Source organism: Anser cygnoides, chromosome 20 (assembly GCF_040182565.1).
Source record: "Anser cygnoides isolate HZ-2024a breed goose chromosome 20, Taihu_goose_T2T_genome, whole genome shotgun sequence".
NCBI classification, from domain to species: Eukaryota; Metazoa; Chordata; class Aves; order Anseriformes; family Anatidae; genus Anser; species Anser cygnoides.
This window is the reverse complement of record NC_089892.1, coordinates 11784136-12340743: the sequence shown is the minus strand read 5'-3', so window position 1 is coordinate 12340743 and position 556608 is coordinate 11784136. Positions and strand designations below refer to the sequence as shown.

The window sequence follows — 556608 nt, the reverse complement described above, 5'->3', positions numbered from 1 at the left end:
GGTGCCAGTGCACTCTCTGGACTCACTGCACTGCATCCCCAGTGGTGTCAGTGCACTCTCTGGACTCACTGCACTGCATCCCCAGTGGTGCCAGTGCACTCTCTGGACTCACTGCACTGCATCCCCAGTGGTGCCAGTGCACTCTCTGGACTCACTGCACTGCATCCCCAGTGGTGCCAGTGCACTCTCTGGACTCAGTGCAGTGCATCCCCAGTGGTGCCAGTGCACTCTCTGGACCCACTGCAGTGCATCCCCAGTGGTGCCAGTGCACTCTCTGGACTCACTGCAGTGCATCCCCAGTGGTGCCAGTGCACTCTCTGGAGTCACTGCACTGCATCCCCAGAAGTGCCAGTGCACTCTCTGGAGTCACTGCACTGCATCCCCAGTGGTGCCAGTGCACTCTCTGGACTCACTGCACTGCATCCCAGTGGTGCCAGTGTACTCTCTGGACTCACTGCAGTGCATCCCCAAGGTGCCAGTGCACTCTCTGGACTCACTGCACTGCATCCCCAGTGGTGCCAGTGCACTCTCTGGACTCACTGCACTGCATCCCCAGTGGTGCCAGTGCACTCTCTGGACTCACTGCACTGCATCCCCACTGGTGCCAGTGCACTCTCTGGAATCACTGCAGTGCATCCCCAGTGGTGCCAGTGCACTCTTTGTACTCACTGCACTGCATCACCTGTGGTGCCAGTGCACTCTCTGGACTCACTGCACTGCATCCCCAGTGGTGTCAGTGCACTCTCTGGACTCACTGCACTGCATCCCCAGTGGTGCCAGTGCACTCTCTGGACTCACCGCATTGCATCCCCAGTGGTGCCAGTGCACTCTCTGGACTCACTGCACTGCATCCCCAGTGGTGCCAGTGCACTCTCTGGAGTCACTGCACTGCATCCTCAGTGGTGCCAGTGCACTCTCTGGACTCACTGCACTGCATCCCCAGTGGTGCCAGGGCACTCTCTGGACTCACTGCACTGCATCCCCTGTGGTCCCAGTGCACTCTCTGCCCTCACTGCAGTGCATCCCCAGTGGTGCCAGTGCACTCTCTGCACTCACTGCAGTGCATCCCCAGTGGTGCCAGTGCAATCTCTGGGCTCACCGGGGTGCATCCCCAGTGTTGCCAGTGCACTCTCTGGACTCACTGCACTGCATCCCCAGTGTTGACAGTGCACTCTCTGGACTCACTGCAGTGCATTCCCTTTTGTGCCAGTGCACTCTCTGCACTCACTGCACTGCATCCCCAGTGGTGCCAGTGCACTCTCTGGACTCACTGCACTGCATCCCCAGTGGTGCCAGTGCACTCTCTGGACTCACTGCACTGCATCCGCAGTGGTGCCAGTGCACTCTCTGGACTCACTGCAGTGCATCCCCAGTTGTGCCAGTGCACTCTCTGGACTCACTGCGCTGCATCCCCAGTGGTGCCAGTGCACTCTCTGGACTCACTGCACTGCATCCCCAGTGGTGCCAGTACACTCTCTGCACTCACTGCACTGCATCCCCAGTGGTGCCAGGGCACTCTCCGGACTCACTGCAGTGCATCCGCAGTGGTGCCAGTGCACTCTTTCGAGTCACTGCAGTGCATCCTCAGTGGTGCCAGTGCACTCTCTGGACTCACTGCAGTGCATCCCCAGTGCTGCCAGTGCACTCTCTGCACTCACTGCACTGCATCACCAGTGGTGCCAGTGCACTCTCTGGACTCACTGCACTGCATCCCCAGTGCTGCCAGTGCACTCTCCGGAATCACTGCAGTGCATCCCCAGTGGTGTCAGTGCACTATCTGGACTCATTGCAGTGCATCCCCAGTGGTGCCCGTGCACTCTCTGGACTCACTGCAGTGCATCCCCAGTGGTGCCAGTGCACTCTCTGGACTCACTGCATTGCATCCCCAGTGGTGCCAGTGCACTCTCTGGACTCACTGCACTGCATCCCCAGTGGTGCCAGTGCACTCTCTGGAGTCACTGCACTGCATCCGCAGTGGTGCCAGTGCACTCTTTCGAGTCATTGCACTGCATCACCATTAGTGCCAGTGCATTCTCTGGACTCATTGCAGTGCATCCCCAGTGGTGCCAGTGCACTCTCTGGACTCACTGCACTCCATCCCCACTGGTGCCAGTCCACTCTCAGGACTCACTCTACTGCATCCCCAGTGGTGCCAGTGGACTCTCTGCACTCATGCACTGCATACATAGTGGTGCCAGTGCACTCTTTGGACTCACTGCAGTGCATCCCCAGTGGTGCCAGTGCAGTCTCTGGACTCACTGCACTGCATCCCCAGTGGTGCCAGTGCACTCTCTGGACTCACTGCACTGCATCCCCAGTGGTGCCAGTGCACTCTCTGGAGTCACTGCAGTATATCCCCAGTGGTGCCAGTGCACTCTCTGGACTCACTGAACTGCATCCCCAGTGGTGCCAGAGCACTCTCTGGACTCACTGCAATGCAGCCCCAGTGCTGCCAGTGCACTCTCTGGACTCACTGCACTGCATCGCCAGTGGTGCCAGTGCACTCTCTGGACTCACTGCAGTGCAACCCCAGTGGTGCCATTGCACTCTCTGGACTCACTGCATTGCATCCCCAGTGGTGCCAGTGCACTCTCTGGACTCACTGCACTGCATCAACATTGGTGCCAGTGCACTCTCCGGACTCACTGCAGTGCATCCGCAGTGGTGCCAGTGCACTCTTTCGAGTCACTGCCCTGCATCCCCAGTGGTGCCAGTGCACTCTCTGGACTCACTGCACTGCATCCCCAGTGGTGCCAGTGCACTCTCTGGACTCACTGCACTGCATCCCCAGTGGTGCCAGTGCACTCTCTGGACTCACTGCACTGCATCCCCAGTGGTGACAGTGCACTCTTTGGAATCACTGCAGTGCATCCCCTGTGGTGCCATTGCACTCTCTGGACTCACTGCACTGCATCCCCAGTGGTGACTGTGCACTCTCTTGAGTCACTGCACTGCATCCCCAGTGGAGCCAGTGCACTCTATGGACTAACTGCACTGCATCCCCAGTGGTGCCAGTGCACTCTCTGGACTCACTGCACTGCATCCCCAGTGGTGCCAGTGCACTCTCTGGACTCACTGCACTGCATCCCCAGTGGTTGCATTGCACTCTCTGGATCACTGCACTGCATCACCATTGGTGCCAGGGCACTCTCCGGACTCACTGCACTGCATCCCCAGTGGTGCCAGTGCACTCTTTCGAGTCACTGCACTGCATCCCCAGTGGTGCCAGTGCATTCTCTGGACTCACTGCAGTGCATCCCCATTGGTGCCAGTGCAGTCTCTGGAGTCACTGCACTGCATCCCCAGTGCTGACAGTGCACTCTCTGGACTCAGTGCACTGCATCCCCAGTGGTGCCAGTGTACTCTCTGGACTCAGTGCACTGCATCCCCAGTGGTGCCACTGCACTCTCTGGACTCACTGCAGTGCATCCCCAGTGGTGCCAGTGCACTCTCTGGACTCACTGCACTGCATCACCAGTGGTGCCAGTACACTCTCTGGTCTCACTGCAGTGCATCCCCTTTTGTGCCAGTGCACTCTCTGGACTCACTACACTGCATCCCCAGTGGTGCCAGTGCACTCTCTGGAGTCACTGCACTGCATCCCCAGTGGTGCCAGTGCACTCTCTGGACTCACTGCACTGCATCCCCAGTGGTGCCAGTTCACTCTCTGGACTCAAGGAACTGAATCCCCAGTGGTGCCAGTGCACTCTCTGGACTCACTGTACTGCATCCCCAGTGGTGCCTGTGAAGTCTCTGGACTCACTGCAGTGCATCGCAGTGGTGCCACTGCAATCTCAGGACTCACAGCAGTGCAGCTCCAGTTGGTGCCAGTGCACTCTCTGGACTCACTGCACTGCATCCCCAGTGGTGCCAGTGCACTCTCTGGACTCACCGCATTGCATCCCCAGTGGTGCCAGTGTACTCTCTGGACTCACTGCACTGCATCCCCAGTGGTGCCAGTGCAACTACTGGACTCACTGCAGTGTAGCTCAGTGGTGCCAGAGCACTCTCTGGACTCACTGCACTGCATCCCCAGTGGTGCCAGTGCACTCTCTGGACTCACTGCACTGCATCCCCAGTGGTGTCAGTGCACTGTCTGGACTCACTGCAATGTATCGCCATTGGAGCCGGTGCACTCTCTGGACTCACTAAACTGCATCCCCAGTGGTGCCAGAGAACACTCTGGTCTCACTGCAGTGCATCCCCAGTGGTGCCAGTGCACTGTCTGGACTCACTGCATCCCCAGTGGTGCCAGGGCACACTCTGGACTCGCAGCACTGCATCCCCATTGGTGCCAGAGCACTCTCTGGACTCACTGCACTAAAACCCAAGTGGTGCCAGTGCACTCTCTAGAGTCACTGCACTGCATCCCCAGTGGTGCCAGTGCACTCTCTGGACTCAGTGCACTGCATCCCCAATGGTGCCAGTGCACTCTCTGTAGTCACTGCACTGCGTCCCCAGTGGTGCCAGTGCACTCTCTGGACTCACTGCAGTGTATCCCCTGTTGTGCCAGTGCACTCTGTGGACTCACTGCACTGCATCCCAGTGGTGCCAGTGCACTCTCTGGACTCACTGCAGTACAGCCCCAGTGGTGCCAGTGCACTCTCTGGACTCACTGCAGTGCATTCCCAGTGGAGTCAGTGCACTCTCTGGACTCACTGCAGTGAATCTCCCGTGGTGCCAGTGCACTCTCTGGACTCACTGCACTGCATCCCCAGTGGTGCCAGTTCACTCTCTGGACTCACTGACCTGCATCCCCAGTGGTGCCAGTGCACTCTCTGGACTCACTGCACTGCATCTCCAGTAGTGCCAGTGCACTCTCTGGACTCACTGCACTACATCCCCTTTGGTGCCAGTACACTCTCTGGACTCACTGCAGTGCATCCACTGTGGTGCCATTGCACTCTCTGGACTCACTGCAGTGCATCCCCAGTGGTGCCAGTGCACTCTCTGGACTCACTGCACTGCATCACCATTGGTGCCAGTGCACTCTCCGGACTCACTGCAGTGCATCCGCAGTGGTGCCAGTGCACTCTTTCGAGTCACTGCACTGCATCCCCAGTGGTGCCAGTGCACTCTCTGGAGTCACTGCACTGCATCCCCAGTGGTGCCAGTGCACTCTCTGGACTCACTGCACTGCATCCCCAGTGGTGCCAGTGCACTCTCTGGACTCACTGCACTGCATCCCCAGTGGTGACAGTGCACTCTCTGGAATCACTGCAGTGCATCCCCTGTGGTGCCATTGCACTCTCTGGACTCACTGCACTGCATCCCCAGTGGTGACTGTGCACTCTCTTGAGTCACTGCACTGCATCCCCAGTGGAGCCAGTGCACTCTATGGACTAACTGCACTGCATCCCCAGTGGTGCCAGTGCACTCTCTGGACTCACTGCACTGCATCCCCAGTGGTGCCAGTGCACTCTCTGGACTCACTGCACTGCATCCCCAGTGGTTCCATTGCACTCTCTGGATCACTGCACTGCATCACCATTGGTGCCAGGGCACTCTCCGGACTCACTGCACTGCATCCCCAGTGGTGCCAGTGCACTCTTTCGAGTCACTGCACTGCATCCCCAGTGGTGCCAGTGCATTCTCTGGACTCACTGCAGTGCATCCCCAGTGGTGCCAGTACAGTCTCTGGAGTCACTGCACTGCATCCCCAGTGCTGACAGTGCACTCTCTGGACTCAGTGCACTGCATCCCCAGTGGTGCCAGTGTACTCTCTGGACTCAGTGCACTGCATCCCCAGTGGTGCCACTGCACTCTCTGGACTCACTGCAGTGCATCCCCAGTGGTGCCAGTGCACTCTCTGGACTCACTGCACTGCATCACCAGTGGTGCCAGTACACTCTCTGTTCTCACTGCAGTGCATCCCCTTTTGTGCCAGTGCACTCTCTGGACTCACTACACTGCATCCCCAGTGGTGCCAGTGCACTCTCTGGAGTCACTGCACTGCATCCCCAGTGGTGCCAGTGCACTCTCTGGACTCACTGCACTGCATCCCCAGTGGTGCCAGTTCACTCTCTGGACTCAAGGAACTGAATCCCCAGTGGTGCCAGTGCACTCTCTGGACTCACTGTACTGCATCCCCAGTGGTGCCTGTGAAGTCTCTGGACTCACTGCAGTGCATCGCAGTGGTGCCACTGCAATCTCAGGACTCACAGCAGTGCAGCTCCAGTTGGTGCCAGTGCACTCTCTGGACTCACTGCACTGCATCCCCAGTGGTGCCAGTGCACTCTCTGGACTCACCGCATTGCATCCCCAGTGGTGCCAGTGTAGTCTCTGGACTCACAGCAGTGCATCCCCAGTGGTGCCAGTGCAACTACTGGACTCACTGCAGTGTAGCTCAGTGGTGCCAGAGCACTCTCTGGACTCACTGCACTGCATCCCCAGTGGTGCCAGTGCACTCTCTGGACTCACTGCACTGCATCCCCAGTGGTGTCAGTGCACTGTCTGGACTCACTGCAATGTATCGCCATTGGAGCCGGTGCACTCTCTGGACTCACTAAACTGCATCCCCAGTGGTGCCAGAGAACACTCTGGTCTCACTGCAGTGCATCCCCAGTGGTGCCAGTGCACTGTCTGGACTCACTGCATCCCCAGTGGTGCCAGGGCACACTCTGGACTCGCAGCACTGCATCCCCATTGGTGCCAGTGCACTCTCTGGACTCACTGCACTAAAACCCAAGTGGTGCCAGTGCACTCTCTAGAGTCACTGCACTGCATCCCCAGTGGTGCCAGTGCACTCTCTGGACTCAGTGCACTGCATCCCCAATGGTGCCAGTGCACTCTCTGTAGTCACTGCACTGCGTCCCCAGTGGTGCCAGTGCACTCTCTGGACTCACTGCAGTGTATCCCCTGTTGTGCCAGTGCACTCTGTGGACTCACTGCACTGCATCCCAGTGGTGCCAGTGCACTCTCTGGACTCACTGCAGTGCAGCCCCAGTGGTGCCAGTGCACTCTCTGGACTCACTGCACTGCATCCCCAGTGGAGTCAGTGCACTCTCTGGACTCACTGCAGTGAATCTCCCGTGGTGCCAGTGCACTCTCTGGACTCACTGCACTGCATCCCCAGTGGTGCCAGTTCACTCTCTGGACTCACTGACCTGCATCCCCAGTGGTGCCAGTGCACTCTCTGGACTCACTGCACTACATCCCCTTTGGTGCCAGTACACTCTCTGGACTCACTGCAGTGCATCCACTGTGGTGCCTTTGCACTCTCTGGACTCACTGCAGTGCATCCCCAGTGGTGCCAGTGCACTCTCTGGACTCACTGAAGTGCATCCCCAGTGGAGCCAGTGCTCTCTGTGGACTCACTGCACTGCATCCCCAGTTGTGCCAGTGCACTCTCTGGACTCAATGCACTGCATCCCCAAGGTGCCAGTGCACTCTCTGGACTCACTGCTCTGCTTCCCTAGTGGAGCCAGAGCACTCTCTGGACTCACTGCAGTGCATCCCCAGTGGTGACAGTGCACTCTCTGTAGTCACTGCAGTGCATCCACAGTGGTGACAGTGCACTCTCTGGACTCTTGTGCTGCATCCCCAGTGGTGCCAGTGCACTCTCTGGACTCACTGCAGTGTAACCCCTGCGGTGCCAGTGCACTCTGTGCTCTCAGTGCAATGCATCCCCAATGGTGCCAGTGCACTCTCTGGACTCACCGCATTGCAGCCCAAGTGGCGCCAGTGCACTCTCTGGACTCACTGCAGTGCAGCCCCTTAGGTGCCAGTGCACTGTCTGTACTCACTGCAGTGCATTCCCAGTGGTGCCAGTGCACTCTCTGGACGCCTTGCAGTGAATCCCCGGTGGTGCCAGAGCACTCTCTGGACTCACTGAACTGAATCCCCAGTGCTGCCAGTGCACTCTCTGATCTCACTGCACTGCATCCCCAGAGGTGCCAGTGCCCTCTCTGGACTCACTGCACTGCATTCCCAGTGGTGCCAGTGCACTCTCTGGACTCACTGCAGTGCATCCCCAGTGGTGCCAGGGCACTCTCTGCAGACAACGCAGTGCATCCCCAAAGGTGACAGTGCACTCTCTGGACTCACTGTACTGCTCGAGCCGCGGCAGCCGCTCCAGCCGCGTTAGCCCCTCCAGCCGCGGCAGCCGCGGCAGCCGCTCCATCCGCGGCATACGCAGCATACGCTCCAGCCGCTCCAGCCGCGGCAGCCGCTCCAACCGCGGCAGGCGCTCCAGCCGCGGCATCCGCGGCAGCCGCTCCAGCAGCGGCAGCCGCTCCAACCGCGGCAGCCGCTCCAGCCGTGGCAGCCGCTCCACTCGATAGCGGCTTTCGCGGCTGCCGCGGCTGGAGCGGCTGAGGCGGCTGGAGCGGATGCCGCGGCTGGAGCAGTGCAGTGAGTCCAGAGAGTCAACTGGCACCACTGAGGATGCAGTACAGTGAGTCCAGAGAGTGCACTGGTACCACAGGGGATGCACTGCAGTTACTCCAGAGAGTGCACTGGAACTACTGGGGATGCAGTTCAGTGAGTCCAGAGAGTGCACTGGCACCACCGGGGATTCAGATACATTCTCACTTCACTGAGATCCCCAGTAGTGCCAGTGCACTCTCTGGACTCACTGCACTGCATCCCCTGTGGTGCCAGTGCACTCTCTGTACTCACTGCACTGCATCCCCAGTGGTGCCAGTGCACTCTCTGGACTCACTGCAGTGCATCGCCAGTGGTGCCAGTGCACTCTCTGGACTCACTGCAGTGCATCCCCGCTGGTGCCAGTGTAGTCTCTGGACTCACAGCAGTGCATCCCCAGTGGTGTCAGTGCACTCTCTGGACTCACTGCACTTCATCCCCAGTGGTGCCAGTGCACTCTCTGGACTCACTGCAGTGCATCCCCAGTGGTGCCAGTGCACTCTCTGCACTCACTGCACTGCATCACCAGTGGTGCCAGTGCACTCTCTGGAGTCACTGCACTGCATCCCCATTGCAGCCAGTGCACTCTCTGGACTCACTGCATTGCATCCCCAGTGGTGCCAGTGCACTCTCTGGACTCACTGCAGTGCATCCCCAGTGGTGCCAGTGCACTCTCTGGACTCACTGCACTGCATCCCCAGTGGTGCCAGTGCACTCTCTGGACTCACTGCACTTCATCCCCAGTGGTGCCAGTGCACTCTCTGGACTCACTGCAGTGCATCCCCAGTGGTGCCAGTACACTCTCTGGACTCACTGCACTGCATCCCCAGTGGTGCCAGTGCACTCTCTGGACTCACTGCACTGCATCACCATTGGTGCCAGGGCACTCTCCGGACTCACTGCAGTGCATCCGCAGTGGTGCCAGTGCACTCTTTCGAGTCACTGCAGTGCATCCCCAGTGGTGCCAGTGCACTCTCTGGACTCACTGCACTGCATCCCCAGTGGTGCCAGTGCACTCTCTGCACTCACTGCACTGCATCCCCATTGTTCCCAGAGCACTCTCTGGACTCACTGCAGTGCATCCCCAGTGGTGCCAGTGCACTCTCTGGACTCACTGCAGTGCATCCCCAGTGGTGCCAGTGCACTCTCTGGACTCACTGCACTGCATCCCCAGTGGTGCCACTGCACTCTCTGGACTCACTGCACTGCATCACCATTGGTGCCAGGGCACTCTCCGGACTCACTGCAGTGCATCCGCAGTGGTGCCAGTGCACTCTTTCGAGTCATTGCACTGCATCACCATTAGTGCCAGTGCATTCTCTGGACTCATTGCAGTGCATCCCCAGTGGTGCCAGTGCACTCTCTGGACTCACTGCACTGCATCCCCAGTGGTGCCAGTGTTCTCTACGGACTCACTGCAGTGCATCCCTAATGGTGCCAGTGCACTCTCTGGACTCACTGCACTGCATCCCCAGTGGTGCCAGTGCACTCTCTGCACTCACTGCACTGCATCCCCAGTGGTGCCAGTGTACTCTCTGGACTCACTGCACTGCATCCCCAGTGGTGACAGTGCACTCTCTGGACTCACTGCAGTGCATCCCCAGTGGTGCCAGTGCACTCTCTGGACTCACTGCACTGCATCCCCAGTGGTGCCTGTGCACTCTTTTGAGTCACTGCACTGCATCCCCAGTGGTGCCAGTGCACTCTCTGGACTCACTGCAGTGCATCCCCTGTGGTGCCAGTGCACTCTCTGCACTCACTGCACTGCATCCCCAGTGGTGCCAGTGCACTCTCTGGAGTCACTGCACTGCATCCACAGTGCTGCCAGTGCACTCTCTGGACTCACTGCAGTGCATCCCCAGTGGTGCCAGTGCACTCTCTGGACTCACTGCAGTGCATCTCCAGTGGTGCCAGTGCACTCTCTGGACTCACTGCACTGCATCCACAGTGCTGCCAGTGCACTCTCTGGACTCACTGCACTTCATCCCCAGTGGTGCCAGTGCACTCTCTGGACTCACTGCATTGCATCCCCAGTGGTGCCAGTGCAATCTCTGGACTCACTGCACTGCATCCCCAGTGGTGCCACTGCACTCTCTGGACTCACTGCACTGCATCACCATTGGTGCCAGGGCACTCTCCGTACTCACTGCAGTGCATCCGCAGTGGTGCCAGTGCACTCTTTCGAGTCACTGCAGTGCATCCCCAGTGGTGCCAGTGCACTCTCTGGACTCACTGCAGTGCATCCCCAGTGGTGCCAGTGCACTCTCTGGACTCACTGCACTGCATCCCCAGTGGTGCCAGTGCACTCTCTGGACTCACTGCACTGCATCCCCAGTGGTGCCACTGCACTCTCTGGACTCACTCCACTGCATCACCATTGGTGCCAGGGCACTCTCCGGACTCACTGCAGTGCATCCGCAGTGGTGCGAGTGCACTCTTTCGCGTCACTGCACTGCATCCCCATTACTGCCAGTGCATTCTCTGGACTCATTGCAGTGCATCCCCAGTGGTGCCAGAGCACTCTCTGGACTCACTGCACTGCATCCCCAGTGGTGCCAGTGCACTTTCCGGACTCACTGCTCTGCATCCCTAATGGTGCCAGTGCACTCTCTGGACACACTGCACTGCATCCCCAGTGGTGCCAGTGCACTCTCTGCACTCACTGCACTGCATCCCCGGTGTTCCCAGAGCACTCTCTGGACTCACCGAGGTGCATCCCCAGTGGTGCCAGTGCACTCTCTGGACTCACTGCACTGCATCCCCAGTGGTGCCAGTGCACTCTCTGGACTCACTGCAGTGCAGCCCCTGAGGTGCCAGTGTACTCTCTGGACTCACTGCACTGCATCCACAGTGGTGCCTGTGCACTCTCTTGAGTCACTGCACTGCATCCCCAGTGGAGCCAGTGCACTCTATGGACTAACTGCACTGCATACCCAGTGGTGCCAGTGCACTCTCTGGGCTCAGTGCACTGCATCCCCAGTGGTGCCAGTGCACTCTCTGTAGTCACTGCACTGCGTCCCCAGTGGTTCCATTGCACTCTCTGGATCACTGCACTGAATCACCATTGGTGCCAGGGCACTCTCCGGACTCACTGCAGTGCATCCCCAGTGGTGCCAGTGCACTCTTTGGAGTCACTGCACTGCATCCCCAGTGGTGCCAGTGCATTCTCTGGACTCACTGCAGTGCATCCGTATTGGTGCCAGTGCAGTCTCTGGAGTCACTGCAGTGCATCCCCAGTGGTGCCAGTGCACTCTCTGGACTCACTGCACTGCATCCCCAGTGCTGACAGTGCACTCTGGACTCACTGCACTGCATCCCCAGTGGTGCCAGTGTACTCTCTGGACTCAGTGCACTGCATCCCCAGTGGTGCCACTGCACTCTCTGGACTCACTGCAGTGCATCCCCAAGGTGCCAGTGCACTCTCTGGACTCACTGCACTGCATCCCCACTGGTGCCAGTGCACTCTCTGGACTCACTGCAGTGCATCCCCTTTTGTGCCAGTGCACTCTCTGGACTCACTGCACTGCATCCCCAGTGGTGCCAGTGCACTCTCTAGAGTCACTGCACTGCATCCCCAGTGGTGCCAGTGCACTCTCTGGACTCACTGCAGTGCATCCCCAGTGGTGCCAGTGCACTCTCTGGACTCACTGCACTACATCCCCAGTGCTGACAGTGCACTCTCTGGACTCACTGCACTGCATCACCAGTGGTGGCAGTGTACTCTCTGGACTCACTGCAGTGCATCCCCAGTGGTGCCAGTGCACTCTCTGGAGTCACTGCGCTGCATCCCCAGTGGTGTTAGTGTCCTCTGTGGACTCACTGCACTACATCCCCTGTGGGGCCAGTGCACTCTCTGGACTCACTGCAGTGCATCCCCAGTGGTGCGAGAGCACTCTCTGGACTCACCGGGGTGCATCCCCAGTGGTGCCAGTGCACTCTCTGGACTCACTGCAGTGCATCCCCAGTGGTGCCAGTGCACTCTGTGGACTCACTGCAGTGCATCCCCAGTGGTGCCAGTGCACTCTCTGGACTCACTGCACTGCATCCCCAGTGGTGCCAGTGCACTCTCTGGACTCACTGCACTGCATTCCCAGTGGTGCCAGTACACTCTCTGGAGTCACTGCAGTGCACCCCCGTGGTGCCAGTGCACTCTCTGCACTCACTGCACTGCATCACCAGTGGTGCCAGTGCACTCTCTGGAGTCACTGCACTGCATCCCCAGTGCTGCCAGTGCACTCTCTGGACTCACTGCACTGCATCCCCAGTTGTGCCAGTGCACTCTCTGGACTCACTGCAGTGCATCCCCAGTGGTGCCAGTGCACTCTCTGGACTCACTGCAGTGCTTCCGCACTGGTGCCAGTGCACTCTCTGCACTCACTGCACTGCATCCCCAGTGGTGCCAGTGCACTCTCTGGACTCACTGCAGTGCATCCCCAGTGGTGCCTTTGCACTCTCAGGACTCACTGCACTGCATCCCCAGTGGTGCCAGTGCACTCTCTGGACTCACTGCACTGCATCCCCAGTGGTGCCTTTGCACTCTCAGGACTCACTGCACTGCATCCCCAGTGGTGCCAGTGCACTCTCTGGAGTCACAGCACTGCATGAACAGTGGTGCCTCTGCACTCTCTGGAGTCACTGCACTGCATCCCCAGTGGTGCCAGTGCACTCTCTGGACTCACTGTAGTGCATCCCCAGTGGTGCCAGTGCACTCTCTGGACTCACTGCAGTGCATCCCCAGTAGTGCCAGTGCACTCTCTGGACTCACTGCACTGCATCCCCAGTGGTGCCAGTGCACTCTCTGGACTCACTGCACTGCATCCCCAGTGGTGCCAGTGCACTCTCTGGACTCACCGCATTGCATCCCCAGTGGTGCCAGTGTAGTCTCTGGACTCACAGCAGTGCATCCCCAGTGGTGCCAGTGCAACTACTGGACTCACTGCAGTGTAGCTCAGTGGTGCCAGAGCACTCCCTGGACTCACTGCACTGCATCCCCAGTGGTGCCAGTGCACTCTCTGGACTCACTGCACTGCATCCCCAGTGGTGCCAGTGCACTCTCTGGACCCACTGCAGTGCATCCCCACTGGTGCCAGTGCACTCTCTGGACTCAGTGCACTGCATCCCCAATGGTGCCAGTGCACTCTCTGTAGTCACTGCACTGCGTCCCCAGTGGTGCCAGTGCACTCTCTGGACTCACTGCAGTGTATCCCCTGTGGTGCCAGTGCACTCTGTAGACTCACTGAACTGCATCCCAGTGGTGCCAGTGCACTCTCTGGACTCACTGCACTGCATCCCCAAGGTGCCAGTGCACTCTCTGGACTCAACTGCACTGCATCCCCAGTGCTGCCAGTGCACTCTCTGGACTCACTGCAGTGCATCCCCAGTGGTGCCAGTGCACTCTTTCGAGTCACTGCAGTGCATCCCCAGTGGTGCCAGTGCACTCTCTGGACTCACTGCACTGCATCCCCAGTGGTGCCAGTGCACTCTCTGGAATCACTGCAGTGCATCCCCAGTGGTGCCAGTGCACTCTCTGGACTCACTGCACTGCATCCCCAGTGGTGCCAGTGCACTCTCTGGACTCACTGCATTGCAACACCCGTGGTGCCAGTGCACTCTCTGGACTCACTGCACTGCATCCGCAGTGGTGCCACTGCACTCTCTGGACTCACTGCACTGCATCACCATTGGTGCCAGTGCACTCTCCGGACTCACTGCAGTGCATCCGCAGTGGTGCCAGTGCACTCTTTTGAGTCACTGCAGTGCATCCCCAGTGGTGCCAGTGCACTCTCTAGACTCACTGCAGTGCATCCCCAGTGGTGCCAGTGCACTCTCTGCACTCACTGCACTGCATCACCAGTGGTGCCAGTGCAAACTCTGGAGTCACTGCACTGCATCCCCAGTGCTGCCAGTGCACTCTCTGGACTCACTGCAGTGCATCCCCAGTGGTGCCAGTGCACTCTCTGGACTCACTGCACTGCATCCCCAGTGGTGCCAGTGCACTCTCTGGACTCACTGCACTGCATCCCCAGTGGTGCCAGTGCACTCTCTGGACTCACTGCACCTCATCCCCAGTGGTGCCAGTGCACTCTCTGGACTCACTGCATTGCATCCCCAGTGGTGCCAGTGCACTCTCTGGACTCACTGCACTGCATCCCCAGTGGTGCCAGAGAACTCTCTGGTCTCACTGCAGTGCATCACCATTGGTGCCAGGGCACTCTCCGGACTCACTGCAGTGCATCCGCAGTGGTGCCAGTGCACTCTTTCGAGTCACTGCAGTGCATCCCCAGTGGTGCCAGTGCACTCTCTGGAGTCACTGCACTGCATCCCCAGTGGTGCCAGTGCACTCTCTGGACTCACTGCAGTGCATCCCCAGTGGTGCCAGTGCACTCTCTGGACTCACTGCACTGCATCCCCAGTGGTGCCACTGCACTCTCTGGACTCACTGCACTGCATCCCCATTGGTGCCAGGGCACTCTCCGGACTCACTGCAGTGCATCACCAGTGGTGCCAGTGCACTCTTTCGAGTCACTGCACTGCATCCCCATTAGTGCCAGTGCATTCTCTGGACTCATTGCAGTGCATCCCCAGTGGTGCCAGTGCACTCTCTGGACTCACTGCACTGCATCCCCAGTGGTGCCAGTGCACTCTCCGGACTCACTGCACTGTATCTCTAATGGTGCCAGTGCACTCTCTGGACTCACTGCACTGCATCCCCAGTGGTGCCAGTGCACTCTCTGCACTCACTGCACTGCATCCCCGGTGTTCCCAGAGCACTCTCTGGACTCAACGAGTTGCATCCCCAGTGGTGCCAGTGTACTCTCTGGACTCACTGCACTGCATCCCCAGTGGTGCCAGTGCACTCTCTGGACTCACTGCACTGCATCCCCAGTGCTGACAGTGCACTCTCTGGACTCACTGCACTGCATCCCCAGTGGTGACAGTGCACTCTCTGGAATCACTGCAGTGCATCCCCTGTGGTGCCATTGCACTCTCTGGACTCACTGCACTGCATCCCCAGTGGTGCCTGTGCACTCTCTTGAGTCACTGCACTGCATCGCCAGTGGAGCCAGTGCACTCTATGGACTAACTGCACTGCATACCCAGTGGTGCCAGTGCACTCTCTGGACTCACTGCACTGCATCCCCAGTGGTGCCAGTGCACTCTCTGGACTCACTGTACTGCATCCCCATTGGTTCCAGTGCACTCTCTGGATCACTGCACTGCATCACCATTGGTGCCAGGGCACTCTCCGGACTCACTGCAGTGCATCCCCAGTGGTGCCAGTGCATTCTCTGGACTCACTGCAGTGCATCCGTATTGGTGCCAGTGCAGTCTCTGGAGTCACTGCAGTGCATCCCCAGTGGTGCCAGTGCACTCTCTGGACTCACTGCACTGCATCCCCAGTGCTGACAGTGCACTCTCTGGACTCACTGCACTGCATCCCCAGTGGTGCCAGTGTACTCTCTGGACTCAGTGCACTGCATCCCCAGTGGTGCCACTGCACTCTCTGGACTCACTGCAGTGCATCCCCATTGGTGCCAGTGCACTCCCTGCACTCACTGCACTGCATCCCCAGTGGTGCCAGTGCACTCTCTGGTCTCACTGCACTCCATCCCCAGTGGTGCCAGTGCACTCTCTGGACTCACTGCACTCCATCCCCAGTGGTGCCAGTGCACTCTCTGGACTCACTGCACTTCATCCCCAGTGGTGCCAGTGCACTCTCTGGACTCACTGCAGTGCATCCCCAGTGGTGCCAGTGCACTCTCTGCACTCACTGCACTGCATCACCAGTGGTGCCAGTGCACTCTCTGGAATCACTGCACTGCATCCCCAGTGCTGCCAGTGCACTCTCTGGACTCACTGCATTGCATCCCCAGTGGTGCCAGTGCACTCTCTGGACTCACTGCAGTGCATCCCCAGTGGTGCCAGCGCACTCTCTGGAATCACTGCACTGCATCCCCAGTGCTGCCAGTGCACTCTCTGGACTCACTGCATTGCATCCCCAGTGGTGCCAGTGCACTCTCTGGACTCACTGCAGTGCATCCCCAGTGGTGCCAGGGCACTCTCCGGACTCACTGCAGTGCATCCGCAGTGGTGCCAGTGCACTCTTTCGAGTCACTGCAGTGCATCCCCAGTGGTGCCAGTGCACTCTCTGGACTCACTGCAGTGCATCCCCAGTGGTGCCAGTGCACTCTCTGCACTCACTGCACTGCATCCCCAGTGTTCCCAGAGCACTCTCTGGACTCACTGCAGTGCATCACCATTGGTGCCAGGGCACTCTCCAGACTCACTGCACTGCATCCCCAGTGGTGCCAGTGTACTCTCTGGACTCACTGCAGTGCAGCCCCTGAGGTGCCAGTGTACTCTCTGGACTCACTGCACTGCATCCCCAGTGGTGCCTGTGCACTCTCTTGAGTCACTGCACTGCATCCCCAGTGGAGCCAGTGCACTCTATGGACTAACTGCACTGCATACCCAGTGGTGCCAGTGCACTCTCTGGACTCACTGCACTGCATCCCCAGTGGTGCCAGTGCACTCTCTGGACTCACTGTACTGCATCCCCATTGGTTCCATTGCACTCTCTGGATCACTGCACTGAATCACCATTGGTGCCAGGGCACTCTCCGGACTCACTGCAGTGCATCCCCAGTGGTGCCAGTGCACTCTTTGGAGTCACTGCACTGCATCCCCAGTGGTGCCAGTGCATTCTCTGGACTCACTGCAGTGCATCCGTATTGGTGCCAGTGCAGTCTCTGGAGTCACTGCAGTGCATCCCCAGTGGTGCCAGTGCACTCTCTGGACTCACTGCACTGCATCCCCAGTGCTGACAGTGCACTCTGCACTCACTGCACTGCATCCCCAGTGGTGCCAGTGTACTCTCTGGACTCAGTGCACTGCATCCCCAGTGGTGCCACTGCACTCTCTGGACTCACTGCACTGCATCCCCAGTGGTGCCAGTGCACTCTCTGGACTCACTGCACTGCATCCCCAGTGGTGCCTTTGCACTCTCAGGACTCACTGCACTGCATCCCCAGTGGTGCCAGTGCACTCTCTGGAGTCACAGCACTGCATGAACAGTGGTGCCTCTGCACTCTCTGGAGTCACTGCACTGCATCCCCAGTGGTGCCAGTGCACTCTCTGGACTCACTGTAGTGCATCCCCAGTGGTGCCAGTGCACTCTCTGGACTCACTGCAGTGCATCCCCAGTAGTGCCAGTGCACTCTCTGGACTCACTGCACTGCATCCCCAGTGGTGCCAGTGCACTCTCTGGACTCACTGCACTGCATCAACAGTGGTGCCAGTGCACTCTCTGGACTCACCGCATTGCATCCCCAGTGGTGCCAGTGTAGTCTCTGGACTCACAGCAGTGCATCCCCAGTGGTGCCAGTGCAACTACTGGACTCACTGCAGTGTAGCTCAGTGGTGCCAGAGCACTCCCTGGACTCACTGCACTGCATCCCCAGTGGTGCCAGTGCACTCTCTGGACTCACTGCACTGCATCCCCAGTGGTGCCAGTGCACTCTCTGGACCCACTGAAGTGCATCCCCACTGGTGCCAGTGCACTCTCTGGACTCAGTGCACTGCATCCCCAATGGTGCCAGTGCACTCTCTGTAGTCACTGCACTGCGTCCCCAGTGGTGCCAGTGCACTCTCTGGACTCACTGCAGTGTATCCCCTGTGGTGCCAGTGCACTCTGTAGACTCACTGAACTGCATCCCAGTGGTGCCAGTGCACTCTCTGGACTCACTGCACTACATCCCCAAGGTGCCAGTGCACTCTCTGGACTCAACTGCACTGCATCCCCAGTGCTGCCAGTGCACTCTCTGGACTCACTGCAGTGCATCCCCAGTAGTGCCAGTGCACTCTTTCGAGTCACTGCAGTGCATCCCCAGTGGTGCCAGTGCACTCTCTGGACTCAGTGCACTGCATCCCCAGTGGTGCCAGTGCACTCTCTGGAATCACTGCAGTGCATCCCCAGTGGTGCCAGTGCACTCTCTGGACTCACTGCACTGCATCCCCAGTGGTGCCAGTGCACTCTCTGGACTCACTGCATTGCAACACCCGTGGTGCCAGTGCACTCTCTGGACTCACTGCACTGCATCCCCAGTGGTGCCACTGCACTCTCTGGACTCACTGCACTGCATCACCATTGGTGCCAGTGCACTCTCCGGACTCACTGCAGTGCATCCGCAGTGGTGACAGTGCACTCTTTTGAGTCACTGCAGTGCATCCCCAGTGGTGCCAGTGCACTCTCTGCACTCACTGCACTGCATCACCAGTGGTGCCAGTGCAAACTCTGGAGTCACTGCACTGCATCCCCAGTGCTGCCAGTGCACTCTCTGGACTCACTGCAGTGCATTCCCAGTGGTGCCAGTGCACTCTCTGGACTCACTGCAGTGCATCCCCAGTGGTGCCAGTGCACTCTCTGGACTCACTGCACTGCATCCCCAGTGGTGCCAGTGCACTCTCTGGACTCACTGCACTTCATCCCCAGTGGTGCCAGTGCACTCTCTGGACTCACTGCATTGCATCCCCAGTGGTGCCAGTGCACTCTCTGGACTCACTGCACTGCATCCCCAGTGGTGCCAGAGAACTCTCTGGTCTCACTGCAGTGCATCACCATTGGTGCCAGAGCACTCTCCGGACTCACTGCAGTGCATCCGCAGTGGTGCCAGTGCACTCTTTCGAGTCACTGCAGTGCATCCCCAGTGGTGCCAGTGCACTCTCTGGAGACACTGCACTGCATCCCCAGTGGTGCCAGTGCACTCTCTGGACTCACTGCAGTGCATCCCCAGTGGTGCCAGTGCACTCTCTGGACTCACTGCACTGCATCCCCAGTGGTGCCACTGCACTCTCTGGACTCACTGCACTGCATCCCCATTGGTGCCAGGGCACTCTCCGGACTCACTGCAGTGCATCACCAGTGGTGCCAGTGCACTCTTTCGAGTCACTGCACTGCATCCCCATTAGTGCCAGTGCATTCTCTGGACTCACTGCACTGCATCCCCAGTGGTGCCAGTGCACTCTCCGGACTCACTGCACTGTATCTCTAATGGTGCCAGTGCACTCTCTGGACTCACTGCACTGCATCCCCAGTGGTGCCAGTGCACTCTCTGCACTCACTGCACTGCATCCCCGGTGTTCCCAGAGCACTCTCTGGACTCAACGAGTTGCATCCCCAGTGGTGCCAGTGTACTCTCTGGACTCACTGCACTGCATCCCCAGTGGTGCCAGTGCACTCTCTGGACTCACTGCACTGCATCCCCAGTGCTGACAGTGCACTCTCTGGACTCACTGCACTGCATCCCCAGTGGTGACAGTGCACTCTCTGGAATCACTGCAGTGCATCCCCTGTGGTGCCAGTGCACTCTCTGGACTCACTGCACTGCATCCCCAGTGGTGCCTGTGCACTCTCTTGAGTCACTGCACTGCATCCCCAGTGGAGCCAGTGCACTCTATGGACTAACTGCACTGCATACCCAGTGGTGCCAGTGCACTCTCTGGACTCACTGCACTGCATCCCCAGTGGTACCAGTGCACTCTCTGGACTCACTGTACTGCATCCCCATTGGTTCCAGCGCACTCTCTGGATCACTGCACTGCATCACCATTGGTGCCAGGGCACTCTCCGGACTCACTGCAGTGCATCCCCAGTGGTGCCAGTGCATTCTCTGGACTCACTGCAGTGCATCCGTATTGGTGCCAGTGCAGTCTCTGGAGTCACTGCAGTGCATCCCCAGTGGTGCCAGTGTACTCTCTGGACTCACTGCACTGCATCCCCAGTGCTGACAGTGCACTCTCTGGACTCACTGCACTGCATCCCCAGTGGTGCCAGTGTACTCTCTGGACTCAGTGCACTGCATCCCCAGTGGTGCCACTGCACTCTCTGGACTCACTGCAGTGCATCCCCAGTGGTGCCAGTGCACTCCCTGCACTCACTGCACTGCATCCCCAGTGGTGCCAGTGCACTCTCTGGTCTCACTGCACTGCATCCCCAGTGGTGCCAGTGCACTCTCTGGTCTCACTGCACTCCATCCCCAGTGGTGCCAGTGCACTCTCTGGACTCACTGCACTCCATCCCCAGTGGTGCCAGTGCACTCTCTGGACTCACTGCACTTCATCCCCAGTGGTGCCAGTGCACTCTCTGGACTCACTGCAGTGCATCCCCAGTGGTGCCAGTGCACTCTCTGCACTCACTGCACTGCATCACCAGTGGTGCCAGTGCACTCTCTGGAATCACTGCACTGCATCCCCAGTGCTGCCAGTGCAGTCTCTGGACTCACTGAAGTGCATCCCCAGTGGTGCCAGTGCACTCTCTGGACTCACTGCAGTGCATCCCCAGTGGTGCCAGTGCACTCTCTGGACTCACTGCACTTCATCCCCAGTGGTGCCAGTGCACTCTCTGGACTCACTGCATTGCATCCCCAGTGGTGCCAGTACACTCTCTGGACTCACTGCACTGCATCCCCAGTGGTGCCAGTGCACTCTCTGGACTCACTGCACTGCATCACCATTGGTGCCAGGGCACTCTCCGGACTCACTGCAGTGCATCCGCAGTGGTGCCAGTGCACTCTTTCGAGTCACTGCAGTGCATCCCCAGTGGTGCCAGTGCACTCTCTGGACTCACTGCAGTGCATCCCCAGTGGTGCCAGTGCACTCTCTGCACTCACTGCACTGCATCCCCAGTGTTCCCAGAGCACTCTCTGGACTCACTGCAGTGCATCACCATTGGTGCCAGTGCACTCTCCGGACTCACTGCAGTGCATCCGCAGTGGTGCCAGTGCACTCTTTCGAGTCATTGCACTGCATCACCATTAGTGCCAGTGCATTCTCTGGACTCATTGCAGTGCATCCCCAGTGGTGACAGTGCACTCTCTGGACTCACTGCAGTGCATCCCCAGTGGTGCCAGTGCACTCTACGGACTCACTGCACTGCATCCCTAATGGTGCCAGTGCACTCTCTGGACTCACTGCACTGCATCCCCAGTGGTGCCAGTGCACTCTCTGCACTCACTGCACTGCATCCCCAGTGGTGCCAGTGTACTCTCTGGACTCACTGCACTGCATCCCCAGTGGTGACAGTGCACTCTCTGGACTCACTGCAGTGCATCCACAGTGGTGCCAGTACACTCGCTGGACTCACTGCACTGCATCCCCAGTGGTGCCTGTGCACTCTTTTGAGTCACTGCACTGCATCCCCAGTGGTGCCAGTGCACTCTCTGGACTCACTGCAGTGCATCCCCTGTGGTGCCAGTGCACTCTCTGCACTCACTGCACTGCATCCCCAGTGGTGCCAGTGCACTCTCTGGAGTCACTGCACTGCATCCACAGTGCTGACAGTGCACTCTCTGGACTCACTGCACTGCATCCCCAGTGGTGACAGTGCACTCTCTGGAATCACTGCAATGCATCCCCTGTGGTGCCAGTGCACTCTCTGGACTCACTGCACTGCATCCCCAGTGGTGCCTGTGCACTCTCTTGAGTCACTGCACTGCATCCCCAGTGGTGCCAGTGCACTCTCCGGACTCACTGCACTGTATCTCTAATGGTGCCAGCGCACTCTCTGGACTCACTGCACTGCATCCCCAGTGGTGCCAGTGCACTCTCTGCACTCACTGCACTGCATCCCCGGTGTTCCCAGAGCACTCTCTGGACTCAACGAGTTGCATCCCCAGTGGTGCCAGTGTACTCTCTGGACTCACTGCACTGCATCCCCAGTGGTGCCAGTGCACTCTCTGGACTCACTGCACTGCATCCCCAGTGCTGACAGTGCACTCTCTGGACTCACTGCACTGCATCCCCAGTGGTGACAGTGCACTCTCTGGAATCACTGCAGTGCATCCCCTGTGGTGCCAGTGCACTCTCTGGACTCACTGCACTGCATCCCCAGTGGTGCCTGTGCACTCTCTTGAGTCACTGCACTGCATCCCCAGTGGAGCCAGTGCACTCTATGGACTAACTGCACTGCATACCCAGTGGTGCCAGTGCACTCTCTGGACTCACTGCACTGCATCCCCAGTGGTACCAGTGCACTCTCTGGACTCACTGTACTGCATCCCCATTGGTTCCAGTGCACTCTCTGGATCACTGCACTGCATCACCATTGGTGCCAGGGCACTCTCCGGACTCACTGCAGTGCATCCCCAGTGGTGCCAGTGCATTCTCTGGACTCACTGCAGTGCATCCGTATTGGTGCCAGTGCAGTCTCTGGAGTCACTGCAGTGCATCCCCAGTGGTGCCAGTGTACTCTCTGGACTCACTGCACTGCATCCCCAGTGCTGACAGTGCACTCTCTGGACTCACTGCACTGCATCCCCAGTGGTGCCAGTGTACTCTCTGGACTCAGTGCACTGCATCCCCAGTGGTGCCACTGCACTCTCTGGACTCACTGCAGTGCATCCCCAGTGGTGCCAGTGCACTCCCTGCACTCACTGCACTGCATCCCCAGTGGTGCCAGTGCACTCTCTGGTCTCACTGCACTGCATCCCCAGTGGTGCCAGTGCACTCTCTGGTCTCACTGCACTCCATCCCCAGTGGTGCCAGTGCACTCTCTGGACTCACTGCACTCCATCCCCAGTGGTGCCAGTGCACTCTCTGGACTCACTGCACTTCATCCCCAGTGGTGCCAGTGCACTCTCTGGACTCACTGCAGTGCATCCCCAGTGGTGCCAGTGCACTCTCTGCACTCACTGCACTGCATCACCAGTGGTGCCAGTGCACTCTCTGGAATCACTGCACTGCATCCCCAGTGCTGCCAGTGCACTCTCTGGACTCACTGCATTGCATCCCCAGTGGTGCCAGTGCACTCTCTGGACTCACTGCAGTGCATCCCCAGTGGTGCCAGTGCACTCTCTGGACTCACTGCACTTCATCGCCAGTGGTGCCAGTGCACTCTCTGGACTCACTGCATTGCATCCCCTGTGGTGCCAGTACACTCTCTGGACTCACTGCACTGCATCCCCAGTGGTGCCAGTGCACTCTCTGGACTCACTGCACTGCATCACCATTGGTGCCAGGGCACTCTCCGGACTCACTGCAGTGCATCCGCAGTGGTGCCAGTGCACTCTTTCGAGTCACTGCAGTGCATCCCCAGTGGTGCCAGTGCACTCTCTGGACTCACTGCAGTGCATCCCCAGTGGTGCCAGTGCACTCTCTGCACTCACTGCACTGCATCCCCAGTGTTCCCAGAGCACTCTCTGGACTCACTGCAGTGCATCACCATTGGTGCCAGGGCACTCTCCGGACTCACTGCAGTGCATCCGCAGTGGTGCCAGTGCACTCTTTCGAGTCATTTCACTGCATCACCATTAGTGCCAGTGCATTCTCTGGACTCATTGCAGTGCATCCCCAGTGGTGCCAGTGCACTCTCTGGACTCACTGCACTGCATCCCCAGTGGTGCCAGTGCACTCTACGGACTCACTGCACTGCATCCCTAATGGTGCCAGTGCACTCTCTGGACTCACTGCACTGCATCCCCAGTGGTGCCAGTGCACTCTCTGCACTCACTGCACTGCATCCCCAGTGGTGCCAGTGTACTCTCTGGACTCACTGCACTGCATCCCCAGTGGTGACAGTGCACTCTCTGGACTCACTGCAGTGCATCCCCAGTGGTGCCAGTGCACTCTCTGGACTCACTGCACTGCATCCCCAGTGGTGCCTGTGCACTCTTTTGAGTCACTGCACTGCATCCCCAGTGGTGCCAGTGCACTCTCTGGACTCACTGCAGTGCATCCCCTGTGGTGCCAGTGCACTCTCTGCACTCACTGCACTGCATCCCCAGTGGTGCCAGTGCACTCTCTGGATTCACTGCACTGCATCACCATTGGTGCCAGGGCACTCTCCGGACTCACTGCAGTGCATCCGCAGTGGTGCCAGTGCACTCTTTCGAGTCACTGCAGTGCATCCCCAGTGGTGCCAGTGCACTCTCTGGACTCACTGCAGTGCATCCGTATTGGTGCCAGGGCACTCTCTGGACTCACTGCAGTGCATCTCCAGTGGTGCCAGTGCACTCTCTGGACTCACTGCAATGCATCCACAGTGCTGCCAGTGCACTCTCTGGACTCACTGCACTTCATCCCCAGTGGTGCCAGTGCACTCTCTGGACTCACTGCATTGCATCCCCAGTGGTGCCAGTGCACTCTCTGGACTCACTGCACTGCATCCCCAGTGGTGCCACTGCACTCTCTGGACTCACTGCACTGCATCACCATTGGTGCCAGGGCACTCTCCGGACTCACTGCAGTGCATCCGCAGTGGTGCCAGTGCACTCTTTCGAGTCACTGCAGTGCATCCCCAGTGGTGCCAGTGCACTCTCTGGACTCACTGCAGTGCATCCGTATTGGTGCCAGGGCACTCTCCGGACTCACTGCAGTGCATCCGCAGTGGTGCGAGTGCACTCTTTCGAGTCACTGCACTGCATCCCCATTACTGCCAGTGCATTCTCTGGACTCATTGCAGTGCATCCCCAGTGGTGCCAGTGCACTCTCTGGACTCACTGCACTGCATCCCCAGTGGTGCCAGTGCACTTTCCGGACTCACTGCTCTGCATCCCTAATGGTGCCAGTGCACTCTCTGGACACACTGCACTGCATCCCCAGTGGTGCCAGTGCACTCTCTGGACTCACTGCACTGCATCCCCAGTGGTGCCAGTGCACTCTCTGGACTCACTGCAGTGCAGCCCCTGAGGTGCCAGTGTACTCTCTGGACTCACTGCACTGCATCCCCAGTGGTGCCTGTGCACTCTCTTGAGTCACTGCACTGCATCCCCAGTGGAGCCAGTGCACTCTATGGACTAACTGCACTGCATACCCAGTGGTGCCAGTGCACTCTCTGGACTCACTGCACTGCATCCCCAGTGGTGCCAGTGCACTCTCTGGACTCACTGTACTGCATCCCCATTGGTTCCATTGCACTCTCTGGATCACTGCACTGAATCACCATTGGTGCCAGGGCACTCTCCGGACTCACTGCAGTGCATCCCCAGTGGTGCCAGTGCACTCTTTGGAGTCACTGCACTGCATCCCCAGTGGTGCCAGTGCATTCTCTGGACTCACTGCAGTGCATCCGTATTGGTGCCAGTGCAGTCTCTGGAGTCACTGCAGTGCATCCCCAGTGGTGCCAGTGCACTCTCTGGACTCACTGCACTGCATCCCCAGTGCTGACAGTGCACTCTGCACTCACTGCACTGCATCCCCAGTGGTGCCAGTGTACTCTCTGGACTCACTGCACTGCATCCCCAGTGGTGCCAGTGCACTCTCTGGACTCACTGCATTGCATCCCCAGTGGTGCCAGTGCACTCTCTGGACTCACTGCACTGCATCCCCAGTGGTGCCAGAGAACTCTCTGGTCTCACTGCAGTGCATCACCATTGGTGCCAGGGCACTCTCCGGACTCACTGCAGTGCATCCGCAGTGGTGCCAGTGCACTCTTTCGAGTCACTGCAGTGCATCCCCAGTGGTGCCAGTGCACTCTCTGGAGTCACTGCACTGCATCCCCAGTGGTGCCAGTGCACTCTCTGGACTCACTGCAGTGCATCCCCAGTGGTGCCAGTGCACTCTCTGGACTCACTGCACTGCATCCCCAGTGGTGCCACTGCACTCTCTGGACTCACTGCACTGCATCCCCATTGGTGCCAGGGCACTCTCCGGACTCACTGCAGTGCATCACCAGTGGTGCCAGTGCACTCTTTCGAGTCACTGCACTGCATCCCCATTAGTGCCAGTGCATTCTCTGGACTCATTGCAGTGCATCCCCAGTGGTGCCAGTGCACTCTCTGGACTCACTGCACTGCATCCCCAGTGGTGCCAGTGTACTCTCCGGACTCACTGCACTGTATCTCTAATGGTGCCAGTGCACTCTCTGGACTCACTGCACTGCATCCCCAGTGGTGCCAGTGCACTCTCTGCACTCACTGCACTGCATCCCCGGTGTTCCCAGAGCACTCTCTGGACTCAACGAGTTGCATCCCCAGTGGTGCCAGTGTACTCTCTGGACTCACTGCACTGCATCCCCAGTGGTGCCAGTGCACTCTCTGGACTCACTGCACTGCATCCCCAGTGCTGACAGTGCACTCTCTGGACTCACTGCACTGCATCCCCAGTGGTGACAGTGCACTCTCTGGAATCACTGCAGTGCATCCCCTGTGGTGCCAGTGCACTCTCTGGACTCACTGCACTGCATCCCCAGTGGTGCCTGTGCACTCTCTGCACTCACTGCACTGCATCACCAGTGGTGCCAGTGCACTCTCTGGAGTCACTGCACTGCATCCCCAGTGCTGCCAGTGCACTCTCTGGACTCACTGCATTGCATCCCCAGTGGTGCCAGTGCACTCTCTGGACTCACTGCAGTGCATCCCCAGTGGTGCCAGTGCACTCTCTGGACTCACTGCACTGCATCCCCAGTGGTGCCAGTGCACTCTCTGGACTCACTGCACTTCATCCCCAGTGGTGCCAGTGCACTCTCTGGACTAACTGCATTGCATCCCCAGTGGTGCCAGTACAGTCTCTGGACTCACTGCACTGCATCCCCAGTGGTGCCAGTGCACTCTCTGGACTCACTGCACTGCATCACCATTGGTGCCAGGGCACTCTCCGGACTCACTGCAGTGCATCCGCAGTGGTGCCAGTGCACTCTCTCGAGTCACTGCAGTGCATCCCCAGTGGTGCCAGTGCACTCTCTGGACTCACTGCAGTGCATCCCCAGTGGTGCCAGTGCACTCTCTGCACTCACTGCACTGCATCCCCAGTGTTCCCAGAGCACTCTCTGGACTCACTGCAGTGCATCCCCAGTGGTGCCAGTGCACTCTCTGGACTCACTGCAGTGCATCCCCAGTGGTGCCAGTGCACTCTCTGGACTCACTGCACTGCATCCCCAGTGGTGCCACTGCACTCTCTGGACTCACTGCACTGCATCACCATTGGTGCCAGGGCACTCTCCGGACTCACTGCAGTGCATCCGCAGTGGTGCCAGTGCACTCTTTCGAATCATTGCACTGCATCACCATTAGTGCCAGTGCATTCTCTGGACTCATTGCAGTGCATCCCCAGTGGTGCCAGTGCACTCTCTGGACTCACTGCACTGCATCCCCAGTGGTGCCAGTGCACTCTACGGACTCACTGCACTGCATCCCTAATGGTGCCAGTGCACTCTCTGGACTCACTGCACTGCATCCCCAGTGGTGCCAGTGCACTCTCTGCACTCACTGCACTGCATCCCCAGTGGTGCCAGTGTACTCTCTGGACTCACTGCACTGCATCCCCAGTGGTGACAGTGCACTCTCTGGACTCACTGCAGTGCATCCCCAGTAGTGCCAGTGCACTCTCTGGACTCACTGCACTGCATCCCCAGTGGTGCCTGTGCACCTTTTGAGTCACTGCACTGCATCCCCAGTGGTGCCAGTGCACTCTCTGGACTCACTGCAGTGCATCCCCTGTGGTGCCAGTGCACTCTCTGCACTCACTGCACTGCATCCCCAGTGGTGCCAGTGCACTCTCTGGACTCACTGCACTGCATCCACAGTGCTGCCAGTGCACTCTCTGGACTCACTGCACTTCATCCCCAGTGGTGCCAGTGCACTCTCTGGACTCACTGCATTGCATCCCCAGTGGTGCCAGTGCACTCTCTGGACTCACTGCACTGCATCCCCAGTGGTGCCACTGCACTCTCTGGACTCACTGCACTGCATCACCATTGGTGCCAGGGCACTCTCCGGACTCACTGCAGTGCATCCCCAGTGGTGCCAGTGCACTCTTTCGAGTCACTGCAGTGCATCCCCAGTGGTGCCAGTGCACTCTCTGGACTCACTGCAGTGCATCCCCAGTGGTGCCAGTGCACTCTCTGCACTCACTGCACTGCATCCCCGGTGTTCCCAGAGCACTCTCTGGACTCACCGAGGTGCATCCCCAGTGGTGCCAGTGCACTCTCTGGACTCACTGCACTGCATCCCCAGTGGTGCCAGTGCACTCTCTGGACTCACTGCAGTGCATCCCCAGTGGTGCCAGTGCACTCTCTGGACTCACTGCAGTGCTTCCGCACTGGTGCCAGTGCACTCTCTGCACTCACTGCACTGCATCCCCAGTGGTGCCAGTGTACTCTCTGGACTCACTGCACTGCATCCCCAGTGGTGCCTTTGCACTCTCAGGACTCACTGCACTGCATCCCCAGTGGCGCCAGTGCACTCTCTGGACTCACTGCACTGCATCCCCAGTGGTGCCTTTGCACTCTCAGGACTCACTGCACTGCATCCCCAGTGGTGCCAGTGCACTCTCTGGAGTCACAGCACTGCATGAACAGTGGTGCCTCTGCACTCTCTGGACTCACTGCAGTGCATCCCCAGTAGTGCCAGTGCACTCTCTGGACTCACTGCACTGCATCCCCAGTGGTGCCAGTGCACTCTCTGGACTCACTGCACTGCATCAACAGTGGTGCCAGTGCACTCTCTGGACTCACCGCATTGCATCCCCAGTGGTGCCAGTGTAGTCTCTGGACTCACAGCAGTGCATCCCCAGTGGTGCCAGTGCAACTACTGGACTCACTGCAGTGTAGCTCAGTGGTGCCAGAGCACTCCCTGGACTCACTGCACTGCATCCCCAGTGGTGCCAGTGCACTCTCTGGACTCACTGCACTGCATCCCCAGTGGTGCCAGTGCACTCTCTGGACCCACTGCAGTGCATCCCCACTGGTGCCAGTGCACTCTCTGGACTCAGTGCACTGCATCCCCAATGGTGCCAGTGCACTCTCTGTAGTCACTGCACTGCGTCCCCAGTGGTGCCAGTGCACTCTCTGGACTCACTGCAGTGTATCCCCTGTGGTGCCAGTGCACTCTGTAGACTCATTGAACTGCATCCCAGTGGTGCCAGTGCACTCTCTGGACTCACTGCACTGCATCCCCAAGGTGCCAGTGCACTCTCTGGACTCAACTGCACTGCATCCCCAGTGCTGCCAGTGCACTCTCTGGACTCACTGCAGTGCATCCCCAGTGGTGCCAGTGCACTCTTTCGAGTCACTGCAGTGCATCCCCAGTGGTGCCAGTGCACTCTCTGGACTCAGTGCACTGCATCCCCAGTGGTGCCAGTGCACTCTCTGGAATCACTGCAGTGCATCCCCAGTGGTGCCAGTGCACTCTCTGGACTCACTGCACTGCATCCCCAGTGGTGCCAGTGCACTCTCTGTACTCACTGCATTGCAACACCCGTGGTGCCAGTGCACTCTCTGGACTCACTGCACTGCATCCCCAGTGGTGCCACTGCACTCTCTGGACTCACTGCACTGCATCACCATTGGTGCCAGTGCACTCTCCGGACTCACTGCAGTGCATCCGCAGTGGTGCCAGTGCACTCTTTTGAGTCACTGCAGTGCATCCCCAGTGGTGCCAGTGCACTCTCTAGACTCACTGCAGTGCATCCCCAGTGGTGCCAGTGCACTCTCTGCACTCACTGCACTGCATCACCAGTGGTGCCAGTGCAAACTCTGGAGTCACTGCACTGCATCCCCAGTGCTGCCAGTGCACTCTCTGGACTCACTGCAGTGCATCCCCAGTGGTGCCAGTGCACTCTCTGGACTCACTGCAGTGCATCCCCAGTGGTGCCAGTGCACTCTCTGGACTCACTGCACTGCATCCCCAGTGGTGCCAGTGCACTCTCTGGACTCACTGCACTTCATCCCCAGTGGTGCCAGTGCACTCTCTGGACTCACTTCATTGCATCCCCAGTGGTGCCAGTGCACTCTCTGGACTCACTGCACTGCATCCCCAGTGGTGCCAGAGAACTCTCTGGTCTCACTGCAGTGCATCACCATTGGTGCCAGGGCACTCTCCGGACTCACTGCAGTGCATCCGCAGTGGTGCCAGTGCACTCTTTCGAGTCACTGCAGTGCATCCCCAGTGGTGCCAGTGCACTCTCTGGAGTCACTGCACTGCATCCCCAGTGGTGCCAGTGCACTCTCTGGACTCACTGCAGTGCATCCCCAGTGGTGCCAGTGCACTCTCTGGACTCACTGCACTGCATCCCCAGTGGTGCCACTGCACTCTCTGGACTCACTGCACTGCATCCCCATTGGTGCCAGGGCACTCTCCGGACTCACTGCAGTGCATCACCAGTGGTGCCAGTGCACTCTTTCGAGTCACTGCACTGCATCCCCATTAGTGCCAGTGCATTCTCTGGACTCATTGCAGTGCATCCCCAGTGGTGCCAGTGCACTCTCTGGACTCACTGCACTGCATCCCCAGTGGTGCCAGTGCACTCTCCGGACTCACTGCACTGTATCTCTAATGGTGCCAGTGCACTCTCTGGACTCACTGCACTGCATCCCCAGTGGTGCCAGTGCACTCTCTGCACTCACTGCACTGCATCCCCGGTGTTCCCAGAGCACTCTCTGGACTCAACGAGTTGCATCCCCAGTGGTGCCAGTGTACTCTCTGGACTCACTGCACTGCATCCCCAGTGGTGCCAGTGCACTCTCTGGACTCACTGCAGTGCATCCCCTGTGGTGCCATTGCACTCTCTGGACTCACTGCACTGCATCCCCAGTGGTGCCTGTGCACTCTCTTGAGTCACTGCACTGCATCCCCAGTGGAGCCAGTGCACTCTATGGACTAACTGCACTGCATACCCAGTGGTGCCAGTGCACTCTCTGGACTCACTGCACTGCATCCCCAGTGGTGCCAGTGCACTCTCTGGACTCACTGTACTGCATCCCCATTGGTTCCAGTGCACTCTCTGGATCACTGCACTGCATCACCATTGGTGCCAGGGCACTCTCCGGACTCACTGCAGTGCATCCGCAGTGGTGCCAGTGCATTCTCTGGACTCACTGCAGTGCATCCGTATTGGTGCCAGTGCAGTCTCTGGAGTCACTGCAGTGCATCCCCAGTGGTGCCAGTGCACTCTCTGGACTCACTGCACTGCATCCCCAGTGCTGACAGTGCACTCTCTGGACTCACTGCACTGCATCCCCAGTGGTGCCAGTGTACTCTCTGGACTCAGTGCACTGCATCCCCAGTGGTGCCACTGCACTCTCTGGACTCACTGCAGTGCATCCCCATTGGTGCCAGTGCACTCCCTGCACTCACTGCACTGCATCCCCAGTGGTGCCAGTGCACTCTCTGGTCTCACTGCACTCCATCCCCAGTGGTGCCAGTGCACTCTCTGGACTCACTGCAGTGCATCCCCAGTGGTGCCAGTGCACTCTCTGGACTCACTGCACTGCATCCCCTTTTGTGCCAGTGCACTCTCTGGACTCACTGCACTGCATCCCCAGTGGTGCCAGTGTACTCTCTAGAGTCACTGCACTGCATCCGCCGTGGTGCCAGTGCCCTCTCTGTAGTCACTGCGCTGCATCCCCAGTGGTTCCAGGGCACTCTCTCGACTCACTGCAGTGCAACTCCAGTGGTGCCAGTGCACTCTCTGGAATCACTGCAGTGCATCCCCAGTGGTGCCAGTGCACTCTCTGGAGTCACTGCGCTGCATCCCCAGTGGTGTTAGTGCCCTCTGTGGACTCACTGCACTACATCCCCTGTGGGGCCAGTGCACTCTCTGGACTCACTGCAGTGCATCCCCAGTGGTGCCAGTGCACTCTCTGGACTCACCGGGGTGCATCCCCAGTGGTGCCAGTGCACTCTCTGGACTCACTGCAGTGCATCCCCAGTGGTGCCAGTGCACTCTGTGGACTCACTGCAGTGCATCCCCAGTGGTGCCAGTGCACTCTCTGGAGTCACTGCACTGCATCCTCAGTGGTGCCAGTGCACTCTCTGGAGTCACTGCAGTGCATCCCCAGTGGTGCCAGTGCACTCTCTGGACTCACAGCACTGCATCCCATTGGTGCTAGTGCACTCTCTGGACTCACTGCACTGCATCCCCAGTGGTGCCAGTGCACTCTCTGGACTCACTGCACTGCATCCCCAGTTGTGCCACTGCACTCTCTGGACTCACTGCAGTGCATCCCCAGTGGTGCCAGTGCACTCTCTGGACTCACTGCAGTGCTTCCGCACTGGTGCCAGTGCACTCTCTGCACTCACTGCACTGCATCAACAGTGGTGCCTCTGCATTCTCTGGAGTCACTGCACTGCATCCCCAGTGGTGCCAGTGCACTCTCTGGACTCACTGTAGTGCATCCTGAGTGGTGCCAGTGCACTCTCTGGACTCACTGCACTGCATCCCCAGTGGTGCCAGTGCACTCTCTGGACTCACTGCAGTGCATCCGCAGTGGTGCCTTTGCACTCTCAGGACTCACTGCACTGCATCCCCAGTGGTGCCAGTGCACTCTCTGGAGTCACAGCACTGCATCAACAGTGGTGCCTCTGCACTCTCTGGAGTCACTGCACTGCATCCCGAGTTTTGCCAGTGCACTCTCTGGACTCACTGTAGTGCATCACCAGTGCTGACAGTGCACTCTCTGGACTCACTGCACTGCATCAACAGTGGTGCCAGTGCACTCTCTGGACTCACCGCATTGCATCCCCAGTGGTGCCAGTGTAGTCTCTGGACTCACAGCAGTGCATCCCCAGTGGTGCCAGTGCAACTACTGGACTCACTGCAGTGTAGCTCAGTGGTGCCAGAGCACTCTCTGGACTCACTGCACTGCATCCCCAGTGGTGCCAGTGCACTCTCTGGACTCACTGCACTGCATCCCCAGTGGTGCCAGTGCACTCTGTGGACTCACTGCAGTGCATCCCCAGTGTTGCCAGTGCACTCTCTGGACTCACTGCACTGCATCCCCAGTGGTGCCAGTGCACTCTCTGGACTCACTGCACTGCATCCCCAGTGGTGTCAGTGCATTCTCTGGACTCACTGCAATGCATCCCATTGGTGCTAGTGCACTCTCTGGACTCAGTGCACTGCATCCCCAGTGGTGCCAGTGCACTCTGTGGACTCACTGCAGTGCATCCCCAGTGGTGCCAGTGCATTCTCTGGACTCACTGCAGTGCATCCGTATTGGTGCCAGTGCAGTCTCTGGAGTCACTGCAGTGCATCCCCAGTGGTGCCAGTGAACTCTCTGGACTCACTGCACTGCATCCCCAGTGCTGACAGTGCACTCTCTGGACTCACTGCACTGCATCCCCTTTTGTGCCAGTGTACTCTCTGGACTCAGTGCACTGCATACCCAGTGGTGCCACTGCACTCTCTGGACTCACTGCAGTGCATCCCCAGTGGTGCCAGTGCACTCTCTGGACTCACTGCACTGCATCCCCAGTGGTGCCAGTACACTCTCTGGACTCACTGCAGTGCATCCCCTTTTGAGCCAGTGCACTCTCTGGACTCACTGCACTGCATCCCCAGTGGTGCCAGTGCACTCTCTAGAGTCACTGCACTGCATCCCCAGTGGTGCCAGTGCACTCTCTGGACTCACTGCAGTGCATCCCCAGTGGTGCCAGTGCACTCTCTGGACTCACTGCACTGCATCCCCAGTGCTGACAGTGCACTCTCTGGACTCACTGCACTGCCTCACCAGTGGTGGCAGTGTACTCTCTGGACTCACTGCACTGCATCCCCAGTGGAGACAGTGCACTCTCTGTAGTCACTGCAGTGCATCCCCAGAGGTTCCAGGGCACTCTCTCGACTCACTGCACTGCAAATCCAGTGGTGCCAGTGCACTCTCTGGACTCACTGCAGTGCATCCCCAGTGGTGCCAGTGCACTCTCTGGAGTCACTGCACTGCATCCCCAGTGGTGTTAGTGCCCTCTGTGGACTCACTGCACTACATCCCCTGTGGGGCCAGTGCACTCTCTGGACTCACTGCAGTGCATCCCCAGTGGTGCGAGAGCACTCTCTGGACTCACTGCAGTGCATCCCCAGTGTTGCCAGTGCACTCTCTGGACTCACTGCACTGCATCCTCAGTGGTGCCAGTGCACTCTCTGGACTCACAGCACTGCATCCCCAGTGGTGCCAGTGCACTCTCTGGAGTCACTGCACTGCATCCCCAGTGGTGCCAGTGCACTCTCTGGACTCACAGCACTGCATCCCCAGTGGTGCCAGTGCACTCTCTGGACTCACTGCAGTGCATCCCTTGTGGTGCCTTTGCACTCTCAGGAATCACTGCACTGCATCCCCAGTGGTGCCAGTGCACTCTCTGGACTCACTGCACTGCATCAACAGTGGTGCCTCTGCACTCTCTGGACTCACTGCACTGCATTCCCAGTGGTGCCAGTGCACTCTCTGAGCTCTTTGCAGTGCATCCCCAGTGGTGCCAGTGCACTCTCTGGACTCACTGCAGTGCATCCCCAGTAGTGCCAGTGCACTCTCTGGACTCACTGCACTGCATCAACAGTGGTGCCAGTGTACTCTCTGGACTCACTGCACTGCATCCCCAGTGGTGCCAGTGTAGTCTCTGGACTCACAGCAGTGCATCCCCAGTGGTGCCAGTGCAACTACTGGACTCACTGCAGTGTAGCTCAGTGGTGCCAGAGCACTCTCTGGACTCACTGCACTGCATCCCCAGTGGTGCCAGTGCACTCTCTGGACTCACTGCACTGCATCCCCAGTGGTGTCAGTGCACTGTCTGGACTCACTGCAATGTATCGCCATTGGAGCCGGTGCACTCTCTGGACTCACTAAACTGCATCCCCAGTGGTGCCAGAGAACACTCTGGTCTCACTGCAGTGCATCCCCAGTGGTGCCAGTGCACTCTCTAGAGTCACTGCACTGCATCCCCAGTGGTGCCAGTGCACTCTCTGGACTCACTGCACTGCATCCCCAGTGGTGCCAGTGCACTCTCTGGACTCACTGCACTGCATCCCCAGTGCTGACAGTGCACTCTCTGGACTCACTGCACTGCCTCACCAGTGGTGGCAGTGTACTCTCTGGACTCACTGCACTGCATCCCCAGTGGAGACAGTGCACTCTCTGTAGTCACTGCGCTGCATCCCCAGAGGTTCCAGGGCACTCTCTCGACTCACTGCACTGCAACTCCAGTGGTGCCAGTGCACTCTCTGGACTCACTGCAGTGCATCCCCAGTGGTGCCAGTGCACTCTCAGGAGTCACTGCGCTGCATCCCCAGTGGTGTTAGTGCCCCCTGTGGACTCACTGCACTACATCCCCTGTGGGGCCAGTGCACTCTCTGGACTCACTGCAGTGCATCCCCAGTGGTGCGAGAGCAATCTCTGGACTCACTGCAGTGCATCCCCAGTGTTGCCAGTGCACTCTCTGGACTCACTGCACTGCATCCTCAGTGGTGCCTGTGCACTCTCTGGACTCACTGCACTGCATTCCCAGTGGTGCCAGTGCACTCTTTCGAGTCACTGCAGTGCATCCCCAGTGGTGCCAGTGCACTCTCTGGAGTCACTGCACTGCATCCCCAGTGGTGCCAGTGCACTCTCTGGACTCACTGCAGTGCATCCCCAGTGGTGCCAGTGCACTCTCTGGACTCACTGCACTGCATCCCCAGTGGTGCCACTGCACTCTCTGTACTCACTGCACTGCATCCCCATTGGTGCCAGGGCACTCTCCGGACTCACTGCAGTGCATCACCAGTGGTGCCAGTGCACTCTTTCGAGTCACTGCACTGCATCCCCATTAGTGCCAGTGCATTCTCTGGACTCATTGCAGTGCATCCCCAGTGGTGCCAGTGCACTCTCTGGACTCACTGCACTGCATCCCCAGTGGTGCCAGTGCACTCTCCGGACTCACTGCACTGTATCTCTAATGGTGCCAGTGCACTCTCTGGACTCACTGCACTGCATCCCCAGTGGTGCCAGTGCACTCTCTGCACTCACTGCACTGCATCCCCGGTGTTCCCAGAGCACTCTCTGGACTCAACGAGTTGCATCCCCAGTGGTGCCAGTGTACTCTCTGGACTCACTGCACTGCATCCCCAGTGGTGCCAGTGCACTCTCTGGACTCACTGCAGTGCATCCCCTGTGGTGCCATTGCACTCTCTGGACTCACTGCACTGCATCCCCAGTGGTGCCTGTGCACTCTCTTGAGTCACTGCACTGCATCCCCAGTGGAGCCAGTGCACTCTATGGACTAACTGCACTGCATCCCCAGTGGTGCCAGTGCACTCTCTGGACTCACTGCACTGCATCCCCAGTGGTGCCAGTGCACTCTCTGGACTCACTGTACTGCATCCCCATTGGTTCCAGTGCACTCTCTGGATCACTGCACTGCATCACCATTGGTGCCAGGGCACTCTCCGGACTCACTGCAGTGCATCCGCAGTGGTGCCAGTGCAACTACTGGACTCACTGCAGTGTAGCTCAGTGGTGCCAGAGCACTCTCTGGACTCACTGCACTGCATCCCCAGTGGTGCCAGTGCACTCTCTGGACTCACTGCACTGCATCCCCAGTGGTGCCAGTGCACTCTGTGGACTCACTGCAGTGCATCCCCAGTGTTGCCAGTGCACTCTCTGGACTCACTGCACTGCATCCTCAGTGGTGCCAGTGCACTCTCTGGACTCACTGCACTGCATCCCCAGTGGTGTCAGTGCATTCTCTGGACTCACTGCACTGCATCCCATTGGTGCTAGTGCACTCTCTGGACTCAGTGCACTGCATCCCCAGTGGTGCCAGTGCATTCTGTGGACTCACTGCAGTGCATCCCCAGTGGTGCCAGTGCATTCTCTGGACTCACTGCAGTGCATCCGTATTGGTGCCAGTGCAGTCTCTGGAGTCACTGCAGTGCATCCCCAGTGGTGCCAGTGAACTCTCTGGACTCACTGCACTGCATCCCCAGTGCTGACAGTGCACTCTCTGGACTCACTGTACTGCATCCCCTTTTGTGCCAGTGTACTCTCTGGACTCAGTGCACTGCATCCCCAGTGGTGCCACTGCACTCTCTGGACTCACTGCAGTGCATCCCCATTGGTGCCAGTGCACTCCCTGCACTCACTGCACTGCATCCCCAGTGGTGCCAGTGCACTCTCTGGTCTCACTGCACTCCATCCCCAGTGGTGCCAGTGCACTCTCTGGACTCACTGCACTGCATCCCCAGTGGTGCCAGTGCACTCTCTGGACTCACTGCACTGCATCCCCTTTTGTGCCAGTGCACTCTCTGGACTCACTGCACTGCATCCCCAGTGGTGCCAGTGTACTCTCTAGAGTCACTGCACTGCATCCGCCGTGGTGCCAGTGCCCTCTCTGTAGTCACTGCGCTGCATCCCCAGTGGTTCCAGGGCACTCTCTCGACTCACTGCAGTGCAACTCCAGTGGTGCCAGTGCACTCTCTGGAATCACTGCAGTGCATCCCCAGTGGTGCCAGTGCACTCTCTGGAGTCACTGCGCTGCATCCCCAGTGGTGTTAGTGCCCTCTGTGGACTCACTGCACTACATCCCCTGTGGGGCCAGTGCACTCTCTGGACTCACTGCAGTGCATCCCCAGTGGTGCCAGTGCACTCTCTGGACTCACTGCAGTGCATCCCCAGTGGTGCCAGTGCACTCTGTGGACTCACTGCAGTGCATCCCCAGTGGTGCCAGTGCACTCTCTGGAGTCACTGCACTGCATCCTCAGTGGTGCCAGTGCACTCTCTGGAGTCACTGCAGTGCATCCCCAGTGGTGCCAGTGCACTCTCTGGACTCACAGCACTGCATCCCATTGGTGCTAGTGCACTCTCTGGACTCACTGCACTGCATCCCCAGTGGTGCCAGTGCACTCTCTGGACTCACTGCACTGCATCCCCAGTTGTGCCACTGCACTCTCTGGACTCACTGCAGTGCATCCCCAGTGGTACCAGTGCACTCTCTGGACTCACTGCAGTGCTTCCGCACTGGTGCCAGTGCACTCTCTGCACTCACTGCACTGCATCAACAGTGGTGCCTCTGCATTCTCTGGAGTCACTGCACTGCATCCCCAGTGGTGCCAGTGCACTCTCTGGACTCACTGTAGTGCATCCTGAGTGGTGCCAGTGCACTCTCTGGACTCACTGCACTGCATCCCCAGTGGTGCCAGTGCACTCTCTGGACTCACTGCAGTGCATCCGCAGTGGTGCCTTTGCACTCTCAGGACTCACTGCACTGCATCCCCAGTGGTGCCAGTGCACTCTCTGGAGTCACAGCACTGCATCAACAGTGGTGCCTCTGCACTCTCTGGAGTCACTGCACTGCATCCCGAGTTTTGCCAGTGCACTCTCTGGACTCACTGTAGTGCATCACCAGTGCTGACAGTGCACTCTCTGGACTCACTGCACTGCATCAACAGTGGTGCCAGTGCACTCTCTGGACTCACCGCATTGCATCCCCAGTGGTGCCAGTGTAGTCTCTGGACTCACAGCAGTGCATCCCCAGTGGTGCCAGTGCAACTACTGGACTCACTGCAGTGTAGCTCAGTGGTGCCAGAGCACTCTCTGGACTCACTGCACTGCATCCCCAGTGGTGCCAGTGCACTCTCTGGACTCACTGCACTGCATCCCCAGTGGTGCCAGTGCACTCTGTGGACTCACTGCAGTGCATCCCCAGTGTTGCCAGTGCACTCTCTGGACTCACTGCACTGCATCCTCTGTGGTGCCAGTGCACTCTCTGGACTCACTGCACTGCATCCCCAGTGGTGTCAGTGCATTCTCTGGACTCACTGCACTGCATCCCATTGGTGCTAGTGCACTCTCTGGACTCAGTGCACTGCATCCCCAGTGGTGCCAGTGCACTCTGTGGACTCACTGCAGTGCATCCCCAGTGGTGCCAGTGCATTCTCTGGACTCACTGCAGTGCATCCGTATTGGTGCCAGTGCAGTCTCTGGAGTCACTGCAGTGCATCCCCAGTGGTGCCAGTGAACTCTCTGGACTCACTGCACTGCATCCCCAGTGCTGACAGTGCACTCTCTGGACTCACTGCACTGCATCCCCTTTTGTGCCAGTGTACTCTCTGGACTCAGTGCACTGCATCCCCAGTGGTGCCAGTGCACTCTCTGGACTCACTGCAGTGCATCCCCAGTGGTGCCAGTGCACTCTCTGGACTCACTGCACTGCATCCCCAGTGGTGCCAGTGCACTCTCTGGACTCACTGCAGTGCATCCCCTTTTGAGCCAGTGCACTCTCTGGACTCACTGCAGTGCATCCCCAGTGGTGCCAGTGCACTCTCTAGAGTCACTGCACTGCATCCCCAGTGGTGCCAGTGCACTCTCTGGACTCACTGCAGTGCATCCCCAGTGGTGCCAGTGCACTCTCTGGACTCACTGCACTGCATCCCCAGTGCTGACAGTGCACTCTCTGGACTCACTGCACTGCCTCACCAGTGGTGGCAGTGTACTCTCTGGACTCACTGCACTGCATCCCCAGTGGAGACAGTGCACTCTCTGTAGTCACTGCAGTGCATCCCCAGAGGTTCCAGGGCACTCTCTCGACTCACTGCACTGCAAATCCAGTGGTGCCAGTGCACTCTCTGGACTCACTGCAGTGCATCCCCAGTGGTGCCAGTGCACTCTCTGGACTCACTGCGCTGCATCCCCAGTGGTGTTAGTGCCCTCTGTGGACTCACTGCACTACATCCCCTGTGGGGCCAGTGCACTCTCTGGACTCACTGCAGTGCATCCCCAGTGGTGCGAGAGCACTCTCTGGACTCACTGCAGTGCATCGCCAGTGTTGCCAGTGCACTCTCTGGACTCACTGCACTGCATCCTCAGTGGTGCCAGTGCACTCTCTGGACTCACAGCACTGCATCCCCAGTGGTGCCAGTGCACTCTCTGGAGTCACTGCACTGCATCCCCAGTGGTGCCAGTGCACTCTCTGGACCACAGCACTGCATCCCCAGTGGTGCCAGTGCACTCTCTGGACTCACTGCAGTGCATCCCTTGTGGTGCCTTTGCACTCTCAGGAATCACTGCACTGCATCCCCAGTGGTGCCAGTGCACTCTCTGGAGTCACAGCACTGCATCAACAGTGGTGCCTCTGCACTCTCTGGACTCACTGCACTGCATTCCCAGTGGTGCCAGTGCACTCTCTGAGCTCTTTGCAGTGCATCCCCAGTGGTGCCAGTGCACTCTCTGGACTCACTGCAGTGCATCCCCAGTAGTGCCAGTGCACTCTCTGGACTCACTGCACTGCATCAACAGTGGTGCCAGTGTACTCTCTGGACTCACCGCATTGCATCCCCAGTGGTGCCAGTGTAGTCTCTGGACTCACAGCAGTGCATCCCCAGTGGTGCCAGTGCAACTACTGGACTCACTGCAGTGTAGCTCAGTGGTGCCAGAGCACTCTCTGGACTCACTGCACTGCATCCCCAGTGGTGCCAGTGCACTCTCTGGACTCACTGCACTGCATCCCCAGTGGTGTCAGTGCACTGTCTGGACTCACTGCAATGTATCGCCATTGGAGCCGGTGCACTCTCTGTACTCACTAAACTGCATCCCCAGTGGTGCCAGAGAACACTCTGGTCTCACTGCAGTGCATCCCCAGTGGTGCCAGTGCACTCTCTAGAGTCACTGCACTGCATCCCCAGTGGTGCCAGTGCACTCTCTGGACTCACTGCACTGCATCCCCAGTGCTGACAGTGCACTCTCTGGACTCACTGCACTGCCTCACCAGTGGTGGCAGTGTACTCTCTGGACTCACTGCACTGCATCCCCAGTGGAGACAGTGCACTCTCTGTAGTCACTGCGCTGCATCCCCAGAGGTTCCAGGGCACTCTCTCGACTCACTGCACTGCAACTCCAGTGGTGCCAGTGCACTCTCTGGACTCACTGCAGTGCATCCCCAGTGGTGCCAGTGCACTCTCAGGAGTCACTGCGCTGCATCCCCAGTGGTGTTAGTGCCACCTGTGGACTCACTGCACTACATCCCCTGTGGGGCCAGTGCACTCTCTGGACTCACTGCAGTGCATCCCCAGTGGTGCGAGAGCAATCTCTGGACTCACTGCAGTGCATCCCCAGTGTTGCCAGTGCACTCTCTGGACTCACTGCACTGCATCCTCAGTGGTGCCTGTGCACTCTCTGGACTCACTGCACTGCATTCCCAGTGGTGCCAGTGCACTCTCTGGAGTCACTGCAGTGCATCCCCAGTGGTGCCAGTGCACTCTCTGCACTCACTGCACTGCATCCACAGTGGTGCCAGTGCACTCTCTGGACTCACTGCACTGCATCCCTTGTGGTGCCTTTGCACTCTCAGGACTCACTGCACTGCATCCCCAGTGGTGCCAGTGCACTCTCTGGAGTCACAGCACTGCATCAACAGTGGTGCCTCTGCACTCTCTGGATTCACTGCACTGCATTCCCAGTGGTGCCAGTGCACTCTCTGAGCTCTTTGCAGTGCATCCCCAGTGGTGCCAGTGCACTCTCTGGACTCACTGCAGTGCATCCCCAGTAGTGCCAGTGCACTCTCTGGACTCACTGCACTGCATCCCCAGTGGTGCCAGTGCACTCTCTGGACTCACTGCACTGCATCAACAGTGGTGCCAGTGCACTCTCTGGACTCACCGCATTGCATCCCCAGTGGTGCCAGTGTAGTCTCTGGACTCACAGCAGTGAATCCCCAGTGGTGCCAGTGGAACTACTGGACTCACTGCAGTGTAGCTCAGTGGTGCCAGAGGACTCTCTGGACTCACTGCACTGCATCCCCAGTGGTGCCAGTGCACTCTCTGGACTCACTGCAGTGCATCCCCAGTGGTGCCAGTGCACTCTCTGGACTCACTGCACTGCATCCCCAGTGGTGCCACTGCACTCTCTGTACTCACTGCACTGCATCCCCATTGGTGCCAGGGCACTCTCCGGACTCACTGCAGTGCATCACCAGTGGTGCCAGTGCACTCTTTCGAGTCACTGCACTGCATCCCCATTAGTGCCAGTGCATTCTCTGGACTCATTGCAGTGCATCCCCAGTGGTGCCAGTGCACTCTCTGGACTCACTGCACTGCATCCCCAGTGGTGCCAGTGCACTCTCCGGACTCACTGCACTGTATCTCTAATGGTGCCAGTGCACTCTCTGGACTCACTGCACTGCATCCCCAGTGGTGCCAGTGCACTCTCTGCACTCACTGCACTGCATCCCCGGTGTTCCCAGAGCACTCTCTGGACTCAACGAGTTGCATCCCCAGTGGTGCCAGTGTACTCTCTGGACTCACTGCACTGCATCCCCAGTGGTGCCAGTGCACTCTCTGGACTCACTGCAGTGCATCCCCTGTGGTGCCATTGCACTCTCTGGACTCACTGCACTGCATCCCCAGTGGTGCCTGTGCACTCTCTTGAGTCACTGCACTGCATCCCCAGTGGAGCCAGTGCACTCTATGGACTAACTGCACTGCATCCCCAGTGGTGCCAGTGCACTCTCTGGACTCACTGCACTGCATCCCCAGTGGTGCCAGTGCACTCTCTGGACTCACTGTACTGCATCCCCATTGGTTCCAGTGCACTCTCTGGATCACTGCACTGCATCACCATTGGTGCCAGGGCACTCTCCGGACTCACTGCAGTGCATCCGCAGTGGTGCCAGTGCAACTACTGGACTCACTGCAGTGTAGCTCAGTGGTGCCAGAGCACTCTCTGGACTCACTGCACTGCATCCCCAGTGGTGCCAGTGCACTCTCTGGACTCACTGCACTGCATCCCCAGTGGTGCCAGTGCACTCTGTGGACTCACTGCAGTGCATCCCCAGTGTTGCCAGTGCACTCTCTGGACTCACTGCACTGCATCCTCAGTGGTGCCAGTGCACTCTCTGGACTCACTGCACTGCATCCCCAGTGGTGTCAGTGCATTCTCTGGACTCACTGCACTGCATCCCATTGGTGCTAGTGCACTCTCTGGACTCAGTGCACTGCATCCCCAGTGGTGCCAGTGCATTCTGTGGACTCACTGCAGTGCATCCCCAGTGGTGCCAGTGCATTCTCTGGACTCACTGCAGTGCATCCGTATTGGTGCCAGTGCAGTCTCTGGAGTCACTGCAGTGCATCCCCAGTGGTGCCAGTGAACTCTCTGGACTCACTGCACTGCATCCCCAGTGCTGACAGTGCACTCTCTGGACTCACTGTACTGCATCCCCTTTTGTGCCAGTGTACTCTCTGGACTCAGTGCACTGCATCCCCAGTGGTGCCACTGCACTCTCTGGACTCACTGCAGTGCATCCCCATTGGTGCCAGTGCACTCCCTGCACTCACTGCACTGCATCCCCAGTGGTGCCAGTGCACTCTCTGGTCTCACTGCACTCCATCCCCAGTGGTGCCAGTGCACTCTCTGGACTCACTGCACTGCATCCCCAGTGGTGCCAGTGCACTCTCTGGACTCACTGCACTGCATCCCCTTTTGTGCCAGTGCACTCTCTGGACTCACTGCACTGCATCCCCAGTGGTGCCAGTGTACTCTCTAGAGTCACTGCACTGCATCCGCCGTGGTGCCAGTGCCCTCTCTGTAGTCACTGCGCTGCATCCCCAGTGGTTCCAGGGCACTCTCTCGACTCACTGCAGTGCAACTCCAGTGGTGCCAGTGCACTCTCTGGAATCACTGCAGTGCATCCCCAGTGGTGCCAGTGCACTCTCTGGAGTCACTGCGCTGCATCCCCAGTGGTGTTAGTGCCCTCTGTGGACTCACTGCACTACATCCCCTGTGGGGCCAGTGCACTCTCTGGACTCACTGCAGTGCATCCCCAGTGGTGCCAGTGCACTCTCTGGACTCACTGCAGTGCATCCCCAGTGGTGCCAGTGCACTCTGTGGACTCACTGCAGTGCATCCCCAGTGGTGCCAGTGCACTCTCTGGAGTCACTGCACTGCATCCTCAGTGGTGCCAGTGCACTCTCTGGAGTCACTGCAGTGCATCCCCAGTGGTGCCAGTGCACTCTCTGGACTCACAGCACTGCATCCCATTGGTGCTAGTGCACTCTCTGGACTCACTGCACTGCATCCCCAGTGGTGCCAGTGCACTCTCTGGACTCACTGCACTGCATCCCCAGTTGTGCCACTGCACTCTCTGGACTCACTGCAGTGCATCCCCAGTGGTACCAGTGCACTCTCTGGACTCACTGCAGTGCTTCCGCACTGGTGCCAGTGCACTCTCTGCACTCACTGCACTGCATCAACAGTGGTGCCTCTGCATTCTCTGGAGTCACTGCACTGCATCCCCAGTGGTGCCAGTGCACTCTCTGGACTCACTGTAGTGCATCCTGAGTGGTGCCAGTGCACTCTCTGGACTCACTGCACTGCATCCCCAGTGGTGCCAGTGCACTCTCTGGACTCACTGCAGTGCATCCGCAGTGGTGCCTTTGCACTCTCAGGACTCACTGCACTGCATCCCCAGTGGTGCCAGTGCACTCTCTGGAGTCACAGCACTGCATCAACAGTGGTGCCTCTGCACTCTCTGGAGTCACTGCACTGCATCCCGAGTTTTGCCAGTGCACTCTCTGGACTCACTGTAGTGCATCACCAGTGCTGACAGTGCACTCTCTGGACTCACTGCACTGCATCAACAGTGGTGCCAGTGCACTCTCTGGACTCACCGCATTGCATCCCCAGTGGTGCCAGTGTAGTCTCTGGACTCACAGCAGTGCATCCCCAGTGGTGCCAGTGCAACTACTGGACTCACTGCAGTGTAGCTCAGTGGTGCCAGAGCACTCTCTGGACTCACTGCACTGCATCCCCAGTGGTGCCAGTGCACTCTCTGGACTCACTGCACTGCATCCCCAGTGGTGCCAGTGCACTCTGTGGACTCACTGCAGTGCATCCCCAGTGTTGCCAGTGCACTCTCTGGACTCACTGCACTGCATCCTCTGTGGTGCCAGTGCACTCTCTGGACTCACTGCACTGCATCCCCAGTGGTGTCAGTGCATTCTCTGGACTCACTGCACTGCATCCCATTGGTGCTAGTGCACTCTCTGGACTCAGTGCACTGCATCCCCAGTGGTGCCAGTGCACTCTGTGGACTCACTGCAGTGCATCCCCAGTGGTGCCAGTGCATTCTCTGGACTCACTGCAGTGCATCCGTATTGGTGCCAGTGCAGTCTCTGGAGTCACTGCAGTGCATCCCCAGTGGTGCCAGTGAACTCTCTGGACTCACTGCACTGCATCCCCAGTGCTGACAGTGCACTCTCTGGACTCACTGCACTGCATCCCCTTTTGTGCCAGTGTACTCTCTGGACTCAGTGCACTGCATCCCCAGTGGTGCCAGTGCACTCTCTGGACTCACTGCAGTGCATCCCCAGTGGTGCCAGTGCACTCTCTGGACTCACTGCACTGCATCCCCAGTGGTGCCAGTGCACTCTCTGGACTCACTGCAGTGCATCCCCTTTTGAGCCAGTGCACTCTCTGGACTCACTGCAGTGCATCCCCAGTGGTGCCAGTGCACTCTCTAGAGTCACTGCACTGCATCCCCAGTGGTGCCAGTGCACTCTCTGGACTCACTGCAGTGCATCCCCAGTGGTGCCAGTGCACTCTCTGGACTCACTGCACTGCATCCCCAGTGCTGACAGTGCACTCTCTGGACTCACTGCACTGCCTCACCAGTGGTGGCAGTGTACTCTCTGGACTCACTGCACTGCATCCCCAGTGGAGACAGTGCACTCTCTGTAGTCACTGCAGTGCATCCCCAGAGGTTCCAGGGCACTCTCTCGACTCACTGCACTGCAAATCCAGTGGTGCCAGTGCACTCTCTGGACTCACTGCAGTGCATCCCCAGTGGTGCCAGTGCACTCTCTGGACTCACTGCGCTGCATCCCCAGTGGTGTTAGTGCCCTCTGTGGACTCACTGCACTACATCCCCTGTGGGGCCAGTGCACTCTCTGGACTCACTGCAGTGCATCCCCAGTGGTGCGAGAGCACTCTCTGGACTCACTGCAGTGCATCGCCAGTGTTGCCAGTGCACTCTCTGGACTCACTGCACTGCATCCTCAGTGGTGCCAGTGCACTCTCTGGACTCACAGCACTGCATCCCCAGTGGTGCCAGTGCACTCTCTGGAGTCACTGCACTGCATCCCCAGTGGTGCCAGTGCACTCTCTGGACCACAGCACTGCATCCCCAGTGGTGCCTGTGCACTCTCTGCACTCACTGCACTGCATCACCAGTGGTGCCAGTGCACTCTCTGGAGTCACTGCACTGCATCCCCAGTGCTGCCAGTGCACTCTCTGGACTCACTGCATTGCATCCCCAGTGGTGCCAGTGCACTCTCTGGACTCACTGCAGTGCATCCCCAGTGGTGCCAGTGCACTCTCTGGACTCACTGCACTGCATCCCCAGTGGTGCCAGTGCACTCTCTGGACTCACTGCACTTCATCCCCAGTGGTGCCAGTGCACTCTCTGGACTCACTGCATTGCATCCCCAGTGGTGCCAGTACAGTCTCTGGACTCACTGCACTGCATCCCCAGTGGTGCCAGTGCACTCTCTGGACTCACTGCACTGCATCACCATTGGTGCCAGGGCACTCTCCGGACTCACTGCAGTGCATCCGCAGTGGTGCCAGTGCACTCTCTCGAGTCACTGCAGTGCATCCCCAGTGGTGCCAGTGCACTCTCTGGACTCACTGCAGTGCATCCCCAGTGGTGCCAGTGCACTCTCTGCACTCACTGCACTGCATCCCCAGTGTTCCCAGAGCACTCTCTGGACTCACTGCAGTGCATCCCCAGTGGTGCCAGTGCACTCTCTGGACTCACTGCAGTGCATCCCCAGTGGTGCCAGTGCACTCTCTGGACTCACTGCACTGCATCCCCAGTGGTGCCACTGCACTCTCTGGACTCACTGCACTGCATCACCATTGGTGCCAGGGCACTCTCCGGACTCACTGCAGTGCATCCGCAGTGGTGCCAGTGCACTCTTTCGAATCATTGCACTGCATCACCATTAGTGCCAGTGCATTCTCTGGACTCATTGCAGTGCATCCCCAGTGGTGCCAGTGCACTCTCTGGACTCACTGCACTGCATCCCCAGTGGTGCCAGTGCACTCTACGGACTCACTGCACTGCATCCCTAATGGTGCCAGTGCACTCTCTGGACTCACTGCACTGCATCCCCAGTGGTGCCAGTGCACTCTCTGCACTCACTGCACTGCATCCCCAGTGGTGCCAGTGTACTCTCTGGACTCACTGCACTGCATCCCCAGTGGTGACAGTGCACTCTCTGGACTCACTGCAGTGCATCCCCAGTAGTGCCAGTGCACTCTCTGGACTCACTGCACTGCATCCCCAGTGGTGCCTGTGCACCTTTTGAGTCACTGCACTGCATCCCCAGTGGTGCCAGTGCACTCTCTGGACTCACTGCAGTGCATCCCCTGTGGTGCCAGTGCACTCTCTGCACTCACTGCACTGCATCCCCAGTGGTGCCAGTGCACTCTCTGGACTCACTGCACTGCATCCACAGTGCTGCCAGTGCACTCTCTGGACTCACTGCACTTCATCCCCAGTGGTGCCAGTGCACTCTCTGGACTCACTGCATTGCATCCCCAGTGGTGCCAGTGCACTCTCTGGACTCACTGCACTGCATCCCCAGTGGTGCCACTGCACTCTCTGGACTCACTGCACTGCATCACCATTGGTGCCAGGGCACTCTCCGGACTCACTGCAGTGCATCCCCAGTGGTGCCAGTGCACTCTTTCGAGTCACTGCAGTGCATCCCCAGTGGTGCCAGTGCACTCTCTGGACTCACTGCAGTGCATCCCCAGTGGTGCCAGTGCACTCTCTGCACTCACTGCACTGCATCCCCGGTGTTCCCAGAGCACTCTCTGGACTCACCGAGGTGCATCCCCAGTGGTGCCAGTGCACTCTCTGGACTCACTGCACTGCATCCCCAGTGGTGCCAGTGCACTCTCTGGACTCACTGCAGTGCATCCCCAGTGGTGCCAGTGCACTCTCTGGACTCACTGCAGTGCTTCCGCACTGGTGCCAGTGCACTCTCTGCACTCACTGCACTGCATCCCCAGTGGTGCCAGTGTACTCTCTGGACTCACTGCACTGCATCCCCAGTGGTGCCTTTGCACTCTCAGGACTCACTGCACTGCATCCCCAGTGGCGCCAGTGCACTCTCTGGACTCACTGCACTGCATCCCCAGTGGTGCCTTTGCACTCTCAGGACTCACTGCACTGCATCCCCAGTGGTGCCAGTGCACTCTCTGGAGTCACAGCACTGCATGAACAGTGGTGCCTCTGCACTCTCTGGACTCACTGCAGTGCATCCCCAGTAGTGCCAGTGCACTCTCTGGACTCACTGCACTGCATCCCCAGTGGTGCCAGTGCACTCTCTGGACTCACTGCACTGCATCAACAGTGGTGCCAGTGCACTCTCTGGACTCACCGCATTGCATCCCCAGTGGTGCCAGTGTAGTCTCTGGACTCACAGCAGTGCATCCCCAGTGGTGCCAGTGCAACTACTGGACTCACTGCAGTGTAGCTCAGTGGTGCCAGAGCACTCCCTGGACTCACTGCACTGCATCCCCAGTGGTGCCAGTGCACTCTCTGGACTCACTGCACTGCATCCCCAGTGGTGCCAGTGCACTCTCTGGACCCACTGCAGTGCATCCCCACTGGTGCCAGTGCACTCTCTGGACTCAGTGCACTGCATCCCCAATGGTGCCAGTGCACTCTCTGTAGTCACTGCACTGCGTCCCCAGTGGTGCCAGTGCACTCTCTGGACTCACTGCAGTGTATCCCCTGTGGTGCCAGTGCACTCTGTAGACTCATTGAACTGCATCCCAGTGGTGCCAGTGCACTCTCTGGACTCACTGCACTGCATCCCCAAGGTGCCAGTGCACTCTCTGGACTCAACTGCACTGCATCCCCAGTGCTGCCAGTGCACTCTCTGGACTCACTGCAGTGCATCCCCAGTGGTGCCAGTGCACTCTTTCGAGTCACTGCAGTGCATCCCCAGTGGTGCCAGTGCACTCTCTGGACTCAGTGCACTGCATCCCCAGTGGTGCCAGTGCACTCTCTGGAATCACTGCAGTGCATCCCCAGTGGTGCCAGTGCACTCTCTGGACTCACTGCACTGCATCCCCAGTGGTGCCAGTGCACTCTCTGTACTCACTGCATTGCAACACCCGTGGTGCCAGTGCACTCTCTGGACTCACTGCACTGCATCCCCAGTGGTGCCACTGCACTCTCTGGACTCACTGCACTGCATCACCATTGGTGCCAGTGCACTCTCCGGACTCACTGCAGTGCATCCGCAGTGGTGCCAGTGCACTCTTTTGAGTCACTGCAGTGCATCCCCAGTGGTGCCAGTGCACTCTCTAGACTCACTGCAGTGCATCCCCAGTGGTGCCAGTGCACTCTCTGCACTCACTGCACTGCATCACCAGTGGTGCCAGTGCAAACTCTGGAGTCACTGCACTGCATCCCCAGTGCTGCCAGTGCACTCTCTGGACTCACTGCAGTGCATCCCCAGTGGTGCCAGTGCACTCTCTGGACTCACTGCAGTGCATCCCCAGTGGTGCCAGTGCACTCTCTGGACTCACTGCACTGCATCCCCAGTGGTGCCAGTGCACTCTCTGGACTCACTGCACTTCATCCCCAGTGGTGCCAGTGCACTCTCTGGACTCACTTCATTGCATCCCCAGTGGTGCCAGTGCACTCTCTGGACTCACTGCACTGCATCCCCAGTGGTGCCAGAGAACTCTCTGGTCTCACTGCAGTGCATCACCATTGGTGCCAGGGCACTCTCCGGACTCACTGCAGTGCATCCGCAGTGGTGCCAGTGCACTCTTTCGAGTCACTGCAGTGCATCCCCAGTGGTGCCAGTGCACTCTCTGGAGTCACTGCACTGCATCCCCAGTGGTGCCAGTGCACTCTCTGGACTCACTGCAGTGCATCCCCAGTGGTGCCAGTGCACTCTCTGGACTCACTGCACTGCATCCCCAGTGGTGCCACTGCACTCTCTGGACTCACTGCACTGCATCCCCATTGGTGCCAGGGCACTCTCCGGACTCACTGCAGTGCATCACCAGTGGTGCCAGTGCACTCTTTCGAGTCACTGCACTGCATCCCCATTAGTGCCAGTGCATTCTCTGGACTCATTGCAGTGCATCCCCAGTGGTGCCAGTGCACTCTCTGGACTCACTGCACTGCATCCCCAGTGGTGCCAGTGCACTCTCCGGACTCACTGCACTGTATCTCTAATGGTGCCAGTGCACTCTCTGGACTCACTGCACTGCATCCCCAGTGGTGCCAGTGCACTCTCTGCACTCACTGCACTGCATCCCCGGTGTTCCCAGAGCACTCTCTGGACTCAACGAGTTGCATCCCCAGTGGTGCCAGTGTACTCTCTGGACTCACTGCACTGCATCCCCAGTGGTGCCAGTGCACTCTCTGGACTCACTGCAGTGCATCCCCTGTGGTGCCATTGCACTCTCTGGACTCACTGCACTGCATCCCCAGTGGTGCCTGTGCACTCTCTTGAGTCACTGCACTGCATCCCCAGTGGAGCCAGTGCACTCTATGGACTAACTGCACTGCATACCCAGTGGTGCCAGTGCACTCTCTGGACTCACTGCACTGCATCCCCAGTGGTGCCAGTGCACTCTCTGGACTCACTGTACTGCATCCCCATTGGTTCCAGTGCACTCTCTGGATCACTGCACTGCATCACCATTGGTGCCAGGGCACTCTCCGGACTCACTGCAGTGCATCCGCAGTGGTGCCAGTGCATTCTCTGGACTCACTGCAGTGCATCCGTATTGGTGCCAGTGCAGTCTCTGGAGTCACTGCAGTGCATCCCCAGTGGTGCCAGTGCACTCTCTGGACTCACTGCACTGCATCCCCAGTGCTGACAGTGCACTCTCTGGACTCACTGCACTGCATCCCCAGTGGTGCCAGTGTACTCTCTGGACTCAGTGCACTGCATCCCCAGTGGTGCCACTGCACTCTCTGGACTCACTGCAGTGCATCCCCATTGGTGCCAGTGCACTCCCTGCACTCACTGCACTGCATCCCCAGTGGTGCCAGTGCACTCTCTGGTCTCACTGCACTCCATCCCCAGTGGTGCCAGTGCACTCTCTGGACTCACTGCAGTGCATCCCCAGTGGTGCCAGTGCACTCTCTGGACTCACTGCACTGCATCCCCTTTTGTGCCAGTGCACTCTCTGGACTCACTGCACTGCATCCCCAGTGGTGCCAGTGTACTCTCTAGAGTCACTGCACTGCATCCGCCGTGGTGCCAGTGCCCTCTCTGTAGTCACTGCGCTGCATCCCCAGTGGTTCCAGGGCACTCTCTCGACTCACTGCAGTGCAACTCCAGTGGTGCCAGTGCACTCTCTGGAATCACTGCAGTGCATCCCCAGTGGTGCCAGTGCACTCTCTGGAGTCACTGCGCTGCATCCCCAGTGGTGTTAGTGCCCTCTGTGGACTCACTGCACTACATCCCCTGTGGGGCCAGTGCACTCTCTGGACTCACTGCAGTGCATCCCCAGTGGTGCCAGTGCACTCTCTGGACTCACCGGGGTGCATCCCCAGTGGTGCCAGTGCACTCTCTGGACTCACTGCAGTGCATCCCCAGTGGTGCCAGTGCACTCTGTGGACTCACTGCAGTGCATCCCCAGTGGTGCCAGTGCACTCTCTGGAGTCACTGCACTGCATCCTCAGTGGTGCCAGTGCACTCTCTGGAGTCACTGCAGTGCATCCCCAGTGGTGCCAGTGCACTCTCTGGACTCACAGCACTGCATCCCATTGGTGCTAGTGCACTCTCTGGACTCACTGCACTGCATCCCCAGTGGTGCCAGTGCACTCTCTGGACTCACTGCACTGCATCCCCAGTTGTGCCACTGCACTCTCTGGACTCACTGCAGTGCATCCCCAGTGGTGCCAGTGCACTCTCTGGACTCACTGCAGTGCTTCCGCACTGGTGCCAGTGCACTCTCTGCACTCACTGCACTGCATCAACAGTGGTGCCTCTGCATTCTCTGGAGTCACTGCACTGCATCCCCAGTGGTGCCAGTGCACTCTCTGGACTCACTGTAGTGCATCCTGAGTGGTGCCAGTGCACTCTCTGGACTCACTGCACTGCATCCCCAGTGGTGCCAGTGCACTCTCTGGACTCACTGCAGTGCATCCGCAGTGGTGCCTTTGCACTCTCAGGACTCACTGCACTGCATCCCCAGTGGTGCCAGTGCACTCTCTGGAGTCACAGCACTGCATCAACAGTGGTGCCTCTGCACTCTCTGGAGTCACTGCACTGCATCCCGAGTTTTGCCAGTGCACTCTCTGGACTCACTGTAGTGCATCACCAGTGCTGACAGTGCACTCTCTGGACTCACTGCACTGCATCAACAGTGGTGCCAGTGCACTCTCTGGACTCACCGCATTGCATCCCCAGTGGTGCCAGTGTAGTCTCTGGACTCACAGCAGTGCATCCCCAGTGGTGCCAGTGCAACTACTGGACTCACTGCAGTGTAGCTCAGTGGTGCCAGAGCACTCTCTGGACTCACTGCACTGCATCCCCAGTGGTGCCAGTGCACTCTCTGGACTCACTGCACTGCATCCCCAGTGGTGCCAGTGCACTCTGTGGACTCACTGCAGTGCATCCCCAGTGTTGCCAGTGCACTCTCTGGACTCACTGCACTGCATCCCCAGTGGTGCCAGTGCACTCTCTGGACTCACTGCACTGCATCCCCAGTGGTGTCAGTGCATTCTCTGGACTCACTGCAATGCATCCCATTGGTGCTAGTGCACTCTCTGGACTCAGTGCACTGCATCCCCAGTGGTGCCAGTGCACTCTGTGGACTCACTGCAGTGCATCCCCAGTGGTGCCAGTGCATTCTCTGGACTCACTGCAGTGCATCCGTATTGGTGCCAGTGCAGTCTCTGGAGTCACTGCAGTGCATCCCCAGTGGTGCCAGTGAACTCTCTGGACTCACTGCACTGCATCCCCAGTGCTGACAGTGCACTCTCTGGACTCACTGCACTGCATCCCCTTTTGTGCCAGTGTACTCTCTGGACTCAGTGCACTGCATACCCAGTGGTGCCACTGCACTCTCTGGACTCACTGCAGTGCATCCCCAGTGGTGCCAGTGCACTCTCTGGACTCACTGCACTGCATCCCCAGTGGTGCCAGTACACTCTCTGGACTCACTGCAGTGCATCCCCTTTTGAGCCAGTGCACTCTCTGGACTCACTGCACTGCATCCCCAGTGGTGCCAGTGCACTCTCTAGAGTCACTGCACTGCATCCCCAGTGGTGCCAGTGCACTCTCTGGACTCACTGCAGTGCATCCCCAGTGGTGCCAGTGCACTCTCTGGACTCACTGCACTGCATCCCCAGTGCTGACAGTGCACTCTCTGGACTCACTGCACTGCCTCACCAGTGGTGGCAGTGTACTCTCTGGACTCACTGCACTGCATCCCCAGTGGAGACAGTGCACTCTCTGTAGTCACTGCAGTGCATCCCCAGAGGTTCCAGGGCACTCTCTCGACTCACTGCACTGCAAATCCAGTGGTGCCAGTGCACTCTCTGGACTCACTGCAGTGCATCCCCAGTGGTGCCAGTGCACTCTCTGGAGTCACTGCACTGCATCCCCAGTGGTGTTAGTGCCCTCTGTGGACTCACTGCACTACATCCCCTGTGGGGCCAGTGCACTCTCTGGACTCACTGCAGTGCATCCCCAGTGGTGCGAGAGCACTCTCTGGACTCACTGCAGTGCATCCCCAGTGTTGCCAGTGCACTCTCTGGACTCACTGCACTGCATCCTCAGTGGTGCCAGTGCACTCTCTGGACTCACAGCACTGCATCCCCAGTGGTGCCAGTGCACTCTCTGGAGTCACTGCACTGCATCCCCAGTGGTGCCAGTGCACTCTCTGGACTCACAGCACTGCATCCCCAGTGGTGCCAGTGCACTCTCTGGACTCACTGCAGTGCATCCCTTGTGGTGCCTTTGCACTCTCAGGAATCACTGCACTGCATCCCCAGTGGTGCCAGTGCACTCTCTGGAGTCACAGCACTGCATCAACAGTGGTGCCTCTGCACTCTCTGGACTCACTGCACTGCATTCCCAGTGGTGCCAGTGCACTCTCTGAGCTCTTTGCAGTGCATCCCCAGTGGTGCCAGTGCACTCTCTGGACTCACTGCAGTGCATCCCCAGTAGTGCCAGTGCACTCTCTGGACTCACTGCACTGCATCAACAGTGGTGCCAGTGTACTCTCTGGACTCACTGCACTGCATCCCCAGTGGTGCCAGTGTAGTCTCTGGACTCACAGCAGTGCATCCCCAGTGGTGCCAGTGCAACTACTGGACTCACTGCAGTGTAGCTCAGTGGTGCCAGAGCACTCTCTGGACTCACTGCACTGCATCCCCAGTGGTGCCAGTGCACTCTCTGGACTCACTGCACTGCATCCCCAGTGGTGTCAGTGCACTGTCTGGACTCACTGCAATGTATCGCCATTGGAGCCGGTGCACTCTCTGGACTCACTAAACTGCATCCCCAGTGGTGCCAGAGAACACTCTGGTCTCACTGCAGTGCATCCCCAGTGGTGCCAGTGCACTCTCTAGAGTCACTGCACTGCATCCCCAGTGGTGCCAGTGCACTCTCTGGACTCACTGCACTGCATCCCCAGTGGTGCCAGTGCACTCTCTGGACTCACTGCACTGCATCCCCAGTGCTGACAGTGCACTCTCTGGACTCACTGCACTGCCTCACCAGTGGTGGCAGTGTACTCTCTGGACTCACTGCACTGCATCCCCAGTGGAGACAGTGCACTCTCTGTAGTCACTGCGCTGCATCCCCAGAGGTTCCAGGGCACTCTCTCGACTCACTGCACTGCAACTCCAGTGGTGCCAGTGCACTCTCTGGACTCACTGCAGTGCATCCCCAGTGGTGCCAGTGCACTCTCAGGAGTCACTGCGCTGCATCCCCAGTGGTGTTAGTGCCCCCTGTGGACTCACTGCACTACATCCCCTGTGGGGCCAGTGCACTCTCTGGACTCACTGCAGTGCATCCCCAGTGGTGCGAGAGCAATCTCTGGACTCACTGCAGTGCATCCCCAGTGTTGCCAGTGCACTCTCTGGACTCACTGCACTGCATCCTCAGTGGTGCCTGTGCACTCTCTGGACTCACTGCACTGCATTCCCAGTGGTGCCAGTGCACTCTTTCGAGTCACTGCAGTGCATCCCCAGTGGTGCCAGTGCACTCTCTGGAGTCACTGCACTGCATCCCCAGTGGTGCCAGTGCACTCTCTGGACTCACTGCAGTGCATCCCCAGTGGTGCCAGTGCACTCTCTGGACTCACTGCACTGCATCCCCAGTGGTGCCACTGCACTCTCTGTACTCACTGCACTGCATCCCCATTGGTGCCAGGGCACTCTCCGGACTCACTGCAGTGCATCACCAGTGGTGCCAGTGCACTCTTTCGAGTCACTGCACTGCATCCCCATTAGTGCCAGTGCATTCTCTGGACTCATTGCAGTGCATCCCCAGTGGTGCCAGTGCACTCTCTGGACTCACTGCACTGCATCCCCAGTGGTGCCAGTGCACTCTCCGGACTCACTGCACTGTATCTCTAATGGTGCCAGTGCACTCTCTGGACTCACTGCACTGCATCCCCAGTGGTGCCAGTGCACTCTCTGCACTCACTGCACTGCATCCCCGGTGTTCCCAGAGCACTCTCTGGACTCAACGAGTTGCATCCCCAGTGGTGCCAGTGTACTCTCTGGACTCACTGCACTGCATCCCCAGTGGTGCCAGTGCACTCTCTGGACTCACTGCAGTGCATCCCCTGTGGTGCCATTGCACTCTCTGGACTCACTGCACTGCATCCCCAGTGGTGCCTGTGCACTCTCTTGAGTCACTGCACTGCATCCCCAGTGGAGCCAGTGCACTCTATGGACTAACTGCACTGCATTCCCAGTGGTGCCAGTGCACTCTCTGGACTCACTGCACTGCATCCCCAGTGGTGCCAGTGCACTCTCTGGACTCACTGTACTGCATCCCCATTGGTTCCAGTGCACTCTCTGGATCACTGCACTGCATCACCATTGGTGCCAGGGCACTCTCCGGACTCACTGCAGTGCATCCGCAGTGGTGCCAGTGCAACTACTGGACTCACTGCAGTGTAGCTCAGTGGTGCCAGAGCACTCTCTGGACTCACTGCACTGCATCCCCAGTGGTGCCAGTGCACTCTCTGGACTCACTGCACTGCATCCCCAGTGGTGCCAGTGCACTCTCTGGACTCACTGCAGTGCATCCCCAGTGTTGCCAGTGCACTCTCTGGACTCACTGCACTGCATCCTCAGTGGTGCCAGTGCACTCTCTGGACTCACTGCACTGCATCCCCAGTGGTGTCAGTGCATTCTCTGGACTCACTGCACTGCATCCCATTGGTGCTAGTGCACTCTCTGGACTCAGTGCACTGCATCCCCAGTGGTGCCAGTGCATTCTGTGGACTCACTGCAGTGCATCCCCAGTGGTGCCAGTGCATTCTCTGGACTCACTGCAGTGCATCCGTATTGGTGCCAGTGCAGTCTCTGGAGTCACTGCAGTGCATCCCCAGTGGTGCCAGTGAACTCTCTGGACTCACTGCACTGCATCCCCAGTGCTGACAGTGCACTCTCTGGACTCACTGTACTGCATCCCCTTTTGTGCCAGTGTACTCTCTGGACTCAGTGCACTGCATCCCCAGTGGTGCCACTGCACTCTCTGGACTCACTGCAGTGCATCCCCATTGGTGCCAGTGCACTCCCTGCACTCACTGCACTGCATCCCCAGTGGTGCCAGTGCACTCTCTGGTCTCACTGCACTCCATCCCCAGTGGTGCCAGTGCACTCTCTGGACTCACTGCACTGCATCCCCAGTGGTGCCAGTGCACTCTCTGGACTCACTGCACTGCATCCCCTTTTGTGCCAGTGCACTCTCTGGACTCACTGCACTGCATCCCCAGTGGTGCCAGTGTACTCTCTAGAGTCACTGCACTGCATCCGCCGTGGTGCCAGTGCCCTCTCTGTAGTCACTGCGCTGCATCCCCAGTGGTTCCAGGGCACTCTCTCGACTCACTGCAGTGCAACTCCAGTGGTGCCAGTGCACTCTCTGGAATCACTGCAGTGCATCCCCAGTGGTGCCAGTGCACTCTCTGGAGTCACTGCGCTGCATCCCCAGTGGTGTTAGTGCCCTCTGTGGACTCACTGCACTACATCCCCTGTGGGGCCAGTGCACTCTCTGGACTCACTGCAGTGCATCCCCAGTGGTGCCAGTGCACTCTCTGGACTCACTGCAGTGCATCCCCAGTGGTGCCAGTGCACTCTGTGGACTCACTGCAGTGCATCCCCAGTGGTGCCAGTGCACTCTCTGGAGTCACTGCACTGCATCCTCAGTGGTGCCAGTGCACTCTCTGGAGTCACTGCAGTGCATCCCCAGTGGTGCCAGTGCACTCTCTGGACTCACAGCACTGCATCCCATTGGTGCTAGTGCACTCTCTGGACTCACTGCACTGCATCCCCAGTGGTGCCAGTGCACTCTCTGGACTCACTGCACTGCATCCCCAGTTGTGCCACTGCACTCTCTGGACTCACTGCAGTGCATCCCCAGTGGTACCAGTGCACTCTCTGGACTCACTGCAGTGCTTCCGCACTGGTGCCAGTGCACTCTCTGCACTCACTGCACTGCATCAACAGTGGTGCCTCTGCATTCTCTGGAGTCACTGCACTGCATCCCCAGTGGTGCCAGTGCACTCTCTGGACTCACTGTAGTGCATCCTGAGTGGTGCCAGTGCACTCTCTGGACTCACTGCACTGCATCCCCAGTGGTGCCAGTGCACTCTCTGGACTCACTGCAGTGCATCCGCAGTGGTGCCTTTGCACTCTCAGGACTCACTGCACTGCATCCCCAGTGGTGCCAGTGCACTCTCTGGAGTCACAGCACTGCATCAACAGTGGTGCCTCTGCACTCTCTGGAGTCACTGCACTGCATCCCGAGTTTTGCCAGTGCACTCTCTGGACTCACTGTAGTGCATCACCAGTGCTGACAGTGCACTCTCTGGACTCACTGCACTGCATCAACAGTGGTGCCAGTGCACTCTCTGGACTCACCGCATTGCATCCCCAGTGGTGCCAGTGTAGTCTCTGGACTCACAGCAGTGCATCCCCAGTGGTGCCAGTGCAACTACTGGACTCACTGCAGTGTAGCTCAGTGGTGCCAGAGCACTCTCTGGACTCACTGCACTGCATCCCCAGTGGTGCCAGTGCACTCTCTGGACTCACTGCACTGCATCCCCAGTGGTGCCAGTGCACTCTGTGGACTCACTGCAGTGCATCCCCAGTGTTGCCAGTGCACTCTCTGGACTCACTGCACTGCATCCTCTGTGGTGCCAGTGCACTCTCTGGACTCACTGCACTGCATCCCCAGTGGTGTCAGTGCATTCTCTGGACTCACTGCACTGCATCCCATTGGTGCTAGTGCACTCTCTGGACTCAGTGCACTGCATCCCCAGTGGTGCCAGTGCACTCTGTGGACTCACTGCAGTGCATCCCCAGTGGTGCCAGTGCATTCTCTGGACTCACTGCAGTGCATCCGTATTGGTGCCAGTGCAGTCTCTGGAGTCACTGCAGTGCATCCCCAGTGGTGCCAGTGAACTCTCTGGACTCACTGCACTGCATCCCCAGTGCTGACAGTGCACTCTCTGGACTCACTGCACTGCATCCCCTTTTGTGCCAGTGTACTCTCTGGACTCAGTGCACTGCATCCCCAGTGGTGCCAGTGCACTCTCTGGACTCACTGCAGTGCATCCCCAGTGGTGCCAGTGCACTCTCTGGACTCACTGCACTGCATCCCCAGTGGTGCCAGTGCACTCTCTGGACTCACTGCAGTGCATCCCCTTTTGAGCCAGTGCACTCTCTGGACTCACTGCAGTGCATCCCCAGTGGTGCCAGTGCACTCTCTAGAGTCACTGCACTGCATCCCCAGTGGTGCCAGTGCACTCTCTGGACTCACTGCAGTGCATCCCCAGTGGTGCCAGTGCACTCTCTGGACTCACTGCACTGCATCCCCAGTGCTGACAGTGCACTCTCTGGACTCACTGCACTGCCTCACCAGTGGTGGCAGTGTACTCTCTGGACTCACTGCACTGCATCCCCAGTGGAGACAGTGCACTCTCTGTAGTCACTGCAGTGCATCCCCAGAGGTTCCAGGGCACTCTCTCGACTCACTGCACTGCAAATCCAGTGGTGCCAGTGCACTCTCTGGACTCACTGCAGTGCATCCCCAGTGGTGCCAGTGCACTCTCTGGACTCACTGCGCTGCATCCCCAGTGGTGTTAGTGCCCTCTGTGGACTCACTGCACTACATCCCCTGTGGGGCCAGTGCACTCTCTGGACTCACTGCAGTGCATCCCCAGTGGTGCGAGAGCACTCTCTGGACTCACTGCAGTGCATCGCCAGTGTTGCCAGTGCACTCTCTGGACTCACTGCACTGCATCCTCAGTGGTGCCAGTGCACTCTCTGGACTCACAGCACTGCATCCCCAGTGGTGCCAGTGCACTCTCTGGAGTCACTGCACTGCATCCCCAGTGGTGCCAGTGCACTCTCTGGACCACAGCACTGCATCCCCAGTGGTGCCAGTGCACTCTCTGGACTCACTGCAGTGCATCCCTTGTGGTGCCTTTGCACTCTCAGGAATCACTGCACTGCATCCCCAGTGGTGCCAGTGCACTCTCTGGAGTCACAGCACTGCATCAACAGTGGTGCCTCTGCACTCTCTGGACTCACTGCACTGCATTCCCAGTGGTGCCAGTGCACTCTCTGAGCTCTTTGCAGTGCATCCCCAGTGGTGCCAGTGCACTCTCTGGACTCACTGCAGTGCATCCCCAGTAGTGCCAGTGCACTCTCTGGACTCACTGCACTGCATCAACAGTGGTGCCAGTGTACTCTCTGGACTCACCGCATTGCATCCCCAGTGGTGCCAGTGTAGTCTCTGGACTCACAGCAGTGCATCCCCAGTGGTGCCAGTGCAACTACTGGACTCACTGCAGTGTAGCTCAGTGGTGCCAGAGCACTCTCTGGACTCACTGCACTGCATCCCCAGTGGTGCCAGTGCACTCTCTGGACTCACTGCACTGCATCCCCAGTGGTGTCAGTGCACTGTCTGGACTCACTGCAATGTATCGCCATTGGAGCCGGTGCACTCTCTGTACTCACTAAACTGCATCCCCAGTGGTGCCAGAGAACACTCTGGTCTCACTGCAGTGCATCCCCAGTGGTGCCAGTGCACTCTCTAGAGTCACTGCACTGCATCCCCAGTGGTGCCAGTGCACTCTCTGGACTCACTGCACTGCATCCCCAGTGCTGACAGTGCACTCTCTGGACTCACTGCACTGCCTCACCAGTGGTGGCAGTGTACTCTCTGGACTCACTGCACTGCATCCCCAGTGGAGACAGTGCACTCTCTGTAGTCACTGCGCTGCATCCCCAGAGGTTCCAGGGCACTCTCTCGACTCACTGCACTGCAACTCCAGTGGTGCCAGTGCACTCTCTGGACTCACTGCAGTGCATCCCCAGTGGTGCCAGTGCACTCTCAGGAGTCACTGCGCTGCATCCCCAGTGGTGTTAGTGCCACCTGTGGACTCACTGCACTACATCCCCTGTGGGGCCAGTGCACTCTCTGGACTCACTGCAGTGCATCCCCAGTGGTGCGAGAGCAATCTCTGGACTCACTGCAGTGCATCCCCAGTGTTGCCAGTGCACTCTCTGGACTCACTGCACTGCATCCTCAGTGGTGCCTGTGCACTCTCTGGACTCACTGCACTGCATTCCCAGTGGTGCCAGTGCACTCTCTGGAGTCACTGCAGTGCATCCCCAGTGGTGCCAGTGCACTCTCTGCACTCACTGCACTGCATCCACAGTGGTGCCAGTGCACTCTCTGGACTCACTGCACTGCATCCCTTGTGGTGCCTTTGCACTCTCAGGACTCACTGCACTGCATCCCCAGTGGTGCCAGTGCACTCTCTGGAGTCACAGCACTGCATCAACAGTGGTGCCTCTGCACTCTCTGGATTCACTGCACTGCATTCCCAGTGGTGCCAGTGCACTCTCTGAGCTCTTTGCAGTGCATCCCCAGTGGTGCCAGTGCACTCTCTGGACTCACTGCAGTGCATCCCCAGTAGTGCCAGTGCACTCTCTGGACTCACTGCACTGCATCCCCAGTGGTGCCAGTGCACTCTCTGGACTCACTGCACTGCATCAACAGTGGTGCCAGTGCACTCTCTGGACTCACCGCATTGCATCCCCAGTGGTGCCAGTGTAGTCTCTGGACTCACAGCAGTGAATCCCCAGTGGTGCCAGTGGAACTACTGGACTCACTGCAGTGTAGCTCAGTGGTGCCAGAGGACTCTCTGGACTCACTGCACTGCATCCCCAGTGGTGCCAGTGCACTCTCTGGACTCACTGCACTGCATCCCCAGTGGTGTCAGTGCACTGTCTGGACTCACTGCAATGTATGGCCATTGGAGCCGGTGCACTCTCTGGACTCACTGCACTGCATCCCCAGTGGTGCCAGAGAACACTCTGGTCTCACTGCAGTGCATCCCCAGTGGTGCCAGTGCACTGTCTGGACTCACTGCATCCCCAGTCGTGCCAGGGCACTCTCTGGACTCACAGCACTGCATCCCCATTGGTGCCAGTGCACTCTCTGGACTCACTGCACTAAAACCCAAGTGGTGCCAGTGCACTCTCTAGAGTCACTGCACTGCATCCCCAGTGGTGCCAGTGCACTCTCTGGACTCACTGCAGTGCATCCCCAGTGGTGCCAGTGCACTCTCTGGACTCACTGCACTGCATCCCCTGTGGTGCCAGTGCACTCTCTGGACCCACTGCAGTGCATCCCCAGTGGTGCCAGTGCACTCTCTGGACTCAGTGCAGTGCATCCCCAATGGTGCCAGTGCACTCTCTGGACTCACTGCACTGCGTCCCCAGTGGTGCCAGTGCACTCTCTGGACTCACTGCAGTGCATCCCCAGTGGTGCCAGTGCACTCTCTGGACCCACTGCAGTGCATCCCCAGTGGTGCCAGTGCACTCTCTGGACTCACTGCAGTGAATCTCCCGTGGTGCCAGTGCACTCTCTGGACTCACTGCACTGCATCCCCAGTGGTGCCAGTTCACTCTCTGGACTCACTGACCTGCATCCCCAGTGGTGCCAGTGCACTCTGTGGACTCACTGCACTGCATCCCCAGTGCTGCCTGTGAAGTCTCTGGACTCACTGCAGTGCAACCCCAGTGGTGCCAGTGTAATCTCTGGACTCAAGGCACAGTAACCCCAGTGTTGCCAGTGCAATCTAAGGACTCACAGAAGTGCAGCTAAAGTTGGTGCCAGTGCACTCTCTGGAGTCACTGCACTGCATCCCCAGTGGTGCCAGTGCACTCTCTGGACTCACTGCACTACATCCCCTTTGGTGCCAGTACACTCTCTGGACTCACTGCAGTGCATCCACTGTGGTGCCATTGCACTCTCTGGACTCACTGTAGTGCATCCCCAGTGGTGCCAGTGCACTCTCTGGACTCACTGCAGTGCATCCCCTGAGGTACCAGTGTACTCTCTGGACTCACTGCACTGCATCCCCAGTGGTGCCAGTGCACTCTCTGGAGTCACAGCACTGCATCAACCGTGGTGCCTCTGCACTCTCTGGAGTCACTGCAATGCATCCCCAGTGGTGCCAGTGCACTCTCTGGACTCACTGTAGTGCATCCCCAGTGGTGCCAGTGCACTCTCTGGACTCACTGCAGTGCAGCCCCTGAGGTACCAGTGTACTCTCTGGACTCACTGCACTGCATCCCCAGTGGTGACAGTGCACTCTCTGGAATCACTGCAGTGCATCACCTGTGGTGCCATTGCACTCTCTGGACTCACTGCACTGCATCCCCAGTGGTGCCTGTGCACTCTCTTGAGTCACTGCACTGCATCCCCAGTGGAGCCAGTGCACTCTATGGACTAACTGCACTGCATACCCAGTGGTGCAACTGCACTCTCTGCACTCACTGCACTGCATCACCATTGGTGCCAGGGCACTCTCCGGACTCACTGCAGTGCATCCCCAGTGGTGCCAGTGCACTCTTTCGAGTCACTGCACTGCATCCCCAGTGGTGCCTGTGCATTCTCTGGACTCACTGCAGTGCATCCGTATTGGTGCAAGTGCAGTCTCTGGAGTCTCTGCAGTGCATCCCCAGTGGTGCCAGTGCACTCTCTGGACTCACTGCACTGCATCCCCAGTGCTGACAGTGCACTCTGGACTCACTGCACTGCATCCCCAGTGGTGCCAGTGTACTCTCTGGACTCAGTGCACTGCATCCCCAGTGGTGCCACTGCACTCTCTGGACTCACTGCAGTGCATCCCCAGCGGTGCCAGTGCACTCTCTGGACTCACTGCAGTGCATCCCCAGTGGTGCCAGTGCACTCTCTGGACTCACTGCACTGCATCCCCAGTGCTGACAGTGCACTGTCTAGACTCACTGCACTGCATCACCAGTGGTGGCAGTGTACTCTCTGGAGTCACTGCACTGCATCCCCAGTGGAGACAGTGCACTCTCTGTAGTCACTGCGCTGCATCCCCAGTGGTTCCAGTGCACTCTCTCGACTCACTGCACTGCAACTCCAGTGGTGCCAGTGCACTCTCTGGACTCACTGCAGTGCATCCCCAGTGGTGCCAGTGCACTCTCTGGAGTCACTGCGCTGCATCCCCAGTGGTGTTAGTGCCCTCTGTGGACTCACTGCACTACATCCCCTGTGGGGCCAGTGCACTCTCTGGACTCACTGCAGTGCATCCCCAGTGGTGCGAGAGCACTCTCTGGACTCACCGGGGTGCATCCCCAGTGGTGCCAGTGCACTCTCTGGACTCACTGCAGTGCATCCCCAGTGTTGCCAGTGCACTCTCTGGAGTCACTGCACTGCATCCTCAGTGGTGCCAGTGCACTCTCTGGACTCACTGCACTGCATCCCCAGTGGTGCCAGTGCACAATCTGGAGTCACTGCAGTGCATCCCCAGTGGTTCCAGTGCACTCTCTGGACTCACTGCACTGCATCCCATTGGTGCTAGTGCACTCTCTGGACTCACTGCACTGCATCCCCAGTGGTGCCAGTGCACTCTCTGGACTCACTGCACTGCATCCCCAGTTGTGCCAGTGCACTCTCTGGACTCACTGCAGTGCATCCCCAGTGGTGCCAGTGCACTCTCTGGACTCACTGCAGTGCTTCCGCACTGGTGCCAGTGCACTCTCTGCACTCACTGCACTGCATCAACAGTGGTGCCAGTGCACTCTCTGGACTCACTGTAGTGCATCCGCAGTGGTGCCAGTGCACTCTCTGGACTCACTGCACTGCATCCCCAGTGGTGCCAGTGCACTCTCTGGACTCACTGCACTACATCCCCTTTGGTGCCAGTACACTCTCTGGACTCACTGCAGTGCATCCACTGTGGTGCCATTGCACTCTCTGGACTCACTGTAGTGCATCCTCAGTGGTGCCAGTGCACTCTCTGGACTCACTGCAGTGCATCCCCTGAGGTACCAGTGTACTCTCTGGACTCACTGCACTGCATCCCCAGTGGTGCCAGTGCACTCTCTGGAGTCACAGCACTGCATCAACCGTGGTGCCTCTGCACTCTCTGGAGTCACTGCACTGCATCCCCAGTGGTGCCAGTGCACTCTCTGGACTCACTGTAGTGCATCCCCAGTGGTGCCAGTGCACTCTCTGGACTCACTGCAGTGCAGCCCCTGAGGTACCAGTGTACTCTCTGGACTCACTGCACTGCATCCCCAGTGGTGACAGTGCACTCTCTGGAATCACTGCAGTGCATCACCTGTGGTGCCATTGCACTCTCTGGACTCACTGCACTGCATCCCCAGTGGTGCCTGTGCACTCTCTTGAGTCACTGCACTGCATCCCCAGTGGAGCCAGTGCACTCTATGGACTAACTGCACTGCATACCCAGTGGTGCCAGTGCACTCTCTGGACTCACTGCACTGCATCCCCAGTGGTGCCAGTGCACTCTCTGGACTCACTGTACTGCATCCCCATTGGTTCCAGTGCACTCTCTGGATCACTGCACTGCATCACCATTGGTGCCAGGGCACTCTCCGGACTCACTGCAGTGCATCCCCAGTGGTGCCAGTGCACTCTTTCGAGTCACTGCACTGCATCCCCAGTGGTGCCTGTGCATTCTCTGGACTCACTGCAGTGCATCCGTATTGGTGCAAGTGCAGTCTCTGGAGTCTCTGCAGTGCATCCCCAGTGGTGCCAGTGCACTCTCTGGACTCACTGCACTGCATCCCCAGTGCTGACAGTGCACTCTGGACTCACTGCACTGCATCCCCAGTGGTGCCAGTGTACTCTCTGGACTCAGTGCACTGCATCCCCAGTGGTGCCACTGCACTCTCTGGACTCACTGCAGTGCATCCCCAGTGGTGCCAGTGCACTCTCTGGACTCACTGCACTGCATCCCCAGTGGTGCCAGTGCACTCTCTGGACTCACTGCAGTGCATCCCCTTTTGTGCCAGTGCACTCTCTGGACTCACTGCACTGCATCCCCAGTGGTGCCAGTGCACTCTCTAGAGTCACTGCACTGCATACCCAGTGGTGCCAGTGCACTCTCTGGACTCACTGCAGTGCATCCCCAGTGGTGCCAGTGCACTCTCTGGACTCACTGCACTGCATCCCCAGTGCTGACAGTGCACTGTCTAGACTCACTGCACTGCATCACCAGTGGTGGCAGTGTACTCTCTGGAGTCACTGCACTGCATCCCCAGTGGAGACAGTGCACTCTCTGTAGTCACTGCGCTGCATCCCCAGTGGTTCCAGTGCACTCTCTCGACTCACTGCACTGCAAATCCAGTGGTGCCAGTGCACTCTCTGGACTCACTGCAGTGCATCCCCAGTGGTGCCAGTGCACTCTCTGGAGTCACTGCGCTGCATCCCCAGTGGTGTTAGTGCCCTCTGTGGACTCACTGCACTACATCCCCTGTGGGGCCAGTGCACTCTCTGGACTCACTGCAGTGCATCCCCAGTGGTGCGAGAGCACTCTCTGGACTCACCGGGGTGCATCCCCGGTGGTGCCAGTGCACTCTCTGGACTCACTGCAGTGCATCCCCAGAGGTGCCAGTGCACTCTGTGGACTCACTGCAGTGCATCCCCAGTGTTGCCAGTGCACTCTCTGGAGTCACTGAACTGCATCCTCAGTGGTGCCAGTGCACTCTCTGGACTCACTGCACTGCATCCCCAGTGGTGCCAGTGCACTCTCTGGAGTCACTGCAGTGCATCCCCAGTGGTGCCAGTGCACTCTCTGGACTCACTGCACTGCATCCCATTGGTGCTAGTGCACTCTCTGGACTCACTGCACTGCATCCCCAGTGGTGCCAGTGCACTCTCTGGACTCACTGCACTGCATCCCCAGTTGTGCCAGTGCACTCTCTGGACTCACTGCAGTGCATCCCCAGTGGTGCCAGTGCACTCTCTGGACTCACTGCAGTGCTTCCGCACTGGTGCCAGTGCACTCTCTGCACTCACTGCACTGCATCAACAGTGGTGCCAGTGCACTCTCTGGACTCACTGTAGTGCATCCGCAGTGGTGCCAGTGCACTCTCTGGACTCACTGTAGTGCATCCCCAGTGGTGCCAGTGCACTCTCTGGACTCACTGCACTGCATCCCCAGTGGTGCCAGTGCACTCTCTGGACTCACTGCAGTGCATCCCTTGTGGTGCCTTTGCACTCTCAGGACTCACTGCACTGCATCCCCAGTGGTGCCAGTGCACTCTCTGGAGTCACAGCACTGCATCAACAGTGGTGCCTCTGCACTCTCTGGAGTCACTGCACTGCATCCCCAGTGGTGCCAGTGCACTCTCTGGAGTCACTGCACTGCATCCCCAGTGGTGCCAGTGCACTCTCTGGACTCACTGCACTGCATCCCCATAGTGCCACTGCACTCTCTGGACTCACTGCACTGCATCCCCAGTGGTGCCAGTGCACTCTCTGGACTCACTGCACTGCATCAACAGTGGTGCCAGTGCACTCTCTGGACTCACCGCATTGCATCCCCAGTGGTGCCAGTGTAGTCTCTGAACTCACAGCAGTGCATCCCCAGTGGTGCCAGTGCAACTACTGGACTCACTGCAGTGTAGCTCAGTGGTGCCAGAGCACTCCCTGGACTCACTGCACTGCATCCCCAGTGGTGCCAGTGCACTCTCTGGACTCACTGCACTGCATCCCCAGTGGTGCCAGTGCACTCTCTGGACTCACTGCAATGTATCGCCATTGGAGCCGGTGCACTCTCTGGACTCACTAAACTGCATCCCCAGTGGTGCCAGAGAACACTCTGGTCTCACTGCAGTGCATCCCCAGTGGTGCCAGTGCACTGTCTGGACTCACTGCATCCCCAGTGGTGCCAGGGCACTCTCTGGACTCACAGCACTGCATCCCCATTGGTGCCAGTGCACTCTCTGGACTCACTGCACTAAAACCCCAGTGGTGCCAGTGCTGTCTCTGGACTCACTGCACTGCATCCCCAGTGGTGCCAGTGCACTCTCTGGACTCACCGGGGTGCATCCCCAGTGGTGCCAGTGCACTCTTTGGACTCACTGCACTGCATCCCCAGTGGTGCCAGTGCACTCTCTGGACTCACTGCAGTGCATCCCCAGTGGTGCCAGTGTACTCTCTGGACTCACTGCACTGCATCACCAGCGGTGCCAGTGCACTCTCTGGACTCACTGCAGTGCATCCCCAGTGGTGCCAGTGCACTTTCTGGAGACACTGCAGTGCTTCCCCAGTGGTGCCAGTGCACTCTCTGCACTCACTGCACTGCATCCCCAGAAGTGCCAGTGCACTCTCTGCACTCACTGCACTTCATCCCCAGTGGTGCCAGTGCACTCTCTGGACTCACTGCATTGCATCCCCAGTGGTGCCAGTGCACTCTCTGGACTCAGTGCACTGCATCGCCAGTGGTGCCACTGCACTCTCTGGACTGACTGCACTGCATCACCATTGGTGCCAGGGTACTGTCCGGACTCACTGCAGTGCATCCGCAGTGGTGCCAGTGCACTCTTTCGAGTCACTGCAGTGCATCCCCAGTGGTGCCAGTGCACTCTCTGGACTCACTGCACTGCATCCCCAGTGGTGCCAGTGCACTCTCTGCACTCACTGCACTGCATCCCCAGTGGTGCCAGAGCACTCTCTGGACTCACTGCAGTGCATCCCCAGTGGTGCCAGTGCACTCTCTGGACTCACTGCACTGCATCCCCAGTGGTGCCAGTGCACTCTCTGGACTCACTGCAATGTATCGCCATTGGTGCCGGTGCACTCTCTGGACTCACTAAACTGCATCCCCAGAGGTGCCAGAGCACACTCTGGTCTCACTGCAGTGCATCCCCAGTGGTGCCAGTGCACTGTCTGGACTCACTGCATCCCCAGTGGTGCCAGGGCACTCTCTGGACTCACAGCACTGCATCCCCATTGGTGCCAGTGCACTCTCTGGTCTCACTGCACTAAAACCCCAGTGGTGCCAGTGCTGTCTCTGGACTCACTGCACTGCATCCCCAGTGGTGCCAGTGCACTCTCTGGACTCACCGGGGTGCATCCCCAGTGGTGCCAGTGCACTCTCTGGACTCACTGCACTGCATCCCCTGTGGTGCCAGTACACTCTCTGGACTCACTGCAGTGCATCCCCAGTGGTTCCATTGCACTCTCTGGACTCACTGCATTGGATCCCCAGTGGTGTCAGTGCACTCTCTGGAGTCACTGCAGTGCATCCCCAGTGGTGCCAGTGCACTCTCTGGACTCACTGCAGTGCTTCCCCAGTGGTGCCAGTGCACTCTCTGGACTCACTGCACTGCACCCCCAGTGGTGCCAGTGCACTCTCTGGACTCACTGCACTTCATCCCCAGTGGTGCCAGTGCACTCTCTGGACTCACTGCATTGCATCCCCAGTGGTGCCAGTGCACTCTCTGGACTCACTGCACTGCATCCCCAGTGGTGCCACTGCACTCTCTGGACTCTCTGCACTGCATCACCATTGGTGCCAGGGTACTCTCCGGACTCACTGCAGTGCATCCGCAGTGGTGCCAGTGCACTCTTTCGAGTCACTGCAGTGCATCCCCAGTGGTGCCAGTGCACTCTCTGGACTCACTGCAGTGCATCCCCAGTGGTGCCAGTGCACTCTCTGCACTCACTGCACTGCATCCCCAGTGTTCCCAGAGCACTCTCTGGACTCACTGCAGTGCATCCCCAGTGGTGCCAGTGCACTCTCTGGACTCACTGCACTGCATCCCCAGTGGTGCCACTGCACTCTCTGGACTCACTGCACTGCGTCACCATTGGTGCCAGGGCACTCTCCGGACTCACTGCAGTGCATCCGTAGTGGTGCCAGTGCACTCTTTCGAGTCACAGCACTGCATCCGCATTAGTGCCAGTGCATTCTCAGGACTCATTGCAGTGCATCCCCAGTGGTGCCAGTGCACTCTCTGGACTCACTGCACTGCATCCCCAGTGGTGCCAGTGCACTCTCCGGACTCACTGCACTGCATCCCTAATGGTGCCAGTGCACTCTCTGGACTCACTGCACTGCATCCCCAGTGGTGCCAGTTCACTCTCTGCACTCACTGCACTGAATCCCCGCTGTTCCCAGAGCACTCTCTGGACTCACCGAGGTGCATCCCCAGTGGTGCCAGTGCACTCTCTGGAGTCACTGCAGTGCATCCCCACTGGTGCCAGTGCACTCTCTGGACTCACTGCAGTGCAGCCCCTATGGTACCAGTGTACTCTCTGGACTCACTGCACTGCATCCCCAGTGGTGACAGTGCACTCTCTGGAATCACTGCAGTGCATCCCCTGTGGTGCCATTGCACTCTCTGGACTCACTGCACTGCATCCCCAGTGGTGCCTGTGCACTCTCTTGAGTCACTGCTCTGCATCCCCAGTGGAGCCAGTGCACTCTATGGACTAACTGCACTGCATACCCAGTGGTGCCAGTGCACTCTCTGGACTCACTGCACTGCATCCCCAGTGGTGCCAGTGCACTCTCTGCACTCACTGCACTGCATCCCCATTGGTTCCAGTGCACTCTCTGGATCACTGCACTGCATCACCATTGGTGCCAGGGCACTCTCCGGACTCACTGCAGTGCATCCCCAGTGGTGCCAGTGCACTCTTTCGAGTCACTGCACTGCATCCCCAGTGGTGCCAGTGCATTCTCTGGACTCACTGCAGTGCTTCCGCACTGGTGCCAGTGCACTCTCTGCACTCACTGCACTGCATCAACAGTGGTGCCTCTGCACTCTCTGGATCACTGCACTGCATCACCATTGGTGCCAGGGCACTCTCCGGACTCACTGCAGTGCATCCCCAGTGGTGCCAGTGTACTCTCTGGACTCAGTGCACTGCATCCCCAGTGGTGCCACTGCACTCTCTGGACTCACTGCAGTGCATCCCCAGTGGTGCCAGTGCACTCTCTGGACTCACTGCACTGCATCCCCAGTGGTGCCAGTGCACTCTCTGGACTCACTGCAGTGCATCCCCTTTTGTGCCAGTGCACTCTCTGGACTCACTGCACTGCATCCCCATTGGTGCCAGTGCACTCTCTAGAGTCACTGCACTGCATCCCCAGTGGTGCCAGTGCACTCTCTGGACTCACTGCACTGCATCCCCAGTGCTGACAGTGCACTCTCTGGACTCACTGCACTGCATCCCCAGTGCTGACAGTGCACTCTCTAGAGTCACTGCACTGCATCCCCAGTGGAGACAGTGCACTCTCTGTAGTCACTGCGCTGCATCCCCAGTGGTTCCAGGGCACTCTCTCGACTCACTGCACTGCAACTCCAGTGGTGCCAGTGCACTCTCTGGAGTCACTGCAGTGCATCCGCAGTGGTGCCAGTGCACTCTCTGGACTCACTGCGCTGCATCCCCAGTGGTGTTAGTGCCCTCTGTTAACTCACTGCACTACATCCCCTGTGGGGCCAGTGCACTCTCTGGACTCACTGCAGTGCATCCCCAGTGGTGCGAGTGCACTCTCTGGACTCACCGGGGTGCATCCCCAGTGGTGCCAGTGCACTCTCTGGACTCACTGCTGTGCATCCCTAGTGGTGCCAGTGCACTCTGTGGACTCACTGCAGTGCATCCCCAGTGTTGCCAGTGCACTCTCTGGAGTCACTGCACTGCATCCTCAGTGGTGCCAGTGCACTCTCTGGACTCACTGCACTGCATCCCCAGTGGTGCCAGTGCACTCTCTGGACTCACTGCACTGCATCCCATTGGTGCTAGTGCACTCTCTGGACTCACTGCACTGCATCCCCAGTGGTGCCAGTGCACTCTCTGGACTCACTGCACTGCATCCCCAGTGGTGTCAGTGCACTCTCTGGACTCACTGCAATGCATCCCCAGTGGTGCCAGTGCACTCTCTGGACTCACTGCACTGCATCACCATTGGTGCCAGGGCACTCTCCGGACTCACTGCAGTGCATCCGCAGTGGTGCCAGTGCACTCTTTCGAGTCACTGCAGTGCATCCCCAGTGGTGCCAGTGCACTCTCTGGACTCACTGCACTGCATCCCCAGTGGTGCCAGTGCACTCTCTGCACTCACTGCACTGCATCTCCAGTGTTCCCAGAGCACTCTCTGGACTCACTGCAGTGCATCCCCAGTGGTGCCAGTGCACTCTCTGGACTCACTGCAGTGCATCCCCAGTGGTGCCAGTGCACTCTCTGGACTCACTGCACTGCATCCCCAGTGGTGCCACTGAACTCTCTGGACTCACTGCACTGCATCCCCTGTGGTGCCAGTACACTCTCTGGACTCACTGCAGTGCATCCCCAGTGGTTCCATTGCACTCTCTGGACTCACTGCATTGGATCCCCAGTGGTGTCAGTGCACTCTCTGGACTCAGTACAGTGCATCCCCAGTGGTGCCAGTGCACTCTCTGGACTCACTGCAGTGCTTCCCCAGTGGTGCCAGTGCACTCTCTGGACTCACTGCACTGCATCCCCAGTGGTGCCAGTGCACTCTCTGGACTCACTGCACTTCATCCCCAGTGGTGCCAGTGCACTCTCTGGACTCACTGCATTGCATCCCCAGTGGTGCCAGTGCACTCTCTGGACTCACTGCACTGCATCCCCAGTGGTGCCACTGCACTCTCTGGACTCACTGCACTGCATCAGCATTGGTGCCAGGGTACTCTCCGGACTCACTGCAGTGCATCCGCAGTGGTGCCAGTGCACTCTTTCGAGTCACTGCAGTGCATCCCCAGTGGTGCCAGTGCACTCTCTGGACTCACTGCAGTGCATCCCCAGTGGTGCCAGTGCACTCTCTGCACTCACTGCACTGCATCCCCAGTGTTCCCAGAGCACTCTCTGGACTCACTGCAGTGCATCCCCAGTGGTGCCAGTGCGCTCTCTGGACTCACTGCACTGCATCCCCAGTGGTGCCACTGCACTCTCTGGACTCACTGCACTGCATCACCATTGGTGCCAGGGCACTCTCCGGACTCACTGCAGTGCATCCCTAATGGTGCCAGTGCACTCTTTCGAGTCACTGCACTGCATCCGCATTAGTGCCAGTGCATTCTCTGGACTCATTGCAGTGCATCCCCAGTGGTGCCAGTGCACTCTCTGGACTCACTGCACTGCATCCCCAGTGGTGCCAGTGCACTCTCCGGACTCACTGCACTGCATCCCTAATGGTGCCAGTGCACTCTCTGGACTCACTGCACTGCATCCCCAGTGGTGCCAGTTCACTCTCTGCACTCACTGCACTGCATCCCCGGTGTTCCCAGAGCACTCTCTGGACTCACCGAGGTGCATCCCCAGTGGTGCCAGTGCACTCTCTGGACTCACTGCACTGCATCCCCAGTGGTGCCAGTGCACTCTCTGGACTCACTGCAGTGCAGCCCCTGAGGTACCAGTGTACTCTCTGGACTCACTGCACTGCATCCCCAGTGGTGACAGTGCACTCTCTGGAATCACTGCAGTGCATCCCCTGTGGTGCCATTGCACTCTCTGGACTCACTGCACTGCATCCCCAGTGGTGCCTGTGCACTCTAGGGACTAACTGCACTGCATACCCAGTGGTGCCAGTGCACTCTCTGGACTCACTGCACTGCACCCCCAGTGGTGCCAGTGCACTCTCTGGACTCACTGCACTGCATCCCCAGTGGTTCCAGTGCACTCTCTGGATCACTGCACTGCATAACCATTGGTGCCAGGGCACTCTCCGTACTCACTGCAGTGCATCCCCAGTGGTGCCAGTGCACTCTTTCGAGTCACTGCACTGCATCCCCAGTGGTGCCAGTGCATTCTCTGGACTCACTGCAGTGCTTCCGCACTGGTGCCAGTGCACTCTCTGCACTCACTGCACTGCATCAACAGTGGTGCCTCTGCACTCTCTGGATCACTGCACTGCATCACCATTGGTGCCAGGGCACTCTCCGGACTCACTGCAGTGCATCCCCAGTGGTGCCAGTGCACTCTTTCGAGTCACTGCACTGCATCCCCAGTGGTGCCAGTGCATTCTCTGGACTCACTGCAGTGCATCCCCATTGGTGCCAGTGCAGTCTCTGGAGTCACTGCAGTGCATCCCCAGTGGTGCCAGTGCACTCTCTGGACTCACTGCACTGCATCCCCAGTGCTGACAGTGCACTCTCTGGACTCACTGCACTGCATCCCCTGTGGTGCCACTGCACTCTCTGGACTCACTGCACTGCATCCCCAGTGGTGCCAGTGCACTCTCTGCACTCACTGCACTGCATCCCCAGTGGTGCCAGTGCACTCTCTGGACTCACTGCACTGCAACCCCAGTGGTGCCAGTGCACTCTCTGGACTCACTGCACTGCATCCCAGTGGTGCCAGTGCACTCTCTAGAGTCACTGCACTGCATCCCCAGTGGTGCCAGTGCACTCTCTGGACTCACTGCAGTGCATCCCCAGTGGTGCCAGTGCACTCTCTGGAGTCACTGCGCTGCATCCCCAGTGGTGTTAGTGCCCTCTGTGGACTCACTGCACTACATCCCCTGTGGGGCCAGTGCACTCTCTGGACTCACTGCAGTGCATCCCCAGTGGTGCGAGAGCACTCTCTGGACTCACTGCAGTGCATCCCCAGTGTTGCCAGTGCACTCTCTGGAGTCACTGCAGTGCATCCCCAGTGGTGCCAGTGCACTCTCTGGACTCACTGCACTGCATCCCATTGGTGCTAGTGCACTCTCTGGACTCACTGCAGTGCATCCCCAGTGGTGCCAGTGCACTCTCTGGACTCACTGCAGTGCATCCCCAGTGGTGCCAGTGCACTCTCTGGACTCACTGCACTGCATCCCCAGTGGAGACAGTGCACTCTCTGTAGTCACTGCGCTGCATCCCCAGAGGTTCCAGGGCACTCTCTCGACTCACTGCACTGCACCTCCAGTGGTGCCAGTGCACTCTCTGGACTCACTGCAGTGCATCCCCAGTGGTGCCAGTGCACTCTCTGGAGTCACTGCGCTGCATCCCCAGTGGTGTTAGTGCCCTCTGTGGACTCACTGCACTACATCCCCTGTGGTGCCAGTGCACTCTCTGGACTCACTGCACTGCATCCCCAGTGGTGCCAGTGCACTCTCAGGACTCACTGCAGTGCATCCCCAGTGGTGCCAGTGCACTCTCTGGACTCACTGCACTGCATCCCATTGGTGCTAGTGCACTCTCTGGACTCACTGCAGTGCATCCCCAGTGGTGCCAGTGCACTCTCTGGACTCACTGCAGTGCTTCCGCACTGGTGCCAGTGCACTCTCTGCACTCACTGCACTACATCAACAGTGGTGCCTCTGCACTCTCTGGAGTCACTGCACTGCATCCCCAGTGGTGCCACTGCACTCTCAGGACTCACTGCAGTGCATCCCCAGTGGTGCCAGTGCACTCTCTGGACTCACTGCACTGCATCCCCAATTGTGCCAGTGCACTCTCTGGACTCACTGCACTGCATCACCAGTGGTGCCTTTGCACTCTCAGGACTCACTGCACTGCATCCCCAGTGGTGCCAGTGCACTCTCTGGAGTCACAGCACTGCATCAACAGTGGTGCCTCTGCACTCTCTGGAGTCACTGCACTGCATCCCCAGTGGTGCCAGTGCACTCTCTGGACTCACTGCACTGCATCCCCAGTGGTGTCAGTGCACTGTCTGGACTCACTGCAGTGTATCGCCATTGGAGCCGGTGCACTCTCTGGACTCACTGCAGTGCATCACCAGTGGTGCCAGTGCACTCTCTGGACTACTGCACTGCATCCCCAGTGGTGCCAGTGCACTCTCTGGACTCACTGCAGTGCATCCCCAGTGGTGCCAGTGCACTCTCTGGACCCACTGCAGTGCATCCCCAGTGGTGCCAGTGCACTCTCTGGACTCACTGCAGTGCATCCCCAATGGTGCCAGTGCACTCTCTGTAGTCACTGCACTGCGTCTCCAGTGGTGCCAGTGCACTCTCTGGACTCACTGCAGTGTATCCCCTGTGGTGCCAGTGCACTCTGTGGACTCACTGCACTGCATCCCAGTGGTGCCAGTGCACTCTCTGGACTCACTGCAGTGCATCCCCAGTGGTGCCAGTGCACTCTCTGGACTCACTGCAGTGCATTCCCTGTGGAGTCACTGCAGTCTCTGGACTCACTGCAGTGAATCTCCCGTGGTGCCAGTGCACTCTCTGGACTCACTGCACTGCATCCCCAGTGGTGCTAGTTCACTCTCTGGACTCACTGAACTGCATCCCCAGTGGTGCCAGTGCACTCTGTGGACTCACTGCACTGCATCCCCAGTGGTGCCTGTGAAGTCTCTGGACTCACTGCAGTGCAACCCCAGTGGTGCCAGTGTAATCTCTGGACTCAAGGCACAGTAACCCCAGTGGTGCCAGTTCAATCTAAGGACTCACAGCAGTGCAGCTAAAGTTGGTGCCAGTGCACTCTCTGGAGTCACTGCACTGCATCCCCAGTGGTGCCAGTGCACTCTCTGGACTCACTGCACTGCATCCCCTTTGGTGCCAGTGCACTCTCTGGACTCACTGCAGTGCATCCACTGTGGTGCCATTGCACTCTCAGGACTCACTGCACTGCATCCCCAGTGGTGCCAGTGCACTCTCTGGACTCACTGAAGTGCATCCCCAGTGGTGCCAGTGCACTCTCTGGACTCAATGCACTGCATTCCCAAGGTGCCAGTGCACTCTCTGGACTCACTGCACTGCATCCCCACTGGAGCCAGAGCACTCTCTGGACTCACTGCAGTGCATCCCCAGTGGTGACAGTGCACTCTCTGTAGTCACTGCGCTGCATCCCCAGTGGTGACAGTGCACTCTCTGGAAACTTGTGCTGCATCCCCAGTGGTGCCAGTGCACTCTCTGGACTCACTGCAGTGTAACCCCTGCGGTGCCAGTGCACTCTGTGCTCTCAGTGCAATGCATCCCCAGTGGTGCCAGTGCACTCTCTGTACTCACCGCAGTGCAGCCCAAGTGGCGCCAGTGCACTCTCTGGACTCACTGCAGTGCAGCCCCTTAGGTGCCAGTGCACTCTCTGGACTCACTGCAGTGCATTCCCAGTTGTGCCAGTGCACTCTCTGGACGCCTTGCAGTGAATCCCCGGTGGTGCCAGAGCACTCTCTGGACTCACTGAACTGAATCCCCAGTGGTGCCAGTGCACTCTCTGCACTCACTGTACTGCATCCCCAGTGGTGCCTGTGAAGTCTCTGGACTCAGTGCAGTGCATCCCCAGTGGTGCCAGAGAACTCTCTGGACTCACTGCAGTGCATCCCCAGTGGTGCCAGTGCAATCTCAGGACTCACAGCAGTGCAGCTCCAGTTGGTGCCAGTGCACTCTCTGGACTCACTGCACTGCATCCCCAGTGGTGCCAGTGCACTCTCTGGACTCACTGCACTGCATCGCCAGTGGTGCCAGTGCACTCTCTGGACTCACTGCAGTGCATCCCCAGTGGTGCCAGTGCACTCTCTCGACTCACTGCACTAAAGCTCCAGTGGTGCCAGGGCACTCTCTGCACTTAATGCAGTCAATCCCCAGTGGTAGCAGTGCACTCTCTGGACTCACTGCACTGCATCCCCAGTGGTGCCAGTGCACTCTCTGGACTCACTGCAGTGCATCTCCAGTGGTGCCAGTGCACTCTCTGAGTCACTGCAGTGCATTCCCAGTAGTGCCAGTGCACTCTCCGGACTCACTGCACTGCACTCCCAGTGGTGCCAGTGCACTCTCTGGACTCACTGCACTGCATCCCCAGTGGTGCCAGTGCACTCTCTGGACTCACTGCACTGCATCCCCAGTGGTGCCAGTGCAATCTCTGGACTCACTGCAGTGCATCTCTGTTGGTGCCAGGGCACTCTCTCGACTCACTGCACTAAAGCCCCAGTGGTGCCAGTGCAGTCTCTGGACTCACTGCACTGCATCCCCAAGGTGCCAGTGCTCTCTCTGGACTCACTGAACTGCATCCCCAGTGGTGCCAGTGCACTCTCTGGACTCACTGCACTGCATCCCCAGTGGTGCCAGTGCACTCTCTGGAGTCACTGCAGTGCATCCCCAGTGGTGCCAGCGTAGTCTCAGGACTCTCTACATTGCATCCCCATTGGTACTAGTGTAATCTCAGGACTCACTGCACTGCAGCTCCAGTTGGTGCCAGTGCAGTCTCTGGACTCACTGCAGTGCATCCCCTATGGTGCCAGTGCACTCTCTGGACTCACTGCAGTGTATCCCCAGTGGTGCCTGTGCTCTCTCTGGACTCACTGAACTGCATCCCCAGTGGTGCCAGTGCACTCTCTGGACTCACTGTGGTGTATCCCCAGTGGTGCCTGTGCTCTCTCTGGACTCACTCAACTGCATCCCCAGTGGTGCCAGTGCACTCTCTGGACTCACTGCACTGCATCCCCAGTGGTGCCAGTGCACTCTCTCGACTCACTGCACTAAAGCTCCAGTGGTGCCAGGGCACTCTCTGCACTTAATGCAGTCAATCCCCAGTGGTGCCAGTGCACTCTCTGGACTCACTGCAGTGAATCCCCAGTGGTGCCAGTGCACTCTCTGGACTCACAGCACTGCATCCCCAGTGTTGCCAGTGCACTCTCTGGAGTCACTGCAGTGCATCCCCAGTGGTGCCAGTGCACTCTCTAGACTCACAGCACTGCATCCCCAGTGTTGCCAGTGCACTCTCTGGAGTCACTGCAGTGCATCCCCAGTGGTGCCAGTGCACTCTCTGGACTCACTGCACTGCATTCCAGTGGTGCCAGTGCACTCTCTGGAGTCACTGCAGTGCATCCCCAGTGGTACCAGTGCACTCTCTGGACTCAATGCAGTGCATCCACAGTGGTGCCAGTGCACTCTCTGGACTCACTGCACTGCATCCCCAGTGCTGACAGTGCACTCTCTGGACTCACTGCACTGCATCCCCAAGGTGCCAATGCACTCTCTGCACTCACTGCACTGCATCCCCAGTGGTGCCAGTGAACTCTCTCGACTCACCGAGGTGCATCCCCAGTGGTGCCAGTGCACTCTCTGGACTCACTGCACTGCATCCCCAGTGGTGCCTGTGCAGTTTCTGGACTCACTGCACTGCATCACCATTGGTGCCAGGGCACTCTCCGGACTCACTGCAGTGCAACCCCAGTGGTGCCAGTGCACTCTCTAGACTCACTGCACTGCATCCCCTGTGGTGCCAGTGCACTCTCTGGACTCACTGCAGTGCATCCCCAATGCAGACAGTGCACTCTCTGGACTCACTGCACTGCATCCCCAGTGGTGCCAGTGCACTCTCTGGAGTCACTGCAGTGCATCCCCAGTGGTGCCAGTGCACTCTCTGAGTCACTGCAGTGCATTCCCAGTAGTGCCAGTGCAGTCTCTGGACTCACTGCAGTGCATCCCCAAGGTGCCAGTGCTCTCTCTGGACTCACTGCACTGCATCCCCAGAGGTGCCAGTGCACTCTCTGGACTCACTGCACTGCATCCCCAGTGGTGTCAGTGCACTGTCTGGACTCACTGCAGTGCATCCCCAGTGGTGCCAGTGCACTCTCTGCACTCACTGCAGTGCATCCCCTGTTGTGCCAGTGCACTCCCTGCCCTCACTGCACTGCATCCCCAGTGGTGCCAGTGCACTCTCTGGACTCACTGCACTGCATCCCCAGTGGTGCCAGTGCACTCTCTGGACTCACCGAGGTGCATCCCCAGTGGTGCCAGTGCGCTCTCTGGACACACTGCAGTGCATCCCCGTAGGTGCCAGTGCACTCTCTGGAGTCACTGCAGTGAATCCCCAGTGGTGCCAGGGTAGTCTCTGGACTCTCTACATTGCATCCCCATTGGTGCTATTGTAATCTCAGGACTCACTGCAGTGCAGCTCCATTTGGTGCCAGTGCAGTCTCTGGACTCACTGCAGTGCATCCCCAATGGTGCCAGTGCACTCTCTGGACTCACTGCAGTGTATCCCCAGTGGTGCCTGTGCTCTCTCTGGACTCACTGCACTACATCCGCAAGGTGCCAATGCACTCTCTGCACTCACTGCACTGCATCCCCTGTGGTGCCAGTGAACTCTCTGGACTCACTGCACTGCATCCCCAGTGGTGCCAGTGCACTCTCTGGACTCACTGCACTGCATCCCCAGTGGTGCCAGTGCACTCTCTGGACTCAATGCAGTGCATCCCCAGTGGTGCCAGTGCACTCTCTGGACTCACTGCACTGCATCCCCAGTGGTGCCAGTGCACTCTCTGGACTCACTGCAGTGCATCCCCAGTGGTGCCAGTCCACTCTCTGGACTTACTGCACTGCATCCCCAGTGGTGCCAGTGCACTCTCTGGACTCACTGCAGTGCATCCCCTGTTGTGCCAGTGCACTCTCTGGACTCACTGCACTGCATCCCCTGTGGTGCCAGTGCACTCTCTGGACTCACTGCACTGCATCCCCAGTGGTGCCTGTGCAGTCCCTGGACTCACTGCACTGCATCGCCATTGGTGCCAGGGCACTCTCTGGACTCACCGAGGTGCATCCCCAGTGGTGCCACTGCACTCTCTGGACTCACTGCACTGCATCCCCAGTGGTGCCAGTGGACTCTCTGGACTCACCGATGTGCATCCCCAGTGGTGCCAGTGCACTCTCTGGACTCACTGCAGTGCAGCCCCTGAGGTGCCAGTGCAGTCTCTGGACTCACTGCAGTGCATCCCCAGTGCTGCCAGTGCACTCTCTGGACTCAATGCAGTGCATCCCCAGTAGTGCCAGTGCACTCTCTGGACTCACTGCACTGCATCCCCAGTGGTGCCAGTGCACTCTCTGGACTCACTGCACTGCATCGCCAGTGGTGCCAGTGGATTCTCTGGACTCACCGAGGTGCATCCCCAGTGGTGCCAGTGCACTCTCTGGACTCACAGCACTGCATCCCCAGTGTTGCCAGTGCACTCTCTGGAGTCACTGCAGTGCATCCCCAGTGGTGCCAGTGCACTCTCTGGACTCACTGCACTGCATTCCCAGTGGTGCCAGTGCACTCTCTGGAGTCACTGCAGTGCATCCCCAGTGGTACCAGTGCACTCTCTGGAGTTACTGCAGTGCATCCCCAGTGGTACCAGTGCACTCTCTGGACTCACTGCACTGCATCCCCAAGGTGCCAATGCACTCTCTGCACTCACTGCACTGCATCCCCAGTGGTGCCAGTGAACTCTCTGGACTCACCGAGGTGCATCCCCAGTGGTGCCAGTGCACTCTCTGGACTCACTGCACTGCATCCCCAGTGGTGCCTGTGCAGTTTCTGGACTCACTGCACTGCATCACCATTGGTGCCAGGGCACTCTCCGGACTCACTGCAGTGCATCCCCAGTGGTGCCAGTGCACTCTCTAGACTCACTGCACTGCATCCCCTGTGGTGCCAGTGCACTCTCTGGACTCACTGCAGTGCATCCCCAATGCAGACACTGCACTCTCTGGACTCACTGCAGTGCATCCCCTGTTGTGCCAGTGCACTCTCTGGACTCACTGCACTGCATCCCCAGTGGTGCCTGTGCACTCTCTGGACTCACTGCAGTGCATCCCCAGTGGTGCCAGTGCACTCTCTGGACTCACAGCACTGCATTCCCAGTGGTGCCAGTGCACTCTCTGGAGTCACTGCAGTGCATCCCCAGTGGTACCAGTGCACTCTCTGGACTCAATGCAGTGCATCCACAGTGGTGCCAGTGCACTCTCTGGACTCACTGCACTGCATCCTCAGTGCTGACAGTGCACTCTCTGCACTCACTGCACTGCATCCTCAGTGGTGCCAGTGAACTCTCTGGACTCACCGAGGTGCATCCCCAGTGGTGCCAGTGCACTCTCTGGACTCACTGCACTGCATCCCCAGTGGTGCCTGTGCAGTTTCTGGACTCACTGCACTGCATCACCATTGGTGCCAGGGCACTCTCCGGACTCACTGCAGTGCAACCCCAGTGGTGCCAGTGCACTCTCTAGACTCACTGCACTGCATCCCCTGTGGTGTCAGTGCACTCTCTGGACTCACTGCAGTGCATCCCCAATGCAGACAGTGCACTCTCTGGACTCACTGCACTGCATCCCCAGTGGTGCCAGTGCACTCTCTGGAGTCACTGCAGTGCATCCCCAGTGGTGCCAGTGCACTCTCTGGACTCACTGCAGTGCATTCCCAGTAGTGCCAGTGCAGTCTCTGGACTCACTGCAGTGCATCCCCAAGGTGCCAGTGCTCTCTCTGGACTCACTGCACTGCATCCCCAGTGGTGCCAGTGCACTCTCTGGACTCACTGCACTGCATCCCCAGTGGTGTCAGTGCACTGTCTGGACTCACTGCAGTGCATCCCCAGTGGTGCCAGTGCACTCTCTGCACTCACTGCAGTGCATCCCCTGTTGTGCCAGTGCACTCCCTGCCCTCACTGCACTGCATCCCCAGTGGTGCCAGTGCAGTCTCTGGACTCACTGCACTGCATCCCCAGTGGTGCCAGTGCACTCTCTGGACTCACCGAGGTGCATCCCCAGTGGTGCCAGTGCGCTCTCTGGACACACTGCAGTGCATCCCCGGTGGTGCCAGTGCACTCTCTGGACTCACTGCACTGCATCCCCAGTGTTGCCACTGCACTCTCTGGACTCACTGCACTGCATCCCCAGTGGTGCCAGTGCACTCTCTGGACTCACTGCAGTGCATCCCCAGTGGTGCCAGGGTAGTCTCTGGACTCTCTACATTGCATCCCCATTGGTGCTAGTGTAATCTCAGGACTCACTGCAGTGCAGCTCCATTTGGTGCCAGTGCAGTCTCTGGACTCACTGCAGTGCATCCCCTATGGTGCCAGTGCACTCTCTGGACTCACTGCAGTGTATCCCCAGTGGTGCCTGTGCTCTCTCTGGACTCACTGAACTGCATCCCCAGTGGTGCCAGTGCACTCTCTGGACTCACTGCAGTGTATCCCCAGTGGTGCCTGTGCTCTCTCTGGACTCACTGCACTGCATCCGCAAGGTGCCAATGCACTCTCTGCACTCACTGCACTGCATCCCCAGTGGTGCCAGTGAACTCTCTGGACTCACTGCACTGCATCCCCAGTGGTGCCAGTGCAGTCTCTGGACTCACTGTACTGCATCCCCAGTGGTGCCAGTGCACTCTCTGGACTCACTGCAGTGCATCCCCAGTGGTGCCAGTGGACTCTCTGGACTCACCGAGGTGCATCCCCAGTGGTGCCAGTGCACTCTCTGGACTCACTGCAGTGCAGCCCCTGAGGTGCCAGTGCAGTCTCTGGACTCACTGCAGTGCATCCCCAGTGCTGCCAGTGCACTCTCTGGACTCAATGCAGTGCATCCCCAGTAGTGCCAGTGCACTCTCTGGACTCACTGCACTGCATCCCCAGTGGTGCCAGTGCACTCTCTGGACTCACTGCACTGCATCCCCAGTGGTGCCAGTGGATTCTCTGGACTCACCGAGGTGCATCCCCAGTGGTGCCAGTGCACTCTCTGGACTCACTGCAGTGCAGCCCCTGAGGTGCCAGTGCACTCTCTGGACTCACTGCACTGCATCCCCAGTGGTGCCAGTGGACTCTCTGGACTCACTGCACTGCATCCCCAGTGGTGCCAGTGCACTCTCTGGACTCACTGCACTGCATCCCCAGTGGTGCCAGTGCACTCTCTGGACTCACTGCAGTGCAGCCCCTGAGGTGCCAGTGCATTCTCTGGACTCACTGCACTGCACCCCCAGTGCTGCCAGTGCACTCTCTGGACTCAATGCAGTGCAACACCAGTGGTGCCAGTGCACTCTCTAGACTCACTGCACTGCATCCCCAGTGGTGCCACTGCACTCTCTGGACTCACTGCACTGCATCCCCAGTGGTGCCAGTGGACTCTCTGGACTCACCGAGGTGCATCACCAGTGCTGCCAGTGCACTCTCTGGACTCACTGCAGTGCATCCCCAGTGGTGCCAGTGCACTCTCTGGACTCACTGCAGTGCATCCCCAGTGGTGCCAGTGCACTCTCTGGACTCACTGCAGTGCATCCCCAGTGGTGACAGTGCACTCTCTGTAGTCACTGCGCTGCATCACAAGTGGTGCCAGTGCACTCCGTGGACTCACTGCACTGCATCCCCAGTGGTGCCAGTGCACTCTCTGGACTCACTGCACTGCATCCCCAGTGGTGACAGTGGCTCTCTGGACTCACTGCACTGCATCCCCAGTGGTGCCAGTGCACTCTCTGGACTCACTGCACTGCATCCCCAGTGGTGCCTGTGCAGTTTCTGGACTCACTGCACTGTATCACCATTTGTGCCAGGGCACTCTCCGGACTCACTGCAGTGCAACCCCAGTGGTGCCAGTGCACTCTCTAGACTCACTGCACTGCATCCCCTGTGGTGCCAGTGCACTCTCTGGACTCACTGCAGTGCATCCCCAATGCAGACAGTGCACTCTCTGGACTCACTGCACTGCATCCCCAGTGGTGCCAGTGCACTCTCTGGACTCACTGCAGTGCATCTCCAGTGGTGCCAGTGCACTCTCTGAGTCACTGCAGTGCATTCCCAGTAGTGCCAGTGCACTCTCCGGACTCACTGCAGTGCATCCCCAGTGGTGCCAGTGCACTCTATGGAGTCACTGCACTGCATCCCCATTGTTGCCAGTGCACTCTCTGGACTCACTGCACTGCATTCCCAGTGGTGCCAGTGGACTATCTGGACTGACTGCACTGCATCCCCAGTGGTGCCAGTGCACTCTCTGAGTCACTGCACTGCATTCCCAGTAGTGCCAGTGCACTCTCTGGACTCACTGCAGTGCATCCCCAGTGGTGACAGTGCACTCTCTGGACTCACTGCACTGCATCACCAGTGGTGCCAGTGCAGTCTCTGGACTCACTGCACTGCATCCCCAGTGGTGCCAGTGCAATCTCTGGACTCACTGCAGTGCATCCCTATTGGTGCCAGGGCACTCTCTGGACTCACTGCCCTAAAGACCCAGTGGTGCCAGTGCACTCTCTGGACTCACTGCACTGCATCCCCAAGGTGCCAGTGCACTCTCTGGACTCACTGCACTGCATCCCCAGTGGTGCCACTGCACTCTCTGGACTCACTGCACTGCATCCCCAGTGGTGCCTGTGCAGTCTCTGGACTCACTGCAGTGCATCCCCAGTGGTGCCAGTGCACTCTCTGGACTCACTGCACTGCATCCCCAGTGGTGCCTGTGCAGTCTCTGGACTCACTGCACTGCATCACCATTGGTGCCAGGGCACTCTCCGGACTCACTGCAGTGCAAAACCAGTGGTGCCAGCGCACTCTCTAGACTCACTGCACTGCATCTCCAGTGGTGCCAGTGGACTATCTGGACTCACTGCAGTGCATCCCCAGTGGTGCCAGTGCGCTCTCTGGAGTCACTGCACTGCATTCCCAGTGGTGCCAGTGCACTCTCTGGACTCACTGCAGTGCATCCCTAGTGGTGCCAGTGAACTCTCTGGACTCACTGCACTGCATCCCCAGTGGTGCCAGTGCACTCTCTGGACTCACTGCACTGCATCCCCTAGGTGCCAGTGCACTCTCTGGACTCAACTGCACTGCATACCCAGTGGTGCCAGTGCACTCTCTGGACTCACTGCAGTGCATCCCCAGTTGTGCCAATGCACTCTCTGGACTCACTGCACTGCATCCCCAGTGGTGCCAGTGCACTCTCTGGACTCACTGCACTGCAGCCCCAGTGGTGCCAGTGGACTCTCTGGACTCACCGAGGTGCATCCCCAGTGGTGCCAGTGCACTCTCTGGACTCACTGCAGTGCAGCCCCTGAGGTGCCAGTGCAGTCTCTGGACTCACTGCAGTGCATCCCCAGTGGTGCCAGTGCACTCTCTGGACTCAATGCAGTGCAACACCAGTGGTGCCAGTGCACTCTTTAGACTCACTGCACTGCATCCCCAGTGGTGCCAGTGCACTCTCTGGACTCACTGCACTGCATCCCCTGTGGTGCCAGTGGACTCTCTGGACTCACCGAGGTGCAGCCCCAGTGGTGCCAGAGCACTCTCTGGACTCACTGCAGTGCAGCCCCTGAGGTGCCAGTGCAGTCTCTGGACTCACTGCAGTGCATCCCCAGTGCTGCCAGTGCACTCTCTGGACTCACTGCAGTGCATCCCCAGTGGTGCCAGTGCACTCTCTGGACTCACTGCACTGCATCCCCAGTGGTGCCAGTGCACTCTCTGGACTCACTGCACTGCAGCCCCAGTGGTGCCAGTGGACTCTCTGGACTCACCGAGGTGCATCCCCAGTGGTGCCAGTGCACTCTCTGGACTCACTGCAGTGCAGCCCTATTGGTGCCAGGGCACTCTCTGGACTCACTGCACTAAAGCCCCAGTGGTGCCAGTGCAGTCTCTGGACTCACTGCACTGCATCCCCAAGGTGCCAGTGCACTCTCTGGACTCACTGCACTGCATCCCCAGTGGTGCCAGTGCACTCTCTGGACTCACTGCACTGCATCCCCAGTGGTGCCTGTGCAGTCTCTGGACTCACTGCAGTGCATCCCCAGTGGTGCCAGTGCACTCTCTGGACTCACTGCACTGCATCCCCACTGGTGCCTGTGCAGTCTCTGGACTCACTGCACTGCATCACCATTGGTGCCAGGGCACTCTCCGGACTCACTGCAGTGCAACACCAGTGGTGCCAGTGCACTCTCTAGACTCACTGCACTGCATCCACTGTGGTGCCAGTGCACTCTCTGGACTCACTGCAGTGCATCCCCAATGCAGACAGTGCACTCTCTGGACTCACTGCACTGCATCCCCAGTGGTGCCAGTGCACTCTCTGGAGTCACTGCAGTGCATCTCCAGTGGTGCCAGTGCACTCTCTGAGTCACTGCAGTGCATTCCCAGTAGTGCCAGTGCACTCTCCGGACTCACTGCAGTGCATCCCCTGTGTTGCCAGTGCACTCTCTGGACTCACTGCACTGCATTCCCAGTGGTGCCAGTGGACTATCTGGACTCACTGCACTGCATCCCCAGTGGTGCCAGTGCACTCTCTGGAGTCACTGCACTGCATTCCCAGTAGTGCCAGTGCACTCTCTGGACTCACTGCACTGCATCCCCAGTGGTGCCAGTGCAGTCTCTGGACTCACTGCACTGCATCCCCAGTGGTGCCAGTGCAATCTCTGGACTCACTGCAGTGCATCCCTATTGGTGGCAGGGCACTCTCTGGACTCACTGCACTAAAGCCCCAGTGGTGCCAGTGCAGTCTCTGGACTCACTGCACTGCATCCCCAAGGTGCCAGTGCACTCTCTGGACTCACTGCACTGCATCCCCAGTGGTGCCTGTGCAGTCTCTGGACTCACTGCAGTGCATCCCCAGTGGTGCCAGTGCACTCTCTGGACTCACTGCACTGCATCCCCACTGGTGCCTGTGCAGTCTCTGGACTCACTGCACTGCATCACCATTGGTGCCAGGGCACTCTCCGGACTCACTGCAGTGCAACACCAGTGGTGCCAGTGCACTCTGTAGACTCACTGCACTGCATCCCCAGTGGTGCCAGTGGACTATCTGGACTCACTGCAGTGCATCCCCACTGGTGCCAGTGCGCTCTCTGAGTAACTGCACTGCATTCCCAGTGGTGCCAGTGCACTCTCTGGACTCACTGCAGTGCATCCCTAGTGGTGCCAGTGAACTCTCTGGATTCACTGCACTGCATCCCCAGTGGTGCCAGTGCACTCTCTGGACTCACTGTACTGCATCCCCAAGGTGCAAGTGCACTCTCTGGACTCACTGCACTGCATCCCCAGTGGTGCCAGTGTACTGTCTGGACTCACTGCAGTGCATCCCCAGTGTTTCCAGTGCACTCTCTGGACTCACTGCACTGCATCCCCAGTGGTACCAGTGCACTCTCTGGACTCACTTCACTGCATTCTCAGTGGTGCCAGTGCACTCTCTGGACTCACTGCACTGCATCCCCAGTCGTGCCAGTGCACTCTCTGGACTCACTGCACTGCAACCCCAGTGGTGCCAGTGCACTCTCTGGAGGCACTGCACTGCATCCCCAGTGGTGCCAGTGCACTCTCTGGACTCACTGCAGTGCATCCCTAGTGCTGCCAGTGCACTCTTTCAAGTCACTGCACTTCATCCCCTGTGGTGCCAGTGCACTCTCTGCACTCTCTGCAGTGCATCCCCAGTGGTGCCAGTGCACTCTCTGGACTCACTGCACTGCATCCCCATTGGTGCCAGTGCACTCTCTGGCCTCACTGCACTGCATCCCCAGTGGTGCCAGTGCACTCTCTGGCCTCACTACAGTGCATCCCCAGTGTGCCAGTGCACTCTCTGGCCTCACTGTACTGCATCCCCATTGGTGTCAGTGCACTCTCTGGACTCACTGCACTGCATCCCCAGTGGTGCCAGTGCACTCTCTGGCCTCACTACAGTGCATCCCCAGTGTGCCAGTGCACTCTCTGGACTCACTGCAGTGCATCCCCAGTGCTGCCAGTGCAGTTTCTGGACTCACTGCACTGCATCCCCAGTGTTCCCAGTGTACTCTCTGTGCTCACCGAGGTGCATCCCCAGTGGTGCCAGTGCACTCTCTGGACTCACTGCAGTACAGCCCCTGAGGTGCCAGAGCACTCTCTGGACTCACCGAGGTGCATCCCCAGTGGTGCCAGTGCACTCTCTGGACTCACTGCACTGCATCCCCAGTGGTGCCAGTGGACTATCTGGACTCACTGCAGTGCATCCCCACTGGTGCCAGTGCGCTCTCTGAGTCACTGCACTGCATTCCCACTGGTGCCAGTGCACTCTCTGGACTCACTGCACTGCATCCCCAGTGGTGCAACTGCAGTCTCTGGACTCAGTGCACTGCATCTCCAGTGGTGCCAGTGCACTCTGTGGAGTCACTGCAGTGCATCCTCAGTGGAGCAAGTGCACTCTCTAGACTCACTGCACTGCATCCCCTGTGGTAAAAGTGCACTCTCTTGACTCACTGCAGTGCATCCCCAGTGGTGCCAGTGCACTCCCTGGACTCACTGCAGTGCATCCCCAGTGGTGCCAGTGCACTCTCTGGACTCAGTGCAATGCATTCCCAATGGTGCAAGTGCACTCTCTGGACTCACTGCACTGCATCCCCAGTGGAGCCAGTGCACTCTTTGGAGTACTGCAGTGCATCCCCAGTGGTGCCAGTGCACTCCCTGGACTCACTGCACTGCATCCCCAGTGGTGCCAGTGCACTCTCTGGACTCACTGCATTGAATCCCCAGTGGTGCCAGTGCTCTCTCTGGACTCACTGCAGTGCATCCCCATTGGTGCCAGTGCACTCTCTAGAGTCACTGCACTGCATCCCCAGTGGTGCCAGTGCACTCTCTGGACTCACTGCAGTGAATCCCCAGTGGTGCCAGTGCACTCTCTGGACTCACTGCACTGCATCCCCAATGGTGCCAGTGCAGTCTCTGGACTCACTGCACTCCATCCCCACTGGTGCCAGTGCAATCTCTGGACTCACTGCACTGCTCCAGCCTGCGGCATCCGCTCCAGCCGCCCCAGCCGCGTTTTCCGCTCCAGCCGCGGTAGCCCCTCCAGCCTCGACAGCCGCTCCATACGCGGCAGAGGCGGCAGACGCTCCAACCGCGGCAGCCTCTCCATCCGCGGCAGCCGCAGCAGCCGCAGCAGCCGCTCCAAACGAGCCAGCCGCTCCAGCCGCGGCACCGCTCCATCCGCTCCAGCCGCTCCAGCCGTGGCAGCCGCTCCACTCGGTAGCGGCTGGAGCGGCTGCCGCGGCTAGAGCGGCTGTAGCGGCTGCCGCGGCTGGAGCGGCTGCGGCGGCTGGAGCGGCTGACGCGACTGGAGCGGATGCCGAGGCTGGAGCGGATGACGCGGCTGGTGCGGCTGGAGCGGCTGCCGCGGCTGGAGCAGTGCAGTGAGTCCAGAGAGTGCACTGGCACCACTGGGGATGCACTGCACTGAGTCCAGAGAGTGCACTGGCACCAATGGAGATGCAGTGCAGTGAATCTAGAGAGTGCACTCGCACCATTGGAGATGCAGTGCAGTGAGGCCAGAGAGTGCACTGTTACCACTGGGGATGGACTGCAGTGAGTCCAGAGAGTACACTGGCACCAGTGGGGATGCAGTGCAGTGAGTCCAGAGAGTGCACTGGCACCATTGGGGATGCAGTGCAGTGAGTCCAGAGAGTGTATTGGCACCACTGGCGATGCAGTGCAGTGAGTGCAGAGAGTGCCCCGGCAACACTGGGGATGCACTAAATTGACTGCAGAGAGTGCACTGGCTCCACTGGGGATGCACTGCAGTGAATCTAGAGAGTGCACTGGCACCATTGGCGATGCAGTGCAGTGAGTCCAGAGAGTGCACTGTTACCACTAGGGATGTAGTGCAGTGACTCCAGAGAGTGCACTGTTACCACTGGGGATGCAGTGCAGTGAGTCCCGAGAGTGCACTGGCACCACTGGGGATGCAGTGCAGTGAGTCCAGAGATTGCACTGGCACCACTGGGGATGCACTGCAGTGAGTCCGGAGACTGCACTGGCACCACTGGGGAGGCACTGCAGTGAGACCAGAGAGCGCACTGGCACCACTGGGGATGCAGTGCAGTGAGTCCAGAGAGTGCACTGGCCCCACTGGGGATGCAGTGCAGTGAGTCCAGAGAGTGCAATGGCAGAAATGTTGTTGCACTTCAGTGAGTCCAGAGAGTGCACTGGCACCACTGGTAATGCAGTGCAGTGAGTCCAGAGAGTGCAATGGCACCACTGGGAATGCACTGCAGTGTGTCTAGAGAGTGCACTTGCAACACTGTGGATGAACTGCAGTGAGTCCAGAGAGTGTACTGGCACCAGTGGGGATGCACTGCAGTGAGTCCAGAAAGTGCACTATCACCACTGGGGATGCAGTGCAGTGAGTCCAGAGAGGGCACTGGCACCACTGGGGATGCAGTGCAGTGAGTCCAGAGAGTGCACTGGCACCACCGGGGATGCACTGCAAGTCCAGAGTGTGCAATGGAACCATTGGGGATGCACTGCAGTGAGTCCAGAGAGTGCACTGGCACCACTGGGGATGCAGTGCAGTGAGTCCAGAGAGTGCACTGGCACCAATGGGAATGCAGTGCAGTGAGTCCAGAGAGTACACTGGCCCCACTGGGGATGCAGTGCAGTGAGTCCAGAGAGTGCACTGGCACCACTGGGGATGCAGTGCAGTGAGTCCGGAGAGTGCCGTGGCACCACTGGGGATGCAGTGCAGTGAGTCCAGAGAGTGCACTGGCACCACTGGGGATGCACTGCATTTTCTCCATAGAGTCCACTGGCACCACTGGTGATGCACTGCAGTGAGTCCAGAGAGTGCACTGGCACCACTGGGGATGCAGTGCAGTGACTCCAGAGAGTGCACTGGCACTATTGGGGATGCACTGCAGTGAGTCCAGAGAGTGCACTGGCACCACTGGGGATGCTGTGCAGTGAGTCCAGAGAGTGCACTGGCACCACTGGGGATGCAGTGCTGTGAGTCCAGAGAGTGCACTGGCACCACTGGGGATGCAGTGCAGTGAGTCCAGAGAGTGCACTGGCACCACTGGGGATGCAGTGCAGTGAGTCCCGAGAGTGCACTGGCACCACTGGGGATGCACTGCAGTGAGTCCAGAGATTGCACTGGCACCACTGGGGATGCACTGCAGTGAGTCCGGAGACTGCACTGGCACCACTGGGGAGGCACTGCAGTGAGATCAGAGAGTGCACTGGCACCACTGGGGATGCAGTGCAGTGAGTCCAGAGAGTGCACTGGCCCCACTGGGGATGCAGTGCAGTGAGTCCAGAGAGTGCAATGGCAGAACTGTTGTTGCACTTCAGTGAGTCCAGAGAGTGCACTGGCACCACTGGTAATGCAGTGCAGTGAGTCCAGAGAGTGCACTGGCACCACTGGGGATGCACTGCAGTGTGTCTAGAGAGTGCACTTGCAACACTGTGGATGAACTGCAGTGAGTCCAGAGAGTGTACTGGCACCAGTGGGGATGCACTGCAGTGAGTCCAGAAAGTGCACTATCACCACTGGGGATGCAGTGCAGTGAGTCCAGAGAGGGCACTGGCACCACTGGGGATGCAGTGCAGTGAGTCCAGAGAGTGCACTGGCACCACTGGGGATGCACTGCAGTGAGTCCAGATTGTGCACTGGCACCATTGGGGATGCACTGCAGTGAGTCCAGAGAGTGCACTGGCACCACTGGGGATGCAGTGCAGTGAGTCCAGAGAGTGCACTGGCACCACTGGGGATGCACTGCAGTGAGTCCAGAGAGTGCACTGGCACCACTGGGGATGCAGTGCAGTGAGTCCAGAGAGTGCACTGGCACCACTGGGGATGCAGTGCAGTGAGTCCAGAGAGTGCACTGGCACCACTGGGGATGCAGTGCAGTGAGTCCAGAGAGTGCACTGGCACCACTGGGGATGCACTGCAGTGAGTCCAGAGAGTGCACTGGCACCACTGGGGATGCAGTGCAGTGAGTCCAGAGAGTGCACTGGCACCACTGGGGATGCAGTGCAGTGACTCCAGAGAGTGCACTGGCACCACTGGGGATGCACTGCAGTGAGTCCAGAGAGTGCACTGCCACCACTGGGGATGCAGTGCAGTGAGTCCAGAGAGTGCACTGGCACCACTGGGGATGCAGTGCAGTGAGTCCAGAGAGTGCACTGTCACCACTGGGGATGCACTGCAGTGAGTCCAGAGAGTGCCCTGGCACAACTGGGGATGCACTGCAGTGAGTCCAGAGAGTGCACTGGCACCACTGGGGATGCAGTGCAGTGAGTCCAGAGAGTGCACTGGCACCACTGGGGATGCACTGCAGTGAGTCCAGAGAGTGCACTGGCACCACTGGGGATGCACTGCAGTGAGTCCAGAGAGTGCACTGGCACCACTGGTAATGCAGTGCAGTGAGTCCAGAGAGTGCACTGGCACCACTGGGAATGCACTGCAGTGAGTCCAGAGAGTGCACTGGCACCACTGGGGATGCACTGCAGTGAGTCCAGAGAGTGCACTGGCACCACTGGGGATGCACTGCAGTGAGTCCAGAGAGTGCACTGGCACCACTGGGGATGCAGTGCAGTGAGTCCAGAGAGTGCACTGGCACCACTGGGGATGCAGTGCAGTGAGTCCAGAGAGTGCACTGGCACCACTGGGGATGCAGTGCAGTGACTCCAGAGAGTGCACTGGCACCACTGGGGATGCACTGCAGTGAGTCCAGAGAGTGCACTGTCACCACTGGGGATGCAGTGCAGTGAGTCCAGAGAGTGCACTGGCACCACTGGGGATGCAGTGCAGTGAGTCCAGAGAGTGCACTGGCACCACTGGGGATGCAGTGCAGTGAGTCCAGAGAGTGCACTGGCACCACTGGGGATGCACTGCAGTGAGTCCAGAGTGTGCACTGGCACCACTGGGGATGCACTGCAGTGAGTCCAGAGAGTGCACTGGCACCACTGGGGATGCAGTGCAGTGAGTCCAGAGAGTGCACTGGCACCACTGGGGATGCAGTGCAGTGACTCTAGAGAGTGCACTGGCACCACTGGGGATGCAGTGCAGTGAGTCCAGAGAGTGCACTGGCACCACTGGTGATGCACTGCAGTGAGTCCAGAGAGTGCACTGGCACCACTGGGGATGCACTGCAGTGAGTCCAGAGAGTGCACTGGCACCACTGGGGATGCAGTGCAGTGAGTCCAGAGAGTGCACTGGCACCACTGGGGATGCAGTGCAGTGAGTCCAGAGAGTGCACTGGCACCACTGGGGATGCAGTGCAGTGAGTCCAGAGAGTGCACTGGCACCACTGGGGATGCACTGCAGTGACTCCAGAGAGTGCACTGGCACCACTGGGGATGCAGTGCAGTGAGTCCAGAGAGTGCACTGGCACCACTGGGGATGCAGTGCAGTGAGTCCAGAGAGTGCACTGGCACCACTGGGGATACAGTGCTGTGAGTCCAGAGAGTGCACTGGCACCACTGGGGATGCAGTGCAGTGAGTCCAGAGAGTGCACTGGCACCACTGGGGATGCACTGCAGTGAGTCCAGAGAGTGCACTGGCACCACTGGGGATGCAGTGCAGTGAGTCCCGAGAGTGCACTGGCACCACTGGGGATGCACTGCAGTGAGTCCAGAGATTGCACTGGCACCACTGGGGATGCACTGCAGTGAGTCCGGAGACTGCACTGGCACCACTGGGGAGGCACTGCAGTGAGATCAGAGAGTGCACTGGCACCACTGGGGATGCAGTGCAGTGAGTCCAGAGAGTGCACTGGCACCACTGGGGATGCACTGCAGTGAGTCCAGAGAGTGCAATGGCAGAAATGCTGTTGCACTTCAGTGAGTCCAGAGAGTGCACTGGCACCACTGGTAATGCAGTGCAGTGAGTCCAGAGAGTGCACTGGCACCACTGGGGATGCACTGCAGTGTGTCTAGAGAGTGCACTTGCAACACTGTGGATGAACTGCAGTGAGTCCAGAGAGTGTACTGGCACCAGTGGGGATGCACTGCAGTGAGTCCAGAAAGTGCACTATCACCACTGGGGATGCAGTGCAGTGAGTCCAGAGAGGGCACTGGCACCACTGGGGATGCAGTGCAGTGAGTCCAGAGAGTGCACTGGCACCACCGGGGATGCACTGCAAGTCCAGAGTGTGCACTGGAACCATTGGGGATGCACTGCAGTGAGTCCAGAGAGTGCACTGGCACCACTGGGGATGCAGTGCAGTGAGTCCAGAGAGTGCACTGGCACCAATGGGGATGCAGTGCAGTGAGTCCAGAGAGTACACTGGCCCCACTGGGGATGCAGTGCAGTGAGTCCAGAGAGTGCACTGGCACCACTGGGGATGCAGTGCAGTGAGTCCGGAGAGTGCCGTGGCACCACTGGGGATGCAGTGCAGTGAGTCCAGAGAGTGCACTGGCACCACTGGGGATGCACTGCATTTTCTCCATAGAGTCCACTGGCACCACTGGTGATGCAGTGCAGTGAGTCCAGAGAGTGCACTGGCACCACTGGGGATGCAGTGCAGTGACTCGAGAGAGTGCACTGGCACTACTGGGGATGCACTGCAGTGAGTCCAGAGAGTGCACTGCCACCAGAGGGGATGCAGTGCAGTGAGTCCAGAGAGTGCACTGGCACCACTGGGGATGCAGTGCAGTGATGCAGAGAGTGCACTGTCACCAGTGGGGATGCTCTGCAGTGAGTCCGGAGAGTGCCCTGGCACAACGGGGGATGCACTGCAGAGAGTCCAGAGAGTGCCCTGGCACCACGGGATATGCAGTGCAGTGAATCTAGAGAGTGCACTGGCACCACTGGGGATGCAGTGCAGTGAGTGCAGAGAGTGCACTGGCACCACTGGGGATGCACTGCAGTGAGTCCAGAGCGTGCACTGGCACCACTGGTAATGCAGTGCAGTGAGTCCAGAGAGTGCACTGGCACCACTGGGAATGCACTGCAGTGTATCTAGAGTGTGCACTTGCAACACTGGGGATGAACTGCAGTGAGTCCAGAGAGTGTACTGGCACCAGTGGGGATGCACTGCAGTGAGTCCAGAAAGTGCACTATCACCACTGGGGATGCAGTGGAGTGAGTCTAGAGAGTGCACTGGCACCACTGGGGATGCACTGCAGTGAGTCCAGAGAGTGCACTGGCACCACCGGGGATGCACTGCAGTGAGTCCAGAGTGTGCACTGGCACCATTGGGGATGCACTGCACTGAGTCCAGAGAGTGCACTGGCACCACTGGGGATGCAGTGCAGTGAGTCCAGAGAGTACACTGGCCCCACTGGGGATGCAGTGCAGTGAGTCCAGAGAGTGCACTGGCACCACTGGGGATGCAGTGCAGTGAGTCCTGAGAGTGCACTGGCACCACTGGGGATGCAGTGCAGTGAGTGCAGGGAGTGCACTGGCACCACTGGGGATGCACTGCATTTTCTCCATAGAGGCCACTGGCACCACTGGTGATGCAGTGTAGTGAGTCCAGAGAGTGCACTGGCACCACTGGGGATGCAGTGCAGTGAGTCCAGAGAGTGCACGTACACCACTGGGGATGCAGTGCAGTGAGTCCAGAGAGTGCACTGGCACCACTGGGGATGCAGTGCAGTGAGTCCAGAGAGTGCACTGGCACCACTGGGGATGCACTGCAGTGACTCCAGAGAGTGCACTGGCACCACTGGTGATGAAGTGCAGTGAGTCCAGAGAGTGCAATGGCAGAACTGTTGTTGCACTGCAGTGACTACAGAGACTGCACTGGCACCACTGGGGATGCAGTGCAGTGAGTCCAGAGAGTGCACTGTCACCACTGGGGATGCAGTGCAGTGAGTCCAGAGAGTGCACTGCGACCACTTGGGATGCAGTGCAGTGACTCCAGAGAGTGCACTGGCACCACTGGGGATGCAGTACAGTGAGTCCAGAGAGTGCACTGGCACCACTGTGTATGCACTGCAGTGACTCCATAGAGTGCACTGGCACTACAGGTGATGCACTGCAGTGAGTCCAGAGAGTGCACTGGCACCACTGGGGATGCACTGCAGTGACTCTAGAGAGTGCACTGGCACCACTGGGGATGCAGTGCAGTGAGTCCAGAGAGTGTACTGGCACGACTGGGGATGCACTGCAGTGAGTCCAGAGAGTGCCCTGGCACCACTGGGGATGCAGTGCAGTGAGTCCAGAGAGTGCACTGGCAGCACTGGGGATGCAGTGCAGTGAGTCCAGAGAGTGCACTGTCAGCACTGGGGATGCAGTGCAGTGAGTCCAGAGAGTGCACTGGCACCCCTGGGGATGCAGTGCAGTGAGTCCAGAGAGTGCACTGGCACCACTGGGGATGCAGTGCAGTGAGTCCACAGAGTGCACTGGCACCACTGGGGATTCACTGCAGTGAGTCCAGAGAGTGCACTGGCACCACTGGGGATGCACTGCAGTGAGTGCAGAGAGTACACTGGCACAACTGGGGATGCACTGCAGTGAGTCCAGAGAGTGCACTGGCACCACTGGGGATGCAGTGCATGGAGTGCAGAGAGTGCACTGGCACCACTGGGGATGCACTGCAGTGACTCTAGAGAGTGCACTGGCACCACTGGGGATGCACTGCAGTGAGTCCAGAGAGTGCACTGGCACCACTGGCGATGCAGTGCAGTGAGTCCAGAGAGTGCACTGTCACCACTGGGGATGCACTGCAGTGAGTCCAGAGAGTGCACTGGCACCACTGGGGATGCAGTGCAGTGACTCCAGAGAGTGCACAGGCACTACTGGGGATGCAGTACAGTGAGTCCAGAGAATGCACTGTCACCACTGGGGATGCACTGCAGTGACTCCATATGTGCACTGGCACCACTGGGGATGCAGTGCAGTGAGTCCAGAGAGTGCACTGGCACCACTGGGGATGCACTGCAGTGAGTCCAGAGAGTACACTGGCACTACTGGAGATGCAGTACAGTGAGTCCACAGAGTGCACTGTCACCACTGGGGATGCACTGCAGTGAGTCCAGAGAGTGCACTGGCACAACTGGGGATGCAGTGCAGTGACTCCAGAGAGTGCACTGGCACCACTGGGGATGCAGTGCAGTGAGTCCAGAGAGTGCACTGGCACCACTGGGGATGCACTGCAGTGACTCCCTAGAGTGCGCTGGCACTACTGGTGATGCAGTGCAGTGAGTCCAGAGAGTGCACTGGCACCACTGGGGATGCACTGCAGTGACTCCAGAGAGTGCACTGGCACCACTGGGGATGCAGTGCAGTGAGTCCAGAGAGTGCACTGGCACCACTGGGGATGCAGTGCAGTGAGTCCAGAGAGTGCACTGGCACTACTGGCGATGCACAGCAGTGAGTGCAGAGATTACACTGGCACCACTGGGGATGCAGTGCAGTGAGTCCAGAGAGTGCACTGGCACCACTGGGGATGCACTGCAGTGAGTCCAGAGAGTGCACTCTCAGCACTGGGGATGCAGTGCAGTGAGTCCAGAGAGTGCACTGAAACCACTGGGGATGCAGTGCAGTGAGTCCAGAGAGTGCACTGGCACCACTGGGGATGCAGTGCAGTGACTCTAGAGAGTGCACTGGCACCACTGGGGATGCACTGCAGTGAGTGCAGAGAGTACACTGTCAGCACTGGGGATGCAGTGCAGTGAGTCCAGAGAGTGCACTGTCAGCACTGGGGATGCAGTGCAGTGAGTCCAGAGAGTGCACTGGCACCCCTGGGGATGCAGTGCAGTGAGTCCAGAGAGTGCACTGTACCACTGGGGATGCAGTGCAGTGAGTCCACAGAGTGCACTGGCACCACTGGGGATTCACTGCAGTGAGTCCAGAGAGTGCACTGGCACCACTGGGGATGCACTGCAGTGAGTGCAGAGAGTACACTGGCACAACTGGGGATGCACTGCAGTGAGTCCAGAGAGTGCACTGGCACCACTGGGGATGCAGTGCATGGAGTGCAGAGAGTGCACTGGCACCACTGGGGATGCACTGCAGTGACTCTAGAGAGTGCACTGGCACCACTGGGGATGCACTGCAGTGAGTCCAGAGAGTGCACTGGCACCACTGGCGATGCAGTGCAGTGAGTCCAGAGAGTGCACTGTCACCACTGGGGATGCACTGCAGTGAGTCCAGAGAGTGCACTGGCACCACTGGGGATGCAGTGCAGTGACTCCAGAGAGTGCACAGGCACTACTGGGGATGCAGTACAGTGAGTCCAGAGAATGCACTGTCACCACTGGGGATGCACTGCAGTGACTCCATAGAGTGCACTAGCACCACTGGGGATGCAGTGCAGTGAGTCCAGAGAGTGCACTGGCACCACTGGGGATGCACTGCAGTGAGTCCAGAGAGTGCACTGGCACTACTGGGGATGCAGTACAGTGAGTCCACAGAGTGCACTGTCACCACTGGGGATGCACTGCAGTGAGTCCAGAGAGTGCACTGGCACCACTGGGGATGCAGTGCAGTGACTCCAGAGAGTGCACTGGCACCACTGGGGATGCAGTGCAGTGAGTCCAGAGAGTGCACTGGCACCACTGGGGATGCACTGCAGTGACTCCCTAGAGTGCGCTGGCACTACTGGTGATGCAGTGCAGTGAGTCCAGAGAGTGCACTGGCACCACTGGGGATGCACTGCAGTGACTCCAGAGAGTGCACTGGCACCACTGGGGATGCAGTGCAGTGAGTCCAGAGAGTGCACTGGCACCACTGGGGATGCAGTGCAGTGAGTCCAGAGAGTGCACTGGCACTACTGGCGATGCAGTGCAGTGAGTGCAGAGATTACACTGACACCACTGGGGATGCAGTGCAGTGACTCCAGAGAGTGCACTGGCACCACTGGGGATGCACTGCAGTGAGTCCAGAGAGTGCACTGGCACCACTGGGGATGCAGTGCAGTGAGTCCAGAGAGTGCACTGACACCACTGGGGATGCAGTGCAGTGAGTCCAGAGAGTGCACTGGCACCACTGGGGATGCACTGCAGTGAGTCCAGAGAGTGCACTGGCACCACTGGGGATGCACTGCAGTGAGTGCAGAGAGTGGACTGGCACCACTGGGGATGCAGTGCAGTGAGTCCAGAGAGTGCACTGGCACCACTGGGGATGCACTGCAGTGACTCTAGAGAGTGCACTGGCACCACTGGGGATGCACTGCAGTGAGTCCAGAGAGTGCACTGGCACCACTGGCGATGCACTGCAGTGAGTCCAGAGAGTGCACTGTCACCACTGGGGATGCACTGCAGTGAGTCCAGAGAGTGCACTGGCACCACTGGGGATGCAGTGCAGTGAGTCCAGAGAGTGCACTGGCACCACTGGGGATGCAGTACAGTGACTCCAGAGAGTGCACTGGCACCACTGGGGATGCACTGCAGTGACTCCATAGAGTGCACTGGCACTACTGGTGATGCAGTGCAGTGAGTCCAGAGAGTGCACTGGCACCACTGGGGATGCACTGCAGTGACTCCATAGAGTGCACTGGCACTACTGGTGATGCAGTACATTATGTCCACAGAGTGCACTGTCACCACTGGGGATGCACTGCAGTGAGTCCAGAGAGTGCACTGGCACCACTGGGGATGCACTGCAGTGACTCCAGAGAGTGCACTGGCACCACTGGGGATGCAGTGCAGTGAGTCCAGAGAGTGCACTGGCACCACTGGGGATGCACTGCAGTGACTCCCTAGAGTGCGCTGGCACTACTGGTGATGCAGTGCAGTGTGTCCAGAGAGTGCAGTGGCACCTCTGGGGATGCAGTGCAGTGAGTCCAGAGAGTGCACTGGCACCACTGGGGATGCACTGCAGTGACTCTAGAGAGTGCACTGGCACCACTGGGGATGCAGTGCAGTGAGTCCAGAGAGTGCACTGGCACCACTGGCGATGCACTGCAGTGAGTGCAGAGAGTGCACTGGCACCACTGGGGTGCAGTGCAGTGAGTCCAGAGAGTGCACTGGCACCACTGGGGATGCACTGCAGTGAGTCCAGAGAGTGCACTGGCACCACTGGGGATGCAGTGCAGTGAGTCCAGAGAGTGCACTGACACCACTGGGGATGCAGTGCAGTGAGTCCAGAGAGTGCACTGGCACCACTGGAGATGCACTGCAGTGACTCTAGAGAGTGCACTGGCACCACTGGGGATGCACTGCAGTGAGTGCAGAGAGTGCACTGGCACCACTGGGGATGCAGTGCAGTGAGTCCAGAGAGTGCACTGGCACCACTGGGGATACAGTGCTGTGAGTCCAGAGAGTGCACTGGCACCACTGGGGATGCACTGCAGTGAGTCCAGAGAGTGCACTGGCACCACTGGGGATGCAGTACAGTGAGTCCAGAGAGTGCACTGGCACCACTGTGTATGCACTGCAGTGAGTCCAGAGAGTGCACTGGCACCACTGGGGATGCAGTGCAGTGAGTCCAGAGAGTGCACTGGCACCACTGGGGATGCACTGCAGTGAGTCCAGAGAGTGCACTGGCACCACTGGGGATGCACTGCAGTGAGTCCAGAGAGTTCACTGGCACCACTGGGGATGCAGTGCAGTGACTCTAGAGAGTGCACTGGCACCACTGGGGATGCACTGCAGTGAGTCCAGAGAGTGCACTGGCACCACTGGGGATGCAGTGCAGTGAGTCCAGAGAGTGCACTGGCACCACTGGGGATGCAGTGCAGTGAGTCCAGAGAGTGCACTGGCACCACTGGGGATGCAGTGCAGTGAGTCCAGAGAGTGCACTGGCACCACTGGGGATGCACTACAGTGACTCCAGAGAGTGCACTGGCACCACTGGGGATGCACTGCAGTGAGTCCAGAGAGTGCACTAGCACCACTGGGGATGCAGTGCAGTGAGTCCAGAGAGTGCACTGTCAGCACTGGGGATGCAGTGCAGTGAGTCCAGAGAGTGCACTGGCACCACTGGGGATGCAGTGCAGTGAGTCCAGAGAGTGCACTGGCACCACTGGGGATGCACTGCAGTGACTCTAGAGAGTGCACTGGCACCACTGGGGATGCAGTGCAGTGAGTCCAGAGAGTGCACTGGCACCACTGGGGATGCAGTGCAGTGAGTCCAGAGAGTGCACTGGCACCACTGGGGATGCACTGCAGTGAGTCCACAGAGTGCACTGGCACCACTGGGGATGCACTGCAGTGACTCCAGAGAGTGCACTGGCACCACTGGGGATGCACTGCAGTGACTCTAGAGAGTGCACTGGCACCACTGGGGATGCAATGCAGTGACTCTAGAGAGTGCACTGGCACCACTGGGGATGCAGTGCAGTGAGTCCAGAGAGTGCACTGGCACCACTGGGGATGCAGTGCAGTGAGTCCAGAGAGTGCACTGGCACCACTGGGGATGCAGTGCAGTGAGTCCAGAGAGTGCACTGGCACCACTGCGGATGCACTGCAGTGAGTCCAGAGAGTGCACTGGCACCACTGGGGATGCAGTGCAGTGAGTCCAGAGTGTGCACTGGCACCACTGGGGATGCAGTGCAGTGAGTCTAGAGAGTGCACTGACACCACTGGGGATGCAGTGCAGTGAGTCCAGAGAGCGCACTGTCAGCACTGGGGATGCAGTGCAGTGAGTCCAGAGAGTGCACTGGCACCACTGGGGATGCACTGCAGTGACTCCAGAGAGTGCACTGGCACCACTGGGGATGCAGTGCAGTGAGTCCAGAGAGTGCACTGGCACCAATGGGGATGCAGTGCAGTGAGTCCAGAGAGTGCACTGGCACCACTTTGGATGCAGTGCAGTGAGTCCAGAGAGTGCAGTGGCACCACTGGGGATGCAGTGCAGTGAGTCCAGAGAGTGCACTGGCACCACTGGGGATGCACTGCAGTGAGTCCAGAGAGTGCACTGGCACCACTGGGGATGCAGTGCAGTGAGTCCAGAGAGTGCACTGGCACCACTGGGGATGCAGCGCAATGACTACAGAGAGTGCACTGGCACCAGTGGGGATGCAGTGCAGTGAGTCCAGAGAGTGCACTGGCACCACTGGGGATTCACTGCAGTGAGTCCAGAGAGTGCACTGTCACCACTGGGGATGCACTGCAGTGAGTCCAGAGAGTGCACTGGCACCACTGGGGATGCAGTGCAGTGAGTCCAGAGAGTGCACTGGCACCACTGGGGATGCAGTGCAGTGAGTCCAGAGAGTGCACTGGCACCTTGGGGATGCAGTGCAGTGAGTGCAGAGAGTGCACTGGCACCACTGGGGATGCACTGCAGTGAGTCCATAGAGTGCACTGGCACCACTGGAGATGCACTGCAGTGAGTCCAAGAGTGCACTGGCACCACTGGGGATGCACTGCAGTGAGTCTAGAGAGTGCACTGGCACCACTGGGGATGCAGTGCAGTGAGTCCAGAGAGTGCACTGGCACCACTGGGGATGCACTGCAGTGAGTCCAGAGAGTGCACTGTCACCACTGGGGATGCAGTGCAGTGAGTCCAGAGAGTGCACTGGCACCACTGGGGATGCACTGCAGTGAGTCCAGAGAGTGCACTGGCACCACTGGGGATGCAGTGCTGTGAGTCCAGAGAGTGCACTGGCACCACTGGGGATGCAGTACAGTGAGTCCAGAGAGTGCACTGGCACCACTGGGGATGCACTGCAGTGAGTCCAGAGAGTGCACTGGCACCACTGGGGATGCAGTGCAGTGACTCTAGAGAGTGCACTGGCACCACTGGGGATGCACTGCAGTGAGTCCAGAGAGTGCACTGGCACCACTGGGGATGCAGTGCAGTGAGTCCAGAGAGTGCACTGGCACCACTGGGGATGCAGTGCAGTGAGTCCAGAGAGTGCACTGGCACCACTGGGGATGCACTGCAGTGAGTCCAGAGAGTACACTGGCACCACTGGGGATGCAGTGCAGTGAGTCCAGAGAGTGCACTGGCACCACTGGGGATGCACTGCAGTGAGTCCAGAGAGTGCACTGGCACCACTGGGGATGCACTGCAGTGAGTCCAGAGAGTGCACTGGCACCACTGGGGATGCACTGCAGTGACTCTAGAGAGTGCACTGGCACCACTGGGGATGCAGTGCAGTGAGTCCAGAGAGTGCACTGGCACCACTGGGGATGCAGTGCAGTGAGTCCAGAGAGTGCACTGGCACCACTGGGGATGCAGTGCAGTGAGTCCAGAGAGTGCACTGGCACCACTGGGGATGCACTGCAGTGAGTCCAGAGAGTGCACTGGCACTACTGGGGATGCACTGCAGTGAGTCCAGAGAGTGCACTGGCACCACTGGGGATGCAGTGCAGTGAGTCCAGAGAGTGCACTGGCACCACTGGGGATGCAGTACAGTGAGTCCACAGAGTGCACTGGCACCACTGGGGATGCACTGCAGTGAGTCCAGAGAGTGCACTGGCACCACTGGGGATGCAGTGCAGTGAGTCCAGAGAGTGCACTGGCACCACTGGGGATGCACTGCAGTGACTCTAGAGAGTGCACTGGCACCACTGGGGATGCAGTGCAGTGAGTCCAGAGAGTGCACTGACACCACTGGGGATGCAGTGCAGTGAGTCCATAGAGTGCACTGGCACCACTGGGGATGCAGTGCAGTGAGTCCATAGAGTGCACTGGCACCACTGGGGATGCACTGCAGTGAGTCCAGAGAGTGCACTGGCACCACTGGGGATGCAGTGCAGTGAGTCCAGAGAGTGCACTGGCACCACTGGGGATGCAGTGCAGTGAGTCCAGAGAGTGCACTGGCACCACTGGGGATGCAGTGCAGTGAGTCCAGAGAGTGCACTGGCACCACTGGGGATGCACTGCAGTGAGTCCAGAGAGTGCACTGGTACCACTGGGGATGCACTGCAGTGAGTGCAGAGAGTGCACTGGCACCACTGGGGATGCACTGCAGTGAGTCCAGAGAGTGCACTGGCACCACTGGGGATGCACTGCAGTGAGTCTAGAGAGTGCACTGGCACCACTGGGGATGCACTGCAGTGAGTCCAGAGAGTGCACTGGCACCACTGGGGATGCAGTGCAGTGAGTCCAGAGAGTGCACTGGCACCACTGGGGATGCAGTGCAGTGAGTCCAGAGAGTGCACTGGCACCACTGGGGATGCAGTGCAGTGAGTCCAGAGAGTGCACTGGCACCACTGGGGATGCAGTGCAGTGAGTCCAGAGAGTGCACTGGCACCACTGGGGATGCAGTGCAGTGAGTCCAGAGAGTGCACTGGCACCACTGGGGATGCAGTGCAGTGAGTCCAGAGAGTGCACTGGCACCACTGGGGATGCACTGCAGTGAGTCCAGAGAGTGCACTGGCACCACTCAGGATGCACTGCAGTGAGTCCAGAGAGTGCACTGGCACCACTGGGGATGCAGTGCAGTGACTCTAGAGAGTGCACTGGCACCACTGGGGATGCAGTGCAGTGAGTCCAGAGAGTGCACTGGCACCACTGGGGATGCAGTGCAGTGAGTCCAGAGAGTGCACTGGCACTACTGGGGATGCACTGCAGTGAGTCCAGAGAGTGCACTGGCACCACTGGGGATGCAGTGCAGTGACTCCAGAGAGTGCACTGGCACCACTGGGGATGCACTGCAGTGAGTCCAGAGAGTGCACTGGCACCACTGGGGATGCAGTGCAGTGAGTCCAGAGAGTGCACTGGCACCACTGGGGATGCAGTGCAGTGAGTCCAGAGAGTGCACTGGCACCACTGGGGATGCAGTGCAGTGAGTCCAGAGAGTGCACTGCCACCACTGGGGATGCAGTGCAGTGACTCCAGAGAGTGCACTGGCACCACTGGGGATGCAGTGCAGTGACTCCAGAGAGTGCACTGGCACCACTGGGGATGCAGTGCAGTGAGTCCAGAGAGTGCACTGCACCACTGGGGATGCACTGCAGTGAATCCAGAGAGTGCACTGGCACCACTGGGGATGCAGTACAGTGAGTCCAGAGAGTGCACTGGCACCACTGGGGATGCAGTGCAGTGAGTCCAGAGAGTGCACTGGCACTACTGGGGATGCACTGCAGTGAATCCAGAGAGTGCACTGGCACCACTGGGGATGCAGTGCAGTGAGTCCAGAGAGTGCACTGGCACCACTGGGGATGCACTGCAGTGAGTCCAGAGAGTGCACTGGCACCACTGGGGATGCAGTGCAGTGAGTCCAGAGAGTGCACTGGCACCACTGGGGATGCAGTGCAGTGAGTCCAGAGAGTGCACTGGCACCACTGGGGATGCAGTGCAGTGAGTCCAGAGAGTGCACTGGCACCACTGGGGATGCAGTGCAGTGAGTCCAGAGAGTGCACTGGCACCACTGGGGATGCAGTGCAGTGACTCCAGAGAGTGCACTGGCACCACTGGGGATGCAGTGCAGTGAGTCCAGAGAGTGCACTGGCACCACTGGGGATGCACTGCAGTGAGTCCAGAGAGTGCACTGGCACCACTGGGGATGCAGTGCAGTGAGTCCAGAGAGTGCACTGGCACCACTGGGGATGCAGTGCAGTGAGTCCAGAGAGTGCACTGGCACCACTGGGGATGCAGTGCAGTGAGTCCAGAGAGGGCACTGGCACCACTGGGGATGCACTGCAGTGAGTCCAGAGAGTGCACTGGCACCACTGGGGATGCAGTGCAGTGAGTCCAGAGAGTGCACTGGAACCACTGGGGATGCACTGCAGTGAGTCCAGAGAGTGCACTGGCACCATTGGGGATGCAGTGCAGTGAGTCCAGAGAGTGCACTGGCACCACTGGGGATGCAGTGCAGTGAGTCCAGAGAGTGCACTGGCACCACTGTGGATGCAGTGCAGTGAGTCCAGAGAGTGCACTGGCACCACTGGGGATGCACTGCAGTGAGTCCAGAGAGTGCACTGGCACCACTGGGGATGCACTGCAGTGAGTCCAGAGAGTGCACTGGCACCACTGGGGATGCAGTGCAGTGACTCCAGAGAGTGCACTGGCACCACTGGGGATGCAGTGCAGTGAGTCCAGAGAGTGCACTGGCACCACTGGGGATGCAGTGCAGTGAGTCCAGAGAGTGCGCTGGCACCATTGGGGATGCACTGCAGTGAGTCCAGAGAGTGCGCTGGCACCATTGGGGATGCAGTGCAGTGAGTCCAGAGAGTGCACTGGCACCACTGGGGATGCAGTGCAGTGAGTCCAGAGAGTGCACTGGCACCACTGGGGATGCAGTGCAGTGAGTCCAGAGAGTGCACTGGCACCACTGGGGATGCAGTGCAGTGAGTCCAGAGAGTGCACTGGCACCACTGGGGATGCAGTGCAGTGAGTCCAGAGAGTGCACTGTACCACTGGGGATGCAGTGCAGTGAGTCCATAGAGTGCACTGGCACCACTGGGGATGCAGTGCAGTGAGTCCAGAGAGTGCACTGGCACCACTGGGGATGCAGTGCAGTGAGTCCAGAGAGTGCACTGGCACCACTGGGGATGCAGTGCAGTGAGTCCAGAGAGTGCACTGGCACCACTGGGGATGCAGTGCAGTGAGTCCAGAGAGTGCACTGCCACCACTGGGGATGCAGTGCAGTGACTCCAGAGAGTGCACTGGCACCACTGGGGATGCAGTGCAGTGAGTCCAGAGAGGGCACTGGCACCACTGGGGATGCAGTGCAGTGACTCCAGAGAGTGCACTGGCACCACTGGGGATGCAGTGCAGCGAGTCCAGAGAGTGCACTGGCACCACTGGGGATGCACTGCAGTGAGTCCAGAGAGTGCACTGGCACCACTGGGGATGCACTGCAGTGTGTCCAGAGAGTGCAGTGGCACCACTGGGGATGCACTGCAGTGAGTCCAGAGAGTGCACTGGCACCACTGGGGATGCAGTGCAGTGAGTCCAGAGAGTGCACTGTCACCACTGGGGATGCAGTGCAGTGAGTCCAGAGAGTGCACTGGCACCACTGGGGATGCAGTGCAATGACTCCAGAGAGTGCACTGGCACCACTGGGGATGCAGTGCAGTGAGTCCAGAGAGTGCACTGGCACCACTGGGGATGCACTGCAGTGACTCTAGAGAGTGCACTGGCACCACTGGGGATGCACTGCAGTGAGTCCAGAGAGTGCTCTGGCACCACTGGGGATGCACTGCAGTGAGTCCAGAGAGTGCACTGGCACCGCTGGGATGCACTGCAGTGAGTCCAGAGAGTGCACTGGCACCACTGGGGATGCACTGCAGTGAGTCCAGAGAGTGCACTGGCACCACTGGGGATGCAGTGCAGTGAGTCCAGAGAGTGCGCTGGCACCATTGGGGATGCACTGCAGTGAGTCCAGAGAGTGCACTGGCACCACTGGGGATGCAGTGCAGTGAGTCCAGAGAGTGCACTGGCACCACTGGGGATGCAGTGCAGTGAGTCCAGAGAGGGCACTGGCACCACTGGGGATGCAGTGCCGTGAGTCCAGAGAGTGCACTGGCACCACTGGGGATGCACTGCAGTGATTGCAGAGAGTGCACTGGCACCACTGGGGATGCACTGCACTGCATGAGAAGGCACCACGAACATAGCTAGCTCCTAGAGTCACTAAAACTATTTCACAGGGATGGTAGAAAACATGAAGAAAAAGCAGCCTCCTGAGGAGCACTGAGTCCATTTCACCACAGCAGAAAAGCACCCTAGATTACCCAAGCCTCTAGCTCCCCTGGGGCAATTCCCCACAAGTCCTCATGCTTCCTATATAGCAAAGGTTAAATGATCCACACCTGGCAGATTTCACTTAACAAGGGTGGAGCCAAGAGACCTTGTGGAATAGGCTCATCTACCTGGCTTCAGTCTTTTAAGGTCAATCGCTCCTTATCACTAATAGAAATAGCCTGAGATGGGGCTTAGTGGTTAGAGTTCACCTAATGAATTAACTACAAAAGGTGCACAAGGGTCCTATTTCTGTTAGTCATTCTGTGAGGAAAATTAGTACAGAGCCTGTTAAAATCAATCAATCAATCAATCGATTTATAAATAAACAGAAGAAATAAAAGAAAAAAGAAATTACCTTAAAGGCAAAATTGCTATCATAGATTTTCATCTGTCTAGTCACGGCAGATAAAGAATATAGCAATCAGAATTACTTTTCTTGACATTAATGTTATTTAAATTTGCTTTTCTGAGATCTCTTCTTTATGTAGGACTTTTCAAAATCTAGCCCCGTGACTTCTGACTTCACTATTTCCTTTGGCTGCGTATAAACTCTCACGTATAAATGCCAGGATCTGGATCCTCACTCACTATTCAGGTCAAGGACTGGGCTGAAGGTTTGGGCTTTAATTTGGTTACATGCCTACATTGCTATTTCCTGGCACGTCATGGGAAGAAGATTGGCTGGCTTGGGGGAGCTTATGTACACGTGGCTTTTAGGCTGCAACCAAAGTGTTCCTCTAGATCTGGAAGATGGACGAGGGTTGCAGTCTCCAAGCTTAGATACAACCACGTATTAGTCTGGCGCAACTGATTTTTGTGTTCCTTGCTCTAGCTGTTCCTTCACCTCCTCTTCAGAGACAAAGACACGCGTCTCTTTCGTGCTCCTTCGTTAGTAAACAAACCAGGAGAGATTAAAGCCTCTTTCTTCAAGTCAGTAAGAAACTGGGCTCCAAAGATGGTGAAGGGCCTAGAGGGGAAGACGTATGAGGAGCGGCTGAGGTCACTTGGCCTGTTCAGCCTGGAAAAGAGGAGGCTGAGGGGAGACCTCAACGCAGTCTACAGCTTCCTCATGAGGGGGAGTGGAGGGGCAGGCGCCGATCTATTCTCTTTAGTCACCAGTGATAGGACCCGCGGGAATGGTGTCAAGCTGAGGCAGGGGAGGTTTAGGCTACACATCAGGAAGAGGTTCTTCGTTGAGAGGGTGGTCGCCCACTGGAACAGGCTCCCCAGGGAAGGATTCACTGCACCAAGCCTGCCAGAGTTTAAGAAGCATTTTGACTGTGCATTTAGTCACATGGTCTGAATTTTGGGGTAGACCTGTGTGGTGCCAGGAGTTGGACTCGATGATCCTTACGGGACCATTCCAACTCAGGCTATTCTACGATTCTATACTCGCCTTTGGTTTCAGCGAGAATTCAGGCTCTCACAACTGAAGTTTCTTCTGGATGGTGTTTCTTCTGAATAGGATAATTTCATTTCCTGAGGCATAGGCTACTTTTCAGCCTGCAGCAGACTATAGGTATGATATTATCATTTCAGACAAATATGATCTACGTAATGTGAAGTGTTCTGGCATGCTTACAATCTGCCAAAGGCCAGAAAAGGGGACCTTCATTTTAAGACTGTGTGGAAAAGAAAACAAAACCAACAACAACAACAGAGAAGGAACTTTTCCTTCACCTCAATTTTATTTTATTTTGCAACTCCTTCAGGTGTCCACAAGGAATTCTGCCCCTCTCCCTCCACCCCCTCTAAAAAAAAAAAAAGTAGAAACTGTGGCATAGAGATATAATTTCAGTTCACACCAGAGGACATTCTTCTCACTGAAGTACAGTTAAGCCCCACAAAGTGCCAAAAAGCCTGCCAAAAAGTAATGTATTTACAAGTTAGTTTTACATGTTGGCATTATTTCCTTGTCTGGTCTTGCATTCAGGGCTTGATCTATCTGGGGGGGAATAAGTAATGCCGTGCAAGGTTGTTTGGTTGTATGACTGACAACATGACTTTAAAATTTTGAACTGTTTGTATAGAAGCAAAATACAGAAGAGTACACTATCCCCAAGGGAAACGTAGAAACTACCTGTTGTTTCTCAGGTAGAAAGTTAAAAGGTGTAAGCATCTGTTAAGGTGTAAGAAAAAGTGTCATCAGCTGTTTGAGCAGAATTCTTACGTATACATGAAGATTTTCCTCTCCAATTTCCAACTTGGAATGCAACATTTGTCATCATACTCTTAGATCAGGATTCTGATCCTAACACTGGTTCCTAGTGCAAATTTCCAGAGAAGAGAGAAGCAAACCAGTCCTGACTGCTTTGAATAAGATGGAGATAGCAACCAAATGTAAATGAAGAAAATAAACCTGTAGGAATGTTTTCAAATAATTGTCATTGTCCAAAAGCTTTAAATTGCTTGAATCCTTGAACGTTAATTAATGTAAACTCAGGTTGTGTCACTGGATTTGAAGTAGTAAGATAGACTTGCACCATTGCAGAGCCTCAGTCACAGTTTAAATCGGCACTGCCTCTAACTTCACAAGAATGAAAGAGAAAAGCACATCTTTCTACCTTGTCAGCTGCTGGCAGACCTAGAGAAAGAAAAAACAAAAGTTGTTAAAATTAAAAAGTAATGCTTTTTTAGGACATTTCACCCAATAGGTAATATTGAGTAGTAACCAGACAACAAATGAAAGGGAAGATGAAACAGCAGAAGGTACTTGCATGGCCTTAATTTACATGGCAATTGACAACAACCACAATCTGCAATGATTTATAAGTGCCTTACACCATTCACCCTTGAGACAGAAAAATGGGATTCCTATATTATGTAAGGGGAGTACAATCCCTCTCAAAATACGAGGGTCTGGGGGATGCAACTGAGTACTGAAAATCTTAAGACTAGGCAGCACCGAAGTCAACTGAGAAGGGAGGATGAGTCTCTCTGATGTTCACGTAACAGAAGGGAAACTCAGATTTTAGCCCTAAGCAGCTTTTTTTAGAGACAGGCTGGGAAGTGGTTCTTGGCCAGGGACCATTTCAGTATCCTCAAAGCTAAAGAAACAGTTGACAGCTCTGTCAAATCGAGTTCCTGGCGAAAAAAATTCTGGGGACCAGATCAGGGGACCATATCGGGGGACCAGATCCGTGACCAGATCTGGGGACCATGTCTGTGGACCAGGTCTGGGAACCAGACCTGGGGACCAGATCTGGGGACCAGCCCTGGGGACCAGATATGGGGACGAAGTCTAGGGACCAGGTCTGGGGACCAGATGTGGGGAGCAGGTCTGGGGACTCGATCTGGGGAGCAGGTCTGGGACCACATCTTGTGACCACAACTGTGGACAAGCTCTGGAGACCAGATCTGTGGAACAGGTGTGGGGAGCAGGTCAGGGGAGCAGGTTTGGGGACCGGAGCAGGGGACCATGTCTGGGGACCATGTCTGGGGACCAGGTCTGGGGAGCAGGTCTGGGGACCAGGTTTGCAGACCAGGTCTGAGGACCAGCTCTGGGGACCAGATGTTGGGAGAAGAGCTAGTGACCATGTGTGGGGACGAGTTCTCTTGACAAGGTCTGGGAGAGCACATCTGCGGTCTAGATATGCGGACCAGCTCAGGGTACCAGGTCTTGGGACCAGTTCTGGCAACCGGACCTGGGGACCAGCTCTGGGGACCAGCCATGGGGACTAACCCTAACCCTAACCTTAACCCTAACCCTAACCCTAATTAGGACCCTAGAAAACACATACAGCACCACTTTCTTCCATCAAAAAGTGCTTCCAATGGAAGCCTTTGTGTACACCTGAACTCCCTTGGGGAGCCTTTACGCAACCCCACACACAACAGGACTCTGCACCTTCTCTCTTTCCAAACAAGCCTAAACGTAACCTTAACCAGAACACTGTGCCAAACCCTAATTAGGACCCTAAAAAATATGTACAGCATACATACACATACCCCTAGGCTGGGGTCTGACCCTAACCCTAACCCCTAACAGCTGTGGGGACCCTAACCCTAACATACACCCTAACCCCAACAGAGCTAACCCTAACCATAACGGAGCTAAACCTGACCATAACCTAACCCCTAACCCTAAGTGGCAGATAACCCTTACCCTAAAAACCCTGAAGCACTAAAACCCTAAACCTAAAAACCTTAAAATCCTAAAAACCTTAAAACCCTAACCCTAAAAACCATAAACACTAACCCTATGGCCCTAACGCTAAAAACCTTAAAACCCTAGCCTTAAAACCCTAAACCTACATACCTTAAAACCCTAAAAACCTAACCCTAAAACCCTAAAACCCTAACCTTAAAAACCTTAAAATCTGAACCCTAAAAACCTTAAAACCTAAACCCTAAAACCATTAAAGCCTAACCCTAAAACCGTAACCCTGAAAACCTTAAAACCCTAACCTTAAAAACCTTAAAAACCTAACCCTAAAAACCTTAAAACCCTAACCCTAAAAACCTTAATAGCCTAAAACCTTAAAAGCCTTGAAACACCAAAGCAATGTGTCTTTCCAAGACTTGTTTTGGAGAATTATAAGCAGGTATTCTTTATTAACAGCACTGGGTACATGGGGGATAATGCCACCGAACACGTATACCTAAGCAAGACAATGAGTACTTATTTATGGTACAGTGATATACGTATGCATGCAATTTTCCAAGAAAGAGCAGGATTTATGTTAATGGTTTCTCAGAACTAATTCGCATATTGTTCCTCCTACTTTCACATGCGCAGTACTTTCTGGTGGTCCCACTTTGGGGTCTTTCTGATGAAGGCTATCAGTCTTCTTCACCTTGTATTTTTCTCCTTTTAGTTTTCCGCACGCTCTGTCACTGTTTACCACTTCAGCAGTTTTGCTTTTTTTTCAAACTCGGATAAGTCAATTGCTTGAGTTCTATTTTGGGCACTGTGTTCCTTCTTCAGCCTTGATTTTGTAGCTAGAGCTGAGACTTATTGTGCAAGGCCGATAAAACAGTTTAACAATTTCAGCAATCCCTTCAGCTTATATTTTCTACTTTATACTCATTGTTTCACCCTAAAATCCTAACACCCTAAAACCCTAACACTCTAACTCTAAAACTCAAAAACCCTAACAACCTATAACCTTGATGCCCTAAAACCCCAACACCCTCACTCTAAAATCCTAATTCCCCTAAACCCTAACAACTCTAACCCCAACCCTAACCCTTAACCTCAACCCCCTAATGCTAATGTCACTGACCCTAGTCTCAACCCCAAACTGCCCCGAACCCCAAACAAGTAACAGGCCCCAAACCCCAAACAAGGAACAAAGGAAAAAATGCACAATATACACGATGCTTAAAACTACAGTAAAGCCCCAAACACCACAGACAGGCCCCAAACGTTACAGAAAAGCCCCAACCCCAGATGCAGGCCCCAAACCAAGGATGCAGGCCCCAAACACTAGACAGTCCACAAAACCCTGGACACAGGCCCCAAACATCTACAGACAGATCCCAAACACTACAGAACACCCCAAATCCCAGATGGAGGCCAAAAGGGCTAAAGACAGGCCCCAACCGCTACAGTCAGGCGCCAAACCCAGGATGCAGGCCCCAAAGCTCAGACGCAGGCACCAGATCCCAGATGAAGGCCCCAAAAGCTACAGACAGGCTGCAAAAGTTCAGACACAGGCCGCAAACACTACAGACAGGCACTGAACACTACAGACAGACCCAAACCCCAGATGCAGGCCCCAAATGCTAAAGACAGGCCCCTAATGCCCAAGATGCAAGCCGCAAAACCCACATGCAGTCCCAAGGACTCCAGATGGGCCCCAAAACCCAAACACAGACCCCAAACGCTAAATTAAAGCCCAAAAGGTATTGACATAGGTGCCAAATGCTATATAGAGGCACGAAAGCACAGATGCAGGCCCTAGATGCTCAAGACACAGACACAGCTTGGCTTTATAGATTGCTGGAAAGCAGACTTCATCCCCATCAAGGCGTACACAGGCTACACTGAATGGGGCTTCAAGTCCCTCTTCACCTGCAGAAATAGACTGATATTACACACTGCTGTGTGCATGATGCAGTGAAAACTCAATAACCAAAGTTATTAAACACATTAAGTGGGTATTCTTTATTACAGCACTGGGTGTGGGGGGGATCACTCTACCTAACACACACACAACATGGGTGTTTATAGTAATTTGATATACACATATTCATCTCACTTCCCCGTAAGTCTCCTGCATATTCATTAGGTATCTGAAGAATTATTAACATAGGTTCCCACCCCTATTTGCATGCATGCTAGAGTCCTCGGGTGGTTGTCTGGTGTACTCTGGTGGTCTTGATGAAGGCCAGAAGTCTTCCTCACTGCTAAATTTCTGACCCTTCCTTTCTATTACAGACTTCAGCAGTCCAAGCCAGTTCCTGCTTGTTTTATTATCTGTGTGTATGAAGTCTTTTCTTCCCTTATCTTTTAGTGTTGTCCCATCCTCATACTCCCTGCCTCAGTCCTGTCCTTGTGGTTGATATACAGCATACTCCCTGGGTTAGCTAAAACCTGAAAAATCTAAATGCTTTCCCTTGTTCCCTGTCCCATGCAGACTTTATCTGCTACATCACCATTCCCAGAAGCTATGCGACAATTATAAAAGACCAATTCTAAAGACTGATGTCACATCCCACCTTGCCCACAGCACCTGGTGAACAAAAGAGAAAGCAACTGCAGTGCTTGGAAGTGCTGCTGCACGTGCCGCTCCTTGCTGCTCTCTGGCCTCGCCTCAAATCCTCAGTGATGTTATAAATGACTGAGTCCCAAACAGGACTGCAGTCGAAGTTTGCAATTTATTAAACGAATAGAGGCAAGCAGACAGTGCTGGGTGCACCGGGAGTCTCTGCTCCACCAAGACGCACACCCGTTACATAAGACAGCTGATTTTTTTATACTCCTAGGCTAATACATATTTATTACTACTTCTAAAAGAGCCAGGGTTATTATAATTGGTTTCCCGAATCTGAAGTCCTCCCAGGGGTGCCTGCTTATCAGTCTCTGGTAGTCTCTCAGGGGCCGCTTGGACGGGAGGCTCATATTCTTCCTCCTTATCTGGTGGTCTCTTGGCCGGATGTCAGAAGTTACTGCACGTCTGTGCAGAGTCAGCAGTTTTTCTCTAAAGAAATCCCTTTGTTCTCTTATCACCTAAACCCAGGCCTCAATGTTAACCCTTCAAATCCCTTAGTGGCACGAATTGCTGGACCATTCCTTACAGCGACATCAGTTGAGAGCGTGTCATGCCACCTGCAAAGCAAGAGGGAGACCCTTCTCACCTTGCGCTACTCAGCCATTCTGCTCCAACCTAGCCGATGACCAGCCCACCTTCTCACACTGCTCTTCAGTGTGCAGTGTGCCCCGCAGAGACTGTGTGAGACACCTGTCAAAGAGGAAGAAAAGCACAGGCTGAGGTAGCAGCCAAAGCCACAGCACCCCTAGCACAGTTACTCTCATCCGCTCCCTTACCGCAGCTGCTCACCTGCCCCCGAGGCAGATGATTCTATCTGCCCTCATAAGCCAGCTACAGCACCCCTAAAATGCAGACAGGATTTTTACTGTATTTTATGTAGTAAAAGAACTGCAGTGACAACAGCACCCCAAAAAATAACTGCTACATCTGTTCATCACTCACCTTGCCAGAGGCAGCTTGGGTCATGATATCCCATTTTGGATGCTGCATTTCAGCTTTAACAAAAAAAAAACAAAAAGAGAGAGAGAGAGAGAGAGAAAAGAAGATAATCATTCCTCTGCCAGCACTAGCACCCATCCCTCAACACCACAAGTGATCCCATTTTTAATTTTATCGTTTCAAAACAGTAGCCCTCTTGCCTCAGCACCTGGAAGAGATGGTTTCAAAAAATAAAATAAATTAAATGGAGAAACACTTGTAAAAGTGATGGAATCAGGCTGGCAATGCAAGAGCAACGCAATCAAAGCTACAGTCAGGGAGAAGAGTAGAGCTCTGGCACTCTGGCGAGGCTAGCTACAATTTGCATAGGGTCAGGATCCTGCAAAAAGCGAAGAGAGAACACACCAGGAAGCAGTAAATTAATTACACCCAAACCATCTGGCCAGGTCCCAGCCTGGACACACCACAGTGACAGAACAAGCCGTGGTGTTCAATGGAACCCTAGCACCGCCAAAACACTAGAGCACAGCAAGGCTTGCCCTTGGCAAAACACTTCTTGGCCTTTTGCTGCAGTGCGCTTTGCCCGGGGCAGGGGTGGGGGTCTGTTTAGGGCATAGGTTTTGAGAAGCGACAAAGCTCAGAGTCCTGTTGTGGGGGGGATTGTATTAAGGCTGCCAGTTGTGGTCTCCCAAAAGGCTGTCGTCACCAGCATTTCCTAGGTAGCTTAGGTAGCTTTTATCTAAGGTTAGGGTGAGTATTAGGGGAGGGAAAGGTTTGGAAGGAAAGTGCAGAGACCTGATGGGAGGGAGGATGCGTAAAGCTTGCTAAATGAATTTCAGGTCTCCTTGACTGCAGTGTAAGGTTCTTGCCACTTTGCCATTAAAAGGTCACGGTCCCAACTTCAGAGCAGCACTTGATGTCCACTTCGGAAAGGATGGACTCCTGAAGAAGAGGAGAAGCATTAACAAAAAAGAAAAACAACATATCAGAGAATATATATTCGCACTGGCAATGCCAGAGTGACAAAATCAAAGGTGCAGTCGGGGAGGAGGGCCGAGCTCCAGTGCTCCTTGGCACTAAGCTGCAGTGCGCTTTGCCTGGTGTGAGGGTTCTGTTTAGGTCTTAGGTTTTGGGGTGTGACAAAGCTCAGAGTATGGTTGTGTACAGCTTTCCAAAGGAAATTCAGTATTCTTTGAGTGCAGTGTAAGGTTCTTGGCATTTTGCCATTGAAATCTCAGCGATCTGACTTTGGAGCAGCACCTGATATCCAGCTTGGAAAGGATGCACTCCCAGAAAAAGAGGATGAGCATTTAAAAAAGAGAAAACCAATGAAACAGAGAATAGCTTCTAAAAGTGATGTCCTCAGCCTGGCAATGCCAGAGCCACAAAAATCAAAGCACGTGCTGGGTGTCTCGAGCTATGCTTAGCGAGCTGCAATCAATACGCACGTCCAAGCCCTGTGAACACTGCTGCAAAAGTGAAGAGAGAGCACACCAGGAAGCAGGTAAGTTAAGTGCATGCAAACCATCTGTCCATGTCCCAGCCTGGACACGCCACAGGGAAAGAACGAGCTGTGGTGTTCAAAAGAACCCTAGCACTGCCAAAACACTATGGCACAGCAAGGATCTGGGAGACCAGTAAGGCTGGGCAATCCTGTCTCAGTTAACTGTGAGTTTGGACAGCGTAAATTGTTAAGCCTGCTTTGTTCATATCTTGCATCTCTTGTAGGATAGGCTTGCAGAAGACTATTTTTTCTATCTGTATACCTCTCTTTGTTGTTTTAGTATCATCCAGTGAAAGATGTTTTTGGGTGGCCTTTCTCCTCACCTTCCTTGGCAGGGGAAAAGGAAATGAATCTCCAAACTTCGCATGGGATTTATGCAAGTATGGAGCTATTACAACCACAACCGCCACCACAACTGCTCTCTCACTCCTCCTCCTCAAAAGGAAAGGGGAAGAAAATAAAATGGAAAAGACTCAAGGGCCTCAATATTCAACATAGGGACATTAATGCAATTTATTACCTATTGCTAACAAGCTAGAGCAGTGAAAAACTAAAAACAGCTTCCCCCATCCACCCTCTTCTACATCCTTCCCCCTGAACTGCATGGGGGAACAGGGAAGGGGGGCTGCAGTCAATATATAACACTTCACAGTCTCCATGGTCACTCTCTGTCTCTTCTCCATTGTGGGGTTTCTCCCACAGGATGCCATCCTTCCCAAACTGATCCTGCATGGACTTCACACAGGCACCAGTTCTTCAAGAACTTCTCCAAATACACCACAGGCTCCACCCATCAGAAGCAAAGTGTTCTAACGCAAGTCCCCCACGGGCCACAGTTCCCCCCAGATCTCCTCCTCCTGGTGTGGGCTCCTCCACGGGCTGCAGCACAGAAATCTGCTCCACTGTGGTACCCCATGGGCTGCCACCATGGTCCTCTCCACAGAATCATAGAATCATTAAGGTTGGAAAAGACCTTCAAGATCATCTGGTCCAACCATCACCCTACTACAAATGTCAACCACTAAACCATGTCCCTAAGCACCACGTCCAACCTTTCCTTAAACACCCCCAGGGACGGCGACTCTACCACCTCCCTGGGCAACCCATTCCAATGCCTGACTGCTCTTTCTGAGAAGAGATGTGTCCTAATTTCCAAACTAAACCTCCCCTGGCACAACTTAAGGCCATTCCCTCTAGTCCTATCACTAGTTAGCTGTGAGAAGAGGCCGACCCCCAGCTTCCCACAACTTCCTTTCAGGCAGTTGTAGAGAGCAATAAGGTCTCCCCAAGCCTCCTCTTCTCCAGACTGAACAACCCCTGTTCCCTCAGCTGCTCCTCACAGGACTTGTGTTCCAGGCCCTTCACCAGCTTTGTAGCCCTTCTCTGGACACGTTCCAGGGCCTCGATGTTGTAGTAAGGAGCCCAAAACTGAGCACAGTACTTGAGGTGCGGCCTCACCAGAGCTGAGTACAGGGGAATGAGCACCTCCCTGGTCCTGCTGGCTACACAATTCCTGATACAAGCCAGGATGTCGTTAGCCTTCTTGGCCACCTGGGCACTCTGCTGGCTCATGTTTAGGCAGGCAAGCATCAACCAACACCCAGAGATCCTTTTCCTCTGCACAGCTTTCCAGCCACTCTCCCCCAAGCCTATAGCGCTACATGGGGTTGCTGTGGCCAAAGTGCAGGACCCGGCACTTAGCCATGTTCAACCTCATCCCATCGGCCTTTGCCCATCGATCCATCCTGTCCAGGTCCCTCTAAAGAGAAGGGTACTCTGAGAGATTGGGCAAAGTAGACAGCAGTTTGGTCTTCTCCATTCCAAAGCAGCTATGCCAAAAGCCCACTGGTACTCTTCTGGGTTCTCTCCTGGGTCTATGCCATGGAGCTTCTGCACCAGTCGCAATGGTGTGCTTCTGCCTTGCACTGCCAGTTAGTCTCACTTCAGCCTGATACTCCTCGGGGTCTGATGTGCCAGGTCATTGAATCCAAACATTCCAATAAACCTGGTTGTCCCTTTCCTCCACCTAATCGAAGGCAGGGCTCCCCTAGTCTTTGTCATAGCATCTTTTACTCACTTCTTGTAAATGAAAACAAGAAGACCCTTCATCAAGAACGGAAGAAATATCAGCCCTTCTACTCTGGGGAACTGCCCGCTGGAAACTGGAGCACCAATTTTACTGGCAGAACCCTGCTTTTGCTGCTGTTCTTTCTTGCAACTCACTTATCTGTGCCTCTAGTGTCAAGGTAGATTTTCCCATCCCACTTAGAATCATACAATCATAGAATATCCCGAGTCGGAGGGGACCCATAAAGATCATCAAGTCCAACTCCTGGCACCGCACAGGTCTGCCCAAAATTTTAGGCCATGTGACTAAGTGCACAGTCCAATCTCTTCTTAAATTCAGACAGGCTTGGTGCAGTGACTCCTTCACTGGGGAGCCTGTTCCAGTGGGCGACCACCCTCTCAGTGAAGAACCTCTTCCTGATGTCCAGCCTAAATTTCCCCTGCCTCAGCTTAACACTGTTCCCGCGGGTCCTGTCACTGGTGGTAATGGAGAATAGGTCACCTGCCTCTCCACTCCCCCTCGCGAGGAAGTTGTAGACTGTGATGAGGTCTCCCCTCAGCCTCCTCTTCTCCAGGCTGAACAGGCCAAGTGACCTCAGCTACTCCTCATACGTCTTCCCCTCTAGGCCCTTCACCATCTTTGTTGCCCTCCTCTGGACACTCTCCAACAGTTTCACGTTCTTTTTTTTACTGTGGTGCCCAGAACTGCACACAGTACTTGAGGTGAGGCTGCACCAGCACAGAGTAGAATGGGACAATCCCTTCCCTCGACCGACTAGCAATGCCGTGCTTGATGCATCCCAGGATACGGTTGGCCCTCCTGGCTTCCAGGGCACACTGCTGGCTCATATTCAACTTGCTGTCAACCACAACCCCCAGATCCCTCTCTGCAGGGCTGCTCTCCAGCGTCTCATCGCCGAGTCTGTACGTATAGCCATGGTTGCCCCATCCCAGGTGCAGGACCCGGCACTTGCTTTTGTTAAACTTCATGTGGTTGGTGATCGCCCAGCTCTCCAATCTGTCCAGATCTCTCTGCAAGGCCTTTCCACCCTCATCCGAGTCCACAACTCCTCCAAGTTTGGTGTCATCGGCAAATTTGTTCAAAACACCTTCTAGTCCTATATCCAAATCATTTATAAAAACATTGAAGAGGACTGGCCCTAAAATGAAGCCTTGAGGGACCCCACTAGTGACCGTCCACCAGCCTGATGTGGCCCCATTTACCACAACCCCTTGAGCCCTGCCCGTCAGCCAATTGCTCACCCATCGTATGATGTTTTTGTTTAGCTGTATGCTGGACATTTTGTCCAGTAGGATCCTATGGGAAACCATGTCAAAAGCTTTGCTGAAGTCCAAAAAGATCACATCAACTGGTTTCCCTTGATTGACTAGATGGGTGATCTTATCATAAAAAGAAATCAAATTTGTTAGGCAGGACCTACCCCTCATGAACCCATGTTGGCTGGGACCAATGACTGCATTGTCCCCCTCCCCACTTCCTCATGTTCTCCCTCTGGTCCCGCAGGCAAAACCAATGGACAGAGGAATCCTTACTCCTAATAGCTGAGATACCGGTCCATATGGGTGGGGAGGAAGATATATTCTATTTGAGTTGCTGGACCTCTCAGGACAATTTCTCCACAGCTGATATGCAGGTCCATACGGAAGCAGAGAGATTTTCTTTGTGTTGGCAGAGTTGGCTGGCCACTACATCCACTGTTGGTTCCTCTCCATCTTCCCAGCTCATCACTGCCAGTGCACTGGTATAAGACAACAGTGCATTCCATCATTTCCAAAGGCTAAGGGCTTTTTCCCATTTCCCAATCACTTCATCAATGACCTTTTCCCTAGAGAGGGATCTCAGCTGCTTGGCTTCCTTGCCCTCTAATTCATGGCTACTGTCCCCATTATCCCTGCATCAGAGCAGCCAGGTGATAACGTGCTTACCTGGACGACAGCTGAAATCTTTTCATATATCTCGCAGCTCACTCTGAGATAGAGATTAGGTGGTTTCTGACTTTTTAAAGCCTTCTGCCTTCTTCCTCCTCCTGTTCTCACAATGGCCCTGCATAGCAGTTTGCCTCTTCTAATTCTTCCTTCTGTTCTCTCCTAGGAGAAGCTGCTTCTTCCCTTGCTAGACAAGCTGACCTCTGCTTCTATTGCTTCTTCTTGACTATAGGGGCAAATGATACTGACACCAGTTGGCTTTCTGGTTGAGCCACAGTTTCTGTCATCAAAACAGACACAACAGCCACTGTGACTGTTATGGGAGTTGGATTAGCCCCAGTGTGCTATTTTGTCATCACATCCAGAAACCTCTTCCCATTGAGGGTGCTGAATAGTGTTGAAAAGGGCTCGGTAGGCATGGGCAAGGCCCCAGCACATTGCAGTGATTTGTGACTGTCTGGAATGGCCAGGGCAACAGCATACTTTTTCCCAAACATTTTAACAGTTTATTGGGATTTTACTCTTGTTCAGAGATGAAATTCCAGAACACTGGAGGTGTCCTCTATTCTAGGTGCCTGGCCACACTATCCCACACACCCTGTCACTCCTAACTATTCAGCCTCAGGGCACATGTCTGGGTGTTATACTTAAATAGTTATTTATACGTAAAAATAAAAAATAAAATAAAATAAAAAATAAATCAATTTATTGTACTGAGATCGGGACAGTTTAATAAAAAAAAAAAAAGGGGGAAAGGAAAGAAAAAAATAATATTAACAAAATGAATATACAAAGCAAGTAAGTGATGCAGGACACCATTGCTCACCAGCTAACTGATGCCCAGCCAGTCCTAGACCAACAGTAGCCTCCCTGGCCAACTCCCCCCACTTTCATTGTTCAGCATGACACAATCTGGTGTGAAATATCCCTTTGGCCAGTTTGGGCCATCTGTCCTGTTCGTGTCCCCTTTGAAAGGTCCTTGACTCTGTGTAAGTACTGCTCAGCAACAACTAAAATGTAGTGTACTATGCATATTTGCTATGAATATTATTCTGATCCTAAATTCAAAACACAGCACCATACCAGCTACTATGAAGAAAATTAACTCTATCCCAACTAAAACCTGGACAGGAAAGTTTGTATGTGAGGAGAAATCTTTCCTCCCAATGCATTTCAAAGAGTTGAGACTGCCCACTCAATGCTCACCCTTCTCTTCAGTGGGAGAATTGTTGCTGTTTTTTTGTGCTTCACACAAAGGCCTTTGCAGTGAGTGGGTGGGTTTTCTAAGCACATTTTCTGAGTGTAGAAGAAACTCTGTCTTTGAGACCTGAACCATGTCTTCCTGGGAGTGTCTTCGAGCTAGTGCTTCTGATGTCACTTCTCCCTGATTAGGGGATAGATAGGGCAGAAGCAGAGACGTGGTTTTTGTATGAGCTTGTGTGGCCACCTGTGCCTGACTGCACAGCAGCAGGCAAGTCTTGTGTGTGTGTTCGTGTATGTGATATTCCTTGGGTGAAGAATAAATATAAGCATAACATATTAGCTTTCACAGATACCATTCAAACACAGCTGGAGCATCTGTCACAGCTACACTCTGTATTTAGGAGAGAGCAGGCAAATACAGACTTCCAAAAGTGCTCATCACGTTGAGGAAGCCTCTAGGCCTGAGTTTGTGTATAAGTGGGTGGTCTGGATGAACTGAATCACAATGTTTCATCCCTGTAAATCCTGAGCAGGCAAAGCTCTGAAGACATGTTCAGAAAAGTGAACTAGTTTTTTTTGTTTTTTGTTGTTTTTTTTTTTTACTCATGAATATGCCTTGTCAAATCACAGCTGCTCTGTGATCACCTAAACCTTGCTTGTTTATAGGTTAGACCAAAGTTCCAGAGCAAGTATTAGCGTGCAATAGATTGAGAATAAGTGAGGTGGTGGCATTCTCTTAGCATGCAGTTACTGAAGGTCTAACTAGCCCATCTTGCTTCCAACTGTTGCAAGAGATTGCAATTCTGAAAATAAATTGTATTTGGTATTTGGACCAATGCCACCAGATTAACCACATCCACTGGGGCCACAGATAATGAATATTGTGAGAAAAAGGGGGTCTATATGCTTTGGGATGGGTGTGGGGCACTCCAAGGGAGGGGATATGAGAACCTAGTGACATGGGGTGACATCCCAAAGAATGCTGGGGACCCAGTAGATAGAGGAGTTCCCCAGAGGTGTCCCAGAGGGAGTCCTAAGGGAATCCTATGGGACATAGGGCAGGTTCCACAGACAACACAGAGATGCTGGCACAGTCCAAGGCCTTTATTTCCCTGGCAAGATCCCTGGGGTTTTCCAAGGTGTTTCTTGCCCCTGGGGGAGGTCTGGTGGGACCCAGAGGCATCCTCCTTGGTCATGCTTATCTCTGCAGGGGACAGGCAGGTCCCACGTTGATCATGACCACACAGGAGCTCTGCCTCCACATCTTGGCTCCAAACTTGAGCTACCTGGACCAGCTCAGCCACTACTACCTCCTGTAATGAAGACCCTGAGGACACAGGCACACAGGTCATGGCCAGGCATCAGAGACAGGGGAACAGGAGGCACAGGAAGACAGGGCGCAGGGCCTGACACCAGGGACACAGGGAATACACAGGGGGACATGGGGACAAGGAGGGGATGTAAGTGAGCAGAGGTCAGAGACTAAAACTGGGGTGCATGCAGACAGGGCATAGAGGGTAACAGAGGTCAGGAGTTAGGGCTTGGAACCAGTGACTGGGGAAGAGGGATACAGGGAACACAGGGAGAGGGCATGTTAAGGGCCTGGCAAAGGATACAGCAGGACTGTGAAAACAAGGGACATGTTCTACCAGGAACAAAGCAGGACATCGAGAAGACAGGGCTCAGGATGAAGCTGCTACTGGACAGTGAAAGACATGGTGGAACCAGGGGAGCAGGTGGACATGGAGCAAGGTATGGCCTGATCCTGTGGGTTCCCAGGGCCATCCATAGTCCTGGCGTGCCGTCCAGTCCTCTCCAAACACCTCATGATCCTAAGTGCCCCCCTTGATGCAACCAGATGCTGTTGTACTTCACATGACCCTCCTTATAACCCTAAGGTGTCATTTGACCCCTCCAGACCACTGGGTGCCCACAGGTACCTCCCATGACCCTCCACATGATCCTCCATTCCTCTGAGATCCTACAGTGCACCCCAGATAGGAGGGTGTGCCCCCACTTACACTACGGTCCCTTTCATTGCCCTATCTTGCTCCAGCCCCCTGAATTCCCAGCATTTTCCCCATAACCTCCCAGTTAGGGAGATCCCACCTTTGTTGGGATTCCCAGGGATCTCTCCTTCCTCCTGGGGGAAGGCAGTGGACACCTCTACCTCTTGGCCACGCTCAGGGCTCCCCACATAAACCAGGGTCAGGTCAAGGCAGGTCTATGGGCAGGGACACAAGACATGGAGTGAGGTCAGGGCAGGTACTGCCTCCATTGCATACTTCCAACAGTGTCAAACTCACCTGGGGTGTGAGGATGTAGCCATAGAGCTTGGCATGCCGAAGGACTGTTTCGAGGAGATGGGCTGCGACGCGGGCAACCTGGGTCAGCCCAAATACAGCCACATTGACCGGAGGGCACTACAGCAATGGCACCATGGCAGGAGCAGGTAAAAGAAAGCCAGGGGTTGGTAAGTATGCATGGAGCGTACAAGGGGAGGGGAGAGGAAGAGAGAGAAGCATGCAACAAGCATATTGGGAATCTGAGGGTTTACAGCACAAGGAACGTGCAAGTTCTGGCAAACCTGAAGGAAGCATGTGGGAGTGTGCAGGCTGCAAGTTCAGACAAGTACATGGGGAAAGTGCACCACTAAGCATGCCATGGGGACACCAGTAAGTGTGTGGAAAGCATGCTATGAGCACAGGGCCTAAGTGTGGGAGGAGTACATAAGGACCATGCAATAAGCATGGACAGTGTATGTAAGTGCCAATAACCATGTGGGGTGTATTTAGGTTGTTGTGTGGATGCTGAGAAACATATGGAGTGCGCAGGGAGAATTCAAGTACTAACAGGCATACAAGAATGGGGCAAGGAATGTATGGATGCCAATAAAGCTGTGAGGGGCATGTGAAGACTCACATGCACAGCATGGCACAGCAGCAGCTCACTGAGGTAGGTATAGCACTCCTCCACATCCAGTAAGGGTGTCTCTGGGATTGGGAGAGTCGGTGGTAAGACCTTTGCTGTGCAGTGTCCTCCCATCCTCTCCTAGCCCTGCACATACCTGTGCACATGATGATGGTTTGACGCACAATGCCTAACAGGGCTGAGAGCGGCCCTGGGATCAGGTCTAGCTCCTGGTCCAGTTCCAGGACCCTTTCGTAGGCATCCAGAACAACAGGGGGCCCTGGCAGAACCTCTGTCAGCACACTGTAGGAACAGGCACACCTTAGGGGGATATGACAGGGACATTCTAGGGGGACAGGGAGAGCTTGAGGGATATGAAAGGGACAACCTGGGAAGACACAACAGGGAAACCAAAAGGGACCAGAATATCCTTCAGAGACACAATGTGGGCACTTGCAGGGGGAGCAACCGGGGCATACTGGGACACCTTGAGGGGACCTGAGGAGGATACCATGGTAACGGGGCATGGAGAAGACATGGACACCTAGAGGGCTGCTACGGGGAACAAGGATACCAGTAGGAGATATGGGGACATCCTGGGAGGGGACATATGCACCCAGGACTGGATTCTAGGATGTCCTGGGTGGGACAAGGACACTGGGGTTGATGAAGGGAATTGGGATACTGCAGGGATGATAGGGAGACTAAAGGAATCCTGAGGGGGTGGGAGGTGAATGGTGGTATACCAGTGGTATCCCTGGGAGTCCTTGAGGTGAGGTCCCTGGGTGTCCTACTGGTCTCCGGGTTGTCCCAGGATTTTTTGGGAGTCCCCAGAGGCACTATTCAAGTGTCCCATTGGTGCCTAGAGTGCCCTATCTGTTGCCTAGGATGTTCTGGGTTTTTCCCAATCATGCCTGGAGCCCCCATAATGTCCCAGTGTGTCACCAGAGTGTCTTCAGGGGTCTCAGGTGCCTCAGAATTGTCCTACAGTGTCTCCAGGGTTCCCTTCTGGTGTCCTGGTATTTGGGTCCCCCACGTGTTTTTCCCCTGGGATCCCAAGTGACCCAAGGTAGTCCAGAGGTGTTTCAGGGTGACCCAAGTGTCCAAGGCCCCTCCAAGCACCCCCATCCCCTCACTCACACACACCGATCCTGCAGGGTTGGGGCTGCCTCAAGTCGTTCCATGGGCACCATATCCAGGTCTGTCCTGCAGGGATGGGGGGGGAGGAGGGGAGGGAGTAATGATGACAAGAGACATGGGGACAGATGGGGACAGTGGGACTGGGGGGTGGGGAAGGGCAGGGGGTGCAGAGGACAGCTGGGGATAAGCAGACACAGCTAGGCCATTGAGAACTCATGGGCCCAGGTGTGCCCTCTCAGACTTCTGGGAGGAAGAAAAAGGGACAGAAAGGAGAAAGGATGTAGGCACAAGTGTGGACAGTTGAGAATGGGAGACCTGGGCATGGCTGGGGACAGTAAGGGAAAGCAGATCCACTGTGAATATTTCAGAACAGGCTTGAGGCCATACTCACCACACACAGATCTTGGTTTCAAGCCACTTGGTCTGCAACAGAAGGAGCAGGGCTGTGAGGTCAGGAAGGTGGGTGCCCCCAGCCCTACCCCTTGCAGGGCCAGCACCATCCCCAACTAGGAACAGGGATAATACATCTCCAGTTCTACTGTCAGGTCCATTGCTGTCACAGTCCCAGGAAAAGGTGCAGCCCCAATCTCCCCAGGGTGCCTCCAAACCACCATCAGGACCACAGCTGTCCTCGCACTGGTGCTGAGGTGTTCCCACACACAGCTTCAGCAGGACTAACTCTGTCCCCAGCCCTGAGGAGATGGAAAGGGTGCCCCAACTGCTGGTGGGACCTCAATGTCCTGTCCTTTGTGTCACTGTGAAAGCTGATGACACTGCTGCTCCAAACATTGTCAGTGCTGGTGGCACAGACAGCAGTGACTTCATCAGTGGCAAAAACATTGTTGTTAGTGATGACTTTGACCTAGTTTCTGATACTATTTCTGACATTTTTTTGTATAATGTCACTTACACCCTTAACATCACTGTCGTCTGCGTTAAGGCCCTGAAATCAGAAAACATCGAATGACCAGCAAAGCATCTTCCGTCATAGTCGTTTGCAATGTGGCTTACATGTAATGCACATGATGGCAAAAACAGTGGTGATGTCACTGTTGCTACTATACTATGAGCATTGATGCCTTCACTACTATAGCACAAATCCTGATAATTAGTACTAACTAGCAATTAGCACTCACTGTGTCACAGATCACAATGCGGCTATTTGGGACAGGTCTAGTAATGCCACCAGTGCTCACAAGGAAATACACACTGACGATGTCAAAATCTGTGAAGACCACTGCTGCTCACAAATCACGAGAGGACACAGTCCCAGGATATCACCACGGGCTTTAACCTAGGCCTGACCGCCGCCATGGTGCCCGCCTTTGCCTCCACCATCACTCCCACTTAGTGCTGCCCCTTGCGCTTCCCCACCTTCCGGAGCCCTGACAGGGAGCCCATGGGTGCTGCTGGCCCAGGCCGCAGCCGCACGAGCCCAGCGGTTGGCAGCCACCGGGAAGAGGCTTACTGCAAGGTGTGGACAGCAGCAGCCAATCACAAAGGCTCTGACTGCTGTCCCGCTGAGGGAAGGAGGAAGGGCACCGGCCAATCCTCAGCACCCTTTCTGTGGTGGCAGGGATTCCCACCAAGCACCCCTTCCGCGCTCCTCCCGACTGCAGCACACAGCGGTGGTGCCTCCGCCCGCAGTGCGGGGCTCGGGGCGGCGGGGGTGGGAAGGCGGCGCGGTGGGGGGCGCGGCATTCGCCCGGAGCTGCCTTGTGGCTGCCTGAGGGGGGCAGCCACTGGTGACAATTCTGCGGTCTGATGAGCGGCAAGCCTTGGCTGCTGGGACAGTGCCTTCAGAAAATTCTGCTCCCATAGTCGGGGTGGCGAGGGAAGGTGCATCCCACGGGAGCAGGGGAGGACCCATCCTGTCCGGGTCCCTCTGCAGGGCCTTCCTACCCTCCGGCAGATTGACACTTCCCCCCAACTTGGTGTCATCTGCAGACTTACTGAGGGTGCACTCAATTCCCTCGTCCAAATCAGCGATAAAGATATTAAAAAGGATGGGCCCCAACACCAACCCCTGGGGACACCAGTCATGACCAGTTGCCGGCTGGATTTCACTCCGTTCACCATTACTCTCTGGGCCCAGCCGTCCAGCCAGGTTTTAATCCAGCAAAGAGTGTACCTGTCCAAGACATGGGCTGCCAGCTTCTCCAGGAGAACACTCAGGGAGACCATGTCAAAGGCCTTGCTGAAGTCTAGGAAGACTACACCAACAGCCTTTCCCCCATCCACCAGGCCGGTTACCCAGTCAAAGAAGGAGATGAGGTTGGTCAGGCAGGACTTGCCTTTCATGAACCCATGCTGGCTGGGCCTGATCCCCTGCATGGTTGACACACATATATTGCATGATTGCATTCACGATGACCTGTTCCATCACCTTTCCTGGCACTGAGTTCAGGCTGACAGGCCTGTAGTTCCCAGGGTCTGAAGATGAAGAAAAGCCAGCTGCTAGTACTGAGAAGTCTCCTCCTACTCAGCACTCTGTGTCCTGTGCTGTGAGCTTGGTAACAGCTGCAATACTTTGTTACAATATCTAGCAGCAAGAGCTACCTGTTTCCCTTGGTAAGTCACTCCAAAAAAGCAATGGTTAAACTGGCCTCACAGGTTATCCTGTCCTTACAATCTGCCAAGGGCTCCTGGCTAGATCTGTCCTGTAAAAAAAAAAAATAAAAGTAAGAATAGGTTTGCCCCAGCTTTTCCCAGTTAATCCCTTATCAAGGTGGCCAGACCTGCATCAGGCTGAGAATGCATATTGTGGAGGCAGCACTGACGTATCCACCTAGGTGTTAAAGCCTGTGGGCTCCACCCAGCCTGGGGGACACCTGGAGATGTCACCTTGCTTTCAGACAAGGAGGCAATGCTGCAGTGTCCTTGTGGACATGGCTAACTTTGGGAGCAGGGGGAAAACTGCAATTGAACAAACAGTCCAAAGTAGGTCAGGTCCCTGAGGGTAGATATTGAAATTGGCCCAGTGATCAATATGCCCTAAATTGTTTTTCCTCACACTGTGTCCTAATGAAGATCAAATAGTGCAGATTGTTTACACCATCAGCAATTCTTTTTTTCTATGTAGGTTCTCACTTGAGTCCTAGGAAATATCCCCTGTCAGTTGTGAAAGTCCAGTATCACTTTGGGAATGCAGAAACGAGTTTTAAGTACATTGCATGAATAGGGAGTGCCTCTAAACACCATGACTCTTCAGCTCCAGAGATGTAAATGTCACAAGTGAAGTCTCCAGAACTTAACTGACTTGTAAAGCCACAAGAAAATAAGCTTAGCAAATCAGAAGAAACAAACAAATGACAACAGATCTTCAAAAAGTGCATGTCGGAACATGGTAACTGCACAACAGAGGATTTAACACTGATTTATTCAAAATCATAGGTGAAATCCAGGCTCCTGGTAGTTTTGACATTGGCTTCCTTACCACCAGGAGGCTAGAGCTTCACAAAAACATCAGAAAAGCTGCAAAGGCTGTAAATACCTAAAACAATAGGCAGCAAGCCCCAGTCATGGCATTCCTCTGCTTTGTCTCATGGCCACACAACTTCTAAAGGTGCCAGAAAGGCAGACAGTTTGTGCTGAGGAGCTGAGACGGAAACTCTGACGTATCTGACTTCAGGCTGACGTGCGGAAAACAGACTCCACAATCAGTAAGATTGTAAAGTAGGTATGTTTATTCAGTGCTGGGCAGCACGGGGGGTAGTCCCGCCAAAGTCGTGCGCATGCCACATGGCAACTTGCCATGGTTATATGCAGTAAAGAATTACATATGCATGAAGTTTCACAATGCGCCTATACATATGCATAACCTGTCCCCGCTTCATATTAAAATTAGTTTACTAAGTCAACTAAATTAGTTTACTAAGTCATTTCCATAAGCTCTTTCCGTCTGTGCTTCCGCAGTGTCTCCTCGTAGTGGTCACCAGGGGTTATGGGGATGAAGGTTGGTGACTCTTCCTCATCACCGCTAGTTGACCTCTTGTCTTTGCACAGACTCAGTTGCTCCTTGGCTCTTGTCCATCTGCAGGACCAGTTTCTGTCAGTTTCTTAAGATCACTTAAGGCTCACACAAAAATTCCTTAGGGCAATGTGAGATAACAGTTCACTTGAGAGAGTCAGCACCATTGCAGGTGCCCACTGGGAGCTTTACAGTCTTGCCTTGCTGGGAAAGGAGGGATCTGATCTGCAAGGGTAGATTATCATCTCCATCTGTAAATTATCACTCCATCTGTAAATCTGTCGTGGGCTCTTCAGTGGTAAAATCTATTGAGGCTGGAACTGTGGTATTGGTGGTATCCCCAAGGATCTTTGTAGGTTACAGTGCAGTTATTAGGAAACGGATCTTTGGAAAAAACAGCATGTTTTTGTGTTTGATCGACTCCCTTGTAGATAAAACCAACAAGCCTTGTTAAAACAATTTCAGCTTCTGTATGTTACTAGAGGCCTATCCCAAACAACATGGCCTGTCCATTCTGCATGTTCTCTGTGACCTTCCGGGAATGCATTCCTCTGCAGTGGCACAAAATCCCTGTCCTCACACTTCTCTCCTTCAGTCGAGGGTGGCAAGGACCCACTGAGCTAGAGTGGAGGAGACAGATTGGCCTAGAGGTAACGTCTCTGCAATCCAAGATATTTAGGTCTGTCTTGTCTCTTGCTTGCTGCTGTTACTTGCTTACTTGTTACTTGTTACTTGCTGCTTGTTACTTGCTTGTTACTTGACACGCTCCAGAGCCTGGATGTCTTTCTTGCAGTAAGGGGCCCAAAACTGAACACAGTGCTTGAGGTGCAGCCTCACCAGAGCTGAATACAGGGGGACGATCACCTCCCTGATCCTGCTGGCTGCAATATTTCTGATACAAGCCAGGACTTTGTTGGTCTTCTTGGCCACCTGGGCACACTGCCAGCTCATGTTCAGGTGAGCATCGACCAACACCCCCCAGATCCTTTTCCTCTGCACTGCTTTCCAGCCACTCTCCCCCAAGCCTATAGCGCTGCATGGGGTTGTTGTGGCCAAAGTGCAGGACCTGGCGCTTAGCCGTGTTCAACCTCATCCCACTGGCCTTTGCCCATCGACCCATCCCAGGTCCCTCTGCAGGGCCTTCCTACCCTCCGGCAGATTGACACTTCCCCTCAGCTTGGTGTCATCTGCAGACTTACTGAGGGTGCGCTCAATTCCCTCGTCCAAATCATCAGTAAAGATATTAAAGAGGATGGACACTCAACCCCTGGGGAACACCACTGACGACCCGGTCACCAGCTGGATTTTACTCCGTTCACCACCACTCTCTTGGCCCAGCTGTCCAGCCAGGTTTTAATCCAGCAAAGAGTGTACCTGTCCAAGACATGGGCTGCCAGCTTCTCCAGGAGAACACTCAGGGAGACCATGTCAAAGGCCTTGCTGAAGTCTAGGAAGACTACACCAACAGCCTTTCCCCCATCCACCAGGCCGGTTACCCAGTCAAAGAAGGAGATGAGGTTGGTCAGGCAGGACTTGCCTTTCATGAACCCATGCTGGCTGGGCCTGATCCCCTGCCTGGTTGACACACATATATTGCATGATTGCATTCACGATGACCTGTTCCATCACCTTTCCTGGCACTGAGTTCAGGCTGACAGGCCTGTAGTTCCCAGGGTCCTCCTTACGACCCTTCTTTTAGATGGGTGTCACATTAGCAAGTCTCCAGTCATGTGGGACCTCTGCAGTTGACCATGACCATTGAAAGATGATGGAAAGTGGCCCAGCAATCACATCTGCCAGCTTCCTCAGCACCCTCAGGTGTATCCTGTCTGGCCACCTGGACTTGTGACAGTCCTTGTGGAGTAGCAGGTCTCTAAATGTTTCCACCTGGATTGTGGGGTGTTTATTCTACTACCCATCCCAGAGTTCCAGGTCTGGAGGCTGAGTACCCCGAGGATAAGTGGTCTGACTATTAAAGAGAGATGCAAAGAAGGCATTAAGAACCTCGACCTTTTCCTTATCCTCAGTAGTCATGTTCCCCTCTGTGTCCAGTAAAGGACAGAGATTCTCCTTGGCCCTCTTCTTACCATAAATACATTTGTAAAATATTTTTTTTTATCCTTAACCATAGTGGCCAGGTTGATCTTGTGCTGGGCTTTAGCCTTTCTGATTTTCTCTCTGCATATTCTGGCGACTTCCTTGTATTCGTCCTGAGTTGCCTATTCCTTCTTCCACTGCACATAAACTCTTTTTTTTCCCAGAGACTCAGCAAATGTTCCCTGTTCAGCCATGCTGATCTTCCCCGCCGGCTAATCGTATGACACACAGGGACAGTCTGCTCCTGTACCTTGAAGACTTCCTTCTTGAGGAGCATCCATCCTTCCTGGACCTCTTTGCCCTTCTGGACTGACTCCCACGTGACCCTCTCTACTAGTGTCCTGAATTGTTCAAAGTCTGCCCTCTGGAAGTACAAGGTAGCAGTTTTGCTGACTCCCCAAGAATAAAGAACTCGACCATGTGATGATCACTCTGCCCAAAACAACTCCCTACCACCACATCTCCCACCAGTCCTTCTCTGTTTGTGAACAGGTTGTCTGGCAGGGTACCCCCCCCAGTAGCCTCACTAACCAGCTGTGTCAAAAAGCTGTCTTCTACACAGTCCAGGAACCTCCTAGACTGCTTCCTCTGGGCTGTATTGTATTTCCAGCATATGTCTGGGAAGTTAAAATCCCACATGAGAAAAAGTGCTGGCGATTGCGTGACTTCCACCAGCTGCTTGTAGAATGCCTCATCTGTCTCTTCATCCTGGTTTGGCGGTCTATAACAGATCTTCACCAGGACGTCTGCCTTGTTGGCCATCCCCCTGATCCTTAGCCATAGGGACTCGACCTTATCATTCCCAGCCCTGAGCTCAACAACATCGAAACACTCTGTAATATAGGGAGACACGCCACCGCCCCTTCTTTGTTCCCGTCCCTTCTGAAGAGCTTGTAGCAATCCATTGCAGCACTCCAGTTGTGAGAGTGGTCCCACCACATTTCAGTGATGGCAACTAAGTCATAGTTTGCCTGCCACACAATGGCTTCCAGTTTGTTGCCCATGCTGTGTGCATTAGTGTAGATGCACTTCAGTTGCACCATGGCCCTCTCCCCCAGCCATTGTTCCCCCAGGCCCATTTCATCCCTCTCTCCCTAGTTTAAAGCCCTGCCAACTCAACAAGCCCTGCCAGCTCCTGTGCTAGGATCCGTTTCCCCCTTTGAGAAGGTGGGACCCATCTGCATCCATCAGGCCAGGTGTCGAGTAAACCACCCCATGGTAAAAAAATGGTAAAAAAAAAAAAATTTTAAAAAATAAATATAAAAATCCTGCAATTGCACAAGCCTCTCAGCCATGTATTGATCAGCTGGGCTTTCCAGGTCCTATAAATCCTACAGCACCTGGTATTGCCAGGAGGTCTCCCATCAAAGTACTAACCAGGCCTGAGCCCGCTTAGCTTTTGAGATCAGCTGAAATTAGGCATTGCCAGGGTGTTATTTCTCTCTGAATCCATGAAGAAGGCCTGTTTCCGCAATGTTAGTTGAAAATACTTCCTTCTTGCCACAGTTTACAAAGCATGCAAGCTCCTTGCGGCCTTAGCTGGTACAGATTGGGCTTAGTGAACAGGAAATGCAGGCTATATTGTAAATAAGGCAAGAAACTCAATATTTATATGTGATTTTATCTGTTTGTTAACAGCAACTCACTTCTCTAATATGTAGTTTGACTAGCCAAAAAAAGTGTATATCCAAAAATCCAGTGGAGCTGCACATTTAGTGGAAACAAGAAGACTTCCACTTTTAGAGCCATGATACCACCAGTTTTAAGTGCAAAAAAAAAAAAAAAAATCAGTCCTTTTAGGTGAGGAGATGGAGAAAGACAACTCAGTGAGTAACTGAGTCCCATGCTCTCTCTACAGACTGTGCCACAGAACTATCTCTGCAGTTGCAGAAATACACAGTATTTTTTAATAGAGATGGTTCTCAATGGAGATGGTTCCACTCAAAACATCTGAAGAAACTTGTTTACTACAGACTGGTGTTTTTTCATGGGCACTACAAACTGTTCAAATTCCCAAAGGTGCCAAAAGAATATGTGGAAAAAAATATGCTGAAACTTTTCTGACATGTCTGTATAGATTTTACAGCATATGTTTTTCTAAACAGCCATTCCTAGGATGTTTTCATTTATTGAATGGGCCCTTTTGACATTTCTCCAAATCAGAATCAGGCTAAACTCTGTTCTTGCTGGGAAATTTTAGAGTTTCTTCTACCATCCCTGGTTTCTTTGCTCAAGGATAAAGCTTAATCCACGGAGGTGGCACATACTTTAGTCTGGTTGGAGGTTTCTCTGTTGGAAGTCTGGCTTGGTTTTAAGGATTGGATGTGGCACAGATATAGGCCTGGGCTAATGATCTGTGTAGGCAGCTTTGCCTTGGCCTTCCCATGTCCCTGGGTTTCACTGGGGAGTGGGGGGAGTGGGAGGGGGGAATCTATCTTCCATTGCTGAATGCAGTAATTCAGGAACAGCTCACTCAGTAAAGTCTGGCAGAGCTGAGAAGTTTTTGTTGTTGTTGTTTTTCAGGAGACCTGTGATTTCTTTTTAAGGTCTTTCCTAATGACTGGTGGAGCTGTGATTCTGAGAGATGGGAGATCAGTTCAGCTTTTGGTAACCCTCTGCAAGACAAAGGAAGGGGCTGAAGATCCTACCAGAGTAACTAACAGAAAGCATCAAAGCAAAACAAAATTTTAAGCCAGTAAAGTGGGAAGAGAAAGCGAGGGAAAGGTAAAATAGGCAAAGCTGACCACAATTCCTGAAGAGGAGTGAGAGGGGAAATGGAAATCTGAGCCACAATGAGCTTTAATGAGAGACTGGAGTCAGTGTCCTTTAACAGGGAAAGTTCAAATAGGGACACTGAAGTGGACAGCCCTGTTTTGTGGTGCGTTGTCACAACTGAAAGGGTTACCCAGCCTATGGGTGTATAGAAATCGATCACAACAGTGTTCTGCAGGATTCCAAAATGCACAAGGACATGACAACTTTATTTCCTAAATTTCTCTACTTTATTACACATTACTACAAATCACCACTAGCAAGTATACCTATGATTTTAAAAGCTAGTATATATATGCATACATATAGTGCTATACAATCATAGAATACCGTGAGCTGGAAGGGACCCACAAGGACCATCAAGACCAACTCCTGCCTCCACACAGGACCACCCAAAAATCAAACCCTGTATCTGAGAGCATTATCCAAACATTTATTGAACTCCAGCAGCTCTGGTGCAGTGACCACTTCCCTGGGGAGCTAGTTCCACTGCCCAACCACCCTCTCAGTGAAGAACCTTTTCCTAACGCCCAGCCTGAACCTCCCCTGATGTAGCTCCATGCCATTCCCTCCTATCATTGTCATCAGAGAGATCAGCGCCTGCCTTTCCGTTCCCTTCATGAGGAAGCTGTAGGCTGCCAGGAAGCCTCCCTTCAGTCTCTTCTCTGGGCTGAACAAACCAAGGGATTTTAACTACTCCTCATACGACTTGTCCTCTAGACACTTCACCATATTTGTAGCCTTCCTTTGGATGCTCTTTAATGTTTTATGTCCTTCATATATTGTGGTGCCCAGAACTGCACACAGTACTTGAGGTGAGGCCACACCAGCACAGAGCAGAGTGGGACAAGCTCTCCGCTCAACCAGCTAGCAATGCCATGCCAGATGCACCCCAGGATACAGTTGGCCCTTTTGGCCACCAAGGCACACTGTTTACTCATATTCTACTTATAATTAACCAGAATCCCCAGATCCCCTTCTGCAGGGCTGCTTTCCAGCCTCTTATCCCACAGTCTGGACATATATAGAGGATTGACCCATTGTGTGTGCAGAATCTGGCACTTGTTCTTATTAAACTTCATGCAATTGGTGATAGTCCAGCCCCATAAACTGTCAAAATCTTCCTGCAAGGACCCTCCACTCTCAAGGGAGAGCTCCTCCTAGTTTAGTATCATCTGAGAACTTCCTTAGTATGCATTGAGTCCTACATCCAAACGATTTATAAAAAACATTGAAGGTAATTATTTTGCATTACTACCAGGAAAGCAAATATATTTATTTTTTCAACAGCAGCACCAATAAATAATAACAACAATCAATGATATAGCACCAAGTATATATTTATATTAGCACTTTATATACAGCTTACAAAGCCTTACTTACTTACTTACTACAAAGCCATCTGTTGCTATGTCTAACGTGCAAGTGCATTTATTAATCAGGGCTTTTTCAGTAATTGTTCCCAATTGGAATGACTACAGCATTCAACCTTGTTCCCACTCAGCAGCCTACAGTGGGATTCATTAAAACCACAGTAAAGTTCAGTTTTGCCATTACCCTTGTGACCCTGGGAGGTCTGCCAGGTCCTCCATTTAACCGGGGCCTTAGTAACTCAGCACTGCCTACCTCAGAGCTTCTTATAGTGTGGGAACACCACCTGAGTTCTGTATTGTTCTGGCATCACAGTGGATGACTGAAGACATTTCCTTTTAGCTGGTATTTAGGAGAAGTTTTTCACAGAATCACAGAATCATCTAGGTTGGAAGAGACCTCCAAGATCACCCAGTCCAACCTCTGACCTAACCCTAACCAGTCCTCCACTAAACCATAACACTAAGATCTACATCTAAACGTCTTTTAAAGACCTCCAGGAATGGTGACTCAACCACTTCCCTGGGCAGCCCATTCCAATACCTAACAATCCTTTTGGTAAAGAGGTTTTTCTTAATATCCGACCTAAACCTGCCCTGGCACAACTTTAGCCCATTCCCCCTCGTCCTATCACCGGGCACGTGGGAGAATAAAGCAACCCCCACCTTGCTACAGCCTCCTTTAAGGTACCTATAGAGAGCAATAAGGTCGCCCCTGAGCCTCCTCTTCTCCAGGCTAAACAATCCCAGCTCCCTCAGCTGCTTCTCGTAAGACTTGTTCTCCAGACCCCTCACCAGCTTCGTTGCCCTTCTCTGGACTTGCTCGAGCACCTCAGTGTCCTAGGTACTCATGTTGATGGTGCATTTCAGGCAAAGGACTACGGGAACGAAGCCTGTCTCTACTTTGGCTCCTCACCTCCCTCGCATATCTAGGATCAGGTTGAGATCCATGACTGTAACTGTGTGGGCTGTAGTCTCCTGTAGTCCCGTTCACAGCCACTATCTCTGTTGATGCTCCTTCCCCTGCTCTGATCTCTTCCATAGTCTCGATCCAAGCTCCTGTCAACACTCCTACCACGACTGCAATCACAGCTGTAGCTGTATTCCTTACTACGGTCTCTGCTTTTGTTGCACCCTCTGTCTTCATCATCTCTACAGCTCTGATCTAGGCTGTTTCCCCAGCTTTGGCTGCGCCCTCCATTGTCACTGTACCAGCTTCTTTCATTGTAGCCACTTCGAGCACTTTTGCCATCAAATTCTGCATGATCATCCATTACTTCTAAAGCTCTGTCCTCATAGTCAAGGGAGGGGCTTCTCCTCAAAGCAGCAGCCTGCACTTTCCACTGTCTTTTCACTAAAACAGTGGCCACTTTTCCACTTTTCCTAAGCTGTTGGACCGCAAAAGAATGTGGAAAGTTTTCCATTGGGGTTCCATTAATTATGACCACCCAGTCATTTTCTTGAAGTAACCCATCTGCTGGGCCACCTGGGAGAACATCTGAAATGACTACTGAGGTTTCACCATTTTCAAAATGTGGGTTATCTCTGCCACCAGAAACTGCAATCCCAAATCCTCGTTTTGAATCCTTTTGTAAGGTCGCAGTGTACTGTTCCCATATCAGCTTTTCCATGCCTGGGGCCTTGCGAGGAATGTTGATTTTTGAGAGCCTTGGTCTACTTGCTGTGAGACGCTTCAGGCATGATGTACAGCTGTGCTCCCAGTCGCACTCGCAAGGAGATGGCAATGCAGCACTGTGCTCCCTGCTCGCAGAGGCTGCCTCCGTGCAGCAGGAGAAGGCGGCCAGCCCCTCACCTCACCTCACCTCACCTCGCCTCGCGTCGCCTCGCCTCGCCTCGCCGTGCCGTGCCCCGCCGAGGAGCGCGGGCCCGGCTCCACTCCCGCCCCGCCGGGCGATTTCCTGCCCGGGCGCAGGGCGGGCTCCCGCCGCAGGTGCCGGCCTCGCCCCCAGGTGGAGCGGAGGGGCCGGGCCGGGCCGGGCCGGGCCTGGCTCAGTGTAAGGGGAGGGGGGCGAAGCGCGGCCCCACCTGCGGCTGCCACCACCCCTTCCCCACCCCGCGCCTGGCGGGGCTGCGGTGCCGCTGCCGCCCATATTAGACTTCAAATTTCTCGTTTTGCTGTCCATTCTGTGCACATTAGGATACAGGCATTTCAGAGGATAACTGTGTTTGAAAAGGTGTCACTGAGAACTACCACAAACCAGGAACGAAAGAGGAGCAGTGAGAAGACTGAAGGGAGACAGGCCTCTCAAGCTTATTACCATCCCTTCAGAATAGACACAGGCTATAAAAGATGCCAGTAGTATATTCAGCAGTCTGAAAAGAAATTCCTGAATTATCTTGATAACCTTCTGATTATATTCTTATAATATATGCCTTGGGGGTTAATATGAGAATGACTTTTAAATCCATGTTTTCATGTGAAAGCATCTGCTTTCCACCACTATTACTCTCCAAAAGGTTTACAGGAGTTCCAGTGAAAGTTTCTGTGAAATCAAACTTATACTAAAAGACTTCCATATAAAAAAAACATTCTTTTTAATGAAGTAAACTTTTGCGAAGTATGGGTATAGCCAAGTGCCTTTATTAGTGATGCTATAAACCTCTAGTCAAAGTATGCTTTAATCCTTACAGTCACTTAAGATGGCTTTGGGACAAACAACAAATTTTAATTATAAATATTAATTGACATTTTAATTATAAATATTCATTGACATTCCCGCAAGCACAGATTGAGGGAGGGCACAGCCATAGATTAGGCTATCTAATCCTCTCTAACAGCATTAAAACAGCATGTAAAGACACTTTGATATACACAGGGGATGGACTACATCAGTGGTTAAATGGGATGATACACTTCTACATAAATCTACACATTACTTTGAGAAAGCTATTGAACTGCTATGTGCACAATGTCTATTTAGTTGGGTATTTGGGTGGATACCATCACCAAAACCACAGCAGATGGAAAATACTTTATACAGGAGAGAAATTTACGAAATGTTATTATTTATGTATTAAATTTGTTTTTAAAATCTGATCTTTATGAATTTTAACAATTCTGTGAGTTATGGGAGATTGTTCTTTCTCCCTTCCCCACTCCACCCCACCCCCAGCCCTTTTAACGCAGAGAAGCTCGTCTGCATTTCAGAGCTCTTGCTAGCATTGTTTAGTTTTAGTCTCCTACTCCGACATTTAGAAAAAACCCTCCAACCAAAACATTACTGGGGGAGCTGAAAAGTGTTGTAATAACTTTCTGGATTTTATATTCTTTTTCTTGATGGGGAAAGTAGCAAGTTCACTAGTGAGTTCTTGCCCTCTCCACTCCCTGTAATAGTCTTTTTCTATCTGATGGATTAGCACTGGTCTACACAGCTCCAGGATCCATGAACCAAGCTGGTGTGTAGTACACTTTGCGACTGTTTTTCTGTATCTCCTTCAAAACATTTTTAGTAGCATATCATTTCTGCTGACAGAAATTGTTCCAGCGTGCATCATCAAGGTCACCATTTCAAGTGTGCCCAAGTTGATAAACAACTGAAACTATCAACCTATTACTCTCTGAAATGACACTTTTCTCAATTTTGTATCACCTGCATACTTGCTGAAGGTGCACTCTGTCCTGGCATTGAGGTCATTAATGAAGACATCGAATACCCTAAGCCCCATTGTCTACCCCTGCAGTACAGTACTCATGACTAGCCTCCACCTGGACTTTTCAACACTGATCACCATATCCCAGGGCCGGTCATTCAGCTAGTTTTCAGTCCACTTCATTGTCCACTCACCTAACCCATACTTCATCAGTTTGTCTATGATGAGACGGTGTTACAAGAGACAGTGTCAAAAGCCCTAGTAAAGTCAAGGTAAACAACCTCCACTGTTCTCCTCTCATCCACCACGCTCATTTTAAAAAGATCTCAGGCTGGTTAGGCACAATTTCCCATTTGTAAATCACGGAATCACAGAATTGTAGGGGTTGGAAGTGACCTCAAGAGATCATCAGGTCCAACTCCCCTGCCAAAGCAGGTTCCCTACAGCAGGTTGCCCAGGTAGGCCTCCAGATGGGCCTTGAATATCTCCAGAGAAGGAGACTCCACAACCACACTGGGCAGCCTGTTCCAGTGCTCCATCATGCTCACCATGAAGTTCTTTCGCATGTTGGTGTGGAACTTCCTGTGATCCATTTTTTGGCCATTGCCCCTTGTCCTGTCCCCACAAACCACTGAAAAGAGGTTGGCCAAATCCTTCTGTCTCCCCCACTTAAGATATTTGTAAACATTAATAAGATCCCCTCTCACTCTTCTTTTCTCAGGGGTAAACAGACCCAGGTCTCTCAGCCTTTCTTCATAGGGAGGATGCTTCAGGCCCCATATCATCTTTGTGGCCCTCTGCTGGACTCTTTCCAGGAGGTCTCTGTCTTTTTCCTTTGTCTTTTTTTTGTACTGGGCAGCCCAGAACTGGACACAGTACTCCAGGTGAGGCCTGACCAGGGCAGAGTAGACTAGAGTAGAGTAGCTGACTAGTGCTGATCACCTTCCTGTCCTCCATGCATCTGCAAATGATTTACAGCATTAGTTGACTCCATGAGCTTCCCAGAGACTGTGAAGTGACTGGCCTGTAGTCTCTTGTACTCTCCTTTGTGAAGTTTGTCATTTCATATCATTCCCTTTAATCCCCACCATTCTTTCCTACTCCAAACTATTCCTTGTCATTTCTTTCTATTCCTAGCTAGTTTTCACTAGCACTCTTTCTGTTCCTATTATAACAGCCTTAATAGCCAGTCCCTATTATTCCTTCTATTCCCCATCATTGCCCTCTGTTCCCTATCCTGTCTACTCCCTAATTTTCTCCATTTTTCCTGGCTAATCCCAATCTATTCCCCATCATTCCTTATTTCCCATAATCTCCTTCTATTCCCATGTATTCGCCACCCTTACCTACTATTCCATCTAGGGCAAAACTGCACATACATCGGACACCTAGGTACCATTACTGTAGGTGAACTTTTAACTCTGCTATTTTGGTGCATCCCTTGTAACTAATTAACACTTTGCATAAATAGTTTGGCAGTTTACCAAATGAGAGGGATGAGGAGAGGTGACTACCAAAACCCAGCTTGGGGGTTGTTCTAATTAGATTCCGGGGGCTGAAGCTGATTGGTTCAGCCCAGCAAGGATCAGACAAGAGCTGTAAATGTATATAAAGCAAGCAAGCTATTTGGGGATGTCAAATACATTCACACACAGACACACTTGAGCAGCAATAGAAAAGACAAAGAATTTATTAATGATTTAGCTTGTTAACATACTGACCCCACGGTGATGACAAGGGTACCAACGAGCATGATGCTTTTCCGAATCATTGATGTCGTAGATACTCAGCCAGATCATGGTCGTCATCCCGTCGGTTTCTTTGCATTTCTTCATAAATTTCTTTGCATTTCCTTCCATTCACCATCATTCTTCTACCTACTGTTTGTCATTTCCTTTTATTCCCTGTCATCTCCTATTATTCCCATCTGCTGTCTGACATTTCTTTCTATTCCCATCTATTAAATAACATTCCCTAACACCTCCATCATTCACCATCCAGTTAGCAGAATTTCTTTCTATTCCTGTTTCCTAACATTGAATACAGTGCCTGTATTCTACCACTTCTTTCTACTTCATGTCACTTCCTTTTCTTTCTATACTCTGACTTTTCTTCCTGGATTCTTCCCTTCCTTTTATTTGTCATTTTTCCTAAGGTTCTCTTTCACTTCCTGTTTTTCCACCTCTCCTTTCTGCAGAATACCCTTGTTTCTAGCAGGACTATCACTTCGGCTCTATTGCTGACACGTTACATTTTTAAAGACAGGGTAATACAACTCTGTTCTCTAAATTCATGTAATTTTTTTCCTGTTTAAGTCCTTCAGTGTGTAACTGACATATTATCCACAATTTTTTCTTCTAGTTTCATACCTATTCTCTCCAATGACAATTCTTTCAGTCAATGTTTTGTCAATATGTTGATCTCAGGTGAGAAGAAACCCTCCCACCATGGTTGTAAACCTCACACATTGCACTGTTGTTTTCTTTATTCTAAACTGTCCATTACAACTATAGAACAAAAAATTTTCATGAACTTAAATAATCACTTTTCTTCAATGTCAGATTTTTCGTTTGTTTGTTTGTTTGCTTGCTTTATCAAAGGTCAAGAAGAAAGACTTCAGAAACAAGGAAAAGTTCTGGAGTTACGAAATGTCAGTGGATAACAGGGAAGTCAACAGCCACAACTCAGCAGTGGAGACCAAACACCTCATTCACCCAGTGTCCAACTACTGAGTTGCTCCAATGTTCCAAAAGAAAAAGGCAACACAATGGTGTCTAAGAATTAAATGTGCCACTGAACAAATTCTGCTGGTCTTCTGGAAACATCTGTCATTCCCCTGGTCAGTTTTTGTTATCCTCTGGAGATTCAAAATGTGCAGTTCTTAATCTTCAGGACTCCACTTTCCTAAGACTTGTCCCATTTCCACCCCAGGCATATGAAAAAATAGCAGTAAAGATATTTGGTAGTACAGCTGTTGTATTTCTCATTCCCAGCAATTGCTGATACTAGTGCATCACATATTGTAAAGGCAGAAGTGTGTAAGTAGGTAAAAAACATCTTCCAGAAAAGAATGAAACTGAAGTTTTAGTTGTGTGCACTCGTGTGGCACAACTTTAGGAAAAGACTGAAAGAAAACCAATGCATTTGATTAAATTGCAAAGGAAATCTTCTTGTAGGAAGGAAAACTTCATTTATTCCCATAGCATCTGCAACGTTACACCACTGATATCTTACCTTAGGAAAACTGCCAGAAGATATTCAGAGCCCCATACTGGTAAGCATCTATTTTTGATGTAATTTATCAAACATAGGCACAGGCCTCACTCCCCCCAGTACACAGGTTATGTACATGTAAGTATCAAGACAAGTCCTCGCTGACAGCCACTAAAAAAAGAGATCCCAGAATGACAGTAGTTCTGTATTCGTCTTCATACTTGACAGATTGCTCGTTCACTCTATGTCAACATCTGATATAAAGTAGTATAATTTCTTATATCCACCACACCTGTCTTCTACTGCTATGTAGCATGTGGTTTGTGTAATGTGGCCTCATTTTTTCTTAATCAACACAAGCGTGATTTCCAAGATCCACGGTAGTGTGGCATCAACAATTCCATACATAAAATCAGAAATCCTATTTATATCTATTCTAACATATACATCTTGGTGACGTGATCGGCTCTGGAGCAGACAGGTTCTGCAGCAGAGCGGGGGGTTGCAGCATGCAGGGGTTTTGCTTCATCAAGGTCCCTTCGAGGCAGTTGAGTGAGCTGCCAGGACCTGGCAGCCCTCAAGAGGGCAGCTGACAAGGCTGGGGTGGAGCCAGCAGCAGCGCCCTTCTCTGTCATAGAAAGGCATTCCCTGGGAGCACGACGGGCAACTAGGTGTGCTCTGAACAGGGCAGACAAACAGGGTGTGGTGCGAGCACCTGTGTGAGACCAGTCATGGCAAATGGTTGGCAGAAGACCATGTCCACACTTGCCAAAAAGGAATTGGGCACCCAAACTGAGCTTCCAAAAAAGCACACAGCAGTCTAAATGTCAGGCTGCAGGGAGTGCCAAACTTTCACACCACCTTTGGGCAGCTGCAGAGATAGCAGTTGCATGAGGTGTGAGCAGGTGGAAGACCTGCTCAGCATGGTAGCTGAGCTATGGGAAGAGGTGGAAAAACTGAGGGGCATCTGGGATGCAGAAAGGGAGATAGGCTGGTGGTGCCAAGCTCTGGACTCTGTGAAACAAGAACAGGCACCAGGAATTCCCCAACAAGAAGGGAATGCAGTATCCATCCCCCAGCAGACACAAGGCAGAAGCTGCAAAGACATGAATGAATGGAAACAAGTCCAGGCTTGAGGTGGCAGGAGAAATCCACCTTCACCCGTTGTCACATTAAGGGGTGTAGCCGATTAACCGTTAGGGGTCCGGTCAGATTCAGGGTAGCCGATTAACCGTCACGGGTCCGGTTGGATTCAGGACACTGAACTATCACAATCACAATCACAGATTCACCAACAACGTATAACCACCCTTAGCACTGAACTACCACGGTCACAGATTCACCAATAACATATAACACCCTTAGCACTGAACTACCACGGTCACGGATTCACCAATAACGTATAACCACCCTTACTCTAGTCGCGTTCAATGAGAACTATCATGGCTAGGAACAATGCAATCAAGTGCAATTTATTACAGCAACAGGTACACAGGTTCTTTGGACTGCCAGCGACAATTTACTGTCTGCAAAAGCAAGCTAGCATGCATTAAATACACAGGTGCGCAGCCTGGAAATTAACGTGTTAAAAGGCACAAAGACTCTATAGAGATTTCTAAGTTTCCACTGAGACACACAGTATAATCAAGTGTTCAAATCTCACCCAAAGGCGTCCCAATGGGGAGGGAAGAGAGGCTCAGCCTATCGTCTGATCCCAGGAGTCAGGAGGTCCTCGGGACGGTGTATTCCCTTGTGATGGTATCTCCCCTGATGGTGGTATCTTCCCTAACGATGGTATCTTCCCTAACATCCCTTCTCTCTTAGGCCAATTTATATTATTTTCTATCTTTTAGGTGGAGCTTGAGTGACTCTAGTCAAGCATATCTTAGTTACGATTGGTGAAAAGTTTTCCCGTCTCCATTTAAAGGAATAGGCTCCGAGAAATTCAGAGCTCATGCTCAGTGAGGGGTGGTCGCACCTTGGAGGTGGGTAGCTTTTGGGATGGAGGTGGTTTTTAGTATTATAATAGTATAATGAGCAAAAGTACACTAGAGTACAGCATTTGTCAAAACATGACAGGTCATTGGCTCAGGGTAGCAAAAAGTGTGGCTTATCGGTCTCGGTGATCAATACAAGAATAATCGAGTCCCCACCTACTCACAGAGCCTAGCCGTGGTGTCTCCACTCCACTCTATGCTCTGTACTGTTCCTTAGAGTCAGTACACCAGGTTCCCCCAGTGCAATAGCATCTAAGGTTGGAAGCTGTTCTGGTTTCAGTTAGGACAGAGTTAATTTTCCTCCTAGTAGCTGGTAGGGTGCTATGTTTTGGATTAGGATGAGAAGAGCACTGATAACATGCTGATGTTTTAATTGTTGCAAAGCAGCGCTTACACCAAGCCAAGTACTTTTCAGCTTCTTGCTCTGTCCTGCCAGCGAGCAGGCTAGGGGTGCAGCAGGAGCTGGGAGGGGACGGACCCAGGACAGCTGACCCAAACTGGCCAAAGGGGTATTCCATACCATCTGACGTCATGCTAAAAAATATATAGGGGTGGCTAGCTGGGGTGGGGGCCCGGCTGCTTGGGGATAGGCTGGGCATCGGTCAGCAGGTGGTGAGCAATTGTGCATCACTTGTTTTGTACACATTATTATTAGTAATACTATTATCATTATTGTTATTGTTATTGTTATTGTTATTTTCCTGTCTTAATAAACTGTCTTTATCTCAACTCACAAGCTTCACTTTCCCGTTTCTCTCCCCCATCCCAGAGAGGGAGGGGGGAGGGTGAGCGAACGGCTGTGTGGTGTTTTGCTGCCGCCCGGGTTAAACCACAACAGAAGCCTAGGGAACACTCAGGTAATGTAGCTACGTCCTACCCTGAAAGCCTCTTCAATGCTGTACATTTTCTTTAAAATGTGAATATTAGTTTTATTTTCCTAGTTACTTTAGGCAATTACACCACACCCATCTCACCCTATCAGGTAGCCCTGAGCAACAGGTATGAGGCCCTGGAGGCTGAAAAGCAATCAAAGGATGGAGAAGGTGAAGATCCCTCTCGACCAGAGATATTGCCAGGGTCGGAAAGGCCAACCCCCCATATTGAGACCACTGGCAGAAGAAAGAAAAGGTGGGTTTTAGTTGTGGGTGATTACACAATAGGGGGAACAGAGGATCCAATATGTAGAAGGGACCCTCCTCTAAGGGAAGCCTGCTGCCTTCCTGGGGCCCGGGTTAAGGACGTCACCAGGAGCCTTCCCAGCTTGGTTTGATCTTCAGACTATTACCCATTGTTGGACCTACAGCTGGAGGGAGAAGAAGTGGCAACGCGTAGCCCGAGAGCAATCAAAAGGGACTTCAAGGAATTGAGACAGATGATCAGGAACTCGGGTGTGCAAGTCATCTTCTCCTTCATTCTCCCCAGTATTGACAGTGACAGGAAGAAGGATAACGTCCATTAACATATGGCTCTGTGGCTGGTGTCATCACCAAAATTTTTTGTTCTTTGAAAAAAGGAAGCCTTACATAGCACCATGACAGCCGGCATCGGATGGGATTCATCTTTCCTAAAGGGGGAAGAGGGTCCTCAGTCATGAGCTGGTGGGGCTCATTGATCGGGCTTTAAACTAGATCCTATGCGGAAGTGGGGTATCATCAGGAATACTGGTGGTAAGGTACATGATGACATGCCATCCCACTCATCCTAGCTGGACACTACACCCAGCAAAGGATGCCCAGAGCCGAGAGAGAGAACAGGAGAGCTACCGTAGGCCCACATGGACAAGTTACAGTTGCCCCGTCCAGAAAGGAAGGTGCATCGGGAGCCCAACTCAAATGCCTCTGTGTGAACACGTACAACATAGGGAATAAACAAGGGGAACTGGAGGTGTGTGTGCAGTTGCAGGGCTATGATCTCATCGCAATTACTGAGACATGGTGGGACAGCTCTCATGACTGGAATATGGCCATGGATGTCTTTGTGCTTTTTAGGAAGGACAGGCCAGGAAGGCAAGGTGGTGAAGTTCCCTTTACATGAGTGAGCAACTGGAATCTATGCAGCTCTGCCTAGGGAGGGACAAAATGCGAGTTGAGAGCTATGGATGAGGATTAAAGGGCAGGCCAACAGGGTTGACATTGTGGTGGGTGTTTACTACACGGCACCAAATCAGGAAGAGGAAGTGGATAAGGCCTTCTACAGACAGCTGCAAAATGCCTCACGTTCACAGGCCCTGGTTCTTATGGGGGACTTTAACCACCCCAATATTTGCTGGAAAGACAACACAGCTAAGAACAAACAGTCCAGGAGGTTACTGCAGAACAATGCAGATAACTTCATGACGCAGGTGATAGGTGAACCAACAAGAAGAGGGGCGCTTCTGGACCTGGTACTAACAAACAGAGATGGTCTAGTTGGAAACATGAAGGTTGAGGGAAGCCTTGGCTGCAGTGATCACGAGATGTTGGAGTTTAAGATCCTGCGAGGACAAAGCAGGGCAAAAAGTAGGACTGCAACCCTGGATTTCAAGAGCTAACTGACCTCTTCATGACCTAATTGGAGGAATCCCCTGGGCCAGGGCCCTAGAGGAAAAGGAGGCCCAGGAGAGTTGGCTAATATTCAAGCACCACTTCCTCAAAGCTCAGGATTGGAGCATCCCTGTGAGAAAGAAGTTGAGTAAGGTGGGCAGGAGACCTTTGTGGATGGGAAAGGAGCTCCTGGGAAAACCTAAACAGAAGAAGAAAGCATATATGATGTGGGAGAAGGGACAGACCAATTGGGTGTAATATAGGAACATTGTTAGAGAGTGCAGGGATGCAATGAGGAAAGCCAAGGGCCACAGAATTAAATTTAGCAAGAAACATCAAGGATAACAAGGAGGGCTTCATCAAATACATCAGCAGCAAAAGGAAGACTAAGGAAAACATGGGTGTGCTGCTAAATGAGGTGGGTGCCTTGGTGATGGCAGATACAGAGAAGGCGGAAATTACTGAATGCCTTCTTTGCTTCAGTCTTCACTGCTAATGCTAGCCCCCACACACTATCGAGCCTGGAAACAAGAGAGAATACCTGGTGAGAGGAATACTTTCCCTTGGTTGAAGAGGATTGGATTAGAGGTTATTTAGGCAAGCAAGACAAATCTATGGGCCCTAATGGGATGCACCTGAGGGAGCTGGCAGATGTGATTGCTGGGCCACTTTCCATCATCTTTCAATGGTCATGGTCAACTGCAGAGGTCCCACATGACTGGAGACTTGCTAATGTGACACCCATCTAAAAGAAGGGTCGTAAGGAGGACCCTGGGAACTACAGGCCTGTCAGCCTGAACTCAGTGCCAGGAAAGGTGATGGAACAGGTCATCGTGAATGCAATCATGCAATATATGTGTGTCAACCAGGCAGGGGATCAGGCCCAGCCAGCATGGGTTCATGAAAGGCAAGTCCTGCCTGACCAACCTCATCTCCTTCTTTGACTGGGTAACCGGCCTGGTGGATGGGGGAAAGGCTGTTGGTGTAGTCTTCCTAGACTTCAGCAAGGCCTTTGACATGGTCTCCCTGAGTGTTCTCCTGGAGAAGCTGGCAGCCCATGTCTTGGACAGGTACACTCTTTGCTGGATTAAAACCTGGCTGGACAGCTGGGCCAAGAGAGTGGTGGTGAACGGAGTAAAATCCAGCTGGTGACCGGGTCGTCAGTGGTGTTCCCCAGGGGTTGAGTGTCCATCCTCTTTAATATCTTTACTGATGATTTGGACGAGGGAATTGAGCGCACCCTCAGTAAGTCTGCAGATGACACCAAGCTGAGGGGAAGTGTCAATCTGCCGGAGGGTAGGAAGGCCCTGCAGAGGGACCTGGGATGGGTCGATGGGCAAAGGCCAGTGGGATGAGGTTGAACACGGCTAAGCGCCAGGTCCTGCACTTTGGCCACAACAACCCCATGCAGCGCTATAGGCTTGGGGGAGAGTGGCTGGAAAGCAGTGCAGAGGAAAAGGATCTGGGGGGTGTTGGTCGATGCTCACCTGAACATGAGCTGGCAGTGTGCCCAGGTGGCCAAGAAGACCAACAAAGTCCTGGCTTGTATCAGAAATATTGCAGCCAGCAGGATCAGGGAGGTGATCGTCCCCCTGTATTCAGCTCTGGTGAGGCTGCACCTCAAGCACTGTGTTCAGTTTTGGGCCCCTTACTGCAAGAAAGACATCCAGGCTCTGGAGCGTGTCAAGTAACAAGCAAGTAACAAGCAGCAAGTAACAAGTAACAAGTAAGCAAGTAACAGCAGCAAGCAAGAGACAAGACAGACCTAAATATCTTGGATTGCAGAGACGTTACCTCTAGGCCAATCTGTCTCCTCCACTCTAGCTCAGTGGGTCCTTGCCACCCTCGACTGAAGGAGAGAAGTGTGAGGACAGGGATTTTGTGCCACTGCAGAGGAATGCATTCCCGGAAGGTCACAGAGAACATGCAGAATGGACAGGCCATGTTGTTTGGGATAGGCCTCTAGTAACATACAGAAGCTGAAATTGTTTTAACAAGGCTTGTTGGTTTTATCTACAAGGGAGTCGATCAAACACAAAAACATGCTGTTTTTTCCAAAGATCCGTTTCCTAATAACTGCACTGTAACCTACAAAGATCCTTGGGGATACCACCAATACCACAGTTCCAGCCTCAATAGATTTTTACCACTGAAGAGCCCACGACAGATTTACAGATGGAGTGATAATTTACAGATGGAGATGATAATCTACCTTTGCAGATCAGATCCCTCCTTTCCCAGCAAGGCAAGACTGTAAAGCTCCCAGTGGGCACCTGCAATGGTGCTGACTCTCTCAAGTGAACTGTTATCTCACATTGCCCTAAGGAATTTTTGTGTGAGCCTTAAGTGATCTTAAGAAACTGACAGAAACTGGTCCTGCAGATGGACAAGAGCCAAGGAGCAACTGAGTCTGTGCAAAGACAAGAGGTCAACTAGCGGTGATGAGGAAGAGTCACCAACCTTCATCCCCATAACCCCTGGTGACCACTACGAGGAGACACTGCGGAAGCACAGACGGAAAGAGCTTATGGAAATGACTTAGTAAACTAATTTAGTTGACTTAGTAAACTAATTTTAATATGAAGCGGGGACAGGTTATGCATATGTATAGGCGCATTGTGAAACTTCATGCATATGTAATTCTTTACTGCATATAACCATGGCAAGTTGCCATGTGGCATGCGCACGACTTTGGCGGGACTACCCCCCGTGCTGCCCAGCACTGAATAAACATACCTACTTTACAATCTTACTGATTGTGGAGTCTGTTTTCCGCACGTCAGCCTGAAGTCAGATACGTCAGAGTTTCCGTCTCAGCTCCTCAGCACAAACTGTCTGCCTTTCTGGCACCTTTAGAAGTTGTGTGGCCATGAGACAAAGCAGAGGAATGCCATGACTGGGGCTTGCTGCCTATTGTTTTAGGTATTTACAGCCTTTGCAGCTTTTCTGATGTTTTTGTGAAGCTCTAGCCTCCTGGTGGTAAGGAAGCCAATGTCAAAACTACCAGGAGCCTGGATTTCACCTATGATTTTGAATAAATCAGTGTTAAATCCTCTGTTGTGCAGTTACCATGTTCCGACATGCACTTTTTGAAGATCTGTTGTCATTTGTTTGTTTCTTCTGATTTGCTAAGCTTATTTTCTTGTGGCTTTACAAGTCAGTTAAGTTCTGGAGACTTCACTTGTGACATTTACATCTCTGGAGCTGAAGAGTCATGGTGTTTAGAGGCACTCCCTATTCATGCAATGTACTTAAAACTCGTTTCTGCATTCCCAAAGTGATACTGGACTTTCACAACTGACAGGGGATATTTCCTAGGACTCAAGTGAGAACCTACATAGAAAAAAAGAATTGCTGATGGTGTAAACAATCTGCACTATTTGATCTTCATTAGGACACAGTGTGAGGAAAAACAATTTAGGGCATATTGATCACTGGGCCAATTTCAATATCTACCCTCAGGGACCTGACCTACTTTGGACTGTTTGTTCAATTGCAGTTTTCCCCCTGCTCCCAAAGTTAGCCATGTCCACAAGGACACTGCAGCATTGCCTCCTTGTCTGAAAGCAAGGTGACATCTCCAGGTGTCCCCCAGGCTGGGTGGAGCCCACAGGCTTTAACACCTAGGTGGATACGTCAGTGCTGCCTCCACAATATGCATTCTCAGCCTGATGCAGGTCTGGCCACCTTGATAAGGGATTAACTGGGAAAAGCTGGGGCAAACCTATTCTTACTTTTATTTTTTTTTTTACAGGACAGATCTAGCCAGGAGCCCTTGGCAGATTGTAAGGACAGGATAACCTGTGAGGCCAGTTTAACCATTGCTTTTTTGGAGTGACTTACCAAGGGAAACAGGTAGCTCTTGCTGCTAGATATTGTAACAAAGTATTGCAGCTGTTACCAAGCTCACAGCACAGGACACAGAGTGCTGAGTAGGAGGAGACTTCTCAGTTCTAGCAGCTGGCTTTTCTTCATCTTCACCTGCCCCATGGGGCAGAAACAACTGTGTCCCAGACAGGTAGCAGCCTGCGCTGCATGAACATTTGTGATGTAGAGAGGGAGAGAAGAGGAGTGCACAGGGCCCCAGTCAGTTTAAATGACTCTGCATAGACCTCTCCTGCCCTAGCAGATCAGAGACATCTGCTCATCCTTTTTCTCTCTCTCTCTCCTTCTGAAAAGCTGAAGAAAGAAGCTATTCTCATTTCTCCCTGAGAACTGCATACACAACGCTTGCCGTGAATGATATACTTTTTTCCCATTTTAAACAAAACCCAAATTTGAATTCAGGTGTTCAGATCGCGTTCCTTCTGATTTCCTTGCAGGCTTTTTTTTTTTTTTTCCAGACAGGGAAAGGAAAGTAAGACCTGCACTTCCCTTAACAAAATTATGTCTTGGGAACAAAAACAATCATAAACATCTATTGCATTTCTGGGCTGCAGTGGCCACACCCTGGTTGACTGTGATTTTGAGGAACATGGGCCTGACAAAGAGTAAAGTCAGGACCCTGAAGTTCCGAAGAGTGAACTTCAAGCTATTTAAAGCTATTAAAGATGAAATCCCCTGGAACACTATACTTAGGAACAAAGGAGCTGAACAGAGCTGCTAAAAACTCTGCTATAAACTTTAAAGGTTCTGTACATAGAGGTAACAAAAGAGTCAGACTTGAAACAGTTTGAACCTCGTAATGCTGACACAAATGAACAGAGTGCACAACAGAGAAACTGAAATCCTACTCGTTATTACAATGAACAGGAACTGGAGGGGGAAAGAAAAAAAAAGCAGGAAAAAAGTCAGACATGCTCTTCCCACCAAACCTCACTTGGATATGCAGAGTTTTAACTCCAGGTCAGTCCTGGATTACCTATAAACTGAAACCTCTGTTTGAAAGGTTGCAAAGTGATCCAACGCTGCCTGGCAGGCAGAGCATTGGAGCATGAGTCGGGCACTGCAGCTTCTGACTGTGATCTTTGTTGACCTTGGGCTTTTCTTTTCCTAATGTCTCAGTTCCCCCATACACAGAGTAAGTGCTGCTCTTTGAAAAGTGCCACTAGCAGGAAGGAAGAGGGGAGCTGTCTGCATTTAGCTAAATGTATGTTTTTGCCGGTTCATTTCATCTAGAAATACAGTACAGGAGGAGATATGCATCCAAAATTTGCAGAGGCCTGAGACAAGGCAGGCTGGGGCAGCCAGGCAAGGACTTTCCCCATCAGGCCTGTGGAAAGCTGCTTACCTGGGAAAAGCTCTGGAGATGCAGAGTGGGGACCCAGGCATTGGGCAAGCACAGAGGTGGAGCTTACACTGGATTTTTTTATTACGTATAAAGGGCTTAGATGGGTCAATACTAACGACAGTGCCTGGGACATGGAGAAGGAAAGCTGAGCAGAGAGCAGAGAGCTGTGCCAGCAATGGGAAGTGTAGCCCCAGTCCTTCTTGTCCTGCTCAGCATAACAGCCACCATTTGCGATGCCCAGGACACCTGCCCAGGTGAGTGGGGCACAAATCCTACTGTTAATTGCCCTAAGGCAGGCTGTTAGAGCTGAGCTGAGCTGGGGGGGGAGGGGGGGTGGATTTGTTCCTTCTATGCATCTCTTTAATTCAGCTGCAAGTTGGAAGATGGGTGATGAAGTCTCAGTAGTGGCTTCACAAAGCTGCTGGCTCCAACCAAAGGTTTAGCATCCTGCCCACTCACTAGAGGGATCTCCAGGAACAGGCTGCCCCATTCATAGTTTTCCACCCTGTTCTATGTTTTCCATCTGTGGTGCCTTACCTCTGTTATTGGAGGATGCAGAGCAGTATCAACCAAGTGCTTGATGGGTGCCCGGCACCCTGGCAACTTGGGAACACTGCACAACACAGTTTTTGGTCTTTACTCTCCAGAAAGGCAATAGGCGTGATTTTAAACTGATCTGGTGTCAGGAAATCAGGCTAAATCTTTAGAATCCCTTTAAATCAGAATCTTTACTATCCACATGCTCGTCAGTGCCATTTACTTTTTGCTGTATTACCCCACAGAGCACCTCACATCTTTTGTTTTATTAAGTTACAATGTATTTGTCATGCATGTAATGTCACATATAACAGCCTTCTTCCACTAAACTCCCCTGAAGCCAGAGAGATCCAGTGTCTAATTCTAATATGCAACAACCTCAATACCGTCTCTTAATACATATAATTATGCCAGACTTCCTTCCTCAGACTGGACATCACTTGCTTATCTTTGCCTTTTGCACTGTTTCTGAAGTCCAAAGGGTTCAGTTTCCTCTCCAAGACATTTCAGAGTCGTAATAATCTCCATGATGACTGTCTTCATTAATTCAGAGGTGAGAATAGTGGGACTAGGTGATGCTGACCGGCTTGCTGTTCTCCAAGGATGCCCAGGGATCCCAGGTGCCTCTGGCTCAAAGGGAGAACCAGGTGTCCCAGGAACAAAAGGTGAGATTTCAAAACCCAGCAGTGAATGCTTTGATATTAGATTGCTTTGTTGCAGGGGGGAGGAGCTGTTGAAGGTCACCTCATACCCATAGGAGTCCTTCAAGGCCTCCCATGTCATAGTGGACTTGTAGGCAAAGTGAGTCACAACAGTAGAGAGAGCCACTCCACTGGGGCAAAAGCCACGGACTGGCTCCCAGATGTACAAAGCTCACAGAAATTCATAAGTGAACTGTAAATTAGGACTTACATTAGCAGTACCTGTGTAGTATAGCTTTAGTAGAAGAAAGGGAGTGAGATATGTTATAAAATATCATCCAATGAACAAAAAACATCTTCCTTGTTTCTGCAGAAGCTGAGGCCTAGCTGCCCAGGCTTCTGTGTCACCTCCCCTCTGATCAGATTACAATATGCGCATATAAACTGAGTTTTTCCTTGTAGGAGAAATGGGAACCCAGGGACTCCCTGGGAAAGCAGGACCACCCGGTACAAAAGGTAATGCATAACACACTTGGCTTCAATCTATAAACCCACTGAAGTTCAGGGCATACATAGGGAGACTGGATCTACAGAGATAAAATACCTGAGGGTTGGTCATACTCCAAGAAAGAGCCCTGAAGTAGCATAGACCAGGAAGATTTGGTGCATGCATCTGGCATGGGATGGGTACTAGGAACAGTGTTGTAGGGTGGGACCACAACTCAGAGGAAGATACTACTCTTCTTTTTGAAGTCCCCCTTATCAGCCCCCTATAAGCAGACATCTCTCTACACAGCAGGCTGTGTAAGCAAGCTGGGAGACTCCTAGAGACTCCATGAGACATCCTTGTCCAGATATGAGACAAACCAACCAGAGGAGAAGCGTTACTGGATCTCATGCTTACCAACGCAGATGAACAAATAAAAGAGATTAAGATTGGAGGCAATGTGGGCTGCAGTGACCACACCCTGGTTGACTTTGTGATCTCAAGGAATACGGGCTTGGCTAATAGCAAAGTCAGGACCCTGAACTTCCAAACAGCGAAATTGCAGCTATTTAAAGATCTAGTGGCTGAGATCCCCTGGAACACTGTCCTTAGGGACAAAAGAGCTGAACAGAGCTGGTAACTCTTTAAGGATGTTTTTCTTAGAGCACAAGAACTCTCCCTCCTCCTGTGTAAGAAAGCATGCAGGGAGGGCAGGAAATGAGGATGGCTGAGCAAGGACCTTTTGGTCAAAGTCAAGTTCAAGAAGGAAATGCACAGGAAGTGGAAGAAGGGACATGTGGCTTAGGAAGAGTACAGGTTTGCTGTCTGGATGTGCAGGGATGGGATCAGGAAAGCCAAAGCAAAGATGGAACTGAGATTGGCAAGGATGCAAAGAATGACAGAAAGGGATTCTATCAGTAGGTTGCTCAGAAAAGAAAGGCCAGGGAGAGTGTTCCCCCTCTGATAAATGAGAAGGGAGAACTGCTAACAACAGACATGGAGAAGGCTGAGGTACTCAACAACTTCTTCACTGGTGGTCAGGCTTCCCACATACCTCATTTCCCTGAACATGTAGATGAGGGCTGTGAGAACAAAGTCCCTCCCACTGTAAGTGAAGAGCAGGCTTGAAACCACCTGATGAAACTTAACAATTTCAAGTCTATGGGGTCTGATGACATGCATCCCAGGGTCCTGAAGGAATTAGCTGATGTAGTCACCAAGCCACTCTCCATCATATTTGAAACATCATGGCAGTCAGGTGAAGTCCCTGCTGACTGGAAAAGGGGAAACATCACTCCCATTTTTAAAAAGGATAGAAAGGAGGACCCAGGGATCTACAGATCAGTGAGACTCACCTCTGCGTCTCTCATGGAATGGATGCTCCTGGAGGCAATGGTAAGGCACATGCAAGACAAAGAGGTGATCTGAGACAGCCAGCATGGCTTCATCAAGGGCAAATCATGCATGACCAATCTGGTGGCCTTTTGTGATGGAGTAACTGCATCAGTCGACAAGAGAAGACTGACTGATGTCATCTACTTGGACTTCTGTAAGGTCTTTGACACAATCCCACATGATATCCTGATCTACAAATTGGAGAGAGATGAAATTGAAGGGTGGACCATTCAGTGGATAAGGAATTGGCTTGAAGACCTCACCCAGAGAGTGGCTGTCAATGGTTCCATGTCTAGGTGGAGGTCAGTGATGAGCAGGATACCTCAGGGATCTGTCCTGGGACCAGTGCTTTTCAATATCTTCATCAATGACATAGACAAGGAGATTGAGAGCACCCTCAGCAAGTTTGCAGATGACACCAAGCTGAGTGGTGCAGTCAATAAGACAAAATGAAGGGAAGACATCCAAAGGGACCTGGACAAGCTTGAGAAGTAGGCCCACATGAACCTCATGAGGTTCAACAAGTCCAAGTGCAGGGTGCTGTACCTGGGCTGGGGCAATCCCAGACGTGAGTACAGAGTGGGAGAACTCACTGAGAGCAGCCCTGCAGAGAAGGACTTGGGGGTTCTAGCGGACCGAAAGCTTGACATGATGCAGCAATGTGCACTTACAGCCCAGAAGGCCAACTGCATCCTGGGCGGGATCAAAAGAGGAGTGGCCAGCAGGTCAAGGGAGGTGATTCTCCCCCTCTACTCTACCCTTGTGAGGCCCCACTTGGAGTCCTACACCCAGGTCTGGGGGCCCCAGCACAAGAAGGATGTGGAGCTTTTAGAGCAGGTCCAGAGGGAGGCTGTGAAGATGATCAAGGGGCTGGAGCACCTCTCCTATGAAGAAAGGCTGAGAGAGCTGGGGCTGTTCAGCCCACAGAAGAGAAGGTTCCGGGGTGACTTAATGGCAGATTTTCAGTACTTAAAGAGGTCTTATAAAAAGGATGGAGAAGGACTCTTTACTCGGGTGGATAATGATAGGACAAGGGGGAATGGTCTTAAATTAAAACAGGACAGACTTAGATTAGACGTCATGAGGAAATTCTTCACTGTAAACGTAGTGAGGCATTGTAACAGGTTACCCAAAGAAGCTGTGGATGCCCCATCCCTAGAGGTGTTCAAGGCCACGTTGGATGGGGCTATGAGCAACCTGGTCTGGTGGGAGGTGTCCCTGATACAGGCAGGGAAGTTGGAACCAGATGATCTTTGGGGTCCCTTACAACCCAAACCATTCTATGATTCTATGATTCTGTGATTCCCTATTCTCCACTCCTGGAGTGGAGACAGCTGGCATACAGTGAAGCAAGGAGGGAATAGGGATTTCCTTGCAACGGGCTGACCCCCCTCCACAAAATGAGGAAGTCACTTATTTGATCTCTCTCTGTTCATAGACTCAAGCTGAGAGTAGGGCTGCATAAGACAAGACTGTTGAGCCATGCATTTAGAAGCATTCATAGACATGGTCCAGACTCAGAAAGCAAATCATGTCATTTCCAGCTCCCAGCACATGGTATCATCCAGGAACTGAGTGCTGGCACACTGAACAGCTGGGAAAAGAGCCCCTTTGCATGCTGAATATGTACATATTTCCCTGTCAAAAGCACCCAAGACATCAGCAGAACCCCACAGGAGGAGATTGAAACAGGACACATTGAAACAGCAGCTATTGTCTGAAATCTCACAGGTCACAGGCTTAAAACTGAAAACCAACAAAAAAAAAAATCACTGAGACAGAGGCATGAATCCAGCAGAAGGAGAAGCAACTGTCCTGCTGTTCCTGAGAGATGCTGCTGATTTGGAGAGCAGGCAGGGCCTCGCAGGCTGCCTTCAACTGGGGCACTCACAGAGCACCATGGCTTTGCACCATTTACAACAGCCTCTCCTGTACATTTGGGAAACACAGAGGGCCAGGAGCCTCTACTTAGGGATTTGCTGTAATTCAGTCCCTTTGAGTCATCTGTGACGAGCATTTTTCTCTTGTCTCTTGCAGGAGTGGCTGGAGACCCTGGTTTCCCAGGACCAAAAGGTAAATCATGCTGAGATGAATTTATGATGGGAGCCTGTCTAGTTCAACTTCCACCCCATGCCATTCTAGAACAACACACCATGTGGGAGCAACTATAGAAAAATAAAAGTACCCCACAGGGTACTGGATGGGCTATTTGACAATAGCTCTCCCCCATCATAGGGCCTGGTCTGCTGGAGCTCCCCATAGAGGCTCAGCCCCAGCCCCTGGTGATGAGAGCAGCCCCTCTCCCAAACCAGCCAGACAGCAACAGAGGCTGCCAACAACTTGGGAGCCTGAAGCTGCTGTCCAGAACCATCAATTACAGACACAGCAGGACTTTGCACACCCCAGCCCAAGGGACCAGACACATTTGGGCAGAACTCTGACGGTCCCTTGCTATGTCAAAAGGCAGAGACTCAGATGAAACTCCATTACTGTTAATGCCACAGAAATTTGTCTCTCTCCAGTGTTATTAATAGGGTAGAGAGTAAACAAGGTGATGTTTATATATATATATATATTTTTTTTTTCTGATAACATCATCCTGCATGCTAAGGCCACTGGCACATATAAATGAGCTCTCTCTGCACCGTGGCTTCTCTCACAAGTCTTTGGCTTGTAATAGGAGCCAAATGCTACTGAGCTGGTCACTAGTATAGCACATTTGCTCCAACTGTCACAGCTGCTCCCAAAACACCCACTAAAGACCTCTGCCAGCAGTAACTGTTCCCCTTTTTGTGCTTCTGACCCTGCCTCCTTCCCTGGGTGTGTTTTGATTTCCTTCCCACACCCATCTACTACTGTTCTGTGTGTCCCACCTAAGTAATACTCACTGGCACAAAATGTTTGCACCCCATTTGTCAGGCTGTCTTAGCAGCTAGCAGGTCTGACATAGACATGTATTGCATTACTCTTGTCATTTAGACTTCCTGACCCCTAATCAGGTGTCAAAGGAAAATATATCATACTGGGTCCAAAAATCCAAGAGCAGCGAGGCTGCCACTCCCTGTCCCTGTCCCCAGGTCCAACTGGTAGCCAGGCTGAAGTAGTTCCCAGTAGGCATATACATGAAGAGGACATGTATACACTATATATATATATATATATACACACATAATATAAATATATACACACGTGCCTATAAACAATTATACGAATATACATGTTCATCCTCACCGACAGCCACTCAGAGCACTCACATGAGCACAGAGAGCACCAACAGCTTCATCCTGCTTCCCTCTCTGGCTGAGCAGGGTAGCAGTCCACTGGTGAGAATTTTTCTGCGTAGATAAATCGGTACAAGGGGGATTCCTCCAGCAAGAGGATTCACTTAGTCTAACTAGCAGCTGGATCTCAGTCTCACCAGTTGCTGGCATCTGGACACAGAACCCTGAGGCTGAAGCCCCACTCCAGACCACACACACACACACACGCACAACTATTGGAGCACCCCAGCCCCACAGCCAACCCTCTGTGCTCTTGCCCCTGTAGACACCCATGTACCCTCACACCCACAGCAGCATGTTCAGACGCACTCACCTCCTGGAGTCCAGACCACTTCACCAGCTTTGCCTGGGTTGATCTTTGCTAGCCATCACACTCACTTGCACACCTGCACTTATGCCAGTTGCTGCCCCACAAACTTCTGAGCCATGGTCTGGCTCCAGGTGCTGCACTCACACCCCATACACACATGGGCACAAAGAATAGAGCTCTCACCCAGGACAGTACTAGAAAAGTTTTTAATAAGATGACAGGACAGACTGTGGTGATCAGTGCAGGGCACAGCCAAACAAGCATACTGACCAGCTATCTAAAATCAACCATTTTTATCCCCTTACCCTCTATTTTCCCTGTCTTCTTCCTTCCCAAATCACCTAAATCCCTCCATTTTCCCACCTTTGGTTCCTCTCCTGAACATCTCACAATAATTCCTGTCCTCTTCCCCTGCATCCCATAACGTGTTGCACTCCCAGGCAGCCACCCCCCTGTGCCTGCCAGGGGATCTGGTGAGTTGTTCCTGTTGACTCAGGCTGCTGGGTGTCACAGCTGGACACGGGACTGAGGCTCTGTGGGGGCAGCCCTGGGAAGCAGCCAGACAAGATACTTGGTTCTGTAATTACAGGAGCCTGTAGCTTGGGTTCCCACCTGCCATTGTCCCTCTGTGCTCTTCTGGATTTGAGCAGATGGGCCTTTGATGGGCTGGGAACCAGCCAGTACAGATCACTAACAAGTTCTTCCTCCTGCCTTTGCTGCACCATGCCTCTTTGTGCATGCAGATGAGCTTATCAATTCACCTAACATCACCGCTCACACCAGTGCAGCAGGATTTGGCTTGAAAAGCAAACAATGTCAAGTTGTGGAAGAGGGAAGGACTAGGTGTGGAAGGCAGAGAGCAATTGATGATGTTGTTTGCCCAACAGGAACAAAAGGAGAGCCTGGGTTTCCAGAAACTTTGGGTGAGTTTCCTCCTTGGTCTTTCATCCCACTGTTGGCTTTGCAGAACAGACTAGTGATGACAAGCAGTAAGGCAGAATCCCTGCATCGGAAGTCAGGACAGGGCAGCAACTAATTCAGAGTGACACTGAAGGACAGAGTAAGGAGATATTACTGTTTACCTATTTGCTTCTCTCAGCCACATGCAGCTTCTGCATGGCTATTTGTAATCCACCCAGACCAGATCAGATAGAACAGTCACGTCCTGTGAGTGCTTCTTAAATAACCTGCCCTCTGTGTGACCTGTAGAAGGTCTGTTTTGGTCCTTACAGCCACAGTATCCTGGTTTCCAAGATGAAGCCACTAAAAATACAAGAGGTTCTGTCTAGACATCAGGAAGCACTTTACAGTGCATGTGACAGAGCACTGGAACTGGTTGCCCAGAGAGGTTGTGGAGTCTCCTTCTTGGAGATCTTTAAAATCTGCTTGGATGTGGTCCTGGGCAAGCAGCTGTAGGTGGCCCTGCTTGAGCAGAGAGGTTGGATCAGATGGACCCAGAGGTGCCTTCCAGCCTTAGCCGGGGAGGGGAGGGGAGGGGAGGGGAGGGGAGGGGAGGGGAGGGCAGGGCAGGGCAGGGCAGGGCAGGGCAGGGCAGGGCAGGGCAGGGCAGGGCAGGGCAGGGCAGGGCAGGGCAGGGCAGGGGCAGGGCAGGGCAGGGCAGGGCAGGGAAGGGAAGGGAAGGGAAGGGAAGGGAAGGGAAGGGAAGGGAAGGGAAGGGAAGGGAAGGGAAGGGAAGGGAAGGGAAGGGAAGGGAAGGGAAGGGAAGGGGGAAGGGGGAAGGGAAGGGAAGGGAAGGGAAGGGAAGGGAAGGGAAGGGAAGGGAAGGGAAGGGAAGGGAAGGGAAGGGAAGGGAAGGGAAGGGAAGGGAAGGGAAGGGAAGGGAGCATCAGTTGACTAAATCTCCCTGAGCTAGAATCAAAGCAGAGCTCCAGCCCACTCTGGCTACGTTTGGATGCCGTAAGAACAGAATCCCATGCAGAGGCTCAAACAGATTGGAGAGCTGCAGTAACACCTGAAAGAGAGAGATTAGGATGCCATGAACTAACCGCCTCACTGCCTCAAGCACTCTAATTCAGTTCTACATTTCCTGGGCACGTAAAAACATTTGACTAATAAGTAATAGGCCACATCCAGGAGCAGACCTCCATTATGAAGGACACCCAGGCTCACAAGACAGCCTGGCACAGCTGTGTGCCCACACATCAGATGCTCATCATGCTCAGACACTTGTATCACCACTACCATGTCATGGAGCAGCTCTGGAGTGCAGAGGCAGGTCCTGCCTGCAAGAAGTGGACAGTGTGTCCCACCAGGGCAATGAGTCGTCTCACCCACACACCATGCACTGGCACAGCACTGGGTTCTGGGTAGAGCAGGGGTCTTCTTATCTGATACACTGAGGATGCTCAGTGTAAATCTTCCCAGACTTTCTCCTGCGAAATCATACCACAAATGCAGCTGTAAGCTGGGATCATAGAATCACATAATGGCTTGGGTTGGCAGGGACCTAAAGCTCTTCCAATTCCAACCCCTGTCATGGGCAGGGATCCCTCCCACCAGCCCAGGCTGCTCAAAGCCCCATCCAGCCTGGCCTTGAGCACTTCCAGGGATGGGACATCCGCTGCTTCTCTGGGCAGCCTGGGCCAGTGTCTCACCTCCCTCAGAGTAAAGAATTTCCGTCAATCCTTTGGCACCCATGAATCTGAGCTGCTGTGGATTTGGTGAGGAAAAATAAATATATACATAATATAGATGTATATATTCAAAACTGCCCCCTGTTCAATTCACAAGAGATGAGCTGAATGGTATTTTCTGTGTTACAGGTAGGTGGGGGTTTTTTGTGTGTCACAGTTCCTATGCTGCCAGCTACCCCCACACCTTCAGTGCCCCACATTCCTGAGTCCAAACAAATTCCTGGATCTTGAGTTTGTCATCCCGCTTGGAGCAGCTCCATCACCCAGAGCCTCTAAAGACCCCTTGCAGATGAAAGGGGTCTGAGCCCATTAGACTATCTCTTAGAAAGAGCCCATCAACCCTGTGACATATTGACTCGGGGAGTAGCAGGATTTGTCTCCAAGTAGATGTGCACCAGAGTTCTGCAGTGCAAAGAGCCAGCTGGGAGACTGAAGGCCCAAAGAAGCTAGTTCAGAGCATGAGGCTGATGTGCTCTCCAGCTGCAGTGAGCACATCATTATTCTCTCCACTTTCACTCTTTCTCTGATTTGCTCACAAGCTAGGAACTGCCAAGAGCTGCTGGATAAAGGCAAGATCCTGAGTGGATGGTACACTATCTACCCCCAAGGCTGCAATGCCACCACTGTCTTCTGTGATATGGACACAGACGGTGGAGGATGGATTGTGAGTAGGATGAAGGGATGGAAGCTTTTATAACCCTACAGCAATTTTTATTAAGGCTCTAAATGATAGCACTAAAATAGCAACAAAAAGGAAGAAAAGTATCAAAGACAGGAAAAACACATAATGAAGCCATGTCAGAGAGGTGACAGCCGAAGTTCATGTTAAACCTGGGTAAATCTATGTGAATACAGGGGATTCTCTTGGGAGAGATCTCTGGGAACAGACTGAGCACCACGAACTCTCTTCCATTCCTGCTTAAGTCAGAAAAATCCCTTCTCATTTCCAAGCATAGATGAAGCAAATTTGTGAGAGAGATTTCCCTGTCGGTTCAGTCCTCCCAGCTACCCTCTGGCGTGGCCCAACGCAATGGGAGAGTTTGCTGCAAAGGGCTGTGCCACCCGTTCTCTGCAGTCAGGCAATGGAGCTTCTTTTAGTGAAGAATGGCCTGACAGGGGTGAGACTCTTATTTCCTGCAGGTTTTCCAGAGACGCTCGGATGGATCAGTGAATTTTTTGCGAGATTGGTATTCATACAAGCGAGGATTTGGCAACCAGCTAACAGAGTTCTGGCTGGGGAATGACAACATCCACTTCCTCACCTCTCTGGGTAAGGTCTGCCTCCTTCCCCAGGCTGGGGCTGTTAGAGTGCACTCACTGCGCAATGTTAGGCCATTAAAGACTGAACTTCTTGCATCTCTCTTGGGCCCCAGCAGTTAATTTTAAACAGCATGCAGGCTCTTGCAGTCCATTGCACACAGGAAAATTACCTCTAAAAAAGGTAAAACTACAAGTAACAGAAGTGAATGAGCTGTCTGCATGACTTATCCTGGAGAAAGGCCAACACATCTACTTACTAGTACTGTTTGTGATGACAATCATGTTCACAAACAGCCTGGAACTCACAATTATGTGCAGGACAGATGGTTCTACAGCAATTTGAAATATATCATAATCTCTCAAGTAGTGGTAGCTCCTCTTGAGTTATCTCAGGGCTCCTTAAACCCGTCACCCCTGAATTCCATTTGCCTACTTACCACCAGCCCCACAGAACTGCTCTCCACCTTCTCTTCTAGGAAATTGTGAACTCCGTATTGACCTGAGAGACTTTGAGAACAACTACTACTTTGCCAAGTACGCTTCTTTCAGAATTTTAGGAGAGTCTGAGAAATACAAACTAGTTCTAGGAGACTTCCTTGGTGGAAATGCTGGTAAGTTAGCAGCTTACTAGGAAAGACCATTTCCCAAAGCAATTCAGAAGCATTCAGTATTTACAGTACAGAGTGTTGTCATGCACCATCTACATTTGGGGTCAATTTTTTAAAGCTGCCTAAGGCACCCAAGGTACAGAGTGACCTCTGGGTGCAGGGAAGGAAGGGGACACCCATCACCCACAGAAGCGTGACCCAGAGCAGTAACTAAAAGCCCTGCCACAAAGTTTTGCAGCAAATGCAGAGTCTGGCTCTGAGCAGTGGGACACATAGCATTCCCACACCTTCACAGCAGCCAGGCCAAGTTCTGCTTTCAGTTTTATTGGACATAAATATTTACCATGAAGTTTTGGTATTTCTAGGGCTGGGGTGATATTCAATACTTTCAGCATCAGCACATCCTCCTAACTCCTGATGTGTTTTTTGTTTGTTTCTTTCTTTCTTTAAAAAGCAAACAAATCCTCTGCAAAAGTCAATACCCTTCATGTGAGAATGAGTGAAACCAACACTTGAGATAGCAGTGCTCCATGTTTATGTAGCTTTGTACACTGCAACTCTTTCTGACAGTCCAGATCAGACAGTAAGTCTGCAGAGAATCCAAGTGCTGTAAGAGTTGTGTAACTGCAACCAGAATCTGGCCCATTTGTTCCGCAGGCATAGATAAGTTCTCCATGTGTGTCAGCAGTCCTAGCAGAGCTCAGGATACTCCTTTTCTCTATGACCAAGGAGGATACCTAGGTAAACAGGAGAACAGCAGGATTTATAAAAACTGCCTTGCAGTTTTTACAGAAAGGATGTAAACTGTTGGAGAGTGTCCAGACGGCGACGAAGATGGTGAAGGGACTATAAGGGAAGACATATGAGGAGAAGCTGAGGTCACTTGGCCTGTTCAGCCTGGAAAAGAGGAGGCTGAGGGGAGACCTCAACGCAGTCTACAACTTCCTCGCGAGGGGGAGTGGAGGGGCAGGCGCCGATCTATTCTCTTTAGTCACCAGTGATAGGACCCGTGGGAATGGTGTCAAGCTGAGGCAGGGGAGGTTTAGGCTGGACATCAGGAAGAGGTTCTTCGTTGAGAGGGTGAGTCGCCCACTGGAACAGGCTCCCCAGGGAAGTAGTCACTGCACCAAGCCTGTCTGAATTTAAGAAGCGTTTGGACTGTGCACTTATCACATGGTCTAAAATTTTGGGTAGACCTGTGTGGTGCCAGGAGTTGGACTCGATGATCCTTATGGGTCCCTTCCAACTCAGGATATTCTATGTTCTATGATCCAGCAAGGCCCACTGATACCTTGCAATGATGCACAGAAACATTAAGTTCCCTTTTGCACTACTGCATTAACTGTGAACTTGTACTCCCCTGCAGGAGACTCCTTATCATACCACAAGGACATGCCATTTTCAACAACAGACCAGGACAACGACATGAGCTCCTTTAATTGTGCCACAGCCTATAAGGGAGCATGGTGGTACAATGACTGCCACTACTCTAACCTGAATGGGATGTACTGGCTGGGCGTTCATGGGAGCTATGCTGATGGTATAAACTGGAAGACCGGCAAAGAATACCACTACTCCCATAAGCAAACAGAAATGAAATTCAGGCCACTGTAACAGGGAAAGAGGATGTCTGACTGGTACCAACACATGCCACTCAACAGCCAGCAGAAGACAGAAAACATAATGTTATTTGAGGGCAAAACTGAACAAAGAATGATATTGTAAGTTGTGGCTTTGGCCCATAGCAGCTTTTAGAAAGCAGAAGCTCTACAGATGCTGACTAAGCTTGAGCATCTTTTTTCTGAAAAATCATTGCCTTGATTTAAAGACCAAGTGATGGTAAGGCTACTGCATCTCAGCAAAGCTCTCAGATGGTATTTCCTTCAGTGGCAAATACTGGTAATTTTCCTTCTAATCCATGTATTTGAAGCCTTCAGTGGTTTTGCAGTCTCTTTTTCTGTTGGACCCAAGAGTGATCTGAAAGGCACTGAATTCTCACCCCTCCCTGCAGGCCATGCTGGAGCTATGATGTAGCCTGAAATGGAAAGGACTGAGCTTCCAGTACAGTGCTGTTAGCACTGTCACCTCCCTGCTTCCCTTCCCATTGTCTCACACACCATGTACTCCAGGAACCACAGTGACATTGCCCACCAAGATCCAGCTGCAGCCAGGCCCAGAGCCAGCTTCAGCCATTCCCAAGGCATGTTTTCAGCATCTCGTTCTTAAGCCGCCATGGACCAAGAGCTGAATACAAGACAGTCTGTCCAGTAATGTGTGTAGTACTAAGACACTACATTAGTCCCAAGTTAAACCTCGCACAAGTGGCCAGCAGGTGCCAGTATCTTCCATTTCATTTTCTTTCAAGTAGCATTTGAAAACAGGCTACCCACGGGCAGATGGAAACAGCTTATCCATAATTTGACTATTAGCAGAACAAGTTAAATAACATGTCTTGTTCTTTGACTCCTACCCCTATAGATGATGAGTGAAAGGGGACCCTAGTGCTAAATTTGCACTGCAGGGACAAATCAGTCGGTGGAACCAGAGTATTTATTTGTGTTATGTTCCTAAAGGTTACAGGTTTGTTGTGCTACTTAGTGCACAAATGTGTAGCAAGGTAATACTTACAACATTGGTAAGCCTTAAAACATTGAGTCCAAACCTTGTGAGTGTGGGAAAAGTGAAGAGGCCGCTCACCCAGCACATGGGTGACATGCTGAGAAATAAATCTGAGGTTTTGCACATCCCTGTACATTAGGTCCTCTCCCTGCTCACTCCTCTTTTTTAGGTACATGACAAAGTGCATGTCTGAGCAGAGAACGCACTGAATTTCCCATAGTCACTTCCCTATCTCCAGAGGCTCAGTTATGTTTTTCTCTTATTCCCAGTGATATATGTGCCCTCATCAGGAGCAGGACCAACATCCTACAGCATCCAGTTCTGTCTGACCAGATCAGCCACCAATGTTGCTGTCCAGGAGCAGTCTCTCAGAGAAGCCCATAGCACTGCCACAGACAACACTGAGAACCACAAGCTCCTTTGTGGAGACATGAACTGATGCCGACACCCGCTATTTTAACCTAGCTAAAAGTGCTGAATCCCCATTCTCTGGTCCCCCAATACGTTTTCCTCTTATTACACAGAAACCTTCAATATTTAAATTTCAGCTCTGAAGGACACACAGGTTAGTAGGTTTAAGAGCACACCACGAACAGTCTACCCAAGTCCATCTGGTTGGTTTTCCTACACCTTCACTTGGTGAAGTGAATATTTCCATAGAGGAAATACTCAGGTATTTATTTGGGGGGGGGGGGGTTGGTACCTGTCTGGAGAGTGAGATTCTCCTGCATCCCCTAAGCTAATGCAGTAGGCTAGCACTGCATCCCCTCCAGCATGAGCCACAACCTCTGCAAGGCAGGAAAATGCTCTCTGTTGATACAGGCATGTGGGGAGTGGGAGTCGCCATGTGGGAGTGGGTCACAGACATCAGCCAGGAAGAACTGAAGCACTAGGATTCATGATATGTCTCCCTGGAGAGACATGTGCCATGTCCCCAGACACGCTAGTCCACTTGGACTCCCTTTGTAGCTAGTTGGGACTACTGGCAATGATGCAGTCTGGGATGCAAGTGACCCTAAAGAAGATGCCTAGCAAATGTGCTGGTGCATGGAGCTGGGGGGGGAGGAAGATATTGTTAGGAAAAAGAAATGGACCTGGAGTGAGTACACCACTGCTATAACTGGAAACAGAGGAATGACATCTACCCCTACAGGGTCTCCAAGATCCATCTCTGCTAACTGCCACAACTACCAGCCCAGAGCTCCCATCTTGACTCATGGAAGGGTTCTCAGTCCTCCATCAGCTCTTACACCTGACCAGTGAGGGAAAAAGCAGAGAAGAGACTTGAGACATCCTAAAGGACATGCCCTAAAGGAATATGCTCCCCAAACTGTCAGGATACCATCTAGTCCCTCTTGTTTGACATCTTCTTGACAAGGTTCTCCCCAGAAGAAAAGCAGAATGGCCCCCGTTGATCAGTGACTGATACTGGCTACTGCTCATCTGAGCTTTTCTTCCATGTCCTGAAAAGCTTATGAATCAGGCTTGCATCTTTTGTTTCAAAACCCTCCTCTTCTCCTACACTTACAACCCAGAAGGCCAACTGCATCCTGGGCTGCATCAAGAGAGGAGAGGCCAGCAGGTCAAGGGAGGTGACTGTGCCCCTCTACTCTACACTTGTGAGGCCCCACTTGGAGTACTGTGTTCAGGTGTGTAGCCCCCAGCACAAGAAGGATATGGAGATGTTAGAGTGGGTCCAGAGGAGGGCCACAAAGATGATCAAGGGGCTGGAGCATCTCTCCTATGAAGAAAGGCTGAGAGAGCTGGGGCTGTTCAGCCCACAGAAGAGAAGGCTCCGGGGAGACCTCATGGCAGATTTTCAGTACTTAAAGGGGTCTTATAAAAAGGATGGAGAAGGACTCTTTACTCGGGCGGATAATGATAGGACAAGGTGGAATGGTTTTAAACAAAAAGAGGGGAGATTTGGATTAGAGGTTAAGAAGGAAATTTTTCACTCAGAGGGTGGTGAGGCACTGGAACAGGTTGCCAAGAGAAGTTGTGGATGCCCCATCCCTGGAGGTGTTCGAGACCAGGTTACATGAGGCTCTGAGCAACCTGATGTAGTGGATGGCATCCCTGCCTACGGCAGGGGGCTTGGAACTAGATGATCTTTGAGGTCCCTTCCAACCCAGGCCATTCTATGATTCTATGAAAGGAAAAGCAGCCCCCCAGCCAGATCAGGGCTGCTTCCAGTGATACCCTCATGCTTTGTCTGGGACATAGAAAGACCCAGCAGGCCAAGCCACCCATGGGATTACTGCCAGCCTCCAAGGGCTCCACAGCAGCTTTTTCCAAGGAAGAACACAGCAGTTTTGCCATGTGCAAGTGCCCAAAGATTTCACAGCTTGTAAGAATTGAAGTTGTGTTTTTGCAGTGGAAAAATCCACTAACCTTGCACATTCAAAAGTGATTGTACAGGCATAACAATGGCATAACAGTGGGGGTATGTTAAGCAGAGAAGGGGACAGTGGAAGGTCCCATTGTACCAAAATAAGCAGGATGGCTATGAAAAACAAGACAAGCAGTTGCAGAATCAGAAAAAAAAAATAATAATAATAATCATGGGCCCCTCCAGTTACGAGAGAAGAAGAAATAAAGGGGAAAAGGAGAAATTAAAGGTCGGTCAAATAAAATTTTACATATATGGTATAGCAACAAGCGCCAAGTAGGTTGTGAACCTGTAGTACTCAGCCAATGAGGAAACAGGGAAGGACTCAAGCATCTGGTAATAGGGGATATAAGGTTATGATACGCTCCTGCTTGCAGGATGCCCACCATTGCAATCACAAATAGAATTGTTACTTCACTGAAATCCTCGCCTGAGCCCGTGTTATTGGCTGCAGATTGTTTCTCACAAACTGGGGGCTCATCCAGGATCCAGTTGCGTTCTGGGGACACCCGTTACCACCACAGCAGGAAGGCATGCCCTGCTGATTTCAGTGGTCATGTGCATTGGTGACAGTGGTTCTGCAGAGAGCTGACAAAGGAACCGAGACTGGTTAAGAAGGCAGGATCAGTGAAGAACTAGGGAAGAAATGAAGGTAGGCACTCCGGTTTCAAGAATTTACCCAGTAACTCTGTGCACAGACCAAGATAAGAAATACTAAGTATTGCCCTGGGAGTCAGGTAGGACTCTTGTGTGAAGTGTGATTGAGACACACTTTAGTAGGAAGCAAGTGTGGAGTCCCGATCTGCGGTTCTGTAGCTCCACAAGAGGCGCAGCCAGAGATGGACGAAGCAAGAGGTAAAAGGGAGAAAGGAAGAGTCTTGGGAAAATCTGGTGTACAATACCCCCCTGCATGGTAAAGTGCTTGGCAGTACGCCAGAGAATCTACTAAACCCATAAGTGTACGGTACCCTGTGTATGGTAAAGTGCTTGGCAGTACACTCCCATTTTCTAGAACTGGAACGTTAGTGTGTGGTGCCCTGCAGGAGGAAAAATTTCTGTAGCAGCACACTGGCAAGGGCTAAGAAAAATGGGAAATAAGTGTTCCAGGGGACAGGGAGATATCCCTGGGGCAGTGCCTGACAGTCCTTCAGGAAGAATGATAAGAAATTGGAAAAATAATCCCAAAATTAGAGGAAATTATAAAAAAGAAAATGATTAAATACTGCGTATTAATCTGGACAAAGGAACCAATTAAGTAAACAGCCGTATTTTGGCCAAAATATGGGTCTGGTGAAAATTCAGGCTTTAAATTTATATGTAAACAATAAGATTCCTTTTTCCAAGGAGGAGTCAAGTTATGCTGCTTGCTGGGTGCAGGGGATAAGTCAGTTTTTATTGAAAAGGAGTAGGACCAGGAGAAAGAGGAGTCAGAGGAAAGGACAGGTAGATAGGAACCCTTGGATAATTTACCCTGTCCCTATAATCCTAAAATTGCATCGGCGGCAGCAGCAGCCACTCCAGGAAGGGAGACAGGAACTGCAATTAACACTTCCTTCCCTACAGAAGGAGCGCACTCTAGGCTCTGGCAAGAATTAGAACAATGTAGAAGATATATTGATAATTTCCCATTCCCTGATACTAACAGTACTAACACTCCTATGTATCCTCTTAGGGAGGTACCAGTGAGGCAAGCACAGAAGTGAATTCCACCCCCCCCCCCCCCCAGCAGAGAGGTTAGAATTTTTAAAAAGGAAATAAAGTCTTTAATTGAGGACCCTATAGGATTAGAGCAGTTAGATCAGTGTCTAAGGCCTAATCTGTATTCCTGGGGGGGAAATGATGTCAATCTTGAGTATATTATTCACTGGAGAAGAGGGGGAGGGGAATGATTATCCAGAGTGGAAGAAGGAGGAGAGATTGTTTGCTGTTATAAATTCAAAACAGGGGAATCAGGACTTCTCAGAAAGCTAGTCCCACTGAGAGCCCCTGATAAATGTAAAGGGTTCAAGGGTTGAGATATGGACAGCAAGATCACTCTACAATTATCGTCACAGGCAAAACAGACTTAGCATAGGGAGATTAATAAAATTTATTACCTATTGTTGATGGGCTGGAGCAGTGAGAAACAAAGAAATAAACTGGGGGCTGGGGGCACCTTCCCCCATTGACCCTACTCCACCTCCTCCCTGCCCTGAGTAGTGCAGGGGGCAGGCACGAGTGAGGGCTGCAGTCAACCCGCATGTGGTGCTTCGTTTCTACCACTCCTTCACAGCCACTCTCTTCCCTGGTCCAGTGCAGGGTCCCTCCTGCAGGATGCTGTCCTTCCTGCAGGATGCAGTCCAGGAAGTTCCTGCAGAGCACTGATGATAACTTTTTGACACAGGTGGTCGAGGAGCCAACAAGGACAGGAGAGGTGTGCTGCTGGATCTTGTCCTTACAAACAGAGAAGGGCTGGTTGGAGATTTGAAGGTTGGGGGCAGCCTTGGCTGCCGTAACCATGAGATAGTGGAGTTCAGGATACTGTGAGAAGGAAGCAGGGCAAGAAGTAGGATTGCAGCCCTGGACTTCAGGAAAGCTAACTTTGGCCTCTTCAGGGACCTACTTGGAGGAATCCCATGGGTCAGGGCCCTAGAAGGAAAGGGGGTCCAAGGGAGCTGGTTAGTATTTAAACATCACTTCCTCCGAGCTCAGGATCTATGTATTCCTATGAACAAAAAAAGCAAGCAAAGGGGGCAGGAGAGCTGCTTGGATGAGCAAGGAGCTCCTGGAAGGACTCAAATGGAAGAAGAAAGTATACAGAACGTGGAAAAGGGGACAGGCCACTTGGGAAGAATATAGGGACATTGTCAGAGGATGCAGGGATGTAATAAGGAAAGCCAAGGTCCATCTAGAGTTAAATATGGTAAAGGGTGTCAAGGACAACAAGAAGAAGAACATACATATCAATAGCAGAAGTAAGACTAAGGAAAATGTGAGACTGCTGCTTAATGAGGTGGGTGCTCTGGTGACAAAGGATACAGAGAAGGCAGAAGTACTGAATGCCTTCTTTACTTCAGTCTTCACTGCTAAGACCAGCCCTCAGGCATCTCTGATCCTAGAGACAAGAGAGGAAGTCTGGAGAAAGGAAGACTTTCCCTTGGTCAAAGAGGAGCAGGTCAGAGACCTCTTAGGCAAACTGACACCCACAAATCTGTGGGCCCAGACAGGACGCATTCACGAGTGCTGAGGGAGCTGGTGGATGTTACTGCTAACCCAACATCTTTGAAAGGTCTTGGAGAACAGGAGAGATGCCTGAGGACTGAAAGTAAGCCCATGTCACCTGAGTCTTCAAAAAGGGCAAGAAGGACCCAGGAAACAAACAGCTGGTCAGCCTCACCTCCATCCCTGGAAAGGTGATGGAATCAATCATCCCAGAGATCATCTCCACGCACATGGAGCAGAAGGTGATCAGGAGTAGTCAGCATGGATTCAGCAAGGGGAAATCATGCTTAACCAATCTGGTAGCCTTATACAATGGGATGGCTGGCTGGGTAGATGAGGGGAGAGAGCGGATGTTGTCTACCTTGACTTCAGCAAGGCATCGACACTGTCTCCTCATAGGCAAGCTCAACAAGTGTGGGATAGATGAATGGCCAGAGGTGGAATGAGAACTGTCTGGATGGCAAAGCACAGAGGGTTGTGCTCAGCAACACAGTCTAGTTGGAGGCCTGTAGCTACAGGTGTCTCCCAGGGGTCAGTACTGGCTCCAGTGTTGTTCAACTTTTTCATCAATGACCTGGATGATGCAACAGAGTGCACCCTCAGCAAGTTTGCTAAGGACACAAAACTGTGAGGAGTGGCTGATACCCCAGAGGGCTGTGCTGCCATTCAGAGGGGCCTGGGCACGCTGGAGCACTGGACAACGTGGAACCTCATGAAGTTCAACAAAGGCAAATGCTGAGCCCTACACCTAGGGAGGAATAACCCCATGCACCAGTACAGGTTGGGGGCTGACCTGCTGGAAAGCAGCTCTGAGGGGTAGGACCTGGGATTCCTGCTGGACAGCAGGTTAACCGTGAGCCAGCAATGTGCCCTTGTGGCCAAGAAGGCCGACGGTATCCTGGAGTGCATTCAGAAGAGTGTTGCCAGCAGGTCAAGGGGGGGGATCCTGCCCCTCTACTCAGCCCTGGTGAGGCCTCACCTGGAGTACTGTGCCCAGTTCTGGGCTCCCCAGTACAAGAGGGACATAGAGCTCCTGGAGTGAGTCCCGCGGAGAGCTACAAAGATGACGAGGGGACTGGAGCACCTGTCCTACAAGGACAGGCTGAGAGAACTGGGCCTGCTTAGCTTGGAGAAGAAAAGACTGAGAGGGAATCTTATCAATGTCTATAAATATCTGAAAGGAGGGTGTCAAGAGGATGGGGCCAGACTCTTTACCGTGGTGCCCAGCGACAGGACAAGAGGCATCAGGCACAAACTGAAACACAAGAAGCTCCAGCTGAATAGGAGAAAATATTTCTTTACAGTAAGGGCGACAGAACACTGGAGTAGGTTGCCCAGAGAGGTTATGGAGTCTCCTTTGGAGATAATCCAAACCTGCCTCTATGTGATCCTGTGTACAGTGTGCTAGGTGGCCCTGCATGACAGGGGGGTTGGACTAGATGATCTCCAGAGTTCCCTTCCAACCTCAACCATTCTGTGATTATGTCCATCCCTTGGTAGCCAAATACACACCCTGTGATTTCTGTCCCACCACTTTGCTGCAATGATGGTGTTGTCTGGCTGTCACTGAAGATGCACAAGTACATACATACTGTTTGTGCTGCCTTTGCAGCCCTTTTCATTTAGGGGTCTAAAGCCCCCAAACTGGTGCAAGTCAAAAAGTAGCCACTCTGCCTTCCTCCAAGTTGAAAAACTTCCTTTATTTTCGGTCTTCTACTTCTCAAGGCTTTGCTCCTTGCTGTTAGCAGTATGAAGCTGGGAGGAAGATTTTTGCTGAGTAGTTTTACTGTTGAGCAGGAGGTTTCTTCTGCACAGATGTCAACAGCATGATGGCAGCTCTGGGGAATGAGAATTTCTCTGGACATGTGGCTGAGACAATGATTCTGGTGCCATTCAGTGCATTTCATGTCAGGTCCTGATCATAAGGAAATCCCTAGGGAAAATGCACCACTCCTCCACAACATCTCTGTCCTGGCACACTAGTGACACTCCCTTGTACAAGCACCACAACACAGAGATGTTGGGCCATATGTGACACCAAATTCTACTTCAAGAGCTTGAGATGAGACTCACATGTAGGTCTATACCACTATGTGAGAGCACATCATTCCTCCCACAAGGCTGAAAGCTCCATTGGGTTATACACTATACAATTACTTTCTCATGGACAAATGAAGGATCCTTGCTCCAAGAGCTTACGGTCTACAAGAAGAGAGCCACTGCTCCACCACTATACAGGCAATATGCCTATTTACACTCACAAAAATTTTGGTCCTAGTAGAACCTGTCTTTCACGATGATGGTGCAGCCATCGGCTGATCTGGAGACATGAACTTGTCTGCTCAACTCTCTCTCTTAATTTGCAGTGCCAGACCATTTCTTGCCATTATTCTTCCCAGCTCTGGTTTGGATCTGCAGACCTAGCAACCTTCCTCCAGCCCACAGAAGAAAACACAGAAGAAAGTACCAAAAGAAAATCCTTTCATGGCTGCATGAGCCCTGGGGCCTGCAAGGGTGTCTAACCGCTGGAGAGACAATGGGATGCTCGACCAGGCAGAGGAATAGGTGAGATACTGCATAATGCCAGACCCAACTCTCCCCTGCTTTGGCCTCACAAGCTGTTGGCACTGTGCTTGTCACCATGTATTTGCAACAGGATGAGAGGTGGGGAGGCAGACTCCTAAACCCAGACTCCCATCTCTGAACCCAGACTGAGGACAGTGGGGAGAAATCCAGACTGCTACAATACTGGGACAACTCTGACGTGGCATGTGCCTGACAAAGCTTTTATGATAGGAGATATTAATTGGTTAATTCATATCTTGAGGAGGCACACCCTACCCATTGCCTCAGCCCGGTGCAGGTGAGCACCCTGTGGATAGTCCCAGCACTCCAAAACTTTGCCTGATACTGATGCATCCTGTGTACAATGTCAAGGAACCTAGTCAGAGATTTAGAACGTACCTGTCCTTGCAAGGCTACCAGATGGGTGTTGTAAGGCTTTGAAATATAAGGCAACCCTGAGGCTCACTGAGTGTGTCAAAGCCCTACTCCTTCACACCACAAGGACCACAGCCTCCATAGAGGAGATTCCCCAAGGCCAGAGGGGATATGGAAGGGGAAGACCCTGAGTCCAGGGGACACGTGGAAGCAGGAGAGAACTACATTTCTGTTGGGTATTTGGAAAGCATCTGCAAGGGAGTTCAGGTCCCTGACCTGCCCCTCCAGGATCATGTGCTTTTAACATGCAAATGAACAAAAGCTGCTTGAGTCTGAATTACATCTGTTAAAAACCTACCTAAGAAATATATACCCTTGATAAATCCCTTCTCCATTTTTAACCACTTTTTCCAACCCAGAAATTAGAGACTGAGACTATGATTAAATAAATACCAGTGTGTCACTTGGCTGTTCCCTTTCCCACCTTCCTTCTTCACTCCTGACCCTCCAAGACAGTTGATTTACAGTTTGTGCAATACTCCACCAGGCCTTGCAGGAGGCCCACAGCTCAGCCCAAAAGCTGATTTTCCCTCCTAGGCTCCAGGCTCTCTGCAACATCCTCCAACTCATCCAGGATTTCGGAGAAAGATGGCCTCTTAAACGCTTCCACCTGGAACGAGAAGGGAGAGGCTGAAGATGACACCCTGGACAGGAAAGTGGGTGCTGTGCAGCAGCTCTCCTGGGTCCCCCATGGCTGAGCAATGACATTCATCCATCATCAGCACTGGCCTGGGCTATGCACCTGCCAGCAGAGCTTTCTGGCATTACTGCACAGTGATCCAGGCACAGACTGCTGCAAACGAGCAGCCACAAGACAGATCCCAAGGCACAGTACAGCACAAGCAAAGACAGCAAGATGCTGAAGTCATGGTGTGTCAGGCCAGGTTTCAACAGGGTGCGGGAACTGTTCATCCCAAAGCCAACCTGAACAGTGCAGGGCCAGGGGTTGTGCACGGGAAAGACTGGAGATAGGTGTCAGGAGGGAGATGTCTCATTCCCTGGGCTTTTTCATGATAGTCGGAATCTGTCTTGTCTCCCTGACACAGGTCATTGTCAGTGGGCTGTGATCCTCCCGTCCTCCCAGTGCCATTGGCGTATCCTCAGAGTTAGGGTTTGTCCCTTTTCCTTTTGAAGGGCAGAGAGGTCCAGGCCCCCCTCCTTCTCTTACAGGAGAGAGTATACCTCACACCCTGCTTGGAGAACCCACAGTTTCTTCCACAAATGCAAGGGCTGCCAAGGAACACAGCCTGGGGCACTCGGGCACCTCCAGCCCAGGCCCCCACTGTGCCATCCTGAGGCTGCCCTTGTGCCTGGCCCTGGGGAAGCCAACCCGCACCAGAACCTGCCCAAACCTGCACATTGCACAAAAGCAAATAACAGCCCCAAGAGCCATTTCTGGCACACGCACATTATCAATCAATTTGCATTAGGAAACTGTGATACAATATCAGAACACATACAAACCAAAGCAAGTTGTTCATGTGAATTACTCCTCTGATCCAGGGCGAGTCATTCACGTGTCCTTGGGACTCGTGCTAGAATTATTTCCATTTGCTGCCTTGAGCAACAAATTGAGTTGCATTACGATCACCTAGTTTCTCCTGATTATTGCCTTTTTTTTTTCTCCTTCCTTTCAAAGATAAACTTGAATCCTTTCTTTCTACTTTGCATCCTGAGGCAGCACAGGGAGGTCCCCCAGCTTTCACCTTTACCTTTTATGCCAAAGCAACACAGGTTGGAGAAATTTGCTCTGATGATACCTGCAATGCTGGTAATGGTGAGGCAGTGCCTTCCAGAGAGAATCAGCTAGGTGTCTCTGCCTGCAGTCTGGCTAAGTGGGGATCAGACATAGTCACCAACATGCTTCCCACTTTGGGGTTGATATACAAGGGAACAGGCAGGACCTTGTGATGTTTTGGGCTGTAATACACAAACCGATCACTTCTCCGAAGTGTTTCTTAGGGCAAAACTATGCAATGGATGAAAGCATACTACTGCTCCAGGAAGACTTCTTCACTTCAGAGCTTAAGTGGCAGAGCCCTGTGTGCTGGCACTGAGAGCATACTCTTACAGAGGTGTGATACAAACCCAAGAAAACCAAAAGAAAAAAAAGTCTAGCAAGAATCTCACCCGACAGCAGCTAGCAGCAAGGTCCATCACCTGCCTGGGGCATTCACTGATCATCCCTTGGAAGGCAGCAACATCCAAGCCGTAATCCTGTTGAGGAAGGGGTAGAGCATGGGTCAACAACCAGCCAGGAAGAGGTTGAGTTGGCCATGACTACATGCAGTCAGTTATGCAGCCTCCCCAGGAAAACAGGTAAAATAGGTCTCAAGCCCCTCTCTTACTCAAGATGTGTCCTATATATCCTTTGCTTATTGAGATGGGCCTTGTCTGGGTTTTATGCTTTTCTTAGCTGCAAATGCCATCCTCCTTCCACCTCAAAACCACCAGGATAAAAGGGTTTTACAGTAAGAAGCAAGGAAAAAGTAATCAACGCTTGAGCTATGAAGTCCTTTAAAGGCTCTTCACCCTTCTCAAGTTGTTAAAGCAAAAAATGTTCATGGATTAAAGCTGATTAATTAAAGATTAAAATGTTCATGGTTTCCATCACAGCTATTTTAACTATGGCTATGCAAAGGTACCAGCTCTGCCAGGAGGACACAGATGGTAAAAGAGACGTTGAACTAGGAGAACGTTGCAACATCCTTCTGCTTGCTCTGTGCTCTCCCTGAAGTGCAATGTGTCCTCCTGGAAAAGCTCAGAGTAAGGCAACAAGAACCACAAAGGTAGAAAACAGCATGTAGAGCAACCAGCACTGGGTGAGGTGCTGAGCAGTGGTTGCCAAGGACAGAAACTGTAGATTATTTGGTGTTCCAATGACAACCGATTGAGGGGATCCAGCCAGCTGTTTCCATAGCTACAGCTTAGTCCTTTCAGACATCAGAGTCCCTGATACATAATTCTCTTCCATCTTACAAATGGAGATGCAGTTTTAGTTACTGTTCAGTCTTGCAGAAACATCTAATAATCTCTGGTCATTACAGGTTCATTGCTTTTTTCCTGAAGACTGCTTGGAAAGCAGCAATTTGCTATTTCCTGATGGATTTTTCACCCTCATTCTGCAAAAACCTTCCCTTCTCACTTTGTGGAAAGGAATTGTTGCAAATACTGAAAAAAGGCCATGTTTCTAGAGAAGCCCACTGTTTTTACATGAACTGTATATTAACCCTAATGTATCTGAAAATAGAAATTCACAATGAAGTTGTGTTTGACCTGCCACTTCAATACAGAAGCTGAAATGTCAAAGCCAAATGAATTATTGGAATTAAGATCTCTAAACAAAACTGTTGTATCTCATATTGTTGATTTAACAAAAGTTTTCAAACTACAGATGATTCCACTTACACACTGAACATTTTGTCACCAGATTTTCTCAAGAAAAACACTCTGGAGAGAAATCTGAGCGTGCACATATGCCTGTGTGTCAGGTCTGCATGGCCCAGAGAGAAACCACAATCTGGTATCATGGAGAAAACACTGTTAAATTTGGCTGCAAAAATCATTACCTGAGTCCTGGGAAGCACTTCAGGATCAGCTGGTATCCTGCCCAGGATTTCACAAAGGACAATGCCAAAGGAAAACACATCTACCTGCAAGATGAGGAGAGGTAGGACCAAGCATACGTAGAAGAAGCAAAGCATGCAAATGGGAAGTACTGATGACTGGGTTCTTCCATTAGTTAGCCAAGAGCCCATCAAAGGTGTGTTGAAGATGGAGGCAGCAAATCAGTTGTTCTCAGGTGAACTTATGCTTCTGAACCCACCCAGAAACACCATAGCCTCACTTGGGGCTGAGCCTTATCTTTGGGAAACATGGACCCATGCCACACTTCAACGTAGTTGGTGCTTCTACCGTAGCTCTGGCACCCCCCATAGATCCCACAACAGCTTAGGCTGTAACTCTTCCAGCATATTCTTCAGAGAGGCTTCAGTGTGTTCGTCAACAGCAGTAATCCATTTCCCTAAGAGTTTAACTTAACAAGGCCACACATGCAATATCTAAGTTGCTATGCAGAACATTGTTGAACAAAGGTCCAGATAGCAGAGCTACGTTTCCTAGGGAGGGAGGGAGGGAAAGGCTTTTCTGCTGTTGGAACATGTCACCAGCAGACATCCCTCATTCTTGCTCAGGACCTCTGATGATGAACAAGGAGCTGGTAAGCACTGCCATACCTTCCGGTCATAGGGCTCTCCCCGCAGCATCTCAGGAGCCATCCAGAAAGCAGAGCCCACCAGAGAAAGCTTCCTCTCCACATCCTTCACAGGCAGCTCCACCACCTCTCTGGCCAGCCCAAAGTCAGTCACCAGTGCCTCACGGCCCCGTGGCGTCACTCGAATGAGGCAGTTCTGAAAGGAGGCCATGGGGGGTAAAACATGAGATGCCCAACAAGGAAAAGCCTGCACACTTCACTGTGCAGCACCTCACTGGCCCTCAGCCCCTGCCATTACTGGCTCTCCTCTCACCAGAGGCCTGCATCCTGGCAGCACACATTGACCACATCTGAAGCCAGAAAAAGTCCTTTGAAGTAGCAGTTCCCTAGCCTGTGTCCATTGGAGGCTTTTGGTTCACCATCCATCCCATGCCCAGAACTGTCAGGAGCCCTCACCATGCAGCCCTGCTTGCTCATCACCACTGTGCCTCAGGCTACCTCCTGATACAGCCTTCCCGGACTCAGTGCTGGCACTCCATCCTAACTAACCTGAACGGAGATCTGCAAAGTTACCTGATATGAACACAACGATCCACATCCTTTCATCTGAAAGAGACCTAGAAATGTGCACATCAGCCTTGTTCACTGTTCAGTCAAAGGCAGGCAGATCAGTCACAGCCCTTCTCGCTGCCCAGGGTTGTACGTCCCTAACAGTGTTTTCTGGAGGAATTTCTACAAAATTATCTTACAGATTCTCAGAAACCCCAGTGGTTTCAACCTGTTCAGTTCCCCAGGATTTCCTCTTGGCATCTGCTCCCAAAGAGCTAGCAGAAACTATGAATATCTTCTCCAGATGGTTCTCACGGACAACTAGAAATCAAGTAAACATAATATACACTTCTCTCCTGTATCTTCAGCCATCATCACAGCAGATTTCCCAGGTCTCTCCTGGGAAGTATTAACTTTTTTCCAGGGCTGAACCTCCATAGTGAGACAGAAAGGACAGGCAGGAACCTGCAACACTCACTAACTTTCCACAAGCATATCCCAAACTCATCAGTTATCACCAAACAGGAAATTGCATCTCAACTGACTTCAGAGCACACGTGCCACGAAATCCATCATCAGAATGAAACAGACTCGTGCCTTGTCCTCCCATGTAGTTTGTGATTTCCCAGTTAGGAACTGAGCCAACCAAACAGCCTGAGACTACAAAGGCAAGTTTGGTTCCTGTACTGATGCCTTTCAAGACTGTAATGCTTGAATGGCTTCCATGCTGCCGACCTTCACCAATATTTGATTTTTTCCTTAAAAAGCTGAGTCTTCTGCTTGACAAGCGATGAATGTAATGTAATTACAGGTTTTATTAATAAAACTTCCTTGCCTGCAAAGGGATTAGCATGGAGCAGAGGACCAAGAAGAAGCCTGAGGTCTCCAGGTTACAGCCCTAAGTGCCTCTGTAGGGTCCCCTAACATAGTTGCCCTTCAGGGGTGACATCCCCTTTCCAGCTGTGTACCTTGGAGTTGAGATCTCGATGGTAGATGTTCTTGCAGTGCAGGTAGATCATGCCTCTGGTAATGTCAGAAGCTAAGTCCACTTTCTCCTTCCATGTCAAAGTGATGTCTTTGCTGGCCAGGAGCTCCTCCAGGCAACCCCCATTCACATACTGTGAACGGAGACAAAAAGCAGGCACCTATGCAGCTGGACACAGGCTCTCCTGGTGCTGAGCTCTCCCTCACCAACCCAGGAGCTCCCTATCTTGGGACAGAGATAATAAATGCCACCGCACACAAGGGTCCCTGTGCATGGTGTAGTGCTAATACCCCTCCTGACACAGCAAGACACTGATGGTCTCTGGTACTGCCCTGCTGCAGGGACTTCTGTATAAGCCAGCATGGCAAACAACTTTCCACACCTGCACTGGGGACCTGTGCTGTGCCTTCATGACTTGTTGGCAATGGTGGGGGCCCCTTCCTGGGTGCCCACCTCAAACCAGGCAGTGCCATGCAACACTTTTCCTCTGCACATCGCTGCTGAATGCCACTACATTATCTCCAAGTACTTGCATCCAGCCACCTGCTGCCCCCTGCTCTGCCAGGCTCACCTAGCAGTGGTCTCCTCTGTCCAGTGAGAAAATGCTCACACCAGCCCTTGTACTGCTCCTCCCATTGCACCCAAGAGTATGGTGCCAAGGGGACCCTTCCACAGTCTTCACTCACAGGCAGCAACCAATAGGCAAAAAGCCTTTTGCAGGGGCTCAGTCAATGCCTCAGGCTGCTGATGGTGCAGGAACAAGACAAGGCCTCTCCGGTACCGGCCAAGGCTTTTCTATTAAGCCACACCACCACGTCAGAGCCACAGTAAAGTTCCTGCCAGTCTACATCTGCTCTACTCCTGTTCTCCAACCAGTGGCTCCTCTGCTCTTTGGGGTGGTACTAGACCACCCTGAAACACTTTCTGGCTATCCTTCTTGAATCTCATGGTCCTATAGTGACTGTGCCCACTTCAGCCATGAGCAACTGGGGGGCAAAAAGAACCAAAAGGTTCTCTAAGGCAGTCTTACTAGTACAGACTCACAGGCTCAAGTGTCAGATATGCAGATATGCATTACAGGATATCTGCCATCCTCCCTACCAAAGAACTGCACAGTCCTTGCCTGCCTATAGCACACTTACAAGCAAGAAACTTTTACCTCCAGAATGGGGTACAGCTTGTCATCCTTCACACATATCCCAAGGTACCTAAGCAGGATGCACCAAAAAAAAAAAAAAAAAAAGAAAACAAGCCATCAAGGTTCTGTTTATTCCCTTTCCACAGAACTGCTTTATAGACACTGACCAACTCCAGCCCCTGCCAGTGACACCAGTCATGGCCAGAGGATGTGCCCACCTGACAATGTTGGGGTGGGATAGCTTCTGCAGCAGGCTGATCTCACGTACAATCACCTCTTCGTCCACGTCGTTCTTGTAGATCTTCACCACCATCACTTTACAAGCAGCAGCCTGGGTCACCTGGATCCAAGGTTGGAGCAGGACATCTGTTAGCTTACAGATGTCGTCTAGCCCCTCTGGACAACAGTATCCATTCCCAGCCGAGTCCTGAATCTCATTTCCCTGCTGCCCAGAGCTTTGCACAATGATTTGCACAAGGGCAAGGTGCTGTCCCTCCCACACAAGCTCCAAACCAGTGATGTCTGACTTGGAGGCTGGAGACAGCTAAATCCCTCCTGTCACAACACAGCACAAAGCTGTTTCTCAACCCAAATTCAAGTGACTTTGGCTGGAGCAATTCCTCAGTCCACACAGAATTACAGAAGGGCCGACCTTCTCCTCTCCAATGCCTTACATCCAATGGCCCATCCCAACCATAGCCTGCCTACCTCCATCCCTCCTTCCTGCCTGGGTCTGGTCGCTGCACAAGGTTGCTGTCACACTCCTCATCCCCACTGCTTTCTGAGCCCCTGCCAACACCTGGCTCCCCATCTACAGTCTCTGCTAGACAGACACAATGAAGCAAGTGCAGAGCCAGCTCATCTCTCCCCAGTGCCCCTGGACAGAGGCCCTGAGTCTTCTTCCCATTCACATGCTAACCTGAACCTCTGCTGTGGATTACCAGATGTATTTCATTCCTAGGGCTTCCCTCTAGCAGGGATATGGGAAAGTAAAGAACAGAAAACAAAACGTTGTTCCTCAAACTTATAACACATAACAGACTGAGCAGGCATTTTTAAGAGGAAATTTGCTGTCCCCCATGAAAGTACCATGGTTGGACAGTACTGCATGTAGGGGTTTCACGCAGGCTGCAAGTCATACAGAGGTCCCCCAACTTTCAGCGTGGACAGGACCATCCAAGGTCCACTGCAACTCATGAAATCTGGGTCGAGGATCCGAATAGCAGATTCCAGATTACATAACAAGGCATTGTGATACTTTAATATTTCAAACATTAATCAAAGTCAGCTTTATGGAGACTCATATATCAGGTATGGTCCACACTGATGTCCTGACATTTGCCCCAGAGTGAATAGAGAATTCAGTGATGTTTAACTTTCTCTCATCTTGAGGTTTATATTTTTTGTTTGCTTTCACGTCAAAATCGTTCAAACAGCATAAGATGGCTTCAAAGCAGCAGTCTGAGACCTAAAGCATCACCCACTGCTCTCTGTGATGACTACTTTAAGGTTACCAGAACATATGAGGAGAACAAAGAGCTGCATGTAAGACCTAGCTAAGCTGAAAGGAGAGAAAGGTTGATTATAATCAGGATCACAAAACAAATTGTCTTGGAAGAAACATGAACTGCTGCTTCCATTCTGAAGGAACACAACCTGACAGCCTGCCTGTATATTCCAGCAGGTCATAAAGAAACCAGGGCTTTGACAGCATCACCTGATGAGACATCATAACCACAGTTAGTCATTACTCAGGGGGGCCAAACTGGGGGACCTCCAGTTACTGGGGATCAGACTTCAGGCAACACCCACCTCATGCAGAAAGGCTGAACTGCTAGGTCATGATGGAGAGCCCCCTGACTGGTGTCTTCTCCCCATAATTCATTTTTAACTTCTTGCCTCCTTCCTCTCTAGCAACAGCTGATTGCTGGCACAATAATTAGGGTAATTAGTCAATTTTATAGTGCTACCCATCACAGTTCAACAACAGACAGCTCCTTGCTTTGTTAGTCCATAACCCAGCACTAGTCTTCTGTCAGCTTTACTGTTAGCTTAGAAAAAAAATACTGAAGTGGAAATTTAGGAGATAACACTTGCTCTGCTCTGACAAATCAGACGTGTTCCCTATCACAATCCTGACTCTGAACTTGGAAACAAGCTTCTATGATAGAAAAGATTATTAAAATTTTCTTTGTATTGGACAGATCCCACTGAGCTTGGAGAGACTGTAGCACAAGAGATACTCCTAGGCTGACCACAGGCTCACTGAGGCACCTGCGGTCAGAAGGCCTCTTCGAAGCTTGCAGGCTCTAAGACTACCCTGGCCAACCTGGAGCATCCCTTGGCCTGCTCTAAGTCACACCCTGTCCAGTTCTGCCCTAGATCAGTGTGCAGAGAACCCCCCAAGGTATTCTCACTTCATGCTAAAAACTGATGAGGGTAAAGGCCCAGTGTCAGCCTCAAGCAGCGAAATAAAGGTGAAAATCTGGCAGTGGGAATTTGCAGACCATGCAACTGGGAGTGGAACCGTACTTCCTAATGCTTGTGAAGATTTTTGGGGGCCAGAAGATGACATTATTCAGAGGCTCACCTTGGTCAATGCCTTAAACCAGTGCCAGAAAATAAATCACTTTGCATTTCTCTCCTGCTTTTGAGCACCTCAGACCCCACGCAGCAGATAACTGTCAATGAAAGGAGCTTCATGCCTTCCCTGAGCAAAACTTGTACTTGAATAGTTCCTTATTCCACATCAGAAAACTAAGACAGAAAAAGAGGGAAAGTACCTTGTACTCAGGTTACGCATTACATAATTCACTGAGCAGGAGGTCATGCCCAGATCTCTTGGTCTGAGTCACCATGTGAAACCAAGTGAATCTTTTTTCCTCAGGACAAGGGATGGCACAAACAACAGGCAGCCTTTCAGTGCCAGCATCACATACAGAGGAGTCTATGTCCATGTGGTGGGAGTGCTTTGGAAGACAGCATCCGCATTGGCAAAGAGTTTCAAAGGACCATCACCCGTGATGCTTTACAGCAGGGGCACTGCTGCTTAGGGCTATGAGTCTACAGGACACTGGCTGACCCGAGAGGAATGTGAGTAATCAGTTACTTTTGCGCTCAAGTCCACAGACAAACGTCAGGTCCCTACAAAAGACTTGTCCTTGTACCAAGTCCTCCTCCACTGTCCTCTAACTATTTAACCCATACCATTGTTGTTTGTTTGTTTTAACATTTCTTTTCCTCCTTCTGCTTCAGGAATTTATTCCATTTTCATTCAAAATCCATGCATCCAGCCCACCTATTGCTGGAATCTCAATTTACTGCCAGGGCAGGAGGAAAATGTCACACACAGGAGACAGCAGTCCTTACTATGAAAACCTGCTAGATAAAGGAAAGAGAAAGTGATGGCAACAATATGCTGTGTAAGTGGGGAAAGGAATACTGGAGGGAGGGTATGGTGCAGAGAGGTATTGGTCATGTATTGCTCCAGTCTGAAAACAGCTGCCATATACCCTTGGCTGGAGATACCCTTTGAACAGCATTAGTGCACTATCGCTGGACCTGAAGAGCACTCAAAGACCATAACACCAATCCCAAATGCAACAAAGGAGGAGACAGAGCTTTAAGAAAGCAATGTGTATTTATCTATCCAACTTGCGTGTTTTCTGCAGCTCCAAGGCCAGATCCTGCCAGTCTGGCTTCACTAGGTTCAATAGGCCACACTTGCTTACACCAGCTAGGGATCTCACACAGTAATGTCAGAGTACTCCTCTGGCAGAAGTATCTTATGGTGGCCGGGAAGAAATATACATTCCTGGTGTCCATCCTGCACCTGGTCAAGATAAGGAGCTAAAAGTGATGATGTAGCCAGGCCCAATTTGTTTCCACTGAGTCTGTGTCACACCCACACACACAATCAAGATCCGTGTCAGCAACAACATTCTAGAGTGTGCTGGAAGAGAGATTATGTGAGCAAATCTGGCCACATTGCAAAGCATTCTCACTTCCTAGGTAGAGGTCCCCCTTTCATCTAGCTGTTCATAGAGAGAACAGTGATGACTGAGGGTTGCAGGGAAAGAGCTCCACGCCCCATCCCTTCACCCCAAATAAGCAATGGTGAGATGCTAAAGTATTCCTCAGCTGAGGAACAGCACTGGATGGGGAGCAAAGCTAGCAACACCCTGGATCCTGTGCTTACTAAGACAGGGTTTAACTCCCATACCAGTGGAGCTTGATGTAGGGAGTGACTCAGAACAGCCCCAGTGAGAAAAACAGATTTACGTTGGTGATACACCATACACATCAGACACAGGCTTGCATGGAGCCATAGATCTCCTGACATGAAGGCAGCAGAGGCAAAAGCGGACAAACCAGCAGCCTGTCCCACTCTGTCTGTACTCCAAGTCACCTGCTCTTCTGCAGTATCACCAGTAACACAGAGCAGGAGAGGGTGATGGCACTGGCATCTCCAGGAGGTGTGGGTGGCAGGTATTCTGGGAGACATACGCAACTTGATTTTACATTCCTTTTCTCAACATATTTTGTCACAGTTCTGACAACAAAACCTGCACAGAGCATAAATATCCCCGTAAGTCATCCAATACCCCTGTTTAGCTCCCTGACAAGCCTGTTGTATTGGTAGATGACAGCCAACAAACATTGCTTGATCAAGTCCTCCTGTCTCATTTTACACTATGGAAGGGAAGATGCATATCAAAGGTGATGTGCTAGGTGCGCAGAGGGGGCATCCTCTCCTCCCTCACCTCAGCCAACCTGCCAGGGTGAGCCAGGAGAGATGAAGATGAGGAAACAAGCTGGGGGATGGTTCCTCAAATGAGGCACCATCTGCACAGACTCAGCAGGTACTCAGGTGCTCTCACAAGGACTGTGGGCTGCCTATACATCACAGCAGCAGTCTCATGCTGCGTTGGGTCAGTCCCAGCACTTTTACCTTGTAGACCTTGGAGAAGAAGCCACTACCTATCAGTTCAGCGTTGAAGTTTTCCCAGAACTCCAGCTTCCTGACAGCTGTGCGCAGCCTTTGCCAGCGGTCCATGTGGTAGTAGGTGTCAGATGATTCGCCATAGTACTGCATGGGGTCGGAGGGCTCTGGTGTGATTAGCCCTGCCTTGCACATCATGGTGGCAACAGCTGAAACACAGTGCATTTCACAGTGAGCCAAAAGCAGCATTTGTACATCAAACAAATACCTGCACTAGAGACCAGAGCTGGATGAAGCCTCAAGAACAGAGGGGCTGTAAACAAGGCACCGTTGTGCCATGATGCACCTTGAGGTACACGTTGCAATGGGAAGCATCCATGGGCACTCTCCCTCTGATAAGGGCTTAGGCCTGCCATATGCAGGTTTTCTTTCGACTTCTTTATACTAGCATTTAAAGATGTCAAATCAGCATATATTCACTTATCCCTTCCAAGGGTCTAGGATATCAGCATGCATCACCATCACCACATGATAGCGCAGCCCAAGAAAAATCTGGTGAATCCTATCTTACTCAGCCAGCTTACACTGGGTTAAAGGCTACCATGTCAAAATTGGGCTTTTAACATAGGTCACATGAGACTTACTAATGAATGCCACATTCATCACCCCAGACCTCTAGACAGGCCTTTGATTGAGTATGCTAGCACAAAACATACAATCCTAAAAGGGTCCTTACTCAGCAGGTACCTTCTGTTTATTACAAGACCTAAAGAATCAAATGAGGAAATGCCCCAACAACTCTCTTCCTATCTGTGTAACCCGAATCTGTCTCCAACCACCCAGTTCCCTCTACTAAATTATCTCGTTTTTCTACTGCTCTGATACTTAACTCTACAGCCCCCTCCCTCCATTCCCCTTTCTGCCTTTAACAGAACCAGGTTCAGACTCCTTCAAAGCCATATGCCATCCTTTCATTCCTCCTGCATCACTTGCCTCCAGTTATTTCCAAAGATGCAGGGGACACAAATCCAGAGGAAGTGGAAAAAGGGCTTCTGACACTGTCTGAGGTCTGAATAAGGTACCTACTTCTAGAAAATTTTTAACAGCCGTTAGTCCACTACAATGTTGTCCTAGCACTTTCCACTCATAGCACGTGCTCAGATTCCTGAGCCACTTTGCCAGACCGTAACTGAGACAACATTTGACAGAAAGGTGAATCTTCAAAGCCTCCACCTGAAGCAAAGATAAGCTCTGACCTTCCTAAGCTCCTGTCCTAGGTGCTACACTGCAAAAGGAGCTGTATTAGCATCCCTTGATCTCATGGATTTTTTCAGGACTACTTCACTTTTACAGAGTGACATAAAATCTGCAGAGACATGCATAAAATACTTGCGCTAACCTCCACATCCATCCACAGTCCAGCAGTTGCTGCAGCCAAGATTCAAAGAGAGAGATGCCAAGTGGGGACAGACAGATGTGGTGTCAGGGCTAAGCTGGGACAGGAACTCAGGAAGAGCTGAGTGTGGGTGTGTAGATGGTACTGAGCAGGGCAGAAATCCCTGGTACAAACAGCAGGCAAGCTCTGGGCTGAGACTCAGGGAGCTGCACAACAGGGGAACAGCAGCACGAAGTTCTGAAATCAGCCAAACCTGAAAGCTGCTGACACTGGACAGTCCCACACAGACTGCAAGAATCTAGTCCCACCAAAATCAAGACAACACACAGGCTCCTACTTCATTTCATAGCAAACACCTGTAGGACCAGGGCCCCAAAGCTGCCCATGAGCAGGAAAGGTCTCATCGCCACCAACCAGTGGGCATGAAGAGTGCTGAGATCAGGCATGAAGTGTGAAAGAAGTTAGAGCACCCTGCTTTACACCCACTCTGACCCAATGACAGGCAAGCCAGGAACCTCATGCGATGGGACACTGCTGCAGGGACCTGCCTGGAGGTTTTTGTCTCGGGACAGTAACTACTTCTGACAGGCAGCCCTGACAGACCCCTCCCGCACTGCCAGCACCCAGGCAGCATGCCACACACCAGTGCAAGGGAAGGAGATCATTCAGAAACAAGGGAAAGAACCAACTTCACAAGTCAATCAAACTCAGCACTGCTAAAAGACACCATGCTCTGGCTGTGTCATTCAAGGCATTACCTTTCCACAGGGACAATTAACCCAGATCTCTCTGGCATGCAAAACAGCATGGCTTTGGCAGGGCTGGGGGCATGGCTGCAGCAGGGCAAGGCACCAGCATAAGGTGGTGGCAGGATGCAGCAAGGTGCTATTTTTCACTCAAGGTTGTGCTCAGCACGCAGAGCCACTAAGCTGAAGGGTGGACACAGGATATGCTTCAGGTCCAGGACAAGTGAGCAGTGTTTCACACTCAGACAGCAAGAAACAGAGGAGTTCCCTTACATTCTGCAGAACTGGCCAGGACATAAGTGGACATTGCCAAGCTGGATGGGTCCTGATGACCTCATGCTGCCAATGAAACATGAAGAAGGAATGGCAAAGGGTTGCTCTGAGCAGCAGGAGACCTTCCAGTCTCAAGAATGCACTCTGAGGGTGCACCCAAGCTCAGGACAGAGGTTTGCTCTCTCTTGCTGTATGGATAGAGAAAGAGTCAATGCAGCAAGCCACAGACTCACAAAGGAGCACCAGTCACTCACTAACAGAGCTGTGGCGAGTACCACACCCCCAGCTGCTGCTCTAGCCCCTAGAGACACAAACACTTAACCAGCAGGCTCTGAAAGCCTCTCCTTCTACTATAGTAAAGAAAAGAAATGGAAATTAGAGATTTTCTTCTGTATAGCAGCACACGTACAGGTGCCTCTCTCCCCTCACCTCCTCAGAACCCTTCCTGCCTGCAGGGTGATCCGGCACAGGCACAAACAGGTCAAGCAAGATCCTGGGGGGCTGCCTCTTCCATGGGGAATGGCTTTGTTTTCAGAGGCCTCTCTGTTCAGTGCTTTTCCCACATACCATCTCTTCCTGCCATGACCTAGTTCATCAATTGCCCCTTTGTCCACAAAAGGATCCCCACAACATCCTCAGCATGCTGGGAATGGGCCCTTGTATTATGCTAGTGAGTGGGAGCCAAGACTTTATTTTCTTTTCTTAAATGTGGCTTTTTGTCCCCAGATTAGTGTTGACATGTAGGCTGGGGAAGAAAACAGCCTTTCGAAATGCAAAGATTTATTTCAAGGCTTCCTAGGAGCCAGGGAAGGAGGGGCAGAGGGTGGGAGAGGGATGCGGAGCACTAAGGTCTGTCTCAGAAGAAAAGCCTGCACCAACAGGCAGAGCACATCCTCATATCATCCACGAGGTTTGAAGCATCCAAACCTGTACTTCTGTCTGAGTGAGCAAAATACATGGGCAGCTACTCATATTCCTGGAGCTCCCAGATTTTCCCCGCTGGAATTCAGTCTATGTGAGGAGAGCAGGCTTGGGTACAGGAGGAGACACCAAACCCACACACGTTGCTACCAGCTGCCCTGGCCGTGTTTTGCCAGGCTCCCCTACAGCCTCAAAGGAGCTGCTTGTCCCCTTCAAAGCTGTCCTGCCTGCAGGAATAGGGGAGAGAGATGGAAAACATGGTGCCACTTCTACCACCCTCTGGAGAAAAAGATGCATATCCCCATGCCTTCAGCTGTGCCCATAGCAGGTGGGGAGCTTCATCTGTGTGTAGCACCTCCCAGCTCTGCAGGACTGAGAGACGCATTGGTGCCATGCCCACCGCAGCCTGGCATGTTACTCACAGGCAGACAGGAAAGTCTTGAAGGCTATATAAAATATTGAAGAGAGCTTGCTCCCTGACAGATTAACTTGAAATTAGCTGCCATTCTGAAAAGCAAACCTGAGTCTTCTTCTGATCTTTCCCCACCTACAGGTACTGGAAAGACATAATAAATCATAATAAAGCAGTGAAGAGAAACTGAAGGAAGGAAGTACTGCATATGTTAAAGATCAGAAAACTGTTTCTGAAGTATTTGGACAAACAAGGTATATAAGTAGTAAAATCTAAAAAGGTGAGACATTTTCTTTTTTGTTCATTTGTTTTATTTAGAAAATCTCATAACTAATTAACCTGTAAACCCTGAGTGGGTTTATAGAAGTGATTTAGGCAAGTCAGTCTCACCTCTGTCCCTGGAAAGGTGTTGGAACAGCTTGTTCTGGATGCCATCTCCAAGCAATTGTAAGAGAAGGAAGGTTATGAGGAGTAGTCAGCATGGATTCACCAAGGGGAAATCGTGCTCAGCCAACCTCGTTGCCTTCTATGATGGCATCACCAGCTGAGTAGGTGGGGGGAGAGCAGTGGATGTCATCTACCTTTGGAGAACTCCAGCTCCTGCACGTCTACACGTACTGAATCAAGTCCCACTTGACAAGTTTTTCACAAAACTGATAAAGACTCATCAGGCCAGAATACATAAAGACATTTAGGCAGCTAAGATACAGTTTGGCTTCCAGCAAGGCTAAAGATTCAGGCACCTCATTATCCCAGTGAGAACTTGGCTTTTTTTGCACCAAATTTTGGGTTAGTTTTACCCAACTATTTGCAAAGGCCTGGAGGTCTCCCCAGTAACACTTCCCATGCACACAAAGTACCAAACCATTGCCTGCCTGATGGAAAATCTGTGGGTATTTTGAAGGAAGAAAAACACGACAAGAACAAAGGAAAAGACATGCTACAGGACAGTCAGCAGCAAAGGCTTCAAATTAGCTCACCTTTCAAAACGGATGATGATTGACAAGGCATACTGTTTCTTTGAAAAAGAAACGTGCAGAAGAGAGGAAAAAAAAGATATAACTCAACAACCACAAGCCTAATCCCGCACAATTACCATCTATTTCTGCTCCCTTTGCTACATTCTTTATGCATTTGCCATGAATTTTATTTTAGTTCTGAAGACTCATGGTATAAGATCCTTAACTGATGTCAAAAGGCACTTATTTCACCAGCATATATAAAACATTTTCCCCCCAATATCTAACTGATGCTATACAAATTGAAAAACAAAGCAGGGCATGTGGGTGTTTAAAAGAAAGCTCAGCATGTGGAAACTGTCAAGCATTTGAGCTAGCTAGAACATCCCCAACCCACCTGCTTCATTATGAAAAATGCATCAGCATGGAGAAAAGCTACTGTGACCTTACTGCCAGAATGTTTCAGAGGCTGCATCTGCTTCCAAGCATGGCTAAGAGCAATTACAGTAACTTGCCTCCTTTCACAGGCAGAGATGAGGGCTGGAGGCCATGGAAGGGCCTGGAAAGGATGTGGGGGCTGTATTGTCAACACACAAAGGGCTCCTTGCAAACCCAAACACGCTCTACAGCTGGTGAAAGCTAGGCCCCTTATCTTTGGGGTATCCACAAGCAAATCTTAACCACTCAGTGTGGCTCCTAGAAGCCACGAGATTATTTTTAGCTCAAGGATTGTTCTTGGTACAGATGGCCAGAGTTCTAAGCTGGAATAAAGGCTTGTTACTTCCATGCAGTACCATTGGCTCCCCGCATGATGAATGAGCCTCTGTATCCATCTTCCCTCAAATGCCAAATAGCAGTAACAGCACCTTACTGGTCTTGCTCAGCATTCTGGTATGTTATGTAAACCCCATCAAGGAGAATCACTGTTGTCCGTTGTCATGGAGAAGACATCATTTCCTGCCCCACAGGTCCTCTCCTGCACACCTTGCTTGTCTTCCCCAAGCATTTGCTACCTACTGTCCGCAAGTATGCGCCAGTGCTAGAGACAGCCATGTGCCAAGCTGTGGGTCTCCAGAAGCTCACTGCAGTAGTAATACCTGGCACTAACAGTATTTTATATGTTCAATAAGCTGCTGGAGTTGTACAAGCTCTTCACCATCCGTTTCTGCACTCTAGGAACCAGGTGGGGAATAACTTGATTTTACATGTGGAAAACCATTAGCAAATGGCTCAGTCCCAGAATTACCCAAGGCACCATTTTGGAGAGGGCCCAGCGAACCTAAGAACCATACTCCAACAGTACCTTTGTACCTCAGAGATGAGGAATGAGCTGAGTGGAGCAGACAGCTAATGGGGACCCATTTCCTGTTAACTGCTGTTCCTACAAACTAGAAGCAGGTGATGAAAAAAGGGTCCAATGGGTCCAGCTCAGATGCTGGCTGCCATGTGGGATGGGGACAGGCTGGATAGACCACAAAACCCTGCTCTTCTGAGGCCATTCCTAGGAAAACACTGACCATGATAAACTGAATTTAAGGTCTTAAGATTTTAAGGTCTTTGAAACCTCTGGGTGAGCAGACACCAGTCACCAGGTGTCTGAGGTGCTCCAGGCACCAGAGCTAAGTTCCCTTGTGACCTGCGGAGAGGCCCACGGTGGAGCAGGCTGTCCCCCTGCAACCCATGGTATTACCACAGCAGAGTAGATTTCCACACTGCAGCCTATGGAGGAGCAGGTGGATCTGACCTGAAGGAGGCTGTGGCTTGTGGAGAACCCCCACTGGTGCAGACTCCGGGCTGGACCTGTAGACCGTGGAGAGAAGCCCAAGCAGTAGCAGGTGATATGTGGGGAGCTGCCACCCGTGGGAGACCCGTGCTGGAGCAGTTTGCTCCTGATGGATGGACCCTGTGGTATGGACCCATATTGGAACAGTTCTTGTAGAGCTGTGGAAAGTCCACACAGAATCAGTTCCAGAAGGACAGCATCCTGTGGGAAGGACCCCACATTGGTGCAGGGGAAGAGAGTGACCATGAAGGAGTGGCAGAAATGAAGTGCTATAGACTGACCACAGCCCCCCATTCCCCAGCGCCACTCAGGGGGAGGAAGTGGAAGAGGGTGGGTGGAAGGAAGGTGTTTTTATGTTTTTTCTTTGTTTCTTAGCTCTAGCTTGTTAGTAATAGGTAATATTTTTTTCTAATCTCCCTATGCTGAGTCTGTTTTGCCTGTGACGATAATTGTTGAGTGATCTCCCTGTCCTTATCTCAACCCTGGAGCCCTATCCATTGTATTTTCTCCCTCTTTTCCTTTGAGCAGGGGGAGTGAGAGAGCTGAGGAACTCGGCTGCCCACGTGAGTAAAACCACCACAACTGCTGAATTCACTCCAGAATCTTTGCAGATGTGCCACCTCAGACCAAACCATCCCCATGCTGGGCAGGGCAGCGTGACAGGAAGGAGACAGTGGTGGGTCCCCAAGCAGGAGGCATCTTGGCAACAGACTTGAGTCCAGCTGGGGACACAGACCTGCTGGTACACCTGTTGTGGGACCCTGCTACGTCAGAGGGGTCATCCTGGGAAAAATTCTGCTCCTTGTAAGCTTAAGAAGCCCCTGGCACTTTTTTCCTCTTGCACAATTTTCACTCTCCCACCCAAGCAGGACTACAGTAAATATCCAGCAGATAAAGCTGAAATCCAGTTAGAGCATTTCAGATGTTATTTTTCTGAGCAGTTGGCTCACCCAAACACTAGGGCTAAACAACTGATCTCTCCAGACAGCTTAAAAGAAATTATTGAAAGACAAAGAATTTGAAGCAAATTGTCTCAGTCTTCCATAGATAAGGGGAAGAAAAAGGTTTTTCTGCTTCTTAGCCTTCTTCTTGCAACAAAATAGAGAAAAATCATTTCAACAGGCTTTGCAGAGAGTGCCGTGCTTTGAAGGTTTCTCAGTGCTGGAAAAATGTAACTTTTAGACCTGATTTCATTGCAGGATGCAACTGAAACACAGAAACAAACCTTCCCTTTTCAAACTACACAAAGTTGGAGATAATTAATCCTCTTAGATACATCAGCATTAAAGAAGGCTCATTTCAGTTAGCCCACTTCTCAGTCTCTGCCACCCAAAACTTCACAGGTACTCATCAGCACAGTAGCCAACCACACATCTATGCTATCCTGGCCGCACTGACAGGCCAGCAACATGCAGTCTTCAAGACTGTATTGCAGCAAAGAAATGTGACTGAGACTCCAGGTTTTAGGCAATGGCAGCGGGGTTTGTTTTGTTTTTTTAATTGGAAACACAAATAGATTAGTTCACTTCATACTCTAAACAAAGCTAACAAAGCTCCTAAATGCCAAAGGCCAGCAAGAGAGCACCAGTGGGCGTGGAGACCCTCTTATCTGTATGTAGGGTCTAAAACCACAATCTACCTGCTGAAGGCTGTATGAGATAATTTAAAAGCTTCTGGTTTGAGATGAAGGTAACCAGATCCAACTCTGTACCACAGATGAGTGTTTTCCCAGAAGTTCAGCATCTCCACAGCACTTTCAAGCAGTGCATCCCTGCTCTGTGCTCATCCCTCGCCCAGACCCCTGTAGCTTGGCTGCGCAGAGCTGGGGAGATGGTCCCAGCCAGCAGCCTTCAGGTCAAGTCTTGCAAGAGAGAGGAATAAGAGTGCTCACATCCTCCTATGTCAGGGTGGAGTTTGTCAGTCTGACTCTTTGGCACACAGCAACACCACTGAGGCATCCCACATCTCCGGCCAACTTGTTCCAGGACCCACCCTGACACCTCCCACACACACATACACACTGCCATGGAGTGCTGATGTGGCACAGGACATATCCAGCTCCTCCTTGCACCTCTGAAGCTCCATCCCAACCGCTCTGGGAGGCCAAGTTGGGCTTCTCAAAAGCTCCCTTACAGCACCAGATGTGCCCTGAGACAGTAAGCCTAGGTGTGGGACAGCCAGCTGCTGGTGCAGGGCCAACAAAGGATTCATATCTGTCGGCTGCAGAGTTCTCAGACTCTGAGGCTGCACAAGCACATCTGGCTCCTGTTTCAGCAGTGCTGCCATGGGGACACAGACTGGGGGACACCACTGCCAGCATCAATAGTCTGAACTGAGCTTGCTTCGAGCAGCCAGGGCTACTCTCCCCTTTTTCTCTGCTCTGAGCTTTCCTCTTGCTGCTCCTTGTCATATCTAATCCACCAGGGGCTTATTAAAAACCCAGTGACTTATGGGAGGTTTAACTTTCCCATAGCTGGCTGACAAGCTGCCCAGATCTCCTGTACACCTCAGGAAGGCAAGCTACCCCTACTAGGCAAATCAATCATTCACTCCACTTAAATCCATTTCTCCATGTAATGCTATACAAACAAGCAGTATTTGCACTCCAACACATCATAAGTTTCTAAAGGCAAGCAAGCTGTTTCCAACAGCTCCCCACACAACATCACAGCCAACTAATGCCAGGGACACTGAATGCAGCAAGTCTCCAAGGAATAAGTTCTCACTCAGCAGCTCCCACAGGACCACAGAAACCCAGAAAGAGAAATAGATTTGTACCTGAGACATTTTCTTAGCAATGTAACAAAGCAGACTGAATCCCTAGAGCAATCCCAGCTCCATACAGTTCATAAGCATTACTAATCTAGTACCACAAAGCAGGAAGACTTTGTTATTGCTAAGAGATGGAAAAACTAAGGCTAAAATATTTAAAAGCAAGTTAAGTAACTTGCCACATGATGAGCCCTATTAAGGTAGGATGTCAAGCCCGAGCTTCGAGGGGGGAGAAGGACTCCACTTGCCCCCAGGCTTACAGAAAAGGCTCTGCTCATTTGCCTTCCAGGGTCTCACTTCCTGTGACTCAGTTGAGCACAGAAGAGCAGTTCCTGCAGGGAATTTCAAACAAGTGCCCTTCCTCAAAGCCAGATGCCTTTTCTCTATTTCTGAGCAATTTGCAAGGGAACCTCTGGGCCAGGTCAGACTGAATTGCATCTAGTGGACATGATGAATTTACATCCTTACCTGAGGATGCTCAGTCACATCTAGAACACAGGAAGTGCAGAGCATTGCAGGAGGCTTGCTACCTCCTGAGAATGCCTTTTCAAATTCCAGTATATTTTTTCAGCAGGGGACCTACTTGATAACTGATGTTTTGTATTGAATAGCTCTTAATGCATGTTTTTTCTTCTTCGAATCTGCCCAATAAACCTTTTGAAACTACATAAACTTTAGCACCAGGATATACTTTGGTCAGAAGCTGCGTAGCTTGGTAGCATGGCTCATTGTGCCTCATCAGTACTGCCCACTGTAGTGTCTCTTCACATACACCCCTAACATCACTCCATCCTCCCTAGACCAGCCTTGAGAGACTAGGTTTGTGGGACACAGGCTCCCAAAATGGCAGACTTGTGACCACAGTGGCTTTGTGCACCGGAATGCAGCTGCCTCTCCAGCCCCCTAGCCAGCCTATGCCCTGAGATGACCTCACTGGTGGATACTACTGGTGCCTGCTTTTACACCAAGCAGAGAGAGCAGTAGCTCTTACCTCAGCAAAGAGAAACCTCAGCAGAAATTGACCTGTCAAGGAGGAGGCTTGTGAAGACATGGCTCATGCAGCATAACTCTCCCTGGACATCATGGGCCATTTACACCTATTGTAATTCTAGCACCTTCAACAAACTTACAGCTGTAAGGAATTGACTCACAGTACAAGAACTTTTTCTAAACTCAACCACTCATCCCATTAAAGCAAGACAGGTCAGAATTGCCTGTGCTGTTAATGTCACTGAGGACAGGGGAAGAAAAGAGCACTGGCCAACCACTTGTTAAACGGCTGCAGTGACATTTCAGACTTAGTGGCCACAGGTTTACATCTCTGGCCTTAATCACTCACAGTAAATAACAGATGGGACAGGAGCCAAAGCAGTTGCTATCAATGCTCAAAGTTGAAAGTGGCTTCAGAAACTCTGCTCCAAGCCAAAACCCTGTAGCCTTACTTTCCATAAAAACAAGCTACTACTTTATATGAAGTTTTCACTGCAAAATCTACCTTTAGAGAAGAGGGAATATGCAAGACCTAAATGATAGGAATGACCCAGAAGTGTTTTCTTTAAAGGCCCAGAAGCCCTGATGTGTTAAACTCCAGCTGAATAAGGCTCCCAGCCTTCCAGATGAAAAACAGCTTCAGTGCTCATAAGACAGACAAGCAGTATGTTTCTACATACAGAAAGAAGCAGGGAGGTGACAAGAAAATCACAGCTTCTGCCTCCTACCCTTGTCTCACAGGGGCTTCCCTATTTACACACCATGACCTCCAGGTAACTCCCATGTCAATTCCCAGGCACAGATGCATTGGGGTGCAACCTAATGAGACTGAGCATGCTCCTGAAAGCTTTGCCAACTGGTGTTGAAAAGTGCTTTGATTGTGAGAGGACCTCCAGCTGCTGAAAGCAATGAGCTTACACATTGCTTTGGGACCCTCTGAAATGGCACAAACTACAGATTGCATCAAACCATAAGTTCAGGGGGTTATTAACTTAAAGAGAAAATAGTAACAACATATCAACAGCAAGCATCAGCAGTGGGGCCTGCTGAGGGATTTATGGAACAAAGAGGACATTGCCTGGCAAGCCAGTGAGGCAGAGACACTGGAAACACAGCTGTACCTCATCACCATACACAACCTCCATGTCTGGCACAGGTAGCAATGTTCCTGCAAGAGCACCTCAGCAGAGTAAGACATGATGGAAAACAGACAAGGAAATACAATTTGGGCACCCTCAGTGACTGAGCCCCGGCTCCAGCCAAACACAGTGGAAGGATGTGGGATGAGTGAACTGCAGGACCCTGTCAGGGTTCTCACTGTTGCCTGATCTTTTTGATGCTGGAAGGTCCATTTTCTGATTAACTGACATCCCAGTGCATCTCTCAGCCTCACTGCTCAGGTCCAGCTTGATTTTACTTTTTTTTTGGTCTGGGGACAGTACACTGTAACGTTTACCTTGTGATTTATAATCATCCACATACAGGTACGTCTGCTTTGTTCACTTCAGCTCCAGCTGTCATTTGTTTAGCCCCTTGCAGGTTTGTGCCATGCTGTGACTGACCTTGCAAGATAACTGCAATCCGTTCACAACACTCAGTGCTGCCTTTTTATCATTTGTTTACCCCACACTTTTACCTACACTTTGCATGCAGGTTTTACATAGCCTCCAGTTCAGTTTCCCCTATTGAGCGACTCTTTTCTTAAGAAAAACAAGACGCATTTGGGATTGAAGCTGAGGCAGGATCCTCCAGGCCCTGAGTGTGCTCTCTCCTCAGTACTGTTTCTACACTGAAATTACTGAACTTGTCAGAGAAATGGAAGAATGATGCCCTGGGCATGCTGGAAAGGAAAGGGCAGGGGAAGCAGGACCTTTTCTGCAAAGCAGAGACTGGGCTGAAAACACAGTTCTCCTTCAGCAAACCAAGTTGAGCCAGAATTGTGCAAGCAACATCAGAAGCAAATTACTTGTCTGGACATAAGGAGGGGTGGAATGGAGCAGCAGCCCAGGAGTTTCATGCACAAGCACAAACTGTCTTCTTGCCCCCTTAGTATCTACTTCTTTACTGCAGTCTTCCAAAATGCCCACAATTAATTTAATTCTCTAAATTAAGACCATAGACAGTGTTAGAGACATTGATCTCTGCAGACCACCAAGCAGGTCCCAGGAGCAGCAGCAGCTGGGAGATCACCCAGCTTTGCCCTGTCCTCGGCTCAGGATCAGCTCAGGCTTGAGGACCCGCTGAACCGCTCATCTCCCCAGGCTGCTCCTCCTCACCACTGCCCTCCCACACGGCTCTCCCCCACCCCCTGTCCAACTCAGCCTCGCCACTCAGGGGGCTGTAGGATAAAGTCGGGATCTTGCTACTAAAACCAGCTCAGCCTCCTTCCCTTGAACTCATCTGGGCTGAACTGACAAAAGCGTCCCCTTACGGCTTTTTCAAGGGCTGCTGGAGGCGGCTGCCCGGGGATGCACCGGCGGGGCTGCCGTGCTCCGCTTCCCCCGCTCCCGCTCCCTTAAAGTCTCGCTAGAAAAGGGGAAGGGAAGGCCGGGGGCGCTTCGGTAGCTGCGGGGAGCGGGGCTGCCGCAGGCTGAGCTGCCTCGTGCCCCAGGGGCCCGCTCCGAGGCGCCAGGAGCTTCCCGGCAGCAGGCGCCGGCCGAGGCTCGGGAAGCAATGGGGTGCACGCCGCGAACTCACCTGCTCCTGTTGGGACCCGCCGGGCCGCCCCCCCCGCAGCGGCCTTCGGCGCGGCTCGGCGCGGCTACGCTCAGACCCCGCTGCACCGGCGTGAGCCCGCGCGGCCCCGCCCCTCGCGCCGTGCACGGCCCCCCCTCGCGCCGCGCCCCCCAGGGAAGGCCTAACGCCGCCGGTAGCCCCCGCCGGGCTCCCCGCGGGCGCCGCGGCCCTTCCCTGGGCAGCAGCCCCTCAGCCGGGCCCGCAGCCGCCGTCCAGCATCGGCAGCGCGCGTACCCAGCTCACGGCTCTTCCGACAGCTGCCCCCCCACCCCACCTCCTTCAAGCCCAGTGAGGGTGCCCCCTCCTGGTCAAGAATTCCCCCCCCCCCCCAGCCCGTGGTGGGGCTGCTGTTTGCTGAGCAGGGTCCTGCCCCAGGCAGCACGCTTGTGGCTAGTGCTGAGAGCTGCTTAGAGCAAAGGCCATTCAAATTCCAGACATGCCACATGTGGACATGTCTATCTCACATGAACACCACTGTTAGACCCTGAACTAATTAATGGAGACAAATTCCTGCACTAGGGCTTCACAGTACTTGCATGAAGCCAGAGGAGTTTGTGCACCCCCAGACTGAGGGGTCTATTTCTATTGCTATTTCTGTCTCTGACTACAGGCCAAGTCTTCTGAACTCTCCAGTGGCTCAGGCTCCTTGTCCAGCTGGTGCCAGCCCTGTCCCATCACTGCCAGGACAAAGGTCGAGGGCAGCTGTGCAGCACCCCTCACCAAGGGCTCCAGCTATCCACCTGCATGGGCAGGGTGACTCCCCTCACTTGTGCAATAGACACCACTCTGTTTCTCCACTGATACAAATACTGCTGTGACATGGGGTGAAGATACCCTGCAGACTTCAGCAAACCCCAGTATAAGAGCACCCAGGAGTCATTTAGGTCACTTGATGAGGATAAGACAATCAAAAATCTGTGTTGTGCGTAAGAGGGAGGCAGCTGTGACTGCAGAGATGCAGCTGATGACAAGAGAGGCTGGGCAGCCACAGCCAGAAACATCAGTGCCATCCCATTGACCCCAGTGTGCTCCAGAGCAGGATGAGGCTCCCAGGACAGAAACATGCTTAGCCCTCCATAGTGCTCCTGTCTTGGCCTCCATCACACCCAACAGCAGGGACTGGGGAGGGCCACAAGCAGTCCCTGCCCTCCCCTCTACCACTGCCAGCTCCCAGGGGATGATCCATGCTGTTGCAGCCAGAGGCACATGGAGTCAGGAGCAGCATTTATCCCAGGGAGTGACTCGTGGTGCAAGGGGGAGCATGTGGAGCAGTCATGCTGTCTGTCATGGGTGAGAGTCCTTAAATCCTGTCTTCAGAGGGATTAACCAACAATGGTGGTTTTCTCACAAGAGAATGAAATCAGGTGGAGCAAAGATGACTGGTTGGATATGGCAGGTATTTCATTTTAGGGGTGTCGCAGAGCTCCTTCCTCTGAAGCACCACTGGACACCCTCAATACAATGACACTTCACACTGGAACAGCACACTGACATGTGGAGAGGAACATCTACCTGCTGTCTTCAAGGGAGTTTTGTCCAGATCTCCCCAAGCCCCAGACATGATGCCTTGAAGCCCCTCCTACTTCCATATGATGACCCTCAACAAGGAAACAGAAATCCTTTCTCTCCAGGGTGCCGCATGGCTGTCCAGGAGCCCACAGTGGAGCAGGTGGATGTGGCCTGGAGGAGGCCGCGGCCCATGGAGAGCCCCCGCAGGAGCAGGCCCTGGGCCGGAGCTGCAGCCCGTGGAGAGGAGCCCCCGCAGGAGCAGGGGTCTGGGGGGAGCTGCCGCCTGTGGGGGACTCGTGCTGGAGCAGTTTGCTCCTGACAGAGGGACCCCGTGATACGGAGCCATGTGGGAGCTGTTCTTGAAGAGCTGCTGCCTGTGGGAAGCCCACGTAGGATCAGTTTGGGAAGGACGGCATCCCGTGGGAGGGATCCCATGTTGGAGCAAGGGAAGAGTCACTGTGAAAGAGTGGCAAAGTTGAAGCATTAGGAACTGACCACAGCCCCCGTTCCCCTGTGCTGCTTAGGGGGGAGGATGTAGAAGAAGGTGGATGGAGGGGAGGGCGTTTTTGTGTTTTTTTGTTTGTTTGTTTTAGCTTCTCACTGCTCTAGCTTGTTAGAAATAGGTAATAAGTTACATTAATCTCCCTACGCTGAGTCTGTTTTGCCTGTGATGATAATTGTTGAGTGATCTCCCTATCCTTATCTCAGCCCTTGAGCCCTTTCCATTGCATTTTCTTCCTCTTTTCCTTTAAGGAGGGGGAGTGAGAGAGCGGTTGTGATGGAGCTCAGCTGCCCAGCTGGGTAAAACCACCACACCTGGAAGGTTGTCAAGGATGTTCTTTTCTGTGTGCTTGCTGTCACTGAAGTAACTAAGGAAAGGTCGAAGGGTGTCACTGGAGGCATTGAGAAGACTCTCATCTGAAGCCCAGTCTGGTCCCTTAGTTGATGGTCACCAACTGGTTCTGGGGATTTCCATGCCAGCTAGCAGTCATACTGCCTCATTGGGAACACCTCAGGTGACAGCTGCCTGTCCTCCACACTGGAGATCTTTGCAGGTGGATGTTGAAAGACCATTTGACAGAACCACAGGTGTGACAGCCACAGCCAGGATTTGGTCCCAAAGCATCAGCCTAAAAAGGAGCCTCTGCCAGGTACAAAAAACACTAATGGAAAAGTTCCAACATATAGAAAAACCCTCTGCTGAGGACAGACAGAGGGGCCCTGGTGTGCCAGAGAATGGAGGGCCACTTTGCCCCTGAGTAAGGGAGCCCTGGGAACTCCAGCTGGGCCTGCAGCAGGGTAACAGAGGGAGAGAGGGACTTGAGATGTCTAAGCGCATGCCTTTTTTGGACCCAAACTCAAGGGAAGGCTATGCTCTCCAGAGCACAGCCCCACATCACTCTGTAGGTTAGTGCCATGTAAGATATTTTTTCCCTTTATGCTCCTTGGGAGGCTTCTTCTAGAAATAAGACTTGTGCAATCATACTGCCTCTGCCTGTTTGTTCTGCCCCAGTCAATCTGGGGGCTCATTTGCCAGTTCAGCCACATTTAACAGAAGGCTCAAGACCTCAGAAGTGCTTGGTTTGGTGAAAACAAGCAGCACATGGGGAAGTGAGACCATTCTTGTGCTCCCAGTGTAGGAGGTGCTGCAGCATGAATTCACCCCATCACAGACATTACAGAATCCACATCCCAGAGTAACTGCCTTGAAATCTAGCAGTAGGAAAGGCTCTGGTAGGAGCTTGCCCCTTCTTAAACACTAAAAACAGCACTGCAGAGTACCCAACTGGAAGAAGTCCTTACAGGAAGTACCTAGTCAGCACAGTGACTGTTCATATCTGCCAAAACATCTGCTGCAGCTCCTCTTGCCAACATGGAACAACCAGATCGTTGACAGCTGAGTAGAACACCATGGAATTCTGGGTTCTGCCGTAAGGGGGAAGTTTATAGCTTAAGAAATTGTGTGCAGAGACTCTTCTCATACCCCAGAGGAGGAAAACCATGGCCATGTGTCACCCTGCAGGGCACTACGGCTTACATTGGTGATTTATGCAAGCCTGAGGTTTCCACTGAGCCCATATCCCACAACAATGCATAAACCTCCCACCAGCTCACCACACAGCTGCATTGGGCTACACACATCTATGTGAGCAGCTGCCTCCAGGACCTTGTCCATGAACATCCTGGAGGGCTGATAGCATCACTGCCTGTTAGCCTGAGCAGAGATAGGCATGTTTTCCCTTGGCACATCCCCAGGCTGCATGATCTGCTGCACACTGCACAGAGGTGGGAGAGGCCTGGGCTCCAGTGGGTAGTGGCATGCGCAGGGAGAGACCCCAGCCTCTCCTCTTCTGCCTGCAAAGCGCGATGCTCACCGATTGCTCTGTGCTGTGAGCCACTCATGGCAGAAATAAACTCTCAGTCAGCACAGAGTCACAGCATGGCTGAGGCTGGAAGGGACCTCTGGGTCCATCCAGACCAATTCGTACTCAATCCGAGCCACCCAGAGCAGTCTGCCCATGGTCACATCCAGGTGGCTTTAAAAGATCTCCAATGAGGGAGACTCCACGAGCTGTCTGGGCAACTGGATCCAGTGCTCCATCACCTGAACAGTAAAGAAGCGCTTCCCAGTGTTCAGACAGAATCTCGTTTAGACAGCACTATCAGCCCACTCACTCCTGCTCACGGGCAAGTCCACATTTTTTGGCTTACGCGAATCACCCTTAGCCCCAAAAAGATTGCACCCTCCTGTGAAACACAACAGCCAAGTGGAGCCTCGCTCCAGACTGGGCTTTAGGGCACTTATTGCAGGGTGAATTTGGAGCAATGGACACCTGCCAGAGCAGCAGACTGCTCCGGTTAATAAAAGACAACAGTGAAAGTACAATTTCTGGTGGACAGAGCACATCACCAGCACTTTCACCAGGCTGCACAGCAGCCAAGTTCTCCTTCCAGCTTGTGCTCACTCCTGCCTGCAGTGTGGAGCTGCGGGTCCTGTCAGGAGCCTCGTCACCAAGTGCCACTAGCAGATTTGGTGGACCCCAAAGCACCTGTCACAGTCTCTCCCAAGGCAGTGGTGTCCAGAGTCATGGCCTGCACAAGCGCAGTACTGGTAAATGCAGCAGTGACTGACAGACACAGCCGTGTGCGCCTGGGCTTGGCTCCATGGGATCCAGCCCCTCAGCTCTCCTGCAGCAGCACACACCTCTGTGGCAGCTCAGCCACATTGCTCCTCAGCTAGCAGCCTTGTCAAGGTCACCATGCTGCTAAACCTGCTGGCACAAACTACACATTGCCTTCTGTACCCTAGGCTCACCAGCATATCGCACAGCTCCATTTGCTGCACTTCCTAGGGACGTGGTTTCCTTGCATTTCCAGTCCTGCAGTGCTCAACTTTGGCTCAAAGCAGCAGCTAGCATAGCCTTGGAAGCATACACTCAGAGCTCCACAGGGACACACACAGCAAGAAACAAGATCAAACCTCTCCTCTGCCAACCACCAGGCCAAAAAAATGATTAGGTCAGCTGAAATAAAAGGGCCTGCAGAATCAGGAAAGGCATATTAGCAAAGAGTGTGCTCTCTTCCAGAGCATTAGGATCCACAGGCTGCATCTGACACGCAGGTCCCTATCCAGCTCCTAGCTGGGGCAAGCAGGATCTGCCAGAGCAGCAACCTCTGCAGCAGCACCTCTCAGCCAGACACCTCAGTCCTCTGCATCACATCATCCACTGCATGACTGCCTCCATCACTCACCCTGAGTGGACACACACCCTGCATGCTAACTGATCTGCTTCACAGCATTTTCGAAGGCTACACCATTTCTTTGATCCAGACCCCACCAGAAAGCACTGCCATACACTCTCCACACTTCCACTGCTCCTTCCCTCTGCCTTGTGCTGGCACAAACCTCTACGTAGACTGTGTTTGGAACCAGATCTGAAGACTGATCCCTCAGAGAATTAATTCAATGGGAGGAATGAGAAAATATTTTTCAGCTGGCTTAGATCCCTGGTCCTGCTTATTACCCAGGAGCACAAACCTGTGTATGGGATTGAACCCAACAAGCATCAGAATATGAATAGGATGCCCCTTCTCCAGCTCAAACCTGAACAAACACAAGGTCAGGCAACCTCGGCCTTGCTGCAACTACGGGACCCGCTTCCCACCTCTGCGTAAGAATATTCAATGTCCCCCTTTATGAAACCTTGACCACCTCCTCCAGTATTTTTTCCACTTGCGCCACAAGCTGAAGCACAGGGACCTTTTCCAAAATAAAGACTGCATTTTTTGTTCCACAGGATGCTCCAGGATGCTAGCTGAAAGCAGGGGAAAGGACACAGTGTTCAAATACACCGTATCCTCACTCTCAGCAAGACTAATCCAAGCTAGCAGTGATGCTGTTCCCTGCTGTCAGCAACAAGCAGACACAAAATTGCAGACTGGTTGAAGCACCTCAGGTCCATGTGCTCCAACCTCCTGCTCACACAGGGTAACCCAGAGCCACTTACCCAAGACCATGTCTAGATGGGTTTTGAATATATCCAAGGATGGAAGAAGCTCCACAACCTCTCTGGGCAACCTGTGCCGGTGTTCTGTCACCCACACATAAAGAAGTGTTTCCTGATCTTCAGATGGAACCTCTTATGTTCCCACTGGTGCCCGCCGCCTCTTGGCACTGGGCACCACTGAAAAGAGCCTGCCTCTATCCTCTTGGCACCCTCCTGTCCTGGCTTTGGCTGGGACAGAGTTAGTTTTCTTCATAGAGGCTTGTCTGATGCTGTGTTTTGGATTTTCAATGAAAACAGTGCTGATAACACAATGTATTCAGTTGTTGCTGAGCAGTGCTTACAAAGACTTTTCTATTTCTTGTGCTGCCCTGCCAGCGAGGAGGCTGGGAATGCACAAGAGCTGGGAGGGGACACAGCCAGCACAGTTGGCCCAAACTGGCCAAAGCAATATTCCATTTTCATGGTTTCATGCTCAGCAATAAAAGCTGGGGTAAAAGAGGATGGGGAGAGGGTGTGTTCAGGGCAATGGCATTTGTCTTCCCAAGAAACCATTAACTTGATGAGCCCTTCTTTCTAGGAATTGGCTGAACACCTGCCTGCCAATGGAAAGTAGCAAATGAATTCCTTGTTTCGCTTTGCTTGTGCATGTGACTTTTGCTTTACCTAGTAAACTGTCTTTATCTCAACCCAAGAGTTCTCGCACTTTTATCTTTCTGATTCTCTCCCCTATCCCACGTGGGGAGAGCGAGCAAGTGGCTGTGTGGTGCTGAGCTGCCTGGTGGGACTAAACCACCGCACCTCCCTTCAGGTATTTGTACACATAAATAAGATTCCCTCTGAGCCTTCTCTTCCTCATGCTGAGCAGTCAGAGGAACATGGGGAAGGCAAGTCAGGCAGAGCTAACAGGAACCACTGCAGTTTGACAATTCAAGGAGGCTGCACTAACATTTGGCCATGTTGATGAGACACTGTCAGCTCTCCATCTCAGTCATGCCTCACTAGGGAATGTGTTCCAACATGCAGTTCACCCAACAGCTCTGCTGTTTCCCCACAAAGCCCCTGGGCTGAGCAGCAATGCAGGCCTGCTGAGGAAGTCTTTGTGCATCTGAAAGTATTTGATCACAAAGGCATTCTTGGATTTTTTTTTTTAATAAAGGAAGACAGACATCCTGCTTCCTCCAAAGAGGGAATCGGAAGTTGTGTAATTACTAGGTGCAGAACTGTTTATATCTGACCATATGCTCAGACCCTCTTTCTATTTTCAACAGGTTTGAACATCCTACTTCAGTACAGGTTTGAACATTCCACTGCAGTACTGACAGCTAGGACCAAAGGACCTTTACACCATCCATTCTTTAGCTGACAACAGAAATCAATCCACAGAAAGACAGTGCAGTACCACAGACTATTGGAGTAAGACATGCTGCTCAGCTCAGACAGGACAAGTATCTATTCTCTCCACTTTCACAGAACAGGAACTTAGAAACAATTAACCTGCAGCAGACAGAGGAAGGATTTACATAATTTTAAATGAATAGACAAAATAAAAATAGAGGCTTCTAAAAATACAGGACTGTGGTGCTTGGGTCAAGAGGTCTTTTCACATCAGCCCTGCTCTTTTATCCCACTGTTTGTCTTCTGAGGCAAACAACCTCACCAAGGGTTACCTGAAGGGGATTCTCCAGCTGGACCCGGTAATCTGAAAGTAACACTACAGAGAGACTTCCCTTTTCATTTTATTATTTTTGAGTGAGTTCAGTATTATTGACAGGAGAGGGACAAAAACAGATTATTTCTTTCTCTTTTCAGATCTTGGAAATCCTTTGGCTCTTTATACATCCACAAGCAAGTATTTTCATTTCTGAAGCCATTATTCTACTAGGATTGGTTTACACAAAAGGCATTAGAGAAAAAAAAAATTTACTCACCCTAGGAGTCTTTGCCCTCATCACCTCACGATTTCCCCAAACTCTTCATAAAGCTCAGCAAAGAGAATAACTACTTTTCTTCTTCCTTTAAAGTCCTGGATGACACACCTCACAGCCATTTCTTGTTGCCTAACACTGCAAAGCTCTTTGGGACAGAATTTAGCTAAGCAGTAGTCTTAAAAATAAAGCTTATTCCTGCTGTACAGCACAGCCTTCACCCTGAGCCCACAAAGAACCTGCTCAAAGGACCATTTCCAGCCCTTCCTCTCCACTGCAAAAGCAAACAATTTCCTGCTAATGTATTTAGTTTTCTTTGTATCAGTTCACATTTTAAATTAAAACAAGTCTGAAGAATGCCCAGTGGTCTACGAAATGGAAAAGACTCCATGTCAAATCCTTCTCCTTTCTAAAGAGCTAGGAAGAAAGTTGTTTAAACCACACCTTTTGCAGAAATCAAAATTCTCTGGACCATTGTTCCCAACAGGTTTAAAGACAATAGTCCAATGAAATCAGAGATTTCAAAATCTTAAAATGAAAGTTTACTAAAAGCACAAACCTGGAATGCAGGAAATTAATCAGAAAATAAAGTAATTGAAATATTGCTCAGAACGGCCCTCAGTATCATATTTTAATTCTATTAAATTCATAAAGCATAATGCAGTTTAAGTTGCAATACGCTAAAACCCACTTTTTCAATCAAACGTCCAGTCTGTCAAGGGTAAGTTGAACTTATGCAAGTTTTGGAGAAGTGGCCAGGATCTCTTCACACCTGCTCAGGCAGGAACTTGAGTATGAACTCAGCAGTAGAAAAGCCCCTTTGTCATCTGTTCACTCACCACCTGAGGCTCTGTTGTTCTCTTAACATCCCAAGACAGGCTTCATTTAACTTCAACCTTGTCTTGTGACCAATCTTGCATACTGTGGTTGCCAGTACGTGGCTGCAGACGGTAACAGTAGACATGAAAAATCTACCGGTTTTGTAGTTTCCCACCTATGACCACATCCTTTGGATCTTCTTCCCATAATAGCTCCTTTGGTCTTCAGTAAGCTAAAACTCTTCTATAAAATAAAATTCCACAACATTCACAGACATCTTGTAAAGCGTCTGCCACATTTTAAATAAGCTGACAAAATCCAGTAGCTTCCATCACTAGATGCTTCTTCCTATCTTCATACACTCTTCCTATTTGTCCTTTGGGGTAAAACTAGGCCCTTATTTATTTATTGGCATGTTCATACAGCACTCAGCATAACAAGACTGAGCTAGATCACAGGTACGGCTGGGTTTACTTACAGACATACTAACAGGTCCAGCCCTGCCCACTTTGCAACACAACTTCATCCATTACACATATCCCCAAGGGCATGCTGGTCTGATGGAAATTCTCTTGGACCTCTATCTGGAACCAAAAACCTAAAGAAATCACCCATTAAATGACTTTAACGGCTGTTTTGAGAGCTGCTCCCGACTTGCTGTCAGAACAGGGTACACTCTCGCCCTCCCCTCACCACAGAGCCACCAGTGTATCACCACCACAGTGACATTCTCTGATCCTGGCACACACTTACAGGCTCCTGCCAAGAGTGAGGGGTATCATCCACACCTCTTCCCATCTGCTACTCCTTCACTCACCACTCCTCATCTGACTGCTAGACGTGAGGCAAAGCCTACCATGGTTCCTGGCCCTTGCCCTGAGTTCCTCCTGCACTGTTACCACTTTTTTTTTTTTCCCCTCTCACCTCCAGGCACTATACAGCCCAGCTGCTGTGTGCTCTGTGTGAAGGCAGGGCTGAGCTTTTTACCCTGCCCATCTCCTCCTTCTCATGCAAAGGCATCAAAGAGCAGGCATTAGGTGTCATTATTCTTCCTGCAAAGGGAAGCACTGATCCTACACCACGATGTGAATGCTGCAAAGGTAGGAAGAGCAGAAGACAGTGGAGAGGCTGGTTTGGAGACTCCTCACCCCCTGCACAGCAGCATTCCCCAGATCTGCAGGGGTGGAGTGGTGGCCTAGCACCAGCATGGAGCCGTGCTGACTTCCACCTTCCTCATCCTCACTCCCCAAGCTGGGCTTCCAACACTGAAGCAGGAGGCCCAGAGACCAGCTGGCACAGACAGCCTGCCTGCTGCCCACGATGCCCCACATGCTCCCAGTAAGGAGCTTGCTGCACAGTCAACGGCAGGCACAGCGAGCCCACCAGCTGCTCTCATCATTGAGCATCGCCACAGACACCTTACCACCCCCACCCTAGCACACTGTCCCTGTGACTTGCGGAAAACAGACTCCACAATCAGTGAGATTGTAAAGTAGGTATGTTTATTCAGCACTGGGCAGCACGGAGGGTAGTCCCACCAAAATCATGCACGTCTGACGTGGCAACTTGCTTTAGTTATATGCAGTAAAGAGTTACATATGCATGAAGTTTCACAACACGCCTATACATATTCATAACCTATCCCTGCTTCATATTAAAATTAGTTCCAAGGAGTCATTTCCATAAACTCCTCCCATCTGCACTTGCGCAGTGTATTCTGGTGGTGGTCGTGGGCATGAAGGTTGGTGACTCTTCCTCGTCACCGCTAGTTGACCTCTTGTCTTTGCACACACTCAGTTGCTCCTTGGCTCTCGTCCATCTGCAGGACCAGTTTCTACCAGTTTCTTAAGATAGGCTCACTCTCTTATTAGGAGACTGACCTTGGCAAGGGGCCCAAGGCTTCTTGCTTTAGTTAATTGGCACAATGCACCATAGTTAGCAAAGACACTAAGTAGCATCCTAGTTTAATGCCGTCAGCGCTCTATCTCTACGTGATAAGATTCTCCTAACTCCCTCTCTCACCCGAGCCCTGCCGACGCTCCAGCTCCATCCCGCTGCCTGCTGCACGGGGCACAGCGGGCTCGGGCTCGGGCTCGGGCTCGGGCTCGGGCTCGGGCTCGGGCTCGGGCTCGGGCTCGGGCCCCGCGCTGCCTGCACGAGCCCCCGGCAGGCCCCGGCTGCGCGCAGAAGCAGCGGCTGGCGGGACGCCCCGCCGGCCCACACGGCGCTGCCTCGGTAGACATGGCGCCCGTGTGGTCACGTGAGGGGGGTGTTACCACGGGACGCCGCGGGCTCCGGAGTTCCCGCGCCGGCGGACGGGTCGGTGCCCGCGGAGCGGAGGCGCGAGCGGGAGGTTGCCATGGGAACGCGCCCGCTGCTGCTGCTCTTCGGCCTCTTCCCGCTGCTGCCGCCGGCCCGCGGCGCGCCCGGTGGGTGCCCGAGCCGGGGCCCTGCTCCGCTTTCCCTGCGCCCCGCGCCGTGCTGCGAGCCCGCCCGGGTCCGTCCCCTCCGGGCGAGAGCCCCCAGTCGGCCCGGGCCTCACCGGCCGGGCGCTCCGAGCTCCCCCGCCCCGAACGGGCACGGGCAACCGGCACCCTCCCGCCAGCCGGGCTGGGCCGGGCCGGGTCTGGCCGCGCCGCGCCGCACCAGGGGGTGGCGGCCGTCGTCGGTCAGCCCTGCACTGACGGTCCTTTCCTCCAGCTGCCCGGCCAGCGGGGCCCGGCCTGGAGGAGCGGTTCTTCCGGCAGGTGCGGGACCACTTCAGCTTCGAGACCTGCGGCAACGAGACCTTCCCGCAGCGGTACCTGGTCTCAGGTGGGTCCTGGGCCCCGGGGGTGCACTGCGGCCTGTGGCAGCGATCGAGCTTTCTGAAGGCTCGCCGCTCGTGCACAGGGACAGAGCCTCTCAGAGAGCTGTGCTGAGCAGCCAGCGGTCGGTCTGAGCCGAGCACCAGCCCACCGCGAGCCAGTCCTTTCTCCTGTCACTTTGCTTAGCCTCTCCTCTCATCCGCTTCAGTTCCTCACTCTGGTAGTAAGATGTGCGGTGCAGATGAGGGGATTGGCCTCTTAGCAACGTGAGCAGGTAAGAAAAAATGGCAGTGGTAGGTTTGAACTGGGCTGGCCCTGTGCATGTGTATTTTCAGTTAGACACAGTATCTTTTAAGTGCAGCTTCAATGCATCAGGAAGAGCAAATAGTGACCCAAATGTTGCAGTCAGTACTCGTGATTCTTACATGTGAAGACAACTCCAAGAAAGATGTCTCTTGGGCCTGAATTTCACATTATTCATAACCCAACAACTTTAGATAGTTTAAGGCATGCTGAACAAAGAGGACAAGGAGCCTGCAGTGTCTGTCTTTCTAGCTAAATAATGAGTTGTCTTCTGAGTCACAAGCAGTAAGAGAGAGGAGGCTTTTCCAAACAACATGCTTTCATTTTCATCATAATTTCAATAACTAGTGTCAGATGTTTTTGAGTACTACATGCTTGGAGTTATTGGGGAGATTTGCAGTGAGACAGCAAGTGTGGCGCTGTGATTAGCATCAGCCCAGAGTGCTACCTACCTCTGGGTAGCACTGCCCGGTCCTAGCACTCACTCAATGTCATCTTAGGCCTATAGGCCTGTGCCTGGAGCCTGTTAGACACGTTATTGCCTTCTCATTATCTGTTACTCTGCAGCTTGTTCATCACTGTCACCTGGTTATATGTATTACACCAAGCATGAGCTCAGGGATCACTTCGGCACAAAGATATCAGAACATTAGTGAATTTTGATGGCATACCCAGGACTGAAATTTCACAAATAAAATTACCATCTTTGAGCAGAACTTAGGGATCACCTTGTTTAAAGCATTGCGGAATTTGATTTTTAAAGTGTTATGTTTTATCTGCATGTCCTGCCAGGGCAAAGGTTGTAAATTTAGAGCTAAGTAATATCTGTGAGAAACAAAACATGTTGAGTAGTTTCTTTTCCCTCTTTCTGCTTCTTGTGCAATACAAGTCTTCAGATTATCAGTGAGAAATTGAAGGAAACTATTATTTCACAACCAGGCATCTGACTGTCTTGAGGTTAGCTGGCAGTTGCCCCAGGATTTAAATCTGAAAATAGATATCTGTTTAAGCAACCTGTCTATGTTTTTGGCTCTTGTGCACAGCTGTTTGCTACAGAAGCCATGAAGCATATGAGAAGAAATGTCAGAGTAAATAGAGCACTTCAGTTTCTTACCTGATACCCAAAACAGATGCAACACAGAAAGAATCAGCCTTTTTGTTAACAAAGATCAAGAATTTCACTAATGACATATTTCAGGCCTGTTTCCAAGCCAATACTTGCTCTGGCAGGTCTGCATTGAGAATATCTGTTAATGGAAACAGCCTTGCCTGAGATGCTGCAGTTGCGTCCATAGCATGACCTTTGTTGGAGGTTCCCTTTAGGTGATAAAATTAATGCTTAACTGACAGTCTGAAGTCTTGTTGAAGAAAGCTATTTATTCTCCCCCCCCCACCCCGACTCCTGTACAATTTAAGAGTAAGCTAAAATCAAATGTTTGACAAAATCAGCAGTAAAGCAGCCATGTGTTACACAAGCAAGTATTGGCACCATCGGTCAGCTCCTCCTGGTAGTCTCAATTTGCCATCAGTTATAGACAGATCAGAAGATAGAGAATATGTTATTTACAGCTCGTCTCTGTGTTGTACATCACAATAAAAGCAGTAGAAAGAGGCAGGCAATTCCTCAATGTTCATTTTGTAGGAAAAGTGATCTGTGCAAGTGTTTTGGGACAAATTGGGTTGAAATGGGTATATAAATGGGAAATCACTCTTTTGGGGGCAGCTGTTTGCAAATTCCTTGTAGATCTGAGATTTTCAGGATTTTTAGGCAGAAGTAGAAGTTCCAGGTCGTATAGTGATCTCATGGAAGCTCTTACTTAACCCTGCTCAAATGACAGATTTCTGTAGCCTGGCCTTTCTAACATCTGCATTCCCCAACACAGGTCTCAGGGATCAGCCTGTTCAAAGAGTTCTTCCTCATTAAGCTCCTGCCCAAAGTCACCAAAACCAGACATTTCATGCTCTGACATTTTTGTTTGTTTTTGTTTTATGTCTTCTGTCAATTATCTCACTCAGTAAAGTTCTGGAACAAAGGATTTGGACCAATCTTTCTCTATACTGGCAATGAAGGTGATATCTGGACTTTTGCTCAGAACTCTGACTTCATATTTGAATTAGCAGAGGAACAGGAAGCACTTGTGATATTTGCTGAGCACGTGAGTATTTTAGTCATTATGTATATTATAGAGTTGTGTTCGTATTACCAAATTCATCTTTCTCCAGGTCCAGAAAAATAACATCTCTTGCCACAAAGCAGAGGTAGACCTGCTGCAGGCTTTCTTGTCATAATAGTAGCTCTTCATTATTTAACCACAGTCTCTGAATATTTTTTTTTTATTATACCTACCACCAATCCAGGAGAGAGACTGCTATTTCAGTAAAACTTATCCTATGGCATATTTGATTTAGATCAGAGCTGTTATAAATAGTTTCCACTGGTCTTGAACTCCACACTGGACTGGAGAGTTTTTTTGTTAAGATAATGTTTTTCTCTCTAGCCTGTGAAGTCCTAGACCATCCTGTTCCTAGGTACACCACCCTAACAAATCTATTACTCTCCAACCTATGCATGAAGAGATTATACACTGTTCCCTTTTCTAGCTGGGAATTTCAAGAGAGAGACATGTCAAGGCTCCACTTGGCACCCACTGAAGTAGCTTGTCCTGAACTTTCCCATCCTCTATGGGACGTATCCTGAAGGTCTCTGTTTATCTGATATAGGCAGATTCTGGAGAATCTGAGCATTTGCTCAGTTAAGAACAAGTTAAGGGGATGATGCGTGCTCTGTTATCACTTCCCATTTGTGCACACTTGTCCCATTCCTATAATGAAGGACAGGGAAGACCCAGGCTTTGACACCAACATTTTTGCAGCATATCTCTTTGCTTCCAGAGGTACTATGGCAAGTCTCTTCCATTTGGACTTGAGTCAATACAGCTGAAGAGGACTGGTCTGCTTACTGTGGAACAAGCCCTTGCTGACTACGCAGTGCTAATTACTGAGCTTAAGCAGCAGTATGGTGCTGCAGACTGCCCTGTCATTGCTTTTGGAGGCAGGTAAAGGTTGTGTGTGGTTCTTCCCTTCTCTGCATCCTTTCCTAGACATAGTTGTGGTGTTCTCATAGTTCCATTTAGCTCTCCAGCAAGCTTTAGAGGCAGAGCTCTAAGCTATTCTATAGACAGCATATGTGCCTGAGCTCCTTGAGAGCTTATCTCCAGGGCCCAGGCAGCTCTCCCATTAAGAATTAGTCTTGACTTGTGATTGCCTTTGGGCATGTTTGCTTTGGAGACTGGGTGTTTCTAGACATCTTCAATGTACAAGTCAGCCAGAACTGCAGAAGATAAGTTCCTCCTGCAGTATCAGATGATTTTACATGAAAAATGCTGAAAATCAATAATTGGTAAAATATTCTTTCTTGGGGCCATCCAGCTTTTTATCAAACACAGCCTCTTTACCAATATCCAGACACTTTCATTGTAGGCTCTTTTATAATTCTGCTCTGTAACCTGCTGCTTGTTTGCTCCTGGCTTCCAACAGACATCCTTCCGCAAAGTGCTTGCTCAGTTGCAGTTCAGAACTGTGTTGATATCACGTCCCTGTCTCTTGAATGGCTTCCTACACTCATACAGAGAGGTGCATCCCTTTAAAAGGTTTCCAATGAGTACAGGGCTTCTCAGTCACTGCAGTGAGCTAAAAAGCATTTGATCAGGTGATTATCATTACACTCCAGCGCACTGTGGTGGTGACTGGGTTGTTGATCCCAGTGGTGTTTATACCATGTCTACCAGGACAGTAGCTAGCGTAAAAAGGGCCAGAACAGTCCTGGGGTGGGGAGGTGGGATTCAGTGAGACCTGCTAGCTGTTAGACTACAGCTGTTTGTTTGTAAATTGGAGTTAAACATGCAGCAGCTCTGAACAGCACTAAACCTATCTGAAGAATACTGAAATACGGCAGTACTGGAGCAGCATGTTTCCGGGGGGGGGGGGGGGGGGGGGGTGTTGAAACAACCTTCAGTCGCTTATAGTTTTGCCAAACTATCCGGTGGAACTGAATTTTTTTGTGTCAATTTCTTTTTTCTGTTTCCAAGACCAGAGTTAGAGAAAAGTATATGGCTTTACATGTGGGTGATGTGGGACTTGAATACTTCTGAGCTGTGAGTGAAGAGGTTGGAGTCAGACAAGGTGTTATCTCTGTGTTAGGGTTGTCATTTATCAGCCCCAGGAATGACCTCAGAGTAACTCAACAAAAATTTGCATCTGCATAACTTTTGTGGCCTTGGGTTTATCTAGCAATCCCAGATATATCTGCAGATCTGTGGCCCTGTCACTGAAGCTGTCAAGGTGGCTTTGAGTTTTGATGTGGTATTTGTTAATGTCTCCCATTCCCTAGGCCTTTGCTGGTAATTTATGCAGCCGTTACTTGGGTTGCCCAAGATGACTGCCTCCCACTTCCCAGCACTAGAGGGAGCTGAATGTTCTGTAGTGTTCAGGGACACCCTTTGCTTGTTAGCTCTTGCCTAGACAGTCTTTATAATCCTATATGCAAAATGTTGTCTCCTTCACCCATTAAGTAATGACAGCTTGACTTGAGCCCCAGTTGGTTCTTCAGTGAAATCATCAGGACGTGCTCAGGATGGGGCAGAGTTAGATAAAGGCAGCATTTACATTTGTCTGCAGAATCCAATTGGGCTGGTGTATTCCCGTGAGAGTTGACTTGAGGGTCTGGGGAAAAGCCAGTAGGAACTTGCTGTGTACAGCTCATTAACTATAACTCGATATTTTTACATAAGGATGACACCTAGATTTACATAAACATTTTGTTGTTTTGAGTGCGGTGAGCTTGTGACTGCTGGCCTGAACTTTCAAGTTAGTATGTTATAATCTGTCTGTGAAAGGAAATAACTCTTCTCTGTCCTGTGCCAGCTATGGAGGAATGCTGAGCGCTTACATGAGGATGAAGTACCCAAACATTGTAGCTGGAGCATTAGCTGCCAGTGCTCCTCTGTTGTCTGTGGCTGGGCTTGGAGACCCCACTCAGTTCTTCAGAGATGTAACAGCAGTAAGTAATAGCTCTTCGCAAGAACATTTTTCTTCTTCCTTTAAGAAGGCAAGATTTTTTTTCTTTTCCATGTCTTTAAACAAACAGCTGGTTTTGCAGCATCAGTGCTAGACAGATCTGCAAGGAAAAGCAGCAGCTGCAAACAGTGTTGAGTGTTGCTGTGGCTGGGGCAGCTCAGGGCTCAAAGGTGCTGCTCTTCTAAACAACACAAAACAGTTCTGTGACCTTTAGTACCACTAAGAATTCACTTTTCCATTTCTAGTGGTTGTACAAATTACAGGCTGAAAGTTTTCCTTTGTACCTGGCTGAAACCTTTGGATAATTAATTGTTCAAATCCTCTTTCAAAATGTTTCTGCATTGATATTTATGATTCACTGTAGATCCTTATTCTCAATATGGTTGCATTTCAATGAAGAACTTGAATATTTCACTAAATAAAAACGTGCATGGTGTCCTGGATTCACTGAAAACAAAAATTTAAATGTGGCTTTCATGTTCTAAGGACATCAGAATAAATGGAAATATCCATGGGAGTATTGCTGAGAACTGAGTTGCATTTAGTTTACATGGAAAGAAATGTACTAGCTGGTAGTACTGAAAGCTTGTGATGGTGGCTGTTTTGCCTCTTTGGTATGATTTTCTAGATCTGGGTGACACATGTGGCTTTGTGTGAACTACCTGTGTATGAAATGTGGTCCTTTTGCTCTTGTTACGTATATGAAACCTTATTTTAATGTAGACACTTACAGCGCAGACAGTATTACTGCTAAGCATAAAGAAGAGTGTCATGAAAATAAACAAACTCAATAGCATTTGAAACTTTTAAGTATATAAGAGAACAAAAGACATCTTGTCTTAAAGTTATACATTTTGAATATATGGTATCACTCAATTGTCTAACATGCTCTGTAGTGGAAATTCGTCTCTGGATGAAGCTAATTCCTTCTCAGAACTCCTGTTCAGATGATAGCTCTGACTTGTTTCAGTTGTGAATGTGCTGTGAGTCGTTACACACCCCTGAAATCAGAGCTTTGACCTTTTCATGTGGAAAAAAAATACTAATTCAGATACTAAGCAAGCACTTTGAGTTGTTTTCAAAGTAATTCCTTCCACCTTCAGCATGTTTACATAACAGCAACCCTGTGCATCTGAAGGCTCAATTCAGCTGCTCTTCTCAGTGAACAAATGTCCCTGAGAGCTGTTAATACTAATCAAGGCACAAACCTTCTGTGAATCATTGTGGGAGCTCTCTTTTCTGCTTTCTGCTTCTGAGTCAGAGCGTGTTCTCTCAAAGCAGCTTTCTCTGTGACTTTTATTGAGCATTTCCAGCACATTTCGTGAGCCTACAGCTCACAGGGGAAGTGAGCAAAGGGCAGAAAGTTTATTCTGTGTATGGCATTTGCATAAGACTAGGTTTATATGTACACCAACTGCCATCCCTGCAGCCAGACAGAAAGCCCTAGTGTGAAGAATACATGTGCAGCAACGTGTGCTTCCTGTAAGCTTACTGCTGCAGGGGCTGGCCAAGCTATCAACTTCAGCATGGTTTAGACTTCTGAATTAGGTGTAATTCAAAAGAGTAAAGCTGGCAGCCTGAAAGCTTTGATTGCCAAGCTGGAACAGCTTTTCTTGGAATGTCTGTAATGCCTCCTGCCTCTGCGACAGCTCAGCTGACCTGTTTCTATGTCCATAATGGTCTGCTGGGGAAAAGCAGAACTGGCAGTGGTTCCTTATGTCAGGCAGCATACTGCAGCAGTTCGGCATTAGCCTCTCAGGGACCGCAGTGGTCACTGCAGCCAGAACAGACTTGCTCTTCCATCCCAGACTGACTCATCTGCATGCTCCAGTTTAGAGCCATTAGTTGATAATAAGCACACACAGAAGGAGATTTAAACCACGGAAAATCCCAAAGTGATTTCTCGAACTTTCAGACAAAAGGCACGGAGAGGAATCAAAGGAAGGTCCCATATCTGTTTGTAGTTGAGGCTGCGTCTTTGTAAGAAAAACGCTTAGCTAGTGGTCTGTGGTTAGTTACCATTGTTCTCACATGATGAAGAGACCTTAAAAGAGCCCTACTACTTATTATTACAAAGTACTGGTTGTGGGCAGATCTCAAACTGCCTTATGAGCTGACAGAAGAGAAACAGTTTGGGTTGCTAGAGCCTTCAGTGGCAGAAACAACTTGTTCCAACAGCGTAACCTGCCACAGCTCTTCAAGCATACCTTAAAGTGCTTTTTCAAGAGGATCAGTAGTGCTTTTCCCAAGAAAAGAAGACATGGCCTTCTTGGTCATCTGGTAGGTCACTGGCAAGCTTAAGAAGAAAAGCAGGTCTTGGTTTCCCAGTCCAGTGCTCAGCCCTGTGTGGCTCCTTCTTACAGACAAAGTACGGTAGGAGGCCTCTACTGTATGTTTTAAAAACAAAAAACTGCTCTTGACCCTAACAGTCTGGTACCTGTTCCCATGTCCAAGGCACATGTCTAATCTCATTGTTTCATGTTCAGTCTAATGGCTCCACAAAGTGCAAAGTGTTTTGTCTAAATGCTAGTCCCAGTAGCGACCTGGTGAAACAATTACTGCTTGGTCTGAGCTGTGCAGGCTGTTAGTTTGTGCTGGCACATTCTGATTGTCTGGAGCTCAAAGCAGAAGCACAACCGTCATTGCTTCTGGAGATGCAGATGCGATTCTGGCCATAGTGGGCAAGTAACCTCTGTCATCTCCTGGTACTTCTGGCAGCTTCCCTGTGCAGCATCTGCACGTATCTCCTCTGTACAACTGTAATCCTGTCATTTTCTGTCCTTTCAGGACTTTCAGAAGTCTGGCCCAGACTGTGTCACAGCTGTACGCAAAGCCTTCCATCAGATCAAGTATCTGTGCCTGAGTGGAGGTAAGAACAAATGGCCCCACAGACTGTTTCCCAGGAGTAGGTAGATTCAGGGATGGGGGCAAAAAGTTGATTCTGTCAGGTTTTTGGTTAGGCCTTAAATGGGTTCCAGCTAAATCGATGCCAATGTCTGCCTGACCTTTCTGCTTGCATGACTGATTTTTGATTTCACGAACAGTTTTGATCAGTATTGGTATATGGACACTAAAATGCAAGTACCTATATGGAGGATTGCACTGTGTTAATTAAACCGTCTTTTCTGCAGGAAAAAAAAAAGTGTTCAAAAACACCTTCAATTTGATGCTGGTAATATCTGTGATATCTTTGCTTGGATATCTGTTCTCCTGCACGAGAGCCTGATTGATGAGCCTGTCTTGCTTGGCTCTGAAGGGCACAGCAGGTGGGAGGCAGCAGAGCCTGAGGGAGCAAGGAGGGCGTTGCCACACAGGGTGCTGGGGAGGACAGCCTTGTACTTAATGCTCTTTTCACTGCATCAGCCTCGACTGTTCTGTCTCAGAGGGTGCTGCTTCCACTGACGTTCACCAGGGAGGTTTCTGTGTCTCGGCAGGGGGAGATGCAGGCTGCAGGCCAGTGAAGCCACACAGGAAGGCTTTGCCTGAACATCTGTGTTTGTGTAAATTTAGATGTAACATACCCTTCCTGCTGGAAACCTTAACTATGTGTTAACATATCTCATTATCCTTGAGTGAAACAAGACGCTGAAGCCTGGTATTAGTTTACTCTGTTGAAGTTCATGCCTTTCATTTGCTTTTCTTCTGTAGCTTATGATGAAATCAGCAGCAAAATGGCTACGTGCAATAAGATTTCTAACAAGGAGGATGTTTACCAGCTTTTTGGTTTTGCTAGAAATGCCTTCACCATGATGGCCATGATGGACTACCCTTACAGAACTGATTTCATGGGTCACCTCCCTGCTAATCCAGTGAAGGTGAGTACCAGGACACAGGTGAGAATTGCACTTTCTGAAGGGAGGGACGTACACCTCAATGACCTGAGTGCAGGGCTGCACAGCATGGGGCACAATCAGGCACACCACTGGGTGGTGGTGACAGGGAGAGTTAGTGGTGGGTTATGGCACTTCCACTGTGATGATAAATCTACATGTTTTAAGCCCCTCTGAGGTGGTAACTGTTGTGTTTGAAATGCATTGCTATTAGGCTTGTCAGGGAGGGCTTGCTGGAGCCATACCTGCCATTCTCTGTGTTTACTTTAGACAAAAAGGCCTGTGCAAGCTTGTTGACTTCAGTTTTTGATTGCTAAAATATACAGCATATCAAAAAATGTAGTTTTGTGGTAGCCTGCCTTGAAATACTTTCATAGACACATTTTTCTTGGTGGGTAGGTTGGAGTTCTAAAACTCAGTTTCCTTTTTAAAGTATCACCTGGTAAAATGCTACACCTCAGAGTACAATGAGGAGAAATGCCTGCTGCTATGGGGACTAGAAAACCTAAAAACTTTCAAAGGAGTAGGAGATGGCCAAGTGTGGGAAAACAGCCTGGTTCTCAGAGGGTTACAAACACCTCTTAGACAGCAGCTGGGGCCTGAAAAAGGTCCCAGATCACCTGTCACTATTGCAGCTCTTGACTTCTGCTTTGCTGTCAGCCTTGTGCTTCTGTTCTCTGCTGCACTCCTGTACACCAGGCTAATGGAACTTTACATGCTTCTGGCCTTGTGGCTAAGACAGCAGCTGGCATTTATGGTTCAAGTCCTACCTGGAGCAAAATGCACACTATGCAAGAGGTCCTACAGGCCATGTATTACAGGGATCCAGGAGACGCTGTCTCTGGCTCCACTGGGCATCCAGCCCAGGGTCTGTTTAATGATCTGTAAAATGGAAATATTATTCTAACCTCCTTTGAGAAGGGCATTAAAATATTCTGATTGCAGGAGGAAGAACTGTTCCTTGTTAAGTGTCCTCCACATAGCTGTGGATGTTTACCTTGGAAAAGAAATAGACTGTCTTAGTCCTTTCTCCCTGTTTCTATGTATTTTGTTGCCAGAGAGAGGAAAAAACACCAAAAAGATGTTGCATTAGGCCCTTGGAAAGCTGCTGAACAATCAAATATGCAAGTGATACTTTAGACAAATCTTCCTGTTTATCCCTTCTGCAGCATAGACTGTTACCTATCGTGCCTGCAATTTTCCTGTAATGTGTCTCATCCAGGTTGGCTGTGAACAAATCCTTGCCCAGACAGACCCAATTCAAGGCCTGGCAGCTCTTGTTGGTGAGTGAATCTTATCAGATTGGTCTTTCATTTAAAATCCTGTTTTCTAGAAGCACCTGTAAGTAGAGTTGTCTCATCATTATGTGGTTTATGTATTGTGGGAGCTGGTACAACTCTGATTTTCCAGTGGGATGGTTTGTGCTGTATTGTTTTCATCCATTGGGACACTCCATGGTGGCAGGTTCATTCTCTCACCTTATCAAACTTATCTTTGCAAAGTTTTTCAGCCATTGCAGCCCTTGCTGCAAAAACATTGCAGGCTGTTGACTTTTGATGAAATGTGACTTCTAAGGTACTTGGTTCTTTTCTAAAAGTTTACCCATACTCTGGCTCAAGCAGTCACAGATTCAGTGCATGTTCACTGAAGGAAGTTCTCTGGTCTGCTAGTTGAGGACAAGGTTGCCATCATAATGCCCTACAATCTTAACTGAGTGGCAAGACAATTGTAAATACATTGTATATGCTTATCTCTGTGAGTACTTAAATTGTCAGCCAGCAATATAAAATGTCAATTCTAAATCACAGCTGAAAATGTTTGGCTAGGGAACTAGAAGCGTTGCTAATGTGCTAACCTCTTGGCAAACACTGTCAGATCAGTTTGACCTATTCACATCCTACTTCTCTTCAGAGGAAGAGAGGGACTTTTTTTTCTTTGTGATGAACAAGCTGGGAGTACATTTCTCCCTCCTGCTGGTGAGGGAGCACTTTGTGCCTCTCCCTGGCTCACCAGTTGCATTCACTTGGGACAATTTAATCATGCAAGAGGCATGATCAGCCAGAGCTTTAGGCAGGGAACTGGCTTTCTTCCATACCTGCCCCTCTATGTCATACATGAAAACACTGTCTTCTTTTTGCATGTGCTGTAGTGACCCACCTCCTGTGAGGTAGAGCATAGACTCACAGGCTGTGATACTGAACTGGCAGCAGCTGAACGGGGATAGCGTTAGCGTTGTCCACTGATCATTTACAGGACAATAGTACTCTGTTGCATCAACGTGAATCCATTCCTCCACCTGCAAAGAACCAGACCAACACTGATCCATCATATTACACCTCAAGCAGGTATCAATGTCACATCAGGCTTGCTTGGTTCATGGTAGAGGAAATCTCAACATCTATTTGAATACAGTGGAGCTCAAGGTGCCACATCTTCAATCTTAATTTAGCAATCAGAGCATCAAAAGAAGCTGAATAAAATAAAAGAATGCCACTCAAGAACTGCTCTAAAAGAGGCTTGTTCTTGGAAAATGGGAGGAATGAGCCACAGGGACCTACCGGAATTGGTTTAGCCCAAGTCCTTCCTGGTCTCCATAGACTTAACACATTATGGAGGACCTCATCTGAAGAGAGCTACAGTGCATTGAATTCTACATAACTGAGTTTGTGTCATCTGGAGGAATTTGATGTCAGATGTGATGTGCAGTTTCTCTTTACAGATTTCTATCACTTCCTCAGGAAGCAATTAAGTACTCTAAGATACGTTCATTCCTTTGAAAGAAACAGCACTGGCCAAAATTGGGCATGGGATCCTGAATCTTTACTTTCAAATAGGAATTGCTGAATGATCTTTGAAAACTTTTTTGTCTTGACTTCTGGGAATGAGAGTCTCCCTGACTGAGCATTTCAGAATGTCAGATGTCTCCTTTCAGCTTCCCCTCCCAAGAAGGCTACACAGAGACTTTGATCCAGTTTCAGAGAGGGAGATCAACATTTGAAGAGGCTTTGCTTGCATTCCAGGATTTGAACTCATGTCTCCTAAAATCTAGGCTGGTGTCTTCACTGCAGTCCATTCCTCTTCTATTTGCCAGTGTTTCACACCCTCTCAGCACAAACAAGGAAAATCAACATATTTTGGGCAGGTACATGAGCAATTTTACCCTTAGGTTCTCCTGCGTTAGGCTGCAGCTACACTGTATGTTTTCTCTATGTAAAATAGAGCTTTAAACAGCCTTTGTACCCTAGCAAATAGGGTGTGACAAGGCAGCTTTTAGTGGGCATGATTTTGGGCAGGTACGCTTCCGTAAGCTTACTGGCCTAACTTGCAACTATGCAAGTCCACTAAGAGAACAAAAATAATAAAGTTGTTGGTCATCCTGCTGGAATAATGCAGTCAGGGCCTAGCAGTACAGAGACTCCATTTTGGAAGAGAATTGGTGTTACAAGAACAAATGAACTTACTCCTTTTAGTGTCCTTCCTCCAATGCAAAAGATTCTGTCTTTTACTGTAGCCATCCCATGATCACAGCGGGTAAAGGTCATGGCAGAGTTGCCAGTCCAACGTCGGAGGCGAGGGAGGTAGCTGTAAGTGTCTCGTAAGGTTTTACCTGCCGAGAAGCCTCCTAGAAGAAAAGCAGAAATCTTGAAAACCCATCCATCAGTCTGAGAATCATAGAATAGCTTGGGTTGGAAGGGACCTTAAAGATCATCTAGTTCCAAACCCCTGCCATGAGCAGGGATGCCACCCACTAGATCAGGTTGGACAAGGCCCTGTGCAACCTGGTCTTGAACACCTCCAAGGATGGGGCATCCACAACCTCTCTGGACAACCTGTTACAGTGCCTCACTACCCAAACATTCAGGAAAACCCTCTGCAAACATCAGCAGAGCTGACATGGTATGAAATATAAAACATGAGCTTCTTAGATATTATTTTTAAAAAATAGTTCCAACTGTTTCTGCAGATAGTTTTTCACAAATGAGTTTTGTATCAGCTCTTGGGGTATTTCAGGTGCAACCAGGAAGCACGAACAGCTTTAGTTACGGAATCTGCTTCCAGCACACAGAGTCACAGAATAGGTTTTTGAAAGAAAAACATTTGAAGTTCTTTGACCTACTGACAAAGATTCAAAGTTCAGAGCCAATCTGCCATTGCTATTGTCAGCTTTCTCGTTTAGGCACTCATTTGTGTATTTCAGGGCTGCCTTATAAAAAGCTCCTTACAGGTCAAAGGTGCTGCTATTGGAAGGGTAAATACTTTTAACTTTCTGCCTGTTGAATTCCAACCTGCAGAGAGGCTTTGCAAAAAATGAAGGTGATACTTCTGGTTGGGCATATGCCCAGCTTCCTGGGGCTTTGATGCTTTCTCTGTATGCATTGTGGTGTAACCCCATTAGGCTGCTGAGCTCCACACAGCCACTTGTTTACTCAACAACAGTGCGCTGGGATGAGAATCAGAAAGGTAAAAGTTAGAAAAACTTGTGGGTTGAGATAAAGACAGTATACTAGGTAAAGCAAAAGCTGTGCATGCAAGCAAAGCAAAATAAGGAATTTTTTTGCTACTTCCAATCAGTAAGCAGATGTTCAGTAATTTCCAGGAAAGCAGTACCATCACATATAACGGTTTCTTGGGAAGACAAATGCCATAACCCCCAATGTCCCTCCTTCTTCCTTCCCCTCCCCCCCAGTTTTATTGTTGAGCATGACATTCTGTGGTATGGAATATAATATTGCTTTGGCCATTTGGGGCCAACTGTGCTGGCTGTGTCCCTTCCCAGCTCTCGTGCATTCCCAGCCTCCTCGCTGGCAGGGCAGCACAAGAAATAGAAAAGTCTTGACTCTGTAAGCACTGCTCAGCAACAACTGAATACATTGGTGTGCTATCACCGCTATTTTCGTCAAAAACTCAAAACATAGCACCATCTCTTCTCTATGAAGAAAATTAACTTCGGTTAAATTAACTGTTGTCCCAGCCAAAACCAGGACAACACGGACACTTTGTCTGCATGGAGCTTATTTTTACATCTTTTGTTAAAGTAACACTTAATTTCTGAGTTTGCTTGGGCAGGGTAAATCAAATTTGCAGTTACGCCACTGATTTTAGAAGGAAAATAATGTTATAGACAGGTAAGGTCTTTTACATAAGGGGTACTTCTGGAATAGTGTTATCCAGCCTAGATCACTACAGCACGTTTGAAGCTCTATGAAGCAAGGAGGCAATTTTGTCCTTGCTGTCTGGTAGGAATCAAGACAAACAGTGGTTAAATGAGCTTTCTGTGGCACCATAGGTCAATTGAGCCAAAGCAGGGACTTGTACCTGAGCCTCAACTTTTCCTCTGGCTGAACCAGTATCCTTCCTTTTTGGTCATCTGCACAGCCAGTACAAGTGTCCTGCTGTCAGTGGAGTGTGTGTTGCTTTAAGACAGCCTGTGCACTGCCTTTTCTGCTCTCCGGACGTTGGGTGTACAAATAGTTGCAGGGAAGCGCAGGTCTTTGCAAGTGTACAGTTAAAAATTAATCTGGACTGGATCAGCACAGGGATCCCAGCTGGCAATAAGGGATTTAAGAAGCATGAATCCTATAGCAATGACAGGCAGACCCCAGGACTTTTAACTGCAGACCAATAACAAACACCAGAGTGTTTTTCCTAGGACAAACTAAAGACTATCTTTCAAGTCTGAATTAGTAGCTATAGAACCTAAAGATCTTCCAGCAGTTCCATGAAATGTTTAAATCCATGGTGCTTTCTTGTTAAACATACATACTGCACCATCTACCAAAGATCCTTGTAAAGACCAAGGGGTCTCTTAGAGGATAAGAGCTGTACAGGTTGTGCAGGTAAGAAGATAAGAACCTGCACTGTACTTATTTTTATATGGACTAACAGTGCAGTGCAGGGGAGTTAGTCCCACATATTCCATCCAGATTAATACCAGAGTGTAATCCCATCCCCAGCACTAGGGCCCTCATTTACCTTTTCAGACAGCAAAGCTTTGGGATTTTAGCCAGGACTGCAAGGTCAGAGCCAAGTAGGAGTGTGGTTTGCAAGTAGATGATGTCATGTTTAATGTCATGGAAAGAAAATGGCTCCTGCAATCCAAGATCACAGTGAGGTTGTGTTGACACAGCAGGAAAAGGGCATGAGCTGTGGTTGTTGGTGTGGGTACAGGCTTGGACTGTGATGTAAAGATGCTAGTAAAAATCAATGAAAGTATATGGGAATATGCTGATTTTGATTAGCTTTGTCACCTGAAATATAGAGGATTCCCTTGTGGATTGTGCCTGCATGATCAGCAATAGGCACAGGGAAAGGAGCTGCAAACTCCCACTTGTTGTCAGCGGGCTGGTATGATTCCACAGTGCGGGTGAGGGTCCCCAGCAGTGTCCCACCACCCACAGCAAAGATATGATCAGACAGCACATCTGCATGGAAGCGTGTCCGCCGCTCCAGCATGCTGGCAACCTGGAGCCAGGAAGTATTGCGTGGATCAAATCGGAAAACCTAGAAATATACCAAACAGGAGATGGTTAGCAGAAAGCAGGTGCCTGGCTTTGCATCTCATGTGGCTTCAAGAACTGATTAACATTTTTTTCTGGGCTGAGGTTTACATTCAGAGCTGGACAGCTGAAACAGTAGTACCTTGCTGATGGAGCTGGCACCCCTGCGGAGGGGCAGGTGCTGATCTCTGCTCTCTGGAAACAGTGACAGGACCCGAGGGAACCAAGGCAACAGCATAGAGCTGCAACAGGGGAGGGTCAGGCTGGGTGTTAGAAAAAGGTTCTTCACCAAGAGGTGGAACAGCCTGCCCAGGAAAGTGTTTACAGCACCAAAGCTACCAAGACTTCAAGAAGCTTTTGGACAATGCCTTCAGACATAGGGTCTTATTTTTGTGTGGTCCTGTGTGGAGGTGGGACTTGGACTGAATGATTCTTGTGGGTCCTTTCCAAATCAAGATATTCTGCAATTCTAACATGTAGAGGTGGGAGACCTTCAGTGAGCAAGCCGAATAACATTCCCTCTCTCCCTCCCTCCCTCCCTCCCTCCCTCCCTTCCTCTCTTCCCTAGCCATTGTTCCAAGTCTAAAGCTTTCTTGTATCTTACCTCATTTGATGGTTGGTTTCCCATGGGATCAAATTTGCACTGTCCTCCAATGACAAAGAGGAAGTCACTGATGATGGCTACACAGTGGTTGTACACTGGCACACAGAGGTCCCCAACCTTGTGCCATGTGCTGCAGCTCTTGTCAGCAGCCCACATCTCCCTGCAAATGCAGTTGTCAGTGGTTCTGCCACCAGCAATAAGCAGCATGGTGGAACTGGAGCGGAGGCTCGTGCGTTGGGTCTGCAGGAGTGGCTGAGCATATAGCAGGGAGTGGTAAGTCAGAGCCTCCTGAAGATGCCTGTGGCAGCCTGAATCCAGCCTCATAAAAGGCATTTCCTGAACAAAGCGCTGCAGATCCTGTAAAGGAATGAGAGGGAATCTTATGCGCCTTAAAATGTCTGCTGCATCTTCCAGCCGTGTTCGGTCGTGCTGCAGCCAGCTCGCAGCAGCTCTGAACAGCTCCAGCTCGCTGCACCCCTCTGTGTTGGTCCTGTCTAAGATTTCACAAAGGGTTCCTCTGTCAAGATCTTTCAAGCACTGAGGATCAGCCAGTATCTGTTTGTAATTCTGCCCTACATAGCGCATAGCTTTCTGTCTCAACTCTGCCGTGCCAAGTTTTTTAGCAATGTTAAGAACATCCATGCAGTTCTCACAGTTCAAACAGCCCTCCAGAAATTGGAAGCATAGCTTGATGACTTCCCGAACAAGCAGGGTTTCTGCGGCTTTGAATGTCTCCTCGATATTCTGTAATGAAAGATCTAATTTGTTGGAGTAAATGAAGTTGAGAACATTCCTCAGCCCTGCAGCACTGACAGCTTTCAGATGGACGTTACAATCCAAGCTTCCCACTCTTGTCAAGTTTCCAACAAATAGGATCTTGCAGTAATTACTTGCTGATGCTAAAATGATCTTGTGTGCTGGAAAGCAAACCCCTTCTGCCTCCAGTGTTACATCACACAGTGCTTTCTGGGCACGAAGGCTGCTGATCCCTTCTAGGAGTCTCACCAGGTAAGTGTCAGACACAAGCCTCTCCATGTTGGTCTGCGAGCTGAAGAGCATCGCTCTGAACCGCACAGTCCCAGGACTCGTCGTTGTACACTCAGTGCGTCTCCTGTGCAGTCATCTGCAGATGAACCAGGGGTTTCATGCTTTGAGGGAGCTGAGGCTGTGCTCCTTGCTCCACCGACCCATCCAAAATGCAGACACGGCAGCAACTTCTCTCCTCATCGTGCCTCTTCAGGTTGCGTCTGCCGGAGCCGAGTGCTGCGTGCCTCACAGAGCTAAGTGGGGTTGTTTGCCAGCAGAGCTGTTGGTGCTGGTTATCGCAGAAGCATTGTTTGTGGGTTTTGCCTGTGGGCTGTGACACTGGCAGCAGTGGACAGCCACTGGCATTACTGCATTCCTCCTCGTGCTATCTGGTAACTACCCATCTGCACAAAAGCAACTCATTCCTCTGCAGCTCCCCAGCTATGCTTCACTGGACCCTGTGGTCAGGTGCTTTCATCAGGGCAAGCCTGCACATGCCATCATTCCCTTTTTGAACAACAGTCAAACAAAATCTTGTGACGCACCCCCTTGGCCTTCTTGCTTAATTAGATGCATTCACACAACAGATACTTGCAGGGAGGGGGAGGAGGATGGTGTCAGCTGACACGTCCAGTTCAGTTTGAAGCCGGGTGTGCTGGGGACTAGTTTTCTCTATACAGCCTGCTCTTGAGTGCATTAGGGGTTGGAGGCTGGGGCCCTCCCAAAGACTAGTGATCTGGTCACTCAGCTTTTGGCATGAGCAGAGATAGCAGGAAACTTTCGGGAGCCTCTTCCTAACTGTGGATGCAGCAGAAGCAAGGGATAGAACATAGATGGTAGCAAGACCCTGTGAACACTTTGGCATAAAGTTGTGATCATAACCCAAAGCTGGTACATATGCTGCTAGGGCTATCCCTGCCTTACCTGCTCACCTACCTGGGGTATCCAACCTTTCCATGGTCTTGGATGCACGACTTTCACAAAGACTGTGGCTGAAAGGGCAGAGGGGTAATGATAAGTTGGCTTTGTGTTGTGTTTCCACCTGGCAGGGGTATTTTACAACTCCTCCGGCTCAGTACAGTGTTATGACATATACCAACTGTACCGGCCCTGTGCTGATCCCACAGGCTGTGGCACTGGCATGGACGCTGAGGCCTGGGACTATCAGGTAAGGTGTTAGAGACACCACCAAGCTTCAACAGCTGCCCTGTTTATTCCCTCCCCACCCCCCACCTCTACCTCCAGTGGCAGTTCTTGTACCTCTTTCAGGTCTGTACGGAGATCAACTTAACGTTCAACAGCAACAATGTGACTGACATGTTCCCTGAGATGCCCTTCACAGAAGCCATGAGAGAGCAGTACTGTCAGAGCAAATGGAGCGTGAAGCCAAGAGCACGGTGGCTGCAGACAAACTTCTGGGGAGGAGGTATGTTGTGTTGGGTGCTCATCATTTTGCTCGTGTAATTTGCTCCCTGCATTCCTTTTGCCTGGCTGAGCCCTGCAGGGACAACAGGCACAGCTAACTAACAAGTGCCAGCAGAAAAACACCAGGCCCAGCATAAGGGCTTGAGCAGACTTTTCTCTCTGAGATTCAAGTGGGAAGTTCTGTTCTCTTGTGTTTTCTGTTACTGTTTTTATTTGCTGTAGAAGCCAAACACCTGTGGGTAAATGGGCAGGAAGGAAGCCTCTCAAATGTCATCTTTGAATTTCAGACTTGAAAAGTGCAAGCAACATCATTTTTTCAAATGGCGACTTGGACCCATGGGCTGGAGGTGGGGTAAGCAGGTGAACTCCCTTCCACCAAGCACAGACAGCAGCCTTCCCAGGTGATGCACTGCCCACCTCTCCCTTTCAAATCAGCGCTGGCAATTCAACTTTAGCCTACCTGAATTTCTACAAGTGGCTGTTTTATGCTGAACCATTCAGGAGTCCCTGGATGTTAATGACAGACACGTTTGAGTAGTGAGTTGCCAAACAGCCAGGAACATTGGCGGCAGTAGTGTTGGCTTCCTGAGTATAGCAGACACGGCAGGAATCCAGCACCTTGTGGGTCTACCCAACCCCTGGAAGTGTTCAAAGCCAGGTTGGATTGGGTTTTGGGCAGCCTGGGCTGGTGGGAGGTGTCCCTAGGGCATAGAACTGTATGGACTTTAAGGTCTCTTTCAACCCAAACCATTCTACAATTCTATGAACCTTAACCAGTCACAATTCTATTTCAGGACAGTCTCAGCACTGAGTGTGCCTTGAATTTTCCTTTCTCAGCATGTTTTGTTAGATCAGGCAGTTGCTGTAATCATCAATCTAAACCTGGGAACATTTCAGTTTAGAGTTAACAAAACTTCAGAGTGGTGATAGAACTCTACTCTAAAAAGACCCAAAACAGGATTTTGAGTTATTTGAGCTCTTGATTATAATGCAGGTGGTCCCTTGTTTTAGGCTGGCTTGGCAGTCCCAGCTACAAAAGGAACAGGGTCCTTAGGGTGGATGAATCTTGTATTTCAAACTGCCTATTCTAGATTAGGCTGAGTTTTCATATTAGGGGAAGCCTCCAATTCACCTGAGTCGGAGGGTTTGACTCAAGAGGAGTTAGTCATGCACACAGTACCAGCTATACCAACAATCTCTTCCCATGCATTTCATCACTCCTGCCCACATCAGTTTTCAGAACTGATGTCCAGTTCTGCCTGGTTACTTGGTGAGAATTTCTCTCTGTTCCTTTCATTCCAGATAAATAGCAGCGTAAGTCCTTCACTAATTGTAGTAACCATTAAAGGAGGTGCTCATCACCTGGATCTCCGGTAAGTACGTAGTAACTGACAGGTTACTTTCCTTTGGATGGCAAGATCCTACTGCCATGGGTGTTTGGTCTTAGCTAGCCACAGTCCACAGAACAAGGAGATACTTTATTTAAATAGAACTGGATACCAGACTGTTAAGGCATAATTTTGGAGTCATTTTCTAACCTAATACAAGTGCTCTTACAGCCTTCACGGAAGACAGGTTATGCAGGACTCATCCCTAAACTCATGTACTTTCTTGGAACATGTTCTGCTTGCACTGGAATTGCCATGAGTGTCTGATGGTCTGTGGCAGTCAGTCATATGAAGTAGTCCAGTGTCTCCTGGCATTAGCCATCAGCCTTCCATCCTGCAGCAGAGGGGGCAGCAGCCACTGACACAAGGGAGAGCTCTATGCTTTTCTTGCCTCTCCCAAGCTTGTTGGGCGTTACGTTAACTTCTTTTCTGGGGTTTAAATATGAAGTACAAACCATGAGACTAAAGACATGATCTCTGTCCATTAGTTCCCTGCCTGTGCTTTCCCTATGCAAGAGACAAAGATATGGCTTAGCCAAAATGTATCGGTGCTCTCCCATAACTAGCTCATACTGCTCTGCTTTCTCTAGAGGACACAATCCAGCTGACCCCCCATCTGTCATAGAGGCACGCAAGTTAGAAGCAAGCATCATCAGTGACTGGGTGAAATCTGCAAGGACAAAAAGAGGATGGGAGAAGCGCTCTGGAGCTTCAGCAAGTAGGTAGCTGTGATAAGACACACACGGCCCGCATTGAGATGACAAGGCTGCCACTACTTACTACCAGGCTGCAAAAAGACCACAGCCTGCTGAGCTGTTCTTTTTGAGAAGGTATTATGTCCTACCATGCTGATGAAAATTCACCTTCCTGAAGTGTCCTATCTGCACCTAATCAAGAAGCAAAAGAAAAACAAAAGGATAAATCACTGACTGAAGCCAAAACCATGTTATGAGAATTTCATGTTCACCTACTACTGAGAAGTTATTGTAAATGATGGAAAGAATAAAAGCTTGCCTCAAGGCCCAGGAGTCATCACTGTCCTGAACAGTAGTATGTTGGGTAGGATGAAGGTAAATTATTAGAGAACATAAAAATTGGATGACTAGAGGAAAAGCAGAGGTACGGTCATTACATAGAATCATAGAATAATTTAGGCTGGAAAAGACCTCTAAGTCCAACCTTTAACCTAGTACTAGTCTACCACTAAACCATGCTACTAAGCTCTACATCTACATGTTTCTTAAATACCTCCATGGATGGTGACTCAGCTAACTTCTCCGGGCAGCCTGTTCCAATGCTGCACAATCCTTGCAGTGAAGAAATTTTTCCTAATATCCAACATAAACCTCCCCTGGTGCAACTTGAGGCTATTTCCTCTTGTCCTACCACTTGTTGCTTTGGAGAAGAGACCAACCCCCCCCCACCTCCACTGTGGTAGCTTTAGAGGGTGGTAAGGCCTCCCTTGAGCTTTCTTTTCTCCAGGTTAAACAACCCCAGCTCCCTCAGCTGCTTCTCATAAGACTTGTTCTTTAGACCCTTCACCAGCTTCATTGCCCTTCTTTGGACACGCTCCAGCACCTCCATGGCCTTCTTGTAGTGGAGGGGCCCAAAATTGAACACAGTACTCAAGGTGCGGCCTCGCCAGAGCCAAGTACGGGGGACAATCACTTCCCTAGTCCTGCTGGCCACACTACTTCTGATACAAGCCAGGATGCCGTTGGACTTCTTGGCCATATGAGCACACGGCTGGCTCATATTTAACTGGCTATCGGCCAATACCCCCAGGCCCCTCTTCTCCAGGCAGCTTTCCAGACACTCTTCCCCCAGCCTGTAGCATTGCATGGGGTTATTGTACCTGCCAGTGCAGGACCCGACACTTGGCCTAGGTGCCCTTCGTACAGTTGGCCTTGGCCCATCGGTCCAGCTTATCCAGATCCCTCTGCAGAGCCTTCCTGCCCTTAAGCAGATCAACACTCACGGTCCAATTTGGTGTCAACTGCAAACTTCCTGAGAGTGAACTCGAACCCCTCGTCCAGACCATTGATAAAGATATTGAAGAGAACTGGCTTCAATATGGAGCCATGGGAGACACCACTTGTGACCGGACTCCAACTGGATTTAACTCCATTCACCCCAACTCTTTGGGCCCAGCCACACAGCCAATTTTTAACCCAATGAAGCGTACATCTGTCCAGCAAGCTTCTCCAAGAGAAAAAAAACCATGCTGACTGGGCCCGATCACCTGGTTCTCCTGTAAATGCTGTGTGATGACACTCAATCTGCTGCATGAGGTTCCCTAGGTCAGACTGACAGGCCTATAGGCCAGAAGGAGGATCTGGGAAACTATCTTGTAGATGGGTGTCACATATGCTAGCTGACAGTTGACTGGGCTCTCCCCATAGCCAGGACTGCTGACACATGGTGGAAAGGGGTTTGACGAGTACTCTCAGTTACCCTCAGGTGGACCCCATCTGGCCCCATAAACTTGTGCACATTTAAGTGGTGTAGCAGGTCGCTAACCATTTCCTCATGGATTATAAGGGCCTAGGAGCAGAAGAAAGCTCTTATCTATCAGCTCAGGGGGCTGAGTGCCCAGAGAACACGTGGTCTTGCTGCTACAGACCAAGGCAAAGAAGGCATTAAGCACTTCAATCTTTTCCCTATTTATTGTCACTATGTTTCCCCCCACAACCAAGAAATGATTGAGATTCTCCTTAGTCCTCCTTTTCTTGTTCATGTATTTATAAAAACTTTTTTTTTTCCTCTTTAACAGCAATAGCCAGTTTGACCTCAAATTAGGCTTTGGCCCTTCTAATTTTGTCCCTACACAGCCTCATGACATCTTTGTATCATACATGCACAGGTTCATAAGAGATTCCACTAGTGTTCAGCTACACAAATAGACTTGGTCAGCCTCATGCAGTGCTGTGGGTGTTTTTTTGTTTATTTGTTTGTTTTGTACTGCTGTTACTCAAGAGCTGAGTACTAGTGACCAGGAAATGCACTTACACTTGAGACATCTTCAGGTCTTTTTAAAATAAATTACAAGTTTATTAAAGTATATGACAATTTCATGGCTTGGTAGTTTAAGCAAAGAAGATAAAAAAGGATAGTTTTGATCTTTCAAGGTAAACTCATCTTTGCACATTAACAAGTAGATTCTCACCTACTAGAATTACTATATACCAATAAATATCAGCATAATTGCAAAAATATTACATCTTAGTTATCGGTTGGATGCCTCAGTTGATGAGTTAGTAGAGAAGTCTCACAGGACACCAAAGGCTTGCATTACTTACACAAAGTCATGGCATTGCTTCAACTTACATTACATTGCTCAAACACAAGACTTTAAGTATTGGCACTGCCAGGTCCTCCCTACCATCACAGTACATTGGTTCCCAGAGCTACAATATCAATCACTGATGTTATTTCACAATATTCAGGTGCTGATAAAAGGATTTGGTTTTGTTTGCATATGACTAACTTACCTCTTTCCTGTTCTTAAGCTCAGAAAGCCAAAGCTTCTGCCCCATGCCCCCTACTGAGTAATGCAAGGAAGAAGAACAGGAACAGATGGAAGTCCATTTATCAAATTGTTCAGATATTTACAAATGAAGAACACCATTAGGAAGACACAATTAGTCAAATTCCAGGCCCCAAATAAAGAGGCTTTAAGACTACTAATGGAACTATATGCTCAGTAATCTTTTTTTTTCCCTTCCCATTTGTGCTGTAGGAAAACCTGCATCCTTCTGCTAAGAGCTGTCAGCATCCCTTTTGCTCATTACTAGTCATGCTTCAGATTTCTTTTTCTGAAACTATGGGTCATACAAATCTGCCTTAGTGAGCTACAACCTGGTATTCATCTTCCATGCACAGAGACACCCCCAGTCCCCCAACTTTTCTGAACTGAGATTTGCTGTACCCTTGCAATTATTCATTAGTAGCACCACATAAAAAAGGCATACGGTGGTGGATGTCTGTGCAAAGAGAGGGGATTGCATCTTGCTTCTATTACCTAACAGCATCTTTAGCTCCCAGCAAGCAGGCACCCTAAACCAAACCAGCAGTACATCAAAGCAAACAAGTTCAGTGTACGCCTTTTGGAAAGTAATCTGCAATTTGCCGCCTTTGGACACCAGCTTTTTTGGTGCCTTTGAGCGATCAGCTGCCCAAGGCATCTTATGAGCTTCCAGAGGGATTCAAATTCTTTAATCCTCTTACAATGAACTATGGCTGATCCCTTATTTTCCTCTTGCAGACAGTACCTGCCCCAGAGGAATCCACATAGTGTGAGGGACACGCATCAAGTGTTTGATTTATATGGATGGATGAATACTAAAATCTAAAGTACTACAGCAAAGGGATAAACTAGATATACATGGACTTCCATGCAGATTATAGATGAGCAGTACTAAAAATAATTACAAAAATATGCTTCAAACTGTGGTTGAAGACTGAAGGTAGTACCACAAACACATATAACATTTTGAAGCCTTGGGCAAGGAAGGATGGGATCTAAGCGGAAAAGCCTGGCTATGCGGTGCTCTGTGAACTGACAGGGAAAACCCAACAGCAGCAATCACCACTCCTACACATTGTGGGATGGGTGCTTGTGGCTGAATTTCTGGGAACACAAAAGGAAAATGGAGTGCAAGCAGACAGTACATGACCTGAAACACTGTCAATAAATGCTGGTTTAAGACCTGTATCAGTGATGTCATTGAGAAAAGGCTTATTTTATCACCACATAACAGCATAAGGAAGGTATGACCAAGTTGGGAACATTGCACAAAGCAGTAAGACCAGTGTGTCTGGCCACAAGCCTTTAAGTCAGAGTTTGGAAACTGATCATGCAAATGAGCAGGTTTTCTGGGAAGCTGGCAGGCACAAAATATGAATATCCAAAGGTTTCGTTTTTAGTGGAAGCAGAGGCCTCCAGACTTTGACATTAAGTTCCAACAATACTTGCAGACAAACAAACAACCTAACAGAAACAAACACACGCGCACACAAAAAATTCTCTTCCAATCTGAAGTTGGGGAAAAAAAGTCTTAGAGCAGGAGAAATGCAAAGAACTCACAAAACTGTTTACATGTTAGTTGCAAAAAAACTGTCCTATCTGCATTCCTTATCACTGCACTATCACACAGGTACAGAATAGGAAAGCGAGCTGATTCTTTGTCTAGTATTTGGAGGAGTAAATACAGCTGTATTTGAGCTTGACATTTAATGCTGAAAATCTTAAATGTTCAACATGGAAGGGCCCCTGTAAGCTTATACCATGGACCTTGCAAAACCCTCAGTTTCCCACTCTGGTAGCAAGAATTCAGTTCTCAAAAAGGTTGAACAAAGATTAGATGCTAAATGTGCTCCCCATCCATGTATTGAATTTTCTTTGAGCAAACAGATTAAATCCCAGAGTGGGAGGTTTCCAACCCCTACATTTGTGCAGTACTCTATGGGTGTGACCATACCCATTTGTTTCTCAGTGAAAGCATAAATAAACAGTATAGCTGGGTACAACTGTTTTTTTTTGCTTTAGTTAAATTAGACAAGGCACTCAAGCTCTTGGAGAGAAACCAAGGCAGCTCTTTGTGCAAAAGGACAAAATCACTGGCTTGAAGAGATGATGTTTCCACAACATTTGACTTAAGCGTCAGAAGCACACTAGGATGCTGAAACACCAAAATGAATTGCAGACCCCAGACTTAAGGCTGTGGTTCAAAGAACCACAAGAGTACACCCCCACATGCCCCTGGAAAAAACAAAAAAAAAGTGCACAATTTCTGTTGGCTTTGGGAGGGCAGGAAGGGAAAATATATAGTAGAAGTGAGATGGACAAAGTTCACAGTCTGATCTGACACAACGTATTATATTAAGGAAGTAAAAATAAATAAGCAATTAAAATGACTTTTGCAAAAGAACAGGAAGAAGCAGATGAGCTTTTGTCATATTATTCAGGTTTGTGCCATTTCACATGTGATAAAGGAGTCAAACAAGCATTTGCTTTCTATACTAAACAGAGCTGAGCAATCTTAACTTCAGACTTGAAGGATGAGTACAGTAAAGTCACACTTTGCAAAGACAATTCAGTTTCCGAGGAAGAATAAGGTAGAGAAGAAATCAGTTGGACCAACAAGCTCAGCTAGAAAACAGAAAACGTGTTTGGGAAAGTGTGTGTTTATTCTTCTCTCCTTCCTTTTGCTCATTCTGCAATGGATTAGTATTACTCTCATGTTAAACATGACACAAAAGGAAATTTTAACACAGACTCCCACAGTCTCATTCGTAGAGTCAACTACATTAAGATCAGCGTAAGACTTCAACAACAGATTTTTGGTGAACACCTAGATATATTTCACATCTTCAGACTTCTCTTCATTCCCTCAGCAGGGCTTGTCCTATAGGTGAAACACCAAAGTCTGGAATTTTTATGATGCATGGCAAAATCAGCAATTATGGGATCAATACTAGCTGCAATTGAAGGCACGAGGCCCAAGCAACACAAGTTAGAACAAGAGGTTGTGTACTCACACTGAATTCATCTTTTTTTCCTTTTATCTCATTTTAATCCTCCATTTTTTAGCCAAAGCTGAGCTCCAAAGTAACACAAACCTGCTTCACAAACTAAAAAACTGAAGGTGTTTCCTCCTCCATTTCAACAGCAGTTTCCTTCTTCTCTGTTACATCAAAGAAAATCTTAGTATCAAATAGGTTGTGCAGGCTAAGGCTACTGGATTACATTGTACACATGAGAGACTTACTTCCAAGGTTACTGCTGGCATTTGAACTGGAGCAACATTGTAATTCTGCACAAAATTGTCCTGTCTAGAAAAATCACAGGCTCTTTTTGATGACAGAAAACGGTGCAATTTATAAAATTCCTTCATCTCCATAAGTCATCATTAGTAAATGGAATGATAAATGTTCTTTAAAGGACTTCAGTGGTGGTCCATATAGTAAGTTCAGACTCGAGCAAACAGACTTAATCAGCATAAAACAAATAAAGATATACCTTACTTTAAAAGTCAATGGTTACAAATGCTGTAAAATACACATATGCCTAAGCCACTGGAAAATTAACCATTACAATCAGATTCAGATTAGTTCTGTTTTGCAACCCTAGATTTATAGGATACTGTACCTCTCTTCCACTACCATACACCTGCATACTTCCCACTGCTCCCATTAACTAATTAAAAAGGGGAAAAGACATTTTGGTGAGAACAACCTCTTTAAAACTACATACAAATTTCTGTGATCTGTGAATACGGAACTGTCCAAGTAGATACAAAGCCAAAGGCAGAAAACTACAGAAAGCTGATTTCCGAGTTCATGGTTTAAAACCTATTTGCACATATAAAAACAAAAGATCCCAAGGCTCCCATAAGATTCTATACAAAGCAAACCTGAGTCTGCTTTCTTTTCAAAGAACTGAGAAATCTTCAGTAATTCTATTGCAACCAGGAATTCTCATAATACATCTAGACTGTCTGCTTTTAATACTTCTGATGAAAACACATCTACCAAGGAACCCCTAACAACAACAAAAAAAATGACAACTTCTCTACAGTCTAAACAATGATGAATAACCTGAATTTTGCTGTATAGTTGTAAGCATGTTGAGCCAACAAACACCTTACAATGCAAGATGTGGACAGGAAGGGATGGAAGGAGGTTGACTTGGAATTATATCTAATGTGCTCACAAGCTTTCCCAGTGCCCAACCTCACAAAGCAGCTTTCAGTCAGAATACCTGAGGTCTAACTGATACAATTAATATATATAATGCATGTGTAGTTTCACTTGTTTCACATTGTCTCCTGCATTCCTGCAGATAAGTTAAAAAAACTGCAAAACGTCTACAAAATTATATACCACTTTGAGCCAAATCAGCAGCAAATTCTGTTCCATCATTCATTTCAGCCACAGCTTGAACAGACTGTTCAAAGTGCTCTATAAAACTAAGACACTGTACAACAGTTGCTCTGCTGCCACTTCCTTCTAACGTGATGCAGCATAGCCTGGTAGTTTGGAATGAGATCAAGAGTATCAGTAACAATACTGACAGCTTTAACTTCTACCTCGGAAATTACGGTTCATCGTTTATTCCACTTAACATCTGAAACACCATATGCTCTTATGAAAGAATGGCGCCATAACCAAGTGTTTCAGTATGTCCAGAATAAACCTGAAGGCTTATTCCTTCTCTTCAGAGACATCCCTGTGCTTTAAGACATCTTGCTGCATTCCTGATATTTAATTAACATTTATTAAGACTGACATAAGTGAGTTCTGGTTCACCAGAGCCCCGTGAATGTCATGGTCCACACTATGATTATTCTCTAAACCTCATAATCATCAGTACCAGGAAAAGCAGCTTAATATTGCACAGATTGTCCATCACAGAACCAAAGCACAGGGATTAGATATAAGACTGACGTGACTTCTCCAAACCAGAGATGCTTTCTCAAAGGTTTTGTTTAAGCCTAAAAAAGGTGCAATATAGCATCTCTCCTCAAACCCTGAAAATTAAAGTGACTTGAAGATAAAAACAACACCACTGGAATGTCTACTGACACCCTATCTATGCCGGCACCCAGATTGGGAGTGGATGAGCTTCTGTGTTAAATACAAATTTGTCAAGGTTGATTAAGTCTATGTCATCCGAAAACAGCAGGAACATGTACTTGAGCGTTTCCCCAAGGAAGAAGCTCTCCATCTTATCTCGTGGCTCTGGATTACTGGGATTCTGAACGTTGTTAATGGAAGTATAACCACCTGTAGGAACCTGTGCAAAAAGAGAAAAAAATAAGCAGAAACTTTGTATGTTTCCTATAACCTAAAATATTTTAATCTCAACATGCAGCTCCTCCTGAAGAAAAGTGCTAAGAAGATCTATTAGTACTTGCTTTTCATTTGCACATAAAAATACAGTTATGAAAAAAATCTCTGTGCAATTCAAAACAAACCACCAAACAAACTGCTAGAATAAAATGAAGCAAAATGTCCATTTATGCTTAATTTAAAGAAGTATCACAAAGAACATACCAATGAAGTTTCTGAACAAATGTACAGGAATTAAATAGTGTAATGTCTGCATTACAGTTGGTCAGAGTACCATACCTATCCTGTTAAGAACAGACCATTGATATTTAATGACCATTGGCATCTAGACCACATTTTTACAGCATATCAAAGCAGTATCTCCATGAGCACTGTCATCAGAATAAATAAAAAAAGCCCTTTATTAAAGCATTAATGCACTTCCACGGCAATTTTTGTCTGGCCACTTTAATCAAAGTATTGTTTCAATCCAGCCAGGTACTTCTCAGCTTCTGAATTCTAAAGATCACAGTATAGATCCTAATAGCTTCCAAGACAGCATACAAGTACTTTGGTAGTCTGCATAGACCTTCTTCATTTTACTTTTAATCAATGTAATATAAGTAATCTTACTGAATATACTAAGTATTTGGTGCATCTCAGACTGTAAGACACCACACGAACCGGCATTTTATTGTGTTCTTCTAAGTATCCTCAGTTATTTGATGGCTTTTGAGAAACAAAGTTTCTGAAGTTCTTGACAGAGGGAGAGTGAATATAGTCCTGAAAGAACCAGGTTGTTATCAGCTGACCTTACCCGTGTGTATTTATTGAAGTTCTGCAAGATTTCCCAGCCCCAGTCTTGGTATTTCTTATCTCCGGTGAACCTGTACATATAAAAAAGGCTTTCCACAGTTTCTGGTCGCAGTAAGTTATGCCTGTCTGCAGGCTGCAAGAGAAAAATAAAAAGGCAAATAATTCAGATTAATACACATGCAGAGAGAAAAACAGCAATTCCCATTTCCACCTACCCTAAAGGGGTTACTATGTATAATTCAGCTTCTATAATAAATACATTGCAGGGTTAACTAAAACCAAGGGCTAGGGTACACCTGTAAAGCAATGCAGCCACAGAACATGCTGCTTCACAAGAACAGAGTACATCACCAATGTCCAGACGGGAGCTTTAACAGCATACTAGAGATACAGAAGAGACATCAAAGTACTGTTGAGGCCAGTTAACTGTTCACCTTGATTTCCACATCTTTGTGGCCCTTTTGTGCATGAAGATTGAAGTGCACAATCTCTGGACTCAGGCCTGTCTCTACTTGCTCATACATCTGGTAACATGTTTCTATCAGGGCTTCGGCCAGTTTCATATGATCAGCACTCAATCCATTGTGAGCTCCCAGTGCCAAAGTACCAGGCAAAAAACAAACCAAGTGATCCTGTAAGACAAGACAACTGTTACCAGGAAAAAAGTTACAAAAATCAACTGAAGCAGGATTAATACTACACACACAGACACATTTGTGTTCAAATTGTTTGTGTTTTGTTTTCTTGACATTTCAGGTACAAATTACTTGAAGGTAAATTTTAACTATGTAGTGTAATGCAACACAAAGCAGGAAGCATTATTACAGTCACATCACAAATTTGAAAAAGGTATCAGACCACGTGTTTTTAGGTCAGGTATCTGAAAGAAGGGTGGCAGGTCTGGGCAAATTAGGGGGAAGGGGGTGTTCCGTTTTACCAGAACTGTACATTTAATACCAACTGGGGGGGGGAGGTTGATCATCTGAAGGTTTCTCCATAGAGACAACTAAATAAGGGACAAACTGATCACCTGAGCTTAAAATTAAACTTATAATAGAACACAAGCACTGCTATAAGGTTCGTTAGAAAAAGAAAAATACTTTGAGACAGCATTTAAAAGAGATCCTAGTGGATTTTGAAGGCTTAGTATCTTCACAAAAATAACCGCTAATAAACTATAATGTCCATCAAAACAGCAAGTTAAAGGAAAATGATATTGCCTAAAAATACCATTATTTAAAATATTTATATAATACTTTAATAATTATTTAAGTAATGATGTTTTAAATTGTATTTTTACAGAATAGCATTTAAAATAAACATGTAACATGTGCCAGTATTTTAACATAAAACCTGAGGTAGGACCAAAGAGAAAGATGAGTCAGCAACAGAAAACAAAGCTTAGGGGAAGGGAGATAGGACAGCTGAAGCAGATTTTCATTACTCTGAAATAATCACCTTAACATTGCCGTAAGACAGACAGCATTCACAGAGACAAAACCACTGTTACAACTGGAAAACACAAGATTTCATATATATATTTCTGCCTGAAAGCTTGCCCCTTTCTTGCAACTTTATTTGGAGTAATAAAAAGCTTTTACCCCTCACTTCTATAGAGCATCAGAGATGTAAGAGTACCATTCTTCTAGAGTACAGGAAACAGCTGACTCCCATTCCTACCACTACCTCTCCTAGACTTCCCCTCTTGCTTATAGCACATTGAACGTCACAGATACTAGGCACTACAAACAAAACATATTTGGCTCTTGTATATCACAGAGGAAAGGCACCTGAGGATGACTTGTGCACAGAGTATTCTGTATTGCTTTCCCAACATGCAACAGCAGCAGTGAAAGAACTACAGGGACATTTCTGTCATCTTCCAGAAGTGTCTCACATGTCCAGAGAACACGTCTCGGCTCAGACGGCAATCACTACAGGTCAGATTTTCTCTGACAAGCTGCAGGCAACTCATGAGACACACAACAGCTACCAAGGCTTTTTTTTTTTTTTTTGTTGGTTTGTTCATTTTGTGGGGGTGGGCAGAGGGGAAAGAACACAGCAGGCTTGCATTTGCCTGTACGTATGTGGATATTTTTTGGTGGTAGTTGTTTTGCTGTTGTTTTCTTTAATTGTCATCTTAAATGCAGGTGTATTCTTACCATCTTGGCACTGAAATGGCCATGAGCAAGCTCTCCTACAAAGGTAAGCTTCTTGGGTTGTGATCTCTGAAGAAGATGCTTTTTCACACCTTCTATGGCTCTCATATAGTCTTCCAACAGTCTGTGAATTAAAACCATTCCAAGTTGGCTCACATACACACATAATACGTTTAACCACACCTGATACTGGACATTTATTAGTTACTGCTACCATGTAACCATACAGGTTTGCTTTTCAAGTAACCCCTAAGTTTAAAGTATTAAGGTAAAGATATCACCAACTCTGTTTCCAGACAACCACCAGATTTCATTTCAGGAATCCTTAAGAGTACAGTAATTCATACCACAGTTAATCCAGGCTAGTAAGGACATCTCTAGCTCAACCCCCTCCTCTAAATTAGATTCAATTATATCAGGTTGCTTGGGGACTTTCCAATTAATTTCTGAGTATCTCTGAAGATGGAGAAACAATGAGCTTGCACAATCTTTTCTAATATTTCACTACCCTCTTTATGAAACTTTTTCACAATATTTAATTGCTTTTCTTACATAAAAGTACTCAAAACAAGGAAAAGCTTGTACCAGAGAAAGCTTGTACCGCTGCTGAAGTGAAGTATCACCATTATTTCAGAAGTTAGCCTATTTATGCTCCATATTTAGCACAAAGACTTTTATCTGTTCTCCAGTCTCTAGTGCTCCTCGCATCTGATGTGCTAACAAAGAAAAATTTTCTGAGGAGGAGAAGTTTTTAGATTAAGCCTAATTCTCATGCTGTTTTTACATCAATTTACCACAGGTCCTCTTGGCTCGCTTTTAAAAACAGAGATATTTTCAGCTGACTGTTGCACATACAGATTATTTTTCTTTATGCAGTCATCTACAGCAGAAATTTTTACAGCTTGCACCATTTTCACACCAATATGAGAAGTGGAAAGAACTTACTCATTTTCTTTTTTCCCACCCTGAATCCATTGCTTGAGCAAATACTCATAGTAGCTGTCAGCTCTGGCTCCCAGAGTATAGACACCCAAGTGAGTGAACTGCCCGCTATTGGTGTTTATGAACATAGGCACCAGTCCATCACTTTTCCCTGAGAGCGTGTGAACATGCTTCGTCACCTCATCTACAGCTTTCTAGAAGAAAGAGAAAAAAAAAGAAATTACACGTACAAGACTGTAGCTAGTAGCTTCAGGCTGAAAACAAATCTTTATTCTTCTTCAAACTAGTATCGGGAATATCAAGTTCCATTCATGCAATGTATTAAATACAGGATTTCAAACTTTATGACTTTCATAACCTCATGTTATGGGTAAATATGATTACCTTGCAATAATTGTAACTATCTCCTTCCCAAATACAAAGCTATATTCAGCTATATTCCCGAGTGCTGTAAGCCCATTCAAAAACCAGTACTGCAAAAAACAGTACTGGGGCATGAGACTACAATCTGACTTAGTCATACTTGCACAGTAGAAGTCCAGCTAAAAGAACAACTACATGAACCCGCTACAGCTAAAAATTCTTTAAAACAACAGAATTACGTTACCAAATAAAAAGAAGAGTGGAAATTATTATTTTATCTGGAATTATTTGTTTCAACTTTTTTTTTTATACTGTGACTCAGAATCTAATTTAATAATTCTAATTCCTTGAAGGGCAACAACAGGGTTTTGTTCTTTGCATTTACATAATGGCATCAAGAAACCACACACAGAATTCTGAATATTAAGCAAGGCACAGCTTCACAGACCTTGTTTAGCTTAGTGTTTTTTTTTCAAACCTAATAATGTGGTGTTAAACAAAAACATCAGTACTAAAAACTGTGTGGGTTTTTTTGTTTGTTTTGTTTTGCTTTATAAAAATGAAAGCTGTTCCTCAGGGAGAAAAATAATTATTCATCTCCACTACTACCTTCTGATATTTAAGAAAATAATTTGAATGATTTATTTTTCTTATTCTTCCTTCATCTAGAGTTTCAGAACTCATTTAACATCACTGAGAGACTACAGAGTCAGAGTCAGTGGCAGTGTTGTAAATAGGTAGAAAAAAGGAGCAACATCAACAGGTTCTTCCATACCTGGAATTTCTCATCTCCAGTAAGACGAGAGAGCTCCCTGAACTCCAGCTGAATACTGGTCACCTCTGCCACAGTGCTGTCAGATGTCCAGCGAGGTGGATGTGCAGTGCCCCGGCCAATGTTGACATCAGAATAGGGTATCTTGGAGGGGGTCTTGAATGCTGGCATAAGCCTATTCCCTATGTCTTTCTAAAGAAAACCCAAGAGCACAGGACACACATATGCAAAAATATATACAGACACCCAACCCTTTATATTTTTTTCAGCTACCAGAGAGAGAACAGTTCCTTAGTTTTAGATTCCGAAAGAAAGCAAAGAATTAAAAATGGTCATGGATTTATTCCTAACAACAACTACAGAGTTTCTACCTTGTTCCTAGTACTGTATGCCTCATTTGAGTCTGCAGTCCCTATACAATGTGATTTAATCCTTAAGTAAATGACTGAGATGCTAATTTAAGGAGGTGGTTGATGCTGTTAAGATGCCTATACAGAAAAGGCAACAAAAAAAATACAACTATTACTCTTTTCCAGTCATTTACCCCTTTTTTTTCCATAAACTTTCTTATTATGGTCAGCTCTTCGTTAACAGAGGAACAGGCACATCTATAAGTATACCTGATAAAACATATTAGGGCTCTGAGGTGATCCAGGGTGCAAACAGAAGTGCAGGCTCAAAAGACTAATAGTAAATCCCTCTCCCACCATTTTAAATATGAAATGGTTGCAAAATGGCAACATTCAACTTTGTGATGAATCCTCCCTCAACTTTGTCCAATACGACGTATACAGTCCGGTTTCATTACTAAGACTCTATAATTACTCACAGCTTTTTCCAGGAAGAGGCTATCTCCAGAGAGATGGTAGGTGCTCAGCAAGCCACCAAGAATACGAATTGTGCTCTCAAAGAGGTTCACATCCACATTTTTATCAAAGACTAAGTCGTTCGCTACCCATATTCTTGCTTCTTCAAACTCTGAAAGGTAAAAAATGTAGTTCACTTACGGGTTTCTGGCATGTTCCAAAAACTGTACTAGAGAAATCAGCATTCCATATATCCATGACAATTACTTATGTATCTGTCTACCAAGATCATAATTTTTGGTTGAAAACTGTAGCAAAGAGAACACAATAGGTGAAGTTTGATTACCATCAGCTTAGAGGTTATTCAGCATGCACCACAGACGTATACAAAGAGAAATACTCAGCAAAATAAAGAAAAAGAACTGGAACAATTCTTTATTAATATAGTCTAGAAATTGAGATCTTTCAAGTCCATCCATTGATTTGTCAGACAATTAGCTACACTTCCAACAAGAGCTGTTTGAAATTTTTAATTAAATCTTTTTAAACCAAAGCTGAGATCTATCAAGATAACCGATAACATTTTCAATCAAAGCCATTAATGCCTCTAGTCTAGCAATATCCTGGGGAGCCTGCCTCCTAGTTCAGCACTTAACTCACAAAATCCACATACAAAGACACATGCTATTGAAAACTGTCCGCAATTTTTTTCTCCAGAAACAAAAGTGGTTGTTTTGACACTACTAATTCAAAAAGCAATTAAAAAATAAAGAGACATTTGGGATCTGACAGCATTTCAGCAGTATCACCTGATGACTGCTTTTGCACAGGGTTTATCTCCATGGTCCACGTGAGTTAGCCTACACCTCTAACACTGAAGGCTAAGCTATCTTAAACTATCTCACACTCTTCAGAAACTCCTGCATTTGAACAGTCACAGAAGAATAATCATTTCCCCGGAAATGAAAGGTATTCCATATGAAGATTAAGCAGAAGGATGCAAAAAAGGTGCAAATGACATGTACCCTGTTTAATAAAACCTGAGATCACCTGAAATGAACAAAGGATTTCAACTAGAGCAGCCAAGAAAGCTTGTGCAGCTTTTTCTTTTTTTTTTTTTTGTATTCAATTCTTGAATGTCTTGTATTTGGGGTAAACATTCTTCTCAGTCTACTTGAGAAGAACCACAGAAAAATCTGTGCTGTCTGTTGTTACCATTATCTAACAGTAAAATAAAAAAACGTAAGGTACTCTTTTTCACAGAAGCATTAGCATTTATCAGCTTATAAGAAATATCAGCAACCTCAAATGTAACTTTCATTTAGACTGCACTTTATTCAAAAGAAACCCCAAGAGCTTTCTAAGGCAATCACCAAAGAATTGCTATAAAATATAAAGTAGTCTTCAACAAGAATCTATTTTTAACACATCTGAACTACTAATATTTTAAAAGCTCTATGCAGTTCACAGTTTTTTTTTAATGGAAAAAGCAGCACGCTGCCAACTTGATGAAACTTCAAGACAACCTGCTCAAGTCTAGAGCTGCAGACACAAGAAATGGAGTTTTTGTTTGATTTAGTATTTTACACGAATCTCAGACTTAGAAAAGAGAGAACCACAAAAGGTTTCACTGTTCCTTGTATCCTTTCTAGCAACTCTGTTCTTCCTATCTTGACACTAAGAATGGCATGATTTGTAAAAGTTTACAAAGGAAGCTATCTACCAGTGTTAAATACATAAAGTTCCAGAAAAAATTTAATACCAAAAAAAGAAAACCTAGACAACAACAAAAACACTCTTGCACACTTAAATACTGATTAAGCAAGTTTTCTTCAACAGAACTGCAGATTTTTGACTTAGTATTTAAAATCTGTTTCAATCTGTTTGAAAGTCTTCTAAAAACAAAGTCACTTCCAGAATATTTGAAAAACATACAGACAGTAGAGCAGTTCACAAAGGTGGTGTTGAATACTCCCCTCCTCTATCCACTGATTCCTTACATAAACTTCTGAAATCCAGCTATGAAATATTCATATTACGTATGTTAAAACACAAACCAGGAGATCTCAGGCTAACTACATGAGGCTGATGGGTAGAAAGGTGACAGTGGCTGTATAACGGCCCAAAGATGTCACTAGTATTTTAGTACAGAAACCAAATCAAGTGGCTTATTAATCCATTCCTCAGTTTCTAGCATATATATCCAGTTATATGTAATAGTGTAGTATTATTTTGTGGCTCTAAATTCTAATCCAAGAGCAATGGTCTCTGTTCATACTTTTTTTTTTAGTATTTATTTTTAGACATTGTGCATGTGTGCATGTGCACACTCACCCTCACAGGAAAACTAAACTTATCAGCCACATCTAATAAATGTTCCCTTAAAGAACTCTGACCATATACTGCCTGAATAGAAAATAAGCAATTTCAGGGGGAAAAAATGGAGGAGAAAAAAGAAATTACCTTCTTTTAAGCCTAAAATCCACATAGTATCCAAGGCATCAATCAAGGTAAGCCCAAGTCCAAACCACTCACTGTAAGACTTGGACAAAGGCTTCAGTTCGTCATGGCCCCAAGCGAAATCCTTGTATCCTTTCCATGCATGGCGGAACGCTTCTATCACAGCCATCTGACGTTCATTTATGGGCACTGCAAAAGGAAGACAGCACCTTGCTCAAGACTTCTGCAGGGGAGCTACCAAACTCCCTATACTGCATATACATGCATCCCTATACCGAACACCATTTTGCTGAATCCTACCCAGAATAAGCTTTCTTCTAAAACTACTTAAATTATGTAAGTAGAAAAAACTCAGGTTATTCTTTTCAGCACAGCCTTTCCTGTGTGGAATAACCAGTCAGCGTCTCTGGTCAGCAATTTACTCATGGAAACAGAGATCACTCCCTGACAATGTCATTTCACCAAATACAACATTAAAATGTTCACACACACAGCTGTGAGATGAGTATCACTAAAGCTCAAAGACCTGAAAGTCGGGAAATACCAGAATTAAGACTTTAAATCAACTGTAATTCAGCTGCTGTATATGTATGCTTACTAGGTACGGACCTCAGCTTTTTACCACATACCATTTTTCTTTATCTTCCTATCTTATTTGTTCCCTTTTGCTAAATTTAAAGTCAGTTCTACAAAATTGTTTCTCTCGAACTTTTCATTTAAAACAAAAGGAAGAAAATTGTCATTTTCTGACGGAGGCAAATCCATCTCCTTTTCCCTGGTTCAACTTAAGGTTTTGCTTACAATTTGTCAGAAAAAAATGAACTCATGGTACATATCCAACATGAAAATTTTGAAGCCTATTAGTTAATATTTTGGAAAGCTATAAACAAACAGAATTCTAAAGGGGGAATATCAAGCAGTATATAACTAACCCCACTTATACTAAGCTAGCACAAGCCAAATACATCACATTGTATTACGCCACATTTATCAGACTGGAACTTCCTTACATGAAACCACGAAGCATAACAACAGGTTCTTTACTCCACAAGGAGTCCAACAACTACAAAAACAAATTTCTACTGCTTCCTGCTGAGCCTTAAAAAGAGTTCAACTTAAATCAGGGAGGAAGTCACTTTCCTTGGATTTGCAGAACAAAAGAAAACACTGCTGAAAAAGGAAACTCACTTTCAAGCCCTCTCTCTTTAAACGTCCCTTTTCTGGAGGACAGACGGGAATGTCTGGCTCTTCCCATAGAATAGATTACGAAAATTTGACACTAAAATTTATTTTCAATACCATTTTAACAGTTTAAGGAAAGCAAAGGCTGGGCGAGAAGATCTGAATGGAATGTGTGCCCTCTCTAAACAAAGGGAAAAAATACGTCATGCAAATATTTCAGCACATTCTTCTGATTTTTCTTGTATGGCCGAGACAAAATCAATGTGGGAGAGTAGCAGCCGAGATTCAAAAGATAAGGGGTGAAACTGAGGGCATCCTCACAGTGCTCTCAACGTGACAAGATTATCTTCTGGCAAAGAAACATAGAAGTCCGTAATCAGAAGCCTCTCTAGCTTAGAAAATAACTTGCTTCAGACTTTCAGAGGACATAATGCTGTTGCAAATATATAGAGTCTGAGGGAACAGACACATAAGATTGCATGTAAGAAAACGAGCCCTTGGTAGTTATGGTTCCAATAACGTACGGAAGAGAACATGTTGTCTCTTAGGCGCTACATAGAGCATTCAATACAGTTTCCAGAAGGACATGTGCGTTTTGTAACAGGACAGAGGTAGCAGTGAGCTGCCAGGAATAGCACGTGTAACGCACATTCTGCAACCTACTCACATAGAATCTGGCCACTGAAGACAGTCACAGCAAACTGTTTCCTACCACGGCACTGGACACATTAGTTAAGTTCTACACATGCATCAGAGTATTCTTCATTCAATACTGAAAGCGGAGGCTGCAACTCAATCAAAATTTTGAAGACTAACAAGCATGTACGTTGTCATGGTGAAATAAGGAAACTGAAAGGTTTGGATGTCCTAGGTAAATCATCTTTCCTACACATTTTTTATTCTTATTCCTTTCTCCTGTCAGAATTTTGCTTCCTTCATTTAAAGGGAAAAAAATGTGCAGGGAGTGACCAGAAATTTGTTGTACTATTTACCTGGTTCCTTCTGGCCTTCAGCTTCCAAAAATGAAGGTTTTTCTGGCTCCTTTATTTTACTAGAGGGAGGCTCAGTGCTTTGGTCAGGTTCTATCACTGCTCCTCTCCAGCTGCAAATACAGAGGATTGAAATTAATACTTAATTTGATCACAGTAAGTCCTGCAACTGAATGAGACTTATTTCCTATTTTTCACTATATTTTGATAAAAAGGAATGATTTTGTATCAAGGGTCAAAATAACCATGTGGTCCACTAGATAATTGTTTTGTTCAAAGAAAAAGTTATTTGTGCCAGAGAAATTTTACTGGATTAAGATATGTATCTTAGAACAGGCTCCTGGAATTTCATTAAGTATCTTGACAACAGAATTTAATGAATTTTTTAAAAAGTACTAAGATATCTGAGATTGCTGCACTGAAGCATTTTGTTACCTACGGGTTCTGAAATAGTCACAGAAGTCACTAACACTAAATTAGTACCACACAAACGATGATCAGTAAGAACTCATGAATAAACACAATGGACTAGCCATTTAAAACTGCTTTAATTCCAAGAGATTTCCCAAGCATCCCCAACCAACACAGAAGCATAAATCAATCGAAAGAGGTTTTCATTATCGTTACAGATTTCCTGAAGGAAAAGTCTTTCAGAATGGGCTTCACATCAAGCCAGGTTCATATCAACATCAATCGATCGGTCTCAACCATGCTGTTACTACGTAGATACGTTAACTTTGAGGTCGCGGTGTATCTTGAGTTCATGATATTACATGGGCAGACAGTGATAGGGCAAGGGTTTAAACTAAAAGAGGGGAGATTTAGATTAGATGTGAGGAAGAAATTCTTTACTTGGAGGGTGGTGAGGCACTGGAAGAGGTGGCCCAGAGAAGTTGTGAATGCCCTGTCCCTGGAAGCATTCAAGGCCAGGTTGGATGAGACTTTGGAAAACCTGGTCTACCGGGTTTACATGGCAAGGGCTTGGTAGTAGGGGAGCTGCTGGGGTGGCCTCTGTGAGGAGAGGCCAGCAGCTGCCCCATGTCAGATCAGAGCCAGCTCTAGAAGGGATCTGTCGCTGGCCAGAGCTGAGCCAATGCAAGATGCCGGTTGTGCCTCTGGGAGAGAAGATTTAAGAAAGGGGGAGGAAAAAAAAAGAAAGGAAAAAAAAAAACAACACTGCGCAACAGCAGCTGGCAGAGAGGAGTGAGAGAAAGCCCTGCAGACACCAAGGTGATTGCAGAAGGAGGGCAGGAGATGCTCCAGGCGCCAGGGCAAAAGTTCCCCGTGGCCCATGGAGAGGCCCCTTGATCCACCTGCCATGGATGGCAGGTGGATCTGGGGAGAGCTGCTGCCGGGTGACCCGCATTGGAGCAGTTGGCTCCTGATGGATGGACCCTGTGGTACGGACCCACATTGGAGCAGTTCTTGAAGAGCTGCTGCCTGTGGGAAGCCCACGCAGGATCAGTTTGGGAAGGATGGCATCCCGTGGGAGGGACCCCACATGGAGCAGGGGCAGAGAGTGATCATGAAGGCCCGGCAGAGATGAGGCATTAGGGACTGACTGCAGCCCCCGTTCCCCTGCGCCACTCGGGGGGAGAACCTAGAAGAGGGTGGATGAGGGGAAGGTGGTTATAGTTTGGTTTTAGTTTCCCACTGTTCTAGTCTGCTAGGGATAAATTACATTAATCTCCCTACGCTTAGTATGTTTGATCCGTGACAATAATTGCTGAGTGATCTCCCTGTCCTTATCTCAACTCTTAAGCCCTTTCCATTGTATTTTCTCCCCTTTTTCCTTTGAGAAGGGCGATTGAGAGTGCATCTGTGGTGGAGTTCAGCTGCCCACCTGGTCTGGTGAGAGGCGTCCCTGCCCATGGAGGGGACTTGGAACTAGTGATCTTTCGGGTCCCTTCCAACACAAACCATTCTACGATTCTATGATGATTCTCCTTACAGAACTGAGCTTACAAGACCTTTAAAGTTTCTATTGTTTACAGTCAGTGTGCCCTCTGACTTCCATAAACTCAATCATTTCATTTCTTACTTTCATTCTTTAGATCTCTATCAAGTCTGAGTGATTTCATCACTCTCGCATTTTCCTGTTACTACTGGTTTAATCCTACAAGTGATAGCATCAGTGGAAGCATAGGAATAAAACAGTTCAAGTCATTCTGAGAGATTTTGGATAGTATCAACAGCCAAAATACTGATGCTATGATCAGCTGAGCTGTGCCAGTACTGAAAAGGACACAAACACGGGGGTGGCGGAGGGGAGGGAGTCTGGTGTTCCCATATCTTAAGCACCTCTGCTGAACTTCTGGTAGTCTTTTCATTTTCAAAGTTACATTTCTTCAATTATTCCCAAACCAAAAGATTTTAGTCAATACTATCTTGGATAATAACCTAATAAATTAGATCAATATATTTACAGCAGCATAGCTCCTCTAGTAAAGACATTTTTGTATCTGCATAAGGGTTCTTTGAACTGTATGATTAATCTTTTATAAGAAAGGAGTAAACATATTTTACACAGTTACATGCTATATACATGTCTACAGCTTCTGCCAGTTCAACTTGGGCTTAACTTTGTTTACTGGCATCATATCCCTAATCAACACTATGACACTGGTACAATTTTCCTTATCTAGCCCAGAACAAAGAGGCTTGTGACTATATTATTATACCGATACCGTCACATTAACATTTACTACAAAACAAATGGAAGAAATTCACAGACACTGATAATTCTCCAGTGCATTAACTGTCTAAATACATTAGAAATGCATTAGAGCCTAGCAGGGCTCCAAACCTTCTGCAATTCTTAGAAGCAAATAGTAAAAACAGAAAAGCTGCACATTCACCCAAATTAAATAAATCAATCCACCAATATCTACCGCTGTCAGACCAAACTTAAGAACAAACACAGGTAAAGACAGAAATCAACCTCAGACACAGACAACGAAAGCCCTTGCAATTTTCACTCCAACATCCAATGGATCCTTAGAGAAGGGGCAGGGGGGAGGCAAGAGAGAAGAAAAAAAAGAGTTATAACTTGCTGGAAACACTTCTACCTGATAACAGATTTCTCTGTTTTCTCTTCTTTATCAGCCTGGACCGGCTCTTCTACAATCTTGCTGGTCGCATGTCGCGTCTTCAGCCTCACATCCCTCCGTGGTGGTTTGATCTGAAGATTGGAAGGATTACGCCGAACGTGAGGCAATTTTGGCTGCTTCTGAAGAAATAAAGAATGCTCATTGCACAGGTGGTAGAATTTAAACCATAAATCAAAATTATTAATTTTGATATAATATCAACAGGCAAGTTCTGATTTGACTGGAAGGTATGCTGAAGACACCATCTTCTCATTGGTGGTGGTAGGTTTTTTTAATTTTTTTTAATTTTTTCTTTATTTGTTCATTTAAAACTTTTGGTTAAATTACCCAAATTTTAAGTTGTAGGGTTTTGTTTTGGTTTTTTTAGGTACATCACTGATGAAGAAAAAGTACACTGAACACTTAAAGCCAGGCAATACCACACCATGCCCAAAGCCCTTCCTGAGATGACAGCATTCCACCCACAGCAGGTTTTTGTTGCAAGTTATAACACCTTTTTCCACAAAATTTGTTGGAACTAATCATTATTTGCAGCTTCCACAAACTCTTTGGCATATTTACAAAACTCATTTCTTCTCATAATACCTGAGGTGAACGTTCGGGGTAGTCTCCAGCGTTGGCGTCTGCTTTCTGTGGCGCTGGCAGAACAGCTGGATTCACCAGCTTTAATCCAGGTATTTCTGGTTCTGTTCTCTGCTCATCCAATGATTTGTTTGTTAAACCTAAACATACAAAGCTGTTGCTCAGCACAGAGAATTAACACGTCCAGCTAGAAATTTGTAAGTCTGCTGCATTCACACACTAGAAGCACCCCCAAAAAGTGTTTCCATTCATCACTGATAAACCCGCACTAATTGTTGAATACCAAGTGTCATTTGGTATTAACAAACTCTTTAATATCAAAGGAGGCTGATGAAAGGCACATGCTTTTTTTTATTGCTATTATTTTAGCTTCACAACACAGGCAGCAAGATTACGTCAATGGTAAACGTGCCTTTGTATTGTAGAAAACCTTAGAATTTCAAATCTTATGGACAATCAAAACCAAAAGAGTATCACCTTATCCTACTGCTTAGGTTTGGGTTACTAATAGCCTCTATGTTTTTTCGTAACGTTTATATGTAGATATCCAAACCAACTAAAACAAAACATTGCTCCAGTCAAGATAACAAAGAGATAAGTACTTCAGACTAAGCATACCCATTGAAACATGTCACAAAAAATCGTTTAACAATTGTGCTTTAAGAGATGCAATAAGTCACAGTCAATAGAATTTAAGATGAGTTATAAAAATTACAACACTCTCTTAAACATAACACCACATGCAGGTAATTTAGAGCCATACAGAACACATACTTTTCCATGGTTCCCCCATGCTGGTAAATGAAATGACTCCGCAGACTGCCAAGAAGGCAAACAGGAAGAGAATTATACTCCGCTGCAGTCGAGACAGCTGCTTCCATTTCTTTGAGAGAGAGAGGAAGAATATTTAGCACAACATTAAGAGCCCACTCCATCAATAAATAAATAAACCTATCAGTTCATTTGGAGCAAGTAACGCAAAACTGACTGTTTAATTTTACCCTCTGTTTCCAACTGCAAAAATCCATTGCTTATTTTCTCTGATGACAGAGAAAAAAGAAATATAACATGCTAGCATATGGCACAGCAGGCTCAGAGAAATATTAGAGCCACTTGCTGCAAGAACCCTGGAGAATGCCATATGTTGAGGATCCCAGAGAGCGTCATCTGCAGCATGGTGACTTTCATCACAGCCTTGGCTGGCTGACCTGTGCATCTGCCCAGATGTCACTTTGGAAACAAGCCAAAAGTCTCTTCCCTTCTTGCTGGGGAGCTACTACAAAACAGACAGCCAAAATAAGAAACCGGGAGAAAAAGTGACAGGAAAACTAAAAACACTACTGCAGCAAAGAAGAAAGGCTTAAAATAAGCTAAGGACCAGTCACTGACAAGAAAAGCGAGGCATACTGCCCCTGGAAAAATCATCCGTAGAACTGTCATGTAGAATAGGGTCTGTCACCAGAAAAAAAAGTAACCAACCCGTAGCAACATATAAAAAAGAAGTAAACAACAGTTTAATAAGCAAAACAAAAACACATGTTCAAGATTGGTTTTAGGCAAAAATGTGTTTTTAAAATCGAAGTACTTACAACAAAATTACTAAGTCAGACTTCAAATGACATGTTAGACTAACAGAGAAGTTTCCCCCGTTTACAGAGAGAGCAGTTAAACATCAATTGTTAAATTACCATTTTGTTGCTTTTAAAACAGTCATAGCAAAATGCACCAAAGCAGGAATTTGCTTCTAACTACTGGCTTTGGCACATAGAGAGGGAGTTTCAGTGCTGATGCTACACTTGGGAACACCCTGCAGCTTCCTACAAACTTCTCTACACCCCACGGTACTTCCTAGAGTTCTCATCCTCTTAGTAAGAGCCAGAGGCTGCAAATATTTCAATGAAGAAAATATCAAAGCGTTCACATTGCCAGGCTCCAAGATGCACGTTTCCTGTTTCCCTCCCACACCGCTGACAGGACAGTAACCCTGTGTATCCTTCCCTACGCATGCTGCAACATGCTGGTCCTGCTCCTTCACCTTCTGCTCTACCTGCACTGTCAACCACACAGTCATCCAATTGCAAAAGGATGCTTGAAATCCAGCAGCCCTTTATTTCCTCAGGATAGGACGGGAAAAGAGGCACTGCCTGTGTGTTCTTGGGGTGGACAGGAATGAGACACAAGAATACATGAGGGCATTCAGCATCTTCCTTTTTCATGCTGGCAAAGAAGACAGGCAAAAGGAAAGATGAAATATCTTGTGCTCGGTCCCCGCATTTCCTGAACTGTAAATAAGAGAGGAGCTGTAGTCCTGTGTCCCTAAACAAGTTCTTCATACGATTCCTCCTCCAACGATCTGTAAAGTCTTCGACATTTGGCTATACTTCACTCCCTGTCTGCAACCACAGTCACCTCATCCCACTGCCTCACGTTTTCCCAGGTTACCTCTCCAGCAGCAGACGCTCACCCCTACTAAATCTGCCTGCCCACCCCCTGTCCCAGTCAGACAATAAGGTCGCTTCCACACAGCTCTGCCGGGGACCTCTCTTCTCACACCCAGCCTTCCCACAAAAGGCGGAACCGTTCCACTGAGAAGCTGCAGCAGAGGACGGCGCTGCCCGTTCAAGCCGCAAAACAGGGGGACAAAGGCACCCAAAGCAAACCTCATCTCCCTCCTCCAACCCTGATTAGAGCCTAGGGGGAGGCGTCTCTGCCCGCAGGCAGGCGTTGGGCCGGGACGGGCTCGGGGGTCCCTCCCAACGCGAACCATCCCGCGGCTCCGTGGCGCAGCCCAGCGCTCCCGGTCCCGCCGCAGCAGCCTCGCTGCCAGCGCTCCCCTCGCGGGCAAGGCCCGAGCCCCTCCCAGGCGGGGGCACCCCGCGGGCAGAGCCCGCGTCCCGCCCGGCCGCCCTCACCCGCCAGCAGGAGCGCCGCCTCCAGGCCTTGCTGTTGTTGTAGCCTCCGACCCCCGCCGCCTCCTCCGGGCTGAGGGTGACGGAGATGAAGTCCCGCCTGGGCGGCGAGGCGGCGGCAGCCGAGTACATGGCCGCAGCCGCCTCAGGGGCCGCAGCCGCCTCAGGGGCCGCAGCCCGGCCGCCCCCCGCCCCGCGCGCGGCCCGCCATTATCCCGCAGCCTCCTCGCACCGAGCGGGGACAGAGCGGCCGCTTCCGGGTGCCGCTCTAGGCCCACAGCACTTCCGGAGCTCTATGGCGGCCCTAGCGACAGCGCCGCCGTGCCCTAACAACGGCGGCCCCGGGCGGCCGGGCCCCGTCAGCGCCCCTGGGCGGGCCCGGGCCCGGCCGCCGCTGAGCGCCCCGCGGAGGGCGCCGGGAGCCGGCGCGGGAGGCGGGAGGGCGGCGGGAGGGCGGCGGAGCTGCCCGCGGCTCTGCGCAAGGGGAGGGTCGGCCCCCGCAGCGCTCCCCTCGCACCGCGCCGGCCCCTCAGGGGGACACACGCAGCGGGTGCCAGGCCGCGCGGAGCCGGCGTGTCCCGAAGTAGAAGAAACCGGGGCGGGAGCGGCAGCGACACGGAAGGTAGCGAGCACGCCGAGGGGAGCAGGTTATATTCTGCTGCCCGCTGTCACCTGTTTTGTACAGTGCCCCCGGTCATCCTGACACGGCCAGTTCTTGGACACGGCCAGTTCTTTTGGGCAGAGGCAGTGGAGTTTCCGGGCTGCAAGAATTTGTTTCCTTCCCTCCCCTTGCTAGCCCTCACTTTCTGGGTACTCTCACTCACCACGTAGTCAGACTCCATCTTCAGCTGCCTGGTCAGGGAATGAGATGTGGAGAAGCTGACAGCCCTCACGTTTCCTCCACAGTGTGGGATTATCACAAAGACAAGTCACAGTCATACCATGATTGGCATGAAAGAAACAAAAGTGGAAATGTATATGTGGGAGGTAATCAGGAAAAAAAAAAATTGAAGGAATGCATTCCCACTAGTCAAGTTCAGGAAGGTACATCTCCCGCCCAGCCTGGAAAACTGCGCTCTGGTAAGGGTGCAGCACAAACCACACAGCTGGAGTGTGCAGCACAAAACCACACAGTATCCTGGCTGGAGGACATCAGCAAGGCAGCAAAGCTGCACACACCCTTGCTCCTCCAGCCAGCCCACCAGGCAAAGCAAACCCCAAACCTCTGTTGACTCACACAGGATAGAGAAGAGCTGTCTAAAGCATCCCTCATCCTCTGCATCACACCCAGTGCTGGATGGATAATCATCAGAACGCTGGCCTGAGAGCACACAGGTGCGAACGTGCATGAACAAAATTGTGAGAGAATGAGTGTGAGTAAGGAAAAGTAAATGTAAGTTTTGTAAATAAATCCTTGCAGAAGATTTGGCACTGAATTTTGGTACACAGCAGGATGCACACAATTCCCCTACCTGCTTCTCCACAGACCCACTGCGATCTGTCCCACCCTGCACAAATAGTTGTCAGCATCTTCATTAGAGAGGATGGTCATTATCAATCGGTGTAGAGGAGTAGGGAAGAGTACCATCTAATATACAAATTATACAATAAAAATATACATCTATTATACAAATTTAGAGCCATAATGACTGCATTTTTGTATTATCCATTACAATCTCCTACATCTGAGAACCAGATTACTTCTATATCAGGTTCACAGTCTAACAGAAAAAAATTATTGAAGCAGCCATGGATACTACTTTAAGTGCTGGCCCTGAACATCCGTGCCTAACTATTCAGTTAACATGCATCATATGAGCCTGTAAATTTGGATCTGCCTCTGGTTTATCCTCCAGATAAAGCTGAGAATGGGGTGGACTTTTAATGATAAAATAATAATAATACTAATAAATAAAGCAACTAAGCAAATCGTTCTTGGAGATTTGAACACTCTGCACAAATAAGCAGAGAAACAATTTAACAGAAGCCTGAAGCATGCATTCATTTTTTAGTATTCATTTTCTTATCACAGGAAACGACAAATTCATGTAGCTTAAAAATGCATTAAAAATTCCAGCAACCCTTGTATGGCTGCCAAGAGAGAAATATGGGATGAAATAGGTAAGGAAAGAAAATCTGCTTTTGACCCTCACTAGGCTTAGCACTAAACCCCCAAAAGAGAGGACAATCTGTCATTTGTGGAAAAATTACTGTCTTTCCCTACTGTTCTACAAATAGACCCGTTTAAAATGTGCCATTTAATTGGAAGCCAAGCAGAAATACTACCACAGTCGGTGCTTAGCACACACCTCATTACCTACACAATAGCTGTGAAAGCCTGCATCGGAACCAGATCACTCTACTCTACTTTAAATAAAAGAAAAATGCACACCATCCACAATTAAGGAGGACAAACTGAGTTGCTAAACTTGAAGAAGAAAAACAAAACAAAAAAAAGAAAGAAAACAAAACCACACAACACAGAATTGCAGGGGAGGAAACAGTGTTCTGTTTACTTTCTGATGGAAAAACACATCCCACAATGTCAAACCTCTTCAGGTATTACATGTTGCTGAGTTCCATGTCATCCTGTAAACATATTATGGGCACTGCAGCCTCCAGTCACACTACCAGTGGCACAGGATCAGTGTCCTGCAGCTGTGGTGACAACACCCATGATGTGTAGGGACAAAGACAACAAGTGTATTCTCCTCACAAACAAGGACGACAGACACAGAAATCAAAGTAACACCTTTATTATAAAAAAGCTTAGGTCTCCAAAAGTTTCTGGAACACTACAGGATCCCCCTCTATTTCAGATTTTTTTTTTTTCATTTCACAATGAATATGAGAATTTTTTTTAAAGTTCCCTCAAGAATCTTTTAATGTTCCAGTTTAAAACATGAAGAGTCATAGGGGAAAAAAAAAAGGCGTTCATCATACTAATTCAGTTTCACCTTGAAAACAATCTCTAAAAATCATGTCAGCAGTTCAGTGTTCACATCATTTAAGCACATAGAAAATGGGCTATAATTGAGTTTCAAAAGAGAAAGCATTTTATAAATGAAAAATATATATATTCTTTCTTTATAGCACAGTGCAACTTAAAGCAACCTGTGCCTGAATTGACAAGCAATACTTACAAGGATACCATGCGATTAGTTCTCAGATGTAAAAATTGATCGACAGGAATGAAAATGACCCATAGAAAATTGTGCAATAAAAATTACAGAATTGAGCATCAAAGACAAATGTTTAATTTACACTAAAAATCAGTTATTAGTTGCACATGCAAAATGAGGTAATCAGAATTGTAATTAGCTGGTTTGCATGTGCAAAAGGCTAATTACTTATGCATATGTAGATACACTTTATATCTTTAAATTCTGCCATTGACATTTAAATGGTTCCATTAGAAAACATGAGTCTACTTATAAATCGTAATTACTCTCAAAGCTATTTCAATACTTCTCCAACATTCTGAACACATCTTCATATGAGGAATTTCAGAAAATCACTTATGTAAAAGATTAATGCTTAATATCAGCATCAGCAATTCCTTAGCAGAAGCAGATACTGAGACCTGGTATTTCAGATGATGCCTCATCTGAAATGTTTTATCTTCCTCATCACCTTCCTTATACCCGATTCCACTCAGCAGAGCACACGAAGTGTCCTCGTGAAGTGTGAAACGACTTTGGTGTGTTCAGTGAAGATTCTGTTGTAGGCAGCTGCCCACACGGCACAGGTCTGCTGGAGCTAAACAGGAGCTGTGTATCATGGTCACCCTGGAAGCCCTCAGCCAAGGCTGAGTTCATGTGCTACATGTGTTCTGACAATTGCTGTCCTCAATAAGCTGATAATTATCTTCACATAATAGCTAGTAACATATTTTAAAAGAAAGGCATTTTTCTGCTTTTGGTTACACATCAAATTCTACCATCACAGCATGTTCCTCCTATTACTTTCAGCCACTTTAAAAGAGTTCCCCTTTGAGGGATAGGATATACATTAAACAAAAAAATGGAAAGCAAAACAAATGTTTGCCTTAAAACAGGAAGAGTAGAAGGTTATTATGAAAACAGTTCTCGGCCTTCTTTTTTGCCCCACCTCCGACCCCTCAAAAATAATAATGAAAAAACTGTTCACTACAGCTGTAAAGAGTATGCAGCCTGAGCTGCATATTTAGTTATGTTTTCTTGGAATGCCACCACTGAGCCTACATATGCAAAATAGCCTGTTCTGCTGCTGAGGCCAAGTCTCAAGCAAAACTTACACATAAAAGGATCCCTACCTACAGCAGACTCTTCTGCATAACCCAATTAAAGATGTGCTGAACTTGGTCTACTAACCAGCACAAGATTAGAGACAGAGGACCCAGTACACAAAGTCATTCCATACTTTTCAGGGTGGGGCATCATACTGATTCTTCTTCAGCTGTGCACACAGTAAAAAAAAAAAAAAACAGCAACAATAACAACAAAAAAATGGAACAAAGATACAAATAAGATACATAGCAAGGCACTGCAGAGATTTAATCTTCTTGAATGCAAAGCTGATTGATTTGTTTCTGATTTACTCTGTTACATATCTGTATGCATAACAAATAAGAAATATAAAATCCATTTGGTACCTGGAAGGTATTAATCTTCATTCACATCAGTCTACAAGACAGACCAAAGTAAAAGGCATAGCCTTCAAAGTTACCAAACAGAACTGGTACATATGCACATCTGTGTAAATACAACTGCCACAAGGATTTGCCAACTATCTGATACTGTAAAGCAATTTTTCATAATACATAATACACTTCATAACTGACATTTTAGCAGTGTCTTTTCTTTCAATGGCTCTGACAGACATGTATCAGATTTGAGAAGTCCTCCCTCCTTTTCAAGAATTTCCTAGCATTTCTGCTTTGCTTTCATCGAGTATAAGGGGAGAACAGAAGTCTTTGTTCTTCATGCACGCCTCCAGACCCTAAGAATGTGTGAAGACAGTAAAGTTAGGTTATAAATGGATCAGACTTGTTACCTGTACTATTTTTAAGTCTCCATAATGTTCTCGAAGAATGACTGACTACCCAAGGTTAAAAGGCCATGGGAAGGACAGACAACAGCAACCGTCTCCCCAGTGACAGAGATGGAAAGTACTTTAGCCACACGACCACAGTTCATGAAGGAGAGGCATGGATGAACTATAAAACAATGGATCTCTGGAACAAACCTTCCTGGGGAGGGTGAAGCATGGAGCGGAGTGTTCTTACCTCCTATTAGAACAATCCTAGCAAAGAAAAGTCAACTTAAATTGTCTTATTTTTATTTTGTTCTTATAACGCATCAGTTATGATGAGCTAGCCAATTGCAGGCAGAAAGAGAATCACAGAGTCACAGAATGTTAGGGATTGGAAGGGACCTTGAAAGATCATCTAGTCTAATCCCCCTGCCAGAGCAGGAACACCTAAATCATGTCACACAGGAACACGTCCAGGTAGGTTTTGAAAGTCTCAAGAGAAGGAGACTCCACAGCCCCCTGGGCAGCCTGTTCCAGTGCTCTGTCACTTTTACCATAAAAAAGTTTTGTCTCATATTTAAGCGGAATCTCCTGTGTTCCAGCTTGCACCCACTGCCCCTTATCCTAACACTGGATGTCACCGAGAAGAGCCTGGCTCCATCCTCCTGACACTCACCCTTTATGTATTTATAAACATTAATAAGGTCACCCCTCAGTCTTCTCCAAGCTAAAGAGACCCAGCTCCCTCAGCCTTTCCTCGTAAGGGAGATACTCCCCTCCCTTAATCATCCTTGTGGCTCTGCACTGGACTTTCTCAGGCAGTTCCCTGTCCTTTTTAAACTGAGGGGCCCAAAACTAGACACAATATTCTAGATGTGGTCTCACCAGGGCAGAGGAGAGGGGGAGGAAAACCTCTCTTGACCTAATAACCACAGCCCTGCTGAGACACCCCAGGATGCCACTGGCCTTCTTGGCCACGAGGGCACAGTACTGGCTCATGGTCATCCGGCTGTCCACCAGGACCCCCAGGTCCCTCTCCCCTTAACTGCTCTCCAGCAGGGCAGTTCCCAACTTATACTGGTGTCTGGGGTTGTTCTTGCCCAGATGCAGGACTATACATATGCCCTCATTATATTTCATTAAGTTTCTCCCCGCCCAATTCTCCAACCTGTTGAGGTCCCTCTGGATGGCAGCACAGCCTTCTGGCATGTCAGCCACTCCTCCCAGTTTAGTGTTAACAGCAAACTTGCTAATGGCGCACTCCATTCCCTCATCCAAGTCATCAATGAATATATTAAACCTCACTGGTCCCAGTACCAACCCTTGAGGGACTCCATTAGATACAGGACTCCAACTTGACTCCATACCACTAACCACAACCCTCTGGCTTCTTCCCTAGTGGAGATGTAAACCTTTGTGTATGCTCTTCCCCAGAGCGCACACAACCTTCTGCAATCTACTCTTTCTCACCCTGTTTCTCCAACATATAAAGGCTCCTTCCCTCATTACTAAATGGAATTAGTTTCTCAGAACCAATCGTTTACCGAGGAATGAACCTCATAAATGTGTTCTAAGATGCGTTTCCTCTACAGACAACGCACATATACTCTCAGTATTCACTCACCGTGGAAGGCTAGCACAGATCAGTATGCAACTGTGTACAGTGACCCCATGGATTTGGTAATTTGAATATTCTGCACTTTTCATTTCATTCAGAGGATCTCAAAGTACTCGTGAGTCCTCATGAAACTGCACAGACTCATTACAAATCTCATTATACAGATAGCTAAACTTGTTATAAATGAAAACTGAACAACCTGCTGAAGAATAAGCCACAGAAGAAACCACAAACATAACACAGAGACTAAGTCCTAGCTCCCTTGATCTTATAATTTCTCAGCAAGCACAGGCTAAAGAAATCCAGTTTCTGTACAGAAATCAGATGCATTCCTGCACACTCTTAAAAATACCTCCGTAGATAGTTATTCTCACCTCTCCAAAGTAAGACACTAATGGAGAAATCTCACACACAGCCGGAGGATCTTCAGTTCCTGAGAGACTGAAGAAGAGAACACAGGATTAACTTCTTGCTATGCTTACAAAGCAGTGTGTCATCTTTGAAAGTCTGTCAGGAATAAGACATCCAGAAGGGTAAGACATTTGTTATATTCACATACATCAGACATCATTTGAACACAAACACTGAAAATAAAAGGGAATCAGCAGGTCCCAACTATTTCTCATCAAAACAATTACATAACATTTAAAGAGGTGCTTTTCAAATACAACGAACAGCTTGTGGGTTTATTTAACTTTGCGTTGATGAATTAAGAGTCCCAAGAATGGAAAGCTGCTTTTACTTCAGTGTGATGCAGGAAGTATTTAAACTGGTAGTTGCTCTAATAGCCAATACTCATGTCCACCTGAGATTCTAGATGGGCTTTAAGTACTAGGATCATATTCAGAAAAACTGGGAAGGACTACAAATTACAATTCCTTGGGCTGGCTAAATCCTGAATGATACAAAAGGTTGCCTCTACCTAAGGTAGTTGTCTCCCTGTGTTCGTGTTGCTATACGAGGGGTCAACTCACTGTCTCCAAGGCAGGAAATTCAGCCAGACTTAAAGCAAAGATTACTGGCCATTACTGACTAGAGTACTTACAGTAACTAATGGAGCAGTAGCTGTTACAGATAATACTTGACATGTTCAGAAAAGGCCAGCTGAACAGAACCCATGCCAAGTCATCCTGTGATCCGGCAAATGCCCGATTTTAGAATGAAGTGTACATGCCATTAGCGAGCTTTCAAGTTTGGGCAGTCACATGCAAAGAAGTTGCAGAGAAGGTCACAAAGGTTCACACCTGAGTTTCTCTGGTATTCTGCAACCATTTTCATCCAGAAATCTGGCCCCAGCCTTCAGAGCCCACCGGTAATGCTGGGCCAGGAGGGATTGCCGAGCAGTGGTAGGAGTGTCTTTGTCAGCTGTGTCTGCATTTTTTAATGGTGAGAACTCCTCTTCTCTCAAAACTTCAAATGCCACAAAATTCCTACAAGCAAAGGGGAGAAAACAATGAAAAACAAAGCTAGCCATCAGCCCTGTTAGCAGAAAAGATGCAAAAACAACTTTCAAGGGGAAGAGTTCATATATATTTTAGGGAGCATTGATGTAGGCAGCCTGGGGCAAAGTCAAGCTAAGGAAAGTCCACCTCCCACCTGAAGAGCAAAGAATACCAGGACTTTATGACAGAAAAGCAGAATAGAATTATAGAATCACAGAATACTTTGGGTTGGAAAAGACCACTAAGATCATCAAGTCCAACCATTAATCTAGCACTGCCAAGTCTACCACTAAACCATGTCTGTAAACAACACATATCCGCATCTTTTGAATACCTCCAGGGATGGTGACTCAACTAACTTCTCCGGGCAGCCTGTTCCAATGCTGCACAATCCTTGCAGTGAAGAAATTTTTCCTAATATCCAACATAAACCTCCCCTGGTGCAACTTGAGGCTATTTCCTCTTGTCCTACCACTTGTTGCTTTGGAGAAGAGACCAACCCCCCCACCTCCACTGTGGTAGCTGTAACGAATGGTAAGGTCTCTCTTGAGCCTTCTTTTCTCCAGGTTAAACAACCCCAGCTCCCTCAGCTGCTTCTCATAAGACTTGTTCTTTAGACCCTTCACCAGCTTCATTGCCCTTCTTTGGACACGCTCCAGCACCTCCATGGCCTTCTTGTAGTGGAGGGGCCCAAAATTGAACACAGTACTCAAGGTGCGGCCTCACCAGAGCCAAGTACAGGGGGACAATCACTTCCCTAGTCCTGCTGGCCACACTACTTCTGATACAAGCCAGGATGCTGTTGGACTTCTTGGCCATATGAGCACACGGCTGGCTCATATTTAACTGGCTATCGGCCAATACCCCCAGGCCCCTCTTCTCCAGGCAGCTTTCCAGACACTCTTCCCCCAGCCTGTAGCATTGCATGGGGTTATTGTACCCGCCAGTGCAGGACCCGACACTTGGCCTAGTTGCCCTTCGTACAGTTGGCCTTGGCCCATCGGTCCAGCCTATCCAGGTCCCTCTGCAGAGCCTTCCTGCCCTTAAGCAGATCAACACTCACGGCCCAATTTGGTGTCAACTGCAAACTTCCTGAGGGTGAACTCGAACCCCTCGTCCAGACCATTGATAAAGATATTGAAGAGAACTGGCTTCAATACGGAGCCATGCGAGACACCACTTGTGACTGGAGTCCAACTGGATTTAACACCATTCACCCCAACTCTTTGGGCCCAGCCACTCAGCCAATTTTTTTTTTTTTATCCAGTGAAGCATACATTCACCCAGGCCATGAGCAGCCAGCTTCTCCGGGAGAATGTTTTGGGAAACGCTGTTGAAAGCTTTGCTAAAGTCTAGGTAGACCACATACACAGCCTTTCCCTCATCCACTAAGCAGGTCACCTTGTATCAGAAGGAGATCAGGTTCATTAACCGTTTCATAAACTGAGGTGCCCAATCTCTTTCCTCATGACCCTCAAGAACTGTGCAGAGGTAGGAGGAAAAACAAAACTTCTCCACAGATCCCACATAAACTTCTCCAGGCACTAGAGACATGTGGACAAAAAGTCTCAGCTAATAGCAACACCTGAAGCTCAGATGCACGGCAGAGCTGTGCTGCTCACTACAGAGCACAGCACCCCTGCTCAAAGAAATGGTCACTGAACTTGAGAGTCTGTGGGCAAGGATGAACTGAGGACACCAGTTTCCAGGTATGAATAAGCAATAAGGGAGGACTTACAGTCAATGTTAAGTACAGTTGCTTATCAGAAAAAAGGAACTCAAATAAGAAACCAGCCTCTGCACATTTCTGCACTTCACATGTGAAGAGCATCTGCCAAGCAATTTCTGCATTATTTTTACAAAGTACAGGAAATCACTGCTTGCATATGAGCTCTTTTGAAACCCAGAGCTCTGCACTATTTCCAATACACTGTCTTTGCCTTTCATATATTTCATTACTGACTATGTCAGGAAATGGAGACCAGGGTTCAAAACTTGAACTCCTTTTCCTGAAGTAAATCCTCTAAAAACAAAAATGCAATCCCCAAACAAGATATTTCAGTTTGCATGAGATCTCTTTTTGCCATTCATTTAAGCCTGGAAGAGAATCTTTACAGACGAATTCTAGGCCTTCAAAAATAGCATTTATAAATTTCTGGTGGATTTCTAAATTATTAAAATCCCACATTCCCTAAACTCAAAGCTCCTGTGTTAACGCTGTAGCACAGATATCTCTGCTATGTTTCAGAGTTTGGCAAGCCAACATTTACAGTTCCTACAGCAACAGTAACTTAGTCCCATGGTGCTTAAGCAACATGTTTTCTGAACGCAAAGGGTGTGAACTAAGCCCTTGTTTAATATGCACCTAAAATGTAACAAGAGCTGCAGTTGTTATGGAAGTCACAATTGTATAAGGCCTGATTTCTTAGATTCTGAATACTTCAACATGCACTTGTATTAAATGCTGGCTTTGCACAAGATTTCCTTTTCTTTCTTTCTTCCTTCCTTTCTTTCTGTCTCTCTTTCTCTCTCTTTCATATGGCTATTAAAGGCTGGGCCAACCAAACCATCCTCCACAGAACAAAAGGTTCCCAAAGAATGGTCAGAGAAAGCCCAGCTGCTGCCAAGGGCTCTGTGAATGCACCCTTCAGAGCCTGTGAAGTTACTGTCATGCTGGAGTTTGGTAGATCCAACCGTCTTTTTAACAAGTCACCCACAAACCACACACTCTGTCAAAGTCTTTTACAACTTGCAGTCATCCAAACAAACAGTGAGAGGGGAAAAAATATTCATGTCTGCCACTAACTTAGAGAACTGGAACACATCAAACACAAACTTCTCCAGCTTTATCCCATTTGGTTTTAGCGGTTTTACCAGATTTCCCTCCTCGTCAATGTAAGGCACCTTCTTTATCGCTACGTGATGCTTCAGCTGGGGCTCATATTTTCTGCAAAAAGGAGGACAAACAAGATAATTTACTTCCTGCACACTTTGAGAAAAGAAGTAAACTTCTGGGAAGCACACTGCTTATTATTACCCTAGGTCATATCTCAACTGTTGTGGGTTATGACATAAAATCACATCCAGGAAACACTTCACTGAGCAAAGCAGCCCAGACACCTGCATGGCAGGGAGCAGCAGCACTCCACTCCTGCACAACATGACATAATAGGGTAAAGGAAAAAGTGAGGGAGGACCTAGCATCCAGCTGCAATCACAAGCAGAGAAGAAAAAAAAAAAAGATAACCTAAACTGTTAGATGGCCAGGTTGAAAATGGAGCAGAGCAGATCTCTCACACAAAGGTAGATCAAGCTCTTCAGGAATATTGTCTGGCTCAGGACTAGACAAAAATGAAGTTAGGTCCCCCATAACTATCTCCACACCTTTAGACTTCATCAGTATCATATACTCCCACAGAGACAGTATCCCCAGCCTTTCCTGGGTCAGTACCATATCTAAGGGAAGAGAGCTGCACACTGAACACTCAGTATCGTGCCTCCCTCTTCCAACTCCAAGCAGAATCTTCCCCCAGTTCCATTAACTCCCCCAACCTGTTGTCCCAAGGGACAGCATTGGTAACGTTCCTATTGAAAACCCTCAATGTGGGGCAGCATTGCTTGACTACACCACAGCTCACATGCCTGCTCATCTCTGCAGGCCCAGAAAGGCCATGCACTGGTTTATCTCCGTTGATTTAGTTACAGCAAAGCATGCAGACTCTCCATTACGTAAAGCCTAAAGAGCATGCTGGAGTGGTCAAAAGTGGACATGGTTGTTTTAAACTCTTTTGAGAAGACAGAAGGTACCCATAACTATAATTACAAAGTGGGAAATGGGAACATCCACTCTTGGAAGCATTTCTGGGATGCACAGCTGCCTGGTAGTTCTGCTGGAACTTACTGGGCCACCATCTGCAGAAATTCAACTGTGAAGAAATGGTTGCAGATATTGCCAGTGCTGTACACCAGCCCCCCATTAGGGCTTTGCAGCTGCGCAGTCTCTGGACTGATCTCACTGTACTCCACCACCTGATAGATCCCATCCACACGGCACACCACCCCAACAGGTTCTGTGGGGTAGGCCTTCTCCACCACCTGCAGACACAGGACAGAAGACTGTGACAAGAAGAAAGAAAAACCTGGCAATATTTCAACTCCCCCCCAAAAAAATTATCAAATTATCCTACTAGACCCTGCTGCACGCTGATCCTCTAATGCCTCAAGAACACAGGCAAGACAGTGCTGAGTATACAAAGTAGGCTGGAGGCATTTTTTTTTCCATAAATTGGCATAAAAACCAATTACATCACCACTTAAATTGCAGTTACTCAGAAGACAAACCACAGTTAGAAGAAATCAGCATACTGTGGGGACACTTTTCTTATCAACTTTTAACTGGGACCTGGCATTAAATGAAGAATGTTTACAGCTATTAACTTTCAGCTCCCTGTCTGCATGAACAGTGTCCAGGATTAAAGCAATACTAAACTGCCCTCATAAACATCAGGCACCTGCTCTTTTGGAGTCACAAAACCAGGCTCTTTCAACTTCACCTGTCCTCCACAGTGGGATGTAAGGAGTGCCTTGACTAGACTTAAAGGTGTATTTATAAAACACATCACAGTCTAATAAAGCTTCTTGATATCTCAGGTGCCTTTATAGAAAGGGCACACATAAAAGGGAATCGATTCCAGTTTGTAGTTTCCTGTGTAATTACAGTCTCTGCTTTAATCTAAGTTTATTTTCCATTGTACTCTGGGAAGAGGGGAAGAGGCCCTAGAAGTACACCCCAGGAAGTAAATTCTGAATACAAAATGGACAGCAAGCAGCTCCCCCTTGCATTTTCAGAATGCCACATCTAAATCTGCTCCAAGGGAGCTGTCATTGGGCAGAGATCTGAACATTCCAGTACCTCCGAGCTCACCCTAACCACTACCTTCCAGAGTAATCGGATCTTAACTCCTTGTGGGGAAATGGCCCAGCATTAGCACCGCCTCACCTTGGCACCGCAATCTGCCCCTTTGGAAACACAGAAGCCTATGAAGACTGGATCTGCCATCTTGACGAGGATGTTGTCTACACAGTATACATGAACATACTGTATACCACGCTGCTTCATGTCATCCAAGATCTTATTATCCACCAAAGCACGATATAAGCCACCATTGCCATCTATAATGCAAGAGAAAAGAAGAGGCCCTGGTTATTTAGTGACTCTGCAGGGTTTTTATTGCAATTAACAAAGCAAAAGGTACAAGTCCTGAACAGATTTTCTTTAACAGCAGAGCAGGGAATGTTTTCTAGACAAGAATCAGTGCCATTGGATTTTATTTCCAGCTCTGCCACCAACTCAATTCAGGCAAGGCCTGAACTTTCACACCCTAGTATGAAACCTTGCAAAGTAGGACTGGGTACCAACCTCACAGGGAAGCATTATAAGACTTTGAAGTGTTGTAAGATCCTCAGAGGAAAAACACTAATGGGGAAAACAGTGTGGCAAAAGAGGATGGGAAAAGACTGCTACATTTCTTCTCTTCCAGTGCAGAGCAAAAGCACATTTAAAACTCAGCCTGTAGAAAAACACTAAGGACAGTCTTATCCTCTGCATATTCCTGCCCTTAGAAGTATCCAATGACCTTCTAAAGGCTTAAACTCCATCTGCACATTTATTTGTTCACCGCAGATCACCATTTCATGGTCACTCCTTCCTTCAACACTCCAGTTAGCTCAGGAGAACCATTCTGCAGCCACAAAAAACAAATTACTGCAACATAGCCTTGAATGGGCTGCCTTCACTGAGTCTCTTGCCATGTCCAGGTTAAGAGAAGAGAAGATGTGAGACATTTCAATCATTTTGGCAAGAGTTAATCTTCCTGCTGCTTGTTGCTTTTTTCCCCATTTCCAGCTATCAGCCTTGAAAGGGGGAGCCTTCAGCCAGGTGAGCTTCCTCCCCAGCCTGACAGCATCACTGCTGACTGCTGAGCAAACACTAACTCAGAGCTGGCACAGTGCGTGGCAAGGAGCACACACAGCTCTCCTGACAGCTTCACCCTGGGAGGCAGCAGCCCAGGGGCTGTCATCCTGGGGACTCATCCCTAGCTTATACGCAGCCCTGCCCATGCACATGCACACTATTCCAAACCTGCAGCTACCCCACCCCTTCTAATCCTGCTAATATTCCCAGGCTTTGATTTAAAAAAAAAAAAGTGATGTGGGCAAATCTCCAGCAATAACTAAACAGAGGTTACTACATTTTTGATTAACAGACTAAAGCATTTAACTGAACCCTCCCATGCTAATTAGAAGCATTGACATTGACTTCCAAATACTGCTCCTGTGTGCCAAGACCGGCTGACAGCAATTTTCAACACATATTACATTACTGTACTAAATAAGGGCAAACAGCAGGATACCTGGAGCCATAGCAATTTTCCCCTTCTCCTCCAAGATGGCCTTCCCATCAAAGGTAACAGCTGGCAGCATCCTCTGTTCAAACATGATCACATTGGATTTATCCAGGTTGAAGTAGCCGTGTTCTACAAAGAACTCTTCTGTCGGCCCCAGGGTGAACTCACTTGTCATGATGTACCTGGGTAGGAACAAGTGTAGAGCAAGGAACAAGAAAAAGAAAAAAACTACAGATGGGACAGAGAAGGAAAAAAAACTTAGAGTGTTAAATGAATGACAATACAGTAACTTATGGTATGTAGCTGACTAGTAGAGCTCTCCTTGAAAGCTCATCCTGCAGGAAGGCCGTACAAAGTCTCATGAGCAATCCTACCCACAGATTTAGCTCCAGACAAGACAGAAAAGCCTTTCCCTAAATACGAATAACATCTGGATATCCAAGTCAGCTCCAAAACAGAGTAAAGAATAGCACAAGAGATTCATTCACCCCAAATTTCAAACTGAAAGTAACCATTTAAAGAAGTATTGATCAGCATAAGGTGCTGAGAATGAACCACGAATCTCCAGGAGCTCAAAGTATGCTAGTGCCTCTTTTGTGCCAACATGAAGAGTAGCACAACTTGCTTTTAAGTTTCTCTGTTTCCTCCTCTCCTTCTAGCTCCACATTGCTTCTGTCTTTCCTTCCATTACCTTCCGTCTCCAACACCGGCTAGAATCATAAAATCATAAAATATCCTAAACTGAAAGGTACTCAGAAGGATCATCAATCCAAGTTCTGGCTCCACACTGGACCACCCAAAAATGAAGCCATATGTCTAAGAGCACCGTCCAAATGTTTCTGGAACTCCGTCAGGCTCAGTCCTGTGACCAATTCTCTGGGGAGCCTGTTCCAGTGCCCAACCACCATCTCAACGAAGAACATTTTCCTAGCATCCAGCCTGAGCCTCCCCTGCCACAGTTACATGCGGTTCCCTTGGGTCCTGTCGCTGTCACCAAAGAGAAGAGATCATGGAATGAGTTGTGTTAAAGATCATCTAATTCCAGTTCCCCTACAGGGAGACCTTTCACTAGAGCAGGTTGCTCAAAGCCCCATGCAACTTGGCTTTAAACACTTCCAGGGATTGGGCATCCACAATTTCTCTGGGCAGCCTGTTCCAGGGCCTCACCACCCTCATGGCAAAGAATTTCTTCCTACCATCTAACCTAAACCTACCCTCTTTCAGTTTAAAGCTACTATTCCTTGTCCTATCTCTACACTCCCTGATAAAGAGTCCCTCCCCAGCTTTCCTGTAGCCCCCTTTAGGTACTGGAAGGCCTCTGTAAGGTCTCCCTGGAGCCTTCTCTTCTCCAGTCTGAACAACCCCCAACTCCCTCAGCCTGTCTTCACAGGAGAGGTGCTCCAGCCCCTTGATCATCCTTGTGGCCTCCTCTGGACTCCAACAGGTCCATCTCCTTCTTGTGCTGGGGGCCCCAGAGCTGAACACAGTGCTCCAGGTGGAGTCTCATGAAAGCAGAGTAGAGGGGGAGAATCCCCTCCCTCACCCTGCTGGCCATGCTTCTTTCGATGCAGCCCAGGATATGGTTGGCTTTCTGGGTTGCAAACACACATTACCGGCTTCTGTTGAGCTTCTCATCCACCAGCACCCCTAGGTCCTTCTCCTCAGTGCTGCTTTGACTCCATTCTCCACCCAGTCTGTATTAGTGCTTGGGATTGCCCCAGCCCAGGTGCAGGACCTTGCATTTGGTCTTGTTGAACTTCCTGAGGTTCGCACAGGCCCACCTCTCAAGTCTGTCCAGGTAGGTCCCTCTGGATGGCATCCCTTCCCACCAGCGTCGACCACACCACACAGCTTGGTGTCATCAGCCAACTTGCTGACGGTGCACTCAATTTCACTGTCCATGTTGCCAACAAAGATGTCAAACAGCTCCAATCCCAGTGCTGATCCCTAAGGAACATTGCTCATAACCGTTTTCCGCTTGGGTATCGAATCATTGACCCCAACTCTTGAAGTGCAACCATGTAGCCAGTTCCTTACCCACCAAGTGATCCATCCATCAAATCCACATCTCTTCAGTTTGGAGACGAGGATATCGTGTGGGACAGCGTCAAATACTTTGCACAAGTCCACGTAGACAACACCAGTTGCTCTTTCCTTACCCACCAGCTCTGTAACCCCATCGGAAGAAGGCCAACAGATTTGTCAGGCATGACACGTGTGGGACAGTGTCAAATACTTTGCACAAGTCCACGTAGATGATATCAACATCTGCTCCCCTGCTCCCGTCATGAGGAGGCTGTAGGCTGCTATCAGGCCTCCCCTCAGTCTTCTCTTCTCTAGGCTGAACAAACCACATGACTTCAGCCGCTCCTCATACGTCTTGCCCTCTAAACCCTTCACCATCTTCGTAGCCCTCTTTTGGACATGCTGTTATGGCTTTATGTCCTTATATTGTGGTGCCCAAAACCACAAATAGTACTCAAGGTGAGGCTGCACCAGCATAGAGCGGGACAAGCACTTCCCTCAACCAGCTAAGAGCCATCTTCACCATGTACCTGTGCAGCACTTCCTCAACACATGTGATAGGTATATGGGGTCTTCTGTAAGCACACGAGGGTATCCATCACTTGCACAGGAGAGCTTAGACCTCATGTACACACAGATTTACATATTTGCAGCACAGCAGAGCCTGGCCTCTGGGGTACTGTGGCAGCCAGCTGTCTCCTCAGCCCAAGGAAAATAAACTGTAAACATTATCAGCAGATGTTGAATCCTTCCTTCCAACAGCACACCAGGGATGAATGCATTTGCAATTCAGGTTATGTATACATGGCTTCAGAAAGAAGCACACAATCCAGACTTTAATTACTTTCAATCTCCGATTTGTAAAACAACGTGCCATCCTGAAGACCTGAGACATACGTGCTCTTTCGTTCTTCCCAAACCCTGCCTCACACCAGACAGTGATTTCATAAAGGTATTTCTTTATATTCTAAGGATGAACACGTAGCAAAAAACATTCTCAGAACCATGCTGCAGTGCCTTCCTCTCTCTCTCAACCACCACATCCCATAGGGAATTGATAATCTGCACCTTGCACAGAGCCTGGAGACTTCTGAAAGCTGGTAGCAACCAGCAGATAAGGTAGACAGCTGTAAACAATGACAGCAGGAGGTAGCCTAAAAATGGAGCATGACAAGCATTTACTATTGTGGAAGGGAAGAGTTTTATGCTCTGGCTGAAGATGCACATAGAAGGTCTTGGAATGTGAGCACAGTGTGATCTCTCTCTCCATACAGGAATCTGAGAAAGTATGGCACAAACATATGACATCTCTCACAAACAATCTGAAACAGGCACTGAAAAGTGCTGTTTATTATGTTGTCAGGGACCGCGCTTGAAAAGACAATTCAAGGGTAGTGCTCAGTTCCTCAGATCTGCAGACGCAGGCCTGTCATTTCCCACCCCTTTGCATCCCTCTGGATGGGATCGCACACCCTGCAGAAAAAGATTCTCCCCTGACATGTCCCTGCAAGGCACCTAGATCAGCACTTCCAGAAGACAACATAGGCAAGGCTAGAGTGCAAAGACCTCTGTACAGTAGGTCTGTGGCTCCAGGTCACCTACCAGGGGATGGCACACTTGCAGTGGTATCTCTGGCCAGCAAGCTGCTCCACTTTGCGGATTCTTTCTGCTTGGATCTGATATAAGGTCTTGCCACTGGGCAATCCCACATTGTACATGCCCTTGGGATAGCTCACTCCCAGGCGTGTTCCCTGTCCTCCAGCCAGGAGCAGCACTGCCACTTTGTTCTGTGAGATCTGATGCAAACCTGAACAGGAGAAAGAAGCCAAAGGAAACATAATAATCACAAAGACAGTCAACATCCTGTGCCCTTCTTCTGAGCCTTTCTACAGAGCTCAGGCAACAGCCAGAAGCTGACAGTTCAATGCCCACTACTGGCAGTTCAGAGAGAAATACAATGCTGCATGCAACATTTAAAAAAAAATAAAAAAAAATCATTTCACCTCTCGCTGATAGATCCATTTCCTCATCTAAAGCAGCAGATGGTTTAACAACAAGAAACAGCTGTGAATTGCAGCTTAGGATGTTCAAATTGGCCATTAGAATAGAAACTAATTACTGGAAAGTGGTGCAGCACTGGAAAAGATGTCCAGAGAGGTGGGGGACATCCATCCCTTGAGGTTTTCAAGAGTTAGATAAAGATAGCTGACCTCACCTAGGGCTGGGTGTGGTTCTGTTCAAAGTAAGGGGGTCCTTCAACACCAACATTTCTACATCCCAAAGAAACAGTTTCATCATCTTCAGTAAAGCATGAAGATTTTTGGAAGCTACCTCAATCAGCTACTTGTACTTGTGCTCCAGCTTCTGTTTGCCTGCAGTGACTAATAGTAACACAGCAAATTTGGCAGAAGCCACAACTCCCACAATCTAATTAAAAACCATATCATTTCTCCTGACAAGCCAGGAATGTCCAGACCTTGGGGCAGAATCATACAGCTCATTCACACACTTTGTTCCCTGCTTTTTCTCAAATCATCACCACAGTAACCACTAGGCTCAAATCCAACAAAGTATTTTCCTTAGGGGACACTCTACATTCCTCTGGGGTACAGTGAGCTCTGGGACTGCCCAGGTCAAAAGCGACACCTCTTCTGCTGTACAGTAGCAATCACAGCCTTTGGCAACCTAATTCAAGAAGTATCCTGACCGTTGCTGAGCCTGCCAACGCCCCCCACAGTACAGGAGCCCATGCTTCACCACAACCTCCAAGCAGAAGACAAACGCTCAAACTTTAACTTCAGCAGGGACTAAAAGATTCCTGACTTGGACTGAAAGACACAGGGACCAAAAATACTGAATTAGAAGGAAACCAGGATTGTTTTTATGCTCACCTTTAAATAATTGGCTGCTTAAATGAGCAGTAAGAAGGAAAACACCAATTGCTGATGTAACAACCTGACTCGGTTTTAGTTTTGTTCAAAAACCTAGCCTTCAGCAATAAAAACACAGATGTAAGTTATCCCTGACATTGTAATAATACTGTTGATTTCCCCACGCTTACAGGTTTCAGCCAGACCACAGCAGGAACACCGTGTTTCTACCTAAATATACTGTTTCCCAAAATGCTCTTAATGCCTGGTTAGGCACAATGAAGGGAGCCAGTTACACAGCATTGCCATTGCTTTGCTGCAGGACAGGGCTTTGAATTCACAGGATCACAAAATGTTGGCTGGAAGGGACCTCTAAAGGTAGCCCAGCCTCGTGCACCAGGTAAGATTAGAAGAGCTTTCCAGAAGGAAACCAGCACCGAGGGTCTTGGACTTGGGATTTCAAACTTTCGGGAGGTTCCTGAGTAGATGAGAAAGCTCGAATGGGTTTAAACTTAAAATTAAAAAGGCACAGATGACAGTACTGGCTGAGCTGTATGGTGAGACACCTAGCTCTACTAGCTCTACTAGCTCTACTACGGCAAGCTCCAAAGTTTCAGTTCTGTAACTCCGATGAAATTAAAATAAACCTAACTTTATGCAACAAACCACAAACAACGGTTCTGTTACAGAACTTCCTACTGCAAGAGACTTAACAAAGCACAGGGCTGGGGGTCTAAAGTGTAAGTTATGCCACTACTATTTGCTAGAGTCCTTGGCACACCAGTTGCTGCTGAGTCCTTGGTTGCAGGCTCCAACCTGCCTGCAACACCGACTCTCATTGCACAGGCAGCCAGGACACAGGGCTAGTGTCTGGTTCATTTGCAGACACAGGTCTCCATGCGGGCCCAGTGAGGCCCTCTCCAGCACACAGCACCATGGAGTGCCGTGGGAAGGACCTGAGAGAAGGGGCTGCAAGACGATGCTTCCAGGGTGGTGGCTGCCTCTCCATTGGCACCCTGTGCTAAGGGTGTCCTCCGAGGAGAAGAGAGGCAGCAAATTCAAGTGCAAGAGAAGCTGCAGAAGGGAAGCATCAGCAAGAGGATCGAGAAGTTTTGCACACAATCCTTGGTCGCTGGAGTGCTACAGCCCTGGGAAACAAAAACCTCCGGAAAAGCTTCTTTCCTACTAGTCCCCTCTCTCATTTCCCTTCTCCCTCTGCTCACCTCCTCATATAGACACACACTCAAAGTGACAGCCACTTCAGCACTTGGTTAACTGTTGGTGTTCAACTCCCAGCCAGCTTTTGTGTCCACAAGTCTGCCAGAATCCGGCCCACCATCATCTTCACTTGTTCCTGTGCCTTGGAGGAAAAGCCACAGGATGAGATGCCTCACACAGCCCCTGCTGTATGAGGCAGACCTACAAAACAACTCGCAGGGATGGAAGGGTGAGCAATTAAATGCCTGTCGAAGGGTCAGCAGCAATGACTAAGTTACCAACGGGGAGAGAAAGGAAAAGCAACTGTGGTTAGAAACCAAAGTTAAACTCTTCAGTATGAGTCACTGTTGTGGCAGCCACCCCCCTTTTCTGATGCAGGGAACAGAGAGAAAAGTCACAGCTGTAAATGAAGCAGTGTTACCATGAGTGAAGATGCAATTGCACACATCCTGCTTATTGCCCTCCCCTGCTTTACCTCAGGAAAAGGAAAAACAACCTTTACAGTCTTGCCAAGTTCAGGCAGCATGGTATCTGATTCACTATGCAAGGAAAAGCCTCTCCCCTGGTCAGTTTATCTCTGAACAGATTTAATCTTGGCTTCTCCACACTAACAATAAGCCTCTCATGAAACAAGACAAATAGCAGCATCTGAGCAAAGAAAATCCCTCAGCCATTAGCACTGGCAAAAGCGGACTTGCTATCACTCCCACGATCAAGAGCCACAGTGAACGAGTCACTCTCCAATGATTCCCAGACACATTAAAAATCCACAGCAGATGGTCATGGGCCCAGACACCTAGCAATGCAAAGGGCATCACCATGCCACAGTCACCCATGACAACACAAGTGCCACTGAAAAGCAGAACAAGACCCTTACAGGGGCCAGTATGCCCAGCAAGCACATCCTACTGAACCGAGCAGAGGGAGAAGCTGAAATATATACATCACCATCCAGATGGCTCCAGCTACTTGCTCCTCTGGATGCAACCAAGTACCTGACTTGTTCATAGCTGCACCGGTTGTGCCACATCAGTCCCCGACTGTACTTGTTTGGAAGCTCAGTTATGAGTCACTGGGCAGGTGCAGGTTCATAGCTTCCATCCCAGGCCAATCTTGACATCTCTCCCCTATGCTCCAAATCCAAGTATTCATTAGTGTTCATCCTTACAGAAGCTGGAAGCAAGGACAGGAAGCCTGGGAGGAATACTGAGAAACAGTCCAAGTAGGCAAGGATCGGGTTAGAAAAGCTAAAGCCCTGATAGAATTAAATCTGGAGAGGGATGTCAAGGGCAACCAGAAAGGTTTCAACAGGTACATTGTTGATAAAAGGAAGACTAGGGAAAATGTGGGCCTTCTCCTGAAGGAAATGGGAGACCTGGTTACCTAGGATATGGAGAAGAATGAGATACTCCACAACTCTTTTGTCTCAGTCTTCACTGGCAAGTGCTCTAGCCACACCACTCAAGTTGCAGAAGACAAAGGCAGAGACTGAGAAAATTAAGAACTGCCCAATGTAGGAGATGATCAGGTTCAAGACCACCTAAGGAACCTAAAGGTGCACAAGTCCATGGAATCTGATGAGATGCACCTAAGAGTCCTGAGGGAACTGGCAGATGAACCTGGTAAAGCACGATCCATCATATTTGAGAAGTTGTGGCAGTCCAACGTTCCCATGGTCTGGAAAAGAGGAAACATAATCCCCATTTTTATAAATGGAAAAAAGGAAAACCTGGGGAACTACAGGCCAGTCAGTCTCACCTCTATGCCAGGCAAGATCATGGAGCAGATCCTTCTGGAAACTATGATAAGGAACATGGAAAAAAAGGTGATTGGTGACATCCAACACAGCTTCACTAAAGGCAAATCATGCCTGACAAATCTGTTGGCCTTCTCCGATGGGGTTACAGAGCTGGTGGATAAGGAAAGAGCAACTGGTGTTGTCTATGTGGACTTGTGCAAAGTATTTGGCGCTGTCCCACACGATATCCTCGTCTCCAAACTGAAGAGATGTGGATTTGATGGATGGGTCACTTGGTGGGTAAGGAACTGGCTAGATGGTTGCACTTCAAGAGTTGGGGTCAATGATTCGATACCCAAGCGGAAAACAATTATGAGCGATGTTCCTTAGGGATCAGCACTGGGATTGGAGCTGTTTGACATCTTTGTTGGCAACATGGACAGTGAAATTGAGTGCACCGTCAGCAAGTTGGCTGATGACACCAAGCTGTGTGGTGTGGTCGACGCTGGTGGGAAGGGATGCCATCCAGAGGGACCTACCTGGACAGACTTGAGAGGTGGGCCTGTGCGAACCTCAGGAAGTTCAACAAGACCAAATGCAAGGTCCTGCACCTGGGCTGGGGCAATCCCAAGCACTAATACAGACTGGGTGGAGAATGGAGTCAAAGCAGCACTGAGGAGAAGGACCTAGGGGTGCTGGTGGATGAGAAGCTCAACAGAAGCCGGTAATGTGTGTTTGCAACCCAGAAAGCCAACCATATCCTGGGCTGCATCGAAAGAAGCATGGCCAGCAGGGTGAGGGAGGGGATTCTCCCCCTCTACTCTGCTTTCATGAGACTCCACCTGGAGCACTGTGTTCAGCTCTGGGGCCCCCAGCACAAGAAGGAGATGGACCTGTTGGAGTCCAGAGGAGGCCACAAGGATGATCAAGGGGCTGGAGCACCTCTCCTGTGAAGACAGGCTGAGGGAGTTGGGGGTTGTTCAGACTGGAGAAGAGAAGGCTCCAGGGAGACCTTACAGAGGCCTTCCAGTACCTAAAGGGGACTACAGAAAAGCTGGGGAGGGACTCTTTATCAGGGAGTGTAGAGATAGGACAAGGAATAATAGCTTTAAACTAAAAGAGGGTAGGTTTAGGTTAGATGTTAGGAAGAAATTCTTTGCCATGAGGGTGGTGAGGCATGAGGCACTGGAACAGGCTGCCCAGAGAAATTGTGGATGCCCCATCCCTGGAAGTGCTCAAGGACAGGTTGGATGGGACTGTGGGCAGCCTGCTCTAGTGGAGGTGTTCCTGCTCATGGCAGGAGGGGTGGAACTAGATGGTCTTTAAGTTCCCTTCCCAGGTGAACCATTCTGTGATTCTATGACTATCTAACCTTGTGTTACTGCGGGGCTGGTGCAGATGGAACTTCTCCATTTGGTCTCGTGTAGGTGAGCAAGACAGCCCTGAAATGCCTGGTATCTGGCTCCTTCCACTGAACTTCACACAGAAGTTTCCAGTGGGGGAAAAAAAATACATGAGGGAAAAACTTACAGGGAAAAAAATAATCTAAAAAAGTTCCCATGAGACACTTATGAACCAGTTTCGTTTCAAAAGGGTAATAAAATCATTTTAAAATCCCTAAATAATTCAGAACTGAAGTTGGCTAAGCTGAAGTATTTCACACTGATTTAAAACAAAGCTGCCTAAAGACTGAAATCAAGACTTGCTGGTCTTTTTGCTGGTCAACTCTTTGGAGTTGAACTCCAAAGCAACACTTCCAATATTTTGATTCATCCACTAATCAGCATCCATCCCTTACCCAGCTCCGTCCTTGCAGCATTACCTGCTCCTGTAACAGCATCTATCAAGCTCACGCATACACATGCACACTCTGGTCCTGACACAAAAAGGCCACATCACCTCCTCCCAAGTGCCACTTGTCTCAAAGGACAGGTTTAGGCATAGTAACAGACTGCAAACAGCGGGCATCTTTCATATGAAGCCTAGCATTAACACTGTTAATAGGCCCCCATGAGGGCCCATTTTGTCAAGCAACATCCATCAGGAGGAGCTGCAATCCCTGGCCATGACTCAAAGGTACCAGAGCGCCACTCCACTTAAAGCAGGATGCCTCAGATAAGACACAGTTCACCTAAGTTTTCCACACAGTGACTAGAGGACGGAAACTGCCTAGTGGTTATTGAGCCTCTCGCACTGACCTCCCCAGTGTGGCCTCGCTGCATGGAATGCAGGCGGAACTCTGAAACTCAGACCTAAACAGGATGAACCCCACTCCAAAGCAATACCACTAATAAAATCAACAGTTCCATTTTCTTTTTCACTTCCCAGAATCCAATAGACTGACTAGGCAGATAACCCAGGACTCCTAGCAGGTGGGCACGCTGCAGGACTTGCTGAAACCATCACTGCTCCTACCACCACCATGAGAAATTCTGCCCTCCTTTCCAGCAGAAGCAGGGTCACTGTACTCCTAGAAGAGGTCCAACAGCTTCTAGGGCTGTGTGAACAGCCCTCCCTGATGGCAAGCATGTCAGGATGGGACAGATCTTCCCATCATTTATGGCATTCACAGTATTTACAGTGCAACCCTACAACTACTGGAGAGTTTTTCAAGTTCCTGATTTTAGGTTGCCATGAAAATAAATATCCCCCGAAGGTTTAGTAAGTACTTCTGCTCTCACTACCTAGCTGCAAAAATACTAGCATTCATAACAACAACAACAAAAAATAGTAACTGACGCATCTTGCTGCATATTCCTGCAGGAAATGGAAATATTTATCACACTTAAAAAAAAAAATAGTAAGTCTAGCTTATCTTCTGCAGCACGTGAAATACCAGAAGCTGAACCAAACGAAAAAAAAGGAAGATGCGCTGGCTGTCAGATATCTGCAGTAAGTCTTAGTTTGCATATAAAGCAAAAACAAAAATAGATTTTGCAGGAAGAACAGATTGATCTTGCAAGAACAGATTGAATTCTCCTGCTGAACAGATGCATCAGCCTGATTATAACAACAGTAAGCAAGAGAAGAATAAATCAGGAAAAAAAAAATCCAGAGTAGTCAAATAACCAGAGCAGCTCATCAAAGCCTGACGAAATGGCAACTATACTGTGGCCCATGCCCTAGACTAGGATTTTATTAATAAAACATTTACAGAATCTAAAAGTGTCTGTACTTTATTTATATCCTCATCCATAAGGCTGCCTAGAAAGCAAACTTCATGTTTGTGTTTAAGATCCAGAAAGCAAATCTGTCTGAGCTAAGTTTTATCATCTCACAGACAATAACAGATCCCCATTTTTTTTTTTTTTAACAGTTTAAAAATATCTTGGATGTTCCCAAGAATAGCTTCTGAGTTGCTTGGCTCTTTTAACAAACTTTTTAATCACAAAAATGGGAAGGGGAAAGGACAAGAAATTAATTTCAGCTGTTCAGTCTTTATTTGAAGATGACACGCTTGCTGCACATGGGAGCTGCTGGGAATTCAGATGCCCGCTTACAAAGCACAGATGAGCTCAGTTTAGGGGTGGTAGCAATCCCCTGAAGCAAATGGTAACATCAGAGACATGCAACCTCTGGGACATCCAGCAACAAGCTGAGATGTCTAGAAAGGCATGCACGAGGGCCTGATCGGAACCAGAGCCTGTTCTGCTCATGTCCCAGCTCAACACCAGGAACAGTTCACTTTAACGAAAAAACTCTTTGGAGCCTGAGTCCTCCCAGGGTTGCACAAACCCAGGGAATCCTGTGCTGATACCACTAGCTCCCCCAGGGAACACTGAATGGGGGCTCATCAGTGCTTCCTCCCTGGGGAGAGGTAACTTCTGTGCACCAGTCTCCATTGCAACACTGCTGGGGTTCAGCACTACAAAGTCTCACTCCCAGGGAATAAAACCGAGGGCTGATTCTCACCTGTAGCATTAAACTGGCTCATAAAAACAAAGTAAAGTGATATTTAAGAACTGCATCCCCCTCTCCTGGTAGAAATTAGAAGTGGTCTCTATGCCAGATGGGCATCGGGGCAATCTGGATTTCAGGGTCAAGTGACGTTTGCGTGGTCCCCGTCACAGAGGGCCTTCTGAATTCTTGCTCTGGCAAGAACTGTTTGCAGGAAGCAAGGTCAATCCCACGGACTTTGCCTTGTTTGCTGCTGACAGTGGCACAAGTCAGGCATGCCAGAACCTCTCTGACCCGGAGCTGAAGATGAAGGACCTTGCTGTCCAGTTTAGTAAAGTTGTTTAACTGTGCAGCCCTAACCTAGATCATCTGACCCTAAAATTCATGCATTTCCTCCTCAAAGCAACATCCTCAAGCCTGAGGCAGTAAGCACCACCCTAGCAGCTTCACTCCCAAATCCTACCAGGCATTCCTGAGCAGCTGCTCCCACTCTGCTCAGCTCACTGAAGCTCTATGCAGTAGAAAGGCTGGGTGGGAGATGTGAGCAACGTTGCTGGAAAGCCTGGTTGGACACAAATTCTTGCCTCCACTGTCATGAGAACCTACCTCTTCGCTTACCAGAAACCAGCCCTAGACACTGGGCTGTGGTTAGGCCCAGCCCCAGTTTGTTGAACAGAAGAAAGTCGTTGTGGAAGGTGATGAACCCAGACCAGCCAAGACTCCAGCAGTGCAAGGATGATGCTCACACTGCATTAAACCAGACATCCAGCTGCTCAGGCCAGCAGGCCACCACAGCCTCACCACCACAAGACAGGACCAGGCACACATGGCCCATGTCACCAATGTTAATCTGTTCAAGGACCAGAGCAAGTGGCAGGCTGGCCATGATCCTCTACCTACAAGCGGAGAAGCCACCCGGAACATCTTCAGCAATGGAGCTGCCCTGACAGACATTTCCTCGTGCTCCCTCCTTTACCACTCAGCCCCATCTGCGAAGTCTGACACATCTGAAAAGCTCTTCTGTTCTATAATTGTGTCACTTCCATGTTTGCTTTTTTGATTTTGTTTGGAAATTTTTACTCCTCTGCCCACACATCCTCACCTCTTCACTGGCAGGTCTAGGTCAAGACTGTACAGACACTTGCCAGACTTTAGGATATTACTCTGGCCACAGCTGTTTTTTCTCTTGCTTTCTTTCAATTTTGTATATATTTACTTATTTAACAGTGTTATTTTATAAAGAAGCAGAGAGAGGCCACTGTACCTTTGAAAAGAAACAGAATAGAGAGCACACTGAAAAAAGCACAGGATGTGTATGTAATACACATATGATGGGGAACTGGGAAGCGCAGCACCCCACTCCACACAGCCTAGGTCTAGGTACCACCTCTCCCATCAACCCCACCTTTCAAACACTCACGAGGTGACCAGGGAAAGCTGCCAATATCCACCAGGCTCCAAAAAATGAGGAAGGTGGTTTGGCACCACATGCAGTCCCCAACAACTCACTGGGTATGCAGGCAGGCCAGCTGGATCAGCCTAGCCATCCATGCGAAGTCTCTGCCGTGCGGGTAAAGGCACCTGTCCACTTGCCAGGCCTGCCTCAGGCTCAGCAGCCATGGAGGGATGATGCAGGAACTGCCACGCGCGTGAAGTCAGGGGATGCTTTGATAGCAGAGCTGTCCCCCAGACAGCACTCCTCCAATGTGTTTCCCCATCCACCTGCCTTGTCTGACCAGGTATTTTCCTTCCCTGGGCTTCTCCTACCACTACCCACTTCTCTGCCCAGCTCTCAGATCTCATCTTCTTCCTGTGCTACAGTGACGCAGTTTAAAGATCACTCTGCTCCAGCCTCTGCTGTAACAGGAGACCAACTTCCTGCCAGCAAGGTGCCCACGAGACCACCCGCATGCCTGGGTGCGACTTCCCGGGTAAGCAGCAGCACAGACTCTGCTCCCACCTATCTCCAGGGACTTCACCTCTTCCTGCGAGACGCAGTGCTATTCCATGTCTTGCCCACCACACGGCTCTCCAGCCACTGCTGCTGTGTTGAACAGCTGGAAATGAAAGTTAAACATGCTGGCCCCAAACACCTCAACAACCTTCGCCAGGGATCTGACTGCCTGTGTTCAGGGCTTGGTCTAACAAGGTATGGTGTTAACTCCAAACCAGAGTCCCCACACTGTCACAGAGGTCACTGCCCTACCTGCCCCGACATCATACTCGGCTGCCACTCTTCTTCGCCCTGCTGCTGACACCACACACCATGGCAAAACCCCGCCGGTACAAAATGCAGTGCCATCATCCAGGCTGCCGGATGTCACCCCAACCACGATGCCGCAGGACACTGCTCTCTGCCCTGGGGATCCCGCTGGCAACAGACCTGAGCTCTCCATCAGCCATTTCCAGGGTGCCACAGGAAGGCAGCTGCCCTCCCAAACATGCCGCGTTACACAGCCCTTCCTGATATTACCAGGAAGACAAGCCAGCCTCACGCAAGGAGCATGACGGCCCACGGCTAGATCCAGTCAGTTTGGGAGATTTTCACAGGCACCACACCACACTCCGGTTTTAAGATAACCCTCTCTATTTTTGGCTTTCAGTTGTGCAAGCGGTGTGCTCAGGAATCTGATGACACCCCGAACAGCCGCCCTCAGACAAACACCTTTGCTTCCTGCCAGCCTCAGCAGCGCCTGCGGACTCCGCAGCCTGATGAAAAAGCAGAGGCTTTAGAGAGAACGTTTTTCCACGGGGACGAGCCAGCAGCTCGCTGCGGTCGCTCCGGGCTCTGCGACCGCGGGAACGCGCTGCCGTCCTCCCCCGGGCTGCGCCCCAGCCTCCCGCCGGCACCGGCGCGGCCGCAGCACCGCACCCAGGGAGGCGCTGCCCGGCCCGCAGCAGCGGGAGGCGCCTCCGGGCCGAGCCCCCTCAGCACAGGGCGGGGCACGGGCCCGCGGGGCCGGGCCGGCGGCAGGGGCCCCGCCGGGGGCGGGGAGGCCGGCGGCGAGGGCCCGGCCCCGCGCTCGGCGTGAGGCAAGGGGGCAGCGACCCCGCCCCGCCCCGCCCCGCTCACCTTCCGCCTCCCAGCGCTCCAGCGCGGCCGGGCCGCTGCAGCGGGCGCTGCCCAGCAGCTCGGCGGGCAGCGGCTCCATGCGGCCGTCCAGGAGTTCCAGCGGCCCCGGCTGGCGGGCGGAGGCCGCCGCCAGCCGACAGTGCTCGCCCAGGCCGGGCGGCAGCGCCGCCAGCAGCGCCCCGCGCTGCGCCGGGCCCAGCTGGGCCCAGAAGCGCAGCAGGTGCTCCTGCCCGGCCCGCGCCAGCCGCGCCCGCACCTCCTCGGGCGGCCCCATCCCAGCCTCTGCCGACCGGCGGCGGCGGCCTCGGGAGGCGGCGGGGCGGAGCGGGGCCGGGCCTGCCCCTGTCCCGCCGCCGGGCCTGCCCCTGTCCCGCCGCCGCTCCGCCCCGGGCGACTCTCGCTCTCGCCGCCCCGTCCTGCGCCCCGGCGGGGCTTGCTGTCGGCTTTTTTTTCCCGTTTCCTCTGCCCTGCGAGGCCGGCTGCGTTCGGCCAGCAGCCTTTCCCACCCCTCCTCGGGCCAGCGTTGCCCGTGCTCTGCAGGCGCCCGCCAGGCTAGAATACGCTTCTGCAGCGCTTTGTGCGTACTGAAGTGCTTCGGCTGCTCAGATATATCTGATGGGGATACCAGAGGTGCTCGCGCTGGGAACTTCATACTTAAGAAACTCGGAAGGATTACATCCGCTCATGCATCAGAAAGCTCGTGGAGTTAATTTCAGCACCTTACGCGGCTGGGTGGGTCCTGCTCCATCCAGCTGTGATGCTCGTCAGGGGTCAGATTCCCTCAGCTCCCAAGTGCAGCGCCTGATCAGAGACTGAACCAGCAGTGAGGAAGCGCTGAGACAGAGAAATGCAAAGAAGGCCGAGCCGGTCACGAGGTGCCGGATGACACACAGTGAGGTGTAGATATGGATGCTTAGGGACATGGTTTAGTGGTAGACTTGGCAGTGACAGGTTAACGGTTGTATCTGATGATCTTAGAGGTCTTTTCCAACCTAAATGATTCCGTGATTTTATGAGGTGGCTTCTTCTGCCACGCACACTTGGGCCACGGGCTGCCAACAAAGAGGGCAACACAATGGCCTAAACTCCTGTCCTCAAAACCCCACTGCTTTCGCTGTTGGGCGACCTGGTCACTAATATCCTCTTGCAGCCATCAGCCTGTCTCTGTAGCTGGGCAGAACAAGACCAGAAGACATACAGACAGCTGCTTGGACATGGCTACCTCCCTGTGTGTGGCTGGAGCTGGGGAGCTGGACCCCATCTGGATGAGACAGCCAGGTTAGGAAGAAGCCCTGCTAGTTGTCATACCTTCTGCTTCACAGTCTGTTTTCCTACAATGTCTCAGTGGAGGACTCAGCAGAACTACTATGTGGACACAGGCCTAGGGTTTTAAAAACTCCTAGCTCTGATCCCTGCTGCTCCCATTTACACAAAGCTCCTCCTGCTGTGGTTGTATTCACTGTCTGCCTGGTATGTGAATGGGTGTAGTCCCACAATGGGTGTCCTTCCACACACATGGTGCCTGCATAAACATTGACCCTTACAAACACATAGTTATCAGAAAAGGCTTTCTCAGATACAACTTTCGAATTCCACCCTGTGTTTTTTTTTTCCTGCAGAACTTGGTGCAGCCCTTGCTGCATAGGCTTGGAGAAACTCCAGCATGCAGCCATGACATACCAGACAGGACAACGTGAGAAAGCAGGATGTAGGTAAGACTGGGCCAAACAAAATGCAAACATGCACAAGGAACAGGAAGTTCATTGTCAAAAAAAGCTCCATTTTAGCTGCCAGCTCAGGCCCTGGTTCCCAAACTAGCCATAGTGGGAGCCAGTGGAAATACAGATTCTTGCTCTGCTGACCTAAGCACGTTCCAGACTAAGGAGATACACTCCTCTGCCCCCCAGCTGCTTGTTTTAGCTCCCCACCCACTGCCCTTCTCTCAGCCGTCGTGACAGCCTGAGAGCCGCCAGCCAGCAACCAGACTTCCTGCTCACAGGGCCTCCAAGGGAAAAAACAGTCTGATGGAAAGAAAAGCAATGTAATGGGAAGTACCTGCCCCTCTCCAAACCAAACAAACCATGTCCTCAGGAGGTCCAGTAAGCAGGAAGATTGAAATGATGGCATCTCAGTGCTGGGAAGAGCAAACAAGACAACCCTCACCGCAGGGAAAGTCTGCTGCTGCCCTGAGACTGTACACCTCCTGCCACCTCACACTCCTGCTCAGAGGTTTGCAAGGGTTGGATGAGCTGCTGGGTTGATAGCTTGGTATCCTACTGGGAGCGATTCCCTGCAACCTCTCAGCTTTGGGGCTGAGAGAAGGGATTAGCACAAACTGTACTTAATAAATTAGCAACAGAGAGGACCAGAACTTGTCATCTAGACTGCTGTTAGCATAGTTCCTGGTGTGGCTTTAACTGAGAGCCAACTAACAGTTCCAGGGTCTTGTTTTGGAAATCCACTCTGGATGTGGCGCTGTTTCTTGATAGATGCTGTAAGGCAATGCAATGAGGCCTTCTTGCTCCAACTACGAGAAACATCGTGCTCACACACTCTCATCCTCCTGGGGGATTTCAGCCACCCAGATGTTTGCTGGGAAAGCTACGCAGCAGGTAGTAAGCAATCTAGAAGATTCCTGGAGTGCATTGAGGACAACTTCCTCGTCCTGGTTTTAGACAAACCAACCAGAGGAGAAGTGTTACTGGACCTGGTGCTCACCAATGCAGAGGAACTCATTAAAGAGGTTAAGATTGGAGAAAGCCTGAGTTGCAGTGACCACGGTCTGGCTGAGTTTGTGATCTCAAGGGATATGGGCCTGGCTAAGAGCAAATTCAGGACCCTGAACTTCAGAGGAGCCAACTTCCAGTTGTTCAAACTATTAGTGGATGAGATCCCATGGGACACTGTCCTTAGGGACAGAGAATTCCATCAGAGCTGGCAACTCTTTAAGAATATTTGTCTTAGAGTGCAAGAGCTCTCTATCCCCATATGTAATAAATCAACCAGGGAAGGTAGAAAACCAGCATGGCTGAACCTGCTGATCAAATTTAGGCAAAAGAAGGAAATGCGCAGACGGTGGAAACAGGGCCATGTGCCCTGGGAAGAGTACAGAGACACTGTCCAGTTGTGCAGGGATGGGATCAGGAAAGCTAAGCCACTGACAGAGCTAAATTTGGTGAGGGATGCAAAGAATAACAAGAAGGGGTTCCACAGATACATTGGCCTCAAAAGAAAGACTAAGGAGGGCATACTGCCTCTGACAAATGAAGACAGAGAACTGGTAACAACAGACGTGGAGAAGGCTGAGGTACTACTGAACAACTTATTTGCCTCAGCCTTCACTGGTGGTAAGGCTTTCCACATCTCTTGTGTCCCCGAACCCTCTAGGCAGGGACTGGGGGAGCAGAGTCCCTCCCACTGTAAGTAAAGAACAAGTTCAGAACTTCCTGATGCAACTTAACAACTGCAAGTGTATGGGGCCTGATGACATGCATCCCAGGGTCCTGAAGGAATTAGCTGATGTAGTCACCAAGCCACTCTCCATCATATTTGAAACATCATGGCAGTCAGGTGAAGTCCCTGGTGACTGGAAAAAGGAAAACATCACCCCCATTTTTAAAACAGGTAGAAAGGAGGACCCAGGGATCTACAGATCGGTGAGACTCACCTCTGCGTCTGGCAAGACCATGGAATGGATCCTCCCGGAGACAATGTTAAGGCACATGCAAGACGGGGAGGTGATCTGAGACAGCCAGCATGGCTTCACCAAGGATAAATCATGCCTGAGCAATCTGGTGGCCTTCTGTGATGGAGTAACGTCATCAGTCGACAAGTGAAGTCCGACCAATGTCATCTACTTGGCCTTCTGTAAGGCTTTTGGCATGGTCCCACATGACATCCTAATCTCTAAATTGGAAAGGTATGGATTTGAAGGGCAGACCATTCAGTGGCTAAGGAATTGGCTCAATGACTGCACCTAGAGAATGGTGGTCAATGGCTCAATGTCCAAGCGGAGGCCGGTGACGAGCAGTGACCCTCAGGGATCTGTCCTGGGAATGGTGCTTTTCAATATCTTCAACAATGACATAGACGATGGGATTGAGATCACCCTCACCAGGTCTGCAGATGACACCAAGCTGAGTGGTGCAGTTGATACCAAAGAAGGAAGAGATGCCCTCCAAAGGGACCTGGACAAGGTAGAGAATTGGGCCCATGTGAACCTAATGAAGTTCAACAAGTCCAAGTGCAAGGTGCTGCACCTTGGACTGGGCAATCCCAGACATGAGTACAGACTGGGAGAAGAACTCATTGAGAGCAGCCCTGCAGAGAGAGACTTGGGGGTTCTGGTGGATGAAAGGCTCAACACAATGCATCAGTGCATGCTTGCAGCCCAGAAGGCCAACTGTGTCCTGGGCTGCATCAAAAGCAGCTTGATCAGCAGGTCGAGGGAGGTGATTGTCCCCCTCTGCTCCGCCCTCATGAGCCATTCTCTGAGCCATTCTCTTGAGCCAATCAAGCCATTCTATAATTCTACGATAGAGGCCAGCTGTACCATGCCAACTGGTCTGGGTGGCAGGTAGTAGCACATAGAGCCCACAGACACACCATTGTTTCCCCTAGACCTTGTTCTCCCCCACAAGAAGGCAGCAGTGGGGCTCACAGCATGTCCCTGACTCTTTGATCAGGGGACAGCCTCATATGGCAGCAAGCACCATGTCTCAGCAGAATTAAGATTCACACATGTACGTGAACATCTATGTCACACTGAAATCTGCATGGTGCTTAATCTGCTGCCACAGTCACACAGCATCATCTATGCATGTGCTGTCAGTGTCGCATAAGAATATGCCCGTCTCCACCAAAATCACCTCGTTAACCCCACTGATGAGGCTGCTGTGACCTCTTCACCCAGGGGAGGCAGTGTTGGTTGGTGGGACATGCTGGTCTGCTACCTGCCTTCCAGGGGATATCAGATGCCCTGTGCCCTTCCCAGAGAGGAGCAATGGTGCATTTGGATGCCACCACACGAGAGCCAGTGCAAGTATCACTGCATCCCCAGCTGCCAGCACCTGAGGGCCAGCAGAGGGGGAGGGTTGGGACTGTTTTGAATGGCAGATGGTGCTTTCCAGGAAGCACCACCTTCTCTTTTCTGCTTGGAGGAAGGATAACTGAATAACAAAGTTGTTTATGTCAAATACAAATAAATAAATTTAAACAAACAAACAAACCAACAAACAAAAAACCTCTGCTAGTGAAAAGAACCTTGCCTGGCCCTAAAATATTCACTGAGAGAGGAAAAAATAAAAAACAAAAGCCTTTTTCAAGAATTTTCAAAATCTCCTATTCACTCTACCACTCCAAGGAGGTCTGTTTGATGACAGTCCCTTCAGGTCACTTTGATACAGAAAACATAGTAAAACTGGAACTGCAATGGGCAATTACGCCCCAGCTTCTTGTTGCCAGAATAGAAATTTCCACATGGAGGAGTGAGAGTATTTCACTTGAACCAGTATATACAGTTAACACCAAGAATTGTTTTTGGTATCTGCAGATTGCTTTCCTAGTAACATAGACCTGCCAGGCAGGGAAATTGGACAAGAGACATTAAGGTAATTTTAAATTCCCACTATTATTCCTTGCTGTTCCAGCAAACCCAGAGATGTGGGTGGAATCTAGGGAAAAATTATTCTCCTACAGAGCAGCCTTTGTTGAACATAACAGCCCCCATGCTGATGCCACAGTTTGGATCATTTTGAAGCGTCCTGTCTTTGTGGCACAGTATGAGTCTTTAAGCTCTACAGGGGCATGCAGCCTCCTCACCTCCTGCTGTTACCAGAGCTGAGCAGCATAACATTCACTGCTCTGCCTCTGAAGCAGAAAGGAGGGGAATAATATACTAGTTACTTCTCCCTGTATCCTACGAAGGTGTGAATGTGTTCAGTCAAATGTGGCCAAGCCAGGCAGAGATCTCAAAACAGGTAGGGAGGCCAAAAAAAGTTATGAAAATAAATGGTTTAAAGAAGAGCAGGCTGTGAAAAGCCTGGCCATAGCCCAGAGACCAGTCACAGCAGGTTCCTGACAGAGAAAGGACCAGTGATGGTCTCCAGAGGCTGCTGCAATTTACCTGGCAGCCTGAGCCTCAAGTGAGTGAGAAACTCCATTTACAAGAGGAGAGGCAAGAACGGGCTGCAAAGCCAGGCATGGGACAAAGCTGTTGAAGGCACCAGGGGACTTGATAGAGAAGCTGACAGTCAGGAGAAGAGAAAAGGCCACATCAATAGGAGAACATGAGGGCCAAGTCTCTACCCCCTTCTCCCTTTCAAGCCAAGTCAGAGCTAAAGGAAATTACCCCAACAGACGGCACAGGGAGATGTCCACAGACAGCCTCACAAGGAATTAGCAACTGGATAGTGGCTCATTCTCTTTTCTGTGTGCCGAGCCAATTCTGGCTACAGGGACTTGATGAGGATGAATATGTGCTGTCTGGATTCTCCCAGGTACTGGTGTCCCACTTGCTCCTGGCAGTGCTGTCTGTGCTGTCAACAAAACAGAGCAGCCACTTGCTTGAGCAACCACATGTGCTTTTGTGCCTGCACAAGCCCGGCCATCGCCCTTCTCCAGCACACTAACTGCCTGACTCCCTTAGTTCAGCGCCATGAGCATCATATCAGGACAAATTCCTTTCAGGTGCCTCCTGATGGCTGAGCCACTTGCTGTGCCTGGGGCATGGGAATAGTGACACCAGTGCTTTGTAGCCTGCCTTGTTGCAATGCACCTGACAGAGGCAGCTTGCAGAGAAAGGCGGTATCTTTTACTAGGCAGTATCTTTTGCACTGTTAGATCTAACAGACAGTTCAAATTTCAGGCTAAATTATAGAAACCCTTTATCTTAAAACTGCTGTTTCATAAAAAGTTTGTAAGAAAGATAGGAGTGAAATCCAGCTGGCGATCAGTCACCAGTGGTGTTCCCTGGAGGTCGGTGTTGGGGCCCATCCTCTTTAATATCTTTATTGATGATTTGGACGAGGGAATTGAGTGCACCCTCAGTAAGTTTGCAGACGACACCAAGTTGGGGGGAAGTGTTGATCTGCTGGAGGGTAGGAAGGCCGTGCACAAGGACCTGGACAGAATGGGTCAGTGGGATGAGGTTGAACATGGCTAAGTGCCAGGTCCTGCACTTTGGCCACAACAACCCCATGCAGCGCTACAGGCTTGGGGGAGAGTGGCTGGAAAGCTGTGCAGAGGAAAAGGACCTGGGGGTGCTGATGGATGCTTGCCTGAACATGATCCGGCAGTGTGCTCAGGTGGCCAAGAAGGCCACAACGGCATCCTGGCTTGTAGTGCAGCCCGCAGGACCAGGAAGGTGATCGTCCCCCTGTACTCTGCTCTGGTGAGGCCACACCTCAAGTGCTGTGTTCAGTTTTGGGCCCCTCACAACAAGAAGGACATCGAGGCCCTGGAGCGTGTCCATAGAAGGGCTCTGAAGGTGGTGAAGGGCCTGGGACACAAGTCCTGTGAGGAGCGGCTGAGGGAACTGGGGGTGTTTGGTCTGGAGAAGAGGAGGCTCAGGGGAGACATTATTGCTCTCTGCAACTGCGTGAAAGGAAGGTGTGGGGAGCTGGGGGTCGGCCTCTTCTCACAGGTAACCAGTGATAGGACTGGAGGGAATGGCCTCAAGTTGCACCAGGGGACGTTCAGGTTGGAATTTAGGAGACATTTCCTCTCAGAAAGAGCGGTCAGACATTGGAACGGGTTGCCCAGGGAGGTGGTGGCGTCACCGTCCCTGGGGGCGTTTAAGGAAAGGTTGGACATGGTGCTGAGGGACATGGCTTAGTGGGTGACATTGGTGGTAGGGGGATAGTTGGACCAGATGATCTTGGAGGGCTTTTACAACCCTAACGATTCCGTGATAAATCCTGTTTCTCTCACATTTGTCAACCCTGACACTTTATTTACACCCTTCTCCGTATCTGTGGCACCGTTGGGCTGTCAGCTCCTGAACAAGGTTCTGTTGGCTTGTGGTCAGTGCTGCTGCACCAGCCACAGAACCTGGGATGCCTGGACGCAATTCCCGCTGCAAGCACCTGTATCCCCTGTGGCAGCTGGCAAGCGAAGCGCACTGTGCCTTTCGCACAAGAGCAGTACCTCCGCCTCCTGCGGGGATGCTGCCAAGGTGAGGAAGCTGAATTGAAACTTAACTTCTCACCTGCGTTTGCAAAGCTGATAGTAAGAGTCGTGTCTCAGTTTGGACTTTTTGAGCCTGTTCACTAACCAGATTTGCTCTAGAGATGCTAGAAATGCTAAGCCCTCAGGTATCTCCGCTTCAAAAGGTACGTGCTTCCCTTTACAAGGTTGCGGTGCCTTTGGTGCGGGAGAGGCAGGGCTTCCAGGGAGGCGAAAAAGGCTCCCAGGGAAAAAAATGTTCCCCCGCCTACCTTACTAAAGCTGTACAGCCCAGGCTCTCTACCTGTTCAAACAGGTGTGCAACAAAATTTGGGAAAGGTGCAAAGCCCAGCTGGGTGATTCGGCCATCCCGCCCAGCAGCTGAAGTCCGTCGCTGTAAGAAGCAGAAAAAGCCGCCGAGCTCGAGCACAGGTAGCACCAGCCTGCTGGTTCTGCTGGCAACCGAGCCGATTTACGGGCGGAGAAGCAGCAGGCGAGGCAGTGCTGGGAGAAAAGAGGGATTTGCGCCCCTCGAAGCACCAGCACCGCTCCGGCCCGCGCGGCTTCTCGCGGGCCTCCCCCCTGCCGGGAAGCAGCTGCGGGCGAAGGGCACCGAGCCCTTACCGGCGGCGCCCCCCGCCCTGCGGCTGCCGCCGGGAGGCGCCTTCCCGTCCCCGCGAGCGGCCGGGAAGGGCCCTGCGGGCCCGGGGCCGAGCTGAGGCCGCTCGCTGCGCGGAGGAGGCCGGCGGGGGCCGCTCCCCAAGAGGGGGGGGGGGGACGGGGACGGGGCGGGGGCGGGGGCGGCGGCGCCCCCCGGGACAGGGGCGAGCGGGGAGGGGGCGGCTCGCGCCGCGCCGCAACTCAAACCGGCGGCCACCCCCGCAGCCAATGGGCCCGCGGGGCCGCCCGCCGCCAGCCAATGGGAGCTCGGGGCCGCCCCCCGCCAGCCAATGGGAGCGCGGGGCCGGGGCGGGGCCGGGAGCCCAGCGCGGCCGGGCGGCGAGGCGCCCTCGGAGCGGCGGCGGCCGCGATGGCTCCGGAGCGCGGCGCCCGGCCGCCCCCCGCCGGGCCGCCCCCCGCCGGCACCGAGGGGCTGCCCAGGGCCTTCCTGCAGAGCCTGCGCACCCTGTTCGACATCCTGGACGACCGGCGGCGGGGGTACGTGCACCTCCGGGAGATCGAGTCCCGCTGGCAGGGGGCGGAGGCCCGCGAGCTGCCCGCCGGTGTGCTGGAGGGGCTGCGGCGGGCGGCGCCGGCCAGCGGGTACCTCACCTTCGAGCGCTTCGTCCTGGGGCTGCGCGCCGCGCTGCCCGGCGCCGACGGCGGGCCCCCGGGGAAGGGACGAGCCCCGGGGCGCGGCCGCGGCGAGGAGAAGGAGAGGGAGCGGGAGAGGGGCCGCGGCACCGCCGTCAGCGCCTCGCGGAGCCTGGAGAAGCTGCCGAGCCCCCACGGCGCCGAGGAGCGGCGGGGGCAGAGCGCGGGACACCGGGAGCCGGAGCCGGAGCCGAGCCAGCCCCGGGCGCGAGGTGAGAGGGGCCCCGGCGCCTCCCGGGCCGGCCGGGGCTCGAGGGGAGGCTTCGGGTGCGGGTCCCTTCACCGGGCCGGAGCGGGCCCGCTCCGCGTGCCGGAGGTGCCCGGCCGTGGGCAGGCACCGCAGCGGGGCCGGCGGAGTTGCGAGCGGTCCGGCGGCACCGGTGCCGGAGAGTCGAGTTAGGCAGGGCGGGTTGGGATCCACACCCGTGGCCGGGGCTGGTTCTCAGGCAGCACGGACCTGTTCTTCCTTTCTCATTTAAAGCGACAGCAAATTCTTCCCCCGGGCCAGATGCAGAGCTCTGAGAAGTCGCTGATCTTTTTTTATTTTGCCTTCAGTGGGTTTGATTCAAGCTCTAGATAAACCGGAATGGAGAGCGCACAGTTTGCAAATCCTGCTCTGTCTCAGGCTTGTTCTTCCCTTTACGTTTCTCCTCATGTGGGCGCTTGTCTGTTTATAGTGGTGACAAGAAGAATTAAGGGCTTTACAGTAACATGTCCGTAGTTGTCCTCTGGCACAAAGTCTGTAGGTGACCTTCCTTGTGGGGTGGATCATGAAGCTGATCGTCTCTGAGAGTCGCTGGGTATTGGGATGGGGAAGCAAACTCCCGAGAGCCAAGCAGCTTTGCTTGGGTGCCAGCCGCCGCTGCGTGCTCAGAGTCCGTGCTGTGAGTGTGCGTTATCGGAAGGGGTTGCTCCATGACTTCAGGCACATTTTGAATGGTGAAAAAGAGCAAAATCTGATTCAACAGTTTTGTTAATTATGTGGCACTATTTACAGCAATAAATGAATGGGAAAGCAGCATTAGGGAGATGTGCTTCAGTGCCCCCAAGCACTGTCCGCGTGGCCGGGACAGGGAGTGCCCCGCAGCCTCTGGCAGAGCTTTGGCTGCAGAGCTCAGCAGCAGGTCGCTGCTGGCTGTGTCCCTTCCTCAGGACCTGGGGTCCCTGTGCTGGATCTGCCAGGGTTCTCCTGATCCTGGGCCAGTGAGCTGTTCGAGGGCTTTGTGCTGTCTCGTGTGGCTTTGTCCTAGGGCTGCAGTCTGGCATTGCACCTGAAGTGGGGCATCCACCTCCTGCTGCAGGAAGCACGGTTCTTACCCCCACCCCAGCGTTCTCCATCCTTCACTTGTCTTAGGTGCAGTGACTGGGAGGTTCATGGAGTGAGGTGATTCAGCCAACTGAATGGGTGTAAAAGACATTATTTTTATACTTTTATGTGCTTATATGTGTTCTTTGGCAGCTACACAATCATTCAGTTTGACGGGCTGGTGAGAACTTTGGGCTGACAAAGGCAGGAGAGGGAGAGCACCACTTCTGGCACCCCTCTGCACGTTTACCAGTCACGGTGCGGCATGCTGAGCTTGGCAAGGGCGAGGCTTGTTCACTGACGTCTAGATTTGCTGCTAATAAGTAGGAAATGTTATAAGGACTTCTTACCTTTTCCAGTGAAGTGCGTTGAGATCTACTGAAACAGAGCTCTGTGTGAGAATTTGGTGTTTGTTACTGCAACAGTTGAGCAGGATGACTTCCTTTACCTTGGGAAAGTTGTCTGAGCTAGTTTGCCTTCCATTCCCCACCCTTTCCTTCCCAGGCCCTTCTGTGGGGTGGAGAAGAAATTTTAAACATTGCAGAGATTGCTTTTCATTTTGCCTCCAGACTAATCACTAGAACTTACTTAGCGGAATGGTATTAAACTGGCTGGCTGTTTTATCGTCAAGAACGTAAATCCAGAAAAAAAATGAAAAAAAAATCCTGCTTGATAAATAATCATCAGATTGAAAGCTCTCTACTAGATAGGACTGAGCAGATGACTACTGCAGAATATAACTTTCTGGTTGCTGAGGATCTTTCCGTTATAGTACGGTATACTGATGTCCTGAGTCTGCAGGCAGGTTTAGTGCCTCAGCCCTTGCTGCCAGCTTCCCCAAAAGCAGGGCTATATTCTGGCAACAGGCCTGAATTTCAGACTAATTCAGCAACCTAGTGACAGTTATAACTCAGAGTTACCATATCTCTTTTAACTCTGGATCCTGCACACCTGCTCAGTGATACCTTCTACTGCAGAGGGCTTTCCTAGCGTGTGATTGAACTGGAGCATGTTCCCCCCAAAGGGATGTGAAAGAGTCAAGCGTCAATGAGGCAAGACTTGGCTCTTTTCTCACTGAGGAGAAATGCGGGTCCAGTAAGGCCTGTCTCAATTAGATTACATCATTTGGGCTCAAGGCTGTTCTGAGCCTCCAGTCACATGATGTACCTTTTGTAAGAACTCTAGCCAGGAGTGGGGCGATGGTGTATCAGTACTCGTAAACATCAAAGAGTTTGAGGGAGCTCTCCCTGTCTGTGTTTCTGAGGGAAGGAGGTACTGACAGGATGCTACCCAAGCCCTACTTCCTGGCCCAGGGTGGATCCGCATGTGACAGAGGAAATTTGAATATGAATTATGGCAAGATGGCAGAGGCTGATGGCCAGGTGAGCTTCCTGGCGCTTTCAGGTGGTGCAGTGAGCCAGTGGGACTGCAATTCAAGTCCCTGTTCCACCTTCATCACTGGCTTCTGTTAGCACGGGCAGAGACATGGTAGCATGGGCTTCTGAAGACATTCCTGCTCGACGTCGTCTGCAAGCTTCTCAGAAGTTGTTGTCAGCCAGGCAGTGCTGGAGCAGCCTGCACATTGTGAGCAGTTGCTTGGTTGCCAGCCACAGTGTCCAGGAGCCCACTGATGTGCCCGGCACGAGGATGGTGAGGCTGATGTTGGAGATGTCACCGTGCACAGAAGGCACCGTGACAGCTCCTTGCTGCTGGTTCTTAGGTTGCCTGCTGCAACAGGTGTCTCGGCATCAGGGGTCTTTACGCTTGCGGTTCCCTATGGAAAAGTTTTCATCCCTGCTGAGAGCCAAGGAATTAAGATATGGGGTGGTAAGTGCCTTGCCCAGGGGGTCTGCAGTGTCCATGGGCACTGCCTCCTACCAGCGCAGCCTTTGTGGCTCGGGTGGCTTGGCTCTAGCAGCCTGGGAGGGAGGAGGCAGGACCTCTTCTGCACCCTAGAAAGGCTGATCCCTACTCATTACCAGAGGTTTTGTTTTAGTCACTGTGTTGTTAGCTCAGGTGCACAGAGCTCATTTGTTTGACTGGTGAGCACACTCTAGCAGTTCAGAGTTTCAGCTCAGATCAGCCTGTGGGCTCCGTGCTTTTATCATGCCACACAGACCCAATACTAGCACTTTCGAGTAACAGCAGCAAAAACTGTTTTAAAATCTTGTTTCTACCCTGCAGCTCTTCCCAGAGGTGCTCCTGATTTTGCTTTGGGATTCTGCTTATCAAAGCTACTCTCAGTTTTGGGACTGTTCTTCTGCTTCCCCATCAGGATGTGTTACAGGTCTGCTAGGAGAACGTGTGCACAGCTGCACCAGTCTTGCTGTTTTAGCTGTCCCTCCCAGGTAGATATGGGTGTTTGAAACTAAAGACAGTTGGCAAAACAGATAAATGAGCGATATCAAAGACTTTGTGTTTAGTAAGATGCCGGAGACCTGTCTCTGCTGGAGCACTTGCTGATAAGACAAGTGGGACACTGTGATGAATCAGCGGGAGGATTTTTCCCATACCATCGTGGCCCCTCTCCTCAGTGAGGCTAAGTGTCAGGCTGAGGAAGGTGACTGCATAGCATGCCACTGCTGGGGCATTGCCTGCTGTGAGTGCAGTTCTAGCTCCTGTTGCTGAACTGATAGACATGTGGCAGCACAGACACCCGCAGCGTGGTGCGATTCTCCCTGACCTCACTGCCTTCCAGCTCCCTCCTGTGAACCGAGCTTGTCTTTGAGATGCAGGGTGACTTCTGCTGTCTCAGCTCGCTTCTCCTGCCCTATATTCCTCTTCCTTCCCATCTGTGTGCTCTGCTGAGGAGGGTTGTGCAGCAGCTAGGTGGTGTGCCTGGCTGGGCAGCACCACACGTCCTGCCTCAGCACTCCCAGTCCTTCATGCCCATCTGCTCTGGAGAACATGCTAGACCTGTGGGAGGCTGCTCAGGTGCCTGGGAGCCGGGATGTGCCCAGCCCATAGAAGAAGGATGTGGCGATGGACGGGAGTGCCTGGGAGATACATGGGCAGCGGTCCCACAGAGAAGTTTTCCACAGCTGCCTCGCTGCCTGCTTTCACTTGCCTCCTTCCCCGCTGCCGTTTTCTGGCTCTTTTTTGAAAGTAGGGAAAGCAAAAAGCTGTGATCAGAGAGCATGGTGAGCAGCAAGAATGAGGGGGTAAGCACGCGGTAGGGTCTGCTGGGGACTCGGCAGGGGACTGGAGCAAGGAGGGAGCGCAGCAGCCTTGCTGCCTGGGCATGTCTGGAAGGGGTGGTGGCAGCAGCCTTGGTGCCCTGGCACCACGCTTCACAGCAGCAGGGCGGTGCTCTAAGCTCATCCAGAAACATGGAGCTGAGCTGGCTGGGACATGGCTGCAGGGCTGCCTTTCTGGCAAGTTAACCAGGGCATGCAGTACAGGGCTTGTGCTGATTTCAGGTGCTTGGCCAGTACCTGCTTTAGTGTACCAGCATATAGCCTGGGCAGGAGACATCTGATCCAGCCTGAAATCTGCCAGTGTGAATTTAATCTGCAAAAATAGGTTATGTGTGGATTTGGACCAGCATCATTTGTATGTAGTACATCAGCCTTTTGCTAAATAGGATGTTGGGATTTTGATAAAATTTTGGTAACCCTATAGCCAGATTGTTGTATGTTTACACCAAAGGCATACGGCTTCTGGTATGCATCACCCCCTTTAGCACCGAGCACGTATCTGGGTGGGGGAAGATAGTGTAATTGTTCTGAAATGTGTTGGTCTGATCTCCATGACCATCTCCAGAGCTGCTCTAAGTGGCTGCCCCCTCCAGAAAAAGCCCCTTGTGAGAGCTGCCACATGTGACTGGAGAAGGAGCTGATCTCTGACTCTCTCTGATGCTGCTGGGTTGCCACTGTTTGTACAAATGGGAGCGACTGTGTGAGCCCGTCACCAAACGGGAGCTGCCTTCAGGAGGAGGTGAGTGCATGGCAGAGCCTGTGCTTCCTGAGCAGAAGTCAGGGATCCTGTGAAGACTGGACAAAAGGGTTGGCAGTACCACTAATGGTGCAACTGTGCTGGAACTGAAGCAGCATTGCCTGGAAGCTGCCTGCTTTTTACAGAAGATGATCACCAAAGTCTGTTGCCAGCCTGGCACAACAAAGTAAGCTGTTGCTGAGGTCTGGCTTGCCTGCACAAAGATGTGAGCAGGTGCTAGGGCCAGTGCTTCCTCAGCTGCTGCCTGCCCTGCCTGCTTGAGGCACAGACTCAAGACAGACCCCACAGACTGCCCCACAGAGGGGCCATGGGGAGGTTTTTTTGCAAGCAGCTGGTGCCCTCATGCTTTCATCTGTTACAGGTATTGACGTTAAGTCTGCTGGGCAGTCCCAGGGAGATGGTGGCCATGGAGGCGCTGGGGACGTTCGGAGACATCAGAGGGGACGTGCAGAACACCGGAGACACACTATCGCCAACGGTGTGGATTTTAGCATGGTAAGAAAACAGCCTTGTCCTGGGCTGCAGTCAAGGGGCCTGTCCCTGCAGGATTTCTGTTATAAAGCTGTGTTGATGTACATGGTAGTCTTGCAGTTACTTCCAAGGTGTTTTCTGTCCTGAAATGTGCGGGAGAAGGAGGAGGTATGGTTTCCCCTGTGTCCCATGGAGCGATGTCAGCCCATGGAGTTGGCACCTGTGCAGTCAAACGCTGTCTTCATGGGCAAAAACTTGGGTAGAGAAAGGCAACAATTTACCTTACGGTGCAGGAGAAGGCCCCAGTGCTGCAGTCATCTGAGAAGATTGGTCCCTGGGCTTTTCAGGCATGCCTTGTGCAGAGCCTCTGTGCTGTGTCCTCTGCTAGCTGTTCTTTGTAGGTCAGGGCTCAAGCATGCTGATCCTTGTGGCTCCCAAGAGATTTTTGCCATTAATGCAGAGAAATCTGGACTGAATTTGGCTGGGAAGCCCAGTATCAAGGGATCTGCTCCCCTCTCTGTCCCTGAATGGAGAGGTTTGGATCAGATTGCCCAGAGCAAGGGATCTGTGCTGCTCCCAGGTGGAATGGAGAAGCTGCCTGGGCATGTTGCCCACAAGCTCAAGCCAAGACCTTGCCTGCAGGATGAGTGATTGTCTGGTCTTCCTCGCTCTGTCTCGTGGCATGAGAGCTGCAGGCAAGGCCGTGACTCTCACATCTGCAATTCCACTTTTGGCATCCTGGTGTCACCGGCTCCCTGATCTGAGCAGGGCCAGCTGGCTGCATGGGTGTCCTTGTGCAGCATTGATTTACAGCATTGCACTGGCCTTGGGCAACATAACACGCTCTGATTCGTGGCCTGACCAGTCTGGGGAGGGGGCAGTTTATCCACACGTGGGAAAAGATTTGTTGGGCTTACAGCAATGCAAGGGGCTGGGTCTTTCCCCCTCAGACTGAGGGGGTCTCTGCTGAGAGGTGCTGACACGGAGCAATAAACGTGGATGTGTCTGCCTGGGATTAGGGCTCCCTCTGGTCCTCAGGTTTCTGGTGGTTGGACGTTGCTGCTTTGACAGGGTATGCCCCCTTCCTCCCTTAGCAGGGCTCTCACATGTGCACGTGGCTCCAAGGTGGAATGCAGCAGAGGTGTCATCACTGCCGTGAGTGTGAAGTCCTGCCTGGTGCTGATGAGGAAGGGGATGGTGGCCAGGGTGTCCGCTGAAAGCTGGTGTTTGTTCCCAGCACTGCCACAAGTGCTGTTGCTTTTTAGTGTTGCCATGGCCTTTGTTTCCCAGTTGTGGGGGAGGTGGGAGGCAGGTGCTCTACCTTTCTTCCATCCGTCCATCTCTAGTGTATCCGAGTGCTGCACTGCCTTTGTGTTCCTCCTCCCAGAGATAGGATGCCTCAGCTTGTCCTGTGGGGGTGAGAAGCCTTCCCAAGCGCCAGGGCAGAAGTAGTTGGTACCAATTCCACTTCTGAGTATGCAGAGATGGTTGGAACAGGTTTGAATCCAGCGAGGATTGAATCTGCATGCAGGGTGGGGATCTTGCCTGGCTACACTTCCTCCCTGATGCTGGGAGGATATTTGGCAAGACAAGGCACACAGCTGTGATTAGGCTAATCTGCCTAAAACCTGGGGGGGTAGAAGGGGGGTAGTGAGGCACTGTTGTCCATCGTGCGTCCCATAGGTGCACTAGGACCTGTTCATCCTGATCAGCAAAGCAGAGGAGTGGGGGCTGTGCTGCAGCCCCGGGACCCTTTTTGGTAGACAGCTGGTGACTGCTCAGATGTTTGGTGGTTTTTGTTGCTTTATTTTCAATGAGTCCATTGATTGACCCAATTTCCCCATGTCCTTGGCATAGCTGGAATGAGACCTGTGAAAAACCAAGCACTTTTGTTTGCAGGCAGCCCTGAGAACAGCACTCTCCCCTCCCCTTCCACCACAGGCAGTGACCAACCAAGATGCTCTGTGCCCATTCCACCTCCCCGTTCTCCTGCCCCAGAAGCTGCTCTGCCCCTAGCTGTATCCTGTCCTCTGCCCCTAGATCGATTCCGTCTGTCCCTGCAGCTGACAGAACTGCTGATGTCCCACTGCTCTGTGGGATGCTGCCTCTTCCTCCGGTTCCCGTGCTGACCAGCAAGCCCAGTGGGACCAGGTTGGGATAGGCAGTCACGGGCTGCAGCCAGAGCTGGATGGGGGTCCTTGCCACATACAGCACCTTCTTCATGCCCCTCAGCAATACTCTGTGTAGCACCAAGACTCTGCGGTTCTTCGTGTGGATACGTCCCCTTCTGTCTGTCTGTCCATACGAGCATGTGTGTGTGAGTGGCTGCTGTATCGTAATCAGCATTTCCAGAAGCAGAGGGAACAAGAACAGCCCTGGCATAAGGGGTAGCTGGCATGTGACAATTGTGAGACTTAGGGAGTGGAGGTGGGGATAGAGAAGTGCTGGCAGCCTGAAGAAGCTGTTGGTACAGTTCCACCTGTTTGCTGGAGCCGATCGATGTTTAGGGTCGCTTCTGAGCTGAATTGTTCCCATCCAGATGTTCTCCAAAACAGCAGAAGAGGTTCCCGAGTGTCCTGCTTGCCTGCTTGTGTGATCAGAGTGCTTATGGTGGATGGAGAGCTGTCTGCCCTCCACAGTGAAGACTCTCCTGGTGCTCAGTCTGTGCCACAGGCTGTGGAGGTCAGGCTACATCATGGCAGAGAAGGCAGGCAGCCATTTGCTCTGGGGAGTGCTGGGCACGCAGCCCAGTGCTCTCGACGTGGAGGAAGGCCTTTCTGCCTTGGAGCAGCCACAAGGGTGGCCCAGGAGGGGCATGAGCTGGGGGAGCAGGCTGGTACAGCTTGGGGGCAGGGGACAGGAGTTGGACTCGATGATCCTTATGGGTCCCTTCCAACTCGGGATATTCTATGACTCTGTGACAGGGAAGAGTGAAGGCTGATGAACTGTGCTGTGGTCGTTCTGTTCTTCTGGGATCAGAGCCTCCCCTTTTCTTGACACCTCTGTGATTTCCTCATGGCAGTGCAGAGCCAAGGGGCCTTGGGAGAAGGGGGTGGCAGCAGAGCAGGGAGGCCCCTTGTCAGCTGGGCCCAGGCAGCTAGGTGCTGCTGCTGCCTGCTGTTGATGGAGGGCCCAAGCTGCCTGTGCTGCAGCAGGTTGTGGCTGGCAGGGCCCTGTTCTGCTCGTCCCAAAGGGGTGGGGGCAGAGCCCCGGGTGCTCTGTTAGCAGCCCTCTGGACATGAGAACATATCACGTCCCTCTCCATATGACTCTGGAGCTTGAACCTGAAAGACTAAGCAGACACTGTCAGCAGAAGGGTATGCTGTGCTCAACTCCAAGATGCCTTGGGCAGAAAAGCAAAGGAGAAAGCAGAGAGCTGGGTAAACAGGACTGTAGATTTTGCCTGGGGTTCTAGTCTGTGTAGATAGCTTGGCTGCTCTCTGAAAGCCAGGTGAACTTGTGCTACTGATTGAAGCTTGCAGCCTCAAGAGGATTTAGAGAGTGGGTGCAGGCCCCGTTCTTAAAACATCCTTGGATAAATGACAAAGCAGAGAAACGTGCTTCTTCACTAAGAGCTGGTGGGGAGCAGGCCTGGTTCCCTAGACAGGAGGATGGAGGCGACCTGACTGCCCTTCAGCTGCTGCAATTGTTCTCCCAAACTGGAGAATTCTTACCCCAAATCAGGATCAGGCAGTGGCTATCATCCAAATTCTCCACAGCTTTTCATGGGGAAAAGGACTGATACAGCTGCTGGTAACCAAATTCCTCTGTGTCTCATGAAGAAACCAGCTCCTTGGGCTTGGCAAGACCTTGGACTAGGCTAGAGGAAATTGCTTGAGCTTTGGATTAAGTTGATCTGTAGATGCCTTCACTTGGGATCTGATGGGGCAGTGCTTCTCTGAACATTTGACTTGGACCTGGGTGAGGAGGGGGTAACACATCTGTGCACTGTCCTGCAGTTGAAGCATATGAAGGAGCTGGAGCAGGAGAAGGATTTCTTGCTTCAGGGTCTGGAGATGGTTGAACGTGCCCGTGAATGGTACCACCAGCACATCCACTTCATGCAAGAACGCCAGAGACTCCTGGGAAAAAACAAAACCAGTACTGTGAGTCTAGGGCTTGTTCTGGGGATTCCCATCTGCTTGGGAGGGTCCGTGGGATGTGAGAACTGGGCTGGGATGTTTTGGTGCACCCAGCATTGGCCTGGCTCTGCTGCCTCTGCTTGTTGCGTGTGCCCTCACTGTTTGATCGAGGATCCCAGAGGGGCTGGGGACACTGGACCAACCCTCCCTTGGCAGAAGAGAGGGAGAGTGGCAGCAGGTAAGGAGGGTATGAGCGAGCCCTTCCATGCACCTGGTGTGGAGCTGTGGGGTTGCTGCCTGAAGGGGATCAGGCCTGGCCTCTCACCATGGTGGATTTCCCAGGTAAAATTGCCCAATGCAGATAGGCCGGCCCTTCCTCACCAACCGGGACATTTTGCTGCCCACCTGCCAGCCACAGGGCTCTTCCTTGGGCCGGCCCCCCTGGGGGAGCCCTAGGGCAGCACAGGAAGGGTCTTCCCTTGTGTGGACACCCGTGGCCTTGGCACAGCTGGCCAGCCCCACTCACCTCCTGCCAGGCTGCGTGCAGGTTCAGGATCAGAGCATGACAGAGCAGCCACAGCCTCAGCCCTTGTGCTGTCTGTGCCATAATGCCAAGCTTGAGGCCAGTGTCTTGCCTTCTGAACATGGGAATGTCCCATGGCCTGTGCAAGCTCCATGCTGCAGAGGTGCAGGGCCAGCTGAGACATGGAAGCAGGTGGGTGCCCCAGCTCTGGGAGGTGTTTGGAGGAGGCTGGAGGCCAGCCAGCCACTAAGCCCTCTCTGCAGGGCAGAATGACTCCCTAGAAGCTGGCCCCAAAATAATGCCTGGACTCTTCTGCCCCATCCTCCAGGACTTCTTCCCTGATGGCAGCCAGAGCCACCTGGGGCGCCTGCTTCCCAAGCTGCAGGAGGTGAACCGCTGCCTGGGTGACCTCCTGTCCACCGTGGGCAAGGTGAGATAGCAGGACGTTAGTGGCTTGCCATCACTTGTGTGAGCTAGGGGCCTGCCCTTTCTGCCCTCACACTGACAGCTGGGCTGTCATTGGAGCTGTCAGAGCTTCCCCAGGCTCTAGGGGCCAACTTGACTCAGTTGGCAAGACAAGGATGGTAGACAGCCAAGAGGACAGTGCAGCTAGTCCTGGGCTAGGATGGAGGATTCTCAAGGTATTTGAAGGGATAAAGGTGGTCCCCAAAAAGGTGTAGACCTTGTCATGTGAACAAGGAAGGCATCCTGCTGAGGTGCCGAGCCAGTCCTCTTGGAACTGGCTGTCCTGGATGCCAGGTCACATGGGCTCCTGGCAGGAGCAGGACACATTGGCATGAAAGCTTCCACTTCTGTCTAGAAAAGCCTTGGTGGAGACCCTGTGATGGCCTGTGCTGAATGTACTGGTGGGGTCTTAATCCTGTGTAGGACTTTGCTCAGCTCCCAGTCTATTAGTTCCCCATGGGTCAGAGAAACAGCTTCTATCTTGGGACACAGGTTGGGGATGGCCACCAGGAAGAGAGTTCGATGTTTCAGCCCTTCCCTTCATCTTCTTCACAGCCAGGGAACCCTTCCTCAGCTCTGAGCAGGCTGGCCCCCACAGCCCCCGTGGTGTCCCCAGCCTCAGCAGGTTCCCAGCAAGCCATCAATATGCTGAAAGAGCAAAACCGACTTCTCACCAAGGTGAGTGGGGGTGACGGAGAGGAGACACGCTTACAGAGGAGGCTGGGAGGGAGCCATTGGGGAAAAAGTATGAGACAGTTAGAAAGTGTTCCTTCAATCTGGCCAACCTTGGTCATCCTGGAGAAGGGCTGTGGGCTACACCTGGAGCCCTTCCGTGTCCTGCAACTGGGTACCCCTCCTGTTGAGGGGCACGTGTCTAGCTATTTGCTAGGTGAGGGACTGTGGACATGGACCTCATTTTCCCTGCCAAAGGGAAAAGACCATGACAAATAAAGGCCACAAGAGGGTGCAGATGCTGCATCTTGGGTCTGTGAGCAGTGCTTCTGGAAAGCAGACACCAAAGATGCCCCTGCCAGGGCCACGCTCACCACAGGGATTCGCATCCTGGCACATGCAAATGGTGCTTTTGGCCTGTGGGGGGCTTAGAGCAGCTGAGCCTAGCCCAGCTTACAGATGCCTCAGGCACAGCAGAGCTCTGATCAGCATTTTCCTCCTCTGTCCTGTGCAGGAGGTGACTGAAAAGAGTGAACGCATCACCCAGCTGGAGCAGGAGAAATCTGCTCTGATCAAGCAGCTCTTTGAGGCTCGTGCCCGCAGCAACCATGAAATGAGCCAGCTGGACTCCACCTTCATCTAGTGCCTGTCCCCCAGTACTCTTCCTGGCTCTGTACTTGAGCTTCCCCAGAGGGGTTTGTGGGGCTGGGACTCTTGCCCTAAAACCATTGCGTTCATTGCTCCAGGTGTGGAGCTCTCAAGAGCTGTGCAGGTCTAGAACTGCCCGTGGTGTCCCTGTGGGAGGAAGCTGGGGACAGCACTTCCCCAACCCTGCTTGGGCAGGCCTGGGGAGTCTACCCTCCCTGCTGTGCTCGGCCAGCAGCACTGCTCGCAAGCTACTCCTTTTCTAAAACTGACTGCAGTGACTACTCCCCCATCCCGTGATCCCCAATGTGTTGGGTGAAACAGACGCTACCCATGCTGTCTGCACAGGGAGAGGCTGGGGAGAGCTGCTGTACTCTTGGCCTGACTTAGGCTGAATTCTGGCTGCTCTTAAAAAAAGATGATGCATCTTGAACACTCCAGCTGGCATTCCCAGGCAAGCCTGGCCATTGAAAGGTGCCCTGTCTGTTGCTTGTCCCTCTGTCAGGGGACAAGACTGAAAATCTGTAATGGGGCATACCTAGCTCCTCCCTGCTGTCTGCTGGTGGAACCAGACTGGGCTAGAGCAGTGCCCGAGCTGGTGCTCCTCCTGGGGCAATCCCTTTCTCCAGTTTGCCGTAGTGATGCCACAGTTGCTGTTTATACGTCTGCAGGCTCCTGTAGTTAATGAGCCATAGACCCAAATGAGGTAGCCCTGTACCTCTTGAGCTGCTGTTTCAGGCTGTTTGCAGATTGAGGCAGATACCTCTATGTCACTTTATTTTGTTTGACCTGGTAAGCATTTGCTTATAAGCCTGGCAGTCATATTTTTTCATGATAACTTTAGAAGGAGGACAATAACAGAAGCCTGATTTCACATTGGGGCGTTAGGACTTGGTTTCTTGTAACTGAATGTGGGTGATGAAGAAGAAGCTGCTAGGCTCTTTCTTTGCACATCTCCAAGTGGAGAAATGGCAGCTTTGGGTGACCTGGTAGTATATGCAGGCTACCTGGGGTGACGTCCTGGGTGTGAACTGAATCCTTCTCCAGCTCTGTTGGGGTGGTGGTCATGTTAGACTGGTGTGCCTCGGGATACCTCCTCCTTCCCACCCAGCTCAATGATGAGGCTTGAGCTGTGGTTTGGTACTTGGTACTTACGGTACATTCATAGGAGATCCACGTGAATCCCCATGTAGCACAGTCCTAGTCCTTTGTAGATCCAGGACCTTTCTCTTCAGCATTGTTTGTGCTTGGACTCCACTGGCACAGTGCTGTGGCACAATGCACTGAGCTGGGCAAAAGGTTCTGGACCTGCCCTGCTTTAACAGGTTTAGCTCTGTTGGGCTGGGAACTGTGCAAACCAGTTCATCTCCCAGTCCTGGGAAGATGTTTCTACCAGTCCAGTGCTGTCTGTCCTACCCAACTCCTCTCTGAGCTTGATCTCGACCTGAAGCTCACTGCAGGGCATGTGGTCACAGTTCTTCCTTTGTGCCTACTGCCCCCTGCCAGAGTGGGCATCAGTAAAGTGTTAGGGAAAGGAAGAAAGAGCAAGGCCATGGCAAGTCATGTCCTGTGTCTGCAGGAGTATGGTGTTAGCTATCCCCTGGGCATCGGTGCCTGCCATCTCTTTGAGGTCTCCTCTGGTGTCCAGTCCCTGTTTTGCCTGAGGCTGAAGGAAAAGCATCTCTCTTCATAATCTGTCTTTAGGGATAATAAAGTGGGGTGAACTGTTTAGTTTATCCTTCTGTTTCTCTGACTAAATCAGCCCATTTGTTGCTGCAAGCCTTGCAGTTCCTGACTGTCCTGTCCCAAGGGATTGTGGGTGAGCTGAGGTTGCACAGTGGGTCTCTGCTCCAGGTTGGGTTCCCATGCTCTTTCCCTTCCCCTCTGGGCATCCCTGCACTCTTGGGCTGGGGACGCTCCCAGTCTTCCCTCACTACTGTACGATGGGATCATGAAACCCCCGTGCACCCCCCTCAAACTTTAATGTTATTATTTCTTCTCAAGCAGTGCTCCAATATGACCACCTCCAATGACTGTGGGCAGCTGTGGTCGCAAGGGCTGGTGCCAGCTCTGCAGTTGTCTTCCTGCACAGGGAGCCTGAGGGGAACTCTCTGGCAGGGTGCATCATGGTGCACATCCCTCTGCCTTGCACCAAAGGTGGCTGCACCTGCGTCAGGTGAAGCTCAGGGCCCTGCACTGGCAGGAGGCACCTTCCTTTGACATTATGCAGAGCCGTGACCTTGGGTGGACTGGGACCCTTGCTGCACGCTACAGAGACCAACCTGCAGCGCTGTGCTCTGCAGGCAAGCTGCCCAAGCCTCCACGCTCCCAGTATGGGAGCTGAGCCACGGAAGGAAGACCTGAGCCAAGCCTCCTGTGCCTGGGAGAAGAATCGTTGCAGCAGCCTCTTTCAAGCGGTGATTAGGGTAGCCACAATTCCCAGACAGGGCAAGGAGGGGGGTGATAATTGCCCTCAGTTCCCCTGTTTAATATCTTTCCTAGGATGTGAAGTCCCAGAGGTCTTTCAAAGAAAAGAGAGGAGCATTGTCCCTGCTCAATGCCACTCTGTGTGGAGCCAGGGCAGCTCTGCCACTGCCCTTGTGCTGGGGCCTGCCCAGCTGGAGGGGAACGGCCTCTCCGCAGCCTGGGCAGTGCTGGCCCCGGGCCCTCTCCCTGGAGGGAAGCTCTGGGATATGGGAGCCTCCTGCCAAGACTCCCTGAGGGCTGGGAGTCACAGTCCCTGGCCTGGAGTTGCAAGACCTGGCCTGGCTACACTGCTTCTGGGTCCCTGGGGGGGGCCTGGCCTGTGCCTGACCCTCACCTGTGTGCCTAGGCTATGTCACCTTCCACCCTGTTAACCACGAGCAGCTCTGTGGTGGTCCAGCAGCTGTGAGACCTGGGTTTGTGCCCAGGGCTGTTAGCAGGGTGCTGGTGAAGTGGGTGAACATCTTCCCTTCTCTTTGGGCTCTGATCTCACTGGGTCTGCACAGATCTGGGAAAGCACATCCAGGTGTGCTGATCACATCTGGAAACTCGTGCACAGTTGCAGCACAGCAGGAACCACCACAGCAGGTCCGGTCTGTGCCCAGCCAAACCACCTAAACTCAACCCCCTGACACATGAGGTGGTCAAAAGCAAGGTGCATCACCATATACTCACCACTCAGGTCTTGATGTATTATCACAGGCTCAGGAGCTGCTGCCCCCAGGGTGAAACTGAACAGGGGCAGCTGGTGTCGGGAGAGGACCATCCACAGAGGGGTGTGGGCAGGGTGTGCTTGGCCCTCGCCAACCAAGAAGTCTGGTCTGGTCCCCAACCTGCCCCAGGGGATCCATGATCTCATCTACTGTGTCCTCAGCAATGCTCTTTGGGAAGGGTTCAATTGCCCAGGTCTATTTGTAGGTTCTTTCTCTTCTTCTGCCCAGTTCCATGCCCTTCTCACGCCCTTTAAGGCTGGGCTGTGTGCCCAGCTACCCCCGTTAAAGAAGGGCTGCTCTCCCAGCAGAGCAATTATTCCAAATGCCAGCCGGAACAGCCGCATCTTGGGCCCCCAGCCCATACGTTTTGTGCTTTTGCTTTTCTTCCCTGCTACACAGAAACGGCTCTTTGCCCAGCAGGGTTCCTTGCTGCCCTGGGCAGTTTTCAGCAGCTCCAGCACCCAGTGCACTGTCAGACTGCCCCTGTCTTGCACCCACTGTCCTGCTCTTTCCATTGCAAATCACTGGGAGATGAACTGATGGCCTGAGGACCTGGGCAGCACCCTGGGTCCTGGGGCAGTCAGTCAATCCTCTCCGGGAAGGGGAGCTGGGCTGTGCAGGGCATGTGCAGCTACCACTGCCTGTGTTTGTTCCCTCAGCTCAGGGGCTGGTTGGTGCCTGGCACTTCTCAGCCCTGTGACCTGGCACCCAGTCCCTCTTGTTCACCTCCTTGATCTCTCATTACAAGGTACTTTCTCCTGCTCCAAATCACCTCTGTGCCTTATTACCATGCAGCCCTGCCTGAATCCCAGCCTCCAGCTTGCCAGCACTTTTCTCCTTTTGGCAGATGTACAACTGCTTCCTGCATTAGCAGCATTGACACATGTATGCTTAGTGCTCCCCTTTCCTCCTCCCTGGCTGAGACCATAGTCACGGTGTAGGCTCTCAGTTGATAAGGACCAGCTCTGCCCTCACCTCTTCTTGTGTAAATCATTGTAATTGGGAGCAGCAGTAACAGAGGGTGAGCTGGGACCTCTGCTGCCCCATCCCAGCTCATTCCTGGGGGGATGCTGGTGCCTCGGCTGTGCCAGGTGCCCACAGGGTGCCCATCACTGGGGGATCGAGCACAGCAGTTCCGGCTCCACTCCAGCATCCTGCCAGATCGGATGTCTCCCTGCAGCATGACTCCAGCCTGGCACGTGTGATCACTGCTGTTTGTGCAACTGAACCTCTTCCAAGGTACAGATTATTGAAGCCAGATGCTCCCTCCCTAGGGAATCCTGGCACAATGGGGAGGGGGTGGAGGTGGGGCTCCCAAAATTCCTACTTTGCTCTGCAGCTGTGTGCCGTGGGGACTGTGACTTTACTCTCCCCATTACATAAAGCACAGCTGCCGTGGCGGATAGCCACCCTGCTTGCTCGCTCTTGGAGCAGCAAGCTGTTGGGGAGCAGTCTGGGGCTGGCTGCTGCCTTGAGGTGCAGGCAGACCAGAGGCTGGGTTCCTGAGCAGCACCCCAGGGCACTCGTTGTATGAGTAGACCCTATAAGCATCTTCTTGCAGCCCCCCCCCCAGTATGGCAGTTCAGTGCCTGTGGCACTCACAGGTGGCTGTGGGTTCTCCTCCACCCCCTGCCATTGGGACAGTTCTGGTCACCCTTCGCAAGAGATGGTGCCATGCCAAGCAGGGCTGTGCTTTGGGATGGGGGGTAGGCAGCTGAACAGGAAGGAGTGGGAGTTCTGGCAGTGAGCCTGTGCTGGGCTACAGTCACGTTCCAGGTAGAGATCAGCACTCACACACTTGGTTACATCCATGTGACTGCTCTGCCTCAGTTTCCCCAGCTGTAAAAGAAGGCTAGGCGTGTGGACCAGCTGCGTCAGCATGGCAGGAAGCCTGGGCTGCTTTGTGCCTGCACAGTTTCAGCAGCTGAGCATTTTTCATTCTTTCTTTTACCGTGCACTCTCCCTGTCTCAAGGCATCAGAGGGGTATGTTGGGTCCAAATTGCACTGCAACAACTCTGAGGCCTGGAAGTGATGTGGCTTGCCCTGGAGCTTTCCCATCCTGCCAGAGCCTGGACACATGCTCCCAGAGAGGGAAGGACAGGCCAGTGAGGACACGGGGGCTCCCCTGCTGCCCCGGATCCTCCTTGGGCATGTGTCCCTGTGTGCCCTCCAATGCGCCCCTGCAAAGGGCTGAGGGACCCCACAAACCAGTTGTCCTCTGCCGTGGGCAGCCAGCGACACCCCATCCTCAGCCAGGTCCGTGCAGGCAGGTGCTTCTGGTTTCTTTTGGCTGCTGAAGATGGTCTCCTGCCCATGGAGGAGGACCGTGGGGTGTCCACAAGCCTGAGAAACATCCACAGGCATGGCGTTGGCCAGCTCCTTGCCGGTGAGGACAGAGCTGCCATGGAGAGGCTGGTTCCTGCCAGGCCCTACCCAGGTAGGGGGAGGTGCTGCCCAGCCATGGCCTGAGGGTGGGGTTCACAAGAGGCACAGGTCTGCTCCATCTTAGCCCTGGGCTCTTCCGCACCACCGAACTGCAGCTCTGCCATCCTGGCAGATCTGGCATCAGGGGTAAAGTCGTGGCATAGAAATGCAAGCAATTCTGCCATGGAGGTGACCAAGGGAAACAAGAACCCAGCCACCCTGTACCAAGGCTGCACAGTGGCTGCGTGGGCTGACCTGTGGGGCTGTGGCTGGCAATGAATGTGGTGCTGGTCAAACTGGAAAAGAAATATGCTTTTTACTATTACTGACTAAACAAACCAACCCCAAAAACATTGCCTCATTCACCAAAATTTCATTTAGTCCTAAGTGAAAATACTTTGTATTGTTTTGAGTTATCTTGGGGCTTTTTAAACATGCTTTCATTTTTCCTTCCATATTTAGGACCAGTTCAAATGGAAAGGCCATTTCTAAGTTACCTATGCAGAAATGGCCCCATCCTGGTACTTCTGGCATGATCTCTTCTATGCAGACTTCTTTGGGATGCTTCCAAAACCTTAAATAGATCTTAATATCTTCCAAAACCTCCATCAGTCCTTAGGCTAAGACACTTTGCAGGGCAGACCAGGTCCCAGAGGCAGTCTGGACATCCCTCCACGCCTGGCTGGGGAGCTGCAGCGCGGCTGGGGCTCAGCAATGAGCACATCCCCAGCTTCCCAGCACCAGCAAGGGATGTATCCAGACCAGCTTAGAGAGAGCTCAGCTGGACTGGCCATGAGGATAACAACTGAATAATCTAATGATTTCATCGTTAAATATTTAATGTTGATGGCTTAGCAAGAACATTGTTTGGGCTTGTGAGAGACATCTTGGTGCTGTGCTCCTGCACTGATGCGGATGCTTCCTCATCCATGGCTGTGGGGCTTGTTGGGGCAGAGGAGAGCAGCCTCTGCTCCACATCAGGCTGTGGGCTCGTCCTGCAGAGGCCGATGAGCCCAACATCTAGATGGCACCCACCACACCACGGGGGCAGGAGTGGCTGTGCCACCTAGCAGCATGGGGCTACCGCGGCCCGAGGAGTGCCATGGCCCTGTGGCCCGGTGGCTGGAGGCACTTGGCTGGTTTTGACCAGAGTTGAGGGCGGGGCGGCTCTGCCCAGAACACTTGGAAGTGCCTGCCCTCACTTTGCTTCTCTGTCCTAAATCTTAAGGGGGTGTTTCTGGCCCAGGCATTTTTCACATTTCCCTCTGATGAGTAGGCTGTAACACCGTTGCCAACTTGCAGGAAGTCATAAATCTCCTTTAAAAAAGGACCTTCTAAAATCATGAAATTAGCCATAAACAAATAAATAAATAAATAAAGCCTTTGTAAATAATACTTTTAGGATAGGAATTTTATTCCTCTCTAGCCTTCAACACTACCATCTTCAAGCTTTCCTCTGCAGCCAGTGGGGCTGGAAATGCAACACTCTTCTTTGGTGGGAGCCCAGACCTGTGTAACCAGAAGAGCTCTGAACACTCAAAATATTGCAAAACTTCATTTGGTTAAGAAGATGTGCAAAGCCATTGGGCTGTTAGGGCTGCAAGGGCAGGAGCGGCACTGACAGAAATGACCCAAAGAGTTTGTGTCCTCGCTACAGTGTGGCTACTACCACTCTGTCACCAGTGTCTGCATGGGGTGTGTCTCCCCAAATGCTGTGGCCGGGTGCTCATCTTGGGCACATGGGCTCTCCGCCTCCTTGCAGGTCTCTGAGCCCCCCTGCCCTTGCTGCCCTGGGCGCTGACCTGCCCTAGGTCTTGTCTCTGCTCCTGGTAGAACCCTGTTTGCAGGGTAATAATTGCAGGCCAGGGCAGCTTTTGCCATCCTACCAGCTCAGCTCCAGGGCTGGGAGGTGGATTTCCCTGTTTCCACCATGTGCCAGTGTCAGCCTGCCCCGTCCCAAACATGTGAATAGCACTGCACACCACAGCTGCAGCTCAACAGCCACTCAAGCACAGCCCATGAGTGCACTAACAGACACCCCCAAACGAGCGAGCCACTCACAGACAGGCAGCTGAGAGGCTTTCTAGGGAAGATAGCAGCACAGACACCAGCGTGCCTGCATTCACAACACTGGTCTAAACTCAGGAGTTCAGGCACCATTAGAGAAACCCATGCCACAACCACATGCACAGCTGCAGGCATGTGCACAGCCGTGCATATGTGGCTGTACAGGCTCACACGGTGCCAGGCTGTCCGGCCCATGCTGTGTCATGCTATGCCCATGTTCATGCCATGCCCTTGCTCACACTGTGCCCATGTTCACACCAACCTGTGCTCTCAGTCCCAACACACCGTGCCCATGTTCCCCACTCAGTTTTTGACTCCCCAGCAAAGTGAAGAAGGAGCCCATCTGTGTGCAACAAATTCTGCTGGGATTTGATGTCCTCCCCAGCCCCCACACACCCCATGTCCACACACACACACCCTTGTCCACACATGCATCCATGTCCACACACACCCACACATCCACACATGGCATCACCCTGGCCATGTGTGCGTGTCTGTGCACCCAGGGTGAACTACAGTTCTCTACAGTTACCTGAAAGGAGGCTGTAGAGAGGTGGGGGTTGGTCTATTCTCCCACGTGCCTAGTGACAGGACGAGGGGGAATGGGCTAAAGTTGCGACAGGGGAGTTTTAGGTTGGATGTTAGGAAGTACTTCTTTACCGAAAGGGTTATTAAGCATTGGAACGGGCTGCCCAGGGAGGTGGTGGAGTCACCATCCCTGGAGGTCTTTAAAAGACGTTTAGATGTAGAGCTTAGGGATATGGTTTAGTGGAGTACTTAGTGTTAGGTCGGAGGTTGGACTCGATGATCTTGAGGTCTCTTCCAACCTAGAGAAATCTGTGAATCTGTGAAACTAGTGCAGTGAGGCTGGAGGAGGCATGTCAAACTGCAGGGGCTTGGGAAAAAAACAAACCGAGCATAAAATTAGCTGGAACTTTTGTTGCTGGATTTTATTTTTAAATACAGTAGAAAACACATTGCTGGAGGGAAAATCAAAGAGGTCTGGGCCTGCAAGAACAGCCTGTGAGATCATGTGGGGCTTCTCAGAGGTGCTCCCTAAGCATCCAAGGGCTCTCCCAGAGCAAGACTGATGGCTCATTATTTGATAAGGGGTGCATATTGTCATGGTTTCAGCTGGGATAGAGTTAATTTTCTTCCTAATAAGCATTCTGAGGGTCTCACCAGGCCAAGTGAACATCAAAACAAACATCAGGTGGATTAGGCTGCTAAGACTGAAGTGGCTCAGGTGGATCTGGACTGGCTTCAGCATACAACAATCCAACACCTGCTTCTGATGTGGATGCCCTGCTCATCCCCAACCAGGACATGGAGCAAGAGACAGGTGCAGGGCAGCAAACCCACCATCACCCATGGTGTGGCCCTGGGCAGACCATCAGCATGGCCCCACAGAGCCACAGCCAGTGATATCCCAAAAGCCAGCCCGGCTGAGCAGTCTTGGCCATCTAGGGGACAGGGGGTGCCCGGGAGCTGGGTGTTAATCTCCACCTTCTTTGTGGTGGGGACTCTTGGGGGCCAGCAGGACCAGGAAGGTGATCGTCCCCTTGTATTCTGCTCTGGTGAGGCCGCACCTCGAGTGCTGTGTTCAGTTTTGGGCCCCTCACGACAAGAAGGACATTGAGGCCCTGGAATATGTCCAGAGAAGGGCTCTGAAGCTGGTGAAGGGCCTGGAACACAAGTCCTGTGAGGAGCGGCTGAGGGAACTGGGGATGTTTGGTCTGGAGAAGAAGAGGCTCAGGGGAGACCTCATTTCTCTCTACAACTACCTGAAAGGAGGGTGTGGGAAGCGGGGGGGTTGGCCTCTTTTCGCAGATAACTAGCAATAGGACTAGAGAGAATGGCCTCAAGTTGCGCCAGAGGATGTTTAGGTTGGAGATTAGGAGACATTTCTTCTCAGAAAGAGCGGTCAAGCATTGGGACGGGTTGCCCAGGGAGGTGGTGGCGTCACCGTCCCTGGGGGTGTTTAAGGAAAGGTTGGACGTGGTGCTGAGGGACATGGCTTAGTGGGTGACATTGGTAGTAGGGGGATAGTTGGACCAGATGATCTTGGAGGTCTTTTCCAACCCTAATGATTCTATGATTCTATGCTTGGCACGCGTATCAGTGTGCCAGTGCCGGGGCACATAGAATCATAGACATGCCTGCCAAGCATGAAATCATAGAATCATTTCTTTCAGGTAGTTGTAGAGAGCAATAAGGTCTCCCCTGAGCCTCTTCTTCTCCAGGCTAAACACCCCCAGTTCCCTCAGCTGCTCCTCACAGGACTTGTGTCCCAGGCCCTTCACCACCTTCAGAGCCCTTCTCTGGACATGTTCCAGGGCCTCAATGTCCTTCTTGTTGTGAGGAGCCCAAAACTGAACACAGCACTCGAGGTGCGGCCTCACCAGAGCAGAATACAAGGGGACAGTCACCTCCCTGGTCCTGCTGGCTGCACTATTCCTGTTACAAGCCAGGATGCCGTTGTGGCCTTCTTGGCCACCTGAGCACACTGCCGGATCATGTTCAGGCAAGCATCAACCAACACCCCCAGATCCTTTTCCTCTGCACAGCTTTCCAGCCACTCTCCCCCAAGCCTATAGCGCTGCATGGGGTTGTTGTGGCCAAAGTGCAGGACCTGGCACTTAGCCATGTTCAACCTCATCCCACTGGCCCATTCTGTCCAGGTCCTTGTGCACGGCCTTCCTACCCTCCAGCAGATCAACACTTCCCCCCAACTTGGTGTCGTCTGCAGACTTACTGAGGGTGCACTCAATTCCCTCGTCCAAATCATCAATAAAGATATTAAAGAGAATGGGCCCCAACACCGACCTCCAGGGAACACCACTGGTGACCAGTCACCAGCTGGATTTCACTCCGTTCACCACCACTCTCTTGGCCCAGCCGTCCAGCCAGGTTTTAACCCAGCAAAGAGCATACCTGTCCAAGACAAGGGCTGCCGGCTTCTCCAGAAGAATACCCTGGGAAACCATGTCAAAGGCCTTGCTGAAGTCTAGGTAGACTATGTCAACAGGCTTTCCCTCATCCACCAGGCAGGTTATCTGGTCATAGAAGGAGATGAGGTTGGTCAGGCAGGATTTGCCTTTCATGAACCCATGCTGGCTGGGCCTGATCCCCTGGCTGACACACATACATCGCGTGATTGCATTCATGATGACCTGTTCCATCACCTTTCCTGGCACCGAGTTCAGGCTGACAGGCCTGTAGTTCCCAGGGTCCTCCTTACAACCCTTCTTATACATGGACATCACATTAGCAAGTCTCCAGTCATCCGGGATCTCTCTGGATGACCATGACCGCTGATAGATGATGGAAAGCTGCCCAGTAATAACATCTGCCAACTCCCTCAGCACCCTCGGGTGGATCCCATCTGGCCCCATAGACTTGTGACAGTCCAGGTGAAGCAGCAGGTCTCTAACTGTTTCCATTTGAACTGTGGGGTGTTTCTTCTGCTCTTCATCCCAGAGTTCCAGGTCGGGAGGCTGAGTACCCTGAGGATAAGTGGTCTGGCTAGTAAAGACAGATGCAAAGAAGGCATTAAGAACCTCAGCCTTTTCCTTATCCTCAGTAGTCATGTTCCCCTCTGCGTCCAGTAAAGAATGGAGATTCTCTGTGGTCCTCCTCTTGCTATTAATATATTTATAAAAACATTTTCTGTTATCCTTAGCCATAGTGGCCAGATTGAGCTCATACTGGGCTTTGGCCTTCCTGGTTTTTGCTCTGCATATGCTGGCAACTTGTACTCTCCCCAAGTAGCCTGCCCCTTCTTCCACTGGACATAAACTCGCTTTTTCTTCCGGCCACTCAGGAAAAGTTCCCTGTTCAGCCACGCCAGTTTTCTTCCCCGCTGGCTCATCTTACGGCACACAGGGACAGCCTGCTTCTGCACCTTGAAGACTTCCTTCTTAAGGAGGATCCAGTCTTCCTGGACCTCTCTGCCTTTCAGGACTGATTTCCAAAGGACCCTCCCTACCAGTGTCCTGAACGATTCAAAGTCTGCCCTCTGGAAGTCCAAGGTAGCAGTTTTACTGACACCCCCAGTTCTGACTTCATCAAGAATAGAGAACTCTACCATTTCCTGGTCACTCTGCCCAAGACAGCTCCCTAACACCACATCTCCCACCAGTCTTTCTCTGTTTGTGAACAGCCTGTCTGGCAGGGTACCCCCCCAGTAGCCTCACAAACCAGCTGAATCAGGAAGCTGTCTTCCACACACTCCAGGAACCTCCTAGACTGCTTCCTCTGGGCTGTATTGTATTTCCAGCATATGTATGGGAAGTTAAAGTCCCTCATGAGAAAAGCACTGGTGATTGAGAGACTTCTGCCAGCTGCTTACAGAATGCCTCATCCGTCTCTTCATTCTGATTTGACAGCCTATAACAGATACCACCAGGATGTCTGCCTTGTTGGCCAACCCCCTGCCCCTTATCCACAGGGACTCTACCTTATCATTCCCAACCCTGAGGTCAATAGCATCAAAACGCTCTCTAATATAGAGAGCCACACCACCTCCCCTCCTTAGTTGCCAGCCCCTTCTGAAGAGCTTGTAGCCATATGTTGTAGCAGTCCAGTTGTGGGATTGGTCCCACCACATTTCAGTGATGGTGACTAGGTCATAGTTTGCCTGCCACACAATGGCTTCCAGCTCCTTCTGTTTTTTTTGCCCATGCTGCATGCATTGGTGTAGATGCACTTGAGTTGCACCATTGCCCTCACCCTCAGCCCTGGGACTGCTCCACCCAGGACTGCTTCCCATCTCTAGCAAGTCTCATTTCCACCCCGTCCCCCTTCATACCTAGTCTAAAGCCCTCTTGATGAGCCCTACCAGCTCCTGGGCTAGAGTCCATTTCCCTCTTTAAGGCAGGTGGGAGCCATCCATCAGCAGCCATCAGACCAGGTGCTGAGTAAACCTCCCCAGGATCAAAAAAATAAATAAATAAATAAAAAATTCTGCAACAGCACCAGCCTCTCAGCCATGTGTTGATCAGCCAGGCCTTCCAAGTCTGCTCAGTATCCCTCCCCGCCACTGAAGGGATAGAGGAAAATACCACCTGCGCACCCACTCCATCCAGTAACTGCCCCAATCCCCTGAAGTCCCTTTTGATAGCCTTCAGGCTTCTCTCAGCAATTTCATCGCTGCCAGCCTGAATTATCACTAAAGGGTTGTAATTGGAGTGGCGAACAAGGTCAGGAAGTTTCCTTGTAATGTAATGGATCCAGGCCCCAGGTAGGCAGCAGACTTCCTTGCAGGTAGGGTCCAGCTGACATAGGGGGCCCTCTGTTCCCCTCAGAAGGGAGTCACCTATGACCATTACCCTTCTTTCCTTCTTGGTGGAGGAAGTCTTGAGGTGTGGAGTTGACTTCCTTGCCCTAGACAGCCTCCTGTGTGGACTTTCCCCTTCACTGAACATGGTGCCTGGAGGCACTTTGCAGCCCACTGCTTCCAGGGTGTCAGTACCGCAGCAAGGGCAGTGAGGGGATGATCCTGCCTCCCAGGGTCCCATTGGTGCTCACCCAGGGCTATGAAGGCATGAGAAGCAGCAGTCACAGATGAGCCATGCTGGCTGGCATTGCCATGGACATAGGGTCACTGAAAAGTTGGGTGGGAAGCAACCTTGGCTGCCCAAGCAAGCTGGCACGTCCTTCCAGAGAGAACACTTACAGGTTCTGGAAACTCAGAACTGTCCTTGAAAGTCTTAAGAGGAACAAAGCCGCTATCTCTTCCAGTGCAAGAATGAGAGGAAGTGCGTGGAAGCCAGATGCAACACAACTCAGAGTGGTGGTTCTTCATGCTGGGGTAGCAGGAGTTCCGTGCTGGAGGATGGTATCAATGCCAGCGGTTTGCATGAGCTCAAATAGTGTTTTTTGACAAGTCCATAAAAGAGGAATCTAGAGAAGGGCGTAAATACAGAGAAACCAGGAAATCCCCTGAGCTGAAAATAGCCAAAGACTGGAATAATGCTCAAATAAAGTATTTCAGTACGCTTGTTGTGGTCTTACTCATCTCTGGACATCTGGCCCTGGATACTGGGCTGTGTAAGGCCTGGCACCACTGCACGTCTGGAAGGGACAGTGGAGACCCCGTGGCCATGTTACCGGTGGCTGATCCCTGGCTTATGTGGCCAGCGTGCTGCATGCTGGCTGTGAACGCAGCCTGCACAGGCTCTGGCTGGCCCTGACATAGTTATTTTTTAAACCAATGAAACTTGTGCCCATTAAGGTCTTGCTTGAAAGCTTAAATTTACTTCCAAGGGTGCAAAATGCTGGAGCACCTCATTTCTAAGTGAGCATCCCAGTGACTCCCAGAGACTCCCGTTATTCCAGACGCTGGAAGTGTGGCTGCTTGCACAGATGGTGGTGGTGGTTGAAATGACAGGCCTTGGTGTCCTGCCGCTGTGCCCCAACCAGCTACAGCCTGGCTGATGCGCTGGCCCTCGCAGAGCCGTGGGGAGAGGCCAAGGCACTCTGGAGGCCTGGGCGAGGCTTGGGGTCTCTGCCTCACGCCCACATGGCCGTGGCTGGTCCAGGCCAGAACATAGCAGCCACTTGGCAGATGACTGTGGAAGTCCCTGTGTGGTCAGCCACCCACATAATTGCAGCAGAACTGAAAGTGACGATCCCAGGGCTTGCTTCTGAAAGTGACACTTGCAGGATGTCAGAAAAGGAAGCTGAATCATTTAGCAAGGCACATGCAAGGGTTCATACACCACTTGGCAGGGGCTGGAGGAGATAACCCCAGGCAGGCTGCTGGCCTTGGCGTAGCTTCTAAACCTGCCCCTGAAGCTGGGCCTTGTTGGGGGCCACCACCTGTATGCTCGTCACCTCAAACACCAGCTGCCTGCCTGGAGCCACCGGGGCTGTGTGGCAAGGGGGCTGGCTCTGAGGCAGGGCATCTGACATCCCCCAGCAGGACTGGGGATGCACCAGCAGTGGGCTGCGGCCGCTCCTTCACACCCACTGCTGCCAACATGCCCAGGACAGGGACTGTTTCTGACCTGAAAGCAGCTCTCCACACAGCTGGGTGCTTGCAGCAGTCCCAAGGACCACCCCTCATGGGGGGAACCTTTCAGAAGCTGCACCTTGACAGTTGCTCCTCGGCAAGGAGACAAGACACTGCTGGCTGCTGAACAAGCCTCTGGCGAGCCGCATCACCCCAGCCTCTGCCAGATTTCACATTCCGGCACAAGGCTGTTTTCTGATCTAAGGTTTTAACTTCAGTGCTGCTTAGGGACTTTAGCTGAAAAAGTCAATCCAGCAAACAAAGATTTTCCTGCTTCAGGGCTGGTGTGCAGTGTCTCCCTGCAGCCCCCATCAGAAACATGGGAAGTGATGATTGCCCTTCCACCTCACAAAAAAGGAAAATCTAATTGAGGCTGGGAACAGCTAGACTTGATAGTTCAATCCAAGCCATCTAATGAAACCTGAGGGCAACAGTGTGCCTGAAGGTGGGACTAGCATCCTCTCCATGCACTCTTCTGGCACAGCCCCATCCCCGCGATCATGAAGGAGCACCTGGACATTGCACTGCCAGCTGCCTGCAGATGAAAATGGGTGGGTTTTTCTTTTCCTTTTGTCCTGGTTACAAAGCATATATTATACAAATATAAAATACAAAACATATATTAAAAGGGCAAAGTGTCTCAGGTGGTGGCACTGAGGGAAGTGCTAGCAGCTCTGAAGGCCTCAAGGTCGTGCATGGACACAGCCTTTCCCCTACTGGTGACTCCATCATCTCTGCAACCTGCTTTAGCCTAAGGGACATATTTTTAATTGGTGTCATCCTAAATATGGGTCCTATTTGCTCTTCTGTCCTGCAGCATAATATCCTAGAATCTCAGAATGGTTTGGGTAGGAAAGGACCTTAAAGATCATCTAGCTCCAACCTCCAGGGTTGAGTTCTTCCAGGCAGCAGACTTGGAGTAGTCCCTAGCCTGCTTCATGCCGAAGCAACTCTCTTCATTTTCAAGAGTTTTGCACCAAGCTGACTGACCTTCCTGAAGTGGCTTGGAGAAAGCTCACAGAGATGCCCTTGTTTTGGGGCAGGAACATGTAACCTGCTGCACCAGATGGCCTGACGGTGTCTGTCTGCAGCTGTAGAGATTTCTGCATACTCAGGAGCATCCACCTACTCATAAACCACACTTTTTTATAACATATGTAGGAGGAGTAAATAAATTAGGCTCTCAAGGGCTTTTTGAGCCCTTCACAGCACATGATTTTCTCAAATTGCAGCTGCTAGCATCCTGTGGTCAGCTTAGAAGCTCCAGATCTCACTGAAGCACAAATAAAAGTCCAGTTTTGCAGTTATTTTCAAAAGCTGAAAACTGTAACAGTATCTGAAGCTCATGAACTTTCTCCTGTTTTTGTTTGTTTGTTTGTTTGTTTAATTTTCATGATTTTGAGGTATCTGACTCAATTTTTGAGTTCTGAGTCATTTGAGAAAAAAGCCCAAGAGAGACAGGGCAGAGTGGAGCGGCCAAGGAGCTAGAGCTGCAGTAGGAACTCAGCACGAGGATTCCTATGGAGGGCCCCAGGGTGGGCAACCAGGGTGAAGCTGGAAGATTGAATATGGAAACAAGTGGCTTTAATAAATTCATTAAAGTTGATTTGTTCCCTGGAAATGGATCAGTTCAATGACCTGACATCAGTAATAGCATATTTTGCAGCAGCCCCACAGAGTTTGTTTCTGCTCTCCTGGGTAGGCCTGAAGAAGTGCTAGGTTTGCCTGAAGACACTGAGCCCAGATGCTACCCAGGAGGAGAGGGCTGCACAGAAGTAGATGTCAAGGGAGTGACTCTAGGAGAGCAAATTTCTAGCCGTATTTGCCCAAAGCAGGAGCCACCAGCAGCTGGGGACATTTCCTACCTAGTGCCAAGATGCCTGCAGTTTTCGGCTGAAATCTTCAGAGTCTGGGCAGCAAGAGGCAGGCAGGCCAGCTGGCCATGAGAGAGCCCAGGGTGGCCACAAAGGTCTGGGAGGTGAGATGGGAAAGGAAGGGCTCACTTGAGCCTTGGCCCAACGGCTTTGCTCTCCTGTCCTTGTGCTGTAATGGGTCCCTTTGCTTCCATCCCTGCCAGCACTCCTGCCAGCATGCCAGGCTGCTCTGTGAGGCTCGTGGTGCCCTCCATGAAGTTTGTCCTGCAGGTGCCTTTATCTGTTCTGCTTGTGCCATCACACCAGCATTACTCTACTGGGCTCTTGGGTCCCAATGCCAGGAGTGATGACAGCTCAAGGCAGGATAATCACAACCCAGGTCTTTCCCCTGTGTTCCCTTTCAGAAGATGTCAGTGCTCCTGCCTTCCCCATTGAGGTCCCAGTGCCCTGGGAGGCAGTGAGAAATGACTTACTGAGGTCACTTGGAGCTGAGATCTGGTGCTGATGGGCAGTGCAGTGGGTTCTTGGTTAAGTCAGAAGTGTGGTGGTGGGAAGTCCTTGTCCCAGGACAAAGGCTGTTCTCCCAGGACTGGGACCAGTACGGCTGGCTTTGAATCTGCCTTCTGCTCCCTTAGCCAGCAGCCTGGGGTTGCATGTTAGGAGCCTAACAGTGCTGTGGCTGCTCACGCACCAGGCTGGTGGGGAGAGTGTGGGAAAATGCCATTTGGACTACGGCTGTGTAGACAAAGTTACACACTAAGCTGGGGCTGAGGCAGGCCCTGGTGCTACAGCTTGAAAAGGAAACAGCCATCCGGGGATTTTTTTCTTGTGTTTTGGGATGTGGGAAGGACTGGAAACATGCCTGCTGGCTGGAGGACAATTCTCTGGGGCTGCGTCTTTACATAAAGAAAATAACCGTCTATCAAAAGAAAACTCTTTTGAGAGGGTGAGAAAAAATGATGCCGGTGCACTTGCATTTAGCAATTGCTAAGCTGCATGACTGGGCATGAGGAGCTGCATGAGGGGCTGCCTCTGCCCAGGGGCACCTTGCAGGGTGGGCACATGGCTCTGAGTTGCCGTGCCGGCAGTGCCTTGCTGAGGCAGGGCTGCTCCCCCTGCTCCTATTTGAAAAGTGTGTGAAAAGAGACTGGTGCGGCCAGGAATCCGGACAAGATGCTTCATGTGTATAGGGCTTTTCCCATCAGGACGGGCAGGATGTGGCATGGAGAGAGGATGGGATATGGTGGGACATCTCTGCTGGCTGTCACAACCTCACGGGGAAGCCACCAGGGAGTCCCAGGCTAAACTAGGCCTCTAGTGTATTAATAAAGTTTTGCCAAAGCAGAGCAGAGACCCCTCCTTTTCCCTGGGTTGAGCTCTCAGTGAGAGGTCTTTAATCAAACAAGTGTGTTTTGGTGTCACAAATTCTAACAAGCAGCCGCCAGGGACAGAACAGCTTCTCCAGTAACAGCACTGCACACTGGTGGTTCCTGCATCTGACAGGCAGGAACCGTCTATGGAATGCTGGTGGTCTCCAAAACCCACTGCAGGCATCAGAGAGAAGCAAAATAATTTTTCCAGTGGTGGTCCAAAATGGGACTGTGCTGGGCTGGCACCTTCCTGCTTCTCCTCCATGAGCCCAGAAAAGGGGGGCTGGAGCAGCACCACACCTGGAGCATGATGCCAGACAGCTGCAGGGCCTTTAAAGGAAAGTGGCTGACACGCTCACAGGGGGCTCCTACCTCCTGACCTGGCTGCTATGAAACTGCAGGAGGGTGGTGGGTGTGCAGGGCCCTCCCGGTGCTCACCATCCTTCAATAAAATGTTAGTTTTGTCCCTAACACCTGTAGGAAATCAAAGGAATCTCAGAGCAGAGGGTGTGTCTGTGTTGTGGGCAACAGCAATGGTAGAAAATTTTTCCTGGAACTGTGTTGGATGTAGATAACTGTGGAGCAAGAGACCCCTTTAGGTCAGAAAGTGGGGTGGGTTTGGGGAGAAAGTGGTTGGCAGTGCTCACCCTGGCGGGGGAGGCAGTGCCACAGGCATCTGGGGTTTTTGGCATCCCAGCAGAGTGGCCTACCAGGAACCCCATCCCTCTGTGGCCCTCTGCGAGGCCACAGACATTATGATGGGCCACAGGCTGCAGCAAGCCCTGTGCCCCCTGACTCAGCACAAGGGTTCAGCCGCTGCAGACCCAGCTGCGCACTGGCACTGGCTGTGCAGCACCTCAGGACAGGGAGCAGCTGGCACCTCTCTGCTCAGCCTTGACCGTGGGCCTGTGGCTCCTGCTCAGTCCCACAGGTCCATGCCAGTGCTCCTTTCCTTCATTTTGTGTGCTTTCCTCCTGCCCACACAAGTTTGGGGACAGGTGAGCTGGGCACTGTGGTGTGGGGGGATGGCAACACTCCCCCGGGCAGGCATGGGCTGAGTTGATCTGTCTCCAGGGTGCTGTGGCCACCAAGAGCCACTCAGCTGCCATTCAAAACCTGCCATGGCTTTGGATGTGAAGGGGGAATGCTGTTCTGAGGGAGAGGAGAGACCTGGGGGGGTTTCTTTCATCCTGCTGCAGGGTGCTCCTTCAGGAGCCCTGCCAGGGCATGGGGATGCAGAAGAGGAGGTGCTGAGGTCTGTTAGCGCTTGTGCTGCCCAGAGCCCTGCACGTGCCTGCGCTGGGGCCACGTTGCAGGGGAAGGATGCTCTGCCCCCAGTCCCCAGCCCCCCCTCTGGGATCCGCAGCCTCATACCATGAGCTGCAGAAAGGCTCGCAAGGCACTGGCAGCACCCTTATCCTGCAGCCCTGGATCTGCCAGCATGAGAGGGCAACCAGTCCATGGGGAGTTTGTCCTGGGCATCAGAGGGCTCTCAGCAAGGCAGCCTGCTTTCTGGACAACTGGCAACACCTTCCTGGAGAAGCACACCCATTTGCTGTCTGTTTTAGCACCAGGGGAACTGCTACCCCAGCCAGGAACCTGCCTGCAGGAGCCCCCAGTCCAGCGCTGGCCAAACACTGGGCTGGGAAATGAGAGAAAAAAGGTTTTAGAAAGGAAGGCAAGAATGGAGACTTTTGCTTGGGTTTGATCTTCGCTTCCAGGCAGGCATCTTTGCCAGGAGGGAGATTATAGCCTTGGATACATGGCTATTGTTCCAGTCCCTGAGTGCTTCAGTGACCGTAAGAGGAAAATCTTTGGGCTCGAAGCTCAAGTGCATCAGGGTGAACTCCCACCTGCTGAGTGTAAAAGACACTGGCTCAGTGGGAGCTGCCCTCATTTTCACTTTGTTTTGTTGCACCCCTTTATTTTTCTCCTGTACCAATGGAAAATAGATGAACTTGCAGCCTTATTGCCCACAGATTGAACAACAACAACTCAAAAAAAAGCCTTGCATTTGTGCAAAGTGGGCTTGCTCAGTGCTGGAGGCTAGTGTGGGCATTCCCCAAATCTTCCCGGGCAGCCCTAGTATGGCTCTTGCTGTGTTGGTGAATCAGTGCAGGTGGGGATGTGAGAAGATGCACCCTAGGCAAACATCTCTGCTGGCTTGAGGGATTCATCCCCCCAGCAGCGCAGACCTCAGGCTGCCTGCAGTTTTTACAGTACTGCCTGTAATTTTGGACTCCTACATGCAAGGAAAAGAGCCACTGTGGAGTAGTTCAGCACCAGCAGTTTATGAAGCCCAGATGCCCAAATCCTTCAGTTCATGCAGAATTCAAAGTGCCCAGAGATCCCTGAGGAAAGGCTTTGGGCTTGCTGGGTGGTTGGCCCATACTGGCCTGAACTCTCCAAAAAATATACCTGTTTCCTCAGCTGAGTCCCCACTGTTGGGTCAGTGCTGGTCCTGACCCCAGACCCACAGATCTTGGCTGGGCAGTATGTGGCCCTGGGACTGGGAGAAGGCTGCAGCTACTCTGAGCTGGATGTGGCTCCACACTGCTCCCAGGCAGGACTGGGCTTGGTTTTGTTTTTGGGATTGGGATTAGTTCTTGTGATTGGTTTGGGGACTGGTTCTTGTATTGGTTTTGGGACTGAGAGTGATACTGGGGGATTCCTTTTCCCATGGGCCAAAACACATGGCCCTTTGGGCCCTTTGAGCCCATGACCAAGGAGTGAGCTCCTGCCATTACCTCCCTTCAACGTACCGCTTGAGAGCTGCCCATGTTGCAGAGAGGGGCGGTGCTCCTGCTAGGACAGCTTTGCAGGATCCTGCCATCCCAAATGTGTTGCTGCCTACTGTGAAGGCTGTGCTGGTCTCTAACCAGCCCTTCTCCCTTCCTACTGTTCTCACTCCAAGTATGTCTGTAGAGTATCTGAGGCACCCCACTGCCCTCCCCTGCTCCCTCAGGAGCAGACTGGGACCTCTCATCTGGTCTGAGATCAATGTTTTGCTGTAGCGGCTCTTGAGTGTGTCATGAGGTTGCTTCAGCATTGCTCATGGCTAAGCATGGCTGATCTTATGGTGGCTCATCTTATCCCAGCTCATCCTTACCCCAAGATTATTGAGTGCTCCCAGATGCATCGCCCCTGCATTTGCTCTCAGCTGAGAAACTTGCGCATGGGAACAGAAAAACCCATCGCTTATCCCTCTCTTTGGACCGAGGTCTGTTGCAGTGACTCCAAGCACATCCCCTTCTTCCTGTTATTTCCCAACCACATATGGAGTTGCAGAGCCACTCACCAGTGCTCCCAGATGTGCTGTCATCTCTTTTCTGTTCAGTGAAGATGTTGAGAAGCCCAGCCCCGAGCAGCAAGCAGCCCCACCCACAGACACCGATTCCCAGGGCCAGCACTCCATTCTCTGTCTGGGAGGGACTCTCAGCGAGTCCCTTTCTTTCCTTCCAGTTTTTCCACTCATCACTTACTCGGCCTGGCCAGCAATCTCCCAAGTGGCCCTGTGTCAGATGCTTTTGTTGGAACAGGTGGATTAGAAAAACTTATTTCCTTTGTCTGGGAAACCAGCAATCCTGAGATTTTTTGGGTGAGACTTCTCATCTTTGTTCCCCTCCTGCTGCTTTGTCCCTAGTGAGTATTTTGGCTGCAAGTCCCTCAGGGTGAGAACAGGCTTTGTTGCACAGCTGGGACAGGGCTGCACCAAGACCTGTTTTTCCTTGGGAAACGATGCCTAGTGCCTCAGCCTGGCAGCTGCTGGTAATATAGCAATATATTTCAAGAGCCTGCAGATGCCCCAGGCATGCTGGTGCCAAGTCCTAATTCAGATTTACCTGGGACCAAGCACTCACTGTTGACCCAGATATGGGGTGAGTAAAGGCAGAGCTGGGGCTCTGGGTCTGGCCCTCTCTTTGCCTGTGTCATCTGGCTGCTCCTCTGGGCTTGCTGGTAAGCAAAGGGACCCCTGTAGTACGTGACATCTCACAGAGATGCCTGCTCCTTCTCTGCAGAGGCCCTGTAATGAAGGTGGCACCCTATATACAGGCTGCAAGTATGCAGAATTTGCATTAACTCATGGGGACCTTATTGCTGTCCCACAGCAAGCTCTGGACCTGTATCTGATTCATTATATAGATATTTTAGAATACCATACATGTCTGGTCATGCTGAGGGTCTCTGTCCCCAGTGCTATGAAAGCAGGAGAATTGGCCCTTGAAATTTCATCTTGTGCCTCTGTCACTGGGGGCTCTCAAGGCAGGATGGTGCTGGGGGGAGTGTCCCCCTTTTATCTGGCCATCCAACAGGCTTCTCAGCTGCTGCATGTCTTCTGAGCCCAGTGGGCTGGGGGCCATGGTCAGCTCCTTTGGGAACAGTTATAATGATGATGTGATGTGCAGAGAGCAGGGACAGCATCTTCCTCCATGGATCCCCTTTCTATGCCCCTGTCTAGGGTTGGCAGTGCCTCCAGGCTGCAGCTGGGTGCTGAGTGGAGTACTTGCCTGCCTGGGCACAGCTGCTGGGAAGTACTTGCATGCCCAAGTACTGAGCTCCTGCAGGCAAGGCACCAGTGGTGTGATGACAGGGGGGCTCCAGAGGTGCTGGACAGCCTTGATGTCTGCTGGGACATGGGGCCCCAAGACCTCTGCCCTTGCCTTGCTGCACAGCGCAAGGACATGTAGGAGTGTTGTAGGGTGCCCAGAGGTGGCAGGGCAGCAGGGTGGCAGAGCAGCAGAGAGGCAGGGTGATCAGGCTGCAGCAGGCTGGCTCCCTGCATGGTCACTTACACAGTGAACCTGCTTGCTCAGGCAGGTCCTTTACCTCATAATCTGGAGCCCTGCAGAGGTGACATCTGTGCCATTGGAGCACTTGCATTGCTGGCATCCAAACCCATGTGTCCTTGATTTTCTCAGTCAAATGAAGCTGAGCTCTCTTCTTCTCATGGCATCAGGAAATCCTCCGCTCCATCCTCCGTTGATGAGAAAACCCTCCCTGTCCCTTCCTTTCTTTTTCCTGCTAAATTCATTCATACCTGGAGCTAATTTTATACTCCTTGGCACAGACAGCCCATATGGGATACCCACTTCAGTGCAGGTGCTGGGTCCTCCCTGTGGGTATGGCTGGGTTGCAGGCAGAGGCACAGCCCCACTGCCCTTCCCAGTGATAGCCCTGGTGAAGGGGGCAGGATGAGACATGGCCACTCACAGGAGACCTCCCTCTGGGGCCAAAGCAGCCAGTGGCTGCACCTCGCCTGGCTGCTGGGGCACCACGGCTGACCTTGCATGCAGCAGCACCGTTTTGCACCACATGTAGGTGCAGCATCGCTGAGATGTTTCTCTGGCTACTGCTGGGCTCACATGTCTGTGATTCCTTTTGCATGGCTGGGAGTGCATCTAGCCCACAAGCATATCCCAGTGACCAGTGCCTCCCTGTATGTGCTGGAAGTTCAGTGTCCTGGGATATTAGTCTGTGTTTTGGGTTTGGGCTGTGCTGGGGGCATGCCTGAAGGCACCACCAAGGGCCATGGAGCTGCTGTGTGAGCAGTGGTGCAGTGGAAAGGCGATTCATGCACAGCCATGCTGAAATGCCTCAGCAGTTCTTCACCCTGGAGTTCCCTGGGTGGGAAAGCAGGGCCAGCCCAAGGGACAGAGAAACAAGGCATCAAGAATCAGCAGCAAATGCCCAAGGAGCTCCCTGCCCATTGGGGCATGGTAAACAAAGGGTAGCAAACGTGACTTTGTGCAGAGAAGGCCAGGGGGAGCAACCTTCCTGCAGTGAGAAAGCCCCTGCTCCACACCGCATATGGGCAACCTGGGAACAGGATGGCTGACATTGCACATGGCCAAGGTATTAATCCAGCCACGTGCAGAGATTTGTAGGAGGATCCCACAGCACTGAGCTGACAGAAAGGCAGATATGTCCCCATGTCTCTGAAAGCAAAATAAGGACGAAGAGCAAGGGACCATCCCTACCACCACAGAGCTATTCCAGAGCCATCCTTGCTCAATGCTAATCAGAGGAGAGCTTGATTCCTCTTCAAACAGCCTCAGAAGACATCTTCTCACTGCTTATTCAGTCAAAACGATAAATGTGAGTCTTGGCAGCTATTGGGAAAAGGATTAAGAGTGTCTAGAGAAGATATTTTTGCTTCCGTGTTAATCCCTGGTGTAGTTGCACCTGTGACAATTGCAGGTGTGCACCTCAGAAACACTATGTGGGTGAGAGGGATGGCAAGAAGAGTCAGGAACAGTCAGATATTTCCCCGTGGAAAATTGAGAAGAGCCTATAAAGTCATCAGTGATGCAGGAAGGCAGAGAAAATGGTACTCTGCTAAACCTCAGACCCAAGACTCTGGTCTTCTCTGGTATAAGCAGCAGACTTAAAGAAAAAGGGATTTTTTTTTTCCACATAAATCTGTACATGAATGTCTTGGTGTTCATTGATACAGGTTTTCTAGAGGCTAAATACTTACAGCGAGGAGTTGGACACACCTGCAAACACTCACCAGTTAAACACAGAGGAGAAAGCCATGCGCTGCTGTCAGTGGGCACCAGCCTCTCTGTGCCCTTATTTAACCTTTTACTTCCCCAGCCCTGCTGCTGGTCACTTCTGGCTGCACCGAGCAGAGCAGGGCTGATACATGGGGTGATGATCTCCTCCATTCTCACTGTACAAGGGGCTTGCAGCCCTGCTTTTGGGGCAGGAGAGAGCCCCCCTGTTTTGACCACAGCAAGCTGCAGGTGGAGGTCTCAGCTTGTGCCCAGCTGCATGCTCCTAGAGAGAAAAGCCCAGGAAAGATCACTGTCTCAGAGGGAGGACAATGGTCTCATCCCCGGTGGATTGCCTTGCAGCAGCAGAGCCTCCGTGATGTGCAGGGGAGTGGTGGCCAAGGGCACGCAGACCACAGCCCTTGGCAAAGGCAAGGCCCTCTCTAAAAGCCTGATGCCACAGCAATGGTCAGGAAGCGCTTAAGAAACCCAAGTGCTGGTGCAATATGTGCTGTGTGCAGGGCAACTGTGAAAAGTGGCTTGCTTAAGAAAAAAAATTAAGTGAGGCTGCCTGTGAGGAGCTAAAGTGTGACCCTTCTGCTTGCAACTCAACTGGGCTGGAAGCCATGTTCTCCTTCAGACTGCTCTCCTTGGTGATATCTCCTTGTTTATTATTTTGTTCACTGTTTTATCCCTCTGTGTAAGCAAGCTCAAAATGTCCCTTTCAGAGCCAGGGGCCCAGCCTCCCTTGGCTCAGTGCTCCATGTGGAAATGCATTTCATTATTCACTTGTGACCATATTAAAAACTATCTCAATATATGTCTGTACTCCTCATAGCTGTCATAAACTCTTTGTAATGATTAAAAGCAGTAATATATTTATAACAGCTGGTAGGTGAGACTTCTTCTCAGAGCTTTTCTGTTGCTCGCCTCCTACCAAACCCGCTGGGGTGCCCTGTGCTGGAGGGCCTCTGGCCTGAGGCAGATGGGAGCCCCCCACTCCCTGCCCCAGGGCTCAGGGTCCCCAGCCCTGCCAGGCCCTCACTTTCCCAGAGCGTGGCTGTGGCAGGGGTGATGCCGGAGCTGGGGACAGGAGGGGCTGAGTCCCGCAGCCTGGGTGGTGCAAGGGGTGCCCAGGATGGCTTAAGGACAACGTCTGGGGCAGCAAGAAACTGGAACTGAGCCCTGAGACAAGGGGTAGTACCCGGGGGAGCGGGCAGGGCGGCGCTGAGCCCCGCAGCAGGGGCGATGCCCAAGACGGGGGCCAGGACCGGGCTGAGAGCCTGGGACAGGAGTTGAGGAGTTGGTGCCCGGGGGCCGAGTCCTGGCTCAGGGGCCGTGCCCAAGGTTGGGGGGGACGGGGCCGAGCCCGGGGCAGGGGCAGGGGCATGGACCGGTGCCGGCTCCCCGCTGCCCGACGGGGCCCGTGGCCCGCCCGGGTGGGCCGGGGCGGCGGTGACTCAGCCGAGAAAGGCGGGCGAGGAGGAGGAGGAGAAGGAGGAGGAGGAGGGGGAAGGGGACGGGGACGGGGAAGGGGAGGAGGAGCAGGAGCCGCCGCAGCCACCGCGGAGCCGCTCACCTGCCCCCGCCGCCGCCGAGGAGCGGCAGCGCCCTCCCGGCCCCGCCATGGCCCGCCGGGTGGCCGCCGTCCTGCTGCTGCTCGCCCTCGGCTGCCTCCTGGGCATCCTCCTGCTCTGCCTCGGCTCCGGGGACGCGCGCGGCCCGCCGGGCTTCAAGGTGAGCGGCGGCGGGTGCGGGTGCGGAGGGGACGGGGACGCGGGGCACCGGTGGCGTCTGGGCTACGGGGGCCGGGGGCCTCGGGGGCCCCGAGCGCCAGGGAGGGCACCCGGCTCTGGGGGCTCCGGGTGGCGGAGAGGCTCCGGGGTGCGGGGGATCCCCGGCGCCGGCAGAGACCCTCGGAGCCGGCGGTCCCCGAGCCCGGCCAGAGTGCCCGGGGGGCTGCGGGGGGCACCGCGGCGCGGCCGCGCCCTGCCGCCTGCCCTCGTTCGCCTCGGAGGAGCCTTCGGAGCGCAGCAGAGCAGGGCCCGGGGTGCGGTGCCCCCGGCCGGGCTTCTGGGGATGGGCGCCCCGGGCGCTGCTGGGCTGCAGCTGCATTGCCTTAGCTGGCACTGCAGGGCAAGAAAGGCGCTTGCCTATGGAAATGCGCTGGTGTTTGTTGTTTTCTTGTTCTGTGTTTTTTGTTTTTTTTTTTTTTAATTTGACATTCAGGCACCGAAGGAAGCTCCCGAACAATTTCTTGTTGCCAAAGTCCTCTGATTGACTCCTGCTGCGCAAGTATTTTGTTTTAAAAGGGTCTTGTTTCTTTCAGTGACAGACGGCTATTCCATGGGGAGCAGGCTCTTGTCCTGGAAAGTGGTTCATCCACAACCCCCTCTTCCTCATCCTGACCAATTTGCTTGGAAACTTTCTGACTGCCAGATGTGTTGCCTTCTCTCCAGATTTGTCAGATGTAATGAACATCAGGTTGAGAAAATGAACTGGCTTAGCCAGGATGATACTCCCTGGTTGTTAGTATAATCACTAATAATTAACTCTTTTCCTATAACACCTTTCTTTGCCACTCATTTCCACGTGCTGTGGCAGTTAGGGGCTGTGCTCATAGTTGGTTTCCAAGCTGATTATGTCTCTTTGGACACGGGGGAATTACAACTACTGTTGCTGAGACCTGTCTGTATTTGCAGTGCTTTGGTCATTCTGGGAAACCTTTTATCCTCCTGCAGTTGATTCCTATCTGGAGCTTTAAGCCAGCTGTGTTCATGCAGCACTGCAGTTTGGGGTTGCACAGATGTGCCTGAGGCTAAGCGGCCCAGCCCAGAGACCTGGGGTTTTGCCCCGTTCCTGGATGGAGCAAGTGCAGCAGGGTTGGCACCATGGTGCTTTTTCCTGGGGGGATGCTGCTGGGCAGGCATGGAGGGAGGTAGTTCTACACAAAGCTCAGGGCTGTTTTGGGGATGCAAAGATTTGTCTTATTCTAACTCTGCCCAAAACGCACCAACACAGGGTGAAGTGCTTGTTTTGGACTCACTTGGCAGCCCCGGCCAGCCCAGGGCTCTGGCCTGGATGCTGGTGAGCTGCAAGATTTGTCCCAACCCTTGTGCTGCTGCTCACCCATCACCAACAGCCATTTCAGCATGGGGGGGCAGCCCCAATCTCTGTCCCTTCTCCCCAGAGGAGACAGCCCTCCAGCTTAATGCTGCTTTGGGGTACATTACATGCCCCTGCTCTCCTTCTGCCCTCCCTGGTCAGGGAGTCAAGGGGCCAGCTCCAGCTGCAGGTGCCATGCGGGGCTGTGGCATGTGCCTGGCTGGCCTCCACTAGAGCCCCTGTGCGGCCAGCCAACCCTGTGGCAATGGGGAGCCTGGAGCAATGTCCCCAGCCCTTAAGAGGCAGAAGGAGGGGCAGAGGCAGCAAACCAGAGATACTCCAGCCCTGCAACTACCCAGTAGCTCCCCTGCCTTGGGCTGTGTTCAGGAGCTGGCTGCACCTCTGCTTGTGCCAGGGCTTGCGTGGGGTGAAGATGCATGAGTGGGTGGATCCTGTGGAATCCTGCTAGCCTCGGGATCAGCACAAGGATCAGGCCCTGTTTGCTGGTTTGTCCTGCTCAGTTTAGGGTGGCAGCCAGAGTTAAGCCATGATTGTGATCAGTCCTGCTCCTTTGTGGCTGGGGGGGACTGTGGGCCCATCCTCCCCTCCCACCCTGGGCAGGACATCACTGTCCTTGCTGGCTTGGTTCACATTAGCAACAGCTTCTGGGTGACAGCTCAGTTCACTTAGGAGCTAAGGCTGACCCACAGCTCTACCTCCTCTCCTTCTAGCTCCTTTGCTTGGAATATAGCCCTAAAAATACCCCAGATTATTTATTCTGCTGCCAGAGGGACCTCGGTCTTCTCCTTCCCTTCTGGGTACACAACTGAGCTTATGGCACCACAGCCTTACAGCTCTGAGCTGTTTTCTTTCCTTTTGCAAACCTTCCTCTTTTTTTTTTTCCCTTCTTTTGGCAAATCTCTTCACTGGCTTTTATAAAGCCTGTCAGGTTTGTTCCCTGTGAGCCATCCTGGGGAGAGCTCGGGTTCCTGTGGCAGGAGACCTGCCATAACCAGCAGCACCCTCAAGGGAGGTGGGCTCCATTGTGGGGCCAAGCTGAGCCCACGCTGTACTGTGGGACAGCCCAGAGAGCCCGTGGGTGGGGAGGGATGGGGAACTTGGGCCATGAAGCATGGCCTTGGGGCCCGATACCAGCTGCAGTGAACTGGGCTGTTCTCAGCACCCCTCCCTGCCTCCCCCAGGGGTGTGGGACATTTCTGGGCAGCCTTTGGAGCTGTGCTGTGCTTGTCCATTGGGCGAAGCCACACGTTTGATAGGAACCCCAAGCCCTACCCGCGGTTTTGCCCTGTGGCCTTTGAGGACATCGACACTGTGTCCTCTCCGTGGGGACTGAGCTGCCCTGGCTGTGGCTAAGGAGGGCAGAGCCCACGGGCCACACAGGGCCACTGTCCCCATGTGGGGCTGTGCTGGGACTGTCCCCAGTCCTGCAGCATCACTGGAGTCAGGCTGGTGGGTCCTATAGATAGAAAAATTGTCTCTTCCTATGCTGCCAGGAGATGCTGGTGTCGTGGGACTCCCACAGGCTGGGGACAGGGCTGTAGACATGCGTGTGAAGCCTGCCAAGCCCTGTGACTCTGACAGCCAAGCAGGACAGGGCCAGTGAGAAGGGTGATGGAAGCCAGGCACCAGCACAGGAGAATGCCAGGACATCATTGTTCCCTCCAGTCCTTGTGTTCAGCCAGCTTGTTGGCAGGCGCAGGACACCTTGGCTAAAGAGCTGAGGCAGCACTTACACTGCAAATCACTAATGAGATGGGCTTTTGGTGGTGCTTCTTTCTCCAGAGGCTTGCCGTGTGCAGAGCCCTGTACGTGACCCGCCTGAGGCTCCCAGTGCTGCCATGAGCCTCTCTGTGCCTGCACAGCAGCTCGTGCTGGCTGCACTGGTGACAGCCACGTACCCCACAAAGGGGCCAAAGGGGCAAAGGAGCCAAGAGCTCACCCTGGTGCTCATTTCGGGAGAGCACTGGGCTGGGTTTCTGAGCTCCCTGCACCCCCGGCTACCCCCAGGCCCTGCAAGGTGCATGTGGCCCGGGTAGGGGCTGTGACAGGGACAGGGGCTGGTGCTGGCACCAACACAGCCCTGCTGTGGGCGGCAGACCTTGTCCCTAGCTGCCATTCAGATGCTGGAGGAACGTGCGTACCCCGGCTCTGCAGGAGGGGACGTGGCATCTGCTTCATCTCTGGGACCCTTTCAGCCACCTGGGTCTGGCCTCTGCCCCTTCATACACACGTGTGCACACATGGCCTTCCACTCCTGCTCACTGCCACTCAGCTGCTGGTCCAGGCAGGCAGTGCTGGCCAAGCCACCACTGCCAGGGAGGACAGCCCCTCCGCAAGGACAGGCTGGGATGCAGAGTCCTGTGGAGGCCAGGAACGGGGTCAGGAAGGGCTGGCACACAGCACTTCCCGAGGCAGCCTGGCTCCCGCCACATGCCATGCAGAGGCCGTGGTTCCTCTTGTGCAGGGGCAGCCAGGGTGCAGGACATGACGGAGCAACTGTCTGTGCCGGGAGCTCCCTTCAGCAGTCCTGGGCCCAGCTCCTGGGGCCAACCTCTCTCCAGCACTTTGTGTTGCCACTCGTTGTTACCTCACCTGGATCCCAATGCTGCTGCCTGTGGCACCCATGTCCCCACGGGTCCCTCACCCACAACTCCTTGGGCTGCTGCCCGTCTTCACCCCACACCTCACAGCAATGGGTTCTGCCCCACAAGAACGCTGGGGTCCAAGAGGACACTAAGAGGCGCTTAGAGCACATGGCAGAGGGACATGCCTGCTTGGGGCAACTGGTTCTGGTTCTGCAAGATGCCCGGCAGTGTGGCCCAAATCTGACACATCCCCCAGGGAAGCTGCTCCAGGCCGTAGCCGGACTGGTGATACACTGAAATGGGAGTTGTGGATTCTAGAAGGAAACGCATGCCCTCAGGCAATGCCACTCCCCAGCTGCTGCCTTGGCAGCTACAGAGGAAACCTGCATACACAACAGGAAGCTTAGTGGAGGTGTGTGGGCGGGAGTCAGCTCTGGGGTTGGGGGGCAGCCCCACTCACCCCACAGAGCTCGGCGCATGCCCCGGGGGGAGCATGGGGTCAGGGCTGCAAGACCCTACTGAGTGTGCTTGGCTTACTGTGGGTCTGAGCAGGCAGCACAGCTGTCCCAGGCACACACACCCACACGTGCCTGTACATGTACATGTGCACACGTACATGCGAACACACACCCCTAAATGCACACACGTGCATACAAACCGGCACCCATGTGCACACAGACTCACGCCTGCACGCTTGTGTGCATCCACCCTCTTGCATGCACACGTACCCCCACATATGTACAGCCATACACCAGCATGCCCACACACGTACATCTACGTGCACGTCTGCACCCCCCACACGTGCACCCACCACCACAGCTCTCCAGGAGCTGGAAGCAGCCAACCCCACACCAGTGCTTTGTCACGGGACATTTCCCCACATGCCACAGGCATGTGGAGCTTCCTCTGCCCACCCTGAGTACGGCCATGTGTCCGAGCTGGTGTGGCCATGTCTGTCCCTGCTTTGTGGTCAGTGTCGTGTCCCCAGAGCTGCTCCCACTGGGCTGTTCACATCCCTTGTTTGTGGCACCAGGCATCCCCAGCGCTGAGTGCTCAGCACTTATCCTCTCAGCCTCCTGCTTCAGCACTTCTTAGCCCCTGCTGCTCCTCAGCTACCCCTGTTTCCAGCCCATCCCCTTGGCAGGCTGCAGCCTCCCCCTGTATCACCCCAGAGTTGGTGATGCAGGGGCAGCACAAGCCCCCAGCTCTGCTCAGCCCTGGGGGCTGAGGGTGAACTGTTGGTGCTTTCCCCTTTGGCGAAGATCTGTCATCCAGCTAATCATAATATCACTCAGGGGTTGCCTCAGCACACTGGCCCCAATTCCCCCTTCTTCCTGGCCGCAGAGGGGGACTCTCTTGGCTTTTTTGTCCAAGGGCACGAAGCAAAGCCCTGCCTGTTAATGGGAGACGGGCAAGACTGTGGCACCAGGGGGGTCACATGTTGAAAATGGTTCCCAGGGGAGCAGGGAGGCACTGTCTGTTGTGGGGCCATCTGTTCACATGGAAATGGGGGTTGCTTCTGAGGGGGGAACCTCAGGTGACCTTTCCCATGCCCCAACACTTCATTCCTGCTTCTTCTGACAAGCTAAAAGTAAGCTACCCAAAACTGAACCCTGCAGCCACCTGACCTGGAGCCCACTCTGCAGCTGGTTGAGGACAAGGACAGGCAGCGATGGGGCAGTGGCTCAGAGCCAGATGATGGCCCCACAGGCCCAGCTGGTTGTCTGTCCCCGTGGGACCCAACCAGGCAGGGCCAGGGCGGCTCGAGGGCATTGGGCTGGGAGAAGAGCAGCCTGCCCCTGCCCAAGAGTCCATGTGGGTGCTTGGCAGGGATTTATGGGGTGCAGGTAAAGCCATTGTTTAGGCCAGGCTTAAGTCTGAGGTCGTTTCAGTCCGGAGAGGTGGTCAGCTGGGGCAGCACTGAACCATCTTGTGTTCAGCCCCAAGCTAGCAGCCTCCTCTCCAGCAGAAAAGCAGCTCTGGCCACAGTGTGAAGAGGCCCAGGCAGGCAGCCCCGTGGCCATGGACAGCTGAGTGAGGCAAAGGGGTCTGGGGCCTGGGGGCTGCCAGTGGCGTGGCACAGGGCAGCTTCTCCCCAGGAGCTGGGTAACTGTGTTTGGCAGGAGGGAGCAGGGGTTATTTATAGCCGCAGAATGGGCAAGCCTTACAAGGGCAGGGAGGGATGAGGTGGCTGGCTGCCCTTCTTTGGAGCGCTGCGTCCCCAGGCGGCCGCCCTCAGGTGTCCTCCCTGCTGGCCTGAGGGGCCACAGCTCAACACAGCTGCCTGCCACGAGGAGCAGTGCCGTGGGGGTGGGAGCAGGAGGCAGCACCTCCCGGCCCGTGCTCAACGAGGCGAGGGGGTCCCTATGCCCAAAGAGCAAGTCCCCTTGGTGTGCTGAGCAGCATCCCAGGGCAGCGGTGTCCCTCTGGCTGGGCAGAGCGCTCCGCTCCCAGTAACATCCGAGGCCAGGCAAGACCCTGGTATGGACAGGCAAGACCTCACTCACACAGTGCTCACCCCAAGAGAGGATGCTCCTCCACTGCCCAGAGGAGCTGGCTGAGGATGGTGGGACTCAGCTGCAGTAACTTCCCTGGAGGCGGCCGGGGCAGCCAGAGGGGCTCCCACCCTCTGGGCCTGATTCCTGCCTCTCCACCTGCAGTATGGCATCGTGCTGGACGCCGGGTCCTCCCACACCGCTATGTTCATCTACAAGTGGCCTGCAGACAAGGAGAATGACACTGGGGTGGTCAGCGAGCACAGCATGTGTGACGTGGAGGGTAAGGGCTGTCCCAGCCCCCTGGGTGGCACATCCCCTCGCTGGCAAGTGACCATGGCTGTCCACATGGCCTGACTGCCCTCCCTGTGCTTTCACCAGGGGCAGTGAGGTGTTAAAAGGGGTCTGACTCCGTTCCCAACCCCCCCCCCTCCCCCCCATTCCCCCAAGGGAAATGCGCTGTAAGGGTGGTGGCAGTTTGTATTTTCCTGCCATGCATCAAACCTCCAGAACACAATTCAGGCTCACTGCCTAGCCCAGCAAGGAGCAAGGGGTGGTTTTCCACTATCCATTTATCCAACCTTTTCCAAACTGCCACCAAGTGAGGGATGCAGCATGGGCAGAGGAGATGTGGCTAAGCTCTGGCTACTTGGACAGCTGTGTGAACAGCTACAGCAACCCTCAGCTCTGCTGAACATCCTGGGAGGGGCAAAGCTGCTCACTGAACATCCTCCCACCACCCACACGGCTGCAGGGCAATGCAGTTTCCCTCTCCACAGGTCCTGGCATCTCCAGCTACAGCTCCGACCCTCCAGCTGCTGGAAAAAGCTTAGAGCACTGCCTGAACCAGGCTCTGAGAGATGTGCCCAAGGAGAAGCATGCGGTGACTCCGCTCTACCTGGGCGCTACGGCTGGCATGCGCCTGCTCAAGTGAGTGTTGGCTCTGGCTGTGCCAGCTGCCTGGCCTCAAATGTTACTGGGGAGGCCTTGCCTCACCACCCCTCCATCCCACCACCCATGGTGGGGGTGGAAAATGTGAAGGAGGGCTGTGAGGTCACCCCTTTGCCAGGCAAAGCTGCCCCCTGCCTCCAGATTCCCCAAGGCAGTGGCTCCGTGTGCCTTGCAGAGCTGCTGGGGAATGCCATGCTGCAGGAGACGCTCTTCAGGACACAGGCAGCATGTCCCTCTGTACTCCCCATGTGGGATGAAAAGGGGCAGTGGAGGTCTGGAGGGGCAGCTCCAGGATAACCCACCCCTTCTTTTTGGCTAGCTAGGAGCAAAGCCCCCTTGCACTTACTGCCAGCCCAACTGGACACAATGAGGATATTATCCCCCAAATCCACATGAGCACACAGTCCTGCCCCATTTGCCTGGCCACCAGAAAGAGAGAGCACACCTCCACCTCTGCCTCCTGGCTCCTTCCCTAGCAGAGACAAGGAAATTAGCTGGGTTTTGGGGGATGTCCCAGCAGGTACATGGGTAAGAGTTCCCCACCTGCCTGCAGTCAGCTCCCACACACTGGCAGAGCCGGAGAGATACACAGCTCTAACTCTGCCCCTTGCACTGCTGCATGTTTCCATCTTGCCTGCAGCATTGCAAACCTCCAGGCCTCGAACGCCGTCCTCAGCGCAGTGACAGCCATGCTGAAGTCATACCCCTTCGATTTCCGTGGAGCAAAGATCCTGTCAGGGGAAGAGGAGGGGGTGTTCGGCTGGGTCACAGCAAACTACCTCCTGGAGAACTTCATCAAGGTGGGCAGAGGAGCTTGGTGCCCAGCAGGGCTGGCTGCAGTGGCCAGACTGCCCTGCAGCTAACTGCTTCCTGCACCTGCTACTGTCTCTTTGCCCAGCGCGGGTGGCTCGGGGAATGGATCCAGCCCAAGAAGAAGACCCTGGGGGCCATGGACTTCGGGGGTGCTTCCACACAGATCACCTTTGAAACCAGGGACACCATTGAAGACCCCAGAAATGAGGTGATGCTGAAGCTGTATGGCCAGCCATACAAAGTGTACACCCACAGCTTCCTCTGCTATGGAAGGGACCAGGTCCTCAAGAGGCTGCTCTCAAAGCTCCTCCAGGTACTGGCATGTGCTCACCCAGGGATGCTGGCTATCATCACCCCAGCATTTATACAGGGTGGGAGGTGCTGCACCCCAGATCCTTCAAAGCACTGCTTTGGACCTGTGATTACCTCCTGGGTTCAGCTTTGGGGGCCAGGGCGAGAAGGGGATGATTTGCAGAGAACCTGGGGTTGCTGGGACTCATGCTTTCTCTGTGGGCTTCTCCCAGCCCTGCTTTCCAGGACAGCCCTGGGGGCACACATTTTCCAGCCAACTCTTGGCTTTTGCCCCCTAAGCCTCTCCCATGGTCCCAGGGCTTCCTCCCACCTTCTCCATAAGGTGCTGCATTCAGCCTGTGCCAAATGTCCTAAGTCATCTCGAGACGACGGGGGCAACTGCTGCATCCTGTAGTCCTTTGCATCCCAGGCTTGCCGGCATCTCCCTGGTGGGAACCAGAGCCAGACAAGCGATGCCAGGGCTGCTGTGGCACAGGGGAGCCAGGGTGATGGCAAAGCTCACAGGGGCCCATGTGTTGCTCCTCCGGCAGGCTGAGAGCTACCAAGCAACTGTCCCCAATCCCTGCTGGCCCACAGGCTACCGCAAGAGCCTGTCATTGAGCAGCATCTACGATAGCCCCTGCACAGAAAAGGAGAGGCCCAGCCTTCCCCTCAACACCATCATCACCATGGCTGGCACTGGGAATGGGAGCCTCTGTGCTCTGCACATCAGCAAGCTCTTCAACTTCACCACCTGCTCCTTCTCCCGCTGCTCCTTTGATGGCATTTTCCAGCCTGAGGTTTCAGGAAACTTCATCGTAAGTCCCAGCATGGAGCAGGGTGGTGGTCTGGCTGTAGGATCTGCAGCAGTCCCCTGGCTCCCAAGTGTCATGTGTCAGCAAAGCCAAACCCCATCTCTGCATGGGCGGTTGCTTGCACCCACCACAGGTTACACCAGCTCTCTGTGGTGAAAGGGTTTGCTCCCAGCCTGTCCTACAGGTGTTTCCATTCCTCAGGCCTTCTCTGCCTTCTTCTACACGGTGGACTTCATCCAGACAGTGATGGAGAGACCTGTGCACTTGCCCAAAGACCTGAAGGATGCTGCTGAGACCATCTGTGCCACCAGCTGGAGTGAGGTGGGCTCCCCTGGCACAGTGGGAAGGAGAGGGGTGCTTCATGTGGGGCATCTCCTGGGCTCTGAGAGCACCTCTTGGAGGGGGCTGGGTGTCCTGGCACCTTCCCATAGCATGAAGTAGGGAAAGGGTTGGTGATGGCTCCCACATGGGACCAGGAGAGGTTCAGGTGGGTATGAGAAGTGCCTTGGCCAGCCAGATGCTACTTAGAGCTTCGGGCTGCAGAAACAAACCCTGGAACATACTGGCCTGACCCCCTTTCTCTCTCTTCATGCATCCCATCCAGCTGCTCCAGAAGGCTCCTAAACTGGAGAAGAGGCTGTCAGATTACTGTGCTACCAGCATGTTCGTTTATTTGCTCACCACCAGAGGGTACAACTTCAACAACCATTCCTTCCCAAATATTGCCTTCCAGAAGAAGGTGGGTAACACCAGAGCGCATATCCATCCCATAGCATTCATTTGACACTAGGCCAGAAAGCACTACAAAAGCGATCATCCCAAACCAAGAAAGAGCCAAGCAATGCGTGAAGAAAGATCTTGGGGAAAAGGGGCAGGATGGGACTCAGTTTTGGGGTTTATATTTTGGGATATCGAGAAAAAAAATGATCTGAGTTGACTGTAGGGTGGTCATGCCAAGCTGTTTCCACAGGCAGGAGAAACCTCCATCGGCTGGGCCCTTGGCTACATGCTGAACCTCACCAACATGATCCCAGCAGAGGAACCTGCTTCCCACAAAAGCATGCTGTACAACTACTGGGTCATCCTCATCCTGCTTTTTGTGGTCACCACCCTGACAGCTCTGGTGACTGCTGTCTACCTGCTCCGCCGCAGCAAGTCCAGCGCAATCTAACTGCAGGGACAGGACAGGCCTTGTCTGCAGGAGCCAGCACCATCCTTTCTGCTGAAGTCTGACTACTTGGGTTGCAGCAAGTGCTTGGAGATACTGTCCTCTGACACCCAATGCCGTCTGCCCTGGAGGGAAAGCTGCCCCTTTTTGCCTTCCCCTTGCTTTCAAGCAGCAGAAAAGGTAGGGATGGACAAAAGAGGACTGCTGACCCTGCAGTGCAGCAGGAAGAGAATGTCTTAAGGGTTTCCCACTACTACTCAGGGACGGATGCTAGAGCAGTCTCGAGGTTAGGACACTTGTATCTGGGGCATCTTTCTACCACCAGACCTGGGCTGGACTGGGCCAGTGAGTCCAGACAACTGCAGGACTTTATTCTCATGTGCATGGTGAAGGTGAGGAATATCACTCTAGTCCATATAGCTGACCCCACTATCCTGTCCCTGGAGAATCAGCCCAGCCATTCAGGGGAGCTCCAGGCATCACCCAGAACCTACACTGTCTTTCTGGCTGATGCACAAGCTCCAGTGACCTTCCCGAATGCCAGATCTTGACCTGGACTTCCACCTGCCTTGAAAGGGCCCCTTCCACTACCCAAAGGGGCTTTGGGTAGGGACTAAGCAACAACCAGAGCAAGCAGCTTCCCAGGCCTCTTCTTCAGCAACCATATGCAGTGCCTTTCTCATTCCTGTGGTTCCTAGGCCAGTCTCACCTCTGCCACAGCCAGTGCCTCCTCTGGCTCTCAGGTGCATGGCTGTGTCAGTGCACAGGTGATGGACTTGCTGTGTGAGCAAGGCTTTCTGCTGCTTTAGGATTTGAATCCTGCATCACCCCAAGCCAGACAGCTGGGAGGATGTGCCTTCATGTCTGAATGAGTAAAAACAGGGACATGGAAATGTGCAGAAAGGTTTGTGTTTTTTTTGTTGTTCTTGTTGATTTTTTTTTTTTATATAATCAGAAATAAATCTTTGTAACCATTCCTATGGCTTTGTCACCATCATAGCAACAGGCTGACAAAGCCTGGCTGTCCCACAGACGTAGTGCTGCTGGTGGGCTCTGCTTGGACACAACCGCACGTAGAGCTCTGCCTGAAAGACTTGGTCTCTTGCAACCTGCCCAGTGCTCAGACACAGCCATGGTTTTATATGCTTTACCAGTCTGCACAATTCCCCAAGACAAGACAAAGTGGGCTTGAAATCCCACTCTAGGCTTAGGCCCAACTGGAAGTGGAAGCCAACCACAGCTGAGAAGTTCAGGCTTCCTGAGCACCAAGAACTCAGTCACCCCAAAGGTGCAAGTAGGCAGTGCTCGGCATAGCTCTGTTCCGTGCAGTCACTTCTGCACTCACAGATGCCCCGGTGCACACAGGAAAGGCTTTGTTGTCCAGCCAGGGCAGAACAGCAGTCAGGAATTTGTCAGTGCAGGTTGCTCTGAGCTGCCAGGCTCACAGAACCACTGCAGCGCCCACCCAGCAGTGGGACAGCTGTGCGGGGCCCATCCTGACTCATGGATCCCATCTGGTAACAGCCTGCTGCCCCCACCACGTTCCTCCGTGCACCCCCAAGAGAGGAGCAGCTTCTCACTGCCCTCCTTGCTCTTGCAGACAGTACCAGCTCTCCTCCTTGGGTTTGCTCACCTACTGATGTCCTTCCCTAACACCGCACTGCACTGAACTTTTCTCTAAGCCACTTTGACTTTAGCTGTTCTGATGGTTGCTCCCCATCTCTGTGTAGGGACAAATGGAGTTCTAGTTTTAGATTATGTTCTTAGCCCACACAACCAGTTTCAATGCCCAGCCTGTTGTTTTTCCAGAACAGGAGCTCCCTCCGGCGGCCAGATACAGAGCTTGGTCAGCTCTTCTGCCAGTTCTCTCAGTACCCTCGGGTGGATCCCATCCAGCCCGGGACTTACATACATCTAAGTGCTGTAGCAGGTCACCAACCATTTCCTCGTGGATTATGAGGGCCACATTCTGCTCCCCATCCCCTTCCACCAGCTCAAGGCACTGGGTATCCAGTGAACAACTGGTCTTGCTGCTAAAGACTGAGGCAAAGAAGGCATTAAGCACCTCAGCCTTTTCCTCATCTCTTGTCACTAAGTTTCCCCCCGCATCCAGTAAAGGATGGAGATTCTTCTTAGCCCTCCTTTTCGTGTTTATGTACTTATAAAAACATTTTCTGTTATCTTTAACAGCAGTAGCCAGATTGAGCTCCAAGGTGAGCTTTGGTGTTTTTAATTTTGTCCCTGCACAGCCTTACAACGTCCGTGTAGTCTTCCTGAGTGGCTCGCCCTCTTTTCCAAAGGTCATAAACCCTCTTTTTTTTTTTTTTCCTAAGTTCTAGCCACAACTCTCTGTTCATTCTGCTTCAACGTTTATCAGAGGGACTGTCTCCAGGTGACACCTGCACCCCACCTCTTTCCATCCTATTGGCAGCCTTTACTTTATCCACAGTGTGCACTTTCAGCTCTGGACTTTTATTATGTTTGCCATGTGCAATGCTCACACACCTGTGAGTCTCAGGTCTCCAACATGCATACACTGCACAACTGACTTATCTAAGCTCCCTGGCAGTACTGCAGACAACTCCCATGCAGCACAGGCACATCAGGCAAACAGGAAGGGGTGAAGACGGCAGCAGCAGGACACAGGCATAGCACACTGTGCTGCACTGGCTACTCCACAATATCTCCGTACTTGTTCCTCCTCACATGTGGTGCGACTTTCTCTGCATCCTCTGGGCTGAGATTTTCTGCAATAGACAAGAACAAACTCCTTGTACCCCAGACAATCCCAGCATCTTTGGCAGGGGCGAGCAGAGAACTATAAAGCTCTGGTGAAGAGTTTAATGTCTCTTCAGCTTGGCCTAGCTTCAAGAGCTCATTGATGCCAATAGCAGATAGCAGGAGGCAGCCATGAAAACCACCCAGCAGAGCCTGTTCTGGTGTCCTCTGCAGCCCTACCTTTCTCACTGAGCAGCCTGGCTTAAGCACAAGCATGGAGGGGTTTGCTAGCTCACTCCATCTCCTGCCCTATTCTTCCTCTTCTAGCAAACAAAACCTCCTCCACAATGTCTCTCATGAATCCACAGAACAGGCAGGCCAGCAAGCAGAAGTGAGCATGCGCTCTCCATACCGCTGGCTGCGCCCAAATGATGGGCCCAGAGAACTGAGAGCTGTGAGACTGGGGCAGGGCACTCTGGCTGCCCTAGCACTGCTGCCACCCCGGAGGGCTGCTCCTGTCACGTAAGAGAAGAGTCCCTTAACTGCAGGGTGCCTCTGTGGGACTTTAGCAGGGATTCTAAGAAAGATACAAATAGTCACCAGCTTAGAAGCAAGGCAGGAACAGCAAAGAGCTGCAGCAGGCAAGACAAGCCCAGGTAAAGCAGCAAGGAGACATGAAATGTACCTGTAGGTTGAGACACCCCATCGGCCATGGCACGTTCCCGTGGGGACTTGCCCGTCTCCAGGTAAATCCAGAAGTCAGAGCATTTCTGGGTCTCCGCTTTGGTCACCATATAGCTGGCGAGGGATCCTGCAGCTGAAGAGACCAACACGCAGGCAGCTTCCAGAGAGCACTGGTAACGAGGGTGTTTGCAACTGCCTGCGGGCAGTCCCTGAGCCTCCCAGGCACCCTCGAGGAGCTCGCGGAGCAGAAGGGTGGCCCGAGCCAGGGCGCAGCGCCCCCCACGTTAAGGGCAAGCTGCCGTGCCACCTGCACACACGGCCCTGGCCCTGCCAGCCCAGGCTGTGCTCCCCGCGGGGCCCGGCCCTGCCGGCCCGCGGCCACACCCAGGCAGCAGGCGCCGGGCAGGGCACGGGGGCTCAGGGCACTCACCCACGGACACCAGCAGGTTCCACTGCAGGCTGTACGGCAGCTTCTTGCTCACCAGCTTCTGCACGGCGAAAGCGGCTCCGCTGCCTGCCGAAGCCCAGGGACCGCGAGCAGTTACCAGCCAGGGCCACCCCCCGGGGATGGGGGAGGGGGGGCGAGCGCTAGGCCCCCCCTGCCCGGCGCTCCGCCCGCCCGCCCCAGCCGTACCTGCCAGGAAGGTGCCGATGCCCTTCATGAAGGCGTGGGACTGGCACGCCGCGTACTGCTGCAGCGCCTGCGGAGACACCGTCAGGGCACCGGCCCGGCTCGCGGCCCCCCCAGCCCCGCCGGGGAGGGCGGGCGGCTCCTACCGGGTGCTTGGCGGCCACGCTCTCCTCCACCCGCCGCAGCCCCAGGTTCACCATGGCGGGGCCGCCCGGACGCGCGGCAGCGGCACCGCCCCCGCCTCGCCGTGCGGGACCCGGGGCCCGGCCCGCCCCTTCCGCGCTGTCGCCATGGCGGAGGCGCCGGGGCCCTTTTGCGTTCTGCGGGCCGGGCCGGGCCGGTACCTCTGCTACTGCTGCCCCGCGGCCGGCCCCGGCTCTGCCGGCACCGTCTAGTGAGTGCAGCGCCGGGCGGGGGAGCGGGCCGGGCCGGGCCGGGGCGGCTCGAGCACAGCCTGAGCCGCTGCCCCCCGCAGTGTGACCGACGCGCTGGAGGTCTGGGCCGGGGAGCTCGGCGCCCTCCCGCCGCAGGGCCGCGTACGTAGCGGGGCTGGGGGCCGCGGGGAGGGCCGGGCCGGCGGGACGGGGCGGCGGGGGCGGCGGGGGCGGCGGGGCCCCGGCCGCGCCGCAGGAGGTGCCCTCTCCCCCCAGGTGCCGCAGGGCGGGACGTGCCTGCCGGAGGACGGCGTCGCGAGGCTCAGGTGGGTGCTCGGCGGGGACCCGGGGCCCCTTGCCGCAGGGCTCCGAGCTCCCGCCTCACCCCGGGCTCCTGCCCGCGCAGGGCAGCCCTGCGGCGCGGGGCCGTCTCCCTGAGCCTGCAGGATGGCAGGGCCATGCTGCAGCTGCAAGGGGAGGCCGGGCACGCAGCCCTTCATCTCTGCAAGCTTCCTGTTGCTGAGGCGAGGACCCAGCTCCAAGCGCTGATGTTTGGCTTGGCGACTTGCATCAGGAACCTAGAAGAACGTCTCGAAGGTCTGTGTGTGGTTGTGGAACAGGGCAACGGGAGCAAGGAGATCAGCTTCCATCCGCTGTCATGGTATCGTCTCTCTCCCACCTAGGGTTTCCCCCGAGTGAGCTGGCTCAGAGAACCAAGTAAGATGGCATTTAGGAGGCTGTGTTTTCACGGTCTCATCCCACGTGACATCTCCTCGTGAGCTCTGGCTAGATTGGCCAGGAGAGATGCAAATGTGTGGGCTGGGCGGCAGAGGTGCTACTTTCGTCTTCCTGCTTGGGCTGACCTGTTCCCAAAGCTGGCCAGGGCCTTCCCTGACCGTCTTGGGCAGAAGAGATCCTGCATGGGACCAAAAGCAGCATTGTGACAGTGTACAGGAGCACAACCTTGCCCTAATGGCTGACACCACACCATCATTGCCTTACAGAGGCAAGTTTCCTTTACCATGAGGGTGACAGAGCATTGGAACAGGCTGCTCAGAGAGGCTGTGGAGTCTCCATCTCTGGAGATATTCAAAACCCTATTGGATGTGATCCTGTGCAATATGCTGTAGGTGACCCTGCTTGTCAGGGAGGTTGGACTAGATGATCTCCAGCTCTCCCTTCCAACCTCAACCATTCTGTGAAGGTCTTGGGGTAGCAGCACCCTAGTTGGAAATGGCTGGAAGGAGAATGTTGCTAGGTTTGGTTGTGGGCTGTGGAGGAGAGGGAACTTGCTGGGGAAGCCCGGGATACATTGGCCCATAATCTGATTCTCATTCCTGTCTCAGCAGTGGTGGGCACACTGGGGTCTTCCTGCAGCCCTGAGAAGAATGCTGCCCAGAGCCAGCAGCTCTTCCTGCCAGGTAGGCAGTTGCCATGGGTTGTGTTGCTTGTTTGCCTTCTCTTCCCCAGGAAGCTGCTGGCTCCTGTGTCTTGGTACTCTCCAGGAAACTCTGAGCCCCCTCTGCTTTGGCTGCTGTCAACCAGCCTGCCCTTGGTGCCCTTCCCAGCACAGGAGGGGCCAGGGCTCAGCATGGTAGCTCTTGAGGTGCACTGTGCTCAGGTCCGATGCCTAGTATCACCAAGCAGGGTTGCTTGCCAGCCTCCAGGAGGAGGTCAGGCTTCACTGCTCTTCCATGGCAGTTCTGTGGGTCCCTGGAGCTTTCACAGAGGAGACCAAGCATAGCCCCTCACCATCCATGGCTCCTGGAGGCACGCCCTGGGCACAGAGGGGTTTGCAGGGCTGCCAAAGCAACCAGCTGACCTTTGCTTTCCCTGTCCTTCCTGTCTCTGACTGAGGCAGACCCCAGCCCCAGCAAGAAAAGGGGCGTTGGCTCAGCTTTGGCAGCTAAGCGGAAGATCCCAGGAGAGTCTCTCATTAATCCTGGTTTCAAAAGGTAAGCGCTGTTCCACAGCCCAGTGCTGGGACTTGACGTCCAGTGGACACCAGTGAGCTCTGGGCTGGCCTGTGACTGCCCTTCCATCCCCTTCTAGCAAGAAGGCACCATCTGGAGTGGACTTTGAAGACTCATGACCTGTGCTGTCCCGTCCCCCCGATGGCAGCATTTTCAACCATGTGTGGCTGATAGAGGATTGACTGCCCCCTGGCCCTGCCAAGCTCCTTGCTGCAGGTGTGGCTCATGGTCAACAAGGGAGATGGATGGGGCAAGCAGGACCCAGAGACCTGGAGGCAGTGCCTGGCAGGCCTGAGGGGGCAGCAGATCCTCAGCTGGTACTGTGGCAGGGCCTTGGGGGGAGGGGGGTAGACAGGGCAGGGGTGACAAAGCGGAGGCTTTTTTCCCTGCAGCTTCTCCCTGCTGAAAGGGGCCACCCCTTTACTCCACTTGCCATTAATTGGTGTTTTTTTAAAAAATAACTTTGAAGGATTTATCTTTTTTAAAGATCGCCTGTGCTTAAGTTATTGCCAGTAAAGCTGTTTTTAGCCAGCTGGTCTCTGGGGGCTTGTCCAGAGTGACAGTGTGCGTGTGTCATTCCCTTTTGCCCTTCCATTGCTCTGGAGCCATGTGGCCAATTTCAACTGAATCTGAGGGGTCAGGGGGTCAGAGGAGTTCGCTTTCTTGACAGTTTTGTGCCAATGGGCCGGTGCGTGACTGGTTAGAGCTTCTCCAGCCCCCTGGAGAGCTGGAAGTGTGGGCCCAGCCCTTGCTAGACTTGGAGGCCTGTGCAAAGTCCTGCGTGGGAGGAGAGCTGTTGGGGCCGGTCACTCCAGACACAGTTATCTTGCTTGCAAAGCCTTTATTGATCTCCAGGTGCTCTGATACATGGCTTGGACTTTCCCCACTTCATCCCCTTCCCTGTCCCAAATCTTCTCCAGAGAGCTTCCTAAGAGTGGGTCTTGGAGGGGCAGTGCCCTCTGCTCCCCTCGCACAGGGCAATGGGGACAGAGGGCAAGGTCATCAGCACCACCAACAGCATTCCCACAGCTCCATTCCCAGGGCTTTGCCATGGCTGTTCCCCTCACCCTGTGCTGCCCTTCACAGGCATCAGGTGGTGCCAGCTGTCCTGGCACAGCCCTTTCTCGGGTCCCTCACGTGGCTGGTGGCACAGTGTGCCTCTGAGGGAGGCTGCGGGGATACCCTCTCTGCTCTGGGCTCTCTGCTCTAGGCAGACTTTTTCCTCCACAAACTGAGGCTCGGCTCCTGCTGTTACCCTCAGCGTTGCCCAGCTCTGTTACAAGTGGTGCCCATGGCTGTACCTTTGCACCCATCCTTGTGCTTGAGGGATCACGGGGTAGGTCAAGAGCGTCCTGGCCAGGCAGGGAGGGTGACACAAGAAGCGAGAATGCATTTGCAGGTTCGGTGCAAGGCAGCTTGCTGATAGCACCTCAGGCAAGGGTGCCAGCTTGGGGAAATTTGGGTACCAGGGATGCAGCTCATGCTCTCTGCCCTCCCGAGTGCAATTCAGGCAGGACGGTGGTGATGGCAGTGGGGCAGGGGCAGGCACTGGCCTGCTGCCTGACCCCATCCCTGTGCCCACCTGGGTGTTTGCCCGGCTCACTACGGAGACCGGACCACGGAGCGATAGGCCTGAACTATCTCCTCACTGTTGGGGCAGGTGTATTTGAACTCCTTGGTTTCGCTGGCATTGTTAAGGTAGCGCCACACGCCCCGCAGGTCCTTGGGGATCCCGAAGTGGCGATAATGCTGGCAGACAATCTGCAGGCAGAAACAGCGTGAGCTCTTGCCCAGCCCTGTGTGCCCGCGATGTGCCAGGGAGGGTTTTGTGGCTGGTAGGTGGTGGCATTCACAGCCGCATGGGTGACATAGCATGAGGGGACATCTGTGGCAGTGCACGGGATGGAGGGGTGGCACCTGGTGGGGGATGCAGGGGGGAGTGAAGTCTGCAGGAAGGCACCGAGCTGTGCAGGGCTAATGGGGAAGGGCATGCCAGGCAGGCACCTGGGGGGCATGGTGAATGGGGGAGAGGAGGCAACACAGGGGTGGGCATAGGGGCGGAGAGTTGTTGCAGGCAGGTGATGGGCTGGCACCCAGGAGGAGGTGAGGGCGTGGGGCAGGCAGTACAGAGAAGCCAGGGCAAGGGGAAGGTCGCGGCGTGGGGTTGCGTGTGCTCACCTGCACGATGTTGAGCTTGGGCAGCAGGTTGCAGTCAGCTGACGTGAGGTGGTCCCCGTCGAGGAAGCGGCGCTGGGAGGTCCGGAGGTGGGGCTCACGGGCCAGCTCATACTCCAGGGGGGCACTCAGGTACTCGTCCAGCTTCAGCAGGGCCCTCAGCAGGCTTCGCTGCAGTGCTGCAGGGTGGGCAGCAGCACGCTGGGTCAGGGCAGCGCCCCGCTGCAGGCTTGGGACCGGCAGCTTTGCCGAGCCCTCCCTGCCACGTAGCCTCCTGCCAGCCTGCCCTGGTGCCCGCGCTGTTCTTGCCTGGCCCAGGCTGGTCCCTGCTCTGCCAAGGGTGCCCTGGCTCAGCCGTGCTGAACCACGCTGGGAGGGACAGGCTGGGGGTACCAGGACGCTGAGGGATGCAAGCAGTGGCCCCGGGCAGGGAAGGGCTGGCCAGCCTCAGGGGTCTGAGCACCTGAGGGCCTGCCTGGGGTCCCCCAGTGTGGCACAGCACAGGTGGCCCCCCCACTTCCTCACCCTCGTCCTGGGCAGGCACTGGGTTCTTGATGAAGGTGGAGAACTTGTGGAAGATGTCATTTCCAGCCAACCTTGACTCTTTGTACTGTGGGACCAGGCTGGGGAACCTGTGGGGATGTGGGCACAGCTGGGGAAGGAGGCAGAGGCTGGCAGGCCCAGGTGCTGCCTGCCCCCTGCCCCTTTCTCAGCCTCTCCCACCGCTCTTTAGCCACTTCCCCCTTCTGGGGCAGTGCTGGACACTGACATGGGGGGGGCCAGCCTGTCCTCCAGAAAGTCCTCGATGTTGACAGTGTCGGTCTTGGGGTCTCCGTTGTAGAGCAGAACGGGCAGCTGGGCACCTGGTGCAAAGTCCTTCAGCACGTCCAGTGCCCTGCAGGAGACAGGGATGGTTGCTGATGCCTGCGTTGCCCAGAGCTTAGCAGGGCACTGTGTTGTGTGCGTGTCCAGGGCAAAATGATGACGTGGTTCCCCCGGGGCTGCTCCTGCCCCAGTGTGTGCCTGTGGCAGCTCTGCCCTGGGAAATGCCCACCACCCTCCCTCAGAGCAGTGGCGGGCAGCCAGGGGGATAAAACAGACTTTACCCTTCATGCCTCTTCCCAAGGTGGTGGGGACCTCCCTACACCCCTCAGACCGGTGTGTGGGTACCGCGGGGTGCCGCTCACCTCTTCACATCCACAGTGGTGAGGGTAAAGGGCACCCCTTTGAGCAGCAGCACCATGAAGAGCCGCTGGCAGAAAGGGCAGTGGCCCACGCTCTCCCCGTCCTCGCTTGCCTGCGGGCAAAGACAGAGAGCTCAGCTGCCCCAGCCCCACGCTCCGGCAGCGGGTGCAGGCTGGGGCCTTGGCTGGCCGCGGGCCAGCGAGCAATACAGGCAGCCTCTAGGACCTGCTACGCTGGGCACAGCGCCAGTCCCTGGCCCCTGCCTGCTCGTGGGGCCTCCGCGCCCCACCCCAGAGCAGCCTGCGTGGCACAGCGGGTGGTGGCCCGCAGCGCTGGGCGGCAGGGGTTTGGCACAGCCACCAGCACGGCACCTGGCTGTGGCAGGGGGCAGCCCGGCGAGACAGGGGCTGTGTGGTGGCCGTAGGACGTTGACGGCAGTGCTGTTGGCCCTGTCACCCTCCAGGTGTGCCCCCAGGCAGGCCGTGTCCTGCCCTCTACAGCTGGACAAACTGTCCTAGCCAGGCGGTGGCTAGGAAGGGCCCAGGAGGTGCAGGTGCAGGCATCAAGGCACCGCAGTGGCTGGGCTGGTGTGCAGGGGTCCCCTACAGACACACAGACACACACACACACACACACACACAGACACACACACACACGAAGGGTGCCTGTAGTGGAGGGTGGGAGAGGGGATGTGACACCCCAGCCCAGCAGCCCTTGCTGAGCACCGATGCCGGTGGGGCAGGCAGCAGCGCAGCGCGCTGGAGAAGATGCCAAGCTGCCCGCTACCTGCCCGGGAACCCGCAGGTGGGCAGTGGGGCGTGCAGGGGTAGCTGGGCCACCCCAGCCCGGGGTACTGCCAGGGGTTGCAGCCAGAAGCGTCCCTGCCCAGCCCGCATCACCCCCAACCTCCGGACGACCTCCACTCACCTTGACGAAGAGCTGGATTTGGGGTTTCTCAGCCATGCTGGGTGGTGGCTGCTGGTTGACTGGTGACTGTGCTGCAAGTGCCTGTGCTGGAGCTGCAGCCCCTCCCAGCCCACATTCCTCCCTGGGGTGCACCCGCTCCCACCCACGCCTGGCCCCACGGCATGGCTGGGGACGCCCTGCCGTGGGGCCCTGGCTGCCACGGCTGCTGCTGGCCTGGGACCAACACGGGCAGCTCACAGCATCACCAGCTGCAGCTGCTCCTGCTCAGCACCTGGGCCAGCTGCGTCCCGTGGGGCTTTGTGTCTGCCAGCACCCCCCAGCCAGCCCTGCCACCAGCCCTGGACAATGCCATGTGCTGGGTATGGCCCCGCATTGCGTTCAGCTCCCTTTACCCACACCAGGTTCTTGCACCCCACCCGGGGCACGATGAAGCCCCTCTTCTGCCATTCCCCAGCCAGATCCCTCCCCAGGCACCACAGCCCTGGCAGCCCTGAGCTCCTGTCCACCTCCTTCCAGACACCACAAAACCTTGCTGGCTTCAGTCATTATTTTTTATTTAAAACAATCATTATTTTCACATTTCATCTTTTTCTTTTGCTAGCAATGTACAGGCTCCTCCAGAGCATCTCCACCCATCAGGGTGCCCCACACTTGGGGCTGTGCATGGCACAGGTGCTGGCATCTGAGGACGTGTGGAGGGAGGCAAGGTGGGAAGCAGGGCCAAACTCAGTAAAGCAAATAATGTTAAGGCAGCAGTCACCCCCACCTCGGGCAATGCTGCACCGCTCTGGCCCTGCTGCCATGGGGCACCTGTCTGTGCAACCACCCTCAGGGTGCCCCAGGGTCAAGGGCAGCCCTGCATCTGGGATGGGGAGGCCACTACAGCCACCCAGGCTGCTAAGTGTGCCCTGGACACATTGTGCTAGGGGCACAAAAGCTTCTCTGTTGACCATCCAAGGACAGTAGTACGGTGGCATGGCACCAGGTGGGCACAGATCTGCCGATGGGAGCACTGGGGGCTCTCCTTGTCTGAGGAGCCCCAAGAGGCACAGCAGCAGGACAGGTGTGGGGTGAGGATGACGCCCTGCCTGGCCAGAGCTGGCCACTGCAGCAGTGTAGGGCACCATGCCCCCCTTGGGTGCCCAGAGGGGGCTGAGCTGTGCCACCTCCAAGGTGACACCTGAAAGCCTGCAGGTGACACTGTCTCTCCATGGCGGCAGAGACACAGAGCTGACCTGGACTTTGCTTGTACCCCAGCACCCACCCAGCACAGTGTGGCGCACCATCTGCACCACCCAGGGACCAGCAAGTTTCCAGTATGCCATAAAAAATATATGGTCTGAAAAATCTGAAAATAGAGCTTATCTCCCCCCAATTTTTCCCCTATTGAAAATACTGTATATTGTATCACAATCTATAGCAGGTGGCATACAGGAGTGGTGAGCCCTGGGAGAGGCATGGGCACAGCAGAGGGCAAGGTGGCACCTGGGTCTATGGGGCCCGGGGCTGAGCCCACACCCATGCCAGGGAGACCGGAAAGGCCAGCAAGGCCTCCAGGATGGAGGCAGCCATGGAGGGTCGCACCGTGCAGTATGGCAGCTCTGGATGGACACACCAGGGTGCTGCAGACGTCCCAGGGCACAGGGTGGGTGGTCAGGGTTAGCATCGTGAGCCTGGAGGTCACCCCTACTTTGGCACAGCTGTGGGATGCTGAAAAGCAGCGGGCTGGGCACTGCCCCCATGGGTGACAATGGTGGCAAGACCCTCTGCAGAAAGGAGGGGCACTGCCACCTGCGGGGGTGCCTGCTGCCTGCCCCAGGTGACACGCAGGGCCGCAGATGCTGGCCTCCATCCTTCCCTCCCTAACATCCCAGGCACCTCTGCCAGGCTGAACCAGTGCAGAGTCAGGCTGCCTTGTCCTCACACCTTGAGGCCACCTCCCTCCCCCAAGACTCAAAAGCCATCCTGGGGTGCAGCAGTCCCCTCTCCCAGTGCCATCAGTGAACCAACAATAAGAATCCAGTACAAGTAGCTCCCACGCTGGGCCAGACTCTGAGCAATGAGTGCTAGGGCAAGGGAGAAAAGGATGGGTGACAGCAGAAAGGTGGCACGGTTGCAGCGATGCCCTGTGCCTAATGCTCGCTGAGGGAAGCAGAGTGTGATGGCAGGCAGGAGGGCAGGGTGAGGGGCTCTGGGACATGGTTGGGGGCAGAGGGGAAAAACAGCTGGTGCCAGCATGTGAAATACCCTGTGAAATACCTCTCTGCCCCACCACGTGCCTCTCTGCATGGGCGCCAGTGCCCTGCCCCAGGGATGCCACTGAGCGCCCTGAGCGAGCAAGGAAAGGCTTGGCAGAGCCAGGGCAAGCACTGGCACCTGGCAGAGGCAGCCCTGGGCAAGGTAGCAAGCCCAGTGCTGGGCAGGGCCAAACCCCTCAGCTGGCAGAAGCACCAGCAGGGCTGAGTCCCTGTCTCCAGCGGGCTTGAGGTCGCAAGTGATGTTCTGTCAGCAGTGCTGGCAACAGAAATCAAACAAGGGTGAAGCACTGGAGCTCCTGCCTCTGCAGTGCTGGGCCAATGAGCCCCCTGTGATGCCATGAGCAAGCACCAAGCCCGGCAGGTAATGGAACCAAGGAAAAAGCAGCAGTCCTTCCTCTGGCCATGCCAGGGCCAGGCCTGGGGTAGTGATGGGGCAGGGGTAACCCCCTGGCCAGGATTCCCTTGGGGTGGGTGCAGAAGTGGGTGTCCAAAGGCACCACTCTCATAGGCCTCTTCCCTGCCAGCATGGGACACGCAGGGCTGGCGGCACTGTTGCACCGTAGTGTCCTTCTGTTCACAGTCTCTGTCCGTGGCACGCACTAGCCGGGCAAGCTGGCGAGGACAGCAGCCCCTGCTGGTGCCATGTGGGGAGTTGCTCCAGAGCTGCAGGGGACAAAGGCTGGCTGGTGGCCATTGGTTCAAAGTCCATCCAGGCTGGTACTGCACCCACTGTGTCCTTTCCAGCAGCAGGGCTTGACCCCCTGGGCATGTGGGGGCAGTCCCCCGCATCCCCACGCCGACTGCGTCCGCTTGACAGGGACGAAGGGAGAGGAGAGGCAAAAAGTATTTGGTGGCTTCACAGCCAGGGGATGTGGCCCCCCCCCTCAGTGTCTCAGCACAGCGTGTCCGTGTTGAATGAGAGCTGGGCCTGCGGACACAAGGACAGCAGGGCTCAGGGGCCAGGGCCAGGCAAGAGACTGTCAGCTCTGCCCAGCACACTGAGCTCTGGGGCACTGTGGGGGCCAGGACCTGTTGTGGACATTGGGGAGCACCCACAACCTTCCTTCCCACACAGCACCCTCCTGCCTGGCCCCTGCCCCAAAGGGTCCCTCTTCCCCAGGATGAGGCTGCAGCACCTAGTGCAATGCCAGGGCTTGGCCCCAGTGCTCCATGATAGAAACATAGCTGGGACCCCGGTCACTGAGATCCTGGGACCACCTCTCACCCTCTCCTCCTCGAAGCTGATGAGGCCTTCGTCGTCAGTTTCCAGGTCTTCCTGCTCCTCCACCACCAGGGCCTGCAGCTCTGTGGGGGTGGCCCGTGGGCGCAGCAGGCTCAGCACACGCTCCAAGGGTGACTGCATGGCACAGCTAGGACTTGTCTCCTGCTGCTCCAGGTTGTCGCTTTGCTTCTTGGCAAAATTCACAAACACCTGGCAGGAAAAGGGTGAGAGGCTGCAAGAGACATGGCACAGAACCCTGCCCCAGGCTGCCCCTAGCCTGACGTTTCTGCCACCGGAGATGAGCCATGAGCACGTCCCCGCCTCTGCATGCCCCCATGTTTCTGGCCTAGCACTTGCTGCTCTTGTCCTTAAAGAGGCTTTTGCAGGCACTTGGGCATGGTCACCCTCCCTGGGCACAGTCACCCTCCCTGGGCATGAGCACCCAGCTGCTCACTCCATCCCAGGCCTCACATTGTCCAGCGTGGTCTGGCTGACAGAGTAGTCTTCAATGCCCAGCACATCCACCACCTGCTCCATTTTGCTGAAGACCTGTGCCAGTGAGATCTGGTCTGACTTGAGCTGGTACTGGGCCTTAGTGTGGTGCCGCTCCTGCAAAGGACACTGAGGTCACACCCCAAACCCCATTCCATCACCCCACAGGGGGATCCCATGGAAGGGACAGCCCCTTGGGGGACAAAGGCTGCTTTCCAGCATGACACATGGGCTGGCAGGGATTGCACTGCCACCACTGGGATCTCACCTTGAGGATGGCCTCAGGAAAGTTGCGGTTGAAGAACCTCACCACCTCCTTGACGTTGAGGCTGGACTTTGTGCGCACTGTGATCATGTAGCCATCTCCAAACCTGCACAGGCATGAGGGACCCCGTGAGACCCTACCTCCCCACCTGCACCTCTGTGGGGAAGTACTGATCCCATGGAAACCTGCCTGCTGGGGATGATACTCACCAGGCTGCCACTGCACCCCCCAGGACAGTCAGGCGCCAGCCCAGGCTGCCCTGATCCCCATGCCCACCCTCTAAAGCAGCAACCGCACAAAGGGTTGATATCTTGATGCAGATGCCACGAAGAAACCAGCCATACACCCTGCCATGCAGGAACCAGCACCTCCTGGCATGTGGCACACACAGGATGCTGCACCCCTTGCTAGGTTCTTACCTGTTTTTCAGGTGCTGGATGCTGCCGAGACATTTGAGCCGCCCATTCACCATGATGGCCAGGCGGGTACAGAGCGCCTCACATTCCTCCATGCTGGGGAGACAGGACAGGCTTGAGCTGGGTGGCTAGAGGCCACACAGCATGGGCAGAGGGCGCAATGTCTACCTGCAAGGGGCTGCAGGCTGGGCATAAGTGGAGCCAAGTTCCTCAGGCCTTCACCCCTTGTGCCATGGCACCACCACTAGTGATGGCAGACAGCAAGAGGGTGTCCCGGGCTCCCTCCCTGTGTCCTTTGCCATACACTGTCCCCTGGAGTCCAAAGAGCCCCACTTCCACCCACCACCTGCCCACACAGCGCATGAGGTGCCTGGAGGTGTCATGGGTGTAGCCCAAAGCCCCTCAGACCTGTGGGACGTGAGCACCACGGAGCGGCCTGTTTTGATGACATCCAGGATAAGGTTCCAGAGGAAGCGCCGTGCCTTGGGATCCATCCCTGTCGTTGGCTCATCCTGTGGGACAGATGGCACGCTCAGACAAGGCAGTTCCCGGGGGGACCCCGCCACTCCCTGCCTTCCCGTCGCATGGGCACAGCTCTGCTTCTCTGCCCCTTGGAACTCTTGTGGTGGAGCCAGTGGCAGGCAGCTTCCACCCAGGGCCCTGTTTCACCCGGGACGGCTGCACACTAGCCTGGGTCCAGCCCCAGGGATATGGGACTGAGTGGGAGCACAGGTCAGTGATGGGGGTGGGTCAAGGACCCCACATCACAGGGTGTTGGGGTGGCCCGGGACGCACCAGGAAGATGAAGGCTGGGTAGCCAATCAATGCGATGGCTGTGGACAGCTTCCTCTTGTTGCCTCCACTGTAGGTGCTGGCAGGCTTGTCGGCATATTTGGTCAGCTCGAGCTTCTTCAGTGCCCACTTGACTACCTGCAAGGTGCAGAGGGCTGTGGTCACCCTGCCAGGGCTCCAAATGCCCCTGGTCACGGGACATGCGAAGCTGGCAGCATGCAACGGGCAAGCAGCCAGGCCCCACAGCATGGACCAGCTGCCAAGCGATGTGCCGGGCAGGGGAGCCCCATGACAGCCCCTCGCACAGCCCTGTGTGTCGGTGGGGCCTGTAAGCACCTGTGCCCAACCTTGGCCCAGTGATGGGCACACTGCTGGAGCAGCACTGCCCTTGGGCAGCAACAGGCAGAGTCATGAGGGCAGCAGTACCCGCTCAGGTCCCCACTGGTGGCTGGTGAAATTCTGTTCCCAGAGCAGCCCGTGGCACAGCACCAGCACTCACACGCCCCACCAAAGCCCTACCCGCTCCTCATCCTTCCACGGGATGCCGCGCAGACGGGTGTAGAGCTCCAGGTGCTCCTGGGCTGTCAGCTCGTCGAACAGCGCATCGAACTGTGGGCAGTAGCCCAAGCTCTGCTGGACCTGCAGGAGCTCCTTCAGGATGCTGCGGAAAGGACAGAGGGGCCACGGGGAAAAGGAATTACTGTCTGCCCACACACAATTTTCCCTTTTGAGAACACCCGTTGCTCATCCCCCTATCACATGCCTTTATATTGCAGCATCTTATACCAAGTAAACTGCAACAGGCAGCCCTGGCCAAGAGCCAGGGTCACTTGCCACACCACAGACAAGGGTCAGCCCAGCAGGACATAGGGCTGCAGAGTCCCACTCAGGCTTCTTTTTCCTGGGAGACCCCAAAGCAGGCCCCATCCCGTCCAGTCAGGCTGCGCCCCCGTACCTGTGCCCATTAACGAAGGCCTCTCCTCCTGTGGTGCTCTCATCCCCTGTCAGCATCTTGAAGGTGGTCGTCTTTCCTGCACCATTGACACCCAGCAGCCCGAAGCACTCCCCAGGCCGCACGCCCACGCACAGCCGGTCCACGGCGAGGATGCGCCCAATCTTGCGGGACTTGTACACCTGGCAGAGCAGGGTAGGGGTGCTCAGCACGCTGCCCCGGCACCCTGAACCAGCCAACACCCCTTGGATGCCCCAAAGCATCTCCCATGCCTGCAAGCCCAGGGCAGCCTGGGGTTGCTGTACCTTGGTGAGATTTTCAATCTTCAGCATGTCATTGTCAGCATCCCCACGCAGGACACGGTGCCGCTCATTGGCTACATCAATGTCGTCTTCGATGGGCTTGGTGGAGACAGGGAGCCGCCTGCAGGAGGGTGCAAGGGGCAGGGTGGAGATGGGTGTGAGCAGAGACCAAGCAAGCTGCCATCCTGTTCCCCCACAGGAGGCAGAGGCTGGGGACAGAGGGCCTCCCCAGCTCTGTGCCTGCTGGAGAGGCAGCCCTGAGCTAAGGGGTCCCAAAGCAAAACTTTGCCCCATTTAGAAGATCTGGGAAGGCTCTGCCCTGCTTCGCTGTGCTCTGCTAGAAACACCCAGAGGCAGCTCTCAGCTGGGCATTGCCTGCTTGGCCCCACGCTCCCAGCCACACTCACTGGGGCTTCCGGAAGAAGTTGTATTGGCACATGATGGTGATGAAGAAGCCGACGAAGCCTTCGATTGTCATGGCAACAAGCCCACGCGTCACAATGTCCCATTCGAAAGGCGATTTCATTTTATCAAACTGCCCTGAGTGGGATGAAGAGAACAGAGCAGCTGTGGGGACACCGTCCCAGGAGGACATCCAGCCCATGTGGCCTCCTGCATGGCTGAACCCACGGCCCCAGTGCAACAGTGCCTCTCCAGGGGATGGGGACACCAATCCAACCACCAAGGAGGGAGCCTTGCCTCACAGGCTGCACAAAATCTAAAAATGACCTCTGGAAACAGCAGCAAATATTTGCAGTGGGAACTACTGCAGCAACCAGGTTCCCACAATTTTCCACTCTGTGGCCTTGAAATGACCTCATAGCCCCCTTGACAGCGTGTGGCAGCCCTGCCCATGGAGGCCAGCCCTGGCTGCAACCACATGGCAGCACTACCGGACACACAGACACTCCCACTCTGTGCGCTCCCTCCCTACCACGGCACCCTGGAGAAAACAATGATGGTTTTCCCAGACCAGAAGGCTGATTTTAACCCCACCCACACAAGGAAAAAACACTCAAACTGGAGATAACGCAGGCTACGTTCCTGGTCAGAGGCTCAGCAGCAAAACAGCCAGGCAGCAGCAGCCTTTATCTGACCACCACCTTTGCTGTACAACTTAAGCTGGCCTGTTACAAGATGACACTGTCTAGCTCCATTGTGCCCTCCCCTGCCTTCTGTGCCTGCTGCCATAGCTGCCTGGGCTGGTTGGTGTTGCTGGCACCAGGGCTGGTTACAACAAGGCTTTCCATTCACAGTGTATTTGTTGTTGAAATCATCTTGCAACTTTTCAACCTCAGTGGGTAGGATCAACCCAACTGAGAATGCATACTGGATGGATGTGTCAGATTCTGCTCCTAAACACCCCCCATGATGCCAGCAGCACCCAAGTTAGATACAGAAGCTGCTGAGAAGTAGAGAGAAGCAAGAATATTTTGAGCTGAAGCTGCAATTGGCAAAAGGGTCATTTAGGATGGGCAATGCAGCCCTGCAAGCAAGAGACCACATCTAGAACAAAACAGCCATTGCAGTTCCCATCCCTCGTATCACTGCGCACCCACAGCGTGGCCCCACCATGGGCAGTGTGTGATGGCAGCAGAAATGCACAACTCTGCCAAGGCTCACTACGTCCACTTTCTGTGGGGGCTGATATTTGAGATGACCCAAGGAACCGTGCTCAGCATCACAGGTACCACAACATGCCTGACCCTCAACTGTGCCTCTTCCTGGGTCCCTCTAGTTCACATCCCCTGGATTTTTGCTTCAGGTTGATCTGGGCCCTGGTTGAGCCCCACAGGGTGGTTGGAGGGGATGTGCTGGCACAGTGGTCCACCCCTGGCCCAACCTGCCCTGGAGTAAGAGAGGGAGAGAGGAAGAGGCCATACCAATCTTGGCGTAGTACTCATTGATGTACTCATTGTAAGCCATCTCCATCAAGCCGTGGCCCAGGTTGTAGTTAGGAAATACAAGGAAGCAGCTCTTCAGGTAGCTGTTCACCACCTTCAAATCCTGTGGAGATGGACAGAGAGAACATGACTATTGGAAACACCTGTGAGGACTGTGAGCACACAGTAGGACCAGGATCGCCACCAATATGCAGACTGGCCAGACCTCATAGCTGACCCTGCTGTGAGCAGCAGTTTGGAGAAGAGACCTCTTGAGATCTCACTCAGCCTGAGCTGTCTCATGACCCAATCGCCGTCACCACCCTGGCAGCAAGCAGGCACCACCACCTGCCACAGGGAGCCACAGGCTTTGTCACAGTGTGGTGGCTCCTCGCACTGTGCCAGAGGCATCTCCCCTCTCATCAAGCTGAGGGAGGCATCTTCTCCCTTTCTGGTGGCCCCAGCCACAGATGTGAACCCTGTACCTTGTCATGCTCAAAGAGCTGCAGCAGGAACGTGGCAACAGTGGCAGTGATGCCAATGAAGAGGTTGATGACGATGAGGAAGACGTAGGCAGAGCTGGGCACCTCAAACCAGAAGGAGGCAGGGTACATGATGGGGGTAATGGACCAGCTGGGGAGGCAAGCAACAGGAGTGCACATGAGCATGGTAGGACCGTAGCACCCACTGGAGAGCCCTGGGATTGCCCATCTCCCAGCCCCATCCTTCCTGGGGTCTCCCACTCCAGGGTTCACAGCCCACTAGCTACAGGAGCCGCAGAACAGAAAGACAGGGGGACGGAAAAATCTGGGCTAGATCCTGCCTGCTTAGCCACAGTGCAGATGGGGCATCAGAAGGACCCACTGGTGCATCCTGACTTCACCCCCTCCCTTGCTCACCCCATCTGACCAACATACCCATACAGCAGAAAGAGTGAGAGGACGGCTGGGAAGTTGGTGGGAGAGGTGTAAGCCGGGAGGTCGAACACGAAAAGGATAATGATACAGCACGTGGCCGGTACCAGGTAGTTCAACTGCAGAAGACAGAAACTCCTGTAACTGCCTGCCCACTCAGCCCTGGGGGCTCAGCTGGTGAGGCCACGTGCCCTGCTCACCATATCCCACACGTAGTTGGCCAACCAGTAGATGACAGGGTCACAGCCGCTCACAAACTGCAGGTGTTTGGCCTTGGTGGCCTTTTCAGCCACCAAGAACACCACAAAGCTGGCAGGCACAAAGGACATGGCCACGATGATGAAGATGGCAATCACCACGTCTGTGCCTTGCAGACTGCAAGGAAGAGGAGAGCAGAGACATCATCACCCTCAGCTCCCCAACCTGGTGTGGGACAATCACTGTACACAGGACAGGGCATGGCACAAGGACCCCCCATGTCACAGCCTCCCAGTCCCTTCCCATGCAAACCAGAGTGGGAAGCTCCCTCCCCTGCTACATGATGGCCACCCTCCCTCAAACCAGCTCCCTGGACATACAGGTAATCCAAGGACAGGCTGGCGCTCGTCTTGTTCATGGGATGGTTGGTGACCGTGATGCCTGCAGCAAAAAGAAACATAGGAGTGTTTCTATCCTGGCTCAGGATAGAAAACGTTACCCCAGCCCCAGCCTGCCTGGTCCTGGTTCTCAGCGGGAGGAGTTTCCCTCCCTGTAGCCCAGAAGCAACACAGTGCTTTGGGGCCAAGACCTCCTTCTCATCAGCTGGCAGACAGCATCCTTCAGACAAGCCTGCAAGCCCAGGTGCCAGCAGCAGCACCTCAAGAGGTGCTGCCCCAGCCAGACACTGTCTAGCTTAGATCTCAAGCCACACATAAATGTGTGTGAACCCGCTGCCCCAATTGCGCATTAGCCTTGTTGGTCCAAGAGAGAACATGGCACTTTAGAGCCTTGTTGGACCATGCCCTAAAGCTGTTCCTGATGTGCTTTTGTCCTTAAAACTCCTCCAGGCCCTCACCGTAGGCAGCAGGGTTGCCTTTGCTCTTGGGCAGGTTCGCTCGTAGGATGGCATTGTTGAGAGCGTTGAGGTAGGTGGGCATGCTGTGGTAGCCCTTGTTGTTGTAGAAGACCTGGAGGAGCAGAGAAGAGTGGTGGGAGGTAGCAGGAGAGCTGGGCTCACACCAGATATGGGATGGGATGGGATGGGATGGGATGGGATGGGATGGGATGGGATGGGATGGGATGGGATGGGATGGGATGGGATGGGATGGGATGGGATGGGATGGGGTGGTGCGGGGTGGCGCGGGGTGGGGTGGCGTGGGGTGGCAGGGTGCCCCCCTGCTCATGGCTGTGAGGAGAGCAGGCCATTGCTGACCACATTGGGTCTGACCCATTATGGTGGGAGCTCTGCAAAGTGCTCCATGTGGTTAAGAGCCCCACCAGATCCCTTGCTGGAGAGCACTGCTGGAGAGCAGCGGATGAGGGGCCCAGCTGCGCAGGCAGCACCGCCATCCCCCTTCTCTTCCTTGCCTGTGCCAGGGCTGCTGCTGCCCACCCATCCCCTGGATACCTCAGGGCTCAGCTTGATCCTACCTGGGCTGTTCTCCGGACAGCGATCTTGCGCACCATGGCAGGGGCCCTGGCCCCAAAGGAGGCTGGGATGGATTTCTGGACATTGCCAAAGGTGAGTGCCCCGTACCTGTGGGACAAAGCACCCCCAAGAAGCTGTGACTGCTGTCCCCTGTGCTCAGGAACAGGGCCACACTCCTGGCTCCCGTCAGCACCCCTGGGGTCTCCCAGAGGCCCCGGCCCCAAGTCCTGCACTACGGCAGAGGGCAGAGCCCTCCCAGCCTCCCTCTTGCCTGTGCAGACGGAAGCGGTCCGAGGTGTAGAGCAGGTACTCGGAGACGTTGCGCCCCGTGATGTCTGCCAGGATGTCCCCCGTCACCACCTTCATCTGTGGGGGGTGGCCTCCCACACCACTGGGACAGGAGAAACCAGTCCCCTGCATGGAGCATGTGCACTTGATAGGCTCATGGATGATCTGTGGCAGGGCAGGGGCCGAGGTGATGGTCTCTGTGGGGTAGAGGAGGCAGAGTCAGGCCCCAGGCAGCCCTGGCTGTGGTGGCTGTGTGGGGCAACATGGGGACAACAGGGGATGAGAGGAGCACATGGAGCAACCTCCCTCACACTCAGCCAAGAGGTTCTGGCCAGGCAAAGAGGAGCCGCCCTGCTGCCCTTGTGTTAGCTCCTGCTGACCAGAGCCCAGTCTTTAAGTGGCCCTTTGTGTCTCTGTGATATAAAGGGGCCAAGAGATGGACCCGGGAAAAACGTGGGAGCAGACAGGGAACAGAAATGGTTCAGAGACAGGGCATGAAGTATGTCTGAAGAAAGCAATGCAGTGATTCCGCTGGCTGGGGACCAAGTACCCAACCCAAGTACCAAGACTCCCAACGGCATCATCAGCCCAGTAAGCTCCACAAGGACTGCTGAGGCTGAATGGGGAGCAGTGCTGCAAGGCTAGCACCAGCCCTGATTGGGAAGTGCAGCCAAGCAATGCTCTGCTATCGCCAAGCCAAACCGCACCCGATGGGCACTCTGAGGTGCCACTACAGCTGCTCCTGCAAGGAAGACACATTGCCCTGCCTGGAGATGAAACCCCAGCCCAGACAGACTGATGCACTAGGTGCAGTGACACCTTTGATAGCAGAAGAGAAGGTTGTGGCGTTCCAAGCACGCAGCAAGTCCTCATCCACTGAGATGGGGTAGTCGGAAGGAGCTGGGGATGGAGGCGGTGGCACGAAGTTGGAGAGCGGCAGGCCCTGAGTGAAGGAGTCGATGCACATAGCATCAAAGTACTTGGCCGCCAGCATCTTGGACTCATTGCTATTGAGGTTCAGGGTCTGCACGGGCTGGTCCAGTGTGTTGTTGAAGGCTGTCTTGAGCACGCAGGTGGCCCCGATGCCAGAGGGCAGGTGGAAGGTGTTCACTAGCTGCTGGGGGCTGGCGTCAGGAGACAGCCTGATGCTGCAGGGAGAGCAGCGGGTAAAAGGAACAAGAGGCATGAGACATGGGACATCCCACCTTGGCCATCTTCTGGGCAAGTCCCTGCAGCCTCAGTACGTGTACTGGCTGAATGGGCACAGGCACCACGGCCACACAGCCTTGGGTACCCACTCAGCCCAGGCCTGGCATGAGCCAAGCTGATGATCACAGCCAGCGTCAGGACTGGCACCTCTCCCAGAGACACCCCAGGGGAGAACGGAGGCCACTTTCTGCATGGGGCATTGCACTGGCCAGGCTCTGCTCCAAGCCCAAGCCAGCCCCAGTGCCAGACTGACTGTGAACTGCCCTCCCCAGTCCCATCAACCCATTGTGGTTCTGGGTACAGGAGTGAGATTGGGGTGCAGGATGGTGCTCTTGAGCAAGCGGCAGCTCTCACCGGTACTCACGCCGCTCCTCGTTGGCATAAGGAATGAAATTGCCCTTGGGCTGCGTGTAATTGTGGTACTGTGATGGCGAGAGGATGAGGGGTGGCAGGTCACCTGTGGAGACAAGGACAGGAACCTGTTTGTGGCCTCAGCACCCCTGCCCATGTGGCCCCATGCTCACAGGCAGGCTAAGCACCCACAAGCCTTGTCCTTGTCTCACTTGAGTCCCACCCCCAGCATCACCACCAGTCCCATGGGGGCAGGCAGAAGGGGCTAAGAGGAGTCCCCAGCATCTGGGTCAGCAAGACCTGGCTGGTGTGAGGGCATCAGGGTGGGCAATGTGCCCTCACTCCAAGCTGCTGCCAATGCAGAGAGAGGATACCTGACCTGGTGCAGGGGCACGAGTCTGGGCCCTGGAGAGGGGACAGGGCAAGATGCCCTTGTCCTCCTCACCCCACTGGGACAAGGGCTTGCAGGTACCTATTTCAGGCACGGAGAGTGCCACAGTCATGGCCACGCAGACAAAGAAGGCAGGCAGGAGGATCTGAGAGAAGAGGGCCTTGGTGTTGCGCTTGGCACAGTGGAAGCGTTTTACGATCAGCCCGTGGAACTGGCGCAGCTTCAGCCACGAGCCCTCCAGCTTGAAGGTCCCCTGCCCGGCCAGGTCATGGTCCTCTGCCTCCACATCGGCCTCTTGGTCTGCAGGGAGGAGGTGGCAGGGAGGAGGATGTGAGCCACCTGCACGGCTGCTCCTGCAGGGCCCCAGTGACCCCACACCTGCCTTAGCCCGTGGCCACCCAGATGCTGAGCTATGCACAGCCACTCTGAGGGGCCACTGAGCTGCGGTGTTACCATGGCACGAAGCAAGGCAGCTGGCTGGCAGGTTTCTCTTGGCCCAAAATGGGAAATTGTTACAATAGTTAAAAAAAAAAAAAGTGGTGCTGTTTGCAGACCCCCCCCATCTTCCCATCAGTTCTAGCCAGCCCAGAGGCTCCTGGATGGCAAGGGCTTAGCACAGTCAGGAAGAGGGGGGACAGGTTGTGGGTGTGGGGACCCAGCACGGCAGTGAGTTTGGGGCTAGGACCTGGAAAGTCTGGTCGCAGTGCAACACCGCTGCTGCTCTGCCTCCCAGTGACCCAAATTCAGCAATACTCAGAGCAATACACAGACCTGGCAGGGGAGGAAGTGTCACAGCAATAAATTAACCATGACAAGAACTGGTGGGATAACCCAGAAAAGGATTTGTGAATTAAACAGTAGCCTTTGGGCTCCTGCCTGCATGCTCTGTGCTTGTGCAATCTGAGCATCCAGGCAGGGACAGTCCTGAAACCATGCCAGGGTCTGGAGGGTGAGCCGCTCTCTGGAAGACGACTCCATGCTGGAGGGCTGGGCTGGCCAGCCAAGAGGAGAAAACCCAGCAGCTCAGCCGCCGTATCAGTGCACCCCATGCCACATAGTGCTGCCAGTCTACGCAGCTGCTAGTGTGAGGAGTGTGTTAGTGGGAGTGAGTCTGCAGGTCAGCGCTTGCAGGATTCAAGAGAGACAAAGGGAAGGGCTAACACTGGCCGTGCCTCCACCTGTCGGTGAGCCCACCAGCTCTGTGCCTCAGCACAGAACCCCTCATGCACATGACACCAGTTCAGGGGGTGCCAACCTTGGCTAGAAGCACCGGTTTCCAGCCATCCCACCCCAATCCTCTTCCCAGGCTGCAGGGCCTGTGCCTCCCTTTCTCTCTCTTTTACAGGCTCCCTGGACACATCGTCTGTTGGAACACAGGCTCACCCCCACTGGGGGCTCAGCTCAGCCAGCATGACCCCCAGTACACCAGGGCATGGCCCCCTGGTGAAGGCCAGCTCTGCCTTGGAGCAGCCATCCTCCCTGTCCCAGAGCACCTCTATCATGGTGCACAAGCAACACACCGCCACTCGGCATTACGAACCTTGCAGACTGATGTTGTCAGGGTCCTGATGATTGTCAAACAATGGAGAGTAATCCCCAAAGAACTCAGAATAAGCCCCACCTTCGTCGCCCCGCACGGAGCCCACTGAGGAGGCCGAGCGCAAGGACGCCTGCGACTGCGCCAGCTTGGAGCACATCACCAGGTTGCTGAGCTCTACCTCGGGCTTCTCAGGCACGTCCGCCTCAGCCAGGGGCTCCCCATTGGCCTCTGGCTTTGGGCCCAGCTCAGGGGCAGGTGGCTGGAGGGCATCCTTCTTGGACTCCTTCATGTCTGGAAGGAGAAGGGGCATTGCTGCTGTCTGTGCCAGCCTTTGCTGTGCCTTGCACAGCAGAGCACAGATGTACTTTGTAAACCCAGATCAGAGCAGCTGCTGGTTGCCCTTAAGCTGGGGCAGGCTCTGCCAGAGGCCTCCCCTCCTCTTTGCAGAGGAGACTCCTGCTCCCATGCAAAAGCGGAAAGGAGACACAAAGCCCACGTAAAGGCACACGGTGCCTTCACCTCACTCCCTGTGCCCCAGTGCCGACAGCACTGCCATGTGCCTCCTGCAGTCCATACCCACATCACTGTTCTCCAGGGACTGGTCCTCCTCAGACACCTTCAGGAAGACCTCCTCGAGCGTGGTGTCCATCAGCCCAAAACTGGTGAGGTCAAGTTCCTCCAGACTCTGCTCCAAGTGCTGTGGAAGGCAAAGCGCTGCATGAGGAGGACAGGAGGCTCCAGCGCTGCCACAGCACAGGGCAAACCCTCAGCCACTCGTCTGGTGAGTGCTGGTGCCAGGCGGGACAACAGCCCCAAACCATCTGCTGTTGGCAGCTCTTTGGCAGGGCTGGAACGGGCCCGGTGCTGTGTCCTGCCCCTCTGGGACCAACTCCACATGGGCCCACATGCACATTTGTCCCCCCTTAAGCCTCATGAGGTGCCATGCCCATCTGTGCTTGTCCTGCCCCTTCATGGTGATCCCCATCCTTGCACTGCCAGCAAGGCAGGCAGCAGGGTTGTGGGTGGCTCAGGTACCTGGAAGAGCCTCTCAAAGCAGCCCTTCTTGACAGCCTCGCTGGGCAGGATGTAGGAGAGCTCAGTGTTGGTGTCCGAGATGAGGAGGCAGGAGGCCACGTATTTCTTGATGAACTGGGAGACGCGGGGCTCAGAGCAGGGGCTGACGGAGGAGTGGCCTAGAGGACTGTGGGGCTGGCCTGGCTCTGCAGCAGAGGGGCAGCACTGGTCATCTCTTCTGGCCTTCTACCAGCAACCCCTGCCATCCACAGTACCCCCAGCACCTCAGGGGTTCCTTCTGCATCTATCACAGGGTGCTGGCAGCTTCTGGCTGCTCTGGCCGTGCTTCCTGGCCTGGGTAGGTGCTCTGCCCTCAGCCCCACAGAGCACCACTGCCCACACCAGACATCAGCAGGCAGCCCCTGGGCTGGACAACAGGATCAGCACCTGGAGGCAACACCTCCACGCAGGATCTAACTGGGGAACCAAAGACCCGAGCAATGCCACCTCTTGCATCACTACCCTGTCCCCCTGTGCCCTATATGTGGCCTATGGGGACTTGAGGCAGGAGCATTTGAGTTTTGACCTCTTGCTCCTTTCCTGTGCACAAAAAGGGCTGGTCCCATCTACTCATCCTCTAAACCCAGGGTCCTGCTGGGCCCACAGACCTGTGCTGTTTCTGGTGTCTGACTGCCTCTTCACCACCGTCAGCTTGTAGCCATCGCCATAGGTGCTCTTGAGGAAGAGTGGGGAACCACAGCACTTGAGCTTGCCATGGGAGATGATGGCGATGCGGTCGCCCAGCAGGTCAGCCTCATCCATGTGATGAGTGGACAGCAGGATGGTCCTCCCTGCCCGGTGGCACAAAGCATAAGGAGAGGGTCTGGGGCTACACCAAGGCTGCTGCAGCCCATGCTTGCCCTGCTTAGGTAAGGCACACTGCTTGGGGGCATGGGGAAGGAGAGCACAGAGCTGGCCATGCCCCCAGGGGTCTCACAGGGACCCCTGGGTCACACGTGGAGGGGTCCAACTGCCACAGGGAGACAGACACGGGGAGAGACCATGACACAGCTTGGGCAGGGAGACAGGAGAGGCCCATCTGGTCCCTCTCAGCAGGCAGTGAGGGGTTTTCTCTGTGCTCCTAAGCCCAGGCTCTGTCTTCTGCCCCACAGCAAGCTGTTCTCCCACTCTGGCAACCCAGGTGAGTGCTGTCCTGGCTCACCTGGCTTGTACTTGAGGATGAGGTCCCAGATGGCCCTGCGTGCGTATGGGTCAACTCCAGCCGTGGGCTCATCCAGGATCACAGCCCGTGACCCACCTACAAAGGCAATGGCCACTGACAGCTTCCTCTTCATGCCTCCTGAGAGGGTCTGCACCAGGGAATGGCGTTTGTTGGAGAGCTCCAGGTCCTCAATCATCCTGGGGACAGGAAGAGAAGCACCAGGACTGCTGGGGCTGGCCTGTACCTGCAGCCAGCATCTGTGGGGAGCATCTCACTCCTCTTCCCCACATGGTACCCGAGTCTCTTGGCAGTCAGGACAGCCCAGCTACAGCCAAGCTACGAAAGGATCTTATGCCAGCCCAATATCCCAAGTTTCCAAGAAGAGTTGGTGGAGCTGATGTTGGGGTGATCCCTGTTCCCAGATCACCTACCAAGGCATGGCCAGTGGGAAGGGGACCTGCTTCCACAAAAAGCACAGAGGGGGGCAAAAGAAGTTGGGGGTGCCTACTTGTCCATCTCCTTGCGGATCTCCTCCTCTGCCATGCTCTTGAGCTGTGAGTAGAACCAGAGGTGCTCCTCCACTGTCAGCCTGTCGAAGAGCACATTGTGCTGGGGACACATGCCCAGGTTTTTCCGGATCTCATCCATCTCTGTCCGGATATCATGGCCATAGATGGTAGCGGAGCCCGAGGTCGGAGGGAACAAGCCAGTCAGGATCGACCTGGATGGATGGTGAAAAGGACATGGTAAGGAACGTCACACGCAGCCCCCTGGCCCCAGTCCCAACCACCACCTCCCAGAGTATCTGCTGGGCCCTAGAGCAGTATCAGTGTAGGGCTGTGTACTATCTGTTGGTCCCCCTCTGTGTCACCCCTACATCCACACCACCTCCCTCCGGGGACAGCACCAGCAGCCATGGAGCCCTGGAAGTCCGGCCATGCAGCACCTTCCCAACCTACCACAGCTGGCCAGGACACAGCCCACGTCCACCCCAGCAGGAACTCACATGGTGGTGGTTTTGCCTGCACCATTGTGCCCCAGGAAGGACACCACCTGGTTCTCATAGAGGTTGAGGCTCAGCTTGTTCAGTGCCAGCTTCTTGTCTGTCTTGTAGACCTTGGTGAGCTTGTCAATGCAGACGACCAAGGGGAGGTGGGTTGGCTCCTCCTCGATTCCCCGTGTCTCCTCTGTCACGAGAACGGAGCAGTGAGGAGTCAGGGCTGGGCACTGAGTGAGTGCGGTTCCCAGGGGTGAATCTCCGTGCTGGCTCCTGGCCCTTCCCCTCTGCATCTCAAACCTTCCCTGCCCTGAGCGATGGGCAGCAGTCCCTGGGAAGGATCCTGCCCTGACATACAATCTGTCCTTCAGGACAAGCGTGCAGGGGATGCATGGAATCCACGGCCACAGAGCCAGGGCCAAACCCTGAAGCCCTACCACCAACCCTCTGCACCCACCAGCTCACCCAGCCTCCTGCTCTCCATGGCGCAAGCCTGATCCTCTTCCATGATGCTGAGGCGGGTGGTACGGGACCAGGGCCAGGTCCACTCCCAGGTCTCCACTCGTCCATTTCCCAGCCAGTAGGACTTCTGGAAGGGGAAGTACCAGGGCCGCGGCAGGCCAAACATGCCTGCAAGCACAACCCTGCTGCAGTCAGGGCCATCCCCGCACCTCATCTGCACAGAAGCCGTCTGAGGGCTGGGGCAGAGCTGAGCACAAGCACAGGCACAGGCATGGGTAGGGAGGTTTCCCAGCCCAGGAACACCACTGCAGGATGGGGCTGCCATTGCTTGGGGAAATGCTGCTGGGCTGTGCAGGGAAACAAAGCAAAACTGGGCCTGGCTCATGCTTCAGTTTTCCTAGAAAACCTAACAGAGTAGTTAAGACTCCTCAAACAGGCAGTAAGAGGGAGTAATGCTCCAACTATGGATGCCATGTTGGTCAGTAAAGTGAGACAGATGACTGAAGACCTCCTAGGAAATTGCCAGGGACAGGGAAGTCACCAGTGGGCACAGGCATGTGGGCAGGTGTCCCCAGGAGGACACACACAGGAGACCCTGGAGGCATGCTGTGCTGAATCCAATTGTATCAAGGCTGAGCACAGCCAGGAAGCAGCAGCATCCCCAGTGGGGAGGCTCCTACAGGATCAGAAGTGCTCTAATGCTGCCCCTGCCCACCCTGCCTGCACGTACCCGGGTGCACAGCCTCAATGTACCACGTGAGCACCCCGTACACCACGGCATCTATGATCAGCATCATCATGGACAGCAGGAGGTTGAAGTCATCTCCTTCCACAGGTGACTGGCTGAAGGTGTGCCACTGGATGCCAACACCAGCCACCTCATACAGCGCAAAGTACTTGGAGCCCAGCCCGAAGGCCGTGGTGGACATGAGAGACTGCAGGGAGGAGGGGGAAAGGGGATGTCAGACGGAACCACAGAACAGCTCTGGAGGAACAGGTTGGGGCAAATTCCCATCTGGCTCTGCCCCCCCCCAGGCCCGTGGACACACTTCCCACCCTGGGAGGCACCAAACCATCTGGAGATGCTTCCAAATCCCCATGGCGAGCCAGTTCACATGCGCATTGGTTTGCCTAGGGCTTGGTGACTTGTGTACGGGATGTGGGGAGCCCACGACTTAGTGGTAGCTGTCACCTGTGTAGGGGACATAGGGTACCTAGGACAAATCCTGGGCCAGGGACCTCCTGGTAGCTGCAGCCAACTCACCGCAATGCACTTCTCAAAGGCCGTGATCTTGTCATGCGCCACCTCCTCCCGGATGGCCACATACATGTAGGGCACGTAGCTGAGGAAATAGATGATGCCTCCGCAGGCAGAAGCCAGCTTGGCCTTGGAGTAGAGCACTGACACCAGGAAACTGTAGGGAGGACAGTGTCACCTCACCAGCCCCACTGCAAGACAGAGGTGACCCCACAACCAGAGAAGCTCTGCCCCACCTGGGCATCCCCCTCTCCCAACACCCAGCACCACCTTCCCCCCAGGGACGTGAAAGCTGAGCTCCCCCTGCCAAGGATGGAGGGACCCTCCAGTGCCCAGCCCCAGATCCTGCCCCACCAGGGCTTTCCCCACACTGTCTGATTTCATTGGTGGTGAGGTGATAAACTACCCTTCAAATCGGCTGGGGGGAACCTGTACTGCTCCACCAGCCCTTACCATACAGCTCCCAGCACCCTCACCCCACGGCACAAGGACACCCTGCCAGGGATCTGGCACTGCTGGTACCCCCTGACCCCATGGAGGGAACCAGGCAGCTCACCAGAACATGATGGTGGCCACAGCATAGATTGCGAGAAAGAGCCAGATGATGAGGACGTCACTGTGCATCAGGACCTTGCCATACTTCAGGATTGCAGTGAGTGCTGTGACTGAGATGGAGAGCTGGACGAAGCCGGTGATGAACCAAGCCACCCAATGCACTGCATTGTTCAAGCCCATCATCTTCATGACCTGCAAGACTGGCACTGCTCAGCAAGGCTGTTCCCTACCCTGTGCATCTCCCAGCCTGTCACTTGCTGGGGCTGGGAGAGCAAAGGACAGCACCGAGGGGAGTGCCCAGACCACAGCACCCCATGCCAGGGTGACTGCAGGCTCAGCTGCCTCTAGCTCTAACCAGAGCTCATGACAAGGATGCTCTGGACAAACAGTTCAGCCCAGGGACGAGCCATGGCAGAACCCCAGGATTGAGAACTGTGCCTGGGGCATCAGGATGTTGATGGAGCCAGGGGTTTGGCAATGGGCTGCCCTACCCTGGCAGTGCCAGGCTGAGTGTCCCAGTATGTGGCAGGGCTTGGAGCAGCAGGGCCACAGGCTGAGCTGGGGTCACTGCTCTCCCCACAGGCTGTCCTGGCTGCTGGCAGCAGTTCTGAGACACCGGCCAGCTCAGCCTGGCACTGTGCCCGGCAGCTTGAGCACGCTCTCGATTTCTGCAGAGCTCTCCCCTTTGCAGGCAGCTCTGGGCCAAGCCGGGTCCTGGGCTGCTGCTGTCTAGGAACTGCTACAGGGTGCCAGAGGGGCGACTTGGCAGGACGGATGAGTCCCAGCACCTGGCATGCCCTGTGCAGCCAGGCAGCTGCGCAAAGGAGACACCAGCTCCTCCCCACGGATCTCCCCCAGCATCCCCACCTCTTTCAGGCGATGCTCCTTCTCTGTCACAATATGCTGGATCATCATGGCTACTGAGTAGACCCAGGAGATCACCATACACAGGGGCATCATGTGCTCGATGACGAAGAGAAAGCTGGTGGGGTACAGGAAGAGAGGGGAGAGCTGGATGGCAGCACCACCACAGGAACCTGGGGCGGCCCTGGGGACAGGCCACAGGCCAGCGGAGGTGCTCTCCCACCACCTGGGGACTACTGCAGCCCTCAGCAGCTCCTCAGTGACCTGCAAGAGCTACTGCTCCCATCTCTACTTGATACCTGAGAAACCTGAGACATGGGGAGGGGAGGCATTTTTCAGAGCTTCTCCAGTGAGTCCATAGGAAAGCCTGGTGTCAGTTTATTAGGTCCCAGCAGGCAGGCCTGCAGCAGCTGCACAGACTTGGCCTGGTGCACTGCCTGCCCTGCTGTGGAGAGGACCCCTTGCATCTTCCTGCCCTGGAGGGCTGGTGGGTATCAGACTTCTCAAGGTGCTTCATCCAGACCTTTGTGTTCAATAACCACTAACAGATGCATGTGCCACCCATTTACCACACTTCTCTCGTTCCCCCCAAGTAATCCAGTCTCTGAGACACAGAATCACAGAATCATCTAGGTCGGAAGAGACCTCCAAGATCACCGAGTCCAACCTCTAACCTAACACTAACCAGTCCTCCACTAAACCAGATCACTAAGTGCTACATCTAAATGTCTTTTAAAGACCTCCAGGGATGGCGACCCAACCACTTCCCTGGGCAGCCAATTCCAATGCCTAACAACCCTTTCAGTAAAGAAGTTCTTCCTAATATACAACCTAAACCTCCCCTGGCGCAACTTTAGCCCATTCCCCCTCGTTCTGTCACCAGACCCTGCAGCCACGAGTTCCTCACTTGAACTATGAACTGAGGAAAAAAATCCTTCCCCCTGCTTGCTGCTTGCTTAGCTCGGTGGTACAAGCCACAGGGCATAACTGGTTGCTCATCACTCCCAATGTCACCAGCCCCCAGACTTGTCCCTGTTCCCCAGCTGAAGTGTCGTGGCTGATTTGGACTGCCTAACGGGCAGAGAGAAGGTCATGCCCACACGGGTGTTACTCACTCGTCCCGGGTGTAACATGGGTATGGGAACATCTGCACATAGTTGCCAGGCTCCACCACATCATGGCCAACAAAAGTGTTGATGAGGGCACGCTCCATCATGTCTGGGGAGTAGGAGAGGCCAGGCTGAGTGGGCAGTATGGGCAGGGATGGGGAGCATGGTGGGGCAAGGAGCTGGCACTCACCCTGGATCCAGACGAAGCCATAGAGGAAGTAGAAGCGGCCACCAGTGTTGGGTCCGGGCCGCCAGTATGCACGCCGGATCTCATTGGTCTTCTCCGTGAAGCTGGAGTTCTGCCGGATCTTGTACATGACGTGCGGGGGCAGTGAGCCATCCCTGTTGGTCTGGAAGATCACACCTGTGGGCAGTGGAGAGGCGGAGAGCCTGGTGGCACTGCAGGAGATGGCCACACCGGCCAGCCCACAGTGACAGGCAGGGATGCGGGGATGGCCAGGACCCCGGGCTCAGCATGTCGCAGCAGAGGGCGAGACGAGGACTACAATGGCCAAGGACGGTGCTCATGCCCCATTGTCACACTGACTACAGGCACCCGTGGTGGGCAAGCCAGGACAGTGGCAGGGAGCTGTGCTTGTAGGGGCTCAGCCAGGATCAATGCACAGAGCAGAGGGAGAAGCAACGTACTCGAAGAGAGAGCTGGCACACTTGATCCACTCATCCACCCAACACATGCACGAGGCAGCCAATGTCCCAAAGCCAGTGGCCCCGGGTCTGGGGGATGGCTTCAGACATGGCTACAGGGACCCCTGCAAAGGGGCTGGTTCCCAAGGGACGTACTGGCAAAGACTGTGACGTTGTCCTGGTAGGCCTGGTTCAGTGTGTAGTTGACGATGCTCTCCTCATCTGGGAAGCCCTTGAAGATGTCCACACTGACCTGGTAGGAGGGGAAGGCCAGGCAGATCCCATCACCCCTCATGGTTCTGGTCAGGGACCCCATACCCCCTCTATAGCATGTGCCCCCCACAGTGACCACACAAGTGACCTGAACCCAGCAGAGGATGGGCACCTCCACTGTTGACATCTCCCCCAAAGCTCGTGACACCAGAGAAGCCACTGTCTCCTCTCTAGGTCTCCCAACATGTGGCCTGAAGGAGATCTGAGCAGATCTGACCCCTCTTTGGCCCTGCAGAGCCCAGCTGTGGGTGGTGGGTGCTGCTCCAAGCACCTGCATGTCCACAGATGGGTGCAGTCTCACCTTGGCCATGAAGTGGACCCAGCCACAGGCAGCATTATCAATAGTGTCCAGCTGCTGGAGCAGGACACTGGCATTGGGCAGTGAGAAGTTGCCGTTGAGAAAGTTGCGGAGAAGGTCATTTTCGGAGACATTCAGGATCTCTGGGTGCTTGTGGAGGTCAGTGGTGAACTAGAACAGGGAGGAAGACATGGAAGACAGAAGTTGGGGTACCCCTGCCACTCAGCACTGCCCTCCCTGTGGACACAGATGAGACCAACCCTTTCCTAATGCTCCTCCTGCGGACAGCAAGACAGCATTTGCCCTGCACAGGGAACCAGCCTGGTTCTCACAAGAGCAGGGTAGGCATCCAAGTAGCACCTGAGCACTCCATGTGTGGAAGCTAAGGGGTACCTGGGGGCAAGACACCCCTTTTCTGCCCATGGGGCAGTAACCTAAGGCAGGCTCAGTCCCCACAGCACAACCCTACCTGCTGGAGCCAGCGGATGCGTCTCTGCAGCCTGCCCTCTTCCAGGTAGGCCCGGATCTCAGGTGATATGTTCAGCCATGCTTTGGCATAGTGGGTGACATTGCCCACAAAGGCAAAGGTCTCGTTGGCCTGTGGGGTGGAAGGTCATGCCATGGGAAAATGCTGGGTTAACCGCTCTCCAGGACAGTGCTGCACTCCACCCTAGCAGCCATGGAGGTACCAGCCCACCGCCCTGCAGGTGCTTGCTGGCAGCTGGCTCCCTCCTCCCTGCTCAGCTCCAGCCCCCGAGCCCTCCTGTGGGAGGGGAAGCAAAGGGGTCCTGGACTCTGCACCCTCATGAGCTGAAGCCCTCACCTTCAGGATGACCTTGTCCACTTCGGTACCCACAGGAGCATAAAGAATTTTGGGGTTGCTGGTCATAAGATGTACAAGGAGTCCTAGGTTTCGCTGTTCCTTGCTGGTGAAGCCCAGAGAGCTCATGTTGCCCTGCTTCAGTGCCTCAGGTTCAATTGTCCTGCAAACACAGTCCAGGCTGCAAACTCCACTCCAACCCCAGTATCCCTCCCTGCAGGCAGCCCTGTGGCAGATTTCCCACTGAATCCCATGCCAGTGAGGTGCTGCCACAGTGCTGCCTGGCGCGGGGAGTTTCCCCTGGCAGCAGCACAAGGACGTGGTGCGGCACCCACATCCTGCATACTCAGTGAGGGACAATTCTGCCCCTTTACCACTGGCAGAAGCAAGGTGGGTTCCCCTGCACCCTGCCCCAGGAAGGGAGCTCACGGCTCAGGCAGTTCCCTGGCCCCATTCTCCTCATGGGACTCCTACCGGTTGTTGCCACAGAGGATGGGTTGCAGACCAGCCCAAAGCTGCACAAAGGCTGAGAACTGCCCCTGGGGGTTGTCACCGCCAGCCAGGTCCCCCCTGGCACCCTCCTCTTCCACCGTGGCATTGCTGGCCGTGGTGTTAGCGCTGGCCCAGCCAGTGCTGTTGGCGGTAGGTGGTGGAGCCTTGCTGGTGCAGGCTCCCCTGGGCAGGAGCCTGGCCAGTGCTGAGAGGATGTCCATGTCACGGAGAACCTTCTCCATCTCCATGAGGTCCTCTAGGAGGGTGCGGAGCCGGTGCTGGGCTGCTGTGCTGTTCACCTCATCCAGTTGTAGCTGTGAAGACAAGCAGGCAAGAGGATTCCTCACAGCCAGGGCACTGGAGCAAAGGGGCCCTGCTCGCCTGCTGCCAAAAGGAGGGGATTAAGGGGGATTCCACGTGATGATGTCCCCATTCTTGGTTAAAAGGTTGGAGCTGTGTCCCAGACTCATCATATTGCATCCACAGCAATCAGACAGCAGGAGCACAGCCAAATACTGGCAGGGTCTTGCTGGGGAACTTGTGAGAAGTGTCTGTCAGACAAGGATGGAATGAGATAGGGGACCTCAGACACAGCCTCAATGAGCTGTGCCCCCAAGGGCATTGTAGGCACCACGGAAAGGTGCAGACCCTGCTGGGACACTCTGTGAGGATGCTGTGGACACCCAGTATAGCTCTGCCCCTCATCACATCCAACAGGCAGTGCCAGAGTGGGTGCCAGCAGGGGGACATCATCTGGGGTCCCACTGGAGCTGTGAGGATCATCCCCAGCAGGCCGTGGAGCTAGACAGGGGAGATGCCCACGTGGGGTAAGGAGGGGCCAGGCCACGTACTGAAGCATGTCACAGAAACCAGGGCTGGCAAAGTATCCCAGTGCAGACCCCAGCAGTTAGGGAAGAGCAGTCTGGGACACAGCCCTGCCCCATGGCTCACCCTACACCCCAGGGCCACAGCTGCCAGCCCCACTACTCGCCAGCTCCTGCAGCCATGCCCCAGCCCCGTTCTCACCCTGCTGATGATCTTGGGGACATCCAGCTGGTCCCGCAGCTCGGCAGCCAGCAGGGCGAAGCGCTCCTCGCGGGCTGCCCGGCTGCCGTTGCACACCAGCGCCCGGTATGCCTGCAGCAGTGGCTGCTGGCTTGGGGCCACGCGCAGGAGGCGGTGCAGCGTCCCAGAGCTCTGCTCGCATGTCAGCTGCTCCAGCACTGGTGCTGTGAAGAGAACATCCTGCAGGGCAGGGAGCTGTGGCTGAGCTGCCCCAGTGAGGGCACCGCGGCCGTGCCTCTCCTCACCCCAGCCAGGCACTCACCTCCATCTCGGTGACGAAGGCCTGGGGGCTGTAGGAGCCTGTAGGTGCTGTGGTGGCACTAGCAAGGCCCAGGGCCTGGGAGAGCAGGCGGAGCAACGCCGGCCTCTGCAGGGCTGTGGAGGGGTTGCGCAGCGCGCTGTGGACCAGCCCTTCCCGCAGGCTCCTCCAGCCGCTGGGGAGGCTCTTCTACAAGAGGACCAAAGAGGGTGTCTGGGAGTGTGGGGGCTCCCCAGTGTCTCCCTCCATCCCAAGCACACGTGAATGGCCCCACAGCACCCACACCCAGAGTCTTCAGAGAGGGGAAAGAAAAAGGGGGCATGCAGATCTGGGGGAGCACCGTCCTAGGCAGGGCATGGGGCTCAGGCCTCACAGCCAAGAGCATCCCAGGCCACAGGGGATAATCTTTTCCTCCTCTCCTCCAGGCAGTGCCACCACCCATTGCCATGGGAAACTGAGTTGTGGGCACTGACCCACCTCAAAGCACTTGGGGAATTGGTGACAGCACCACGGTGGGACCCAGGTGACCCTACTGCTGCTCTGGACATCTGAAAATGTCCCATCACATCCCCTCTGCCTGGACAGATAACTCTAGACCATCCTGCATGCATGGCAGAGCTAGGCAGGCCAGTGCAGAGGGGACGTGGAGGACGAGCTCTGCCCCACCACATCCCCTGCACGTTCCTCACCTCCAGCTGTGAGATCTTGTCACTGGGTCCAAACCGATCCCACAGGTCTTGCTCATGGACATTGTCCGGTGCCAAAGGAGAGGACCCAAACAACAGGTGGTATACCTGCACCAGGGACGGGAAAAGGCTGCTGAGCATGCTAGGAGCAGAAGGACCCCACTGCCCAGCAGTTCCCTGGCACAGGGTGGGGTGAGTCCCTGCTGGGTGCCCGCTGGCCCCCACCCCACGGGTCTGGCAGTCAGGGCTCAGTCTGGGTTGGGACGCATCTGCCCGCCGCTGCAATGCAGCGCCCTGCAACCCCCATGCTATCACCCACCTCCCGCAGGTCAATGCTGGAGCCCAAGAGGAGCTCGGTCGTGCCGTTGGGGAGGGACAGGTTCTGCATGAGGAAGCGCTGCAGCTCACCCCGGTCCTTGGCTGCCCACCCCAGTGTGAAGCCAGACCCTGGCAAGGAGCAAAGCAGGAGGTCAGAGCAGCCCATGATCAGAGGGGACACAGCCTGGCCCCACACATGGACATCTCATAGCTGGCCTTGCCTGGCATGCAGCCATGAGGGGCAGTGGCAGGGCACTGCCACGTTGGTGTGCACCCCGTGAAGGGACACTTCCATCCCTGGCAGGGCACAGCCTACCTGCTTGGCTGCTGAAGTGGGTCTCCATGGAGCTGGGCTCGCTGCTGCTGAGGGCCTCCAGGCGCCGACGCAGGGACTCCAGCTCCTCCTCCAGGCCCGGGTGGTCTGGGTCGAACAAGTTACTCTGCTCCACCACCTCACTGAGGTGCTCCAGGAGCTGCGTCACCCTGTAGGGAGCACAGCACTACTGCAGCTTCAGGGATGGAACACACATTGCCCAGGGGGAAGGGCCCCTCAGGAGCCGCAGCACCCACACAGCATGGCCCCATGCTGCTGCACTCGCCTGCACTCTGAGCCTAAACATGTGCCAGGGATGCAGAGGAGTGCTGCAGCACCTCCAGGTGTCCCCAGGGCCACCTCCTCCCAGCACAGTGCAAGGCACCTGGGATGCTGCAAGTGCAGGGGAGATGGGCTGAGATTTCCCCTGCTCCCTGGGGACAAGGGGCTCTGCACACACATGCATCAGACGACGCGTACTTCTGCACCTTCCCCAGTGGGATGTTGCCGGTGTGAGAACAGATATGCTGTGCACACGTGCATGTGTGTGCACACACGCAGGCATGTGTGCATGCATGTGTACATATGTGCATGTCCGTGTGTGTGCACATGTGCAGGACCAAGAAGAGTGCAGCAAGAGTGTGACTCACGTGGAGTTGGAGTACTGCAGGAAGCCAAACTCATCACGCTGGCCATCGGGACACAGGGACTGCATGATAGGCAGGATCCCAGCCGAGGTGAGTGGGGCCGCCGTGTAGAAAGCTGGAGCCAGTGAGAGAGCACAGAAGAGGCAGGGGAAGGCAGGGGCGGGAAAAAGGAGAGACAAGGGCAGGCAGGGGCCACCGGAGAGACAGACACTCAGTTCAGAGAGAAGCACTTGCTGCGCCCTGCAAGCCCCGGGGGACGTTGGGCAGCCAAGGTCAGAAGTTTGCAGCCTTCCTGCATGGCCACCAAGACCGTCCCTGCTGGCAGCCCCTTGGGGCTAGGGGCAAATCTTTCCCACCTCCACAGCCACCCCAGCTTGTGCCACCTTGCCTGTGCCCACTCCACCCCGGATGATGGTGGCCGCTCGGCCCCAGGATGGTGCTGACTTCTGACACTTGCCCACAGGAGTGCCACCAACTTCCCCCGGCCTCTTGGCCGCTCTTGTTAGTAACCTCAGAGGCACTGCTGCATTTCCAGAGGAAGAGAAGAAGGAAGAATACAACAGGGAAGAGCTGTCACCCACAGGCCAGGGCCCCTCTTGAGACCCATCCTCCTCCCCACCTGGCTGCCCCGACATGAGACTGATGGAGGTGAGAAATGGAGACACGGTGAGGGGGGAGATGGAGAAAATGAGGAGCAGTGAGGAGACAGCAAACCTTCACCCCTAGACAGGATTGAGCCCTCACCAGCCGCAGCCTTTTCCCCTCATTCCCTGGGCAGGGCAAGCACAGCAGCCTGCACAGATCCCTCCTGAGGGGGACCAAAGGCTGTCACTGGGCAGCACCTGGCAGGGCTGGGTAGGGTTAGCCCTTGACCCACCGGTGCCCCTGGTTAGAGGTGGGTCAGTCCTGTTAACACAGCCGCGACAGGAGGGCTGGTGAAGACGGGCTTCTGGGCACAAATGGGGACAGCCCAGGGCAGACGTGCCCAGGCATAGATAGATGGGCCAACAGCCTGCTTGAGGCACACGATGGATGGGCTCCATGCTGTAAGCTGTGCCACGGTGAGGTGACAACACTAGCATCTGGGTGACCTCTTGCTGTCCTTCTGGTTCCTTCTGCTAGTGCTGTGTCCCAGCTCCGTCCCAGCTGCGAGGGCCTGGGACAGGGACCCGGTGGCAGGGGACCAGAGCTGCCTCCAGACTGGCTGCTTTGGGGACAGCCAGTGGGACACAGGCACAACTGGGCAATCATGAGCTGCACTGGAGCCTGCAGGCAGCAGGGTTTGCCCCAGGAGAGAGGCAACAAGATGGGACAGGGAGCTCTGCCAGGCCTGGCATGCCCTCTGCAGCCCAACCAGCCAGGGTCACAGCCATGAGTGGCCCCAGCACCTGCTAAACAGCCTCAGCAAGGAAAAGCCACTGGAGGCAGTGTCTGGGGCCGGCCCGGGCTGGGCAGCAACAGCGGGGGCCAGGGCCATGAGGGCCACAGGTGGCTGGCACAACGCGGGTAGGCAGGCAGGGCCACACTGCACTGCCCAAGCTCATCTTCACCAGCCAAGGAGGGAGGAGGAAGGCAACAGGTTACAGAGGTGCTGATTAGGCCAGAGTGAGCTGATCCAAACTGGTCTCTTTCTCCCCAGAAGATTTTGCTGGCAATGGCAGGGGAAGGGGAGAGGCACCCACCCACCCAACCAACTTACAGACTGGAGCATGCAGTAGAGGCATGGAGGGCAGGCGGGCAGGGGTGATGGTGGGAAAGAAAAAGAAAACGTGAGAGAAAAGAAAGAAAAACCAAACCAAAAAACACAACACAGAGCACATATCAGCGCCGGGGCAGGAATCAGGGCAGCGCCGGCCACCCTCAGCTCATCCCCTATGCTCCTCAGCCGGGCTCTCCCTTGCCAGCACTTGCTCAGACCACTGTCACACTGGGCCATGGCCACCAGCTGCCAGCGCCTCCCCTGGCTCCGCTATGCTGCCCTGAGGCATCTGTCCCCATACCCACGGAAGGCACCCGCCCAGGGAGGCATCTTGTGAGGCATCTTGCTGCCACACAAAGGCCAGGCAAGCTCTGCGCCGCCACCTCCTCCTGGCAGCACGGTACCCATGGAGCTCCAGCTGTGCATCTCCGGGGCACCCTGAGCTCCTGCCCCATCAATTCGCTGGCCTCACCCTGCCCCCAGCAAGCCCCAGAGTCCACCCTGAAGCAACACATGGAGCTACACACAGAGCGCATCCCCCTGTCCCTTCCCAGAGCCTCCCAGCTGTGCACCTGGTGCTCAGGGGCACTGCAGCTCTCCCGGAACCACCCAGCCCCACCACCCCTCTGTCCCACGAATGCCTTGGGGCAGAGACAAGATGTCCCTGCTGATGGCACCTGAAGGCTGCTTGGTCCTGGCCAGCCCCAGGAAGCTCTCCTGGCAAAGAAATCCTATTGCTCTCCAGCCCATCTTCTGCAACAGCACTTGTCTGCAGCCCCTCCCCATACCTATGTCCCCAAAAGGCTCCTCTGGGTCCCTGCCAGCTGTCAGAGTGTCCTCCTAAGCCCCAGGCTGTTCATGGGGACAGCTGCTGGAAAAGCTCCCCAGTGCCATGGGGGGGTGGAGGGGGGGGCTAGACTGCCCCCAGGTGTGGGTGTCCCAGGCACCACCAGATCATACTCACCTTCCTTCACAGGGATGGTTGGCTTCTTCTGCCGCAGTCCCAGGAGGATGAAGAAGAGCACCAGGGGGATGAAGATCTCAAAAGCCAGCACCCACTGCAGATGACACAAAGCAGAGGGACTATGATAGCCAGGGACAGGACCTCCACCAAGAAGAGGCTTGAGCAGGATGAAGCTCCCTCGGGCAGCCCCTGCCCCATGCCCCAGTGCAGTGCAGCACTGTGCCCATGTCTTCCAGGTGGGTGGTGGCACCACCATGGCTGAGACACCGGAGGTGCTCCAGCTAGTCCCTGCCCGCACCCTGCCTGTTCCATTCTGCAGGGAGAGCGTTGCCAGGAGGCTCCATGGGACAGGATGGGCCCATCAGACAGTGTGCTAGGGCATGAGCCCAGACCCTGACGGGCCACCACAGCTGGAGCTGCCCAGGGCAGACAACAGCCCCAGGTCCTTGTGGCCTGCGAAGAGCCACAGTCACCCTCCTGGCAGTGCCCTCCCAGCCAGCAGCTGCCTGGTCATGCCATCCCCTTGTCCCCGCTGGGTCCCTGCGGTTGGCCTGGCATGCCCAGAGTGCCCCTGCCCTGTGTGATTGCTCTGTTAGTGGAGCCGGGCCCCAGGGAGCTCCCAGCCCCATCCCACCTGTGAACCCAATGTAGGCAGCAGACCTCAATGCTGTTGGGGTGAGGAGACATTCGATCAGGACCTGGCACCATCTCCATGTGTGACTGGGGGCAGTGCAGGGGGTCCAGGCCTCCTGGCACCCCCTCCGTGCCTTCCCAGAAAGCAACAGCCAGACAGGATTTTCAACCAGCTGCATATGGCAAATTGCTGCAAATCCCCAGGAAACACTGACCCTCAATAGCCCAGAGGCCCTGGGGATGGGCACCAATGCCTTCAGCGACCCGTAGAAGCAGGCATAGCTGCTGCTGGTTTGTACCAAGAGTGCTCAGACCACAAACACAGCCCTACCGCTGCCCTCACAAGCGAGCACAGGGGAAACACCACAGCTGGGGAAACTGAGGCACAGAGTGAGGTGAGCCAACCTCAGCTCACTCCAGGGCCAGACCAGACCCCAGGCACACCGGGAGCCAGCCACACAAATCCAGCTGCACTGGCACAGGAACCAGGACAGCTCTTCCCACTCCTCGCTGCTGCCCGAGCTGGGGCTGAGCTGAGCCCATGCTGCCCCCAGGGCCCCTGCTGGTGCTGAGCCACAGCCCCTTTGAATTTGACCCTGGTACCCAACTGCAACAGGCAAGAAGCAGCTCCTGGGAAGGCAGGGGCAGCTCCCACCCTGCTCCTGCACAAGCCCAGTTCCCTGTGCGCTGGCCACCTCCTGGGAACAGCCTGTCAGTGGGACGGGCTGAGCACCTCAGCACAGCTGGTGCCAGCCAGTGGCTACAACTCTTGGGCACCTGTGGGGAGAAGGCAGCTTCATGCCAGGCAGCCACACGCCTCCAGGCTGGGGTCAGATGTGCTGGAGAGCGGCAAACACCCACCACATTCCACCTGGGAGCCCGGGAGCAGCCCCTGCTGCCCATTTGTACCAGCAGATTCACCAGCTGAACTCACAGGGCACCTGGGTGATCTCTGGACGTGCTCCCTAGGGCAGGTCTGTCCCACTGCTATCTCACTGCCCTCCAGACACAGAGCAGCCAGCCCCCCAGCGCGTCTCACCAGTCCTTCTTGGAGCAGTACCCTTCCAGTGCACCCTGCACACAGCTGCAAAGGATGAAAGCAGCAACTCCACACAGGAACCATGGAATCACAGAATGGCTTGGGTTGAAAGGGACCTCAAAGATCATCTAGTTCCAACACCCCTGCCATAAGCAGGGATGCCACCCACTACATCAGGTTGCTCAGGGCCCCATCTAACCTGGTCTCGAACACCTCCAGGGATGGGGCATCCACAACTTCTCTTGGCAACCTGTTCCAGTGCCTCACCACCCTCTGAGTGAAAAATTTCCTCCTAACCTCTAATCTAAATCTCCCCTCTTTTAGTTTAAAACCATTCCCCCTTATCCTGTTAATATCTGATTGAGCAAAGAGATGTTCTCCATCTTTTTTATAAGCCCCCTTCAAGTACTGAAAAGTTGCAATGAGGTCTCCCCGGAGCCTTCTCTTCTGTGGGCTGAACAGCCCCAGCTCTCTCAGCCTTTCTTCATAGGAGAGATGCTCCAGCCCCTTGATCATCTTTGTGGCCCTCCTCTGGACCCACTCTAACATCTCCATATCCTTCTTGTGCTGGTGGCTCCAGACCTGGACACATTACTCCAAGTGGGGCCTCACAAGGGCGGAGCAGAGGGGCACAATCACCTCCCTTGATCTGCTGCCCACCCCTCTGTTGATGCAGCCCAGGATGCAGTTGGCTTTCTGGGCTGCAAGTGCACACTGCTGGTTCATGTCGAGCTTTTTATCCACCAGAACCCCGAAGTCCTTCTCTGCAAGGCTGCTCTCAGTGAGTTCTTCTCCCACTCTGTCCTCACGTCTGGGATTGCCCTGTCCCAGGTGCAGCACCCTGCACTTTGACTTGTTGGTACCTTACAGGAGGCTGTAGCGAGGTGGGGGGTGGTCTATTCTCCCACGTGCCTGGTGACAGGATGAGGGCAAATGGGCTAAAGTTTTGCCAGGGGAGGTTTAGGTTGGATATTAGGAAAAACTTCTTTACTGAAAGGGTTGTTAGGCATTGGAATGGGCTGCCCAGAGAAGTGGTTGAGTCACCATCCCTGGAGGTCTTTAAAAGACGTTTATTTGTAGAGCTTAGTGATATGGTTTAGTGGAGGACTTGTTAGTGTTAGGTCATGGGTTGCGCTAGGTGATCTTGGAGGTCTCTTCCAACCGAAATGATTCTGTCATTCTGTGATCCTGTTGAACCTCATTAGGTTCATGTGGGCCCACTTCTCTTGTTTGTCCAGGTCTCTTTGGATGGCATCCCTTCCTTCTATCGTACCAACTGCACCACTCAGCTTGGTGTCATCTGCAAATTTGCTGAGGGTGCACTCAATCCCGCTATGTCGTTAATGTAAACAGTACTGATCCCAGGACAGACCCCAGAAGTACACCACTCGTCACCAGCCTCCACTTGGACATAGAGCCATTGACCACCACTTTCTGGGTGCGACCTTCAAGCCAATTCCTTATCCACTGAACGGTCCACCCATCAAATCCATCCCTCTCCAATTTGGAGACCGGGATGTCATGTGGGACCACCCCAAAGGCCTTGCAGAAGTTGAGGTAGATGACATCAATTGGTCTTCCTTTGTCAACTGATGCAGTCACTCCATCATAGAAAGCCACCGGATTGGTCAGGCACAAAAATGGGAAACAGTTTTGTTTTGTTTTTAATACAGGGTTTTAAAACAAAAGTGTCTGCCTGGAAAGACACAGTCCGCAACAGGTGACAGCCAGGCCTTTCTGTCTCTGATGGCAACACCTCTTCACCAGCCTCAGCCAGGGGCTGGAACTGCTCAGCTAAAAAACAATTCTGCCCAGCAAAGGGCAGTGAGCAGAGGGACCCCTCTGCCCGTACCCCGTGCTGGTGCATGGCCATGGCCAGGAGGGTCTGTGGGCAGGGCATGGCTGCATCAATGGGTGCTGCACCCACAGGTGCTGCTCAAGGGCCTCGCTGCAGCCCCAGCAAAGCTCCCTGCAAAGCTTCCTCACTGCCCACTCCATGCTGGGAACCACTGATTTGAAGGGAAGGAGAATGGTGGAACAAGGGCTGGAAGGGACGGGGATGGGGGGTGCTGCAGGAAGGAAGCCAGGCTGCCTGGGAGTGGTGCCAGGGATGGGGGGATCCCTGTCTGTGTGGCACCACTGGTCCCAGGCACCACCCCCACCGTCACCGCCCCTGTGCCCACGCCTGCCCCCCTCCCCTGCCTGTTTACCAGGCGCACAATCGTGCCTCTGTGCACACACGGGTGCGGGTCTGTCCTTCCACCACCACCCCCAACACCCCATGTTGCGCCCGTACCAGGCAGGGCTCCTTTGGGGACTGTTTGGTCCTTGTTGGCAAAAGGAGGCGCCTGTTCATTGTTGTGTGTTTGGTTTTTTTTCTTTAAAGCAGGTCATTGACCTTTTGCTTGGCTCCATCTCCAGGACAAACCAGAAATAGGACCGGGCAGCAAATATACCCCCCATCCCTGACCCCGACCCCAGAGCAGCACTGGGCACCCCCCATGCACTGCCATGTCCCTCAATGCCAGGGCTGGGTGCCCCCGGCATGGGCAGATGTGGTGGCAGAGCAGGGCTCACCAACCCACACCCCAGGGACTGATCCTGTCCCTTCAGCCCCAGGCTGCCCACACTGTGCTGAACACCTTGGGCATGGGGTCAAGGCTCCCTCATGCCCAGAGAGAGCAGAGGTGGGTGCTCTCACCCCCAAGCCCAGCACATGCCCTGAGCCCTGTCACCCAGCCCATCACGCAGAGGGTACCGCAATGCCACCCACACTCCGGCCTCATCTCCTCCAGACTCTCCCACCCACAGCTGGACTCCAGGGTCCCCCAGCTTCACCCGGGACACCTGCCCTAAGAGAGTGCAGAGGAAACAGCGACTGCTCCATACTCTGCCCAGCCCTTCCCACAGCTAGGTTATGTGCTACAGTGCCTCTGCCCACCCACAACGGGGCACAGAGAGACACAGGCAGGCAAGGGGGCCTGCCCACGGGGAAGGAACCCTGTCCCAGCAGAGCCTCAGTCCCCCAGGGGGGTGGCACCCAGCAGGGCCACCTGCCACCAGAGCAGCCAGTGGACACAGTGCCAGCAGGGGTCACCACCTATGGGTGTGGAACACTGGAGGACACAGCAAGAGCATTTGGGGATTGCACAGGACTTACTGTGGGAGAAAGCACAGGCAGGGAAAGGCATGGATCTGGTTGACCGGGAAGTGATGCTACAAAAAACAGATGGATAAAGGAGTAAAAATGGCTGTGCCCCTGTAAGCATGGCTGTTCAGTATACTTGCCCAGCCATGCCCTACACTGATCGGAGAATCTGGACTGCCTTCCTTCCCAGTTCCACTCTTGACTCTGCACTGGGTCAGGTCTGAGTGTACTTGCACAAGTTCAGCGCCGGGAGGGATGCAGGTCCCAGGGTCCCTGTGCCTGGGTGCCAGCAATAGGGGAGGCCTGGCTGGGGCAGGTCCTGAGCCCAGCTGCTGAGGGGATCCAGCCCATAGATGCGTACAACCCCCTCCACAGGCAGGCATCCACCTCGACTGGCCAGAGGGCTGAACAGGATGAGGCCACCATTGCTGTGTTTGCACGAATGTGGGGCACCTGCCTGTGGTCCACGCAGCTGCGGGGGAATGTACACATATACATGGCATATACGTGGTACATGTGCAGGCTGGGCCCACGTGCTCAGCCTCTCTCACGCTCCTGGCTCCAGCCCGAAGCTCTGAGCCAGGCAGGCACAGGGGCTGGCACAAGTGCTGCTCGCATTGCACTGGCCAAGGCAGGCAGCTCCCAGGGGAGGCCACACAGTGCCCCGGAGCATGGCACCCTGGCAGAATAAGTGCAGGGGCAAGAGGAGGGCACCGTGCTGGGGGAAGCACTGGACATAACCCATGGGACATGGCCCAGCGAGGGGCGAGAGCAAAGGGCCCGGCCTGGCACAGTGACCCACGCTGACAGGGCTGTGGTCCCCTTCCAGCCAGCGCTCGGGACCAGCGCCACAGACAGCTGAGGGACACACTGCAGCCAGAGGCTAGCAGGGGCTGTATGCTGTGCAGCCTGAAAAAGGTCTTCATCTGCCAAGCAGACACTGGACCATGGACTTTGGCAGGACAGCTCTACCAGCGTCCCCAGCTGCCCCAGTCCAGCTGCCATGGGACACATGTGGTTGTCTGCATGCCTGGACGGCTAAGCCAGATGCCCCCTGCAGCCAGGCCCAGCTCTCTATGCCCACTGCTGTCAGCCAGAAGCTCGCTCCATCCCTCCTGCCTGCTCCAAGAAATCTCCCTAAGCCCACGGCCATCACCTTCAGCCAGCACGGCCTAGCAGTGGTGCAGCCAGGAGCCTCCCCAGGCTGGGACCAGGCAGCTGCCTCTCAACCACTTCTCTAACCCAAACCCTGTGGCAACTCCAGCAAGGTCCCCCCACCCCAAAACTACCATACCAGCACCCTCCCCAGCCCTGGTCTGTCACCAGGACACGGGAGGACGGCTGCTCCCCTGGCAGAAGCAAGGATATTTACTGGGCCTGATCCAGGCATAGTAGCACCACGTTACACAGCTCAGTCAAGGCTGGCCTGTGGTGAGCCCCTGTTCTGAACCTAAGAGGGAGGGGCAGGGTTTGCCCGACCTCTTCCCTGGGGAGGAGGGAGGGAGCAGAGCCCTGCTGCTGCCATTTCCCCACCAGTCTCTCCTGCCCACCAAGCAGAAGGTGACAGCCTGCAGGAGGCCCAGGGAACAGTGGCTCATCTCCTTGAGAATCTACGCCCCAACTTTAAAGACTAGAGGAAATATTTTAAGTGCATTGATGGCTCCAAACTTTAGTTGCAGCATCATCAAATACCTGCTTACTGCAAATATGGTCTTAGAGCTGAGAAGTACAAATGGGTTACGTTGTGGTCCCTGTGAGAGAAGATTATCAGAGACCCCAGCATCCCAGTGCAGTGTTCAGAGCTGCACAAACCCACAGTACCTGAGAGAGGAAGCCGAGTGGAGCTCCCCGCCAGGCATGCTCCACATCCAGGGCCAGTTCTGTTGTGGCACCCCAGCAGGGATCCAGACACTGGCACCCACTGGTGGTCACCACTTGGCTGAGCACCCCCAGCCCTGCTAGGACACCCAAAAGGCCATGTCTGGCCTGTGCCCTGACCGTTAGTGACTGCCCTCCAGCCCCAGTCTCTGTACCATGCTCCAGACAAAGCAGGGCCTGCTTCAAGCCATGGGGCCACCTGTAGTACAACCCTGGTCACACCAGGGCCGCCAAGCCCACCCCACTGGCCCATCCACTGGGTCTGGCTGCTATTATCCCATGTCTAGTCGCAATTTCATCTGGCCCAAATTGTGCCCGTTGTCACTGGTCCCACGGCCACCCCTCTCCACTCCTCATAACCTGCCTCTGGCTCTGCCCAGCACACAGCACTGGCACTGTTGGCTCGGGACAGCCTGGGGAAGCTGGAGGTCCTGATGTGTCTGGAGGACAAGGAAATCCCTGCCTGGGTTTGCTGAAGCCTCTCATGACCCCAAGAGGGGAGCCACAGGAGAGCAAAGGACAGCTCCTCCCCTGTGCCAGCCCCACAGAATGGCTGAGGTTGGAAGGGACCTCTGAAGATCATCTAGCCCAACCCCCCTGCCAAGCAGGATCACCTAGAGCACCTTGCACAGGATGGCATCCAGGTGGGTTTTGAATATCTCCGGAGGAGGAGACTCCACAACCTCTCTGGGCAACCTGTCCCAGTGCTCTGTCACCCTCCCAGTAAAGAAGTGAGAGGGCACTGCTGTCACTGAGTGCCAGCAGGAAGGGTCCATCAGGATGTGGCACCAGCAACAATGCTGGACCAGCTCCTGGGCTGGCCGCAGCACTGCTCCCAGGTGGGTGTCACTTCTCAGCACCGAAGCCCCTACCCCTCCACCTCCTCTCCGCACCCAAACCAACACCTGCAGAGGGGGAGACCAGCTTAAGTCAACTCCCAAGCAGTCCTGGCAGCCCAGCACCACGTCTGCTCCCCCCGAAGCACAAGCTCTGCCATGCACAGACCTTGGATGTGAGCCCTGCTGCACTTGGGAAGGCTGAGGCTCAGGCACAACACAGCATCCAGTGTTTTTGGCCCCTTGTTGCTCCTCTGGAGCTTTGCACGTGAAGAGGGAAGGAAATAATTCACAGCCCCTTGCTGCCCTCCAAACAGCACCTACAGCCCCTTGGAGAGTCCTGCAGCATCCCCCCTGTACAGTGCCCCAGTGCTGCCCACTAAAAGTGCACTGCCCTTCACGGCTTTGGCTCATGCCAAGCAGCACACAGTGAAACAGGTCCCACATGCCCACACGAGCTCAGGACACATCCACCCTCCCACTGGCAAGAGGTGCCTGGCCTTAGCACAGGCCGGATGGTGCCAGCGCCTGCAGGGCCATGACCACACACCAGTATGGGGAAGGCACTGCCGCCCCGCTCCACTTTGTGGGAAGGGAGAGGCCGCGGAGCGAGGCAGAGCCTGGCTGCAGGGGAGGAGCAGTGCAGCAGCTTGTGCCGTGGCTGTGAATCGCTCTGCAACAGGTGCCCTTGCCGGGCCAGGCCTGGCCGCACTGTCCCTGTGCTGTTCCTGCACCAGCCCTGCAGCAGCGCGCGAGCAGCCTCCTGCTGTGGTGGTGATTCACGGGGATGCTGCCTGGCAGCGCTGCGCCAGCACCGGCCCAGCCTGTGCGTACCACCCCCGCCTCCCCAGCACCAGCTGCAAACAAAGAGGGGGGCAAAGAGCATCCTGAGTCAGTGCAGAGCCCGGCCTGATCAAACCCCGCCCAAGGCCGATCCCCGCTCCCATCCAGCGCTGGGAAGAAGCTTCTGGGAGCTCCTCGTCAGGAACTGGGTGCTGTGGCCCCAGGCCTGTGCACTGTGTCCTGGTACATGCATTGCTGCAGCAGCTCCCAAATGGCCAGGGTGAGGCACAGAAGCGGTTCCTGGAGTCTCAACTCCTCTTTATCATTCCTCCAAAAGAGTCCCGCGCAGCCAGCACTTTCAAATAAAATGTAAAATCAAACACAACAGCACCCTTCCATCACTGGCACTTCAAAGCCGGGAACTCCAGTGACACTTGCTTTCCTGTCCCAGACATGTTTGCACAGAAAGCAACCAGGAAAGATGGCCAAACACGCTTGGCTCTACCCTCACACAAAGCCTGGGGTAACTTGAGAGTTCACCTGTTCACTTTACATCCTGTGTAGGTTTAATTAACTATTGACAGTTATCTGAGAGCCCATCCCTAAAGATACACACAGCTCTGCTCACCACCAGTCCCAGCAGAGTCAAGGTGCCATAGGTCGTGGATTTTTCCTTTGTGCAAAGAAATCCTCAAACCTGCACTGTTCAGGACTGCTGAGCATCTGCACCCGAGAATTGCCTGTGCTTGGGACAGGGGGAGCCCTGGCTTCACTCCATCCTGAGGTGATGCTGTTCTGCTCAAACCTCCAATGCCCCAGGGCTCCTGCCTCAAATTCTACCCTAGGAAAAATAAAAATCACAACCAAACCCCCAAATAGCCCCTAGAACAGATCAGCCACTCTGGGCAGTCAGAGACTCCCACAGATTGGGCTCAAATCCTTACACGGGTGCTACGACACAGCCAAGGTACTGCGCCCAACTCGGCCACCACCCAGGAGCTTAGCAGCACAGGTACCGTAGGTAAGTTTGTCTGGTGATGTCCTTGCTCTTTGCCAGTTTCTTCTACAGATGAAGTGATGTCGAGCTCTGGTATGCTCCTGCCCTGCTTTCCCCACTGCTTTTGTTTGTAGCCGTGGATCCTGCGGTTGGCCCAGCTCCTCTGCCTCCTCCCTGCTGAGCCCACACATAATGGCACGTCTCAAGACCGCAGCAAGGGTTTCTGACACCACCACTGCAGGACCAAGATTCCAGGGCAAAGCAAGCCCCCCCCGGGAAGGGCTGGGAAGCAGAGTCACAGAAGACAGTGACATGTTGCACAGTGGGTCAGGACCCCCTCCCACGGCTGCCTGATAGCACGGCCACCCTGCACAGGGCTGGCACTTGCCACTGCTACATTCTCAAGTGGACAAGCTGAAGCCCTAAGCAAGTGCAGAGCCTGAGGAAAAAGTCTGTTTCAAAACCGCTGCTGTACCTCATTGGAGCGCTAACCTAGCCACAGCCCCCAGGTCTGGGTGCCAGGATGAAGGCGACTTTCTCAGGGCCACCAACAGTTCAGTGGCAGAGCAAGAGACTGGCCCCAGCTCTCCTGAGCCCCAGAGCCTGCAGCAACGGGCTCTGCCAAGCACAAGGCATCTGCCTGGGAGATAAACCCTCCCTGTCCCCTGCCCTGCTGCCCCAGGGCTCCGGTCCAGGCATTACCAGGAAGGAAAGGACACTACTGTTTGAGGCATGCACCCTAGTGCAGTGCCCCACGCCAACAGTCAGCTGCCAGCAGAGCAAGGGCAGCCCAGGCACCACGCTCCTTCCATGACAGCGCCAGAAGTCCGCCCATTCCCATTCCCATCCCACCACCACCTCTGACTCCCCAGGGTGAACCTAAGCCAGGGAAGGGTCTTGTGCTCCTCTGCGCTTTATCAACCCAGCCTGGTCCACTAACCTCTGCCTGGCACCACTGGGTCAGCCCAAGGGATTCAGGGGCTGGTTTCCCTTGGCGAGATGTCCAGCTCTGGATGGAGCCTGGGCAAGGGCGGTGTGCCTCACACCCCCCCCCCCCCCGGCAGAGCAAGCTGCAGGGATCCACAGAGGTTGACGATGCTGGATTTTGGCACAGGCCTGACTCTGCCCTAGCTTGCCAGCACCAGCCAGCTCTGCTCCCGAGCTGCTGGGAGGGCGCAGAGCTGCCTTGGGAGCAGGCAGGCTGTCGTCCTCATGCACAAGGGGAGTGCGAGGTGACTGCAGGACTCAGACACAGCAGGAGTTCAAGGAAGCAAGAGATCAGCTCAGGTGACACGCATAAGGCACCCATGTCTTCAGGACACAAACGTCCAAGGGGCTGCACCAAATCCAGCCACTGACCATGCTCTGTGCTAGGGGCAGCTCTCTCTTTGGGATGGGGCTGCTGTTCTGCACCCTCATGTGGCATCACTGGGGGCAAGGAGGTGCCAGCCCTTCCCCGGCCCCGCTCAGATGACGGCCCCTGCACACAGAGGTGATTGGGCCCAGGCTCCTCACTCTCCTCCTTGCCTGCCCAGCAGCCTGGGAGCTGGCAGCCACACTGCAGCTTTCTGCACTGCACTCCTGCACTGCCTGCAGAGCTGAGGAGGCATGGAGAAACGGGTGCCCAAAAGATGCGCGCAGCCCCACACTGTAAACCTGTCGGGCTTGGTGGCCAGGTCCGGGGCAGCTGCTGAGGGCCAGCAGGCACCAGGGGCAGCTGTCGAGACCCAACATAGTTGTGTAGGCCTGCTGGCCCTTGCGGACAGGGGTCTGTGACACACAGGGACGAGGCAGTCCCCGGCCACAACCATTTGGCTGCACTCAGGGCACAGGGTGGGGATGACTCAGCCGAGAGCATCACCCTCATCCACCATGCAGGGGCTGCCCCGGTGGGCACCTGCCCATGGCACAGCCTCGGTCCGGTCCTGCCCGTGCCCTCCCTGGCCCGGCGCACCCCCAGCTGTCTCCAGCGCTCCATGTGCCAGGATGAAGTAGGGCCCAAGGCTCGCATGCTGCCGGCGAAGGAGAACACGCAGGATCAGGCCTGCAGGATATTTGGGAGGGGGAAGAGGAAAGAGAATCACCAGCTTGGGAGCAGCAGCTCGCTACCCTCCCCCATCCTCTAAAAATAACCAGCTCCCTCCGTGCCCAGCGCACCCCTCCCCCGGCCAGCCCACGCCCTTCGCGATGGGGTTCGGGGTTCCTCCTCGGCCAGGACCTTCAGCAGCCCTTCCCCACCGGCACCTCACCTCCAGCCCTTCCCACACGTGGGCCCTACAGACCCGCAATCTGTGCGGCAGAGGCTGCCCCAGCACCCCCCATCGCATCCCCCACCTGCCTGGCAGGATCAGGCCTGCCTTCCCCTAGACACACTGGGCAGAAGAGGCCAAAGAAGGGTTAAACGAGTTTCTCAACCCCAGCACACACAAATGCACGCACCCGTATGGATGTGCACCGGAACGGATGTGCACAGCGTGCGGTTCAAGCCAGTTCCACCAGCAGCCAGGTGGAGGTGGGAACCTGCCTCCTCTGCCACCTCCCTGGGAGCTGAGGAGCGGGCAGAGCAAAGACAAACCCCCGGGATAGACCAGGTTTCTCGACCTCATGCCCAAAAAGCAGGAGCAGCTCTCTCCAGCACCCTAGGAAGACACAGCCCTGACCCACATACAATTTAGAAGCCTATTTATAGCATGCAGACATCAAGAACTTGGGAAGGCTCTCCCACACCAGAGACGCGGCCCTTGGGACCAGAAACAGAGCTTGCAAACGCCCAGTGCTTCTGGAAGCTGAGACAGGTCCAAGGTAGGGAGGAAGGAGCTGCACGTGCTGGGCATTTGGGCAGAGGGGAGAGAGTCTAATCAGCAGCCCTGGACTCCTCATGCAGGCACCCATACACAGTGCCTGCTGCTGCCAAGGGCTTGGACGGCTCCCACAGGCACGAGGTGGGAGCAGGGACAGGCGAGAGACCTAACTGTTGCTGCTACAAAACGTGCGCCACTGAGCTGCCCAGCCTGTGCCAGGGCACGCAGAGATGCCGGCAGCCGGGCAAGGAGGGGTGTTTTTCAGCTGCTCTGTGGGTTTATAAATAGACAGCATCCACACTTTCTCTCTCTGGCCTGCGAGGCGAGCGGACATCACTAGATCTCTGCATCCACCGCCACATGCATTATTGATCTCCAGAGCCTAACTGACAGGAAGAAAAGGGTTGCAGCAAGGGAACAGAGAGGACCGGCACCCAAAGGCGTCACAAGCAGCCCCAAGCCCAGGACAGCCTGGCTCCAGAGCGCACGCAACGGCACGCGGGGATGTCAAGCCCCCAGCCACGCGCAGCCTACGGCCCCACGGGGCTGCCCTCCTGCCCAAGCAGGTGGACGGCCGGGCACGGAGCAGAGCCAGCCCCCAAACCGCGGAGAAGGCTCTCTCGGCCCCGCACCCCAAGCCTGCACCGGGAGGGGGACGCGTCGCCTCGCTGCCCCCGGCAGGGCTCGGCCACCCCGGCTTTCCCAGGAGCGCAGAGCTGGCGATGCCGGCGCCCGCAGCACCGAGCCGGCCCCCGCCGGCTGCACGGGCGGAGCCGCCGCGGGGACCCCGGCGGGTTCTGGCCGGGGGCTGCCGCTCACCGCCCCCCCCCCCCCGCCCCGGGCCGGGCCACAGCCCCGCAGCAGGCCCCCCCCCGCCGGCTCTCACCGGGCTGCGCCGTTTCAGCGTCACGTTCTTCCAGAGCAGGAGATGGAGCTGGTGCAGGAACCCCATGGCCGCGCCGCGCCGGCCCCGCCGCAGGGCGCTCCCCGCTCCGCCCCGCCCCGCTCGGCACCGCGCCTCACCCGCCGCCCACCGCCATGCCCAGGCCGCCGCCGCCTTTGTCCGCAGCAGGCTCGGCTGGACTGGGAGCGGGCGGGCGGGCGGGCAGACCTCCCCGTGCCCGTGCCCGTGCCCGTGCCCCCCGTCCCCCCGTGCCCGTCGGGTCGGGCCGTGCCCTGCCCTGCCCGGCCCGGCCCGGCCTGGCCCGGCCCGGCCCTGCGCAGCACCGCCCCCGGCCCGGGGCCGCCTGCCGCCGCCGCCCCTTAAAGGCACCGCCGGGCCGCAGCCCCCGTGTGTCCGCCGCGGGGGGCCGCGGTGCGACCCCCTCCGCCCGCCCCGGGGCTGCCGCGGCCTGGAGGCGTCGTGCTGCGGCACAGGGCGGCGGGGCCCGGGCCCTGCCACCGCCGCCGGTCCGGGGCCCTGCTGCGGCAGGATGGCGACGGCGGGGTGGCTGTGGGGGAGAGGCCTGCCGGGGGCTGGCGGGCCGGGCAGGGCGAGCGCTGCGCTCGCAGACCCCCCAGGCTCAGGGCGACAGGGATGTGAGCTCCTGCAGGAGAGGGCAGGAGAGGTGGTGAGGCCGGCGGTGACCGCGCCAGCCGGCTCCTGGGAGGGCGGAGGGCCTGGGGAGGGGGTCCCACATCGGTTCACGAAACTCGTGGGTGCCCGCCGTGCTGCCGCGGAGGAAGAAGACCGTCGGTAGCCAGCTGCCCCTCGCTGCAGCAGGGGCAGTTGTGCTGGGCCCGGAGGTAGGATCGTGCAAGGACGACCAAGCACTTTGCAAGCCAGGTTGTGCCGAAGGGTGCGTGCTTGTCATTCCTGCTTCTCAGGAAACCAAGGCACAGAGCCCTTGGGTGCATGGCCAAGAAGGCCCAGAAGGACATTAGCTGAGCTGACCACAGCACCCCGGGCTTGCCCATGCTGTATGGCCTGGCCAGGAGGGGGGCTCCTGCCCCAGGCAAAGGGATGCTCTGTCAGTGAGACTTACTGGTCCACAGGACCTCACTGCTTATCTCCATTCTGACAGCCATGGGGCAGTGGAAGAGCGGTAGAGCTGCTGTCCTGGCATTCAACAGCCCTTGTAAAATGCCCTGATGTCAGTTTTGAGAGTGGGGGTTACAAATCTCACAGCAATTTGCACCATTCCACCACTGTTCCTCCAGGGCAGACCTGCCTCAGGGGAGCGCATCGCCAGAAGGTGAGCACGGTGGGGCAGTGGGCACTGCAAGCCCTTTGCAGCCATGGTGCGCATCTCACCCCAAGAAGTGTTCAGGACAATGACCTTCCTTGGTACAGTGGAGAGGGACGGATTATTTAGGGGTTTAAATGGTGCAATCTTCTCGTGATGGTTGTTTCTGTCACGCAGCAGTGACCTGCTTCCCTGATGGGCCTGCAAGAGCTGTGGCCTGGAGGGGCTGGCTGCCCAGGCTGCCTGCATGTGAGGTTGGCATTGGTGTCCCTGTGTGCTGGCTGCCCTCAGCCCAGCTGGCTGCTGGCTGCCCAGCTCCTGCCCAACCAATGTGTGGGCAAGAGAAGTGGTGGGCTGTCCACATCTGTTCTTGGAGGGGACCAGCTGCCTGCAGCAAGCTCTGCCCCATCCCAGCTGTGACTCTGAGGCTGGGAAGGATGTCCTCAACACCAGCAGGTACTGAACCAGGCCAGCTCTGTCCCTCCCCTCACTCTGTCCTGTTGATCCAACCAACCAGACAGACATCTACCCTTCCTCCCTTCCTTCCTTCTTTCGTTCCATACAGACAACCAGCCAGCCATCCTTCCATCCCTCCCCCTCTCTTTCCATTCCCCTGTTTTGTTTCATTTCTGCCCTGTCCCTGCCTCCAACCAGCTCCCTCCTGGCTCTCTGTACCCCCTTGCTCCCTCTCCGCTGTTGATGCTATCTTCAACCATCTTGTCTCTGTGCTGCTGTCAGGGTTAAGTGCAGCCAGAGCAGTGAATGACTTGGCTGCCCCGGCTCCAAGTTTTGTTGCTAAGGGTGACAGTGTTTCAGGCACTGCTCTGGAGCAGCTGCCTGGGCATGACAAAAGCTCCTGTTGTCCTGCCACAAAGTGCCATTATTCAGAAAACTTCTGGGCAAAACCTTGCATGGCATCTCTGTCAGGTGGGTGTCACCTCCCAGGGCCATTGGGCAGTGACCAAGCACAAAGGGTCACCCAGGAGACGCAGTGGTGAAGGGGCACTGGGTGCCAAGGTGCCTTGTGGAGGTCGGCTGTTCTGTGAGGGCAGCAGTGGGGCAGCCCCCAGGGAGCGTGGGGGGCGGGCACCTGAGCTCCCTGGCATGGAGAGGTGCCAAGGTTGGGGATGTCAGGGCTGGTTCTGTGCCTTTTCACCACACTCCGCTGGCTGGAGTCACAGGGCTGCCATGCTGGGATGCCACCAGGCTGACCAGCATTTCTCCTGCTTTAAAACCCCAGTGGTATTTGCTGTGTCCAGCAGCACCAAGACAGGCCACAGTGGTTCAGACAGTGGTCAGCCCAGGGCCAAGGCCTTTGCTCCAACAGGGGCTTCTTGTTGGTCCCTGGGGAAGGAGGGATGTATGCACCCTCCTTCCCCCTGAGCATATACCCAGCTTCTCACTGTTCCTGAGAGACTGCAAGCAGTTTGTCCCTCACCCCACACTTCATAAAACCCCACCCTGCTCAGCTCAGGGCAGGGGGCAGTAGCGTGAGTTACTAGTGGGGTTACGGAGCAGTGCCCGTGACCTGGTCTCTCACCTCCCTCCATTCCACTGCCTTGGGTCATGTCTTGGTGAGCTTCCCCAGTCTTCTGCTTGGCATGACTCTGAACACCAACAGCAGTGGGACATGGGGCAGCACAGCCCCAGAGAACCTGGTTGCCCATCCCTCCTTGGACCTGGAGCCTGAGCACTTCTCACAGGGCTGTCTTGCTCCTTGGTCCATGGGCAGAGGATCCATCCATCTGCAGAGGGCAGCAACCACCCACCCACAGTTCTCCGGGTGCTGCTGGCGTTACCTGATGGCCCGTGGCCTGTCCACAGATGCTGGCTGCTCTCCACCCAGCTGGGCAGAGCTGGCAGAGACCCCAGCTGCCAGCCTGGGTTTGAGCAAGACAGCTCCAGCCTGGCACAGTCTCTGCCCCTGAGCTGCCCCTGGGCATGCCCCTGGGCTGCTGCCTGCACACACCAGCTGCAAATTCCTGCCCGGGGCTTCTAAAACCCTGCCTAGGGTAGCACCGTGGCTGACAGCTGCAGATGTGGCCGTGGCCTTCCAGCAGCCTCCCAGGCCTTCCAGGACACAGCTCCTTCGGCTCCATCTTGCCCTGCATCCCTGGTGGAAACCTCATGGCCAGTGTGGCACGGCGTGCCACACAGGGAACTCAGGCACGGACAGCGCTGTCAGGGAGCGCTGCCAGCAGCGAATCGGGCTGGGGCAGGCCAGCCTGGGAACAGGGCCCTGTGGGCTGTGCAGTGCCCAGTATCAGGGCTCTCAATCACACAGGGGAAGAGATGCAGAAAGGGAGTTGAGAAAAGATAACAGGAAACAGGACACACGTCTGAGGAGGAAAAAATACCCAAACCCAGCACTGCAGCTGGCCTCAGAGGTCTCTGAGGGTGGCACTGAAACCGCAGAGCCTTGCTACGCCCCAGCACATTGGCAGAGCACTGTGGGCACAGTGCTGGCAGGGGCCCCATGGGAGTGGTCCTTCTCCCAGGAACCGGGCAGCCAGAGGGATGGAGAGAAGCAAGAGTGAAATGGGGGGTGCAGCCTCCAGGGCTGCTCAAGCACCCCAAGAGCCCCCAAGGAGTGGTTTAGGGGCAAAGAGCACAGTGGACCTCACTCCCCTACTCTCTTCATGCCATGCTATGCAAGTACATGTCCACTCAGAGGACAGCACTACATGCCTCAGGGCTCTCCTCCCTGCCTCCGACTCGGTTTCCCCCTCTCTCTTCACTCTGCCAGGGCCTTAGGAGACAGGTGTGCCCAGGCAGCCATGCCAGCAAAGAAACAACCAGGCAGGTGGCCTCACCAGGACAGTGGCACAGCCAGACCCCAGGCATGGGCACAGCTCTCAGTGCAGGCGCAGTAAAGGCACGCACGTGCCCACTTCCCCTTTTGGCAGAAAACATCCCAGCAAGGGCAGGTGCCCAGGCCTGGCAGAACAGAGGAGCTGCTGGTGCTGCTTTAGCTGACAGTTTCAAGATGAGTCAGTGGGAGCCAAAATCAGGCTGGCATCCTGTTTTCAACCTGGCTGCAGGGTGGCAGACAGGAGGCACCCTGGGGAGGCTGAGGGCAGGGCCCTGCCTGCACCCATCTCAGAGCAGGCAGGGCATTGGGACGGAGCAGGAGCGTGCACGTGCTGAACCCCCAGCACACACCTGCTCCTTCCCGGCACTGGCCAGGAGGGAATTGCCCCCAGCCCAGCCACAGCACAGGTGGTCCTGGTGATGGTGCCAGGCTAACGTTCTGGGCTTGTTAGTACCCTCTCAGCTCTGCGATGGGCTGAAGAAAATGCAAAGGCAGAAAATGCAAAGGTTTATTCCAAGACAAATGAGCATCTTGCTCTTCATCTGCTTCTGGGTGATTTTGGAGCGAGTTGTGTGTGCCAGGAACCTGCAGCCAGACACGACAATCCTGATTTTCAAGAGTAAACAAAATAATAGTAATACTGTTCTAGTGGTCTCAGCAAAACAGCGTTTGCAGGATGTGCTTTGGCACAGAAACTGCCAGCCCGCAGAGCTGCCCACGGGCTCAGCCCAGCCCCTGCAGCCTCCCTCCCTGCCGTGCTCTGCATGGGCACTGCCCTGGGAGGCAGCTGCGGGCAGGAGCACAGTGGCCAGGGCAGCCTGCTGGGCACCGGACCCTGCCTACATCCTGCTCCACATTGCTCACGCCCAAGGATGGGGCTGGGTGGCAGGGCTCAGACCAGACTGGGGGGGGGCTCTCCCTGCTGTCCCCTCCTTGGTATCACCCTGTGACCCATCTCTGTCCCCTTGCACTCCTCTGCCATGGGGCTGGAGGAGAAGACATGCCAGGGGGTGGGAGACCTAGGGACCTGGCTGGAGAAGGTGGCCAGTGTGGGCATGAACCCAGTCCCTGCTTGCTTCTGAGGGCAGCCGTGCTCCTTCCATCCACGTGGTGGAGAGCACTGATGAGCCCCAGTGCAGGGACACAGGGACATTGGGCAAACCCCCAAACGGGCAGGTACCAGGAGAAGCCACAGCTCATCTGGGGCATTGGGGTTCTGGCTAGCAGCTGGGATGGGAGAGGTGCTCGGCAGACACGAGATATGATTTGTGCTTGCTTTCAAAGACGACCCCTTGGAAATCCCTTTTGGGGAACTGAAACCCCACACAGGGCTACCTGTCTCTTCTGCAAGGAGCTGCAGCCCTGCCAGAGAGTCGGGAGAAAACACAAGGCCATGGGGCAAGGTGCGCAGGCACAGAGATCTGCGAGCGTCTACCAGGGTGCAGCACACTGCCATGGGGCAGCACGGGACATGCACTGTGCAACAGGATCCCATCCTGACATGGGGCACCCCCCAGCCATGTGAGAAGGAGCCCAGCCATGGGGCACCCAGCCATGGGTGATATTGCCACCCACATGGGGGAAGTGCTCAGAGTGCGCTGTGAGAGCAGCAGGAAGGACCTGCTTGGGGGCTGGGACAAAGCAAAACCACAGAAAGGAGGAAGCCCTGAGTGCTCCAGCCCAGAACCAGCAGCTGCCCCGGAGTACCTGCGTGGGCAGTCACCAGCCCTGGTTGTGCCGTGCTGCGCCGTGCTGTGCCGCGCCACGCCGTGCCGAGCCGCTGTCTGTTCCACAGTAAGTCCGCAGGCTGAGCCCACGTGCCAGCACTGCCGCACAACATGGGGAGAGGGGGCTAAGCAATGGGTTGGCTCCTGGTGCTGCCAGCCTGAGGATCTGCCCTTCCAGAGCATCCTTTGAATGTGGGGCAGTGTCCCCACTGCTGGGGACTGGCAGGCAAAGGGGCCCGAAGCACCGGTGCCCTCATGCGTGGTGCAGGGAGCAGGCAGAGCTTTTTTCCCTCTTATAATGATTTTTTTTTTTTTTCTGGAGCCTAAACTTAGCTCATGTATTTTAGCATGCCAGACGGAGCAGGCCAGAGCAGGGAAGGGATTTGCAAAAGCAAAGCTGCTGCAGATCAGCTGGGAAAGCAGGGCAACACCTTCCACAAGCCTCCAAAATCACAGAGGAACCAGCACCTCCTGCCTGGCTGTGGGGCTGGGGCATCTAATATGCTTTCAGAGGTTACCTTGAAAGGGAAACTGTCTTTGGTGCTGAACACTGTGGGTGACCTGCCAAAAAATTTAGCTGCAACACATGCAGAAATGCACACTGCCAAATGGGTAGGGAAAGGAACTGAGGGGGAGCGCCCTGTACACCCGGGGCTGTGCCTGCAGCCCATTCCATGCCCGGCCACCCAAGCATTGCCAAAGCAGGACAAAAAAATCAGGCAGTGTCCAGCTGTGCAGCCCTCGGGACCAGCACTCATGAGGTTTTGAGCTGGTTGCTGGCACCTGGTGCAGCTGAATGTCGCCCCCCAGCCCCCGCATCTGCTCTTGCTGCTCTCTATTTCAGGGAGCAACTCTGACTCAGTTAAGAAGCAGAACCTTTGGCAAGGCCAGACGCAGGCAGAAGGGCACTGCAGTGGGGTGACCGAAGGTGCAGACGCGCTTCTCATGCTGGATGGTGGGTGACTGGGGTTCCCACGTGCCTACGGGCCGAGCCCCGCCAGCTGGAGACCTACAGCAGCCCAGCTGTGGGGGAGCCAAATGCCCCTCTGCCCGTACCTCCCTCTGCCCTGCCTGCTGGGGACTGGAAACCTGGGGCACCTGAAAATAAAGTATGGGTATATGCGGTGCCAAGACAACCAGCTCCCAGCCTTGGTGTCTTCGTGGCTGGGGAGAGCACCCCAAGCCCAGGGAGAGCACCCCAAGCTGGGTAGGAGCCCTGCCATCACTGCAGGAGGGTGCTGGGACAAGTGAGGCTTGTTTCAGGCAGGACCCTGATCTGGCCCTGATGGGGTTTGGGACTTCCTGATGGCTGATCCATGAGTGGGTTCAGGGATGGAGCCTTGCTATGGGGTGTGGGTTCACAGCATTTCTTGCAGCGACTCCCAGCCAGCTGTGAGGCCAGACTCGGGGTACTCCCTCACCCTTTGGCATGTGGCCCCAACCTGCAGCCCCCCAGAAAGAACAGCATGTTCCTCCCAGGCTTTGCTGTGGCAAGGCTGGCTGCATTTCAAGCTCAAAACATCCGCCCCAGGCAAAGCGAGAAGTGTGGAATGGGACCGTGCCTCTTTGTCGGATGGGGAAACTGAGGCACAGAGCAAGTGACAAGGAAAGCATCCCTTGTGTGTGCAGTTGGGAGTGGTGCTTATCAGTTGTGACAGGGGCACAGGTGGCTCCTGACTGTTGGCTCTGTATGCCCTCCCCACCCCCTTCAGCAACAGCACTGCTTGCCCTTAGAGACTGGGGGCACTGGGGAACACATGAGGGAGGGTGATGCAAATGACAGCACCAGCTTGGTGTGACACAGAAGCAACGGCTCCTGCCTTTTCCTACCCTGACAGGTAGCCTCAGGCAAAGTCCTTTTATCTTTTGCATGTGGGATTTTATGAGCTTAAAAGTCAACACTAAAGGAAAAAAAAAAAAAAGAGCACAAAAGCCCAGAAAAAAAATGGAAAGCACATGGTGAAAGTTGTGGGTCCCTCTGTGGCAGCCGGGATGGCATGCACCCATCCCCTTGCTTGGCCGAGGTGCTGCCCACATCCCCAGCCTGCCCCAGGCCAGGGATCCCTGCAGGGTTGTGGCAGTGGGTGCGTGGGTGGGACCCTGCAGGGGGGCAGAGGTATACTGGGGCCTGGGGGCTCCTGCTGTGCCTGAGCCCTACGGGGTTTGGGTGCCATGGAGGAAGCGCAGAGAAGTGTTTCTCCAGCCACGCCAGCCCCAGCATCTCCTCGCTCCTCCATGCTCCCGCTGGCCAGGTGGCTGGGCAAGCTGAGCTGATGGCCCTTGCTGGCTTCTTCTGTCCCAGGCACAGCCTGCAAGAAGGTGACACCACCAAGAAGGTGACACCACCAAGAAGGTGACACCACCAAGAAGGTGACAGCCAGCCCTGCTGAGCACCGGCAGCATGTCCCGGGCATCACCACTGCCACGGCTGCCATGGGGCCGGCCCAGTGTGAAGGCAGTGGTCACTGCTGGGTTGTTTGTCACCATGCTCTGGAACCTGAAGTGCTTCATCAACTCATCTAACACCTCTGGTGAAGCCCCCAAGCATACTAAGCCACTGGTGGTCCTGGTGTGGGAATGGCCTTCAGATCAGGTCCCAAACATCAGTGGGGACATTTGTCGTGAGCTGTACGGCATTGAGGGATGCTGGCTCACCATGGAGCAGCGGCTCCTGCACCAGGCAGACGTGGTGGTGTTTCATCACACCAGGCTCCAGCAGGGCAGGGACAAGCTGCCCCAGGAGAAGCCACCAGGGCAGAACTGGGTGTGGGTCTCCCTGGAGTCCCCCACAAACACTAAAGCATTAGCAGGATGGAAACAGACCTTCAACTGGGTGATGACCTACAGACGAGACTCAGACATCTTCATCCCCTATGGCAAGCTTGTGCCCAACCAGTCAGCCACCATGAACATCCCCACGAAGACCAACTTGGTATCCTGGGTTATTAGCAACTATCACAGGACTCAGAAAAGAGCTGAAGTCTACAAGAACCTGTCCAGGTACCTCCACGTGAACATATATGGGAAGGCAAACAGAAATCCGCTTTGCAAAGACTGCCTTTTGCCAACAACATCCAAGTCCAAGTTTTACCTGGCCTTCGAGAACTCCATCCACCGGGACTACATCACTGAGAAGCTCTGGAGGAACTCCCTGATGGCTGGCACCGTGCCTGTGGTGCTGGGGCCTGCCCGGGCCAACTATGAGCGGTTCATCCCCGCAGACTCATTTATTCATGTTGATGACTTTAGTTCCCTGGCAGAGCTGGCCACCTTCCTGAAGACCATGAACTCCAGCCGTTACCAGCAGTTCTTCGCATGGCAGAAGAAGTACAGTGTGAAGCTCTACGCAGACTGGAGGGAGCGCATCTGTACCATCTGTGCCATGTACCCCAGCCTGCCCCAAGGCCGTGTCTATCCCGACCTGGAGAGCTGGTTCAACACCTAGTGCAGGGCTGACATGCGCTGAGGGCACTCAGCACTGCCAGAGACATCAGGGATGCATTTGTGCAGAAGATAAAAGTGGGAGGAGTGTGGGGCACCCTGCGACAGAACAGGATGCTGTGCAGGGAGGGATGTGGGACCTCTAATACTCGCCCTGTTGTTGCCCCACTGTTACCTTGAGCAACTCCGTGTGACTTAGCTTCCTGCCAAATGTGACTATCCGCCCATACTGACCTACCCTGCTATGGTGCTGGCATAACCAGAGGGTGCTTTGGAAATAAATGACACAGGTTTCCAGAGGCTCTGCCCATCTGTCAGGGCCTGGGCAGGGCTGAGGGCAGGCGAGGACAGCAGGAACCATCAGCTCCCCAACCTTCCTTTCCTCCTCATGCCCTTGTAATCATGCTGTGCCCCCCCAACACTACTTGGGCAGCAAATCCATGGTGGCAGAGGCCCCCGGTGATGTTTCCGGCTGGGTGACCGCAGCGGGGGCGGGGGGGGGAGGGTGTTGAGAGGGAGGCGGGATGGGAGAGACATGGTCCCCAGGGACCTCAGGGCAAGAGGCTGCATCCTGCCAGGGACCCAGCGTCCTGTAGCCAGGGACGAGCAGCTCACGCATCGCACCAGCTCCCACAGCCTCTGTGCTGGCACAGCCCTGCAGAAGCCATTTCCCCTGCTTCTGCTCTCTTGCCACTGGTGTCCCCGTGCTGGCAGGACACCGGATGCTCTCAAGAGCAATCACAGCCTGCTCAGTGCAAGGCCGAGTCAGAGCAGGATGGCTGTGGTTTTGCACTGCTGGCTGCACGTACTGCTGTGACAGGAAGCTGTTGAGATGGTGCTGTCCTGAACTTTGCAGCGAGCCAAAAGGAAACGCCCCACACCAGTGCCCTTGGCACTGCCAGCCCCCGCACACCCCGTGCCATGCACACACCATGTGCCCTGGGCACCCCCGCACCACGAGCATCCCACTCTGCACTGTGTGCACCCCCTCTGTGGACACTGCATGGCGAGCGGCCTGCACTGTGGGCACCCTGCAGCACACACACCCTGCCTGGGAAGCTCCCTGCACTGCAGGCACCCGAACCCAAGAGCATCCTGCACTGTGGGCCCCCTGCTAGCACACACACCCTGCAGTGTGGGTACCCTGCACCGAAAGCACCCTGCCCTGTGGGCACTCTGCACCACCTACAGCCTGCGCCACGCACCCCTGACCATGCAAAGGGCATCCTGCTCTGTGGGTACCCTGCACCCCGGGCATGGGCAGCCCCCAGGCACTCCATGGGGAAGCACCCATCTGGGACTGGCAGCAGACATCGGGGCTAGGCAGCAAAACTGGGGAGGAATGTGACTGCTCCATCCCCGCCTCACTGTGTGCAGACCCACACCTCACCATGTGTCTCCTCGTTTATCTCCCCAGTACCGGTGACTCCTTTTGTCACACATTTTGCCCAGTTTCCCTCACTGCAGCCCCCAAGACTACACAGCCTGAGCCCCACCACCCTGCCCAGCAGCACCCAGCAAGCTGCAGGCCACCCACTGGACCTGGTCGCACAGGCGATAACCCTCAGGAGAGGGGACGATCCCGCTTGCGGTGTGCGCTTTGTGAACACGTTCCCCCCCCGCCCCCCCCAGCGTCAGCCTGGTCCAGACCTGCCTCATGTGGCAGTTTGACAGGACACGCCACAACCTTCTGATTTCTGCAGTGTGGTTTCTCATTTTGTCTTCTGGATCAACTGAAAACTGAGCAGGAACATGTCACACCCCTGTCAGTGCTGCCCTCGCCTCCATGGCAGCGCGGCCCCAACAAGCCTCGGCTGGCTGCATCACTTCTCCATCATCATGCACGGCCATGAGGGGCTGCAGGATCTGGGGGTCCCGTGAGATCTGGGCGTCCCACAGCCTGCTCCCCGAGGGGACCCTACCTGGCTGTGCAAACTGCAGCAGAAAATCAGATGGTTGAAACTTGCAGAGTCAAACCTAAGCAATGTGACAGCCTTCCCAGGCAGAAATGGCACCTCTGTAGGCAAACCTACGGTCTAATGTATCACAGACTGCCAGCCTCCATCACCCCCCGCCCACCCCTCCCAAGGGCACCTCTGGCCACAGCAGTTTGCAGCAGGCGCTGTGCCTGGCTGTGAGCCCCAGGATTTGAGTCCTGCTGCTAAATGAGGCTGTGGGCAAGAAGTCCTGGGCATCCAGGTACTAGAGAACAAGTGGGGACACAGGGGTCAGGGCAATGGGGTCCTGCATGTGTTTCCACCTCTGCCCTTTGCAGGATCCCAAGGTGCTCTGAGAGCAGCAGCCAGCTCCTGCACAGCCCACGAGAATGAGGGTGCAGACCAGCCCTGAAAAGCAAGAGCAAAACCATCATTAACTGGCAGCTGAGCTAATAAAGGGGCTTTTCAGAGTTTGTTTCAATACAGATCTGGTCACTTAATTGCTTGTGCTCAGGGAGAACCCTGAGGGTGCAGACTGATGGCTGCAGCAAACTAGGCTGCACAGCCAAGGGTGCTGAGCAGTGAGTTGTCGCACCCTGGAAGTGCCCTCCTTCTCCCATTTGGCAGTCCCCATGCACCTCCTGCTGGCATCACCCCGCACAGCCTTGCTCCCGGCTGGCCCCAGTGCCGTGGGGCTTCTTGGCCACCAGCACGGCCACCTGGCAATGCTGAGGCTGTCCAGGATGTGCCTTGCCCAGGACTTGCATATTGCTCTTGCAAGCAGTGGTGAAGCAGCACGCCCCAGCAAGCCCTTCCCTGTTCGTGGACCCTGGAGGGACCCTTCACCTGAGACTCCCTTGGGCTTTTGCCTTTCCAAAAAGTAGCTATGGAAAAAAATAGCAGCCCCATAAGGGTGGGAGGTGACCTCTGTGCACACTCCTGAACACATCTGCTTCTGCAGACAGGAAAGGAAATGGGCTGTGTGCCCCCACCGACCTGCAACCCAGTTCCTGGAGCTGGACACATTGCTCCACAAGCCGCCAGGCCCCTTGGTTAAGAGCTGGATCCAGAGCAGCTCACGGGCCAGCACCCACTGACCTGAATTACCTCCAGCAGCACGAAGCAGTGGCTCAGCTGCAATTTAAGATCATGCCATTCAGCAGCGCTCCCGGCTGCGGTGTGGGCGCCAGCTTGCTGTATCTCCAGCCGCTGCAGGCAGCGACAAGCCGGGTCTTTTAGACTGTGGCAGCACCAACTCTCACAACCGAGCTCAGTGTAACCCCTCTGCCTGCTCAAGCCTTGGGCACAGCAGGGAGCTCAGCCCCACGTGGGTGCACCGTCCAGCTGCTGGAGCAGCACAGCCCCCCCTATGCCCCCCATGTGCAGCCAGACCCACACTGACACCGTTGTGGTCTGCAGACAGTGACCACAGCAGGACCCAAGCAGGCACAGGACATAAGGGAGGCAAGGAAAGAGCTGACTAGCTCTCATGCCCCAAAGAACTGAGATTTATTTCACTGCCAGAGGGAATATGATTAAGGAAAAAAAAATCATCATCAACTACAGCAGGCTCAAAGGCACGGGGTGCTAGCAGCATGGACAAGATGGCATCAGCCCCACTGTGGGCCCTGGGCTGGGACCGCTGCAGAATAGCCCCAGGGCAGCCCAGCTAGGGGCTGTGACAATGGCTAGAGAGTGAAGAGGGCCCAGAGGCTCCGGGGTGATGCTGGGAGGGGAGGCCCTGCCCCACCACCCTGCCCTGCTGGCCTGCCACGGTGGGCGGGCAACAGGGTGACCCTCCTGCGCTGCCAGGACGAGCAGGGCTGGAGGCTGGGGCTGCTGAGGGCTCCCCCCGCAGCATCACGCAATAGCCCTGGGCTCACCCCAGCCACCCGCAGCAGTGGGCAGAGCCCACCAGGGGACCACCCCCTCCCCGTGTGCAATGCCCCAGCCCTGCTCTATGTAACAGGGAGGAGGCATCTGGGAAACTAGTGATCACTACAAAGAATTTTGCTTTTTAAAAACTAGAAATACAGCCAAAACCATAAAAAAAAAAAACAACTCCCCCCACCCCTAAAAAATTTAGAAATGCTTTTTTTCTGGTTCTCACAGGAGCAGCTCGGCAGGGGCCAGGCACAGGCGGCTCCACCCAGCCCCCAGGCACGCATGGCTTTGGCAGGTAACAGTGAGGGAGCTCTCCCCCACACCCCCGAAAGGCAGGAGGGTGCTGACCCCATGCAGGGGGGCTGCTGGGACCAGCGAACTCACGTAACTGGGAAGGGCTGGGAGCAACTGTAGAGAGCGGGCACCATCCCCACGCTTGGCTCCCGGCCCTTCCTCAGCCCCTCAGGCCCCAAAAGCTGTAAAATAGCACAGCCACTGCCCAGACAAGCCCTGGGAGCAGGGCCGGAGCCATGCCCGTGCCTTGTCAGGGCAAGGGGAGGAGGCTGCCCCTGGACGGACGGGCTGCAGTCGGGGCGCACTTCTGCCTGCCCTGGTTCAGTGGCTGCTGTTGTTCATGGAGAGCCCAGGCTGCAGAGCTTGAGGGAACATCTCGGCCTTGTGGAAGGGCGGCATGTAGACCGGAGGGGATGGCGCTAAGCTATAGCCCTGGGACGTCACCGGGATGGGCAGGCCAGGGGGCACCAGGGACTGGTTCATGTCGTACATCACCCCCTCCGTCTCATTGCCAAAGGGCAGCAGCAGCCGCTTGCCTTTCTGACGCCGGTTGCAGAACCAGACCCGGACAACCTGTGAGGGAGGGGAGACAGGGCAAGGATGAGTGGTGCTCTGCAAGCCCAGGGACACTGTGGCAACAAGACCCTTCTGCTGGTGGCACCTCCACGGCCCTGAAGCGCCTGACCCCCTGCACGGCTCCTCCTGGGGCTCAGCACGGAGGGGCAGATGGTGGCAACCAGCTCCAGCCACCCTCCCACACCTTCTTCCAGTATCAAAACTGGCCTGATGTGGATGCTCAGGAACTGCAGCTGTTTGGAACCCCCGCCCCCCACCCTCCAAACCCTGCCAAACCTACATCTTTGTCCAGGTTCAGGTCTTCAGCGATCTGGGAGATCTCCTGGGGACTGGGCTTCACACATTTGCGGAAGAAGCTCTCCAGCGTCCCCTTCACATTGGTCTCGATGCTGGTCCTGCGTTTTCTCTTCCGGGCTTGGGCCAGCACTTGCTCTGCATTGCACATCTGGAAGTGAGAGAGACCACACACTTGGTCACAGGGTGGCCCAAGGCTGGCAATGTCCCCCCAGCCTCCGGACACACACACAGAGCTGGCTGCAGAGGTCTGGGAGGGACGGCAGGCTTTGTCCCTGTGACCATCTGCCAGCACAGCCTCTTTCTGATCAGCAGTGCAGAGAGACGCAGTAAAAGCTCAGACTTCGCTGCTGAGCTTCACCCCACTGCAACTGGGCTCATTCCCAGCATCCTACCGCTGATTCCCCACCGGCATGGGCAGGGGAGACGGACACATCTTTCTGCATTACATCCCATCCCTCCAGCCTGCCCTCAGGGAGCAGCAAGATGCATCTCCAGCTCGTCCCAGACTCCAGCAGTAGTCAGCTGCTCCGAGACGAGAGCTGCCCCTGCTGTCATATGGTGCACATGGGGGGAATTTGGGCTCCCACCTGCCTGGCTGAAGGGTGCTACTTAGCAGATCAGCGGTGGACTGGGTACCCCCCCCTCGGGACCAAACCCATGGCTGTGAGAAAGGCGGTGAGCCACTGCCATGGCAAGAGAAGCCTGCTCCTCCCTTCCTCTCCCAAAAAGCATGTGTGCAGGGCAGGGCAGGAGAGGCTGCAGCTCATTTGTCAGCACGTAAACCAGACACCCTGCCCTGCCCAGCCCCGTACCTCCTGCATGTTGTCCGTGTTCTCTGCTTCGTTGAGCCAACGCTGTAGCAGTGGCTTCAGCTTGCACATGTTCTTGAAGCTGAGCTGGAGCGCTTCGAAGCGGCAGATGGTCGTCTGGCTGAACATCTTCCCTGCACGGGGAGGCAGGCGCTGTTATGCACAGCTCCCCGAGGGCAGCTGCCACCCCCAGCAGCCCCCCAGAGCTCCCCAGGGACCAGGCACCAGGAAGGGCGTTTTCCCTGCTGGTTCGGCAGGGACTTAAAGCACTCAGAAACTCTTCAGAAACAGCTATTGTAAACCAGTTCATTGGTGCTAACAGCAGCTTTAGCAAACACAGGCTGGTGCTGGCCACCGCTTTTGCGGGTCATTATGTAGCAAAAATCTCTTTTGCCCCCGTGCCCCATCCCCATGTTGCCCTTTTTGCCCCCAGGTATGGGGAGAGATGTGGAGAAAAGCTTACCATAGAGAGTGCCCAGAGCCAGCCCCACGTCAGCCTGTGTGAAACCCAGCATTATGCGCTTGTGTTTAAGGTCCTTGGCGAACTGCTCCAGCTCTTCTGAGGTTGGTGCATCCTGGCAGGGAAAAGCAAACTCAGAGGGAAAACTTGCACCCACCTGGGCTGGGACTGCAAAGAGCAGAGTCCCATTGGCGGGGGGGGCAGTACGGGCCTGGGATAGGGACAAGGAGGGGTGGACAACCCTTGGTAGCACTGATGCACACCTGCCGTTGCCACCTTGGGGTGACGGGGTAGGGGCAGAAAGGATTTTCCCCAACCCCCAAACAATGGACTCCACTGGGCTCTGGACCCCTCATGCCCCCCCCCCCCCCCCCCCCCCCCCATCTTGCTCCACACAGGAGAAATGTCTGGCCCTTTTCTGGGACAGAATGCAGGACGTGGAGCACCAGAGCCCCGAGGTGTGGGGAGCTCTGCCCTGAGGTGTGGGGAGCACGTCCCTTCTGCCTGGGCTCACACCCTCACAGCCTGACCAGGGGCACCACAGACCCACAGGCGGCTTTGGCGATGTCCCCAGCATCATTCCTCTACCATGCACCCCACAGCGTGTCCCCTGGGGTGCAGGGCAGGCACCAGCCCCTCTCCTGGCTGAGCCCAGTGAAGAAGAAATGACTCAGATAAAGTGAATTTTGAAAGAACATATGATTTGACTGGGTTTCAAGCACATTTTTGCAACAGCCAGACTTCACTTCTGGAAAGCTGCTTACCCAAGTGCTTCACTTCCTCCCTGCAGTACAGTCTCGAACTGCTGTAGTGGGCATTTTGCAATCTTTTCACCAATTGTCATGTTTGCCGCATTTTTCATATTTTACAGGCACACCTCCTGCCGGCCAGTCTCAGCTTTTAATTGCTCAAGTACATCGGCGACAAGAAGCCCAGAGCATCCCTACCACGGGGCACCCCGACCCTCTTAGGAGAGAACTGTTCCTTCTGCCTCGGCTCAGCACGGCAGGACGTGAACTGCAGGGCGGGCAGGAGAGCTCGGCGCCGGCCGTGTAACACACACACACACACACACCGGTGCCCCACGGGCTGGGCTCGGCGGGTGTGGGAGCTCCAACCTTACTTTGCCACTTACACAGCAGCAACTCTGTGCAAAAACAAGAAACCCGCAACAGAAAACGAAAAGCTCAGAAAAGCTTTGAAATCAACCACATCATCGCTGCTGCTAACCCCGGCGAGCGTTTGCTGGCAGGGATGCTTTTACGTCGCGCCCCGAAAAGATTTAAAACCGAAATCCCCCAAGACGGCCGCCAGTCACGCTGCCGAGTGAAGGCGCCTGCCCTCACCGGGGGCAGCCAGCGGGGGGCCGCTCTCGTCCCGGTGCCCGCCCGGGGGCGTCGCGCGTGGGCGCAGCCCCGCGGGGCGCGGCGTGGGGCAACCGCGGCGACCGGGAGCTGAGCGGGGCAGAGCAGAGCCCCGGGCCCGACCCCGCCGCGCCGCCCCGGGCTCCCGACCGAGCGGAGCCCCCTCTCCTCCAGCGGGGGCTTGAGGGGCGCCGGGCGCGGCGGGGCGCTGCCCGCGGGGCCGCGGAAGCGTCCCGGTTGCTCTAAAGCACCTCCCCAGAGGCCGAGCCCTTCCCTCGGCCGCCCGTCGGGCTGAGGCAGCCGTGTAGCCCCGCGGTGCAGCGGGGGCTGGCTGCAGCCGTGCAGCCCCCGGTCTCTGCGCTGGGGGAGAAGGGACGGGGCTGGCCCCGCGGGCAGGGAAATGGCCCCCGGCCCGGCTGGGTGCCAGCCTGGAAGTCCCCGTCTTCGTCAGCGCCTCCCCGACTCTACAGGAGTCACGGCCGCGCCGAGGGGAGGGGTGGCCAGGCACCCGGCGGGTTAAGGGGTTCCCAGCCCGGAGCCCCGAGCAGGTTTGCTGCCGTCCCGTCCCCTGATCTCGGGCCGATCTCCGCAGCCGCTCCCCACGGCTACGCAGAGCCTCTCTCTACAGACGTTTCCTCGGAACGTTAAGAAACCTCAAAGGCGTTTTTTGTGCCGCGAAGCTGCACTTTGCGCAGGCCCCGAGGACAGAGGGAGCTGCGATGCCGGGACGAGGACGTGCTGCCGGCAGTCGGAGCCGCGGGGACCCGACGGCTGCACAGCGCTCCTCCCAACGTCCCCCCCCGCCGGGGCCGGCCGGAGCCGCTCGTTCCCAGCGGGACACGGGGACGGCGGGGCCCGGTCCCGGCTCGGGGTCCCGAGGACGCTCCGCTAACGCGCTCCTGGCCCGCCCCCGCCGGCGGCCGTCCCGTCGACAGCTGCCAAGTCGGGACGGCGAGCCGCCCGTGCCGAGGCCGGGGACCGTCGACGAGGACCCGGAGCGCGCCGAGCACGCGGCGGGGCCGGGGCGGCGGGCGGGGCAGCCGTCGGGGGGCAGCGGAGGGGCCCGGCCGGGCGGCGGGCCCGGGACGCGCCGGGGAAGGGAGCGGGGGTCTCACCTCGTCGCCGCTGTCGCTGGAGTGTCCGCCCTCGCTGGCGGCGCCGCTGGAGCTGCCGCTGCTGCCCAGGCTGGCGAGGCCGCCGGAGCCCGGCTGCAGGGTGCCGGGGCAGAGCCCGTGACCGGGACCGGCGGGGAAGGGGGCGGCGGCGGCGGCGCTGGGGAAGGGCGCGGCGGCGGCGGCGGCGGCGGCGGCGGGGGGCGCGGGGCCGGCCCACGGCGGGGCGGCCCAGGCGGGGCCGCAGCAGGGCGCGGCGGGCGGCGCGGCGCGGGCCTCGGGGGAGCCCTGGCGGCAGGGCCGGCCCGGGCGCGCCTCCGCCTTAGCGGGCGGCCCCGCGGCCGGGGGCAGCCAGGCGCGGGCCGCCGCGGCGTCGCGGCCGCCGTCGGGCTCGGCGGCGAAAGGGAAGAAGAGCTGCTGCGCGGCCGCGCCGTCGTAGGCGCCGCGCGGGAAGGGCGGGCCGCCGTCGGGCAGGAGGCCGAAGGGGGCGGCCGGCAGCCCCCCGTCCGGGCTGAACATGGTGGCCGCGGCCTAGGGCTCCATGCGGCGCCGACGGGGCTTCGGCTCGGCCCGGCCGCCGCGCTCAGGCCGGGCGCGGGCCGTCGGCCGGTGCCTCCATGCTGCGGCGCCGCCGGGGCCACTGAAGGCGGCGGGGCCGGGCCGGGCCGGGCCGGACCGTATGGAAATGGGCCCCCGCCCCATTGGCCCCCGCGGCGCGGCCCCACCGCCGGTGGGTCGGGCGTGAACTTGATCCCCTTGAGCCTTGAGGAGGGGGCAGCGGCCCGGCCGGACGGCCCCGCGGGCGGAGGGGGCCGGGGGGGCCCCCACGTGCTCGCCGCCCCTGCTCGCGGCCATCGGGGCGCCCGCGACGGGGGACGGCGACGACCCCGGCCCCGCGGGCAGGGCCGCGGCCTCAGCGGCTCCTCGCCGGGGGCTCGTCAAGGGCAGGGGTGGCCCCGGAGGGGGCTGCTTTGGGGACGGGGACAGCCGCAGCGGTGGGAGCGGAGGCCGGGGCAAGACTGAGGCCTTGGGGACGGGCGGCCGCCGGGACACTGGTGCCTTCGTGCACCGCTCGTCCATCCCCTCCACCTCTGCCTTGCAGTGGGAAACAGGATCCAAGTGGCAGCGCTCCCTGGGCAAGGCTGGGCATTCCCAGCTCCCTGACACCGCGGCGCGGCTCTGCCCTCCCTCGCTGTGCAGTGGCAGGCTGTGCCGTGGAGGCAGGCTAGAGGCCCCAGAGCTCTGGGTGTGCCTCTTGGGCTAATTGCAGCCTTCGCTATCGGGCTGATCTACTCCACAATGGACGTGCTTGGTATTTTCTCTATCTCAAGGGCTTTCCTTTCACACTGCCTCCTCGCAATGGAACTGTCGGCCCAGGTCGAGACTCCCTCCTCCCTGGCAGGAGCTTCCCAGGATGCTCCTTACAGCCAGCTGCTCCTGATGGCCAGGCTCAAGCTGGGATGCGCCTGCCCCATGGCAGCTCCTGGGGCCAGGCAGGGCCAGGCAGGCCTGGTACCTGCTGACCTGGAGACAGAGCTAGGGCAGGGGCAGCCTGATCCAGCACCTTTCCCTGTTTATTAACCCGGATTACCGGGAGCTGTTGTTTAGCCTCTGTAGTCTCACACTTGAGATATGCCAAGGAGATAGGCTTGAGGAGCACCCTCCCCATCACTGTGTGCTGCGGCGGTGCTTCTGGCAGGCTGGAGACGAAGGCGGCTTGCTGCTGGTTTCTGCTGCTGTTTTCTGTGCATGGTGGCTGAGCAGGGGTACGTGCCCAGGGCTGGCACCCGCAGCGCCAGTGGCAGCCCATAGCCCAGCACAGGGCCCTGCCGCATGGGGGGAGTGAAACTGGAACCACCCCCTTGTGATGGTTTTCATATAAGTGAAAAAATGACAAAGTGAGGTGGATTTGGGGCCCTTCCTGAGTCCTGCTGGTTTCACTGGGCATTTACCAACCTGCCCCGATCCTGCAGTTCTAGGAGGGGACAGCAGGCAAGGAAAATGACCAGGGAAAACTTGAAGGATGCGAAAAGCTAGTGGGGACATGGGCAATCCTGAACGAGTCCCGTGTCTGCAGGACCTGCCTGGGGTGAGAAACAACGGGTGAGAATCCTTCCCACCAGTGCCCTTCTGCCTCACCGCCGCCCCAGTCACGGCTGCAGGTGCGTGTTTCAGCCGGGCCGGGGCCGTCCGCCCGGCGGGTCCCGCAGGCAGGGCTGCGGAAGTCTCGCTGCGGGACTCCAATCGCTGCCATCAGCCCCGGCTCCTCCGGGCTCCAGCTGCGGCCCCGGGGTTTCAGAAGATGCCTCGGCTGGGCAGTAACTCCCCTTCCCTTTGATTTATTGTTCCTGGGCCGGGCCCCCTCCTCCTGCCAACCTGCTCTTTCTCTCCATCCCCCCAGGAAGCAGCCCAAGCCTGCTGCCCGCCAAGGCCTCAAACACATTCCTGCTCCCTTTCATATACAGGCGGAGGGGAAGGGAGACGTTGACTTTGAACTGGCCCTTTGTAGGAGCAGGGCCCATTGTGGCGGTGATGGTTTTAGCTGGGGGATGTGGAGCGAGTCAGTGGGGTTTCTCAGCGTCCCCTGTACATTTCAATAGGGTGATCTCTGGGGCTGTGTAAGGTGGGGGTCATTGTGTGCCAGTGGCTGGAGCTCAGCATCTCTTCGCCCTTTCAGGGCAGATCCTCCTGCTCTGTCCCCAGGCTTGGGCTGCAGCTCATCCTGGCAGGCCAAGCTCTGTGATCAGCCAGAGATCACTGGGATCCCACTAGAAAAAGCTTACTGGAAAGGACTGTGCATGTCCTCCCCAGCTCAGTAGGATGGTAGCAAGCTGGGGCAACAGAAATGCAGAAACATTTGTCTCTTTCCTTTGTTGGGCGTGCTGGTTTGGCACCGGTTTGCACTGGTTTGGAGACAGAAGATATTAAGAGAGTATGTGATCAAAGATGATGTTTTATTCACTGTCAATCCACAACACAGCTGTCAGTTCTGTGCTGGATGCTGCAGTTTCATGCTTAGTGCAACCAACCAGAGTCATATGGTAGGCTGCAGCCCTGCACTGGTGGGGATGGGGCACAGCTGGACCCAGACGTCACCATCTACACCCCAGAATCATTGGGGGGGGGGAAGCACAGCTCCTCTATGCCACTGCAGTTTGCTTGGCTGCACCAGAAGAGGTGCCAGGGCCAGGCATGCAGGGCCAGGCAGGAGAGGGCTCGCAGTGATGGGGAGTCTGTGGCTTGTGCCTTTGGGAAGGGAATTGTGACCGAGGAGAAGCATTTGTCCCACAGTGGTAGCAACCTAGGAGGCACAGCTGGGGAGAGGCTGCAGCCTCACACGCGGGTGGTGGGTTCTCAGGCTGCCAGGATAAGTGTTAGTGGGCTGGGACCTCCCTGAGCTGAGCTGTGCAGCAGCTCTGCCCTTGTGTGCCTGCCCTGCTGCCTCTGCTCAGCAGGAGCCCCTGCTCCCTGGGCTCTTTAAGCTGCTTCAGTCTTGCTGACCCCAGGAGGACAGGCAGGAGGCTTGGTGCTTACCAGCCCAGCTGAGATGGAAATCCTGGAGGATGGTTTGGTCCAGAGCTGTGCCTTCATCGAAGGGGACCCTGCAGTACAGAGCCTGGGGTATAATTTGGGTATCACCCACATCACTGCAGTACCCAAATCTGCCAGCCCTTCCTCCCTGCCTTTTTACAGGTGGGGAAACAGAAGCACAGGCAGACAGGGACTGAGCACAGACCCTTTACCTCACCCTGGTCTTTCCTGGGATGTCTGCATCATGGAAGTGTTGTCCCAGGACAAATGAATCCTCTGTGCCCAGTCGTGCAGCAGAGGCATGACTTCCTGGGGAACACGGGGCTCCTGCTACTATGGGGCCCTGAGTAAGGGGGTCTTCCTGTTGTAATGGGCTACAGGAGGAGCAGCAGGCTCCTACTCAAAGCTAAGACTCCCCCAAAAACTGTGTGTGCTCTGAGAGGCTGTTGGGCTCTGAGAGCAAAGGAAAGATGAATCTGGGGACCTTGGAGGGGGTGATCATGCAAGGGCTGCGTTTTCCCAGGGGTGAGCCCTGGTGGGGCTCGGTGAGCAGGGCAGTGCAAATGATGGCCCTGCGTGCAACTGGAGACCCCGGTGTCCCCCATACAGTGCGCATAGGTCAAACACGCCAGGCTGAGACCTACCTGGGGGCCCAGCAAGTTTGGGGAGCCTGGCATGGCGTCAGGATGGGGGTAATGCTGGCCAGGTCCCCGGCCATGGGGTGGCCAGGACAGCCATGAGCAGGCACGAGCAAAGCACCCTGACAGTACCCAGGTGGCTCAGTGATGAGTCAGGGAGGGACCCGCCCAGGGCTGCACAATAGCACCCGACCCTGCAGCACCGAAACCCGGAGGAGACGAGATTCTATCAGTGTGAGGGGGCTGGCGTGATCAAAGGGCTGGGAGAGGAGCTCCTAGGGCTACACAATGGCTGGCGGGAGGGAGCACCGATAGCCCTTATCTGCCAGCCCCACCGAGGTGCGAAGGGCCAGGCCCTGGGGGGTGAGAGATTATCAGGGTGGGAGGGTTTGCCCTGGGTGATTTAGGGCTGGGTGCAGGCAGACACAGCTGGGGGCTCCCACTCAACACCTCTCCAGGGAAATCTGCCCCAATGGACTGGATGTTCTGGCAAACACATACATCTGAGAAGCAAAAAAGTAAAATGGTTCTTGTTGGGTCTAGGAAAACCCCTGGGCATGGCCCAGAGAGTTGGCTCCCGGAGAGTTCTGCTGTTGGAGCAGGAGGGCAGGCAGTTACTCTTGCTCTCTCTTGGGAAGGTTTTGGGATGGGGGAATGGCAGCTCCCCTCCCTGCCCCTGGCATCCCCTGCTCCCCAGAGGAGACCCCCCCACACACACAAGGGTCCCAGCACAGGCCCCACATCCAAGCACCTGCAACAGAGCAAAGTTGCAGCAGGGCGCAGCCCGCCTAGCCCCACAGCACACACTCACATCGGTCTCAAACATGGTTGTTTAATAAAATTCCTTTTAAAATAACTACAATCCATACAACAACAATGGTCTTGGGGAGAGGGGCAGCAACCCGCATGTAACAGCACGGCGAAGAGAAAAGGATCTGTGCAGTGATGACTGCTGCCATTGAGCCCTGTGGGGAGACAACCCTGCACCTCCACCATGCTAACACAGGGCCACACCACTGTCTCCGCCATGCCGTACCTGCTGGGGGGGCCTGCGCTGGCAACAGCTCCTGCACCTGCAGTGGGCTCCCCTTGTGCAGCAGGTCATCTGTGGCTATGATGGTCCACACCAGGGGCTGGACATGAAAACATCTGCAAACTCATCCCAGGCCCTATGCTGGAGGGCTTGTGGCCAGTGCAGCAGGGACACTCTGGGACTTGGAGCATCGGGCTCTGAGCAAGGATGTGCTTGCAGCGACTGGCAAGAGCACAACTCACCCTCTCCTGCATGCTCCACCCAGACATATAGACATGGGCAGAGGGTTCAGATGGGGCTCTGGACCCTAAGATGGACTGGAGGAGACTGTCCCCTGCCATGATGGGATGCGTGGAGAGAGCAATGGGCCGGGATATGTGCGGATGCTGCTAAGGGCATGGGCTCCACTGGGCAAGGGTGTGGGTTTGGACAAGGGCAGGGGCCGGGGGAAATGTTGTCATGTGGAGGGAGCATTTTGGCTGCTCCTGCTCTGCACTGGGCATGGCTATGCTTGCCCCGCTGCTCTCACTCCAAAGGCTCTGTGTGGCTTGGGGAAGCAGTGCAGCAAAGACACTGTGACTTGCCTACTGCTCCTGGCCCCTGTGCTCCTGCCCTTCTCTCTCCTTCCTCCTCCACAGCTACACAGGTTTAAAACCAAAATACTTAACCCTTTCTGATTGTTCACTGCACTGATGCCTGGGGTGAGAGCCCAGCAGGGAGCAAGGGCCTCTAGGGAATCCTGTTTCCAATGGGCACAGCCTGGGCATGGGGTCCCTCAGGCCCTGTCACCTTGTGGGTGTGGGTGTGTGTGTGTGCAGTGGCACCAGGACTGCCTGCATCCCAGGGCCTCTGAGGACCAGCCCCAAAGAGGGGTCAGTGCTGGCCCAGGGACCCAGGCAGACCCCATCCTCCTGGCCAGGCACTGCACAGTGTGGCCTCTGTGGCGGCTGAAGGAGCATCGCGGGGAGCAATGCCTGCAACACGCCTGAACTCCCTCCTGCTCCTGCCTTTTGCTAACATAGCTGGGGAGGAGGGGACTGAGCAGGTCCTGGCGCCAGTCAGCGCTGAAGCTCCCAGAGATGCCATCAACTCCTAGGAAAGTTTCAGTCCCTCCCGGAGGGGCTCTCAGCAGTTTGGCCCCCGCCGCAGCTGGCTGGCAGCACCCACTCCTCTGGGCTGTCCAGGCATCTTCAACACTGTCAGCCCTGAGCCTGCTCCCCAAACCCCTCTCCAATCGTCCCCAGCTGCATTGGGAAGCAGCCCTTAGCCCTCCTCAAAGCACAACACAGAGGCAGCGCCATGGCCCTGGGGTCACTGGCACTGATCGCCCTTGGGGCGCCCTGCAGGGCTGGTGCGTTCCCCGGAGCTGGAGCAGCGAACAGATGGCAGGGACGCGATCACATCGGCAAAGAGGACAAGGACGCTGGAAATGGGGGCGACCCCCCCTCCCATAGCTGTTAGTGGGTGTTTATTGGGCAGGTGTCGAACAGTCTGGCAGAGGGGCCCACGCCCCTCGGCCCAGCATGGGCGCCCTGTGGCGCGGGCCGCACCTGGGCCGTGCCGTTCTGCACGCAGTCCATAGCGAGCTTGGGTGTGGGGAGGGGGGGTGTTACTGGTGCAACTTGGGGTTTGGGGGGTGTAGGGACGAGTCGTCAAACAGCGGGTTCCTCACTTCCATTTCTCCAGTCTGCAGAGTGAGATGGAGGGGAAAAGCAGAAGGTCAGGGTCCTGCTGTGGGGCTGAGCCTCCCCATCCCACGGGGCCGGGCCTGGACCCCAGCCCCAGGGCACAGCCCAGCAGCACCCAAGGGCGGGAGGCCACGGCCCCCCAGCTGGGACCCTCCGGCCACCCCAGAACAGCGGTGGGGTGCGGTGCTGGGCTGTGGGCCCAGAAACCCGTACCACGATGTCCAGCAACCTGGCTGGCAGGAATGGGGTTCATTGCCCAGACTGCCATCAACTGCCCCTTAATGGGCCTGTAAAGATGTAATGATGACCCTTAATCTGGGCCCTGATGGCCGGGCTCCGCAGCCATTACCATGTGAAAGGCTCCTTCGGGGCCTCTTTGTGCTCTTTGTACCCAGGGCTGTTAGGAGCTGCCCTTCCCCACGGTCTGCTTCGAGCTGCAGGGTCAGAAATGTCCCCTCTGGGTCTGAGAGGTCACAAGCCAACAGGACGAGCCACCCCTTGGCGTGCCCACATCCCAGTGCAGCAGGCTGTCCCCGCTTCCCAGTCCCAGCCCCTTCTTGGGGAGCCCTGTTCCTGCCCGTTGGAGTCCGGTGGCCTGTTGGGAGCTGACTGGGAGACAGGGAGAAGGCAGAGGGACTGGACCATCTGATGAAGGACAAGTTTAAAAGGCTCTTTGTGATGAGCCACACATCCTGGGCATCTGACAGAGCCCACCCCACAGACACAGGGTTCCCCCAGCGCACCCTGCAGAGCTCACAGGTGCCCCAGCCATCCCGTGCCCACCTTACCGGAGCCAGCCCAGGGCACTCATACACAGTGAAGTCTCCATCCTCGTTCTCCTCATCGGATGATGCTGAGTCTGGCACCTTGGGCTCCTCTTTATGCCTGTGGAGAGAGGTTGCAGAGAGGGGGGGGTGAAGGCCGAAGGTGTGATCAGTGGGACCCTAGGTAATGAGACATGCCACCCAGTGTGTGCCAGACAGCTGCTGCTGGGGGCCAGAGCCAGGCCCTGGGGGGGGTCCTGCAGGGACCACATGTTCTCATCACAGGCTATTGGGATCCTCAGTCTGTGGCATGGCTGCGGCAGCTCTGGAGCTGCTACAGCTGTTTCCAGGTAAAGGTTGCTTACTTCTCCATGGAGAGCATCTGCTGCTTTTGGTGCTGGTAGTGGTACATCTGGGCACTCTGAGCCAGCGTCTTGTCCCCAGGCTGCAAAGAGAGCGATGGCAGCTGTGAGGGCAGGGCTCTGGAGAGCCCCGGGCCCACGGCAGCCACCTGGGGGGTCCCCTGCCACGTGGGGGGGACATATGCCTGGCCCAAGCTCCAAAATCGCCGCAAGGAGGGAGGTGGGCACCTTACCGAGATCTTGTCATAGGGGAGAGGGCTGGCCATCCTCTCTGCTGAGTAGTCTGCTTTCTGCGCCAGCCTGACCTCCTTCTGCAGCCTGCCGACGGGAGAGGACAGCAGTGTCAGGAGCGACTCCAGAGGGGAGCCAGTGGTCCTCCTGGGGGCCCCAGCCCTCCCACACAGATCCCTGTTCTCTGTGATAGTACCTGTGACCAGCCGCACACTTAGGCCAGGTGGCCCTGCCACTGTGTGGGGACCTGGTCACAGCCACCTCCATCCTGCAGGCCATGGGTACACAGGGAGCTGGAGATGAGCCACCAACATGCCAGGGGAGTCAGTACCCAGTACCAAAGCAATGCTCACAGCATGTGCCAGCGCTCTCAGGAGCCATGGTCTATGCCTGGCATGGGGGTGTCCCACCACTGCCCTCCAGCACAGACCCTGGTGGAGATGGGCAGCGGCATGTCTGCAGTGGGACCAGCAAGGACAGCTGTTACCTTTACTCCAAGCCTTCCCCACGCCCTGGAGAACAGGGGGAACAAGCTCCCCAGGAACAAGGACACTGAAGGACTTGCCAGCACCAGCAGGTTTGTGCTTACCTGCACCAGCAGACTGCAGCCACGATCAGAGCAGAGATCCCAGCCACTGTGCACACCACGATCAGCCCTGTGGAGGGGACGCTGGGGTGAGGCCCAGCTGTGCAGCGCCCACCCTGCAGCGCCCAGAGCAGTGCAGAGCCAGCCTGGCCACTGCCAGCCTGTGTTTCCCAGGTGAGGGCGTGAGACCTCCCACGTCTGTCTTGTGGGCCTTACCGAGCACCACGTCGTCATTCGAAGGGATGGGGGATGCCTCCACAGGATACTTCGTTGCTGCAGTGCTGGTAGAGGTGGAGAGGGTGGCAGCTGCCTTGCTGCCAGCAGGGCCCCTCCGCAGAAGCTCCTCTCTCAACCTGCTGGGCACTCTCTGTCTCCCAGTGGTGGCTGGGGTGGCTATGGGACAAAGCTGGGTGTGAGCAGAGCAGTATGCCTGGTGCCCAGCTGCATGCCTGGGAGGGATGCAGCTAGGGAAGGCCTGGCCCAAGTCACTCAGGGCCAGGAACGGGGCAAGCAGGGGACATCCCTGCATGGGGAGGGACAGCAGCCTCCTCCAAGAGCAGGGCTGCGCAGCACCTGGCGGCTCCAGGCTGGCACTGTTGTTCTGTCCTGGCCAGCGAGGGACAGGCAGGAGCCTTGGATGTGATTTCCTGCCCCATCAGCTCCCCAGGAGAGGCCTGAGCAGGACTTTACTGACTGGAAGTAGCACTTACTCCTGGGCTTGCCATCCTGTAGTGCGTGGGGGCGAGTAGCGTCCTGCCTGGCCAGCACGTCTGCCAGAAAATCAATTTCTTCCTCTAAGCTGGGAACAGACGTCCTCCCTGCACCAAGAGAGACATGTGTGTGAAATGGATGCCCTGGGACAACAGCCATGGAGTCACTCCCGTTATGTGGGGTGAGAGCCCAGCCCAGAGGCCACATTGAGCATCTGCCTGAGAAGGGGCTCACATTGCTATTTAGAGTCCAGCCCCAACCCAATGTAGCCCTCTGGCACACTGATGGTTCCAAAGCTGGGAAAGCTCCTAACCACTCTTTGTAAAGTTTTCATGCCACAAACTCTGGAGGCTGCAAGTCAGGGAGCAACCAACTACAGCCACAACCACCTTCATGTAGGAGCCCGTGGTCCCTGTGAAGTCCCGCAGGAGCAGTCAGCTGCCAGCATGTGCTGCTCAGGAGCTACCATGTGTCCCCCTGCCTCACAGCGCAGAGCACAGGGACACAAGCCAGACTGCGAGAGGCACCTGGAAGCTGTTCCTCTGCTGCGGGGTGTGAGGGACAGCTCTGACAGGGGCAAATCTCAGAACTGCTGCAGGCCCAGAACTGCCATTTCAAGGCCAGTGAAGACACACCTGAATGCTGGCCTCAGTCCCAAACTTTCCTGTACACGTCAGGGGTCTTGGAGTCACCCAGAGGGCTAATGGCTGGAGGAGGCTGGGACCGTGCATGGAGACCCCTGCTGCTGCGGCTTTGTGTTGCATAGGGCTGAGCTCCTCTCCACCTCCATGGGGCTCACAGGTCACTCAGCCCCTGCCCGGGCAAGCGTTGTGCTCTGCTCCCTGACTGCCACAGGCTCCTCCAGCCCCATGAGCAATGGGGCAGTGGCCAGTTCCTCCCCCAGCCCCACACCCTGTGCAGTGGGGACCACTAGGTATCCCCAAGGCCTTGGTGGGGAGTTCGTGGTGGGGCAGCCCTCAGCTATGTTAACCTGACCTGGTGAGGACCCGAGCCATGAGCAGTGCCCCCTGCAGCATGGGGCACAGGCAGGTCCCTGCCAGCCTGGGGGTGCCCACCTGCAGGGTGATAACACAGACTGGCAGAGCAGGAGGGAAACCACCGCCCCATGCTTGCAGCACCAGGCAGAACGTATGCTCACGCATATGGCTTTTAACAGGATTAAACTCAACTTCAAAGCTAGAAGATGTCCCTGCTCCCGCTGCCTCTGCCTCTCAATTGCTGCATTCAGGCTGTCCCCAGTGGGAAGCCCTGGAGGGTAAACCAAGACATACAAAGGCGATGTGGTGCAGGCAGTTTGGTTCCCGGATAATTCAAGGTTATAACAATTACAGCTCCTCTGGAATTTGTCATCGCTTTGAGTGTTTGGAAATAAACACTGATTCCCTCTCAGCCAGTCACAAAGGCCCCTCCGCCACCCCCGCCTACCCCTGTGACTCAGAGCTGCTGTCTGTCTGCCCAAGCCAAAAATCAGTTTTAAACAGAGACACCGAGGGTCAGACAACCTTAACCCATAGGAAAGGAAACCATGGCCAGGGCTGGTGCACCTCAGAACAGGGAGGTTGTGTCTCCGCACTGACATGACCCATTTAACCTGTGCCCAGCCAAGGGAGGCAAAGCCTTCATCCTGCCCGTGCCAGCACTCGCCGTCATACTGGGAACCTCACTTTGGTTGCTTTCTGGGATCATGTGCTTGGCCAGGTATCTCAGCACCTGCTTTAAACGTGCACGCAGGAGGCTCCAAAATGAGTATGAAGAGCCACTGATCCCCCTGCATCCCTCCACCCCAGCTTCCCAGGAACCTCCCAGCCCAGCGCCCAGTCCCTGTCCCCATCAAGGGATGCTGCAGCTGGAGCATTGCACGTGCCCATTTTGCCTGGCTCGTTGTACACCCAGATTTCCACTGCCAAGGCATTTTGCAAAGTAGCGCAAGCTGTGAAGGCAACAGCATGAGGTTTGGGTCCGTGCCATCGGTGCCAAGCTGAAGAGGTTAGCATTGCAGTGCCAAGGTGCTGACATGTGGCCAGGCTTCCCTGCCAGGAAGGGGCCGAGCGGGACAGCCCCTGCATACCATGGGGGCAGCCCTGCGCCCAGCAGGGACAGCCCTGCGTGGGCTCTCTGCCACATTTAGGACAAGGACTGTTTCCATTCCAACATCAGCTGTACCAAGGGACTCCAGGGAACAGCCCTGCCTGTGCAGACCTGTGGTCACCTTCAGGCCTGGGGAATCTGGGCTGTTATTTGTGCCTCCGGTAACGGGGTGTGCGGCCCATGTCATAGTTGTGCTGTGGTACCCTTTGGCTTGGGCAGATGCTAAAAATAAAAAAACAACAAAATGCTGGAAGAACCATACAGAAAGGGATGAAAGCAGCTCCTGAGGTGCTCTGGGACACAGCGCTCAAAGCCTTTCCAATGTTTAAAGTGGCACTAAAGTCATTAAAGCAGATTTGCCATTTGCTCATTTTCAGCTTTGCTAGGAGATTCCAGGTCAGGTGACTCACCTGCATTAACCAGTTTTATTTCTAAGTTCCCTTTCAGCTGCTAAAAATCCCCATACCCCTATTTCACTTGGTTTGAAATGAATACAGACCTTTTCATTTTGGGCCATTAAATTTTAAAAGCATTTAATTTTAATAGCAGCAGAGATTTTCCCCAGTGATAACCATGTCTGCCAGTCTGCAGCATTTACAGGGCACGGCAAGCAGCAGCATGGCACTGACGAAGGATCCCACTGGGCACTGAGAGCAGTAGGACTGCTGCAGTGAAGCCCCAGACCAGCAGCTGCTCCCCAGGTGATGGAGCTGTAGCCCCAAACCTGCCCTGCTGCACTGGCAGCTTTGGGGAGGCCCCATGTAGGGCTTCAGAGACCCCACCTTCAGCCCTGCCCACAGCTGGTGCCATGCAGTGGCCCTGCACCACAATTTGGGACAACTCTGTATGAGGGTGAAGGCAAACTTCGGGGCTGCCCTGTGTGTGGGAGCTCAGGGGGCTGGGATGCAGGGCAGTCTCTGGTAGAGAGGTTGCTGAAACTGAGGACTGAGCCTTGCTGAAGCCCAGGGGTGGAAACAGAGAGGCCAGGGAGCTGCATGGGGGCCCATCAGAGAGAAGCACGGCCGCAGCAGTCCCCAGCACCTGTGCCAGCAGCTGAAAGCAGCACCCACAGGGGAGGGCAGCCAGGTACGCCACCACGTTGCTGTCGTTCCAAGGAGATACTTGCCACATGCGCAGGCTGTCCTGAGAGCCGATACCTTGAGTTCCCCCCACTGAAGCAGAGTGGGCACGCTGGGCAGGCAGCAGACACGCAGCGGGCACCCAGGCTCAGGGTGCACACCAGGCAAGCTCTGGGCTTGCACGGGGTGCGGGTGCCCTCTGATGGGGGCTGCCAGCACCTGCCTGCAGGCAGGCCCGGCCGGGCTGGCACGCAGTGGTGACAACCCCAGCCTGGGGCGCTCCCTGCCCGTGGTCTCCTGCGCATGACTCTGCAGCATGCAGGGGTCTCACCGTGTAGGGTCTGGGTACAGCAGAGAGCAAGAAGGGACATGTGCAGGCTTCCGCTCCAGGTGGAGGAAACCTGGCATTGACAGTGTAAACATCCCAGCCTCCATGGGAAGTCATAAAATTGTTACAAATCCACTTATTCACACCATCTTGCTCCAGGAAAGCAGATGCCTTCCCAAGTGCAGGGCAGTGCAGCAAGTGGGGCTGGGACCCCCCCCTTCCCCTCTTCCCAAAGCGCCTCCCCCAGCCTGGCGGGGCTCAGCCCCATCTCTGCCAGACCCTGCCCTGCTGCAGGCTCTGTGCCGGTGGGGTTGAGCAGCAGCACGCGGCAGCAGGGACCTGACAGTACAAGCCACGTCTTGCAACCCTCAACACAAACCCACTGCAGCGTGTTCAAACGGCGCGTGGATTCAGCCCTGCTCTTCCCACAGCGCGCTGGCAATCATCTGGGGGCTCAGACCCCATCACAACCCCGAGGTGACCTTGGAGCTGGGAGCGCCAGTGAGGAGCAGGCAGTCTGCTGCAGGATGCTCCACAGAGAGTCCAGTGCACCCCATCTCACCTCTGTGCTGGTGCTGCGCTGGGTACACCACGACTCCCATGCACGCCGTCACCAACGGGAGGAACACGCGGCTCACGTGCATCATCCGCTTGAGACCCAAAGCAGCGCGTCTTGCCCTGAAAAGCCAAGCCAGCAGCGCACACAGCTTTGCTGCTCTCGGTGCCGGCCTGGCTGCCTGTGTGCGTGAGTGGGTGCGCCAGGGAGAGGAGCCCTGGCTCCTGCCCACACTCCTGCCAGGAGCTGCAGCCAATCATGGGAACGGTGCCGCAGCGAGCACCGCAGCAGCTGGGATCCCAGGATCAGCGTCACTGGCAGTCGCAAGTGTCTCAAGGATGCCTAACCCTTTAAAGGGGCTGCCCACACTGCGTGGGCAGCCCTTTTAAAGGTTTAGGCATCCTTGAGACGTGGCAACCACCCCGCTTCCATGCTGGCATTGTATCTTCCCCTCCACAATGCAGATATCACAGCTCCTCTGCATCCTTGCAGAATCTCCTGGTTGTACGGAGAGAGGCAGCCAGGAGCTGGGAGCTGCTGCTTGCTGCCAGACGGAGATGCGGGGTCAGTGCCCAGGACGCAAAAGCAGCCACAGAAGAATTGGTGCCACCCTGCCACCCACTCCGCAAAAGGTGCTTCAGGATGCTGCTGGTCCCCTGAACGCTAAAAAAGAGGATCTGGGAGGGAAATCATTTTCTTCCACACCTTTGCTGCAATGCCAGGCTGGCCTGCAGCAAGGGGCTGAAGTGGGAGCCAGAAGTTGGTGGTGCTGCTTGAAGCTGCAGCTGGAACAACGCCGGCAGCAAGGCCAGCAGAGGCACCTACAGGTCTACCCCCAAGGAGAGGATGCTGCTGCAGCCCCGCATCTCCCTACCAATGCTGGCACAGAGCAGGGTTGCTATGGAGATGTAGGCGCATGTGCAGCCCTTCCTAGAGGGAAATTCACTCCCAAGACTTCACAGAACAAACCTCAGCCCTCTAGGAGAGCTGTTCGGCACCCCTGGAAGCAGAGCCTATGTGTGGAACACCTATCTGTCTGCTGGGCCCCTGCTTGCTGCTGAGCACTGAGCCCAGACCTCATCCCAGCACCTCCTCTTCTCACAATCACTTCTGTTTCAGCACAGTCCATCCCCTCTGACCGACAGCCAAAAGGCAGCACAGAGCCAGGGCCGCTTCGCTTCGCTTTTCTTCCCTCTAATTTAAGGGGCGATCGTTCTACCAGGAGGTTGATGCAGGAGGTAGGAAGGACTGCCCCCCGCATGTCTGCACGCAGGAAGCACGGGCTGGGGAAGACATCTACAGATAAAGACAGCTGAGCCATGGGCTAGGGGCAGGGAGCAGAAACCTGTGCCAGGAGCCCTGTGCTTGAATGCTGCCCTGGAGGACTTGCCCTGCAATGGCTGGGTGCTGCCACCTGCCCGGTCCCCACAGCCTTCATGTCCACACAGGTCTCGCTGCCTTGACAGCACCACAGCAGGACCCCAAAGGTGCTCAATGCACAGGAACCAGAACTCAAACCATCCCCCTGGATGACCCCATCCCTCCAAAAGCCAGCATGGATTTGGGGGAGCTGGCTCTGGGTCCTGCTACAGCTCAGCCCCATGCAGTGGGCCCTGCCAAGGCACGGAGCAAGCCAGCAGTGGCACGGTCCCTGCACATGTGGGACAACCAGGACCCCCGGCCGTCCCCATCTCCCCAAGGGAGCCCATGCGACCACCTGCCCAGCCCTCCACAAGTCTGGGACCGTTTGCTGGAGGCTCGCTCCCCTGAATATTTCATGGTACTGCTTGAAACGCAAACGCTGTCATAAATAATGGATGGCCCTGACCTAGGAGGTGCACAAGCACTCATCCTCCCCACCTGCTCGCCTGCCTCCTGCGCAGCCTGGCACCACCGCTGTGGTCTGCCCCAGGATGTGACAAGCTGCTCAGAAGATTTTGGGAGCTCCCCTGTCCCTGGGACTGCTGTGAAGGGCCGTGTCAGGGGCTGTTGTGCTGTGCCAGCAGGGATGCTGTGTAGCAAGCCCCACCATGCCCCAGCCCCTCGGGCCAGTGCTGCAGGGTGCCACCATGTACAGGAGCTGGGTGCCAGGAGGGACCCTCAGCTCTGCTGGCCATTGAAAAGCCCCCAGCCTTTTAGCAAGAAGGTTTGGGGGCTGGAGGAGTGAAAAGCAGGTTGAAAAGGGGCGGTTGGAGGAACACGCTGGTTTGCAGGGGACACTCTTGCCCCTGACTGCAGCAGCATGACAGCTCTGTTGCATGACTGTCGCTTCAGTGTGGCTCTGCCTCCACCCTGCATTTCCCAGGAAGTTTCTGTGTCACACCCGTGGCTCCAGGGACCTGCCTACAGGGCAACCACAGGCACCCAAAGTGCCTGGCAGGTAACTGCAGCTGCACGGCGGGATGCTGGTACCCACTGATGCTCTGAGAAAACTGCCCTTCCCTCCTCTGTATTACTCCCGGCTGCATTTCCAGCAGTGCTTTCCATGGGCAGGGGGCCAGCTGTGGCCGAGGGGCACTGCCACCCAGCAAACTGCACTCACGCATGCACCAGGTGCACATGAGGGCCTGCACGAAAGCATCTGGCACGCAAAAGCCAAAACATGCCATGTGGCAGTGCAATAACAGTGCAGAAGCCCCAGTCTCATACCCAGATCATCCCCAGTGACACCCCCGAGCAAGCAGCATGCGTAGGCACTGCCAGGTCCTGGCTCCTTCCCAACACAAAGAGGCTGCTTGACTTCAGTAAAAGCAAAAATAATTGGGTGGAGCTGTAGTTACAGCTTTATTTTGCCTGCATATTGAATCTGCAAGAAAAACCATGGGGGCGGCGGTGGGGACAGAACAGAAGCTTGAAGCTTTCCAAACCACACAAAGAGTCAAAGGTCACCCTAGACAACTCACATACCTGGCTCCACCTGCGCAGGCTGTGCGGGAAGATGGGTGTCTCTGTGCCGTGGGCATGCTGGGCAGATCCAGGCTGCAGGGTGCTGCACGCAGCCACGCCGGGAGCACCTCCATGTGCCACAGCACAGTGCTGAGTGGCCCTGGGATTGGGCGACCACAGGTTCCTGCTCCCCGGGGGTGCTCTCCTCATCTCTGCCCTCTGCAGAGCAACCCAGGCTGTGCCACAGCCCCGTGGTCTCTCCCAAAAGGAGCAGGGGGACAAGGCACCCTGCAGCCCGCAGCGCCCTGCGCACAGCTGGACAGGGCTCTCACCCAGCAGACTTTGTGCTATTGACTCAAAGCCTCCGCACGCGAATGCCAGGCTGTTAAAACGTCATCAGAAGAGATGGCAGCCCGAAGCAGATCCTTGTCTCCATCTCGCTATGACAGCTGCTCTGTGAAGAACGGTCTCCCTTGCTGGCTCCGCATGCAAATGGAGAGGCAGGGATGGAGCAGAATGGGGAGGGATCAAAGCAGCACAGGAAAGAGCAACCCCAGGTGAACTCTGCCATGAGCTGCCATGAGCTGCAGCACTAAAGAGCCCAGGCCAGGCTGAGGGAGCCTTACCACACTCGGTGCCTATGGCACAGAGGGGCCTGAACCACAGGCCAGTGTTACAAACCAATGTGAACCAGGTATTTAAATCCCAAATGCCAGCACAGATCAGCTCTGGACTGGGTGACACGGTGGTTGCAGCTGTGGGCACCTGCTTGCATCAGGTCTGCACGTGGCTCCGTGCACCCAAAGCCACCACTCTGCTGCTGCACGGCCTCTGTGCCACCACCTCTCCTCCTCCAAAGAGCCCCAACCCAGCACAGGCAGCACTGGAGCATCCCTGTGTCCACCCAGGCCCCTTCTGCCCCTGGGCCCCCAGGTGGCACCCACGTGTCCTGGCAGGGCCCTGCAGCAGCTGTGGTTTCCAGCACTGCCCTTTGTGCTGCTGCCAGCCCAGCCACTGTAGGCCCGAGCGGCTAGAGGAAGGTGCGGAGGGGAGGGCAGTGCTCTGCACACTTGCTGCCAGCTCCAAAACCACCCTGCACCTGCGGCAAGGTGGGGCTTGGGGCAACACAGCAGAGCCGAGGCTGCCCCAGTGCTGGCTGGGACATGGCTGCAATGGAGTGGGGGTGGCAGAGGATGGGCAGCAGGGTTCGGATGTAAGTCAGAGGCCAACAGATGTGGCCCGAAAGCTGGGGCCAAAGGCAGGGACATGGGAACCTGCCCCCCGCCGGGGCACGGGGCGGGTGTCCATAGGGCAGGCAGAGGCAGGCAGGGGTTGCAGGACGGGTGGATGGACGTACCGCTGAGTGAGAGCTTCTTCTGGACGCATCGTCCACTGTCATCCTCCAGGAACTGGGGCAGGCAGGGGCCGCAGGCACCTGAGCCTGGCAGGCAGAACTCCCGTCGTTGCAGGGCGCAGTCCAGGCTCCGGGGACATGACTCTGCTGCAGGACAGGAAGACACACGTCAGGCAGAGCAGGGGGGCTGGAGGTGCCCTCGGGCCAGGCACCTAGTTGGCTTGCCAGCTGTCCCTGACCAGCACTGCTGCCTTCACAAGCCACAGCAATTAAGCACGTGTTCTAACGGTCAGTGCAAGCTGGCAGCGAGGCAGAACTGGGCAGGTTCTGCTCAGTGTACACTGGGCACAGTGGGATGGGGGCAGCACAGCTGGGCTAGCCCCGCTCCTCACCCCGCCGTGCCCAGATGTGCCCACCTGTGAGGCACTGTGCCTACACAGAGACGTTGGCCCCGCAGGGATGGGTGCCTGGCTCAGAAAGGCACCGAGTCCCCAGCCGGCTCAGAGCAGCAGGGGGCACCCTGCCACTGCTCCTGGGTACCACTGCTGGGGACGTGACCCTGCCGTTTCCTCCCAGTGCCACCAGCTTTCTGTAGGGCCCAGCTGCCCCCCAACCTGGTTATGAGTCAGGCTCCCAGCACCATCCCACGCCTCAGGAGCCATCCCCGTCATCCCTTGCACACCCCCAAAAGCACCCAGCTGCCAGGGCCATGCCAGGGAACGCGCCCCCTGCCTGCTTGTGGGGATGGCAGTGCCAGGTCAGCCCTGGAGCAGCATGGCGCTGACGCCAGGAGTACCCCACGAGAAGGGGAACACCAGCTTTTGGGGCTTTCCTGAGTGTCCCCATCCCTGCAGCATGCCTGGGACAAGAACAGGGCACAGGGCAGCCACTGCTGCACCCAGGCCCAGTGCAGCAGAGGACTCCGACACGGGACAAAGGTGCCAGAGCTACCCGTGCCTGCATCGCTCGAGGGCCACCACAGTGTCTCTGCCCCCAGCGGGAGAGAGGCGCCAGGCGCGATGTCACCCAAAGTGTCCTCGCCGTGGGGCTGGCTGGTCACCTTGCTGGTGCAGAGAGTGCGGCGGCATGGCAGGGGTGGCTGCTATGGCCCTGCACTGGCCACCTGTTGCCCCCCCTCCCCGCGGTGCATCCCATTAATCGCTCTCAGGCTGGCAGAGCTGCCATCTCAATTTAACGAAGGATGGCAGAGCTGCCTTTGCTGCGATGGTTTATTGTGCAGGCGGTGTTTTCTCAACATCTCCAATTAGGCCCCATTAGGACAGCAGCCTGATCCACTGAAGCCCAGCGCCGTGCGTGCAGCAGCAAGCTGGCGTGATTTGCTCAGGGTATGCTCCTGCACGCCACGGCTGGGGAGAGGCTGGAGGCACTTAATGCAGATAGTTTAAAAGCATTAGGAGCGTGAGAAGCAAGTCATAGCTGCTTCCAGAGCTTGATAATTTCTTCATTAACAGAAGAAAGCATCAGCCAGCCTGAAAAAACAAAGGACAGAAAGCAACAGGGGAATCAAAAGCTTCAGAAGGCACACCTCCGTGAGAAGGCAGCAGCGAACAGCTTGCCCCAGCTGCTAGGCACAGGCACAGAGCGGGGCGCTGGGGCCCAGGGACCCCTGTGCCTGCAGCTGGCCCCTCCAGACACAGCACAGGGCTCGGCCAGGTGGAGCACTTGAGAGGTGAATTAACGTGTAATGGGAAAATAATTGGGTCTTTAAGCATGGGAGCTGGACTTGGCCTGTCTGCTGCTTGCCTGCCCCGGCCTCCCTCTCAAGGCCACGTTCATTTCACTTAAAATCACACACCAAAAAAAAAAAAAACAACAAAAGTCAGCAGCTTAAGTGCAGGAGGTTTCAGGGCAGCACGGCCAGCAGCCCCAGGGATGGGGACACCCCGCAGCCCTGCAGGGTGACACCCAGCCTGAAATTCAGGTGGCCGCTTCCCACAAGGGCAATGGGAAGCCATGGTCCTGGCATCCTCAGCCAGTGCCCAGCAACCAGTTAAATAAAACTCAGCCTGCAATATGTAAAAGGTCGTTATCTTTGTTTGAGGAACGAGCTGTGCCTGTGCAGCTGTCACGGGTTGGGATTCAGAGTGAGACAGACAGGCACTGATCTAATTAAGCTCCCGATGTTTAATCAATCGCTGGTTAGTGAGCAGATATTGCCATGTGGGCACACTGCTGGGGACTGGGGTCCCCGTTTTGCTGTGACAGCTCTGGGGCCCCACGAGCCCTCTGAAACCCTGCCCTGGGCACCAGCAGACAGATGATGGGGCGCACCTCCCGTTTCAGGGTGAACTGCCAGGGCAGGACCCTCCCCGGCACCCTGCGGCCCCCTGGCCCTGGCTGAGCCTGTGGGTCCCCCTGCACGCGGACCCTGAGGCAGGTGCCCGCGCTGGCAGCCTCGAGCACGAACGCACGCAGCACGCGCTTCCCGTGTGCACCGCGGTAACAGACGTGGCAGGTCCCCACGGTCACACCTTGGCCTCAGGCTCAGAGCCCAGGATGGGGTGGGGAAGTGAGGCCCAGGCTGGCCCTGGGGTACAGGGACTGCAAATTGCTGCAGCTCTCCCGGCCACAGCACTTCCCCGAGTCCACGGCACCCCCTGTCATGGACACCGCACAGCCACGCAGCCTTGCCTGCAGGATGGTACAGGCCAGCTGCCAGACACGCAAGAGGAGTGCCCCATAAAACAGTGCCCGAAGCACGGCCCAGAACACCATGCCCAGATGTGCTGAGGAGGTCTGGGGGTGGGGGATGCTCCGTCCAAACCTCCTGTGCAGGCGGAGCGGCGAGAGGCAGCTCTGCCTCCAGCCCAGTGCAGCGTGAGCAAAGGCAGCACCTGACCCTGGGCTTTGGGCTGGGACCAGGCACCTGCCACACCGCGGAAGGCTCGGTGGCTCCCCGCAGACAGAGGCGCAGGCAGGAGCTGAGCCTAAGGACAGCCCTGCTGCCAGCCTGTGCAGGAGGGACAAGCGAGCTCGACACCTTGCAGCCAGTGTGGAAAAACAAACATCAGGGTGAACATTAGCTAAGAGCCTATGGGACTGGCCCCGTGCGCGGGAGGAAATGCTGGTCTGAGAGCTGTGTACATACACACACACACACAGGCACAGACACACAAACACACCAATACATTACCCGGGCCGGAAAGCTCAGCACAGCTCTCCCCAGCCCTAAGGACCCACATCAGAGCCCCCAGCTCCCATGTGGGGAGAACCATCCTGGGGCACCCGCTGCCCCCAGCCCCGGGGCAAGCAGCGCACCTACCGCACCGTCCACCTCAGGCCGGTCTGAAGGGGTGCTGAGCTGCTGACACTCATGGCCCCCAGTAAAATGTTTTTTGACATTTGTGCCAAAATGCAAATATGACAAAAAAATAAATCAAGGAAGACATCCGGGTGGCAATGGAACACAGGAAGTTCCCCTGGTGTTTAAGTGCAGCAGATAAAAGTTAACGTACGAGGGAAATTAATTAGCACTTAATTAAGCACTTAATTAAGGCTGGTATGAGCACTCACACTCTGTACACAGGTGACACCCAACCTCCCGGGCTAGTGGGGCCCCAGCCCTGGTGCCAACGCCAGCGATGTGAGCATGCAATGCATGCACCAGTGCATCAGCTATGGCAGCTGTGTGGGCGGGGGGGTTCTCGCCTGCCTCCCGCCAGCAGCAAAGCCACCCCAGGGCCACAGGTGAGGAGGGAGAAGGATCCGGCCCTGCACAGAAGCAAAGTGAAGCCCCCAGCAGGCGACAGCTCGCACCCCGTGGCCTCCCATGACCAAGCTGAGTCATGGGGACACCGTGCAAGGGGAGAGACTGGGACTCCCTGGGGACAGGGGACAGGTCTTTGCTGCCACCAGAGCAGCACAGCTGCCTCCTCCTCACGTCCTGCAGGAGCCACTGTGCTGGGATAGGCACATCTGGAAAATGCAACACGTGGCCTTGTCACTGCCTGGCCAGGCTGCCCGGGGTGCTGCCCACCTGCCAGGGATGGGGACTACTTTGATACAGCCCCCAGAGACCTGTCAGAGGCCAGGAGGCAGCCGCTTGCTGCTGGAAAACTGCCAGCGCCTCTGCAAACACAGCCCAGCAAGCTTCCAGCAGGTCACTCCTCCTCCTCCCCCTCCTCCTCCGGCCAGGTGACGTGGGACCTGCTCTGGGTCTGCTCACAACCTGCCTCCCTCATCCGTGTTCCCAGCGACGCTGCTGTGAGCTGGCACCAGTCAGGGCTTTCCTCCCGGTGTCACCTCTGCAACCCGCTCTGATGGCTGAGCTGGCCCTGAGCAAGGAGGCGGGCAGCCCTGCTGCTCCGTGCCGCAGACCACCAAGTGCTGGTTCCCACCGGAGCACTGCTTTGTCCGCGCAAAAGGGGGAGAAACGGCACAGGAGCTCCCATCCCTGCTAATGTGGAGGCTAACACCGCTCCCAACCCTGCTGCGCTCACCGCAGGTGAAGCCAGGCGAGTGCGCAGGTGCAGCCCTGGTGCATGCTCCCCCTGCCCTGAGCATCGTGCCCGTGTTGCGGATGATCCCACAGTTGTGTGCTGGAGCAGCAGTGGCTGCTTTCCCTTGCATGGCCACGTGCCACCAAACTGTGAGCCCAAACTCAGCTTGGGGAGCACCTGTCCCCACCCTCAAGGGACAGCGGAGGTCTTGTGTCTCTCTGCCCAGCCCGTGAAGGAGGGGGGAGCCTGGGGGCAGGGACAGATGCTGGTGCCCAGCAGCAGGCAGGAGCAGGAGTGGATGAGACCGTCTGAAAACCCTGGCTCTGTTTCCCCCATGCCCACAGGTGCAGTGCAGATGGGGGGAGGCTCAGCAGGGCAGCACATACCTTGACACCACCAAGGCCAGGCTGGACAGCCGGGGCTGCCAAGGCAGGCACCCAGCCAAGACCCTGGAGCCTGAGCACGGTCGGGCACATCAGCCAGCCAGGACCCTCTGCTGGAGCAGGGGTGATGCACATGGACACCACAGGGCCGACACCAGTGCCCCCCCAGCCCAGCCGCAGGGACCCAGCCCTGACCAGCACCTCTGCCATCGCCCTGGCTCCACTCCCACAGCTGCCGCTGGGGCTCTGCCGCTGTCTGCAACCTCTCACGTCACCGTTGTGCTCCTGCCCCCACAAATGCAGCACAGAGACCCATCACGCACGGAGGCAGACCAGGTCTTGCCTCTCCAGAAACACTTTCCATAAGCGCAAATCCCAGCAACTGGAGAGCATGGGGGAAGCCCTCAGCTCTCCACTCTGCTCCTGGATTTTCGGACAGGTTACTGGCTGGCACAAAGAGCTGACACTGGGTCCTCCAGCCCTTGCTCTTGCACTGGAAGCAGGCAGGCAAAACAGGCTGAGCGCTGGCCACATTGCACTGCTGCTCCTGGGAGCCAAGCACATGGCATGGCCACAGCCACATGGCCCCCGCCCTGTGCCACCGCTTCTCCTGTCACCAGCCCTGCACCTAGCACGTCTCCCACACCCGCAGCAGCACTCCACAGCCCGCTGGGCCATGCTGGAGGCTGCAAATAAATCAACTTGCAGCTTAAAGCACTTGCCTGCCTTCTTGTTTGGCGGGTTTGTTCAAGCAACAAGAGCACAGCACTGGGCTTCCCCAGCCCACATGCCTCCACGAGCAGCTCGCCTCAGGGCTTCCAGCTTGTTTGAGTTTTGTCCTCTCCAGCCAGGCGGGTGGAGAGGTCTGGCACAGGCTGTCCCCAAAGCCACAGCCAAGTGACAGCCCTGCAGGGCTGGGCAGCCACAGGTGGGAGAGGAGGCAGGATCTGTGCCAGCTGAGGATGGCTGCCTGTGCCAGCCCCGCAGACATCGAGATGGGCTCCTGGAGCTGTGTCCCCCTCCAGATGTGTCAGCTCCAGGCCCAGTGACAAGGTGCAAAGGCCAAGAGGGGCATAGCTGGGCCCTGACTCCAACCTCCCAGGGTAGCACAGGGCAGGAGAAACACATAGGGGACAGGCCACCTCTGCCTGCCTTGTTCCTGGGGCGGGCACTGCAAGAAGGACACTCAGGGGCCTCGCAGCCCTCCTGCAAAACAAATCCCTCCCTGGAAGGCTCTCCCAGTGTTTTCAGCCCATAAAGGTGCACTCAGAGGCTCACCACTCTGCTCCTCAGGAATAAGCTGTGATGGACGAGGAGTGAGCACCCATGGGTGCTGTGGGAGCCCAGAGTGCCAACACGGAGAGTCAGAGCCAAGCCCAGCCCAGACGCTGGGGGGGGGATGCAAAACCCTTGCTATCCTCAAGCCACCTCGCCTTACAGCAGTTTCCACCAAGACCACGTTACCCTAGAGCTGGTCCCTGCAGAGGCGCCACTTGCCATGCCCTGGGGCATGTCTCGGCAGTGTCCCTGACATGCCGGGAAGGGACTGGAGCTGCAGTACAGGGCTGTCAGGGGTGTTCATCCTCCCTGAGGAGAGGGCTTTGGAGGAGTGGGAGAGGAGGACGGGGTGGAGACGGATGGGAGCAGTGCAGAAAGTGGAGTGGTGAGTTCCACATAGCACCTGCTTTGGACAATACATACGGTACTGCCAGAGCAGATCCTGACTACAAACACCTCAAAAACTCCATGAGCTCTTGTGCTCCCACTCCTCAGAACAGGAAAGAGGTAGCACCAGACATTCTCCCTGTGCTGAGCTGAAGGAGCAGTATTTCATTTAATTGCCACTAAAATCCCTGACTGGACAGAAAAATTACTATTCACCACCTTGGCAATTTGCCTGGCACATCAAGGAAACTGGAGCAGGATTAATGGGCATTGCAGGAAGGGGAGATGGCACTAGGATGGATGAAAACAGCTCCTGTGAACCACAGCTCCCGGCCCCACTGGCCTTGCTGACTGGGTGAAGCTGCTGCTTGCTCGGAGATACCAGGGCAGGGCCAGGAGGCAGCAGTGGACGGGGACCTGGGACCCTTCTCCCCTGCCCCGCAATTGCATTGCCTGCAGCAGGCGGGCTGGCAGCTGCCTGGGGGGCAGGACCCTGCTTGCCAGTGGCCACAGGGGACCACTGCTACCCTGAAGAGCCCTGCATTTCTCATGGGAGTGGTCATCAAGCCCAGGCACACGTCCCACCTCACCCTTCCTAGAGTCACACAGGTCTATCTGCAAGGTGCGTGGAGTGACCTGGGGACACTGAGCCATACAAGACCCCATCCTCCATCCTGCAGCCCTCTCGCTGCTTCCAGCGCATCCCTAGGCAGCTCCAGCCCCATGGTGGCTGCACAGCACCAGGAAGATCAGGCATCTCCTACCCACCAGCTCTGCAGCACTGGGGCCTGCCTCCGGCCACAAGTGATTTGCTTTACATATTTAGGAAGAGATTAAAAAAAAAAAGAGGCGGAGAAATAGATGTTACATGCAATTTACTTGGTGCAAGCCAAGCACCATGTACCGCATGCAGGAGACATTCCCCAGTCAGACTGATGAGGTGCTCTGGGTGTGGATGGAGTTGGGGGGGAGTTGAACTCCCCCACACTGGGGATACCAGGCTCACGCTGGTGTCGCCCCATGCCAAAAAGAACTTGCTGTGCTCTGCAGCTTAGAACATCCACCTTTGTTCTGGTTTACCAGGCTTTGCTCAAGCAAATACCAATTTATTTATTTTCCTTTTTTTTCTGGATGGACACTGAGGCTTGGGGGAGGGTAGACTGATCCACAAGCTGCTGTCTGCAGGTGCTCCCCCCCACGAAAGCCTGGCAAGGGGCTGCCATGGATGTTCTCCTGAAGCTGCCCAGCAGCAGCTCCATGCCCCAGGCCCCATGGCTCCAGCCAGCACAAGCAACAAGGCCCAAGTGCAGAGAGCAGTCAGGTGGGCAAGTCATGGGGCCCCACCCAGGGAGACCCACTCTTGCACCCTGTTATGCTCCAGGACAGGACAGTGCAGTGCTGCAGATTCTCGCTGTGCTGGGGACTGCACCAGCATCGCAGGGGACAGGCATCCCTGGCGCCACTGCTGCAGCTGCACGGCTTTACGGTGGTACAGAGGTAAGCCCATCCACCCTGAGTGAGCACCCGAGGAGCTGCCAGACCAAGTGCAGGCACGGCCACAGCACAGAATCATAGAATCATAGAATATCCTGAGTTGGAAGGGACCCATAAGGATCATCGAGTCCAACTCCTGGCACCACACAGGTCTACCCAAACGTTTAGACCATGTGATAAGTGCACAGTCCAAACACTTCTTAAACTCCGACAGGCTTGGTGCAGTGACCACTTCCCTGGGGAGCCTGTTCCAGTGGGCGACTCACCCTCTCAGCGAAGAACCTCTTCCTGATGTGTAGCCTAAACCTCCCCTGCCTCAGCTTGACACCATTCCCGCGGGTCCTATCACTGGTGACTAAAGAGAATAGATCGGCGCCTGCCCCTCCACTCCCACTCGTGAGGAAGCTGTAGACTGCGATGAGGTCTCCCCTCAGCCTCCTCTTTTCCGGGCTGAACAGGCCAAGTGACCTCAGCCGCTCCCCATCCGTCTTCCCCTCTAGGCCCTTCACCATCTTTGTTGCCCTCCTCTGGACACTCTCCAACAGTTTCACATCCTTTTTGTACTGTGGTGCCCAGAACTGCACACAGTACTTGAGGTGAGGCTGCACCAGCACAGAGTAGAGCAGGACAATCCCTTCCCTCGACCGACTAGCAATGCCGTGCTTGATGCATCCCAGGATACGGTTGGCCCTCCTGGCTGCCAGGGCACACTGCTGGCTCATATTCAACTTGCTGTCAACCACAACCCCCAGATCCCTCTCTGCAGGGCTGCTCTCCAGCGTCTCATCGCCCAGTCTGTACGTATAGCCAGGGTTGCCCTGTCCCAGGTGCAGGACCCGGCACTTGCCTTTGTTAAACTTCATGTGGTTGGTGGTCACCCAGCTCTCCAATCTGTCCAGATCTCTCTGCAAGGCCTTTCCACCCTCATCCGAGTCCACAACTCCTCCAAGTTTGGTGTCGTCGGCAAATTTGCTCAAAACACCTTCCAGTCCTATATCCAAATCATTTATAAAAACATCGAAGAGGACTGGCCCTAAAATGGAGCCTTGAGGGACCCCACTAGTGACCGTCCACCAGCCTGATGTGGCCCCATTTACCACAACCCTTTGAGCCCTGCCCGTCAGCCAATTGCTCACCCATCGTATGATGTTTTTGTTTAGTTGTATGCTGGACATTTTGTCCAGTAGGATCCTACGGGAAACCGTGTCAAAAGCTTTGCTTTAGTCCAAAAAGATCACGTCAGCTGGTTTCCCTTGATCGACTAGATGGGTGATCTCATCATAAAAGGAAATCAAATTTGTTAGGCATTTGTTAGGGGTAGTTGACCTGCCCCTCATGAACCCATGCTGTCTGGGACCAATGATTGCATTGTCTCCCAGGTGCACTTCAATAACTTCAAGGATAATCTTCATAATTTTACCAGGCACTGATGTGAGACTGACAGGCCTGTAGTTGCTACGGTCTTCTTTCTTACCCTTCTCGAAAATTGGCACAACATTTGCCAGCTTCCAGTCTACTGGGACCTCTCCAGATTCCCAAGATCACTGAAAAATAATTGAGAGGTCCCATGATGACGTGAGCCAGATCTTTAAGCACCCTAGGATGAATCCCATCTGGACCCATGGACTTGTATGGATCCAGTTGGAGCAGCAAATCCCGCACACATTCAGGATCGATTGGGAGTTTATCATTCCCACTGTCATGGTCCTCCAGCTCAGGGCGCCCTGAGCAGGCACGTTGTGCACAGGAGCGTGCTTTGACTGCACGTGCCAGCACAGCTTCTAATAAATCCAGGAGCAGCAGGGCCATGGTTAAGTGCCACTGTGCCCACTGGGGCCAGATGCTTCCCTCCCACATCTCGCTTGCATCCCACACCTCCAGGAGACATTTGGAAGCCTTTAGTAAAGATGCATCAGGCACGATTTTGCAGATAGAACACCCTCCGGCAGCTTGGAGGCAGCAGCACAGGCAGCTTCATTGCGTGTGGGGTGGTCTGTCCATCCTGCCCACACTGTCTGACCCACACGCTGGCACTGGCCTCAGCATTCCCAACAGACCCGGAAGCCCTGCAGAAACGGGACCAGTGACATGACCAGTTACCAACAGGTCCCAGGGGACAGGGGGCACAAAGCCCTACAGTGCTGCAGCAGCCAAACCAACCCTTATGGGACCCTGGGCAGGGAGCCCACCCACGCCAGCGCTCGATTGGACACGCGTGGTGAAAGACAAACAGAAAGGCCCGTGTCACCCTGTCCTGCCCTCATTCAGCCGTCACACAGACTGCACCCACTCTGACTCAGCCCGCGGTGAGACAGAGCTGCAGGAGAGCCAGCCCTGTGGGGCTGGGGGCGCAGGGGGGCTTCCTGCAACCTGCCCAGGAGCCAGGCCTGGCCCCGGCCCCGCAGGAGGCACAGCCGTGTCCGGGGGCTGCCTGTGGAACGCGGCACCCTGGGACTCCAGGGGGCTGCAGACAGTGCCAGAGCAGCAGAGGAACCACATGGAGATTTCCTTTGTTTTTTATCCCCCAGCAGAGGCAGACAGCTCAAGCAAACCTCCTCATTTCCAGCCAGGAAGCCAAGAATTAGTGCTGCCGGCAGCCAGCCCCACGCAGGGTCACATTACTGGCAGATTATCGGGGCCTTTCTCTCTGATGGCTTAGCAGGCGGCTCGGAAATAATCCCTGGCAGACACGAGATGATGAGCTGCTCAAACCAGAGCTTCTCCTCCCGCTGCCCCACGGCACACCAGAGCTGCCAGCCCTGAGGAGCACTCCCCAGCAGCCGCAGACCGCAGAAATGCCCCAGCCTCGGCCAGGCCCAGGCAGCACCCATGGCGCTGCCCGCATACAGGGCCAGGGCCACCTTCCCTACATTTTGCCCTCTGTCCACCTCCTTCCCCCAGGAGGGAAACCGAGGCTTAGGAGCACGTCAGGAGTGCCGTGATGGGCTGGGCTGGGCTGGCTGCCAGAAAAGCTCCCCGCTGGCACGTCACCCGTGTGTCACCTGCCTGGGCTGGCGGGGCTCAGCCCGCAGAAAGCAAACTTCCCTCCTGCTGCTGGAGTGAGGGCTTTGCCTGCCCTGTCCGTATTGGAGAGGCCCCAGAAATGCGCTGCTGGGCACACTGGCAGGCTGCTGCCGCCTTACATTGTGCTGGACACAAAATGGAGCAACTGGGATCGCAGTGCTTCACTGGTAGGAGGAGGCAGGACGTTAAATATCACCTGCTCTTGGCTGCATTTTCTTCCTTGAATTCAAAGCAGACAATGGAAGGAAATGGAAAATGCCCGTATGGGAACGGGGGACAACGCAACACACTCCAGCAGCCCACACGCAGACAGGAAACAAAACATTTCATCAGGGACTGTCAAAGCCTTTTGACATTCGTTTTCCCAGAATCTCAAAAGGCCCCAGGCTCTGCTTTCCCAGAAGAGAGAACGGCCCCACATGCGTGCAAAGTAGCTCCTGGAGCTTCTTCCCTGACACGGATCCGAAAAAACATCCAAGGCCTGGCAACCGGCGTGTGCCCGGCTCCAGCCCCGCACCACTCCTGTCAGGTTGGGTGCCCGGAGCACGCAGCGCTGCCTGGGCCAGGCACCGAGCTGCCTTCTGCAGTGTGAGCCCGGCCGTCCCTCCCAGAAATGGCCGCTACGGACGCTCCAGGCACTTAACGGCCAGTTTCTTCTCATTGCAATTATCCTTAGTTCATGAAATGGCTAATTATAGGCTTGCTGCCTCTGTTCAGTGCTCTTATTACCCTTGCAATAACTGTTGTAGATAAAACCACACTGGGCTCAGGCATTGCTGGGGGAGGCGATGTGGTCCTGAGGCCAGGCAGGTAGGGAACAGTGCCCTCAGAGAGCAAGGACATGAGAGAAAAACGCCCCGTCAGTGGCACTAGTGCTGGGGCCGTGCCCTGGTGTGAGTGGGTCCAGGGAGCAGTGACCCTGAGGAGCACCTGAACTGGTCAGGGAGCAGGGACCGGCCCCAGAGCCCCTCGTGGGAATGAAGCACTGGGACACCACGTGCATACTCCTGTAATTAATGCACAGGAGAGGACTGATGGCAGCTCCTGTGCTCAGGGACCAAGACCCTCACGCCTGGGGAAGGGCCGCCCCTCCTGTCCCCATCAACCCTCCCACCCTGTGCCCCCTCCTGTCCCCAGTGCCCCTGCCATGCCATAAGCATGGAGCAGACATAAGCCGATTACATCCCTTAATACTCCGATGGCCCAGAAGGACTGTTTCAGGCAAATGTCTCAAACTCATCTTTGTGTTTGTGCTGAAGAGACTCGGGGGGAAGGGGGATCAGCTCGGCAGGGGCCTCAGCAGCACCAGCAGCCTCCTCCAGCAGAGCAGCCACGGGATTATGCCAGGGTCTTGCTCCCAAAGAGCAGCACACTGAAACCAAGCCCTCAAGGCTGCCCACAGACCCCAAAAGCTAAACCCAGGTCCAGAGCAGGGAGCTGAAGGCGCCCAGTGCTGCTGCCCCAATGGCTGGGGCTTTGCCCTGCCCAGCCCAGCCTCAGGGTGCCCTGGCAGAATGCTGAGGAGTGTGCAGGACTGTGAGTCCCCAGTGCCAAGGACCCACTGCCCTGCTCCCTGCCCCGCAGACTGGCTGGGAGCAGCACCCATGGGACCCTGACCGGCCCTTTGGGACAGCACTTGGCGAAGCTGCACATCTGAGAGGCATCTCCCTGCATGGCCCCAGCCAGTGCCCTCCCCATACCTTGGGATGTGGTCGCCCCATGCAAGACCCTGCCCTGGCTGAGGCAAACATCATGTCCAGGGAGACACCAATACGAGGGTCCCCTCAGCTACAGCAACAGGAGATGACAAAGCAACTTCCAGAGCAGGGACTGGGACCAAGGTGCGTGGTGCCCAAAGGGCAACCCCATTGCAGCTCGTCCTCATGCTCCTTCCTGCCTCCAAAGAGACACGTGGTCTCTGCAGCATTTTGCCTCCTTTTTCATGGCAGGAGACCAGGTCTCACAAGGGTGGCATTTGCCTGCGCTGCGTGGAAGCCAAGAAGGGGGCGGGAGTGTCACAGCATCTCCTCCATAAAGCCCTCTCAAACCTCTGCCTTGGCAGTGAGGAGAGCTGGCTGCATCAGGAATTGCAGAGAGTGGGGGGATCAAGGAGATCAGGGGCGTCTTCCCACCCATTCCCTTCCCACCCTCCCCACGCCTGCAGACCCTTGCCCAACAATGCTCCCCAGTGCAGGCATCGATCCACAGAACCCTTAGGGTGCCCGAGCACCTCATCTCCTGCTCCCCCTTTGCCACCACACCTGGGCTACCTACCCAGGAGGAGTCATTTCTCACAGTAGGAGCAAACTGAGCAACCCAGCTCCCAGGGACACGTGAAGACACACATGAACTACTGGGCTGCACCACTGTGTGGCAGAAGATGTCCCAACGCTCAGCCTGGGGGGGTTAACCACGATGGGGTGGCTGCACACCGCAGGGGTGGTCAGCAGTCCCCTGTCACACCCGGTTTTCAGTTGAAGTGCCATCCACAGTACAGGCATAGAGCACCTCACCACCAGGTGGGATAATTGACCACCATGACCAGGATGACTCAGATGACCTTCTCTGCATCTCAAGAAAAGGCAGAGAAACCTGGAAGCCTCTGCTCTCTGCAGATGAACCCAACTGCCAGACACAGCAACGCAGGGACCTGCATGGTGTGGGGCTCAGAGACCGTGCCTTGCTCACCCACTGTGCAAGCTCCTGGGAAGCTCTCCAAGGCAGAACCGTCACTTGCAAGGAGTGAGGAGACAGTCATGGGTGCAGAACTGGGCACAGGCTACAGCCCACCCTCTGCCTGCTCCCAGTTTCAGTGTTCAGGATCAGCTGATCCCACAGCCCTTGGGGAAGCCTGCAAGTGCCCAGCTCCTTGGCACTTCTCCTCCACAGGCACAAGGAGGACAGTTCCCCAGGCCAGCAGCCTTCCGTGCCCAGACCCCGCAGCAGCTCCCTCCCCACCAGGGTAATTGCAAAGCAGACAAATTAAAAGCTGAGCAACTGACAAGCCTACCGCATGCTGAGCCATGAAGGCTTCACAGGGCAAAGAGCCAGGCAGATAACTCCTGCCTTGTTTTGTGCAGCACGAGACCTTGAGAGCTCCCTGCACCACCGCAGAGCTGGGCAGCTGCTATCAGTAACCGTCTTTGTGCTCTCACCTCCACCCCCATAGAGGTGGCACCAGGAGGAAAGGGAGCAAGGAGCTTGCAAGTCACACGCATCCTCCCAGGAACGCTGGGCCAAATGGGTCACTTGGACCCGAAATGACTACTCATGCTTTGCTTAACAGCTTCTCTGGACATCTCTGATGCAAGCTGCTGGCTGCAGCAGCAGGGCTGGGTTTTCGGTCCTATTGAAAAGAGGTTCTCTCCTGCCATCTGATTTGGAAAATCTTTTTGTTTATAGTATTAATAGATCAAATCTGGCAAACAAATTTCTCAAGAAGGGGTGAGAAGTCTGACTCTTACTAATGCTCCAGGAAATGCAGCCAGAAAATCAGGTGAGGCAGCACAAGCATTTCTGCTAGAAGCTCTGCACAATGGATAAAGAGACACAGAAAAAAAACAAAAAACAAAAAACAAAAGAGTACTGGCTGTACCACCTCCAAAGCCAGCTGCTGCCTTCCTCCATCTCAGAACAGGCCCTCGGCAAGATGAGGATGTAACTGCGCCACGCGCCATCTGTGTCCTGTGAGATGCCATCTACTGCAGGGGCCTTTTGGTCTCAGTGCAGGAGGCAGACAAATTTGGGGAGGAGATGTCAGCCTCTGCCTGAAGCAGCAGTCTTGAAGCTGCAGAGCCGAGAGACACAGGTGCGATGGTCCTGGACCTTCCCCTGGCTCTCTCCTTGACAGGGTCTGGCACCACCCACACGGCACAGAGCAGGAGATGCTGCTGGGCCCCGCCATCCCCACCTCGCAGACGTTTCCAGAGCAAGCAGAGCTTTGCCCAATCCTCCCAAGAGGGGAAATTTAATAACGGAAAGAAACAGCCAACGCTTCCCCTTCCCAGCTGCGCCTGAGGAAGAAGGCAGCAGAGCCCACAGAGTCCCCAGCTGAACACCGATCAGCTGTAACCTCCCCCACAGCAAGCAGGGGACAGGGCCAGCAGAGGGGACAGGGCAGGGCAGGGACGCTCTCCGAGGCTGCTCCAGAAGAAGAAACTAACCCAGAGCTCTCGCTGCATGCCCGCATCCTGACCTCCCCGTTGCTGTGTGCCATGCAAAGCTGGCATCCTGGCAGTGGGATGCTGCTGTCAGCATTTCCAGGCTGTAAAATGACATTATTGGAAACAGTGCAAAGAAACTATCCCCAGCCTTTGCTTGGGGGAAAGCCAAAAACCAGCAGAGCCTCAGGCTGAGTCTGAGGACACTGTGCTGCAAAGCTGCTGCACAGCTGTGGAGAAACCTCATGGCAGGCACCTGCGTCTGGCCAGGGCGCACACCCTCCCTGCAGCACTGGCAAGGGCGGGCAGCCACAGCCCAGAGCTAACGCAGGGCACCACCGGCACCCCTGGCCAGCCTGAGCATGATGCACTCCGCTCAGGCCTGAGCAGAAAATAAGAGCTTGAGTAGTGCCCCCCAGATTACACCCACTTGTGCTGAGAGAGTACAACAGCCCAGCTGAAGGGACAGGCTGCTGCCTGCAACAACCCCTCTCAGCCTGCGCTCGCCTCATCTCAGGGAAGCTGCCCTCTGACGGGGCAGGGATGGGAGGGGAAACTGCACAGGTGACACCAGAGCAGCCCCCTCGAGGGGTCCCCCAGCAGCACGGCTCTGCCAGCATGCCTGGCCTGCCCCGGGAAACGCTCCTTGGGGGATACCTCTGCAGGGTGACGCTGCTGCCTTGAAGCCCGCAGTCTCAGATGAACCACCATGGCTTTGTAATGGTCTTAAATTCAGAGCCAGCAGAGATTATGCCAGATCACTGGTGTCTGACCAGAACATCTGCAGAGCCACCCAGACCTCATTCCTCCTTCTGCAGCATGCGTCATGGTCCCCAGGTAGCTCTGCCAGCTGTGATACCCCCGCTGGGTATGCACCCAGCCCTGGCCTCAATGCGTGGAAATGCCGAGCACGCAGCAACCACACAGAGGGCCTGCTTACAGCCACCCCAGCACAGAAAGGTCCGCATGTTTTGAACCGCTGGGAGATTTTCAAAAATCGCACCTCCCAAAGGGCTGGTGGGAGCCCAGTGGGGTCATGCCGGCCCCGGCCCATGCTGCACTCCTGCCAGCACCCACCCCATTGCCAGGACGGCCCAGCGAGAACAGTGCCTGCCCGTGAACAATGCTGGGAGCAAGGAGGCAAAGCCTGGTTCCAAGCACCCGAGTGCTTTCTGCAACCGGCGAGGCAGAAAGCACCTGCCAAGAGAGACACTCTGTCCCACACACAGGGACAGGGACACCGCCTCTGCGGCAGCTCCCGGCACTGTTGGCAGCCAAAAACAGCAAACACCGGGTGCAGGCGGGAGGCCATGTCCCCGGCTTCCCACGTGCAGTGCACCTGGAGGGCTCGGGGTCCTGCCCATGGCAGCCCTGCACAGCCCGGCAGTGGGCACAGAGCGAGGGAAAAGGTGTGTGCCCAGGGCTGGACCCGCACACGTCAAACCCCACGAAGATGTGTGTTGTCCGGGGAGACGTGCCAAATGAAACTCCAAAACAAAGCAAAGCCCCCTTAAGAAAACAGAAAGCAGGCCAAATGCAGAGCTGCTGTGAGGGAAATGAAAGCCATGCATTTTTTTTTCCCCTGTAGAAAACCAGAAGCGCCTCCCGTCAATATGTCAGCCCCGCAGAGTGGTGGTGCTTCTCGAGGAGAGCGGTTCTTCTGGCGGGTGAGTAAACAGCACGCTCCTGCGCTGTCGGTGTAGCAGAGGGCAGGCGGGCGACTTCTCTCTGCCTGGACCGACGCATCCCCATGACGGCTCAGTAAGATGGCTCAGTCATTAGAGCAGCTTTATTTGTTTGTTTCTTTTTTCAATAAAGACACTCCACCACAGCAACAGCACAGTGTCGTCCCAGCGCCCTCACGCACTGCTTGGCCCCACACAGTTCAGTCTCTGTTGCCAGTCTGGGAGCAGCCCCCACACCCGCGGGCACCTCTGGCCTCGGGGCACAGCCTGCACCAAAGGCACCAGCTGTCAGGGCCTTGCCAGAAGCACCCAAAAACCCAGCAGGGAATGTGCTGTGCTGTGCTCCCCCTTGCTGAGCCCCATCCCCACACCTGGGCTCGCCCAGTGCCTGCGGCGGCTCGGCCACGAGTGAGGGAGCAGAGGTGGCGGGGTGCAAGTGGCTGAATCCACCCCATCCTTGGGCTGGCTGTGCTCCAGGGCCTGCTTCAGCGCAACAGCGGGAGAAACAAGACCCTGCAGGACACCACGGAGGAGACCAAGGGACGTTTTCCATCTCATCCTCACACCTCGCGAAGGCACGGTCCATCGCTGTGCTCCTAACCCGGGAGCCCCGGAGGAGGACGCTGGGAAGCCCCGACTCGAGCGGAGCTGCTTTGCCAGCTCCATCGCCCCCAAGGCATCCCTGCTGGGGCCCAGCACGCCCCGGGGGCAGCGCACATCTCTCAGCCACGCACCCACGGCCTCAGGCCGGTGGCGTTTCCGAGCCGGGCGCGGCGGAGCCCGGGTCTGCGGCACCCCGGGAAGCAGACAGCAGCCCCACGAGGCGTTTCGACCCCAGCCCGGGGGGTCTGAGAGCTCGTCCGCCCCAGGACCGCGAGAGGCCCCGGCGGCACCTGCGGGCTGCCGGCTCCCCGCCCCGGCCTCGCACCGCCCGCCGCCTCCCGGCCGCCGCTGCCCCGCCGCGGGGGGGGGGGGGGGGGGGGCACAGCCCCTGCCCCGTCCCAGGGCCCGCCCCAGCGGGGTGGGCACTGCTCATCCGCGGGTGGCCGGCCCCCGGGGGAGAGGGGCACGAAGCCGACAGGCGGCTCCCTGGGGAGGGGGCAGGAGCAGGCCCGGCCAGAACGGCCCGGGGACCGCTGGGCACAACGCAGCGCGGAGCCCCGGGGCGCCGCGGACGCGGAGCCGGACCCGGACGCGGAGCCGGAGCCGCAGCCAGGCCGCGGCGCGCACTCACCGGCGCGGGCGGAGCGCGGGCGGCAGGCCCCGAGGGCGGCGAGCAGCAGCGGCAGCAGCAGCAGCAGCGCTCCGCGGCGGGCGGCAGCGCCCCGGGCCGCCACCATCCTCCAGCGGCGCGGGCGCGGGGCCGCGGGGCTGCGGGCGGCGGCGCCGGGCTCGGCGGGGCGGGGCGGGGCGGGGCGGGGCGGGGCGGGGCGGCCCCCCCTCCCGCGGGGCGGTGCTCGCTCCGGAACGCCCGGCGCCGGGCTCGGCCGGGCCGCGGATGGCGGCCGGGGGCTTCGGGGCGGCGCGGCCCGGCCGGGCCCTCTGCGGCTCCGGGAGCGGCCCGCCGCGGTCGGGCCCCCTGGGGGCGCTGCCGAGGCCCGAAGGGCGCCCGCAGCCGTTCCCGCAAGCGCCGTGGCTGAGGGCCCTTTGTGCGGACCGGAGGGCTGCCGTGAGCGTGAGTTAGCTCGGTTAGCCGCTGTTCCGCACGGGGTTGTTTCCGCGTGCTGGGCAGCACAGGTAACATCCAGTCTTGTCATGAGAAATGCAGTGCTCGCACAGAAAGGGAAGGAGTGTGGGGCGGAGGGATGCTGTGCCTGCAGGGTGCCAGGAGCCGAACCCAGGAGCAGAGCTGAGGCAAAAGCAGCGGGTGTTGGGATTGAGGTCCTGCCCCGACCCCTCAGGAACCGCATGAAAGGGGGGCTCGGGGCTGTGAAATCCCATGCGTGGGGATGACAGAATCACAGCACGGCTGAGGCTGGAAGGCACCTCCGGGAGCCTCTGGTCCCACCTGTGCTCCGGCAGGGCCTCCCAGAGCAGGGTGCCCAGCACCGTGTCCAAGCCAATTCGGACACTCCACAACCTCTCTGGGCAGCCTGTGCCAGTGCCCTGTCACCCGCACAGCACACGAGGGCTGCCTGGTGCTCAGAGGGAGCCAAGCCCCTGCTTCTGCCCTGCGTTGTCCCTGTCACCAAGGGACAGAGAGGCCAAGCTCAGACTCGGGTGAAGTCCCTGCCAGGTCCCCCCAGGTGCCTCTCCTGCCCTGTCCCATGCACTGCCAGAGCCAGTGCCCCTGGCTGCGTGCCGGGACCAGTGCTCCCAGCTGCGTGACGGTGCCATCTCCACAGCAGGGTCCAGCTGGGACCCCCTCGCCCACAGAACTGGGCAGGTCCCTGTGCTCCAAGACTGACCTGGCCCTGCCATGTCCTCCCAGTGCCCTGCTCCTCCACAGGACTCCAGAGCTCCCCGACTACTGCTGTTTTCCCCTCTCTTTGCATGAAGGAAGGAAGAGGCCCTGCTTCATGCTTGCATGACTTGGTTAATTGGAGTCTCCTAATTTCTATATTTCAAACATTTAGGACTCAGCCTGAGGAGCTGCAGGCCAAGAAACATCTGGTGAGTGAGAGCTACCCGTAATGACAGATGCTGTTGCACCCACCAGAGGCTCCACCAGTTCGTTTGCTATTATCTCAACCTTGTTCCCTCTCCCTGCAGCAGGGTGTTTTGGGTCTGATCTGAAGAGGTCCAAGCTGGGGTCTCCAGGGCAGCTCTGGGAGCACCCCCAGACTGGTACAGCAGAGACCTCAGGAGGCAGCACTTCTCTGATGGGGTTAGAGAGCATGGGATGGAGCCACCGGCTAACTGGGAGCCGCTGAGGTCGCGGGATAGGAGGGGACGAGGTGCTGGCTACTGGCGGTGTGAGGAGCACAGGGACCAGGGCTGCAGTTACAAAGCTGATCCGGGCCATGAGTCTGCAGCGTGGCTGCAAAAACAGGGGCCAGGACATGGAAAAGTCACCACGGCCAAATGGCTGAGGTCAGGCAATGGCTTTGTCCAGAAGTAAACCCAGCAAGTGCCCAGCTGAGCATGGGAGTGCTGGGGCCAGGGCAGCCCCGAGCAGGGGGATGCACAGGCTGCTCTGCAGACATAGCATTCAGGAGAGGGGCCTGTGGGGGCCAAGCAGGGATGGTAGCACAACTGCTCCCCTGCAGACTGAGAGCCCTCCTCAGGGCTCCCCCAGGAGGGGCCCGAGACTGGGGCTCTCTTGGGGGAGAAGAAAGAGCTGCTGAGGCTGAACCCAACCTCAGGGGGTTGCAAGACCCTGTGGGGTGAAAGCCTGAACCTGGGCTGACCCCATGGCTGGCCCTGTTGTGGCAAGTGGTTGGACTGCAGACCCCCAAAGGTCTGCTCCTGCCTGAACTGCCCTATGATGCCCTGGTTCTGTTCCCTGTCCCTGGAGCAGTGCTTGCTGCTTGCCAGAGGCAGACTCCCAGCAGCGAGGCAGCCCCAGCTCCAAGGGCTTGTCCCATTGCAAGCAGCTGCTGGTTCCCAACTTCTCAAAACTCGGGTTGAGGCCACATCTATTGCTAATGCTGAATTTCAGATCTTACAATATACTTGGCTAAAAGCTTAAAAAAGAAAAGAAAATTGTATTTTCCAGCTTTTATATGGTTTTAAGCCTTTCCCCAGGAGAACAGTGCTTTTGGGCTGGGATCGGTTTTGAGCTGATTGTGCATGGTTGTGCTGGGACTGGCTGTGCTCCCAGCTCGGGGTGGGTGGGCAGGAGGACACTGGGGCTCACCCAGCAACAGGATGGGATGGTTGGAGCTCTATGTCACCTACTCGGATGGCGGGGTGCACTCTTCTGGAAAGAAAACAAGGAGTGAGGCCCACCTCCTTTCCCACAGAGAAAACCGAGGAGTAACGTGGCACAGAGGAGAGCTGCTCAGCACACGTACAGAGGGATGCACAGGCTAAAATCCCCTGCAGACCCCAGTTTATCGCGTTGTTTCTGCCTCACACCCTGTGTACTGCCTGCAAGGGTTGCACCTGCCCCAGCTCAGCGCACGGAGCATCCCAGGGCAGCGCCACCCTTCCTGACCCATTCTGCACTGCGTGAGCCGTGGTTATCAGTGGTCTGCAGTGAAACAGCTGTGGGGAGGTGCCACCTTCCCCCACCCCACACCCCCACTTCAATGCTGCTCTGTGCAAGAGCCGAGTGTGCAGGACCCCACTGGGCAGGGAGGATGTGGGGGCAGGTCTGCCTCTTGCTCTTACCGGTCTTGGGCAGCACAATCATCTGCTCCTCAGAAAGCCCCATCTGGCTCATGGTGTCTCTGAATTTCTCTAACATGTGGGGTTTCGCTTCAGCATCCCTGCCTGCAGGGGACAGAGTGGTGTCTGCAGCCTGGCCAAAACTGTCCAAGCCCTCCTCCTCCCAGGCAGAGAGAGCACATCTGGGTGCTGTGCTCCTGCCGGAGCAGACAGTCCAGACATCCCCAGACTGACCAGGTGAAAACTCTCCTGCAGTTCCCATCCCACTTGCTGAAGGGTCTGCCCCGTGCACCCCTTGCCTCCCCAGCTCTTGCTTTCTCCAACACTTACTGTAGAGAAACAGCACTGAGATGATCCTCCCCTGGTACTCGCGGTCACTGAGGAGGAGGATGTGGTTGCTGTAGTCCGTATCCAGCAGCCTGCAGCTGGGGACATCTTCCCCTGCAGGAGAAAGCAGAGGGACACAGCGCTGGCAAGGAGAGAGCTCCGTGCCCCCTGGCAGGGGGCAGGGAGATGGGAGAGGACTGTGAGCCATGGAGGGACATGTTAGGTGTGGGATAGGGAGGGGTGAGCTCAGGGCATCGCCTCCCATCGGGCACAGGCTGAGCCTCCCCATGCCCCGGGCTCCCAGGCCTCCAGAAGCTGCCCTGCAAGGCTGCGTGCAGCCTCTCACGCATCTTGCCCTGCCTCAGCCCCATCTTGCACCCCCTCTGCCTCCCACACCCAAGCCCCTCCACCCTACACACCTGTACCCCTCCTCTGCACCCCCTACCCTCTGCTGTACCCCTCTCCAGCACACTTCTGCACCCCTTGTGCACCCCTTGCCGTATCCTGTTCCTGAAGCTAGCACCACTCCCAGCCCGTGCGGCTCAGGCTGCCACAGGCTTTGCTGAGCTGCTGCCGTGCTCCCCTTTCTGCCTCCAGGGAGGCTCCCTGCACCTGCTCGCTGGCACAGCGTGGGATCCCCGTCACACCAGCCTCATCCCCAGCACCGCCTGTTCCACTCTCTGGCTGTGGGACGTGGTGGTGTCCAGCTCTCAGCAGGGCTGTCTCCACCTCAGGGTGTTCCCGTGGCCCTGGGACCAGCCAGGGCTGCATCCACCAAGAGTCAACGGTTCTTACCGTGGTTGTGAGAAGTGCCACTTCTTTCCTCAAGACCATCATCAGAGCTCCTAAACCCTGAAAAGCCTGAAGAAAGTCATTTATTTAGTCCTGAGAGCAGAGTACTTTCAATATCCAATCCCTGCAAGCTTGAGGATCTCACCCCTCCAGGGGGCCCTTGTGGTACTACATTGCACCATGAGAGAGTCTGGGGCCCCCCAGCACTGCACCCAATCACTTGCTGGAAGGAGGTTAGGGCCCTCTCTGAGGATGCTCCTGAACAACCTCTCCCCAGATTAATCTCTTCTGGGACACCTGGTAACGTGGCTCCATTGCACGGTACAGAAAAAGGACCCATAAATCCCAACCCTAGCACGATCAGCAGAGGGAGCTGGAGAGCTGGAGGTGTGCGGGTCTGGGCTCTGGGACAGGGGAGATGGAGGTGTTCACAGGTCACCCCGGAGGCCTGGTGCAGGCAGCCCGGGGCCCTTTCCCATCACTCTGGGATCAGGGCATCTTCCAGAACCACTGCCTGGCCACAGCAGCTCCGTGGCTTGGTGGTGACGGGTGAGCTGGGCATGGGTGGTGACGGGTGAGCTGGGCTGAGGGCTGGGCTTGCGTGGGGAGAGGGGAAGGCATCACAGCAGCTCCATTAAGGGACCTGCCTTGAGTAAGAGGTCTACACCGGCATCATCCTATGCATTGTGACAGGGAATCCCTAGCTCCTGCTGGTCTGTTCTGCGGTGGTACATGTCATTGCCTGCATGGGGGGCAAGAGCCCAACTTGAGGGGCCATGGAGGGTTCCTGTCCAGGGGATGACTTAAACCCTGCTGCTGGGTCGGGAACAGATCTCCCACCTCTGCCCTTGTGGTCCCCTGGTACTTACAGGAGTTTGTGTGTTGACTAGGTTGATCATTTCTTTTTAGGACCATCATCCTCTGCTCACATCCTTCAGGGCTGGGGAGCAAACAAAGACCATCAGACTCTGGCTGATGGCATGCAAACCCCTCGGCTTTCCCAGTGCTCCTTTAGCTGGAGCAGCTCCACCACATTTCCTTTGGTCTCCTCAAAAAGCAGCTCAAGAGGTCATTTGGTTGCTCCAGCCCAAGCAGCTGCAGGGGGAGGCAGGAAGATGCAGCTGGGGCTTGAGCTGAGACAATTCCACTCAGAGACAAGGCACACCTAACAACGTCAGGGGTGGCTGGGAAGAAGCTGTCAAGAAAATGTTATGGTTTTCATCCCTCGTCATCCAGCCAAGACTGGACACCTTTCTAGGAGGAAGAGGTTCATCAATCTGATTTTTTTTGGGCTGAATGAAGAGGTAATGTGGGGTGTGTGGCATCCTCTAGTTAGTGCTAAAGAAAAGAAGAAACTAATTTTAAAGCATGTGGAGCCACATCAGTCTTCTCCACTGGGAAGAAGCTTGGTTGAATTTGGCCTCTCTTTTCAAGCACACAGAATGACAAGTGAAGACAATCTTGCACTCGTAAAGATAGATTAAATAGAAAAATGTTTAAATCTAATTTCTTTGATTTAGTGACACTTCTCCAATCCCCAACACAGCCTGGTAGTGGAGCAAAGACAATAATCCTAAATCTTTGCTCACACTGTTCACTTAGAGGTGCTTTACAAACACCCGTGGATGCACTGATTCTCTGGCTCCACCTGCAGCTAGAAGGAGCAAATCTCCCCCACCAGGCCAAAGGGTCTCCTTGCACAGTTCCTTGCTCTGTTTTTGCCAGACTAGGCTGTACCTTAAGTCTGAGTCAGCAGCAGGAGCAGATGTTGGACATCTCCTGCGTGGGCACAGAGCACAGTAGCCCCTCTGGTCTCTCCTCTGTAGTCTCCAGCCACACGGCAGATGTTTCCACGTCCACTGTATTTTTCTACTTTTAGTTGATCACCGTTCAAGGTTGGAGGATGCAGGCCAGCTCTTGGAAACTCTGCTCCATGCATGCAAACAGCACACGTGTTACTATGTCAGGAAGCAATGACCTCCCCCAAGGGACCTACATAGTTTTTCCTATGTTTTTCTGAAGAACTCAAGAGCTAACTGAGAGGCTTTTTCAGAGCAAAAAGGAAAGGAGCCCGTGGTGAAAGCCATAGCAAATGAGATTTGCACTGCAGCTTACCCAGAAATTAAAGTTTTGATGATTATTTCACCATTCTGTTGTGGTTTTACAGTGCTCACAGCCATCTTCCCATTTCTCTTGAAGTCTTCGATCCAGCTGGAGTGGGAAGCTATGGCAATGGTATGCCACTTCCCAGCAAGCTAGAGAGAATGGCTCTACAGTCATTAATACAGAAAACAATGGGAGATTCAGGGATAGAGCAGGAAGCCCCGAAACCCTCCTCAGCTTAAGCTGCTGACGGGGTGGAAAAGCATTTCTTCTGCAATGCAAAGCAGTGGTCTGCCATAAAGAGCTAACCAGATGCAAAATCCACTTGGACAAACCCAGGTACTCAGTAATACTCGCTAGCGAGCTGACTGCTCCATGAGGGTGCTTGAGCACCCAGATGTTAAGATTTTAAATGCCAGAAAGCCCGAGGGACTCTGACTCCCAGCAGGAGCTGGGGTCCTCACAGAAATGTGCAGGTGGGCTTTGTCTGATCTCTGCTATCTTACGAAGGCTGTGTCCAAGCAAGGCAGCTTCCCCATCTTCCACCATGAGAAAATTCCCTCGAATGTCATTACCTTCTCTGCATCAAAATATTCCTTCAGAGGGATTTTTGCCCGGGCCTGCAGCACCGACAGAAGCATCAGCTCCAAGAGCAGGAACATGACCTTCATCTTCAGAGCTGGCCTCTTGCCCAGCACAACCTGGCACCCATGCAGCACACCTGTGAGGACGTTGCGCTCCATGGGGACCTCCAAGCTTTTATGCTTGCACAGCTCCTCAGAGGCAGCAAGCAAACCTGTCTCTGGCCACACGCATGACGGCTGACGACATTGCACAGATAACATCGGCAGCCGTGGCCTCAGCTGGCACTGTGTTTGCTTCCGCCTGCATCTGAACAGCGTGTTCCTGCTGGGGCTGGCACAGAGCGATACGCTCAGCTCTGCCGCCAGGGGCAGGGAGAAGTGGGGAGGAATCCCCTGCCACCGACAGTGTCTGCGGGACCAAAGCAGGAAGCTCTGGGGAGTCATGCAGAGCCCAAAAAGGCACCTTCGGCACCCTTGGGTGCATCCCACCTAGTCCCATGGGCTTCAACTTGTCTGGTTTGCATAAGTCATCCTGACTACATCCCTAAATCATCCTTTGCTGTGGGTAAATCTCCACTCCCCCACAATATTTTTGCTCAGATGTGTTGTTCGAGAGCAGTGATCCCCACACTTTTTTAATCATACACCCCTCGCACTAAAAAGCTTTTGAGCACATATCTCCAATATAAATATAGCTATTTACAAATTACATACATGTATTAATACTGTACATTATAGAATATATAGAAAAATGGAAATTAAGAAAGGATGAGATAAAGATGATGTTTTAAAATAGTATTAAAATATTTTATTTATTAGTGGTACAAAAATATTTTCTTCCTCTACCCCAATGCATTGTCTTGCACACCCCTGGAGGGCACACACTCCACTTTGGAGACCATTGTTATAGAGAAAGCAGAGATTTTCCCAAACAAATAAGTCTGATAAAAGGGAGATATATTTATTTTATCTTTGGTGGCAGACACTGACCAAGCATAGAGCACACTTAGGACTTGTGGTGCATGACGCTTCCCTGCCCCATGGGTTCTTCATCGTCTTTTCTCTATCTGTCACCTCAAGAGGTACATACTTGGCCAAATATGAAAATAGCTATAACTGGCAGGAACAATTGTGAAACTGAACCCTCCTGGGTTTCGGCATCAGTAGCGAGAGGTGGATATCTGGCTCACATGTCCTGGGGACTGTGGGTGAGAAGGAATGTGCAATTCCTATTTTATTGGCAAAGGAGCAGCCAATTTTGTATCTGTACTGCAAATTGGGTTCCCCAATTAGCTCTGCCTTGATGGTGTGCTCTGGGGAGGGTGTGTCACATCCTTGCCTAAGCTGGATAAAGCACACTGGGTTCTGACTGGGAAACTCTTGGTTCCACCAGAGGAGGGGTTGTTTCCAATCACAGGAAACCAGTTCCCATAATTTCTGCTAAACAGGAGCCTTACAGAAGCTTGCAGAGAAATCACAGACCAGCATTCGGCTGAGGTCCAAGAAGGATGTGAGGATGTTTCACTATGCCTGTAGGCGTATCTTCTTGCACACAGTGAGATACGGTCACGGTGTTCTTTCACATCCCTTTATTTGTGGCCACCAGGCAACGCCTTCTCAGCTCTGTGTGGTGCCAAGAGCCCTGTGCACTCTTCCTGAAAGCACATCATGAACCAAAATAATCTGCTCTCCCAGGCATGTTCAGGTGCCACCTACACTCCTGCCTTGTCACTACCATTTTGCATGCGGAAGCAGATGTCTGTTCCCAGGATTGGCTTTGATTCCTGAAACTACAAAGATCAATCCCCTAACAGTGGTTTTCCTACTTATACATATTTTATTGCATTAAGAGAAAGACATCCGGCTCTGCAGTGTCTGCAAGTCCAGCCCAGACAAGATTATCCACCATTAGCAGGAGATGCTTACAGCAGGGCATTACTGCTGCACTTTGCAGTGTTTCACCTCAGAAAGAGCTTTGCTTTGGAATAAAAGCTCTTTCCAGAAAGCCTGACAAAGCCTCAGTGCAGATAAATGATTAAAAAAAAAACAAACAAACAAAACAAGGCTAACCAAGGGCACCATCACAACAAAGGCATTTTGTGGAGGTTCAGCACAGCTTCTCTACCTGGACAATACCTATTTCTTAGGAAAAAAGTTCACAGAATTGTTTTTTTGGGAGAACCGTGACCAAGACCTAATGGTTTTATGGAATCCCCTCCTGGTCTATTCACATCTCCAGAGGTCACTCTTCTGCTTGCCACTGGTCCAAGAGGGCCCCACTGTCCCCCATCATCTTGGGTCATCAGCAGCCGCGCTCCGTGCATGGTGAGGGCAGGGGCTGCTCTGCAGCCCTGCCTGTGTCCTTGGTGGAGCTCTGTGACAACACCCTGTGCAGGGCTTTCCTGATGGCCCCCTGGACTTCGTTATTTCTCAAGCTGTAAATGATGGGATTCAACATGGGGGTTATGATGGCGTACAGCAGGGTGAGGACCTTGCCCATCTCCTTGGAGGTGCTGGAGTGGGGCAGCAGGTAGACAATGGCCCCAGCACCAAAGAACAGGAACACCACAGTCAGGTGGGAGGTGCAGGTGGCAAAGGCCTTCTGCCCCCCTGCTCCCTTCTGGAGGACAGCCCAGAGGATGTGAACATACGACATGAGGGTAAGGAGGAAAGAGCCCATGGCAATAGTCCCAGCCAGAGCATACTGGACAGCCTTGGTGAGGCGAGCATTAGGGCTGCAGGACACATTCAGCAAGAAGGGTACCTCACAGAACAAGTGATTGATGACATTGGACCCACAGAAGTGTAAGTGGGCTGTGAGAAAGGCCTGGATCAGAGACGAGAAGGAGCCGCTCAGCCACGAAACAGCCACTAAGCAGTGGCAAACCTTCTTGCTCATGAGCGCTGCATAGTGAAGGGGGCGGCAGATGGCCAGGTACCGATCGTAGGCCATGGCAGCCAGAAGCACGCACTCAGAGCCCCCAAAGCAAAGGAAGAAGTAGATCTGTGTGATGCAGCCCACAAAGGAAATGGTCTTCTGTGGTGAGAAGGAGTCCTTGAGGATCTTAGGGAGTGTGACGGAGGAGTAGCAGATATCCAGGAAGGAGAGGTGGCCCAGGAAGTAATACATGGGGGAGTGCAGGTGAGCGTCCAGCCAGACGAGGTTCATTATGAGCAGGTTCCCCAGCAGAGTCACCAGGTAAATGAGCGAGAAACCCAGGCAGAGGGCCACCTGTGCTTTGTAGGCACTGGAAAACCCCAAGAGAAGGAATGAGGTGGGGCTGCTGAGATTTCCCCCCTGCAGGGATTCGGGACTCATCTACAGGGAGAGCAGGAGGACATGAAGGACAGGTGGGAGCAGGGTGAGCACTCACCCCTGCCGTGGGACGTCTCCAGCCTTCTGTTCTGCTGTGTCGCGGGCTGAAGCCATGCCACAACCTCTGGCAACCCTCGCAACTCACATCTGGCTCCAGGGGCTCTGGGATGGGAAATGTCTGTGGGGGCAGGTGATGAGTTTCAGCCCAGGGGGTTTCAGTCCTCAAGCCAACCCTGCAGGAGCCCACACCTGCACGGCCATGCCCATGTTCCCACTGCCCCGTAGCTGTTTCAGCTGGCACGGGGGCCACTCTGGCCCAGTGCTGCCAGTGGGCTCTGGTAGAAACCTGACAGACCTGGCTGAAATGGTTCTAGCTCTTCAGGTACTTGTTTGAAGAGCCCATGGCACAACAAAACCACCTCCCTGTGCCTCTGTCTGAGCTGGGGCAGGACCTGGTGATGAGCAGGCCAAAACTGCATCACCTGAAGAACACCTGAGAGCAGGGACATCACCACTGCAGTCAGTAAGGATCCCAGGAACTGTTAAATGAGAACAAACAGGAGCAGTCCCTCTCTCCCCTCCAGGTTTCCTGGGCTGTACCTGGAGTATGGTCTAAATATCCCAAAAAACATGGCAGGTTGGACTCTGCCTTGCTGAACTATTGCTGCCCTTCATAGCAGCAAGCTGTGTTTACATTGTTAATGAAGATATAGAAAGACCACAGACTGTGGGAGCACATCTCATCCTTCTCCAGGAAAAAACAAAACAGAACAAAAAATAAAACAACAACAACAAACACAACAACAACAAACACAACAAAACAAACAAACAAACAAAAACCTCAAACCAAAACCAAACCACCTTTAAAAGTTACAAAGATGGTGTCTGATTGCAAATACTGCACTGTAGTCTCATCAGCACCTTGAGAAAGCACTGTGGGGAGGGAATTCTGAGAGATCACAGGAGGACCAGAAAGGCATCTGAAGGTGACTGTGTTGTTCAGGTAGTTCGAGGGTGGCAAGAAAAAGCAGAGGCACCAGCCTGTAGGAAAAGGGAAAGACTCTGAATCTAATGAGAAAGTGGAGCTCAGGGATACAGAAGATATTGAGTGCGAACCTAAAACTACTGAATTCTTAGGAAGAGCAGGAAGGAGACAATCAGTGATTTATGTCCAAACTTGCAAGAGGCAATTTGTCACTGCTGGGGCTGACAGGGCAGTCACCAGGTTGTTGTAGAGGGAAGTGTGGGAGCATCTTCCAGGAGCAAGGAGGAGGTGGGTACCAGGCTGAGAAGGCTTCAGCACCATCAAACAACATTGCAAGGTCTCTGCAAAAGGCAACAAGGACATCCCCACCACGCTGGGGATGAGCTCCAAAATGTGGAGATTCAGGGATGGGCCGTACATTTGTCCTGGTACCCTGCAAATGGGCTGGATGTGTAACTTGGGAGGGAGGGAGGAGCAGACAGCCCAAGGTTTGGTCCCACAAGCAAGGCTGGAGCACTTGAGCAACTGGGAGCTTCCATGTACACGCTCCTCCTAATGCAAGGAGGCGCTCCAGCAGGAAGGGAGAAGCTTTCAGGGATCCAAGCTGGGAGAAATGACATATCAGGCTTTGAACCACGAAGGGACTGGTGGCTGAAGAAAGGCATGTACTCTCCATGCTTTGTGTAGTATGTACTGTTAAACAAGGGCATAACCACAGAAAGCAGAGACAGAGGAAAGGGAAGCAGCTGTAGGGATAAGCAGCTTGGGTTCATAAAAAGACCTGCCTAACCAACCTCATTCTGGCTTGTATTAGGAACACTGCAGCCAGCAGGACCAGGGGGTGACCGTCCCCCTGTACTCTGCTCTGGTGAGGCCGTACCTCGAGTGCTGTGTTCAGTTTTGGGCCCCTCACAACATGAAGGACATCAAGGCCCTGGAGCGTGTCCAGAGAAGGGCTCTGAAGCTGGTGAAGGACCTGGAACACAAGTCCTGTGAGGAGTGGTTGAGGGAACTGGGGGTGTTTGGTCTGGAGAAGAGGAGGCTCAGGGGAGACCTTATTGTACTCTACAACTACCTGAAAGGAAGGTGTGGGGAGCTGGGGGTCGACCTCTTCTCACAGGTAACCAGTGATAGGACTGGAGGGAATGGTCTCGAGTTGCACCAAGGGAGGTTTAGTTTGGAAATTAGGAGATATTTCTTCTCTGAAAGAGTGGTTACGCATTGGGACGGTTTGCCCAGGGAGGTGGTGGCGTCACCGTCCCAGGACGTGTTTAAGGAAAGGCTGGACGTGGTGCTTAGGGACCTGGTGTAGTGGGTGACATTGGTGGTAGGGTGATGGTTGAACCAGATGATCTTGGAGGGCTTTTCCAACTTTAATGATTCTATGATAAGAGCAGCTGGGAAAGTGGTACAGCCAAACAAAAGGCTGGTCTCTTCTAGCTCAGGAAGAGCAGATGGTCCATAGGAAATAATACAAATGTTTGTGGCTTCAGGCAAAGCTGGTATGGAGCAGCTCAAGCTGCTACATGGAGCATCCCATGACAGCAGATATTCCTGGAGGTCAGCGAAACAGTTGGTGTGACCAGAGCAGACAATAGAGGATGCAGGAGGAGAGTGCAAGAAAGGGAGATGAGGAGGATGGGTAACAGCACAACACATTGAAAGGCACCATCAAAACATCTTCCTGGGTCCAAATCACCTTGGGGAGAAGGGAAAGGAAGGTCTGCCCTGACAGATCCCTCAACCAGACTGGGGCAAGAACAAAGCCACAAGAGAAAAATTCTACCAGGAAGAATAACTCCTTGGAGAGGGGAGGCTGTAAATCACAGCCTAGTCTATAATGACCATTCCAGAAACCCTAGAATCATAGAATCATAGAATATCCTGAGTTGGAAGAGACCCATAAGGATCATCGAGTCCAACTCCTGGCACCACACAGGTCTACCCAAAATTTTAGGCCATGTGACTAAGTGCACAGTCCAAACGCTTCTTAAATTCAGACAGGCTTGGTGCAGTGACTCCTTCCCTGGGGAGCCTGTTCCAGTGGGCGACTCACCCTCTCAGTGAAGAACCTCTTCCTGATGTCTAGCCTAAACCTCCCCTGCCTCAGCTTGACACCATTCCCGCGGGTCCTATCACTGGTGACTAAAGAGAATAGATCGGCGCCTGCCCCTCCACTCCCACTCGCGAGGAAGTTGTAGACTGTGATGAGGTCTCCCCTCAGCCTCCTCTTTTCCGGGCTGAACAGGCCCAGTGACCTCAGCCGCTCCCCATCCGTCTTCCCCTCTAGGCCCTTCACCATCTTTGTTGCCCTCCTCTGGACACTCTCCAACAGTTTCACGTCCTTTTTGTACTGTGGTGCCCAGAACTGCACAAAGTACTTGAGGTGAGGCCACACCAGCGCAGAGTAGAGCGGGACAATCCCTTCCCTCGACCGACTAGCGATGCCGTGCTTGATGCATCCCAGGATACGGTTGGCCCTCCTGGCTGCCAGGGCACTCTGCTGATCAGGGCACACCCTCGGATATGTCATCTCACATGTTTTTACCACGTCACAGCATGAAGCGAACTGATGGGGTTTTGGTACCCATCCCTGAAAAACAGTCTGTTTATAGAAAAAATGTCTGTAGAAAATAGCTTCAGCTAGGGTAGGCATGAGTCAATGTCATATTATGGAAATGGGAAGATCAATAAGAGCAGACTGGTGGTTGTAGCCATGAACGTGCACAAGTGAGGAAAGCCAGTTATTGCATGCAAACATAGAAAACGTCTGGGACTTTGTGAAGCCAAAGGTGCAAAACTTGCCTAAAGCTCCCTCCTGAACTCAAGGGAGTGGCTGGCACAGCAGGGGTGTTGGACCAGCTGGCCTTCAGAGGTCCCTTCAACCATTCTGTGATTTTGTGATTCTAGCAAGCAAGTAATGTACGTGCACTGAGGAGGACATTTGGAATGAGTGGAAAGTTGCAAGCAAAGAAAAGATCTCAAAAAGCAGCAAGAAAACTCTACAGTGAAAGACGAAGGAGTGCAGGGAGACCATGAAAATGGTGTGCGGCCTTATGAGATTAATGTACATGCTTCAGCCATGTATTTGAAGGAAAGGCAGCCCTGTGGCACTTCTCAGTTCACCCAGACCCAGAATCACCCAAACCCAGTTTTCCAGGAAGACAATTTATGGCAAAAGTGGTGTTGCAAGTGACAACATGAAGGTATGGGGACAGCAGCATCAAGCAGAGAGGAAGGTCCTCAGAGGTCTGTTGAATACCAGTGGGGCTGCAGGAAGGTAATGTGGCTGCACCTGAATTTAGGAGGAATTAATGCTGCTTCTCCTTCAGTGAGGATGCAAAGCATCTTTGTGATGAAAGCTACATCTGATAGGAGAATAAGAATCCAGCACTGGACATTTGCAAGGTTTTAGAGGAAAGAAAAGTTGAAGTTACAGTAAAATGTAACCCAGGCTTCCAAGGGGAGATTGTACCCAACAAACCATCTGTCCAGCCCTTGTAAGACACTTGGTTTCTTCAGCAGTGGGAATGGCACAACTATCACTTGCCTGGATCTCAGAAAAAGATGTTTAAAACCCCATGTTAACCTTGAGAGGAGCAGGGGTGAAAGGGCAAGGAGCAATGGGGAAGCTCCTGGGAGACCTGGGGGGACGGGCTGGCCCCACTGAAGTTGTTACAGAGCAGAGCACCATGCGTTGCGATGTGCTGGGAAATGGGAGGCCACAAGTTAGGAGGTGCTGATGAGAAGTGGCTGGGCACAGAAGCTCTGCGACTGTGGAGGAGTGTGCCGGCCCACAGGGATATCAGCAGGAGACCCAGCAATCTAGCCAGCCCAGGATAATGACAAATCATGAGTGTGGCAGGGGAAGCCAAACTGGCCGTGGGGACAGGAGGAAAGATTTCCAGTCTTTGTGGGAAAATAGACATGCTGAGATATGTTAGTGAGACCTTGCCAGGTGGTGCGTAGGGAGCCCGCCTGAGGAAGAGGGAGCTGCTCTGCCATGGCACTACGCCTGCAGAAGGGAGAGCCCCTGGGGAGCGCATGGTGCGATGTGGTCAGCCTGGAGCAGCAAAGCCCAGCAGGGAGGCAACTGCTGCAAGGGGGAGCAGAGCCGCTCGCTAGAGCATGCTGCTGTGGGTGGGCCTGGCATGGACAAGCCTGTGTCAGCTAACAGCTTAAACCCAATTTCAAAAATGATTTGTACTTAGGAATCACATCCTTAGTTCTAATGCACCAAGATTTGGACAAGGAGTCAAGGTGCTATGTGGTGCCTTCTCATACGGTTTAGACCCCACAGTGATTACATACCAGGAGGAGTTTTGGTTCCTACAATGTTTGTCACCAATTAAATCTTTTCCCTTTACCTAAAATAAACATGCTCTGACTGTACGTAGATGTCCACAGAGCCTTTAGTGTCAGTTTATTGAAGTGGAGGTAGAAAACTACGTGCCTGGAAGTTAGCACAAAGACGAACCCAGCAACCCCCCAGCTCTCTCCCTGCATACCATGGCCCTCTGCCCCTCCAGACCTGGGAGCATACCCAGGCCCCCGGTCTCCCCAGAGCACCACCACAAACCAGCTTGGCTTCTCTGGCTCTAGTTGGGATATAAGTGGCATCTTTGTTTCATTTTCCAATAACTGTAGGGGTTTGCAATTAAATCTGCTGATCTAATAGTCTTTAACTGGATGATCAACCAGTCACTGGAAGTGTCTGTTTGCCTTTCTGTTAATTAAATAGCTTTTGATTTCAAATCAAATCTAATACAAGACAAGTGAGCTCAATATAGAATGGGGCAGCTGATCAGTGCTGCTCTTTGTGGAGCACACACCAACCCTATGGTCTTGCTGGGTTTGCAGAGCTACATCATGTCAAGATTGGGAGCAGACAGCAAGCACTGTGACATGAGCAAGTGACACGTCTGCTCCCAGGCAGAGCCGTGTTTGCAGGAGGGGCAGGGCTCGCCTGGTGCTGTGAGCAGGCGAGCTGCAGCGGTGTGAACTTTGAGACGTGTCCCAGGCCCCTGGGTACTCAACAAGCCACTGGGCCATGAGCAGCACTGAAAGGGCTTGCATCTGCCAGTCCTGGGAGAGGGGGACAGAGCAGAGCAGAGCAGAGCTGGCCTTGCAAGGCTCTGCATGGGGCGAATGCCAGCCTTCCTCAACCCTACAGCTGTCCTGCCCTTGAGCAGTCCCCCCACACATCGGCTGGGGACATGCGAGGACCCAGCGCCTGTACCAGCTTACCTTGAGAAGATGCTTCTTCTCTTCACGCCAGGTGTGTATGGCAGCAAAAGTGGTTTGGGACACCAGGGTGAATTCAATATACCCCTTGGAGGCACATGGGAAAAGATCCCCTGTTACAGCAGAGTCCATAATTGCTCAGGCACAACCCCTTGAGCCATTCCCTTCAGGATTCTGTGGGAGCAGGGAAGCACAGTGCAAGTGAAAACAACAGAGTCCTGTGGTCAGTGTCAACCGAGGGCACCCCCATGAGGCAGCCCCAGTCCTCCAGCAGCTGCAGGCTCTCAGAGGGGCAGCCCTGTTGTGCAGCTGGGGTAGTGCTGTAGGCTATGCAGCCCAGTTGATACAGAGACACCTGGGAGCAAGAGCCTGAGTCTGGGAACATGTCAGAGTTAGGCTCTTCTGCCTGTGCTCTCCTTTCCTAGCTTGTTTTCCTCACTTTTGCAACCAAGAATGTACTTCCTGGCCTTCTTGGGTAACCTTGGTTTCTTCTAGACAAGCTGGTTGGATTTAAGAGTGATATAGGGGGGTCTAGCAAGTGCAAGGTGTGTTGTTTCTGTGCTCAGAGAAGCTGTTCAGAGACCTTTCACCTCTGAGAAGTTTGGGACTCTGGAAAGGAGGTTTCCCCCCCAAGATTCACCAGTCTTCAAAGGCCAGTGTGGGGCCTGAGACCATCCACATCTTTGGGGTTAGGGGAGTGATGGGGAAGCTGGCCAGGAACAGGAACATCTCTCCCTGCCCCAATGAATGCCCCAAACTGGACCTTGCTCTCCAGATGTGGTCTCACAAGTGCTCCTTGATCTGCTGGCCACTCTTTGCTAATCCAGAAGAGGATGCACTTGGCTGCCTTTCCTGCAATGGCACCCTGCTGACTGATGCTCAGTTTGTTGACCATTGGATGTGCAGGGCAAAGCTGCCATCTCACCCACAGGCCCATACTGCCCTGTTGCTTGGGGTTAACCTCCCAAGGGGCAGGACTTTGTATATGCCTTGGCTGAACACCAGGAGGTTTGTGCTACCCTGTTTTGGGGGGCTGCTGAGGCCTCTCTGAATGACAGCCCTGCCTGCCAGAACAGCAGCCAGTCCCAAGAGCTTTGTTGTCCCCAAGACACACATTGTCACTGACGTTGGACATTGCTTGGAGTGACACATCTTCGCACATTTCAGGAGATGCTGGACCTGGCAGGTTGGGAAATCCCCAGTCACGTTGCTCACCACCCTCAGGTCACCCGACACTTTCCATCAGCTGTGTTGGGTCAGCTGGTCATAGAGCCAAGGTATAAAGCCACATCCTGAGATGATCCAAGTTGAAAACAGCTACGTGCTTTCAACAGTGCACCTGGAGGAAGCAGGAACACCCAAAGCCTGCCATGTTTTCTGTGCCAGTGTCTCATGAAGCTAAGGCCCAAAAGGGCACCTTGCTGCCCCAGCAACAGTGAGTTTTTTCTTCACTTTTAACAGGTCTCAGTTGGTGTCATTAAAAGTTTATGAACTTCTGCAGTATCAACTTCTGAAAAGGCTCCAAGGGGCTTGTTGTGCCACTGCAGTGCCTGGAGACAGGAGCTATATTTGCCCCTTCCCAAACTCAGGAACAAAAACAGTGTTTATTCTTCTGTTGGGCTTAGACCCAGCACAGAGGTGTCTTTAAGCAGTAATTAGCAATTTAGAGGTGACTCACCCCTGACCCACGAGATTTCAGATAGTTCCTGCCTATGCCACAGAGCCATTGCCCATCGAGGCAAGTCCCCACAGGGGACAGACCTCGAGACCAGGGTGCTAAGGAAAGGCTCAGCTGGGCTGGCACCAGGTCCCAGGTACAGTGGCAGCTGGGGAACCCCATCGTCTCACCTCATGCGGTCCAAGATGGACAGACAAGATCTGACAACCTCGTGCTGCAGTAGTGACTCCTGCTGCAACAACCATATTGCCAGCTGACAACAGCGGTGCCAGCACCCATTGCATGCAATGGGACATCCACGAGGTTCTAACACAGATCCTGAGCTGCAGGGGGGACCTGATTCATGGGGAATCAAAATGCTGTTCTCAGTACAGCGAGTGCTATGCTTAGAACCAGAGATGCTCCAATACATTTACATTTTATTTTTAAAAGGGGGAAAAAAAGTAAAGTCAAAAGGGTTAAATGTCACATGTGGCACAGAGATTGTTTACCTTTGCTCTGAGCACTTAAGCTCAGAAAATACAAACCTTAAACAAAGTTATAAAGGGAAACCAGTGCATTTAAATCAATTTAAAGAAGGTGGTCAGAAATAAGATAAATGTTCTTAAAATTGCATCCATATGAAGACAGTAAAATGAACCCTAGTAAGTTGACTAGCAACAAAACAAGACAAGCAATGAAGACACCAAAACTTGTCCACTTGCTCTGAGGAATAACATCTGCACTTACATATAGTCTTTTCTTCAAAGGCTCCAGGAACAGGAATTGAACATTAGGATCTGTTTGACCAGGAGCTGGTCAAATTCAGATTGAATATTCAAAGAAAATAAGCTGATGGAAAAGCAAAGAAACTCGGCAACTGCCTTGGCTGAGAAGGATCTTTCTTCGAACCCCAGCCTAGAAGATATCTTTTAAAAACACATTAAAGTTTTTTCGCCTGGCCAGGACGATAGTGCCGATAAATTATTCTTTACAGAACTAAGAGAGGCCTCCAGATTAACTCCCCTTGTCCTTATGGGGGACTTCAACTTGCCAGACGTTAACTGGGAGTGCCACACGGCTGACACGAGCAAGTCCAGGAGGTTCATGAAGCACCTAGATGATAACTTCTTGGTGCAGGTGCTACGGAGCCAACTAGGAAAGGTGCCCTCCTAGACCTGTTGCTAGAAAACAGAGAGGGTCTGGTGGGAGATGTGGTGATTGGTGGCCGCCTTGGTCATAGCGACCATGAAGTGGTTGAGTTCAAAATTTATGGTGACAGAAGGAAAAGTGCCACCAAAACCTCATCCCTAGATATGGGGAAAGCGGACTTCAGGCTGCTCAGGGAACTAGTCAGCAAGGTCCCCTGGGAAACTGCTCTTGAAGGCCTCGATGTCCACCAGTGCTGGTCATTCTTTAAGCGATGCCTCCTAGAAGCACAAGATCAGGCAATTCCTAAATATCGCAAGTCAGGCAGGTGGGGCAGGAGGCCGGCGTGGCTGACCAGGAACATTCTAATGGAGATTAGGCGGAAACAGAGAGTGTTTCGCTACTGGAAGGAGGGCCAGGTGTCATGGAAAGAATACAGGGATGCTGTTCGTGTTTGTAGGGAGAAAATTCGTGTGGCCAAAGCACACCTAGAGTTGAAGCTGGCTGTGTCTGTGAGAGAAAATAAAAAGGGCTTTTTCAGATATGTGAATGGAAAAAGGAGAACTAAAGAATACATAGGGCCGCTCCTTGATAGGGAAGGTCTCCTCACAGACAATGACATAGGCAAAGCAGAGACGCTTAACGCCTTCTTTGCCTCTGTCTTCAATGCCGATGATGGGCTTCGGGACCCAGGGTGCCCTGAGCTGGAGGACCGGGACGGTGGGGATGACAAACTCCCAACCGACCCTGAACGTGTGTGGGATTTGCTACTCCACCTGGATCCCTACAAGTCCATGGGTCCGGATGGGATTCATCCCCGGGTGCTGAAAGAGCTGGCGGACGTCATCGCGGAACCTCTCTCAATTATTTTTCAACGATCCTGGGAATTTGGAGAGGTCCCGGTAGACTGGAAGCTGGCAAATGTTGTGCCGATTTACAAGAAGGGTCAGAAAGAAGACCCTAGCAATTACAGGCCTGTCAGTCTCATGTCAGTGCCTGGTAAAATCACGGAGAAGATGGTTCTCGAACTTATTGAGGCTCACCTGGGGGACAAAGCAGTCATTGGTCCCAGCCAGCATGGGTTTGTGAAGGGTAGGTCCTGCCTAACTAACCTGATTTCCTTTTATGATAAGATCACCCGTATGATGGACCAAGGGAAACCAGCTGATGTGATTTTTTTGGACTTCAGCACGGCTTTTGACACGGTTTCCCATAGGATCCTACTGGACAAAATGTCCACCATACAGCTAAATAAAAACATCATACGATGGGTGAGCAATTGGCTAACGGGCAGGGCCCAAAGGGTTATGGTAAATGGGGCTGCGTCAGGCTGGCGGGCGGTCACCAGTGGGGTCCCTCAAGGCTCCATTTTAGGGCCAGTACTTTTCAATATTTTTATAAACGATCTGGATGTAGGAATAGAAGGTATTTTGAGCAAGTTTGCTGATGACACCAAACTTGGAGGAGTTGTGGACTCGAATGAGGGTGGAAAGGCCTTGCAGAGGGATCTGGATAGGTTGGAGAGCTGGGCGATCACCAACCGCATGAAGTTCAATGAGAGCAAGTGCCGGGTCCTGCACCTGGCTGCACGTACAGACTGGGCAATGAGACGCTGGAGAGCAGCCTAGAAGAGAGGGATCTGGGGGTCGTGGTAGACAGCAAGTTGAATATGAGCCAGCAGTGTGCCCTGGCGGCCAGGAGGGCCAACCGTGTCCTGGGGTGCATCAAGCACGGCATCGCTAGTAGGTCAAGGGAGGTGATTGTCCCGCTCTACTCTGCGCTGGTGCGGCCTCACCTCGAGTACTGTGTGCAGTTCTGGGCACCACAGTATAAAAAGGACATGAAACTGTTGGAGAGTGTACAGAGGAGGGCTACGAAGATGGTGAAAGGCCTGGAGGGGAAGACGTACGAGGAACGGCTGAGGTCACTGGGCCTGTTCAGCCTGGAGAAGAGGAGGCTGAGGGGAGACCTCATCACAGTCTACAACTTCCTCGTAAGGGGGTGTCGAGAGGCAGGAGACCTTTTCTCCATTAACACCAGTGACAGGACCCGCGGGAACGTGGTTAAGCTGAGGCAGGGGAAATTTAGGCTCGACATCAGGAGGGGGTTCTTCACAGAGAGGGTGGTTGCACACTGGAACAGGCTCCCCAGGGAAGTGGTCACTGCACCGAGCCTGTCTGAATTTAAGAAGAGATTGGACTGTGCACTTAGTCACATGGTCTGAACTTTTGGGTAGACCTGTGCGGTATCAAGAGTTGGACTTGATGATCCTTAAGGGTCCCTTCCAACTCAGGATATTCTATGATTCTATGATTCTATGATTCTATGATTCTATAAAGGGTCTGTCCGATCAAAAGAGAAGTCCAAGTCAGTAGTAAAATGAAGGAGATGGCATTTCCAGACAAAATAAATCAGGCATGAATTTCAAACTTTTCACTGTAGTATGTCGTCTGCTGCTTATACTCACATTTGGTACCTCTAGTTTTCACCAGAAAGCTAGAGGAAGCAAATATTATGCCAGATTTTAAAGAGGTTCTCAGAAGAAAAGAGACTACAGATAAGTAGACCTACTATGCAGAGCAGGCACATACTTGTAAGAGCTGTAATACATGGCAGAATTGGTTAATGTATGGTCAAATTATGTCACAAGGGAGGCTGAATCCAACTTTTGCACAGGAAAGTCACACCTCACAAATACAATTTCTGGAGGAGTCAACAATATACGAGTGTTGGACATTCCCTGGTAATCTGGGAAGGGTTTTCATCAAAGCTTGTGGAGGACAAACTGCTGTAGATGGGTAGGAAGATCTTCACTTGGCTAAATGAGTGGCTGAGAGAGAGAAAACCAGTCAGTTTTCCAGGGGAGGAAAATCATCCCTGTAGCCTCATCAACACGTGCTAATGCACATGCTGGCTGGTGTGACCCCAGGTGACCTAGAAAGGGCGCTAAACGTGTTGGGGACAAGATCTGCCCCTTAGCAGGGCAGTAACGCTGAGGTCTCAGAGGAACAAATGTCAAGGCAGTGACACAGGACAGAGCTGTTTTGTCCCACCCCAGGGCTGGTTCTCAGCCTGCTGCTGCTGCCCAGAGAGCTCACCATGCTGACGGTGGCTCGTTAAACATCTCACCCACATGCTGCAGGAGGTGAAACTGGCAGATGCAGCAAGAGGAGGAGGTGTTAGGAGTGGAGTAGGGAGCAGGACAAGGCACTGTGCAAATCCAAGGTCTCACTCACATCTTCAGGGCTGGGTGGAGGTCCAGATCCAGTCACCGAGCCTAAGCAGGGGAGGGAGAGAGAAGGCTGAGAGGTACAGCACAGGTCCCTCCAGCTGGGAAAGTGAGGAAGATCCGGATCAGCACAAAGAAGATGAACAGGGAAGCTACTCTCCACAGCACCAGCAAGCACTACAGCCATCGGCTGTGAAGTCTTCAGAAGAGCTTCTCACAAATGCAATGCTCAGCACCTCCTGGCTGTTAGGCACCCGGGCCTCCCCTGCCCCACCACCACCCTGTTCTCTCCCCTGAGAGCCTTCCCCACCAGCCGGTGCCTGGGCTGAGCTCCGCTGCACCAATCTGCTTCCCAGCGCAGGATGCTGCCAATGGCCCAGGACTCCTTTAGACAAACTCATGGAACAAAGACCCGTGGAAGTCATTAACTATATAACGACATCTGGCAAGGCTTATTGCGAAAATAAAGTGGGGCAGGTATAACCTCCTTTTTGCCCGTCCCCCGTGCTTCTCTTTGCACCTGTACCTGCCTGTAGCTGAAGGCAGGATCTGGGAGGGGATCACAGCTGCTGTAGGTCATGGCAGGGCAGGGCAGGAGTTCTGCCCTGGCACCCAGCACCCCGGCTCCCAGCATGGAGCTGCCAGGATGGCACCCGACTGCTGAGCAGCACTGGGCTGGGGAGGGCATCGTGGTGAAAGCTCCCTTGGTGAGCAGCAGGTACAGCAATAGGCTAGATGCAGGTGGGGGGGATGCAGTATGGACACCCTCCCACACTCTGCATGGAGGGGTGTTGCACCCATAAGAGAGTTAAAAATACAGCTCGTGTGCAGACCTGCTCTGGGTGGTCAGTCAGGCACGGAGAGAAAACAGGCGAAAGGGAAATGGAAAGCACCGGTGGCAGAGAGAAATGATCTCACCACTGTCTGCCTGGACAATGCCCACGCATGGCAGGAAGTAAATGTTTGGCTGGAACATGATGTGGAAACACCGGGACTCCCTGTCACACAGAGCCCTTGGCAAAGGGCGGTGCTAACTGCAGGATGTTGTGATCCAAACCAACAAATGTACTGAAAACAAGCCTGAGGCAAAGCTACGTGTGGGAGCAGCACTCTAAGGAGCACAGCAGATAGCAAGTTGTTCCTGTCCAGGAACAGTTGTTCCTGTTCAGACTGGGCAGGGAGGAGAAGTCCTACTGGAAACACTGGGCTCCTTCCCAAAGAGGACGGAGATGACACTGGCTTGGGAAGTCCCAGCAGGCTCCCTCGCCCTGCCGCTGCCGGGATGCAACCAGCTCTCGCCTTGCTCAACACCAGGATCAGGAGGGGAAGTTTCCCAAACATGTTTTCCCTGTGATGGGGAAGGAACAGCTGAGAACATCCTGATGGGCTCAGCACTGGGACAGAACTTGCTCAGCATTCTTCCTACCAGCACACAGCAAGGAGGCAGATTGTAGGCTGAAATGAAAGCCTGTGTGGCCAGCAAGGCTGGCCAGGAACAGGCAGTGTGGAAAGTCAAGTGGAGAGGATTTCTGCACTCTGCCACACCTCAGTGCTTGAGTGAGCATGAGATGCTGGGGCACAAGAGCTTTGCTGGGGGCATGGCTTGTCCTGGGTGGGTTGCTATTTTTCATATGTGGATTTGGGGAGCTGAACAGAGCAGGAAATGTCAGCATGTGGAAGAACAGGATGAATCAGGGTTTCAGAAATATGAATGCAAAGGAATATGGCCTCTGGAGACAGATCCACCACCACCAGTTGATCTGCCTTCAGGGTGGGCTGTTGGTGTCACCATCTCTCCGGAGCAGCCCTCAGTGGAGCACAGCCTGTGCACAAGCTCTACAGCGATGGCAGCATGGGGAGATGGTTCTGAAAGGATGGGGAGGTCCAGCCCTGTGTCTGGGACCTGAGCGAAGCCCAGAGTCTGACCAGGGTCATGCTGCTTCCAAAAGGGACCTGGACAAGCTAGATAAGTGGGGCCACGTGAACCTAAGGAGGTTCAAGAAGTCCGAGTGCAAGGTGCTGCATCTTGATCAGGGCAGTCCCAGACATGAATACAGACTGGAAGAAAGAACTGTGGTGGTTTTACCCAGCTGGGCAGCTGAGCTTCACCACTCTCTTACTCTCTCCCTCCTCAAAGTAAAATGGGGAGAAAATGCAATGGCAGGGCTCAAGGGTTGAGATAAGGACAGGGAGATCACTCATCAATTATCATCACAGGCAAAGCAAGCTCAGCATATGGCGATTAATATCATTTTTTATCTATTACTAACAGACTAGAGCAGTGAGAAACTAAAAAAAAAAAAAAAAGCACCCTAAAAACACCTTCCCGCACCCACCCTCTTCTACGTCCTCCCCCGGAGTGGCACAGGGGAATGGGGAATGGGGGCTGCGCTTCTCTGCCGCCACTCCTACACCTTTGCTCTCTGCCCGTGCTCCACGTGGGGTCCCTCCCACGGGATGCCGTCCTTCCCGAAATGAGCCTGAGGGGGCTGCCCATAGGCAGCAGCTCTTCAAGAACAGCTCCCACATGGCTCCGTACCACGGGGTCCATCCATCCCCCAGGAGCAAACTGCTCCAGCGCGGGTCCCCGACGGGCAGCAGCTGCCCCCAGACCCCTGCTCCTGCGTGGGCTCCTCTCCATGGCTGCAGCTCCGGCCCGGGGCCTGCTCCTGCGGGGGCTCTCCATGGGCCGCAGCCTCCTCCAGGCCACATCCACCTGCTCCACCGGGGGCTCCTCCACGGGCTGCAGCGTGGAGATCTGCTCCGTGTGGGACCCGTGGGCTGCAGGGGGACAGCCTGCTCCACCAGGGGCCTCTCCCCAGGCCGCAGGGGAACTGCTGCTGTGAGCCTGGAGCACCTCCTGCCTCCTGCTGCACTGACCCTGGGGGCTGCAGGGCTGGTGCTCACTCCTCTCTCCCAGCTGCTGTTGTGCAGTGTTTGTTTTTTTTTTTCCCTTTCTTAAATCTGCTCTCCCAGAGGCTCAACCAGCTTTGCTCATGGCTCAGCTCTGTCCAGCAGCGGGTCCCTTTTAGAGCCATCTGGAGCTGGCTCAGATCTGACATGGGGCAGCTGCTGGGCTCTGCTCACAGAGGCCACCCCTGCAGCCCCCTGCTACCAAAATCTTGCCATATAAACCCAATACAAGAACTCATTGAGAGCAGCCCTGCAGAGAACGACTTGGGGGTTCTGGTCAATAAAAAACTCAGCATGAGCCGGCAGCATGCACTTGCAGCCCAGAAGGCCAACTGCATCCTGTGCTGCATCAACAGAGGGGTGGGCAGCAGGGGAGGGAGGGGATTGTGCCTCTCTGCTCTTCTCGGCAGAAGAAGGATGTGGAGCTGTTAGAGTGGGTCCAGAGGAGGGCCACAAAGATGATCAAGGGGCTGGAGCACCTCTCCTATGAAGAAAGGCTGAGAGACAGCTGGGGCTGTTCAGCTTGGAGAAGGCTTTCTGCAGCTTTTCAGTACTTAAAGGTGGCTTATAAAAAGACGGAGAGCAACTTTTTGCTCGGGCAAATAATGATAGGACAAGGGGGAATGGTTTTAAATTAAAAGAAGGGTGATTTAGATTAAAGGTTAGGAGGAAATTCTTCACTCAGAGGGTGGTGAGGCACTGGAAGAGGTTGCCCTGAGAGGTTGTGGATGCCCCATCCCTGGAGGTGTTCAAGGCCAGGTTGTATGGGGCCATGGCCAACCTGGTCTAGTGGGTGGCATCCCTGCCCATGGCAGGGGTGTTGGAACCAGATGATCTTTAATGTCCCTTCCAACTCAAGCCATTCTATGATTCTATGCTTTGGGGCTCACAGGGTCATGCTGCTTTTCTGGGCTTGGATCCAGAGGCATACCTTCAGATACCCACACCTCCCACCAGCCCTGGGAGCACTGCAGCCAAGGGGCTGAGAGGGCCTAGAGCCAAGCCTTGTCCCTGCCCTGGCCCAGCCTGAGCTGGTGCATGAGCTGGGCTTCAGATGACCAGGGGGCTGCAGTCGCAGCAGGGTGAGCAGAGGAAAGGTCATTTGGGGAATGGACATGGCCACAGGTCCTTCACCCCTTGCCTCACGTCACCCTGGCTGTGGTCCTGCTCCAGGAGCCAGCCCAGACCCTCGGGCTGCTGGGCTCCGAGAAGGCGCTTGCTCGGGTGAGCTCACTGCACGATCACCCCTGGTTGTTCCCCATCCACCAACCCCTTTAGGACAACAAGAGGCAGCACATGCCCAGACACTCCAGATTCTCCCCAGATGCCTACAACAAGCTCTTGGGGGGGGTTCTCTTTATTTGGGTGAAATGGAGGGACGATGTACTGGAGAAGCAGGAGATGCATCAGAGCCCTGAAGAGGAATAGCAGAGCAGCAGCCTGGAGCTTTGGCACATGGGTCTTGCCGCGCCTGGGGAGCAGGAGCATTATCCAGTCATCCTGTGCCTCCTAGAAAACAACCAGGAGAGGTGGGCTGAGTATTTAAGGTGGGGAGGCCAACAGAGTGGGCAGGGCAGGGCTCTCCACCAGGACCAGTGTTTCCTCTTCCAGCTCTCCCCAGGTCTGTAGGCTTCAGCCATCTCCAGGGATGGGTTCCTAGCCTACCCCCGCAACAGAATGTGCACTGGGGTGGTGGGAAATAATATGCTAGGGCTGTCTAGTGGGCCAACAACCTCTACATTTCACATGGTGAGATATCAACCCAATTTCTTGCTAGTTTTGCTGATTCACCACAGTGAGTTCCCCTTGGTAAGAATCAGCGTTTTGGACCTTGCTGCTGGATGAGCTCAGTAGCTGTTTCTCCACTGAGCTGGTGGGTTTTGGTTCAGGTGTCCTTGCCCACTGTCAGGCAGCTGCATCTCCATCAGGGGGCCCTGTGCCCACTGCTGCAGAGCAGCTCCAAGAGAAATGGTCCTACCTGGGTGTGACCGCCAGCACAGGTTCAAACAACTCAGTCTCCAGAGTAATGCGAGGAGTTCATGGTGGCCCTTGTTGGGGCACCAAGGGGGAAATTTTCAGATGAGGACATTACAAATGCTGTGTTGCACTGCAACAACTCACCTATGGTTCATCGACTCTGCATTCATCTGTGAAAATAAAGAGAAAGGCTGAGTGCAGGGCTGTGGTCTGGCTAGTCCCATTTAGCACCCACAGAAGGAGGCAGACAACCAGAGATGGACTTGAGTAAGGCAGAAGTCATAGCATGCCAAGCCAGAGCACCCCTCATCACTGGCACTCTCCTGGCTGCCCACCCCATGCAGCGATGGCCACGACAGCCAAACAAGCCCCTGCAGCACATTCAGGCTCCCCATAAGGACTGAGCCAGCCTGGCTGGTGTGAACACGGTGCTGGGCCATGCTCACCCTGGCTGGGCAGCATCTTGATCATCTCGTCGGTGAAGCTCTGCTCCTTGGCAAACCTTCTGAACAGTGCCATGACCGCGGGGCTCACCTCCTGTCTTCTGCCTGAAGTCAAGGAAAGGAGTTAGGTGGGTGGGATGCATGATGACCCCTTGGGGGGCAGGAGGTTGTGGTGGAGTTCCCAGGGAGCAAGGGACCTCCAGCTGGGTGCCTGGGCATGCCATTCACCTTCCCATGGGCCAAGACAAAGCGCATGGGCTGGCACCGGTGTCCCCAGGCACCACAGCATCTCTTCCCCTAGTTCCCATCTCCACAACTTCTGACCCTCCCTTGCAGCAGGACCCCCACTCTTTGCTCCATTTTGCCAAGAGTCTTACCAAAGGCTGTGGACTCCTGGCACAGAGCAGAAGCCTGAGACCCAGCCCCAAACTGCAGCCCCTTTCCCCTCCCCTCCCCTCTGTGTGTGGCCAAGCAGCAGCACTGCCCCCCTCCTGCACCAGAGCTAGCACATGGGCAGGGGTGATGCGAGGTGTCCCCAGGACCCCTGAACCCTCGTCCCGCCAGTCAGACTGGGCACGCACTGTAGAGCCTCAGCATGTGCAAGGTCTTCCCGTCCTTCACCCTGGTTGCAAAGATTACTGCGTAGCTCTTGTAGTCAGTGTCCAGCACCTGTACCATTTTATCGCCTCCCTCTGAAAAAGGACATGGAGCAAAGTGAAAAATTAATTATGTTCCCCTGAGAGCTCCTGTTAGGACTGTAAGAGTGTGAATGCCTGTGCATCGAGCCAAGGGGCCTGACCTAGCCAGACCCTATTTCTGCTGCGCCCCCCCCCTCCCAGGTTTTTCTCTTGGAAAGGCTCCTCCAAAAGCCTAGGGGAGCCCACAGATGATGGCACAGCAGAGTGACCGGGGATGGCCACTGCAGGCGGCAGAGCAGCCTAACCAATTTTGGACTAGCTCTTGGGCTGGGGACAGGGGAAACCACTGCTGCTTTGTCCCCTGGGAGCAGCCATCCACAGCCCTGCTGCAGATTGACCCTGCATCAGCCAGGTGAGTGAGGGATGCACCCCTGCCCCTGCCAGGACCCTGTCCTCACTCACCTGAGAGGTAGACTTCACCCTCGTCACTGGTCTTCTTGAAGATTGTCTCCCGTCTCCTACACCCCTCCGGTCTGCAAGGCAGGGAAGGATGCTTTGTCGCGAATCCTCAAGGCATGCTCAGAGCCAGCTGGGTTTGTCCCTGCAAGAGGCTGGGGCATCACCGTGCCCAGCTGGTTCCCTGCCCTGGGACAACGGCTCTGGTATTGTCAGCTCAAATGCGTGAGGTGCTGTTAGGGGAGGGGGTGGTATGGCTGAGGGGGATGGATGGCTGCCATTCCCACAGCAATGGGTGCCTGGGCTGCCAGAGCGGGGTGCTGGCACCCAAGAGTCCTGTGGGTCTCATGGACACTTCCTTGCTCTCACTCTGATCTGGTGGGATGAGGCCAGCCCTAATGAGGAGGCTCTGTGCTGTCCCTTATCGGCACGCAGCAGGGTGGCTCAGCCTCCATGCTGGGACCCTGCCCTGTGCTCACACTGCTGCCAGGCTGCCTGGTCTGCCCTGTGCCCTGCGGCCGCTGGCTCCCTGCTTCTACTGGACAGCCTGGGGCAGCACTGGGGCCCCAGGGTCTCCATGGCCCAGCTCTCCCGAGTTCAAACCTGTGGCTGCTGTCAGCTGGTGTCCCTGATTCAGCCCCTGCCCAGGTCTCTTGGGGTGCTGGCTAGAGGTACCTGCATGCAGACCCGGAGAGAGTCCTTCAGCGAAGCCCGAGGAGAAAAGCATCTGGCACTTACGTGAGAGCTGCAAATGAGACCTTCAGCTTGTCCTCCCCCAGGACAGAGAGGCTGGCCATCACCATCTTCAGCCTATCCTTCTCACGGAGGTAGAACTCGGAGTTGGAGGCCAGAGCAACGACATACCATTTCCCTGCAATCTGGCAGCATAGATGGGCTGTAAGTCCAGAGAACCAGGCAGGACCTGTCCCTTTTTGGGAGCCAAGTGGCCAGGACACCCACAAACTCCCACGGCACCCAGGCCACGGCGCCTGCATCCCATCCGGGCACCTAAATCCCTGCTGGATCCCTCTGCTGGGGCTGGGTAACTGTCCTCACCTGGGTGTCCAGTGCTCGTAGACAGCAGAGCCAGCAGTGGCTGCAGCATCCCCAGCCACCCCCAGCCTCCAAACACCGCTCCTGCCCCCACCCTGGTGACCAGAGACCGCGCTTCCCTCCCTGGGGTGCTGCGTGTCACCTTGCTCCTGTCCGGCCCCGCAGCCCCAGCCTCTGCACGCAGCAAGCAGAGCAGTGCCAGCCCCAGGCTCAGCACCACCGTCCTCATCTTGCGCAGCCTCCTGTGGTGTCACCGCGGGATGGGAGCGGTGCCGGGGCTCTGGCTTTATAGCGCCGTGCTGCCCCCGCCCCGCGCTGCGTGCTGCTGTTGGCCTGCGGCGAGGTGGTGGCTTGGGAGGGCTGAAACCATCCCAAGGTAAACAGCGTCTTACAGAAGGAAGAAAGTGTTGCAAGCCCCGAGGAGGGATCTGAGTAGCGGAGTTGCAGGACCGCTATTGCACCACAGACAAAAATGAAGATTTTCCCGTATTTTACGTCTCTTGTGAAAGAACAAAAGTACTTCTTGTTTCCCTTGCCGGGAGGAGCAGGGAGGTCCTTCCCAGCACGTAGCCTGCGGGCAGCACTGCCACGGCAGTGACACCAAGCCTGGGTGCCAGCGCAGGGTGCCAGTGACGCTGGTTCCTGTCACTGCCGAGCGTCCCCTCCATGCCAGGGTGTGCTGTGCCCAGGCTCCAAAGGGCTCCGGGGATCACAGCCCCAGGCGGGTCCGTGCTGCCTCCTCACAGCCCCGTGCCTGGCTGGGCACTGAGGGACTCCCCTTCCCTGGCCACCATTTGCTGGGGCCTGGGGGGGTGGGGGGGGGAAGGGGCAGGGGCTGCCTCCACGCTGCGGGAGGAGGGGGACTGGAGGCAGGGCTCTGCCACCCCTGGGGCTCATTGCAGCATGGCTAGAGGGTGCTGGCAGACACCTGTGGGGGTCTCTGAGCAGACATGGCACGGTCCCACTCCCCCCTGGGCAGGTCTGAGTGCCCCGGGGCAGGGGCTCAGCAGGGACCTGGGTGTCCTGGGGATGAGAAGCCCATATGGATCCAGAGCCCGTGCAGCAGGGCCATGCAGGCTGCCTGCACAGCCCTGCCTGCTGCCCACCCTGCTGGGCTGCCTGGTCAACACCGTTCGTTCATCCCCTGCCCAAATCCTCAGTGGTTCCCCCAGTGCACCTCCTTCCCCAGCCTCTGTGCGTGCGCGTGCACACACACCCACACCCACATCCACAGACACCCCCCCCCCCCCCCCCCCACACACACCAGTCTCCATGCTGTGCTCTGCAAACCATGAAGCAAAGGAGCCCCCAGACTGCCCTGTGGTTGGGTCCAGGGCTGCTGGGCTCAGGGTGCGTGGCAGCACCCTCAGTCCTGCCAACAACAGCAGTGAGTTCTGGGGCGGCTTCTGCACCTGTTTATTTCAGCAGGAGAGGTGCGCTCCTGGTGCGGAGCAGCAGGTCTGGCAGAGGATGGGAAGGGGTACCGGGGTGGGGGGGGGAGCTGAGCCTGGACTCCACCAGCTCTGGAGGGCACAGTTCTTGTGCCAGCCCCTCAGCTGCAGGAAGGCAGGACAGACGGACGAAGGATTAGCAGGGACTGGGGGGCCATTCAGCCCAGCTTCCCCCGGCCACGCTCATGCGAGAGCCTTGGTGCACTGATCTGTTAAACCGAAAGAGAGCCGTGAGTGTGCTCCCACGTGGAGAGCCCCAAGCACCTGTGGAGCCTCCCGGTGCAGAGGGAACGTGCGGGCCAACCCCATCCCTGGCACTCACCCGACTGCGGCAGGATGGCCAGCATGTCCTCAGTCAGGCCCACAGAGTGGGAGAGCTCTTTGAACTTCTGCAGGAGCTGGGGGCTCACATCCTGCTTCCTTGCTGCAGCCAGACACCCAAGGTGAAGGCTGGTGAGCGAGGGAGCCCAGCAGGCGCAGGACAGCCGCCGGGTACCCCACGGCCATGCCAGGCTGGCAGCAAGGGGGTACAACCCCCACCCCAGATGAGTGAACCCCCCCCCGGGGCCGCGCACCCACCCACCCAGCTCCGAGCAGAGCAGCTGGCAGCTCTGGGGGTCTGCAGCCTGACCGAAACACTACAGGCAAGGATCTGGTGGAAACCAGAGTAAACTGGGGATTTTGGTGCTGCAATGTTTCATTCACCCCAAGGTGAATTCCTGGGGTGTGGCTCGGTGCCGGCACACTGGGATGCCGATGTGGTGGCCCTGGGTGGCGATGGGGAGCACCGACCCTGCCACCCACCACTGCCCGTGGCCCAGCCCTGCCCTGGGGTGCCCATCCCCGCTGCGACACCCACTGTAGAGCTGCAGCATGGTCCTGGGCTCCTGGCCGCGGTCCCTCAGGGTGTACACGATGGCGTAGTGCTGGTAGTCCGTTTCCATCACGCGCAGGTCCGTTTTTTCTTGATTTTCTGAAAGGACCCCAGACAGCGCCCGGTCAGGTGACGCGACGCAGGGCCCTGGCCCAAATGTGCCCCACTGGGGTCTGAGAAGCGAACTGCTGCCTCTGAGCCAGCAGCTGTGTGCAATTCGGCTGAGCTGCTGCCTGCTCGCGGCCTGACCCGCACCAAGTGATGGAGGCACGGGGGCCAAACCCGCCTCCCGCTGTCCCCTGGGCACGGAGGGGACCTGTGCTGCCTGTCCTGCATTTTTGGGGTCCCTCTGCCCACACATACCTGTGCTGGTGTAGTGCCCTGCCTGCCCACTCTTCTGGAAGAGCAGCTTAACCTTTTTGCATTCTTCTGGCCTGGAAGGAGAAAATTGGAACAGCAAACATTGCTCGAAGCCAGCATGGCGGCAGGACGGTGTGGCAGGGCAGCGTGGCAGGGCAGCAGCATCTGCAGGACTATGCTGCCCACCCAGCTGCAGCCACAGGCAGGGCAGTGCCTGGCCCAAGGGGAACACCACGTGCACCAAATCAATCTGCAGCAGAGCCCACCACAGCCGCGCAACAGAGCTGGGCACTCACAGGGGGAAGATAGCCTCCATAGCCAGGTGCCCCTCCGGCGTGAAGCTGATGGTGGCGATGGATGACTTCATCTTGTCCTTCATGCTCAGGAACACGGGGCAGTTGGAAATGGCAGCCGCAATGTGCCACCTCCCTGCAAACTGCAGCAAGCCATCACCAGCGGGGTTCGGGAAAGATGTGGGGGACCTGCCACGGGGAACCTGTCACATGCTATGGGGACCTGCCCTCCCATCGTAGGACCTGACAGCCTGTGGTAGGGGACCTGCCACCCTCCGCAAGGACCTGCCTCCTGCTGTAGGGACCAGCCAAGTCTAACATGGGGACCCATCACCTGCTTGTGTGCAGAGCACTGCCTGTCCTGTGCCAGGGTGGTGGCATGGAGTCCTCCCATATTCTCTGGGAAAGCTCCGAATTTCTGGCACCATCGCAGCCCCAGGGTGTATCCCCGCAGTGGGGCCATCACTGGGACTGCCCATTGTGGCAGGAGATGGGCTACAGTCGTCCAGGACTGACCTGGTTTTGCACAAGCATCCATGGCCTCGCAGCAACAGCCCTGGAGCAGACTGAGCTGGGACTGGGGGGTGCCCAGGGGTGCCCAGGACCAGGGGGTGCCCGGGGACGCAGCACAGTCACCCTGCCCCAGCCCAGACAGGACTGGCCAGGTTGGCACCCTGTGCTGTTACCTTCCCCATGTTGAAGTCCAGCTGCACAGGGACCTCGGCACCTGCCCTCAGCAGGCAGAGCAGGGCCAGCACCAGGCTCGGCAGCACTGTGGTCATCCTTGCTCCGGCGTCTGGATACGGGCTGGAGAGGCTACGCAGTCCTGCCTCTTCTCACACCCACCTTTATAGCCCCCACTGCTGGCAGCAGTCCCTGCCCACCCCCCCTTTATGCAACAGGTTACACAAGAGCACTGATAACTCGTACCCGTGTTAGGTGACAGCTTTGGCCCCTTCCCAGTTTAATTGCCCAGTCCCGACTGAATGCAGCCTTGTGTGAGACCCAGCACAGAGCATGTTCGGGACTGGGCAACGTCCTGTGCTGGTGGGGTGTCCAGAGACGGGGACACGGGCACAGAGGGTGCCCTCACCACTCCCCTCCTAGCTGTCATGTTCTGGCCACAGGGTCTGGCCATGTCAGGATGGGTCCTGTCTCAAGGAGGAGGGCGGTTGGGCTGGGGTTTTAGCCTGGGGTCGAGCTGCAGCCCAGTGCCCTTGGGAACAGACCCTGCTCCCCAGCCACGGCAGGGGACCGCTTTGAGCTACATCTGACATTCACAGACATTGATGTCTATCCCCCCTGCAATCACCCATTGCCCCATCCCCATGCTGCCAGCCTGCTCTCTGGAGGGGAAACTGGGGCAGAGAAGCTGGAACTGCCCAGAGTGATTGAGAGGGCAGATTGGAGCTGATCCCTGCAGCTGGTCCCAGCCCTGGGAGCCTTTCATCCCCAGACAGGACAAGGTTCATGGCCAGGAAGCACCCCACAAGCACACATGGGGTCTGAATGCAGCAGCAACCCCCCCCCCCCCCCCCCCCCCCGCTGCAGCCCCCTCCCCACAAGCCCAAGCAAGGGAGACCTCGGAAGGGCCCATCAGGGTGCCCCCCCACAATGACCCAGAAGACACGGTCAAGGAGCTGGTGTTTTATATGGGCTTTAATGGGGGTGAGGGTACAGGCATGGGGTGCAAAGCCAGGAAGTGAAGTGGATAGATACGGTGCTGGGGACAGGATGGGGCTGCCACCACCTTGCAGCGCTCTTGGGGCTCCGGTCGGCAGCAGCTGGTGGGTCTGCCTGGAAGAGAGGGGAGGCGAGCATGGCTGAGCGGGCAGGCGGGGGGCATACGGGGTGCTGGTGGCCCTGGCAGCCCCACACTGAGGGGGCAGGCACCCACCATCCAGAGCCACCCCATGGGGATGCGGTGGGACCTGCCGCAGGGGGATGGGAGATATCCCAGCAAGAGGAGCTGGGCTGCGGCTGAGCAGCCTGATGGGCTGGAAGAGGCAGGGGTTCCGCGGGATGGGGAGGCTCAGGGCACCCCCAGCCCCCCCCGAGCTGGTCTGAGCCCCAGCAAGGGCAGGACTCACCTAGGCAGCCTCTGCCATGCACTTGTCTGTAGGAAGAAGAAAAGCAGAGATCAGCCCCTCCATGGGGTGGGGACAGCGTCAGGACCTGGTGTGGGGCTCGCCCCAGCACATCCCTCTGAGGACCCCCACCTCTGTCCAGAGGCACTGGGGGCTGAACCACGGTGCCCAGACATGTAGGCTCTCTGCTCCCCGCTGCCCCCTCTGTTTCTGCCTGCTCTTACCTGTCTGAGGCAGGATGAGGATCTCTTCATCCGTCAGACCCTGCTCCTTGGAGAACTGGGTGAACCTCTCCAGGCGCTCGGGACTGAGCTCCTTAGTCCGGCCTGCAGCCAAAAGCAGGGTGAGAGGTGGCCCCTGTCCCTTGCAGGATGGCCCCAGGGCATGGGAAATCCATGAAGGACTTGGCAGGGGCCAAGGAAGGGGGACCCTACCCAGCCATGCCATGGGCTGTCCTGCTGCCCCCTCCCGTGGGATAGATCCCCACCAAAACACCCTGGGGGCCCCATCTGCCAAGGCGCAGGGGGGCTGGCATGGGGGCTGGCAAGGACGTACTGTAGAGCAGCACCATGGTGGAGGTGCCGGTGCTCTTGGAGATCCGGGTGGCCACCAAAGCATACTCATCATAGTTGGTCTCCACCACGCGGATGTCGTGTTTGCTGCCCCAGCCTGCGAAGGATGGAATGGGCACATCTCAGCCCCCAGCACCGAGCCCAGACCCCACAGGGGAGCCACAGACTCCTGCAGGGTGTGAGCCGCCCCGAGGTGTCCTGGCTGGGGCAGGAGCACGGGCTGCACCCCAGCTCCATCCTGCCCTGCCAGAGGAGGTGCCAGGAGCCCCTCGGTGGGGTCGGATGCTCACGTGGGCTGGTGTAGCTGAACCGCCCGGGCTGCTCCGTCTTGACGTAAAGGCTGTTCCTCTTCTCGCACTGGTCACCCCTGGGGAGCACAGCACAAGAATGTCAGCGGGGCTGGAGGAGGCTGGAGCTCAGCCTGCGCACAGCCCCAGGCACAGCACTGCTGCCCCCCCCCAGCGCCCACACACCAGCCCGGGAGCAGGGAGCGCCCAGAGCTGCCCCCACGTCCCCCACAGCTTGCCCCCCTGCCGCCTGCTCGTACTTGGGGTAGGTGGAGTTGACTTCCAGGTTGCCATCTGCGGTGACAGCGATGACCGTGGTGCACATCTTCATCAGGTGCTTCTTGTCCTTGAACCAGTTGGAGCTGGAGGCCAGGCCGATGCTGTACCATCTCCCCGTGAGCTGCACATAACCTCTGCTCAGCGCGGGGCCGGGTGCCCCAGCCCAGCCCATCTCTCCCGTCCCTGCCAGCCTGGGCCTTGTGGCAGGACCGTGCCTGGAGTCCTCACACCCCCAGGAGCTGCTACAGCCCTCGATGTCCACAAATCCCAACGTGAGCCCTGGTTAATGACATGCCTTTCGCTGCCCACCACTCAGGGGTTTTCCTTCCCATGCGCCCTGGTGGAAGGATAGGACCACCCAGACCAGAAACGCTGTTTGCATCTGTCCATGGCACAAGGAAGGGGTCAGGACCATGGTCCAGCCCAGACTGGGGCCAGCATGGACGTGCCTCCATCCCTATCACCTCCCTCGGGTGGCCGTGCCCCCCAGCAGAGCACCTCTGGAGGACCTGGCAGCATGACCCTTCCTGCAGCTCAGTGGGACCCCAGGGCTCTCCTTGCTGTGTCGTGCCCACTGTGGAGGGAGGAAGGGCCTTGCTGGCACCCTGAGCATGCCAGTACCCAGAGGCTGGGAGGGGAGAGGGGTGTGTAGGCTCCGCCGGCACAACAGCCTGTGTTTTTTGGGGTCCTGGACTGGGGGTGGGTGGGCTCTGCTGGGGAGGGAGATCCATGGCCCACCTCCGCACTGCCTATCAAACTGAGCTTGCTTTCCTCAGTCCCCTCTCCAAAATTCCTGTGCATCTATGGACACCCCACGGCACAGGAGGCAGGCCGGCCCCACATTTGCTCTGTCCTACCCCACAGGCTGGATCCTGGATCCTGCATCCCCTTCAGAGCCAGCAAACTGAGGTCCCCAGGGACAGGGGATGAAGATGCATCAGGTGCCCCCCCTCCTCCCTGCACCTGGAGAGGCTGGCCCCTAACCCATCAATAACCCCCTCTCTGCACGGTCTTGGGGAGACGAGCGTCCCGCACGCCCCTGCCCCCACGCAGGTGAGGCCGGTCGGGCTGGGTCACCTTGTCCTGCTGGAAGTTGGCTTGTATTGGAATGTTGTCCTGTGCGTGCAGCGCCCCGAGCAGGGCCAGCCCCAGGATGCTGAGCAGTGTGGCTTGCATGTCCCCGGTGCCTGCTTTCCCCGAGCCGAGCCGAGCCGAGCTGAGCAGGAGCTGAGCCGAGCCGAGTGGGAGGTGCAGTCAGTGCTGCAGTGCTGGACACTCTGCTGAGCCCCTATTTATGGGCAGGCAGTACAGCGGTCCCGGGGGGCCTGCGCTTTGGGCAGGCCAGCCCGTCTCCCCCCGTGCTGTTATGCAAGCAAGAGCAGGGGCGAGAGCTGAATCCAAAGGGCAGGCTGGGAACCTGCAAAAATTTCCCTCCTGTTGATATTACATGTTTGCCTTGGGATGCCAAACTGCTCCGCAGCAAAAACACAGCTTGCAGCCAGCTCGCTGGCTGTCCCTGCCCCCAGAGCTGCAGAGTGCTGGGAATGGGGGGGAGCAGTGCTGCCACCGGCACAGGCAGGGGGCTGGGGATGCCAGAGGGGCAGCACTGTGGGTCAGGGCTCGCTGGCTGCCCGCTTTGCAGAACTCAGACTTGGAGAGGTGCCCAAGCAAGGCAGAGGGAACACCAAGTACCTACTGAGTCCTGATCGGACCTGTGGGACTCATAGGCACCTTTGGGTGCTCCCATGGGACACCCCCCCAAAATCCCAAATCCATCCCTGCATTGCCTGAAACTGCACCTCGGTTGCCACGTGCCGGGGTGAGCCCCACCAGGATGCAGCTGTGGAGCACCCTGAGGGTGTGCAGAGGGGTGCTGGGGGACACTGCGGCCAGCGGGGAGCCAGACCCCAGTGGCCAGCTCCCCAGACAACAGCACACAGCCAGAAGGACCTCCCCCACGCCACCCAGCAGCCAAGAGGAGCTGCGCTGGGGACACCCCGAGCACCCCCAGCCCTCGTGCTGCGGGTCGTCACTGGGTGTCAGCAGTGGTTCCCACGGGGCTGGGACAGGGCTGGCTGCACAGGACACAGCACCAGCCTGGCCGTGCTGCCCCAGGGCCATGGCTCTGGCAGGCGCTTGTGCTGCCAGCCTGCAGCTCTCCCTGCAGCACGGCCCTGCCAAGGATCTTTACGTAAGGAGCGTGTTTTCACAACAGCTGTTTTTTCCCTCCCGGCAGCCCACCCTGCCTGACCGCCTGAGCACATTCCCTTCCCCGCATCCAGCTGCGAGCCCGGCCTGCCCTGCACAACACGTGCTGGGAGCCGAGCTGGCCCCAGCTCTGTGGATTTAATAAACCAAAACAAAAGCGGATCTGGGTAGGACTGAACATCATGAGAGCGGGACAGAGCCGCTGCATGCCAGTCTCAGGCTCAGCCTTGGTACGAGTCCATCCTCAGCTGGTGTGGGTGCATGCCATGGGCCCTCGGGGTGCTGGGTGCTGGAAAGAGCTCTATCCATTGGGAAACGGAGGCATGGGGCACTCACGTGGGTCCCCACTGTTCTGTGCTGTGCATGGACACGGAGCTGCCCTGATTCCCTGCCAGGGTGGCATGAGGGGACCCAAGGGCCCCCCTCACTCAGCTCTTTTGGGGTGGCAAAGCTGGGTGCTGGCCCACGGCAAGCCCAGGAGCGCAGGGGCACTGACAGCAACACGAGACAGGCACAGCTGTGGTGCCTGGGCATCTGCACCCTACAAACAAGTTCACCCCAGACACATGGGCTGGGCAGGAACTCCACTGCCGTGCCGCGTCTCCACCACGACACAGGCACTTCTGGGGAGCAGCCCTGCGGCTGGGTACAGCGCGCTGTACCAGAGGGGCTGGGGACATCCAGACCGCGCGGCGCAGCAGGCTCGGAGGCAGCCTGGGGGGTCTGTAAGCGCAGCTGGACGCGGCCGCCCTACACGTGGGCAGCGGGGACAGTGGCTGGCTTCGGGCGAGTCACGTGGCGGTTCCTTACATAAGTCCCTGATAAACAACATGTGTTACCAGTTCCCACTAAGATTGCAAAATGCCGGTGCTGAGGGCGGGGTGCTGCTCCCACCCCAGGGGCTGCGGATCAGCCTGCCGGGGGCGGGGGGGGGGGGGGGGGCTATAGGGAAGGGGCTTTCCAGCTTCCTGCATCAGCAGAAATGGCCAGGGGCTGCTCTGGGGGCTGTACCCCTTGCCCTCCAACCTCCCTGCCTGCACCACGGGGGTTGGCACCGCTCACCCAAAACAGCCCCGGCTAGGCTGCACGTCAGGCTGGGGGGGCGGTCCTGCACCCCCAGGGTTAACCCTGCGGCCCTGGGCCAAGCCCCTGCAGAGAACAGCGTGCTGAAGGGATGCCCCCAGCCTGGCCGTACAGTTCAGCCAGGCAATGCTATGGGTCTGGCTCAAATGGCAGCAGCCCCTTGGGGACCGTGGTCCCCAGTGCAGGGGCAGGGGTATGGTTTCTTTTACCGCCCCGGTGACTCTGGGAATGGGAAGCAGGACTGCTGCAGGGCTGTGGTTTCCTTCCCTGAGGTCCCCGAGGAGAAGAGCTGATCGAGCACAGGTCCCCAGTGCCCCCCAAGTCCTCCCAGCCTACAGCACCACGTGCGTTCCCCAGGCCATGCTGCCATGGGCTACTGGGCAATCTGGGCTTTTTCTCACTCGGCCAGGCTACACTACAGCACTGCAGAGTAAATCAGGAAATGTCACTGTTCCTGCCTTACTGTTGCATGGTTCAGGTGAGGTTCAGGGAAAGGACAAAGGGCTGTGGGGTCCTTGGGGACAGGAGGGGGCTACACGGCTCCCAGTACCACACTGACTCCCCCCAGGCCACTAGCAGTGAGCCAGGGCGCAGCTGCGGCACCAGCAGGCTCAGCCCAGGGTGGAGGCAGTGCTGGGGCAGTTGAGAGGTGACTTGCCTGTACACAGACCCTTTTCTTGTGTTTATTGGAGTCTTGCTGGCTGCTGCAGGGCACTGGGGTGAAGGATGCAAAGCCATGGGGGGACGCAACAAGGTCAGGCAGGGGGGCTGCCAGTGCAGCTGGAGGAGCTGGGGAGCCCCAAGGGCTGCTGTACAGCAGCGAGGTCTGGCCAGGCCCCAGCTCGTCCCTGCCCGTCCCTGCCCGTCCCTGTGTCTGTAGGCAGCTGGATGAGGTGAGGGATCAATTCTGGGCATGTCCTGGCAACTCTGCCTCCATCTAGAGCTTCATTTCTGGAAGAGAAAGAGAAGTGCTGAGGGGCTGGGGGAGATGTCAGAGACCAGTGCCAGGGCTGGAGACTCACCTCAGCCCACCCAAGCACCAACAACAAATGACGGAGCTGTCCCCAGGGACACGAGCACTCACCACAGATTGTCCCCATAACAGAGCACCCCATCCCAGACCCTCACCCCACAAAATGCCAGCACAGACCCCACTAGGCTCAGCCTGACCCACACAGGGGCCAAAATGGGCTTTGCTTCTCCAGGGTGCAGCCGATGGCCATCCTGGGTGATGTTCTGCCACCTCCTTGCCCCACACCAGGGCGAGGAAGGACTCCCCATCCCATGCCGGACCAGCACTGCTAGGGCAGGACCACAGGGCTGTGGCAGCATGAGGCTGTGCAGCCTGCGCCAAGGCTGGTGCGTGCCAGCGGCCAATGCATTGCCTGGGATCCGCAGCTCACCGTTGAGAATGTGGAACTCGTCTGCGGAGTCACAAAACCCTGCAAGAGAGAGAGCTCGAGGCCGTCACCCTGCCCAGTCACAACAGCCACGCACCCCAGGGACACCACAGGCTACAGTCCTGTCCTTGCATCCTTGTCCCCTGGGGAGAGCACGGTGTGGGCTGTATGTGACACGGGGACACCAGCTGCTCAGACACACGTGGATATGCCTTCCCTTCCCATGCCGGTGGTGCCGGACCCCAAACCCCAGTGCTGGACCCCCCAGGTGAAGCCATCCTCGCAGGTGCCCCTGCTCCTGGGTGACCACGTGGCACCCACCGTACGTGGGGAAGTAGTAGGTCACGTCTTCACTCAGGCCCACAGCCCTGGCGCGCTGCTCGAACTTGTCCGCAATGGCATCGCTGACCTTGCTGCTCCGTCCTGCGTGGGCAGGGAAACACCACCGTCAGCCTCACAGCCCTGCCTGTCCCTGCCCCTGCTCCCTGGGCCTCCCACAGCCGGGCTCGGGGCCAAAGGGATTTTCAGCTCAGAAAAGACGGCTACAAAACCCTGCCGCTATGAGAGCTGTTTCTGCTGGCATGCTGGGGAAAATCTGCGGTTTCCCGGGGTGAAATAGCCGTTTGCCCGCCTGCGGAGCTGGTGCAGGCAGGCAGGGGGCCACAGGCAGCGAGTGGGCAGGCTGGCACCCCTGCATAGCCAAGCAAATGGATTCATTCGCCTTGTGGGATCTGCCCCGGCCAGAACAGGGGTTGCTCCAGGGAGATTCCCCTTGCTCTCCCCCATGCAGCATTTGGGGACAAAACTCTCCCCATGGGAACATGATCCCAGCCCTGCATCTGGGTCCTTGGCAGCTCTGCAGGGCATCCCCTGCACACAGCATGGTGTCCCACCCCCTGTGCCACCCAGCCCAGCTCCCCCAAGTCCCCTGGCAGTCCCAATGGCTTGTGTGTGCCGGGTGTCATTCCCCCCCCCCCCCCCCAGCACAGCACGGGGCTCTGGAGAGGGAGCAGCCCCTCATCCCAAGCCCCCAGCAGCGTGACTGATGTGGGGCAGCGCTGCCCTGCACGAGGCACAGGCATCCCCGAGCCCCAGACGCCGACTCACCATAGAGCTTGACGGAGATGCTCCGGCCCTTCTGGTAATAGAGGATGGCGTAGCTGCTGTGGTCTGTCTCTGCCACCACCACGTCCACCTTGCTGCCGTAGCCACGGCCTGGGGAGGTTCTGGTTAGCCCGGGCACCGTCCAAAGCCCTCATGTCACCGCCAGAGGGCACAAAGGGTGTAAATCAGGGCTAGAGCAGGTACATCCCCGCTGGGCTTTTGTTCCCCACCAGCCCGCAGCACTGCCTGTGACAGCATGTGGCACTGGGACGCTTTCAGACCGCAGAGCTGGCATACTGGGAGCACACCACGGGAGAGGACACCGGTGCCAAAGCCCTGCCAGGAGCAGGAGGGGGCCCAGCTCCGTGGCCTCCACGGCCCCCGCGCCACCCCAGCCCAGTCCCCCTCACCCTTCAGGAAGAAGCGTCCACGCGGCCCAGCAGGGAGGTAGCGCTGCCTGATCTCCCAGCACATCCCATCCCTGTACGGGGAGGGAAGGATGTTGGTGCAGGATGGAGAGGTCCCTGCCCCCAGCCCCACGCCCCTGCCCTTCCTGCTTTCCACGGCGCACACTGGACATGCTTCCTCCACTGAGGAGGGGATGTGAAGGGACGTCCGATAACCCACCAAGCCCCTCCCTGCAGCTCTGAGCCTGGCTCAGCCCATCAAACCCCTGACACCCTGCTCAGCTGGGTCACCCCGTGGCCAGGGAAGCGCCCACGGACATGGACTCACCGTCAGTTGTGGCGGCCCTCGAGAGCCAGTCCCTGACCAGGCGGCTGTAGAGGCACCGCGTGCCTGCTTGGTGCCTCGGTTTCCCCAGGCTGGCTGCCTCCCACCCTGCCCAGCCTGGCCACCCCAAGCCAACCTCGGGCCGGCGGCCACGCCGCTTGCAGGCTGCCAGTCCCGCCACAACCAGGACTTCCAGCACAAAACATCCCAGAGGAGATCCGCCCCCCTGCACTGTTCCAGGTCAGTTCTCTCCCGGCGTGGAGCCCGTGGCCAGGCACTGGCCCTGCCCCAGCCTGCCTGCAGCTTCCCTGTCCCCGTTCCTGTCCCGCCCGGTGGCCCCAGCTGCCAGCATCACTCACAGCTTCTTGAAGGTGCTGACCGTCAGGCTCTGCCCGTCCGGGACAGCCACTGTCACCGCCGTGGCCTCCAGCTGGTGGCTGTGCTCTGCCAGGTAGCCGCAGCGGGAGGCCACGCCAACCAGGAACCACCGCCCTGCCAGCTGCAAGGCACAGGGCTGGTGTCCTCTGCCCGGCCAGCACCACGGCGCGCCACCGCCCCGAGGTGCCACCGCCCCGCTGCCCCGAGCACCCACCAGCCCAAGCTCCCGTTGTCCGTGGCACCATCGCTTGGCACCTCTGCCTGCGGCTGCCCGCACCCCGGGGCGCAGAGGCGGCTGTGGGAGCCAGAGGTGCCGTGGGACGGCCCCTGCCCGGCACGGGGCTCCCCACTGAGGTCGCTGCCCCCACGCCTGCCCCGTGGGGCAGCTCTGCAGAAACCCCCAGCCCCGGGGCAGGCGGCGCTCGGGGCCGAGCCGGGCGCCCCCGGCCTCACCTGGGGGAGGCTGAGGTGCTCCGCGACCGCCACCTTCTCCAGGGGGCTCTGGGGAGGGGGCGGCCGCCGGCCGTGTCCCTGCGGCGCGGCGAGGAGCAGGCCGAGGAGCAGCAGGGCGCGCGGGGCGGCCATGGCGCGGGCAGCAGCCGCTCTGCCGGGAAGCGGCGGGGCCGGGAGGGCACGGGGTCAGCGGGCACCAGGAGCCCAGCCAGGCCGACTGCGGCCGGCGGGGCCTCCCCGGGGGCGGCGGCCGGGGGGGGGTCTGGGCACGGGGCGGGGCGGGGCGGGGCGGGGCGGGGGTCCCCTGGGGCACCGCGTGCCTCGACGGCCCCAGGCGGCCCCGGGGAGACCCGGGCCCGCGGGGGTGGGGCTTTGTGGAGAGGGGCGGGGCTTTTGTGGAGGGGGCGTGGCTTTTGCTGAGTGGGCGGAGCTTTGTGCGGGAAGGGGGGGCTTTGTGCTGAGGGGCGGGGCTTTGTGCTGAGGGGCGGGGCTTTGTGCTGAGTGGGCGGGGCGGGGCTTTGTGCTGAGGGGCGGGGCTTTGTGCTGAGGGGCGGGGCTTTGTGTGGGAGGGGCGGGGCTTTGTGGAGAGGGGCGTGGCTTTTGCTGAGTGGGCGGAGCTTGTGCGGGAGGGGGCGTGGCTTGCCCGGGGGCGGAGCCGCCGCGCGGCGCCGGGCTGGTTGCGCCTGCAGGCGGCGCGGCAGCGGGCGGCGGGCCACCAGCGAGAGGCGGCCAGAGCGGCCCGCGGGGCCGGGGCGGAAGCGGCGCGCGAGGGAGGCGGGGCCGCGGCGAGCCGGGTCCCGGTGCGGGTCCGGCGGGGGCCGCGGGGTGCCCGCTCCGCTCCGGGCCGGCGAGGCGCGGCGGCAGGATGACACGATGGACGCGGGCGGCGGCCCCCTGCTCCCCGACAGCGTCCTCTTCGAGATCTTCCTGTACCTGGACCACGCCGACGTGCTCTCGGTGGGGCTCGTGTGCCAGCAGTGGCGCGCCGTGGCCCGCGACGAGTTCCTGTGGAAGGAGCTCTTCTACCGCTACTACCGCGTCTCCCGCGAGGTGCCCCGGCACCCAGGTGCGCCGCGGGGCTGCGGGCGGGCCGGGCCGGGCCGGGCCGGGGAGGGGCCGGGGGGGCCGGGGGGAGCCGGGCCCGCGGCGATCGCCGCCGGCTCTTCCTGGTCGGGGCCTCGCGGCTCCGCGCCGGGCTCTGCCCCGTTCTCGTCCGCGCTCGGGAGGCCCGGAGGCGGGCGTGAGCCGCTCGCGGTGGTCGCACGGGGCGCGGCGCGGCCGGCGAGGCTCTGCCTCTGCAGCGGGGGGGCTGCCCGGCGGGCGGGTGCGGGTGCGGGCGCGGCGGCCGGCCCGCTCCGCTGGGGCAGGTCCGGCTCGATCGCGGGCTCGGCTGGCGGTAGGGAAGCGCCCCGTTAGCGGGCGGCGCTGGCTGCGCGCCTGGCGCGGCCCTGCCTGGGCACTGCCCTCGGCGGGGGGGGCGCGGGTCTGTTCTCCGCTGCCGCGCTCCTGCCGAGGAGCAGGTGCCGAACGCGGCAGCCCGGCTCTGCCCTAACAGCCGAGACGGGTCCCGGGGACGGGAGTCCTTGCCGTCGAGCTGGGCCCGTCTGGGAGTCAGAAACGCCCCTTCCCGGTGTGCTGCAGAGGCCCAGGAGGGGCCTGGCCCCCAGGCCGCGTATCGTGCTGCCAGCATGGGCCGTGGCAGGGAGAACCGGCTGCCTGCTCTCTGGCTACAGTTGCTGCAGAAGGGTGGAAGAAGCCAGGCGGATCGAGCAGCGAGGAACCCGTCTCTCTTCAGCAGGGAACACCGGTGCGAGAGAGCTCCGAGGAAGAATGGAGAAGTTGTGTATGTGACTCTGCAGGTTGCTTGATTTTGCTTGTGCAGTCCCTGGAGCTCCTCTGTATTGAAGGTGTTATCTTTAGGTTTTATCTGAGGCTCTTTGGCCAGCCTCATTCGCCGCGTGTCTCTTGAATTGAGTAAGCGGACAGCTGCCTTGTTAACTGGGAGTGAGCTAACTGGGAGTGGGCAGTCAGTGTAGCTCAGTAATGTGTTTGGGCACCTCCCAAGCTGTGGAAATCATCCTCTGGGGGATGATGGCAGGGTAGGTGGGCAGTCCCAGGAGCTGGGGAAATGCCTTGCAAGCCTGCCTGGCTTGAGCAGCTCTGTGGTGTGGTGAGCGGCATCCAGCGGCTCTCGTAAGCGTTGGGATTGTTTGGCCAGATGGGATCTGTCCTGACTGCATCTCTGCTGGGTGTGCTGGGGGCAAGAGCCTCAGAGGGGGACGAAGCGCCCTGCCATGTGAGCAGTGGTGGGACGTGCTGGCAGCAAGCTGCTCCCTGCCCCAGGAGCAGGTACCTCCTGGGGCTGCAGTGAGTTCCAGAAAAACTGTCCTGTGGAGTGTAACTAGGAAAGCTGGCCATTATCCATATAAATGTCTAACTCTTTGCTCCTTTGGGATTTGCTGCTGCAAGAACTCTGTAGACTGCCTTATTGGGCACTTCATTAAGGATCTTCCTCTTTATTTATCTCTTTACTAGCAGTCAGTGTGACTTCTCTGAGCGTATTCCAGGCTCCTCTACTGCAGGGCTCTTCTTCTGCCTTGACATTTTGTACCTAGCTCCAGTTCTTCTCTTTTGTTTCCCCAGTCTTTTGGCTCGTGGAGATGTTCTTTCCTGGTCTCATACGCCTTCTGAAACTTTCTTAATTCTGTGTCAGACAAGACACAGATAATCAGAGTGGAGCCCTGTGCCCTGAGGAACAACTTCCCTTTCATCACATGATAGATTTGTTTGCGCTGTGCTGGAGCACGTCTGCAGTTCTGCCTGCTGTTTTGTCATGAGCGAAGTTGTTGTTAGATAGCTAGTAGCTGTGCCCTGGATGTTTCTTGCAGTGACTGTAGTAGCTTAGAAAGCAGCGATATGGTGAGAAGTTGTGTGTTTGTTAGAAGAAAATATTTTTCATGTGGGGGAGAGTGGAGAAACTACTGAGAAAAATGTTAAGCTCTGCCAACACAACTGAAGCTGCAGGGACTGGAGCCACAGCAGAGCTACTGGTATTGCTGGTGGCGGTCAGAGCTGTGCTTTATTAAAGGCTGATTCTGCAGCTGCTGTGTTCAGCTCAGGTCTGTTGCTTCCCTGCCATTTGCATTCCTGTCAAGTGTTCCTGCTTCTCTTCCAGCTGCCGTCTCCTGGTATGACGAGTTCCAGAGGCTCTACGACACCATCCCTTGCATTGAAGTGCAGGCTCTGAAGGAGCACAATGACCAGGTTTTGCACCTCAGCTTCTCCCACTCTGGCTGTCTGTTTGCCTCGTGCTCCAAAGACTGTACTGTTAAGGTAAGGCGGTAGCATCCCCTGCACAAAACTTTGTTTTGATTTAGTAGGGCTCAGCTGTGAGAGTAGCATTTAGGAGGGCTGTGGGGAGGTGAGGTTTGACCAGGTGTCCCTGGACTTATGCCTTTTCCTGAAGGTGCTGAGTTGTTCTCAAAGCCACAGCAATAACGACTCTTGCAATTGTAGCCTGGAAGGTGCTGCCTGGCTCTGGCTGCTTTCTAGGTGCAAATTGGTCCCGCTTTGGGTCTAACAGAATGTGGAGGTAATGACCTACTGCAGTCTTGCATGAGTGGTCGTCTTGAGAGAAATCCCTCTCAACATGCTTAAACCCAGCTGTGGTGATAACTGTCACTGCCTGGCTGATGGAGAAGTTTGGAGAAGTCCTGCATTTAGCTGCTCTCCAAAGCTGCTGGTCATTTTCTGTCAAGGGAGTTGACAGGGAAATTGAGAATTGGAGGCGTTTACGTATGGTCTTCAATATTTTTTTTGTTGCCTGGTGAAAGCTGGCAGGATAGATGGAGTGGAACAGCCCTCAGGCTTCTTACAGCTTCCTGACTGTTCATTTATCTGTCTGTAGATCTGGAGCAATGAGCTGGACATCTCCCTGCAGCACAGCTCCAACATGAGGCCATACAATTGGAGCTACACACAGTTCTCCCAGTTCAACTCTGATGACTCCCTCCTTCTGGTATCAGGTGTCTTTGTGGGGCCTCACAACTCCTCGTCCGGAGAGATTGCCGTAATCAGCATGGGTAAATACTGCCTTTGCCTTCACTGGGGCTTCCTGGAATATGTAAAGTGGTGGGAGCTGGGGCTTCTTTCTTCCACTTGCTCTTTGTATGCTGCGGCCCTGACCTCTGCTTGTCCTGACTTCCACCATCTGTGCAAAGAGGTCTCGATCGCAATTCCTTAGGGTAAACCTTCCGGATAGCCGTAGGGATAACTCTACTCAGGTCACCATGTCATCACCTGAAAGTGCAGTGTGGTGTGTGTGTGTTCTCATTTAATTTCAGCTCTAAGTAAGAGTCTGGGCAAGGCAAGAGTTGTCCACGTTACCAGTTGTCCCGAAGCCACCATTTCTGACTCGAGCAGTGCTAGTCTTGCCCTGAGGTCTCACGTGGTTTGAGGCGCAGTCATTCTGTCCTGCTCTACCTTTTTCTGTTGCAGTTCTGTGAAACCCACTAAATCCAGCTGCATTGTCTCTTGCCATCTCTGTGCTACTCTCCCAAAACCAAGGACTGTTGCTAAAGGCACAGCTCTCTTGTCCAGAAAGGCCCTAAGTCATGGCGTGGAAGGATGAGAGTGTGCAAAGATCTGTATGTGTATGACTTTTCTTGTCCTTGGGGTGTCTGCTTTGGGCCATGCTTGGAGAAGGGCTATGTAGCTAGATTGCTCTATGGTCTGGCTCTATCTGGCTGTCCTTATGCTTTGTTTTCCCTGGTACATGCACTTGCCACAAATCGCCAAAGAAGAGAGAAATAATCTGCATCCGTAGCAGTGCCTGGAGGCTGGATGGTGTTTGGGCAGTGTCTGCTCAGCTTGCAGTGAAGGTGCTGCAACAGTGCTGTAGGCTGAACCTTGAATCCACTTCCCACACCTTCTGCCATGGTTTCTCCAGGACCCTTGTCAGGAGCCGTCACCTCATGCTTGTTTCCCCTCCCTTCCAGAGAACTTCACTCTGCTTTCCAGGGTGAGGAATAAACCCTATGATGTGTTTGGCTGTTGGCTGAATGAAACCAACTTGATATCTGGCAATCTGCATCGGATTGGGCGTATAACCTCCTGTTCTGTGCTCTGGCTGAACAACGCTTTCCAGGTAAGGTGCCTTTGTTCCAGCTCCCCAGGCAGTGCAGCTTCCTGCTGGCTCTTGTGGGAGGAAAAGCTGCTGAGTGGATGGGAGAGGGGAACAGTGGCTGAGTCCCCTTGTCTGCCCTGTTTATCTCCTTTGACTTGCCTTCTGAATATTGAGCTTGAGGCAATCCTGGCATGAAGTTTCTCCACGCTTGGTATTATGGTATCTGTTGCAATGTTCTTCCTCTATCTTCTGCTCCCATTAATTCCTGTTCCATTAATTGGGACGAAGACTTGAGTGGAGTGCCCTAGAGCATGTGTTGCTAAACAGGAGAACAGATGAACCGCCGCAAGGTTGCTGAGGTCCTCAAGGCTCCCATTATAAAGCTGAGCCCGGGGTGGCTGCAGCCTGGCATGTATCTGAGCAGTGACCATTCTCCCACTTGGCAGCTCATGGCATTGTACCCTGGAGGTGGCTGGGAGGCTGGGTTCAGTCCTGCCTGCTACTACTGAGGTTTGTGGGCCAGGTGCTGTCTGTTATGCTGTGATGAGACTCAGAGATCAGTGTGTGCTTGTTCATTTTCTGCTACTTGTGCTGCTCAGACATGTTGCTCCTCCATCTTACCTCTGTCCCAGTGTCACAGCTGCACGTCCTGGTGTCTTGTACTTTTTTTTTTTTTTCAACACAAACCTTTGATGCTGGTCCTAGGTGAAATTCCCTGTGGTAGCAGGGATCCTTTCAAAAAACACATCTCTGTGCTGCACTGACATTACAGCATTAACTCATCCATCTCCAAGAGGCAAGGGAGGACCTTGCCCAATTTGATAGAAATATTGAAGTGCGGTTGCAGACAGCAGAAGCAGTTAGGTGGGAAGAGACTTGCTTATTTCTGGGAGCTGATAATCCATCTGATGCTGCTGAGGGGCACATGCAAACTCCAGGAGCACTGAGGTGCTCTCCCTCTGCTTTGTGTAGGCTAGAGGGATGGCGCTTCCCACTGCACCTGTTTATCGCAGAGGCCTGTTCCTGAAATTCTTGTAATGCCACAAGCAGTGCCAGCTAATGATCTCAGGCAGGAAGGTGGGAGCAAGGCTGCCTGGCCTCTGAGTTCCCAGCTCAGCTGTCGTCTGCCAGCAAAAGCCTGGCCCTGGCTTTTTGTTTCAGCAAGCCCACCTCCAAGATGGGAAGGAATATAGCAGAGCTGGCCTGCCTCTTGGGCCAGCGCTCATGGCGATGCTTAGAGGTGCCCAGAGAGCAGTGCTGAGAGGTGTCAGTGCGTGACCGGTGTCTGCACCATGGGCTCAGGTTCAGGGCAGCATCTCTTAGTTTGAGCAGAGGCTGTACGAGCGATGTTGTGGTGAGGTGATTCCTGCTTACTTCTCTTATTTGCTCCCAGGGCGTAGAGTCTGAGAATGTGAATGTAGTGAAGAGACTGTTCAAAATCCAGAATCTGAATGCCAGCACTATCCGGACCGTGATGGTGGCTGACTGCAGCCGGTACGATTCCCCAGACCTGCTCCTGGACTATGAGGAGCAGCTGGCTGCCTCCTCTACCTCCACCTGCCCAGTCTTTGATCTTGGCAGTGACAGTGAAGAAGAGGAGGCCAAGCCCAAGCAGACTCCAGAGCCAGCCGTACAGGAATTGCCAGATGACGGGGGTGTGACAGCAGAGGACGGGCTACAGCAGTTCTTTGATGATATCATGGAGGGTCGCGTGAGGCCTGCCATGACTGAGACCGAGTTGGAGACCAAGGTGGCTGAGCTGTTCATACGCAACAGAACTAAACCACCTGAGGTGAACCTGCTCCCCACAGAGAGCAACAGCAAGACAAAATACTTGATCTTCACCACAGGATGCCTCACTTATTCTCCACATCAGATAGGTAAGGCTGTGGTCTGAGCTCCGGGGTGTGTCTGCCTTTGTAGGGGGGTGTGGGCTGCAGCTACAGTCCGAACCTGGATCTGGAAAAGACCTGTGTTAATTTGCCACTTGTTTGTGGTGGCTGAGTTGCAGTTCTGCTCAGGCTGCATTCTCAATACAGGGCCAGAAGCTTCTGAGATGCCTTCAGTAACTGGAGAGGGTTCTCCCCCACAAGCACTTGCCTTGTGGTTGTTTTGTTGCTACCAGGCTTGACGCTTGGTGACGCAAGAATGTCACGGTGAGGACTAAGCAGGAAATCAAGAATGATTTAACATCAGTCACACGTTGCACACCGGTGGGTGGATGCGAAGGGCAGTGGTTGCCCTGATTGTGGGAGGGCCTCAATCCTGGCCTCCCCGTGGAGGTTGGAGGGGGCGTTGGAACAAAGCTAGTCTGAACAGCTGGGAGATCATGGATGTGCGGTTCCCCCAGCTCGGAGACAGAGCCCTGCCTGCCCCTGTGTCCTGCCTGCCTCCTGCGCTGCCCAGGGAGTGCTGACCCTGTGCCACCTGGCCTTTCAGCGTTGGTGTGACCTGGGCGGCTGAAGCAGAACCAAAGGCTTGATGCAGGAGGGGTTTCACAGTGGATGATCAGCTGCTTGGGTGGGTGTTTCCATGCCAAGCTGGAGCCAGGCTGCCTGCTAGCTCGTGGTGGGGTACCAGGGACAGTAATTGCAGCAAAATCCAAGAAAGGGCACTGCTGGAGACCTTTTTCTGGGGTGGGACTTCCCTTGCCCATTCAGGGCACTCTTGCTGAGGCACTGGAACTGGGAGAGACTGAAGTTAGAGGAAATCGGTGCGGTGATGAGCAGAAGCAGATAGTCTGCCTGCTTTTCAAAAAGCTCCTAAAGCTAGTTTAGTGGAAAGGACCAGACAGATGAGTAGAAATGGAAGGAGGGAAGGAGAGCTGCTTCCACGCAAGAAGATTCTTCCGTAAAGCCAGGCAGTTTCAGTTCCTTTTGATGCTTGCGCAATTACGGCCTCTTTCCTGCTTCAGGCTCTTCTAACCTTCCTGTAACTTGGGCCTACACCAGCACAGCCCAGTAAGGCAGGGAAAGGCTGTTTCCAGAGCTGTAGACCACGTGGAGAAAAGTCACCCGGTCTTTGCCCACCTAAGGCAGGAATGCAGCCTGGACCGAGTGTAGCTGTGATGCTCTGTGCTCCTGTCCCTCGCTGGGGCTGCGGGCAGATGTGGTAGAGTTCAGCTCGGCCCTGCCCTGGCAGCACCGCGGCACGACGGGTGGTCAAACACCATGGCTCAGCCTCTGCGAGCAGGTTTGTGTGTCGCCGAACCAGCCTTTGTGCATCTGCTGTCTTCCCCCGAGGAGCTGGTACTTGAAAGAACTCGCTCTTACGCTGCCTCTCGCCAGTCTGCTGGGCTGGTGGTGCTGGTGGGAGCTGCGCTGTGGGTGCAGCCGGGCCCACCGCTGGGCATCGGCGCTATCTCACCTGATCTGCTGCACACGAGCACTTCTGCAGGAGGTCCCTTTGAGTTCCTGTCTCCCTTGTGCTGGTGGAAAGCTTGACTCGTGGGCAAATCTGCCTGTTCTGTTGGCTCGTGCGCGTGGAGATCACATAGCTGAGTTTGAAACTGGGAGCTTAGTGACGCCCAAGTGAGGAAGAAGGTGCTGGTGAGCGGTGACAGTTGGGTGGGAAAGGTGAAGGTCCTGGGCTGCCCAGGTTCAGCTGTGTGATGTGAAGGGCCCCAGAGGCACAGTGTGGTGTAACCCCTGCCTTGTTCCCCTGTGGGAGAAGGCCACAATCAAGGGTGGTTAGTGGTGAGTCCCTCGGAGGGGCGGTGGGACTGTCTTCCAATTTCTTTTGGGCACCCAGGGAGGGCTGAGCCCACGTGTGCCCAAGAGCTGCTGGGGTTTGTGGGAGGCCTCCAGGAAGCCATTGCATATGGTTTGTGTTTGGGACCTCTGTCTGGAGCTGGAAGGGAGAGGGCTTGACCCATGGCATGCATCTCCCTTTGTCAGGAAGCTCAAAAACTGAGTCTAGTTCTGGCTTAAACCCTTGTTCTTGGAGCTTTCCAGGCTGACCCCCGGCTGTGCTTGACAGCGACAGGAGGAAACCCTGTGCAGCCAGCGCATCTCATGGGCCTTCTCCAGAGTGGGTACTGGAGGAGGTGGGCACAGCCCAATGATTTACTGATATACAAGGGGGTGGGTAAGGAGAACCTTGCTGCAACCAGAGCGCCTCCCAGGCCCGTGCAGCTTCTGAGGATTGCCGTGGCCTGGCGGGAGGCTCGGGGCCAGGCGCGGCTGCACCCGCTGGGTTGGCAGCTGGGCACTGGGCAGCTTGCTGCTGGGGCTGAATGTGCCAGCATGTCATTTGTATGCGCTGTTCTGGCCAAAAGCACTGCTAGCGAGAGCCTGTGAGCAGCTGGCATGGACAGGAGCCCTCTGCCAGTCCCTCCCTCGGTCCTTGGCCGTAAATGAGCCGGTTCTCCTTTCTTAGCAGCACAGAGGGAAGCCCCTTCTTGAAGCCTGGGGACTTCCATCAGCCCTGCTTATCTGTTGGCAGCACCCTGCAGAATGCCCTGATTCTCCTTTTTGTCCTCAAGGGATTAAAAGAATCTTGCCCCATCAGATGACGACTGCTGGGCCAGTGCTTGGGGAGGAGAGGCGCTCGGATGAGTTCTTTGACTCGCTGGATCACGTCATTGACATCCATGGGCACATCATTGGCATGGGCCTCTCCCCTGACCACAGGTGAGCATGAGGAGATGGGAGGCAAGCAGAGTGGGTGCTGCCTGCTGGTGTCATGCACTGGAGGGTTTGGGTGACAGCTGTTTGGAGGCTTTGGGGTGAATGGGAGAAAAATTAGAGGAGACTTGTCTGCATCAGGTTGGGGTGAGGTACTCTGCGTTAGGCCAGGTGGCTGCCCATGTACTGGCTGTGCAAAACGGTTAAAAAAAAAAGTCTCAGCAGCTGGGCCACCTCACTCAAATGCCTGCAGGCCGGGATTGTCCCCAGGGACCTATTTGTGTACGTGCACATAGCTGACAGGACGGTGGTTACTTGTCTTCCCCTGAGTGCTGGCAGTGAATGAACTTCACCTTCTGGAAGATACGGTATGTGCTCTGAAAGAGCACGTGGCCCTGCTGTATTTATCCCAGACCTGGGAGCAGTTTCAGACCTTTGATGCTGGAGTGCTGCTGGCCTGGTGGCTGGAGCAGGGAGCCTGCACGGGCTACCTGCTACGAGGACCTATGCTTAGGTGCTAGTGCTGATGGTGCGTGTACATCTGAGCATCTCCCCAGATCTCCGCAGGAAATCTTCCTTCCCTCTGCGCTGCTGAGCCCAGTTTAGGATCGGGTCAGGCAAGGAGCCTTGCGAGAGCAGAGGAGCTGCCCCCAGCTTGCTCCCAAGACAGAGGGCTAGGCTGTCATCTTTGGAGTTGGTTTTGAGATGAAAGAGGCTCAACCTAGTCTCTAGGGCCCATCAACCCAGTTGTAGTGGCCCATTCCTTTCCAAGTGAGGTAGGAAATGGTTCATCACCGTGCTGCTGTGTTTCAGCCTGAATTTCAGAGAGCAGAACTGTGGGCTTGCTAAGGACCAGGGCAACCGCTCACCCCCCTCCCTGCCTGCCTGTGCTGGGGAAAGGCTTTTACAGCTGGGGCTTCAGGAGCTTTGGAGCGTGCGGTGAGGCTCAGGATAACGCTTCTGCTCCCCTCCCCAAGATACCTGTATGTGAACAGCCGTGCCTGGCCTCGGGACTGCGTCATCTCTGACCCGATGCAGCCACCCCCCATCGCTGAGGAGATCGATCTTCATGTGTTTGACCTGAAGACAATGAAGGAAGTGAAAAGAGCCCTCCGTGCACATCGGGCCTACACCCCCAATGAGGAGTGCTTCTTCATCTTCCTGGATGTCAGCAGAGACTTTGTGGCAAGGTGTGTGGTGATGGGGCTGGGCAGGATCACACAAGGAGGGCCTTGTGTGTTGCACTGCAGGCTGGCCGGTGCAAGCAGGGCTGACAACAACTGTGAGCAGAGCAGGAAACGGGAGGCTTGTAAAAAGCAGAGTGACGGAATCAAAGGGCGCTAATAAAGGTTGTCTGCTCTGGTCCTGTTGTGAAATCAGCGAGGAAAGAGGAAATTTTGGGCTGTGGCATGTTTGGCAGTGGGTGGTGATCTGCCCTCTTAGGAGCTGCAGGCAGCAGGTGCTGTAGGGTGAGTTGCAGGGGTGGTCCTCGCTGCAGCCCGGAACACGGTGGGTTCACTGCAGGTGCCGTGGTGTGAGCCTGGCCGTGGGTTCAGGCACAAAGCCTGACTGCTCACGTGCCTGTACTGCTTTGAAGGGCTTTTCTTGCTGCTGCTGTGAGGCCTCATTTCACTTCTGGGAATCCACCTCTGCCTATGGGAGAGCCTGGGTCGCAGAGGGGATTTGCTTGCCCAGGCTGAGTGCTGGTAGGTGGTGGGACTGCAGCTGGAGGCTGGGGCCTTTGGCTGGGTCAAAGCAGCTGCGGCCTCTGTGCAGAAGGAAGGGCCTGGGGGAAGCAGGTTATCGCGGCTGCCTGGGTGACGTCCTTACTGGTGTCTTGTCTGATGCAGTGGAGCAGAAGATCGCCATGGCTACATCTGGGACCGGCACTACAACATCTGCCTGGCCAAACTGCAGCACGACAATGTGGTCAACTCAGTGGCCTTCAGCCCAGTGGAGCAGGAGCTGCTCCTGACAGCCAGTGATGACACAACCATCAAGGTGTGGCGCTCCCCTCGCACGGTGCGAATCCAGCAGGCCAGGAAGCCCAGGCCCAGGAAACTGCTCTTCTCCTGGCTCATGAACCAGAAAAGCTGAATCCAGGTTCACCTGCTCCTGCAGCTTCCTCACTGCAGCCACCTCTGGAGCTTGCAGAGCTTTGAGCCCTGCACAACAGAGACGAGCTCTGGGCACACCAATCCCATCAGCTGAGTCAGGAGGGACCCCAGTAGTGGGAACTGCTTCCTCCTCAGAGCATCTGATTCAAAGACAGAACGTAAGAGCTGAGGACCTCTTCCTGGGCATGGTGGGCAGCAGCCCGAGCTGGTCACTGCAGGGTAGCCTCCCCACAGCTTATCACAAACGCTGCTACTTGGTCACAGCTCTCTCTGGGTGAGCTTTGGCATCTGAGAACAGACTGAGGCATGTCTCGGGGATTTCTGCTGTGTGGGCCTGGGACGTGGCTGACCTCAGTGAGAGCTACTGGCTGCAGAGCACTTGGCAAAAACAGCGGTACAGTGCTGTGCTGCCTTACTGCAGGACTCTTTTAATATACTAGTTTTATTAATGTTTGTTTGTCCCAAACCTCCGTGGGTAACTCGTCTGGCTGCTGGGTGTGCCGAGTGCCTCCCCCCACACAGTGTTAGGGCCATGGAGGGCAGCAAGGGCCGAAAAGGTGATGGCAGCAGGGGAGGCAGCGCTGGCGCAGGGCTGGAGGGGCCTGGCTGATGCCTGTGGCGTTTGGTGCTGCCCTGCCAGTGCATTTGGTTAGCAACCAACTGGTGGTACCACCCGTTTCCAAATCTGAGAGTGGGGGGAGCTGGTGGTAACACGGTGCTGGCTTTGCCCCCGTCTTCCTCTGCTCCATAGCAGTTAAATAAGCTATGGCGTTGGTAACGCGTTCATTCCAGAGGATCTGCTGACCCTTCCCAAGGGGGCAGCTGTGAGGATGGCTGATGTCACTTGGCTGTCTCATGGTCACTTCCCTCCTATGCTACTCAAACTGGCACTTTAGGTTCTCTTGGTATGTTCTCTGCGAATAGGTGTAGGCACCCACAGGTGAACGGGTGGAGGCACAGCCCTCTTGCCCGAAGTGACATTTGAATAAGCTTCCTTCCACCTGGGTTGACTCCCCTTGGGTTCAGCGATCAGCTCCCCACGAAGACTCTTTTGAGGGCAGGAGCTGGCTTACTTTAAGCTATTTTGAACTCAGTGTTGTTTACTCTGTATTTGTCCCCGAAGCTTTTCTCTCTCTAGCAGGTAGCCAAATGTTAGAGTCTAAAATTAAGCTCCTAATCTTGTCTTGGCCTAGACAGCAGGGGCCCACAGCTCCCAGGGCCAGCAGTGACCCCAGGAGCTGCAATTACTCCTGGGAGCTGGGTTCCTGGCAGAGTCTGGGAGGGAGCCAAACGGTCAGCATGGGCTGGAGGAGCAGCTTCGGGTCTCTCCTGAGCATGGGAGTGCCTGGGCAGTTGTCTGTGCCACTCACAGCCTTGAGTTGCAAACGTACTTCATGGAGGCAGCAGATACTGTCTTGATATGCACTGATGGCTTTAACAGCTCCGAAAGCCCTTGGCAAGAGGGTCTGTGCCCTTCTTGCTCTGCCCCAGCAAGTGCCCATGGCTTTATCCAAAACCCCCGTACTCAGGTTTTCTGTCTTCGTAGGACTTCTAGAAACAAGGGAGTCCTTTGTGTGCGTGTCTGTGGGTGTGCACACAGGATCTGAATCCAGCTCTGTCCAATTACACATCGAAGGAGCAGAGTCTCTACCTTCCTCCTTTCCTCCCCCAAGACAGTGAAATGTTTTTCCCCTTGGCTCAGTGTAGTAGTGAGCAAGGCACTGAGGGTTTATGTTTGTACCAAGTTTTGCTCTTCACTATGGCATTGAATAAATATTCTGCTAAAGCATCTCTGCAATGTGAGTTTGTTTTTCCTAGTACAGCTTTTTTTTTCTACTGAAGCCAGAAGCACAATACTGCTCTGTCTGCTGCAGCCCCTGCAAAAGTAGCTGTTGTTCCAGGACAGGACAGGAGCTGGACCAGCCACCAGTGTCCCCTTTCAGCCTTCTGCCGTTTGCATCAGGCAGCACCTCTGCATGAATCGGGGCCAGCTGCCCTGTAAGAAGCTTGCCCCTCCTGAGAGGGGACAGGCTCCTCGTGTAGTACCCATCCCTGGCTCTTCTGTGGATGTGCAAGTAAAAGGACCTGGTCCAGTGCTACAGCTCCTGGGAGGTGCCCGGACCGGGCCTGCACTGCAGTGACTGTCGTAAGGTACCCAGAACGAAACGAAGGCTGGAGCTTAGCACCTAAGAATTGATTAAAAAAAACCAGCCTGGCCTGGAGGAATTTAACTGCTCTTTTACTGGCTATGTGTAACACCTTCGCTGTGCCTCTCCATACAGCTGGTCCCCTTGGTGGCTGCTGCTGGGCCCTGTGAAGCTGGCACAGCACCACCAGTGCCTGTTCCTAGCAGCCCTGCAGCCTCTTGGGTGTTTGAGTCTTCAGCAGCCAAGCCTGGGGCTGGGTCGCTCCACTGGGGAAGTGTGTCCCTGATGGCTTTGCATCAGCAGGGCTGCAGCATTCCTGCGGAGAGCCAGCAGCTTGCGAACGCTGAGCACAAAAATAACCTCCAGCCCTGCCTGAGGCGGTCCTGGCCCTGCCCTTCCTTTTCCACCATGGGCAGTGTTGGAGCCACAGCCTTCCCCAAGTTACACAACAAAGCTCTTCAAACTGCTTTTATTAGTGGTTTTTCACCATATGGCATCCTCAAGGAAAAACTTCACATTGACAGGCTGAGGTGGGTGTTCTCCAATAGCTGCGGTCAAATAGTGAAACAAACAAACAAACAAATCCAGCTGTGCTTGGTGCTATATGTCCATCTGCTAGACAGCTTCAGCATCGCACCCAGGGAAGCCGTGTTGCTCTCCCACCACAGTGCAGCTCGCTGCAAGTGGTACACACTACGACTAACCCTGCAAACCCCAGAGCTAAGAAAAAAAAATGAAAAAGGGCCAGACAGCATTTTCAGCACCAGCCCTCCCTTTCCTCAGCCTTGTTGGAAGGGAAGGGAAACAACACGAACAACGCGGCAGGTCAAGGTGCCAGCAGGCTCCTGTCTGCTTGTCCGGCAGCGCAGCCCGATGCCCCCCCCAGGCCGTGCTCCTGCTGGGTGCCTTCCCTGGAGGCTGTCCTGCCAGGCCCTACAGAGCCACACCTGGTCCCCCCCCCCCCCCACCTCCCACCCCCAGGCATGGGGGTGCTGAGCAAATGCCCCACGAGCAAAGACACAGATTGCTGCAGCTCAAACTCCCCCCACAATAAGACAATTTCAACTCTAAACCCTTAGCACTGATTTTCCTCCCCCTCTCCAAGCAAAGTGTGGGCAGGGACACTCCTTGGGCAGCACAGGGCCTGGTCTCCTCCACAAAGTTCAGGCCTTGCTAGGCTTTTTTTTTTTTTTCTTTTTTTTTTTTTCTTCCTCTTAAGGCAGCAGGGTGAGGCTGCCAATACAGGGCTTACCCTATCCCCCAGGACAGGGTGAAGGTGCCAATACAGGGCTTACCCTATCCCCCAGGACAAGCTCCAAGCTGGTTTGCACAGAGCAGTGAGGCCGCAAGCAGCAGGTGCAAAAGCGTTCCGGGCCTGCTCTGCTCCAGGCGGCCATCCCACACGCTGACCATCTGCACTCGGGAAGAAATGGGCAGCCCCTGCCCAACCCGCAGCCCCTCGCCTCTCCACAAAGCAGGGGCTGCAGCAAGGGGCCAGGCAGCGCAGGGGCACACAGCCGCCACCACCCCACGTACTGCTGGAAGGGAGAGGGGCAGCCCTCAGCACTCCCCTGGCCAGTCCCCTCTGCTTTGACTCCAGCCTGAAGCAGCTGGAGAGGGACCTGGGGTCATTTTCATTTCCCAACCCCAATTGCTCCCCTTACCTTCCCCTGCCCTTACACAAAGCGGCGATCCCGCTAGCCCTAGGCGGGCTCAGCGTGGTCCATCCAGGCTGCTGCTGGCCGCACCAGGCTGGGCACGGGCAGCTGTGGGCCAGCGGGAGCCGCCTGGGGACACTGCTGCTGCGCCCACCCCGGCTCCGCTGGCCCAGCCTCCTGCCCCCTGCGGCACAGCGAGGTCTGCTCCAGGCCCCAGGCTCTGCGCTGCTGCACTCTGGGCTAGGGCACAGCAGCTACTGCAGCAGGGATAAGATCTGCACCGGACTTCAAATGGGGGGCTGAAAGGTCACCCCGGCACCCTTCCACAGGCAGGGAGAGCCACCCACGCTGAAGACGTGGCCCAGGCCTGGGGAAGCGGCTGCAGAAACGACAGTGTCAGCAGCAGCCAGCAGAGCAGGGCCCGGGGCTCCTCCACGGAGCGCACGGCAGCGCCTCCAGGCTTCTGGCAGCTCCCAGCCAAGGGAGATTCACTCCCCCTGCACAGCGATTGCATTCCCAGGCACCAAGGGTAGGGTCCCTGCCCTCCAGCCAGGCACAGCAGCCTCCCTGCCTGCCCTCCAGGCCAGCGGCGCAGTGCAGGAGCTAGAGCTGACCCAGGCAAGTATAAGGGCTGGGGGGGGATGCCCAGCAGCCAGCTGGCCAGCCAAGCATCTCATGGGTCACGTTTAGGCAATGAGATGGGCGAGGAAAGCACAGGGAGAAAAGGCAGCAGGCCTCAAGAGTCCAACCTGGCTAACAGTCAGTCCAGAGTTACATGTGGCCACCACGAAGCAACACCAGAGGGACTCACTAGCCACGATGGAGGGAAATGACAGCAGTTTCTTCTCCACGAAATACAGAGACCTCCTCTGGGGTACAGGTGCAGAACATTTGCTGCTCAGAAGGAAGGAGTGTGAGGAAACCAGAAACAGCAAGGGCAACAGCACAAGCTTCACTCAGGGACTTCTCCAGCCCCTTCTAGTCTGACCCTGGTGGCTGCAGGCCCTCCAAGAGGCTGAGGGAGCTTGCTGTGGTGACCAGAAAGCCCTGGGCAGGTGATTCCCAGAGAGGGCATGCCCACACCAGGAAGGGTGCTGGGGCCTGGGAAGGTTGGTGTGCCCACACGGCCATAGCTGCCCCATGACCAGGGTTAAAGCACGCTCATGAGCATCTGTGTGTGCCTGAAGACAGCTTCCACCACTGCACCCACCGCCCCCCGACACAATGCTGAGGGGCAGGGTCCCGCGAAAAGTCTGCCTGGGGCAGGCACAAGCCCTGCAGTCACCTCCTCTCCCCTGAGAGGAGGGGCAGGCTCCAGCGGACAGTCGCTTTTGTTTTTCATCACAGGCAGCCCTGGTGCTGCCAGCCCATCCACCCCCCATGCCCAGAGCACTCCCCCAGTCGAAAACCCAGCTACAGCTGGGCACAGGGCGCTGCTCCCCCTGTGCCACCTCAGTTCCTCCACGCGGACATCAGTGGCAAGAGAACAGCAGCAAGCCAGGCAGCGCCGCAGCCTTCCTGACAGCGAGGCGCAAACCAGCCCCAGCGTGGGGCAGCGGTATTCCTTCAGCCAGCGCTACCTTCAGGACCACAGAGGTCTCTGAAGAAAATCCCAGATGGATGAGGTGGTGCTCAGGCAGGCCAAATCCTTGTTTCGCTACAGAGAGCTGAGGCCACGCACTGACCTGACAGAGCGAGCTGCACTTGCTTCCACTGGGAAACCAGCGTGGTGGCAGTTCAGATATCCAAGTCCCTGCAGGTGACCCCTGTACCATGCAAACTGCAAATGTCCACCCTAACCTCGCCTCTGGAAAAGTCTCTCTGACACCAGGGAAGAGGGTTCCCATCAGACACCTTGCTGCCGCTCAGCGCAGAGAAGGTCCCTTTTTGGGAAGGGGCTAGGTATAGGCTTCTCCCCCTCTGCTTTCTGCCCCCTCCTCACTCCAAGACCTGCCTGCAGGGCAGCACGAGGGGGGGTGCCCCATGAGGGCTGGCTCTGTGTTCACTGCTCCTGGAGGCGAGGAGGGCTAGAGGCCTGTGAGGTCAACGATGGCTTTAATAAAGATGGCGTCATCACGGACATAGGAGTTCTTCGCTTCCATCACGGAGACGGGGCAGAACAGCGGGCACCCGCTGGCAATGTTCATTTCCGTGATGGGTCGCTGGAAGGAGGAGGATGTCACGTCAGGGCGGAAAGCATCGATGATGTGCTCCCGGTTGTTCTGATCCAAGAGCATCAGAGTTACCTGTGGAAAAATGTGAAAAGACACAAGAGCAGCTGAATAAAAAGGACAGTGAAACCCAGCCCAGTGATTTGCTCACATTAAACCCGTTAAACATTCACGTACAGATGCAACCATAAGCCACATTACACATCTGCAAATCTGGAAAATGCCTGTAACTAGGGTCAGCACAGAATGTCACCTCTGACATTCTGCAGAAATGCTCCCCACATCCTGCCTTGTCACTGGAAACTTCTGTGCGGTAGAACAGGGCTGTCACTGACTGTGAAAGCCTAAAACTGGATGCCATGAAGCTTGCTACCAACACTCCACACAGCTATTTCATTAGGTTCCAGAGCGTTCCCGTCCCACTGAGAAAGAAGGTGGCCCTCTTTGTATCAGTAAGCCCTGGCTCAGCCTTCAAGCGTTTTGCAAACCCTGCAGGTCTAGGAACTGAAATCTGAACTTTTGATGCTGAGCAAGCATCAAAAGCACCAGCAGCAGCCACAGAACAGAGTCCAGAGATGACAATCTTCCCCAGCCCCACAGGAGTGCAGAGGCTCCGCCTGCCCTCCAGACACGCTGTTCTCCTGCCACAGCCTTTGCTGTTTCACACGTCCTGCCCCGTAGCACATGTGGTGCTTTCAGCACAACAGGGGAATCCCCGGGGTGGCTGATGGCAGTAGGCCGGACGGCTGGTGCCTCACAGCTCAGGTGGGCTCAGAGCTTCAGGGTGGCACATCGCTAGGCGTGGCAGGCTTCATCCCGAGCCTACCTTCTGGTTGAAAGGCCAGCGAAGAAGAGCATCATTGGGTCCTTTCATCACCACAAAGAACAGGGACAGATGGGTCCCACGCCCGGTGCCATCCCCGTTCAGGTAAATGCGCAGACACATCTTGTAGCCATACTTGCTTGTGTAGAAAGCTGTTGCGAAACAGACACAGTGAGGGTGAGAACCAGCAAAGCCTATCACCAGCAGTTTCCTCTGAACTTTGAGGACGCTGCGGTTTGGATCCTGGAAGAAACCAGGCTGGGATCTTAAAACACCACAGATACGTTCCAGAAAGCCACCACAGACAGACAACGGTCAGATACAGACAGACAACGGTCAGATGCGATTGCGGGCTGCCTTGGGAACGGCTAAGGCCGAGGCCCCCACAAGCCCCCCAACCCAGACGAGAAGCACAGTGCTGCAGCACGGATCGCAGAGGCTGCCCACAGCACAGCCTCTCCCTGCCCTCCCGCACGCTGAGGTCACCTGAGGTTCCCCGGACACAGGCCGAGATGGAGCTCTGCCAGGTGCCGGTGCGATCCCCCCCACACCCCGCCGCAGACCGACCCGTTGTGCTGCACGCAGCCAGCAAATGCCTTACGGTGAGCGCCAGCTCTCCGCAGCAGCCCTGACGGGTAAGAGCAAAGAGATGCAGAACACCCGAGGCGGGGCAGAGCGTGCCTGGTGCTCACTGCACCCTCTTCATAAGCCGACTGCCCCTGACCAGAGCAGAGGCCCAGCAAGCAAGCGGTGCTCCCGGGTACTGGCACTGGTGTCCCTTGCTTCCAAACAATCCCAACAACGCCCACGGTGCCCTCCCAACTTCATGCAGGGCCTCAGAAGTGGGTACGGCCGCCAGCTGCCCCCTCGCAGCAGCGCAGGCCTGGGGCAGCCCGGCAGCACGCCGAGGTGACTGCGGGTGGCGCTTCACGTGTGGCTTGGCGCATGTTTCTGAACGGGCACACCGGCAGTGGCGGAGAGGCCATGTGCTTCCACGGGCCAGGCACGCAGGAGCAGAAAATCAGGGCTTTGCCACGTGCGGCCCTACCGACGCTCCCAGCCCGCTTCCTCTAGGCAGCCCTCTCTCTACCTGCTTCCCCTAAAGCGAGGGGCACTGGGGCAGATACCATCTCCTGCTAGTCCAGGCAGCTCGTCCTCACAGCCCACCCCTCACCCTGGGGCTTCTCAGCACTCCTGTGACCCTGTCAGCGTGCAGCCAGGCAGGGGACTGGGGGAAGGACGCCAGCGGGAGCGCGCACGCACACCAGGCCACTGGACCCACAGCAGCAGCAGGGACAGGATGCGCTGCTCCCCACCGGCTGCGAGCAAAGGCAACGCACGTCAGAGGTAAAGCAGGATCCCAGCAAGCTGCCCGCTCCTGGCGGCCAGCAGCTGCCGAGCAGGAGCTTCACCTGGGGGCTGCCCTGGATCCACCCTTACTGGGTGGATTTGCCTTTTGAACTCTCACAGTTTGGGCTCTCGCAAAATCCTGCAGCAATTGTTTTCTCCTGCCAATGCAATTGAGAGCGGTAACTGTACTTTCTTCTATTTGTTTTAAAACGGATCTCATGTGGTATCTCCTTGGTCTTATGTTTTAATACAAAACCAACAATTACACTCATTTCCCTTTTTCATCCCATTCACAGCTCTCTCCTCCCAGCTGTCTCTTTCCCAGGCTGAAAATTCCTAGACTATTATTTCACTCTGTAGGAGGAAAAAAACCACCTCCGCACGTTTTTGGTTTTTGTTTAAAAAAAAAAAAAGTGTTTGTTTCTCAGCCTAGTTTTCTCAGGTAAAGCAGCACAGGGAATGAAAATCTCTCATCTAAGCGCCACAATCAAATACAGAAGGAAACAAGGCCTTGTACTTTGCTCTTGACAAGAGAGGAAAAAAAAAAGTCCTGCCTCTTCCATAAACATCCTTGTGTGTTCGGCAGAGGCAACCTTTACCTTCCGGTCCCTCCAGCCATGTACAGTACTTTCACTAGCAGACTGCTGGTATCAACCAGCACCACAAAACAGCCTGGTGGCCCAAAAGGTACTGTTTTTCCTTTGACGAAGTGCTTTACAAAAAGAGCCAAGACTGGCATTCGCCTGCTCTCACTTCCCTGGTGATTTACTGGGCAGCACCACAGCACTGCGGGATGGGGACCAGGCTGCACACAGCGCCAAGGAGCAGGCCACAGGAAACACGAGATGCAGCTCTGGGAGGACCTGTGCATTCAGAGCACCATCGAGCAAACATCTGGACAGAAGAAATCTGCATTCAAAGAGGTCTCACCCGCCTCTCCCTCCCCAGCTCCTCCACTCCGCTCCTGCCCTCCAGCCGACTCCTGCTTATAGCCCTCCACCAGCTGACTTGGTTCTTCACCCTAGGAAAGAATCCCAGTCCCCCAGCGAGGACACCAGGTTGTATCAGCTCGTGGAGGGTGCGGGAAGCCCCAGAGCCCAGCACGGTGAGCAGCGGATGCTGGTGGCCAGAGGCCAGGAGGACGAGCTGTCAGCTCGGTCCAGACTCTGCCTCAAAACTGCAGCCTCAGGAGATGCTGAGGTCAAGAAGCTCCTGAGCACTGTGCAGGAAACAGACAGGATGCAAGATTTGAGGCCCTATCTCTAAGCCAAACAGAACAGATTTGAACCTGATTTATACCCGCTGAGAAGGAAGGAAGTGCTGCCTTTCTAGAACAGAGAACAGGGGTTTTCCACAGCTGTCACTGACTTTTAAAAGGAAATGCTAATTGCATGCACACAGTTTCAGTAGCAGTTCAGTTCAGTTCCCCTGAAAAGGGGGAATCCTTTTTTCTTTCAGTTTTTCATGAAAAAGGACCTATACAGCCTTCATCCAGAAAAGATTTTTTAAACAGTTTTTAAAAAGCAATTGTTTTTATCTCCTGGTCCAGCAACAACCTGATTTTTCATTACACCAGGAAGCAGGTGCAGCATACATGCTCTCGGCTCATGTGCAGGTGGATATTTTGAAAAAGCTCTCCCGCATGCTTAGATCTAAGCAATTCCTACTCAGGGAAACACAAACTCACCTCCTCAACTGTTTTTTGTGAGGCAAGCACCCCATCAAGCAATGAACTGTGTGCAGAGATGGTTTCATCTCACAGCTACAATCCTGAGAAATGCTTTCATAAGCAAACAAGCTAGATCACAACGAATTCTTTAACGAGATTTTTCTTCTTTTGTTTGTTTTTAAAAACAGAAGCAACAAGGCTGGGCAAGTTCCACAAGGAGAGGCCCCTCCTGGAATAGATGCCCAAGCACTTCCCTGTGTATGGTATGGGCTTTATTTAGACACTGTCTTTTGCAACTTCATGCTTTGGGCTCTAAAACATATTTCTGATTTCTTCCCTTGCTTAACCAGTTTATTGCTGGCTTTACTGTCTCTGGGTATTTTAACTGCAACTAAAGAATCATGCAGGGCTATTCTGGAACTACGATGTTTACACTTTCCATTATGAGAAATTAAAAACGGTCTTCTGCGATGAGCAGAGCACTTATTTAGCCCATTGCTTTTAAAATAAGAATAAAAAACATACGTGGTTCAGATTCCCCTGGGAAAGAGGGAGAGAACAGAATTACATCTGAATGTCCAAGTATGTCACTTGCAAAGGTCACCATTACAAATCCCACACCCAGCTGAGGCACAAAAGGCTTTTGCTATTTTTCGGGCAATAACCTGGAGAGAAGATCGCAGGAGAGCGGCCTGTTATCGCCTCCTGGCGCTTCCTGGCAAAGTCTGTTATCTTCCAGATGAAAACACCATCGTAGGTGGAAGCTTCCATGTTGCGGATCTTTTCCTCCATCTCAGCCATGGCCAGATCTTTGAGCCCAATGCTCATTTCCAGCTGCCGAACCTGCTCGGTGGGACACATGGTGCAGCCTGGTTAGACACACGTTCTGCTGTGAGACCTAAGAAAGCCAGCAGCCACCAGAATCCCCTTCAGGTCTGATCTTTAGTGACAGACAATCTCCAGAAGCGACAAAGGGCCACGGGGGGAGAAGATTAACACCATAAGCCAATTCACCAGAAGTTCCTTTTGTGTCCTGCCATTCTGAAGAGGACACATTAATGCAACTCTGTGTCTGAACTGGAAACTTTCTTGCAGTGAACGGAAAAATCCTCCCAATGAGCAGTTCCGGTATGTTATGACCCAAGAGGTGAGGATGGGGGGAAAAAAGTCATCTTTGTGACAAAACTAGACTGAGAAACAGAAGAACCTACACAGAGCCAAGAAGGTCTCGCCACAGTTAATTGCTGCTAGGTAGCAGGGTTACATCTATACTGGCAGATCTCATGCTGAGAGCGCAAAGAATAGCTACAAACTGCAGAATTCCCAGTCACCAAGACACAAGGGCAGCACGCGGCTGGGACAGTACTGGAGCACAGCGGCCAGGGCAGCTTCTTCACTCTAGACCATGCTAGGTACAATGCATCAATGATGTAGCATTGATGACTAGGCTCCTTATGAAAGGTTTGGAAAGTGGTACGGCCCACAAATCCCAAGAGATTCAGTGAAATGCTGGGTACTCTGTCTCTCGCTGGAAAGCTTTACCTAAGATGTGCGCATCATTTCATTACTAACAGAGACCTGAATACTTTCTGCATGTCTGTTTGATTCCCATCTTTTCCAGGAAGCTTTTGAGGGTTGGGCATGGGCACAAACGGTATTTTAGTTCTACCTTCAGATTTATGGAGATTGAGGACTACATGGTGAAGTTTTGCTAACTAATAACATAGAAAATAAACTGAAAAAGCTCTGCTCAGAGTGCTGGAAAGCCCTACCCAGCGGTTACATACCTTGTTACTCAGAGATTCAATTTTTTCCTGGTCTAGTCGATGTTGCCGACTATAGGCTTCAGCCGTTAGAGACACTCTTTCCACCTCCCGGTTGAGCACGCAGACAATGTTCTCAAAGGTCATTGTTTTCCTCTCAAGGGCCTCACATCTTCCCAAGAGCTCCAGGGACTTGGAGAGCTCCATGGATTTGGAGAGCTCTGACTCTGAGCACAGAGAGTTTGCTGCCAGTAGTGGGGAGTTACTTTGTGATGAGGAAAGGGCAGGAAGATGCTTCAGGTCTCCAGACCCACTCTTGAGGCTAAGCACAAAACTCAGTAGCATGTACAGATGCTCCGCCAGACACTTGGTTTCATGTTCTGGTAGCCTTTCATTTTCCACCTACATGAAGAGAAATACATCCCATTCAACAAGCTGAAGCTATGCTCTCACCATCCACAGAAAAAAATCCTCCTCTTGAGGCCACAACATTAGCTTTAAATTATAAAGGGAAAAAACCAAAGAAAAATAGTTTAAAAAATGTGGTGTTAGTTGGTGGATTTTTTTTTTTTTAAAGAAAAGCTGCAATCATATATAATGATGGATGCTTAACATTTCCTCAGCTGCACATACTGTTGTACTTTGTCTTCCTCCATTCCTTTGCAAAAGGGCTCAGATATACTTAATGACACCAAAGGACAAAGCCTCACATAATCCCCCTGAGAATGGATTTATATTAACATCACCAGTAAGAGCTACGAAAACTACGTCACATGGGGAAACATTGCCTTGTTCAAGCTCTAGCAGGAGAGTAAGACACTGTACACCCAGTTCTAAGCTTACAGCTGTCAGTGACATGACCACCAGGAGCCTCAAAGTACTCAGTGCGTTTCTCAAGAAGGTTTCCTTCTGTATTAAGTTCATTTTCTGGTACCCACAGTCTGGACAGCAGATGATGTTGGGCTGCATTTGCAAAGGGTTTAAAACACCATTTTGTTCAAATAGCTGAATACAAGCAGCTGCAGAAGTTTGGGCTACAGTGGTCTGGAGGTTTTAACACTGGAACTGAAAAACAAGTCCCTAAGACAAACACGAACAGACAAACCCTTACCATCTCAGCACATCCAACAACCTTAAATCTACAAGGCACTTTACATTTGCCACAAGTCTTCACATGGTCCTGAAACTAGAAAAGAAAGAAGATAACGTTAGACAGATCTTATGTGACCTAAGTAACTCCCCTTCTGTCTCACTGAGGTCTAGGAAACTGAAAACAAACTAAAGAACAACCAAGCCATCACTAATCACTAGCTTCCAAAGCGTATGGTTAAACCTGGACACTGCCTACCATCAGTTGGGATTGCCACTGTAATTTAAATACAGCACTGACATCTGCAAGGAAGTTTTATTTTTCTCTAGGACTAGGAGGTCCCACTTCTCACCTACACACGCAAGAAAGAAAAAGAAGATAGCACAGATACACATTATGGATGCTGAGCAACAAGCTTCATTGAAGAAGAAGAGGAGGGATGAGGAACAACCCTGTGAAAAAGGTATCCATTTACACGTGTACAACTCACATAACCCTGGTGGGGATGAGCCACAGTCTGATATTTTTACTTCCAACTAAGCATTATAAATCTGAGAACAAAGAGCTTTCTGATGGTCCCGCCTGAGTATTTATAGCAACTACTGCAGATCCACCTCTGCAAGGGAAGGTCCTCTGCTGCATCCAGTACCCATTTGCTGGAGTACGTAGGCACACCACACCTCAGCCACCTCACATCTGGCAGCTGCCACGAAGAACAGAGGCTGAGGCTGGATATTTCTATAGAAAAGCGCCAATAATCCTCTAGCCTACAAGATGACTCCTTTGGGTTCCCACACAATGTATGAGTAATGCTAACAAGCACTGGCACACCATCATCTCACTTTTGATATCTCTCATCATTAGATATCAGTGGTGTATGCTGAACAACAGCTTCATTCCACATTTAACACCTACGTTTGCCACAACAGATATCAACTGAAACTGTTTTTAAACCACTTTTTAAAAAACTTCTAGATCAATCTGGCTTGTTTAATGAGTCAGGTTACTCAGTTACATGCTGCAGGACTAGGGCTACAATTTCTGCAGTTAACAAAAGTTTGGAAAAAGATAAAAGAGGGAGTTATCATTTAAACAAACAACAGATCATGTATGGGAATCCTGCAAGCATAAGCCTACTCTTTGCTGGGCTCCAGCTTCAGCCTGCAGACGAGCAGATCAGCATCCGAAGATCACAGCACTAAGTCCTTTATTACGCTGGCTATTTTTGAAGAACTCTTTACTCATTTTTTGATGCCTCTATGCCCCCTGCCCTGACACAAAGGCCTTTTGCAACAGCACTATTAAAAATATTTGCTCACAGCAGGCAGGCCAGTTTCAGATGAACGTGTTTTTTGAAGATGTTTCCCAAAACTTTGATTTTCAGACTTTTGTGCCTCGCACCGGGAGCCAGCAGCATAGAGGCCCTACTAGATACAGATTCATTTACATGATTAATTCAAAAAAAAATTTTAGCTGGAGATGGGTTTGCTTCTCAAGATTGCGCTAGTGGTAAAGATAGTCACTTTACATATGAAAAAGTTACCCTTTAAACCCACAAGTGTGCTTTTCCTACGGAAGTTCTGCATCTACACATGGTAAATTCAGAAGTCATAGGAAGATTACGTTAGCAGTATTAACGCTGAACTAGAAGTGCTGACTAGACACCTTCCCCAACTCCCTACCAGTATTTTCAACTTTATGGAAAAGTCGGATTTGTACAAACTGCTGACACCTAGTTGCTCTCCCCACTCCACTTTCTAACGGTCCAAGTTTTCCTCCCAGCCCTGAGAAGCTCTGGTTGTAGTCACCCAAGACCCCAGACGCCATCACACAGCTCCCCAGCCGTCGGATACCTTCTCTCTTGGAATCTTTTTCTTTCCACAGCCTTCACAAGTCAATGGAAACTTAGGGCAGACTTCATCGTGAGCCTGTAAAAGAATCAACAGGAGACTATTTGGTCCTCTAAATAAAGGCCCCAAGGTTACTAAGATGAAAACAGCTCAACAGGCACAGTTCTGTATTACGTGAGGGGGCTGCCCTCAACCAACTTATCTCAAATTTTGGTCATGCTGGGAAGTCTTTTTGCTGACTCATTTCTGCAATCTCCAGGCTACCAGAATTTTGGGTGCTTATATAGCCTTCCAAGTCTCAGCCTCAATTTAAGAAGTTGCTATAATAATTTCGAAAGAAAAAAAATAATCAAATTACTATTTTGATGGACAAGATAATCAACAGGAAGCTCAATTTACGGCTTTGGCAGGAAAATACACGTTCAGGCAGGTTAAGTGAAGTAAGAGACTATCTCGGCAAGATAATTTGTATAATTTTTCCATTGTAATGGTTATCAGTCAGCTGAAGTATGAACCCATAGCCTGTCATGTGCTGAGCTGAACTGTCTGACAGAATCTTCACATTTGGATCAGTTCAATAGGAAATCATTTTTCAACCAGAAAGAAAAAAATTTTTCAAAAGAATTTCACTTGACAGTCCCTGCACACAAGCACCCACACCTGTAGCAAGAGCTCACGACTTGTTTTGTGGCCAGAGAAGCTGAATAAATGATCATGGCAATGTGATCCTCTGTCCTCTGCAGATCCTAGGGCCAGCAGTACCAGCTAAAATGGGACTGATGGAACATGCCTCTGCTTTCTTTATTATTTCCACACTACTTCAACCTTCTCTTTATACACCACCCAGCTGAAACACGTGGTACATTTCTATCCAAGGTTACGTGAACTTTGACACATCATTATAGATGCCATTAAAATGTAGTTCAAAATTCAGATTAAAAGATAAGCATATTTAACTATACCCCTGTGGTAGTAACAGAAAAAAAAATGAAACACTTATAAACTAGTTATCTGAAACTAAACGCTTTGAAAACTTGGTCACATTTATTCTTTATTAAAAGAAGTTATTCTCGGAGGGGGGGAGGGACATGGACAAGCTGTTCTGTACTGTTACCACATCAGAAACTGGAAAGTGAAACCTATTAGTGGCTCAGGTTTGGCTTGTCAGTTACTCTCTCCTTTTTATACTTCAAATGAGTAATCAGAGTCAGAGGTCTCACTGCACTGTCCCTGGAAGAGTGACCTCCCAGGCTCTGCATCTCAGCTGGACGCACACGGACAGCCTGGATTAGCACCTGCAGAGGAAGCCTGAGGCAAAGCACGTTCCTTCATCCCCCTCGCACAGAGGGGTTGAACCCTTTCTTCTACCCACCTCCTGCTCTCATGTTCCAGCAGCGCCAGATAGCATCTTCCCCATGACCCACAAAATGCTGGCATAAGAACAGACGCTACGGGTTGGCTGGAGGAGGAGATGTCACTGCAGATACAGCTATTTAAGAAGGGGGTATTTAAAACTTGCCTTCTCCTGTGCAAGTTGCTATGTGCGAAATTATCACCTCCTCGCAAATCAGCCTCCCCTTGCACTCCCCTCTCCCCACCTCCCTGCTATTCTAACACACCACGTAGCGTTTACCTCCCATTTTGATGCCAAGTTGCACCACGATACAACATACCACATACACGCAAATCTGAGACGTGCACTGAGCTCACAGCCGGAGAAGGAAAGCACTCATTGAACAGCGCCGCACGGCTCAGCTGCGAGTGCAACTGGTCTGTGTGTGAATTGCTTAAGACACCCAGAAACGCGCTCCAGCCAGCACAGACCCAAACCTCACGATAAACGTTTTTATACGAAGAGTTTAGGGCTCCTCTGGAATCCCCTGCCCCTGACTCCTGCCCCTGCCCCTTCCCCACGGGTGCCGGAGGAAGGTGCCCACACAGAGAGGAGTGGATCTGCTCAAAGGCACCCACCCCACCCAGCAGCTGGGGCCGGGGCTGGCGCACAAGCCCGAACCGCAGCACTCCACTCCCCCAGGAATGGGGCAATCCTCCTGTTTACAGCTCTCCCAAACCCACATCCACGAGCTTTGCTGCAGCGAGGACAGGCAACTCTGACCGTCAGGCATTCGCTACAAATATTTTAGGCAGCTTTGGAAAGCCATCACTGCAAACATGCTAGGTAAGAGCAAAGTCGTTTTTTCACTGTGAACCTGCAATGAAAACCCAGTTAGATAGGGGGTGGGAGAGGGGAGATGACAATAAAAGAATTAAAGCAGAGCTGAAAGACCACAGCCTGACTCAGACCTTCAGGGCTGTTTCTCCAGCTACCTCAGCACTGACTTCACCCACCAGTTGGAAACCAAGGCTCAGACTGGCCTGCAGGTCAGGGCCCAGCATTCAACAGCAGCAGGAAAAAAACGTGGGCAGAGTTCACAGCCTCCATGGTAACACCCCCCCTCTTCCCACTCAACTAAAACCAAAAACATCTGGGTGCTCTCACAAACTGGACTTCCCTCCCTAGAAATAAACAGCAAGATGACCCAGTGACACTGCTGTACACCACACCAGTTACATCTCCATCAGAACAGGTGATTACTGGAAAAAATCAGGTATCACCCCCTTTGGAAGGACCATGGTAACGTGCGAGCATCTGTTCACGGTGCACATGCTTGCAGGTGACCCTTGCAGCCGCTCGGCACAGTAACACCTGCCCCTACTCCTCTCCAGAGCAGCACAGGTGGGCTGCAGCAGGGACATCCAGCACTCTTCCCCTTGCCTCCGGGTCGCATACGACCACGCCTGCCTGTGCGCGTGCTGTGACTCTCGTACCTTAATATCGGGAAAGTAGAAAAGCAATTTGCAGTATTTGCAGTTGAGGTTTCTCTCGGGGCACTCCCGCTCAGAGTGGCGCTCCTTGTCATTCAGTGTGATCACTCCCTTACATGCCTGGCACTCAATCAGCAGGAACGGGCAGTTCCCCTCATGGCAGCTCTGTGACAACAAGAGCAGCACATTTCAGTACAGCCGTACGGAAAAGCGCAGACACACACAGGCAAAGAAGCTGGTTTAGTAACAGCAGCTGATCCCTGGAGGATGTAATGATCATCTGCTAAGGAACGCCAGGAAGAGCTGCGCTGCTGAGCCTGTGTAAGTAAGACAAAAGGGAAAACTGCAGTTTAATCTGATTGCTGCTCTGTGTCTCAAAGCTTCGCCAAACCTGAACTACAGAAGAGGTAACCGATGAAAGTTATTATCCCTGCATCGCGGTGACAGAACGGATGCGCACCTGCCCTCAGCTGCCCTGCTCGTAAGCTGGCATATTACCACAAACCTGTTTTTATGGAGGTTTTTCAACTGCACTAGGAAATCCATCGGCATGACACAACGCTTCCCCTCTGGCTAGGAGACAAGGCGAGCAGCTGAGAGCAGCAACCAGCAGCTGCGAGATGCCTTTGCTGGAGCCCCCGCCCCCCCCCCCCAGGGTTACAGGCACAGAGCAGGGCGGCCAGGGACACCAGACACACGGAAGGACAGGCTCGGGGTAGGCTGCACAACTTGGCTCTTCCGCAAAGCCTCCCACAGGTGCACATTGCTCAGTGAGAGCCAGCAGCACCCTCAGAGCATGAAAACAGCAACAAGAAGCACAGGCAAAGCTGAAAGGCTTGGCAGCAGGGCGGGCGCACTTAAGAGGAAGGAAAATTGACAGGAATGCAGAGGAAAAACAGCTGTAGGGGAAGTGGCACAACAGAGCGCTGCCAGAGCTTTGACAGTCGCAAGCCCAGGCAACTTAGCCCGGGCACAAGGCAAACGGTAGGCCCACAGATTTGTAGAGAAAACACTGAAAATGGGTCTGTGATTCAGTCTGTGATTCACAGCACCAGGGGAAAGGAAGCTTTCTGAGAACATCGCATCAGTAGATGCCAGACACAAACTGCTCCCTTTGCTGGGACACGCTGCCGAGAGAACAAGCAAGCCCACTTGACATCACAGCTACGTAAACCTCAAAGAAACTACCAAAACCACAGATTAAGTCCACATCAGTACCACTCACAGCTCTGAACTTTAGTTAAGCATGCACGTCAGCGAGGGAACCGGGAACCATCACAGCCCTTACTCTGCCGGCCAAAGCCTCAGCTTTCATCCGAGTTGAGCACAAAAATTGGCAGAAATGATGTCATGGGTTTCACAGGGCCTTGCTCACTTCTGGTTTCAGAATGAGGACCTCAGTTGCAGAAGAACTTTTGCTTTCAGCATTCTGTTATTTTATTAATCAGCTTTTAGGACTGATCAGACAGACATTTGATTTAGGCTTTATTTGAAAGAATTCAAGGCAGCATTTCTTGCGCTGAAGGAGCTTGTAAAGCAACAGCAGGGTTTGAAGAATGTTGAAGGCACAAGAAACTTCTGAAAGCAGCAGCAGGTTTTCTAACATCTCTTATGACAGACTCTGTCTTTCCCTACTTGCTTTGAACTATGCAAGTACTAGGCTCTGGGTTACTCAAGGATGCTTTCTTCAAATTCTTGTGTTTTGCAATCCCCGCCATCCCAGAGGAATGACTTTGGCAGGGAGATTCTAGTCTGAAATGGAGAGGCTGGGCCTCAGAACGATCTAGAAAAGCCCAAGCCTGAACCTGACCTGGTGTCGGTGTGAACTGCTCCTGGGTGGAGGTGCAGCCGCTGCCCAGAGCACGTGCAAGGCTGGCAGTCAGAGCTGCTGCATCGCCGCGCCCCTGCTGCAGGTATGGTCAGCGTGGCTTTGAAACAAAAAGACGAAATCCGCTTGCCAAGGAAATTAAGAATTACCGCAGTGGACTGTTACAAGTCTTGGTAAACTGCTGTTTGACAAATAGTGAGGTTCAAAGGAATTGGAACATGTGACCCAGAGGTAACTCCAGGCTACAATTACCAGTTACAGTCGCGTGAAAAAATCGTCAAGATGTGCTGTTCGTATCTAACAAGGTCACTGCTTAACAGCAAACTGTCACCAGGGAGCGGATTCCAATCATGCCACCATGCTAACGACGCCAGGCACTGGCACATTCATAGCACTACTTTGAATTCACCGCCAATATGCCGTTCTGGCAGCCAAACTGTCATTAATTAGCAGCAGGAAAGCTTTGACAAAAATTTGACAGCTCTGCTCTAAGCATGCTAAAAACACTGACCATGCCCACAACCAGACCCCGACCACACATGAGATCTCCCCCACCCTTTAAGCAGTATTTTCACCAGCATGCAAAGCTTCACCTTGACCTCTCACATCAAAATTGGCAGCTCAGGCTGAAGTCTCTCACTGGTTAGCTGGCCCTTCACGTTAGAAAGGGCACGGTTAAGACAGGTGACGTTCTGCAGGACACAGGTGGTGAGCAAAGGCAGCGCGGACGCTGTGCCTCGCAGCCGAGGCTGTGCCTCGCAGGGGGAAGGCACAGGCCTCGCACAGAAGGGCTGCCACAGCACAAGGCCAAGAGCAGCACGGGCGCTCGCAGCAGGGGACAGATGGCTTTTGCAAACTGGAGAAGTCAAGCCCGTGGTGAGCAGCTTGATCTCAAACCCTATCACTTTATCGAAAAAGCTGAAACCGCCTCCACCTTTTAAACAAGGGTGCGTGCACGGTCGTGGTGTTGGCACCTGCCTGGTGTCTGGAACCCAAGGAGCTCCTGTCTCCGAAAGCTGTGTTCAAACCGAGGCTTCCGAGGGGCTTCACGTCAAGGCTTCAGTGGGACACATCACCCTTCTCAGCTTCAAAGTTAGCAAGTTACAGCTCTTTGTTTTCAAAGGGGCAGATGTTAAGGCTGTTAATCGGGTGGGCCACCACAACAAGGCTGAGCTGCTTCTCCGGGCGAGCACTGAGAGCAGACCCTCTGCTGGTGGGGCTTTCCAGCCCCCTCCCACGCGCGCTCTCGGGCACTCCCCGTGGCTTACCTCCCACCACGCAGCTTGGACGGGAAGCTGCCTAGCTTCTGGGCAGCCAGCCACAGAAACTCAACTTTGGGGACTGCAAGGGAGGCCAGGTTTTGTTTGTGGACCTCAGCGCCAGCTCCGGAAAGTAAAGGTGTACCGTGTCCTTTTTGCTAAAACAGGAGGCCCTTTAGATCATCTTTATCTGCAAGTGCAGGGTACTGTAGGAAATGGATCCTCCCAGGAGAGAGGGATCTGGGCCTGGGGGATACTGCTGAACAGGCTGGAGCTGGCTGCAAATGACCCTTCAAGACCATACTGTAACTCGAGGCCAAAATCTTCAAAAAAGACAAACACCGTTCCCGATTTTACAAGGAACTCTGGTTGCTCCAGTACAGCGTCACCAAGTACGCTTGCCCCAACACTTAAAAAGCTGTACCTATACAGGTAACGCTGCTATAAAATATTTAACATTACAGTTCTGAGGCAAAAGGAACCGGGCAAAGTAGTTTCAAAGATCAGCAGCTCTGTTCCAAACAACACACAAAAGCCTGACGCTGAAGTTGAAAACCACCAGCAAAAGCTATTAGGGCGTTCGCAGGGACACGGCTGGAAAAGAGGGGTCATAAAGCATCACGAAGGAGGAGACCCCCAGCTCAGGGCCCCCAGAAACATTTTCAGGGAAGGACAGTTTTCCCTACACAAAGCATTCCAGGGCTCCTTCATCACGTCCCAGGGAGGTGTAGGAGCACAGGGCAGGAAGGAATTCCCAGGTACCTGGTCCTCCCGGTCCCAGGAAACCACAGAGCCCTGGAGGGGTTGCAGGCACGCTCTCCAACACCACGGGCTTTGCAGTACTAGCACTTAATTTCTGAGTTTTGCATCTTCCACAGCCTTTTAGGCTTTGATTAAAGGGAACTCTTCAAAATCAAGGTGGCAGTTTACTACAAGGAAAACACACGATCTCCAGCTTGGGTAAGGACAGACCATCACCGCGGGTGGCAGTCAGATGGGCTGAGCTTATGTTTTACTAGCACTCCCCCCAGCGAATTAATATTTATCTCAGCTTAAATACAGCCACCAGGATTAAACTTAAGACTGTAGTTTTCCTCCTTGCAAAACGTATACAATTTAGTTTCCCTATGTCTCAAACAATCCTGTATTTCGTAAGAAATGAAGCTAAAAGCTCTGAGGTTATAAATGAGAACAACGCAGCTGACCACGCGAACACCCCTCTGCAGCCCTCTCCTCCCACCCCAACCCCTCCTGCTTGGCCCGCGGGTGCCGAAGCTGCCTGTGGGGCTGACCTGGCGGACGCGATGCCCACCTCGCTTGGCCGGGGTGGCAGCGAGGGCTGCGCAGCCACCAGGCAGCGCGCCAGCGGAATGCGGGACCTGCGGGTACTGCAGGCGGGGGCGAGGAGAGGGAGCCAGGGGTGGGGAAGGTGAAAATAAAAGGCATGTGAGAACTGGAGACATGTTGATAGAGCGGTGGAGAGGCAACCAGAGAAAAGAAACACGCGTCAGTGCTGAGGAATGAGAGGACTTAAGGCCTCCACCTCCAACAGAGGTGTCTGCATTGTTTCCCCGAACTCCCTCTACCTGGATATCACAGGACGTTTTCTCGGTCTTAGAATGGGCTACTTTTAGTTTCTGCAACCCTCCTCAGATTTCCCACCTAAATCTAAAGGCTTCTGCCCACAGCCTGCTTTCCTTCATGTACACTCGGGCAGGCTTATCAGGAAGCCTATATATGAAAAGAGGTTAGAGATTAAAAGGAAAAACCCCTCCAGTCCCACCACAAAATACTTTATCCAAATGCTACTAAATATTTACAACTGCATCCAGTAGTCAGAAAAATGCATTTGTAAAGCCAGACATGTTCTAAGCACGTAAATATTTTGTATGCTTTGCACAACTTTAAGCAGAAGTGCAAGTCACGTCCAAGCAGATTTCACTCTTTCAGTTTTGTACGTCCCTTTGAGACTTGAACTTTGGGAGCCTGGACAGAAAGCAAAACTGAGATTAAATTATTTATTTATTTAAAGTTGAACATCTAGAACTTTTCAGCTACAGAGCATTTTTTTTCCTTTCTCATAACTCGGATAACATTAGCAAACCCGAAGTGACAGTATTTCTTGATTTGTAAGAGAACAGCAGCCAAATAAGTCTCTCAGTACCAATACTGCACAATTTTTAAATGAGCAAACAATGATTTAGCTCTTAGGGACTTTCCATGTCCTGTCGGAAATAGCACAGCAAGGGACTTTCCATAGTGGGAGCGCTGAGCTGCTGCAGGACGTTACACACATTTCTGGCTACAGATGCAACCGTACAGCACGAGGCAAACTGCAAAGATGAGCTGACACCAAACCAGCGCGAAGCTAGTAAGTCTGCCCAGAAGTCGCTGTTTAACATCAGTTCACGTATGCTAGAGGCTCCAGGCTAACACCTTTGTCTGACAGCTCCTTTCGCCAGTACCCCTCAGCCACACACACCACCGCCTCCCCAGCTCCCGACCACACGAGCACAGCCTGGCTCGGTGAAATGCCACAGCTGTTGTGCAGGCAGCTGGGAGAAGAGGCAACACCAGCCTGACCCTGCCTCCCCTCACCAGCTCCCTGCCAAGGATTAGCTTTTCCAGGGAGGGCACAAAACAGCAGTTTCCCTTGCTAGCACAGTCTGCACTGTGCTCAGCAGCAGGGGCAAAGCCCCCCAGGGCAGACCGAGCAGCACCACCAGCATCCCAGCCCCAGGCCAACGATGGCTGCAGCAGCTGAGCACAGCACCACAGAGCCGCAGCCCAAGAACTCCAGGAAACACCCTTGGAAACACTTTTCTCGTGAAACATTTCTCAGGGCCTTTTGAAGACTACATGGAGAGCGAAAAACGAAGCGCAGCCTTACCAGCTCGGACTCTCTTAAACAGTTGTGCACAAGAACCCAAAGCGCCACACACGCACACCCCTGCAAGAAGGGAGGCTTAGCTTGTTGCCTCCTTAACATTTCTCATGCAAGTACTGGCTGGACCCACGCCTGCTTTTGACCACATTAAGAACCCTTGGCATCTGATGATTTTTTGCTGCACCCTGAAGAACTTTTCTTCAAGACTTCTTTTAAATCCAGCAGAAAAAAGAAATCAGAAGAGCTCATCAGTCACAGCACCCTGACGTTAGCGCTGCAAGCTGCTGACAAACGTCGTTTGGTTTAGGCTAACGGCGATAAGCTCACTCACTACAATGACCATTTTGAACGCTGCAGCAGGCACGAGAACCGTGCATTAAAAGCAACAGGTCACCGGCACAAATTAAAGCGTGGGCCAAACAATCTGCAGGCGCCAACAGAACAGCTTGGCCCTGGAACCTCAGTAAAACCCAGTGCTCTGAATGCAACTCCTCAGTTTTCTCTGCTGTGCCGGCGTTAAGCTTTTAACTTGACGTTTATTCAGCCACATGCACACACACCACGTGCCGCTTACAGATCTAAGAAGAACGGGTTCAAAGCAGGGGAAGCATTTAACATCCTACTATCTTTTGGACAGCACTGTAGAGCGAAAAAGTTGAAAGCTCTAGACAAGAGCACAAGGAAGCACAGGTGCAGGACACCCCTCTGGTCCCAGGCGCAGCAAGCCAAGCAGAACACTCAAGCACAACCCCAAGTTGTGCTCTCTCTTCCTCGCACGGGCATTGCTAAGAGAATCCAAACGGAGCTTAAACCTTTTCCTGATACACATCTCAGCCACTACCAAAGCTCCACAAACAACAGGGCAACAATCTTTACCTAGGGCTAGTGCTGGAGGGGAAAAAACGTTGATTCCTCTTATCTCAGGCGCTTCACATCCTTCCATTCCAGGACAGATGACAAAACTGTCCTTCAGGAGCACCAAAACTTCACAGGTGAATAAACATTGCTCCTAACTGCCAACACATTTTAACAATGCCATCTCCCACAGCAGTGTTGACTTGTTGGAAAGCACAGAGAAGCACGTGGTTCTCTGCAGTTGTCAGAACACAATTCTCATGTGGCACATTAGCTGTATACATGCTAAGGACCAAATAAATGCCCTGTGCCATCTAAAGAAGGCCTGAATTAAAGAGCTGACGTGCTCCCCAGGAAGGGCAGGGCAAAACCATTCCAAAGAAGAGCAGAAAGCCATTCTGTCCAACGGTCTGGTGGTCCAGAGCGACTCGGAGAGATGTATGGCAAGACAGTGAATGATGCCCAAGTTCACTGCCCATCTCCTGCAGACACTACATGGCACCGTAGCTGCCAGAAGCAGCTGGCTGGAAACCGGATCACAGCCAGGCCACTTTCCCCAAGCTCACAGGTTGGAAACAGGTTGTAGGTTCACATAACACAGCAAACTTAACGCTGTCGTTACATGGCACAATTTCTTGACAGTTCTTCCACCATCACTGTCAGCATCAGCAGAAAGGCAGAACACCTGAGCCTCCCCTAACATTGCACATACACAGAGGAAAGAAAGAGCACACAGACATCAAAAGCCTTCCTTTGAGATTTACCTCGTATTCCTTGATAGTCCCCTTCCACGTGCAACCATCATTAATACAGACAGCAGGCAGACTTTCCACCTCGCGACGAGCTGCGTTGTCTGGGAAAGCCTGCAATGGAAAAAACAAACCAACCACAGAAATTATTGAGGGGTCCAGTCTCTTCGTTCCTTATTATCAACTCTTTAAAAAAAAAAAAAAAAGACTCCTCCCAAGCCAGTTGCCACATCACATCCTCAGAGGTGTGTTAATGGCAAACAAACCTTTATTACAGCTTTCAAGTAGGCCACTGCTATATTAACATAACCTGGATTTTAGAAGCTGTGGAGTCCACCAGACTCATCGTAATTCTCACTACTTGAGAGAACATTTCCTAAGAATAAGGCAATCTCAGAACTCGTGCTTTAAACAGAAACCACAAATGGTATTAACAACATCAGTGAGTTTACTTTTAAAAACAAACAAACAACAAAACATGCAATTTTACTTACTGAGCTGGTTTCCAAAATAGAAATTCCTTCTTCATATATCCCTTCCTCAATACAGCTTGCACACTTTTGAGGTCCAGAACTAGCAGATAAAAAAATAAACACGTAACAAAAACGAGGCCATTTGATATACTAAATAATAGGAGATTCCTAATAACTTAACAAAATTAAAGAATTTTCTTATTCTAAAAACAATACATCAAGCCTTTGCTCAATTGTATTTTGCATGCCCACTTCCAATGGTTTCTTGTCTCACGATTAACTGTTCTACTCAATTTCATTCAAAGGCAAAAGCAAGATAAAACACAAACGAACTTTTCTGAAAGTCAATGTGTGCTTAATTTTCCTCACACGTGCCACCATCACTTTTAGGAAGTTCCTCCCAGCGGCTTTGATGAAGACTGAAGGAGATCAGCGCTCCACCTGCGCTGCCGCCAGAACTGCAAAAAACAATCCGGGAGACTCCGGAGAAGTGAACTTTGAATCAACTCCCCGAACAACAAAAGCAAGTCAGAGCTTACACGCTCCCTTAAAGAAGGGGCCTGATGCTGACTCTCAAAGATTAAACACGGCTCCTTCACAGAGATGGCCCTGAAAATAACGACTTTCAGCTCTTTTTTTGCTTCTGCTTACTTTTAAGCATCTTGTTTCTAGACCGGAGGCAGAGGAGTTACCTTATGATTTTCTTCAGACAATAAGAACAGTAGCGATGTCCACACTGAGCTTGAAACGGCCTCCTCAGAATGTTCTTGCAATCCGAGCAGAGGTATTTCACCTCCAGTTTAGTTCCCAGTATCGCCTTTGAAAACCCAGGCTGGTTTAGATCCAAAGAGCCTGGCGGAGTAGAGTTTGCTGCTGCCATGTGAACGAAGAGTTCTGCCCGCAGGTCCAGAGCCTGAAAACAAAAAATATTCGCCCCGTTTGCTCACAGCCGCCTGCCGGTGGCTCCTCGCGAGCCCTCCCCGCGGCCCGGCCCTAAGGCCAGCAGCAGGCAGGCCGCCGGGAGCCGCGGGACCGCCTCGGCCTCGCCGGGAGCGCGGACGGCGCCTCGCCCTCGAGCTGCGGCGCCGAGCCCGGGGCGCACGGAGGCGGCGGGGAGGCCCCGCCGAGCCCCGAGCCCCGCTCACCGGCACGCGGCCCCGCCGGAGAAACCGGGGCTCCCGGCCCCAGCGCTGCCGCCGCCGCCGCGCCGGGAAGGGCCGGGGCCGGGCGGCAGCGAGCCCCGCGGGCGGCAGCGAGTCCCGGCAACGCCGCGGCCCGGCGGGGCGGAGCAGCGGCCCGGGGTCGCGCCGCACGGGGCAGGGCTCGGCAGGCCCCCCCCCCCCCCCGGCCCAGGGCCGCCCCCCGCCGCCCGGCACTCACCGGCCCGTCCGCCCGCGCCCCGCACCGGAAGCGGCGCCGGGCCCCGCCCCCCCCTCCCCGGAACGGCGGGGACCCGGCGGCGGGGGGGGACGGAGGCGGCAGCCCCGACCCTCGCAGCCCCGTCCCGCCGGGCTCCGAGGCGCTTCCTGCGGGGGGGGGTGGAACTGGGCGCCGCTGCAGGCGGCTCAGCTCCTGACCGCCGCGGTCCCGACCCGCAGCACCCCCCCCGGGGCTCAGCTCCCCGCCCCGGAGCCCCGCGGGGGCAGGGAGCCGCGGGGGGGGGGGGGTGACCTGAAGCGCCCCCCCCGAGGGCTGCGGGACGCGGGGAGGTCTCGTCCTCCCCACGGAGGGGAATTCACTCGACGCCGGGGAAATCCTGCTCGGGCACAAGCGGGCGGCACCGCTTCGCTGCTGCCCCTCTAACGGAACGCCCAGAGCCCCGAGGCGCAGCCAGGGCGTTTCTCCCGGCTGGACAGCCCGGGACCGGAGGGTAGGGCAGCTCCCCGTGCAGCCCCGCGCTACGCTGAGGGGCTGAGCTGGTTACCGGGGAGTTTGGGGAGCCAGCGGCTCCTCCACGCCGCCCCGCCGACTGGAGCGAGCGCGTGCCCTGCCGGTCCCTCCAGCACCCGCGCACACCTGCGCATGGCTCAGGCAGGTGCTGAGGTGAGGCGCGAGCTGCGGGGCTGGTGGAAGCCCTCCTGGGGGCTCCCGCGGAGGGCCGGGGCCACGTGCTGGGCACTGAACTGCCACCTGTGCGGCTCTCTGTGGACGGCAGAGCCGCGCTGGTGGCGAGCCACAGCCAGCAGCAGAAGCTGGACAGACAAGGGCAGGTGCTGATCATGATGCGAGGAAGGGAGGAAACCTGGGGAGTAAGGATGAACGTTCCTGGCGAGTACGGAGAGCAGAGCCTGCTGTGCTCCCATCCACTTCCCAGGGCCAAGGCTGCCCCAGGCGTTCAAATGCATGCGTGGGTGCCACGCACCCCAACCCCAGGCAGCAGGCTGACATGAAGTTACCAACTACCCCACAATGCATCCAGCGCTAGCAGGGGGCACCGGTACGCTGCTCCTCTCCTGATGTCTCGGCTGCCCCGTGCCCCTCCAGAAGCATGCACTGAGGCGGGGAGCGCTACAAGAGCCGTCCAGGAGATGCAGCCCCACAGCACCATCCTGGGCTGGCTGCGGTCACCCCTGAGCGTGACCAGAAAAAGGCACAAGAGCCCTTGGGAGACATGGCACGCACGAGACAGAAGAGAGCTGGTGGGGACGCACCAGGGGACACCCCAGAGGGAGGGCAAAGCCTAGGAAAACTGACATTCGGCAGAAACTTCACAGCTCACCCCATCTCTGGGGGTAAGCCCTGGGTCTCACCTGGTGTCAAGTGGGATGGCTCTGCTGAGGTCGAGGCCACGAGCTGTGTCCCCGTGCACGCGACAGCGCCGGGAATTTGCACTACGCTGTTCCTCCAGGACAAGCACCACCGCGTGCCCTCGCTGGCACTGCTTCAGCTCTTGTGTTGCAACATTCCTTTTCCTGGCACAGCCGCACTTGTCTGGGAAGTGCAAGTGTAAAAAACTCCACATTGCTAAAGTTCTTCACCGGTTTGTGTAATCCGGTGGAGAAAATCCCCTTCTCCATTTCCTGTACAAAATGTGACCCTGACAGGAGCAGTGCTGGGGGCAGGACGCGCTGAAAGCGATTCCTGTAGAGAAGGGAACTGATCAGCAACGACTCACCTGGGCTGCTGGCCACAGCGGGGGCCCAGCCAGGCCTGCCCCAAACGAGCCCGCTGCCGCAATGCTCCGCTGGCCGCCACGCGGCCAGAAGCAGAGCGAGCTGCGCCCCGGCGGGCCCGCACCCACCGGCATTCCCCAACGCGCTCCTTCCCCCGCTTCCCGGGCCGCGGGAGCCGAGCCCGAAGCGACGCCAGAGCAGCGGAACGACCGGCGGCGAGAAGGGAGAGCCCCGGCCGCTGGGAAAGGGCCTGACTCAGGCAGCGCCCGGGCCGGCCCCGGCCTGGAAGCCACCCGCTCCTCCCGGCTTCGGCGCTGGTGAGGAGCCCCGAAAGTACCGCCCAGGGGTTCCCCGCCGCCCCCCCGTGTTTCAGAAGCGGGGAGAGGCCCTGCGGGGGCTTCCCGGCCGCACCGCGCGGCTCCTCGGATGACTCCGGCGGAGGTCGGGGATTTGATCGCGCCGCCCGCGGGCCCGGCCCGGCCCCGGCGGCCCCCCGGGACCCCGCGGCCCTGTCACGCTGCGGCCCCCCCGGAGCGCTCAGGGCCCGCCCACAGCCCCCGGCCACCGCCCCGCCCTCAGCACACTCCGCCACGCGGGCGCGGCTATTGGCTGGTAATTCTGACAGCGCTGCGGCTTCGGCCAATCCCCCCTTGGCGTCGAGTTTGTTGGCACTTGCGGTAGCCTCTCAGAGCGCAAAAGTGAATGCGTGCCCGCCTCCAGCCCGGGGCGCGCTAGCCAATGAGATCCGCGAGCGGGTTGGTCGTTGGGGTTCTGTGCCTATGAGCAGCGATGACGTCACACCTGCCAGGGAATCGCTATTTTTACCGGAGCCCATTGCGGCCCCCCAGCCCCGCCCCCCGCGCTCGCCCCGCCCCCCTTCCCGGACTGGCCGCTTTCCCTGAAGGACGTGAACGCGGCCCTATCGGCGGGCGCGGCGCCTCGGTGGGGAGGGGCCGGGCTGGCGGAGGGCTCCTGCCCCGCCCACTCGTTGCGGGGGGCGGCGCGGCCGGGGCGGCGGCGGCGGCGGCGCCATGGCGGAGAGTGACTGGGACACGGTGACGGTGCTGCGCAAGAAGGGCCCCAGCGCGGCCCAGGCCAAGTCCAAGCAGGTCGGCGGGGCGGCGGCGCGGCCCGGGGCTGCCTCCCCGCGGGGCACGGAGCCGGCACCGGGCGGGGCGGGGCGGGACGGGTGGGGGGGAGCTGCGGGGGCGCCCCCGCGGCCTCAGGGGGGGGGCCCTGAGGGGCCCCGGCCCGGCCGCCCCCTCCCCGCCCCCCCCGCCCGGCCCCGCCGCGGCCCGGCTGATGCAAGGAGCGGGGCGGGGCCGCCCGGCCCCGGGGCCTCGCGTGGGGACGGCTGTGCCCGGCCCCCCCCCCCAGCTCTGAGCGCGGCCGCTTTGCTCCCGCAGGCCATCCTGGCAGCGCAGCGGCGGGGCGAGGACGTGGAGACCTCCAAGAAGTGTGAGTACGGCCCGCGGCCGCCCTGAGCCCCCCACGGGGCCCGCCCGGCCCGGCCCGGCCCGGCCCCCCGGCCGCCCCCTCCCCGGAGCCCGGCGTCACGGGCCGGCTGCTGCCGGAGCCTTCCGTGAGGGCGCCGAGCCGCCCGTGCGCGGCGGTGCCTGTCCCCGGGCCGAGACGCTGAACGCATCGCCCCTCTCCGTCAGCGTGCACGCACGGCAGTCGCTGGTTCGAGGGCTGCGAAGCCCGTGAAAGAGCCTTCGCGCTCACACGCCCCCGGTTAAGCTCCCCGTTCGCAGCTAGTTCTCTTGCTGATAGCATACACTTAAAAATGTCAGTAACCGCTCTTTTTCCCGTAGCGTACCAGTTAAAAAATCCTGTCTGCTGTCCGATACAAATCGGACACCGCACGGGAAAGACTGTGGTGGCTGTAAAGGAATGAACAGATGACCCTTGAACAGGGTTCAGTCAGCTTTTTCAAGACACCGAATTTCAGAGGCTGATGTTAGAGAAGGGGCCCGAGCTATGACTAAAACGTTCTGATTAACGTGAGGTAAAGCAACAGCATATTCCTGAACCCCAGGCTTTCTGCAAAGCTAAATGGGGTTACAGTTTAATTCTAAACGGCATCGGAAAATTGACTAAAAGCTAGTTATTCATGCTGCCTTGTGACTGAGCAAGCAAGGTACAAGTTCCAGTATTAAATCCTCCCGGCTGTAGCAAAAACTTGGGTGTATGGAGTGAAATTTGACTATTAAAACCCCAAGCAAGAGCAAAAATTTGCATAGCTGGAATGAAACTCAGATATGAAGTAAAGAAAGGGGAGGGCTCTGAATGACTGTTTAGACATCAGCATTTAATAGGATTAAGATAACATGTTCCCTGAGCTGCGGCAGGCAGGCAAGATCTGGTTGAGGTCCCTGCTGATGTTGGCACGTGAAATTCGTGAAAACTCCCTGGGATCCTGGGCAGCTGGGTGTTCAGAAAAACTGCTTTGATATTTTTTTGGTGCAGCTCTGAGCCTTGTTTTGTTTGTTCTTGTGTGTGTGTGTGTTTGGTTTTTTTTGTTCTTGCTTTGAATGATAGGGGCAGCAGGCCAAAACAAACAACACTTTATTACAAAGAACACAGCCAAGCTCGACCGAGAAACAGAAGAGCTGCACCATGACAGAGTTCCCCTGGAGGTGGGCAAAGTAATCCAGCAGGGTCGGCAGAGCAAGGGCATGACGCAGAAGGACTTGGCCACAGTAAGTATTGCCCAGCGCTATCCGGCCTCCCCTCTAGCTCTCTGGGAATGAATATAGATAAGCACCTTGAGGCAGGTGAAGATGGACACTTCTTTTCCCGTATCTCCATGGGTATCACGAGCAGGAAGTTTGAATACAGCATCTCTGTTGTCTGACCTCCAAGAGAATGAGTTAGGTAGGCTTAGGGGGTTATTTGTGCAGCTGTTACAGCCGGTGAGCTGGTCAGAGGCTTCACCCTGCCCCTCCTCCCATCAGCTCAGTGTGGATGTGAGTTCTTCTGTACTGTGTTCAGAAGTCCGTTGCTTTACTAATGAGCAGCAGTATTTAGTGGTTTTCCTCCTGGGAGGCTAAGAGAAGTCTGTCCAGGATGAGCGTCGCCATCACTGTGGCACTCAAATAGTGAAGGGAGGTGATAGAGGGATGATGCAGTAAGCCTGGAAGTGGGCACTTTGTCTTCTGATCCTGGCAGAATTAGAGGATGCATCTTTTCTGTGTGAGTACTGGGGGGCTGGTTTTGAACGTTTACTGTGTATGGAGCCAATGTTTGAGACACGTAATGTCTTTTTAGAAAATCAATGAAAAACCACAAGTTATTGCTGACTACGAATCAGGAAGAGCAATCCCCAATAATCAGGTTATGGGCAAGATTGAAAGAGCCATTGGTAAGTCAAGTAGACTTCAAAAATAATGACAGTGTTTTCAGTTTTCTCAACGTCTCAACATTTCAGTAAGAGATGTTTTTGTTTAAGTTGTTTACACCTACAGTCGGGAACAAGTGCTGACTGTGGGCCATTATGGTTACTGTGTCATTAAACTGTGTGCTCTTAAGATCTGGAACTGTGAACTCAAAGCTCTTACTTGCCTTTGTTTTCCGTCTTTGTGTGTGGGTCTGTGCCCCAGGGACCTCTCTTGTATACAGTCCCCCCAGAATCAGTGATACGCTATGTCCCTAGAAGGTCTGATGTTAACTCAGGAAAGTATCTTGCCACCCCTGGAGTCAATGTGGGTCTCCTACTCCTGTTCAAACGCCATTTGCTAGGAACACAGCCAATGCACAAGCAAAATCAGAGCCTTTTCTGTAACTTTCTGATGCTGCTACAAACTAAAGTAGGATTCTTCCTAAATCTGGTTCCCCTGCCTTCTTTTCTGGACACTCTCTTCTTTACAGGTGAATGATCAAGTGCACAGCAGCTGATGGTTGTTTCCTTTGTCTTATTCCAGGCCTTAAACTGCGTGGGAAGGATATTGGAAAACCACTCGAAACTGGCCCCAAAGGGAAGTGACAACAAAGCCTCGAAATCAGTTTGTTCAGACTGATCTCGTCTGGCTGGTTCTCCTTAACCACCAGAATCTCTCTTCGTATTGCCAAGCTGAACAAGAGGGTTTCAGACTTGCTTTGGGGGGGAAATCTGCAGAATCTGTACCTGCTGTAAAAAGGCAACCTTAAAGAAGCGTTTGTCCTGATTTTGTTTTTCCTTCCTCCTTTCCAGAGTTTGAGGAACTAAACCCAAAAAAATACTGCATCTAATTTGCCACAAAACGTGTGTGTCTTGGTGTTTAGAAGCAGCTAATGTTAAGACACTTGGGGTGGTCTGAAATGTGATAATTTAATTGGAACAATTTTGGGGAAGGGTGGGATATATTATATATAAATAATTTGGGAGAGTTGAGGGTTGATCAGTGTCTGCATTTGAAATGATGACTCAGTCACTGCATTGCAATGACGTTTTTTCTTTGTTCCTTCCAGCCTGTTTTAAAGAGATCTATAATAAAGTTTGATACCCTTCAGTTGCATGGGGTAGTTGCTTCATGCTTACCAGCTGGCAGTAAGTTTTTGTTGTTGGCTGTGACTGGTGCACTTCTTCTGGAAGTGCAGTGGGACTGCCTGGAGCATCTAGGGTAACAGGTGGTGGTCGCAGCCTTCCTAGCTGCTCTGCTTCTTTCCTTGTTGATTAGGACTGCAGCTTTGGCTTAAGTCCCAGAGATTAAATCAATACCGTGTTTTTGTCTTGTGCGGAGAAGGTGAGTAGAGTCTGTGGCATTGTACAAAGCAAGACGACTGCAGAGACAGTGGGGTATTTATATGAAGCCAGAGCCCTCCTTATATCCTCTTTTTACCCTTCTTGTTGAGCACTGCCAGGACGGGAGCTGTGGTGGAGCTTTAAGGATTCTGCTCAACATGATTGTGTGGCGTGACTGTCCCTAAGTGGGACAGAGCTGAAGGGAGAATTAATTGTCTGTAGCAGGACAAGAGGAAAAGCAGGCTTCTGCCACAAATCGCGTAAGTGGCATGCTATGTTCCCTTCAGCCAAGCTGTGGCAGTTTAAAGAGACCGGGCTTGCTAATGAGCTATTTACCTCCACAGAGGCTGAACTGGTTTGTTGTTGCGTTTATTTGGCAGACTTGGTAAGGGCTTGCTTGGGGCGATAGTATTAAATTGTTCTGTAAGCTTGGGGAGGGGGGGAAGAGTGGTCCTGGGCAATGGTCTCCCATGGTCTGGTTGCAGCAGTGCTTGACCTGGCCCTGAGCCCAGTCTGTGCCTGGGGAGGATTTTTCTCTTGCATTTTCCATTGTCATTTAAATGCAAATTACGAGGAGCCCTCAAAACAAGTATGGGCCATCCCGTGGTGGGTGAGTGCCTGTACAGCTGGGTCGGAGCTGTTGGCTGCTGGCAGGTGTGCTGTGTGGTGCTGCCCACCCTGCTCCCTGCCCGACCGCCTCCACCCAAAGCCCCCGCAGCCCTGCCGTGCTGGCGAGGCGCTTCTGTGCCCTGGGAGCTGACGGGTCTGTGCTCTTCTGCTTAATCCTGGGAGTGGGAAACTGCTTTTGCCGGATGCTAGCACCCACCCCTGGAGGGGTGCAGGATGGTGCCCTCTGCCCCCTTCCACCTGAGAAATGGGCAGCTGCCAGGACCCTGCTCACACAAGGACGGCTGGTCCTGCCCCGAGAAACCCCTGCTCCCTGGGTCTGTCAATGCACAGGCACGTCACGCTGTCTCGGTGTGGTACAGAAAGCTCATGTTACAAAAGACAGCAGTGCTTTTCCCGAGCGCAGCATTGGAGGTAGTGGAGGAAGCATCCGAGCTGTGCCCCTGGGGCTGGTGCCCGCTACAGCTCTGCAGTGCAGGATGTTGGACAGCGAGGGCGCCTGGGGCTGGGCGAGGCTGCGAGCTGGACGGAGCGGGGGGTTTTGCTGGAAGGATGCTCTGCCCCACGTGTGCCTCGCAGGCACGAGGAGGCAAAGAGTGTTGTTGGCTTATTAATTCAATCTTCATCCCCCTCTTTTTGCACTGGCGATATAATGACCTTGTCCTGTAAAGAAAGCTCAGTGTGAGCTGGTTCCATTAAGTGTAGGCTGTCTAATAGGAAATCCAAGGACCTCCAGGTTGTGGAGGGGATAACCCATATGCCAGCACACGTGAACCCCAGCAGACAAAACTGCCCAGTGAGTCTGGGTGGGCTCCTTGTCCTTTGAGATCAGCCCTGGCATGGCTGCAAGAGGTCAGTGGCTCTGCTGGGGACAGCATGGCAGCAAACTCATTGAAAGAAACTGAACGTAGTTTAAGCTGCCCCTCTAGGTTTGAAGTTCCTGGCTAGAAGAGGTTGAGCAATGTTTGCATGACCTGCTCCCCAGCAGGGCCCTGGGGAGGAGGATTGCAGCCTCAGCTGTTTCTGTAGCAGATGCCTGATCACAGCAGCAAAATATCTAGGTCAGTCCTACAGCTCTAGGGTCACTCATTTGCCAGTGACCAGATAAGAAGCAGAGCCCTTTGCACCTCTCTGATGTGTTAGCAGATTGCAGGCTCACTAGGTGCCTGCTAGAATTTGCTGAGCTTTTTAAGAAAGGCTGTTTTTGCTGTTGGGGGCAGCTGGGCAAATGGGATAGTCCTGCACCCTCATCCTGAGGGCCAGGGCTGCTCCTTACATCTCGAAAAGTGATGTTGTCGAAGCCCTGGGGAGTGCTGCTCTCTGCTGCCATCCTGCTCCCCTGCCCTCTCCTCTTCAGCCAGTACCAGCTGCCGGCCACTGCCAGTGCCAGGATGAGGATGACCAGCAGAAGGCTGAGCACCACTTCTGCCACAAAGCCACGGGAAGACTCCTCTGCAAGGGAAAGGAGATGCTGCCAGTCTCAACCACCGCTGGGAAGAGCCGGCTCGAGCTGCAGCCAAAACGCCAGCACCCTGGGTGGCGCAGGATTCACCTTCCCCCATTACACCGTGCCAAAGGCAGCCTGCATCCAGCCTCTGCAGCTGGCAGGACGTGTGGCCAGAGGGAGCCCTCCCTGCCGCACAAAACTGCTTCATAGCAGCACCCTGCCCAGCTGCCATGGGGAGGGTCAAATCCCCTTCTCTGAGGCTGGAAGCAGCCGTGCGCGAGCTGCTTGTGCCCCACGTGCTCTGGGGGCTTGCGGAGGCCACAATCCCAAAGAACACAAGATACTGATTTTTGGGGCTGCCCCACACCTTTCCCCTGTGTCTCCGGGTTGGAATCACAGCCTCCAGTGGTACTGTACTCAATGTCATCTAGCGCCACGGTCCCCTCCATTGGCCACATCCGCGTGGTGATCTCAAAGATAATCTGCAAGAGAAGACAGGTCGGTGGGGGTGATGCGCAGGGAGAGCACCCAGCAACCTGAGACGGCACCCGGCGCAGCCCCGCTCACCTGGAACTCACTGGGGCTCTGCACGGGCACTGTGCTGCTCTGCCAGCCCCGGCTTGGGTGTCCTGCCACGCTCCAGGCTGTGCGCAGCCCTGATGCACTCCGCAGCCTCACCCGCAGCTCCCCGTCAGCTGCAACGTGCGGGGGGGGTTTGGGGGGGGGGGGGGTGCACCCCCATATCAACGACGGCTCAAAGCTCACAAGAGCAGCCAGGCCCTTCTATCTGTGCCACCCTCTGCTGCGAGGGCAGCACCCAGCAAGACACACACACACACAGGGTAGGGAGGGGGTTTGCAGCCCCCTGACTGAGCCCCCAACGCCCCCCCCCCCCCCCCCCACCGTGGGCTGAAGCCACCCTCCGCAGGGACAGCACCTGCTGCTCAGCCCGCTGGGGCAGCACTTACAGAGGTGCTCCGGGATGTCCATGTGGTACCAGAAGCGCAGGCAGGAATCGGCAGTGGCGGGCAGGTGCTGGCTCTCCAGCTGGGCAGTGGTGCCCCCAGCACCCAGCACGCGGGTGTCAAAGTGCACGTAGTGACCTGGAGGGGCAGGGACAGAGCGCAGGGTGTCCCCTGTCCTGCGGCCCTTCCAGCGCCTCCTGCTCCCCATGCTCCTGAGACATGCCCTGAGACCCGACCCCCCCCAGTCCTGCTTCTTGCTGCCTTTGGGACCAAGCCATGCGGATGCCATGGAGCCAGCCATCCCCCCTCCATGTACAGGGCTGGGGCCCACCGTGGCGCTGTGCTGTCACCTGGGTGGGCATCTGCCCCTCATGGGGTCTGTTCTGCCTGGTCTCGTACCAGTCCAAGCCTGGGGCAAGGACAGAGCTGACAAGGGCAAAGACTTTAGGGCTGGGATGAAGTGGAGGGGACATTCATGGGTGACCTCCTCCATCCCCAGCTCCTCCTGACCCTCCCAGCCATGCCAGGGCACCCTAGGGTGGGGTGGCGGGGGTGAGGGGTGTCTCCTACCATCTTTTGTGCCCAGAGTGTGATCCTGCTCGGGGCCGGGGTATTTGGCCAGGGGGACCCCACTTTTCCAGCCCCAGGCGAAGCCGTGCAGGCGCTCATCCGCGGGGCTGCTCCAGCCACACATGTCCAGCTCGAAGTCACAGGATACTGTAGGAAATGCGGGCTGAGACGCATGCACCACTAGATGGGTGGTGGTGGATGGGATGGGCTGTCCCTATTCCCACAGCCACATGTCCCCATGGGGTGCCTCAGACCCCAGCCTGGCCATGCTGCTGCCATGGCACGGGCTCCCACCTGGCTCAGGGCAGGCTCCATCAGACACATGGAGGTCATCCAGCGCGATGTATCCATGGTCACCCCCGGCTCCTACCACTTCAAATATTGCCTGTGGGGAGTGGGGACACGAAGGTTGGCAGCTGCCATGGTGCAGGCAGTGAGCTGGAGCAGCGTACCCGTCGTCACCCCAGCGCCTGCTTCCTCCTGCAGCTTCAACCCTGCTGGGAGGTGCCCTGGGCCCTGCCTCACCTTCCAGTCCCCATCTGCCTGGACAGTGGCGTGGCTGCGGTGCCAGGTGTCCCCTTCCATTGTGCTCATGCTGAACAGCTTCCTCAGCACCCCGCTCTCCTCCACAAGGATGCTGAGAGAACCTGTCCAGGGACCCGGCCGCAATGCTGGATGCATGCTGTGCCGCGGTGTGGTGCATAGCAAGCACTTGGCCCCTTGGTGCCTACCCACCGGGAGCTGCCCCACAGGACCCAAGCATCCTGTGCTGACCTGCGGTACATGGCAAGGGGGACATGGGGCTCACCTGGGTCTCCGGTGCTCAGCTGGTACCAGAAGGCCAGGCACTGGGCGGGTGCAGAGGGCTGGTATGGTGCAGAGGTGAGGGTGGCCTTATGCCCCATGGGCAGGGAGCCCTTGCTGGTGCTCACCACCATGTAATGCCCTGTTGAGAGAGAAGCCCCCATGCTGTGACACCTCCCCCCCCGCCTTGCTCGGCCCTTCTGAGGGTCACTGGGGAGCCCTGGGGTTGGGAAAATGGGTTTGAGGAGCCCTGGGCTTGGGGAGTGCTGTACCCAGTGCTTCTGTTATGCTGAAGCAGCAGCACTCTCAGGGTGCAGGGGATGGCGGGGGGGCTAAGGCCTGTGGCCATGCAGGCAGCAGAGGTGAGCAGGGCAGCTCCCCAGACCCCATGAAGCCATGGCCCCGTTACCTGCAGCAGTGCCGGTGGTGTGGTCGGCTGGGGGGCCAGCGATGGTGCCGGTGCTGTTGCTCTGCCGCAGCCATGTCGGCTGTTTGCTGCCCGTCAGCCCACAGGCGTCTGCCTCAAAGGAGCAGGAGAGCTCGGCCCCACAGGTGCCCTCCGTCACCAACAGGTCATCCAGCGCCACATCACCCACAAAGCCGTCCCGCAGGGCCTCAAAGGCCAGCTGCCGCCAGGGGCAAGACAGCAGCTTCAGAGGGGCCCGGCTGCGCCCCACAGCACAGGGACCACAGCACAGCACAGCCCCACGCCGCCAGGCACCCGCGGGCCTCACTCACCCGGTAGCGCTGCCGTCCCGTGGCAGGGAGTGTGGCCAGCCCCCGGTGCCAGAGGCTGCCCTGGGTCCCCCGCTGGGTCCACAGCACCGTCTCCTCTGCTCCCTCCAGCTGCAGCTTGAGGTTCAGGGTGCCTGGGCAGAGGGGAGCATTGAGGAGTCGGCCCCAGTGCCCAGGCTCGCTGCAGCACTGCACAGCCCCAGGTGCCCTGTCCTGCACCCCACCGGGACCCTGCACTCCTCAGCAATACCCAGGCTGGAGCATCCTGGTGAGGATGCGAAGGGCCACGTACCGATCTGCGGGCCGGCCAGGCGGTACCAGAAGGTGAGACAGTGTGGGGTGGTGGCAGGCTCCTGGCCATAGGTGATGAGCTGCGCACGCTGACCACGGCTCCATGGTGCCGAGGGGTTCGCGGCCAGAAAATAGCCTGAGCATCAGGAACAGCCAGGGTGGATGGGGCACAGGCATGGGCGCTCTATGCTGCGCCCACCTGTCCTGCCCTCACTGCCAGGGCCTCATCATGCCCCCAGCCCTGGGTCTGGGTGCCCCGGGCTGCCATGGCTGAGCCCGTCCCACATGCAGGGGGGCTCCCAGTGCTGCTCAGGGTGCGCAGAGCACGTCCCACCCTGGGGACAGGGGGCTGCAGGGTCCCCCCAGCTGGCCTGGCCCCCAGGAGAGGAGCTGGCCCCTTACCCGAGCCAGTGGTGTGGTCAGAGCCCTGCCCCTGCCCCGTGCTGTGGACCCACTGGAAGTCGCTGGCCTGATCCTGGTACCAGCCGCACAGGCCTGTCTCGAAGTTGCAGGACAGCTCTGGCCAGAGAGAGGTGACCATAGGGAGGGTGGTGTGGATAAAGAACCCCGAAAGCAAACAGGTTCCCCAAATGTCCCTCTCCCCTGCCCAGCACAGCTGCTCCCCGACCCCCCCTCCCCGCCCCACTCCCCAGCTTTGCCCCATGCTCCTGGGGGTGGCAAATGCCAGGGGGCAGGATGTGTGCTCTGGGCCAAGGGCTCGCGCGGCTGCGGCCCTGTCCCTGGGGTGGGGACAGGTGAGGATCAACCTGGCAGCCCCCAGGCAGCAGCACCCACCTCCCAGCGGCTTGGTGGCTCTGGGCAGGGTCCCCTCCTGCCCACCACGCCCAGAGGAAGGCACCCGCATGCTCTGACATACCCGTGGCCCCTGGGGGCAGCACATCGGGGTCACACTGCACGAATGTCACGTTGTCGATGGCGGCGTCTGCTGGGTCCTGCAGGTCCACCAGCCCCAGCAGCTCGACCTGGGGGTGGTTGCGGTGAGCCCCGGGCTGCTGGTGGCACCAGCACTGCCCGGCCTGCCACTGGCCAGGCTGGTTGTACCTGGAAGGGCCGGGCCCTCTCTCCCAGCAGGACGCGGGCACGTCCCCAGGCCATGCTGCCGTTCCCCCGCACGTGCCAGGCCAGGTGGGTCATGCCTGTGGTGTGGTCCACGACGCTGACAGCGAGGAAGCCTGGGCATGAGAAATGGTGCTGGGGGCACAGGTGACCCACGTGGCCACCACCCACCCAGCCTGCAGCTGCAGGGAACGGGGACGCCCCCAGCTCCAGGCAGCGCGATGGGGGACAGCAGGGCTGGGAAGGACAGCAGTGTCTGGCAGTTGACCCCAGGCAAGGCAGGGGCTACCTTGGGGGCCGCTCTGGATGCGGTAGCTCATCTCCATGCTGCAGGCCGGGCCAGAGGGGCCCAGCAGAGGCGTGCGTGCCCTTGCGGGAGCCACCATTTGTCCTTCTCCTTCCTGGAGGGCCAGGAAAGCCCCTGGACAAGGAAACAGTCTGAGGGGTTGGGGCAGAGCCACAGGAGAGCACCCTGCTTCTGGCACCCTGCCTGGGCACCACCCCAACCCCCTCCCACAGCGGCTTCCATCTGTCTGAACAGGAGCAGGGGCAGGAGCAGGGGCAGGGGGCTCTGCACCCTGGGAGCCCCCATGGTGCTGGGGACCAACGAGCACCATTTCAAGCAGTGGAAATGGCCTCACCTGCTCCCACGAGGGCAATGGCTCTGGGCTCCGTGGCCCTCTGTACGACCCAGCGCAGCCGACCCACGCTGACATCATGCCAACCCCCGTCCCCTTCCTCGAAGGTGGTGGCTCCTGCAAAACCAAGCGATCGGCGCTGTGGTACCATGGAGCTTCCTGGGCTGCCCCAGACCGAGCTGGGGGTGCCCCGGGTCCCCTTGCCCCAGCCCCGCAGTGACTCTGGGCATGGGGAGCTGGGTGCCCAGCTCCCGCCCACAGACTCACCACAGAGTTTCTCATCAGAGCCATCAGTGCACGTCTTGGCAAAGTCACAGGCCAGCTCGCTGCTGATGCAGCTCTCATCATCGCAGGTGAACTCCCTGGCCGTGCAGGTGCCGGCACGGTCCTGGCCTGGCAGCGCCGTCGGAGACGGATCTGATGGTGAAAGCCCCAGGCTGGAGTGCAGCACTGGCAGGGTGTGAGGCCAGACCTGGGTCCAGGCATTGCCGCTTCCAGCTGTAGCCCCACCAGGTGTCCCCTGCCAGCACAGCCCGGCCATGGCAGCAGAGCCCTGTGCAGGCACAACCCTACTGGTCTGTCCCCACAGACGGTCACCGCTGGCCCCAAGCACCTCCCTAGTTCTCCATGTCCCCCAGCCCTGCACTGGTGCTGCCTCCAAACAAAGGGGACCTGGTAGTTGTCAGTGGTATCTGTGTGTGTGATATGGCTGGGTAAGGAGGATTTGGGGCAGGGGTGTCACAGGTGCAGGACCATGACACCAGGCACTCCAGGCTGTGGTACCCAGGGCAAGTGCTTGCTACGTTGTGCCCAGGATGGCCACCGTGATAAGTAGAAGACAGGCAGACCCTGAGGCAAGTCCTCTAGTGATGGTGACATGGCCAGAAGGCACCTGGGAGCCACAGCCCGCATCCAAGCTCACCCGGATGTAGACTACAGCCTGGAGACAGGAACAGGTCATCGATGGCCACGGTCCCTCCACTTCTGGCCACCCCCTTGATCAGCACCTGCAGGGAAGCACCATGCCGGCAGGTTGGCACAGGGTCTTGCACAGCACAGAGGGGCTGTGTGACACTGCTGGGAATGGGGGGACGCTGGGGAGCCGTGGGATGGGGGACACCCAGCCCCTCTGATCAGCTAGCACTCGCACCCCCAGGGAGGGGATCCACGGGAGCAAGGGTGTTGCTGTGTCTGGAAGGGGTGCATGGGGTGGGATGGCGGGGCGTGGGCAATGGTGCTGCCCTTGTACATGCCCCATGGCCTGCGGCTGCCCAGGGGTGCCATCAGAGTGCCCTCCACAGGCAACTGGGAGAGGGTTGGGTCGTATGGGTGGCCATGGGGGACAGCAGATGGGCTGGGGGAAGATGTTGGGTGACATGGGGTATGTGAAGAATCAGGATGGTCCCTGGGTTTGGGGGGCATTTGGAAGTGGGGGACACAGGGGACATGAGGGTGGTATTTGCCACCACCAGGAGGCCCAGCTCTGGCCTCTGGTTCCCAGTCCATATACTACCCCTGGTACCATGGGTGCATACTGAGGGCCCACAGATCAGCCAACCTGCTTGGGGGCGGCCCCTTGCCCTGTAGCAAGGCTGGTGGAGGCTGCCCTGGGGTCGGGTTTTCAGGGCTGAGGCAGTGTCACAGCAAGGTCCCTGGGCACAGTGAGGCTCTGGGCACCCAGCTCACCCAGTACAGCCCCAGCCCACCTTGAAGCTCTCTGTCACATTGAAGTCCACTCTCTCCCGGACCCAGCAGCTGCCCGTGTCCCCTGTCCTCTCTCTCACCAGTTGCTCAGTGGTGTTGGTCATGTAGGAGATGCTGAGGCTGCTGGTGGCCGAGCCATGGAGGTGGCAGTACAGCACGAGCTGGAGCCGGGGAGTGGCGGTGAGCAAGCCCGGGGAGCTGAGAAGGAGCACAGAGCCCCCACGCCCCATGGGATGCTCACAGAGGTGGGGCTGGAGAAGCTCAGTGCTCCCAGCGGGTGCTGGGGATGCCACCAACCACCCCCAAACCTGCTGTTCTCCCCAGGCGAAGGGCCAAGGCAGACCTGGCCCCATGTGGTGCCCCCTGCAAACGGGGAACCCACCCCTCACCGCTGCCATGCCCATGGGGCTGCTGTCCCCTGCCCTGCACTCATGCACCCACGGTGACTCACGTAGCAGGAGCTGTTGGAGGGGATGATGGAAATGCTCAGGCTGGCCGTGCTGCTGGACCCTGCAGCTGAGGCACTGCTGATATGGAGGAAATAGCCTGTGGGAGACACTGAGATGGAGCCAAGTGGTTCCAGGCATGCAGGTACAAACGCAGAAGGAGCAGGTGTGGCAGCGGGGGCTGGGGAGGCTGGGACCAACAGGCAGCACGTACAGTGCCCTGCACAACCATTCCCAGCTTGTGCCCCGCGCCGCCCCGGCCCTGCCATCACAGTTTTCAATTTGGTTCCCCTGGTGTTCACCAAGGAGCTGTTTTCCTGCCAAGGCACAAAGCAAAAGAAAACCAGAGGGCCCAGGAGAAGACAGCCGGTGCTGCCAGGAGCAGCAAGGGTGGCTGCTTATCAGTGCTGACTTGCTGCAAGGTTTCCAGCCATGCTTGCAAAACCTCTCCCAGGGGAGCCATCAGGTGTTCACTGTTTACAGAGGCTGTTTTCCCAGTGCAGCCTCAAGCTGAGCCTAGGCATGCTGTTATCGCAGGGGCCAGAGGGCACTTCCATGCTGGGGCCAGTGATGCCAAGGCTGGCAGGTGGCTGGATTCCCCAGTGTGCCATCCCAAGGGCTGTGGTGGGGCTCACAGGAGATCCCACTACCCAGCACGTACCCGCTGCGCTGTTTGTGCTGTGGTCCCGGGTGGGGATGCCGTATGTGGCACTCAAGTTCATGCTTGTGTTCCTCTCCCACGTCGGCTGCCCAGCCTCCAGCCAGTCGCAGAAATCAGTCTCAAAGCAGCACTTCCTGAAGTTCTCTGTGGGGGGAGCGAGAGCAGTGACACAGGGACGGGGGCCCAGCGCTGCCCAGGCGGGGAGGCCCCATGATGGGCTGTGTTGATGTTTCCCCATGACAAAGCCTGCTGGGTGAATTTGCCCCTGCAGCTGTAAAGCTCCAGGGCGGTGCTGGAACAACCCATGCCAGCCCTGTGCCATCCCATGGCCCCACAGGGTCAGACCCTCTGCCCATCCATGCCCCCCCCACACCCTGGGGCTGGAGATGCTCACGGCAACGCTGCACAGTCTCGTCCGAGCCGTCCCCGCAGTCGTCGGTGCCATCACAGAAGCGGTTCGGTGCCAGGCAGGAGCCCTGGCTGCATCTCTCCTCCGCCCCGCAGGCCTGCTGCCCAGGTGCTGGGGCTGTGGGACATGGTGTCAGCACCTCGCTGGCCCCCACAGGGAGCTCAAAACCCCACTGTGCTGTGCTCCCCACTCTGTCTTTCCCTGGGTTGCTCTCTCCATCCAAGGCATGGCTTCCCTCTGCCCACTGTGTGCCCTGTCTGGGGCAGGTGACCCCTGAGACACCCTGGGCAGTGGGAGAGCTCGCAGAGAGCACAAAGACCGAACCGCCACCCTGGGGTGCCATCCTGCAGCATCCCAGCAGCCACAAGACTCACTCTGCAAGCCACAGTTCCTGAAGACGATGTCATCGAGTGCCAGCACTGCCCCACGCGCGGGTGGCTGCGTCAGGGCGAAGGTGAGCTGCAACAAGAGGCGAGGGCTGGGTGAACTGCTCATCTGCCCAAGCCACCGGTGCAGCCTCTGCTCCCGGTGCAGCCCATGGAGGCCAGGCAGACCCCAGCACCCTCCAGCCCTAACTCTTCACCTGGAACTGCCCCGTGATCCGGCCCGTGTACGCCACCAGCTGGTGCCAGCCCTCGGCTCCATGCTGGGGGCTCTGCCACAGCTCCACCACCTTGTCCCTGAGTGCTATGGCCAGGCGCAGCGTCGGCCACGCTGTCTGGTTGAGCCCTGCAGGGAGCCCCAAGATGTGGCCCTTGTCAGTGGGCACCCCGGGGTGGCCGCGGGGTGGCTCAGATCCTGACAGCTCTGGGGACCGAAGCAGGGTCCTGCCAGCTCTGCTTGCGGGGCATGGAAGAGGCGAGTGGGATGGCAGGGACCCATCTCGAGGTGCCAGTGGCTCTGTCCATCACTGCCCCCATGGCCGCTTCCCTGCCCTGGTACCAGCTGTGGGCACCCAGCTGCACTCACCGCTTCCAGAGAGGTGGTACGAGGCCCGGATCTCGCACGTGGCAGCCACATCCCGCATCACGGGTGACCTGAGCCAGGCGGTAGCTGTGGCCTTTGCCAGTGGGGACACTGTCACCATGAACCACCCTGGGGAGGCCAGAGCAGAGCGAGAGGCTCCAGAGCTGCAGCCAGCATCACTCCTGTGGGCAATGCCCTTGCACCTGCCAGGACAGGAGCCCTGGCAACCTTAGGGCACCCTCAGCCCGGAGGCGCGGTGCTGTGGGTGCCCACAGAGCAGATCCCACTTACCCCTGTCTGTGCCCACGGTGTGGTCAGAGTGGAGCCCCGTGCCCCACTTGTCCAGGCTGGCCCAGCCCCGCACCCATCTGTAAGCTGTGGTGCTCACGTCCTGCCAGCCACAGTCACCTTCCTCGAAATCACAGGTGAAGGGGGTGCCCAGCGCAGCTGAGACCCCCAGGTACCCTGGGGACAGGGGGGCAGAGGTCAGGGCAGGGATGGCTCCACCCCAGGGAGCTGCCATGCCCCCAGCTCCATCGCCTGTTCGCCAGGCACCCACCGCACTGGTTCTCATCGGAGCAGTCACTGCAATAGCACACGAAGTTGCAGAGGTGCTCGGCCGTGCTGCTGCAGCTGTTGACAACAGCGGCCCTGCTGGAGGGGATGGTCCCAGCTGCGAGAGAGAGGAAGGGGCTGAAAAGCCTCATGGAGGAGCCAGGCACGGGGCCACAGCAGGGGACATCTGTGCAGGATCCTCAGTTTGGGACCCTGCTGGTTGGGAGCACTGGGCTCCTGGCAGCATTGTTCCATGGGCGGGACCCTCCACTGCCTGGGTGGGCTGGCAGCTAGGGCAGGGGTTTCACCAGGGCCTGGAGAAAACCAAAATCCCCCAAAGTCTGGGGTCCTGCCCCATCCCTGCCCACTCACACCCACCCTCACGGTGGTTTGCATCTCCCACCACCACCACCACCACCTGTCAGGGCCATGGCACTGGCCCTGCCGCGCTGCCACTGAAATGCGAGCACTTCCTCATCATGCTGAGGAAAGCTATCATAAACCCAGCCTGCCGCTGACTTGTCCCTAGCAGCTCCAGCATGTGCTTGCCCCAGGGATTCCCCGTTTGACCCCCATGACCCTGACAGAGGGGTCCCCTGGGTCCCCCTTTTCAGCTGGGAAAGCTGCAGCAGTGTTTGGGGGGGGGGGGCAGTGAGCCCAACTCCCATGGGGCAGGGATGGACGGGACCAGCAGTGCTGTGGCCCCTTCTCGTCCCAAAGTGTGACCCAAGGCATGGCCCCCATGTGGGAAAGCAACTCACCCAGCAGCAGCAGGGTTGCAAGGAGCGCGAGCCCAGACATCTCAGCCTCTGGGATGTGACGAGGGCAGAAGGGAGGCAGGCAAGGCAGGGGCCGGGGGAGGCCACGCTGTGAGCCCCAGGCTGGAATCTGTTCCTCAGGACCTGCTGCACTCTGGACTTCAGCCCCGCCGTTATCTGTGCCGCCGCACAGCGCAATTGCATCAGGTGTAGTAAAACAAGGGGCTTGACTCTTTCTGAGTGTGAGTGAGGACACACGGAGGCGAGAAACCCTGTGCCCTCCCACGGAGCAGCCACCTCAGTCAGGGCACCCTGCGTGCCGCTCCCTCAGGCTGTGGGCAGGATCCCTGCTGAGCCCCGGAAGGCACCGAGCTGAGCGGGAGCTGCCCACGGGCCCCGGGCAAAGGAGGCATCAGGCTGTGGGGCTGCCCTAGGCAGAGCGTCTCCCGCAGGGCCGAGCCCTCCCCTCCGCTCAGCACTGGGGAGAGATGTGCACGTGCTCCAGCTGGGGCCACGGAGATGACGAAGGCACTGCAGCATCCTTCGCAGGAGGAGAGGCTGCAAGAGGTGTAGCTGCTCGGCCTGGAGAAGGCTCAGTGTGGGTGGGAACGGAGACAAGGCAGCCAGGCTCTTCTTCCCAGAGCAGGGTGCCCAAGGAAGGGACAGGACTATGAGAGCAAACTCCAATACATGAAATGCCACCCGAGCTTAAGAAAAAACCTGTTTATGGTGAGGGTCATCAAAACGAGAACAGGCTGCCCGGGCAGGTTACACAGTCTCCATCTGCAGGAATGCTCAAAACCCCTCTGGATACAGCAGCCCCCTGCAGCTGACCCTGCCTGAGCAGGGGTTGCTCTAGGCTATCTCTGGAGGTGCCTCCAACCTCAGCAATTCAGGGGCTCGAAGGGAAGCTGTGCTCCTCCATCCTACTGATGCAAGACGCTCATGCCCCCCTCCCAGGTTTTGACGTCTAACAGCCATTCACGTGCAGGGAATTGGACCCTGTGCACGTGACCGCTGGGTGGTATCACCCAGGCCCTGCAGGGAGCAGAGCTCTTCACGCAGAATTACAAAGAATAGCTGAGGCTGGAGGCACCTCTGGGTCCCTCTGGTCCAACCCTCGCTCCAGCAGGGCCACCCAGAGCAGGGTGCCCAGCACCACGTCCATGCAGCTTTGGAGACTCCACAACCTCTCTGGGCAGCCTGTGCAAGCGCCCCACCATCCACATGGCACAGAAGGGCTGCCTGGTACTCAGAGGGAGCCTCCTGTGCTCCAGTTTGTGCCCTTTGCCTCTTGTCCTGGCACTGGGCACCACTGATGAGAGCCTGCCTCTGTCTTCATGGCATCCTCCCTCCAGGTATCTATAGACATTGATGAGATCCCTCTGAGCCTCCTTTTCTCCAGGCTGAGCTGTACCAGACTCTCCCCATAGGAGAGGTAGTCCAGTTCCCTGATTGTCTTGGGATGATCTTCTGTCTTGAGCGGGCCCAGTGCAACCTAGTGCATGCCCTGGGAACCTGGGCTTGGCTCCTGGTGTTCTCCCTTCCTACCCCCCTCCCCACCCCCCAACTTGTAAGATGGCAGGTTTGGACACCATCCTCCCCAGGAGACAGCTCCAGCCCTGAGCCACCAGCCAGGCAGTGGGCTCTGCGACAAAGCTGGGAGCACCCCCAGCCCAGCCCAGCGATGGGGGAGAGCCCACGAAGCTCTCCCCCATCCATCATTGC

The 556608-nt window shown here is 54.2% G+C and overlaps 25 protein-coding genes and 1 pseudogene across 51 annotated transcripts; 8 read left to right on the top strand and 18 right to left on the bottom strand.

The window, feature by feature from the left end:
* Positions 1–109209: 109209 nt before the first annotated feature.
* On the bottom strand, positions 109210–200146 carry LOC106037110 (dual specificity testis-specific protein kinase 2-like). Of its 7 annotated transcripts, XR_007159602.2 has the most exons (13): positions 192450–193975; positions 186958–187157; positions 182225–182346; positions 182028–182076; positions 180852–181001; positions 179357–179530; positions 178691–178774; positions 177252–177338; positions 175515–175731; positions 115981–116127; positions 115189–115241; positions 114833–114936; positions 109210–110114 (listed from the first exon to the last, which is right to left on the bottom strand). XR_007159602.2 is itself a non-coding variant. In XM_048052527.2 (9 exons), exons 2-9 carry the CDS (start codon positions 187144–187146, stop codon positions 175630–175632), a joined length of 957 nt encoding a protein of 318 aa, XP_047908484.2. In that variant the 5' UTR covers positions 187147–187157; positions 199898–200146; the 3' UTR covers positions 166445–175629. The 7 variants fall into 7 exon arrangements, 4 of the variants coding, with proteins under 4 accessions (XP_047908484.2, XP_013038324.3, XP_066836556.1 ...); XR_001207828.3 differs by lacking the exons at positions 109210–110114; positions 114833–114936; positions 115189–115241; positions 115981–116127 and adding an exon at positions 161131–164649; XR_001207829.3 differs by lacking the exons at positions 109210–110114; positions 114833–114936; positions 115189–115241; positions 115981–116127 and adding an exon at positions 161131–161362.
* Positions 129504–152869, bottom strand: LOC125180737 (tight junction protein ZO-2 pseudogene; annotated as a pseudogene).
* On the top strand, positions 152844–165526 carry LOC106037111 (ficolin-1-like). Its single transcript, XM_013182873.3, has 9 exons — positions 152844–152993; positions 153828–153941; positions 154380–154433; positions 157837–157872; positions 160221–160313; positions 162584–162708; positions 163185–163314; positions 163781–163915; positions 165279–165526. The coding sequence occupies exons 1-9, from the start codon at positions 152915–152917 to the stop codon at positions 165524–165526; spliced, it is 1014 nt and encodes a 337-aa protein (XP_013038327.2). The 5' UTR covers positions 152844–152914.
* A 10821-nt stretch (positions 200147–210967) lies between the features above and the next one.
* DPP7 (dipeptidyl peptidase 7) lies at positions 210968–232674 on the top strand. The gene is made up of 13 exons (XM_048053784.2): positions 210968–211126; positions 211398–211511; positions 213824–213963; positions 214700–214863; positions 216731–216866; positions 219671–219752; positions 220532–220698; positions 221936–221996; positions 229890–230008; positions 230110–230266; positions 230553–230617; positions 231568–231638; positions 232244–232674. The coding sequence occupies exons 1-13, from the start codon at positions 211057–211059 to the stop codon at positions 232377–232379; spliced, it is 1482 nt and encodes a 493-aa protein (XP_047909741.2). The 5' UTR covers positions 210968–211056; the 3' UTR covers positions 232380–232674.
* Positions 222018–229890, bottom strand: LOC106037125 (kelch-like protein 13). Its single transcript, XM_013182907.3, has 4 exons — positions 227815–229890; positions 226962–227214; positions 224175–224335; positions 222018–223009 (listed from the first exon to the last, which is right to left on the bottom strand). The coding sequence occupies exons 1-4, from the start codon at positions 228871–228873 to the stop codon at positions 222611–222613; spliced, it is 1872 nt and encodes a 623-aa protein (XP_013038361.2). The 5' UTR covers positions 228874–229890; the 3' UTR covers positions 222018–222610.
* A 5531-nt stretch (positions 232675–238205) lies between the features above and the next one.
* MAN1B1 (mannosidase alpha class 1B member 1) lies at positions 238206–257836 on the bottom strand. 2 transcript variants are annotated; one of them, XM_048053769.2, is made up of 13 exons: positions 257579–257836; positions 255441–255549; positions 254670–254806; positions 254043–254200; positions 250978–251087; positions 248807–248992; positions 246367–246515; positions 245541–245729; positions 244406–244596; positions 243464–243584; positions 241736–241933; positions 241303–241434; positions 238206–240450 (listed from the first exon to the last, which is right to left on the bottom strand). In XM_048053769.2, exons 1-13 carry the CDS (start codon positions 257705–257707, stop codon positions 240247–240249), a joined length of 2013 nt encoding a protein of 670 aa, XP_047909726.1. In that variant the 5' UTR covers positions 257708–257836; the 3' UTR covers positions 238206–240246. The 2 variants fall into 2 exon arrangements, with proteins under 2 accessions (XP_047909726.1, XP_047909725.1); XM_048053768.2 differs by having other exon boundaries at positions 254043–254203; positions 257579–257835.
* Positions 257837–260315: 2479 nt separating this feature from the next.
* UAP1L1 (UDP-N-acetylglucosamine pyrophosphorylase 1 like 1) lies at positions 260316–287198 on the bottom strand. Its single transcript, XM_048055622.2, has 9 exons — positions 286877–287198; positions 275683–275887; positions 272062–272237; positions 270648–270820; positions 269550–269743; positions 268455–268595; positions 265451–265636; positions 264581–264647; positions 260316–262555 (listed from the first exon to the last, which is right to left on the bottom strand). The coding sequence occupies exons 1-9, from the start codon at positions 287148–287150 to the stop codon at positions 262469–262471; spliced, it is 1503 nt and encodes a 500-aa protein (XP_047911579.1). The 5' UTR covers positions 287151–287198; the 3' UTR covers positions 260316–262468.
* An 8822-nt stretch (positions 287199–296020) lies between these two features.
* Positions 296021–322162, top strand: SAPCD2 (suppressor APC domain containing 2). 2 transcript variants are annotated; one of them, XM_048056964.2, is made up of 6 exons: positions 296024–296565; positions 301975–302108; positions 306044–306190; positions 307018–307119; positions 307710–307832; positions 308341–322162. In XM_048056964.2, the coding sequence occupies exons 1-6, from the start codon at positions 296070–296072 to the stop codon at positions 308467–308469; spliced, it is 1131 nt and encodes a 376-aa protein (XP_047912921.2). In that variant the 5' UTR covers positions 296024–296069; the 3' UTR covers positions 308470–322162. The 2 variants fall into 2 exon arrangements, with proteins under 2 accessions (XP_066837034.1, XP_047912921.2); XM_066980933.1 differs by lacking the exon at positions 307018–307119 and having other exon boundaries at positions 296021–296565.
* Positions 322163–334429: 12267 nt separating this feature from the next.
* Positions 334430–346133, top strand: ENTPD2 (ectonucleoside triphosphate diphosphohydrolase 2). Its single transcript, XM_048054692.2, has 9 exons — positions 334430–334650; positions 341285–341402; positions 341899–342049; positions 342711–342870; positions 342969–343196; positions 343726–343992; positions 344191–344310; positions 344594–344728; positions 344960–346133. Exons 1-9 carry the CDS (start codon positions 334540–334542, stop codon positions 345158–345160), a joined length of 1491 nt encoding a protein of 496 aa, XP_047910649.1. The 5' UTR covers positions 334430–334539; the 3' UTR covers positions 345161–346133.
* Positions 346134–347608: 1475 nt separating this feature from the next.
* Positions 347609–349480, bottom strand: TMEM141 (transmembrane protein 141). Of its 2 annotated transcripts, XM_048054683.2 has the most exons (5): positions 349337–349480; positions 349194–349260; positions 348990–349073; positions 348561–348692; positions 347609–347904 (listed from the first exon to the last, which is right to left on the bottom strand). In XM_048054683.2, the coding sequence occupies exons 1-5, from the start codon at positions 349388–349390 to the stop codon at positions 347828–347830; spliced, it is 414 nt and encodes a 137-aa protein (XP_047910640.1). In that variant the 5' UTR covers positions 349391–349480; the 3' UTR covers positions 347609–347827. The 2 variants fall into 2 exon arrangements, with proteins under 2 accessions (XP_047910640.1, XP_066837036.1); XM_066980935.1 differs by having other exon boundaries at positions 349042–349073; positions 349194–349412.
* A 22-nt stretch (positions 349481–349502) lies between these two features.
* Positions 349503–352094, top strand: PAXX (PAXX non-homologous end joining factor). The gene is made up of 6 exons (XM_066980936.1): positions 349503–349584; positions 349841–349890; positions 349971–350161; positions 350911–350985; positions 351426–351519; positions 351617–352094. The coding sequence occupies exons 3-6, from the start codon at positions 350023–350025 to the stop codon at positions 351654–351656; spliced, it is 348 nt and encodes a 115-aa protein (XP_066837037.1). The 5' UTR covers positions 349503–349584; positions 349841–349890; positions 349971–350022; the 3' UTR covers positions 351657–352094.
* A 264-nt stretch (positions 352095–352358) lies between these two features.
* Positions 352359–355879, bottom strand: CLIC3 (chloride intracellular channel 3). Its single transcript, XM_013182945.3, has 6 exons — positions 355825–355879; positions 354900–355009; positions 354482–354607; positions 354238–354344; positions 353716–353891; positions 352359–353298 (listed from the first exon to the last, which is right to left on the bottom strand). Exons 1-6 carry the CDS (start codon positions 355858–355860, stop codon positions 353140–353142), a joined length of 714 nt encoding a protein of 237 aa, XP_013038399.1. The 5' UTR covers positions 355861–355879; the 3' UTR covers positions 352359–353139.
* Positions 355880–356369: 490 nt separating this feature from the next.
* On the bottom strand, positions 356370–399927 carry ABCA2 (ATP binding cassette subfamily A member 2). 5 transcript variants are annotated; one of them, XM_066980928.1, is made up of 49 exons: positions 399688–399926; positions 386687–386780; positions 384027–384138; positions 383380–383546; positions 383065–383192; positions 382749–382853; positions 382063–382248; positions 381762–381995; positions 380718–381049; positions 380247–380406; positions 379893–380021; positions 379427–379594; positions 379009–379105; positions 378398–378571; positions 378214–378316; positions 377102–377216; positions 376236–376426; positions 375686–375836; positions 375152–375356; positions 374425–374589; positions 373969–374149; positions 373471–373683; positions 372963–373159; positions 372409–372591; positions 371762–371946; positions 371303–371423; positions 370727–371017; positions 369268–369486; positions 368799–368901; positions 368055–368383; positions 367219–367432; positions 366950–367055; positions 366375–366486; positions 365899–365959; positions 365521–365695; positions 365324–365439; positions 364892–365039; positions 364407–364530; positions 362931–363063; positions 362527–362644; positions 362225–362403; positions 361789–361930; positions 361273–361407; positions 360886–360989; positions 360481–360573; positions 360065–360167; positions 359776–359913; positions 359308–359514; positions 356370–359010 (listed from the first exon to the last, which is right to left on the bottom strand). In XM_066980928.1, the coding sequence occupies exons 1-49, from the start codon at positions 399751–399753 to the stop codon at positions 358975–358977; spliced, it is 7548 nt and encodes a 2515-aa protein (XP_066837029.1). In that variant the 5' UTR covers positions 399754–399926; the 3' UTR covers positions 356370–358974. The 5 variants fall into 5 exon arrangements, with proteins under 5 accessions (XP_066837029.1, XP_066837031.1, XP_066837030.1 ...); XM_066980930.1 differs by having other exon boundaries at positions 370808–371017; XM_066980929.1 differs by having other exon boundaries at positions 381762–381980.
* A 4923-nt stretch (positions 399928–404850) lies between these two features.
* FUT7 (fucosyltransferase 7) lies at positions 404851–409264 on the top strand. Of its 2 annotated transcripts, XM_013182926.3 has the most exons (3): positions 404851–405593; positions 406371–406481; positions 407829–409264. In XM_013182926.3, exon 3 carries the CDS (start codon positions 407928–407930, stop codon positions 408969–408971), a length of 1044 nt encoding a protein of 347 aa, XP_013038380.2. In that variant the 5' UTR covers positions 404851–405593; positions 406371–406481; positions 407829–407927; the 3' UTR covers positions 408972–409264. The 2 variants fall into 2 exon arrangements, with proteins under 2 accessions (XP_013038380.2, XP_013038379.2); XM_013182925.3 differs by lacking the exon at positions 406371–406481.
* A 3127-nt stretch (positions 409265–412391) lies between these two features.
* LOC106037140 (POU domain, class 5, transcription factor 3) lies at positions 412392–418234 on the bottom strand. The gene is made up of 5 exons (XM_066980784.1): positions 417704–418234; positions 415228–415339; positions 414768–414898; positions 413939–414103; positions 412392–413655 (listed from the first exon to the last, which is right to left on the bottom strand). Exons 1-5 carry the CDS (start codon positions 418217–418219, stop codon positions 413404–413406), a joined length of 1176 nt encoding a protein of 391 aa, XP_066836885.1. The 5' UTR covers positions 418220–418234; the 3' UTR covers positions 412392–413403.
* A 4451-nt stretch (positions 418235–422685) lies between these two features.
* On the bottom strand, positions 422686–453834 carry NPDC1 (neural proliferation, differentiation and control 1). Of its 2 annotated transcripts, XM_066980701.1 has the most exons (9): positions 453662–453831; positions 435560–435703; positions 427244–427351; positions 426750–426926; positions 426537–426603; positions 425950–426034; positions 425720–425799; positions 425379–425475; positions 422686–424589 (listed from the first exon to the last, which is right to left on the bottom strand). In XM_066980701.1, exons 1-9 carry the CDS (start codon positions 453765–453767, stop codon positions 424512–424514), a joined length of 942 nt encoding a protein of 313 aa, XP_066836802.1. In that variant the 5' UTR covers positions 453768–453831; the 3' UTR covers positions 422686–424511. The 2 variants fall into 2 exon arrangements, with proteins under 2 accessions (XP_066836802.1, XP_066836801.1); XM_066980700.1 differs by having other exon boundaries at positions 425720–426034; positions 453662–453834.
* A 2238-nt stretch (positions 453835–456072) lies between these two features.
* LOC106037026 (lipocalin-like) lies at positions 456073–460691 on the bottom strand. Of its 2 annotated transcripts, none has more exons than XM_048056995.2 (7): positions 460497–460691; positions 459934–460073; positions 458688–458758; positions 457822–457887; positions 457030–457140; positions 456703–456804; positions 456073–456289 (listed from the first exon to the last, which is right to left on the bottom strand). In XM_048056995.2, the coding sequence occupies exons 1-7, from the start codon at positions 460662–460664 to the stop codon at positions 456264–456266; spliced, it is 684 nt and encodes a 227-aa protein (XP_047912952.2). In that variant the 5' UTR covers positions 460665–460691; the 3' UTR covers positions 456073–456263. The 2 variants fall into 2 exon arrangements, with proteins under 2 accessions (XP_047912952.2, XP_047912953.2); XM_048056996.2 differs by having other exon boundaries at positions 456073–456286.
* Positions 460692–462807: 2116 nt separating this feature from the next.
* LOC106037062 (olfactory receptor 2A25-like) lies at positions 462808–463860 on the bottom strand. The gene has a single exon (XM_013182767.3). The coding sequence runs from the start codon at positions 463822–463824 to the stop codon at positions 462808–462810; it is 1017 nt and encodes a 338-aa protein (XP_013038221.3). The 5' UTR covers positions 463825–463860.
* A 16446-nt stretch (positions 463861–480306) lies between these two features.
* Positions 480307–483866, bottom strand: LOC106037025 (extracellular fatty acid-binding protein-like). The gene is made up of 7 exons (XM_013182731.3): positions 483708–483866; positions 483251–483390; positions 482519–482589; positions 482000–482110; positions 481422–481523; positions 481120–481145; positions 480307–480507 (listed from the first exon to the last, which is right to left on the bottom strand). The coding sequence occupies exons 1-6, from the start codon at positions 483792–483794 to the stop codon at positions 481120–481122; spliced, it is 537 nt and encodes a 178-aa protein (XP_013038185.3). The 5' UTR covers positions 483795–483866; the 3' UTR covers positions 480307–480507.
* A 1104-nt stretch (positions 483867–484970) lies between these two features.
* On the bottom strand, positions 484971–487774 carry LOC106037068 (lipocalin-15-like). Its single transcript, XM_013182771.3, has 6 exons — positions 487230–487774; positions 486547–486686; positions 486254–486324; positions 485876–485989; positions 485339–485440; positions 484971–485225 (listed from the first exon to the last, which is right to left on the bottom strand). The coding sequence occupies exons 1-6, from the start codon at positions 487323–487325 to the stop codon at positions 485200–485202; spliced, it is 549 nt and encodes a 182-aa protein (XP_013038225.3). The 5' UTR covers positions 487326–487774; the 3' UTR covers positions 484971–485199.
* Positions 487775–488184: 410 nt separating this feature from the next.
* On the bottom strand, positions 488185–491060 carry LOC106037158 (lipocalin). Of its 2 annotated transcripts, none has more exons than XM_048053755.2 (7): positions 490846–491060; positions 489750–489889; positions 489493–489569; positions 489186–489299; positions 488855–488956; positions 488634–488659; positions 488185–488340 (listed from the first exon to the last, which is right to left on the bottom strand). In XM_048053755.2, the coding sequence occupies exons 1-6, from the start codon at positions 490942–490944 to the stop codon at positions 488634–488636; spliced, it is 558 nt and encodes a 185-aa protein (XP_047909712.1). In that variant the 5' UTR covers positions 490945–491060; the 3' UTR covers positions 488185–488340. The 2 variants fall into 2 exon arrangements, with proteins under 2 accessions (XP_047909712.1, XP_047909720.1); XM_048053763.2 differs by having other exon boundaries at positions 488185–488336.
* A 2660-nt stretch (positions 491061–493720) lies between these two features.
* On the bottom strand, positions 493721–497377 carry C8G (complement C8 gamma chain). 3 transcript variants are annotated; one of them, XM_048053737.2, is made up of 7 exons: positions 497127–497376; positions 496655–496794; positions 495974–496044; positions 495567–495674; positions 494781–494882; positions 494463–494501; positions 493721–494010 (listed from the first exon to the last, which is right to left on the bottom strand). In XM_048053737.2, the coding sequence occupies exons 1-7, from the start codon at positions 497256–497258 to the stop codon at positions 493997–493999; spliced, it is 606 nt and encodes a 201-aa protein (XP_047909694.2). In that variant the 5' UTR covers positions 497259–497376; the 3' UTR covers positions 493721–493996. The 3 variants fall into 3 exon arrangements, with proteins under 3 accessions (XP_047909694.2, XP_066836871.1, XP_047909699.2); XM_066980770.1 differs by lacking the exon at positions 497127–497376 and adding an exon at positions 496888–496909; XM_048053742.2 differs by lacking the exon at positions 494463–494501 and having other exon boundaries at positions 497127–497377.
* Positions 497378–497916: 539 nt separating this feature from the next.
* On the top strand, positions 497917–510782 carry FBXW5 (F-box and WD repeat domain containing 5). Of its 2 annotated transcripts, none has more exons than XM_066981013.1 (8): positions 497917–498192; positions 500302–500459; positions 501034–501208; positions 502124–502272; positions 503645–504131; positions 506735–506882; positions 507854–508066; positions 508727–510782. In XM_066981013.1, the coding sequence occupies exons 1-8, from the start codon at positions 498000–498002 to the stop codon at positions 508971–508973; spliced, it is 1770 nt and encodes a 589-aa protein (XP_066837114.1). In that variant the 5' UTR covers positions 497917–497999; the 3' UTR covers positions 508974–510782. The 2 variants fall into 2 exon arrangements, with proteins under 2 accessions (XP_066837114.1, XP_013038279.1); XM_013182825.3 differs by lacking the exon at positions 497917–498192 and adding an exon at positions 498636–498969.
* Positions 510783–511595: 813 nt separating this feature from the next.
* On the bottom strand, positions 511596–538031 carry TRAF2 (TNF receptor associated factor 2). 7 transcript variants are annotated; one of them, XM_048053693.2, is made up of 12 exons: positions 537507–538031; positions 537142–537322; positions 535084–535304; positions 534413–534491; positions 533934–534032; positions 526344–526505; positions 523518–523592; positions 521686–521760; positions 520599–520976; positions 519477–519654; positions 515796–515944; positions 511596–515044 (listed from the first exon to the last, which is right to left on the bottom strand). In XM_048053693.2, the coding sequence occupies exons 3-12, from the start codon at positions 535269–535271 to the stop codon at positions 514826–514828; spliced, it is 1602 nt and encodes a 533-aa protein (XP_047909650.1). In that variant the 5' UTR covers positions 535272–535304; positions 537142–537322; positions 537507–538031; the 3' UTR covers positions 511596–514825. The 7 variants fall into 7 exon arrangements, with proteins under 7 accessions (XP_047909650.1, XP_047909645.1, XP_013038276.2 ...); XM_048053688.2 differs by having other exon boundaries at positions 537142–537472; positions 537633–538031; XM_013182822.3 differs by having other exon boundaries at positions 537142–538031.
* Positions 538032–538457: 426 nt separating this feature from the next.
* EDF1 (endothelial differentiation related factor 1) lies at positions 538458–542000 on the top strand. The gene is made up of 5 exons (XM_066981014.1): positions 538458–538613; positions 538911–538962; positions 540046–540206; positions 540775–540868; positions 541428–542000. Exons 1-5 carry the CDS (start codon positions 538536–538538, stop codon positions 541487–541489), a joined length of 447 nt encoding a protein of 148 aa, XP_066837115.1. The 5' UTR covers positions 538458–538535; the 3' UTR covers positions 541490–542000.
* A 1208-nt stretch (positions 542001–543208) lies between these two features.
* MAMDC4 (MAM domain containing 4) lies at positions 543209–555036 on the bottom strand. The gene is made up of 29 exons (XM_048056247.2): positions 554884–555036; positions 554127–554240; positions 553859–554032; positions 553571–553696; positions 553185–553330; positions 552976–553060; positions 552587–552718; positions 552193–552336; positions 551537–551631; positions 551088–551246; positions 550304–550388; positions 549649–549798; positions 549385–549498; positions 549033–549164; positions 548729–548859; positions 548544–548649; positions 548069–548185; positions 547668–547802; positions 547379–547509; positions 547050–547266; positions 546645–546782; positions 546362–546483; positions 546131–546221; positions 545837–545983; positions 545270–545404; positions 544869–544996; positions 544669–544783; positions 544131–544306; positions 543209–543517 (listed from the first exon to the last, which is right to left on the bottom strand). Exons 1-29 carry the CDS (start codon positions 554921–554923, stop codon positions 543470–543472), a joined length of 3633 nt encoding a protein of 1210 aa, XP_047912204.2. The 5' UTR covers positions 554924–555036; the 3' UTR covers positions 543209–543469.
* Between the last annotated feature and the right edge of the window lie 1572 nt (positions 555037–556608).

Bases quoted from the DNA above. Each gene is read 5' to 3' on its own strand.
- LOC106037111 (XM_013182873.3), top strand. From the start codon at position 152,915: ATGGGAAGTGTAGCCCCAGTCCTTCTTGTCCTGCTCAGCATAACAGCC. The intron at 152,994-153,827 runs GTGAGTGGGGCA...TCATTAATTCAG, and splicing joins TGCCCAGGACACCTGCCCAG to AGGTGAGAATAGTGGGACTA. The intron at 163,916-165,278 runs GTAAGTTAGCAG...ACTCCCCTGCAG, and splicing joins CTTCCTTGGTGGAAATGCTG to GAGACTCCTTATCATACCAC.
- LOC106037110 (XM_013182870.3), bottom strand. The intron at 182,077-182,224 runs GTGGGCACATCC...CATCCTGCTTAG, and splicing joins TCCCACCCCAACATTGTCAG to GTACCTTGGGATATGTGTGA. The intron at 177,339-178,690 runs GTAATGATTTTT...CTTCCTCAACAG, and splicing joins AAGTGCTTCCCAGGACTCAG to GATTACGGCTTGGATGTTGC.
- DPP7 (XM_048053784.2), top strand. From the start codon at position 211,057: ATGGGAACGCGCCCGCTGCTGCTGCTCTTCGGCCTCTTCCCGCTGCTG. The intron at 214,864-216,730 runs GTAAAGGTTGTG...GTCCTGTGCCAG, and splicing joins GTCATTGCTTTTGGAGGCAG to CTATGGAGGAATGCTGAGCG. The intron at 216,867-219,670 runs GTAAGTAATAGC...CTGTCCTTTCAG, and splicing joins TCTTCAGAGATGTAACAGCA to GACTTTCAGAAGTCTGGCCC.
- LOC106037125 (XM_013182907.3), bottom strand. From the start codon at position 228,873: ATGCTCTTCAGCTCGCAGACCAACATGGAGAGGCTTGTGTCTGACACT. The intron at 224,336-226,961 runs GTGACAAAGCTA...CTTTTCTTCTAG, and splicing joins GGGAATCCTCTATATTTCAG to GAGGCTTCTCGGCAGGTAAA. The intron at 223,010-224,174 runs GTAAGTTCATTT...GGTTCTTTGCAG, and splicing joins GAGGAAGGACACTAAAAGGA to GTGGAGGAATGGATTCACGT.
- MAN1B1 (XM_048053768.2), bottom strand. From the start codon at position 257,707: ATGTACTCGGCTGCCGCCGCCTCGCCGCCCAGGCGGGACTTCATCTCC. The intron at 251,088-254,042 runs GTAGAAGTGTTT...CTGTATTTGCAG, and splicing joins ACAGAGAAATCTGTTATCAG to CTGGAGAGGAGCAGTGATAG. The intron at 244,597-245,540 runs GTATGGAAGAAC...TCTTTCTTCTAG, and splicing joins CTGGAGATGAGAAATTCCAG to AAAGCTGTAGATGAGGTGAC.
- UAP1L1 (XM_048055622.2), bottom strand. From the start codon at position 287,150: ATGGGGCCGCCCGAGGAGGTGCGGGCGCGGCTGGCGCGGGCCGGGCAG. The intron at 272,238-275,682 runs GTAGGTGACCTG...GTTCCTACCCAG, and splicing joins TGCAAGTGTGCCATCCCCTG to GTACATCATGACAAGTGAGT. The intron at 268,596-269,549 runs GTAAGTTCCAGC...TCCTTTTTGCAG, and splicing joins TTTCTGCAGATGGTGGCCCA to AAAATATGAGCCCCAGCTGA.
- SAPCD2 (XM_048056964.2), top strand. From the start codon at position 296,070: ATGGCTCCGGAGCGCGGCGCCCGGCCGCCCCCCGCCGGGCCGCCCCCC. The intron at 307,120-307,709 runs GTGAGATAGCAG...TCTTCTTCACAG, and splicing joins TCCTGTCCACCGTGGGCAAG to CCAGGGAACCCTTCCTCAGC. The intron at 307,833-308,340 runs GTGAGTGGGGGT...TGTCCTGTGCAG, and splicing joins AAAACCGACTTCTCACCAAG to GAGGTGACTGAAAAGAGTGA.
- ENTPD2 (XM_048054692.2), top strand. From the start codon at position 334,540: ATGGCCCGCCGGGTGGCCGCCGTCCTGCTGCTGCTCGCCCTCGGCTGC. The intron at 342,050-342,710 runs GTGAGTGTTGGC...TCTTGCCTGCAG, and splicing joins GCTGGCATGCGCCTGCTCAA to CATTGCAAACCTCCAGGCCT. The intron at 343,993-344,190 runs GTAAGTCCCAGC...TCCATTCCTCAG, and splicing joins AGGTTTCAGGAAACTTCATC to GCCTTCTCTGCCTTCTTCTA.
- TMEM141 (XM_066980935.1), bottom strand. From the start codon at position 349,390: ATGGTGAACCTGGGGCTGCGGCGGGTGGAGGAGAGCGTGGCCGCCAAG. The intron at 349,074-349,193 runs GTACGGCTGGGG...GGGCTTCGGCAG, and splicing joins CATCGGCACCTTCCTGGCAG to GCAGCGGAGCCGCTTTCGCC. The intron at 348,693-349,041 runs GTGAGCAAGAAG...TGGTCTCTTCAG, and splicing joins CTTTCGCCGTGCAGAAGCTG to CTGCAGGATCCCTCGCCAGC.
- PAXX (XM_066980936.1), top strand. From the start codon at position 350,023: ATGCTGCAGCTGCAAGGGGAGGCCGGGCACGCAGCCCTTCATCTCTGC. The intron at 350,162-350,910 runs GTCTGTGTGTGG...TTCCTGTCTCAG, and splicing joins CCTAGAAGAACGTCTCGAAG to CAGTGGTGGGCACACTGGGG. The intron at 350,986-351,425 runs GTAGGCAGTTGC...TGACTGAGGCAG, and splicing joins CCAGCAGCTCTTCCTGCCAG to ACCCCAGCCCCAGCAAGAAA.
- CLIC3 (XM_013182945.3), bottom strand. From the start codon at position 355,860: ATGGCTGAGAAACCCCAAATCCAGCTCTTCGTCAAG. The intron at 354,608-354,899 runs GTGAGCGGCACC...TGTCTCCTGCAG, and splicing joins ACCACTGTGGATGTGAAGAG to GGCACTGGACGTGCTGAAGG. The intron at 353,299-353,715 runs GTGAGCACACGC...TTCTGCCTGCAG, and splicing joins CCAAGCTCAACATCGTGCAG to ATTGTCTGCCAGCATTATCG.
- ABCA2 (XM_066980928.1), bottom strand. From the start codon at position 399,753: ATGGGGTTCCTGCACCAGCTCCATCTCCTGCTCTGGAAGAACGTGACG. The intron at 382,249-382,748 runs GTGAGGAACGTG...GTCCTCTTGTAG, and splicing joins ACAAGATCTCACAGCTGGAG to AAGAGCCTCCCCAGCGGCTG. The intron at 364,531-364,891 runs GTACAGGGTTCA...CCATCTCCACAG, and splicing joins AGCTCTTTGAGCATGACAAG to GATTTGAAGGTGGTGAACAG.
- FUT7 (XM_013182925.3), top strand. From the start codon at position 407,928: ATGTCCCGGGCATCACCACTGCCACGGCTGCCATGGGGCCGGCCCAGT.
- LOC106037140 (XM_066980784.1), bottom strand. From the start codon at position 418,219: ATGTTCAGCCCGGACGGGGGGCTGCCGGCCGCCCCCTTCGGCCTCCTG. The intron at 414,899-415,227 runs GTAAGCTTTTCT...CTCCCCGTGCAG, and splicing joins GGCTCTGGGCACTCTCTATG to GGAAGATGTTCAGCCAGACG. The intron at 414,104-414,767 runs GTACGGGGCTGG...TCTCACTTCCAG, and splicing joins ACACGGACAACATGCAGGAG to ATGTGCAATGCAGAGCAAGT.
- NPDC1 (XM_066980700.1), bottom strand. From the start codon at position 453,767: ATGGTGGCGGCCCGGGGCGCTGCCGCCCGCCGCGGAGCGCTGCTGCTG. The intron at 426,604-426,749 runs GTAAGGCCCACA...TCCCCTCCACAG, and splicing joins GAATGACGACGTGGTGCTCG to GGCTGATCGTGGTGTGCACA. The intron at 425,476-425,719 runs GTAAGCAACCTT...CTCTCTCCACAG, and splicing joins CAGATGCTCTCCATGGAGAA to GCATAAAGAGGAGCCCAAGG.
- LOC106037026 (XM_048056995.2), bottom strand. From the start codon at position 460,664: ATGGAGCGCAACGTCCTCACAGGTGTGCTGCATGGGTGCCAGGTTGTG. The intron at 456,805-457,029 runs GTAAGTGTTGGA...TGTCCCCTGCAG, and splicing joins CTCAGTGCTGTTTCTCTACA to GCAGGGATGCTGAAGCGAAA. The intron at 456,290-456,702 runs GTAAGAGCAAGA...TTTTCTTTCCAG, and splicing joins GATTGTGCTGCCCAAGACCG to AAGAGTGCACCCCGCCATCC.
- LOC106037062 (XM_013182767.3), bottom strand. From the start codon at position 463,824: ATGAGTCCCGAATCCCTGCAGGGGGGAAATCTCAGCAGCCCCACCTCA.
- LOC106037025 (XM_013182731.3), bottom strand. From the start codon at position 483,794: ATGAGGACGGTGGTGCTGAGCCTGGGGCTGGCACTGCTCTGCTTGCTG. The intron at 482,111-482,518 runs GTGAGTGAGGAC...GTCCTTTTTCAG, and splicing joins GGGTGAAGTCTACCTCTCAG to AGGGAGGCGATAAAATGGTA. The intron at 481,146-481,421 runs GTGAGCATGGCC...TTATTTTCACAG, and splicing joins CAAGATGCTGCCCAGCCAGG to ATGAATGCAGAGTCGATGAA.
- LOC106037068 (XM_013182771.3), bottom strand. From the start codon at position 487,325: ATGACCACAGTGCTGCCGAGCCTGGTGCTGGCCCTGCTCTGCCTGCTG. The intron at 486,325-486,546 runs GTGAGTGCCCAG...TTCTCCTTCCAG, and splicing joins ATGGAGGCTATCTTCCCCCT to GCCAGAAGAATGCAAAAAGG. The intron at 485,441-485,875 runs GTGGGTGTCGCA...GTCTGGCTGCAG, and splicing joins GACCATGCTGCAGCTCTACA to CAAGGAAGCAGGATGTGAGC.
- LOC106037158 (XM_048053755.2), bottom strand. From the start codon at position 490,944: ATGCAAGCCACACTGCTCAGCATCCTGGGGCTGGCCCTGCTCGGGGCG. The intron at 489,890-490,845 runs GTGACCCAGCCC...GGTTATGTGCAG, and splicing joins CCAACTTCCAGCAGGACAAG to CTCACGGGGAGATGGTACAG. The intron at 488,660-488,854 runs GTAAGAGCAGGC...TTCTTCCTACAG, and splicing joins CCTCATCCTGCCTCAGACAG to ACAAGTGCATGGCAGAGGCT.
- C8G (XM_048053737.2), bottom strand. From the start codon at position 497,258: ATGGCCGCCCCGCGCGCCCTGCTGCTCCTCGGCCTGCTCCTCGCCGCG. The intron at 496,045-496,654 runs GTGAGTGATGCT...CTCCCCGTACAG, and splicing joins GTCAGCACCTTCAAGAAGCT to GGATGGGATGTGCTGGGAGA. The intron at 495,675-495,973 runs GTGAGGGGGACT...GAACCTCCCCAG, and splicing joins TGGACGCTTCTTCCTGAAGG to GCCGTGGCTACGGCAGCAAG.
- FBXW5 (XM_066981013.1), top strand. From the start codon at position 498,000: ATGGACGCGGGCGGCGGCCCCCTGCTCCCCGACAGCGTCCTCTTCGAG. The intron at 501,209-502,123 runs GTAAATACTGCC...CCTCCCTTCCAG, and splicing joins GATTGCCGTAATCAGCATGG to AGAACTTCACTCTGCTTTCC. The intron at 502,273-503,644 runs GTAAGGTGCCTT...ATTTGCTCCCAG, and splicing joins GGCTGAACAACGCTTTCCAG to GGCGTAGAGTCTGAGAATGT.
- TRAF2 (XM_013182822.3), bottom strand. From the start codon at position 535,271: ATGGCAGCAGCAAACTCTACTCCGCCAGGCTCTTTGGATCTAAACCAG. The intron at 534,033-534,412 runs GTAAGTAAAATT...TTTCCATTGCAG, and splicing joins CTATTTTGGAAACCAGCTCA to GCTTTCCCAGACAACGCAGC. The intron at 515,945-519,476 runs GTTATTGCCCGA...GTTTCGCAACAG, and splicing joins TCCTGCGATCTTCTCTCCAG to CTTTCTACACAAGCAAGTAT.
- EDF1 (XM_066981014.1), top strand. From the start codon at position 538,536: ATGGCGGAGAGTGACTGGGACACGGTGACGGTGCTGCGCAAGAAGGGC. The intron at 538,614-538,910 runs GTCGGCGGGGCG...TTGCTCCCGCAG, and splicing joins CCCAGGCCAAGTCCAAGCAG to GCCATCCTGGCAGCGCAGCG. The intron at 538,963-540,045 runs GTGAGTACGGCC...TTTGAATGATAG, and splicing joins CGTGGAGACCTCCAAGAAGT to GGGCAGCAGGCCAAAACAAA.
- MAMDC4 (XM_048056247.2), bottom strand. From the start codon at position 554,923: ATGTCTGGGCTCGCGCTCCTTGCAACCCTGCTGCTGCTGG. The intron at 551,632-552,192 runs GTACGTGCTGGG...TGTCTCCCACAG, and splicing joins CAGCACAAACAGCGCAGCGG to GCTATTTCCTCCATATCAGC. The intron at 549,799-550,303 runs GTGAGCTTGGAT...TTTCACCATCAG, and splicing joins AGGCTGTAGTCTACATCCGG to ATCCGTCTCCGACGGCGCTG.